Source organism: Schistocerca gregaria, chromosome 2 (genome assembly GCF_023897955.1).
Source record: "Schistocerca gregaria isolate iqSchGreg1 chromosome 2, iqSchGreg1.2, whole genome shotgun sequence".
Taxonomy (NCBI): domain Eukaryota; kingdom Metazoa; phylum Arthropoda; class Insecta; order Orthoptera; family Acrididae; genus Schistocerca; species Schistocerca gregaria.
The window spans coordinates 754,727,021-755,303,736 of record NC_064921.1 but is presented as its reverse complement, the minus strand read 5'-3'; the positions used below and the strand labels follow the sequence as shown (position 1 = coordinate 755,303,736).

The following is a 576,716-nucleotide window of genomic DNA, read 5'->3' as shown; positions in this document are numbered from 1 at the left end:
GCAATGTCATCAGCGAATCGTATCATTGATATCCTTTCACCTTGTATTTTAATTCCACTCCTGAACCTTTCTTTTATTTCCATCATTGCTTCCTCGATGTACAGATTGAAGAGTAGGGGCGAAAGGCTACCGCCTTGTCTTACTCCCTTCTTAATACGAGCACTTCGTTCTTGATCATCCACTCTTATTATTCCCTCCTAGTTGTTGTACATATTGTATATGACCCGTCTCTCCCTATAGCTTACCCCTACTTTTTTCAGAATCTTGAACAGCTTGCACCATTTTATATTGTCGAACGCTTTTTCCAGGTCGACAAATCCTATGAACATGTCTTGATTTTTCTTTAGCCTTGCTTCCATTATTAGTCGTAGCATCAGAATTGCCTCTCTCGTGCCTCTAAGTCTACAAATGCTAGAAACATAGGTTTGCTCTTCCTTAATCTAGCTTCTAAGATAAGTCGTAGGGTCAGTATTGCCTCACGTGTTCCAACATTTCTACAGAATCCAAACTGATCTACCCCAAGGTTGGCTTCTGCTAGTTTTTCCATTCATCTGTAAAGAATTCGCGTTAGTATTTAGCAGCTGTGACTTACTAAATTGATAGTTCGGTAATTTTCACATCTGTCAACACCTGTTTTCTTTGGGATTGGAATTATTATATCCTTCTTGAAGTCTGAGGGTATTTTGCCTGCTTCATACATCTTGCTCACCAGATGGTAGAGTTTTTTTCAGGACTGGCTCTCCCAAGGCTGTCATTAGTTCTAATGGAATGTTGTCTACTCCTGGGGCCTTGTTTCGACTCAGGTCTTTCAGTGCTCTGTCAAACTCTTCACACAGTAGCGTATCTCCCATTTCATCTTCATCTACATCCTCTTCCATTTCCATAATATTGTCCTCAAGTACATCGCCCTTGTATTGACCCGCTATATATTCCTTCCACCTTTCTTCCTTCCCTTCTTTGCTTAGAACTGGGTTTCCATCTGAGTTCTTGATGTTCATACAAGTGGTTCTCTTATCTTCAAAGTTCTCTTTAATTTTCCTGTAGGCAGTATCTATCTTATCCCTCGTGAGAGAAGCCTCTACATCCTTACATTTGTCCTCTAGCCATCCCTGCTTAGCAATTTTGCACTTCCTGTCGATCTCATTTTTGAGACGTTTGTATTCCTTTTTGCCTGCTTCATTTACTGCGTTTTTATATTTTCTCCTTTCATCAATTAAATTCAATATTCCTTCTGTTACCCAAGGATTTCTACTAGCCCTCGTCTTTTTACCTACTTGATCGTCTGCTGCCTTCACTACTTCATCCCTCAAAGCTACCCATTCTTCTTCTACTGTATTTCTTTCCCCCTTTCCTGTCAATTGTTCCCTTATGCTCTCCCTGAAACACTCTAAAACCTCTGGTTCTTTCAGTCTATCCAGGTCCCATCTCCTTAATTTAGCACCTTTTTGTAGTTTCTTCAGTTGTAATCTACAGTTCATAACCAATAGATTATGGCCAGAGTCCATATCTGCCCCTGGAAATGTCTTACAATTTAAAACTTGATTCCTAAATCTCTGCCTTACCATTATATAATATATCTTTTATTTCATCATACATTTCATCAATTTCTTCATCATCTGCAGAGCTAGTTGGCATATAAACTTGTATTACTGTAGTAGACATGGGCTTCATGTCTATCTTTGCCACAATAATGCGTTCACTATGCTGTTTGTAGTAGCTTACCCGCATTCCTATTTTGCTATTCATTATTAAATTTACTCCTGCATTGTGTTTATAACCCTGTAGTCACCCGACCACAAGTCTTGTTCCTCCTGCCACTGAACTTCACTAATTCCCACTATATCTAACTTGAACCTATCCATTTCCCTTTTTAAATTTTCTAAACTACCTGCCCAATTAAGGGATCTGACATTCCACGCTCCGATCTTTCTTTCTCCTGACAACGAGATCCTCTCGAGTAGTCCCCGCCCGGAGATCCGAATGGGGGACTATTTTACCTCTGGAATATTTTACCCGAGAGGACGCCATCATCATTTAACCATACAGTAAAGCAGCATGCCCTCGGGAAAAATTACGGCTATAGTTTCCCCTTGCTTTCAGCCGTTCGCAGTACCAGAACAGCAAGGCCATTTTGGTTAGTGTTAGAAGGCCAGATCAGTCAATCATGCAGACTGTTGCCCCTGCAACTACTGAAAAGGTTGCTGCCCCTCTTCAGGAACCACACGTTTGTCTGGCCTCTCAACAGATACCCCTCCGTTGTGGTTGCGCCTACGGTACGGCTATCTGTATCGCTGAGGCACGCAAGCCTCCCCACCAACGGCAAGGTCCATGGTTCATGGGGAGGAACTAACTATGTTAATGAAAAGTAGGAATGCTACCAAATCTATTTATTAACTCACAACATTAATTAACATGGTTTTAAACAAAACTCACAACATTAATTAACATGGTTTTAAACAAAACTAATTGCATTTTTGCTGTCAGGCACTGAGACTACGACTGTAATTGTTGGGGTGTAATTAGAGCAGGTGGTTGATGCCACAGTATGCCAGGACCATCCCCCGTGATATCTTCACTGAGCCAATGTTTATTAACACATAATGTAGTCTTCTTGTTTACACCTAATGGAATACTAAGAATGCCAATTTTATTTTTTAATGACCTGACATTTATATATAAGAGTGATCATGAGTCATCGCCACAAAGGAGTAAAGGTGGATTCTCAGGCAGCAGCACGTCATTATCTTCACTTCATGCATGGTCTTCTGTTATAAGGACATTGCGTACATACAACAGCAGCTACCTCCTCAATTGCATTGAATCCTGATGCTCCCAGCAAAGTAATTTGCTCCGAACCACCCATTAAAAAACACTGTTCCTTTCTTATTCTGGCAGACTCTCATTTAATGACTTCTTTGTTTCCATCCAAATTCTGTGTATTTGTTTTTTGCAATGGCCTACTAATATAACTGAACATTTGCAATACTGTCCTATGAAAGAACCGTAATTGTTTCCTTTTTCATGGATTTGTCTAGGCATTTGTAGCAGTAACTTTAAATATGAAAACATGATCAAAGAATGTAATATTTAAATTTTTAGTCATTGCATGGAATATAAACAAACAGTGATCTACTGAATTTGTGTAATAATACCAGTTAGATTTCCACAACTATTTATCATGAAATAAACTAGAACTATTTATTGTATGTGGTTAAAATACAGTATGACATTCCCCCACTGCTTTTTTTTCCCTCGAGATACCTGTTTGTTATTCCATATGTGCTTTCTGAATTTACCTTACAGTTCATTTTTATAACAAACAGTGCAGTAAATATGGCATGAACATATACATCATGCTGCCCTACAGATCAATATGTTACATCTAGCTCAAAATAGCTTGGCAGCGACACTGCCCCATGTGTGTCTACCTTTTTGTTACGAAGGAGTGACCATCTTAGTATGCAGTAATCTGCTGAGCAGTGTGCTTGATACATTATCAGCAGATGCATTAATTGTTAATGGAGTGATTTTTCTTATTAGCCACTTCAGTCAGTCATATTAGTAGTCATACTTGGATGAGATGTCCTTAAAATCGTTTGCAGACTCACTAACTGTAGCTTAGGAGTTCTGCTTTTGAGGAGGCCTCATTCATTGAACTGAATCCTGTAACACCATAAGTCTTACGCTGTATGGATTTATTTTGCTTTTGTTTTATTTAATGTTACATCATTGAGCTTCTGTAAATATTGTTTGATTTAATTGATAACACAAAATTCTATACTCATCTCTTTGTTAAAACTTTGATGTCATAATTTGATTGTATGCAGTGTAGTATATCTGTCATTTAAATTCTTTGTCCCATTTGGAAGAAACAAAACTTACTATATATAATTGTAATTCCTGTGTGAATAATTTTTTGTAGAAATGTCAATATGTGCTAATGTTATGTTTTATTTAATGTGTTTGTTTGCTGTAATGTAAACTGCTGATCCTCACTTAGGGTTCTTAGTTATTCTGTATGTAAAACTTGTCGTGGTTCCCCTCAGGAACAGAACTGTGTAGTGCACGCAAATTGTGCATTTGCCATCACATTGCGCAATCACTGTAACGGAATACTACAATAATGTACAGTGAAGGATCAGCTTATTGGATGTGTTAGTGTGCTCAAATATAAGGTAGCTTATAACTGAATTCATGTACCTATCTTGATTTTTCCCTATCACAACACCTTTCAGGTTCCTCTCCAGTTAAACTATGATTACCGAGTGTACTAGTTTGTGGAAAAAAATGAAAGCCTCAGAACATTAAATAATGTTGTTTGATCTTTGGTGAGAAGGGAGTATTGATTTACTGTGGATTTAATGAAATTGTGGGAGGTAGTAAATGTAGTCTGATGAAAGCCTCCCAGTGATGGAAACAGCCTAATTTAAAGTTTTGTGGAGTTTCAAAGATTCCTATTAATCATTTACTTACAAGTAGAAGACTGTGGTAATAAAGGCAATTTGCAGTTCCTTTTATAAATTAAAGTTCTTAAAATTGAGGCTTATAAAGATTTGCTTAGTTAATGATCATAGTGCTATCTGTAGTACATTGTAAAAGGTGAGTCAGTTTCTTGTAAATTTGTCAACATTGTATTTCACTGTAGTAAAAGTGGAAAACTGCAATAGTAGAAAATTATATGTTCATGATTGCTAAGTGTTTGTCTCTCTTGTGTATTGAAAGTGGATATTAATAGTATAACAGGATACACAGTCTGTCTACTGTGCTAATGCTAGGTAACAAGTAACGGAAAGATCACTATTTCTGAAAACCATAATTTATTTATTCGAAAGACAGTGAGAAGTAAGCTGTTAGTGTATTTCAACTAACTTTCATTTTAAATAGAAAAATATTTAACTGAGAGAGACTTAACCTATGTCCAATTTATGATCTTGCAGTGAATGTTAATAGTAATGTTATAAAGACCATTCAGTTTGAACAAGCCCTGAAGGTAATAGTGCGTTCCGGTATCTGTTATATTTTGCCAATACTTTGTGCTGCTCTAGCTGTTAGCTTCAGTCTTACCGTAAACATATGTATGTGTCAGAGTTCTTTGCACTCGCGTGTGACAAAGTATAGGTTGTGTTTATCTGTTAAAGTTACTAATAAGTATGTTCTTGAACAAGAATGTTAATCATTCTCTTGCCTAACTAGGCTGGCGACCATTTTCTTTACTCTCTAAACAGTATAGCTAAGTAAAATACTATTAGTTACTGTTTAAATGTTAACATAATTCTGACTTTCACTTCCGATAAGCCACTTCCATTAGGTACAATGCGGTTAACATAACAAAATTCCTCCAGAGGGAACTCCCCCACTCGGCAGCTTTCGTGACCAGTGTCACTACTTCTGAGTCGAGCAGCTTCTCACAAGGGCCGAGTGCACCTCGTTTGCCAACAGCACTTGGCAGACCCGGATAGTGACCCATCCGAGTGCTAGCCGAGCCGAATAGCTCTTAACACCGGTGATCTGACGGGAATTGGTGTTACCGCTGCAGTGAGGCCACTGGACGAGAAAAATGTTGGTTTCATTTTTTTATTGTCTTCTGAGCAAAGGAAACTAGGGTGCAATCACGTGTTCCTTGCTGTGTTACACAACTCACAGACTTCCGCATGTTTGCACAAAAAACATTAAATGCAAAATAATTTTTAATCATTACAGGCTCCAAATATTTATGTTTTCTGTGTAGTATTATCACTCCTAGCATATTTGTGTGTTTCTGATATTTTTTATTTCAATGTTACAAAATCACTGATTAAAGAAATTGGCTATTTAGAAACTGCTTTCCCACAAATAAAGAGTATTAGATATGTATTTCAACACAGGAAGCAAGCTGTACAGGATACTCCCTCAAGGCAAAATTCACATCCTTTGCAGTACTTTGTCAGTGGTGTTACTAATGCCCTTGGTCCCTGCAAACCAAGTTGAACCTGGAATATTAGACAATCAATACCAGTGTCATAAAGTCCCAATCAGTACTGTAATGTTTAATACAATTATAATTGCACATTTTGCTCATCTTTACTCTCGGTGCATTTCCTTTGCCACAGCTGAATAATAAATCTGTAAAAATGTATTTGTAATGATAACAGTACAGTGTGTAGATATGCTATCAATACTGTACAAATTACAGTGAGTTCTGTTATTAGCTAACAAAAATAGACACTACATTAACCATTGTTGATTTGCATGTTAATGACTTTAATGTAGAATAGAAGCCAATTCTTCAGAAAATGAGGCGTTAATATAAAGAAAAATCTGTGTACACACGTCAAAACAAGACTTTAAAAGTGCATCAGAATAATGTCCACAAAGGATGAAACTCAAGAAATGCACCCAGAGCAGTTCTTCACTTGTTGATAGGAAAAATAAAACTACCTTAAATGCATACATCGTAAGCTATTCATTTTACAAATCTTATATATTGGACTTACCATCCCACGATTGGAATACAGTCATTTTTTGAGCACTGCCGTAACTTACTCTTGCTACCCACGTATCTTAAATAAGCCAAAAATCTGTAGCCATTCTTAAAGCACTCAATGATGTCTTCTGCTGTATTTTATTCACATTCCTCAAGCATGCAGCATCAGTATTTGGGCATAGTCTGACAGCAGTGAGACAATACTCAGTAGTTGAAGTGGATGAGGTAACATGTGTGAATGATGTTACTTCCCATGCTTAGGTGTTGGAACAGTCTTTTGTTGATTTTATAAAGTTCTGTCAAATCATATTTAAAATAAGACACCTCTTTTAAATTAGATATTTCTAGTTCGTTAATGAACTTACTATAGGTGAACATGGATTCGACATATTTACAACGAGAATCATCACATTCATTGATGTACTTCATTGGGAATCACATGCAATTTTATTGCGAGGAGCAAACTATCTGTCGAGTTGGAAGCAGCCTGGCTCCTACCAAAGTGGGCTTGCCACCTACCAATTAGCCCACCACTGGTGAGCACAGGCAGAACTGTGATCAATGGAGGTCAGTGCGCAAAAATGGTTGTCACAACAGCCTCCCAAATTAAAGATCAATCTCAACAACACGAGAGACACTGGCACCCCACGTGCACATCCACAACAACCACTCTGATATGAAAGGTAAAAAGGTGACGTTGGCCAACTGCACAACATGAATGACGGAGTCTACCTGAGAGGATAAAATCAGATCAGCTTGAATAGTGAAGACTGTTGAAACAGTGATAACTGATGAAGTAATGCACTACAAAGGGTAGTTGGCACAGCAAGTAGAACTATATCACGATATTAGCAACTTAGAAAAGGATAAAAGACACTGAAGACTGAGTCATCTGTGAGACACCGTGGTAGATCATTTTGGCTACCGTACTGGAAAGGAGAAGATTAGTCCCAGCTAAGGCTGAACCCGAGAAAAACCCCAAGGTATAACATTATTTACTTGCCATTTTCTTATAATATTTTCTTTAGCTATACATACACCACATATAAATTCATTGTTCCCGTCTTTTCTTTAGCTATATGTATTATTTGTGTCTAAAATTTGTAACAGCAGTCTTAAGAAATAACTTAAAGTAGTAAGAGTGAACAAGAAAAATTACTCACTTTTTGCAAAAAATATTTCTTGTGACATTCTGCTAAAAGAAGTTCAGATGCATGTTTTAACCAAAATAAATATGTTACTATTACAGGAGGTCACTCACCCAAAAACAGAAGTATTGAGTTGTTGATAGGCACAAACAAAAGAAAGAAAACTTGCTAGCTTTAAGATTTATCCTTTGATGAGCTAAACTAACAAAAACAAACATTCTCTCTCTCACTGAAGTATATAGTGATGAAGCTGACTTAAAACAGGAAAAAATGCAACAAAACTGGACATACAATGCGTAATTTGCTTTTGCAAAACAAGATGCTGAAATAGCAGGCAAGGATTCATATGAATGTCTCGCCTGACATTCAGAAAATTCGCAAATCAAATAAATGTCTAATAAATTTGCTCTTCATTATTAATCGTAAATACCACTAGGGAGTAAATGGTTTAGGATGTAAGTATTAGAATTTTAATGTTAAAATAGACAATTTTTAGATCTATCTGTGCTGCTTCGAAAGAAAATGCTGTAGGACAGATTGTTTGTGGGCCAGTACAGTGAGAAAGATTCCATTAAATGAAAAGCAGGGAGTACTTTTTTTCCAGTTGGCAATCATTGCCTTATCACTATTTTGTACCTGATGATAATGTAAGTTTATTCATACAAGGTCAGGTGCTGATGCTACACCCATCTGCTTTGACATGTGGTGTCACAGTGAGCCTTAATGTTTTTGAGTCTTTGTGTATGTAGATTGTGTGTTGTAGTATTTGGAGGCTCTCTGTTGTGCTGCATGTTTGTTAGTGATTAGTTTGATATGAACTGAATAGTTTCATGTTGGTACTGAAAGAATTTGTGCTGCCTTTCTGATGAGTTACTTTGAAATTCCATATTTTAGCTGATGGTTTAATTTTAATGTTTGGAAATATTAGTGTCGTGTGTTTGTTGTGGTCGGAGATTTAATATTCTTCTTTTTTCTTCTGTTGTGAAGAAGATATAAATATTTATGAGTAGCTCATTGGTTGTTGCAATGGGTGTAGTTGTTTGCGTATATTGAAATTGGTGGTGCTGGAAAGTATTCATGAATTTTTGGGATATCCTTGTTGTTGTTGTTGTTGTGGTCTTCATTCCAGAGACTGGTTTGATGGGGCTCTCCATGCTACTCTATCTTGTGCAAGCTTCTTCATCTCCCAGTACATACTGCAGCCTACATCCTTCTGAATCTGCTTAGTGTATACATCTCTTGGTCTCCCTCTATGATTTTTACCCTCCACACTGCCCTCCAATACTAAATTGGTGATCCCTTGTTGCCTCAGAACATCTCCTACCAACTGATCCCTTCTTCCAGTCAAGTTGTGCCACAAACGTCTCTTCTCCGCAATCCTACTCAGAACCTCCTCATTAGTTATGTGATCTACCCATCTAATCTTCAGAATTCTCCTGTAGCACCACATTTCGAAAGCTTCTATTCTCTTCTTGTCTAAACTATTTATCATCCATGTTTCACCTAAGTTGAAACAAGTTCCCGGGAGTAGCCAACATTCCATTAGAACTACTGACAGGCTTGGAGAGCCATTCCTGACAAAACTCTACCATATGGTGAGCAAAATGTATGATACAGGCGAAATACCCTCAGACTTCAAGAAGAATATAATAATTCCAATCGAAAAGGAAGCAGGCATTGACAGATGTGAAAATTACCGAACTATCAGTTTAAAATGTCACGATTGCAAAATACCAATGCGAATTCTTTGCAGACGAATGGAAAAACTGGTAGAATCCTTGTTAGTGTTTGATAATTGTTGGATTGTTATTGGTAGGTATCATGGGTACTGATGTACCATCATTGTTTAGGATACATTTCTGATATTAGTCATATGAGCATAGTTTGGTCTTTCGTACTCAGAAATTTGGTTTAGATAGAGTAAGTGAAAGTGTTGTATCTAGGGCTTTGTTTGAACTATGTAGGTGAAGTGAAATTTGAAACACCATGTTTTAGAGTGGTTGGTTCCTGGTATTGAGTTCATGCATAATTCTAGGGACCTAGGAACTTGCTACACCGTATGTGCCATTTGGCTTCTCCCACCCAACACCAGTCCCTCTGAACTGCGGAGATGGGAACTTGCACTCCAGCACATCCTTTCATCCCGCCATCCCCATGGACTGAACCTACGTTAAACAACCTCAGTCCCATTTACTTTTCAGTCTTCTCCTCTTTTCCTTTCCTCTTTATCCATTCATGCATCTTTTCATCCTACATCTTTATACTATACACCTCTTTACTTCTGTGTGCATCCTCTTTGGTTTGAAGCTGGCACAGTACCTACAGTAGAATATCTTTGGCTTCCCTCTGACAACCATGCCTCCATCCTTGCTACCCTCCCTGTTTCCTTTCCCTGTTGCTTCATAACCTGGGTTGTGAGTAACTAAATCCACTTTCCCTTCTTCCCTTTCTTTCCCCTCTCTCCTCCCTGATGAAGGAACATTTATTCCGAAAGCTAGGAACTTAAATTTTCGGTTGTTTTTTGTGTTTCTATCGGCTGTACTGAGCTGAGGTAAGTACTGGCCAGCTCCTCTATCTCTTTGTTAGTAATTGTTTCACATCTTTATGTGAGATTTTCCATTAATTAGCTATATTACTTACTTAGTTTATGCTTCTGGAGCAAAGGTTGTGAGAATTTCAGGTCTTCTGATGCAATAAATCCATCATTTTAGGATGGTTTGAGCTATAATTTACTTATTTCTGCAAACATGTTTGCGAAAAATAACTTCTTAAAAGAGACTCTGCTTCTGTGTATTTAACAAGATAATATTAATGACAAAATTTCTGTGATTGAAATGGAAATGTCTAGTTGAGGGCACTGACTTGATTGTGTAACTTAAGCCATAGCTATTGTAAATGTGAATGATGTGGTTGAGAGATGACAGTTCACTTCATGGTGTTTGGCTGGTGAGTGCCATGTCTAGACATCTGTGAGGGGACTATTTTTTTTTGGGGGAGGGGGGGGGGGAGGAAGTTTTCGTGTGAAAGTTTACACTGTCATCTCATATCTGTAACTGAGTAGACTGACGACCAAACAAAGAGATAGCACTACTGTAGTTTAGTTTATTTGTTGCAGTAAACACGATGCAGCCACAGGGTTTCAATGTTGCCTGATACCGGTAGCTCTCCTGCTAAGCAGTCCTGTGGTGGGAGACTTCAGCAACATCTTTTGACATGCATCTGGCTGCTGGCGTTAGGCACTTTTCCAGGTCACTGAACCTCATTCTCAAGAGTTTCACTAAGATATTGATGGCAATGATACAATTAACATTGAAACACACACTACCAGAGAAAGCAGAGAAATGTAATTATGATTTTTGCAGAAAAGTTGCTGAACATATCAACAATGTTTTGTGTCCAGTAGCTGCAGAAGATTGTTATCATCAAGACTGCTATGCTAAATTAGTGTCAAACCCCTGCTCTGTTTGAAGTGGGGGGGGCACACTCTTGATACCAAGTTTGATGCCACTTTGCAAGAAGTATTAAATTTTCTAGATTCTTCAGAGAAATACCAATTTTCATTGTAGAATTTATTGCAGAAAGTCAATGAATGACTCCCAGACTGAGATACAATTTCTATAAAAATGCTTAGAATACAAATTGACTGAACGTTACAGTTATGATCCATCTCCCAACCCCCAGTCTTGTTAAGGTGCATTGATGATATATCTTCACGATCTACACTCAGGGCCGAGGTGACCTATCCACATTCCTTCAGAATCTCAACACCCTTTCTCCTATCTGCTTCACCTGGTCCTCCTCTACACAATGTGTCCAATTCCTGGAAGTTGATCTCCACCTCTCTGATGGCTCCACACCTCAGTCAACATCAGACTCCCCAACAGTAATTGCATTTCAACAGGTGCCATCCCTTCCACACAAAAATTTCCCCCACATACAGCTTAGCCACCTGTGGATGACATATCTGCTCTGAGGAGAACACTCTTGCCCTGTATGCTGAAGGACTCACAGAGGCCTTCACAGACAGCAACATTCCCCCAATCTAGTCCACAAACAAATTTCCAATTCCATATCCTCACACACCCACAATCCTCCCACCGTCCCCAAGAATCAGCTAAAAGGAGCGCCCCCTCATTACGCAATATCACTCTGGACTGGAACAAGTGAACCATATTGTCGCCAGGGCTCTATCTCTCTTCCTGAAAGAGGAACATTCTACCCGAGATCCTTCGCACCCCTCCTAAAGTGGTGTCTCATTGCCCACCCAACCTGTACAACATCCTAGTATATCTCTGTGCCACTCCCACTCTCATCTGCTTATTAAAGAGATCATATACATGTGGGAGACCAAAGTACAAGATCTGCCTAAACCACACACCCAGCACCTACTACTCCAGTCATGTCACTGGCTTATCCTACCCCATTAGAGGCTGGGCCACCTGTGAAAGCAGCCATCATATACCAGCTCTGGTGCAATCACTGCACAGCTTTCTGTATTGTATGACTATCAACTAGCTGTCCACCAGGATGAATGGCCACCCACAAACTGTGGCCAAAAGCAAAGTAGACAGTACTTGTGGCACAACGTGCAGCTGAACATAAAATGATTGATTTTAATGGCTGGTTCACATCCCAGATTAAATAGATCCTCACCTCCACCACTAGCTCCTCTGAACCACAGAGACCAGAGTTATCCTTACAACATATTCTGTGTTTCTGAAATTATCCTGGCCTCAAACTACAGTAACCTGCTGTCTCCATATCCCCACCCCAACAATTTTTGTCCCCTCCATCCTGTCACCCCTCCCAAGTTAAATTGCTTTCAGTTGGTGACCCTTCCCAATGGCCGCTACAATTGTGCCAGGTCATATAACTGCCACCGCTCCCTCCCACATTCCTAGCTGGCAAACTGGCCATCTCTGTCTGAGCCACTGGCTACCCGTTACCAACTCATCTCCCTGCCCTACCACCTCCTTTCCCTCTACCCACCCTGCTTGACACTACCGCACCACAATCAGCCCACCTGCCACAAAATCAAAATAGCACTGACACTGTCAGCCTAGCTGGCAGCATGGAAGGAGAGAGAGAGAGAGAGAGTTTGTTTTTGTTAGTCTAGCTTGTCAAAGGATAAATCTTAAAGCTAGCAAGTTTTCTTTCTTTTGTTTGTGCCTATCAACAACTCAATACTTCTGTTTTTCAGTGAGTGGTGTCCTGTAATCCTAATGTGTTTATCTTGGTTAAAACATGCTATATGAACTTCCTTGAGCAGAATTTCAATATAAATATTTTTTGTCATAATAGGTGTCTTCAAAAGATGAACCGTTTTTCATAAAAACATAAAAATGGAGGTCAAAAAATTGAATTAAGGGGTGGTGGAGGTAGACGCTGACCCACTAGGGGAGGGAATTTTTCTGTTTCTCACCACTACATCCAAAAGCTTATAAATAATTTCCCGTATTTTTCTTAATTTGCCTGGAGTGTAAGGAAGGTAGCAAGCGACATGTTGTCCATTGATTATCCTTAACTGTTTTTTTAAAAAATAATGTTATCTCAAAGAAATAACAAAGATAAATAATTGTTGTTGTTGTTGTCTTCAGTCCTGAGACTGGTTTGATGCAGCTCTCCATGCTACTCTACCCTGTGCAAGCTTCTTGATCTTCCAGTACCTACTGCAACCTACATCCTTCTGAATCTGCTTAGTGTATTCATCTCTTGGTATAATTATCAACTATATTCCCTGAGTAACACAAATTTAGAACCATGGGTATGGCATGACATTAACAACACGGCTTAACACTGTATCTTACTTTTATTGATATTAGCCAGCACAAATCACTCCATTGCTATCCAAGCCCTCCCTCCCCCCAAAAATTCAAGGTAAGGACATTATCGTCCTTACATCCCCCCCTCCTCAGGCTCCTCCATCTGGGGGAAGAGCAAGATGTTTGAGAGCATGCTAACTACCCTTTCTAGCCATAAATCTATGGCTACTTTTATTTTTATTGCATTTATATCACTTTTATTGCAAAAAGTGAGTAATTTTTCTTGTTCACTCTTACCACTTTAAGTTATTTCTTCAGACTGCTGTTACAAATTTTACACACAAATAATAGATATAGCTAAAGAAAAGACAAGAACAATGAATTTATATGTGGTACATGTATAGCTAAATAAATTATTATAAGAAAATGGCATGTAAATAATGTTATGCCTTGGGATTTTTTCCTTGGGTTCCAGCCTTAGCTGGGACTAATATTTTCCTTTCCAGTATGGTAGCCAAAATGGTCTGCCCTGGTGTCGCACAGATTACTCAGTCTTTGGTGTGTTTTATCTTCTTCGAAGTTGCTAATATTATGATTCAGTTCTTCCTTCTGTGCCAGCTACCCTTTGTATTGCATTACTTCATCAGTTATCACTGTTTTGTCAATCTTTGCTGTTCAAGTTGAACTGACTCTATCCGCTCAGGTTGTGCAATTGGCCAACATCACCTTTTTGCCTTTCGTATCAGAGTGATCATTGTGGATGTCCACCTGGGGTGTCAGAGTCTCTCATTTGCGCACTGACCTGCATCCATCACGATTCTACTTGTGCTCGCCAGTGGTGGGCTGATCAGTAGGTGGCAAGCCTCCTTCGGTAGGTTGAAGCCAAGTGGCACATACGGTGTAGCAGGTTCCTAAGTCCCTAGAATTATGCATGCACTCCAGCATAATTCTAGGGACCTAGGAACCTGCTACACCGTATGTGCCATTTGGCTTCTCCCACCCAACACCAGTCCCTCTGAACTGCGGAGATGGGAACTTGCACTCCAGCACATCCTTTCATCCCGCCATCCCCATGGACTGAACCTATGTTAAACAACCTCAGTCCCATTTACTTTTCAGTCTTCTCCTCTTTTCCTTTCCTCTTTAGCCATTCATGCATCTTTTCATCCTACATCTTTATACTATACACCTCTTTACTTCTGTGTGCATCCTCTTTGGTTTGAAGCTGGCACAGTACCTACAGTAGAATATCTTTGGCAACCATGCCTCCATCCTTGCTACCCTCCCTGTTTTCCTTTCCCTGTTGCTTCATAACCTGGGTTGTGAGTAACTAAATCCACTTTCCCTTCTTCCCTTTCTTTCCCCTCTCTCCTCCCTGATGAAGGAACATTTATTCCAAAAGCTAGGAACTTAAATTTTCGGTTGTTTTTTGTGTTTCTATCGGCTGTACTGAGCTGAGGTAAGTACTGGCCAGCCCCTCTATCTCTTTGTTAGTAAGTAATATAGCTGTATGATGTGTTACATTATTTTAAACTGTATTCATCCAAGACAAAAGAAGGGACTTCATTCTTGTAGGTTTATGTCCAAACCAGTTGATGGCCTCTGATAAAGAATTTACACCATTGTACTATGCACCTGATAAACAAATGAATGCACAGTCTTAGCAACAACCCATTTCATATTCTGTAACTCTCTCACTGTAATATTGCTGGAAACTTATTACCTATAGATGTACTGTCACTGAAGAAACAAATACAATATAACTGATTTTGCTTTTGCATAAATGCAAAAATATGCACAGGCACAGGTCATTGTTGTGTGGAGAGCAGTTCTTGTACCAAGACTTCAGCTGATGGTAATTGGAATGATCTCTTCAGTGACAAACTATTTCTCACTAGAAAGTGGTGCATCTACATGGAGATATGTCTTGGCAGATATTCACAGTGCAAGATGCTCCACCAGTTGTTGATTGTCTGCAAGCCTTCCTGCACTTCACTGCAGTCTTCCAGCTTCTCAGCCTCCATACAGACAAATAGCCTCACATAACAACTGAATCTCCAGTTAGCAGTATTTCATTCTTTTTTAGTTACATGGAATTTCCATATTTTTTTAACCTTGTTTGACTTAAGCAGTATATTTTCCACCTTCATTTGCATTTTAAGGAAATGAAAATCCATCATTCTGGCAGAAACAGCTGTGCCACATATGGCAGGACAGGAAAGCAGATAAACGGAAATAAATAATAGCCATGAAATCAAACTTACTGTACTTCCATCGCCACTAAAATCTTTTTGTATATACATTTAGTTTGGGAATAATTCTCACACATACTGATGAACAGAAACTATCTTGAATTTCAATAAAGAAGAAAACTTCTACGGCGAAACCACTTTGTGTAGTGTAAGCCAACTTTTGGTCAAAGAATCTATCAATTTAATATCAGTTTCAAATTTATGCATTGAAAAAATTTCCTCTGTTTATTTTCTTTACTTAACTTTACTAAATGTTGAGCAACTGAATATATTATAACAAAACATTCAACATTCCGTGCAGACCCAATCACAAAATATTTTAATTTCATATTTTTCACAGCTTTACTTTTGAAGAAATGTAAGCAACTCAGTCAAAAAATATTATCCTTTGACCTATAATCATTAGTGGATGGACCAATAAACTATTCTCAAAAGTGTGTGCACCCCCCCCCCCCCCCCTTTCCAAGACACACATGATGTAACATTATGCAATGATTCTGTAATTACTTTCTCTGGGTGGGGATGAGAGCAGGGATTGTGAGCACACACTCATATAAAATGGAACAAAACAACATATGTAAAAGATATAACTCCTTTTTCAATAAACAAATTTATTTTACTGCAGTTGTTTTTAACATGTCATACTAAAACATCACATCCATTGCAACAGTAACTCCAACACAAGAGATAAAAGTGTCATCCACTTCAATAAACATTACATGATAGTCGATTTTCACAGGGAAATGTAAACTGTTTCATTTTCTTAAAGTGTGTCTGTGATACTACTATTGACAGTGACCTAACAGTAATATATTAACAGACACATTAATTCAGCACAGATGGTAAAATATAAAATAGTGATCTTTGGTGTACGCCATGGACTATCCTTAGTAACCATCCCAAAAAAATATAGGGTGGCGGCAAAAAAGGTTTGGTTGTACAATTCTGTAGTTTTGGTGTGGTACTGGATTCGTGATGTGTTTCTGAAAATAAATCGAAGGTATACTGAACGAATTATCAAATACTTTGTGATATAACTTGCCAGTATAGAAAAGATCAATAGGAAGTAGAATATCATCACTACAGGTCAAATTAGAAAAGTATTAAATACATACTGCTTAGTAACATGAATTTTGTATGTAGAGCACACCACTCTGTCGCCAATGAGATACAAATCAACATCCAATGTAGTACTTATGAGTAAAATCTTCTACAACTGGACAAATATTAAGTTGTCAAATGCTGAAGCACATATCCAGCTAATCTGATCACATATTGCGTCAAATTGTAAGTGAGAAGTTGGAAATAGACGCTAGTGTTTAACAACTGTCATTTTGTGGATGCATCTTCAAGACATTAAGCATTCTCACAGCATTTCACAATATATACATTACTAATGTGGCATGACAAACAAACAATCACAATTTCAAAAGAATAGTGATTTCTTCCACTCACTGGCAATAATGACATCACTGCAAAACAACTACTCACCCAATTATTCACATACAAAATACTCAAAATTTAATAAAAAATTACAAAACTGAAAACTATTTCTGTTGTAAATTTCACAGGGCATATATATCTCAAATGAAGACCTCAATACCAGTTACCCATACAGAACGCAAAAACTCAACACAATTTTCACTTGAGCTACACAACTCCAACAAAGCCCTCAATACCAGGAACCAACCACTCTAAAACATGGTGTTTCAAATTTCACTTCATCTACATAGTTCAAACAAAGCCCTAGATACAACGCTTTCACTTACTCTATCTAAACCAAATTTCTCAGTACGACAGACCAAACTATGCCCATATGACTAATATTAGAAATGTATCCTAAACAATGATGGTACATCAGTACCCATGATACCTACCAATAACAATCCAACAATTATCATACACTAACAAGGATTCTACCAGTTTTTCCATTCGTCTGCAAAGAATTCGCATTGGTATTTGGCAGCCGAGACATTTTAAACTGATAGTTCGGTAATTTTCACATCTGTCAATGCCTGCTTCCTTTTCGATTGGAATTATTATATTCTTCTTGAAGTCTGAGGGTATTTCGCCTGTATCATACATTTTGCTCACCATATGGTAGAGTTTTGTCAGGAATGGCTCTCCAAGCCTGTCAGTAGTTCTAATGGAATGTTGGCTACTCCCGGGAACTTGTTTCAACTTAGGTGAAACATGGATGATAAATAGTTTAGACAAGAAGAGAATAGAAGCTTTCGAAATGTGGTGCTACAGGAGAATTCTGAAGATTAGATGGGTAGATCACATAACTAATGAGGAGGTTCTGAGTAGCATTGCGGAGAAGAGGCGTTTGTGGCACAACTTGACTAGAAGAAGGGATCAGTTGGTAGGACATGTTCTGAGGCAACAAGGGATCACCAATTTAGTATTGGAGGGCAGTGTGGAGGGTAAAAATCATAGAGGGAGACCAAGAGATGTATACACTAAGCAGATTCAGAAGGATGTAGGCTGCAGTATGTACTGGGAGATGAAGAAGCTTGCACAGGATAGAGTAGCATGGAGAGCCCCATCAAACCAGTCTCTGGACTGAAGACCACAACAACAAGGATATCCCAGAAATTCATGAAAACTTTCCAGCACCACCAATTTCAATATACGCAAACAACTACACCCATTGCAACAACCAATGAGCTACTCATAAATATTTATATCTTCTTCACAACAGAAGAAAAAAGAAAAATATTAAATCTCCGACCACAACAAACACACGACACTAATATTTCCAAACATTAAAATTAAACCATCAGCTAAAATATGGAATTTCAAAGTAACTCATCAGAAAGGCAGCACAAATTCTTTCAGTACCAACATGAAACTATTCAGTTCATATCAAACTAATCACTAACAAACATGCAGCACAACAGAGAGCCTCCAAATACTACAACACACAATCTACATACACAAAGACTCAAAAACATTAAGGCTCACTGTGACACCACATGTCAAAGCAGATGGGTGTAGCATCAGCACCTGACCTTGTATGAATAAACTTACATTATCATCAGGTACAAAATAGTGATAAGGCAATGATTGCCAACTGGAAAAAAAGTACTCCCTGCTTTTCATTTAATGGAATCTTTCTCACTGTACTGGCCCACAAACAATCTGTCCTACAGCATTTTCTTTCGAAGCAGCACAGATAGATCTAAAAATTGTCTATTTTAACATTAAAATTCTAATACTTACATCCTAAACCATTTACTCCCTAGTGGTATTTACGATTAATAATGAAGAGCAAATTTATTAGACATTTATTTGATTTGCGAATTTTCTGAATGTCAGGCGAGACATTCATATGAATCCTTGCCTGCTATTTCAGCATCTTGTTTTGCAAAAGCAAATTACGCATTGTATGTCCAGTTTTGTTGCATTTTTTCCTGTTTTAAGTCAGCTTCATCACTATATACTTCAGTGAGAGAGAGAATGTTTGTTTTTGTTAGTTTAGCTCATCAAAGGATAAATCTTAAAGCTAGCAAGTTTTCTTTCATTTGTTTGTGCCTATCAACAACTCAATACTTCTGTTTTTCAGTGAGCGCCTCCTGTAATAGTAACATATTTATTTTGGTTAAAACATGCATCTGAACTTCTTTTAGCAGAATTTCGAGAGAAATATTTTTTGCCATAATAGATGTCTTCGAAAGATGAACTGTTTTTCATAAAAACAGAAAAATAAAGTTCAAATAATTGAATTAAGAGGTGGTGGAGGTAGACACTCACCAACTAGGGGAGGGAACTTTTCTGTTTCTCATTATTATATCCAGTATGACTATTTTCCTAGAGTTTCAAAAGCTTATAAATTATTCCTCCTATTTTTCTTAATTTTCTCGGGGCATAAGAATGGCGGCAAGCCCAGGTTGTCCATTGATTATTCTTAACTGTCTTAAAAAAATAATATTATCTCAAAGAAATAGCACAGATAAATAACTATCAACTATATTCTCTGAGTAACACAAATTTAGAACAATGGTTATGACATGTCATTAACAACATGGCTTAACACTGTATCTTACTTTTATTGATATTAGCAAACACAAATCACTCAATTGCTATCCAAGCCCTCCCTCCCCCCAAAAATTCAAGGTAAGGACATTATCGTCCTTACATCCCCCCCTCCTCAGGCTCCTCCATCTGGAGGAAGAGCAAGATGTTTGAGAGCATGCTAACTACCCTTTCCAGCCATAGATGTTAACTACTTTTATTTTTATTGCATTTATATCACTTTTATTGCAAAAAGTGAGTAATTTTTCTTGTTCACTCTTACCACTTTAAGTTATTCCTTCAGACTGCTGTTACAAATTTTACACACAAATAATACATATAGCTAAAGAAAAGACGGGAACAATGAATTTATATGTGGTGTATGTATAGCTAAAGAAAATATTATAAGAAAATGGCAAGTAAATAATGTTATACCTTGGGGTTTTTCTCGGGTTCAGCCTTAGCTGGGACTAATCTTCTCCTTCCCAGTATGGTAGCCAAAACGATCTACCACGGTGTCTCACAGATGACTCAGTCTTCAGTGTCTTTTATCCTTTTCTAAGTTGCTAATATTATGATACAGTTCTACCTGCTGTGCCAACTACCCTTTGTAGTGCATTACTTCATCAGTTATCACTGTTTCAACAGTCTTCGCTGTTCGTGCTGATCTGAGTTTATCCTCTCAGGTAGACTCCGTCATTCATGTTGTGCAGTTGGCCAACGTCACCTTTTTGCCTTTCATATCAGAGTGGTTGTTGTGGATGTGCACGTGGGGTGCCAGTGTCTCTCGTGTTGCTGAGAGTGATCTTTAATTTGGGAGGCTGTAGTGACAACCATTTTTGTGCACTGACCTCCATTGATCACAGTTCTGTCTGTGCTCACCAGTGGTGGGCTAATTGGTAGGTGGCAAGCCTCCATTGGTAGGAGCCAGGCTGCTTCCAACTCAACAGATAGTTTGCTCCTCGCAATAAAATTGTACGTGATTCCCAATGAAGTACATCAATGAATGTGATGATTCTCGTTGTAAATATGTCGAATCCATGTTCACCTATAGTAACTTCGTTAACGAACTAGAAATATCTAATTTAAAAGAGGTGTCATATTTTAAATATGATTTGACAGAACTTTATACAATCAACAAAAGACTGCTAAAACACCTAAGCATGGGAAGTAACATCAATCACACATGTTACCTCATCCACTTCAACTACTGAGTATTGTCTCACTGCTGTCAGACTATGCCCAAATACTGATGCTGCATGCTTGAGGAATGTGAATAAAATACAGCAGAAGACATCATTAAGTGCTTTAAGAATGGCTACAGATTTTTGGCTTATTTAAGATACGTGGGCAGCAAGAGTACGTTACGGCAGTGCTCAAAAAATGACTGTATTCCAATCGTGGGATGGTAAGTCCAATATATAAGATTTGTAAAATGAATAGCTTATGATGTATGCATTTAAGGTAGTTTTATTTTTCCTATCAACAAGTGAAGAACTGCTCTGGGTGCATTTCTTGAATTTCAGCCTTTGTGGACATTATTCTGAAGCACTTTTAAAGTCTTGTTTTGACGTGTGTACAAAGATTTTTCTTTGTATTAACGCCTCATTTTCTGAAGAATTGGCTTCTATTCTACATTAAAGTCATTAACATGCAAATCAACAATGGTTAATGTAGTGTCTATTTTTGTTAGCTAATAACAGAACTCACTGTAATTTGTACAGTATTGATAGCATATCTACACACTGTACTGTTATCATTACAAATACATTTTTACAGATTTATTATTCAGCTGTGGCAAAGGAAATGCACCGAGAGTAAAGATGAGCAAAATGTGCAATTATAATTGTATTAAACATTACAGTATTGATTGGGACTTTATGACACTGGTATTGATTGTCTAATATTCCAGGTTCAACTTGGTTTGCAGGGACCAAGGGCATTAGTAACACCACTGACAAAGTACTGCAAAGGATGTGAATTTTGCCTTGAGGGAGTATCCTGTACAGCTTGCTTCCTGTGTTGAAATACATATCTAATACTCTTTATTTGTGGGAAAGCAGTTTCTAAATAGCCAATTTCTTTAATCAGTGATTTTGTAACATTGAAATAAAAAATATCAGAAACACACAAATATGCTAGGAGTGATAATACTACACAGAAAACATAAATATTTGGAGCCTGTAATGATTAAAAATTATTTTGCATTTAATGTTTTTTGTGCAAACATGCGGAAGTCTGTGAGTTGTGTAACACAGCAAGGAACACGTGATTGCACCCTAGTTTCCTTTGCTCAGAAGACAACAAAAAAATGAAACCAACATTTTTCTCGTCCAGTGGCCTCACTGCAGCGGTAACACCAATTCCCGTCAGATCACCGGTGTTAAGAGCTATTCGGCTCGGCTAGCACTCGGATGGGTCACTATCCGGGTCTGCCAAGTGCTGTTGGCAAATGAGGTGCACTCGGCCCTTGTGAGAAGCTGCTCGACTCAGAAGTAGTGACACTGGTCACGAAAGCTGCCGACTGGGGGAGTTCCCTCTGGAGGAATTTTGTTATGTTAACCGCATTGTACCTAATGGAAGTGGCTTATCGGAAGTGAAAGTCAGAATTATGTTAACATTTAAACAGTAACTAATAATATTTTACTAAGCTATACTGTTTAGACAGTAAAGAAAATGTTCGCCAGCCTAGTTAGGCAAGAGAATGATTAACATTCTTGTTCAAGAACATACTTATTAGTATCTTTAACAGATAAACACAACCTATACTTTGTCACACGCGAGTGCAATGAACTCTGACACATACATATGTTTACGGTAAGACTGAAGCTAACAGCTAGAGGAGCACAAAGTATTGGCAAAATATAACAGATACCGGAACGCACTATTACTTTCAGGGCTTGTTCAAACTGAATGGTCTTTATAACATTACTATTAACATTCACCCCCCCCCCCCCCCCCCCCCCCATGAACCATGGACCTTGCCGTTGGTGGGGAGGCTTGCGTGCCTCAGCGATACAGATGGCCGTACCGTAGGTGCAACCACAACGGAGGGGTATCTGTTGAGAGGCCAGACAAACGTGTGGTTCCTGAAGAGGGGCAGCAGCCTTTTCAGTAGTTGCAGGGGCAACAGTCTGGATGATTGACTGATCTGGCCTTGCAACATTAACCAAAACGGCCTTGCTGTGCTGGTACTGCGAACGGCTGAAAGCAAGGGGAAGCTACAGCCGTAATTTTTCCCGAGGACATGCAGCTTTACTGTATGATTAAATGATGATGGCATCCTCTTGGGTAAAATATTCCGGAGGTAAAATAGTCCCCCATTCGGATCTCCGGGCGGGGACTACTCAGGAGGATGTCGTTATCAGGAGAAAGAAAACTGGCGTTCTACGGATCGGAGCGTGGAATGTCAGATCCCTTAATCGAGCAGGTAGGTTAGAAAATTTAAAAAGGGAAATGGATAGGTTGAAGTTAGATACAGTGGGAATTAGTGAAGTTCGGTGGCAGGAGGAACAAGACTTCTGGTCAGGTGACTACAGGGTTATAAACACAAAATCAAATAGAGGTAATGCAGGAGTAGGTTTAATAATGAATAGGAAAATAGGAATGCGGATAAGCTACTACAAACAGCATAGTGAACGCATTATTGTGGCCAAGATAGATACGAAGCCCACACCTACTACAGTAGTACAAGTTTATATGCCAACTAGCTCTGCAGATGATGAAGAAATTGAAGAAATGTACGATGAAATAAAAGAAATTATTCAGATAGTGAAGGGAGACGAAAATTTAATAGTAATGGGTGACTGGAATTCGAGTGTAGGAAAAGGGAGAGAAGGAAACATAGTAGGTGAATATGGATTGGGGCTAAGAAATGAAAGAGGAAGCCGCCTAGTAGAATTTTGCACAGAGCACAAATTAATCATAGCTAACACTTGGTTTAAGAATCATGAAAGAAGGTTGTATACGTGGAAGAACCCTGGAGATACTAAAAGGTATCAGATAGATTATATAATGGTAAGACAGAGATTTAGGAACCAGGTTTTAAGTTGTAAGACATTTCCAGGGGCAGATGTGGACTCTGACCACAATCTATTGGTTATGACCTGTAGATTAAAACTGAAGAAACTGCAAAAATGTGAGAAATTAAGGAGATGGGACCTGGATAAACTGAAAGAACCAGAGGTTGTACAGAGTTTCAGAGAGAGCATAAGGGAACAATTGACAGGAATAGGGGAAAGAAATACAGTAGAAGAAGAATGGGTAGCTCTGAGGGATGTAGTAGTGAAGGCAGCAAAGGATAAAGTAGGTAAAAAGACGAGGGCTGCTAGAAATCCTTGGGTAACAGAAGAAATATTGAATTTAATTGATGAAAGGAGAAAATATAAAAATGCAGTAAATGAAGCAGGCAAAAAGGAATACAAACGTCTCAAAAATGAGATCGACAGGAAGTGCAAAATGGCTAAACAGGGATGGCTAGAGGACAAATGTAAGGATGTAGAAGCTTATCTCACTAGGGGTAAGATAGATACTGCCTACAGGAAAATTAAAGAGACCTTTGGAGAGAAGAGAACCACGTGTATGAATATCAAGAGCTCAGCTGGCAGCCCAGTTCTAAGCAAAGAAGGGAAGGCAGAAAGGTGGAAGGAGTATATAGAAGGTTTATACAAGGGCGATGTACTTGAGGACAATATTATGGAAATAGAAGAGGATGTAGATGAAGACGAAATGGGAGATACGATACTGCGTGAAGAGTTCGACAGAGCACTGAAAGACCTGAGTCGAAACAAGGCCCCCGGAGTAGACAAAATTCCATTAGAACTACTGACGGCCTTGGGAGAGCCAGTCATGACAAAACTCTACCAGCTGGTGAGCAAGATGTATGAGACAGGCGAAATACCCTCAGACTTCAAGAAGAATATAATAATTCCAATCCCAAAGAAAGCAGGTGCTGACAGATGTGAAAATTACCGAACTATCAGTTTAATAAGCCAAGGCTGCAAAATACTAACGCAAATTCTTTACAGACGAATGGAAAAACTGGTAGATGCAGACCTCGGGGAGGATCAGTTTGGATTCCGTCGAAATGTTGGAACACGTGAGGCAATACTGACCTTACGACTTATCTTAGAAGAAAGATTAAGAAAAGGCAAACCTACGTTTCTAGCATTTGTAGACTTAGAGAAAGCTTTTGACAATGTTGACTGGAATACTCTTTTTCAAATTCTAAAGGTGGCAGGGGTAAAATACAGGGAGCGAAAGGCTATTTATAATTTGTACAGAAACCAGATGGCAGTAATAAGAGTCGAGGGGCATGAAAGGGAAGCAGTGGTTGGGAAAGGAGTGAGACAGGGTTGTAGCCTCTCCCCGATGTTATTCAATCTGTATATTGAGCAAGCAGTAAAGGAAACAAAAGAAAAATTTGGAGTAGGTATTAAAATTCATGGAGACGAAGTAAAAACTTTGAGGTTCGCCGATGACATTGTAATTCTGTCAGAGACGGCAAAGGACTTGGAAGAGCAGTTGAACGGAATGGACAGTGTCTTGAAAGGAGGATATAAGATGAACATTAACAAAAGCAAAACGAGGATAATGAAATGTAGTCAAATTAAATCGGGTGATGCTGAGGGAATTAGATTAGGAAATGAGACACTTAAAGTAGTAAAAGAGTTTTGCTATTTAGGAAGTAAAATAACTGATGATGGTCGAAGTAGAGAGGATATAAAATGTAGACTGGCAATGGCAAGGAAAGCGTTTCTGAAGAAGAGAAATTTGTTAACATCGAATATAGATTTATGTATCAGGAAGTCGTTTCTGAAAGTATTTGTTTGGAGTGTAGCCATGTATGGAAGTGAAACATGGACGATTACTAGTGTGGACAAGAAGAGAATAGAAGATTTCGAAATGTGGTGCTACAGAAGAATACTGAAGATAAGGTGGATAGATCACGTAACTAATGAGGAGGTACTGAATAGGATTGGGGAGAAGAGAAGTTTGTGGCACAACTTGACTAGAAGAAGGGATCGGTTGATAGGACATGTTTTGAGGCATCAAGGGATCACAAATTTAGCATTGGAGGGCAGCGTGGAGGGTAAAAATCGTAGAGGGAGACCGAGAGATGAGTACACTAAGCAGATTCAGAAGGATGTAGGTTGCAGTAGGTACTGGGAGATGAAGCAGCTTGCACAGGATAGAGTAGCATAGAGAGCTGCATCAAACCAGTCTCAGGACTGAAGACAACAACAACAACAACATTAACATTCACTGCAAGATCATAAATTGGACATAGGTTAAGTCTCTCTCAGTTAAATACTTTTCTATTTAAAATGAAAGTTCATTGAAATACACTAACAGCTTACTGCTCACTGTCTTTCGAATAAATAAATTATGGTTTTCAGAAATAGTGATGTTTCCCTTACTTGTTACCTAGCATTAGCACAGTAGACAGACTGTGTATCCTGTTATACTATTAATATCCACTTCCAATACACAAGAGAGACAAACACTTAGCAATCATGAACATATAATTTTCTACTATTGCAGTTTTCCACTTTTACTACAGTGAAACACAATGTTGACAAATTTGCAAGAAACTGACTCAACTTTTAAAATGTACTACAGATAGCACTATGATCATTAACTAAGCAAAACTTTATAAGCCTCAATTTTAAGAACTTTAATTTATAAAAGGAACTGCAAATTGCCTTTATTACCACAGTCTTCTACTTGCAAGTAAATGATTAATAGGAATCTTTGAAACTCCACAAAACTTTAAATTAGGCTGTTTCCATCACTGGGAGGCTTTCATCAGACTACATTTACTACCTCCCACAATTTCATTAAATCCACAGTAAATCTGAATACTCCCTTCTCACCAAAGATCAAACAACATTATTTAATGTTCTGAGGCTTTCATTTTTTTCCACAAACTAGGACACTCGGTAATCATAGTTTAAATGGAGAGGAACCTGAAAAGTGTTGTGATAGGGAAAAATAAAGGTAGGTACATGAATTCAGTTATAAGCTACCTTATATTTGAGCACACTAACACATCCAATAAGCTGATCCTCACTGTACATTATTGTAGTATTCTGTTACAGTGATTGCGCAATGTGATGGCAAATGCACAATTTGCGTGCGCTACACAGTTCTGTTCCTGAGGGGAACCACGACAAGTTTTACATACAGAATAACTAAGAACCCTAAGTGAGATTGATTGATTGATTGATTTCAGCAGTTTACATTACAGCAAACAAACACATTAAATAAAACATAACATTAGCACATATTGACATTTCTACAAAAAATTATTCACACAGAAATTACAATTATATATAGTAAGTTTTGTTTCCTCCAAATGGGACGAAGAATTTAAATGACAGATATACTACACTGCATACAATCAAATTATGACACCAAAGTTTTAACAAAGGGAGGAGTATAGAATTTTGTGTTATCAATTAAATCAAACAATATTTACAGAAGCTCAATGATGTAACATTAAATAAAACAAAAGCAAAATAAATCCATACAGCATAAGACTTATGGTGTTACAGGATTCAGTTCAATGAATGAGGCCTCCTCAAAAGCAGAACTCCTAAGCTACAGTTAGTGAGTCTGCAAACGATTTTAAGGACATCTCATCCGAGTATGACTACTAATATGACTGACTGAAGTGGCTAATAAGAAAAATCACTCCATTAACAATTAATGCAACTGCTGATAATGTACCAAGCACACTGCTCAGCAGATTACTGCATACTAAGATGGTCACTCCTTCGTAACAAAAAGGTAGACACATGTGGGGCAGTGTCGCTGCCAAGCTATTTTGAGCTAGATGTAACATATTGATCTGTAGAGCAGCATGATGTATATGTTCATGCCATATTTACTGCACTGTTTGTTATAAAAATGAACTGTAAGGTAAATTCAGAAAGCACATATGGGATAACAAACAGGTATCATGTTTTCATATTTAAAGTTACTGCTACAAATGCCTAGACAAATCCATGAAAAAGAAAACAATTACGGTTCTTTCATAGGACAGTATTGCAAATGTTCAGTTATATTAGTAGACCATTGCAAAAAACAAATACACAGAATTTGGATGGAAACAAAGAAGTCATTAAATGAGAGTCTGCCAGAACAAGAAAGGAACAGTGTTTTTTAATGGGTGGTTCGGAGCAAATTACTTTGCTGGGAGCATCAGGATTCAATGCAATTGAGGAGGTAGCTGCTGTTGTATGTACGCAATGTCCTTATAACAGAAGACCATGCATAAAGTGAAGACAAAGACGTGCTGCTCCCTGAGAATCCACCTTTACTCCTTTGTGGCGATGACTCACGATTACTCTTATATATAAATGTCAGGTCATTAAAAAATAAAATTAGCATTCTTAGTATTCCATTAGGTGTAAACAGGAAGACTACATTATGTGTTAATAAACACTGGCTCAGTGAAGATAAGCAACAACTGTTCATATCACGGGGGATGGTCCTGGCATACTGTGGCATCCACCACCTGCTCTAATTACACCCCAACAATTACAGTTGTAGTCTCAGTGTCTGACAGCAAAAATGCAATTAGTTTTGTTTAAAACCATGTTAATTAATGTTGTGAGTTTTGTTTAAAACCATGTTAATTAATGTTGTGAGTTAAGAAATAGATTTGGCAGCATTCCTACTTTTCATTAACATAGTTAGTTCCTCCCCATGAACCATGGACCTTGCCGTTGGTGGGGAGGCTTGCGTGCCTCAGCGATACAGATAGCCGTACCGTAGGCGCAACCACAACGGAGGGGTATCTGTTGAGAGGCCAGACAAACGTGTGGTTCTTGAAGAGGGACAGCAGCGTTTTCAGTAGTTGCAGGGGCAACAGTCTGCATGATTGACTGATCTGGCCTTCTAACACTAACCAAAATGGCCTTGCTGTTCTGGTACTGCGAACGGCTGAAAGCAAGGGGAAGCTACAGCCGTAATTTATCCCGAGGGCATGCAGCTTCACTGTATGGTTAAATGATGATGGCGTCCTCTCGGGTAAAATATTCCGGAGGTAAAATAGTCCCCCATTCGGATCTCCGGGCAGGGACTACTCAAGAGGATGTCGTTATAAGGAGAAAGAAAGATCAGAGCTCTGCAGATGATGAAGAAATTGATGAAATGTATGATGAAATAAAAGAAATTATTCAGATATTGAAGGGTGACGAAAATTTAATAGTCATGGGTGACTGGAATTCGGTAGTAGGCAATGGGAGAGAAGGAAATGTAGTAGGTGAATATGGATTGGGGCTAAGAAATGAAAGAGGAAGCCGCCTGGTAGAATTTTGCACAGAGCATAAATTAATCATAGCTAACACTTGGTTCAAGAATCGTAAAAGAAGGTTGTATACATGGCAGAATCCTGGAGATACTAAAAGGTATAAGATATATTATATAATGGTAAGGCAGAGATTTAGGAATCAAGTTTTAAATTGTAAGACATTTCCAGGGGCAGATATGGACTCTAACCACAATCTATTGATTATGAACTGTAGATTAAAACTGAAGAAACTACAAAAAGGTGCTAAATTAAGGAGATGGGACCTGGATAGACTGAAAGAACCAGAGGTTGTAGAGTGTTTCAGGGAGAGCATAAGGGAACAATTGACAGGAAAGGGGGAAAGAAATACAGTAGAAGAAGAATGGGTAGTTTTGAGGGATGAAGTAGTGAAGGCAGCAGACGATCAAGTAGGTAAAAAGACGAGTGCTAGTAGAAATCCTTGGGTAACAGAAGGAATATTGAATTTAATTGATGAAAGGAGAAGATATAAAAATGCAGTAAATGAAGCAGGCAAAAAGGAATACAAACATCTCAAAAATGAGATCGACAGGAAGTGCAAAATTGCTAAGCAGGGATGGCTAGAGGACAACTGTAAGGATGTAGAAGCTTATCTCACTAGGGGTAAGATAGATACTGCCTACAGGAAAATTAAAGAGACCTTTGAAGATAAGAGAACCACTTGCATGAACATCAAGATCTCAGATGGAAACCCAGTTCTAAGCAAAGAAGGGAAGGCAGAAAGGTGGAAGGAATATATAGCGGGTCTATTCAAGGGTGATGTACTTGAGGACAATATTATGGAAATGGAAGAGGATGTAGATGAAGATGAAATGGGAGATACGATACTGTGTGAAGAGATTGACAGAGCACTGAAAGACCTGAGTCAAAACAAGGCCCCAGGAGTAGACAACATTCCATTAGAACTACTGACAGCCTTGGGAGAGCCAGTCCTGAAAAAACTCTACCATCTGGTGAGCTAGATGTATGAAGCAGGCGAAATACCCTCAGACTTCAAGAACAATATAATAATTCCAATCCCAAAGAAAACAGGTGTTGACAGATGTGAAAATTACCGAACTATAAATTTAGTAAGTCCCAGCTGCTAAATACTAACGCGAATTCTTTACAGATGAATGGAAAAACTAGCAGAAGCCAACCTTGGGGTAGATCAGTTTGGATTCCGTAGAAATGTTGGAACACGTGAGGCAATACTGACCCTACGACTTATCTTAGAAGCTAGATTAAGGAAGAGCAAACCTACGTTTCTAGTATTTGTAGACTTAGAGGCACGAGAGAGGCAATTCTGATGCTACGACTAGTAATGGAAGCAAGGCTAAAGAAAAATCAAGACATGTTCATAGGATTTGTCGACCTGGAAAAAGCGTTCGACAATATAAAATGCTGCAAGCTGTTCAAGATTCTGAAAAAAGTAGGGGTAAGCTATAGGGAGAGACGGGTCATATACAATATGTACAACAACCAGGAGGGAATAATAAGAGTGGACGATCAAGAACGAAGTGCTCGTATTAAGAAGGGAGTAAGACAAGGCTGTAGCCTTTCGCCCCTACTCTTCAATCTGTACATCGAGGAAGCAATGATGGAAATAAAAGAAAGGTTCAGGAGTGGAATTAAAATACAAGGTGAAAGGATATCAATGATACGATTCGCTGATGACATTGCTATCCTGAGTGAAAGTGAAGAAGAATTAAATGATCTGCTGAACAGAATGAACAGTCAAATGAGTACACAGTATGGTTTGAGAGTAAATCGAAGAAAGACGAAGGTAATGAGAAGTAGTAGAAATGAGAACAGCGAGTAACTTAACATCAGGATTGATGGTCATGAAGTCAATGACGGAGCAAGGAGGACATCAAAAGCAGACTCGCTATGACAAAAAAGGCATTTCTGGCCAAGAGAAGTCTACTAATATCAAATACCGGCCTTAATTTGAGGAAGAAATTTCTGAGGATGTACGTCTGGAGTACAGCATTGTATGGTAGTGAAACATGGACTGTGGGAAAACCGGAACAGAAGAGAATCGAAGCATTTGAGATGTGGTGCTATAGACAAATGTTGAAAATTAGGTGGACTGATAAGGTAAGGAATGAGGATGTTCTACGCAGAATCGGAGAGGAAAGGAATATGTGGAAAACACTGATAAGGAGAAGGGACAGGATGACACGACATCTGCTAAGACATGAGGGAATGACTTCCATGGTACTAGAGGGAGCTGTAGAGGGCAAAAACTGTAGAGGAAGACAGAGATTGGAATATGTCACGCAAATAATTGAGGACGTAGGTTGCAAGTGCTACTCTGAGATGAAGAGGTTAGCACAGAAAAAGAATTCGCGGCGGGCTGCGTCAAACCAGTCAGTAGACTGATGGAAAAATAAAAAAAATTAAAAAGGACTTACAGAAAGCTTTTGACAATGTTGACTGGAATACTCTCTTTCAAATTCTGAAGGTGGTAGGGGTAAAATACAGGGAGCGAAAGGCTATATACAATTTGTACAGAAAACAGATGGCAATTATAAGAGTCGAGGGACATGAAAGGGAAGCAGTGGTTGGGAAGGGAGTGAGACAGGGTTGTAGTCTCTCCCCGATGTTATTCAATCTGTATATTGAGCAAGCAGTAAAGGAAACAAAAGAAAAATTCAGAGTAGGTATTAAAATCCATGGAGAAGAAATAAAAACTTTGAGGTTCGCCGAAGACATTGTAATTCTGTCAGATACAGCTAAGGACTTGGAAGAGCAGTTGAACGGAATGGATAGTGTCTTGAAAGGGGGATATAAAATAAACATCAACAAAAGCAAAACAAGGATAATGGAATGTAGTCGAATTAAGTTGGGTGATGCTGAGGGAATTAGATTAGGAAATGAGACACGTAAAGTAGTAAAGGAGTTTTGCTATTTGGGGAGCAAAATAACTGATGATGGTCAAACTAGAGAAGATATAAAATGTAGACCGGCAATGGCAAGGAACGCGTTTCTGAAGAAGAGAAATTTGTTAACATCAAGTATAAATTTAAGTGTGAGGAAGTCATATTTGAAAGTATTTGTATGGAGTGTAGCCATGTATGGAAGTTAAATATGGAGAATAAAAAGTTTGGACAAGAAGAGAATAGAAGCTTTCAAAATGTGACACTACAGGAGAATGCTGAAGATTAGGTGGGTAGATCACATAACTAAGAAAAATAAGAATAGAAATATTTACAAAATGGACTTGTTCCTCATTTGATTTGCTTACTTCACTAAATGGAAACAAACACTTCAAGTGTCAATGAGCACACTGTACAGCATAGCATTTAGTATTGCAGTTCTGGGCAACCAGTTATTCCAGTTGGAAAGGAAGTTGCTACGGGCCTTTCTGGATACAGAAAATGTTTGACAGCTGCCCTGGCCGACACATTCTCCAGATCTCTCACCAATTGAAATCATCTAGTCAATGGTGGCTGAGCAATTGGCTCGTCATAATACGCCAGTCACTACTCTTGATGAACTGTGGTATCGTGTTGAAGCTGCACGGGCAGCTGTACGTGTACACGCCATCCGAGCTTTGTTTGACTCAATTCCCAGGCGTATCGAGGCCGTTATTACGGCCAGAGGTGGTTGTTCTGGGTTCTGATTTCTCAGGATGTATTAACCCAAATTGCGTGAAAATGAATCACATGTCAGTTCTAGTATAATATATTTGTCCAATGAATACTCCTTTATCATCTGCATTTCTTCTTGGTGTAGCAATTTTAATGGCCAGTAGAGTATTTGCCTCTCAGAACGTGAATGTATATAACATTTCTTATTTTCTCTCCAACAATTTTGCGTTGCGCTTTTCGTCGGTACAGTACAAAGTCTATTGCTGTGTTACTACTACTACAGTTCAACGCTGCATCAACTTATCTTGACGAGAACAATAACAAACATAGATATTTCTTCCCGCCAAAAATTTTGTCTTCAAAGATAATACTCACGATGCCTTATACCGGATGTGGTAACTCCTGTGAACACCGTCACTTCCCAAGTTTTATTGCCGCTAGCCTTGTCAAAGACTCTACATCTACGTTTATGTACATACTCCGAAAGCTACTGTACAGTGTGTAGCAGGGGGTTCCCTGTACCACGTGGGCAGAACTAGAATCTTTCGGCAGTGGGCCTTGAGTGCCGGTACTTAAAATTTCTGAACGGTGTTCTCAAAAAGAACATCATCTCCTCTCCAGTTATTCCTATTTGCTTTCCTGAAGCATCTGCACAACACTTGCATGTCGTTTGAACCCACAGGTAACAAATATAGCAGCCCGCCTCTGAGTTGCTTTGAAGTCTTCCTTTAACCTGACCTTGCACGGATCCCAAACACACCAACAGTACTTGATAACTGGCCTCCTTTACAGATGAAACACATTTTCCTAAAATTCTTCCAGTTAACCAATGTCGTCGATTCGCCGTCCCACCTACAGTTCACACATGCTCCTTCCATTCCATACCATCTTATGCCCAGATATGTAAACGACTGTGTCAAGCAGGGCACTATTAATTCTGTGTCCGAACATTAAGGGTTTCTTCTTCCTACTCATCGCCTAATCTACTGCTCAGGGTACGTTGACTTCAACATACACTTTTTTTTTTTTTTTGTAATTCTTACTGCGTAGTACTGTTATGTAGCAATTCCCGTCAGGTTCATGTCTACACAACGCTACAGAAAGCTAGTAAGAAGGATTACGAATTTCTAGCAAAAATAAAAAACGTAATAGGGCAGTTGCTCATGTATACCAGATCTAAGGGTACAATACCGACTCTCAGATCATTTAATGAAAGAAATTCACCTGACTACGCTATGTTTCCCCGAGTATGGATCCCCCCTTTTCTCCCCCCCTTCATTGTATTTCAGCATATGCGATACTCTTAAGCCGAGAGACATACAACAAACAATGGATAACATTTAAAAATAACAAAGGAGAAAACATGGCGAATATAGATATAAAAAAGGAAGACAGTAGACACAAAAGGGACAACTGTAAGATGGAGATAAAACCCGTAAAAGAGTAGCGCACACAAAAAACCACACACTGGGACAATTAAATGAACACAAGGCACAGTATGACCGCCGCATAGTGGATCCCCCTCTTTAGGTATCAATATAAAGCCATGTGAGGGGCTACAACGGTAAAAAAAAACGCGTCTGCTGCCAGTCCGTAAATTGCCAAAGAATAGCATTCTGTGAATTTCACCTCAGCTCTGCTCATTCATTTGGAACCGCCGGCGACTGCTTAAACGAACCTAAAACCGTACGCCGCCAATGCAACTCGTTTTCGGCAATCACGAACCATCTTGAATGATAACCATGTAAAAATAATTGTATAGATCACCACAATATGTATTATGACAAATGTGTAAAATACTTTATTATGACAAATGTGTAAAATACCTGTATAGCAACACATGTATTATAACCTAAAATTAAGTTTATTAGTCTGTATGTAGTATAAAAACTGACAAGTCACCTATGTCGCAATCCTTGATTGTATAAGGCATGTTACGTGATAATAAAATTTTATTTGATTTGATTTGATTAGACGGCGATAAGAGACAGGGCTGAAAGGATCACCATATTATCTGAGGCAGCGTCTTTAGCTGACATCTGTTGGCAATACCGAACAACACTACTGTATTGAAGCGGTGCATATTTTACTTCGCATTGAGAAGTTTAATAGGAAAACGTTGGAATTAACATATATTTTTGGAGGTATATCACTTGCTTATTTGTAGTTTGCTAACAAAATAGCAATAAGCGCCCACGTATTTTTATTATCTGTGAACAAGATATTTCATACCCACAAAGTTTCTTGGTAAGGTGTGCTATAGATATGGTAACTTGCACACTTCTGTGTTGTACTCGTCGCCAATGTTGTGTTGTATATTTGAACGGCCCCGATGATCGTATCGGTGCGTGCTATTGAAATGTAAATGTTGGCGTGATTGCGGGTACCGTGCATGGCGTGATATTAGTTAGAACAGTGGAATTGCCGTAGTCTTAATTTCCCGTTTGTTACCGGTACATAAGCGTGTAGCCAGGAACTTCCTCGGTCGATCTCAGTGCTTGATTAAACACTTTTTTAGTTTAGTTTTTTGTATTGAATTTCAAGCACACTTTCCAACTTGATATTTTAGGGTCTTACTTCGACTGTATTGTACTGTGGACTAGATATAAACAGTGAAATGACGTCAACCAAAGCAGGGTGCTTCACGTAAAAATTCTTCCCACGTTTCGTCTTACCCAGTGGGACTCTCGAATTATGACGAAAAGTGATGCTTAGATGCCAAGAATATTTGCTTTGGTACCATCTGGGTCGGGATTAGTCTTCCCTCTCTCCATTAGTGATATGACAATTTTTTCTTTCGCCTACGCCGTTAGACTGTCCGTTGCACTCAGCATTTCTTTTTTTTTCAGGTTAGCGCGAATGCCATCCCCATTTTCAAAAATTACGCGCCATAAGGTCGTGCTATTTTATGTAATTTATTTATTTATTAACATTATAACATAACATCTTTACAACAATGCATGAAAAGAGATGTAATTGTGAGTGTAGGTCAATATTATATATATATTTTTTTCTTTATTGTAATTTTAAAACCTGTACAACAGGCAGGCTGTCAGCAGCGTTCTATACTGCTCTTCAGCCAGAGGATACAAGATGAGAAAAAACAGAAAGATTACACATAGGTTACAGAACGGTGGGCAAGAAAACAGTTGACACAGAAAGGCAAACACGGAGCCGTTCACACTTAACGATAGTCCACACTTAAAACTGGTGACACGACGCACAAACACGGAAGACGGCGATGGCACAGGTGAACGATGGAGTGCGACGGTGAACACTGAACACTAAACACGACGGCACACATGAGACACTGATGGCGATGATCTCCGACGCGCGAAAGTCCGGGGACTTGTCAAGAGGGGAAGAGGGGTGGGGGGTGGTGGAGAGAGAAGAACAAAGACGCCAATGGCTGAGGACATGGGAGGAGGAGTAGAGGGTCAGGGGAGGGGAAGCCCGGGGGAGGAGTGGGGAGAAAGGGATGAGGGATGAGGGAGGAAGGATGCCCAAAGGAACAGAGATAGGAAGAGGGAAGGAGGATCAAAGTTGGTAGTAGGGGTATATGGAGGGAAGGAGGACATCATCAGGGAGGGGGAGTGGCGGAAGCCACCTTGCGAGAGGGTAAGGAGGGTAGAGAGATGGAGACCGGGTGGGACGTGGGAATACAGGCGCGGCAGCGGGCGGAGGCGGGAGAGGATGGGCGAGATAAGCGGGTGAGGAGGATCGAGTTTGCGTGATGTGTACTGGATCCTTAGCCTCTCAAGGAAAAGGAGGAGGTGGGGGAATGGAATGAGATCGTACAGGATCCTAGTGGGGGAGGAGAGACGGATGCGATAGGCGAGGCGGAGAGCATGGCGTTCAAGGATTTGGAGGGATTTGTAAAAGGTAGGGGGGGGGGCAGAGATCCAGGCCGGATGGGTGTAACAAAGGATAGGGCAGATGAGGGATTTATAGGTGTGGAGTATGGTGGAGAGGTCTAGACCCCACGTACGACCGGAAAGGAGCTTGAGGAGATGGAGATGGGAGCGTGCCTTGTCTTGGATTGTCCGGAGATGTGGGGTCCAGGAGAGTCGACGGTGACGCCAAGGTACTTGAGGGTAGGGGTGATTGCGATAGGACGGCCACAGACGGTGAGATAGAAATTAAGGAGGCGGAAGGAAGGGGTGGTTTTGTCTACTATGATCGCCTGGGTTTTGGAGGGATTGACCTTGAGCAACCACTGGTTGCACCAAATGGTGAACCGGTCAAGATGGGATTGGAGAAGGTGTTGGGAGTGCTGCAGGGTGGGGGCAAGGGCAAGGCAGGCGGTGTCATCGGCAAACTGGAGAAGGTGGATGGGGGTGACTGCGGCGGCATGTCCGCCGTATACAAAAGGTACAGAAGGGGGGAGAGGATGGAGCCTTGGGGCACACCGGCGGAGGGAAAAAAGGTGTAGGAATCTGTGTTATGGATGGTGATGTAGGAAGGACGGCGGGAGAGAAAGGAGCCGATCAGACGGACGTAATTAATGGGAAGGGCGAAGGTTTGGAGCTTGAAGAGGAGACCGGAATGCCATATGCGGTCATAAGCACGTTCGAGGTCCAGGGAGAGGAAGATTGCAGAGCGACGGGAATTAAGCTGTTCAGAAAAGTGATGAGTGAGATGAAGGAGAAGGTCCTCGGAAGAGAAGGATGGCCGAAAGCCACACTGGGTGATGGGAAGGAGGCGGTGCTGGCGGAGATGCTGGTGGATGCGGCGGGTGAGGATAGATTCCAGGACCTTGCTGAAGGCCGAGGTAAGGCTGATGGGACGGTAGGAGGAGACGGCGGATGGCGGTTTACCAGGTTTAAGGAACATCAGGATATGTGAGGTTTTCCACAGGTCGGTCAAGGCTACACAGGTGGTCAAGACTACATTGTAGAGCCTGGCCAGGGTGGAGAGGAAAGAGACAGGAGCTTCACGAAGGTGACGGTAGGTGACACGATCGTGACCAGGAGCGGTGTTGCGTTTGGTGCGGAGTGTAGCAATGAGATCCCGTGTAGTGATAGGGGCATTGAGTTCTGTGTGTGCAATGTTGTCCAAGTACTGGAAACCAGGCGCTAGGGGAGGGACAGAGGTGTCAGTTTGATCGCAGACATCCGGGAAGAGGGAGTGATCGAACTGGGGATCAGCAGGGATGGAAAAGACATTGGAGAGGTAGGAGGCAAAGTGATTGGCCTTACTAAGGGTGTCACGGAATGGGTGATCATCATGGAGGAGAGGATAGTAGGGGGAGGGTTTAGTTCCGGTAAGGCGACGGAAGGCTGACCAGAACTTGGACGAGTTGATAGGTAGGGTGGCATTGAAACGGGTGCATGTCTGTCACCAGTCCCGGCGTTTCTTGGCCGCGAGCAAATTACGAATGTGTCGCTGGAGTTGCCGGTGGCGTCGGAGTGTGTCTGGGTCACGCATGTGGAGGAATGCACGGTAGAGACGACGGGATTCACGGAGGAGTAGGATGGCCTGTGGGGGTAAGGTAGGACGGTAGGGGTGGATGGCGACAGTAGGGACGTGGGCGGCCACGGCCTCAGACAAGGTCTGCTGGAGAAAGGAGGCGGCATGGGTTACATCGTCAGGGTGGCGGTAGGTGAAGGGGTGGCTATCGACCTGGGTGGAGAGGGTATCCCGTAGGCATTCCAGTTGGCACGTGAATAGTCATGGATATACTTTGGGGGAGGGTCATTACGAGGGTTGGGGTGGGGGCGACGACCGTCGGAAACGGTGAGGACAGGGAGATGGTCGCTAGCAATAAGTTCCAGGACATCCACCGTTATGCGGCCAAGGAGGTTAGGGGAGGAAAGGATAACATTGGGAGTGGAGTTGGATTTGGGACAGGTGTTCTGGGGGATGGGGATGAGGTCCCCTTGAAGGGAGGAGAGGAACCGATGCCACAACCGTAACTGGGCGGCGGAACGACTATGGATGTTGAGGTCGGCGGCAATCACGTAGGAGGAGAAGGTACGGTCAATGTGGGAGAGGAAGTCGAAGGGAATAGGGACGTTAGGGGGGAAATAGATGGTGGCGCAGGTGACGGTAAGGCCAGGGAAGAAGAGACTAAGGATCAGGTGTTCGGTGGGGTCAGGAAGGAGAGGTTGGAGCCGTACTGGGATCTGGCGGTGGTGACCAATGGCACCTCCACCACGCGCAATCGGGAGGGGATTATCGGAGCGGTGAAGGAGGTAGGGCGACATGTGGACAGTGTGGTGGGGTTGGAGGAAAGTTTCATTGAGGAGGAAGGCATCCACGCGGTGAGTGGCAAGGGTGTGCAGGAAGAGGTTCTTGTTGGTGGGAAGGGAGCGAATGTTGTTGAAAAGGATACGGTGCTGTCGCGCCATGACAGGGATTTAGACAAGGGTGTCAAGACGGGAGAAGGTGAAATGGGCCTGGTTGTTGGAGTAGGTGGCATACATTTTTAAGTGGAAAATGGAACGGGCGGCGAGGGAGACCTGTTGAAGGGTGTGAGGGCGCTGGAAAGGATGGATGTTTTGTAAGACAATGGTGAGGAACCTGATGATGTCCTCAGCGGTGGGGGGGGGGGGGGGGCGAAGGGAATTGCCAGGAGGGGTGGGAGCGTCCAGAGGATGGACAGGTACAGTGAGTTCAGGAGTGGTCGGAGGGGGTCGGGCTTTACACTTTTGGGAGTAGGTGGGATGGGGGAGATTGCAGGTATTGCAGGAGGGAGGGGATTGTAGGTTAGGGCACTGCCGGAGGAAGTGCATTTGTTTACAATGCGGGCAGGTGGGGGCCTCGTGGCACTCAGCTGTTGGGTGTGCGTTATAGCGCAGACACCTCTGGCAGTGCAGGGATTGAGGAGGAGAACGGGAGAGGTCGACCTTATAGCGGTGGTGGAAGAGGAGGGCATCCTCCTTCAATAGACTGTCAATGGAGGGGGCATCCTCGGAGAAAACCCGCATAAGGTGGGTGGGGCCGGACGAGTTGAAAATGCGGCGGACCGCCCGCACCTCCAGTGTGGCATGTGCCTTGAGCTCCGCCAACACCTCCTCCTCCGTTATCGTCGGACTGAGCCGAGTGATCACAGCGGTGAGGGTCAGCGAGCGACGCGGGAGATGGGGTTGCCGGTTGGGTGATGGAGAAGGCGCAGGGGTGAGGGAAGCATTGGGGCCATAACGGGTGATGGGGAGGCAGGAGAGGATGTCAGTATGGAGGGTAGGGCTGGGGGAGGAGATGAGAACGGAATCCTGTCTGGGAGTGAGGAGAGAGAGATGGTAACGGTGAAGACGACGGCAGTGGCGGTGACGGCAAAGGCGATGGGGAGAGTTGGGCATGGGCAGTGGCCCGATGGGCCACCACCCTAGCTGGGGCTGCAGTAACAGGCTGGGGGAGTGGGGGGAAAGGATCAGAGGGAGAGGAGTGGGAGGAAGAAGCTGGAGAGGGGGCGACAAAGAGCGAAGGCGAAGGGAGAGTGTGAAGAGGAGGGATGGGAAGAGGGGGGTGTGACTGGGCACACCATGTAATGGTGGTGGTGGTGGCAGAGGGGGACGTGTAGACTATGGCTGTGGTAGTAGTGGTCGTAATGGTGGTGGGAGCTGACATGATGACAAGGATATAGAAAAGTACACAGGACAAAATGGAAAGGGGAAGAAGGAGAAGAAAACTGGGGACAGATGAAGACAAAGACGGACGAAGACGAAGACAGACGAAGACGAAGATGGACAAAGATGAAGACGGACGACGACCAGAGTCCCACGCTGCTGGTGCGGAAGCTGAAGCTGGCGCCAACTGGCAGGATTGCCTCAGCTGGCGCCGCTGCCGCGGACAGGGCCGGGACTGCTGCTGCTGCTGCTGTTGCTGGAGGTCAGGCTGGGTGGCTGGCCAGACCGCTGCTTCCGGAGGGGTGGCTGGCTGCTACAGGCTGGACCGCGATGCTGGTCGGGACCGCTGCTACTGCTATTACTGCTGCTGCTGCTGGAGGGCTGGCTGGCTGGCTGGCTGGCTGACTGGCTGGCTGGCTGGCTGGCTGGCTCGCACCTGAAACCGTAGCGTTGCGATTAGTCCGGGGACTGCACAATCGAAGGGCGGTAACCTTATGGAATACCGCCGGAGAAAGTCCGTCAATATTATACAGAATAGAAATCCTTTAAAGAAAATAGAATTAAAATCAAAGACAATTGTAAAGTGTGACAAATTATTCACAGAGTACTTTTGACAACAATCCTAAAGATACGTGTATGAGTTGTGAAATTTAAATGAATTGAAATAAGTGTATCATATAGTAAAGTAAAGAGAAAATGGACAACTCTAATGAAAAATGGGAAACAAAATAGATACTTTGGAAATCCAAGCAAGCAGAGGACCGCAGGAGGTTTATGGGGAGATTCGAACCCATCCGGCTGCACGTAGTGTACAGGAGTGACGCGAGAGAGCAGCAGCTGCGTGCAGTGGACAGTAGCCGGACTCGAGTAGTACGGACTGCCACCGACAGATGGTATGCGCGAGCTGCAGAGTATGAATCTCTGTATAGGGAAAGTACGGCCGCCTGCTGATACATCGATTGCTGCAGAGTATTTAGCCGTGTTTATTGAAGAAGTCCACTTAGCTCTCTAATGCAGTGCTAAAATTGATCAGTGGCTTCAAACGGAACATGTCGGATTTTTTCAACAAAAAATCTCAAGAAATTAAAGCTAAATGAGTCGAAAAGTATTTCTTGTGGGGAGCATTACAGTTTTTTGCCCGCTATTCTTTATTAATTGCGAAATCAGATTTTGCAGTTCGTGATCCGGTATCGAGTTTCAACACCTGTTTTCGTAATTAGCGTTAAATTGGTCCTACCCAATAGTCAGGACAAAAGGGAACCAATATTAGGTCGCAAGTGCAGGGTAAAATCAATCGCTAATTTAAAGCTCTATATCAACTTACTTCTTGTTCCTACTACTCCGTAGTACGAAAATTCGCCAAATGTCTCTTTTGTTATACGAAATAAAGCATTGCATTCGTATATAGTAAATAGAATCGATAAACGTGCCTTTATGATTACGCATGCTTTATATTTTTGTCAGGCCTACCTCACAAAATATTTTCTGCGTATTCTTGTTCTTGGCATTAGGAGAATGATTACGAAAGTACCAGAGAATACAATATTTTTGAAATGTGTTCAAATAAAAGTAGTCGTATCATCAAAAGTAGGCTGTAGGAAACAGTAACAAGTCAACTCTTTATTAGTATACTACAGATCTTCGGCAATGTTGCACCAGAAATAATAGTCTCCCAGTAATGTTAATGTTCACTGAATGTAAGGTTGTACTTGCATCGTGCATAAATTTTTTTTTCACTTCATATTGTGTTGAAGAAAGTACAATTTACTGTTGTGAACATCCTAAATATACGTTTAAACCATACTCCACAGTCGATCAGATCAATTTCTTTACGAGTCATTATAACTTTGTACGGTCCCACTCACTATTTTTTGTTTTATCTGCTAGCAGGGGCAGTTTTGTCTCTAAGACTCTTATTTTGTAATTAAATTACTATTAAACCATCCTATTATCTCTTCTGACTTTTCTTTGCCGTTCAAATGGATTGGAAAGCAAGTAACAGAAATGTAAAAGAAGACAAAGGGCCAGAAATGAATAAAATTAACTGAATGGTTAAGTCAAATTCCTGTAATCTTTCCCATTGGGACCAAGATAAACCCAAAACTAATAAAATGTATAAAAACTCTAGCTCCAGTCTTCAGACATTGAAATTAAAATAATGAGCCTGGAGATGCTCCTGATAGTAGCATGAAATTAGCTGCATTAGATATAAACAGCAGTCTCATACTCATGATCACATGGAACTTGTAAACATCATTTCTGTCACTACCAATAAGGGAACATGGTTCTAGGCTTGCTGATAGATTTGTTCGTCAAATATACATTTATCTTTGAATATAGCTTCCAAATAAATGATTTGTCATTAGACTGTATGAAGTTAAATCATACGCTGGAAAAGTCACTACAGCAGATATTTTATGCAAGTATATCTCATTTAAAATAAGTTGCAATTGCAGGACCAAGAGTTTTGTAATGTAAAGACAGTGTATTAGTAGAAAATCTGAATCTCGACCAATACCTGTTAACAGAAAGGGGCATGGTCCATAATAGCAGTGAACATCTACACTCAATATCTGAAAATGTTTGATGGAATGTATTTACTATATGGTATTACTGAAAGTGTTGCTCTACTTTGAAGACAATGTGTGCTCTATTATTTGTAATACATGTCATTAAAAACATGTGTTATTTTACATTTATACTCCCTTAGCTTAATAGCTGTTAATAGCAGGTCTATATAAATATCTTTAAATTTCAAAGTAAACCTGCATTACTGGACGAGAACAATTTATTTAGGCTTCTTATTAACCACTGATTTACTATGGAAATGGCTTAAAATTACCCAGAGCATTTTATGTGAGTAAAATAATGTGTTGTCCACAACTGACCTAAAATTAGCCAGAATGACAGTGTAACTTTATCGGTATAAATATTAAAATATTATAGCAAAAGGTCGGTTTGTTTATATTTTTACTATCAAAAGCACTCAGTAACTTTAACTACAACACGTATTGCAATAAGTAACATATTTTATGGGCAGTATTTTCAAAAAATGGTCTAAAGTGGTGAAAAGTTACCCCAGTTGACTGCATTTCCATTCACATATTCATGGATTTCTACATAAATTGCTAGATTATGAAGATAAACAAAAATAGCATTTACAATACAAACTGTGCACGACATTTACTTGAAATTTATTTTACATTGTACCTTGTTTGCAAACAAGTATTCTTCAAAAAGTATTCTTCAGCAGATTTTGCGTATGTGCTATTTCAATCTAAGCTAGAAAAGAGTATAGGGTACAAGCTAATTTCCTATGCACAATATTACACTCCTGGAAATTGAAATAAGAACACCGTGAATTCATTGTCCCAGGAAGGGGAAACTTTATTGACACATTCCTGGGGTCAGATACATCACATGATCACACTGACAGAACCACAGGCACATAGACACAGGCAACAGAGCATGCACAATGTCGGCACTAGTACAGTGTATATCCATCTTTCGCAGCAATGCAGGCTGCTATTCTCCCATGGAGACGATCGTAGAGATGCTGGATATAGTCCTGTGGAACGGCTTGCCATGCCATTTCCACCTGGCGCCTCAGTTGGACCAGCGCTCGTGCTGGACGTGCTGACCGCGTGAGACGACGCTTCATCCAGTCCCAAACATGCTCAATGGGGGACAGATCCGGAGATCTTGCTGGCCAGGGTAGTTGACTTACACCTTCTAGAGCACGTTGGGTGGCACGGGATACATGCGGACGTGCATTGTCCTGTTGGACCAGCAAGTTCCCTTGACGGTCTAGGAATGGTAGAACGATGGGTTCGATGACGGTTTGGATGTCGTATGCAGTCCTGATTGTGGCGCTCACCTGCACGGCGCCAAACACGCATACGACCATCATTGGCACCAAGGCAGAAGCGACTCTCATCGCTGAAGACGACACGTCTTCATTCGTCCCTCCATTCACGCCTGTCGCGACACCACTGGAGGCGGGCTGCACGATGTTGGGGCGTGAGCGGAAGACGGCCTAACGGTGTGCGGGACCGTAGCCCAGCTTCATGGAGACGGTTGCGAATGGTCCTCGCCGATACCCCAGGAGCAACAGTGTCCCTAATTTGCTGGGAAGTGGCGGTGCGGTCCCCTACGGCACTGCGTATGATCCTACGGTCTTGGCGCGCATCCGTGCGACGCTGTGGTCTGGTCCCAGGTCGACGGGCACGTGCACCTTCCGCCGACCACTGGCGACAACATCGATGTACTGTGGAGACCTCACGCCCCACGTGTTGAGCAATTCGGCGGTACGTCCACCCGGCCTCCCGCATGCCCACTATACGCCCTCGCTCAAAGTCCGTCAGCTGCACATATGGTTCACGTCCACACTGTCGTGGCATGCTACCAGTGTTAAAGACTGCGATGGAGCTCCGTATGCCACGGCAAACTGGCTGACACTGACGGCGGCGGTGCACAAATGCTGCGCAGCTAGCGCCATTCGACGGCCAACACCGCGGTTCCTGGTGTGTCCGCTGTGCCGTGCGTGTGATCATTGCTTGTACAGCCCTCTCGCAGTGTCCGGAGCAAGTATGGTGGGTCTGACACACCGGTGTCAATGTGTTCTTTTTTCCATTTCTAGGAGTGTATTTAATTCCCAACAAACACTACTGTAGTGTTTCCAAAAATCTGTAAGACGTCAAACACCACATCACAGTTGTGTCAGAGGTCAAAGTGGATCTGTGTATTTGCAACTTTCACTTGATCCCCTACATTCATCTCCTACTCATCAATAATTGTTCATCCATAACAGGGCTAACAATTCTAAAGCAAATGTTTGCATTGGATAGAGGTTCTTCCACACATAACAGAATCTCAATGAGCCACATCATCTTGAGCTGAGCCTATAGGCACAAAGTTACTCAAGACTCTGGGAGCCATAGTTGCAAGAGGAACACTACTGCTGAAGTTATCCCACAGTAGTAACATCCTAGAATGAGTGACAGGTACCAGATTCTTTGGTCATACCATATCTTGAAATGTAGCCTTGCTTCAAGAGAGAGTACTTACTTCTGTAGTGTCTGTCAGTTGAGATAGAAGCAGTGACTAAAGTGTGACACAAAATGGAAGCATCAGCATCAGCACCTGATGCTGTGGGTATAATTGTATTAGCCTCAGGTAGTAAATAGTGTTGAGACAATGGTCGCCAAATGGCAAGAAAATAGGACTGAAGTATATAGAATGAAGTTTAATTACAAACTTTGGAATATTTGTTCAGAGAGATCGACAGAGAGAGAGAGAGAGAGACGGAGACGGTGTGTGTGTGGTACTACCCAAAGAGGTCTATGCTGCCTGCTTCACAATCTTCCCTACTGTATTGACCCACAAATGGGACTGGGAACATACTTTTATTCAGTATGTCCTGCAGCATAATCTTTTTAAGCAGTGCAGCTACGATCTAAAAACTGTCCAATGTAAAAAGGGTGCTAAAGAAATATAGAATAAATTTGATAAATGAAGGCCTTCCAGAAGCTTCTTCAGGGATACTGAAATTCATATACTTACAATCCAATGCATTTACATCCATATAAACCCGTCCTTTCTATCTGAGCGTCTTGTTTTTCAAATTCGAATTTACAGTACTATCTCCAGTTTTGCTGTGTGTCTACTTTTGCATTTAGCAGGTTTCATCGTTAAATATTTCAGTGACTTAAAAACTCAAAATGTTTAAATGAGAGTTAACTCTGTACAAGCCTTCCAATAATCATTACAACAGCATTAAGCAGCATACAGCACAGCTCTGAAACTAAATCTGCAGTTTATAAAATTCATCGCTACTACACTGCGCTTGCAGCGTCAATACACCCGTCACGGTATTAAATAAATCATATTCATTTATATTCTGCAGTAAAATACGATATTCCAGGTGGAATCATATTAACCGATCAACTTAGTTGCCTCTCAGAATGTGAATGAGTAATACGTTTCCTCTTCTCGCTCCAACATTTTTGTAACCATTTTGGTTTCGTGTCTTAGAAGCCTATTGCTGAGTTACTACTACAGTTCAATGCAGCATCTAGAATCTTGAAACAGCAACAAATACTGACCTTTCTGCCCGCCAGAACTTCCGGCCTAAAAGATAAAACTCACACCTGCTAGTGGATATGGTAACTTCTGTGAACAACGACACTTCCCATATTTCACTGACCTTTAAGTTTTTTTCAAATCTTGTGTCTCGAGCTGACATCTGTCAGCCACAACCTGCGAAAGTGCGGCACACGAGAGCCGTTTATTTCACTTCGCTTTAAGGGGGGGGGGGGGGGGGGGTAGGACGTCAAACGGGCCGACTTGGAGTGGGAGAAGCATCTCAGGGCATTTTAATTTCCAGTGTCTGTACTTTTACAAATAAATTGATAAAACTTTGTCAGCATGACCAGGAAGGATACAGAATTCACACCCATTGCAGTGAACGTTCCAAAACATAACAAAATACGTTTTTTACGTGCGAAATTTCATCATTTTTCCACTTACTAATGGCTGAATTTGTTGCTATATGTACACTTTTCTTCATAAGTTAGAGAGATTCTTCGATGAATTTTGCACAGCATACATACCATACTTATGGGGTGTATGAAACTCTAGAATTTATTTAATTTTTGAAAAAAACTGTTATATTTTAAACTTTATGTTTAGAAAAAACAGAAATTTTATAGTTAATTACCTCAATTTTTACCACAGTTTTTAATAGATTTGGAGAATTCTAGAGTTTCATACACCTGTAAGTATGGTTTGTATGCTGTGCAAAATTCATCGAAGAATCTCTCTTACTTATGAAGAAAACTGTACCTGTAGCAACAAATGCTGCCATTAGTAAGTGAAAAAAAATTATGAAATTTCACATGTAAAGAAAATTAGTACGTTATGTTTTCGAACTTCCACTGCTATCAGTGTGAATTCTGTATCCTTCCTGGCCATTCTGACAAAGTTTTATGAATTTTTTGTAAAAGTATAGACAGTGGAAATTAAAATGTCCTGTGATGTTTCTCCTGCTCTAAGTCGGCCCGCTTGACGTCCTACCCCCCTTAAGCAGTTTAGCAAAAAATCTCCTTAGCTTTAACAATCATTTATTCCTAGTTACTTAAAAAAATAGCTATAAGTTCTTTTCTCTCTTGAAGAGGCTACTTCATAACCAACAACTGTCTTGGTAACATGTTCTTCAGATATGTTATTTGTTAGATAGTTTAATTAATTTCTTTGCGTGTTTTTGGGTACTTGCATTGTTTAATTCATATATTTCGGGCGTATTATAGTATTTGACAGTTGTAGCATCGCGCTTTAGTGTTTACTTCGTAGATTCTTATTTAAATTGCGTGTGAGTTTCGTATAGGAGGTGCAATTTCGAGTTTTAGTTACTGTAATCGTAAATTCAGCAGATTGTAGCGCAGTCGTTAGGCATCTGTACAGGTTAGTTGATACATTCTTTGCGTGTTCCGCTTGCGTTATCTAGGCACGGACTCGTGTTTCAGTAACTGTTGTTAAACATCAATTAGAATGGACAGGGACTGCGATTGCTGTGTTCGGATGAGGGCTGACTTGGCATCCCTTCGCTCACAGCTGCAATCGGCGCTGACTTCGGTCGCGCAGCTTGAGGCTGTTGCCAATGGGCACCACTGTGGGGAGCCGGACTCGGGTATCACGGGGATGTCAACCTCGTCCCGTCTGTCCCCAGATCGGTCTGCCGCTGTGGTTGCCCCGGTTGCTGCCCGCAGTGGGGCTGAGCCCTCGCCTGTGGTTGATTGGGAGGTCGTTCCAAGGCGTGGCAGGCAGCGAAAGGCGTCCCCGGAGGCTGATCAGAAAGCCTCCCCGGTGCATCTGACAAACCGGTTTCAGGCACTGTCTCTGGCTGAGCCAGATGCAGCCGCCTGCCCTGTTTCAGAGGATCATTCTCAGCCTTCAAGGTCCGGGCAATCGCAGAGGGTGGGCTTACTGGTAGTTGGGAGCTCCAATGTTAGGCGCGTAATGGGGCCCCTTAGGGATATGGCGGCTAAGGAGGGGAAGAAATCCAGTGTGCACTCCGTGTGCATTCCGGGAGGAGTCATTCCTGATGTGGAAAGGGTCCTTCCGGATGCCATGAAGAGCACAGGGTGCAGCCAGCTGCAGGTGGTGGCACATGTCGGCACTAATGACGTGTGTCGCTTTGGATCTGAGGAAATTCTCTCTGGATTCCAGCGGCTATCTGATTTGGTGAAGGCTGCCGGTCTTGCTTACGAGATGAAGGCAGAGCTCACCATTTGCAGCATCGTTGACAGAACCGACTGCGGACCTTTGGTGCAGAGCCGGGTGGAGGGTCTGAATCAGAGGCTCAGACGGTTTTGCGACCGTATTGGCTGCAGATTCCTTGACTTGCGCCATAGGGTTGTGGGGTTTCGGGTTCCGCTGAATAGGTCAGGAGTTCACTACACTCAGCTGACGGCTACACGGGTAGCGGAGGCTGTGTGGCATGGACTGGGCGGTTTTTTAGGTTAGAAGGCCTCGGGAAAGTGCGGGATGGGCTGCAATGTCAAAGGGTGCTTGGCAATTACAGGACGTGCTTGAATCAAGGAACAGTCGGAATTATAGTTGTAAACTGTTGTAGTTGCGCTGGAAAAGTCCCTGAGCTTCAAGCGCTAATAGAAAGCACAGAAGCTGATATCGTTATAGGTACAGAAAGCTGGCTAAAGCCTGAAATAAGTTCTGCAGAAATTTTTACGAAGTCTCAGACGGTGTTCAGGAAAGATAGATTAGGCAGAATTGGTGGTGGAGTGTTGGTGTCTGTCAGTAGTGGTTTATCTTGTAGTGAAGTCGAAGTAGATACTCCGTGCGAATTGGTGTGGGTGGAGGTTATACTTAACAGCCGAATTAAGTTAATAATTGGCTCCTTCTACCGACCCCCAGACTCCGATGATACAGTTGCGGAACAGTTCAGAGAAAGTTTGAGTCTAGTAACAAATAAATACCCCACTCATACGGTTATAGTTGGTGGGGACTTCAACCTACCCTCGGTATGTTGGCAAAAATACTTGTTCAAAACCGGTGGTAGGCAGAAAACGTCTTCCGAGATTGTCCTAAATGCATTCTCCGAAAATTATTTAGAGCAGTTAGTCCACGAACCCACGCGAATTGTAAATGGTTGCGAAAACACACTTGACCTCTTAGCCACAAACAATCCAGAGCTGATAGAGAGCATCATGACTGATACAGGGATTAGTGATCACAAGGTCATTGTAGCTAGGCTCAATACCATTTCTTCCAAATCCATCAGAAACAAACGCAAAATATTTTTATTTAAAAAAAGCGGATAAAGTGCCACTAGAAGCCTTCCTAAAAGACAATTTCCATTCCTTCCGAACTGACTATGCGAATGTAGACGAGATGTGGCTCAAATTCAAAGATATAGTAGCAACAGCAATTGAGATATTCATACCTCATAAATTGGTAAGAGATGGAACGGATCCCCCGTGGTACACAAAAAAGGTCCGAACGCTGTTGCAGAGGCAACGGAAAAAGCATGCGAAGTTCAGAAGAACGCGAAATCCTGAAGATGGGCTAAAATTTACAGACGCGCGAAATTTGGCACGTACTTCGATGCGAGATGCCTTTAATAGGTTCCACAACGAAACATTGTCTCGAAATTTGGTAGAAAATCCGAAGAAATTCTGGTCGTATGTAAAGTACACAAGCGGCAAGACGCAGTCAATACCTTCGCTGCGCAGTGCCGATGGTACTGTTATCGACGACTGTGCCGCTAAAGCGGAGTTATTGAACGCAGTTTTCCGAAATTCCTTCACCAGGGAAGACGAATGGAATATTCCAGAATTTGAAACACAAACATCTGCTAGCATGAGTTTCTTAGAAGTACATACCTTACGGGTTGCGAAGCAACTCAAATCGCTTGATACGGGCAAGTCTTCAGGTCCAGATTGTATACCGATTAGGTTCCTTTCAGATTACGCTGATACTATAGCTCCCTACTTAGCACTCATATACAACCGCTCGCTCACCGATAGATCTGTACCTACAGATTGGAAAATTGCGCAGGTCGCACCAGTGTTCAAGAAGGGTAGTAGGAGTAATCCATTTAACTACAGACCTATATCATTGACGTCAGTTTGCAGTAGGGTTTTGGAGCATATACTGTATTCAAACATTATGAATCACCTCGATGAGAACGATCTATTGACACGTAATCAGCATGGCTTCAGAAAACATCGCTCTTGTGCAACGCAGCTAGCTCTTTATTCGCACGAAGTAATGGCCGCTATCGACAGGGGATCTCAAGTTGATTCCGTATTTCTAGATTTCCGGAAAGCTTTTGACACCGTTTCTCACAAGCGACTTCTAATCAAGCTGCGGAGCTATGGGGTATCGTCTCAGTTGTGCGACTGGATTCGTGATTTCCTGTCAGGAAGGTCGCAGTTCGTAGTAATAGACGGCAAATCATCGAGTAAAACTGAAGTGATATCAGGTGTTCCCCAGGGAAGCGTCCTGGGACCTCTACTGTTCCTGATCTATATAAATGACCTGGGTGACAATCTGAGCAGTTCTCTTAGACTGTTCGCAGATGATGCTGTAATTTACCGTCTAGTAAGGTCATCCGAAGACCAGTATCAGCTGCAAAGCGATTTAGAAAAGATTGCTGTATGGTGTGTCAGGTGGCAGTTGACGCTAAATAACGAAAAGTGTGAGATGATCCACATGAGTTCCAAAAGAACTCCGTTGGAATTCGATTACTCGATAAATAGTACAATTCTCAAGGCTGTCAATTCAACTAAGTACCTGGGTGTTAAAATTACGAACAACTTCAGTTGGAAGGACCACATAGATAATATTGTCGGGAAGGCGAGCCAAAGGTTGCGTTTCATTGGCAGGACACTTAGAAGATGCAACAAGTCCACTAAAGAGACAGCTTACACTACACTCGTTCGTCCTCTGTTAGAATATTGCTGCGCGGTGTGGGATCCTTACCTGGTGGGATTGACGGAGGACATCGAGAGGGTGCAAAGAAGGGCAGCTCGTTTTGTATTATCGCGTTATAGAGGAGAGAGTGTGGCAGATATGATACACGAGTTGGGATGGAAGTCATTAGAGCATAGACGTTTTTCGTCGCGGCGAGACCTTTTTACGAAATTTCAGTCACCAACTTTCTCTTCCGAATGCGAAAATATTTTGTTGAGCCCAACCTACATAGGTAGGAATGATCATCAAAATAAAATAAGAGAAATCAGAGCTCGACCAGAAAGGTTTAGGTGTTCGTTTTTCCCGCTCGCTGTTCGGGAGTGGAATAGTAGAGAGATAGTATGATTGTGGTTCGATGAACCCTCTGCCAAGCACTTAAATGTGAATTGCAGAGTAGTCATGTAGATGTAGATAATGCAACTTTGGATCATGTGATTGATCTTCAGCGGAACTCGTGAGAGTTGCGCCTTTCGAGGATTGTTGATTACAATTGTTGAAGTGTTAGGCATTGCAGCAGCAGCAGTTCCAGTTCCACGACAGCTCCAGCAGCCGCTGTAGCGCCAGCAGTTCCAGTTCCACTCCAGCTCCAGCTCCAGCAGCCGCTGTAGCGCCAGCAGTTCCGGCAGCACAGGCAGCAGTCCCACAGCAGCAGCCGTCACCATCCCCGCAGGGCGACGCCTGTCGACAGTGCAGCCCTTCCAGCGGCCGCTCCTCTACCCTGCGAACTAGCTCGTCTCGTCACTGGCGAGCGCCGTCTTCGCAGTTCGTCGCCGCCTCCACCACCGCACCCCGCAGCCGACGCCCCGTCCTCCGCGGTTACCGCAGCAGCTTCAGAGGGGGGGGGGGGGGGGGGGGGAGGGTGGACCCCGCTCCCCACAGTCGCAGCACAGCAGCAGTCTTCCTACATGGGCTCCTCCTGGACACTGTCATCTACCTTCGTGTTAGCCTTCATCTTCATGTCCTTCGTCGTTTCAGTTTCTACTACTATGTCCAACTCTACCATCTCTGTGGTCCTCCCTCTGCTTCAGCTACCACCATTACATGGTGTGCACAAGCTAACCCTCCTGTGTCCATCCCACTCCTCATGTCAATCCTTACCCCCACTCGGTTCACTCTCCCTTCCACCCCTACAGCCACACCCACTCCCTCTACACAGACTGATCCCTTCCCTCCCCTTCCCCTGCCACTCCTGCGCCCGCAACCCCAGCGTAGGTTTTGCCACAGTACATGCTGCAGCTCCTCTGACACCGACACCGCTGCCGCCACAACCACCAGCCACACCAATTCGATTCTACACAGAGTACACGAAAGAACTTGCCCCCCCCCCCCTTCTAACAGCCGTGTACTGCAAGTCTTTAGAGGAACGGAAGGTTCCAAATGATTGGAAAAGAGCACAGGTAGTCCCAGTCTTCTAGAAGGGTCGTCGAGCAGATGCGCAAAACTATAGACCTATATCTCTGACGTCGATCTGTTGTAGAATTTTAGAACATGTTTTTGCTCGCATATAGTGTCATTTCTGGAAACCTAGAATCTACTCTGTAGGAATCAACATGGATTCAGGAAACAGCGATCGTGTGAGACCCAACTCACTTTATTTGTTCACGAGACCTAGAAAATATTGGACACAAGCTCCCAGGTAGATGCCATTTTCTTGACTTCCGGAAGGCGTTCGATACAGTTCCGCACTGTCGCCTGATAAACAAAGTAAGAGCCTACGGAATTTCAGACCAGCTGTGTGGCTGGATTGAAGAGTTTTTAGCAAACAGAACACAGCATGTCGTTCTCAATGGAGAGACGTCTACAGATGTTAAAGTAACCTCTGGGGTGCCACAGGGGAGTGTTATGGGACCATTGCTTTTCACAATATATATAAATGACCTAGTAGATAGTGTCGAAGTTCCACGCGGCTTTTCGCGGATGATGCTGTAGTATACAGAGATGTAGCAGCATTAGAAAATTGCAGCGAAATGCAGGAAGATCTGCAGCGGATAGGCACTCGGTGCAGGGAGTGACAACTGACCCTTAAGATAGACAAATGTAATGTACTGCAAATACATAGAAATAAGGATCCTTTATTGTATGATTATATGATAGTGGAACAAACACTGCTAGCGGTTACTTCTGTAAAATATCTGGGAGTATGCATACGGAACGATTTGAAGTGGAATGATCATATAAAATTAATTGTTGCTAAGGTGGGTACCAGGTTGACATTCATTGGGACACTACTTACAAAATGTAGTCCCTCAACAAACCAACAAACATCGCCTACTCCACACCCTCTCCCACCACCGTGTGGATGCCTCCATCTTCAATGAAACCTTTTTCCGACCTACTCACAGCATTAGTTCCTCCACGTATACCCTCACTGCACCAACAATCCCCTTCCTGTTGCGCGTGGTGGAGTTGTCATTGGCCACCTCCGCCATCTCCCTGCTCGACCTCAACCTGTCTTCAATTATCCTACTGAACACCTGATCCTCAGTCTCTTCTTCCCCGACCTTAACATCTCCCGTACCACCATTTATATCTGCCCTAATACCCTGATCCCATATGATTTCCTCGCCCACACAGACTGCACCTTCTCCTCCTACGTGATTGCCGCCGACCTCAACATCCACAGCCGCACACCTGCCGAGTTATGTTGGTGGGATCAGTTTATTGTCACCCTCCAAGGTGACCTCCTCCCTCTCCCTCAACATACCCACCCAGAATCCAATATCACTCCTTGCCTCTCCAAACCTCCTTGGACGCATTACTGCAGACATCCTTAACCCTATAGGTAGCAATCACCTTCCTGTCCTGCTCACCATATCAGGCAGACCTCACCCTCACTCTGCCGAGTTATGTTGGTGGAATCAGTTTATTGTCACCCTCCAAGGTGACCTCCTCCCTCTCCCTCAACATACCCACCCAGAATCCAATATCACTCCTTGCCTCTCCAAACCTCCTTGGACGCATTACTGCAGACATCCTTAACCCTATAGGTAGCAATCACCTTCCTGTCCTGCTCACCATATCAGGCAGACCTCACCCTCACCCTGCCTGTGACTCAGACCAGCCCCCAAGATCCATCCATCATTAGTCCTGAGCCAACTGGGATGCCTACCGGGATACCATAGATACTCTGCTCGGACACCACCTCTCACCTACCCTGACAACATCACCCATGCTGTTTCCTTTCTCCACTAGACTTTGTCGGAAACCGTTGAGGCGCACATCCCCACCAAAACCATCCACCCTCACTGTCTTACCTTACCATCACAAGTTGTACTCCTCCACGAATCCAGTCCCATCCCACCACCAGCTCCAACACCATATTACAACCTTGCTCATGGCCAGAAAAAGCTGGACCTGGTGACAGACATGCACTTGTCTTAATGCTGCACTGCCTATTAACTCCTCCAAGTACTGGTCAGCCTTCCACCACCTTACTGGCACAAAAACTGCTCTCCACTATCCTCTCCTACACGATGACCAGCTGTTCCCGATCAGTACCAGCAAGGCCAATCATTTTGCCTCCCAAATGTCTGACATTCTTTCCGTCCCTGACTTTCCATGATTTGATTACTCCCTTTTCCCTGACGTCCAGGACTGCACTGACGACTCTCTCCTCCCAGCTGCTCTTAGCTTCCAGTACTTCAGGGCTACAACACTGTCTGATCTCAACACCCCTATCATCACAAAAGACACTGTCACCACACTACATATCCAACGAGACACAGTTCCCAGTCACAATTGTATTACATACCACCACCTCAGAGAAGCCCCACTCTCCTTCCTTACAGTCCTAGTCACCCTCTATATGTTATCCTCTCCTCTGGCTTCTACCCCGACCTATGGAAGACTTCCCGGATACTTACATTTCTCAAACCTGCCAAACCCCTTTCTGACAGCTCCTCCTATCTCCCTATCAGTCTCACATCGGTCTTCAGAAAGGTCCTGGAGTCCATTCTTACCCACAGCATTCACTACCACCTCCATCAGCACCACCTCTTTCCTTCTCTGTTGATGATCTCCTCCTCCAACTGATACACATCCTTTCCTCTCACCTCATTTCCTGTCGCTCCACCATCTTTGTGTCCCTTGACCTTGAACGCACCTACGACTGTGTATGACATCCCGGCCTCCTCTTCAAACTGCTCCTGATCAACTGTGTTCACCTGATAGCCACCTTCGTCTCTCCCCACCCCTCCTACATTTCCATCCACAGCTCCACCTCTTACATCTTCTACCCCCCTGCAGGTGTGCCCTAAGGCTCCATCCTTTCCCCTCTCCTCTACCTCTTATACACAATGGACATGCCGCAGCACCCACCCATCCCCTGTCCATTTCCTGCAATATGCCAATGACACTGCCTTCCTTGCTCTCGCCTCCTTCCTCCAACATTCCCAACACCGCTTCCAGTCCCACCTTGACCCATTCACCACATGGTGCAACCAATGGCTCCTTAAGATCAATTCCTTAAAGGCACAGGCAATCATCGTAGGCCACACCACCCCGTCCTTCCACCTCCTGGATTTTTACCTTACCATCTATGGCCACCCCATTGCCCCAGCTCCCACCCTCAAGTACCTCGGCATCACCCTCGACCACTGCCTTTCCTGAACCCCCATCTCCTCACAGTCCAAGCCAAGGCAAGTAACCATCTCCATCTCCTCAAACTCCTCTCTGGTCATACATGGGGATTAGACCCTGCCACTATCATAAATGCCTATAAGTCCCTCATCCGCCCCATCCTATGTTCTGCCCATCCGCTTTGATCTCTGCCCTCCCCCACCTACTACAAATCCCTCAAAATCCTTGAGAGCCATGCACTGTGCCTCGCTTATCACATCCGTCTTCCATCCCCCATGCAGATCCTTTATTATCTGATTCCCTTCCCCCATCTCTTGTTCATTGAATGAATATTTACCCTCTACATCTCTTGCAAACTGGATTCCCCCCCCCCCCCCCCAACCTTTGGTTACCCTCATCATCTCCACCCTAGCCAACTGCCGCACCTATACCACAGTGTCCTGCCTGGTCTCCATCTCTATAGGCTCCAAACCCTCGCCCAAGGCGGCTTCCATGAACTCCCCCACCTGGATGATATCCTTGTGCCTTCCATCTACCCCTCCTACCAGATATAATCCCTCCTTCTTCCCCCCTCCTCAGGGCTCCCTCTCCTCCTCCCTCTCCCCCTTCCTTTCTTCCTCCTTTTCCCCTGCCGACAAACTTCTTTCCCCTTTTCACCCTCCCCCCATCCTCTGGGATTCTGGCTTCTTTCCTTCTCCCTTCCGCTGCCCCTCTCTTAACCCCCTTCTGGTTTCTGCCTGCTGTCTCTCCACCCTTCCTTTTATTCCCCCCCCCTCCCTCCTTCACCCAGTGGTAGGTCCCCTTCGGTACAGTGATTTTTTTTAACTTTTACGTTGTGGTGTCACTGTTTCGCTAGTGTCGTGTGCAGTGCTACATCCCACCAGCACCAATAGTGTCGCCAATGTCACTCATCTGTGTTCCCACTGTGGTGTTTCTTTGTTTTCGTGTCGACTCACAGTGTTCATTCTCCGCGTGTCTGTGTGGCTCTCGTCTGTGATGTTTTTAAATGTACCATTTATGCTCATTTATTTTTGTTCTAGTTTATTCATCAATTTATACCATTCTCTGTTATGTGTTCTTTTCTCATTTGACTATGATTTTTGTAACTCTCTTGGCTGAATAGTAGACTGTTGTGTTGCTGCCAGGACGCCCCATTTTGGGGAGTGAAATAACAATATGAAAATATCATGTGATGAGATATTAAAATTTGGTCGCTTGATTCCAGTCATGAGAATAAATGGGGGAGAGATGGGGAGATTAGTGTTTAACATCCCATCAACAACGAGGTCATTAGAGATGGAGCGAAAGCTTGGGTGAGGGAAGGATGGGGAAGGAAATCGGCCGTGCCCTTTCAAAAGATCCATCCCAGCATTTGCCTGAAGCGATTTAGGGAAATCACGGGAAACCTAAATCAGGTTGGCCGGAGACAGGATTGAACTGTTGTCCTCCCGAATGCGAGTCCAGTGTGAGAACAAATGTTGATATTTACAAGAATATGTTTGCTTGGCAGTTTCTACAGTTTTACACTCATGTTCCAACAGACTCGGGATTTACCGATGCGCCGCTGTGTTCGCTATAGTATCAAGCTTGATAGAATGATCACATGACAGTTGATTTGCATGGCGCAGGTGAAAGAGCTAACTACGAACTAACCAATGAGCCAAGCATCTACTTAAAATTTGGCAATGTCGTAAAAATATTAGGGAAAATACCATTAAATCGTATCACTGCACCTGCTCTTATTGCGTTTGAACAAATTTACAACATGATTCGTCTTATAGTACTGGTATGTATGGATGCATTAAAATGTGCTGAATTTTAAGTAATGGCAACAAAGTGGAAAATGTTTTCTCCAAAAAGTGTTGCATGATTTAACCATGTATAATATTTTATTTGTATATGAGAGGCCGCAATGATTTACAAAGTCAGTTGCAAATTAACAATTCAGTGTCTGCTCCATAGTAGAATAAGAGATAATAATAATGTTACAATATTTTGATGAATTTGAAAACAAGATGGAAACATTCAGATGAAACAAGCAAGAAATTTAATCACCAATTAAATGCCAAATTAGTGTAATATATTGCAATAAATTTGATTAAAATTTATAGGGAGAATGAATTACAGGAAGATTGATATTGTAGAGAGCATCATCAGACGTTAGCAGATCACGTGGCGAGAGAAAGTTTGGGATGTGGACAGAGTCATGGTTGCAATCTTTTATTTACTTGTTTATCAGTTGCTGTTGTTACATAGGACCGTCATTCTAGAAGATATTTGAGCCTGTGTTTCACAGTTCTTTTTGTAATTAAAGTCCATAATAGCACATCAAAAATAAACTATCAGGTTCATTGTGATAGTAACAACAAAAGTCACCAGATTGGATGCAGGTCGATCAAAAAAGGTCACTGGCTGGCACCTCATCGACATTGCTGATCTGTGACGTAAAAACTGTTTGAACAGTTCGAGTCATGTTCAAACAGAGCCCTATGTTGATTGGAGAAATATTATTAACTCATGAAAAGTCTTAATACCTGTAACATTTCTGTGAAGTACACATTGCTTGTCCGATCGCTCCTCACCATACTCGTCGGTGTGGCCGCGCCGATGTGTGAAGGGCCAGGTGAGCAGGAAGTCGCAGGAGGTGGTGGAGTCGAGCCGCAGTCCAGCTCGCGCCTGCCATCTGTCAGCGACAGTCCGCACTACACATGACCCACGGCTGCTGCCTTCTCACGCCACTCTCCTACATTACGTGCAGCTGGCCCTATCTTACATGCAGCCAGCAGCTTGTAGAATCCCCACCGTGACACTTCCACACTTGTCTGTGAGTCTGGTCCACCATAGGCGAACGTGACATACACGGATTTACTGTCATGCGGCTTGAGGGCACGAGGAATCGTGATGTCATATCGTGACATCGTCTCTCACACCAGGCTATATCGCTGGTAGCTTTCAAACTGTGGCTACCGTATACAAAACATCAAAACATGACTGACCCCACGTCGTTAGAAGTTTCATACATAAACTTCGCTTGACTGTTCAACATTTCCCCCCTACCCTCCACCTCTACACCCTTCATCTCCTTTCCTGGGGTGGCTTCCATGCTCCCCCTCCTAGATGATGCCATCTGTCCCTCCATTTATCCCTCCTATCAACTCTGATCCTCACCTTCCCCTCCCTCCATCTGTCCTTTTCCTGGGCTACCTCTGCCCCCCTTCCATGCTGTTTTTTTTCTCTATGTACCCACTCATTGACTCCATTCTCTCCCCCTTTTTCCTTACCCTTCACTGTCTTCCCCATTCCTTTTCTCTCATTCGCCCTGCTGCCCGCTTTTCCTGTGTCCTTTCCGTCCATCGGCTCCCCCCCTTTTTGCTTTCCCCACCCTTTTTCCTCTCGTTCATCCAGGTTCTCCACACGCCCCCCCCCCCCCATCTGCTTTAGGCTGTGCTATGTTATCTTCATCTCTAATCTCAGCTGCAGTAGTTGGGGGTTCAGTGTGCCCCTTCTGAAAGTGTTGCAAACAGAAACCAGACTGTCGCGGTGTTTTTTAATTGTGCCTGTGTACTTACTGTGTGTCTTCTAACCCGTGTTTATTCTGTTCTAACTTCCGAAACTTTGTTTTTAACAAAGTCATTACAATGAAATGAACACCCTTAGCTGCTTGCACTCGTTGACATACGTCAACGGGGACAGAACCCGGGATCTCCTGCTTACATGGCAGACGCTCTATCCATCTGAGCCACTGAGGACACAGAGGATAGTGCAACTGCAGGGACTTATCTCTGGCACGCCTCCCGTGAAACCCACATTGTCAACGTATTGTCACGCACTACATTCGTCGTGCCCCCGCCCATTATACTCATTACTTGTGGCACGTTGCTGATTCCCGTAGGAGTTCGGGCATCGTTTATGCATTTGCACAGAAGGAGAAGATGGTCAAGTGGACAGTGAGCCTTAACTATATATATGTACTAAGATGGTATCTGTTCTTTCGGACATCTCTGAAAGAACAGATACCATCTTAGTATATATTTAACAAAGTCGTCGTTTCATCGCCTTCACATATTGTTTGTCATCTTCCCACTACGTTTTTTAACTCTTCTATCGGCTGCAGAGCGGCGTATTAAGCTGCTGTCAGCCCGACCCCACCCCCGCTGGGAGGGAAGGGGGGGGGAGAAATCGAAATTCAATAAAGGAAAAAAAAGTTCAGCGTTCCAACTATCTGGAAGAAAACTTGGTCGACCATACTGCTTGTGTTCATAGTACCATGTTCAAAATGATTCAACATTTGGCTTTCAACTACCATCAACAGAACTTGGTTGACCTTATTAATGCTGCTTGTACTACAATGGCCAAAACTTGCTTGACTGTATACCGTTCTAACTATCATGGACAAAACTGAACACACTCTGTTGATATCATAATACCATGGACAAAACTTGTACGACTACTCAGTGTTCCAATTACCTTGAACAAAACTTAGTCCACAATATTGATAGTGTTCGCATTATCATGGACAAAATGTGCACAATTTGGCATTGCAACGTCCATATACAGAACTTCGTTGTCAATATTAATAATGTTTGTACTACCAGAGCCAAAGTTGCTTGACCATACACTTTTGTAACTACCATGAAAAAAACTAAACACACCCTACAGCACTTGTAATACCATGGACAAAAGTTGCAGGACCATTAAACGTCCACACCACCATGAGAAATTTCACCAACCATGTGAATGGCTTTCGTAATACCATGCACAAAAGTGGCACTACCATGCATCGTTCGAGTTACCATGACGTTGTTGGCCTCGCCTTCCGAACAAACGAATTGACTCACCAAGCGATTTCGGCGAAAACTGCTCACTGCACATCGGCCGCTGTGTCCTGCATAGACCATAGATAACATAGACTGCGCATGACGTCATTTTACTGAAACCAACATCTAAGTCACGTTTACTCGGGGTACGAAGCCGAGCATGTCATTATGTATTTATGGTGCACAATTTATGATATTTTTGTTGCAGATCAAATGTTTTGCCTTTTACTAGATGCAGAAGTAAAGACCTTCACATGTGCTCAGATCAGTTCTGTTTTGTGTCCTACAGATTAGGTATAGTGACCAAAATCACTGTTGTGTAGGTGAATTACTTTAACATACTTGCAAAGACATTTCCTTAAGTTAGGATGGATGTTGGTCCTTGGACGTAAACTTGCTAAATGACTAAGATTTTGAGACGACATATCGTTAATACCTAACTCACTACTGCAGTATAATCAACGTTTTGCAATATATTACGCTCCCTATCTTATATCGTTTCAGCAACTGTACTCGATTAGGCAAAAGTCAGACAACATACGTGTTTATTTTGTGTAAATACCTGACATTATGCACATAAACGAATTTCCTTTCATACAAAAGCTTACTAAAGCATGTCACACATGTTCTTGTGTAATCGTTAGAAAACTAATGCTGCGTTCGAAATTGTTATTTTGCACTCCTGTGCAAGCGTCAAACTACGAGAATTGGCAGTGCAAAAAAAAAGTATTCAATAAAGAACAGTCATTCTGTCGCTAGTTAAAATAACTGTCAATACGTTTCAACCTGACTACATGTAAAAACGATAACCACTGCTTTATTATCAGTAATTTCGGAGGAATTAGTTTCACTGCACTACTACATGTGTAGAAGTAGTAACACAGCTCGTTGATTTATCAAAATCAATGCTCGATTTCAGCTATTTATGAGATAAACTGTAACTGTTAGCCCCACTTCACATAGCGCATAATGACCGGAACTCGACTTTCTGCCCCGAGTCATGTGACTTAGATGCTGGTTTCAAGCCTTAACATGACAGAGGTAGGGACTTTTTTTTCTTTATGGTATTTCAATGCCTCATCTGGGGCGGGCTAGCAGCAGCATATGCACTGCTCTTCAGCCAAAAGACATTAATTATACAACAGAAGGCATTTAAAATAACATAAAGGAGAGAATAAGGTGTACAAAGATATAAAAAAAGAGGGAACAGCATGGAAGAGAACAGACAAAAATAGGGTGGACGACTGTATAATGGAGATAAAAACTATAAAAAATGAGCGACAACAGAACAAAACCACACACTGGATCATAAAAGTATCGACGGATGGCGTAGCACATGACAGTCACTGACAATAACACTATGTACAAGTCCATAACACAATTAAAATCACAGCTCTTGACACACAGGAGAACAGCACCCAACACAACACCGACGTAGTACACTGATGGAGATGAGCAAACAGAGAGGACATGCTAGGGGCATACCGACAAGGGAGGAGGGAAGAAGGGAGGGAGGTGAGGGGAGGGGAGGAGGGAAGAAGGGAGGGAGGGGAGGAGAGGGGGGAAAGATGGCTGGGAGGTGCGCCAAAGAGGGCCGTGGAGGGAAGCAGTCGAGGAGGGGGTGCAGGGACTAAGGGATGGAAGGAGAAAAATCCGCTCTGGGAGAATGTGGGGAGAGGAGAAAGGGGTCCCTGGGGAGGGTGGGAGAACAAGGCCAGGTTACAGTTGGAAGGAAGGGTAGATGTCACGGAGAAGTTCAACATCCAGGAGGGGGAGGTGCTGGAAATTGCCCTGATGAAGGAGTTCGAGAGTGGGGAGGTGGAGAGAGGGAGGGATACAGGAACAGAGGCACGGTAATGGGTGGGTGTGGAGAGGAAGTAGGAAACCAAGGGGTGGGTGCATCAAGCCTGCTCACAAAGGATGCAGTGATGTTGGAGGAAAAGGAGGAGGTGGGGGAAGGAGATGAGGTCATACAGGAGCCGTGTGGGGGAATGAAGGTGGATACAGAAGGCAAGGTGGAGCGCAAGGCATTTGAGGGTTTGCGGGGCCTTGTAATAGGGTATGGGTGTGGACATCCAGGCATTGCTGGCATAATAGAGGATAGGATGGATGAGGGATTTGTAGGTGTGGACGAGGGTGAAAAGATGCAATCCTCATGTCCAGTCAGACAGAAGATTCAGGTGGCGGAGGTGGGAATGGGCTTTATGCTGCATGGTCAGGAGGTGAGCGGTCCAGGTGAGGTGACAGTCGAGGGTGAGGCTGAGGTATCTCAGGGTGGGGGTGAGCTGGATGGGGCGACCATAAATGGTGAGGTAGAAGTCATGGAGACAGAAGGAGCAGGTGTTGCGGCCTATGATGATTGCCTGGGTTATGGAGGGGTTGAGACGAAGGAACCACTGGGTATACCAAGTGGCGAACTGATCAAGATGGGTTTGGAGGGTGCGTTGGGCCATTAAATAGTAGGATAGGGAGCCAGAAAGGCGGTGTTGTCAGCATATTGGAGAAGTTGGACAGGTGGTGGGGGTGGCTTGGGCATATCAGCGGTGTACAGGAGATAGGGGAGAGGACAGAGACCTGGGGGACGCCAGCAGTGGGATGAAAGAGATGGGAGTTGGTGTTGCGGAGGGTGACATAGGAAGGATGGCGTGTGAGGAAGGAAGCAACCAGACAGACAAAATGGGTCATAGGTTTGGAGTTTGAAGAGGAGACCGGGATGCATAGGGACATTTGGGGTCGATGTTATATATGGTTTACGATGTCCTGCACGGATCTGAGATGGCGGAAAGTGTCGTGTGACGCGATTCAGCCAATCACGAACTGAATACGGCGGGCAGTGGCTGGAAATAGGATAGTTGTGTTGCCATATGCCGGTGTCGCCAAGGATCAGGACAACACTCAGAGGAAGTTTACTTCTTTCGCAGTTAGAAGCTTAGCAGGAATAATGTGAAAGTAAGAAACATGTTGTTGCCTATGTCAAATGGTTCAAATGGCTCTGAGCACTATGGGACTTAACTTCTGAGGTCATCAGTCCCCTAGAACTTAGAACTACTTAAACCTAACTAACCTAAGGACATCACACACATCCATGCCCGAGGCAGGATTCGAACCTGCGACTGTAGCACTCACGCAGCTCCAGGCTGCAGCGGCTAGAACCACTCGATCACACTAGCTGGCTGCCTATGTCAATTATCTGTTTCTAATTCCTTCATAAAATTGCAATAAGGTTGTTCCATTAAGTTTCGGGTGTCCAGCCACAAGAAATCTCCTTCTTCTTCTAATATTTCGGCTTTATACCGTCCAGCCATCTTCAGAGTGAGTCGCAAGACTGCCACTCCAGTTTTTTTTCTTTATTGTGATTTCATTCCCCTGCCCCATACATAAGGAGATAAAAAAGGGGAACATAAGACAGAGTAAGGGAAGAAAATGGAGGTAAAATATACACTGACATGGAGATGTTCATGGGGGACAGATAAAAGAAGTCAACATAAAGTTAAAAAACACAATTGGCGATTCTTAAAACACAGAGAAGACACTGAATTCACAGGCACAGGTTAAAAGTCGGCCACAGTAGTAAAAACACTCTGGAACAACACACTTAAAACCCACTTGGAGCACAGACGATGAACAATAAAACTAACAGGTGGGACCTGCCGAGGGAAAAGGTCAGAGAGTACGGAAAAGGAGGGGAGAGCAAGGGGCAGCTGGGGAAGTGGCGGGATCAAGAGAGGAGGGGCATCAGTGGGTGCACGAAGAGGCAGGAGACACGTGGGGCGGCAGAGGAAGAGGGAAGACAGGGCAGGAGGGAGTGCAGAGACACTGGAAGGAGGCACAAGAGATGGAGGGGGAGTAGGAAGGGGAAGCCGCTCAGGAGGAGGGAGGGGGAGGAAAAGGAGCCCAGAGGAGGAGGCAGGAAGAAGGGGTTAGAGTTGGGAGGAAGAGTAGATGTCAGGGCGAAGCTCATCATCCGGGAGGGGTAGATGGTGAAAGTTGTGTTGGGAAAGGAGATGGAGGGTGTGGAGATGGAGAGTGGGTGGGACACAACGCTAAAGGCGCGACAACTGGTTGGGGGTTGAGAGGATAGGAGAAACCAGGGGGTGAGGGGGATCAAGGCGGCGGACAATATAGAGTGTGCGGATGTGTTCAAGGAAAAGGCCACTCCAGTGCTCGCTTCGTCCCTTTATACTGTTGTACTGCGCATGATGCAAATGCGCCAGAGACGTTGGTCGGCGCCAGAGACGTGCAAAATGCGCTAGTTGTATCTATGACTCCACAGTCGATCTGTGTTGGCATATCGATATATCATTGTGAGCTGCACTGTGACGACGTCTTTGCGAGTTTATTACAGCAAGTGCCGGATTCCATCATTTATCAAGATTGAAACCACTATCTCTATTAATTAAATTCGTCGTCAAGCAAATTTCAATTGCCTCCTTCACGATCGAGTCCCAAAAGGATGATGTAGTTGCCAAAATATCGACGTTGTCGTACAACATACTGTGACCATTATCAATACATTGCTCTGCCACTGCCGACTTGTTAGGTTGTAAAAGTCGTGTGTACTTCCGGTGTTCTGTATATCTTTCTTGGACAGTATGAGTTGTTTGTCGTTTGTAAGGAAGGCCATATTCACATGGAATTTTGTAAACTCCAGATTTTCGGAGCAGCAAATCATCTTTGACGGAGCCCATGAGTGCAGCTATCTTGGGTGGAGGACGAAAAATCACTCTTATTTAGTGTCTGCCGAGACTCTATCCTATTTTTGATGAGAGGCTGCCCACATATAGCAGGAAGGCCATCGATTTAAAGGTTTCTTCATCTTCTTCTGCTTCCTTTGTGGCCTCTTTCGGTTTCATTTTCAGTGCCCTCTGTATTTGTTGTGGGGAGTACCCATTGTCTTCAAACACTCTTTGTAAGTGGGAAAGTTCAACTTGCAGACTGCTTTCGTCAGAAATAATATGCACTCTGTGGGTGAAAGTTCGGAGAACACTCATTTTTTGGACAGGATGGTGGCAGCTATTTGAACGTAAATACAGATTGGTGTGCGTCAACTTCCTATACACTCCATGTCCCAAAGTGCCATCCCTTCTGCGCCGAACGAAAACATCCAAGAATGGAAGGCATCCCTTCTTTTCAGCTTCCATTGTGACCTTTATCTGATCATGGAGGGAGCTCAGATGTCTTAAGAAGTCTTTTTCAAGTTGTCTTCACCATGAGGCCAAACTACAAAGGTGTCATCAACATACCTGCAGAATACCATGGGTTTCAAGTCAGCAGATTCAAGCGCCTTCTCCTCGATGTCCTCCATAAATAAATTGGCCACCAGAGGGGATAAGGAACTACCCATGGCGACTCTGTTGTTGTCTCTTAACTACATGTGGCGAGAATACTTCATACTATACATATTATTTTCGGAAACATTTACTATATAAACGGCAACGTGTCCGGTGATGCTGTACTGTAACATATCACCAAAAAAAAATAGTTTGCGAGTGTATAATTTGGCGGTCGCTATCCGTGTGCTAATGTTTATGGGTTGTTTGGGATGGTATTGCAAGAGATTTATGCTCTATATACGTATTGCTTACACACATAGACTATCTACGTAAACATACTAATGTTTGTCGTATTTTCCACTCCTGTCAACAACTTCATCTGTTGAGCAATCATACATATGCCTAGATACAAGTAAATTCATTTTCATTACAGCCATTTCACGCACGCATCTCCACTTCTTTCTCAGCCAGCCATCAGCTTCTGAACAGTTCTTGCATTTGAAGTACAGCAGCATATTTCGTGGTTAACAGTCAAAAGTGCTAGTTGCAGTCCTTCTAAACTCCGCCTTTCGGACGAATCGAAAGCTTAATTAGATCCGGAACCACTACTGAGCTAATACACTCCTGGAAATGGAAAAAAGAACACATTGACACCGGTGTGTCAGACCCACCATATTTGCTCCGGACACTGCGAGAGGGCTGTACAAGCAATGATCACACGCACGGCACAGCGGACACACCAGGAACCGCGGTGTTGGCCGTCGAATGGCGCTAGCTGCGCAGCATTTGTGCACCGCCGCCGTCAGTGTCAGCCAGTTTGCCGTGGCATACGGAGCTCCATCGCAGTCTTTAACACTGGTAGCATGCCGCGACAGCGTGGACGTGAACCGTATGTGCAGTTGACGGACTTTGAGCGAGGGCGTATAGTGGGCATGCCGGAGGCCGGGTGGACATACCGCCGAATTGCTCAACAAGTGGGGCGTGAGGTCTCCACAGAACATCGACGTTGTCGCCAGTGGTCGGCGGAAGGTGCACGTGCCCGTCGACCTGGGACCGGACCGCAGCGACGCACGGATGCACGCCAAGACCGTAGGATCATACGCAGTGCCATAGGGGACCGCACCGCCACTTCCCAGCAAATTAGGGACACTGTTGCTCCTGGGGTATCGGCGAGGACCATTCGCAACCGTCTCCACGAAGCTGGGCTACGGTCCCGCACACCGTTAGGCCGTCTTCTGCTCACGCCCCAACATCGTGCAGCCCGCCTCCAGTGGTGTCGCGACAGGCGTGAATGGAGGGACGAATGGAGACGTGTCGTCTTCAGCGATGAGAGTCGCTTCTGCCTTGGTGCCAATGATGGTTGTATGCGTGTTTGGCGCCGTGCAGGTGAGCGCCACAATCAGGACTGCATACGACCGAGGCACACAGGGCCAACACCCGGCATCATGGTGTGCGGAGTGATCTCCTACACTGCCCGTACACCTTTGGTGACCGTCGAGGGGACACTGAATAGTACACAGTACATCCAAACCGTCATCGAACCCATCGTTCTACCATTCCTAGACCGGCAAGGGAACTTGCTGTTCCAACAGGACAATGCACGTCCGCATGTATCCCGTGCCACCCAAAGTGCTCTAGAAGGTGTAAGTCAACTACCCTGGCCAGCAAGATCTCCGGATCTGTCCCCCATTGAGCATGTTTGGGACTGGATGAAGCGTCGTCTCACGCGGTCTGCAAGTCCAGCACGAACGCTGGTCCAACTGAGGCGCCAGGTGGAAATGGCATGGCAAGCCGTTCCACAGGACTACATGCAGCATCTCTACGATCGTCTCCATGGGAGAATAGCAGCCTGCATTGCTGGGAAAGGTGGATATACACTGTACTAGTGCCGACATTGTGCATGCTCTGTTGCCTGTGTCTATGTGCCTGTGGTTCTGTCAGTGTGATCATGTGATGTATCTGACCCCAGGAATGCGTCAATGAAGTTTCCCCTTCCTGGGACAATGAATTCACGGTGTTCTTATTTCAATTTCCAGGAGTGTAGAACATCAGCCTGGATCATTTTTATTCCTCCATTTATTTCTTTTCCTACCAAACATGTTATCACCTTCAGTGACATCAATTACATAAAAACTCAACCCTTTATTGTATAACTTTTGTCGATTTGTTGCTTGTACGTTACTTTAGTTTTGTTGCAACTCAATTTAAAGCAAACTTTCAAATCGACTATTTTAGGTTCTTACCCCGGGTGTCGAGATTTATCTCGACTAAATGCAACACCCAAACGAAGTTGTCTCACAAATAATTTCTCCTGTGTATCGTCTCACCTGCCGAAAGTCAATGTGTTAATGAGACAGTAAGTGCGGTAGGACGAAAATTGCTGGTTAAGTCCCATGAATTTCTATTTTCGTACAAACAGCTTGCGGCTCAGTCTTCCATCGCCTCCGTATTGAAATGATAATAAATGGGGGGAAAAAAGAAGGAAAGAAATGTTCCTTTGAGGAGACAGTTCGTCTGTCGCGTTTAGCTGTGGTTACCAAACACGCAGAAGGCAACGATTGGTGTCATGGCGGGGATTCTGCATGTAGTGTACGGAAGAGACGCGAGAGGGCAGCAGCTGCCGGCAGTGGCGAGCAACCGCCCCACATAGTATGGACTGCAGCCGACAGAGGGCAGGACGAGCTCCAAAGGCTGTCTCCTCGCCAGCTCCTCTGAGTTCCTGCTACCCTGACACCCCCACAGCTCAACGCGACGGACGAGTTATAGGTATTTTTTTAGCTTTGACAGAGCACTGAAAGACCTGAGTCGAAAAAGGCCCCAGGAGTAGACAACATTCCATTACAACTACTGACAGCCTTGGGAGAGCCAGTCCTGACAAAACTCGGCCATCTGGTGTGCAAAATGTATGAGACAGGCAAAATGGCCTTAGACTTCAAGAAGAATATAATAATTCCAATCCCAAAGAAAGCAGGTGTTGACTGATGTGAAACTTACCGAACTATCAGTTTAATAAGTCACAGCTGCAAAATACTAACGCGAATTCCTTACAGAAGAATCTAAGTACTGGTAGAAGCCGACGTTGGGGAAAATAAGTTTGGATTCCGTAGAAATGTTGGAACACGTGAGGCAATACTGACCCTACAACTTATCTTAGAAGCTAGATTAAGAAAAGGCAAACCTATGTTTTTAGCATTTGTAGACTGAGAGAAAGCTTTTGACAATGTTCATTAGAACACTCTCTTTCAAATTCTGAAAGTGGCAGAAGTAAAATGCAGGGAGCGAAAGGCTATTTACAATTTGTACAGAAACCAAATGGCAGTTACAAAACTTTGAGGTTCGCCGATGTCATTGTAATTCTGTCAGAGGCAGTAAAGGACTTGGAAGAGCATTTGAACGGAATGGATAGTGTCTTGAAAGGAGGATATAAGATGAATATCAACAAAAGCAAAACGAGGATAATGGAATGTAGTCGAATTAAGTCAGGTGATGCTGAAGGAATTAGATTAAGAAATGAGACACTTGAAGTAGTAAATGAGTTTTGCTATTTGGGGAGCAAAATAACTGATGATGGTCGAAGTAGAGAGGATATAAAATGTAGGCTGGCAATGGCGAGGAAAGCGTTTCTGAAGAAGAGAAATTTGTTAACATAGAGTATAGATTTAAGTGTCAGGAAGACATTTCTGAAAGTATTTGTTTGGAGTGAAGCCATGTATGGAAGTGAAACATGGACGATAAATAGTTTGGACAAGAAGAGAATAGAAGCTTTCGAAATGTGGTGCTACAGAAGAATACTGAAGATTAGATGGGTAGATCACATAACTAATGAGGAGGTACTGAATAGGAATAGGGAGGAGTTTGTGGCACAACTTGACAAGCAGAAAGGACCTGTTGGTAGGATATGTTCCGAGGCATCGAGGGATCACAAATTTAGTATTGGAGGGCAGTGTGGAGGGTAAAAATCGTAGAGGGAGACCAAGAGATGAATACACTAAGCAGATTCAGAAGGATGTATGCTGCAGTAGGTACTGGGAGATAAAGAAGCTTACACAAGATAAAGTAGCATTGAGAGCTGCATCAAACCAGTCTCTGGACTGAAGACCACAACAACAACAACAAATTTAAAAAAAAATCGTTTCCTTTTATATTTTACGCAGCGCCTCCCTCCCAATGTCTGGAAGAAAATAAAAAAACAGGACTTTAGGAGTTTTGTTTATACACCATCCTAGTGCTTGTGGATTACATACCAGTTTTATTTATTCTTAAAATCCGTGTCTCGTGACGATGGAGAACTTTATTTTAACTCTTCACTAAGCATAAATAATTTGCCATTCACAAGTAGCAATGACTTTTTTGAGAAATATAACGAGACAAATAACTCTGAGGGCTCTACAGTTACCATGTTCTCACGTGCCTGAGCAGATCTTACCTACCTCAGAAAAATGCGAAGTTCTGCAGGTGATCGAATTTGCATCCTTCCGTACCAAAGACAGTGACCCTAACAGTTGCACACATATTTAGCTGTAACTGCAGGTGAAACGTCCCCTTAGAAAAACTAAGAATGGCAGTGCTGGAAAGACTCTTACGTTATTTGATACAGAAACAGCTGAGTAAAACTGGAACGTACTCAGACAGTTCTCTCTTTACTTATTGTGATCATTTCTAAACTGACACACAATATTTTAGCACAACTCAATCTGACTTTCAGTAATCCCTACAAAAGCCTGTCTCTCACTAACAATAACCTATACCTTTCATGAATCACATACCTCACAAAAACCTTTATTACTCGAACTAGTACAATACAGCGAGCGCCAGTACTGGCAGCTAAATAAAAGATTCTAACTACTGAAGGCACTAACTACTGATAAACATATACCAGGTGTACTGGTATGAAATGAGCGTTAAGATGCAAATGTGTCGATAGAGAATATTTAATGTGAACGAGCCTTAATTTTTTTTGTTTGGTTACTATGACATCTGTCAAAGATATTTAGTATACATCAAGTCATGGAACAAACATCATATGTTTTCATTGTGTTAACAACGTCGAATTTTGTACCAGAATGTGATGATTTCTGGAAAGCATTAATTTTTGTTTTCATTTTTTTTAAATGATGCAGAGTCGCATCGAATGCTTGTCGAGGCATATGGTGATCATGCTCTATCAGAAGCAAGATGCAAAAGATGGTTTCAACGGTTCAGAAATAATTATTTTGATGTAAGAAATGAAGAACGTGGAAGACCACCAAAAAGTTCGAAGGCGCCGATTTGCAAGCAATATTGGACGAAGATGATACTTTGAGTCAGAAGCAAATGCAGCAATGCTAAATGCTGCACAAGAAACAATTTCTGACCGTTTGAAAGCTATGGGAAACATCCAAAAGTGTGGAAAATGGGGGCCATATGAATTGAATGAAAGACAAATGGAAAACCGAAAAACCATTTGTCAAATTTTGCTTCAAAGACATGAAAGAAAATCAATTTTACATCGAATTTTTACTGGTGATGAAAAATGGATTTATTTTAAGAATCCTAAACGGGAAAAATCATGGGTTAATCTGGGATAACCATCAATATCGACTGCAAAACCAGATCGATTCGGCAAGAAGACAATGCTCTGTGTTTGGCGGGATCCGAAAGGTGTGGTGTATCATGAGCTTCTAAAACCCGGTGAAACTGTGAATACTAATCGCCACAGACAACAATTGATCAATTTGAACTATGCATTGATCGAAAAAAGATGTGGATGGGCCAGAAGATATGGCAAAGTAATTTTTTTACACAACAATGCACCGGCACACAAAGCGAAACTGGTTCAGGATACAATCAAAACACTCGGCTGGGAGCTGCTACCCCACCGGCCGTATTCACCAGACTTGGCCCCTTCTGACTACCATTGTTTTCATCAATGGGACACGCATTGGCTGAGGAACACTTCGATTCCTACGAAGAAGTCGAAAATTGGGTGTCTGATTGGTTTGTTTCAAAAGACGAACATTTCTATTGGCGCAGTGTCCACAAATTGCCACAAAGGTGGTCAAAATGTATAGAAAGCAATGGTCAGTACTTTGAATAAAATGTTTTTACTTTTCAATTCAAAATTAGTGCTTCATTTTCGCAAAAAAACGCTCATTTCATACCGGTACACCTAGTAGTTAGCAAATGACAGATTTTAATAGAGAACAAACAATCTATTTACCTTAATAGTGTTTAAAAATCATTATTAAACAAATTTCCTTTTTCTGACGGACACACGTCCAAATAGTCCGCTCTCAAAACTCCGCCATCTCTCTCCCCACATCCACCACTTATGGCGGCTCACCTCCAACTGCGCAACTTTACGCGCTGCTAACAACTAACTGTCCCACACTTCAATGGCGAATATTACAACAATGCCAACCAGCCACAGACTGCACACAGCACAGTCAGTGGTTTCCATATAGAGCGCTACGTGGCGTTACCAATATAAAAACCTAAACAGCCTACTTATACAGGTACAATGATATACTGTACTTACGATTAGTAAAGTGATTCATATCAGGACAAACTGTAAAACCCACAGCTGCAACACCAGAAATAAAAGTAGTTCCGATGCAGGGGGCATGTGCTCCAGTTTGTGGCTCAGAATGGAGATATACTGGGTGATCAAAAAGTCAGTATAAATTTGAAAACTTAATAAACCACCGAATAATGTAGATAGAAGGGTAAAAATTGACACACATGCTTTGAATCACGTGGGGTTTTATTAGAACAAAAAAAAGTAGCAAAGTATTGCTAGACGCATGAAAGATCTCTTGCGCGCATCGTTTGGTGGTGATCATGTGCTCAGCCGCCACTTTCGTCATGCTTGGCCTCCCAGGTCCCCAGACCTCAGTCCGTGCGATTATTGGCTTTGGGGTTACCTCAAGTCGCAAGTGTATCGTGATCGACCGACATCTCTAGGGATGCTGAAAGACAACACCCGACGCCAATGCCTCACCATAACTCCGGATGTGCTTTACAGTGCTGTTCACAACATTATTCTTCGACTACAGCTATTGTTGAGGAATGATGGAGGACATATTGAGCATTTCCTGTAAAGAACATCATCATTGCTTTGTCTTACCTCGTTATGCTAATTATTGCTATATATCAGATGAAGCACCATATGTCGGACATTTTTTGAACGTTTCTATTTTTTGGCTTCTAATAAAACCCCATGTCATTCCGAGAATGTGTGTCAATTTGTACCTCTCTGTCTACATTTTTCCGTGATTTATTCAGTTTTCAAATTTATACTGACTTTTTGAACACCCTATATATATATAGGGTGTCCCAGCTATCTCGTACACCCAAAATATCTCTGGAACAATAACAGCTATTGGGAAACGACTTTCACCGGTATCAATGTAGGGCTGGGGCCCATGAATGTACACTTGACAGCAAAAAAGTGGGTCACTGCCGAATACAACCAACAAAACGTAGCTGTGTTGCAGGTCCTCTAAACACCCAAACCCCATGGGGTACAGTTGTTTGACTACACATAATGGGTACCGCAAGAGATTACTAAGAGACCAAAGGTCTTTATGGCAGTCAGTCTAAACATCAACTAATATCGTCATACAAAACATATTAGAAAACACGTTCTTAGTGATGAGACACCCCATCACACACATAAACTAACCTTAATTACAACAAGTGACATTCCAAAAGTTCTGAGAAAACGGATTATTTTACATATATCATACAGTAATCCTCAGTCAAAATTAAATACTTGAGACAATATATGGAGTTACAAAGCTGTACGGCAATTGGAAAAAAGTTTTTCGCTCTCTAAAAGGTTTTCCATCCACGTGCTGAAGGTCTCTCAATGGCAAGTGGCTCTGGAAACTGGATATTAGACGAACCAGTAGAAAAACGCGATTAACGGCAACAAGCACTCTAAGGAAATGTCAACATTAACAGCGAATCACCAGTAATATCATTTATCTTGTAACACATCAACAGCTACGTGTACACAAATTTGAACTTTAAATGACATGACCAATGTCGTCGTTCTGGACCTGGATTCAAACCCAGCACCTATAGACATTGCTAACTAAGTTAAGCTTTGTTTGTGCCTTATTGAGACCGGATCACTAGGCATAAAGAGACGTGAAGTATAGACATTTGCACCAGTATTAGTTATCAATTCAGATCCTGAAAATAAATGACGAAAATGTTTGTACTGAACTGGGAATCCTATCATAACAGTTACCGTCCTGGGAACTACTCCCAACGACGATTAATATGGTGTCATTCACAAGGAACAAGGTATGCTCATGCTGAAAATTGAAATGCCATCATATAAAGTTTGTGACACGGATGAGAACCCAGCACCTAATCGGATTGTTAACGTAGCACATTCATGCTCAAAAGTATCCGAACGATCTGGATTGCATTTTGCCTGATTCCTATGCAATCCACATATCGCAGCTGTCTAGCAGGTCCTCTAATCGCTCCTTGATACAGTCGTTTGACTATTGAAAATGGTTCCAACAAGTCAGCACTAGAAAACACTGCTCTGTATCGCAATAACTCAGGATGTAAAGTAATACCACGATACTAAAAGTATCAGGGAACCCCTCATCACAGATAAGACTGTCCTAAAGGCTTGTAAGCTCGCATTTATTGCAATAACCGACATACCTGAAATGTTAGCACTCTCATTATTGCGTCAGATAGGTAATGCACGTAGTAAGCTCGTCGTATTCATGACTTCCTGTTCAAAGTAACGTACCATACTTGTTATTTAACACAAAAGTCAATAAAAATTTACGTCATTCATGAGCAGCTAATTGAGAATATGTATGAACTTCAAATGACACGACGAACCGACACGTTCTGCATATGGATTCAAACCAAGGTCATGCAAACTAAGATTTCGGGACTGACGGAAATTAACAGACATTCCTGACTAGGCATAAAGAGAGTGATATACCTCGATTTTAGACAGTATCAGTCAACAAATATCAACTTTAAATTACATAACGTAAACATTTTTAACGGTCGCGAATTCCTACCCAGCATCTATTGTCCCTGTTAACGAACTACGAGAGATGTTAAATACTGCTTCTTCACAAGTAACATAATTGAAATGCAGTGAGGTAAAGCTTTGTGTTGGACAGGGATTCGAACCCAGAACCTAATCGGGTTGTTATCGAAGCACAATCAACTTTGACATGTCGGATTTTCTCGGCAGTAGCTAGATGTTTTAACTGAAATGACGAGACGAAACATTAATTTTTTCCTTCCCAGGACTCCAACCCGGCACATATCGCTGTTATATTTTAGAGAAAGGGAACGTTAAGTATGGGTTTGTTACACCAGCAGCGACATGTGAGCACGTTTGAACTAGAAATAATATGACGAAGTGTTCAGTGCTGACTGAGAATCGAACCCCAAACATATCGTTGTTGACTACACACAAAGAGATGACACTTGAAGAATTTTTCTCCAATAGCAGCTCGGAATAACACCCTTGAACTTACAGTGATTTCGCAAATAGCTCTGTGTCTCACTGGGAGTTAAAAACGTCAGATATCATAGGTGTTGACAACGAATGAAAATGCATTAAAAATAAAAATTATTATCCATCAGCAGATAGGTGTTCTCATGCTAGAGCTTGATAATACATAGTGAAAAGTTTAGTGCTGGGCCACGATTCCAACCCATTCATCCGCAATATGTGGAGATGTTGAGGAATGTGCAGTTTTGGACAAACAACAAGTTGTAGTTGAGCTGTATTGTCACGAAAGGATCAAATTCCCCGTTAAGGGCGGCCTAAGTTGCCTTCCCAGTTCAGAACCAATTTTATCGACATACAGAAGCTCAAATAAAAGACGGAATAAGTGTCCTGTGACCCTACACAGGGTTTGTTTCGTCACTAGAAATAAATAAATAGTATAAGAAAGGTTACAGTGAGTAGAGTTTCTACATGTCGCCACTCCTTACTTTATTGTGGTTCCACCTAACGTCTACTTGATAGAGAAGGAATATCATGTTTAATGTGATTTTCAGACCACAATGCCATTATACCTTCTTCACTTGGCGTAGCCATAAGAGAATAGAATCTTCCTCTCCCTATCAAAAAACATCGGCAGAAGTTGGAATCGAAGCGAGACCATTATCACATGAAACTATCATCAGTCCAACAGACCACCAAACCCTCTTCTCTACGACTCATTTCTCCCTCATAACACCGTTGCGACACACAGGCTCCCTGTAGTGGTTTGCAGGATGTTCAGTACATTCATTTACTTGGGTGACCGAATCGCCATGAAGTAGCTGCCTTGGCTACCCAGTGCATACATCCGACTCTATTTTGTAGTCACCGGAATAAAATAACGTAACTGCCACCTACACAGAACTGCCAACAGTGTAGGATGCAGAAATTTAAATAGGAAGTGTTCCTTTCCATTTGAACCACTCTACTGCGCTGTCTGTTTGTTGAAACCATCGTGCACTGCAATAGAAATGCTGTAACTGTATGTCTCTCAGAAGTCTATATCCCGCCATATGCATCATCTCACAGCACTGTGGAATGCCGAAGTTCTGGAGGAACTGTTGTTCACTTCCAGAAGTGCTGTAGCTACGTCACAGCTAGTAGTGTAACGGTAAGTGTCGCGCACTGTTACATTCGCTACTACATTTTTTTTAAAACTCAGTTCTGCTGTCTGCTGAAGTTATCTATTTAATGGAACTTTGAACATGATTCTCTTCACTTCTCAACCCAAAATAGTAGCATGTGGAAAAAAGGCTAACTTTTGCGACATTTTGTTCTTTTCAGGTTTAATAGACGGCCAGGCAGCAGATGCGCTCGAAGCTTTTGTATTATGTATGGGGAGAGCGCATCGTGCCAAAATAGTCAGAAAAGTATTTTCTACATTAGCTGTCGTCTGGTAGTGGCATTTTTTCTTCTTAAAACCTTGTTTGACAGCTTCAACTCAGAACAAGTTTTCTACATGCATGTAATCAATAAACTGCATGTACATTGTCAGACTGTTATAGATAGCATCAGGGTATCTATCATTGATACGCATATATCATTGATGATTAATTTCTCTCTCATGTTTAGTACTGTTTTAACAACACTAAAAGAAACCTTACGAAAACTGTGCACTGTATAGTAAGGAATGAAATAAAACTACCCACGATAACCTTAAGACGAAAGTAAGTCTGTTTTTAACAAAACTGAGTATCTGTACACAAGCCTGCCTCTATCTGCACGAATTAGTAAAACGCTACTCACTTAGATTTCGATTGGGTCTGTGTTTAAATGGTATGCTGTGTCATACTCAACAGGTATGCAAACGTGGCATTTCATAAATAAAGTTATGTATTCCTAGAAACCCAAAATTTGCTTGTCAGCCGAGGAAAGAGGTGTTAGCTGCTGTGCAGCATTGTATAATTTTTCACCATTGCACTATGAGCTGAAAGCATTTTCTTACGATTTGCTTATCGATGTTTGATCTGACTGCTTGCAGTTCTTACACAGAAGGGATAAAAACGTTACATTCAGCGAGGCTGGAACCGCGAATCATAACAGTCGCCTTTCCACCGGTCAGCCCGTCAACACACACCTAGTGGATAGTTATGGTTTGCGCCTTCCTCTTACGAGGCCAATAGTGGCTAGAACTCGTAAACCGCTATTTACAGGACGAGATTAGTTGCGATTGCCACGTGCAATGACTCTGCTGGGCTGCAAACCGTAAATTTACAATCTTCTGTTACACCTCAAGCGATAACAACTCAGGTTATTGAATGGAAATGACACGAGAAATCAAGTGAACTTTGAGGCTTAATTCCGTGCACACCAGGAAGTAACTCGTCGATCACAGAGTTGCCAAACATACCTTGCGTTGTTGCCAAATCTCAGTTACATTACCAGCAGGAAGAAGACGAAGCGATGTGATCCTATTGCGGGCTGGCAAGTGACCATGGCTGGCGCCTCAAAAAAGCGGCTGCTACGGCCTCTAATACGTAATGCGTCTGATTCGCATTTCTGTAACTAGGTTTAGGGACTGGAGCTTAATTACTAATAATACTCAGAACTGACTGCTACTAAGAATCACAAATCAGCAACTCTCATAGTTGTTTTTATATTTCTTTCGTAAGTGTACTCAAAACTAAGAAACTCATTGACGAACGCTTTCGTGCCTCGCCGATAGTCGAGCACAACAAACAAATAAAAATAAAAAGAGAATGTGTGTGTGTGTGTGTGTGTGTGTGTATGTGTGTGTGTGTGTGTGTGTGTGTGTGTGTGAGAGAGAGAGAGAGAGAGAGAGAGAGAGAGAGGGTAAAAAATTGTTGTAAAGAAATTGAATACTGGCATGTAAAGAAATCTTTCATTAAAATGACTCGTTCCACATCATTACGAAATGTCGTATTCATGATCTATGGAACAAGTATTAATCTAATTTAATCTAATCATATTATATTTCCGACTATCCATGAAGAGTCATGATATACCGAAATTTTCGCCTATATCAGTAACCAAATCTAAACTTGAAAATAAAAGACGACAGTTTTTGTAATAAACCGGGACTCCTATGAAGACCCTTTCATCCCTGTTAACTAACAATGAAAGATGTCTGATATACCTCAATTCAGAAGTAACGAAGTGTGTATGAATTTAAAGATGAAGCGCATGATGTGGAGTTCTGCGACGGAGATACGAACGCAAGACGTAATCGGATTCTTAACTAAGTAAAATCAAATGTTACGTATCGGTTTTTCTTGCCAGCTGCTAGGTGTTTAATCTAAAACAAGGACACAAATTTTTGTGTCTGAGCGACAATGGAACCGCACTCTTGTCGATCTTCTTTATTGTCCACGAATATTGCTTAAGTATCAATTGCTTACTCGCCAACAGTAAGATGTGTGCGTGTTTGTCCAGAATTTGTTGGCAACATGAACAGACATTAAAAATGCACGTTAATTTTCACTAGCAGGCCGGTGCACGTGATAGGGCTTGAAATGAAATTATGAATATTTTTGTACTGGTTCAGGATTCGGATCCACATATTTAGCTTTGGAGGAGACCTACAGAAGACTGCAATCTTGGGAAAAGGAATGAAATGATGGAACTATACTACTCCGAGAGATTCAGATCCTCGAAAGAGTAGAAGCGAATTCGAATCACAGCCCAGCACCAAATTTTTCAACGTCTCTAGTTCAATCAAGTACAAGTAAAATAAGAGCCCTGTTCCTTTCGACGGCTATCAGTTCATCAAATAAAATAAAATTTTCTAATGTAAGTAAGTTTACTGGTGACAGTATTTCTGTTTACCCTGACCTCCACCTATGTCATTTCCCAACGTAAACCGGCTCTACCCAGTTTGTAATGAGGAACGTGATGTTTAATGCGGATTCTGGACTATAACAACTTTCTCTTGAGGTTACCAGAGGTAAAGTAAACCTGTTTGTGCCTCTTAAAAGTAAATGCCTGAACCCACGCATTGCACTTGTGATAGTCGTTCCACCAGACCATTGTGGCCACATTTCCCAGCCCCAGGAGTGTGCTGTAATGGATGATGTGCCTAGCTTACTAAACAAGTCACGGTGGAAAAAAACGCGAGTCTATTAAATGCTTAAGTAGAAGCAAGCTTCTGACGTGGAGGTTATGCTATTCTCATGTCAGCAGGATGTACAGACTCTTCTAGGCGTCATAGCCTCGATTTGAAGCCATTTTGAAATTTTCACTAATTCCGGAAATTTCTTAGTTCGAGAAAATCCACTGTGAAGTGTGAAGTTACCGGATAATTCGATTATCACCGTCATTATTACTATCATTTTCTTCATGTCGCTGCTGGAACACATGTGATTGAAGATCATTTGAGTCCTTTTGGTCATTATAGAAGTAGTTGCCCAAGAACAAGTTCTTTCCCTGTCTACGGAATCCTTTTCATGTTAATATCAAACATCTGCAATTACTCGTAGATCACATTAAAACTAAAGTAATTGATGAAGACGTTACTTGATAACGAAAACGCGCTGTCTTTCTTCATTTACTTGCGCCTAGAAATGGCTGTCGAATACTGCCAAACCAAAAGCCAAGGGATCTTACTGCCTTCCAATATACGTCGCTGTCAGTTCTTCCATATGATTTGGTCGACGTTACCTGTTTCAAGTTGTGTATGACACAGAATGTTTTAGAAAATCAATTGTTTTCCTTTGCAATAAACAGAAAGATTTTCATTCTAAGCTATCCAAGTCCAAAATTTTCGCAATATTAGTTCAAATTTAATATTCGCTTCCATAATGTAAGGAAAGTATTTCACAGTTGCAAAACTCGCATCCGACTCACTGTCCTTACACTTAGTCGCTGGCCATAAATGCGGCAGAGTACGGCTGGTAAACGATTTACTAACCACGATTTAGTGCAGTTAACACGATTTCTTTAAACATTGGCGTAGCTGAAGGAATTTAGTTTCTTCTTAAATCGTCTTATGCAGCAACGTTCACAGATATCTCAAATAGGAAAAGCTCTTTATCCAGGTACGAAGGTTGTAAAACAAATTTCCCACCGTTTGTGTCAGGTTGATCTTTTCGTCTGATAGCACTACGTAAGTATTTTGTGTAAGGGGTATTAAAGTAGTGTTCCTGTAGCTGTGGGAATCATTGGTAGAAAACGAGTTTCACACCAATGGGTACAGTACTGATAAATATTCAAAATGATTTTCCACAAAGAGAGGCGTACTTGTAATATTGAAGCTAGACTAGGTATCTTTGTCTTCCTTGAGTGGGCATTGGAAGGCGTTTACAAACACGTACACGAGTTAGCACACTGGACTCGCATTCGGGAGGACGACGGTTCAATCCCGTCTCCAGCCATCCTGATTTAGGTTTTCCGTGATTTCCCTAAATCGTTTCAGGCAAATGCCGGGATAGTTCCTTTGAAAGGGCACGGCCGATTTCCTTCCCAATCCTTCCCTAACCCGAGCTTGCGCTCCGTCTCTAATGACCTCGTTGTCGACGGGACGTTAAACACTAACCACCACCACCACCACGTACACGAGGGTAATCCCAAAGGTAAGGTCTCCTAAGGGACACGCAAGTGCCAACGCAGACACAAACGAGAGAGCCTTAATTGTAATGGCAAGCAGAAACCACAGTGTTGGCTGCATGGTGGCAAGGTGATAAAAAGCAAGACTATGGATACGAAGGTCTCAGGTTCGATCCATCACCAGTCCCACAATTTTTATGTGCCGTTTTACACATATTTCGCCTGGGGCAGTGTTTGTTGATGTGAAAAATGCCGAATTGCACTGTGGTCCGAAAGCCACGTAAAACCTTAGGTTCCCCTATTAACTGGCTAGGTAAGTCAGCTCAAAGGTCGGATGAAAGCAACAGCATACCACCTCCAACAAGACCGTGCCTATTAAAGCACTGTGGTGTTCAAACCATTCTTGCGACTGATGACTGCTTTACTTTCTATGGGTTCCAAAATCAATGATCTTCGGGTTATTAACATTTTTTGTGTTTTCATGCTGTAGCTTTGATACCAGCAAACGTAAGTAGCCGGCCGAGCACTGTCACCGTTCGAGTTGTCAAGGTGGTAGACGACGATGCTGTCGACCCCAGTTACAATATTGGTCATGGCTACGTTTCAGTCGAATACCTCTATGGGCCTTTCTGCGTATTTGAAGATATACTCTTATACACTTGCTACGCTTCCAAATTGGTATCTGATAGAGCTGTATTTAGCAACATGAATCCGTGCAATATATCGGGCAACACGTCAGTGCAGCGAGATTTCGTTTATGTGTTGCGCATGGTGCAAGAAATATTTGTGTTTTTCTTGCTCCTGTGATAGGTTTCACCCCACTGAATGCGAGCAAGCTCACGAATAGACTGTCAATAACTGGAATTACGCAATAACACACTTAAAAGTTGAAGATTAGATGGGTAGATCACATAACTAATGAGGAAGTACTGAACAGAATTGGGAAGAAGAGAAATTTGTGGCACAACTTGACTAGAAGAAGGGATCGGTTGGTAGGACATGTTCCGAGGCATCAAGGGATCACCAATTTAGTACTGGAAGGCAGTGTGGAGGGTAAAAATCGTAGAGGGAGACCAAGAGATGGATACACTAAGCAGATTCAGAAGGATGTAGGTTGCAGTAAGTACTGGGAGATGAAGAAGCTTGCGCAAAATAGAGTAGCGTGGAGAGCTCCATCAAACCAGTCTCTGGACTGAAGACCACAACAATAACAACAACTTTGAACAAACTGATGGAATGGCTATGGGGAGGGGAGGTCCATTATCCCCCATAGCCTCCAGTTCCTTTATAGAAGATTTTGAGGACACGCCACGGAAGACGGTGTTCTTAAAACCAACTTGTTTCTGGAGACATTTCGACGATACGTTTATGGTAGGGTCACATGCGAGCGAAACCCTGGATCGTTTTCCTAGATCATATTAACTCTCTGCATCCGAATATTAAGTTCATGATGGAAGTTGAAAAGGATGAAAACTTCCGTTTTTGGAGGTCTTTGTCTACATGAGGGATGATGGACATTAGGACATAGTGTTCATCGTAAGCCCAGGCCCACGGACCGATACCTGCGTGCATCAAGTTGTCATCCATCGTAGCAACGCAGTGTTGTCATGTATACATTAGTGTAGAGAGCTTACGCCATCTCAGATGCAGATAGTTTGACACAAGAACTAGACCATCTAAAATCGGTGTTCAAGCAGAATGGTTATACTGAAAATCAGATCCATCGTACTCTACGGATTGGACCTTCGCGAGAAACGACAGAAGATGCGAGCAGATCGGTGGCATTCCTACCTTTTGCGGTGAGCGTATCTTCAAAAATAGGGAGAATTTTAAATAAATTTAATATTAAAAGTGTATACCGTCCGCCAGGTCAGACCAGAGCTCTGCTGGGGTCACGAAAGGATAATTCGGGTTTGAAAAAGGCCAGAGTTACAAGATTCCCTGCCATTGCGGGAAAGTCTGTATTGGACAAACGATTCGTACGGTCCATCTTGCTGAAAACCCAAGGAAATTCTGGTCTTACGTAAAATCGGTAGGCGGGTCGAAGGCTTCCATCCAGTCACTCGCCGATCAGTCTGACCTGGCAACGGAAGACAGCAAAACGAAAGCTGAAATTTTAAATTTAGCACTTGAGAAATCTTTCACGCAGGAGGATCGTACAAACATACCGCCGTTTGAGTCTCGTACAGATTCCCGTATGGAGGTCATAGTGATAGACATCCCTGGGGTTGTGACGCACCGAATGGGTTGAAAATAAATAAATCGCCAGGTCCAGAAGGGATTCCAATTTGGTTTTACAGAGAGTACTCCACTGCACTGGCTCCTTACTTAGTTTGCATTTATCACGAATCTCTTGCCCAACGTAAAGTCCCGAGCGACTCGAAAAAAGCGCAGGTGACGCCTGTATATATGAAGGGTAGAAGGACGGATCCTCAACATTACAGACCGATATCCTTAACATCAGTTTGTTGCAGGATTCTCGAACATATTCTCAGTTCGAATACAATGAATTTCCTTGAGACAGAGAAGTTACTGTCCATGCATCAGCACGGCTTTAGAAAGTATCGCTCCTGCGAAGCGCAACTCGCCCTTTTTTCACACGATATCTTGCCAACCATGGATGAAAGGTATCAGACGGATGCCATATTCCTTGACTTCCAGAAAGCGTTTGATTCGGTGCCCCACTGCAGACTCCTAACTAAGGTACGAGCATATGGGATTGGTTCCCAAGTACGTGAGTGGCTCGAAGACTTCTTAAGTAATAGAACCCAGTACGTTGTCCTCTACGGTGAGTGTTCATCGGAGGTGTGGGTATCATCTGGAGTGCCCCAGGGAAGTGTGGTAGGTCCGCTGTTGTTTTCTACCTACATAAATGATCTTTTGGATAGAGTGGATAGCAATGTGCGGCTGTTTGCTGATGATGCTGTGGTGTACGGGAAGGTGTCGCCGTCGAGTGGCTGTAGGAGGATACGCGGTGACTTGGAGAGGATTTGTGATTGGTGTAAAGAATGGCAGCTAACTCTAAATATAGATAAATGTAAATTAATGCAGATGAGTAGGCTAAAGAATCCAGTAATGTTTTAATACTCCATTAGTAGTGTAGCGCTTGACACAGTCTCGTCGATAAAATATTTGGGCGTAACATTGCAGAGCGACATGAAGTGGGACAAGCATGTAATGACAGTTGTGGGGAAGGCGGATAGTCGTCTTCGGTTCATTGGTAGAATTTTGGAAAGATGTGGTTCATTTGTAAAGGAGACCGCTTATAAAACACTATTATGACCTATTCTCGAGTACTGCTCGAGTGTTTGGGATCCCTATCAGATCGGATTGAGGGAGGAAATAGAAGCAATTCAGAGGAGGGCTGCTAGATTTGTTACTCGTGGGTTTGACCATCACGCGAGTGTTACGGAAATGCTTCAGGAACTGGGGTGGGAGTCTCTGGAGGAAAGGAGGCGTTCTTTTCGTGAATCGCTACCGATGAAATTTAGAGAACCAGCATTTAAGGCTGACTGCAGTACAATTTTACTGCCGCCAACTTATATTTCGTGGAAAGATAAGATAAGAGAGATTAGGGCTCGTACAGAGGCATATAGGCAGTCATTTTTCCCTCGTTCTGTTTGGGAGTGGAACAGGGAGAGAAGATGCTAGTTGTTGTACGAGGTACCCTCCGCCACGCACCATATGGTGGATTGCGGAGTATGTATGTAGATGCAGATGTAGATGTAGAGGCGTAGAGCATCATCAGCACATGCGTTTATTACAGCCAGAAAAATCTGGAGTACACAACATTGTCTTGCTGAAGGACATAAAATGATGTACGATGAGACACAAATGGTTGTCCCAGGGTCGCGGTATTGGGACCGTGTAGTGAAATCCGACTATCTGACAATATTATAAACAGGGATAAGGGCTATACTTATTCTGTTTGGCATTAAGATACAACGGGCCCTGTTTCGCTCATCAAAAACTATCAATAGCGTTTGATATTGATTTACCGTTTCCGCGAGCTTTCACCACCGGCGCGCTATTGTGGCTTGCAGTAATGTTCGGGCACTCGCTACGGCAAGAAAAAAAGGAATAAAAGTGAGATAGTGTTAATACTTTCATCCTTTTTTATCTCCTCTGCATTGTTGCAGATGACGTGTCATTGAGCACCTTTGAACTGTGCATGCAGTACACGTGAGGTGCCTAGTTGTTTCCACTGCCCTGTGTGGAATACACAAGTTCTTGTACACTTCACTAACCTGCTGTCTCCATGATGATGATGTCCCCAGGGCAGAAAACAGCTCGCACGTCGTGGATTCTTTTTCTTGAGGCTGAAATTAACTTCGCAAGGAACTGCTGCTACGAATAAAGTATAACTCATTTGGAATGCCACTCGCGCTTTTATTTATATAGACACGAGAAACTATTCTTGATCACAGCGTATTGAACATATCTTTCCACAGTCATTATATCTGGCTAAAATAACATGAAATACATCCTGCCACAGACAACATGTTTGTCTACTGGAACCGTCAGAACTGGAGAATAAAATTACATGAATCAAATACTACTATTACAGACAACATGTCTGTCTCCTGGAACGGTCAGAACTGGAGAGCCGGACTGCCCGAGACACTTCGCGCGCCAAGCCAGCAAGGCGTGACCCGAACGCCACCGAAGTGCATCGGCAGTAATATCGTCACTCTTTTGTTTTAGTAATACTCTGATTTTAATAATTTTGAAACGACTGATTGATAGCTGGCTGTTGAGAGACGTTTATTTTGAATATAAAAAAATGAGGTAATTTGGATGACAGGTTTAGTTAATAATAGCAACTAAAGTTTAACGTTATGACGCAGCCAATCACAGAGCAGCAGCATCATGCAGGCGGTCTTTCTCACGGGAATGGTACCGAATCTAACATCTGTCACCGGTACCTCATCCCACATTGCGCCATCTCTATACTTCTTGCATCTCCACTGCCCTGGGAATAGCTTCCTGGAGCCTAATATGATGGCTGAATAAGCCAGAAATATTACATCACTGTGGACCCGTGGTCAGTGTATAAAGCTGCCGCCACGGTGTGTTTGATTCACACCTACAAATCCTTGACCCGTCCCATACTCTGTTATGCCAGCGTGGCTTGGATACCGCCCCCTCCCAGGTTCTATAAATCCTTCCAAAGCCTCTAACACCATGCGCTCCACCTGGCCTTTCGCATCTGCCTTCCGTCCCCCATGCTAATCCTCTACAACCTCATCCTTTTCCTTTCCCTTGAACACATCCGCACACTATATATTGTACGCCACATTGATCCCCCTCACCTCCTGGCGTCCCCCTTCCTCTCCACCCCCAGCCCGTTGCCGCCCCTTTACCGTTGTGTCCCACCCCTCTTTCCATCTCCACATCTCCACACCCTCTGCCTCCTTTCCCGACGCAACTTCCACCATCTAGCCCTCCCAGATGATGAGCTTCGCCCTGACATCTACCATTCCTACCAACTCTAACCCCACCTCCCCCCTGCCTCCCCCTCAGGGCCCCCTCTCCTCCCCCTCCCTTCTCCTGAGCAGCTTCCCCCTCCCTCTCCTGTGCTCCCCTTCAGTGTCTCTGCACTCCCTCCTGCCTTGTCTTCCCTCTTCATCTCCTGCCCCACCAGTCTCCTGCCTCTTGTTGCACCCACTGACACCCCTACTCTTTTCGTCCTGTCCCTTCCCCTGCCACCCCTTGCTCTCCCCTGCTTTCCCATCCCCTCCAGCCTCTCCCTCGGCAGGTCTCACCTGGCAGTTTTATTCTTCACTGTGTGTGCTCTGAGTGGGTTTAAAGTGTGTTTTCCTGCAGTGTTTTTAATACTGTGGCCGACTTTTAACCTGTGGTTGTGCCTTCACTGTTTTCTTTGTGTTTTAAGAATCGCCAACAGTGTTTTTTAACTTTATGTCGACTTTTTTAATTGTCCCCCCATGTATGTCTTCATGTCAATGTATTTTTACCTCCATTATCTCGCCTTACTCTGTTTCATGTCCCCCTTTTTTATCGCCTTATATGTAACATTTTATTCTCGTATTAGTTGTCATGGCGCTCAGCTGAAGACCGGTGGATTGTGTCGCTGACTGCCCTCCCCTCCCCGTATGGGGCAGGGGAATGAAATCACAATAAAAAAAGGCGTGTTTGATTTCAGTTCCGGCGAGATAGTGCTACGACCTACTCATCTGAAGATGGCGACCAGATGGACTGCAGAAACACTGTGTCCAGATGTCATGTTCCAGCTGGAGACCCGACATACGTACAACAAATTATTACGCTGGAAAAGTTTACGGAGCTATAGTAGATGTGACCACCACTCATCTCTCGGCACTTTTGGGCTCTGGTCAGCAAGTTGCTGAAGGCGAATAGAAGCTGGGCTGCTGGAATTGCTCCAGTCTCATGCGAAATTTTCGGCTGTAGTTCGTGAAGACTGTGCGGGTTGATGCAGTACACTCTAGAATGCGGGCTCCCCTCACACAGGAATCGCACACAGACAGGTTTTGTGACCTGGGTGGCCAGCTGGGGCCTAGATGAGACTGGCCTGCGCTAACAACTCCGCCAGGCACGGAGACAGCGTGAATGTGGTGCAAGGGTCGGTCGGCTGTACGGGCAGTTGCTCCATCCTGTTGGAGGTAACTGTAGGTCTTTCCCGTCTTTCCTTCCTCCATTAATGCCGTCAAAATGCTTTCAAAATGTTGCCAATATAACGCGTCTGATGAAAGAATATGGGACCAATAATGCTGCCTGCAGCAACTGCACACAAAACCCAAACCTTCTGACTGAGCCACGGTGTTTCGTGGAAGTTATGCGGATTCTCCGCTGCCCACAACCTGTGAGCTGACATAGTCATCATGTGACACTAGGCTTCATCAGACATAAAAGATCCACGTCCAAGCCATTTGTTGATACCACAGTGAACAGTTGCTCACAAAATTGGAGGTGCCGAGAAGCATCTGCTGGTTTTAACGGACGAACAACAGACACTCGGTATGGTTGCACGTGCAGGTCCAGGTGGAGTGTTTGTCTGCACAATACACGTGGTAAGCCGGTCTCTTGTGACAGGCATCGAGTCGATTTGGTTGAACTGTTGAAACTAATTTTTTAATTATTTTTTTATTCAACACTCAGCTACAGAATTTTCCCCAACAAAGACAACTCAAACCTAACATATTCATTTATTACCAACAACATGCAAGCCCAACATTGACAACACGACTTCCAATAATTAACGCAAAAGAAAGGCCCTGAGTTGCAAGGAATCCAAAACGTAATAAAAATCCAAAAAAAATATGAAATTAATCAACCTCTTCTGTTGACTGAAAGAGACCGCCGACAGTTGAGGAGCGTCATAATGTGTAATAGGCAGACATCTATCCAGACCACCACGCAGGAATTCCAAACTGGATCAGGAACTTGGATTTCACGGTTGAGCGGCTCCTCATAAGCCACACAATTCGCCGGTAAATGCCAAACGAGGCCTGGCTTGGTGTGAGGAGCGTAAACATTGGACGATTGAACAGTGGAAAATCGCTATGTGGAGTGACGAATCACTGTACACAATGTGGCGGTCCAATAGCAGGGTGTGAGTATGGCGAAGGCTCAAAAACGTCTTAAAGAAATACACTGTGTGATCAAAAGTATCCGGACATCTGGATGAAAATGACATACCACTTGGTGTCGCTCTCCTTCGGTAATGCTGGAATTCAATATGGTGTTGGCCCACTTTCAGCCTTGATGACAGATTCCACTCTCGAAGGCATACGTTCAGTCAGGTGCTGGAAGGTCTCTTGGGGAACCGAAGCCCTTCCTCACAGAGTGCAGCACTGAGGAGAGGTATAGATACCGGCCGGTGAGGCCTGACACGAATTCCGCCAGCACAATCAGCATAAACTGCTTTCATTATCTGATGAATCTCCTTTGGGGTGACACCTTCTGCAGTCAAGAATTCCATGACTGCACGTTGCTTCAATCGCATTGAGCGACCATCTGCGCAGGTTTCCATACTTTAAACTGTAACAACACAACCATTCAACGCCAAGGCTTTCTGCCAACTGGAGCTATAGAGAAGAGGCTACGAAACAAGCCAGTAACCTCCGCATACCTATGCTGCCAACTGCTGAAGAGTTACCGAGGTGGAGGCATTTCTTTTCAGTCAACCCTAGTAAATTGGTTCCTAGTGTTGACTGCAATACCCTCTTTTAAATTCTAAAGGTGGCAAGGGTAAAATTCAGGGAGCGAAAGGCTATTTACAATTTGTACAGAAACCAGATGTCAGTTATAAGAGTCGAGGGGCATGAAAGGGAAGCAGTGGTTGGGAAGGGAGTGGGGCACGGTTGTAGCCTCTCCCCGATGTTATTCAACCTGTATATTCAGCAAGCAGTAAAGGAAACAATAGAAAAATTCGGAGTAGGTATTAAAATCCATCGAGAAGAAATAAAAACTTTGAGGTTCGCCGATGACATCGTAATTCTATCAGAGACAGCAAAGGACTTGGAAGAGCAGTTGAACGGAATGGACAGTGTCTTGAAAGGAGGATGTAAGATGAACATCAACAAAAGCAAAACGAGGATCATGGAATGCAGTCGAATTAAGTCGGATGATGCTGAGGGAATTGAACTAGGAAATGAGACACTTAAAATAATAAAGGAGTTTTGTTATTTGGGGAGCAAAATTACTGATGATGATCGAAGTAGAGAGGATATAAAATGTAGACTGTCAATGGGAAGGAAAGCGTTTCTGAAGAAGAGAAATTTGTTAACATCGAGTATAGTGTCAGGAAGTCATTTCTGAAAGTATTTGTATGGAGTGTAGCCATGTATGGAAGTGAAACATGGACGATAAATATTTCAGACAGGAGGAGAATAGAAGCTTTCGAAATGTGGTGCTACAGAAGAACGCTGAAGATTAGATGGGCAGATCACATAACTAATGATGAAGTATTGAATAGAATTGGGGAGAAGAGGAGTTTGTGGCACAACTTGACTAGAAGAAGGGATCGGCTGGTAGGACATGTCCTGAGGCATCAAGGGATCACAAATTTAGCATTGGAGGGCAGTGTGGAGGGTAAAAATCGTAGAGGGAGACCAAGAGATGAATACACTAAGCAGATTCAGAAGCATGTAGGCTGCAGTAGGTACTTGGAGATAAAGAAGCTTGCACAAGACAGAGCAGCATGGAGAGCTGCATCAAACCAGTCTCAGGACTGAAGACCACAACAACAACAACAGTCTACGACGACTTCAGTTTACCAGCTTTGGTACGAGGTTGATAAAATTAGTGTTCTTGAATATTTATCACTGATGCTATTGTAGATTTTTCATCAATTTTTGCCCTGTCTACATCCGGTACTTTAATTCTCAGATTCTATCCAACTGAAGATTTTGGAATTTTGTTACGTGAGAGTGCTTCCATTTTCTCTGGCTGCAACTATAGACCTTCTTTGGCAGCTTCTCGGATACCTTTCACTTTGTTAACACTGTTGAAAGTTGTCAGCGCCTCGTCAAAACCATCATCAGGTGCCTGCGTCTCGTTGTTAGCTGTCGCCAAATCTGTGTCCATGGTACTTCCTCACCATATGCGGCCGCGCTTTCTAGCCCCGTTCCCTCTGTTCTTAAATCACGTGGAACAACTGAGATCGGAAGACCGATTTTCATTCGAATCGCAAACATCGCTTCATATCGTGAACATCTGATCCCTTCAACATAAGCTCTATTTTCCATTGCTTGCACAAACGTAAGCCCTTCAGACCATTTTGAAATTTCATTCGTTCCCATCTAAGTTGATACATTTTCGATACCTAGATTTGCTCTTTCGACTGATCCCTGACACTGACTGTACCCCACATTCCCGTGGACTACCTATGTATTACTCCACAACCCACGTAAATTTTGAATGACTTGCCGCGCGGGATTAGCCGAGCGGTCTGGGACGCTGCAGTAATGGACTGTGCGGCTGATCCCAGTGGAGGTTCGAATCCTCCCTCGGGCATGGATGTGTGTGTTTGTTCTTCGGATACCTTAGGTTAAGTAGTGTGTAAGCTTAGGGACTGGTGACCTTAGCAGCTAAGTCCCATAACATTTCACACACATTTGAATATTTTTTTCTTTGAATGACTTGGTTACAAAACTCTCTGCCATTATCAGGATGAAGGATACATGGGGCACCAAAAGTTATGAAAATGTCCAAAAGATGATACGCTACTTCATCAGACCTTTTAGAAGTTAGTGCGCGGACGATTACAAATTTTGTCAGATGATCTTGGATTACACGTAGGAACTTCGACTTCTTGTCTGGGCTTGCCTGCATGTCTGAGCCAATTTGGTATCGTGAATTCATTTCACTGTGTGTGATAGGTTTCACTACAAGATCCCTTTTCAATGTTTTTCTTTTTTCTGACATGGTTCACATAATCCAAAATAAATAACGATTGATTCAACATTCTCCTGCTTACGATCCAGTCCCACAATCCTCCGTGTTCGGCCGCCGTGGCCTACAGCAATGTGGGTCTCATGTAGTGCGTTAAACAGTACATCAAAACGAACATGATAACGAATTTCTTCTTTTCCAGCGGACACCTGTGCTATGAGTTTCTCTTCACCCATGATGTTGAGAACATCACATCGCTTCAAACGCCTGTAATGAGCAGATTTTTTATTGGATACGATTTTTGCATTTTTCACTTCACTTATCACAATACTATATTTCTCAGCAGTTAATAAATATTGTTGTCTTTCTTCTTATTCACTGATTCACTTAGAAGTTCGTAAAATCTGTTACACGTATCATCACTCATTCTGGTGCAAAGCTGCAGAAGAAACACCGCGGACTGGGAACTCATAACTGCCAACACACAAATTTATCTGAACACAATGAAACTTGTCTGAACCTGCACGGCGGAGGTGGGAGTCTTCGATTCAGCATTTACCAGTTTGCATTGGAAAATCCGAAGATTTACCAATTTCTCTTCGTAAAAGTTCGAAATCTATAAATATAATGAGAAATTTCGGACTTTTACCACACCGCGATGGTAAATCTTACGTTTCACCGCTTAATTCCAGGATTTACCAATTATCTTACTTTTACAGTAATATGTATATCAGACAATTAGGTAGCTAAAAATACGTACCAATTGGAATTCAACGTTGTGTCAAAATTTCAAAGAAATCGATCAATAGCTTTTACAGATTAACGATTTTGGACAAACCAACATCGTAAATTTTTGTAGTGTTTCCCATTTTGTTATGTATATAGTACGAATATACCAGATGACGTTCCAGTAGGTATATAAAAACACGTGACTATTCGAAACCAGTGTTGAGTTAAACATTTCAATGCAACCCGTGAAGAACTTTCGGAGGCTTGGGATTTTGAAGAAAGGAACATCAACGCTGGTACGTATATAGAAACTGTAAATATTCCTATTCGCAAATCTCCGAACATTTTTGACCGAATGCTTTGCAATGTTGGAAAACGTTGTATTTGAATGTACATCAGTTCTTATATGGCTATTTTTTAATATATGTAATATTTAGCAAACCTATGTGTCCGTCCCTCAGTTTATGGCAGCGCGAAGCCTACAGGGTAGGCAGACAACATTTCATCCAAGTCGTCATGGTAGCAGGTCTGCAGGGGAACGATTTCAATGCATTCGTGGCACCGACGTATATGAAAAGTCTGCGTGAAGCTTTACAGCCGTTTATCCGAAAAGTTACAAAAGTGCTCCTCCAAAATGCACTCCGTCCAGCGACTCCAGACGAAGTGGAGTCTGCTGCTATATTAGCTCTTCATCAGTCTATAACGCTCCTACCTCTCCGGCTAATTAGGCTTTTCTATATGACCCTGTACCGAAAGTCCCTAATCTGCGGGGAAAAGGCATCTACTCCGAAGAATAATGCGAAACCGAGAGAAGCAGATGAAGTTATAATCGAATCGTCACAACTCAGTACTTAGCAATGACGATTAGAAACAAAGGTTAACTTTATATATTTTTATTACGTAAACTAATTTTTAATTAACAGTAGTTAGTGGAAAATTTGGAAAAAAGGTTTTCAAATCACGTCATTAACGAAAATAACGAAGGGTCGCCAGTTCCTCACCGGATCAAGAATAATTAAATTAAAACTGAACTCTCTACTCGTAAGCAGTCTTATTGGCGTGCTTTCAAGTACTTTACATCACACAAATCACAGTAGTCAGATAATAATCAAATAGCAAACACAAACAATATATTATACGAATTTTCAAAGATCAATTAAAGTAAGGTTGTTTACTGGCTGCGGACAGAAACTTTTTGTTGCGTTACTCACCGTAATACTGATTATCGTAACTGTAGCAAGCAGAAAGAGTGTTTGAATTTACTCATTAGTAAGGACTGTCATTTACCTAGCAGTTGCTCGGATATTTCTTTGTAATAAAAGTTATAAGTTACGCCACAAGCTATAAATTAGAAACTGTGCTTTGACAGTGAAATTCAGTGTCCAAGTTACGTAAAGTTTTACTACCAATTTTTTGTTATGAAAGTTACTCTATTTTTAGCAAATGAATTAATACTGGCTTTTGCATCATTCTATTTGTGACATTGTTCATACCACAGCCAAAGATTTCAGTATTACGTTACTGTGCAGAAGTTCGAAAAATTATGTTTTGATAATCTAATAAACTAATGTTAACCTCATTTTCAGTTCATTTTCTGATTCTCTCGGTTCGTACAAAGGGATAGGCTGGATACTACTTGGATAATGACTTAGGAAAATTACTTACGTGACAATATGGACGAAAGCAATATTATGTAAGCAATAAAATTCCAACTACGCTTTTCAGCGAATTACACTTCTAAATCTTACTTCACTTTATGATGCCGTTGGTATGTCGAGAGGCTTCATTTAGCGGTAAAATAGGGGACGGGTTGATCTTCTTGCCATACCGCAGCTGATACCAAGGGCTCGCTGTACTCCAGATGTTATGTGAATTACTCTTGCTGCATTTGTACTGTGCACAATAAATGCCATAGCTTGCCCATATTAAACATCCGCCAAAAAAGTCATTTCAGTTTTCACTGCTCCGCACTTCGGAAACAGACTCTTTGCCTCCGCACTTTCGCATAGCCACACCGGCGAATACACACAACCAACGACTCCAACCGTCTCCTCGCGACTCCGAATTGCTACTTTTTTGGCGCGCTCGCACGTCCAGCGAAATTTACAATTTATTACACTCTTCTTCAACCAAGTGTTAGCTACGATTAAGTTAGGCTCCCTGCAAAATTCTATCGAGCAGTTTCCTCTTTCATTCCTTACCCCCATTTCATATTCACCTACTACGTTTCCTTCCTTCCTACTATCGAATTCCAGTCCCCCATAATTATTAAGTTTTCGTCTCCCTTCACTATATGAATAATTTATTTTTCCTCTTCATACATTCCTTCAATCTCTCTATCATCTGCGGAGCTAGTTGCCAATAACCTTGTACTACTGTGGTAGTGAAACCTCCCCTTAGAAAAATTTATGAATTACTGTACTGGTAAACCCCTTAGGTTTTTTGATTTTCCAACAGCTGAGCAAAACTGAGCGTGCTCACACATTTCTCTCTTTACATATACTGATCATCACTGAACTGACACAATACTTTTAGCGCAACGCAATCTGACTTTCAATAATTCCTACAAAAGAATGGCCGTGACTCACAATAACCTATACCTTCCACGAATCACTTACCCTACAACAATCTTCGTTACTCGAACTATTGAAATACAGTGAGCGCCAAAACTGACAGCTATATAAAAGATTCTAACTACTGGAGGCGCTAACTACTGATAGGTATAGTTAGCAAATGAAAGATTTTGATAGACAACAAACAATGTATTTACCTTAATAGTGTTCAAAAGTCATTATATATCAGTTTATGACATCCAGTATTACAAATTTCGTTTTTCTGACGGACACACGTCCAGATCGTCCGCCATCTCTCTCCCCACATCCACCACTGCTGGCGGCTCACCTCCAACTGCGCAACGCTACGCGCTGTTAACATCCAACTGACCAACACTACAATGGCAAATATTCCAACAATGCTAACCAGCCACAGACTGCACACAGCGCAGTCAGTGATTTTCATAAACAGTGCTATGTGGCGTTACCAACAAAAAAACTTAAACAGCCTACTTACAGTAGGCGTGGGCTTCGTATCTATGTTGGTCACAATAATGCGTTCACTATGCTGTTTGTAGTAGCTTACCCACATTTCAATTTTTTTATTCATTATTAAACATACTCCTGCATTACCCCTATTTGATTTTGTATTTATAACCCTGTATTCACCTGACCGGAAGTCTTGTTCCTCCTGCCAACTGAACTTCACTATTTCCCACTATATCTAACTTTAACCTATTCATTTTCCTTTTTAAATTTTCTGACCTACCTGCCCAATTAAGGGATGTGACATTCCATGCTCCAATCCGTAGAACGTCAGTTTTCTTTCTCGTGATAACGACCTCCTCTTGAGAAGTCACCACCGGCAAATCCGAATGGAGGACTATTTTACCTCCGGAATGTTTTACCCAAGAGAACGCTATCATCATTTAACCATACAGTAAAGCTCCATGCCCTCAGGAAAAGTACGGCTGTAGTTTCCCCTTTGCTTTCAGCCATTCGCAGTACCAGCACAGCAAGGCCGTATGGTTAGTCAAACTTCCTGGCAGATTAAAACTGTGTACTGGGCTGAGACTCGAACTCGGGACCATTGCTTTTCGCAGGCAAGTGCTCTGCCAACTGAGCTACCCAAGCACAACTCATGCCCCGTCATCAGAGCTTCAGTTCTGCCAGTGCCTCGTCTCCTACCAGAGCACTTGCCTGTGAATGGCAAAGGTCCCGAGTTCGAGTCTCGGCCCAGCACACAGCTTTAATCTGCCAAGAAGTTTCATATCAGCGCACACTCCGCTGAACAACGAAAATTTCATTCCGTATGGTTAGTGTTGCAGGGCCAGATTAGTCAGTCATCCATACTGTTGCCGCTGCAACTACTGAAAAGGCCACTGCCCCTCTTCAGGAACCATATGTTTGCCTGGCCTCTCAACAGATACCCCTCTGTTGTGGTTCCACCTATGGTACGGCTATCTGTATAGCTGAGGTACGCAAGACTTCCCACCGATGGTAAGGTCCATGGTTCATGGAGAGGGGGGAGGGGTTTGACAATAGCTTTTCCCTGACTAGGCCAGCGTATCTGCTTAGAAAATATAAATGTTACATCCGTATTCTCTTTCTTAAATAACAAACACCATTTCTAACTTGACAACATATTTGCAAGAATAGTATTCAGCACAACTAATAAAAAAACTTGGTAAAACACGTTGAAAATATATGCTCGTCCACAGAGTTGTGATGGTATAAGACTCAATGGCTGTTTTGTAGACAATATATTGCTGGTGGACCCAGAAGAAACCAATCGATGGGTGTCGAGCCTGGGAGACGTCCAGGCCATGTCACCAGCCCGCCACGCCGTATCCAGTTCTCACCCAAGGGTTTAACCAGATGCATTCCCATGCATGAGCAGGTGCACCATCTTTTTGGTACCACATTCGCTGTCCCACATTGAGTGGAACACGTTGCAACAACAGTGGCAGAGTTTCTCGCAGAAAGGTTAAGTATTTCTATGGGGAAAAAAGCATGGAGGGACCAGATTATCGTCTACAAAACCGACCCGAAAGCTGACGCCGAAAGGTGACGATGGCCACGAGCAAAGATGACGTGCGGTCTTCTAGCGTCCACACGTGTTGATCGAGGCTGTTGAACGTACCCTCTCGTGTAAAGACTGCCTCAGCCAGAAACTCCGGTTGAATGGCACACCACAGTAAGGTCATCGGTCTCATCGGAGTAGGGAAGGATGGGGAAGGAAATCGGCCGTGCCCTTTCAAAGGAACCATTCCAGCATTCGCCTGTGGCGATTTAGGGAAATCACGGAAAAACCTAAATAAGGATGGCTGCACACGGGATTGAACCGTCGTCCTCCGGAATGCGAGTCCAGTGTGCTAACCAAAGTCCGGTTGAATGGCAACACTGTGTGTTGACGACTGCGTCCGTCACGCCATCACACCTGTAACACAAAATGAATATACTGTAAGACGTCATGTTCCCCTGACCTTCACTGCTTACATATTCCATCCGCACAATCATATTCTGCACATCACGACGCTTCATTCAAATTCAAACTTGATAAGATAAAGTCAATGTTGTATGAATTCATGTAAACGATATGCAAATAACTAGTAAATTGCAAGTGCGCACCGAGATTGAAATGCTCGAGGTTGGCGTACACACACACACACACACACACACACACACACACATTCGAGACACGACGGTCACAAAAGCTTTTAGTTCGGGAGAGGCAAAGTGCACGCCAGGAGGCCGGTCCCTTCAGAGGATGAGTCAACCTATCTACGCCGGCCGGCGACCGCCCGTAGAGCACACAGCGTTTGCCTGAGTGAAAGGGAGAACGACCCCGTGTTCGGCTTAAAAGCAGATTCTCCAACAATGTGTGGGAGCGCCCAGCCTACACATTCTTTACAAACATAGCATGCAGTTTCAGAGGTTTTCACAGGGAGACAGCACCTTCACAATATATACATTTACTAATGTGGCATGACATAAATAAACAATCACAATTCCCACTCGCTGGCAATAATAACATCACTGCAAATCAAGTATTCACCCAAAAATCAAGCACACAAAATAATCCAAATTTAACAAAAAAAATTACAAAAATGAAAACTATTGGTGTTGTCAATCACACATGACGTATATATCTCTAATGAAGACCTCAATCCCAGTAACCCATACAGAACCAAAAACTCAACACAATTTTCACTTGACCTACATAGCTCCAACGAAGCCCTCAACACCATGAACCAACCACTCTAAAACATAGTGTTGCAAATTTCACTTCACCCTCTTACCTCAAACAAAGCCCTAGATACAACACTTTCACTTACTCTAGCTAAACGAAAGTTCTCAGTACAACAAACCAAACCATGTTCACATGACTACTATCAGAAATGTATCATAAACAATGATGGTACATCAGTACTCATGACACCTAGCATTAACATTCCAACTACTGAAGACTAACAAGAAAATCCCGAAATTTCATGAAACTTTCACCACTTTCAATTTTAATATACACAAACAGCTTCGCCCATTGCAACAAGCAATGAGCTACTCATAAATATTTTTATCTTCTTCACCATATAAAAAAAGGAACAGAAATTAAATCTCTGACCACAAGAAACACACGGCACTAATGTTTCCAAACATAAAAATGAATCCATCAGCTCAAATATGCAAATTCAAAGTTACTCACCAGAAAACCAGCACAAATTCATTCAGTACCAACATGAAACATTCAGTTCATGTCAAACTACTCACTAACAAACACACAGCACAACAGAGAGCCACCAAATACTACAACACAATCTACAAAGACACACAAAGACTCAAAAACCTCAAGGCTCATCATGACATTACGGGTCCAAGCAGATGGGTGTAGCATCAGCACCTGACGTTGTGCAAATAACATGAAACTTGCCTCAGGTAGGAAACAGTGATGCGGTAATGGCTGCCAATTGGCGAGAAAACAGGACTAAATTATCAAGAAGGAAACTTAATTACTGTTGGAGCATTTGTTCAGAGTTTGCATCTTTTTGGTACAAGCCAAAAAGGCCAGCACTGCCTGCTTTGCAGTTATGAGGTCTTTCTCACTGTACTGGCCCACAAAGAGAATACTTTTATTCAATCTATCCTACAGCATTTTCTTTCCAAGCAGTGCAGCTAAGATCTAAAAATTGTCCATTCTAACACTTACATCCTAAACCATTTACTCCCTAATGGTCCTTATGATTAATAATGAAGAGTGAATTTACTAGACACTCGTCTGATTCAAGAATTTTCTGAATGTCAGGCGAGACATTCATATGAATCCTTACCTGATATTTCAGCATCTTATTTTGCAAATGCGAATTTCCCACAGTATCTCCAGTTTCGCTACATTTCTATTCCTGTTTTTATCGAGTTTCAGCGCTATGTTCTTCAGTGACTAAAAATAAAGTCCAACAACTCCATTAATTAGCATCTCAACATATTTAAACGAGAGTTACATTTGAAGAAGCCTTCCAACAGCCACTACAATAGTACTACGTTGCATATAATACAGCTATGGAGCTAAATCTGCAGTTTATAACGTTCATGAGTACAGCACTACAAGTGCAGCTTGAGTACATACGCCACAGTATTAAATAAATCATATACATTTATATTCTAAGGGAAAATACGATACTAACCACAATCATTTTAACCGAACAGCTTGTTTGCCTCCCAGAATGCGATTGTATATTACGTTTCCTGTTTTTTCTCCAACAATTTTGCGTTCTGTTTTTCGTCTCTCAGAATTCACAATACCACAAAACCTATTACTCAGTTGCTACAAAAGTTCCACACGGCATCTACCACCTGGACGAAAACAATAACAAACACAGATCTTTCTGCCTCCCCAAAAATTTCGTCTTCTAAGATAATGTGGTAACTTCTGTGATCTACGTCACTTCCCGTGTTTCGCTGTCGCTAGAGTCTAGTGGCTGGCGCCATATCTGGGCACTAGACTTTATACTGTCGTTGAGGTACATGCATAAAAATCGGGGTGGCATGCATGGTAGCAGACACTACCGGCGTGTTTGCGGACTTGATTAGCGCAGCAGAAACCGTGATGGCCGTCGAAAAATTCGGAATGCACGACTTAATGCACTGTGCATTGTTTAAAGGTTCATGTGCACTAAAAATGATCGATGTAGGAGCACTAGAAGAGGCGGAAACGGTGAAAGTCACGTTATTCGTTGGTAGAAGTTCACTGTTCATGCACGCTGCTGCTGCACTGGGTGAACACTTGTGGATTGTCATCGAATCGGACGAGGTTATGTATATATGTCGGCAATATAGCGTCATGGTGGAAAGTCGGCGACCTGGATTGTAGGTGAGGCTCAGTAAGCATAACAAACGGGGCACACGACATTACAGTATGTTCGTGCACTGGAAAGCCCACCCGACAGAGCGGCGTGACGTGTAAAATGTCCTAGGAAATGTCCATGGGGCATAGAAACTAGTGCAGCAAATTTCTTTGTTTGTTGAGCGAATTGTGCTGGCAACGAAGTAAACTGTTCACAGTTTTCAAATTTCACATGTTTTGAAGCACCATGGTGGCAAATCAGACTGGGAGAAATGAGCACAAGTGATGGTGTGCTGGATGAAGTTGGTTGCTGTGTCATAACAGTCGTTGTTGTCTGCCAAATTGTCCTGTGTTCTCGAATTGCGGAAATTCACCAAAAACATGTAACAAGGGGCCACCAATGTGGGTGTGGATCGATTTCGTAGCAAAATAACGTCCTGAACAGCACTTTAAATGATTAATGCTTCACTGTAAGTAACACATTTTCACAAGTCAACCACACAGTTCAACAATAAAAGAAATACTGCCCAACTCCTTGGTACGGACCAAAAGATCTTAGTATGCATATTTAACATTACTCAACACATCAATCTGATATATATGTATATATTATAGCAATGCTAGATTGACACTCACATACCAACTTTTTAACATTTATGTAATTACATATAGAGTCAGTAATAAGTGTACAGGGACAGCAAGGGAATACAATAACAGAGCATGTCGACATTGTTGATAGGCTTGTTATGACTAGCAATTGACAGAAGATAAACTAAAATGTGATACTAAGGACAAGTACACATACAACAATAGAATTACATAGTTGCAGTGTTGACAATCGCTGAATGATCAAGGTCCTCTTAAGACACAAGAAAACACATTTAGAAACAACAAAAATAGACCTTAAGAAAAGTATCACTATGTGGTGTCCTGGAAAACATTAAGACAGTTATACCCATCCATGTTTTTCCGACTACGTGAAAAAACTAGGTGTACTGTGGACTCAAGGCAACATACAGTTCATTGCCCTCCTGCTGGTCAGTGTCTGCCTGACTTGTGGTTCAGCCTGTACGGGAACAGGAATGCGGAAACAGTCAGTGGAATAATGCAAACTATTGGAAGTTGCTGCGGTAGTGGGGTGGGGGGAGGCAGGGGGAGGTTGCTCATCATCCATCACCAGTGAAAGCTGCTTTAAGGTGATGTACTGAAATTGTATCCCACTTTCCATTCCTATTGACGATGAAATCTTATCCTCCCCCCGTATCCTCTGAAAAGGACCTGCAAACTGGGGAGTGGGGGTGGTTTGACCCTATCATCTCTTATCCAAACAAAAATTGCAAGTAAAGAGGTCCTTGTGGAAGAATAGTGGTTTATTACTGTGCTGCACAGGATGGGCATGTTGGATCCAATGCTTATGATTTTGGAAGTGTTGAAAAAAAAAAAAAAAAAAAAAAAAAAAAAGCAGAACATTCCCCAACTGTTAAATGTGGAGGGGGAGGGAGTAGATGAAAAAGAACTCATTAGGTACCTTCAATGCCTCGCCATATAGCATCTGGGTCGAGGAGCGCTTTAAATCTTCCTTGACAATGGTTATTAATCCAAGGAGCACTAATGGGAATGCAGTGGTCCAAGATTCCGCATCACATGACAGAGTGACCTTAAGGGTGTGGTGCGTACACTCTACCATCCTGTTACTAGCAAGAGCTCCTCAAACAGCTGAAGGCCAAACTGTCTGCCTCTATCTGATTTTATTACCTGTGAAACACTGAAGTGTCCAAACCAAGGGGATACAATAACATGGCAATTGAAACGGCTGAGGTGTTGGACACAGAAACAGCCTCAGGCCACCTAGAAAATCTGTCCACTGTTGTAACCAGGAAATGGAAACCATCTGAAAAGGGTAGGGGGGCTGACAATATCGACATGGTGGTGAGGGAATCTCTCTGATGGTGAAGAGAAAGCCCTCACAGGGCCTCATGCGTGTTAAGAGAATTTACATTTTTGACACTGCCTCGAGCAGTCCTTCTGCACCCCTGGCCACACAACTTTTGCTGATCGCAACTTTGTGGAAGCCCTGATCCCTGGATTCAATAAACTGTGGAATGCACCAAAAACATTATGACACCAACATACTGGAATGAAAGGACATTGTTACCCAATACATCACACCATACACATAGTGTGGATCTCTGTTGTGGGACTTATTTGAGATGCAATCCAGGGAAACAGGGTTCGCACAGCAATGCAGGAGGAAAGGGTCAGCCTCTTCCTCAGTAGCCACTGCTGCTCAATCAATAATAGAGATGGCTGTGCAGTTATGAGACAGACGGCCAGCAACCACATTCTGCTGTCTTGGACTGTGATGGATATCTGTAGAGAAATGTACATTAAAATCAGCCTGATGCACATGGTGGGGAGTATTGAACTCAGTCACATGTTTGAAAATAGAAACCAGTGGCTTGCAGTCTGTATAAATATTAAACACTTGGCCCTCCAACCACAGCTGACAAATACTTAACTGCCAAATAAATGGCCGAGAGATCCCTGTTGAAAGTTATCCAAGACATCTGTCTCCCTGATGTTTTTTTTTGAAAAATATGCCAACAGCTGCCATGTGAATGAAACCACTTGCTGTACACACAGCACCCACAACTGATTGACTTACGTCCACCATCAAAGCAACCTGGAACAAGATGAGTGAACAGGATGGAATGAGCTAAGACCGTCTTCAGTGCCTTGTATGCTTCAGTTGCCTCCAGATTCCATGGAACCTTCTTATTTCCTGATGTGTTCTTGTCCTTACGAAAGTCATCAACAATTGCCAGTAGAAGCAATTGGTGAAGACATTTAAATGTTACAAGAAGAGGCATCTGCACAATATCTGCTGCCTTAACAGAATTTGGAGAAATCCTCAATTGTGAACTAATGTAACCAAGGAAATCAATCTCCTGTTTAAAAAATAAATATTTGTCTCTATTAATCTTAATTCCAAATTTGTTCAATCTTGTTAGTACTGCACACAAATGTTCAATATGCTGCTTCTTCATGTGATAAAATACCAGTATATCGTCAATGTAACAAAAGATGAATGATAGCCCATGCACTGCTTCATCCATGAAACATTGCCAAGTTTGAGCAATATTTCAGAAACCAAAAGGCATAATGTTGAGTTGGAAAAGGACAAATGGAATTGGCATGGCCATTTTATGCTTGTCCGGAGCTGCCATTGGAATTTGCGCAGAGCCCTTAGTGCAGTCAATGACACTAAACCAATGGGTGCCACTCAAATTATTGTTGAAGTCAGACACAGTGGGGACTGGGTATCTGTCAAGAATAGAGCAATCATGGAGGCCCTATAAACTGCACAAATGGCCCATGAACCATCTTTCTTGTTACCATTTGATTTGTAGAGTCCACAGCTCATGATCTAGTGGCTAGCATTGCTGCTTCTGGATCACGGGGACCCAGGTTTGATTCTCTGTCAGGTTGGAGATTTTCTCTGCCTGGGGACTGGGTGTTTGTGTTGTCCTCATCATTTCATTATCATCATCCAAGACAGTGGCTAGATTGGAGAGTGTAAAAAATTGGACCGTGTAAAGATTGAGACTTTGTGTGGGTGCAGATGTCCATGCAGTTGAGTGCCCCACAAACTGAAAGTAAATCATCATTTGTAGCGGAGATGCCCCGGCACTGTGTGATCGAGATATTGTCCCATCAGTAAGCATCCTATTAAATGCCAGTGTAATGGGATGTAATTTCTCCAGAGATAACTGTCTAGGCTGACTAAAGATGGGTGGACCTGGAGTTGTGTGTATGTGGTGTGCCTCACTTCACTTTGAGCCCTAACAGAATCAGAAGACCGGCAAAGTAGCTGACCTGGGCTGTTTCTCCCAGTGGCAAGTCAGAGAAGGGGCGGGTCAGGGGAAGGGGAAGTGCCTGCATTGGACAGATACTGTAGCCCCATCAGTGTGTCCTCCAAGCACTGTTCAGGAAAAGAATTATGTAAAGAATTTTATACAGAAGTTACACAGTAGTTTCAAAATAGTTCAAAATGTACTGGCCATAAATAGAGCAACACTGCTCAGAGCTATCAGTTCCATCACTGAAACACGAAAGGAGGTTAGTGCGCTGAATGAAGAGGCTGAAATAATGTATTCCATTGAAAAATGTTTTGTATGGTACTGGAATACTACAGGTTCGAACACAGTCCTACAGCTACAAGGCACAGTTTTCAAACATAATTTAATAATATTCTAATAAGACACAGTATGAAAACCATTTGCAGGCTCTTCATCAAATTCCAAGAGGCAGGCAGTGTAGCTGATGGTGTAGTGGGCAATATTGGTCCGAGGCAAACTGTAGTTGCTCCTGAAAATGTCAGCATGGTTTCAGGAATTATTCAGCAAAACCTGAGGAAATCCGCCCAAAGAATTGCAGTAGGGCTGGCCTGAAGCATTCCAACCAAAATAAAATTGTGAGACAGAGCCAACACATTTTCATCAAAAATCCAAAGCCGTGAGCTGTGACAGAGGGCTGACTGTACAAACTAGATTTTCACAATGATAATGAAGGATTTGATGTTGGATGCATCGCGTTCACAGGTGAAGCAAACTTCACCTGGATGGAGACATGAATAAACAAAACAGGCAATATTGGGGTTCCAAAAATCTCTTATTTGTGTGAAATGGAAGCACTGCATTTTCCCTAAGTTGCTGCGTGGGATTTGGTATGTAGAAGAGGAACTTCTTGCCCTTTTTTAATGCAAAAAATGATCATTAGTGAATTTTACGTTGTAATTTTGGAACACTTTGTCGCCATACAGCTAGTGTTGGAGGGCCGACCATGCACTGAGTGGTTCATGCAAGCTGGGGCCAGACTACATAATACTGAACAGTTATTTCACTTTCTTGATGAATACTTTGGGTATAGAGGCACTGTGTAGGATTATTGCAAATTTACTGGCCTGGGAATGGATTGGCCTCTATATTTGCCCAACTTGACTCCTTGTGACAATTTTTTATGGAGCATCATGAAAGACACATCCCACCACACTGAGAAAGCTTGAATCAGCAATCTATGTGTTATCTGAATCCATTTCCTTTGAGACTCCACAGGGTATGATGGAGAATTTCATTCTTCATTTGCGCCACTTCCATACTGCGAGTGGTGGACATTTCGAAGAGATTGTGATGTGGTTGCAAAGACTGCTTCCAGAAGACAAGTTTAATTATACACATTGATCCTGTATGAGCTGGAAAGTGTACAGTGCCAACTGTCAGCAGCTTTTTGAAACTTCTGTATAAAATTCTTACAGCTTTCACAATAAATATGCCTTTCATTGCACTTGTCTATTGATCTTAGTTTCTGAGTCAGGGACTCATTCACTGAACACCCTGAACATTGTTCTGTGGAAATGTGGTCATAGTGAGAAGATATTCCATTTCAAACACACATTAGGAGAAGACAAGGCAATAAGGCAATGATGACTGAAAGATATTTAAACAGTCTTTTGGCTGTGAGAGGAGATTAAAAAGATGAATAAAATGAAAAACTCGACTAAGAGACAGTTGCTCTGAAAGAATAGAAAAAATAAAACCATATATCTAAGGAGCGATGGGGACATTCAGCTTAACAGAATAAAGCATTTGAAAAAAAAAAAAAATTAAAGATAGAAAAATTGGCCAAGTACTTTCTTGAGGGTGCACAAATCATGAAAAGTAGAAGAAAGAGTGAAAGAAAGAGAGATAAAAATTATTATAAAAAGTCTTAAAAAAAGAAAATCTAGAATGATTCTTTAGTTTTTGCTAAGATTCGTAAGAAACAGTAATGAAAAAATATGTTGATCTTCCTTCACTATTAAGTGTAGAATGTCATTAGTTGTAAAAATGTTATGTTGATTTTTCTTTGTGAATTACCAGTAACAAATTACCAATGAACCTGCATGTATTAATAAATTTGTATGAAAGACAAAAATAACTATACCGCATCCAGTATCACAACCAGAGGAATTTATTATGGTCTTAATCAGCCCTTTTTGTAATAGGGTAACAAAAATTAAAACAACTCACTTGTGCATTATGATTTTATTGAAATGATTTATCACCTTTTAATCACCTTCTTAAAATGTTTTTTTTTCATATTTTAATCACATTTTTCAAATATTTTGTCGCCTTTCTCACATTTTTAAGTGCTATGTTGACTCCTTATCCCAGATACAGAGATTGATTACCGGATGCTTATGAGGTGAAAGGATGTACTTGGAAGTGTGAAGGTCCTGCTACATTGCCTCTCTTCATTGACAATTACCCTTCTCCTTGTTTCTTTCATTACTAGTATCATTTGACAGTTGGTTGGGTGAAACTAATTAAGCACAGGGGATTACTATGTCATTATGAATTTATTATGTACTTTGTCAAAAGTTCTTATTGAATCATAGTAATTAAATCATACCATAAGATTTGAATAGAACATAACTTTAAATTTTTCAATCTTGGATGACATTCCATTTGTACATATTAATATTCAATATTATTCTGACATGCAACGTCACAGTTCGTTACACTACTTAGTTTTCTCTGACCTGTAATTTGAAACCAACCACACCTGAAGACTCCTCATTTGTGACTGCTGTGCTGACATGCACTCAAAAACAAGCTATGGTAAAACATATTTTTGAGTTCACGGATGCTTAACTCAACCTTGTTGTACCTCAAAGAGATTGTATTTATTTTCATATTGATCAAGATGCAGCGATGACATGCTCACACAAGGACAGCTCCCATGTATTAAATTCAAAAAAGCTAATGTTTGGAGGAATGGTCCAGATGATATTTGTTGTGAAGTACCTATTTAAGTCATTTTGAGAAATAGAATCACTTCAGCTGTAAAATCCTTTTATTATTAGGCACTACTAATTTCATAGCACTTCCAGCTGCATCTTCAGATCCAAATTGGAGTCAAGGCATGATATACATAACATGTAATCGGAAAACCCATCATTCACATTCAATCCCATGCAATAGATTATCCGCAAAAGAAGTTTGTCCTAAAAGTAATTAGATACAGTGGAGAATGTTTCCATAAAATCGGATGACAACATCTAGAGGTGAACACCCAATATCATATGGAATCAAAATGACAGTCCACAAGCAAAAACTTTTGCAGGCGTAATAGCAGTACATCCAGGAAAATGGACTGCAGTGTAAGGATTCCCATTAAAACCAAAATCAGAGTTAGGCACCAATATGAGAAATGCACACCGGAATGCCCAAACACTACTGCAGTAAATCAAACATGTTGTGATCAGCCATGTATTCCATTACTCTGGACATGGACACAATCTGATGGTGACTGTTCATTCACCTGGACAGTTGACTGGTGAGCATGCCCACATATGCAAAAGTTACAGCAGAACAGGAAATGCCTGTGAAAGGATGGGCAAAGGATATGCTGGAAGGGCGTGTAGGACAAGTCTTGCAACTGAGTCTTCTGCAAGGGTATTCCTCATGTCACAAGGGGTTAGAGGTATGTGCATCGTAAGGGCACATTACGAAATTTTTAAGGTTGACTGGGCAGTGGAATACCAAAAGGGAAGTAGTGGGAAAGGTTTTCAGTTGGGTGTATCTTATTTCCAGACAAGACAATAAATAAAACAAAAGATGGCAGATGATAATTAGTGATGAAGGATGTGATTGGTTGTTTCAGTCTGTGTTGTTGAGGGGATGCTCCAATGTAGATGGTTCATGGTGGTGGTCAGAGGATTAGTGGTGTGTGTGTGGGCATGGCACGGGAAATCTATAAAGTAACCTGGAAGTCACTTTCATAATTATTTACATGAGTTGATTATAAGTAGTCATAATTTTCCTGTTAGTGTTCTATATACACTCCTGGAAATGTAAAAAAGAACACATTGACACCGGTGTGTCAGACCCACCATACTTGCTCCGGACACTGCGAGAGGGCTGTACAAGCAGTGATCACAAGCACGGCACAGCGGACACACCAGGAACCGCGGTGTTGGCCGTCGAATGGCGCTAGCTGCGCAGCATTTGTGCACCGCCGCCGTCAGTGTCAGCCAGTTTGCCGTGGCATACGGAGCTCCATCGCAGTCTTTAACACTGGTAGCATGCTGCGACAGCGTGGACGTGAACCGTATGTGCAGTTGACGGACTTTGAGCGAGGGCGTATAGTGGGCATGCGGGAGGCCGGGTGGACGCACCGCCGAATTGCTCAACACGTGGGGCGTGAGGTCTCCACAGTACATCGATGTTGTCGCCAGTGGTCGGCGGAAGGTGCATGTGCCCGTCAACCTGGGACCGGACCGCAGCGACGCACGGATGCACGCCAAGACTGTAGGATCGTACGCAGTGCCGTAGGGAACCACACCGCCACTTCCCAGCAAATTAGGGACACTGTTGCTCCTGGGGTATCGGCGAGGACCATTCGCAACCGTCTCCATGAAGCTGGGCTACGGTGCCACACACCGTTAGGCCGTCTTCCGCTCACGCCCCAACATCGTGCAGCCCGCCTCCGGTGGTGTCGCGACAGGCGTGAATGGAGGGACGAATGGAGATGTGTCGTCTTCAGCGATGAGAGTCGCTTCTGCCTTGGTGCCAATGATGGTCGTATGCGTGTTTGGCGCCATGCAGGTGAGCGCCACAATCAGGACTGCATACGACCGAGGCACACAGGGCCAACACCCGGCATCATGGTGTAGGGAGCGATCTCCTACACTGGCCGTACACCTCTGGTGATCGTCGAGGGGACACTGAATAGTGCACGGTACATCCAAACCGTCATCGAACCCATCGTTCTACCATTCCTAGACCGGCAAGGGAACTTGCTGTTCCAACAGGACAATGCACGTCCGCATGTATCCCGTGCCACCCAACGTGCTCTAGAAGGTGTAAGTCAACTACCCTGGCCAGCAAGATCTCCGGATCTGCCCTCCATTGAGCATGTTTGGGACTGGATGAAGCGTCGTCTCACGCGGTCTGCACGTCCAGCACGAACGCTGGTCCAACTGAGGCGCCAGGTGGAAATGGCATGGCAAGCCGTTCCACAGGACTACATCCAGCAGCTCTACGATCGTCTCCATGGGAGAATAGCAGCCTGCATTGCTGCGAAAGGTGGATATACACTGTACTAGTGCCGACATTGTGCATGCTCTGTTGCCTGTGTCTATGTGCCTGTGGTTCTGTCAGTGTGATCATGTGATGTATCTGACCTCAGGAATGTGTCAATAAAGTTTCCCCTTCCTGGGACAATGAATTCACGGTGTTCTTATTTCAATTTCCAGGAGTGTACACTAATAAGCCAAAATATTGTGATCACTGCCCATTGTTATGTTGGATGCCACCTTGTAGTGCCGTAGGCACATGACATGTAACAAAAGTATGTAAACAGAGCATACACAAATGGGTGACCACCCTAGCAAGGGTATGGGCTGCAAAAGGGGAAATCCGTTGAAAGAAGTGACTTTGATGAAGAGCAGATTATTATTATGTAGAGCCTCTGAATGAGTACCTCGGAACTGGCAAAGCTGGTCAAATGTTTAAGTGCTACTGTTGTGAGCATTTACGGAATGAGGCATAAGGACAGTAAAACTACCACTAGGCACTAAATGGTTGGATGTCCATGACTCTTCACGGAAAGTGGGCTTTGGGGGCCTGTCTGCTTTGTAAAGTAGGATAGATGGTGATCTGTGGCATCTCTGCTAAAAGAGCACAATGCTGGTGCATGCACAAGTGTTTTGGAGCACATAATTCATTATACATTGCTGAACATGGATCTCCGCAGAGACCTCCCCTATGTGTTCACATGTTGACCCAATGACATCATAAATTACAATTGCAGTGTGTGTGGGGCCATCAGGATTCTACTGGCTCTTTGGGTGAATCTCATTTTGGCTACATAAGGTCAACAATCATTTGGAAAAACTCCTTCCTCGCAGGAAACGGTGGTTCAAAATGTGCAGTGCTCAGGGATGCAGGTTATGGGAGCAGTATTATGCTATGGGATACATTCTCCTGCACTTGCATGGAACCTGTGGTAGTAATCAAAGACATGCTGACAGCTCCAAACCACCTGCATCCCTTTACACTTGATGTCTTTGCTGGTAGTGGTGTCATCTTCCAGCAGTATAATTATCAGTGTCTTGGAGCCACAGGTGTGACAATGCTGCTAAACTACACTGGTGGTATGAGGTACTGTATGGATCAACAGTGGCTCAATTACAAGCCAGGGAACAAAACCAGCTATGAGGAAATGAAAACTAACTATGCAAGCCAGTCTAAGGAAAAGCAGAAAATCTGAACCCATGTAGAGATATGCACGTGATAAACACAACACATGGTAACTGCAAGCAGCTGATGACTGAGATCATGCAAACTGCACACAACATGTAGTGCAAGGCAAGGTCTGCAGTGGTTGCACTCAGTGTTAGAATTATCCTGTTTGGCTTACTGCAGTTGTTGGGTAAACACTTCCATCAGAGAGTCTGCCCATACAACACACCACATGTGCCTCCCCATGACAGTTGTCAGTAGTATTCCACCATGATAGTCATTTTCCTCCATTGTGATGTCTGCTGGTGGGGATAATAAATCCCTCCCTCCCCCCCCCCCCCCTCCCATGTAAAGACAACATAGACTCCCAAACAGCATCCAACACCAACAACTGCCAACCTCTGCAGCCAACCTTGAAACCTGGCAGCCCCTCTGCTGCCAGCCAAAAAATTGGACCAAATGGCAGTCTCAGGGAGAAAATCCAGTGGACTGCAGTGTCCTGGGGCATGTGACTCAAAACACAACATATCCAGAAGACCCTGTAGCTACTACCCATTCAAATATTCTGTTGAACTTCACCCATCTACTGGTGTCATCTGGTACACAGCTGGAAAACGAAACAACATTCTGTCAAGGGAGAAGCAGATACTGTCTTCTTCATTTGGGTCTTGAACATGTGCATGAGTCACTCTACCTCTGAGTTAGAAGCTGGGTGAAACAGGGCAATAGTCAGATACCAGATACTGTTGCAAACTTGCATCACACAAATTACCAACCATTATTGAACATGAGGGTCGTGGGAGGTCCCTCAGTGGCAAAAAAGACTGACAACATGTGAACAATGGCAGTCGGCAACATGGAGTACTGCTTGGCTTCATACAATTTGACAAGGCATCAACCACCAACAACCACATGATGCCAAAATTGGACCTGTGAAATCAATGTGCACCCTGTCTCCCTGGTGATCTGGTACCAGCCACAGAGAAAACTGGTATGGTGGAGCCTGGTTAGTCACACAGGGCCTACAAGCCTGCACCATATGTACAATGTTATGATTGATCAGCGGTCAGTAGACATGGAATCGCAAAAATGCTTGTATGTGAGTCATACTCATGTGCGATGCATGCAGCAAAAGACTCCTGCAATGCTGGGAGGAAGGGGGGGGGGGGGGGGGGGAACCATTGGACAACATTGCTCCTCTATGGCAAGAATGAAGATGTCTTGGACAATGCTGAATTGGTCACAAGGAAAAATCATATGCCATACCGAATCTGCAACTGAAAAGATGAGCTCCCGCCAACCCATCTGGAAATGTAGGTTGGCAGTTATGACAGTCACAACCTCTTGTACGGTCGTAGGGTGTCAACAGGAAATATGACAAAGTTTTCTATAAGGTATCGTCCAGTGCAAACACTGAAGTCTCCCACCAACTGAACTCCAGGCTGGGTCCTACCAGCAGGGACAATAGCACATCAGCATTTGCATGCTGGTCAGTGGAGTGACAATGAATGCAATAGCAATAATTACTGAGAAAGAGAGTCTACCTCTACAATCATTGGCCAGTCATATGTGATTGAAATGAGGACCAAATAAGGAAACCATCAGCTTGTGGTTGGTAATGTCCTTGCCCCATACAAGAAAATGTGAAACTTTTTGATTCCGAAAACAATAGCCAGCACCTCCTTTCCATCTGTGAATAATTACGAAGTGCTGTGGAAACCATCTTCGATGCATAAGTGATGGGCTGTTTAGGGCCACCTTGATTTTGATGGGACAGAACCATCTGCAGGTATCCTAAATGCTTCTCTCATGCAAAGCCTGTAAATCATATGTCATCAGGGTAGTTTACGCAATAGGGAATGTCCTGAATAAACTGCTCCAAATAATGCTGATAAATTCCTGGTGCAGATAAGATTCCCAAAAAGCAAGCTATTAAACTGGTTAACCCCAAAAGGAGTGTTGAGCACCAAGAATGTCTGAGAACCTGCATCCAATGGCAACTGCAAGTGCACATTGCAGAAGTCAGTGCATAAAAAATACTGCCTCCCTCTCCCAACAATGTCACTGACAACTCCTCCAGCCACAGATCTGGATGGTGTACATGCATCCATTAAACACTGCACACTGACCTTCAGTTTAAAATTGCTGCAGAGGCGCAAGTCACCACTGGGGTTCTGAATCACCACCAATGGTGTGGTCTACTGATGCAATGAAATACGAGAAACAGCACCTTCTTCCTGCCAGCACTGCAGTTTGACCAATTTGATCTTTACCTTGTTTCGCGTGGAGAAGGGAGTGGGGGGGGGGGGGGGGGGGGACAAAATTTAGGCATCACCAGTGGCTTGAGAGAAACATGTGTATCTCAATTTTCTGTGCACACTAAGGTATTCTCAAACAGTTAATTGTATGACTGTAGTTAGGCATCCAAAACTGTTAACTATCTGGAACCCAAAAATAGAAAAAGCATATAACCCAAAAATATTTTGCACCAACAGGAAATTGACTGCTAACAGTATAAGTTACAGTTCTTTGTTCTTATAGAAGCAATGGAGAATTTCTCCTCAAAGGAATACACTGTTTCCTGTAAGATACAACTTGATGTAGCAGCTGTTGCAATGCTGGGCAACTCAAGAGCTGGTATGTACCTAAGTTAATGAGATTCCCCATCATTCATACACCTATTTGCACTTCAACTAGTCACCTATCTACCACCAATGTCAGCAAAATATGCCAGGGCAATATGTGTGGGGCATCAGTTACAGCCCCAAAGTCCAGCGAAAATGCAGGGGTGTATGATGACAGACATGGGCTCGCCAAGTATCAAAAACAGTTGCTAAATAACCTACCTGGTGGCATCCTCCACACATGCCTTCAAGTGCAGCCAGACCCTTCAAACATTCATCAAAATACAATTTGGGCAGGACCACTGGTTTGACCAATGAGCAAAAGGAAATCAGTGCTGAGGACCTGAAAAATTCTGCAGGTGGAAATCGCGATGTTGCAGACAACATGAACCCATCAAGCTCAATGTGGTTGAAGATGAGCAACACCATGATGCCACTGTACTGGAATCATCAATGGCATCAACACATAGAATATTGGTGGGAGGGTAGGCCATGAGGAGAACCCCTTGAGGCACTGAGTGATGTTTACCATGTGCACCTAATTGCACTGCTTGCCAGTTGTCAGACAGGATGTCCCTCACTGCCACCATCAGCTGATGTCATTCCACTATCTGAGCAACATCAGCTAAAGAAGGGTCAGACATGTTCAGTGCCATAGTTTGGACCTTAGGATCAGGTGCTAACTGGACAGCAATGTCTTGAATTAGCAAGATTGCAAAAAAAAAAAAATAAAATAAAATAAAATAAAATAAAATAAATAAATAAATAAATTGTGAAATCATGTGAAATTGTTGGCCGGGAGGCCCCTTCTGCGGAAGTTTGTCTGCTAGGTGCAAGTCTTGTTGGGTGACTTGCACATCAGTGATGAGGTGATGATGAGGACAACACAACATCCAGTCAATGGGAGGAGAAAATCTCGAACCCGGCTGGGAATCAAATCTGGACCTGCTGCACGATAGGCAAGCATGTTACCGCTCAGCTAAGCAGGAGGACTAGCAAGTCTGTATATAAGGTTACACACTTGGAACACTCAAAACAACAGTTGTACGAGAGACCCTGCAAATCAGCGATTTCCGGCCGGTGTGGCCGAGCGTTTCTAGGCGCTACAGTCTGGTACCGCACTACTGCTACGGTCGAGAGTTCAAATCCTGCCTTGGCCATGGATGTGTGTGATACTCTTAGGTTAGTTAGGTTTAAGTAGTTCAAAGTTCTAGGGGACTGATGACCTCAGAAGTTAAGTCCCATAGTGCTCAGAGCCATTCGAACCATTTGAAATCAACGATCCAGGGCACATATGACTGCCTGGGGCGCTTGTGGTGCAGTTTAAACTGCAACTGTGCCACCACTATATGCATCGAATGTCCATAGTACTGCATAAGCAACTGAGAAAGTTCATCAAAGGAGAGTTTTTCGGGCTCAGTGGAGGGCTTCAAATTTTGCACAACTTTATATAACACTGCACTGCTTGATGATAACAAGGCGGCTTTGTTGACTGTATTGATGGTATGTCCTGCCTGGTAGTGCAGCAAGAATGGGCACAGGTTATTTTCTCACCTTTCCATTGACTCACTGAAACCAGAAGATGGCGTCAGGGGTGGTGGGGGCAGAGAAGAAAAGTGTACAATGGGTACTTGGTCTGCCATGTGTGTGGTATGGGCATGAAGCAGTTCTGCATTCTGTTTTAGCAGTTTCTGCATCTGTTCATGCTGCTGCTCTTTCTGTAGGTGCAACTGTTTGTGCCAGTACTGCAGGAATGCCAGGGCCATGGTGGCTCAAAATTAACACTATGAAAAGGAATGAAAATTAAAGTTTCACACATGTAATAATGTCTGCACAGACTCGGCAAATCTGCTGAACGACAATGTTGGCACAAGGTACTGTACAGACTGCTGATGACATAACAGCAAGCAAGGGTGCAGAACATGGCATGAAGAAATGAAAACTGGTGATGTGAGTCAATTCAGGGGGAATCAGAAAGTCCAAAACCATGTAGAGACATGCACAGGGAGAAACACTATATATGGCAGGTGTGGACAGCTGATGACTGAGCACACGGAAACAGCACAGGGCACAAGGCCCAAGGTCAAGTCCATGGTGGTTCAACGCATTGTTAGAACTATCCTGCCTGGTTTACTGCCACCAGCAGAAACACAGTTCGATCAGCAGGTCTGCCCATACCATGTGTCGTGTGTGCTCTCCACAGCAGTTGTCTGCACCATTCTGCTGCAATACCCATTCCATCTTATCTGCCTTCATTCCGGTGTCCTCTGGTGGGAATACTGAAGAAGCATTTGAAATACTCCACTGAAGGATTACTCTTTAGTTTTTTTGCAACTTATACATTAAAATCCTCCATTAGCATCTTGTAGTAGAATTTACAGTCGTTCATCAGTTTCTTTAGCTCTTTGTGGAGACATTCTGCCCACTCATTGGAAATTGAGCTCATTAATACATAGCCTTCAACAGTTTCAGTGAAACTTCTTTTATTTATAGAATGAAATTTTCACTCTACAGCAGAGAGTGTGCTGATATGAAACTTCCTGGCAGATTAAAACTGTGTGACGGACCGAGACTCGAACTCGGAACCTTTGCCTTTCACGGGCAAGTGCTCTACCGACTGAGCTACCCAAGCGTGACTCACAGCCCATCCTCACAGCTTTAATTCTGCCAGTACCTCGTCTCCTACCATCCAAACTTCGCAGAAGCTCTCCTGCAAACCTTGCAGAACTAGCACTCCTGGAAGAAGCACTTGCCCGCGAAAGGCAAAGGTCCCAAGTTCGAGTCTCGGTCCAGCACACAGTTTTAATTCTTTGATTTATTTCTAGAGCAAGTCTCACTGTTCTGTCTGACATTTCATCAACATCTGGAACATTATTTTTCATTATCTTGTTTACAGTTAGCATACACTTGAATTTCCTTCCTGTTCTGCTCCTCTGTAATAAAACATACATGTTGATCAGAATTTCTTTTTTCTGAACTCCTGATAAGCCTACAATATTTCATTCGACGTTATGTAACTCCTTTTCCAACTACACTAATTTCTGAGTTAAGCATTCTGTCTTTTATTGGATGTAACTAAACAGTAGTATAATGATTTTGAAGAACCATGTTATTTTGTATTTAGTTACACTTTAAGCAGTAGTGTTAAAAAGTTAAAAAAGAATCAACACACTGATAAATTAACTGAGAAACTCAGTTCAGTATGTTTTATCCTTAGAAGCCTCTCTCATTGTGTTGACGTAACAATAATAGTGTTAACTTATTTTGTATACCTTGTGACTCCTTGTCTTATGTAAACATTTTCTGAGGCAGAGCACCTAAAGTAAATAAAGTATTTATGCAAAAGAAGTGAACAGTAAGAATACTGCTTGGAATTCTTACACTCAGTTCCCAGTAAAGTTACTCCTTAAAGGTTTTTGTTGCTGAACTGTGACCTACGTCTACATCTGCAAACAAATGTGAAGTGAACTGCAGAGGACACTTCCCACTGCACCTCTTACGCACTTCCTGTTCGATTCATATATGGAGAGTGGCAAGAATTATTGCTTAAATGCATCAGTTCACTCAATAAATAGTCTAATTGTGTGTTCATGATCCCTACAGGAGCTATACATAGGGGGATCTAGTATATGTTTATATTCTTCACAAACCTGTGACTGTCCATAGTGCCCATCTTTGAATATGTTCAATATCCTCTGTTAGCCCCACTTGAGAAATATTGCAGAATTATTCACATGAGTGTTTTGTAAGCTGCTGTAACAGAATAAGCTGCTGTAACAGAACAATATTCCACCAAAATAACAAGCAAATCCAGCTGGTTGTAGACGTGTCAGCTTGCAGGTGATCAGTCTTCCAGAGCTACTCACCAAAATCCCTGGAATATGACAACACCACCAGAGTGTTTTCATGGGCAACACCAGCAGTCACTGCATGACAATTGGCACTCCTTTGATATACAGTCTGTTTCCTTGTCACCACTAGGAAGTGTACTGAATGTGGCATTACTTGCATCCACTATATCACACGCCAGCACATAGGACATGCCATATCCATCCACCAGTGCAGTACTTAGGCTGCCACATGACCCCTGCAAACCTGTTTCAGCTGTTGACTCAACCAGGCCTACATCTACAATGACAACAAGCAGCCAACAGTCAACAATGAGGCTCTACCTTTATTTACAACTTAGCCTCTGTGGACTGAGGCACAAGGACTTGGTTTCTGCCAGTTTACTGCACTTAGTGCTTATGATTTAAGGACAGCTGTTCCCTTGTGGTCTGTCAGTACTTCGAATTTGTTCCATTTTCACTCAGCAGTGATAGTGTTCCACCTGAATGAGTAACTTCTAGATTTGTTAGTTTGTCATTAACTCAAGAGACAATCCATATAACTTTAGAAGATCATGTTATTTATTCAGACAATTATTAACAGTGAATTTTATGTGGAGAAAGACTTTTATGTTTGTTAAATTGAAGTTAATATTGTTTTATGTCTACCTGGAAACTTTGTTTTGCTTGTTCTCCCTATGAAAGGTCATTACAAAATATCCTTTATAGAATGATTGTATTTTCTCAAACCCCAACAATGAACCAAAGTACAACACAGGACATTTTGTTCTTAATTTGGTATGTAAAATACTATTGGAGATTTAATAGCTGTAATCAACTAATGCATAACATCTACAAATACATCTACATAGATATTCTGCAAGCCATCATACAGTGCATGGCAGAGGGTACCCTGTAGCACCACAAGCCATTTCCTTTCCTATTCTACTTGCAAACAGAGTGAGGGAAAAGTGATTGCCTATATGTCTTCATATGAGCCCCAGTTTCTTGTATCTTATCTCTGTGGTCCTTATGCACAATGTATGATGCCAGCAGTAAAATCATTCGGCAGTCAGATTCAAATACCAATTCCCCAAATTTTCTTAACACTGTTTCTCACAAAGAACATTTCCTTCCATCTAGGGATTCACTTTTCAGTTCCTGAAGCATCTCGATAATACTTATGACTTGTTCAGTCCTACCAGTAACAAGTCTAGCAGCCCACCTCTGAACTGCTTCGATGTCTTCCTTCAATCCAACCTGGCACAGTTCCCAAACACTTTAGCAATATTCAAGAATAGATTGTACCAGCGTCCTATATGCAATCTCCATCTCCTTTACAGATGAACCACACTCTTCTAAAATTCTCCTCATAAACTGAAGTAAATTTGCCTTCCCTACCACAATTCTCACATGTTCGTTCCATTTTATATCACTTTGCAATGTTACGCCCACATATTTAAACAACTTGACTGTGTCAAGCAGGACACTAATAATACTGCATACAAACATTACATGTTTTTTCTTCCTACTCATCTGCATTAACTTAAATTTTTCCGCTTTTAGGGCTAGCTGCTATTCATCACACCAGCTGGAAATGTTGTCTAAGTCATCGTATATTTTCTTACAACATTCAACTTCAACACATTTTTGTAAACCATGGAATCATCAGAAAGCAACCACAGATTGCTGCCCACCCTGTCTGCTAAATCATTTATGTATGTAGAGAACAACAGAGGTCGTATCTATCACACTTTCCTGGGGAAATCCTGATGATATCCTTGTCTCTGATGAACACTTGCCACTAAGGACAATGTACTGGGTTCTATTATTTAAGAAGTCTTTGAGCCATTCACATATCTGCAAACTTATTCTGTATGCTCATACCTTCATTAATAGCCTGCAGTGGGACACTGTAGCAAATGTATTCTGGAAATCTAGAAATTTGGGATCTGCCTGTTGCCCTTCATCCATAGTTTCCACTATTCCATGTGAGAAAAGGGCAATCTGAGTTTCATACAAGTGATGCATTCTAAAACCATGTTGATTTGTGGATGTAAGCTTCCTTGGTCTCAAGAAAGATTATTATATTTGAACTGAGAATATGTTCAAGGCTTCTGTGGCAAACTGAAGTTAGAGATATTGGTCTGTGATTTTGCAGGTCTCTTCCTTTACCCTTGTTATATACTGGAGACACCTGCACCTTTTTCCATTCACTTGGGACTTTGTGCTGTGTGAGAGATTTGTGATAAGTACAAGCTAGGTGCTGGACCAGTGCCGTGAGTTCTCTTTGTAAAATCGAACTGGGATTCCATCCGGACCTGGTGATTTATTTGCTTTCAGATCTTTGAGTTGTTTCTCTATACCAGGAATGCTTATTACTATGTCCTCCATATGGGAGTCTGTCTGATGGTGAAATGACAGTAAATTTGTATGATTCTCCTGTGTATACGATTTCTTGAAAGTGAAAATTAAAACTTTGGCTTTTATTTTGCTACCTTCAACTGCCACATGTGACTAGTCAAGAAGGGATTGAATGGTAGCTCTGGAACTGTTTAGTGATTTTACATAAGACCAATATTTTCTTGGGTTCTCTCCAGATCTTTTGCTAAGGTGTTGCAGTGGTAGTAATCGTATGCTTTGCACGTAGATCTTTCCACAGATGCATAAATCTCTACTAACCTGTACTTGTCATCATTTGTGTGTTCCCTTTTAAACCAAGAGTGCAACAGCCTTTGCTTCCTCAGCATCCACCAAATTTCATTATTAAACCAAAGTGGGCTTTTTCCATCCTTTATTCACTTACTAGGCACATAACTCTCTAGACCACAATTTACAATCTGCTTAAACTTTGCCCACAATTCCTCCACATCCGTTTTACTGGAACTAAGTGATGCCAATTCACTGTCTAAGTGACATGCTAATAACTACTTATCTGCTCTATCTAGTAGAAACACTCTCCTATCCTTCTCGACTGATTTATTTATTTTCATATTCATTGTTGGTATAATGACACCATGGTCGCTAATCTCCATTTCTATACTGACATTGCCAGTAAGTAAAGCCTATCTGCTGCTACAAGATCTAAAATATTTAGATTGTGTTGGCTGCTGAGCTACCTACTCAAGGCAGCTTTCAGTAAACATGTTCAAAAGTATTTCTCTGGACTGTCTCTCTGTGCACCCTGCAATAAATCCATAGACATCCCAGTCTATACTCAGAGTGTTAAAGTCGTCCCAACTAGTGTTGCATGATCTGAGTATTTACACATTCCTGACCATAGACTTTCTTTGAATGACTCTTGAACTATCACAGCAGAATCGGGTGGCCGATAAAAACATCCAACAATTAACTTGGTTTCAACTGCAACTGTTCTACACGATCAGATAACTTCACTGTCATACTCAATTTTGACCACACTAGAGACAATATTTCTGTCAACTGCAATGAACATTCCCTCTCCTATCACCTCTAACCTGTCTTTCTGATATATATTCCATGACTTGCTGAATATCTCAGACCTTTCCGTTTTGGGTTTCAGCCAGCTCTCAGTCCCAAGACTAATTTGTGCGTGAGAACTTTCCTGTAGAGCAGTAAATTCGGGAACTTTGTTATGAATACTTCAAAAGCTTACTGATAAAATTATGGCATTTGAAGCATCTTTATTCTAATCATTGTTTGACTTCCCTTGGTGCAAATCGCCTTGCAAGTGTTCATTGGAGCACCTAACACTGCTGCCTAGCCTAAAAACCCATCATTCACACTCTGCAAGTACTTTTCTACCCTATTAGCGGCTTCCTTTGTGTAGTGCACCCCTGACCTATCAAGAGGAGTCCTACAAATTCCCACAGGATAATGCAGGCCTATAAATCTGCAGCCGAGACCATCACAGAGTCAATAAAGCTTTTCATTGAAACCCTCCACTCAATTCCAAACCAAAGGACTCCAATCAACTCTGGGAACAATGCTGCAAATTGCAAGCTGCTCTGCTTGCACCCTGTATGTGAGGCCAGCAGTCTTCACCCAATTGACCAGCTGCCTGTACGAACTAAGGATTGCCTCAGAGCCCCTGCAACAGGTGTTTTTTGTGCTGACATGAGCCACAACTTGCAGATGACTGCAGCATGTACACTTGACTAGATATCTACCTCCACACCTTGGATGAGGAAACCTCCCCCCCCCCAACCCCCCCACCCCCCACCCAGCTGACATACTGAGTGGACATTGACTTTCTTTCCAGCCCTGTCTGCCTAAGAGGTTCGATAGCGCGTCTAACATTGGAGCTCCCAGTAACTAGTAAACCCCTCACCCCGTGCACCTTCTCGGACCCTGCTGAAAGAGTGGCCACCTGTCCACTCACAGGGCGAGTGGGAGAGGCCAGGTGGCCAGTTTCCACATTGGCCCTCCATCTTGAGCGATGTGAAAGCCATCCTTAACTGAAGAAGCAAACTATAACACCAGACAGAATTCTATATATGCAACTTGCTCCCCTCCTGATTTGCCACCAGTCGACTCTGATGCATTAATGAGCTATGTAGACAGATGTTCAGTGAGCAATATCTGTGCTATAGACTGAATGAGTTTCCACTTACAAAAATGCAAGATTAGATCTCTTAAGCGAAAACCTAGAACTTGGAATAAATATGGAGTAACACAATTTACAATGATTTAGTAGCAATGTAACATTTTCCCCTGTTTAGTGTTCTATGGTTAACAAGTGTTGGCGTGGTGCTTTTCAGAAGTCAATTAATACTGCAGCTGCCTGACTGCTTTGATCTGTGGCTTTCAGGACATCATGTGAGAAAAGTGAGCATTGGGTTTTGTATGACCAATATTTTTGGAATCAATGCTAGTTGGCAAGGAGGAGATACCTTATTATGTTTGATCTTAGACTATGTCCCAAGATTTTACAATAGATGGATGTCAATGATTTTGGGCATTAGTTTGGTGAATAATTTCTACTATCCTTTTTGTAGATGTGTGTGACCGTGCTTTCTTCCAACTTTTGGGCATAGATTTTTGTTCAGAGGATATATACTGTGATTAAAACAGTGGCATACTCAGATATCAGTTCCATGTAGAATATGATAGGGATTCCATCAAATATTTGTATCTCAATCACAGATCTATATGTTGGTGATCCATGGTGCTCATGATGGGCTGTATGGGGTTCTCCTTCTTATGAAATGTTAGCAGGTCATAACAAGAAATATCTGATCAGCTTGTCAGCCTCCTTACTCTGTATGATGATCACTGTGTACACTGCATCAAGAATATGACTGATTTCATCAGCTGAATTAAACGTCTACACTTTGAAAAATGAGATATGATGGTAACTTTGGTGTGGTGTCATTATTTGTGATGATTCTTGTCAAGGACTCTATAGTTGTGCTCTTCCAGTTCTCTGATGACTCTATTGTTGATTTATTTAAGCACACTATGACTTCATCATATTCTTAATATAGTGGAGAATATATTGCCAGCTGGACCGTGTCATGATGGACAAGTTGTAGCCAACTTATTGTTGGAATACCTTGAGGACATTAACTTGGACACAGCTCCAGCAAAGCATAACTGCTTTCATTGTTATGTTGGTGACACTTATACTGTCTGGGCTCATGGACATAAAAGGCAGGGGGGATGATTCTTGAACAACATCAACAATATCCCAGATCACATGAGGTTATTGATGAAGATAGAGACAAATGATACCTTGCTATTCCTTGACTTCATTGTGCACTGAAAACCAAATGAGTTTCTCAGCCAAAGCATTTACGAGATACCTACCCATGCAGATCCCATATCTGCATGCTGCCAACTACCACTATTCAGCACAGGATCTCAGTGCACTGAACAGAACCAGTTCCAGATGTTCAAAACATGCCACAATAACTGAATCACTTACAGAAAGTATTAGAGGAAAATGGCTACAACAACTGACAAGCTGCAGGCCATTTCGCTGAAGGCATGTAACACGATTGCCCTCAGGAACACACTAGGAAACTTTCATTTTTGTCATTCTGTGGCTCAGTGACAGGAAAGTTTAACCAGTTCCTGGAGAGGTATGAAACTGATTCAGTCTTCAGGCCTCCTGCAAAACTTCTACATCTCATGAGGCCATGAACGATGACGGGGGATTCAGAATGCATCCGATTTACAAAATACTGTGAGAGTGTAGACAATTTTATATTGGACATCTGTGTGCCATTGAACAATGCCATATAAAACATGAGATGTGTTTCCACCTAAGGTATCCTGAAAAATCAGCATTAACAGAAAATGCTAAGGAAAATGGATACCAAATTTCTTTCAATGAGTCATCTATTATTAAACAAACAAACTGTTTCAGGGAAGGTGTTTTAAAAGAAGTGCCTGAGGTAAAAATATCTGACAACATCTTCAATAAAGATGGCAGCTTTCAGCTAAGCACAGCTTGTGACCCAGGCATTGGAAGGTTGAAGCAGGCATGCAATGAAAACATTACCTTATATGGCACTGGATTGGGCACAGTGACATCATACATGACAGCACAGCTACAAAATAGACACAACTTGAAAACAGCCTAAGAGCACATGTTCAAAAGCTTGTGGATATTCAACCACTTGACACAACTGGAAGCGTGACAAAATTTTATATTTCTATATACCACCATGAGACCAAGCATTTGTACATGAACAATTATGTCTCTCATGCCAAGACTCAGTTTCTTTGGGCTAGCTCTCCTGGGGCTTGTCAGGAATGGGAAACTTTTTTATAAGCTTCAGCTCATTCGTGAAAGAATGATGGCAAATAAAGTGTTTTTTTCTGTGCCTATCTGCCAGTGATGAGGAAGTTGGACTGCCACACAGTCAAACTACTAGCTGATCAGGTTTGTTTTATTGTTTGTTTTGTTTTGGGGTGCAAAAGCAACTAGGATCATAGATGTCCATGTCAGAACCTTAGAACACTAACACAAAAAAGAAGTTAAAAGCCACTATGTATTAAGCCCAATTGATGAAAGGAAAGAGAGTTAAGAACAAGGGCTTTCTCTTGGAGGAAGGTGCACAAAACACACAGTAAAGATAACATAAGTCCTGAGCTTTGGATTAAATGTCCTTCACCATATTGCTATGATCGATTAAAAGTAAAATGTGGTTGACAGCTCACGCACCATTTCCTAAAATGAGAGATAACTCATAAACAGGAACATAAGTGGTTAAAAAAGTGCTTTTGGTCAGGAAATAGCAAACTGTCAAAGTTTGCTGACAATGAGCACCATGTGGTGGGGGATCACCACTTAACTAATGACAATGGCTAAAACAGCAGTGTCCAATAAGCAAACTATCTAAAATGATCTACTCACGATGAAATAGCTGAGGGGAAGTTGACCAAGCAGCCAAGGGAGGTTTAATTCCTTGGAGCTTGTTCCCATGAAGGGAAGACTGGTGGTGATGTCAAAGTGACATAGTATGATATGATGCAGAAATTATGACCAGTCTCAGTCCCCAGTAGTTCAGTTTTTCTTAAGTCTGAGGTTTGCTGACTGACTGGTATGGTCAACCAGTCCACATGGTAGCAAGTAGGGTTAAGTATAATGTGTTTTAAGCAGTGTAAGCAGACATACTCAGGGTATTTCCTGGAAGATTAAAACTGTGTGTAAGACCAAGGCTCACAGAAGAGCTTCTGTGAAGTTTGGAAGGTAGGGGATGATGTACTGGCAGAATTGAACCTGTGAGGACGGGTTGTGAGTTGTGCTTGGGTAGCTCAGATGGTAGAGCACTTGCTCGCGAAAGGCCAAGGTTCCGAGTTCAAGTCCCAGTCTGGCATACAGTTTTAATCTTCTGTGAAGTTTCATATCAGCGCACACTCTGCTACAGAGTGAAAATGACAAAAGTACACCTCCCAACATTCACTTTTTTTTATCAAAGCAAGTTGATGGTTGGCGTTGAGGCAATGTTGCTGCTGCTGCTGCTGGTGCAGGTTGTTGTTATGAGAGCACTTGAGGGTTTACTGTTATTGCATTATATTTTTGCTGATTGCTTCTGTAATGTCAGCTGCTGTTGAAGTTCCTCCTGCTGATTCTACACTCATAAAGTTATGATCCATGCTAAACATAGAATAGAAGCGTAGTGAGACTGACCTTCTTGCAAACTTGTCTATCCTATTTGAAAGCCAGCAGAAAAAAATTTCATGATTACATGTACAAAAAATAGCACAGAGACAGGTGGGGCAAACAGATGTTCCATGTGGAGTTAATGCTGGAGTTTATGTAGTGAATGGTTGACCAGAAGCAAAACTAAGGATACAATGAAGATTGCTGTAAAGTATGATAAATCTGTCTAATGAGTAATCTAAATGAGGAACAGTAAGTAGACAAGAGGGAAAAATGACTATCCGCATAGTGCAACAGCTTTGCCTTCATAGAGTGCAAAAGAGTGAATGTGATTCTGCCAACCACTGTATCTGTTTACAGTAAGACACCAGCAGAAAGACTCATTTCCTTCCTTGTCACTGCAGGGCATCTTTCTGGCTGGACAGCCAATATATCTCTTGTTGCATAATGAATATATATATATATATATATATATATATATATATATATATATATATATATATATATATATATATGAAATGATTGTACGGAATTGTTGGACGGGAGGCCCCATAGGGGAAGTTCGACCACCGTATAGCAGGTCCTTTTAGTTGACGCCACTTAGGCGACTTGCTAGTCAATGATAATGAAATGATGATGGACACACAACACCCAGTCATCACGAGGCAGAGAAAACCTGACCCCACAAGGAATCGAACCCGGGACTCCATGCACAGGAAGCGAGAACGCAACTGAAAGACCACGAGCTGCGGACTTGTTGCACAATGATATTGATACTCAGGGTGGGTAGGGATCTAAATCATTGCCACATTCTAAAATGATAAACAAATAATAGGATCACATTCTTGAAGTAATTGGCCTTCGCCAGGAGAATCAGTGTCTTGTGTATGTGTTACTTGTTTCTGAGTATCAAGTAGGAAGAACATTTACATACATCATTCAAGAAAGAAAGCTGTAAATAATGTTACAAAGCTTCTTGTAAATAATTTCAGTTACCTCATAAATAAAAACAAATCTGCAAAATAATTTAAAAAAAAAGGAAGAGCACCATAAATGACATTGGTTATGACCAGGTTACTGTACAATTCATTTTCCACTCAACGTGAAGAACAGGTAATCAGCTAGTTTATAATAAAGTAAAATGTTTAGCTGTAAATACCCCTTCTGTGTGAAGTCAAATGTTGAAATATTGGTTGTGACAGAAACATTTATTATTGAAATGTCAGAAACAGAGCTACAATTATAACTGTTCAACATGTTTTTAACTGTGCATGCAATATCATGCACTAGTTGGGTATATGTTGCAGTAAGAAAATATTTCAAATTTCCCCTTTCATTTTCCATAGGATTACCCAGCAGAAAATAAAATGCAATCAAACTGGTATAAGAATTAAGTGTTTGGGGCAAAAGCATTTTTGAGAAGCTTATTGTGAGATTGTTGTCACTTGTCTTTTCTGCAGTTTCCCCATTAAATTGAGAACAGTTTTTCATTTAATTTTTTTTATATCACTGAAAGATAAATGTTACAGAAAGTAGTAGAGGACTACTGAACTTATAGGATCAGCGTCTTAGCAAACTGCTACAGGTGTTACTACCCATGGAGTAGCTATATCTAATAATGATTTCTATTTGCCGTTCTTGTAGTGATGACTGTTTCTAACAACTCTTTTTCATTAATAGTGATGGTTGTTGTCGCTGTCTCTGTTCTTTATCAGTGTTTCATCATACTCCCAATTTTCACAGCCAGTTTGTGATGAAGCAAGCTGTGATCTCTTTACTTTCTCTCTTGTTTTGCCATCTTCCTCCTTAAATTCATTTTATTTTCATTTTTGCCTAATTACCATTAACACGCATGTGAATAATCTGCATTTCCATAAAAGAGAAAGGTTCAGCCTCAGTCTTAAGGAATATAGCACCAGGTCTAATTTTGTGGTTAGTTTTGTGTATGTAATTAATTTCCTAATTTATTTTAACCATTCCTAGTTAATACTTTTGTTATAGGATTAGTACAGTAATTGTTTTGTGACTTAGATTCTATTGTTGACTTATAAACAAATATAAACTCTGTACTCATTATAAACACTTGGAAGAAGAACTACTACGATTCTAAAAGTATTTTTTGGCTCTATTTGGAAACATATTAGCAAAGCCAACCCTCAAATAATTCCAAAATAATTACCAGATTTGTCAAAAGTATTGTTTGTATAACTATATCTGTTAAATTATAATTTAAACAAATAATTCAGACTAAACTTTGTGGTAGAAGGAACGGCTAAAAAGGGGGAATTTTTCTATGCATTCAGTTAATTGAGTGAGTAATGAAATTACAATGAAATGAATTCCCCTAGCTTGCTATAAGTCAGTGGGGACAGTTGAAAATGTGTGCCCCAACTGGGACTCGAGCCCGGGATATCCTGCTTAAGATGGTATCTGTTCTTTCAGACAAGTCTGAAAGAACAGATACCATCTTCATATGTATGAATGAGTTACGTTTTAATTGTAATTTCTGCAAATTAGCAACATACAATGTATAGTTTCAGTTCCTATTATTGCGGGGATATATAAAGGACCAATTTTTGGTCCCGATAAGTCAGTCCACGGCCAATTTTCAGACATAAAACGTGTATTGGCTAAATAACAACAATGCATCAATGTAACAGTGGAATAAGTGTAACAAAAATAGACCATGTGTTAGAAAAATTAATGACATTGTCTGTTTAATTTATTTGAAAAATAGTGTCGCACATACAGTATTATTCTGCAAGAACTGTGAACTGTGTGGTTATGTTTTTACTGCTCATAGATGTTCAACAGCAAACTATTGTAGCAGTATGCTAATGTTGCCTGAAACCTATTAATGAGGCTTATTGACATTTATGAATAGTGAATGGCCATATTATTGTGTAATATTCGGGGGGGTTGTGAAAAGCAAAAGTAAAGAACTGTGAAACAAAACTGTGCAACTCTCAGCTACATCATTTCCAGTAGTCAGAGTTTTTGTAGCCAGTATAACAATGCAGTTAAATCCTGATTTAACTGCTGGGAGCGAAAGGCTATTTACAATTTGTACAGAAACCAGATGGCAGTTATAAGAGTCGAGGGGCATGAAAGGGAAGTAGCGGTTGGGAAGGGAGTGAGACAGGGTTTTAGCCTCTCCCTGATGTTATTCAATCTCTATATTGAGCAAGCAGTGAAGGAAACAAAAGAAAAATTTGGTGTAGGTATTAAAATCCACGGATAAGAAATAAAAATGTTGAAGTTCGCCAATGACATTGTAATTCTGTCAGAGACAGCAAAGGACTTGGAAGAGCAATTGAACAGAATGGGCAGTGTCTTGAAAGGAGGATATAAGATGAACATCAACAAAATCAAAACAAGGTTAATGGAATGTAGTCGAATTAAGTTGGGTGATGCTGAGGGAATTAGATAAGGAAATGAGACACTTAAAGTAGTAAAGGAGTTTTGCTATTTGGGGAGCAAAATAACTGATGATGGTTGAAGTAGAGAGGATATTAAATGTAGACTGGCAATGGCAAGGAAAGCGTTTCTGAAGAAGAGAAATTTGTTAACATTGAGTATAGATTTAAGTGTCAGGAAGTCTTTTCTGAAAGTATTTGTATGGAGTGTAGCCATGTATGGAAGTGAAACATGGAAGATAAATAGTTTGGACAAGAAGAGAATAGAAGCTTTCGAAATGTGGTGCTACAGAAGAATGTTGAAGATTAGGTGGGTAGATCATATAACTAATGAGGAGGTATTGAATAGAATTGGGGGGAAGAGGAGTTTGTGGCACAACTTGACAAGAAGAAGAGATCGGTTGGTAGGACATGTTCTGAGGCATCAAGGGATCACAAGTTTAGCATTGGAGGGCAGCATGGAGGGTAAAAATCATAGGGGGAGACCAAGAGATGAATACACTAAACAGATTCAGAAGGATGTAGGTTGCGGTAAGTACTGGGAGATGAAGAAGCTTGCACAGGATAGAATAGCATGGAGAGCTGCATCAAGCCAGTCTCAGGACTGAAGACAACAACAACAACAACAACAACAACAATGCAATACATTGACACCATGGACTATCAATGAAGAAATAAAGTAGACTTGAACATCACAAATTCAATGCACTTGTGCTACACATTAATTTGTATTTCATCCAGAAAACTCTTAATTGTTTGTCTTTGATTCATTTATGTAAATTTAAATTTTACCACATTTGTGAATGGTTACCTGGAATGACAATCTATATCTTACACATCTCATATTAAGATATTCATTTGTACTCTCAAGATGCCAGCATTGAAACAATAATGTTAATAATTTCTGCTAACTGCTCGGTACTACTCGACAATATGACAAAGTTCACAAATGTGTGGTCTGGAAGTAGGTAAAGGTAACATTGATGGTCCTTTCAGGTGCAGATTTTTTAGTTATTAATATGTTTTTTATTAACAAATTATGAAAATAATAAGTCATTTAATAATAAAATAAGTATAGAATTTTATATACATCTATGTTAATATTGACTGTTTGCCACCCATCATAGACACTAGGAGGTCTATACTCAAGAATCAATAACATTCATCATTTCTGTTTCCAAAACATTTCATGGATATTACCCTTCCATACCTTATGTATTATTGTACTCACACGTAGGACCTGCTCATCCATGAATACACGTTTGAAGGTGTGCACATGTATGTGCTCTCTCTCTCTCTGTCTGTCACACGGATGCGTGGACACATCCACCCACCCACACACACACACACACACACACACACACACACACACACACACACACACAGCTATGTACATACAGAATTACTTTAGTGTCCATATTTCATTCATGAAGTCTGAATGAATAAATTTAGTGACATGAATTAAAATGAAATTCACAAGTCAGACTCTATCTCACTTGTCACACAAGTGTCTGCATAATTTATCACAACTCTTTGGATGATGCTGAAAATTTATCATTTTGGTAGTATTATGTAATAGCTTCAGGAACCAAGGCGCTCATCATCACCATACTCTTCTGCCACAGATGCAGTATCACGGAGACGGATGTGCAGGAAGCCAGGAGCTCGTGATGGGCACTGTATGCGACGGGCAAACAGAGCAGTCAGCACTGCTCCTGCAATGCCTCCCACCAGCACACCAACCAGCAGCACAACCCAAAGGCTACCATTTCCACTGCCACTGCTCTTGTTGTTGTCATTGTTGCTGCTGCTGCCTCCTACTGACGCTGCCTGCACCGCCTGTGAACAAATAAGACATCAGTTGTTGAATGAACTGATGTTGCTCATTATAAGTTGACAGAATTTGATGTGTGTGAAAGGTTGAACAGAAATATCTGTCAGAGATCAGTAATTTTGTATCTCCTATGCTTTGGTTTGCAGGTACATTTATGCAACAATAGTAGATATAAGATAGCCTCTGGGCAATTTATGATATTAATTGCACATGGATAATGAAAGATTTTGGGGGCCCTTCACTGTACATCAGTCTTAGCAGTCCAGGCCCATTCCGTATTTGCCTAGCTTGCTTCAGCCATCTTCTTAAGCAACAAGTGTCTTACTTCATGCACCTGCTTCTGCCAATAGCTCTCGATTCTACCAAGCAATAGACATCCATTTACTACGGTCGCTGACTATCAGGACTTGGACTATAGCTCCAGACATTCCTACGCTTCCACCAGCCTAACCTCATTTTCAGTCCAGATCATCCCTTTGTCATGACTACATTGGATTTCAACCCCATGCACCTGCAGCAACAGACACAGCACATGACGATGCACATGTATCACTCATCACAAAGTACTAGATTTATTGGAGTCAGACTGCCTCTACTCCTGCAACACATCTCAGTATGTGAAACAATGCTCCATGCTGCAAGGCACTCTCTCCAAATGGCAAGCATTTGTGCCCATGTAGGTACAAACCAAGTATCAAGCTCCCACCCGTCATTACATGTACACTTGCATGATAACTGCGTTCTATTTTCTTGGATCTTGTTGTGGCCATTTATGCACCTTGTGTCAGCAAAAATCATGATCATGCTGGTGAATACTCGGCGAGGAGGTAGTGACTTTGTTCTGTGTCCTATACTCATTTGAAACATGTGTAGAGCATTTATTTTTTTGGGTGAGTGAGCACTAACTATGCTTTTCTTACCGTGCTTCTCTTTTATTTGGTGTTATCATATCAGTAAGCAATTTCTCCTACTAAATTTTGAGATTATTCAATACACCTTTTGTAATTTAGTCATGCGAATAAATCTGTTTTCTTACCATCTTGTACACATTATCCATTATTATGCATGTATAGTACCTAACATGCTTGTCTCACACCCTAAACTTTGGCTAAATATTTGTCATTATTTTATTAAACTAGGTAGGAATACTTTCCTGAAGACAAATACTGTATAACAAAATCATAACCAATGACTCAATCACAAGTTTAGATGGAACATACTGGAAGAATACTGGAACAATGTCCGCAAACCAGACAGTAAGGATGAAACATTTACCTCTTTCTTAAACATATTTATACCACTTTTTGAATTATGTCTTATCCTGAAACAACTGACCATCTGTGTTGTAAAATTTTCCAGTGTGTCAAATGACCAGACTATGTGTCTTACATTTAAAGAATACAGCATAATTAATCTTGAACTTTATAAAATACGGAACATGATAAAACAAATGAAGTTTGATCCCTATTATTCATTCATTAACACATTGCATTCCACAAATCCATTGTAATAGAGAGCCTCAAAGTATGTAAAATGAGCCAAGCTATAAATTAACAGGCACAAGCAACCACTGCTGGCAACTTAGTTAAATGTACCAACAAGAAATTATGATTAGCATTAATACTCTCAAATTGATAATTATGTAACTACACTCCTGGAAATGGAAAAAAGAACACATTGACACCGGTGTGTCAGACCCACCATACTTGCTCTGGACACTGCGAGAGGGCTGTACAAGCAATGATCACACGCACGGCACAGCGGACACACCAGGAACCGCGGTGTTGGCCGTTGAGTGGCGCTAGCTGCGCAGCATTTGTGCACCGCCGCCGTCAGTGTCAGCCAGTTTGCCGTGGCATATGGAGCTCCATCGCAGCCTTTAACACTGGTAGCATGCCATGACAGCGTGGACGTAAACCGTATGTGCAGTTGATGGACTTTGAGCGAGGGCGTATAGTCGGCATGCGGGAAGCCGGGTGGACGTACCACCGAATTGCTCAACACGTGGGGCGTGAGGTCTTCACAATACATCGATGTTGTCGCCAGTGGTCGGCGGAAGGTGCACGTGCCCGTCGACCTGGGACCGGACCGCAGCAACGCAAGGATGCACGCCAAGACCGTAGGATCCTACGCAGTGCCGTAGGGGACCGCACCGCCACTTCCCAGCAAATTAGGGACACTGTTGCTCCTGGGGTATCGGCGAGTACCATTCGCAACCGTCTCCATGAAGCTGGGCTACGGTCCCGCACACCATTAGGCCGTCTTCCACTCACGCCCCAACATCGTGCAGCCCGCCTCCAGTGGTGTCGCGACAGGTGTGAATGGAGGGACGAATGGAGACGTGTCATCTTCAGCGATGAGAGTCGCTTCTGCCTTGGTGCCAATGATGGTCGTATGCGTGTTTGGCGCCGTGCAGGTGAGCGCCACAATCAGGACTGCATACGACCGAGGCACACAGGGCCAACACCTGGCATCATGGTGTGGGGAGCGATCTCCTACACTGGCCGTACACCTCTGGTGATCGTCGAGGGGACACTGAATAGTGCACGGTACATCCAAACCGTCATCGAACCCATCGTTCTACCATTCCTAGACTGGTAAGGGAACTTGCTGTTCCAACAGGACAATGCACGTCCGCATGTATCCCGTGCCACCCAACGTGCTCTAGAAGGTGTAAGTCAACTACCCTGGCCAGCAAGATCTCCGGATCTGTCCCCCATTGAGCATGTTTGGGACTGGATGAAGTGTCGTCTCACGTGGTCTGCACGTCCAGCACGAACGCTGGTCCAACTGAGGCGCCAGGTGGAAATGGCATGGCAAGCCGTTCCACAGGACTACATCCAGCATCTCTACGATCGTCTCCATGGGAGAATAGCAGCCTGCATTGCTGCGAAAGGTGGATATACACTGTACTAGTGCCGACATTGTGCATGCTCTGTTGCCTGTGTCTATGTGCCTGTGGTTCTGTCAGTGTGATCATGTGATGTATCTGACCCCAGGAATGTGTCAATAAAGTTTCCCCTTCCTGGGACAATGAATTCACGGTGTTCTTATTTCAATTTCCAGGAGTGTATTTCTAGGTTACTTTATGTTGTGCAGAGACCACTCACTTGGAGAGGTAGAGGTGTAGATTTTTTTTAAATTTTTAATTAAGACCTCTACATGCTTTTCTGAAAGCTTACATGAGGGTGTGCTCATGGCTTCAGCACATGTTGCTGATGTATTAAGGTTCTCACAATAAGGATCAGTAAACAAATGACACCTTCTGTGGACTTCATTCATCCTCCTTGGCCAATGGGGTTGCATGAGAGGGTCACATGGTATGTCATATGTGGCAAGCACGGGACTGAGTGAAGATGTTACTCTCTCTCGCTCACCAGCACCTGACCAGTTAATGCATTCCTTCCTCGCTCTCGTAAGCCATCCAATACCTTTTGATCATAGTGGCCACCTCTCCAGGCAGCGGTTGCTTCCCTAGGCACTTCAAATGTATACCACTTTTTAATGAGTAAACCATTTGTGGTTCTGTTATGGAAATTAGACAGTTTCTTATTTACTTGACCACTCTGAACTGGTTACCCACATCCTGGCCACTCCTGCCACCATGTACGGTATGTAGAAAAACAGCTAGTTTGAAAAGAAAAAGCCCTGCTCCTCCTCCTATACTGCTCAGCTGCTATTTTCACTTAAACAAAGCATTTAGGTAGCTTCACACATGTGACTATCAGCTGTCTATATACAGACAAAGACAGGATCTCTCTGACGAAAATGTTTGGGTTATGTGGAATTTTCACTCAGGAGTCCATGTACCCTTATAAACTGTGAAGGAAGTGACTAATGAAGTATTTTTCTACTTTGTTTTTGAATATTTGGGATTTTTAAATTTTCTACATGATGTCCACCAATATATTACTATAGATTTTTGTACCAAAATACAAAACTCCATTCTGAATCATAGCGAAGAATAGATATCTTGATCTCTAAGAACCTCACACATGGAGCGTCATCCAGAGTATGCCCATTGATCTCTACAGTATTACTGATACTATATTAGCCACACGCAATGGAGTGATATAATAAGTCCATCTGTTTCAAATTACAGTGACCATAATCCTTCAGTACAAGGAAACTCGACACATTACTGTTTATATTACCGATTATAGCTGCAGAAAATACTCCCTATCTTCACATGTGGGGGAAGGAAAAAAAAAAAATAAGAAAAGAAAAACTTCAATCTCCGAGGGGCCCTAACCTTAGTACTTGACATAAATTTCAGTTTGACTCTTCTACTCTTTCCTGAGAGAAAGGGGTCTCAATAGAGGGACAGACATACAGACAGATAACAAAATGATTGTATAACAGTTCTGTTTTTACTGGGTGAAATACGCAATCCTTAAAAGGAATTTCTTTCTGTTGCATAAGAATTTAAGGAATGGAATTTCTGTCCACTGTGTACTGTGGGTAGTTTTGAAAATACTTCACAAAATGTTCATATAGTGTAGTGTTGATAGTTTAATGTCTAGGTTGCAAACTTTAGATATGTTAAACGTGGCAAAGCATGCAGGTTACCTGCTGTGAAAATTCAGCCATGCTTGCAGGTGACGGCACCACTTCTGACACCTGGCGTACTGTTGTCTGCGTCACACCTGGTACTGCTATCGTGGTCCTTGAAGTGACTGAAGTTGGAGCTGTGCTCACACTCTGCTTTTCATGTTCGAGCTTCTCTTCCTCTTCAAAGTGCAGGTGCTCCATGAGCTGCCAGTTCCCTCGTGGTTCAGCACACTTTGCAACAATATGCACTGCATTCTCTTTTGTCCATTCATAGAAAGGTAGCAGTGCAGCATTACACTGCAGCTTGTTACCTATAAGCCTTATTTGTTGCAGGTGTGTCAGCCCCTTAACACTGGATACCTGCAAAATAAGAAAATACAGACTCAGTGTGGATTGGTATGTTCTTTTGAAAAAATACAACAAACAAAAGGAGAGATCTACAATTATAGTTTGTTTATAAAAACTGTTAGAAAATTTGATAACCTGAAAGTCCAAAAAGCCAGGGATTTATTTTTTTTTGCCGGGGAGTGTTTTGAGATAGATTGGCAGACTTTTTTATGGAGAGGGGGGGGGGGGGGGCATTCTTTACTATTCATGATTTTATCAACTGGATATTTATTTTAAAGTTTTATTTATTAAGCTTATGATGTGCATCCATGGAGCATGTCAAAGTACATATTTGCTTTCTCAGTTTTATATTAAAATAAATTACTTTTACTGTTTCAAAGTGCAGATTAGCTTAAATAACTAATAGATTTTAACCACAGAACTTATGTAAATTTCCATAATAGTTACATAATTTTAGATACAGTAAGCCAAACAGATTTTATGATGCATACATATTTTATGTGCATCAGTGAAAGAAAGTTTAATTGCAATAAATCTATATCACCGTTACATCATTTTATACATACAATATAAAACAGTCACATAGGACATGCATATTCTAGCTCCAGTTATGTTTATATTAATAAAAATTTAAAAACAATAATACTGTACGAAAGCTACATTCAAGTCCAGTAATGCTGTTAAGAATGTACTTCATTTCACTTTTCCTTATCCTCTCTTACTGTGTACATTTTTTAAAATACTCTGCTTGTTTACATCAGTTAGTTTCACATGAAAGATATTCTCTGACTGCATATGAAGGGATTTCCAGTAATAGCTCTTTGATCAGATGTTGAAACTTAACTTTTGATCTGGCATTAGTGTTGGGTGGTTCATATTTATTTCAATTTAACCACTACTCCTCTAATTTTGAGTTGTCTTATGCTGGGCAGTTCTTAAGTTCATCCACTTTCAAGTGTAGTGGTGGTGTACACTTTCATTTTTGTTGAGTTTATGTTCATGATCCCAAGCAAGGAGCAGAATTTTGTATATGTACAAGCTGTAGCAAGTTAATTTTTTAAAAAATAGAGTACTGCAATTGTCTCTTTCCAGGGCTGCCAACAACCAGAACCGACCATCATCATATTGCTGGTGTGTATGATGAAATATTTTTGAATTATATCCATCTCTCGTAACAGTTCTGAGTGTTTGGCTCATCTGTTCAGGTAATTTGAACCCATTTTGTATACATTTTTACATTGTTTTATTAAATCATCACTCCTCTTTATAACACTGAGTTGCTGCCTATGATTTCATGAAAACTATGATCTTCCATTAAGAAATTAATTACCAATAGCAATTTATGATTGTGCAATGAAAGAGTAATATGACACTGTGAGCTGAGAGCCACCCCCTCCTCCCTCACCCAACTCTCAAAGGGATTGTTCAACCATCTAATGGGAAAGGGCTTTATTTCTCCAAACACTGTTCCTTTACCAGATAGTGTATGAGAGCTAGGTCTTAAATGTATCTGTTGAGTGTAGCTGATGCTCATATCTACACATTTTGTTTCTAAATTACATAGCTCTGAAACACTTAAAATAAGAAAGATTTGGCTCACATAACTAAGCCTGCAGATAATCAGTTTGTAGCATCTGGCATCTTGCATTAATGTTCTCTTTATTAGCACCAGTATTAAGCCTAAATGTCTGAAAACAATTCTATTTCATAATTGGAGAGGGAGAAGTATTTTAATATATAAAAACTGGCACAGTACTGGTTACGTATTTCTGTAAAATATTATATGTTCACTTTTTTAGCTCACATTAGTGGAAGAGCAGATGGAACATTAAGTATGTGCATATTTTGAACATTTTTGTCTAATGAATAATGTTGCTCACATACCCCATAATTTATTGTTAAAAATCTTTATTGTATATTAAAGTCATGACTGGCATATTTTGTGAAACTTGCCTGCAGTAATAAATATTACCTGTTTTATTTGGTATATAATGATCATGGACTAGTTCTTCAAATCTGGAAACAACTAACTAATGAATTTTTTTCAAGCACCTGACCATGACCAAAGTCCATTTTAATTGGATTTATTGCTTTCAGCTCTTATTCAGCGAATAATTAGTATGATGACTGAACATATAATTTTTCTTTTCTTTCTGTAAACATGGGAGAGTACCAAATTCCAATGTGTTTACTTACATCTTCAATAAACATTGTAGCACAATAGTCAAATTTTTCTGAAGGTGCAAAAGAACAAGATATAAGTGAAGTGGAAAACATTATTTAGTTAGTGCAACAGTAAAGCTGTACAGGATAAACAAAAACTTGCCTGGCTAACTGTGAATAATGTTTTTAGATAAAAGTACTCATTCTTCTGGTATTTCTAAAGTTTTAGTTTCTTCATACCCTTTAACTATAGATCACATAGTACTATAGCATGAGTTTTCTTGAGGTTTTCATCTTTGATTGCGGATTTGCAAAGTTCTCTATATGGATTATCTTTAAGAGAAAAATGACCACGTTTGTATTAAACTCTCCAATTCTTAGTTCTTGAAATAAAAGAACATATTCCTTATGAATCTACACCAACTCACCAACTGGGATACAGTTACGGGGCACTAAATGTCAAAATCAATAAATGTGTAAGGGCCCTCTATTGCAGTTCGTTCATTTCCCTGTGTGACACACAACAATATTACTTTCAAAAGCCATATAAACAAAAAATTCTGTAGGAAAATTTGAAACTTGACTTACACTATTATATAAAATGTACCAACATAATAAAAAGAAAATTTCATACTTGTCAATGACAGCTCTAAGTGAAATTCAGAAATTTTCTTCTTGCTGTAATAGTGTGTTTCATTGTTAAATTTCATTAGTAAATGAAACTTAAATGAACTTATCTTTTGGAAGAACTGACACTGAATTAATGTGATTTATTTAGACAATCAGTAAAATTATACACCTATGTTATACTGCATATGAACAAAATGATGATCTGTACCTACATCTACACCTCTGTTCTTACACGACATGTGACTGTACAGTGCATCATAGTGGGTACTTTTTGCCACTACTATTCATAGGGAAATGAAGCCCGTTTCCCTTACAAATGGGGCGGAAAATGCGTGCCACATTCCTTTCTACAAGACTTAATCTCCCCATTTTTTTTTCTTATGGCTGATAAATGGTTTGCAGTCTGTTGAAAATAATGGTTACGTCTTCTACGGTGCGCATAGCAGATACTATGAAGCATTTTTTCCTCACTTACCTATCAAAAAATAAAGTTCTAGTTAAAAGAAAAGAGCTTCTTTATACAAGAGCCCTATTTCTATTATCAAAGACTTAATTATAATGTACGAGGGTCAGAACTTAAATAGTGGAAACTATTTATTCACAACTGATACAAAAGAATTAAATGTTTGCACTTGTTACCGTCCTTCAAAGTAGTCACCAGCATTGTGTAAAACCCGTTGCCAATGATGTGGAAGGTGTAGTATACCGTTAGCAGAGCCTGTTCTGTTGATGGTGCGAATGGAGTGGTTTATTGCCTGTTGACTCTCTGGAACAGTTCTGAAACAAATGCCACGAAGTGGTTCCTCCATCTTCAGAATGAAATCAAAGTCACAAGGACTTAAGTCTGGGGAGTATGGTGGATGGTACAATACTTCCCAGTCCCATCGACCGAACAGAGCGGCCACAGCTTGCGCTGTATGCACCTGCACATTGTTGTGCAAAATGATGAGTGGGTTGCTCAGAAAGTGTAGCTGCTTCTTTTGCAAAGCTGGTCACAGGTGATGCTCCGAAAACAAACAGCAATACTGTGCACTGACGGTCTGCCGCGGAGGAACATAATGCATTAGGATAACACCGTCACAGTCATACACGAGAATCACTGTAACTTTAGACTGCTCCATTCACACCATCAACAGAATAGGCTCTGCTAATGGTATACTACGCCTTCCACATCGCTGGCAATGGGTTCTACACAACACTGGTGACTACTCTGAAGGACAGCAACAGGTACACACATGTAACTCTTTTGTATAGGTTGTGGATAAATAGGTGCCACTATTTAAGTTCCAACCCTTGTATGTACCAACAACAATGGGGAACATATATGATGGAAAATAGCATTGGTTGAATAAACTTATACACTTTATCACTGATGGCGGTTTATCTGTTACTGGTGGTTGTAACACACCAAGATAAAAAAAATCTATAGACTTACCGAAACAGTGGACAGCTTATTGTCAGCAAGGCTGAGGTTGGTAATGTGTGGCATATTGTCAAACCAGGAGGCCTGCAGCCCTGTGAGCTCCATACGGTCCAGTTCCAGAAGCACTACTGAGGGTGCTGTTGGGAGTGTGGCCTTCTCACCAGACAGCAGAAGTGGATTCCCTGACAGGTGTAGCCGCCGCAACTGATGATTATTCACAAACAGGTCTGCTGGCAGTGACTGTAGCCCATTGTCTGACAAGAACACCTGCAGAAGGGAGGGAAAAGCTGAATCTCTTAGAGCAAGAAAGGAGATGAGAAATAAAAATCGCCTATCAACAGGTAACAAAAATATCAAAAAATACCCATTTGTATACATGTGTCTGGAGCCTCTATAAATTCCTGAGGGAAGTTATTTTCCCCATTTTCCTGCTTAGGCAGTTTTTATATTGAAATTGTCACTTTAAGGTACCTTGCTACTTACACCACTGTAAAAAGTTGTTAGCTTATACCATCTTATATTCAATGGATCTGTGTGAAGGAAGCAACATCTGGGTAGTGGATAGATGGGTAGAGGACAGGGACAAGTCCTCCACCTGTTTACTCCCCTCCCCGCTCCCACTCCAGTACTACGCATACCTTGTATTTTACTGACATACCTACAGTCTTTTCCTCTTCTCTGTTTCCCTGCTTTCCATCTCCCCTTCTCTGCCCCCCCCCCCCCCTCCCCTGCACAGCCTTATGACTCTACAAAATGGCAGCCCTAAATAAATCTGTAATAAAAAATATTGTTTCAGTGTATCCTTAGGATCTTAAGTGCACTTCAGGAACAATCTTCAGGCACTTTGCTTGAATACTTTGAAGAAATACATCAAATCTGTAACGAAAAAAAGAAAAAAAAACAGTTTTATTGCCATTCTCTCTTTAGAATATACTGCATTTCTACAATTTGTGCCTTGTTTTTCTGATGACATGTGATAAAAAGTTCAAACCTTCCATGACTCTTCTTTTGGGATCATTGTAATTTTATTTTATTCTATTTTGCAAAATTAAATAGACAAGAAAAACAGGAATGACGTAATGATATTGCTTGGAGATTTTAATGCAAGAGTAGGGAACCAGCTCTCCCAATGGAGAAGGGTCATTCAAAAAAGATACCTTTTTTTCTTCCTTAACTAAGGTTTGTTAAACGAAAAATTTGAATTTTGCCGTATCCCAGAAAGCTTCTTCTCGAATCCATTGCTATAGTAGGTTTCTGTGTGTTTCAGTGTTTCAGTCGTTTGCAGAATGGCTGACACTAATGCTTGTATTATATAGTGTTCTTTGATAGTATTCTTGAATGCAGAAGGTGAAATGCCCATTTGGGTTCATAAAAGAATGAAAAATGTGCATGGTGATACAACAGTGGATATCAGCATTTCTAGACAATGATTTTGGTGCTGTAATGAAGCTGAAGGACAAACACCATTGGCTGATGAAATGCGGAGTGGCGTGGTCGTGACTGCAGCGACTCCACATAACATTCAGCAAGTTGATGACATCAATGGTCATGATTGGTGAGTGACTGCAGGTGACTTGTGATGCATTACATCCTTCAGTAAAGGCAGTGTGATGATAATTATGCATCTTGGGTACCAAGAATGTTAAGCAACCAGAATAAACAGGCCAGAAAAACAATTACCTCCAATCTCTTGCAGCAATTCTGTTTGGAGGAAGAGAAGTTTCTGGGAAAAATTGTGGCCAGACGTGAAAGTGGGTTCATTTTTTTGAACCAAAATCAAAGAGGCAGTCAATGGAATTACATCATGGAAACTCACAATAGAAGAAAAATTCAGAAGTGGGTGATCAAGAGGGAAAGTATTTAGGGAAGCAGAGAGTGTGATTACGATTGATTTTTTGGAGCAGGGATGCACAATAAATTCTGTCCAGTACGTTAAAATCCTCAAATAGCTTAAAGCATGCCTTCAGCGAGTTCACCAAACTAAAACTATGACAAATGTTCTTCCGCTGCATGACGATGCAATAACGCACACCAGTTGTCACACTACTGAAGAGACAGTGAAAACTGGATGGGAAGTCTTGCCTCCTCTGCTATACAGCCCTGACCTGGCACCATCAGACTTCCTTCTGTTTGGGATGCTAAATGAAGCTCTCCATGGGATTCACTTTGAAGATGAGGAGGCTGTAAAAATGTCCATGCATCAATGGCTTCTGGAGCAGGATGGTTCATTTCACCACACTGGAATACATGTCCTTTTAAAAGCTGGATCAATACTGCAGAAATGGACAGATATTATATTGAAAAGTCATAAATGAATCATCAGTGTTATGGTTTTCAACCTGTTTGGTTTCATTTGAAATTCTTGACAAATAAAAGAAAATGAGAGGCATTACTTTTTGATTCACCGATGTCACTAGCATGTGAAGGGAAAGTATTTTAAACAAAATGGACAAGAATTTAGATGATTTGCATTTTTTAATAACCTGGAAATAACCAATGCTTTTTAAGAGGATATTCACAAGTATACATGGTCAGCTCAGAGTCAAAGGTCATTAAATGATCACATAATAGTTAACAAAAAAACATCACCCCTGATAACTCATATACAAGAGTATACTGAGAAAGCAAGACCTTTCTGACCACCGTTTAATAATTTCTAAAATGATTATTTTAACGAAGTGGAGAAGGAATAATAAAACTAATAGAAACAACAAAACAAATTCAAAGTGCACATATTACAAGACAAAATATAGAATTATTGGACAAAAATAAATCTAAGGAAGAACTGCTAAGGAAACTGCCACTGAAGACATAAAGGGAGAATGGAATATGAATAATAGTGTTGAGAAGCCAGCTTTTAAAGCACTGGGAATAATATCTAAAAGATATGCTAAGATGGGTTTAAAGATATGGAACGAAGAGAGAAAGGGGACGAACACAAGAAATATCTACAAAAGAAAACCTCATCAGAATTATGAGCAGAATATAATAAAAAATTAGGAAGATAGTGCACTGAGCAAACTGGGACAGATACCTAAGTAACCTAGGAAATGACATTCATGAACAACAAGCACTTGCCTTTAAAGCCAAAAACTAAAGTGGGAAGGGACAGATGGTGTAACATTAGTAGAATTAAAAGAAGCTTTAAATACAACAAAAAATGGAAAGGCAGCTGATATTGTTGACATTAAGAGCAAGTTATTCAAATATGGCGAAATTCTCTTTAAACTAAGATTTTTACCTTTCCTAAATTTATTATGTTGGGGGGAAGTGAGAATACTGTATATCTGATCAAGATAGGAGATCAAAAACACTGTAATAATTATAGGAGAACAAGTAAGTGTTTTAACAGCTGGATATAAAGTACAGAGAGCCAAAACAGTTGTAACTGAAGACCAGTGTGGATTTAGATTTGGATGAAGAACAATGGATGATATATTCACTTTGAAGATACTGGTAACTAAAAAAAGAGAATTTTATAATGAGACACACCTAGTTTTTCACAACTATGTCAAGGAGTTCGACAGATTAAGCAGCACTAAACTCTGGTCAATATCACAAGAAAGTGGATTTCCATGGCACTTGATATGGGCTATAAAATGCTTATACAATGTAATTAAATTTGTAATAAAATAGGGAACAAAATAAGTAAGAATGGCATTATAACTAACCAAGATGGCATTATAACTAACCAAGAAGTTAAAAAGTTGCACTCTTTCCACAATTTTATTAAATTTATTTATAAATAACATAATTAAAAAGAGGAATAAGGAAACAAACGCCAACAAAGAAATAAAACTACATAAGGGCCATTATACATGGTGTCCCAGGAGAAATGGTCAATATTCAGGGAAATGTCAGAAATGATCACACAATGCAAAAATTTCTACTAAATATGGTCTCTGAAATGCATACCTTAAGAGATATAAGCACTTTGTCTTTGATACTGTTAAGCAAATATCTTCTACTGCAAGCTCTTTGTTTTCATTGTTTTAGGAGGAGATAGTATGGTGCAAAACAAGAAATAAATGTGTGGTAGATATGGACTCTTAAATGCATACCTTAAGAATTATGAGCAGTTGTCCAATAGAAGAGATGTGTTTCACAGTAGTGAAGATGAACAAATGCTCATAGCTCTTAATATATGCATTTTAGAGCCCATGTTCACTGGACCTTTTTTGCTTTGAATGATTGTTCCTGTAACTGAATATTCATTGTTTCTTCTGGCACTCTCTGAATAAACACATTACAGTATGCTGATGGGCAGACAGTAATATCCACTTCAGAAGAATAATTACAAATAAATATTTTAAAAATCAACCAAATTAGCCAAAAGTATAAATTCAAAGTATCTATAGAAAAGACAAAAGTGGTAAATGAGGTAAACAACAAGACTGACCAAAAATAATGACAAGAAAGAAAATAATTAATCAAATAAAACATTTTAACTATTTGGCTGCAAAATTTATTTTGACTGAAATAAAGACATAAAGAATCAAACAGCAAATGATTGCCACTGGAACTATAAAAAACATTAAACAAAAAGACAATTAAAGAAATGCCACTGAAATTCTATAAAACACTAGCTGTGCAATTGCTACTTTATGGATCTGAAGTTTGGATAGCAAACTAGGAAGACATAAATCAAATAGTGATGGTAGAAATGAAACTGCTCAGATGACTTAAAGGATATAAACCAGGAGATTGTTTCTTAATCTAAGATACTGGGAATGAGCTTAAAATATTTGTAAAAACAGAAAAACACTTGTAAGCTGAAATGGAAGCAACACGTAAACAGAATGCAACAAGATAGATATACTAGAAATATATATACCCAAAGGAGTAAGTGACTTAGATTGGCCCAGGAATAGGTGGAGCCGAGAGGCTTAAGCTGGAACAGTTTCACTGAACCTATTCCACAAATGTAAGATGATGATAAGAGCCTACTTCTGGCTGGTTAGATGAGGCTCACCATGGGTACCTCTCCTGTACCAACTTCTTCATCTTGCATCCAACATCTTCATACATAAACACATGGTGTAGAATGGCAAAGAACTGTGCAGAATGGGATATTGTGCACACAGATGTGCAGATGTCCAGTGTAACTGCATGTGTGTCAGTGAAAATAGAAGATGAAACTCTGAAAGTGTAAGTGTTGCTTTCGTAATTGTGTATCATCATCTGAATGGGGGGGATTTAGAAAATGTTAGTGGGTGACACCAGTGCTGAAAAATCAATATATAATATATAGCAAAAATAATTTTTAGTGACTTACGCATCAGTAGTGATTGGTGAGATATAAACGGTAAGATTTGATGATGACATTGCTCTCCTCAGTGAAAGTAAGGAAGTCTTACAGGACATAATAAATGGAATAAACTGTGTACTGAGCACAGGATAAGAACTGAGAGTAATACAAAGAGAGGAAAAAGTAATGAGGAGTGGCAGAAATGAGATTAATGAGAAACTTACCACCAAAACTGGCGACCACAAACTGGCAAAGTGAAGGAATCCTGCTCTGTTGGAATCAAAACAACACATGAAGAGGCAAAAAGTAGACTAGCACACATGCAGAAAGCAGTCCTGAACAAAATAAGTGCACTGTTGTCCAATATTGGCTTTCATTTGTGGGAGAAATTTCTCAGAATGTATGTTTGGAGCACACTATTGCATGGGAGTGAAACATGCACTCTGGGAAAACCAGAAAAGAAGAGAATTCAAGCATTTGATGCAGGATGCTATAGAAGGATATTGAAAATTATGGGGGATTATGAAAATAAGGAATGAGGAGGAGAGAAACAGATGGGAAACAGTGACAAGAAGAAGGAACAGAAGATAGGGCATGTGTTAAGACTTCAAGGAATAACTTCCATTATACTGGAGTGAGCTGTGTAGGGTACTACTGTAGGGGAAGATAGAGATTGGAATATATCCAGTGAATAACTGAGGACATTGAGTGAAACTGCTACTTTGAGATGAAGAGGAATTCATGGTGGGCCACATCAAACCAGTCAGACATTAGGTGACCCCAGCTACCTGTCCCCCAGAAAAAGTGATAAACATTTTTATTTTTATCACATATTGTCAGAAGACTTTGAACACTTGGTCAGTCTGATTGAATCAATAGGCATCCGCAAGAGGCCCGTCCTCCCCTGGAATCTGGAGTGCCAAGTTTTTATTCCGCACACAATTGCCGTACACACTGGAAAAACATTGATTCTCTGGGGTATAATGAGTTTCATGTGTCACCCATAAAATTTAGTTCTTGTGGTATGACATGTTGAAACTGACCAACTCACTCGCATAACAAAATGGCAATGTTAGAGTCATGTTTTCCCCCCACCCCACTCCTCAAATAAATTTCTGTCAACACTCATGATTGAAACAGTAATAAAGAAACAAGACATTAGTTATAGAAATGCTGTATGTTTTAAAAAAAGAATGGCAACAGCACTGTGTTTATGGATTCATTAAAAAGTTTGATGTATATTTTCCAAGTATCCAAGAAGAGTATCAGTGCTTAATTTCCAAAACTTTAGGTGCTGCAGTGCACCTCATCTTAGTGGTGTTGGCGCTGTCGTCTTAGCTGGGTAATTATTCGCGATTATGGAAAAGACCGAAACTGAAGAGTGTGGCTTAGGTTGGGGTTGATCTGGTGGAAGAGACCATACAGCGAGATCATCGGTCTCATCGGATTAGGGAAGGATGGGGAGGTAAGTCGGCTGCGCCCTTTCAGATGGGCCATCCCGGCATTTGCCTGAAGCGATTTAGGGAAATCACGGAAGACCTAAATCGGGATAGCCGGACACAGGATTGAACCGTCGTCCTCCCGAATGCGAGTGCAGTGTGCTAACCACTGCGCCACCTCGTTAGGAATTGAAGAGTTTCTAGAGATTCGATTCTATATGAAAAAGTCTGTGGAAAATCTTAGGATAAAACCGAAACTAAAAACCTTTAACGGAAAACTGCGAGTGACACTTCTGTGAGTGTAGGTGATGAAGAGTTTGGGATGATTTCAAATATAATGAGACCCTACAGCAGAATGCAGCTGACTTAATGAAAAAAGATATTGCGAGCTAGCTTTAGCACGTAGGTATGTTAAGTGTGCTTTTGCTATACCGTATAATAAGTGGAGACCACTACATCGTTCCTTAAGATGTCAGTTTGTGCCGAACACACTGTAAGGGCGCCTACAGTACTTCACAACTATGTTCGAATGAAATGCGGATTTAAACACAAAGAAATCTTAGAAGGAAATCTCACAAGAATAAATAGGCGACTCACTTCATCAGCAGGTAATGTTCTGGCTAAATTTATTAACCATTTTGTTAAAGATGGTAGACTTGAACAAGAAGATTATATGAACGAAAATATACTATTCAATAATAAAGGTTTCCTTATTTACGTTTTCCTTTTTTCCTTAGTCCTTTCCTCACAAAATATCAAAAACAATTCTTCCCAAGCTGCAATTCCGACGCTGTATTCCAAGACACTGGTTTTTTTCCTACTTCGTCAGTTAGCAGCTCGATAGTAGTGTTTCCGCCCTCGGTTTCACACATTTTTCGCAACGTCCAACAAAGAAAAATAACAGGAACACGTTGAAAATGCGTCTGGTCACGATGGAAAGTTATGTGACGGTAGCGTAAGCATGGTGGCAAGTGGGCCACAGTTTGACGATCAGGCTCAAGCGCTGGCGCCAGGTAATAGGCCTACAAGCTGCTGTTACCTTACAGGCGCACGTCAATAAGTGTTCACAGAGAACGTACCTTCTTCCACCATCCATTTAGGCTATGTTCACATGACGGAAATTGACGCGCGTTTTCGAATCAAGCGTTTAGACACCTAACATTCAACTTTAAACCGAACGCAGCATTTACGCAGATATCTGCAGACACAGACAAACGAGCACTGACGCGCGGTTAGAAGTATATATAGCGCTCTTGACCGCGCGTTTCCGTCATATTTTGTGTCTATTTCTGTTATGTATGTTTGTTGGACGTTGCGAAAAATCAGTGTGACCAAATGCAAGAATACTAACTTCGAGTTACTAATTGACAAAGTAGAAAAAAATATAGGAATTTGGAATGTAGCATTCGAATCGGATACAAATAAAATTCTGAGACGGCGGGCTTGGGAAGAATTGGTTCTGATCTTCTGCGAGGGAAATGAGTCCGCAAAAAGTATAGGTAAGAAAAACTTTATTCGTTAACAAGTACACTTTCGTTCATACCATACGGTTTGCATATTCAAGTCTGCCTTCATTAGCTAAATAGTCGGTAAAATTTAGCCCGAAAGTTAACCATTGATGACGTAGGTCATCCATTTATACGTGTGAGATTTCCTTCTAAAATTTCTTCTTTTTTTTTAAATTCACCTCTTATTCCAACATAATTGTGAAGTACTGTACTCGCCTTTAGAATGTGATCAACGCAATCCAGACTTATAACTAATGGGCGACGTAGTATTCTCCACTTATGTACATGCCAAAATTACACGCAACATACCTACTCACTAAAGTTAGATAAGTCAGCTGCTTCGCGCTGTAAAGTCTCATTAAATTTTCCATCGGCCAAAATGCTTCATCACCTATGTTCACGTAAGGTTTTCCGTTAAAGATTTTTGTTTCAGTACGCCCTGCGATTTTCCAGGGAATTTTCCTTATAGAAGGGAATATCCGAAAATTGCTGAGTCACTATCTTTCTCACAAGTGCGAATGTCTATCCAGCTAAAGCGATAGTCAGAGTCATACAGTGCCAACATTACTAGGGAAAAAAATGTTTATAAGTATAAGAAGAATGTAATTCTGACACATCGAGAGCTCAGATGCAGTGACAAGGAAACATTGTGTTCTGTCAAATCTTTGAGATATTTCAGTCCATTTTGGTACTTATTGTATTACCATCAAAATGTCTTTTAACTTCATCGAGACAATGCATACTTGACGGATTACTCCAGATATAGTCGATTTCCCAATTTTATGTGAATAGTGTAGCTCTGCCACTGAACAACCGGTTGCAAAACGTGTGAAACCGACACAGACTGTGAGAACTGCAAAGACTGACGAGCGCTCTTCCGTTTGTTTGAACTGTCTTGAAATTCGATAGCACGTTAACCGCGTTATTTCTCAACATATGACAAAAACACGTCGTCATCCGATTTCCCAGAAAACTTCGCTCAGTGGAAGAAGAGTCAAAACAACCGAATACACGTCTCGGCTTATCCGTACAGATTCGACCTTCTTGAGAAAACAACGGTCTAACTTTTTGAGGTAATTTATGTGCCATTTAGCGAATGCATGGTCCAGTTGAGGAGGTGGCACAGTGCCTGTCTAGGCTTCACCCTTTTGCGTTCTGTGTTCGAAATCCGATTATTATTTTAATTTTAATTTTTGGTTTTTACTTACGAGTATCTACCCATGTCCGGAGAACTTCATGTTCTCAGTTGTATACTGAAATATCGTTGTCCTTATTTGTCTATTAACTGTATGAATGGAGAATGAATTAAAAAAAGAATAAATGAATGGGAAAATTATTTGAAATTGTTTACGGTGTAATTCCTATAGTGTATCTTGATTCATTATCAGTCCACCTCCTTAGCTACGTAGTAAATTGTTTGCCTACCGGGCAGCGGGCCCGGGTTCGATTCCCGGCCACGTTGGAGATTTTCTCCGCTCCCTGGACTGAGTGTTGTGTTGCCATCATCATCATCATCATCATCATCTCATCATCACCGACGCAATGCTCGTGGTGTTCAGAATTTCTATGTTTCGAATATTTCTAGGATTGGTACCATCTAACGGAGTGCGTCAAATCTTCTTGAAGAATAAACGTAAGAATATTATATAAGAATTAAGAACTGATATAAGAATGGAGTATAAAAATTTGACACTTTAAAAGATTGTAGCCCCCGAAAATATCAGACACACATACAGTGATGAGCTAAAACATTATGACCACATGCTTAATAGCTTGTTTGTGCGTCTTTGGGAGAAAATAAATCACTGACTCTGCGTATCAGTGATAGTTTGTTCTACACATTGGTCACGTAATTCGCGTATCGGGTCGCTGATTTGCGAACGTGGTGATAGCGCGCGATAACGGCCCAGATGGGTACCATAGGATTTACATCAGGCGAATTTGGTCGCCGAGACATCAACGTGAGTTCACTACAATGTTCCTCAACCCACTGTAGCACCGTTCTGGCTCCGAGACACAGATAATTATATTGCTGAAAGATGACATCGCTGTCTGGGAAGACATAACGTATGATGTGATAGAGGTGGTTCACAACTATCAGTGTGTATTCGATTACTACCCATGCGAGTGCAGGAGACTGTCTCCCATAGCATAATATTGCTTCCACCATTCTGCATCCACCATGCTGGCGCGCTGCACGGCGTTTGTAGAGACGACCAGCGACCTAGTGTAGCAAAAGTGGGATTCACCCAAAAAGCCGACTCGTTTCCATTGATCGACGGTCGAATCTCGATGGTCCCATGCCCACTACAATCGTAATTGGCAATGTCGTTGGGTCAAAAATTGAACAGGGTAGGGGTAGTCTGCTATGGACCTCGATGTCCAACAATATACAGTGAACGGCGTGCTCCGAAACACTTGTGCGTGCACCAGCATGTGCTCTTTCGGCAGAGATGCTACAGATCACCATCTGCCTACTTTAAAGAACCGCATGTTGTCTAAAGAGTTGTGGACGTCCAACTATTTAGCGCCTAGTGGTAGTTTCACTGACCTACATTTTTCCATAGATGCTCACTTGAACATTCGACCAGCTTCGCTGTTTTCGAGATATTCGTCCACAGGCTCTGCATAACAATAATCTGCCTTTCGTCAAAATTGCATATCTCTCAAAGGATTTCCCCATTGCAGCCCACATCTTTGCTAGTGTATTGATATTCTGGAGTGAATATCGCACGAATTTGCCGATCAGACTGCCTTCCTTCAAGAAACCTGTTCGATGTATGATCTTGCGTTAAGAATACTACAGTATATGAAGTAGCACGTAGTTAACGACTTTCATCATTAATGTAATAGGGTAAAATTACGTACAAATGTACTGTGTGTAGTGTACGGTAACAGCAGCTTCGGAATTTGGTCGCTGTACGCGCCAACCCGACAGCCATGCCACATCAGAAGATGACATCGTTGGGCCACCAGATGACACAGAATACATAATAACATTGTTAATACGAAATAAACATATTGCTATGATAATTTAGTTCGGTTCATGTCTGTAATCCTTTTAAGTCAGTCTTTCAGTGGAAATGTATACCACAGTATGTGTATTGTGAAGAACTGTCAATAAACCAAAGGAAAAGATAATTATTGCGAAAAGAAAAAAAAAACCGCTGATGAAGGTTTTTTATTTTGGACGTGTGCATGCTTCAAGTTGGTGTCAAAACTAAATCAAGATCACATTCGGCAAAAAGGAAAGATCAAGGGTTAAATATAAAACTTCCTAGCAGATTAAAACTGTGTCCCGGACCGAGACTCGAATTCGGGACCTTCGCCTTTCGCGGGCAAGTGCTCTACCATCTGAGCTACCCGAGCACTACTCACGCCCCGCCCTGATAACTTTACTTCCGCCAGTACCTCGTCTCCTACCTTCCAAACTTCGCAGAAGTTCGAGTCTCGGTCCGGCACATAGTTTTAATCTGTGAGGAAGTTTCATATGAGCGCACACTCCGCTGCAGAGTGAAAATCTCATTCTGGAAACATCCCTCAGGCTGTGGCTAAGCCATGTCTCCGCAATATCCTTTCTTTTTGAGTGCTAGTTCTGCAAGGTTCGCAGGAGAGCTTCTGTAAAGTTTGGCAGGTAGGAGACGAGGTACTGGCGAAAGTAAAGCTGTGAGGGCGGAACGTGAGTCGTGCTTGGGTAGCTCAGTGGTAGAGCACTTGCCTGCGAAAGGCAAAGGTCCCGAGTTCGAATTCCGTCCGACACACAGTTTCAATCTGCCAGGAAGTTTCATATCAGCGCACACTCCGCTGCAGAGTGAAAACCTCATTCTGGTAAGGGTTAAATAATACGCTTTCGTCTTATGATTGTGGGTGAGTTTTATTTTTTGGAACTAGTGGGAGTAGTTAATACGAAAGTTCTTGACAGTTTATTGGAAGTTATAGCGAAAAGTGAAATAAACACATCAAAAAAAGTTTTTCATCATCTCGGTTCCGAGAGTTCTGGATCCAGTACAGAAAACTGGAATAGAGATCAACATAAACATCATTTCCACCCTTTTTATTGCTCATGAAAACCACACATTGCGTGTTGTACCACCACACAGTGACATCTTCACAGATGGTGGTCCAGATTGCTGTACACTCTGGTACCTGTAATACCCAGCAGCACGTCCTCTTCTATTGATGCCGGCCGCGGTGGTCTCGCGGTTCTAGGCGCGTAGTTTGGAACCGTGCGACTGCTACGATCGCAGGTTCGAATCCTGCATCGGGCATGGATGTGTGTTATGTCCTTAGGTTAGTTAGGTTTAAGTAGTTCTAAGTTCTAGGGGACTGATGACCACAGCAGTTGAGTCTCATAGTGCTCAGAGCCATTTGAACCATTTTTTCTTCCATTGATGCATGCCTGTATTCGTCGTGGCATACTATCCACAAGTTCGTCAAGGCACTGTTTGTTCAGATTGTCCAATTCGGCGTAGATCCCTCAGAGTGGTTGATAGGTCATGTCGTCCATAAACAGCCCTTTTCAATCTATCCCACGTACGTTCGATAGGGTTCATGTCTGGAGAACATGTTGGCCGCTCTATTCGGGCGATGTCGTTATCCTGAAGGAAGTCATTCACAAGATGTGGACGAGGGGGGTGCAAATTGTTGTCCATGAAGATGAATGCCTCGCCCATATGCTGCTGATATAGTTGCACTGTCGGCTGGAGGATGGCATTCATGTATCATACAGTCGTTACGGCACCTTTCATAACCACTAGTGGCGTACGTCGGCCCTACATAATGCCACTCCAACAACAGGGAACCTCCATCTTGCTGCGCTCTCGGGACAGTGTGTCTAAGGCGTTCAGCCTGCCGGGTTGCCTCCAAACACGCCTCCGAAGATTATCTGGTTGAAGGGATATGCGGCATTCATCGGTGAAGAGAACGAGATGACAATCCTGAGCAGCAGTCCATTTGGCATGTTGTTGGGCGCATCTGTACCGCGCTGTATGGTGTCGTGGTTGTAAAGATGGACCTCGCCATGGACGTCAGTAGAGAAGTTGCACATCATGCAGCCAATTGCGCACAGTTTCAGTTGTAACACGACATCCTTTGGCAAGCATATTCTACATGATGGCGTTCGTCCAAGCCATAATCCGTAGGTAGCGGGCATCCACTGCAGTAGTAGCCCTTGGGCGACCTGAGCGGGGCATGTCATCGACAGTTCCTGTCTCTCTTTATCTCCTCCATGTCCAAACAACATTGCTTTGGTTCACTCTGAGATGCCTGGACACTTAATTGTTGAGAGACTTTCCTGGCACAAAGTAACAATACGGTTGCGACCGAATCGCTGTATTGACAGTCTAGGCATGGTTGAACTACAGACAACACGAGCTGTGTTCCTCCTTCATGGTGGAATGACTGGAACTGATCGGCTGTCGGACCCCCTCCATCTAATAGGCGCTACTCATGCGTGGTTGTTTTCATCTATGTGTGTTTAGTGACATCTCTGAACAGTCAAAGGGATTGGTCTATGATACAATATCCACAGTCAACGTCTATCTTCAGGAGTTCTGAGAACTGGGGTGATGCAAAACCTTTTTTGATGTGTGTATTTTGACGGTTACGTTACGTAAATCAGAGATATGCTTAACACTATTGTGCGCTTGACTGTTTAGTAATACGCAGGAGCATTTCTGGTTGTCCTGAAACAACAGAAACTAGCTGTTATATATCCGAATTCGAGAAGTAGCTTTAAACTGATATTTAAAACATGAATCTTTACAAGAGCAAAAGCTATTAGTGCTCGTTTGTCTTTTTGAAAATACGCACCTGCAAAACAGAGAGAATTATTCTTTGGAAGAGACGACATTAAATATCGGCCCATTCAATATAATTGATAGCATAGTCGGACTGATCTATGGATACATTTCTGTGGCCAGTACGTGTCCAGGTGTCCACGCAGCGTACTAGGGCGATCCCCTATTCATGTCTGCTCTGCTTATGTACTTTTGCTACCGTGTCATGTGCCCTCAATGTCAACAGGCAGCATCCAGCGTCGTGGTGGGTTGTGGCTGTAATGTATTCACTTAACAGTGTACATCATATAATAAATGTATGACACTTAGTGTGCATCTCAGTTGTAATGTTACAGTTAAGATAACGCCCTTGTGGCCCCTAAATTGATAAGATCCATTTGCGTAGTAACCTTCTACGGACATGCATAGATACGAGGCGTGATTTTTAAGTAAGTACCGTTTTGCCACACTGCGGCAGCGGCGCTCCGGTCGGCTTTCTGCACATGCGCACTGGGTACCTACATGTGTTGTCTACGCACTGACGCCATTACAATCTGATTCTTCCTTGTTTTCGTTGTGTACTTAGTGTTTAAGATGCCTCCGATAATCGCGAGTCCTGCCGACTGTGAGGTACGGGCTGTTATAAGATTTCTTAGTGCTAAAGGCCTAAAAGCGATCGATATTCATCGTGAGATCTGTGCAGTTTACAGAGAAAATATTATGAGTGATGGAATGGTACGAAAGTTGGTGAGAGCATTTAAAGATGGACGCACAAATGTGCATGATGAACAACGGAGTGGGCGTCCTTGGGTCGTTAATGAAAGTTTGGTGCAGGAAGTGGACAATAAGGTGAGAGAAAACAGACGATTTACGGTTTCCTCCTTGCGGGATAACTTTCCTAACGTTTCTCGTAAGGTTTTGTATGGAATTGTGACTGAGCACTTGCATTACCGAAAATTGTGCGCACGTTGGGTACCGACAATGTTGACGGATGTGCACAAAACCAAACATTTAGATGGTGCATTGACTTTCCTTGAACGGTACTACAACGACAGTGATGATTTCTTAAGCCAAATTGTTATGGGCGATGAAACATGGGTGGCCTACGTCACACCAGAATCAAAGCAACAGTCCATGGAATGGCGGCATTCAAATTCACCTAGAAAAGTGAAGTTTATGCAAACAATTTCTGCCCGGAAAATCATGTTCACAGTTTTTTGGGACAGAAAAGGAGTACTGCTTGTGGAGTTTCTGCCTTGTAATAAGACAATCAATGCAGTAGCTTACTTTAAGACATTGCACAATCTGTGCTGTTCAATTCAGAACAAAAGACGTGGCAAGTTGAGCAAGGGCATCGTTTTGCCACAAGACAATGCCCGTCCGCATGTGGCAAATCAGACCAAAGATCTCATCACGTCTTTTCGATTGGAAACTCTTCATCATCCTCCGTACAGCCCCGATCTTGCGCCCAGTGACTACCATCTGTTCCCGCACTTGAAGAAACACCTGAGTGGTCAGTGTCGAAGTCAAAACAGTGGTGATGCAGTATTTAACAAGTCAGGTGGCGGACTTCTATGAAGAGGGTATTCAAAAACTGGTACAACGTTAAGACAAATGCCTCAATATTGACGGAAATTATGTAGGAAAGTTGATTAAGGTACAGGCTTTCATATAAAAATAAAATTATTGAGATATCTTAGCATGTCTTTTTTAAATTTCGAAACGGTGCTTACTTAAAAAAAACACGCCTCGTAAATGAAAAAAAGACATGAAATAAGTGAAAACAATAATCAGGCTTCAAACACTGGATGCAATATTGGAAGACGCGACACAAGCCACTATTCCACCAGTTGGGCTGAGCTTGTTGCACACCAAAAGGAGTGTAAATTAGGTGGAAAACTGACAGTCGTTTTATCAGAAATGGTCGAATATCTACAGATAAACCGAGACACGTGTTCCCTTATTTTGGTTCTGTTCCACTGAGCGAAGTTTCTCGGAAATCGGATTAAGGCACTTGCCGTGTTCTCCTCGCTAGCCTTAAGCCGTCGGCACATGGACCATGCATCCGAACGTTGAGCGTGCCGAGTTTCTGACGTCATAGCGTGGAATAGCACGTTTTGGAGTCTTTCCGGACGTGCAGAGCAACATCTGGCATGTCAGATATTCTGAGCGTGCGTCTGAGCGTTGACCAATGAGACGACGCATTGGCACCCACGTCACACGCACGCCGTCTCCCTTCAGTACAGAGTTGCGAGGCGCCGTATTGGCATTCATTTCAAGCCTATATATATGCCGTTTCTGAGCACCAACAAATTGATAATCACTGGAAAACCTGTTGTTAGTTGCGTGATTCGTTCGAATATAATAATGAGAAACATCATATTCTTGGCAAAAGAATTGTTGTAACTTGCGTATTATGAGAGTAGGCTACTTGAAGGCAGCGACACACTGAAGATCCACTCGAAACGCATTGTTCTTGGTGCAATTTGTTATAATGAAATTTCAATTAGTAACATAATTAGCTACGATTAACCATCTTAAAACAAGGTAACACAATATGATTAAGTTCAAGATGTGCATTGTTGGTTTAGCGTAATGAGTAGAGTCTCCATCCCGAAGACAATTTTTGCTGGGTCGGTGGAATGCGTCTTAACATGTCCAAATTTTTTTTACTAACATTCGTGTTTTTATCAGGTTCTGATACTTTATTATTAGTTTAATATAAGCATATGCTAAAAGATTTGATGTTATGATGTTTTTGAGGGGTGACTTTGTTCGATTGGCTTAATTTACAGGACAGCTTGCACTAGTTGTATAAAGATATTTTGCTCCTTATTCTTTTACGCTTCGTAATTCGTATGTTGCAAAGATTCTGCTACTGGGTAGGAACAGTGATCAAGTAAGACTGACCTTGGGGTTTTACTGAATGTGGGAATGATGAAACAATGTTTATCTTATGCGGAGAAGGATTCCAAATTTGTACTGCACTGTTTGTAATGGAACTTTTATAAACTTGTCTCGTTATCGATTAGACATGGTATTTTCCTTTTCGTGGACGATGGAGGAAATGTGCGTTTTAATAGACCTAACGTGGGAATTTTATGCGCGCCTGTTGAGCAAACAGTGTGATTTACGAACTAGAGACATCCCTCAACCGACGCTGGAGTGTGTTCCTATCACGTATACCACGTTGGGGCCCACGTACCGCATGCACAACTGACATCGTTCCTGAGCGTTCAGCAACACGTTGAACTTGGCTCGCTCAGCGTTAACGTTCGACAGCACGGTCCGTCTGCCGACGGCTTTAAGCTAAGAGGAACGGCGGTACAGTGACGCTGTATGCATTAGGGTCTGAGATGAAGCGGAAATATTGCTAGTGCAAATGAGATGAGTGGAGAACACCTTGTGGCCGGTACTGGAGTTGTTCACTGTGTTGAGGGGTAGGAGACAGAGGCCGGGAGTCGGCTGACCTGCTGCAGCTGCGGGACGTCGCGGAACAGCTTGGCGGGCAGCTGCGCCAGCCCGTTGAGCGACAGGTCGACGGCGACGAGCTGCGGCAGCGACGAGAAGGCGTCCTCGGGCAGGCGGCGCAGCGAGCAGTTGAACAGGTCGAGCGAGTGCAGGCTGGCCGAGGCGAGCAGCGGGCCGTGCTCCGGCGCCTGCAGCGCGTTGCCGCTCAGGTTCAGCAGGCCCAGGCTCGGCAGGCTCGAGAACACCGCCGGCTCCAGCCTGCGCACACGCGCCCTCTCACTCACATTACAACTCGATGGGAACGTTGGCAACCCCTCATGTCCATTTTTTGGCAAATCTCAGTTACCTATGTTTTTGTACCTTAAAAAAATGAGCACTATTGGACTTAATATCTAACGTAATCAGTCCCCTAGACCTACTTAAACCTAACTAACCTAACAACATCACACACATCTGTGCCCGAGGCAGGATTCGAACCTGCGACCATAGGAGCAGCGTGGTTCCGGACTGAAGGGCCTAGAACCGCTCGGCCACCACCAGCTGTGTACCTTTAACATAATGTCAATCATAATACAGAAAAACTCTATAGGTTCTGGCATTTTGTATCTCGTTATGGAGCCATTATACCAACTAAACTGCAGAGAAAATCCACATGTACAGAAGATATGGGCTGCCGAAGAATTTTAAGTTGTCAGCGCTCTTTTAAACAGAGGAAGTAACCAGTATTGCTTCTCACTCTTTGGTTTAATCGACTTCTATTCTCATGGCTGGTGTAGTGGTATGCAGTCAGACTGGTGATGCTAGTGAAAAATGTCAGAAAATAATGAGGAGTTACCGAAATAAACAGCATTAAAGAGGGAAAGAGTAAACATTGAAGTGTACATAAGTTGGAAAGGGAACAGAGGGCAACCAAACAGCATAGCTAAGACGTCTAACCAGAAACTTAGTACTGCTTCAAAATTAAGGTTTAGTTATCACTGCTACAAGAGCAGCAACAATTAAGTTAATAGTGCACAAAAGGTGTGAGAAATTACATGCAGTTAAAGAGAAAACTGAAACAATTTATACTGTTGCAGGACTCACGTTTGATTCTATGAAGAACCTACAGGGTGTTTCAAAAATTACTGGTATATTTTAAACGGCAATACAAAATAAACGAGCAGCGATAGAAATACACCGTTTGTTGCAATATGCTTGGGACAACAGTACATTTTCAGGCAGACAAACTTTCGAAATTACAGTAGTTACAATTGTCAACAACAGATGGCGCTGCGGTCTGGGAAACTTTATAGTACGATATTTTCCACATATCCACCATGCGTAGCAATAATACGGCGTAGTCTCTGAATGAAATTACCCGAAACCTTTGACAACGTGTCTGGCGGAATGGCCTCACATGCAGATGAGATGTACTGCTTCAGCTGTTCAATTGTTTCTGGATTCTGGCGGTACACCTGGTCTTTCAAGTGTCCCCACAGAAAGAAGTCACAGGGGTTCATGTCTGGCGAATAGGGAGGCCAATCCACGCCGCCTCTTGTATGTTTCGGATAGCCCAAAGCAATCACACAATCATCGAAATATTCATTCAGGAAATTAAAGACGTCGGCCGTGCGATGTGGCCGGGCACCATCTTGCATAAACCACGAGGTGTTCGCAGTGTCGTCTAAGGCAGTTTGTACCACCACAAATTCACGAAGAATGTCCAGATAGCGTGATGCAGTAATCGTTTCGGATCTGAAAAATGGGCCAATGATTCCTTTGGAAGAAATGGCGGCCCAGACCAGTACTTTTTGAGGACGCAGGGACGATGGGACTGCAACATGGGGCTTTTCGTTTCCCCATATGCGCCAGTTCTGTTTATTGACGAAGCCGTCCAGGTAAAAATAAGCTTTGTCAGTAAACCAAATGCTGCCCACATGCATATCGCCGTCATCAATCCTGTGCACTATATCGTTAGCGAATGTCTCTCGTGCAGCAATGGTAGCGGCACTAGGGGTTGCCGCGTTTGAATTTTGTATGGATAGAAGTGTAAACTCTGGCACATGAGACGAGACGTGGACGTTGGCGTCATTTGGACCGCAGCTGCAACACGGCGAACGGAAACCCGAGGCCGCTGTTGGATCACCTGCTGCACTAGCTGCGCGTTGCCCTCTGTGGTTGCCATACGCGGTTGCCCTACCTTTCCAGCACGTTCATCCGTCACGTTCCCAGTCTGTTGAAATTTTTCAAACAGATCCTTTTCGGTCCTTTGGTTATATTAAACCTCCGTTGAAAACTTCGTCATGTTGCAACAACACTGTGTTCTAGGCGGTGGAATTCCAACACCAGAAAAATCCTCTGTTCTAAGGAATAAACCATGTTGTCCACAGCACACTTGCACGTTGTGAACAGCACACGCTTACAGCAGAAAGACGACGTACAGAACGGCGCACCCACAGACTGCGTTGTCTTCTATATCTTTCACATCACTTGCAGCGCCATCTGTTGTTGAAAATTGTAACTACTGTAATTTCGAAAGTTTGTCCGCCTGAAAATGCACTGTTGTCCCAAGCATATTGCAACAAATGGTGTATTTCTATCGATGCTCGTTTAGTTTTTATTTCCGTTTCAAATATACCGGTCATTTTCGAAACACCCTGTATAATTGCCTCAGATACCAATACGAGACACATTTTACTTGCGCCAGCTTTCTGTAAACGCCATTAATGTGCAGGATGTATGGAGTGGATGAGCCAGGTTTTACCTCTTTCATGCTGCCACAGTGTCCGAGCGGTTCTAGGTGCTTCAGTCCGGAACCGCACGACTGCTACGGTCGCAGGTTCGAATCCTACCTGTGGCATGGATGTGTGTGGTGCCCTTAGGTTAGTTAGGTTTAAGTAGTTCTAAGTTCTAGGGGACTGATGACCTCAGATGTTGTCCCATAGTGCTCAGAGCCATTTGAACCATTTTTGAACTTCTTTCATGAAGGAATAGCGCAAAGAAACCGCAATGACGTAGTCCATTTCTTTTTGGTTATATAAATCAAAATGTTGTACATTATACCTTCACATCTTCTCTGACTCTTGTGGACGCCAAAATAAAAGCCATGCTGTGATGATATTTTATTTAATGCTTTTGACACAGAAAGAATGCTATTTCTGTTGAAACTCAAGGAAGGACTACGCAAAGAAATAAGAAACAGCACTTTCACGTAACACAATTCATGCAGTTCTCCTAATCCAATGGTTAAATAGCTCTAAGCACTATGGGACCTAACATCTGAGGTCATCTGTCCCCTAGACTTACAACTACTTAAACCTAACTAACCTACGGACATCACACACATCCATCCCCGAGGCAGAATTCGAACCTGCGACTGTAGCCGCAGTGTGGTTCCGAACTGGAGGACCTAGAACCGCTCGGCCATAGCGGCCGTCTTCTCCTAATCACATGAAAGTCTTGGTGTTGTTAAAGTTAGATGATTCACTGATGGAGCAGAAGAGCACACATTCCAGCTGGCTGATCCGTCTGTAATTCCATCAAGTCCTGTAAGTCAGGCTTATCAAGATCATTTGCCTATAAATGAGAAGAAAATTCGAACCAAAAGATGAAATCATCCAGTCTACTCTGAGATAAGCAGCTGGCCAACATGTATCAAAGAATGAACCGACTATGGAGTGTGATGCCAAAGGGAATGGATAATAGGTATAATCTGTTTGATTTTTGTCCATATTAGCAATAAAATGTGAGTCACATAATGGTTTATACTTTTTTTATTACAAAGTATTAAGAACATCCACATGTTTACTTCATAAATTTTAATTTATGGCTGTGTACAATGGACTGGCTGTCTTCCTTACACATTCATTTTAAGGAAAAATGGGAAGAAAAACAGAATATCAGCATAATTTTAAGATCTAGAAAGTTTCTTGCATCTCCTGAAACGTTTACTTTTTTGGAGATGAGGAACTACTCATTATTCCCATTCAACTACTACCTACACTGCTAGAGAATTAATGTAACACCCTCAAGGACTGCAATTCGTGGCACCCAGGTAATGTGTATACTGAGTGGTTGTCATGCTACTAATTCATTTGTCATGGTCATCGCAATCAGATGGTATTCAGGAGGCTAGTCGTGCACTAGATATCAGAAATGAGCTGTCTATATTCGCTTTCAACTCGCCATCGTATCCTGTTACCCCATCTCCAAACAAGTCGTTTCCGTGTGCCCATAGACTCGACTCCTGAGTCACTGCCGCAGCCCACTCGTCAGTTGCATCTACTGTAGGGAACAAATGGACTCGACCCTCTCAAAGAAGAGAGCGAGTACACGAGCTGGCAAGTATAACCGCGCACTAGCACCATTCCTGCTACATATGCAACCGTTTTGAAAGAAATTCCCGCCATTAACCTGTAGATTGTTAATTTATTTCAAACAATCGTAGCTTTATGGTCATTGTTAAGTACAAGTTGAAATGTCTCAAAACGTCCGAACTGCCTAAATGACACAAACAAATTATACACTGATCTACTGTCGATATAAACGTGTCCAGGCGACAGCAACGTCACCTGGTGAGGAATGACTGCTAATCAGACGATCCACGCACGGTGCCTGTAATATGGGTGACCGTGCTGTCCTGTGCAGAATGGGAAAGGCGGGCGATCTGAGTGTGACCGAGGGCAGATTGCGATGGCCCGAAGGCTTGACACGGGCATTTCAGAAACTGCACGACTTGTCAGGTGTTCGAAGACGGCTGCGGCAAGTGTTTCAACACGTGGCGAAACCGAGGTGAAACCGCGATGTGACGTTGTAGGGTTGGGCTGCCACCTCTTAATACAGATCTACATCTACATCCATACTCCGCAAGCCACCTGACGGTGTGTGGCGGAGGGTACCCTGAGTACCTCTTTCGGTTCTCCCTTCTATTACAGTCTCGTATTGTTCGTGGAAAGAAGGATTGTCGGTATGCTTCTGTGTGGGCTCTAATCTCTCTGATTTTATCCTCATGGTCTCTTCGCGAGATATACGTAGGAGGGAGCAATATACTGCTTGACTCTTCGGTGAAGGTATGTTCTCGAAACTTTAACAAAAGCCCGTACCGAGCTACTGAGCGTCTCTCCTGCAGAGTTTTCCACTGGAGTTTATCTATCATCTCCGTAACGCTTTCGCGATTACTAAATGATCCTGTAACGAAGCGCGCTGCTCTCCGTTGGATCTTCTCTGTCTCTCCTATCAACCCTATCTGGTACGGATCCCACACTGCTGAGCAGTATTCAAGCAGTGAGCGAACAAGCGTACTGTAACCTACTTCCTTTGTTGTCGGATTGCATTTCCTTAGGATTCTTCCAATGAATCTCAGTCTGGCATCTGCTTTACCGACGATCAACTTTATATGATCATTCCATTTTGAATCACTCCTAATCCGTACTCCCAGATAATTTATGGAATTAACTGCTTCCAGTTGCTGACCTGCTATATTGTAGCTAAATGATAAGGGATCTATCTTTCTATGTATTCGCAGCACATTACACTTGTCTACATTGAGATTCAATTGCCGTTCCCTGCACCATGCGTCAATTCGCTGCAGATCCTCCTGCATTTCAGTACAATTTTCCATTGTTACAAGCTCTCGATACACCACAGCATCATCTGCAAAAAGCCTCAGTGAACTTCCGATGTCATCCACAAGGTCATTTATGTATACTGTGAATAGCAACGGTCCTTTGACACTCCCCTGCGGCACACCTGAAATCACTCTTACTTCGGAAGACTTATCTCCATTGAGAATGACATGCTGCGTTCTGTTATCTAGGAACTCCTCAATCCAATCACACAATTGGTCTGATAGTCCATATGCTCTTACTTTGTTCATTAAACGACTGTGGAGAACTGTATCGAACGCCTTGCGGATGTCAAGAAACACGTCATCTACCTGTGAACCCGTGTCTATGGCCCTCTGAGTCTCGTAGACGAATATCGCGAGCTGGGTTTCACACGGCCGTCTTTTTCGAAACCCATGCTAATTCCTACAGAGTAGATTTCTAGTCTCCAGAAAAGTCATTATACCCGAACATAATACGTTTTCCAAAATTCTACAACTGATCGACGTTAGAGATATAGGTCTATAGTTCTGCACATCTGTTCGACGTCACTTCTTGAGAACGGGGATGACCTGTGCCCTTTTCCAATGCTTTGGAACGCTACGCTCTTCTACAGACCTACGGTACACCGCTGCCAGAAGGGGGCAAGTTCCTTCGCGTACTCTGTGTAAAATCGAACTGGTATCCCATCAGGTCCAGTGGCCTTTCCTCTTTTGAGCGATTTCGGACGTCGTAGGCTGGGAAGACTGGTACAACAGGACAGGCGGCGAAATGTGTGGGAACTAACATCAGACTTTAATGCTGGGCAGAGTGCACGTGTGTCTGAACACACAGTGCATCGAACACTACTAACGATGGGCGTCCGCAGCTGATTATCCATGCAAGCGCCAATGTTAACAGCACGACACTGGCAGCAATGGCTGAAATGGGCACGTGACCATCGACAGTAGACGCTGACACAGTGGCAGAGCGTTGCATGGTCTGACGTATCCAGATACCTTCTTCATCATCAAGTTGTTAATCTTTGCACCACTTCGAAATCTTATGAAGATCGGAATACTTCTGCAGTATGTTCCAGACAATATTTCAGTATAGATAACTGCATCATCTGCAAAAGGTCTAAGTTTACTATTAGTATTATCTGTAAGATCGTTAATAAGCCTACACCATATGAGCGGCAAAGGTCATAACGAACTTCCGTGGGGCACACCGATAGTTGTATTGTATTGAATTGTATGTTAACCGAGGACCTAGAAACGACGGAGAGGCTCCATCCTCGCCGCAGCCGCAGCCGCAGTGGTCCACAAACCCAAGGCGACTACTTCACCTCTCCGCCGCCCCACACTGAACCCAGGGTTATTGTGCACTTCGGCCCCCGGTGGACCCCCCCCCCCCAGGGAACATCTCACACCAGACGAGTGTAACCCCTATGTCTGCGTGGTAGAGTAATGGTGGTGTACGCGTACACAGAGAACTTGTTTGAGCACCAATCGCCGACCTAGTGTAACTGAGGCGGAATAAGGGGAACCAGCCAGCATTCGCCGAGGCAGATGGAAAACCACCTAAAAATCACCCACAAACCGGCTGGTTCACCAGACTTCGGCACAAATACGCCGGGCGGATTCGTGCCGGGAACGAGGCGCTCCTTCCTGCCTGGCAAGTTGTGTGTTAGACTGCACGGCTAACCGCGAGGGCTAACCGATAGTTACTTACACATCTGTAGATGACTCTCCATACAAGATAACTTGCTGCGTCGTCCCTATCAAAAATCCTCAATCCAGTCACCAGCTTCGCTTGATAACCCATGGGACTGTGCTTTTGATAATAAGTGTATGTGTGGTACTCAATCAAATGCTTTCGAAAAACGAGAAATACTACATCCACCTGCAGGGATTCAGTTTGTAGGGATATGATGATGGATGATAACGTAGCCTCGGTCAAAGTGAAGCATTCATTGATAGAAAGGTGGGAAAATAGAATCAGTCAACAAAGAAGATTGCTTAAAAAAAACTGGTGCAGTCCATCCTGGAACATTTTATGTGGGACCAAAGCCAGATAGTTAACCAGCAAATATTGAGCTTATAACAAGAAGGGTGGCGCAAATGCTCACATGTTTGTTTGAAACATGGGAGTGTGTTCTGAAAATGCTGAGCAATCTGAACTGGAAAATGCCTGAGTCCTGTTAAAGCCTTGCAATTAAGTTTCATGAATCAATATTATGTGAGGAATCTAGGATAGTACCACAGCCTGCTGTGTATCGCTCGAGCAGGGACTGCAAACAGAGCTGGACCAATTACAGTGTGCACAGAGGATTCAAGTAATCGTTTTCGTACACTCCGCACGTGATTGGAATGGGAAGAAATCTTAATGTGATGTACTACTGGAAGTATCTTTTACCAAGCACTTGACAGTAGTCTTAAGAGTATCAATGTATTTGCACTACAGCAGAAGTCCGGCAACCAGTCACAAAGTTTGTCCGATGTGCCGTAACATCATATTTTGTTCAGCAGACAACAGGACACAAAATAATATTGTTAGGTTGGCTACGAGGTCATAAGTTCCTCGTTCACTGAACCAATCGTAAAAGGATAGCATCACCTGTTAGGGGTACACACCATCTATTCCTGTCACCATAGCATGTAGTAATGTTAGAATCGAGGTATTCTAGGCAATTACGATGACTGGTTTTGGCAGCTGAAAATTTGCATGAGATGTAAAGTGGATGTAGGATCACATCGACTTGTAGGCCATGGAGCAGATGGGTGTTCCGCAAGGCTCATCCGAGAAGAGAGGCACACTTCCCTCCCCTCCTCTCCCCCCCCCCCCCCCCCCCCCCTCATTTCTGACCCCCAGACGGTTGGATACAGCAACAAACAATACCCCATAGCATGGTAAAGGTGGAAGGTACTAAAAGCACAGTTGCGGGCATTCACAATAATATATGAAATGATGTGGTCCTCAACTACGCACTCTCAGACTCAAAAGTTGAAATATTAAAAGTTTTGACTGGTTTCGTTGTCTAGGGGCTGGTATACGTAGTTGCAGCATTGCAAGCCAAATACTGCTTTGTCTACAGTTCGCATATGAATATACACATGAATCGAATGGTCGAAGGTTCCTATCACTCGGCAATCGCGAATGTAACGTAGAAATTTATAAATAAAAGATTCCAATAAATACAATCTGCAGGTACTATCTTAACGACTTTAAATGAAGAGTACGATAGTAGAAGCACTTTTGAGAATGTGGTATTTTTCTGCAAAACACTTATTGGTGTCAACGGTCCAGCAATTAAATAAAATATAAGTTGAATAACAGGGAAACCATAGGATTCCTACTGTACGTAATTAGTTATGAACAACAACGTAGCTCGTGAGATATTCACTTCTAAACACATACTACGTCTTCACTGTAGAAACCTCGAAAATCTCACAAGTTCATAAGTCCGCACTCCGAAGTATTTCTATCCCTCGCGACCTCGCGCAAACCGCTCCACATTCCAAGTATCTCGCGCCGCACTGTTCGAACTCCCCATTCACCAGCGCTGTGATTGGCTAGAGCGCTTGCGCGCTGTCTCCAAACTAACGCGCATTCACGAACATATTGAAACACTTTCGAAATACTGGGTTTACATTTAAATAACTTGAAATTAAATAAACATTCCTACGGCTGGACCATAAACACGCTCTAACACACATTATTAAATACATAATCAAATCAATTAAACATATATCAAAGGAATAGAAACGAAAGATAGGTCAGTAGCTTAATGCCTGCGTGCTTTCTAAAACACAGTAAATATTTAACCAATTTCTTCATTAATAGGATATATCGGATAGAAACAAAGACATAGATAAATAAATATACACTCCTGGAAATGGAAAAAATAACACATTGACACCGGTGTGTCAGACCCACCATACTTGCTCCGGACACTGCGAGAGGGCTGTACAAGCAATGATCACACGCACGGCACAGCGGACACACCAGGAACCGCGGTGTTGGCCGTCGAATGGCGCTAGCTGCGCAGCATTTGTGCACCGCCGCCGTCAGTGTCAGCCAGTTTGCCGTGGCATACGGAGCTCCATCGCAGTCTTTAACACTGGTAGCATGCCGCGACAGCGTGGACGTGAACCGTATGTGCAGTTGACGGACTTTGAGCGAGGGTGTATAGTGGGCATGCGGGAGGCCAGGTGGACGTACCGCCGAATTGCTCAACACGTAGGGCGTGAGGTCTCCACAGTACATCGATGTTGTCGCCAGTGGTCGGCGGAAGGTGCACGTGCCCGTCGACCTGGGACCGGACCGCAGCGACGCACGGATGCACGCCAAGACCGTAGGATCCTACGCAGTGACGTAGGGGACCGCACCGCCACTTCCCAGCAAATTAGGGACACTGTTGCTCCTGGGGTATCGGCGAGGACCATTCGCAACCGTCTCCATGAAGCTGGGCTACGGTCCCGCACACCGTTAGGCCGTCTTCCACTCACGCCCCAACATCGTGCAGCCCGCCTCCAGTGGTGTCGCGACAGGCGTGAATGGAGGGACGAATGGAGACGTGTCGTCTTCAGCGATGAGAGTCGCTTCTGCCTTGGTGCCAATGATGGTCGTATGCGTGTTTGGCGCCGTGCAGGTGAGCGCCACAATCAGGACTGCATACGACCGAGGCACACAGGGCCAACACCCGGCATCATGGTGTGGGGAGCGATCTCCTACACTGGTCGTACACCTCTGGTGATCGTCGAGGGGACACTGAATAGTGCACGGTACATCCAAACCGTCATCGAACCCATCGTTCTACCATTCCTAGACCGGCAAGGGAACTTGCTGTTCCAACAGGACAATGCACGTCCGCATGTATCCCGTGCCACCCAACGTGCTCTAGATGGTGTAAGTCAACTACCCTGGCCAGCAAGATCTCCGGATGTGTCCCCCATTGAGCATGTTTGGGACTGGATGAAGCGTCGTCTCACGCGGTCTGCACGTCCAGCACGAACGCTGGTCCAACTGAGGCGCCAGGTGGAAACGGCATGGCAAGCCGTTCCACAGGACTACATCCAGCATCTCTACGATCGTCTCCATGGGAGAATAGCAGCCTGCATTGCTGCGAAAGGTGAATATACACTGTACTAGTGCCGACATTGTGCATGCTCTGTTGCCTGTGTCTATGTGCCTGTGGTTCTGTCAGTGTGATCATGTGATGTATCTGACCCCAGGAATGTGTCAATAAAGTTTCCCCTTCCTGGGACAATGAATTCAAGGTGATCTTATTTCAATTTCCAGGAGTGTATTTATAAGCATGCTGCCACCGATTTTTCGTGTCACTGTGGAGTACTTATGGCCTGACGCGATCGATAGCAATCTTCCACTTTGATCTCCTATAACTCATGAACTATTCAAGTTACATGCCTATAATTTATACCCATTTAGGTTTACACTAACAGCTTTCTAAAGACACGTCGATCGACGCAATCGGATGAACCGTATGGATTTTGGAAATTTGTTGCTGGGTGTTACTTGTATAATTTACCGTTAGATACTAAACTTTAAACTAATAAAGATATTGAAAATCTGATTACGCCGTCAGGATCGCCGTACAAATAATGGTAATGTGCATGTTTAGTTTTGGGGTATAGTGGTTCACCTGGCTTCTATTAATTTCTATAAGAACTGTGAAATGTCTGCCATTAAGGTTCCACAAAGTCCGCCATCTTTGGCATGTCTCCTTCATCGACACAGCGTCACCATGGAATTCGCAGCCACGCCGCCGATGGACCACATGGTACGGCCGCTGACGAGCGGCGGAGCGCCGAGAGGTCTCAGCTCGGCCACGCCAACTCAACCTACTATTTCCAGGGCGCCACAACTCGCCCGTAACTTCACACAGCGCTGATCAGAAAAACACACGTGAGTCTTTTTAATTAGACTGTGTGAGAGTCCACGTCTATCAGTGTCTTCTGATATAGTATAAGTTGAAAGACCCGTCATTTTCCTCAATTACTCATTACAGTGTTGTTGTTGTTGTTGTTGTGGTCTTCAGTCCTGAGAATCTGCTTAGTTTATTCATCTCTTGGACTCCCACTACGATTTTTACCCTCCACGCTGCCCTCCAATACTGAATTGGTGATCCCTTGATGCCTCAGAACATGTCCTAACAACCGATCCCTTCTTCTTGTCAAGTTGTGCCACAAACTCCTCTTCTCCCCAATCCTATTCAGTACCTACTCATTCGTTATGTGATCTACCCATCTAATCTTCAGCATTCTTCTGTAGCACCACATTTCAAAGGCTTCTATTCTCTTCTTGACCAAACTATTTATCATCCATGTTTCACTTCCATACATGGCTACACTCCCTACAAATACTTTCAGAAATGACTTCCTGACACTTAAATCTATACTCGATGTTAACAAATTTCTCTTCTTCAGAAACGCTTTCCTTGCCATTGCCAGTCTACATTTTGTATCGTCTCTACTTCGACCATCATCAGTTATTTTGCTCCCCAAATAGCAAAACTCCTTTACTACTTTGTCTCATTTCCTAATCTAATTCCCTCAGCATTACCCGACTTAATTCGACTACATTCCATTATCCTCGTTTTGCTTTTGTTGATGTTCATCTTATATTCTCCTTTCAAGGCACTATCCATTCCGTTCAACTGCTCTTCCACCATCAGAATTATTAATCATACAATCATGAAAACTTTCGTACCCTCACAACTGCATAGCGAAATCTGTCTCCCCAGCCCTCGTCGCGTTGTAGCGTCCAGGCAGAACGCATACGCATAGCGTTGCCAGACGTCGAGCTGTGCGGTCTCACCTGGTGATGTTGTTGAGGTCGAGCCCGAGGACGGCGAGGTAGGGCATGTCGGTGGAGGCGTCCCAGCCGGTGAAGGCGTTCCTGCCGAGCAGCAGCATCTCGAGGTTGGGTCGCGCCTGCGCCATGACGGCGGGCAGCGCGGACAGCCCGCAGCCCTGCGCCGACAGCTTGGTGAGGTGCGGCCCCGCCAGGGGCGCTGCCAGCACCTGGCACGCGCCCGACGCGCCCAGCTCTCGCACCGACAGCTGGCCCGGCCCCGTCAGCGTCATGCGCTCGTTGCGCATCAGCGTCAGCCCGTGCAGGTGCTCCAGCTGCGACAGCGCGCTCACGTTCGTCTGCAACAGCCGAAACAATCGGAACGTCGGACCGAGTCCCATTCGCTGCTACGGCCATAGTCCACACGCTGAGCTTGTATCTGTGATAGATTATTAGAATGATGGTAACATTGAAAGTTCAGTGCATACTTAACAACATATTACGATGCAATAAGTGTCGTACTCATCGGATCTTGTGGGACTCTCACTCTCTAAAGACTGCATTTTGACGACAACATGTTGATTTCTATCTCACCATCTATGGTCGTCCTATCACCCTCACCCCCACCCTTAAGTACCTTAGGGTCACCCTCGACCGTCGCCTCTCCTGCCCCCCCCCCCCCCAATCTCCGGACAATCCAAGCCAAGGCACGCTCCCGATTCCGTCTCCTCGAGCTCCTTACCGGCCGTATGTGGGGCTGCACCCCTCCACCATACTCCACACATATGTGGGGCTGCACCCCTCCACCATACTCCACACATATAAATCACTCATCCGCCCTATCCTCTGTTACGCCCATCCTGCCTGGATCTCCACCTTCCCCCCCTGCCTTTTACAAATCTCTTCAGATCCTTGAACGCCATGCTCTCCGCCGCCTCGCCTATCGCATCTGTCTCCCCTCCCCCATGCAAATCCTGTACGATATCATTCCGTTCCCCCACCTCCTCCTTTTCCTTGAAAGGATACAGATCCTGTACACCTTCCGTAAACTCGATCCTCCTCACCTGCTTGTCTCCCCCATCCTCTCCCTCCCCCACCCGCTGCCGCGCCCGTATTCCCTCGTCCCACCTGCTCTCCATCTCTCCACCCTCCTTACCCTCTCCCAAGGTGGCTTCCGCCGGCTCCCCCTCCCTGATGATGCCCTCCTCCCCTCCATCTACCCCTCCTACCAACTTTGATCCTCCCTCCCTCTTCCTGTGTTTGTTCCTTTGGGCACCCTCCCTCCCTTCTCTCCCCCTTCCCTCCCTCCTCCCTTTCTCCCCACTCCTCCCCCGGGCTTCCCCTCCCCCATCCCTCTACTCCTCCTCCCATCTCCTCTGCCAGTGGCATCTTTGTCCTCCCCTCTCCCCCTCCCCCTCACCCTTCTTCCCCTCTTGGCAGGTCCCCGGGATCGCACAGGTTACGCGCGCTGGAAATCATCGCCATGCGTGTCTCGTGTGTGCTGTCGTGTTTTGTGTCAAGTGTTCACCATCACGCTCCATCGTTCACGTGTACCATCAAAGTCATCAGTGCTTGTGCGTCATGTCAACAGTTTGTAGTGTGGATTGTCATCGAGTGTGAACGGCTTCATATTTTTTATGTTCATGTGTCTACTGTTTTTCCCCGCCGTTTTGTTCCAACTCATGTGTCTTCTCTGTTTCACCATTGTAATATCTTGGGATGAAGAGCGTCGTAATAGGTTGCTGCCAGCCTGCCTGTCTTTATACGGGTGTTAAAATCACAATAAAGAAAAAAAAAGAATGATGACATGTACTCATGTCAGATAGTCTTATATTCTAACAGAATGTAACTTTTGCTGCAGAGATGGGCAAACTGAAACACGTAACTGTTTCGAAACAAATGAAACAGTACAATGTAATGTTTCGATGCGCTGTTTCGAAACAGGGAAACAGTTTGTGTTTTGTAATCTAATAAACCTACACATTTTATCATCTTGAATGTCTACTATATAAGTATGTCCATATAAACACAAATGAGGTGCGAGATCATATCGCAGAAAGTATGAAACTATCACTTAGGTGTGTTGGCAGTTTCGTATTACCTGCAGCAAATACGCTGCTTTCGTGTCGTGTAACTTTCATACTTTTCAATTGGCTGAGGACAGCCATAGCTGAAGACAGAAGAACCACCACGAACGGAACTGGAGGTGGGAGCAAACTAGAGAAACAACGGATATGCTACTGGGATTCCTACATTCCGTTAGTATGGGTAATATACCCATCCTGCTAATTTCCATACACACAAAGGGAATCATTGTGGATAATAGGCACAGTGACTATAGACTCACAAATAACGCCAAATAATTCAAGTCTTTCTAGGTGTTTCGAACCATTACTATAAATTCACCATGCTTCCCAGCCCTTCCCGTTCACCATTACACTATCAGTTGTATGTCAATCAGGTTTCTTGCAATTATACCTACAGCAAATTTATGTCACTCTACGCCTTTTTTATTCAAAATGTTGTAGGCTTACTTGCGTTTCTAAATATGATTACTGTACATGAACAGAGACGCGCATGTTATAAAAAAAGTGTAATTTGACTGAATGCTTTTCACATATTTATTATTTTGAATGTGAATACTTTGCGTTGTTTTATTGTTTGGGTTAGTGTTTATAAAGCAGATGTTAGGTCATTTCGGAATAGGACAGTCAGCTAGAAACGAAGCTTTATTTTCGGATATCTTAAGCTTCATGCTATTGCTTGTCAGAAAGATTTCGACACTCTTGAAAGTGTTTCATGAAGTGGTATGTTGTGTTTCAGTACTTGTGCCGAGCCCGAATCTCGTCCGACACAGAGCGGAATTAAAACATCACTGTTTCGATAAAATTAGTCCGTTACAAGCACAGGTGGACTGAAACAGCCTTATTTTGAAACAACGATACAGTTTCTGTGTCTGGCTCGAGATCGAATCTGGTCCGGTTATCCGAGACAGGGGCGGAATGAAACACCACTGTTTCGAAACAGCGAACCACAGCCGTTCCGAAACACTGAAACAGTTCCACGTATCGATACACTGTATCGAAACATAGAAACAGTGGCCAAGTCTATTTTGCATTGTTACTTGAAAATAGCCATGAGGCCGAAATTGCAATCGTAATAATAAATATTTTATACAGTCAACGGAGATTATGATGTCTTTTAAGAAATATTATATGACTGTGTATCCCAACCATGAGAAGTTAATAATCTATACTCTTTGCAGTGATGTGCGGAGCGCGAGACGAGTTTCACGTCGCATTGCTCCTCAGATCTACTCGAAAAAGTTTACTAATGCACCCGAATCAATTCTCTGCGCTGCTGTACTATTAATTAAGTCCGAATATTTAATTATTTCTGCATTTATTTCACCTGGCGAGATCAGAGTCTTCAGGCCCTCTAACCAGACATCTTTAGTGACTAAACAGTACAGTATGCAAAGAAAAAGTGTCGCAATTGGCAGTCGAAATGCGATTCCTCATCCCAATTTAAGGCAAAAGTGTATCTAGCAAAACCTAGTCCCGCCAAGATGTTTACTAGAAATTTGATTAAAAAAAACGAGGCTCTGAAAACGCTGTAACTGTGTGAACAAAAACAGGTTGCATGAACTTCCACTGTGCCGGAGCTGTCCCGTTAGCTCAATGAGACGAGGTAATGTCGTAGGGAATAGATATGCAGACTCACCAATGTTCGAGTCGCGTTCACGCCAAACTTCTTTTTTTTCGGTTAAAACAAGAAATGGTAGCCAATTTATACCACCACATTATCTGTATTTAAACATTAAGATATAACATGAACTTCTTACAGACGTAAATGACCACTTTGTTTTGTGCATGATACAAATAAAGTCTATAGAAAATAATAGTGGATACAGTAAGATCGTCTGTATCCAATAAGGTACCAAAAATACAAAAAACGCAAACTGAGCGCGGTAGCGCAGTGGTTAGCACACTGGATTCGCATTTGGGAGGACGACGGTTTAAACCCGCATTCGGACATCCAGATTTAGGTTTTCCGTGATTTCCCTAAATCGCTCCAGACAAATGCCAGGATGGTTCTTTTGAAAAGGGCACGGCCGATTTCTTTCCCCATCCTTGACACAATCAGAGCTTGTGCTCTGTCTCTAATGGCCTCGATATAGACGGCACGTTCCTTCCTTCTTCCTTCCTTCTTACAAAAAACACAAAAGATAGGCTACACTACACTGCATATTAAGCGATGCACAATAATTCCATTCTGTACATTTGAAGTCCAGGCTTATCTTCACAGAGTCGGTACGGACACGTACGACCAACATTCACTTTAGCGAAGATGTTCAAAGCGACCACCTTGCATTTGCAAGCACTTTGGCCACTCGCCGGATTGTTCTTTTCCGGACCCAACGCAGCACGCCTGCATCCACGATTGCCGAAGGAACATGCACGCGAGCTATTAGGTCGTGTACATCCATGGGTGCAGTACTATGAACTTGTTCCTTTAAGTGTCCACAAAAATAAAAATATCGTGGATTAAGGTCCGCGGAAAGCGCAGGCCAGAACATTGCACCTTCACCACCAACCCATTTCTCTGGAAACGCATCATTGATATAGTTACGCACATTCATTCCAAAGCGTAGCGGTGCACCATCATGCTGAAATCGTAGCTGTCACCGAGCACCAAGTGGAACGTTTTCTAATGCGTCAGGCAAAGTACTGCAAAGAAGCGTAAGATACAGGGGCGCATTCAGCTTGTTCGGCAATAGGTAAGGGCCAAAAAGCACCCTTCGCATGATTCCAGCCCACAGGTTTATGCCAAAGCGTGCCAGAAAGCCACGTCCAAAGGGGACATACGGGTTGCGTTACTACCAACAATGCCCGTTGTGGGAGTTGAAAATATCTTCACGAGTGAAGCTAGGTTCATCAGTCCATATCACGTCATTTATAAAATGTTCGTTATCTTCCACTTCGTGCAACAGCCATTCTCAAAACTGTACTCATCGGATGCAGCCTTCCGTTCACTGGTGTTCAGGTGACGTGTAATGATACGGATGTAGTTCTTCATCGTGCAACAATTCAATAACAAGTCTTCGAGATACCTCGAACTGCCTTGCAATGTCACGGATACTTCGCAGAGGTGATTGGCGAAAGATTTAGGGAATCGCATCCTCTGTTTGTGGAGTACGTCTACTCCTTAGACGACCTCTGTCCATTCTTGTGGACGAAGATTACTGGTTTCCAAAGGCGTTGGTCCAAGTGACGAAAAACACTCTCATCGGGATGGCGCCTTTAAGGGTACCGTGCAACATACTCATGAGCAACAGCTGCAGCTTGGTTATCGGTTGCACTCAGCACCAAAAGTATATCGACATATTCATCGTTTGTGTACCCCATTGGGAAGCCGTCCTACAAGAACTTGTCAGCACCACTTATGGTTGTGCACTGCGTGGTTAGGAGACACGTGCATGCACTGTATGGATCCCACCCATGTGGTAGGTTATTGTCATGTGACAAAATGTTGTCATGCTTATAAACGACGAGAACTATGGAACGGACATCTAAAAAATAAAAAAGGAACCTTTCGAGGATTCGAGCCGTGCTCCATGGTCCACGGTGGATGTGTATTTTGATGTCCCAGCAGTCTACCCAGGGAGCTACGACTCTTCGTACGATAGTGCAGGGCGTACACGTTCCTCTGTACATTTCGATGCACTGCATGATGTGACAGAGTTGACAACTCCTCGTTTCCATACACATGTTTTCATAATGCACCAAATCTGATTTTGCTAGAAAAACTCCTGTCTTGAATCTGGATGAGGAATCGCATGCTGACCTCCAAGTGTGTATTTTTTCTTCACCCTGTGTAATGATGACAACAATGGTAATAATGATAGAAACGATAATATCTACTAATTGTGACCACCAGAACCAACACGTTCGACATTGCTGGATGTACTCTCATGCACCCAGTAACATTAACGAACATGATTGGTTTGATGGTCCAGGTGCTACGATGTGAGCAGGCATAATGATCCCGGCCGCTGTGGCCGAGCGGTTCTAGGCGCTTCAGTCTGGAACCGCGCTGCTGCTACGGTCGCAGGTTCGAATCCTGCCTCGGGCATGGATGTGTGTGATGTCCGTAAGTTAGTTAGGTTTTAGTAGTTCTAAGTGTAGGGGACTGATGACCTCAGATGTTAAGTCCCATAGTGCTTAGAGCCATTTGAACCATTTGCATAATGATGCACCGACCTACCGGTACTGACCTCCAAATCATTGAACACGGCACACTCACAAGTCAGCCTTATTGTTTTCCTTCCCCACGTGCGTCTTCTCAGGAGTGTATTCGGTTCTAATTTCATTCTCACGGATGTCAATGTGGGACCGCATCGAACGGCGCAAGTATAGGAGCTCTTCGAACGGGAGAATACTCGGCGAATGAACTGGCCTCTCCGTCTCAACTTAAATCACATCGAGCACGTGTGACATTCGTTTGGGGGGGGGGGGGGGTACTGCAACACATCCACGTGCACCAATGACTTTCACCTTTCGTCTACCGCGCTGGTGGAGGAATTTAACGCCCTACCACAAGAAATCCTTGCCAGACTTGTGCTCAGTATGGGAGCAAATTTCAGAGCATGCATTGCCGTCCATGGTAACACACACCATCTTTTGGAATGTCCAGAGGACCATAATGAACTGCGCTGACTTCACTTTAATTATTGCCTTTGAATAAAATTCTGATATCTGTTCGTTTCATTGCGTATTTCTTTCACTATCCTTCTGTACTATACTGTAGCAGTTTTTTCTACGTATGATACAAGTTTCTTCGAGCTGCCTTACTTGGCAGTGACACATTATGCGAAAGTTACTTTCGTCTGTGAATTTTGCACAACAGTGTAAGAACTAACTCAGGAAAGGCTTCTTCATTGAAAAAAACTCCTCGACTTCCTATACACTATCGACGTTTCTAAGACTCTGCTGGGATCTTCTTCAGGATCTCCTGTTGTTCACGATTAGCTGAACTCTGACAAAGATCAGTATATTGTTGCTTGTAAAACCAAGTTTCACCGTTCAATTTCTCAGGAAGTCGGATTATTGGGTGTAATTACCCGGTGATGCATTAATTTACAACATAGCGGAACAATAATTTCTTAATGGCTACTTTAAGCGCTTGCATTTTTAGAGCGCTAATGTTGGTAATGGTCAAACGCAAAACGCCCGCCTGCCGCGGTGGTCTCGCGGCTCTAGGCGCGCAGTCCGGAACCGCGCGACCGCTACGGTCGCAGGTTCGAATCCTGCCTCGGGCATGGATGTGTGTGATGTCCTTAGGTTAGTTAGGTTTAGGTAGTTCTAAGTTCTAGGGGACTGATGACCACAGTCCCATAGTGCTCAGAGCCATTTGAACCAAAAAGCCACCCCCCCCCCCTTCGCCCCCGGGAGATTTCTACAGTTTCTTGCCTGTAAGACTGCGGCAGCCGACAGCTCTGACTCAGGACGTCGCGACAAATAGTAAGATCTACGTCTAGATCTACATACAAACTCAGCAAGCCACCGCATAGTGCATGGCATAGGGTACCTTGTACCAGTACTGGTCATTTCCTTTCCTGTTCAAGTCGCAAATAGAACGAGAGAAAACGACGGTCTATATGTCAACATATGAGCACGAATTTCTCTTATCTTCGTGATCCTTAAGCGAAATGTACGTTGCCGGCAGTAGAATCGTTCTGCAGTCAGCTTAAAATACTGATTCTCTAAATTTTCTCAATACTGTTTCACAACGAGAACGTCATCTTCTCTGCACGGATTCCGTTTATGTCAACGAAGCATCTGTGTAATACTCACGTGATAACTGATCCGACCTGTAACAAATCTAGTAGTCCGTATTTAAATCCGATATGGTGTGAATCCCACACACTCACACAGTACTCAAGAGTGAGTCGCACTAATGTTTTATACGCAGACATCTTTACAGATTAACAACAATTACCTGAATTTCTCCGTATAAACCGAAGTAGATCATTCACCTTCCCTACTACCGTCCGTACATGCTCGTCCCATTTCATATCGCTATGCATTGTTACACCTAGATATTTAGCCGACGTGACTGCGTGAAGCGACACACTACTAATGCTGTATTCGAGCATTACGGGATCGTTTTTCCTACTCATGTGCGTCAACTAACATTTTTCTATATTTAGAGCAAGCTGCCGTTCATCACATCAACTAGAAATTTTGTCTAACAATAAGGCGTTTGTATTCTCCTACAGTCACTCAACGACGACACCGTGCCACGAACCAAAGATCTTCAACAAACACCGCAAACAGGTGTTCACCCTATAACTCAGATCATTCATATATACAGAGAAAACAAGATCTTCTCTACCAACCCAGCTGTTGTCACATACTTCTCCTAACTACTCTACAGATCGACAGCAGTGTTGCGGCGAGGAAGACATTCTGAGGGACCAGTATTATTCGGTCACATTTGTGTGTGTTAGCAAGCTACGGTCCCGCTCACAACAAATGTTCAAAACAGTGTCTCAGATCACGGCGTTTGGTGTCCAGTCTTGGTTAAAATTGTCTTCTGTAGTTTGTTGTTCAGGCAATGAGCTACAAAACATTAAAGTTACGCAGCAGTATGGAGCTGATCTACGCTAACACGGGGACCCTCCATACTGTAAATCACTGATTTTGATGCGCTTTAAATATGTTGTACAGGCACTTATCCTGAGTACCAGGCTATCCGGCTTTTTAGCGACGGGCCTTGGCTTTTGAGAGAATCGGTTTTGAAGTTCATTGCGAGCTTTGTATATATGTAACAACGGTCGCTTCTTGTATTACCTGATATCGATCTCCACCCATTATCGTCCCCTCTCCCGTGAATACCGTTAGCCGTAACGGGAACCGCAGTAGTTACGCCAATGAGGTTGTGGGTTACATTCCTTTACGTTGGCATCTAACTACAGCGTCAGTTGCTCGCAAAGCGTCTCTAGTGCCGTGTGTTAGAAAAATTCTGTGAAATGAAAGAGCCAAGTGTTTCTGCAGTAGCGCAGCCAGAAGAAGATCCACAAGTAGAGGAGTTGAACGAAGAATCAAAAGGCGAAATCACAAAATTATTTAATATAAGCCGAAAATCTACTCCGCGATTTGAATCTCGTAACGAATACACCGCCAAGCGTGATCTCTGCCAATTCCGTTGCAATTTGCGATGAGATATGTATTGCAACACAGGATCTCTTGGCCGAAAGACAGATCATTATTGATGATGAACTGATAGATTTCAACGAAGAATATGAATTGGGAGTATATGATGCGAACCACAAACGGAATGAATATTTGAATAAAATTAATAACTGAACAGATCTTAATTTCGCACACCTTACACTGTTTGTTGATATACTTTGAAGTAAAATTGAAAAATTCGGTCGATTTTGAAGGGAAAAAAGGAAAGTACACGAGCAGCTTTCGAACACGGTACCTCCAGCACTGTAGCTGTGAACCTTTACTACTGCACTACGCTGACTTCGTCGGAACGTTCGTGATGTTTCGGGTATACAAACCACGCAATGAAATTAAAAATCGATTTTCTCAAAAACCAAGGCCCGTCGCTAAAAAGCCGGATAGCCACGTACTCAGGGTAAGTCCCTCTACAACATATTTGAAGCGCATCAAAATCCGTGATTTACAGAATGGAGGGTCCCCTTGTAAGCTAAAGGGAGCTCACAATAATTCTGTAATCAATTCCTGACTGTATGAGTTTAATGGCTACAAAAAGGTGACTCTGGAACTTGCTTTTGTCGAAAAGAATGGACACCGCACATTCATATAGTCGACTCATCTCGATGGACAATGAATGGACAGCCTTCAGTGCAAATGTACATTTACGTTCGACCTCCAGCGGGAATCTAAAATTAGCGATAGTCCGCGTATTTGCGACTCTGTGCCTGGGTGGGGCAGCGGTTAACGCAACTGCCTAGTAAGAAGATCCTCGGTTCGAGCCGCTGATTTCGCGTAAAGACCCGATACAGCTGATATAATTAGTTCCTCCCCTATCCCCTCCTTTATTGCCCCTCCACCTTCAACTTACACTACTGGGCATTAAAATTGCTACACCACGAAGATGACGTGCTATAGAGGCGAATTTTAACCGAAAGGAAGAAGATGCACTGATATGCAAATGATTAGCTTTTCAGAGCATTCACACAAGGTTGGCGCTGGTGGCGACACCAACGTGCCGACACGAGGAAAGTTTTCAACCGATTTCTCATACACAAACAGCAGTTGACAGGCGTTGCCTGGTGAAACGTTGTTGTGATGCCTCGGGTAAGGAGGAAGAGCTGACATGAGGAAAGTTTTCAACCGATTTCTCATACACAAACGGCAGTTGACCGGCGTTGCCTGGTGAAACGTTGTTGTGATGCCTCGTGTAAGGAGGAAAAATGCGCACCATCACGTTTCCGACTTTGATAAAGGTCTGACAGTAGCCTATCGGGATTGCGGTTTATCGTATCGCGACATTGCTGCTCGCGTTGGTCGAGATCCAATGACTGTTAGCAGAATATGGAATCGGTGGGTTCAGGAGGGTAATACGGAACGCCGTGCTGGATCTCAGCGGCCTCGTATCACTAACAGTCGAGATGACAGGCATCTTACCCGCATGGCTGTAACGGATCGTGCAGCCACGTCTCGATCCCTGAGTCCACAGATCGGGACGTCTGCACGAACAGTTCGACGACGTTTGCAGCAGCATGGACTATCAGCTCGGAGACCATGGCTGCGGCTACCCTTGACGCTGCATCACAGACAGGAGCGCCTGAGATGATGTACTCAACGATGAACCTGGGTGCACGAATGGTAAAACGTCATTTTTTCGGATGAATCCAGGTTCTATTTACAGCATCGTGATGGTCGCATCCGTGTTTGCCGACATCGCGGTGAACGCACATTGGAAGCGTGTATTCGTCATCGCCATACTAGCGTACCACCCGGCGTGATGGTATGGGGTGCCATTGGTTACACGTCTCGGTCACCTCTTGTTCGCATTGACGTCACTATGAACAGTGGACGTTACATTTCAGATATGTTACGACCCGTGGCTGTACCCTTCATTCGATCCCTGCGAAACCCTACATTTCAGCAGGATAATGCACGACCACAGGTTGCAGGTCCTGTACGGGACTTTCTGGATACAGAAAATGTTCTACTGCTGCCCTGGCGATCACATTCTCCAGATCTCTCACCAATCGAAAACGTCTGGTCAATGGTGGCCGGGCAACTGGCTCGTCACAATACGCCAGTCACTACTCTTGATGAACTGTGGTATCGTGTTGAAGCTGCATGGGCAGCTGTACGTGTACACGCCATCCAAGCTCTGTTGACTCAATGCCAAGGCGTATCAAGGCCGTTATTATGGCCAGATGTTGTTGTTCTGGGTACTGATTTCTCAGGATCTATGCACCGAAATTGCGTGAAAATGTAATCACAAGTCAGTTCTAGTATAATATATTTGCCCAATGAATACCCTTTTATCATCTGCATTTCTTCTTGGTGTAGCAAATTTTATGCCCAGTAGTGTACATAACCTGCTGTTGAAACAATATGGCGGCTCGTGTCGTGTTACCTGTCCGATCTGCGGGTTGTCTGCGAGATAGACGATGTGCAGCATGGGCATCTCTGAGAAGGTGTCGTCCGGCAGGCTGCGCAGGCCGCACTTGCTGATGTCGATGACGCTGAGCGTGGGCGCGCTGAAGAACGGGCCCGACGCCGGCAGTATGAGCGGGTTCTCGCTCAGGCTCACCTGCGAACAACACCACCAGTTAACGCTGCGCTGAAGGGCGCGCGGCACAACCACAGGCTAATGGCGCTTGTAGGCGATCAAACTGGATCGTCAAATTCGCTCCCACAGATTTGTCAAACAAGCCCGTACAAGATCCAACAAGCCTGTTAATTTAACCTAACTTGTGAAGCAGACACTGTTCATATATGTTCTATTTTTAAACTAGTTGGAATGGCTGATGATGATACTCCGAGGAGCGTTGGGGACGATGCGCTGTACTAGGCAAGGTCCTAGTGGAGTTTGCCATTGCCTTCCTCCGACCGTGATGGAGAGGAATGATGAATGGTTACAAATACAAATAAGGCATTTCTAGCATTGAGTCTAGCACTGTGTTAAAAGAAGAAGAAAACAAGACGCCGATCCAGGCAATAGTTTAAAACGAGAAAAATATGCACATGAAAACCTGTTAAAGGAAATGTTGCACTCGGAAATTTATGATTATATCAACTTTCTCCGAATGGAAAGTGAAACTTTTAATGACTTATTGATAGTTACTTAGTTAATTCGCACTCACACTATAAAAGAGGACACCAGTATGCGAAAATTTATTGCCTTCTACTTGGTCCTGCAATGACAGTCTACAAAACGTGGGAACCTACATGTTTGAATGTTTACGCCATCTGTTTGTACAAACTTCTTTATTTTATATTACTATCGTCATTTCGGCCTTAATTCATTATCAAGTACAACAATGTTGAAACTTCCTGGCAGATTAAAACTGTGTGCCCGACCGAGACTCGAACTCGGGACCTTTGCCTTTCGCGGGCAAGTGCTCTACCATCTTTTTTTTTTTTAATCTCATTTTGTTCGTTATTGCTCGTTTCAATTGTTCGTGGCGGACGTCACCTGACGCCCATTGAAGTTCGTTATTGATCCATTAACTCAGTTTTTTTATTACAGAGGGCAGCTAACCCTCTGACCGAACACGCTGAGCTACCGTGCCGGCGAGCCATCTGAGCTACCGAAGCACGACTCACGCCCGGTACTCACAGCTTTACTTCTGCCAGTATATCGTCTCATTCTACAACAATGTTGGATATGACCAGACATTTTTAAGTGAAGTCATAGTCAACATCTACTGAACTTAGTGTTCCGGCAATATCTACGTACAAAATCACAAAAATGTATAGTAGACAGGTAGCAAACATGTTTCCAGCCATAGAACAACTGAAACGCATAATAAACATCAATAAAATCGTTATATGAACAAGGTCTCAAAATATGTTATGGAAGTCATTGGTTGACAACCACAACTGAGCCACAGAATGAATATCAATGCAGTCGTTACATGTGCAGTGAAAATTGTCTGAAAAGATGTTATGGGGGTTACTTGTTGTCATCCAGTTGGAAAACATGTTTACTAACTGTCTGCCATAATTTTTTTCTGATTTTGTACTTATCTTCACGCTGGGAGACCCAGTTCAATAGTTCTTGATGGTCACTTCACTTGATAAAGTCTGATAATGACCAAAACGGTTGTATCTGATAATGGCATAAAGCCGAAATCATGATATTAATGTAAAATAAAGAAGTTTGCACGGTCGAGTGGCGGAAATATCGTTTAAACATTATTACATGTCTATGACCCAAAAATATGAGAAAAATATCAAACAGTCTGCATCGTCCGTGGAAGAACCGGAGAGCTTCGACTTCTGTTTATTTTCTTCCACTCCCGTTTGTATTCTGTGCATGAAATACTGGTTTTCTTCTTAACCTCTTCATGTGTAATATACCTTGAGAAAGAGGTGACACCTCTACCATTTTGGTAAGTGCCAGTGACATTTTGTTTATATCCTTTAACATAGTTTCCACAGTCGAGGAAACTCACGAAACAACGAGATAAGTTGCAATAAAAGTCTTTTTCACTAAAACTTTGTGTCAGTCAAAATTTCTGTCAAACATTGTCTATGTTTGACAAACACGTCGAAAAGCCCCATACACAGTGAAATATTTGACAAGCCTAGTAAAGTTGGACAACTCGTTTGATCATGTACGGGGAAATTATACATAGAGTCGTGACAAGTTAATGCTGGGACAATTATTACCATGTTACTGTTGGAGCGACAGTAGCGCCTCAAGCGGTGAAAAAGCAGGCCGCCTCTTAACGTTAAACGCACCGTAAGAAATAAGTTTGTTTTCAATTTTTTTACTTAATTTACGAAACACTTATTATTTTTGGTGCGCAGAGTGTTGGTAGAATATCAAAAGACACAAACGAACATAAAACAAATGTGAACACTGCCACAAGTGCGAATATAATTCTCTTTTCCTCACCCGTGCTCAGGGAACAATTGCAAGAGGTTTAAATTTATTTACACTTCACTTACACAAGACGACTCTCCCTCGGCAGGTCCCACCTGGCAGCTTTATTCTTCATTGTGTGTGCTCCAAGTGGGTTTAAAGTGTGCTGTTCTGGGGTGTTTTTAATACTGTGGGCAACTTTTAACATGTGCGTGTGACTCCAGTGTCTTTTTTATGCTCTACGAATTGCAACTGTGTTCTTTACCTTTAAGTCAACTTTTTTAATTGACCCCCATGAACGTCTCCATGTCAGTTTATGTTTACCTCCATTATCTCCCCTTACTCTATGTCCCCCTTATTTATCGCCTTTACATGTAACTTTTTCTTCTTGTATTAGCTGTCATGTCACTCAGCTGAAGAGCAGCGGATTGTGCCGCTACCAGAATTAAATCACAATAAACCAGGGCTATGGAAGGAGCTATGAGAGACACGTAAGAGAGAGTACTCACGTATTCAATCTCCGGACAGTCGTCGAAGAGCTGAGGCGGCACCGTCTGGATCTTATTGCGGTCCAATGCGATGCTGGTCAGGCTGTGCAGGCCCTTCAAGGCGTCCTCGTCTATGGTGTGGATGGCGTTGTCTCGCAGGTCCAGCTCTCGCAAGTCCGACACCTACGGCACAGGAGGTCCAGCTGTGAGGCGGGTTGCAGTCAGTCAACTCATGCAAACACTTGGATGAAACAATTTGTGGTTGTATGAAATGGGATGATGACATAGGCCTGGTCGTAAGTAAAGCAGCTGGCAGGTTCGGTTCATTAGTCGGACTCTGGGAAAATGCAGTCAGTCTACAAACGGAGATTGCTTAGGGAACTACCGTGCGACCCGTCCTAGTGCATCGTGCAGGCGTGTGGGATCCATCCTGTTAGTGGATACTGAAGGTACACAAAGAAAGGTGAAATGTATGGTCGCAGGTTTGTTTGACCCACGAGAAAGTGACACCGAGCCGCTGAAAAAACTGAACTGGCAGACACTATTCGATGAGAGCCTACTTGAAAAGTTCTGAGAACCAATATTAACTGAGGAATCTGGGAACGTACTACAGTCCCTCATGTATCGCTCCCATAGGGACCACGGAGACAGTATTAGACTAATTGCAACGTGCAAAGAATCACTGAAGCAGTGTTTTTTCCCGCGCTCCTTACGCGAATAAAAAGTCGAGAAGCCCTAATAAATGGTACGATGGGAAGTGCTATGTGCCATACACTTCACAGAGGTTTGTAGAGAATATACCGGGTGTCTCTTCTACGGGTCGTCTGGCTTCTTTTTACTCGTGTTTTGGCACATACTTGCAATTTCGTTGTCGCAACGATTAGAAGACGTCAGCCCAAGGTCCGCAGTTCGTGGTCGTGCGGTAGCGGTCTCGCCTCCCGCGCCCAGGTTCCCGGGTTCGATTCCCGGCGGGGTCAGGGATTTTCTCCGCCTCGTGATGACTAGGTGTTGTGTGATGTCCTTAGGTAAGTGCTAAGTTCTAGGGGATTGATGACCATAGGTGTTGAGTCCCATAGTTCTCAGAGCCATTTTTGAACCAAACAAATTCCGCTCACCACGTCTTTCATATGACGCCCAGCGTCAGCCAATTGGTTTGGTCTGTTCCTCGTTTAAAAAAAAAAAAAGACCTTTAAATCAGAATTGTATGTGCCCCTTCGACGAAGCATTACCAGAGTAGGCTAGTGCGATATTCGTTTTACCGATATACACTCATGCTCATAAATTAAGGATAATGCTGATACATGGTGAAACAACGCTCTGGTGGTCGGTTTGCGGGTTTAAATCACCTCGGGGTATGACCATGCGGTGCATTTGACCTGCGGTCGTCGCACGGTGCCGCTGGCAGCAGTCCACATACGCAGAGGTGTGTTGGTGCGTGTCAGAGTACGGTGCAGCGAGTAAGTGTGCAGACGTTTTCAGACGTGTTAATGGTGACTGTGTGTTGAAAATGGCTCAAAGAACACATATTGATGACGTTATGATAGGTAGAATATTAGAGCGAGTGGAGGCTGGTCAAACACAGCAGGTCGTAGCACGGGCACTCCGTGGGCCACAAAGTGTGATCTCAAGATTGTGGCAACGGTTCCAGCAGACACGAAACCTGTCCAGGCGCTACAGTACGAGACGTCCACAGTGCACAATACCACAACAAGAGCGATATCTCACCATCAGTGCCCGCAGACGGCCACGGAGTACTGTAGGTAGCCTTGCTCTGGACCTTACCGCAGCCACCGGAACAGTTGTCTCCAGACACACAGTCCACAGACGACTGAACAGACATGGTTTATTAGCCAGAAGACCTGCAAGGTGCGTCCCACTGACCTCTGGTCACAGGAGAACTCGTAAAGCCTGGTGTCAAGAACACAGTACATGGTCATTGGAACAGTGGTCCGAGGTTAAGTTCACGGACGAGTCCAGGTATAATTTGAACAGTGATTCTCTCCGTGTTTTCATCTGACGTGAACCAGGAACCAGATACCAACCCTTTAATGTCCTTGAAAAGGACCAGTATGGAGGTCGTGGTTTGACGGTGTGCGGTGGTATTATGACTGGTGCACGTACACCCCTGCATGTCTTTTACAGAGGAACTGTAACAGGTCAGGTGTATCGGAACGTCATTTTGGACCAGTATGTCCGCATTTTCAGGGGTGCAGTGGGTCCCACCTTCCTTCTGATGGATGATAACGCACGGCCCCATCGAGCTGCCATCGTGGAGGAGTACCTTGAAACAGAAGATATCAGGCGAATGCAGTGGACTGCCTGTTCTCCAGACCTAAACACCATCGAGCACATCTGGGATGCTTTCGGTCGACGTATCGCTGCACGTCTCGAACCCTTACGGCACTTCAGGAGCTCCGACAGGCTCTGGTGCAGGAATGCGAGGCTATAACCCAGCAGCTGGTCGACCGCCTGATTCAGAGTATGCTAACCTGTTGTGCGGCCTGAGTACGTGTGCATGGTGATCATATCCCATATTGCTGTCGGCGTACATACGCAGGAAACAGTGGCGTTTTGTAGCACATGTGTTTCTGGACGTTTTTCTAAACTTATCACCAATACCGTGGACTTACAGATCTGCGTCTTGTGTGTTCCCTATGTGCGTATGTTTTTAGCGCCAGTTTTGTGTAGTTCCACGTTGTGTGGCACCACATTCTGCCATTATCCTTAATTTATGAGCATGAGTGTACATTAACAGGAACAGTAAAACACGACGAATAATCAGTACTGTAGCAGTGACTGAATAGCAGACTCCTGCATGGCGGTGGCAGCCAGCGCGGGCCAGGGCAGTGGTGTTGCTGCTGGAGTACTGGTTATTCTTCGCATTTTACTGGCCCTGTTAACATACATCGGCAAAACCAACATCGGACCAGCCAGATCTGGAAGCGTTCTGTCGAATGGGCACGTAAAATTCAGATTTAAAAATCATTTTGTTTGTAATGGGAATAAACCGACGCCGGGCGTCGCATAAAAGACATGATGAGCAGTATTTATTTGAGCTCATTCCAACTACACGTTGCAAAAACACCACAGAAAATGCTCCTGACCACTCTTTGGGGAGATATCCGTATGCAGATTTAGAGAGAGAGAAAGAGACAGGCAGAGAGAGAGAGGGAGAGAGAGAGAGAGAGAGAGGGAGAGAGAGAGAGAGAGAGAGAGAGAGAGAGAGAGTGGGCGGGAGGGTACAGAGGAAAGGATAATTCAGATGTCTATGATAAGTTTGAAGCCTAGCAAACACACAAGAAGAAAGCCTTGCGAGAGTAGTTTTTGGACTGAAAAGCCAGAAGTGAGAGGGTGAGAAAGTGATATCCTGTGGGGCGTCCTCTTACTCGGCCAAGAGTACCAATACGTCCTGTAAATGGGTCCACACCGTAGGAGCAGGGCGTTGCAGAGTTGGAGGAAAGGGCAAAGGATGATATGGTTTAAAGTCCGTTCGAGAACCACAGATTGGAGGAAGATGAGGGAAGGAAATCTAACATGTACTACTCAAAGAAACAATCCCATTAATTGCGCAAAGTGATTCTGGGAAACCACACAAAATTTAAATATTTATCTTCTTGTAGTTTTTATAGTAGTGGAAGGAGCGAGGGACGCCAGCTACTAAGGTTTTAAATACTATTAATTCGCTTTTTATTTGTGTGCTAAATAGCTTTATTTACTTCTTTCCAATTTTCGATATTGGAGTACCAGTGTTGTTAAGAAGAAAGATGCACTGCGGCGACTACAGCCGACTACTGCGTGCATGTCCGTAGGAACATTGAATCGTTACTCTTAAGAAAACAGACACAGCAATATCGTATTTATCCACCGACACCAGGCAGCGATTTTCAATTAAAATTTTCTCCGCTGTACGTGAACTACATGTATGTGCAAGTACAGCTTGTGACGAAGTAACGACGATATACGGCAGTCTGTGGCTGGCCGTGAGTCCAAAGCGGTTATGGCGACTGAACACCTACAGCGAGTAATCGGGGTTCGAGCAAAGGTACGACACAAATTTTGATTGTCGTCATTCCATTATACAGCTGATGCTTCTTGATATTAGCAACTGCGAATACATTTTATGCCTTTCCGATATAGTTGCTATCGATTTTGAAGTCATAAGACTCAAACTACAGATGTAAAATGTTGGCTAACAGAACTGAAGTACCATGAAACTTCGAATCGACGCGATATGCTTCGATATGCTAATGATTAACGTTTCAGCACAGCAACACAAAGTGAGTACGAGTAACATCAGTGAGTTTTTCCTTAAGAAACCGCATTAGAATGCTGTTTGTAAGAAGATTGTGTTATGGCTCGTGTAAGAAGGAGAAACGCCTATCAGCACATATTGGAATTCCGACAGGGCAAAGATTGTAGCCAAACGAGGTTGTGGCTTATCGTTCCGCGATGTTGCTGTTTGCGCTGATTGAGATACCACGATTGTCACCCAAATATGGAACTGATGGATTTAGGACGACCATACTCAACTCAGCGCAGGATCCAAACGGCCCCACGCAGCTAGCGCCCGAGAGGACAAATGTATGGTTATCTTGGCTGTGCTGGGCTGTACAACCACATCATGTAACTTGATTCAAGAGTTGCAAAGCCTCAGCAAAGCTCTTCGCGTTTAGGGGGAATACCAAGTGGGCTGAGGTGTGAATGAGAATTTGGACTCAGGAGCGATGCATGTTAGAGTGGTCCGTGCAGGTGTAGACAGCCACTGTGCCAGGGTCGCTTAGTGGTTTGCGCATCTGCCTAGTGAGCAGAAGGCCTGAGTTCAAATCCCGGCCTCAGTACAAATTTTCATTCAGAAAATTTGCTCGTTTACAGAAAGACACAGGAATAGTGTAACAACATCTGGAGCACCACGTACTGGCAGAATGGTAAGCATTGTTGCGACTTCTTTGCGTAAGCAGGCTGTTTAGGTTTTTATGTTGGTAACGCCACGTAGCGCTCTGTATGAAAATCACTGACTGTGCTGTGTGCAGTCTGCGGCTGGTTTTCATTGTTGGAATATTTGCTATTGTAGTGTTGGGCAGTTAGATGTGAACAGCGCCCAGGGTTGCGCAGTTGGAGGTCAGCTGACAGCAGTGGTGGATGTGGGGAGAGAGATGGCAGAATTTTGAGAGCGGACGATATGGACGTGTGTCCAACAGAGACAGTAAATTTGTAAGACTGGATGTCATGATATATGACTTTTGAACACTATTAAAGTAAATACACTGTTTGTTCTCTATCAAAATCTTTCATTTGCTAACTACGCCTATCAGTAGTTAGTGCCTTCAGTAGCTATAATCTTTTATTTAGCTGGCAGTATTGGCGCTCGCTGTATTGCAGTAGTTCGAGTAACGAAGATTTTTGTGAGGTCAGTGACTCGTGAAAGGTATAGGTTATTGTTAGTCAGGGCCATTCTTTTGTAGGGATTATTGAAAGTCAGATTGCGTTGCGCTAAAAATATTGTGCCAGTTTAATGTTGATCAGAATAAGTAAAGAGAGAAATGTCTGAGTACGTTCAGTTCTGCTCAGCTGTTTGAAAATAAAATAACGTAAGAGGTTTATCAGCACAGTAACTCATTAATTTTTCTAAGGAGATGTTTCACTTGGATCTGGTACCAGAGAGTGATGCAGTGATTGTATAGCGTCCAACGAAACGACTGGGCACAGGGTTGCCACCACTTCATCTTCTAGTTCTGCATGTTGCATTAACCCTAGATGTATTTGACTGCGGAGGCTCCGGGGAGATGGAATGTTCCCAGATTGCATTCGTCATCGTCATACAAGCCCAGCTTAATCACTGTAACGCTTGTGGCTCTTGTCATCCAAAGTGTCTTACGCTTTATAAAAGCCAATAGACGCCAGGAAAAATAAATTATTGGTATTTGCGACTAAGGACGACGGCTACGCGAATGCTTGCACATCTTACTACATGTTGGTGACCTCCTCCTTTTAGCTGACATGGAATCAACAGAGCGTGCTATACCCCGATTGGCTACGGGATATGGCTAGTTTGCCAAAACATATAACGTCAACATTATTTACTAATTAAATAATATCTTAAATAAGAAATAGAAAAGCGCTGAAATGTCTCTCTTCAATCAACTCATTAGCATGTACTTATTAAAATAATGTGAGTATAACTTTTTTAGGAAAAGAAAACATATCGACAGCAGAATTGCTTCATTCATTGTCGTGTTGTCATTAACAATACCCCAAAAACTGATCCACATTGTCAGTGACTGAGACAGAGTCTGGTCGTCTTACAGTCAGCATGCGTGGTTGCGTTTTGACGCGAGTCTGCAACGGTGCAGAGTTTTTGTTTATTAGTTTGTGTTTTACTGATCACTGTGTATGGTAGATTATATTGCATGTGATTCACAGATCCTAGATCGTTGTGAGCATATAACTTTGTAATCCAGTGTGCTGACAAAAAAAGGGCACTGGCATCCTTACACCAGTGTGCTGACAAAAAAAGGGCACTGGCATCCTTATAAAAGTTCCACTATCTCACTTAGAAGTCTGCCGTAGCCTGAATATCCAAGTCACGTATATGGTAGCAAGCTATTTCAGACAGCAGGACCTGGTCAAGAATCGATGCTACGACAATAATGCGCTGGGCCAAATTACTTGCAGTGAAGACGCCATGTTAGTGCAACTTTCAGAACAGCGTTAACGTCCAATTGCGACCCCCACGCTGACTGCGGTCTCATTAAAAATAAGGTCAGTAGCGGGCACACAGTGGTAACTTTTGTAGTGGTAGCTTTTCCTTTCTTTTCTAATATAAACCATCGTATCACCTCCACTTCACTTTCACTTCTCTATTCGTTTCTGACGTGTTAACACTAGAACCGCCGAATTTTTCGAATCCCATAAAACCCCCGCCGGGACAAAAATGTCCCATATCTAGTTCTTGCATCTACAGCTTGTTCTTAGACCTCTTTTGGCGAGGATGAGTCTTTCTGTAACAAACAGCTAGTCTAATGATGTGTTGTTTCGTTTTCATTCTAAACATTAATTAAGGTCATGTTAAATACTTACAATTTATTTTAAAATATTTTCAAGTAACAAAGTAATAATTGAATATTTCCTTAATTCTTGTCCAGTTTCAGGCAAATATGAAAATACTTGAAAATTATTCGTGAAGTTATGAAGAAATCTTGTGTTGTTGTAGAAATACAGTCCAGTCAAAAAGTTTTCGGTAACAAGCAAGAACACAAATTGTACCGTCGCTACGTTACGATATTCTAACGTAGGTTTACACTTTGATACATATTATCTAAAGGTGAACATTACAGTATGTGTAAGTAAATACGTTACTTTTATATGCCTACAGGTAATCGTTGTCCATAGACTGCTGGAATATGCACGCACATAGGAATCTCTAACAATACAGATCTTGCAAGCTGGTTTATCGCACGATGAACATTTATATGATTTTTTTCCCCTTTACAAGATCTGGGTATCATGAACTGATTGCGTTACCCACGTACGTTTAATGACTCAATGTGAATAGCTACAGACCTGTCTCTGGTTTCTATACAATTCTACGAGGGTCAGTCAAAAAGTAATGCCTCCTATTTTTTTTCGTTTAATTGTCAGGAAATTTAAATGCAATTACATAGGTTGAAAACCACAACATTGAGGATCATTTTGTCATTTTTCAATGTAATCTCCGCCCATTCTACAGTTTTGGTCCATCTTTGAACAAGGGCATGTATCCCAGCACGGTAAAAATCACAGCTCTGCTTCCTAAGCCATTGACGCACGGATGTTTTGACGGCCTCTTCATCTTCAAAATGAATCCCACGATGAGCTTCTTTTAGTGGCCCGAACAGAACAGTATATTATAAAAAGTACGAACAGGTCAGATTCATCCACCAGCTTTTCACTAGGTATTTGCAGGCCATCTGCTCAACATCTGCACCGCACTTAGTGTCATTGTGAAACGTCACTATGTCAGGATTTGACTTCGTCCCAGTTCTAATTCGTAACTATTAATTCAAGAAACTGATAAGTATTTTTCAGCGAGGACCATAACGTCGGTTTTGAAAACTACATTCTTGTAGAAGGTCTCGCGAGCTTTCTTCATGCACTCAAAGCACGTCCCTTCTAAGCAAGTCACATTGTTCGCTTCGTTTTCATCTCTCACACTAGTGAAAGTGAGGCGAAGAAGCCGTCACAAGTAACATTCCTTCCTTTACGTAGGTATTTCACTACAAATTCACTAAGACGTTCACAACCAGGATGAATTTCGTCTTTACCAAGACATGTAAAAACCTTAGCATATATTTGGAGTCTTTATCGACAGCCATCCAATGTTTCTGTGCACACTAGTCAGTTTTGCAGCCGTGAACTCAGTGAATCGTCTTCTACACTTGGATGCGAACAACTGATCGTCGATGCAGATATATGGACCAGGAATATACACGCTTTCACAGTTTGCTACGAAAGCCTACCATACATGTGCCATGAAAGCAAAATTGTCCATTTTGGTTACTACGACCGAGTCGACTTCAAATCAAACCTGTGAAACCTCTTTTTTCTTGAAACGATGACGTACATCAGATTTGTAAAATTGCATTCCCTACTTCTGTGATCAAAAAAGCTCCACTTCCATTGCTTTGGACTGACAATACAGACTCAATAAATGCATCAAGCTCTTCTAACGGAAATGACCATTCTTCGGTTCACAACACTCTATTCGACTCTGTTTCAGTACATTTGTGAACGCGTATGAGAACAAGTTTGTCAATAAACAAACGCCAATCACCCGAGAGAAAGTCACTGGTAATACACCTTTTCGTGTATGCAGATGGACCACAATCCTCCTGAAGAACACTTTGCTGACCACAGTTTCCAGGAAGCACTTCCCACTTTGTTCTGTCAGTTGCTTCTACCTCTACGTCGATCGCCAAATTACTGATAAAGCACCTTATACTGCATTACAACCTTTTGACATGTGCATGACCGTGAAAGATGCCACACTTACAGTTTCGTACCTGCATCGCAGCAGCAGACACAATAAAGGCAACCAACAATGTGTAGTAATCAGCATCGCTCACAAGGGCGGTCTCCAGCGTGTATCGACTTTTTGAAACCATCTATACGGTTGTGTAGGTTAAGATTCTAGGTGTCACACACTGCGGCCATTCACCCTGGTGGGCTCCCATTTGCGAATAATTGACGAAAAAATTCAAAATTTTCTGCGTTAAAAAGGTGCGTTACATACACTGCTTGTGTGGTGTAATGGATAAGGCTGTAGCGTCACGTGTATGGATAGTGGATTGTGATTTCAATTGGAGAAGTATTTTTTTACTTTTAAATCTTTATCGAAATGACTGATGACCACTTTCATTCGATTAATTGATTTAAATGTAATTTTTTTATTTTCATTCCGTTGTCACAACATTTTAACATTAATATCAACTTCTTCATTAGCTTACATTTTACTTCCTGTCATTCTTTTCCCCACTTGAAATTTCTGTCCATATGTTTTTAATTGATTTTGTGTATTAATTTTGATTTATTTTCTTTTCTTTTATCTCCCTATTTTTCCGTCCACATTACATATTGTTTGAATTTCTTCATACTTATACACCCATATTTCATTTAAATCATCATCTGCATTATTTTGACCATAGTGCAATAGGTTTTTAGGTGATGTCTTAAATGTTTGTGTGACGGTTACCATGTAAATAATTGCACATCTGGTAACGATAAAATACATTTTTTCACACCAATACACAGTCAGCATAAATAAATTATTTAGTCTTTCGTTTTTTAACTGATAGATAAGAATTATCACGTCATCGAATAACAGCTAAATATAATTAAATTCCTATTGACAAAAGTTGATATAAAAAAAAGAAACAAATGAAAAAAGTTCATACAGTGATTAAAACAATGTCACGAAGGAACAAAAATAAAAATTACACGTAAATCAATTAATTGAATAAATAGTGATCAAAGTCATTTCGATAAAGATTTAAAAATAAAATTTACTGCATCTCACGCAATTCGAACCCAAAATCTCTTGCATTTGAAGCCATTATCCTATCCATGGCACTACGCAACTGGACTACATAATTTGCCTTTTTTGACGTTATTCACCATAACGCAAAATTCCGAAACATTTTTTCGTAACTTACTCGTAAACGAGGGCTCACCATTGTGAATCGCTACAAGGTGTGATACCTCAAAATAGCTCCTATCTTAATGTACATCACCATATATGTGGTTTCAAAAAGTCGATGCCACCGTTGGGGACCTCTCCTTGTTAGTTTATTCAAAGGTACAAAAATGTCACGTCGGCGGTGTTAGGTAATTATTATTCTTTCTCGAAAACTACAGAACTGAAAGCTTTGATTTTCATTTCATAATGATCTAGACTACTCTAAAATAATTAGATGAAAGAGAGGGGTTAAAATTTCGCTATGGGGTAAAAATGTCCGTTGGCGGTTCTAGCGTAAAGGCCGATGGGTGTGACTAGGTAACACTAGACCGCGTATTTCCCATGCTGTCCTGACCTACCTCGATACAAAGAGTGTTCAGATGTTACCCCGGTCAGTATGTTCTCCACATCTCTCAGCCACGGAAACCATCTTGCCATTGGTTGCCGAGGTACCGGCTCGCCATCTCTCAACAGCCACAATTATCGATGATCTTTGGTACAGAGTTGAAGCAGCATCGACTGACGTGCCCACATGCGCGATCGAAGCCCAGTTCGACTCGATACCAAGCCGAGTTAGAGCCGTTGTTGCTGCCAGAGGTACAGTTCTGCCTAGTGTTGCACACTCTAAACTGCCACATCAACTACAAATATACGCACCAATAAGTGAAATTTCCGTTATTTGCTATATTTTATGACGCTGAAATGTTAATGGACTGCAGTGTATATTACCTTAAGGTGTTTTAGTTCTTACAGACGGTTTGAAGCGTTTTTCCTCACGTTCAGGTGTTATACATGATGTTTACAAATTAGTTATACAAAAGTAACATATAATTGTAAAACGGGTAAATAACTTAAAGAAATGTTTGATACAACACTGACTGCAGTATAGCTGCAAGTTTTATTCCCGACTAACACTCCGACGTTTACACTAGGTGGCATGCGCTAATGAATTACTCCGACAGACATCATCGAGTTGTATAACGGCGCATAGTGTGCGCAGTGTTGTTAAAGGTTTCATGAATCCAATTCCACTATTAAAGTCCAGAGACAAATCAGATCTAAATATCGGAAGCCACCGCCTCAAAGATAAAACTACACTCCTGGAAATGGAAAAAAGAACACATTAACACCGGTGTGTCAGACCCACCATACTTGCTCCGGACTCTGCGAGGGGGCTGTACAAGCAATGATCACACGCACGGCACAGCGGACACACCAGGAACCGCGGTGTTGGCCGTCGAATGGCGCTAGCTGCGCAGCATTTGTGCACCGCCGCCGTCAGTGTCAGCCAGTTTGCCGTGGCATACGGAGCTCCATCGCAGTCTTTAACACTGGTAGCATGCCGCGACAGCGTGGACGTGAACCGTATGTGCAGTTGACGGACTTTGAGCGAGGGCGTATAGTGGGCATGCGGGAGGCCGGGTGGACGTACCGCCGAATTGCTCAACACGTGGGGCATGAGGTCTCCACAGTACATCGATGTTGTCGCCAGTGGTCGGCGGAAGGTGCACGTGCCCGTCGACCTGGGACCGGACCGCAGCGACGCACGGATGCGCGCCAAGACCGTAGGATCCTACGCAGTGCCGTAGGGGACCGCACCGCCACTTCCCAGCAAATTAGGGACACTGTTGCTCCTGGGGTATCGGCGAGGACCATTCGCAACCGTCTCCATGAAGCTGGGCTACGGTCCCGCACACCGTTAGGCCGTCTTCCGCTCACGCCCCAACATCGTGCAGCCCGCCTCCAGTGGTGTCGCGACAGGCGTGAATGGGGGGACGAATGGAGACGTGTCGTCTTCAGCGATGACAGTCGCTTCTGCCTTGGTGCCAATGATGGTCGTATGCGTGTTTGGCGCCGTGCAGGTGAGCGCCACAATCAGGACTGCATACGACCGAGGCACACAGGGCCAACACCCGGCATCATGGTGTGGGGAGCGATCTCCTACACTGGCCGTACACCTCTGGTGATCGTCGAGGGGACGCTGAATAGTGCACGGTACATCCAAACCGTCATCGAACCCATCGTTCTACCATTCCTAGACCGGCAAGGGAACTTGCTGTTCCAACAGGACAATGCACGTCCGCATGTATCCCGTGCCACCCAACGTGCTCTAGAAGGTGTAAGTCAACTACCCTGGCCAGCAAGATCTCCGGATCTGTCCCCCATTGAGCATGTTTGGGACTGGATGAAGCGTCGTCTCACGCGGTGTGCATGTCCAGCACGAACGCTGGTCCAACTGAGGCGCCAGGTGGAAATGGCATGGCAAGCCGTTCCACAGGACTACATCCAGCATCTCTACGATCGTCTCCATGGGAGAATAGCAGCCTGCATTGCTGCGAAAGGTGGATATACACTGTACTAGTGCCGACATTGTGCATGCTCTGTTGCCTGTGTCTATGTGCCTGTGGTTCTGTCAGTGTGATCATGTGATGTATCTGACCCCAGGAATGTGTCAATAAAGTTTCCCCTTCCTGGGACAATGAATTCACGGTGTTCTTATTTCAATTTCCAGGAGTGTATTATTGAATGGTACACAATCGTTTCACTGAAACTGGCTGTATATCACATAGGACACCGGGTAAGGGTTGGCCAGCAGTCTCTCACGCAGCAATTGAACAAGTTCGGCAGTCTTACATTTGTAGTCCAAGTAAATCAATAAGACGTGCCAGTTTAGAATTGAATATGCCCAGTGTTACAGTGTGGCAGGTATTACGGAAACGCCTGTCATTCAAACCCTACAAACTGTTGTGAGCTCCAAGCGAAAATGCCAAAGAAAAGCGTGCTGAGTTTTTTATAGTAATTTGAAACAAATTTTCGTAATAAAATCATGTTCAGTGACAAATAACCTTCCACACCTGCGATACAGTCAGTCAGCAGAATTTTCGGATATGGAATGATCAGAAACCACGTTACGTAATCGAACGTGTATGGGACTCACCTAATGTAAATGTTATTGCGCTGTAGGCTGTAATTAGATCTACGGTCCATTCTATTTTTGCCGACTCAATTGTAACTGGCACATCGTACCTGGACATCCTTGAACATTATCAAATACCTCAACTGCAACGGGATATGGGCACAGAATTTATTTTACAGCATGTTGACACCACCACATTATTATCGTGAAATTTATTTCCGTAGGAATGTGTCGAGTTGGATTAGACGTGGAGGAACAATGTCCTACCCACAACGATCACTTGATTTAACGCCAGTGGACTTCTGCGTGTGAGGTTACACTAAAGACAAGAGTGTTTATTCCTCCGCTTCCACGAAACGTCGACGAGCTGAGACAACAGATAACGCAAGCAGTTGCCACCATGCATTGGAAGACTTACTTCACAGTACTTGGCAGGAAACTTGGCGGGCGGATAGAAGGACCGTAACAAACTGAGACACTCCTCTCCCCAAGGACAGAAGCCTCGATTCGCACCTGAGCATTGCGGAAGTGATCTGTACTTTCAGCAAGACGATGCGCCACACATCGAACCCCCTACAGGCTTGAGGAAAACTCTTCATCGGAGTTACTGTGCTTGCGTGGTTTTTCCAGTTTAACTTGCAACCATCCTATAGAGCAATTCTGGGATGCCATCGAGCGATGTTTTCGCGCTTTGCCCTTGCCTTGCCAATCTCCGTGGGTTGTGGTGCTGTTTGAGCGACAGTGCACGAGGATGACTCCTTTCTAAGAATATGTGTAATATTGAAATAAATGATTACGAAGAAGCAAATAAAATGACGAATTAAATCAGTCCTTCAGACTCGCTACAGTATTTCATCACAATATTTATTACTATACCCAAATTTTCTTACATCCAGATTCGTAGTGCGGCAGCACAGGTTTAGCTAATCTGTCTACAGAAACTGAAAAATCCATCAAAAACGTAAATGTCATTTAGAGTGATAAGCGCCACGGTAGCTTAAAGTAAGCCAGAAATGTTACAATGTGATGTTTAAGTGGAGGAGTTGTTACTGAGTGTCAATAGGATACGTATCGCAATTTTGAGCTGATAACTGGAGTTAGCCACGGAACTCTGTCGAATAGACGTGAACGAAAACTGTCTTTTCAGAAAATGTTACCGCTATGGGTCCTAGTTTTAGATACACTTACAAAGCGAAAGTTCCCGGGATAAATGGAAAAGATGTCTTTTAAATTGTGAACTGAATGAAAAGAACATTTTAATCAACTGTTGGCAACTGTTGGCAATGCAGTTCTTTCTCTATTCATAACTACACTGTGCGTATCTACTACATCCTTGACAGAAACACACAGTTTCGTTGTCCTGCCTGTAATACAAGACTGCGTTAAATTTCACGTTACGCATAGGCAACCAAGGACACCGCCAAGTTCGTACAGATGCCTGTCACGTAGGTGTGACGGAGATTCATGCAAACTGATTCTTTTTTGGTAATGGCTTACAAGACGTGCGTGCAACCGAGCGAGGTGGCGCGGTGGCTAGCACACTGGACCTGCATTCTGAAGGACGTCGGTTCAATCCCGTGTCCGGCCATCCTGATTTAGGGTTCTTGTGGTTTCCCTAATTCACTACAGGCAAGTGCCGGAATGGTTCCTTTGAAAGGGCACGGCCGACATCCATCCCCTCCTTCCCTAGGCCGATGAGGCTGCTTGCTTTTTCCGTTACGTGGACGACACGTTCGTCTTCTGGCCACATGGTATGGATAAACTCCTTGACTTCCTTACACATCTAAACTCCATACACCCCAACATCAAATTCACTATGGAGACTGAAAAGGATGGTAAATTACCTTTCCTTGACGTCTTGGTCAGGAGAAGGGCTGACGTCACCCTAGGTCATGGGGTGTATCGAAAGACAACACAGACTGATCTGTATTTACACGCAGACAGCTGCTACCACCCTTCACAGAGGAATGGGGTACTTAAAACTCTAGTACATAGGGCGCGCACTATCTCTGACACAGAGAGTCTACCCCAGGAATTGGAACATCTGAGAACTGTGTTTCGAAAAAATGGGTACTCAGAGTGGCAGATCCAACGTGCTCTCCGCCCAGCCACTGCAGCACAACCTGTTGAGATGGATGAAGTCACGAGGGAGGAGGTAGGCACTGCATTTATTCCATACACAGGCGCACTCTCGGGGAAAATCGCCCGCATTCTGAAGAAACTCCGGGTCGGAACTGTGTTTTGTCCTCCGAATAAAACTCGTGCACTGGTGGGGAGCGCCAAAGATGACCTCGGTTTGAGGAAGGCCGGCGTGTACCAGATTCCGTGTCAATGTGGCAAGTCGTATATTGGTCAGACGATGCGTACTGTCGAGGATCGATGCCGTGAACACCAGAGGCACACTCGACTGAAGTATCCGAGCAAGTCGGCGGTCGCTGAACATTGTTTGTCGGAAACATGACCGCACGAGGATTCTGGTACAGACGTCGAGATACTGGGACAGCGTTGTTAGAGACGCCATCGAAATTCGCACCAATGACGACCTCATAAACCGTGACTGTGGCTATAATCTTAGCAAGGCTTGGGAACCAGCGATTGGATTAATCAAGAGTAAATCGAGCAAACGCATAGTTGTGACGACCATGGCGGACAGAGCCATCACACCGACGTCATCTCAGACGCCGTCGCAATCTGTTCCACCGCGCTACCGTGGCGCGGGGCGCGGACGGCGGAGGGAGCGCGCCGCGGGCGGAGGGTATTTAAATCGGCCGCCGCCGCGACCGAACTCAGTTCCCCCTGAGCAGCCATAGCGTACGGATCTCCGTGCCGGCACGTTCACAGGAGCTCAGTCCGTCAGTTCACCTGATGATGGCGACATGTTTGATCGCCGAAATATTGTGCCCGTTGGACACTATAGACCGGCAGTACACCCGTGGATATTTTGTTTGTTATACCCATGTTTTAGTAATGGCAGTGGACAGAACAAACTAGCATTTTTTCTAAGAAAAGGCTCGTTGCTATTGTACAACAACGCACGCCGTCATATAGCTGGTAGGACAAACGAGACACAGAAAAATCTTCAAGCAGCAACTCCTCCAAAATCAAATGTCTAAACCCGATGTCAGATGTACGGTTCTCTTAGCGTTTTTTTCCCCGAGATTCAGCTGCAGAGCTGTTTGTCATCGGGATCGTCCAACCGATTGTCGAGCCCTGCAGTCAACATTCCAGCGATGCTTTCACCTTTCAGGGTGGTAATACGAGGGTCGTCCAGAAAGTAACTTCCGATCGGTCGCAAAGTGGAAACCACAGTCAAAACCAGAAACGTTTTATTTGCAACAGTTAGGTACACCTTCCTCCTACTTCTCTATACAGCCGCCGCTCCAGCTTCGAGTGCTGTCGTAGTGTTGTATCAACTTTCCAATATCCTCGTCATAGAAAGCAGCCGCCTGAGCTTTCGGCTCGTTGTCTGTGGGAAAAATTTGTCTTCATAGTCAGCGGTTCTTGTGAGCAGAGATGAGACTCAGGGGGAGCCAGTTACGCTCTGTATTGTGGGAGATTCAAATAAGTAACCCCGCTCATACAATTGTAGTCGGTGGTGACTTTAATCTGCCCTCGATATGCTGGAAAAATTATACGTTTAAAGACGGCGGCAGGCATAAAACGTCATCCGAAATTGTACTGAATGCTTTCTCAGAAAATTATTTTGAATAATTAGTTCATGAGCCCACTCGAAGCGTAAATGGTTCCGAAAGCATACTTGACCTTTTAGCAATAGATAATTCTTGACAAATAGTGAGTATTGTGACGAATACAGGGTTAGCGACGACAAAGCAGTTGCTGCTACGCTGAATACCGTAACTCCTACAACCATCAAAAAGAAACGCGTAGTATATCTATTTAAAAAAGCTGATAAAAATGCTCTTAACGTCTTTTTAAGAGATACTTTTCACTCCTTCCGATCTGATCATATAAGTGTAGAAAATTTGTGGAATGTTTTCAGAGGGGTAGTATCGACAGCAATTGAGAGATATATATACCACATAAATTAATAAGTAATGGCACTGATCCCCCATGGTACACAAAACGGGTCAGATCGTTGTTGCAGAAGCAACGAAAAAAGCATGCCAAATTTAAAAGAACACAAAATCCCCAAGATTGGCAAAGTTTTACAGAAGTTCAAAATACGGCGAGTACTTCAATGCGAGAGTCACTGATGACAGAGCCACTAAAGGAGAGTTATTAAACGCGGTTTTCCGAAACTCCTTCACCAGAGAAGGTGAAGTAAATATTCCTGAATTCCAATCAAGAACAACTGCCTAGATGAGAAACATAGAAGTAGATATCCTCGGAGTAAAGAAGCAGCTTAAATCACTTAATAAAGGCAAGGCCTCCGGTCCAGATTGTATACAGTCAGGTTCCTCTCAGAGTATGCTGATAAAATAGCTCCATATTTAGCAATTATATACAACCACTCGCTCACAGAAAGATCCGTTCCTAAATACTGCAAAATTGCTCAAGTCACACCAATACCCAAAAAGGGCAGTACGAGTAATCCGCTGAATTACAGGCCTATATCACTGACATCGATTTGCAGTAGGATTTTGGAACATATACTGTATTCGAACATTATGAAATACCTCGAAGAAAACGTTTGTTGACACATAGTCAGGACGGTTTCAGAAAATATCGTTCTTGTGAAACACAACTAGCTCTTTATACTCATGAAGTAATAAGTGCTATCGACAGGGGATGTTAAGTTGATTCCATATTTTTAGATTCCCGAAAGGCTTTCGACACCGTTTCTCACAAGCGTCTTCTAACCAAACTGCGTGCCTATAGAGTACCGCCTCAGTTGCGCGACTAGATTCGTGATTTCCTGTCAGAAAGGTCACAGTTCGTGGTAATCATCGATTAAAACAGAAGTAATATGCGGCTTCCCCAAGGAAGTTTTATAGGCCCTCTATTGTTCCTGATCTTTATTAACGACATAGGAGACAATCTGAGTAGCCGCTTAGATTGTTTGCAGATGATGCTGTCATTTACCGTCTTCTAAAGGCATCAGATGATCAAAACGAATTGCAAATTGATTTAAATAAGATATATGTATGGTGCGAAAAGTGGCAATTGACCCTGAATAAGGAAAGTGTGAAGTTATTCACATGAGTCCTAAAAGAAATCAGCTAAATTTCGATTACGCGATAAGTCACACAAATCTGGAGGCTGTAAATTGAAATAAATACTTAGGGATTGCAATTACAAATAACCTAAATTGTAAGGATTACATAGATAACAATTTGGGTAGAGCAAACCAAAGACTGCGATTCATTGGCAGAACACTTAGAAGGTGCAACAGATCTACTAAAGAGACTGCTTACACTGCACTTGTCCGCCCCACTCTGGAGTATAGTTGTGCGGTGTGGGATCCGCATCAGGTGGGACTGACGGATGACATCGAAAAAGTACAAAGAGTGGCACCTCGTTTTGTGTTATCGTGAAATATGGGAGATCGTGCCACAGACATGATACGTGAACTGGAGTGCCAATCATTAAAACAAAGGCGTTTTTCGTTGCGACGGGATCTTCTCATGAAATTTCAGTCACTAGTTTTCTCCTCCGAGTGCGAAAACATTGTGTTGGCACCCACCTACGTAGGGAGAAATGATCATCACGATAAAATAAGAGAAATCAGGGCTCGCACAGAAAAATTTAAGTGCTCTTTTTTCCCGCGTGCCGTTCGAGAGTGGAACGGTAGAGAGACAGCTTGAAGGTGGTTCATTGAACCCTCTGCCAGGCACTTTATTGTGAACAGCAGAGTAATCACGTAGTTGTAGAAGTAGATGATCAAACACTTCTAATCGGAAACGCTGCAGGAGCGTCTTCATTGCCCCTGGTGTGTACAGCCGAGAATTGGCATAAAGAAGGAACTACTCGACAGTTGTGTTATGTGGTCTACATGACACAGGCGAAATCTCTAACCAGGCCCTCATACTTGGCGGGAGACGCTATTCCCTATGCATCTTTACGTGCTCACTGTTCACTCAGAACGGAAAGAGCGATGCGACACGATCGACGGGCATACTAGAGATACTTCCCAACACATCTGTGCAAAGCTTTACCGGATTTTCCCAGTGGTTTGGATTTCGTGACCGATCGGAACTTACTTTCTGGACAAGCCTCGTATACAAGAGGTGGACAAAAATGTGCAAACATCAAAACCACAACGCATTACTATGCACACTATAATGTAGGAAACGCATTGGCGTTCAAAACAGCTTCCAGTTGTCTCGCAATGGATAAATAAGGTCGTGTGTGGTTTTCTTCCTGCAAAATTATGGCAAGTTCCAGTACAGATGATGAAAGGCGATAGAGACCACGCACCCTGCTCTCCAAAATACACCAATAGGCTCAGTAAAACTGAGATTCGGTGACTACGGTGGCCAGCACAAATGCGACAATTAGCACAAATGCGACAATTAATGCCCGCGAAACCAGTCCTGGACAATACGAGCTGTGTGAACGGGGGCACCGCTGTCACCGAGCGGTTCTAGGCGCTTCAGTCTGGAACCGCGCGATCGCTACGGTCGCAGGTTCGAATCCTGCCTCGGGCACGGATGTGTGTGATGTCCTTAGGTAAGTTGGGTTTAAGTAGTTCAAAGTTCTAGTGGACTGATGACCTCAGATGTTAAGTACCATAGTGCTCAGAGCCATTTGAGCCATTTTGAATCATCCGATTTGGCACGTCTATATTTCTGAAACTAATAAACACATACAATGAATTTTGTTTTTTGATGAACGGGAAAAACAAAAGTTTTTTCTCCGTACCCTTTCTTAGGAGTTCAATATGCCCCCCCTTGAGATGCACGGCATATGTCAATCCGGTATTCAAGTTGTTCCCACACTGCGGCGAGCATGTCTTGAGTTGCAGCTTCTACAGCTCCTGTTATGCGATGTCTCAGTTCATTCATTGTTGCTGGTAACGGAGGAACATAAACAGTGTCTTTTATAAACCCCCATCGGAAATAATGACATACAGTCAGGTCCGGTGACCTTTGAGGCCAGTAATGTAAGGGTGAATCATTTTGTCCAGTGCGACCGATCCATCGTTCACTAATCCTTTGATTTAAAAATTCCCGTACTTCCAGTTGCCAGAGTGGCAGTGCCCCAGACTGGTGGTAAATGAAGCCGTTCGTATCAGTCTCCAACTGTGGGAAAAGAAAGTTCTCAAGCATATCGAGATATGTGCTTCCCGTAACAGTGTTCTCGGCAAAGAAAAATGGACCATACACCTTTTCCCGTGAAACTGCACAAAACACATTACATTTTGGAGAGCACCTCTCATTTTGTACAACTTCACGAGGTTCTTCCATACCCCATATTCTCACATTATGATGGTCCACCTTTTCATTAACCTTTACTTTCATCCTCTATCTTACCAAAAACGAAATTACAGAACGCTACACGTAGTTGTTTGTCACCTTCGTGAAGAGCTTGCAGTAGCTGAATTTTGTATGGTTTCATGTGTAAACGTCGACGCAACACTCCGGCCAGACGGACATCGGGGGCACGTTGAGCTGTCGAGCTGCACGGCGAACGGATTTCTGCGGACTCCTTGTGAAACTATGGCGGATGCGTTCGATATGTGTGTCAGACACTTTGGGGACGGCCAGGCGATTTGACTTTACGCAAACAACCTGTTTTTCGGAAATGTTCACGCCATCGTCTAATGCTCTGTGCTGTAGGAGGATCCACATCGTACCTAGTACGAAAGTCACGCTGAACAGTTTTTACTGACCCACACTGCGCAAAACGTAGCACGCAAAACGCTTTCTGTTGTCCCGACACAAGTTTTGCTAGAAGTGAAGTGGGCGCTCACTGCTTATACCTAGTGGGAACCGTGTAAAATTCGAGAGTTTGTTCTTTGCGACAGTTCACGCACGTATCTCAAGTAACATAGCAGTTATGATTTTTTTTAAAAATCGGGTGATCCCTTTTGATACACCCTACATTTTCACATTAAGCTGCGAACTGGGAGACTGTTAGTTTGATTCGGACCTAGTTTCGATATTAAATCTGGGAATGAATTCTTTTCTCTTGCAATGCCACTGAACACTGACGATTGAGGATACGTGTCAAGCGAATTGTCCTCTTTCAATGTGGGGAGAGAGGAGGGTGATGTGACGACACTTGTAAACGTAGGCAATGCAAAGACCGATAAAAGAAGACCTTCCTCCTCACCCACATATCCGATGACAGCACTTAGCATGGTATACAGGGTGGTCCATCGATCGTGACCGGGCCAAATATCTCACGAAATAAGCGTCAAACGAAAAAACTACAAAGAACGAAACTCGTCTTTCTTGAAGGGGGAAACCAGATGGCGCTATGAGTTGGCCCGCTACATGGTGCTGCTATAGTTCAAACGGATATCAACTGCGTTTTTTAAAAATAGGAACCCTCATTTTTATTACATATTCGTGTAGTACGTAAAGAAATATGAATGATTTAGTTGGACCACTTTTCTCGCTTTGTGATAGATGGCTTTGTAATAGTCACAAAAATATGGCTCACAATTTTAGACTAACATTCGGTAAGAGGTAGGTATTTTAATTTAAAATACAGAACCTAGGTACGTTTGAACATTTTATTTCGGTTGTTCCAATGTGATACATGTACCTTTGTGAACTTATCATTTCTGAGAGCGCATGCTGTTACAGCGTGATTACCTGTACATACAACATTAATGCAATAAATGCTCAAAATGATGTCCGTCAACCTAAATGCATTTGGTAATACTTGTAACAACATTAATCTCAACATCGAGTAGTGCGCCTTCCGTAGTGTTCGCACAGACATTGACAATGCGCTAACGCATGTTGTCAGGCGTTGTCGGTGGATCACGATAGCAAACATCCTTCAACTTGCCCCACAGAAAGGAATCCGGGAACGTCAGGTCCGGTGAACGTGCGGGCCATGGTATGGTGCTTCGTCGACCAATCCACCTGTCACGAAATATGCTATTCAATACCGCTTCAACCGCACGCGAGCTATATGCCGGACATCCATCATGTTGGAAGTACATCGCCATTCTGTCATGCAGTGAAACATCTTTTAGTAACATCGGTAGAATATTACGTAGGAAATCAGCATACATTGCACCATTTAGATTGCCATCGATAAAATGGGGGCCAATTACCCTTTCTCCCATACTACCGCACCATACATTAACCCGCCAAGGTCGCTGATGTCCCACTTGTCGCAGCCAACGTGGATTTTCCGTTGCCCAATAGTGAATATTATGCCGGTTTACGTTACCGCTGTTGGTGAATGACGCTTCGTCGCTAAATAGAACGCGTGCAAAAAATCTGTCATTGTCCCGTAATTTCTCTTGTGCCCAGTGGCAGAATTGTACACGACGTTCAAAGTCGTCGCCATGCAATTCCTGGTGCATAGAAATATGGCACGGGTGCCGATTTTGATGCAGCATTCTCAACACCGACGTTTTTGAGATTCCCGATTCTCGCGCAATTTTTCTGCTACTGATGTGCGGGTTAGCCGCGACAGCAGCTAAAACCCCTACTTGGGCATCATCATTTGTTGCAGGTCTTGGTTGACGGTTCATATGTTGCTGAACACTTCCTGTTTCCTTAAATAACGTAACTATCCTGCGAACGGTCCGGACACTTGGATGATGTCGTTCAGGAAACCGAGCAGCATACATAGCACACGCCCGTTGGGCATTTTGATCACAATAGCCGTACATCAACGCGATATCGACCTCTTCCGCAATTGGTAAATGGTCCATTTTAACACGGGTAATGTATCACGAAGCAAATATCGTCAGCACCGGCGGAATGATACGTGATACCAACGTACTTAAACGTTTGTGACTATTACAGCGCCATCCATCACAAAGCGAAAAAAATGGTCCAACGAAGACATTCATATTACTACACGAATATGTAATAAAAAATGGAGGTTCCTATTTTTTAAAAAAACGTAGTTGATATACGATTGACCTATGGCAGTGCCATATAGCGGGCCAACCATAGCGCCATCTGGTTTCCCACTTCAAGCTAGACGAGTTGCGTTGTTTGTCGTTTTATTGGTTTGATGCTTATTTCGTGAGATATTTGGCCCGGTCACTATCAATGGACCACCCAGTATAAGCAACCAAACTACTGCTCATTCAGCAGTTATCAGAGCACCACGAGGAAGGCGTCTTGCGATAGTAGCCGAAACATCGGAATTTATAGTTGCACTGCGGCCTCAAACCCAGATGAATTTCATTGGCTGTGACAACGGCCGCGGAAGCCTATTTGCATCGACTGTGATGACACTTGTTTGCCACACGACACTAAGTTACCTGCATGTCGGCGGCGAATCCGTGCGGGCCGAGCTGCGTGATGTTGTTGTGGGAGAGCAGCAGCGCGTACACCTCGTAGAAGACGGGCCCCGGCAGCGCGGTGAGCGCGGTGGCGGTGCAGTTCATGACGACCTGGCGCACGAACAGCATGAGGCCGAAGACGGCCGTCAGCTGGACGGGCGCGCAGCTGCACGGCTCGGGGCAGCCCTGGTCCAGCGGCGGCACGCGAGCCCGCGGCCCCAGCCCGAAGCGCGCATCCATGGCCGGCTGCCGCGGCACCGCCCCCGCCGCCCCCAGCAGCAGCGCCAGCCACAGCGCCCGGCCGCCTCGCTCCATCCTGCGGCACACACCACACCTGCTGTTGACTACCGGCAGTGTTCTCTGTCTCTGATTAGAAAAGATATCTTATACACTAACAGGAGGTGGACAAAAGTACGCTACTGGCCAATAAAAATACCACGAAGATGACGTGCTACAGACGCGAAATTTAACCGACAGGAAGAAGATACTGTGATATGCAAATCATTAGCTTTTCAGAGCTTTCTCACAAGGTTGGTGCCGGTGGCGACACCTACAACGTGCTGACATGAGGAAAGTTTCCAACCGATTTCTCATACACAAAGAGCAGTTCTCCGGCGTTGCCTGGTGAAAGGTTGTTGTGCTGCCTCGTGTTAGGAGGAGAAATCCGTACCATCACGTTTCCGTCTTTGATAAAGGTCGGATTGTAGCCTATCGCGATTGCGGTTTATCGTATCGCGACATTGCTGCTCGCGTTGGTCGAGATCCAATAACTGTTAGCAGAATATGGAATCGGTGGGTTTAGGAGGGTAATACGGAACGCCGTGCTGGATCCCAACGGCCTCGTATCACCAGCAGTCGAGATGACAGGTATCTTATCCGGATGGCTGTGACGGATCGTGCAGCCACATCTCGATCCCTGAGTCAACAGATGGGGACGTTTGAAAGACAACAACAATGTGAGTGATCATTTGACGATGTTTGCAGCAACATGGACTATCAGCTCGGAGACCATGACTGCACTTACCCTTGACGCTGCATCACAGACAGGAGCGCCTGCGATGGTGTACTCAACGACGAACCAGGGTACACGAATGGCAAAACGTCATTTTTTCGGATGAATACAGGTTCTGTCTATAGCATCATGATGGTCGCATCCGTGTTTGGTGACATCGCGGTGAACGCACATTGGAAGCGTGTATTCGTCATCGCCATACTGGGGTTTCACCCGTCGTGATGGTATGGGGTGCCATTGGTTACACGACTCGGTCACTTCTTGTTCGCATTGACGGCACTTTGAACAGTGGACGTTACATTTCAGATGTGTTACGACCCGTGGCTGCACCCTTCATTCGATTCCTGCGAAACCCTACATTTCAGCAGGATAATGCACGACCGCATGTTGCAGGTCCTGTACGGGCCTTTCTGGATACAGAAAATGTTCGACTGTTGCCCTGGCCAGCATTCTTTCCAGATCTCTCACCAATTGAAAACGTCTGGTCAATGGTGGCCGAGCAACTGTCTCGTCACAATGCGCCAGTCACTACTCTTGATGAACTGTGGTATCGTGTTGAAGCTGCATGGGCAGCTGTACCTGTACACGCCACCCCAGCTCTGTTTGACTCAATGCCCAGGCGTATCAAGGCCGTTATTGCGGCCAGAGGTGGTTGTTCTGGGTACTGATTTCTCAGGATCTATGCACCCAAATGGAGTGAAAATGTAATCACATGTCAGTTCTAGTATAATATAGTTGTCCAATTAATACCCGTTTATCATCTGCAGTTGTTCTTGGTGTAGCAATTTTAATGGCCAGTATTGTCTAATCAGAAAGGGACGCCTTAGGGCTAAATGCACCAGCATTTCGTTTGATTCTGCAAGATCTTTTGCAGGTAATGGAACTTTGTTGTCTCTGGGTGCCGCTTATATTGACGGATGAGCAGATGATATGACGTGTGACTTGGTGTCGGGAGATGTTAAAAATGTCTTTTAAGGGACAATTTCAGTACGTGAATAACATAGTGACAGGCGACGAGACGTGGCTGTACTATTATGACGTGCGGACTAAGACTCGAAACAAAGTTTGGGTCTCTGAAGATGACGACACAACCGAAGCTGCCAGAAAATCCCGATCAGTAAAGAAGATAATGACTGCTGTTTTTTTTTTTTTTTCAAATCAAGTGGAATTGTGGAGCGTATTGTTTTGGACACAGATAACAGTCACAGCCAAAAGTGATATGCTGAGCAGTGCCTACCCAAAGTCATCCAATCTTTGAAGAACCTGCGACCGAAGTCAAGAATGGACACTTGGTTGCTCCACCACGACAACGGCCCAGCTCACCATGTCAAAGCATGCACCGAATATTGGCGGGGCACAGGACTGAAACTTCTTGAGCAGCCTCCTTACATTCCAGATCTTGCTCATTGTGACTTTGCTCTGTTCCGGCGTGTGAAAATAAAGCTGAAAGGAGTGCAGATTTCAAATGATGGGAACCTCCTGTTGGCTTGGGACAACGAGTATGCCTTACTCCATACAGAAAGTTGGGGGTGCTGGTTTATGGATCGGTTTCGGAGGATGGAGAGGTTTATTCAATACGGCGGAAATTACTTCGAAAAAATTAAATAAGTAAAGGTGTATTGAAAAACTTTCCTAGTATCCTTTGTAAGAGCTTCCCAGAGTAAGACCTTCCCACAGTAAGTTTCTCATGGTAAAGATCATCCCACAATAAGACCACAGTAAGAACCACGCACAGTAAGACCCTCGCATGGTAAGAGCCTCCCACAATAAGAGGCTACCACAGTAAGAGACTACCACAGTAAGAGGCTACTACAGTAATAGCCTCACTAATAGCCTCACATGGTAAGAGCAATCCACAGTATGACACTGCTGCAGCAAGACCCTCCCACAGTAAGAATAACCCACAGTGAGAGCCCCATGGTAAAAGCTACCTATGGTAAGAGCTTCCCCAAGTAAGGGCCTCCCACAGTAAGAGCCTCCCTTGGTAAGAGCTTGCCACAGTAACAGCTACCAATAGGAAGAACCACTGATGGGTAAGGCCACCCACGCTAAGATCCCTCAATTCACATTTGAGAGAGACAGTAGGTGAAAGTGTCGATGCTGGCGCCAAACAAGCCGGGCTGCACTCTGTCGCCCGCTGACTGTCAGTAGCAGATGCAAGGTGTGTCGGCGTCTTCATGTGGCGGTCGGGTCGTTGCCAGGCGCAGGGCTGGCTATTTTTGGAGCCGCCCCGCGCGGCGTGACGTGTTTGCCCAGCACACACAGGGTCACAGATTACGGCCTGGAATGCGACAGCTATCCCACTGACACGCCTCCCTCTCTACTACGTGGCGACAGCTCTGCTCCACACATCTGGTTGTCTTCTGGGAGGGCTGCAGCAAAGTTTTTGCCGGGGGGGGGGGGGGGGGGGGGCAGTGAAGCACACGAAGGAAACACAAAAACGAAGTATACGTACGTGATTCATCTCTGTGATACAGCAGAGCTGTACATTCCACGAATTGATAAGTTTGATAAGAATAATAATCGTCATCAGCATCAACAATTTGACATACTGTTGGATGTTTCGTTACATTTTAGCTACAAGCTTTCATGTTGCTGCAGGATGTTTTTCAAACGTCAACTCCACACCATCCATTAAGCCACCGCCTCTCTCCTTTTTTTTTTTTTTTTGTCTCTTGGAATCCGGAAAACAATTTCCGCATACGCTCTCCAGACAAAATACCAGTCACTCACTAAAAAGAGCATGTTGGTCACTTTGGAGCGCCGTAGATGAGGTGAAAGTGGTATCAGGTGAGCATGTGACCCTACACCGCTGGAGCTGGACTTGACTGATGAGATGAGTATCTCCCATTATGTTGTACGGAATCAAAGTAGAAAGATGTGTTAGGATGGAGACGTGACAGAACGGCAAAAAGCAGCTATGTGGTTTGAACGTGCCCATGGCCACATTGTGAATGAAGTTGCCCGATTTATTGGTGTATCAACACGAACGGTCCAATGTGTCTACATGCAGTGATGTAACATTCGCAGCCACAGAACACGGCGTAGGAACAGTGGTCGTGAAGGGATGCAAATCGACGAACACGCAAGATGAGTGTCACATCTTGTCAACGACAGTCGGTTTCGAATTTGACAAGCGTGTCAGTGAATGCCGGTCCATCTGGATTATTTTCCCAGCGAACATTGTGAAGGGAACTGTATGCACTAGCAACTGCTGACAGCGACACGTGAGGCTGTGCGTCTTGTGAGGGCCACACAACACAGAAACTGAATGGTAGTCAATTAAACGCGTATAGAGTGGGCCGACGAATGATGACTTTGCCGCTTTTCAAATGATGCAAGGCGTCGATTGCACAGTGTGTAAAGGTCGATTGCACAGTGTGTAAAGGGCGTTGTTCAGCCTGGAGGCGGTTCTTTGATACTTCACGGAGGTTTCTCGCACTACGACTTGGGGAGGAAGGAAGGAGGGAAGAATGGATTTAACTTCCCGTCGACGTCGAGGTCATTAGAGACTGAGCACAAGCTACGATTGTGCCTTTTCGAAGGAACCGTCCCAGCATCTGGCTGGCGCGAGTTAGGGAAATCACGGAATACCTCAATCTGAGTCCAACGTGCTAGCCACTGCGACACCTCGCTCTGTCTATGACTTGGGCCCATTAATTCTGAGTACGATGAGCATGAACCAGTATGTTTATTTCAACAGCCTCGGTATTGCACTTTCCGCTACTCCATGCTCTCTGTTTTCGTTACCGGATTCTGGGATAGGCTTGTTTATAAATAAATAAATCTTCTGCTGCCAGTCACAATTTTACTTTATTTTACTTTTTCCACGACACGTTTCGAGAAATAATTCCCATTTTCAAGTGGGTTTTTTATGTGTATTAAAAAGCCATTTCTTTTGATGTTGTCAATGTGTGTGAGGCTGCTTCATTTCGTTGACTTTTACTGCAATACGTAAGAAACACGCAATGTTTAGTTGGGTATCAATTCTTTTTGTGAAGTTAGTGGAAAAATTTAGAAGAATTTGTACTTACAGTGTTCTAATGGTCTATTTGTGCAGAGTCTCACACACACTAAACACCACACACAACTTGTACACTTTACACATCAAAAATATCTTATATAAACAAAACAGTTACAAAGATCTTCTTACAGGTAGTCCACAGAGATAACATTATAGGTCTTCCACAGATTATGATATGCTTTTGTACAGAGGTTATTTATCTTAACAATTTGGCTCATAAATTACTTATACTTACTTTACAATTGTGCTTATTTCTATGTTTTACTATTTTTATTTAAGTATATTATCGAAACATCTGAAGAAATTCACTGATTCACTTTCAAGTTTTTCATTTAATATTTTATCTCCACATCTTCTGTGATGTGAATATATCTCCAGTTCTTCAAGCAAATCCATTTTGTGTCCTTTATTTAGTCTATGGAGTACTTCGACATTTTGCTCTATTTTTTCCAAATGGGTGTCCTGTATCATGTATGTGTGTTGTTATTGCTGATGTAGTGTGTTTGTTGTGTGTGTGTGCTCTAATGTGTTCTGTGTACCTGGTGTTGAAATTTCGGCCTGTTTGTCCTAGGTAGAACTTGGAGCATTCCTGGCATGTTATCTTGTATATTACAGAATCTGAATATGGATCATGATTACATTTTATATTATGTACTAGTTTTTGCTTTAGTTTATTAGATGTAGAAAACCCAATTTTTACTCTGTGATTTTTGAAAATATTTGCAATCTTCTGTGATACATTCCCTATATATGGAATACTAGATATAAATTTGTTTATCTCTTTTCCTTCTGTGGTGCAGTTTGTACCTGGGTTTTTCCCTTTGTCTAATATTTTGTCAACCATGGAAGCATTGTAACCATTGGCAATTGCAATCTTTTTCACTGTGTTTATGTCTTGTTGCATATTTTCTTGGTTCAATGGTATTTTTGTTGCCACAACCTGCATATCTGAAAAGGATTGGTAAGAGGTCAACGACCAGTTGTGACTGTGGCAATATGGTCACACCATATCATGTCTCACAGGAATGTCCCTTAGTTGAAGAAATAGCAAAGACTGCTAGGCAGGTTTTAAGAGGTAAAACTGTTTACGATGTGATTAGAGTAAAAGAGGACTTCAGTACATTAAACCTTGTATCTGAAATTGTCTCAGAACAAGGCAAGACGTAACAGATACCACAGCAGAGACAAGTAAGGCCTCTATGCGATCCTACGGAACGAGAACAAAGCCCGATAGCTCTACGATCACATGGCTCTGTAACGGAATGACTGAAGTGAAGTGGCCAAAAGTGTACCTAAGTAGACCGAGAAGCAGCGATTCGTCGCTATGCTGTCAGGAGGCTGTAAAATACTGCTGGACACGACGAGATAGCCGATCTGGTACGGAACGTTGAGAGAAACTAGATACATTACGATAGCAGTAAATTGTGTGTGTGTGTGTGCCCATCGCAGACTAAAGTAAAGAGAAATATTGAAGCCACGCAAGACAATGTACTATTGAACTATTGACCGAGTGTTACTGACCCTAATATTATCGAATGTAATCGCAATAGAGATATTAGTAATAGTGTTGGTCAACCAAACAAACACGGTTTTTTACCTTGTTTCACAAATTTTATTATGGTTACTGCACAACCTACGTTTCGGGTTATAAGCCTATTTTCAAGTACGTCACTGATTTCAAAGACGATAAAGCAGAGATAAACATAAGGTTGAGATAATCATCCCATCCCATCTATCGATCCTTCATTTAATGTAATTCAATGACCACTTTTTGACAAATTACATATAGAATTACACAGCTCAGTAATTACACTAACATGACTAAACATACCTAGGAATACTTATGCATTAACCTAGAACTTTTTAGCCAAAGGTTCAAAATGAGAAACGCCCTGAATTGCAACACACTCGCTTTGGAAACTTTCAACTACACGTATCGTCAAGTGAACTCTACTGGGTGAGAAAAAGTTGGGGAGTCATCCTGATCTACAACCACTCAACCACAATAAAATGGAGATTTGTCGGAGGTGGTCCGGATACACTATCTGATCGAAAATATCCGGACACCTCTTAGCCGACAGTAATGTGGGGTGTGTCCACCTTTCGCCTTTATGATTGACCTCTGCTAGCGACACTTTCACTGTGGTGGCTGAATGTCTGTGGAGGACTTGTGGCCCAGTCTTTCTCAAGAGCCGAAACCAGAGAAGGTAGTGATGCTGGACGCTGGGGTCTGGAACGAATTCTTCGTTCTAATTCATCCAAAGGTGTTCCAGCTGGTTCAGATCGGGACTATGGGCAGGCCAATCCCTCCCAGGAATGGTTTTGTCCACTAAACCATTGCCTCATAGATGCTGCTTTACAGCAGGGTGCGTTGATATTCTGATAGAATCGATCGTCCTCTCCGAACTGTTTCTCTACTGCGCGCATTTAGCATTTTCCTGAGTGCTGTAACGGGACCGCAGCGTAATAACGAAAAACACCGCCTAACGTAACGCCACCTCCCCTGTACTTCATTGTTGGCACTACACATGGTGGCAGGTTAGACTCTCTAGCCATTCTCTGAACCCCAACTGTTACATCAGGCAGCCAAGGAGTATAGCGCGACTCATCACTCCAAATCATTCGTTTCCAGTCGTCCACTGGCCAATGGCGGCGCTCCTTACACCACCTCAAGCATCGCTTAGCACTGGCTACAAAAATGTGTGGCTTATGAGAAACTGCTCTACCATTGTACTCCATTCTTTTTAACACCCTATTCGCAATCATTGTGTTAACTGGACGACTGGTAGAACTTTGGAGCTCACGAGTGACTCTTTCCGCTGATTTCATGCCATTGTTTACAGTCACCTGCCGCAATGCTGGACGGCCCATGTTCGTCAGTTCATGAGATCTGTCTGGTCTTGCTTTAGCTGTGGTTGTTTCTTCGTGCTTCCACTTCACAATCACATCGCCAATAGTCGACTAATGCAGCTTTACAAGGCTGTAATCTGTTGCTTGGGTGATATCCACTGACCAGTCCACATTCGAGGTAACTGAGCTCTCCTGGCCGATCCACTCTGCTGCTTCTGCTCCTCTGCCACGTTATATACTCGTAGACACGGTATTTTACCTCGTGGCATCCAAGCAGTTATCAACACGGCTAAGGTTTGGTGACCTGGAGACCTGCGGGGGGTGGGTTCGCAGGCGCAGTGGCGAACATGGAGAGTACTTCAGATCATTTTGCCGACGGATGTGACCGATCGGTTCTAGGCGCTTCAGTCCGGAACCGCGCTCCAGGTTCAACTCCTACCTCGGGCATGGGTGTGTGTGATGTCCTTAGATTAGTTTGGTGTAAGTTGTTCTAAGTCTAGGGGACTGACGACCTGAGCTGTTAAGTCCCATAGTGCTTAGAGACATTTGAACCATTCAAAACATTTAACAGAAATGAGTAGTGATGAGGTTGAGCTTTGACTCGCTTGCAGAATACTGAGAGAAACGAACGGATGAACACAATGGGACATGTGGTCCCTCCACCTTTCCTCGGGGTGTGTGAGATTGGTCTCTAAAATGTATTTTGAGTGTAGATGACTGTAGGGTGTGTGTGTGTGTGTGTGTAGTGTGGTGTGGTGTAATGTTTGTTGTTATTTGGTGATGATAAGTGAGAAGATGAAATTCGGGAACAGCACATAACACAGACTTCCCCTTTAGAGTTGTATCGAGGGGGCCGCCGAGCTTAACGACAAGAGCCAATGAACAACTCACCATCAAATCATATAACCCTCACTGCGTGGACACTGTGAAAAGGTTTTGGAATTAATTTAGAACATTCGCGCACAATCTGGTGACCAGAAACTACACGTCGTTACCTTTCCTCCCGTTGCTGGCCAAATGCTGAAAGTTAAAATTCTGTCCACTAACAGGTTTCGAACCGGCTACCTCAGAATCGAGCGCTAGCACACATGAGTACGTTATCGGTCTTTGCTACATATTGTTAAGTAATTTTCCCTTTTGGCTAAAGTCCTATACTGTTTGCTTAATTTAATATCAATATTCCTCCCTCTAAATCAATTCTCATGATGTAAATTTCTTATTTGCTGCTTGTTGAGATGTACTTTCTAGCTATTATCTAGTTATCCCTTGTATCTTATTATCTTTTGACGTTCCTTATTCTACAATAAAACTGAGTATTTTATTTAAAAATTTTAGTTCCATTAGCCTGCTGTCAAATCGATTTTCTATTTGTGTTTCTTTCCAAGAATGAGGTGAGGACAAATATGTTGCTACTATCGACAAATTCTGCTAAGGTGTCATTAATATATCACACAAAAGTTATCCCACTGAAGAACCCGTCCTTAATTTTTGCCTCGGTTTTGCATTCGAACGTTCCCATTATCATCTTCTATTGAAATTTGCTGTCATTTATCAGATTCTACATGTCTTCGCAGAGGCCGTGTATCTTTTCGTTAGCATGTGAGCAAGTTCCAGCGTAAACTTGAATTATTTCAATGTGATCTCTTTTGTTTATTTTTGGCACAAGTTCTCTTTAAATGTAGCTTTTGCGACAACTATTGTAAGCTAATAAAGTGAGCATCGCTACAAGATTTTGAGCGTTTACTGAAACATAAAATCTGTATCTCAGATATTTTAAAGTTACTCATAAATAAAATATAGCATCAGGAGAACTAAGTGTGTCTTATTTAAACTTTCTTCAAAAATACAGTGCAAGGGTGGACCTGTTTTTCTAAGACGTATGTGTTTGTGTGTTTGTGTGTGTGTGTGTGTGTGTGTGTGTGTGTGTGTGTGTGTGAGCGCCCACTCGTTCATTACATTTGGCAAGAGTATACGGTACAGCGGTTTCTTCAAGGTCATAGACGATATACGCGGGGCAGCTCAGACTGACCGCCGCAGACAGAAATAGACGTTCATATCAACATCCTGCCTGCACGCTGGTTTTGTAGCTGTCTCTCTCTCTCTCTCTCTCTCTCTCTCTCTCTCTCTCTCTCTCTCTCTCTCCCCTTACATTCAGAACCCAAGCCAGAAATACCTATGGCCCGCCAGGCGAGCTGATATGGGGCAACAGTATGTGGCGTGCTGGCTCATCGTGGGATCAACAGCCGACAATAAATATCAATATTTGGGATGAGGGTCCAGCGCTGTAATTTCAGTTTTTTCTTGCGTTTAATGTGCTTCCCCTCGCTCGTAACACCGTGTGTGTATATGAAAACTATGAAGCTACAGCATGACTGGGATCATGCGTCATACTATCTATGTTGTACAAATGAGCATTTGGGTTCCCAACTGCTGTATTTTTTTATTAGGTAACGAATCAGTTTTTGTATCCGAGTGGTGCCACGAACATATGTTGACGGCGATTAAAGTTGCAAATAGACGAAGGATAGGAACTAAAAAAAAGTTTTAACGATGCCATCCTCACACGAGAAGTGATTTCCATCACGAAGCACGCCAGACGTGTTGCCTGTCGTGGTTACTGGACGGTCGGAAACGACCTGCTACATCTGAGGCAACGTGCTCCTCGTCACGGTTTGCGAACTCAGCGCTCTTCCCTGGCAGTCTGCGGTATCTGGCGTCTCATGAGGTGGGGGTGATCAGGCGCATAAATTACACATTTCTCTACGAAAAGGATGCGTATAAAATAGCTACGTTAACACTGTTAGCGACTGTCGAAAGAAAGGAGGAAATCGCGAAGAAGAAAATTCCAGACTTGTCGATGGCTTGAACAGCGAATGAGCTTTGCAACCAGCTGATAAGCAGTCCCCGGCTCGTGGTCTTGCGGTAGCGTTCTCGCTTCCCGCACGCGGGTCAGGGATTTTCTCTGCCTCGAGATGACTGGGTGTTGTGTGCCTTTCATCATCATTTCATCCTCATTCACTCGCAAGTCGCCGTAGTGGTGTTAAAGAACTTGTGGAGCGGCGGCCGAACCGCCCTGCGAGGGGTCTCCCGGCCACCAATGCAACACGCTCATTATCATGATCTGATATACATACTGGTAGAAGTTACTTGTTAACTCAATTGAATTTCATCCCATTCTTCGGTTTTAAATTGAATGTACTCGTAGTCAAATTATAGTGTCTAATCTCAGTTTGCGCATGCATAGTATCCATATCTCGAGTTGCATCGACTACGATCACTCTGAAATAACGCACTTCATCCCACAGACTTCAATATCGAGCTTCTTTTCGTAATTTCATCTGAATGAAAGAGGAGATGTTTTCGAAACTGCTCACTATAACAAAAGATACAAATTTGAGGCAGTCCATAAAAGCAAGAGATAGGTATATGTGTTTTACACAAAGTTTTGTAATAACAAAAACTTCCAGTATGTAACTTGTGTTTACTTTCTGAGGCACACTAGCAGAAAAGTCAAGATTTCTGGCCACTGGGGAAACATTCCAGTCGTTGGCCTTTGCAACAAGGATTGCAGGAAATGCATTATTTATAGTAAATAACTTCGACTACAGCAGGTAATACTCCTATTAAATGAATAACAAATACACAGAATGCACCTCTTTACAGCTCACGCCGCTATCAACTAAGCTACTGCTTCAACATAGCAACCAGGTCTATGTTTATGATACACATTTTATCTAAATATTACAACTACAGATCTCATTATTTGATAATTACATGTGACAAACTGTTTCATAACGATGCTATTTTGATATATCATTATTGTGTTGTAGCACTTTTACAGCATAGAAACATTGTATGAATAAGTCCAATATAGTCTGATCTACTTTGCGTCACGTGAGTGTCGGGGAGTCGAAACAAGTAGTGACCCATGACGTCATATCAACTTGAGATTTATTTTAAGCATGTAATTCATTTCTAAATTTTACTGAGTATTTAAGGAATTTAATTATGTACAACATTTAATAGGCAATGAGTCTTAATGAGATAGATATAAAAATGTTTTAAACATAGCAAATCACCTTCTTGCATTATGCATGATATGTTTTCTCTTTGTAGGAACAAAAAACTTCCGTGTTGCTCAAGTGCGCGATCGAGTAGTCGTCGAGTGCGAATCTGCTGTAACTTTCATGAATGGGCATAGACTGGTTAGTTTACAACCCGGAGTTGATTTAAAAATTATTCTAGGGAACCACGGCCCGACTTTGATGCAAGCAAATCGCGAGCGATTTCTCAAATATCGGGGCGGAGTTTATGATACGCGGCTGGATATCGAGCATTATCGTCGCGTGTGTGATTCAGTAACATTAACCGCAATTTACGAACATTAGCTTGATAATAACTATTAAAGACTTCTATGAGCGGCATAGTAATCGTCTTGATGCTTAAAGCAAGCGAGAAGCGATTTACTGTCGGGATACGACAAATATTAATCATCGCATGGTCAACGTGTTGATACGTTGCTTAGCAACTCATAAACGGACAGTGACAGAATTATTGAAACGATCTTTTAAGTATCAATGACCACTATACACAAATCAGAAATTAATAACTGTGAGTGACTTCTGGATTGGATGAGTTTTTTTTTATTTCAGCTAATTGGTATGAAACTTCTTTCGAGGTTGAAACTTCATCAATGATGTCGCGCTCATTCAGTTTAGTAGAACGATAGATAGTACTAGCTACGCTACTATTTATAGTTTTAAAAGAAAAGGGAGCACATAGACTTTTTTCTTTTGAGAAATGTTCGTACTTCAGTCATCAGTCTTCTTAAACCAGAGGCACGATTGACGCTCCATCACAGCACTACTATATCGTGAACCACCACACACATGTGCCCCCTTCTCACTACATTTTTGCATTGAAAACCCTGAGATATAGTCGCGGTACGAAGAAGGAAGAAAGAAGAGGAAAGATCAGCGAAAGAAACGGAGCAGAGAGAAGGGGAGGTCACAACACCCAATACACTGATGTGACAAAAGTCATGGGAGACCTCTTAATATCGGACCTCCTCCTACTCGGCGTAGTGCAGCAACTCGACGAGGCACGGACTCAACAAGTCGTTGGAAGTCCCCTGAAGAAATAATGAGAAATGCTGCCTCTATTAGCGACCACAATTACGAAAATGTTGCCAGTGCAGAATTTTGTGGACGAGCCGACCTCTCGATTATGCCCCATAGATGTTCGATGGGATTCATGTCGAGCGATCTGGGTGGCAAAATCATTCGCTCAAAACGTCCAGAATGTTCCTCAAACTAATCACGAGAAAATGTGACCCACTGACATGTTTGGGAACGTGTAGTCCATGAGTGGCTGCAAATGGTCTCCAAGTAGCTGAACACAACAATTTCCAGTCAGTAATCAGTTCAGGTGGACCGGAGAACCCAGATCATTCCATGTGAAAACAGCCCACACCTTTATAAAGCCACCACCAGCTTGCCCAGTGCCCTGTTCACAACCTGGATCGATGGCTTCCTGGGGGCCTGGCCCACACTCGAATCCTAGCATCACCTCTTACCAACTGGAACCGGGAGCCATCTGACCGGGCCACGGCTTTCCAGTTATCTGGGGTTCGACCGATGTGGTGTGGGTAGGCTGTTTAGGTTTTTATGTTGGTAACGCCATGTAGCGCTCTATATGAAAACCACTGACTGTGCTGTGTGAAGGCTGTGGTTGGTTTGCATTGTTGGAGTAATATTCACCATTGTAGTGTTGGGCAGTTGGCCGTTAACTGCGCGTGGCGTAGTGCAGTTGGAGGTGAGTCGCCTGCAGTGGTGGATGTGAGGAGTGAAATGGCGGAGTTTTGAGAGCGGATCATCTGGACGTGTGTCCATCAGAGACAGTAAATTTTTAAGACTGGATGTCATGAACTGCTATATATATTATGACTTTGGAACACTACTAAGCTGGCAGTAGTGGCGCTCGCTGTGTTGCAGTAGTTCGAGTAACGAAGATTTTTGTGAGGTAAGTGATTTGTGAAAGGTATAGGTTAATGTTAGTCAGGGCCATTATTTGTAGGGATTATTGAAAGTCAGACTGCATTGCGCTAAAAATATTGTGTGTCAGATTAGTGTTGATCAGAATAATTAAAGAGCGAAATGTCTGAGTACGTTCAGTTTTGCTCAGCTGTCTGAAAAGCAAATAATGTAAGAGGTTTATCAGCACAGTAATTCACTAATTTTTCTAAGGGAACGTTTCATAGTGGTCACGAGCTCAGGAGAGGCGCCCCTGTCGATTTCGTGCTATTAGCAAAGGCTCTCGTGTCGGTCGTCTGCTGCCATAGCCAATTAACGCCGAAATTTGCCGCATTGTCGTAACGGATATGTTACACGTATATGCCACATTGATTTTGCGGTTATTTCACGCAGTGTTGCTTGTCTTTTAGCAGTGACAACTCTACGCAAACGCCGCTGCTCTCGGTCGTTAAGTGAAGGCCGGTCGGCCACTATGTTGTCCTTGGTGAGAGGTAATGCCTGGAATTTGGTAATCTCGGCACACTCTTGGCACTGTGGATCTCGGAATATTAAATTCCCTAACGAAATGGAACGTCCCACGCTTCTAACTCCAACTACAATTCCGCGTTCAGAGCTTGTTAATTCCCGTGTCGCAGCCATAATCACGTCCGAAACTTTTCCACATGAACCGCCTGAGTAGAAATGACAGCTCCGCCAGTGCACTGCCCTTTTATACCCTGTATATTTGTGTGCCGCAGTTCAGTCACTTCTCACTTAAAATCAGCTGTCAGCAGAGCATATGACAATTCCGTCATACTTCTCTGCGGCCACTTCCGACATTGCTCCGCGTTATATGTTACTAGCATTTGTGAAGTGACCTTGTTTGTGTGCTACCAACAACCGAGCGGTAGGCGGCGAACCCATCGATTCCTTATTTGCACTAATATGTCGGAATAATGCATCGCAGTTCCTTGACTGAGAGAGGCAGCGCAGTAGTTATCACAAAGGAGCCGCATTTGGAAGGACGACGGCTAATCCTGCGTCCTGTCACCCTGATTTAGGGTTTCCGCGAGTACCCTAAATAGCTTAAAGTAAATTCTGGGATGGTTCCTCTGAAAGGGCACAACCGATTTCCTTCCCCATTTTTCCCTAATCCAAGCCGGAGATTAGTCTTCCTTCCTCAGCAGTTCCTACACACCATGATACTGTCGATTTAGAATTCCGACACTTGCTGGTAGAAACTTCCCGTTGTTACACGATGTACAATACGATTTTCTCACAATCAAGATTCACATGTGGTTTCTGAAAGAGAATCTCGTTATATCATGTTCTCTTATGTACATCTACATCTACTTCCACATTTATACTCCGCAGGCCCCTCAACGGTGTGTGGCGGAGGGTACTTTACGTGCCACTGTCATTACCTCCCTTTTCTGTTCTAGTCGCGTATGGTTCGCGGAAAGCCTTCGCGCACTCGAATCTCTCTAATTTTACATTCGTGATCTCCTCTGGAGGTATAAGCAGGGGGAAGCAATGTATTCGATACCTCATCCAGAAACGCACCCTCTCGAAACCGGGACAGCAAGCTACACCGCGATGCAGAGCGTCTCTCTTGCAGAGTCTGCCACTTGAGTTTGCTAAACATCTCCATAACGCTATCACGCTTACCAAATAACCCTGTGACGAAACGTGAAAAGCATTGGTCCCATAACACTCCCCTGTGGCACGCTAAAGGTTACGTTAACGTCTGTAGACGTCTCTCCATTGAGAACAACATGCTGTGTTCTGTTTGCTAATAACTCCTCAATCCAGCCACACAGCTGGTCTGATATTCCGTCGGCTCTTACTTTGTTTATCAGGCGACAGTGCGGAACTGTATCGAACGCCTTCCAGAAGTCAAGGAAAATGGCATCTACCTGGGAGCCTGCATCTCATGTTTTCTGGGTCTAATGAACAAATAAAGCGAGTTGGGTCTCACACGATCGCTGTTTCCGGAATCCATGTTGATTCCTACAGAGTAGATTCTGGGTTTCCAAGAACGACATGATACACGAGAAAAAAACAGGTTCTAAAATTCTACAACAGAACATCTAAAATTCTACAACAGATCGACGTCAGAGATATAGGTCTATAGTTTTGCGCATCTGCTCGTCGACCCTTCTTGAAGACTGGGACTACCTGTGCTCTTTTCCAATCATTTGGAACCTTCCGTTCCTCCAGAGACTTGAGTACACAGCTGTTAGAAGGGGGGCTCGTTCTTTCGCGTACTCTGTGTAGAATCGAATTGTTATCCCGTCAGGTCCACTGGACTTTCCTCTGTTGAGTAATTCCAGTTGCTTTTCTATTCCTTGGACACTTATTTCGATGTCAGACATTTTTTTTGTTTGTGCGAGGATTTAGAGAAGGAACTGCAGTGCGGTCTTCCTCTGTGAAACAGCTTTGGAAAAAGGTGTTTAGTATTTCACCTTTACGAGTGTCATCCTCTGTTTCAATGCCAACATCATCCCAGAGTGTCTGGATATGCTGTTTCGAGCCACTTACTGATTTAACGTAAGACCAGAACTTCATAGGATTTTCTGTCAAGTCGGTACATAGAATTTTACTTTCGAATTCACTGAACGCTTCACGCATAGCCCTCCTTACGCTAACTTTGACATCGTTTAGCTTCTGTTTGTCTGAGGGCTTTTGGCTGCGTTTAAACTTGGAGTGACGCTCTCTTTGCTTTCGCAGTAGTTTCCTAACTTTGTTGTTGAACCACGGTGGGTTTTTCCCGTCCCTCACAGTTTTCCTCGGCACGTACCTGTCTAAAACGCATTTTACGATTGCCTTGAACTTTTTCCATAAACACTCAACATTGTCAGTGTCAGAATAGAAACTTTCTTTTTGATCTGTTAGGTAAACTGAAATCTGCCTTCTATTACTCTTGCTAAACAGATAAACCTCCCTCCCTTTTTTATATTCCTATTTACTTCCATATTCAGGGATGCTGCAACGGCCTTGTGATCACTGCGCTTACAGAGTCGAAAAGTTCGGGTCTGTTTGTTATCAGCAGGTCCAAGATGTTATCTCCACGAGTCGGTTCTCTGTTAAATTGCTCGAGGTAATCTACATAATATAGATCGCTCGTTGAAAGATCCGTGCCTACAGACTGGGAAGTTGCACAAGTCACATCAATAGCTAAGGACGGAAATAGGACTAATCAGGTGAATTACATACTCATATCACTAACGTTGATCTGCAGAAGGATTTTGGAACACATATTATGTTGGAACATTATTAGTTATCTAGAACAAAACATTTATTGACAAACAGCCAACGCGGATTCAGAAAGTATCTTTTCTGTGAAGACAACGAACTCTTTATTCTCACGAAGTAACGAGTGCTATTGACAGGGGATGTCAAACTGATCTCATGTTTTTCGATTTCCAGAAGGCTTTTTACACCGTACCTCACAAGAGCTTTCTAATCAAATTGTGTGCCTGTGAACTAACGTCTCAGATGTGTAACTGGATTAGTGATTTCCTGTCAGAAAAGTGACAGTTCGTAGTTATTGACGGAAAGTCATTGAGTAAAACAGAAGTAGTATCTGGCGTTCCCTAAGGAACTGTTAAACGCCCTCTGTTGTTCCTGATCTACACAAACGATTTAGGAGAAAATTTGAGCAGCCCTCTTAGATTATTTGCACATGATGCTATCAATTACCTTCTTATAAAGTCATCAGATGATCAACACAAATTGCAAAACAATTAAACAAGATATCTGTATGGTGCGAAAAGTGGCAATTGACTCTAAATATTGAACAGTGTGAAGTCATCCACATAAGTACCAAAGGAATCTGCAAAATTTCGATTACAAGATAAATCATACAAATCTAAAGGCTGTAACATCAGGTAAATACTTAAGGATTACAATTATGAATAACTTAAATTAGAACGATCACATAGACAATGTTGTGGGCAAAGCAAACCAACGACTACGATTAATTAGCAGAACACTGAAAAAATGCACCGGGTTACTAAAGAGACTTCCTCCGTTACACTAGCACGTTCTGGAGTATTGCTGTGCGGTGTGGGATCCGTATCAGATAGGAACAATGGAGGACATCGGAGAAATTCAAAGAAGGGCAGTTGTGCTATCGTGAAGTGAGGGGGGGGGGGAGGGGGGCGTCGCGGATATCGTACTTGATTTTGGGTGGCAATCTTTAAGACGAAGGCGTTTTTCGTTGCATCAGGATCTTCTCATAACATTTCAGTCCCCAACTTTCTCCTCAGAGTGTTAAATTATTTTGTTGGCGCCCGCCTACTTGGGCAGGAATGATCATCATAATTAAATAAGAGGAATAAGAACCCGCACAGAAAGATTTAAGCGTTCGTTTTTCTCGAGCGCTGTTGGGGAGTGAACGGTAGAGAAATAGCTTGAAGGTGGTTCGATGAACCCAGGCACTAAATCGTGAAAAGCAGAGTAATCATGTAGATGTAGACAGCATTAATCCTACCGACCCTGCGCGGTTGTGCCAAAATGCTAATCATTTGCTTATCCAAGCACGTACTACATTTAAAGGCAGTTTAACATTTGTTGCATACTGGCTTCGTGGTTTTGCAATATTAATCGTCAGCATTGTAAATTGACGAGTACAACCCACACTGATGACGTTAAACTAGTAACCTACGAGACGCCAAACGCCCTCGTTTATTACAGACACACCTGAAAGAAGTTCAGTCAAGCAGATAAACTGAAATATAATTTGCGTATCCTTTATAGACCAACTTCTCTAATTTCATCAAGATTAACCATCCGTGGCGTAGTCATGCCAGTGAATGTTTGCTCTTGGACTCATCAAAGGATTCATGGGACATTCTGAAAAAACTGGTATTAGCGCAACACTTTTCTAATGGAGTTTACCGCTCATTAAACGTCTCTACAGTAGGCGGGTACTGATAAATTCACGTCGTAAATAGCGTTCTTTTTCTTAATCTTTTTTTGATACATCTGATTAGTAAAAAACTCTAATACTAGAGAAAACACATCAGGCTGCGCGAGTTATTTGTAAACTAGCTTCTCCACGCGCAAACAACTTAAACGGAGCTCTCAGCATGTAATCTCCACTTAAACCTTCCATCTGCCGTCTTCAGATCTTTCCGTCTCCATTGATTGTTTGAAATAGCCCAAGTAGTTGGAGGATAATGTTTCAAGGGGTTTACCAAATGTATCCTTCTTGCAGCAATTAACAAAAAAACATCCAAAACCCCATCTGACCACTGCACGCTTTCAGCTATTATTACAAAGAAAATGTGTATTTGTAAACCAACTGAAATATCCCACACGGCAGCGAGCTGTCACAAATAGCCCCCCCCCCCCCCCCAAGTTCTACATCTACATCTACATCTACATCCGTACTCCGCAAGCCACCTGACGGTGTGTGGCGGAGGGTACCCTGAGTACCTCTATCGGTTCTCCCTTCTATTCCAGTCTCGTATTGTACGTGGAAAGAAGGATTGTCGGTATGCTTCTGTGTGGGCTCTAATCTCTCTGATTTTATCCTCATGGTCTCTTCGCGAGATATACGTAGGAGGGAGCAAATACTGCTTGACTCTTCGGTGAAGGTATGTTCTCGAAACTTCAACAAAAGCCCGTACCGAGCTACTGAGCGTCTCTCCTGCAGAGTCTTCCACTGGAGTTTATCTATCATCTCCGTAACGCTTTCGCAATTACTAAATGACCCTGTAACGAAGCGCGCTGCTCTCCGTTGGATCTTCTCTATCTCTTCTATCAACCCTACCTGGTGCGGATCCCACACTGCTGAGCAGTATTCAAGCATTGGGCGAACAAGCGTACTGTAACCTACTTCCTTTGTTGTCGGATTGCATTTCCTTAGGATTCTTCCAATGAATCTCAGTCTGGCATCTGCTTTACCGACGATCAACTTTATATGATCATTCCATTTTAAATCACTCCTAATGCGTACTCCCAGATAATTTATGGAATTAACTGCTTCCAGTTGCTGACCTGCTATTTTGTAGCTAAATGATAAGGGACCTATCTTTCTATGTATTCGCATCACATTACACTTCGCTACATTGAGATTCAATTGCCATTCCGTGCACCATGCGTCAATTCGCTGCAGATCCTCCTGCATTTCAGTACAATTTTCCATTGTTGCAACCTCTCGATACACCACAGCATCATCTGCAAAAAGCCTCAGTGAACTTCCGATGTCATCCACCAGGTCATTTATGTATATTGTGAATAGCAACGGTCCTATGACACTCCCCTGCGGCACACCTGAAATCACTCTTACTTCGGAAGACTTCTCTCCATTGAGAATGACGTGCTGCGTTCTGTTATCTAGGAACTCCTCAATCCAATCACACAATTGATCTGATAGTCCGTATGCTCTTACTTTGTTCATTAAACGACTATGGGGAACTGTGTCAAACGCCTTGCGGAAGTCAAGAAACACGGCATCTACCTGTGAACCCGTGTCTAAGGCCCTCTGAGTCTCGTGGACGAATAGCGCGAGCTGGGTTTCACACGATCGTCTTTTTCGAAACCCATGCTGATTCCTACAGAGTAGATTTCTAGTCTCCAGAAAAGACATTATACTCGAACATAATACGTGTTCCAAAATTCTACAACTGATCGACGTTAGAGATATAGGTCTATAGTTCTGCACATCTGTTCGACGTCCCTTCTTGAGAACGGGGATGACCTGTGCCCTTTTCCAATCCTTTGGAACGCTTCGCTCTTCTAGAGACCTACGGTACACCGCTGCAAGAAGGGGGGCAAGTTCCTTCGCGTACTCTGTGTAAAATCGAACTGGTATCCCATCAGGACCAGCGGCCTTTCCTCTTTTGAGCGATTTTAATTGTTTCTCTATCCCTCTGTCGTCTACTTCGATATCTACCATTTTGTCAACTGTGCGACAATCTAGAGAAGGAAGCACAGTGCAGTCTTCCTCTGTGAAACAGCTTTGGAAGAAGACATTTAGTAATTCGGCCTTTAGTCTGTCATCCTCTGTTTCAGTACCATTTTGGTCACAGAGTGTCTGGACATTTTGTTTTGATCCACCTACCGCTTTGACACAGGACCAAAATTTCTTAGGATTTTCTGCCAAGTCAGTACATAGAACTTTACTTTCGAATTCATTGAAAGCCTCTCGCATAGCCCTCCTCACACTACATTTCGCTTCGCGTAATTTTTGTTTGTCTGCAAGGCTTTGGCTATGTTTATGTTTGCTGTGAAGTTCCCTTTGCTTCCGCAGCAGTTTTCTAACTCGGTTGTTGTACCACGGTGGCTCTTTTCCATCTCTTACGATCTTGCTTGGCACATACTCATCTAACGCATATTGTACCATGGTTTTGAACTTTGTCCACTGATCCTCAACACTATCTGCACTTGAGACAAAACTTTTGTGTTGAGCCGTCAGGTACTCTGTAATCTGCTTTTTGTCACTTTTGCTAAACAGAAAAATCTTCCTACCTTTTTTAATATTTCTATTTACGGCTGAAATCATCGACGCAGTAACCGCTTTATGATCGCTGATTCCCTGTTCTGCATTAACTGATTCAAATAGTTCGGGTCTGTTTGTCACCAGAAGGTCTAATATATTATCGCCACGAGTCGGTTTTCTGTTTAACTGCTCAAGGTAGTTTTCAGATAAAGCACTTAAAAATATTTCACTGGATTCTTTGTCCCTGCCACCCGTTATGAACGTTTGAGTCTCCCAGTCTATATCCGGCAAATTAAAATCTCCACCCAGAACTATAACATGGTGGGGAAATCTACTCGAAATATTTTCCAAATTATTCTTCAGGTGCTGAGCCACAACAGCTGCTGAGCCCGGGGGCCTATAGAGACATCCAATTACCATGTCTGAGCCTGCTTTAACCGTGACCTTCACCCAAATCATTTCACAATTCGAATCTCCGTCAATTTCCTTCGATACTATTGCACTTCTTATCGCTATAAACACGCCTCCCCCTTCACTGTCCAGCCTATCTCTGCGGTATACATTCCAATCAGAGTTTAGGATTTCATTACTGTTTACGTCTGGTTTCAGCCAACTTTCTGTTCCTAGTACTATATGGGCGTTGTGACCGTTTATTAATGAGAGCAGTTCTGGGACCTTTCTATAGACGCTTCTGCAGTTTACTATTAGCACATTAATATTGTTATTCCTTGTTGCATTTTGCCTACTCCTGCCTTGCCGCGTCTCAGGAGGCGTCTTGTCGGGCCTAGGGAGGGAATTCTCTAACCTAAAAAAACCCCATGTGCACTCCACACGTACTCCGCTACCCTCGTAGCCGCTTCCGGCGTGTAGTGCACGCCTGACCTATTCAGGGGGACCCTACATTTCTCCACCCGATAGCGGAGGTCGAGAAATTTGCACCCCAGCTCTCCGCAGAATCGTCTGAGCCTCTGGTTTAAGCCTTCCACTCGGCTCCAAACCAGAGGACCGCTTTTGGTGATTATTACTTGTTTTGGGCTCTCATTTACGGGTCCCTCTATTAACTTTACCTGTTTTGATTATTTTGATCCCTTTGGATCATTTCCGCGGCTTCATGTTTGTTGTTATTGATTTTGGCACTCTAGGCTTGGTTAAAATGGCTCTGAGCACTATGAGACTTAACATCTGAGGTCATCAGTCCCCTAGAACTTAGAACTACTTAAACCTAACTAACCGTAGGACACCACACACATCCATGCCCGAGGCAGGATTCGAACCTGTCGCCGTAGCGATCGCGCGGTTGCAGACTGAAGCGCCTAGAACCGCACGGCCACACGGCCGGCCGGCACCCTAGGATTGCCCTGCGTACCTTATGCTTGTGCCACCGTTGTGATTTTATTGAAACAACATGCTGGAGCTGTGGTACAGTATTTCTTCTATCGCCCATTCTGGTAAAGATTTTTGTAGTATGGTCTACAATTTTTTCCGAGGCATATTTTTCGTATAGTTCTTGATCCAGTTCACGTTTACGGGTTCGCCTAGGTGCATTCAGTGTGCGTAGGAAGCATTTGCTTGGACAAATTTGCAGTTTTCTATGTTTTAGGCACGTTATAGACCTCACTTGAAATGTGATCCATTGGAAGATGAAAAAAATTAACTACGAGCAACTAACTAGCGACCTTCAACAGCTGTTCCTGTGCCTCTGATGATATCTTTCCATCTATGACGACAAATTGTATGTCACCGGCCAAATTATACTCAACAAGTCACAAATATCGCCAAATATATAGTAAGGAAATATTTTGTTCTGTAAACGAAAATGCGCATCTTTATTAAATGTAATCTAGATTTCAAGAAGTAGCACAGAACTTTCGGTAGGTTGAAGAGTTCAGTAACGGAGAAACCAAACAGATTTTCTCATTTTCTGCAACGGAAAGCTTGGATAAACTCGCAGCGACATATTTTTATATGTGCCTTATGTGCATGCACATATTCATCCAACAATTTTTATCTTGAAAGGTATATTCACAAGGTAAATTAATTCAAGTTTTGTAAGAAAATATTATATTGAACCAGAGATGGTGAAATGTAGTATCGATTGCATAGTAGCGTCGCTGTTCAACAGCGATACGTGTTGTATCAGATATATGCTGGATATATACTTCATCGCTAAGGATTTTTGCTAACTGTGAAAGGAATCTCAACAGAAACTGTAAATAATTAAGGTAAAGAAAGTTGTTTTGTTACTAATGCAGTGCGCGTATTCGTAAGTGATAATTGGGACATCCAATAATTTTGTAAAGCTAATTGTTAATGTATAATCTGTTTATTGAGTGTGTTAGTAGTGAGCATTATTAATTTTCAAAGACTCAAAATACAAATTTTAAAGTTAGTGTCATATAGTTACTTACCCCAAGTCAATACCAGTTCCCAGATCCATGTCATTTTTGATTAACTATTTTTCTCAAGAAGTTATTGTCTCAGTCATTTAATTAAAATGTATGCCAAGCAACAACCTTGTACAATAGCTGTTTGCTAACTATACAATTTAAAGTACTAACAGAGGGCAGGGCGAAGAGCGTTACCATTGTGCAGATAAAGGTAAGAAATTTTATTATTTCAGGGATAACATTCATTAAGCACAGGGACCATTATTTTCAAATTGATCACGTTTTGTTTTATTACCAGGCTCAATTTCAAATCAATAGTGTTGCAACAGATTCAGTTTTTGTATCACGTAAATTCATGCAGTTTACATTCTCGCAGTTAGAAAAGTTCAGTACAGGGCAAAGCGCAAAAGTAACGAGATAAAAATACACGTTCGCATGCCATTCTCATTCCAACAGTTGTGTTTCAGATTACTGTCAGTTACGTAATTTCAATCACGTTTCAAACGTATATGTTTTAATCTGTGCGTTATACTGAAAGGTTAGGCCTCCATAGCCATTGGCCGTGGGGTTCTAGGCGCTTCAGTCTGGAACCACGCGACCGCTACGGTCGCAGGTTCGAATCCTGTCTCGGGCATGGATGTGTATGATGTCTTTAGGTTAGTTAGGTTTAAGTAGTTCTAAGTTCTAGGGGACTGATGATCACAGATGTTAAGTCCCATAGTGCTCAGAGCCTTTTGAACCTTAGCCATTTCTGTTGTCGATGAGGCAACGTACCAGAAATCACGAATCATGTTTGATACCACGAGTGTGAACTTTACCAGCAAAAATACAAGTCACAAATAATTAAAATATGAGATCATATAGATGCAAGAGTAATTGAATCGGCCGTACTACAAAGAAAGCGCTTCTGTCGTCACACTGAATGGAATAGCTCGCCCTTTCACGTTATCCACGTGACAGTTGAGCAAATAGATATGAATCTGCGCAATAACAGCGCATTTGGAAACGGATACGTCATGAGTTCCCATCGCAAGTAATTCCGTAAACGAGGTCGTGCGGGCACTGGAAGCTCCTGAGCCATCGTCTCAAGAGTGTGCTTGCGAGTACTGCGATTTAGTAGAAAACGCCCATGCCACAGGCAGCTGCCTTGTTTACTAGCCCATGTACAGTACCCAATCGTAAGTATCCGGACACCTATTAGAGGACATTAATATGGCGTGTGTGCACTCTTCGCCTTTATGACGGCTTGAACTCTTCTGGGAACACTGTCAGTGAGGCGGATGAATGTCTTTGGAGGAATGACAGCCCATTCTTCCTCAACAGCCGAAATAAGAAAAGACTGTAATGTTAGACGTTGGGGTCTGGGCGCAGTCAACGTTCTAACTCATCCCAAAGGTGTTTCATTGGCTGCAGTTGGGGAATGTGGACCCGGCCAGTCCGTTTCAGGAATGTTATTGTCCTCAAATCATTGCCTTACAGATGTTACTTCATGGTAGGGTGCATTGTCATGCTGATACAATCGTCGTCTCCGAACTGTTCCTGTGCTGTATGAAGCATATAATGCTGCAAAATCTGTTCATACCCCTTCGCATTTAGTTTGGGACCACATCCTGCTATAAGAAATGCCGCCGTTCGTAACACCACATCCCCCATAGTTCACTGTTGGCACTAAATATGGTGCCATATACGTTCTCCAGGCATTCGCCAAACCCAATATCTTCCATCGGACTGCCATTCGGTATACCGATATTAATAACTCCAAATCACTCGGTTCCAGTAGTGCACTGTCCAGTGGCGTCGATCTTTATATCACCTCACGTGTCGTTTAGCATCGGCTATGGAAAAGTGTAGGTTATGAAGAACTGCTCGACTTTTGTACCCGACTATTTTTAACACTCTACGCACATTATCCTAGCTGGACTTCTGTTAGCACAGAACTCACGTGTCATTCCTTCCGCTCATTTCACGCGAGCACAGTGTACTAACTTTCATGTGGTACTATCCCTTATTACAGATAGTATTCCAATGGTAAATATAACAGCATTCAGTTTCTGAACATGATCGGATTTTCATCACAGATTAATACCTATCTAAACACCTCGGGATGTGGATTCTAGAGACTCACAAATCATATGCCCATTGTAAGTTTTAGCTCAATTGTGTGTTAGAAACTGTGAAACCTGAGTGTTACTGTGATTTAGCATTTATTTTCTACAGGCCGTGAACTTACGACGTGAAGTACCCCATTTGATGCATTGCTTATGCTGTACACATCATCCTTCACTACCAAGTTGGCGTCATCACCAAATTGAAATAGTTTAGAATCGTCGGTCATATTAAAAAGCTTATCATTTATAAGGTGTCCAGAGAAAGAGTCCCTGATTTCAAAATTAAATATCTCGAAAATTAAGATTGTTCGACGGGTGCAGAAAACGATTGTTTATTGTGAAGGCTGTAAGAATTTTATGTAGGTGTTACACAGAAGTTTCAAAATAGTTCGAAAAGTTGCTAACAGCTGTACGCTGTGCTGCTCGCGTAGTATCAACGTTCGTAATTAAACCCGCTCTCTGCAAACAGTCTTTGCAAACTCATCAGAATCTTTTCGAAATTTCCACCACTCGTAGTAAGGAGGTGTCGCAAACGAACAATGAAATTTGCCATCACATCCCGTAGTGTCTCAACGGAAAAGGATTCAGATACCACACAGACTGCTGATTCAAGCTGGCCAAGCGTGGTTGGATGCTTCCGGTAGACAGTGTCTTTCGATGTGACGCACACAAATTAGTCACAAGCGGTCAGATCGTACTAATGTAAAGGTCAATCCATCCTTGAGTCAGTAAATCTGCAATAATAGAACGGAATGATTCTATTCCAGAAGTTTTCATCAAGAAAGGGAAACACCCGGTCGGTGCGATGTGGCCTGGTCCCATCTTGCATTAACTACTCTCTGCCAGGTCAGTCTTCAAATTGTTCCAGAATTGCAACATAGTATTCACTAGTGATCGTTTCTCGTATGAAAATAGGCCCAATAATGCCTCTGCCGCATACTGCAGCCCAAATAGTAACTCTGGGAGAATGCAGTAGTTTCGCCTCACATCAATGGGTACGCTCGGAATCCCAAAATCACCAGTTTCGCCTATCCACGATTCCATTCAGGTGGAAGCATGCGTCATCTCTGCACCAGGTGCAGCCAACATCAAATTCTTCATTATCAATCATCGTGACAATCTAGTTCGCAAAGGCAGCCCTCTGTCGCACAACTCGTACAGGTATGACCTGGTGGCCTTGGATTTTGAATAGATAGATGTGTAGGCTCTCTCTCACTATTTTCTGAGTGTTGGAACGCATAAAACCAGTCTCAACTGTGATTCTTCGGACGGATTTCCTTGGATTTTGTTAAATAATGCGAGAAACCGTAGCGACATTTTCAAGAATAGCATCCCCCGCTAGATCGTCAGCCACGCTGTCTGTTCGTTGGAAATTGGCGAAAAGCTTTCGGATGGTTTTCGCATCGGACCTTTTGGGAGATTAAACAATGTTTGAAAATTGAGCCTTGTTGACGTAGCTCTGTGTTTCAGCTTGAGGTATTCGGGTACCAGAAAACACATTGCTCGATGGAATACATGATTTCGACCTCTTCCTTTAACTAATCTGTATTTGCAATTCGAGTGTTAGCAGACATAGGCGACATAAAATTGAAAAAGCTTGCATACTTTGCCTACTTTCATTTCATAATGTCATAAGGTATATAATATTTTGGGGTAACTCTTGCAGTCAAACAAAAGTTTTCAGAGCCCAAAAGCGTGTAATACGTATTATTTGTGGAGTAAATTCACAGGCATATTAACTACTGCCTCTCAGTATATTTACTCCTTAATGAAGGAAAGGTGGAAATTTAAGGAGATGGGACCTGGATAAACTGAAAGAACCAGAGGTTGTACAGAGCTTCAGGGAGAGCATAAGGGAAAAATTGACAAGAATGGAAGAAAGAAATACATAGAAGAAGAATGGGTAGCTTTGAGGGATGAAGTAGGGAAGGCAGCAGAGGATCAAGTAGATAAAAAGACGAGGGCTAGTAGAAATCCGTGGGTAACAGGAGAAATATTGAATTTAATTGATGAAAGCAGAAAATATAAAAATGAGTATCAAAAATGAGATCGACAGGAAATGCAAAATCGCTAAGCATGGATGGCTAGAGGACAAATGTAAGGATGCAGAGGCTTATCTCACTAGGGGTAAGATAGATACTGCCTACAGGAAAATTAAAGAGACCTTTGGAGAAAAGAGAACCACTTGTATGAACATCAAGAGCTCAGATGGAAACCCAGTTCAAAGCAAAGAAGGGAAAGCAGAAAGGTGGAAGGAGTATATAGAGGGTCTATTCAAGGGCGATAAACTTGAGGACAATATTATGGAAATGGAAGAGGATGTAGATGAACATGAAATGGGAGATACTATACTGCGTGAAGAATTTGACAGAGCACTGAAAGACCTGAGTCGAAACAAGGCCCCCGGAGTAGACAACATTCCATTGGAACTACTGACGGCCTTGGGAGAGCCAGTCCTGACAAAACTCTACCATCTGGTGAGCAAGATGTATGAAACAGGCGAAATACCCTCAGACTTCAAGAAGAATATAATAATTCCAATCCCAAAGAAAACAGGTGTTGAAAGATGTGAAAATTACCGAACAATCAGTTTAATAAGTCACAGCTGCAAAATACTAACGCGAATTCTTTACAGACGAATGGAAAAACTAGTAGAAGCCGACCTCGGCGAAGATCAGTTTGGATTCCGTAGAAATGTTGGAAGATGTAAGGCAATACTGACCCTACGACTTATCTTAGAAGCTAGATTAAGGAAGGGCAAACCTACGTTTCTAGCATTTGGAGACTTAGAGAAAGCTTTTGACAATGTCGACTGGAATACTCTCTTTCACATTCTGAAGGTGGCAGGGGTAAAATATAGGGAGCGAAAGGCTATTTACAATTTGTACAGAAACCAGATGCCAGTTATAAGAGTCGAGGGACATGAAAGGGAAACAGTGGTTGGGAAGGGAGTGAGACAGGGTTGTAGTCTCTCCCCAATGTTATTCAATCTGTATATTGAGCAAGGAGTAAAGGAAACAAAAGAAAAATTCGGAGTAGTTATTAAAATCCATGGAGAAGAAATAAAAACTTTGAGGTTCGCTGATGACATCGTAATTCTGCCAGAGACAGCAAAGGACTTGGAAGAGCAGTTGAATGGAATGGACAGTGTCTTGAAAGGAGGATATAAGATGAACATCAACAAAAGCATAACGGAGATAATGGAATGTAGTCGAATTAAATCGGGTGATGCTGAGGGAATTATATTAGGAAATGAGACACTTAAAGTAGTAAAGGAGTTTTGCTATTTGGGGAGCAAAATAACTGATGATGGTCGAAGTAGAGAGGATATAAAATGTAGACTGGCAATGGCAAGGAAAGCGTTTCTGAAGAAGAAAAATTTGTTAATATCGAGTGTTGATTTAAGTGTGAGGAAGTCATTTCTGAAAGTATTTGTATGGATTGTTGCCATGTATGGAAGTGAAACATGGACGATAAATAGTGTGGACAAGAAGAGAATAGAAGCTTTCGAAATGTGGTGCTACAGAAGAATGGTGAAGATTAGATGGGTAGATCACATAACTAATGAGGAAGTATTGAATAGGATTGGGGAGAAGATAAGTTTGTGGCACAACTTGACCAGAAGAAGGGATCGGTTGGTACGACATCTTCTGAGGCACCAAGGGATCACCAATTTAGTAGTGGAGGGCAGCGTGGAGGGTACAAATCGTAGAGGGAGACCAAGAGATGAGTACACTAAGCAGATTCAGAAGGATGTAGGTTGCAGGAGGTACTGGGAAATGAAGAAGCTTGCACAGGATAGAGTAGCATGGAGAGCTGCATCAAACCACTCTTAGGACTGAAGACCACAACAACAACAACAATGAAATTTGTCCTAAATAATATATCTCTTTTTCCAACAAACAGCTCAGTTCATACATACAATACCAGGAACAAAAATGATCTGCACAAGGACTTAACAGTACTTACTTTAGTTCAAAAAGGGGTACACTATTCAGGAACACTCATGTTCAATAATTTGCCAGCAAACATAAAAACTTTAGTTACAAATAAAGATCAGTTTAAAAGGAGCCTGAAAGACTTACTAGTGGCCAACTCCTTCTACTCTACTGACAATTTTTTTTAAATAGAAACAAATGATGTATATACTCATACTATTAGTATTGTTATTTCAGCTATTAAAAAAAAAATACATATTCCACATCCACGAGGATCTCCTCAGCACGGATCTATGGAACTAAAAACTAATCTAATCTAATCTAATCCAATCCTTCGGTATGCTAACCTCCTTTTATGTTTCAACAGTGGAACTGATCGTACTGAGCTGCGACGCGCTATTTATAGACACTGCGTACCGCGATTTCAGCGCCATCTGCTAGCAGCTTTAAAAACTATTTCGAAATCTCTGTATAACTGCAGTATAAAATTATTACAGCTTCCATAATACGCATATCTTTTGCTTCACCCATCTATCGATCTTAGTTTTCGAGATATTTAATCTTGATATCAGGGTCTCCTTCGCTGGACACCCTGTAGATCGGAAGGGCGAGTCAAGTAGTTGCCGAGTACATTACGGGCTGTTAGCTCCCATTGTTAAAGCATTCGAGTGAGCGTGTTACCTGCCTGAGGACGAGATTTACGGCGTGAGCTGGAGGATTAAAACTGGCCTTTCCGGTTATGAGTGTAAGGAGAGCTGGAAACAACGAGACCGGCACGCCCTGCTGCCGAGTTAAAAGCCACGAGGCGGATATAGTGAGGATGTGGGCGTGACAGCTGGCATACCGGGCTGTGGGCGGTGAGGAGGCGCCAGTCCGTCCGGAGACAAAGGCACCTCAGTAGCCAGGGGTGCGTCCGTCGCCATGCGCCACGTCAGTGCAATGAAGACCACAAAACATTTGTGCAAAAGCATTCGTCATCTCAGTATTAATGTACGTCTGATAACGCAAGTGTGTGTCGAAGAATTTGTAAGTAGGCTGTTTAGGTTTTTATGCTGGTAACGCCATGTAGCGCTCTACATGAAAATCACTGACTGTGCTGTGTGCAGTCTGCGGCTGGTTTGCATTGTTGGAATATTCGCTATTGTAGTGTTGGGCAGTTGGCTGTTAACAGCGCGTACTGCAGTTGGAGGTGAGCCGCCAGCAGTGGTGGATGTGGGGAGAGAGATGGCGGAGTTTTGAGAGCGGATGATCTGCACGTGTGTCCATCAGAGACAGTACATTTATAAGACTGGAGGTCACGAACTGATATATATATATATATATATATATATATATATATATATATATATATAATGACTTTTGAACACTATTAAGGTAAATACATTGTTTGTTCTTTATCAAAATCTTTCATTTGCTAACTATGCCTATCAGTAGTTAGTGCCTTCAGTAGTTAGATTCTTTTATTTAGCTGGCAGTATTGGCGCTCGCTGTATTGCAGTAGTTCGAGCAATGAGGATTGTTGTGAGGTAAGTGATTCATGAAGTTGTAGGTTATTGTTAGTCAGGGCCATTCTTTTATAGGGATTTTTGAAAGTCAGATTGCGTTGCGCTAAAAATATTGTGTGTCAGTTTAATGTTGATCAGAATAACTAAAGAGCAAAATGTCTGAGTACGTTCAGTTCTGCTCAGCTGTTTGAAAATCAAATAACGTAAGGGGCTTATCAGCACAGTAATTCACTAATTGTTCTAAGGGGACGTTTCAAATTATAAATTGTAATGAGTCCTTGTACAATGCCCAGTCATATTAATGAGACCACCTATCAAAATCCTGACCTTCTACAGCGCGGAGCTGGCCGAGGTGGCCGAGCGGTTCTAGGCGCTACAGTCTGGAACCGTGCGATCGCGGTCGCAGGTTCGAATCCTGCCTCGGGCATGGACGTGTTGTGTGATGTCCTTAGGTTAGTTAGGTTTAAGTAGTTCTAAGTTGTAGGGGACTGATGACCTCAGAAGTAAAGTCCCATAGTGCTCAGAGCCATTAGAACCATTTGGCAGCGCGGACCGTTTGGGGACGAGCAGGAGAGTGAGTGAGGTTTTAGAAGGTACCGTCAGAGTTGTGGAGCCATGCCGACTCCAGTGCGTGGTCAGCTGTGCCTAGGTTTCTAGGTTCAGGATCCACAGTGCGCACAGACCACTCGAGAGTTTCAGACGTTTCACGCCAATTGCCATCTCTCCGATGGAGCATAAAACGTGGGTCATCTGGAAACGCCAAGTGTCGCTATCCAGTCAACGTCTAGTTCTACATTACATGATTACTCTGCAATTCACATTTAGGTGCTAGGCAGAGGGTTCTCGAACCACAATAATACTATCTCTCTACCATTCCACTCGCGAACAGCGCGCGGGAAAAACGAACACCTAAACCTTTCTGTTCGAGCTCTGCTTTCTCTTATTTTATTTTGATGATCATTCCTACCTATGTAGGTTGGGCTCAACAAAATATTTTCGCATTCGGAAGAGAAAGTTGGTGACTGAAATTTCGTAAGCAGATCTCGCCGCGACGAAAAACGTCTTTGCTTTAATGGCTTCCATCTCAACTCGCGTATCATATCTGCCACACTCTCTCCCCTATTACGCAATAATACAAAACGAGATGCCCTTTTTTGCACCCTTTCGATGTCCTCCATCAATCCCACCTGTTAAGGATCCCACACCGCGCACCAATATTCTAACAGAGGATGAACGAGTGTTGTGTAAGCTGTCTCTTTAGTGGACTTGTTGCATCTTCTAAGTGTCCTGCCAATGAAATGCAACCCTTGGCTCACCTTCCCCACAATATTATCTATGTGGTCTTTCCAACTGAAGTTGTTCGTAATTTTAACACCCAGGTACTTAGCTGAATTGACAGCTTTGAGAATTGTACTATTTATCGAGTAATCGAATTCCAACGGATTTCTTTTGGAACTCATGTGGATCACCTCACACTTTTCGTTATTTAGCGTCATCTGCCACCTGCCACACCATACAGCAATCTTTTCTAAATTGCTTTGCAACTGATACTGGTCTTCGGATGATCTTACTAGACGGTAAATTACTGAATCATCTGCGAACAACCTAAGAGAGCTGCTCTGATTGTCACCCAGGTCATTTATATAGATCAGGAACAGCAGAGGTCCCAGGACGCTTCCCTGAGGAACACCTGATATTACTTCAGTTTTACTCAATGATTTGCCGTCATTACTACGAACTGCGACCTTCCTGACAGGAAATCAAGAATCCAGTCGCACAACTGAGGCGTTACCCCATAGGCCCGCAGCTTGATTTGAAGTCGCTTGTGAGGAACGGTGTCAAAAGCTTTCCGGAAATCTAGAAATGCGGAATCAATTTGAGATCCCCTGTCGATAACGGCCATTACTTTGTGCGAATGAAGAACTAGCTGCGTTGCAAAAGAACGATGTTTTCTGAAACCATGCTGATTACGTATCAATAGATCATTCCCTTCGAGGTGATTCATAATGTTTGAATAAAATATATGTTCCAAAACCCTGCTGCAAACCGACGTCAATGATATAGGTCTGTAGTTCGATGGATTACTCCTACTATCCTTCTTGAACACTGGTGCGACCTGCGCAATTTTTCAATCTGTAGGTACAGATCTATTGGTGAGCGAGCGGTTGTATATGATTGTTAAGTAGGGAGCTATTGTATCAGCGTAATCTCGACCTGAAGACTTGCCCGTATCAAGCGATTTGAGTTGCTTCGCAACCCCTAAGATATCTAGTTCTAAGAAACTCATGCTAGAAGTGTTCGTGTTTCAAATTCTGGAATATTCCATTCGTCTTCCCTGGTGAAGGAATTTCGGAAAACTGCGTTCAATAACTCCGCTTTAGCGGTACAGTCGTCGGTAACAGTACCATCGGCACTGCGCAGCGAAGGTATTGACTGCGTCTTGCCGCTTGTGTACTTTACATACGACCAGAATTTCTTCGGATTTTCTACCAAATTTCGAGACAATGTTTCGTTGTGGAACCTATTAAAGGCATCTCGCATCGAAGTACGTGCCAAATTTCGCGCGTCTGTAAATTTTAGTCCATCTTCGGGATGTCGCGTTCTTCTGAACTTCGCATGCTTTTTCTGTTGCCTCTGCAACAGCATTCTGACCTGTTTTGTGTACCATGGGAGATCAGTTCCATCTCTTACCAATTTATGAGGTATGAATCTCTCAATTGCTGTTGTTACTGTATCTTTGAATTTAAGCCACATCTCGTCTACATTTGCATAGTCAGTTCGGAAGGAATGGAGATTGTCTCTTAGGAAGGCTTCTAGTGACACTTTATCCGCTTTTTTTGAATAAAATTAGTTGCGGTACTGGCCTGAAAATTCCAGCTTTCGCCGCCGATGAGCAGCATGGATGCGTGAATCAGTCGCATGCTACGGGAGGCCCATTCGCTGCAATGTTCACTGAACCACCGTTGAGGAGAAAATAATGACAATCCCTTGGCTGATCTGGTCGGTCAGTTGCTCAGCAGCTGCATGCCTATTCCCCTGTGCACATCTCCTCAGCCACCATTCCCTCCTGTCATCTGTGGTCCATGGTGCGCCACAGTTGCCCAAGCAACGGTTTTGGAACTCACCATTTTGCCTTGTACGGTATACTTTAACCACGGCGGCATGTGAACAATTTACAAACTTATCCCTTTCGGAAATGCTTCCACCCTTGGCCAGAAAGCCAATGATCAAGCCCCTTCAGATGATTCAAATGGCTCTGAGCACTATGGGACTTAACTTCTGAGGTCATCAGTCCCCTAGAACTTAGAACTACTTTAACCTAACTAACCTAAGAACATGACACACATCCATGCCCGAGGCAGGATTCGAATCTGCGACCGTAGCGGTCGCGCGAATCCAGACTGTAGCGCCTAGAAACGCCCTTTCCGACGTCAAATGAATCATTAAGTTTCCGCATTACGACGAAGGCTGCCCTGTTTTCCGCGTTCCCCGACTCGCTTAATACTGTAATGTGCCGTCTGTCAGTGGTTATTGCAAGTTTGATAACGAATATAGATGGTGGTCACACTGAACGTTTCAATTCACATTCCCTATAGCCTTCATCAAGACTAAGTACAAAAAACGGTGTCCGAGAATTCTGATACATCACTCTAGAATTAGCGAAATAAATAATTGTTTTATTTGTACCCTTCGCAAAAGAGCAGCCGCACTTCAAGTTTTAAGCAGGCTGTTTACGTTTTATGTTGGTAACGCCACGTAGCGCTCTGTATGAAAATCACTGCTGTGCTGTGTGCAGTCTGTGGCTGTTTTGCATTGTTGGAATATTCGCTATTGTAGTGTTGGGCAGTTGGATGTGAACAGCGCGTAGCGTTGCGCAGTTGGAGGTGAGCCGCCAGCAGTGGTGGATGTGGGAAGAGAGATAGCCGAGTTTTGATAGCGGACGATCTGGACGTGTGTCCGTCAGAGAAACGAAATTTGTAAGACTAGATGTCATGAACTGATTATATTAAGGTAAATACATTGTTTGTTCTCTATCAAAATCTTTCATTTGCTGGCTATGCCGATCAGTAGTTAGTGCCTTCAGCCTTATTTAGCTGGCAGTATTGGCGCTCGCTGTATTGTAGTAGTTCGAGTCACGAAGATTTTTGTGAGGTAAGTGATTCATGAAAGGTATAGGTTATTGTCAGTCAGGGGCATTCTTTTGTAGGGATTATTGAAAGTCAGATTGCGTTGCGCTAAAAATATTGTGTGTCAGTTTAGTGTTGAACAGAATAAGTAAAGAGAGAAATGTCTGAGTACCTTCAGTTATGCTCAGCTGTTTGAAAATCAAATAACGTAAGAGGTTTATCAGTACAGTAATTCATTATTTTTCTAAGGGGAGGTTTGAAAGTTCCATGGTCGATAATGTGTGGCCACATTACAAATGATTTGAAAATGAATGAAGGGTTACCACAGGTTAGGAGAATCAGGGAATTTCAAAGACGTCAGGGAAATTTGAAAAAAAAAAAAACACTGGAAAAATCTTGTTTTTGTCTCAGTAGATGAAATGATTATTTACTGAGGTGTCGTGCATGGTTGCTGGCTGGGTGCCAGCTGAGCATGTGCTACGCTTGCCTACTCCCCTCATTGCTACTGTTTCTCCCCTTCCTACCACTCCCTCAGCTTGCAGTCAGTGCTGCCACCACTTCTTGCCGCTAGTGATGAGTGGTTTGTTTGGATCTGCTTCTCAGAGACGGCAGACGCAGCGGCCGGGGACGGCAGTCATGTGTGCACACGAGTTGTCTCTGAATGAATGTGTGCGTGCTCTCGTTTTCTGACAAAAGCTGTGGCTGAAAATTTTGTTGTGAGAGTGTGACTGTCTTTTCTCAGCAATCATCTTTACGGCGAGTTGCTGCCTGTCCTCACTAATGATTCTCAGAGTATTTGAACAAGTTATTTGTTGCTCAGATTGATCACTGTGGTCTCATTTCATCAACATGTTCTCTGTGGCTCGTGACTAGCTGGCCGCACGAGTGTATTTTCACGACGGGTCAAAACCGCAGGCCGTTTCTGAGTGTATGTGTAATGGATAGGGCCTGCCGATCTGATGCCATTCGGTCCCCACTGATGTGTAGGCCCTGCACGCCGGATCTAGTCCACCCGCAGGCCGGGTCTGTTTGTGTGTGGTCTAACGCAGAGGATTTTCATGGCTTATCCGTACGTCCAGGACTGCGGCGCTCCTCAGCAAGCCAAAGGCTATGGGCGCTGCATTTCAGGACTTGCGACTGACTCACCGCAAGTACATTGTATAGTGTGGCGTTTTATAGACATTTTATTTGTTCTAGTACATTTTAGAACTTAAGAAGTAGTTTATATGTTAGAAAGTATGGAGGATAAGGAGAAGAAAATTGTGTCCGTCGCTGATGGTTTGTTCGCTATATACTCATCTATTTCTTGAAAGAAAAATCACAAAATACCTGTAAAATAGATATAAGAGAGTGGATAATAACTGACAGTAACGAACATAGTAGAACCAACATTTTATTGGTGGTCACCTACAATGTGGATTTACACAATTCTTCCCCGCTTTATATACTTCTTTCGAGAGACCTACTTTTTCCTGAGGTTATTTCTGAAATCTGTAAAGGTATTTTAAATCTATCTTGCGACTCCGAGGAAATGCTTATTTTTGTCATCAGATGTGTTTCGTTTTACTGAAATAAAATAGCATCAGCGGTCTTAATGAAACACATACTCCATTTGGCTTGCTCAGAAAGAAGCAGGTCCTAGTTTAAATCTGCCAGGAAATTTCAGATCAGCGTACACTCCGGCTCATATAGTGCAAATTTATTATGGAATAAATACAAGTGTTTCGATATAGAGATAAAAATGGAGTAAATACTATTTTATACCATGAAACTGTTAGCCGTTGACATCCCCACATCTTCCATCATCATGGAAGCTATAAGAAAAGCACACCCCCCATTCAGATCGATGACGAAGATGATCATGATGATGTGTTCTGCCCATCAGACAGTTCCACCACTGCAAGTTTAAACTTCTCCAGCCCTCCTAGCTTTCCGCCATTCTTTTCTTAGCTCAAACGGCACCAAAAAGTCTGATCAACTTTATACTCCCAACCTACAGCCGTCAACAGTGTTGGGATTTAACACACATTTGTTCACATTCGGTTCGTCACCAACTTCACGCCGCCATCTCTGTTACTCTTCCAAACCTGGAATTCGAATTGCTCACGTCTGAATAAGGGCAAGAGACGGGGTGGAGGGCTCGTGTTAGATAGAGAGGTGAGTACTTACATAATGTAATGAAATACGTCATTCCGTCTTACGCGTTGGAAGATAAGGAGCGTTCCGGAAATGTGGGTCAATGTATGTTGATATGATTGCATTATTATACATACTTGAAGAAAACCTGCACTAAAGAAATATATTTAATTCTCTTCAAGACAACTGCATCTTTTTAACGATGGCCATCCATTACTGCCATACACCATACATGTAAATCTCAGAACTTCTGTTAGAGCGTACGGTTCACCTTGAGGCAACAAATTATTGATGACTATGTAAACCGCTACCGCGTGCGTTCCGCCAAGGTGTATTGTTGATTTTTTTACTGGGCCCTTACAGCGGTAAAGCTGCTACTTGATTAATGACTGTGTAGACTGATGTTGGCGCTTTATCTAAGTGGTGCATTGTTTGCTGGTGTTACGCGCCTACTGCACTAGCTGTGAGATGTTGAGAACGTCTCCAAGAACTGTTTTTTAATAGTGGCACATCGCGAACAAGGTTAGCGGATGGTGAAGCGCTTACAAATGGGCTTCCGAGTACGATGTGTCAGTGTTGTGATACGGGACCGCCAAACTGTTTGTTTCGATTGCAAGTGTCGTCATTCTGCAGTGGAAAACAGCGACGCAAGAAACACGTCCTGCTTATACCACGCCACAGTGTTATCTCAGAAGTCTTTTTGGATAGCCTTCTTCCATCCTTCCCTGCCCCCCCCCCCCCCCCTCCCCCGTCACGGTACCATCACCGGGGAAGTTATCAGTTTTTTGGTCGCCTGAAAGTTTCGAGACAAGAAAGAGTCGCTAATTGTGGTCTTGATAGCAACGCTGTGTTGTCCTTTATTGCACAATTTCAGGTCCCAGTCCCCTGCCTGTTCCTAACCAGTCAGTTTCTGTAACTACATCGCGAAATCGGAGTGCTGGAGAGTGATTTTCATTACAAGGCTAGAGACACTGTCCTCCTTTAACATCTGGTCCAATTTGTCTTTGTAAAACGGATCTGTATAGGCCCCATACAAGGGTGATACCGTACTTACATTTTTTGTTATGGAGTGATTTTTGTATAACTTCGAGGATTCTTCTGGAAAAAGATAAAGTATAAATTATCACAACGTGTTGTATTCACACCATCGTTGTACTATGGTGTTCTCTATGGCATTTTTATAGAGCAGAAGCGTTGTTGCTGATGTTTAGAAGTTTGAAATTTTCTACTTGACTCTGAATATTTGTTTGTGCATTCCGAGCAGCAAGTTACTTTGACGATTCGTGATGACAAATCTTTTCAGTTGCTCGATAATTACCATTATTAAGGATGGGTTTTCCCGCAGTTTTACTGTTTCTTGATGACGTCGTGTGTGGTGCCATTCCCTTGACCTCCGTTGGCCTCCACGTCTTTTAACACAGCACTGGCAGCCTTCGGGTCATGTACTTTTATTTAACCGCGCTCCAGCAATCTGCCCTCGTTGAAAGTCAAGACAGCTGTCGCACTGTGCATCGTCCACCTCTGGTCAGTGTCTCTTGCAAATACGTAATGCGTCGCCTGCATCCTGCGGACTAACTTACGTCGCTACAACAGCAAATAACAGTTGCACAACTCGAATGTGGTGTGTGACAAGGAACAACTTCGACATTTTGCGGACATTCTCTATAAAGTAAGCTCCGATATATGTAAAGTTCAAAAATATCAGTGCGAGTGATGTTTATGTATACGTATTTACGTTCCATGCTCGCCCATACATGAAGGTGAAACCTGGTAAATTTTTAAGAAATGGTGGGAAGTTATCAAGCTGCACACATATTCGTAAGAGTGATTCCTGTAACTGGTTTGTTCAGACTTTCAAACAGATGCAACAACAAGTGAGTGGTATCACATGTCTTACAAAAATGTATAAATAGTGTAAATACTTGTGTCGTGCAGTGATAACCAGTTCTATTTAGTCTGATATATTAGCATGCTTCTGACAGAAACCGTAAAATATAAAGCTGCAAACTTATACGTATTACTAACACGAAAACAAGTTCCTCCGCTGTCAACAAACTACTGGACAAATGTAAACATACTGTAAATAATGGTAAAATACACACTAAATTAGGAACTTAAATGCATCATTGTCATCCCTGATCATGCTATTACAAGGACAAAATTGGTGAAATTTCAGCACAACGCAGGAGTACAAAGAACTTGTAGATTTAAAAAAAATCTAAAGGAGCCTTCCTTTGTTGGTCACTTAGCTGAGAGACAGACATTCAAAGGAACATGGAATTACTACGCACTGCAGACGACAAAAAGATGACCCTCCAGTCATCTAGCAACTGGTACTGTGTCTCTGGTTCTGTTTTGCACGCACAACCACTGGGCAGAGAGATTGTGATGGATCCTTGTCTCAAGGTTGGCAGTAACTGTTACCTGGGTGCTGTGTCCTGGAATGGACAGGAGACTTTTGTGCAGTCACGGCACTGGTGGTTCAAATGGCTCTAAGCACTATGGGACTTAACATCTGTGGTCATCAGTACCCTAGACTTAGAACTACGTAAACCTGACTAACCTAAGAACATGACACACATCCATGCCCGAGGCTGGATTTGAACCTGCGACCGTAGCAGCAGCGCAGTTCCAGACTGAAGCGCCTCACCTCACCTTTCTCGACGTGCAAGTCACCGAAGTGGTGTCAAGTAAGAAGACTTGCACTAGAAGGACGAAAAACCCCAGACGGAATCTCCCGGCCGATAATGCCGTGCTATGACTCGTATTTCATTTCATTCACATGTCTAGCGCATGCGCATTACTTGCATAGTCTGTCCCGAGCACTTATTGTTGCCAACCGCTACGGGCGGCGAAGTAGTTTAATCTTCGCTCCGTAGCGGCGGAATTCTAAAATTGTTAAAAATGTACTGTAATTTATCTACCTGTGTCTGAAAGTAAACCTCCGTAAATTTCCATTCGAAAGTCCTAAAAATATATACGAGTAATTGAGTATGACTTGAATTTTAAAATATTCGTAAGTTACAGAATAATGCAGGTTTAATATGTTCAGTGTAAATCGTGTACACTATCATCTACACGCTTTCGTACTCATTTTGAGGAACAGTATGTGTTCTCGAATGTTGCCAAACTAGGAAATATAATATTAGTCTTGCCGTGTAGGAAAGCAGATACTGAACGGGTATTCTCGATGATAACAGACATCAAAACCAAAAAACAGAAGCCTAACAGGTTAAACGCTAAAACACTATGTGACTTGTTAAGAATGCTACTAGGCGTACGAAAGAAGCGCAGCTGCTGCATTTACTGCGAAATTACGGAGAAACATACCCTTAAGTTTGCAAAATGTATGTATCGGTTCACTAACAAAGACGAGCAGGTCATGGAATCGTCTGACGAATAGTAATCGTAGAATCAGTAAAGAAATAAAAAAAAACTGAAATTCTTTTAGAAACGCTCAACTGTGTAGCTTATGCGTTCATTAGAACCTTGACATACAAAAAAGAGAAAAAAATAATAATTTTACTAAAGATTCCACTTTCTTAAATGTAAGTGGTGATGACAGCTAAATGCAATAACATACTTTTGGAATAAGATAGATGTATTCAGTATGTATATGTATCCATAAAGTGAAAGATTTATCAAAATTCTGGCAGTCAACTTTCTCAGATCTTCTTTCATCAAGGGCTAGAGGTTTTACAGTTTACATGTATGAGATTATGACACTAATGTGTTAAGCAAGAGAAAAAACTCTCCGAGTTATCCAAGAAAATTCTTAAGTTTGGAAAAGGTCTTTATCAGCTCTCTAACAAAGACGGAAGCTACTACACGGTCAGCAAAGTATTGCCATTTTAAGAAACATTAAAAACATTGCACACAAGGCTGACAATAGCCCCTTATGGATGAATAGCTTATACGTTCACAAGTTCAAATTCCACATCAAGAGTATCGATGTACATGTAGATGTAGATGTAAATGCCTCAGTACTATGCCAAGGTTCTTCAGCCGTAGCGACAGACGAGGACAACCTGTACGTTTTCAATGGGTGAGAGAGCTGGGCAACGTGCTGGTCGACTCCATAGTACAACACCCGCTGTATCGAGGTGGTTCAGGACGCCTTGCAGTCTTGCATTATCTTGTTGAAAGGTGACGTCTTTGAGACCTCGAAGATAGGGCACAGCCACCAGTCGTAACACGCCAGAAATGTAGCATCTGCGATACAAATTACCAACCAAGCAAATCAGAGTTGATCGTGTTCTGTAGCCAACGACCGTCCGTGCCATCACTCACACTGCTGGGGTTGTACAACAATGAATGACATGCAATATGGCAACGCTCGTTCCCCTTGCAGCCTGCATACATCGTGATGCTGAGCGCAGAGCGGGGATTCGTCTCAAAAGACGACTTGATGACACTCCGCTGGGCAGTGTCGTTGGGCGCAACATCTTCAGCGCGCCTCTCTCTGCTGACGTGTCAAGGGAAGCCACAACGGTGGTCACCGTGCAGTAGTCGTCGCACTGTTCTTGACGACACTTCCTGCGCGGCGTTAAGTATGGACCTGATGAACCCATAAACTCGCATGGAAGTCGTGAAATCCTGTCAGAATGATAAACCGCAGTGTTTCAAATGAGGTGGAAAAAATCAAAGGATAGAGATATGCACATATACAGAAGGTGGTGGTATCCCGTGCACAACGTATAAAAGGGAAGTGCATTTGCGGAGATGTCATTTGTACTCAGACGATCTATGTGAAAAAGTTTTAGTCGTGATTAGTGTGTGGTTGGGCCCTCTTGTAATGTTTTGTGGTTCCTGGCTGGATGAGGAGAGGTTGGTATGATAGGTGGGTGGCCAGTTTCCTCTCGCAACAGCACAAAACGCACACGTGGTTAAAATACACTTTATTACAGGAATCAATTGAGTACGGAACTTGAATGATGTCCAGTCTGAATTTCTGTGGTGAACAGCAATGAAATGACATGTACTAATTCTTACATCTTGTCCGTGTCAACATCACAACTACAACGAGCAACGTTACCTCACAGTAAAGTGCGAGGCGACGACTGTCACTGTGGAAGACTAGAGCACAGTGCGACGTATTGAGGTGCAATGCGAGCTGAAACCCGATGCGACGTCCTGAGACTGAGATAGCACGATCGGCGGCGGCTGCCTATGTGGACGTCGGCCACGGGGCGTTATCGGAGCGTTGCCCGGGGCGTGTCTTGGCCTTCTCTTGTCATAGGCGCGCTTAGTTCAGCGCCTACTCTACAGGGTGTAAATTTTAAGCTGACAACTCGAAAAAATAAGCGTCACACGATAAAAGTGTAGAATCCAAAGTTAAATATTTTCCAGGGGGACATTTGCTGGTGCTAAAATTGGCCCGCCACCCCAGCCCACATATTAATTTTTTCCGCAGATTCGGATAAATTTTGCTTGTTTCGTGGTCAACATTTGCAAAACTCTAATTCCTTTCTCTCAATCCCCATCCTATGGGGAGATAGGGAGACTTTTAGTTTTAGCGAAGCAAAACTTACTAAGTAAATAAGTATTTTTTATTTATCCGTAACCATTTTCCACGCAAAAATGAGAACATGGATAATTTTGAATTACAACGCCAACTACCAAGAATCAAAACAAATGTTTAAGAGAAAACGTACGCACAACTACACTATTGATGACAAACTGCTGGAAACAATGTTTACCGTAAAATGCGAGGTTCACTCCAAAATAAATGCACAATACTTTTTTTTAAATCCATCTTTTATTCTACATGTTTGAAAGTTTGACAGTGTGTTGATACATCCTTTAGGAACAATATTTTCATTTCTCCACATAGTTTCCATCCCTCTCAACTGCCTTACGTCATCTTGGAACCAGCGCCTGTATACCCGCACGGTAAAATTCTGGAGCAACCAGTTGGAGCCACTGTTTGGCAGCGTGCACAAGGGAGCCATCATCTTCAAACCTTGGGAGTCATCATCTTCAAACCTTGTTCCACGAAGAGAGTCTTTCAGTTCCCAAAGAGATGATAGTCACATGGAGCCAGGTCAGGACTGTGAGGCGGGTGTTTCAGTGTTGTCCATCCGAGTTTTGTGATTTTGACTGGCATGTGGCCGTGCATTGTCTTGCAACAGCAAAACATCGAAAAACACGGTAGCCATAACTTTTCCAGCAGAAGGTGTGGTTTTGATTTTTTTTTTTCTTGGGTGAACTTGCATGATGATACTTCATTGATTGCCTCTTCTTCTCTGGTGAAAAATTATGGAACCATGTTTCATCACCTGTCACAATTCTTCCAAGAAATTCATCTCCAGCATTCTCGTACTGTTCCAAAATTTCGCTACATACCGTTTTTCTTGTTTCTTTATGAGCCACTGTCAACATCCTGGGAACCCACCTGGCACAAAGGTTTTTTAACGCCAACACTTTCAGTATTCTGCGTACACTTTCTTCCCCTATCCCAACGTAGCGTGACAATTCGTTCACTGTGATGCATCTGTCAGCAGTCACCAGTTCGCTAACTCTTTGCACATTGTCTGGAGTGTGTGCAGTACGAGGCCTGCCGCTGCGAGGACCGTCCTCAATACTGCCGTGCCCGCTTTCATCACGTAACCTGCTTGCCCACCGACTAACTGTACTGCGATCGACAGCAGCATCTCCATACACCTTTTTCAACCTCTTGTGGATGTTTCCCACTGTCTCCTTTTCACAGCACAGGAATTCTATTACAGCACGTTGCTTCTGACGAACGTCAAGTGTTGCCCCATCTTGAAGACATGCTGTGATGGCGCCACTCACGGGAACAGATTGAAGTAAGTTTGAAAACAAGCGGGAAGGATGTGTCTACACACTCTGAAACTTTCACAAATGCAGAATGAAAACTGTATTTGTACAAAAATAGTGTGCATTTCTTTTGGAGTGACCCTCGTGTCTGTGGGTGACTGTCAAGAGTGACCTTAAGTGCAATGACCACCTACAACAAATATCAGAAAAAGCAGATGCCAGACTGAGATTGATGGAAAGAATCTTAAGGAAATGTAACTCATCCATGAAGAAAGTGGCTTATAAGAAGTTGTTCGGCCGATACTTGAGTATTTTTGATAAATATGGGACTGTTGAAAGAGGTAGACAATAGCCAACAAAGAGCGACGCGTTTCGTCACAGGACGATTTAGTCGGCGCGAGAGAGTGGAACGGGGTAGTTGCGATCACTTGGTGGTACCAGAAGAACCCTCCGCCACACACCGTTAGGTGGATACGGCAGTATGAAGTAGGCGTAGACGTAAATAGTTCCTGTGATTGAAATTTATAGTATTTTTCTGTGTGGGTCAATATTTTACGTATCAAATAAAACAGGCTGAAAGATCTGTATTTTTTTGTGGGTTCTCTGTAGTGAAGTAGAAGAATTTCATCGTTGTTCCAGTTTTCCGGAATTGCCATGCTCCTGAAAGAGTAAATAGCAGATCTGATATTGGTTCTCAGCACTTGCTTGTTCTTCTTTCTTCTCACGAGTGTGGTTACCGCAATGCCAAGACACTTCCATTAAAATTGCAACACCGCGCAGACACTTGCGACAAACGACAAATTGGCGTGAAGTGTGCTGCCTGCTTTGACACGCAAATCCTTACTTAGCATTTCAGCGTAACTGCACAAAGTAGATACAGAGTCACAGCATCTGCATCCTGTGAGTAAGAAACGATTACAAAGCGGGCTTCTCACTCAGGAATCGCATTTCATAGTTGGTTTTTTTCAGAAGATGATGATATTCCTCGTATTAAGAAGGAGAAACATCTACTAATATTTATAGGAATTCACAGTCAGTAAGGTGGCCTATACACTGAGGTGACAAGTCATGTCATACCTCCTACAATCGTGGCTGAGCCGGCCAATGTGGCCGAGCGGTTCTAGGAGCTTCAGTCTGGAACAGAGCGACCGCTACGGTCGCAGGTTCGAATCCTGCCTCTGTCGTGGATGTGTGTGATGTCCTTAGGTTAGTTAGGTTTAAGTAGTTTTAAGTCAAGGTGACTGATGACCTCAGATGTTAAGTCCCATAGTGCTTAGAGCCATTTGAACCATTTTTTATCGTGGCGGACCTCCTTTTTCCCCGTGTAGTGCTGCAACCCGATGAGGCATTGACTCAGCAAGTCGTTGGAAGACTCCTGCAGAAACACTGAGCCATTTTGCCTCTATAGCCACCTATAATTGCGAAAGTGCTCCTGGTGCACGAACTAAGGTCTCGATTATGGCCCATAAATGTTCGATGGTTTTCAAGTCAGGTGATCTTAGTGGCCAAATCATCCGCTCGAAATGACCAGAATGTTCTTCAAATCAATAGTGGAAAGTTGTGGCCCCGTGACGTGGTGCATTGCCACGGGAACATGAAGTCCATGAATGCCTGCAAATGGTCTTCAAGTAGCCGAACATAATTATTTTCAAATGCCGATTCAGTTTGACTAGAGGACCCAGTCCATTGCATGTAAATACGCCCCACACTATTATGGAGCCACCACCAGCTTGCACAGTGCCTTGTTGACAATTTGTGTCCACGGCTTCGTGAGGTCTGCACCACACTCGAACCCTACCATCAGCTCTTACCATCTGAAATCGGGGCTCGTCTGACCAGGCCACGGTTTTCCAGTCGTCTAGGGTCCAAACGATACGGCCACGAGCCCATGAGAGGCGCTGCGGGCGATGTCGTGCTGTTAGCAAAAGCACTCGCGTCGGTCTTCTGCTGCCATAGGGCATTAACGCCAAATTTCGCCACACTGTCCTGACGGATATGTTCGTCGCTCTTTCCACATTCTTTTCTGCGGTTATTTCACGAATCGTTGCTTGTGTGTTAGCATCAACACCTCTAAGCAAACGCTGCTGCTCAAGTGAAGGCCGTCGGCCACTACGTTGTCCGTGATGAGAGGTAAGGCCTGAAATTTGGTATTCTCGGCACACTCTTGACACTGTGGATCTCGGAATATCGAATTCTCTAACAATTTCCGAAATCGAGTGTCCCATGCGTCTAGCTCCAAATACTATTGCGTGTTCAAAGCCTGTTAATTCCCGTTGTGCGGCCATAACTGTACTGGCCAACGCCTTCGCCATGACACAGGTCGGCTTTAGGAAACATTGTACAGGATGTAAATTTCAAGTTGCGTCTGCTATACAGGCTGTAAATTTTAAGTTGACAAACCAGAATAACTCGAAAAAATAAGCTTCATACGAAAAAAATGTCTAGAATCCAAAGTTGATTATTTTCGAGCGGGACATCTGCTGGTGCTAAAATTAGCCCGCCACTGCAGCCCCGTGGGGGTGAGGTGGGAGGCAACTTCTAATTTCAAATGGGAAACCCCAACGTCTCGATCCCTCACTCAACAGATGGGGACGTTTGCAAGACAACAACCATCTGCACGAACAGTTCGACGACGTTTGCAGCAGCATGGACTATCAGCTCGGAGACCATGCCTGCGGTTACCCTGGTCGCTGCATCACAGACAGGAGCGCCTGCGATGGAGTACTTAACAACGAACCTGGGTGCACGAATGGCGAAACGTCATTTTTTCGGATGAATCCAGGTTCTGTTTGCAGCATCATGATGGTCGCATCCGTGTTTGGCGACATCGCGGTGAACGCACATTGGAAGCGTGTATTCGTCATCGCCATACTGGCGTATCACCCAGCGTGATAGTATGGGGTGCCATTGGTTACACGTCTCAGTCACCTCTTGTTCGCATTGATGGCTCTTTGAACAGTGGACGTTACATTTTAGATGTGTTACGACCCGTGAGTCTACCCTTCATTCGGTTCCTGCGAAACCCTACATTTCAGCAGGATAATGCACGACCGCATGTTGCAGGTCCTGTACGGGCCTTTCTGGATACAGAAAATGTTCGACTGCTGCCCTGGCCAGCACATTCTCCAGATATCTCACCAACTGAAAACGTCTGGTCAATGGTGGCCGAGCAACCGGCTCGTCACAATACGCCAGTCACGACTCTTGATGAACTGTGGTATCGTGTTGAAGATGCATGGCCAGCTGTACCTGTACACGCAATCCAAGCTCTGTTTGTCTCTATGCCCAGGCGCATGAAGGCCGTTATTACGGCCAGAGGTGGTTTGGTTGTTCTGGGTACTGATTTCTCGGGATCTATGCACCCAAATGGCGTGAAAATGTAATCATATTTCAGTTCTAGTAGAATATACACTCCTGGAAATTGAAATAAGAACACTGTGAATTCATTGTCCCAGGAAGGGGAAACTTTATTGACACATTCCTGGGGTCAGATACATCACATGATCACACTGACAGAACCACAGGCACATAGACACAGGCAACAGAGCATGCACAATGTCGGCACTAGTACTGTGTATATCCACATTTCGCAGCAATGCAGGCTGCTATTCTCCCATGGAGACGATCGTAGAGATGCTGGATGTAGTCCTGTGGAACGGCTTGCCATGCCATTTCCACCTGGCGCCTCAGTTGGACAAGCGTTCGTGCTGGACGTGCAGACCGCTTGAGACGACGCTTCATCCAGTCCCAAACATGCTCAATGGGGGACACATCGGGAGATCTTGCTGGCCAGGGTAGTTGACGTACACCTTCTAGAGCACGTTGGGTGGCACGGGATACATGAGGACGTGCATTGTCCTGTTGGAACAGCAAGTTCCCTTGCCGGTCTAGGAATGGTAGAACGATGGGTTCGATGACGGTTTGGATATACCGTGCACTATTCAGTGTCCCCTCGACGATCACCAGAGGTGTACGGCCAGTGTAGGAGATCGCTCCCCACACCATGATTCCGGGTGTTGGCCCTGTGTGCCTCGGTCGTATGCAGTCCTGATTGTGGCGCTCACCTGCATGGCGCCAAACACGCATACGATCATCATTGGCACCAAGGCAGAAGCGACTCTCATCGCTGAAGACGACACGTCTCCATTCGTCCCTCCATTCACGCCTGTCGCGACACCACTGGAGGCGGGCTGCACGATGTTGGGGCGTGAGCGGAAGACGGCCTAACGGTGTGCGGGACCGTAGCCCAGCTTCATGGAGACGGTTGCGAATGGTCCTCGCCGATACCCCAGGAGCAACAGTGTCCCTAATTTGCTGGGAAGTGGCGGTGCGGTCCCCTACGGCACTGCGTAGGATCCTACGGTCTTGGCGTGCATCCGTGCGTCGCTGCGGTCCGGTCCCAGGTCGACGGGCACGTGCACCTTCCGCCGACCACTGGCGACAACATCGATGTACTGTGGAGACCTCACACCCACGTGTTGAGCAATTCGGCGGTACGTCCACCCGGCCTCCCGCATGCCCACTATACGCCCTCGCACAGAAGTCCGTCAACTGCACATACGGTTCACGTCCACGCTGTTTCGGCATGCTACCAGTGTTAAAGACTGCGATGGAGCTCCGTATGCCACGGCAAACTGGCTGACACTGACGGCGGCGGTGCACAAATGCTGCGCAGCTAGCGCCATTCGACGGCCAACACCGCGGTTCCTGGTGTGTCCGCTGTGCCGTGCGTGTGATCATTGCTTGTACAGCCCTCTCGCAGTGTCCGGAGCAAGTATGGTGGGTCTGACACAGCGGTGTCAATGTGTTCTTTTTTCCATTTCCAGGAGTTTAGTTGTCCATTGAATACCCGTTTATCATCTGCAGTTGTTCTTGGTGTAGCAATTTTAATGGCCAGTAGTGTAATTATTTGGAATGTGACCTGTGCCACTAACATTTGTGGGTCTACGACAGGTGATTACAGCGAGGGTTTGCCGTGATTCGAGATAGTTCGCTACACTCTTCACTCGCTGACACGTGGAAAACCCTCTGTTTGGACGACTTCGTAGATGGAGTGTGCCATTTAATGGCCACCCACAATTTCATTACGTGGTTAAGTACGCTGACATCTTGGGGTCCGTGCGTACTGATCTCGACGGCCATGCAGACGATAAGTGGAATGTCTAGTGACATCCCATTCACGTGATATCACACTATTCCGTTTTCCGCCTACTACTTCAATTGCTCATAAATGAAATTCGTCTGAATTAGTTCGAATTATGTATTGTTCGTTGTGTCGTTCAGAACTTAGAAGCGCTTATTATGCCAGAAGGTTCAGTTTCAGGCGTACCGTACAGCAGTAGGAGAAGAGATTGTTTCTCGCTTCTTGCTGCTTTTTGTAATCAGGTAAGCTGGTAGGGAGTCCCGGGAACAAATTATCGCAGAACAAGAGCTACGGAACGAGATAAGCACCTCTGACGCTTGTCAGACGACTGAAATGGCAACTTTGTTAATCAGCTCCCACTTTTCAGCAGCTTTTTCACAGCACAGCGAATTTCTTCTCGTTTTGTCGTACTGTGCTCAATATTTATAATCTTTTTAATCAGGAGAGCTAAATTGTAGACGATCGGAGATTCTGTGTCCTGCATACATTTATTCTGGAATTTGTACTGTATATCTGCTAAATACAGAGTTCGTTCATCCCGTGTTCACCCTGTGTCATTTGCTGTTTCCCTTTCTCCCTCATTCTTTCTTGTTCTCTCTCTTCCTCTCTCTCTTCCATACAGAGAAGTGTATTTGCGTCTTCCCAGTTACTACGTCCCGATTTGGACTAAATTCTTTTTCAAAACATTACTTTGTCTCCTTGTTTGTTTCTCAATTTTCACGATTCACGGTTCGCCGCGTATCTTCAGGTACGTTCAGTTCCTGTGGCCTCCTTCCGGAAATACCAAAGGGAGAAGGGATAATTTTCTGGTCGATTTCCGACGCTGTGGAATGCAGGCGTCCTTGATGTGACCCGAGCTACCTGTTTGGCCTTGCGTTGTCGCTTCCAGTTTTGCCGCATACGTGCCTGCCGTCCGATTATGATTTGCAGCTTTCACTAGGAGTAATTCGGGTTTTTACGTATGTGAGCTGCCACGTAGCGTATCCTGTCCACCTTCATTTCTTGCGCCCGTCGCAACACATTCGACCACAAATTCTTACGCTCTACTGACTGTAGACATACTGCTGATTAAGCGATGCAAAGTATCAATTGTTCTTGCGGATGATGATGTTTGTAAATAATTAATTTATGATCGTAGTGGAGATCGAAACCTAACAAAATCCGTTTGCTACTATTTCAGAGGAAAGTAAATGTGTATCGCAGCGATCTATACAAAACAGTCTCTCATTTTGTGAAACTGACAATTTGTTGTCGTGTTGTAAAAATGAGATTTATTAATTTATTAATATTTACTTGGTACAGAAGTTCATTTTGAACGGCAGTGACTTCTTGTTTTTATTTACGAAATGATCAAGGAAATTTAATCTCTATCACGTTCCCCCTTCACGCCCATACAAAAATCAGTAACAAGAACTATGTACCTACTTCTTTACGTACGTGCTATAGTTTTGCCGTAAAGTAATGATTGGGGAATGAACAACCGCTTATTTTTCACAGGGGGACGCATTCGAAAGGAGTGTGTTATATTCCCCTGTTACCATTTAGAAAAACCAAGGAATAGTTAAGTTGGGATGATGGAGTTTGACACGGCTGTCCCTTAATACAGTATTATTACTTTAGCTGTGGGTCACACCATTCGAGGCATCTTAACTCGAAAGCTTCTTAAAGTTTCAGACGATCCTGGGAGGGAGGAAGCAATATTTTATCCCGAACTATGACTGATCGGTCTGCAAGTGGTAGTCACAAGATGTCACCGATTTAGCTATACAAGGTGTTAGGGATGTAGGCGCAGATATTTTTGCTGGTGACTGAGGACAGTGTTCTGGACAACATTTCATCAGTATTTACTTCATTTGCAGGCTAGTAACTGTAGCTATCAGGAGCAGTATGTTTTTAGTTTGGTTACTGCCCCCAAGTACATGGAGCAAACCATTAATGCTTATTTTCACCTGGGCAGCTGGTCAGGTGCTGGAAGTGTGGATGCGTGGACGCAAAACAGTTAGTCTATACTGACAGCTGAAGTCCACTTAGTGGTGCAGTTACGACCGTGCACAAAACACCAGGTAGTAAATTATGTGGCCTGTTTGCAGGAATACTATTAGCTGCACAGAAAAAACAACTAACACACGGAAGTGAGTACATATTAAGGTACCGATGATCAAAATATCTGCACTTTACCCTCGGCACCCTGGAGAAGTTCACGTTGGTACATAAGGTTATGCCTAATTCAATAGTTGTCAACTGTAATATTTATGGCTTTGTCAGCCATCATATTAGGCTCCAAGAAGCTGTTTCCAGAGCAGTGGAGATGCAAGAAGTATGTAGATAACGAAATGTGGTGTGAGGTACCTGTGACAGATGCTGGATTCGGTACCATTCCCGTGAGAAAGACCGCCTGCGTAATGCTACTGCTCTCTGACTGGCTGACGAAACTGGAGACGAAGCACTTTGGAAGCGCTCGGTTCACGCCTTTTCTGGTATGGCGCGCGAAGTGTTTCGGGCTATTGGTCACTCTGAATTAGGTATTTGAGAAGAACAGACATGTTCTCTGTCGTAGGATGTGGTTCCAATTTTTATTTAAGTTCCTGTTCGTCACTCTGGATTAGGCAGTCGAGAAGAACAGACATGTTGTTGTCGCAGGATGTGTTTGCCAGTATTCAGTATTAAAAGATTCACTCCGGTAGTCATGAGGCACAGACACGTGCCACAAATAGTGTAAAGATACTTTCTGGTAAACATTGTGTTTGATCATGTACTTGCTGTATCAGAAGGTGTTGTATTAAGATCGTGTAGTCTTCTCGTGTGGCTATATTAAAATACGCGGGTGGCATCTCAATGAAGTGATACATTATTTCAGAACAGAACCTCGCTTAAAGTGAGTTTCAGCCTCAATATACAGAACCTACAACCTGCGTGCTGTTTTCTGCGCTGGGGACATCAACTTGAAGAGAGCAGGCTAGAGAACTAGAACAGTACCTTCGTATTCCACACAGGGCAGTGGAAACAACTATGCACCTCACGTGTACTGCATGCACAGACCAAATGTGCTCAGTGACAGGTCATCTGCAGTAATGCAGAGGAGGTCAAGGAGGATGATCGTTATTAAAACTAACAATCAATTCATTCTTCCTTTCTTGCCGTACAACCCAACCTAAGATGAGCGATGAAGGATTCGTAACGTTATCGGCTTCATCCTTTTCCCTTCCTACTGCATCAGCGGATGTTACTCTGGAAGAACCACTGTCTGTACATAACAATAAGTAATGAAAATTATTCTGATTTTAGCGTCTAAGTCATTACGTGAATAGAACGTAGTGTAAAGTAATATGCTTCTCGACTCCCACTGACTTTACGAACTTTAAGAACCAGTTTTCCCGTAAAGCATTGTGCCTTTTTTCGGCCCCTCGAGAATGCAGAGCGTTTACATGACGATCTTGCTCTGACTAAACACACCCAGAGCGACCACATCGCTTTCCTCTACAATTATTTCCTTTAGTCCAAAGGACCAGGCCCCAAATTTACGAACATTGCTTCTGAATCGGTCGGAATGAGAAACATCATTCTGCCAGCATTTCTGAACTCTCTATACGCAGCTCCATCGTTAGACAACAATCAAAGAGAACTAAGGACGTTTGTTTCCAAGTCATTTGCACCATGTGTAGCGCTACCCCATCAGGTGCCTTCGACACTACTTTCTCTTCTGATGATGCTTACTCTTAAAAAACAAAGCACTGTTCTTTGTTTACGAATTGTTATAGCTATGTTTCTGTATTCTGTGTAAGTAATGGGGATGTACCAACTGGTCTGACAGTGAGAAACAAGTTATGCAAGATTAGAGATAAACATGGAGGTAGACAAAATGGCTCTGAGCACTATGGGACTTAACTGCTGTGGTCATAAGTCCCCTAGAACTTAGAACTACTTAAACGTAACTAACCTAAGGACACCACACACATCCATGCCCGAGGCAGGATTCGAACCTGCGACCGTAGCATCCCACGGTTCCGGACTCGGCGCCTAGAACCGCGAGACCACCGCGGCCGGCGGAGGTAGACAGAACACTTTGTCTGATAGCGATGAGGAACGAAATCAGCTCGGTTGCAAAGTCAGGCTAATGAATTGCATGATTCCAAGGAATTAACAAACTAGCATGCTAATTATCTGATCTGCAAAATTCGACGAATTATCTTCGTTGGCGTACATAATAATATAATTTAAGTTTCGAACGTCTACAAACAATGTGTGTTTTAGATGTAACTCACCATTATCTGTGTTTAAAGGAATTTACATTTATCCAAGATGACTTCGTGATGCTTTTACAAACTTTCAGGGATGACAGAGAAGGGTAAATGTATCAGTTTGTGGTAAGGAACCTTAGTCCTGAAACAACTGAGTAGAAAGTGATAAGCGCGAAAATCGTTGTGATAGCTCTGACAATGGATCTCTCCTTTTGAACGCTGTTTCCTTTCCATAGTTTGGGAGGAGGTAGAACAGACCAAAAGAAGAAAAACAGTCTAATAAACATGAACCTTAAAATGCATAACTTAAGAACTACGGGCACTTATTGAGTAGAAGAAATGATTCACAGTACCGAAGAGGAGAGAGACTCATAGTTCTTAAGATACGCGCTTTAGAACTATGTATATTAGCTGTTTTTTTCTTGCTTTGGTTCACACTACCTCCTCCCAAGATATGAGAAGCAAAGAACTTCCAGTAGAAGAGATCCACTGCCAGAGGTATCAGAATGATTATACCTTGCCCAGTCACCCGAATAACCATCTTTTGCTGCAAGCTATGTAAAAACAAAGTCAGTGCGGTTGTGGAAAGTACCGACAGGGAGGCGGAGCGCCTGCCGCTGTGACCGAGCGGTTCTAGGCGCTTCAACCCAGAACTGCGCTGCTGCTACGATCGCAGGTTCGAATCCTGCCTCGGGCATGGATGTGTGTGATGTCCTTAGGTTAGTTAGGTTTAAGTAGTTCTAAGTTCTAGGGGATTGATGACCTCAGTCCCATAGTGCTCAGAGCCATCTGACTCATCTGAACAACGTGGCGAAGTCTGTCGTTAATGGACTGTGGCAGCAGACGATCGAAGCGAGTGCCTTTGCTACCTGCACGACATCCCTGCAGCGCTACTCCTGGGCTCGTGAATATATATGTTGGACCTAGATAACTGGAAAACCGTGGCCCGATGAGATGAGTCTCGATTTCAGTTGGTAAGAGCTGATAGTAGGGTTCAAGTGTGGCGCAGACCCCAGAAAATCGTATCGTGGACTCAAGTTGTCAACAATCCATTGCTCAAGATGGTCGTGGCTCCATAATGGTGTGATCTGCTTTGGATGCTTGCCTACTTGGAGACCATTTCCAGCCGTTCAGGGACTTCATGTACCGAAGCAACGATGGACTTTTTAAGGATGACAACGTGCCGTAGCACGGGGCCAAAACTGTTCGTCATTGGTCTGAAGAACATTCTGGACCTTTCGAGCGAATGATTTGGCCACCCAGATCGCCTGATATGAATCCCATGGGACATTTATGAGTCATAATCGAGAGGTCAGTTCGTGCACAAAACCGTGCACCAGCAACACTTCAGTTCTAATGGACGGCTGTAGAGGCAGCACGGCTCAGTATTTCTGCAAGGGACTTCCAACGACTTGTTGCGTCCGTGCCACGTCGAGTTGCTGTTCCCCTCCGGACAAAAGGAGGCCGACACAAAATTCGGATGTATCCCATGACTTTTGTCAACTCATTGTTGTTGTTGTTGTGGTCTTCAGTCATGAGACTGGTTTGATGCAGCTCTCCATGCTACTCTATCCTGTGCAAGCTTCTTCATCTCCCAGTGCCTACTGCAGCCTACATCCTTCTGAATCTGCTTAGTGTATTCATCTCTTGGTCTCCCTCTACGATTTTTACCCTCCACGCTGCCCTCGAGTACTAAATTGGTGATCCCTTGAAGCCTCAGAACACGTCCTACCAACCGATCCCTTCTTCTAGTCAAGTTGTGCCACAAACTCCTCTTCTCCCCAATTCTATTCAATACCTCCTGATTAGTTATGTGATCTACCCATCTTACCTTCACCATTCTTCTGTAGTGCCACATTTCGAAAGCTTTTATTCTCTTCTTGTCTAAACTATTTATCGTCCATGATTCATTTGCATACATGGCTACACTCCATACAAATACTTTCAGAAACGACTTCCTGACACTTAAATCTATACTCAATGTTAACAAATTTCTCTTCTTCAGAAACGCTTTCCTTGCCATTGCCAATCTACGTTTTATATCCCATATCTCTACTTCGACCATCATCAGTTATTTTGCTCCCCAAATAGCATACCTCCTTTACTACTTTAAGTGTCTCATTTCCTAATCTAATTCCCTCAGCATCACCCGACTTAATTCGACTACATTGCATTATCCTCGTATTGCTTTTGTTGATGTTCATCTTATACCCTCCTTTCAAGACCATGTCCATTACGTTCAACTGCTCTTCCAAGTTCTTTGCTGTCTCTGACAGAATTGCAATGTCATCAGCGAACCTCGAGGTTTTTATTTATCCTCCATGGATTTTAATACCTACTCCGAACTTTTCTTTCGTTTCCTTTACTGCTTGCTCAATATACAGATTGAATAACATCGGGGAGAGGCTACAAGACTGTCTCACTCCCTTCCCAACCACTGCTTCCCTTTCATGCCCCTCGACTCTCATGGCTGCCATCTGGTTTCTCTACAAATTGTAAATAGAATTTCGCTCCCTGTATTTTACCCCTGCCACCTTTAGAATTTGAAAGAGAACGTTCCAGTCAACACTATCAAAAGCTTTCTCTAAGTCTAAAAGTGCTAGAAACTTAGGTTTGCCTTTCCTTAATATTTCTTCTAAGATAAGTCGTAGGGTCAGTATTGCCTCACGTGTTCCAACATTTCTACGGAATCCAAACTGATCTTCCCCAAGGTCGGCTTCTACCGGTTTTTCCATTCGTTTCTAAAGAATTCGCGTTAGTATTTTGCAGCCGTGACTTATTAGACTGATAGTTCGGTAATTTTCACATCTGTCAACACCTGCTTTCTTTGGGATTGGAACTGTTATATTCTTCTTGAAGTCTGAGGGAATTTCGCCTGTCTCGTACATCTTGCTCACCAGATGGTCGAGTTTTGTCAGGACTGGCTCTCCCAAGGCCGTCAGTAGTTCTAATGGAATGTTGTCTACTCCCGGGGCCTTGTTTCGACTCAGGTCTTTCAGTGCTCAACTCGTTGTAAAGATTACATTTTACTTTACCGTATCGGAAAATTGTCTGGCCCAGAGCACCGCCGACTCTAAGTCTGTCCCCGCCCGCAGGGCGGACGGCTGACACTGGATACGAGGGCGCGACCGCAGAAGGGCGTCCGGCCGGAGACGCCGCACTGACACCTGCCTCGGCTCACCACGCCGCGACGCGGGAAACCCCGCCGTGCAGAGGCTCTACTCACAGGGAAACATCACCAGCCTGACCTCATTCTTTAAAACACACTTGCAAACATCAGCCCCAGCAATCGATCCCTCACAAAAATTGAGGCCCTATTTCTGATACTAAAGATAACATTCCATTGGAACTTCTAAAATTATCTGTGGAAGGGGCAACGAAACGACTATTCACTTTCACCAACTGCGACATGGTCGCGTATGCAAAAAGTGATCGAATACTGTCAAATGTTTATTATTCTAGTCTTTGATCACAATATGAATTCTTTAGACCAGGGCTTCCTTTCTAGGGGGTCCGCGGCCACCTTTCACCAAACCGTGTAAAATAATGAGTAAAATTATTGAATAAAAATGTGAAAATCAAATTCATCACTTTTTTTCGTGTGAAAAAAAAGTTGACTTTTACTTCAGGTCGTATCCTCAAGCAGCCTTTGCGGTTCCTAAGTGAGAACGTATACGCAGTGTAGTGCCGGAGAATGCGGCTTCTCTGATCGACTGTTTAGCAACAATGCGGGGGTCGTTTGTGCTCCGGCTCACGGCGCTAGATGCGCTGAAACCTTTTACGCATGCGCGGAGCGAGCTTTGTCGTCCAATCACAGCACCCGCTGGTACGTATGCGGCCCCAGGCATAATTAAATGTTAAACTTGCCTTGTCACTGCACTACCTGTTTCGTAAGTCGATTTTTGACCAGTTTATTACTTCTAACATGGGTTGGTGGCAGAAGTCAGGATCATCATTGACGAAGGCTGCAGTTTCTCCATCGCCTTAACAACAAGGGAAGTTTCCAGTTGAAATGAATGAGGAGGGAGGACGACCGAAGGAAGACTTTACATACATTTGAACATTTTTCTTCGGATTTCACGGAAAATCTCTCTCACACACACACACACACACACACACACACACACACACACACACACACACGACTGTTACCAAATATGCAAGCTCCTTACACAACAGTAGCCAAATAGTGGAAGTGAACAGACCACAAGCGACAGCTTGTCAACAGCGAACAGTTTGGGCGTGACTTTGATTGCTCTTGGTCTTGGAGGAACACAGCTCCATCGTCTGAAATTTCAATTACCAAGTAATTTTAATCAAGCTAAAGTGTGTGTAACAAATGGAGTAAATCCACTAGTAAGTGTCTGGATACAGTGGGAATTCAAATGGGACCGTTAATTTCAGGTTCTTTTCATTCATCTCTGAACCAAAGACTATTGATACTGGAGGGGGGGGGGGTCATTGGGAACATGGCACCTGCATTAACAAGCTTTCAGATCCCATGGGTTTCGCTCTGAAATTTGAAGTTACTGTGCTCTTGACTGACTAGGGGTCCGCCATAGATTTTCGACTGAAAACGGGGTCCGCCAGCTGAAAAGGTTGGGAAGCCCTGCTTTAGACGATGACCGGTTTCAGTCCGTAATGACCATCCTCAGATTTCTTTTTACACCATGTCCTAAATTGAAAAGGCCATAATGTTTTGACGATGCCATTATGGCCTTATCACTTTAGGACATGGTGTAAAAAAATCTAGGATTGTCATTACGGACTGAAACCGGTCAGCGTCTAAAGAATTCATATCGTGATCAAAGACTGGAATAAAAAACGTTTGACTATTCACTTTGGCTTGTAGAATATAAGAGACTGGCGATGTGCCATCGGCGCGGAAAAACATCAACCGCAGAATGCCGTAGGTTGCAAGAGCCGACAAACACGAGAACTATCGCTCAATCAACTTAACAGCTTAGACAATCCAGTTGGTGACAAGAATAATATAGAGATGAATGGTAAAGAAAATTGAGGATCTGTTAGATTACGACAGGTTTGGCTTCAAGAAGGTAAAGTCACCAGACAGGCAGATCTGACCTGGCGGCTGATAATGGAAGCAAGGCGGAAGAAAAATAGGATTTGTCGGCCTGGTATATGCTCGAAATTGTAAGAAAATTAGGAGTATGCTATAGGGAAAGTCGGGTGATATAAAATATGCACAAGAACCAAGAGAGAACAGCGAGACTGGAAGATCAAGAACGAAGTCCTCAAGATTAAAAAGGTATAAGACAGGGATGTAGTTTTTGACCCCTAGTGTTCAATCTACACACTGAAGAAGCAATGACGCAATAAAAGAAAGGCTCAAGAGTTGGATTAAAATTCAAGGTGAAAGAATATTAATGATAAGATTTCGCTGATGACATTGCTATCCTCTGTCAAAGTGAGAAAGAATTACAGGATGTATTAAGTGGAATAAACAACCTAATGAGTAAGGAATATGGACTGAGAGTAAATCGAATAACGGCGAAAGTAATGAGAAGTAGCAGATATGAGAACAGCGAGAAACTTAACATCAGGATTAGTGAATACGAAGTAGATGAAGGTAAGGAATTCTGCTACCTAGGTAGCAAAATAATCCATGACGGACGGAGCAATGAGGACATAAATAGCAGACTAGCATTGACCGAAAGGGCATTCCTTTCGAATAAAAGTATACTAGTATCAAACATAGGTCTTAATTTGAGAAAGAAATTTCTGAGAATGTAGGTAAACGTTTGGAAGACACCATTGTATGACTGTGAAACATGAACTGGGGGAAAACCGGAACGGAAGAAAATCGAAGCAATTGAGATGTAATCCTAAGAAGAACGTTGAAAATTAGATGGACTGATAAGGTAAGGAGTGAGGAGGTTCTCCGCAGAATCGGCGAGGCAAGGAATACATGAAAGACACTAAAAAAAAGAAGAAGGGACAGGATGGTAGGACATCTGTTAACTTCCATGGTACTAGAGGGAGCTGTAGAGGGTAATAGCTGTAGAGGAAGACAGAGATTGGGATACATCCAGCAAATAATTGTGGACGTAGGACGCAAGTGCCGCTCTGAGATGAAAAGATTCGCGCAGAAAAGGATTTAGTGGCGGACAGCATCAAACCGAAGGACTGACGACTCAAAAAAAACTGATAGTACACACTTATGGCCCCCTGAAAGTACAGCTTTTAAACTTCCGCACGCACCATTCGTCCGTCTGTTCGTCACTTGCTCCGACCCACAGCAGCCATTTAATGACTAAGATGCTTTATTCATTGTGTTAAAGTCCGCAATCTCTGACAAATAACTGGTGCCAGAGATCTCCTTGCTTCGATCATTTATCACATAAATATAACTGGTTCATTCGTATTTGTAATTTGTTTGTCTGGTTGTGGCGGTGTTCCATTGCAGTACAGTGGCCAGTCCTTCTAGTCTTTCACTTCAAACGCAGATATTGTGCTCATTTCTTTAACTGATGCTTAACGATAACTGTGGTCGTTGGCCTAGAAGGTAACTGATGAAACCGTAAGAAAAGTCGTAGTGCGAATAAAAATCACCAGACTGAAACATACAACATGATCAGTTCAAAATGATTGAAGCAAGGAGATCTCTGGCACCAGCTACATGTAAGAAACCGCGGATTTTAACACAATGAAGAGCGTGTTAGCAATATCAAAATAGTACTCCACAAAGCTATTACTCACTCCACTGTGCAGTATTTCCCGCTCGGTCATTAAACGGCTGGTGTGGGTCGGAACAAGTGACGAACAACTGATGCGTGCGAAAGTTTAAAAGCTGTACGTTCAGGAAGTCATAACTGCGTACTATAAGTTTTCTTTTTTTATGAGTCGTCAGTCCTCTAACTAGTTTGATGCGGCAGCCACGATTTCCTCTCCTGTGCTAATCTCTTCATCTTAGAGTAGCACTTGCAACCTGCGTCCTCAATTATTTGCTGGAGACATTCCAGTTTCTGTCTTCCTCTACAGTTTTTACTCTCTACAGATCCCTCTAGTACTATAGACGTAATTCCCTGATATCTTAACAGATATTTGCATGATGCTGCAGTAGATAGTGTCGGAATTTCCATGCGGCTTTTCGCGGATGATGCCGTACTATACAGAGAAGTTTCAGCATTAGAAAATTGTAGCGAAATGCTGGAAGATTTGCAGCGGGTAGGCACTTGGTGCAGGGAGTGGCAATTGACCCTTAAGGTAAACAAATGTAATGTACTGCGAATACATAGAAAGAAGGATCCTTTATTGTATGATTATATGATAGCGGAACAAACACTGGTAGCAGTTACTTCTGTAAAATATCTGGGAGTATGCGTGCGGAACGATATGAGGTAGAATGATCATATAAAACTAATTGTTGATAAAGCGGGTACCAGGTTGAGGTTCATTGGGAGAGTCCTTAGAAAATGTAGTCCATCAACAAAGGAGGTGGCTTACAAAACACTCGTTCGACTATACTTGAGTATTGCTCATCAGTGTGGGATCCGTACCAGATGGGGTTGACGGAGGACATAGAGAAGATCCAAAGAAGAGCGGCGCGTTTCGTCACAGGGTTATTTGGAAACCGTGATAGCGTTACGGAGATGTTTAATAAACTCAAGTGGCAGACTCTGCAAGAGAGACGCTCTGCATCGCGGTGTAGCTTGCTCGCCAGGTTTCGAGAGGGTGCGTTTCTGGATGAGGTATCGAATATATTGCTTCCCTCTACTTATACCTCCCGAGGAGATCACGAATGTAAAATCAGAGAGATTACAGCGCGCACGGAGGCTTTCAGACAGTCGTTCTTCCCGCGAACCATACGCGACTGGAACAGTAAAGGGAGGTAATGACAATGGCACGTAAAGTGCCCTCCGCCACACACCGTTGGGTGGCTTGCGGAGTGTAAATGCAGATGTAGATGTAGAAGTTTCCAGAGGACTCCCTTAACCATACGCCATACAGTCCCTACCTCTCCACATGCGATTTCCATATTTTTGGTGCTCTGAAAAAAGACATTCGTGGCCGTCCATTTGCTTCGGGCGAAGAAGTGCACGCCTGGATACAATCATGGTTCCGTAGGGAACCGTGAACATTTTTCCATGAAGGCAAAATGGGTAAAATATATTAACAATTATGGTCATTACTTTTGAAATAATAAACTTTACTTTTTCCCCACCTGTTCGGTTTTCATTTGATTGCCCTTTATAGTCTTAATTATATATGTATTAGAAGATGCTGTGCTCGACGATTGTTTCAACCATTATCTGATTAACATAATCAACATTACTCAAGACACCGAAACTAAGTCACAGTTGACTCATATTGGCTTCTTTCCCATTGCAAGGAAGAGCCAGTATCTACAAATAGTGATTTTTTCCATCATAAAGCGTGATTTTCTTAAAAAGAGTGCTACCTTCTTAGGCTGTCCATACAGTGAAACTGCCGAAGACAGTAGATTGTTCTTGCTCTTACTTTCACTAAGTGAGAAGGGTAGAGTAATGACTGTTCAAGATTTTTACCATGGTCCGAATTACCGGCAAGTGAAACGGAGTGTTACTTGACTGCCGTTGCAGGTACTGGCTTGTACTGAGTGTCTCGAATTGGTTATAAATAGCTACAGCTCACATGAAAAGGTAAAATACGCTGTATTTTATAGTTCCAAAGTTTATAATCTGGGTGGAGTTCCACAGGACTATGCTACACAGCAAAACGTTGAGACACACCAGTTGGGAGATCGTGGTCTTATAAGGAGCGCTCAAACGAAAAGGTACAAAACGTCTAACGACAACACCGCTTGAAATTTGCATATGCCGCTGTGGAATAACGTAGTGAGACATCTAGGCAGTGAAAGCATGCGTCGTCACCTTACCCTTAAAGAGTTCAGAGCTGTGCCCTCAGCAGGCAAGGTGATGTTGACCGTCTTCTCCGGTATCCGCGACAGATACCGAGTTCCTCAAGCATGGAGAAATCATTACCGGTGACGTGTACTTTGAGACACTCCGTAGTGTACGCTAGTATATTAAGGGCAAACGGCCTGGGATGCTCAAGGAGTGCGTGAGTTCCATCACAAGGGAAGCACTTCAACTTAGATGGCGAACGGACGGACACTGGTTCGTGACACAGACACAAGAATTCTGGGGAAAGGGAGTCTTTCGGATCGTGAAACAGTGAGATCGTTGTGCTCAGGCCTCTGGTGATTACTTTTGAGTAAAGACTTCAGCTATACCCACGGTGTTGTTTCGTACTCTTTCTTTTGAATACCCCTCATACAGACACGAGATGACGGACAGGCGCGCCCGAGTCGCGCGCTGGTTTGACACAGAAGGTCCGTGACGTGGGAAATGGAGGAGTACAAGCAACGACGAAATTAGAACAAAATTTCACTTCAGTGACTGGAAAACAAAAATAGAAATGCTGTGGGAGAAGTGGACGTTGGTTTCACTGTCTGACAAAGAGAAACGCCTATGCAACGTTATTTTGCTGGAAAGAATATGAGAATGACAAAAGAAAGTGCTTCAGAATTTTCATATATGTAACAGTGTTTCGAACTGCAACAGAGACGGACGGTAGCAATTGAAAGCAGTCTCAGAAAGATTTTGTTTTGTGTCTCGCTACAGTTAGCGTACAAAATACGTTAGACCTTCTGTTGCGATTTAGTCACGAAGCTTCTCTCGTTGTAACCATCCAAACAACGCGTATGACGCGCTGAGAAAGTCAAACAGGAGGATGATGGATCCGTAGCGTATACAAACATACATGGTTAGACGTCCTACTACCATAGTGGAAGGAACAGGTTGGGTATCACCAAAAAGTTTTATTCTGATCCTGACTGTGAATAAATACCTAGTAATAGTACGGTTTAGAGATAATGTGTACAGTTTCCGTTTCACCTTCTGTGGAGATTTGGTTCGAAATTTTTGGTGGGCATAGAGACAAGTAGAAGTCTTCTCGGCCGTGTGACGGTGTTTTCTTCCCAGCTGAGGAGCTCATCCAAAGCTACAATCAACACTGTCCAATGTTTTCTGATGCAGTATTGAGCTAGTAAAATATCCTGAGTCTTGAGCTTTTCCTAGCGTTTCGAATGTTCTCATGAATTCCGGAAATACAGCCGGGTAATCCTCGACAACAGACGACGTTCTGTCACTTTCAAGAGATTTCGGAATATTTACCGTTGTCGAGGATGTTACACGGCAGCATTTCCGTTATTTCTGTAGTTCAGTCTTATTCACGTTAATTTTAGTGTCCAGGTTTTCCGAATATTTGAATAGTGAAGACATACCGTCGTGTTTTAACGGCATTATTGGTACGTTGGGATCTGACCCTTTAAGTAATGCTGAACATGGAAGAAAGCACCGACATGACGTTACGTACAAAGACAACAGTGACACTCCCAGGACTAACTCCGGCACTTCTCAGACGATGGCTTTGCACTACCATAGCCAACATGCTGCTGTTAGTTGCTGAAACAGCTTAGCGCACTATCTGTAATTACGATTTCCTAAATTTTTGTCATGTAGGCTGAATTTTAATAATGTAAGTATTGTGGTCTCAGGATCATCTACGCTGTATTTCAAGTTACCAGTTACCGTAATTAGTGGTCTTTGTGTGGATTACGGAAACCAGATTGAATATTTCTCATATGAGTTGAATGTGCGTAAATATCCAGCTTTTTGGGTGTGCGATAACATTTAACGTTGTACTCTACGAGTTACTATTAAGCGAACTTTGCCCAAGTGTACGAAGGTAAGTCGAGAAAGCCAGTGTCAAACAGAAGTACGCTCGGCAGCGCGCGATGGAGTAGTTTCAGATGGAAGTGTAGTTATACGCGGAACAAGTCAGTGAAGGCCAGCTGCCTTCGTTATTGTCGATGTGAAACACGATTGCAGTGTGACATGAGTGACTAGTGTTTGCCAGCGTTTTACGATAATGTTCTACAGACGTTTCCGCGCGGTGTTTGGCCTTGCCTAGGCCAGTACGAAGCTAACCACTGAACGCAATAGCAAGCACCGCATACGATAAATCCTACCGCCTAATTACGAAAGCATCAAATCACGTGTACCAGAAACGAGTTCTCCCGCCAGTCGCTGTGGATTTTCTAATGCTAAACACAAAATTTTATTAGGTTTCTCACCAGTGAACATATTTTGAGTTCTGCACCACTAAAACTTTATGATCATGTCACCTGGACCAAAAGCATTAATTTCCAGAATGGCCTAGGCCAACGGTTAATGTAAACAATCCAAAACGATGATTTCTTTCGTCTCCTACCAAGAAAACTCCCTTACGTTAGTTCTTTTTAGTTTCCACCATGCTCGTCCAATGTCGTCGGCGTTGACCTGCATTTCAGACTGTTTTATTCACACAACTGTAAGTGAAGACTGCGCCGTTTTCTGATCATCTATGCAAGCCGCATGAAACACAAAATACGAACCGTAAAAAGGATGCGATACGCAACAAGTAGGTAAAAAGACGAGGGCTAGTGCAAAACCTTGGGTGACAGAAGAAATATTGAATTTAATTGATGAAAGGAGAAAATATAAAAACGCAGTAAATGAAGCAGACAAAAGGGAATACAAACGTCTCAAAAATGAGATCGACAGGAAGTGGAAAATGGCTAAGCAGGGATGGCAAGAGCACAAATGTAAGGATGTAGAGGCTTAACTCACTAGGGGTAAGGTAGATACTGCCTACAGGAAAATTTAAGAGACCTTTGGAGAAAAGAGAGCCACTTGTATGAATATCAAGAGCTCAGATGCAAACCCAGTTCTAGGCAAAGACGGGAAAGCAGAAAGGTGCAAGGAGTATATAGAGGGTCTATACAAGGGCGATGTACTTGAGGACAATATTATGGAAATAGAAGAGAATGTAGATGAAGATGAAAAGGGAGATACGATACTGCGTGAAGAGTTTGACAGAGTACTGAAAGACCTGAGTCGAAACAAGGCCCCGGGAGTAGACAACATTCCAATGGAACTACTGACGGCCTTGGGAGAGCCTGTCCTGACAAAACTCTACCATCTGGTGAGCAAGATGTATGAGACAGGCGAAATACCCTCAGACTTCAAGAAAAATATAATAATTCCAATCCCAAAGAAGGCAGGTGTTGACGGATGCGAAAATTACCGAACAATCAGTTTAATAAGTCATAGCAGCAAAATACTAACACGAATTCTTTACAGACGAATGGAAAACTGGTAGAAGCCGACCTCGGGGAAGAGCAGCTTGGATTCCGTCGAAATGTTGGAACACGTGAGGTAATACTGACCTTACGACTTGTCTTAGAAGAAAGATCAAGGAAAGGCAAAACTACATTTCTAGCATTTGTAGACTTAGAGAAAAATTTTGAGAATGTTGACTGGAATACTCTCTTTCAAATTCTAAAGGTGCCGGGGTAAAATACAGGGAGCGAATGGCTATTTACAATTCGTACATAAACCAGATGGCAGTTATAAGAGTCGAGGCGCATGAAAGGGAAGCAGCGGTTGGGAAGAAAGTAAGGCAGGGTTGTAGCCCGTCCCCGATGTTATTCAATCCGTATATTGAGCAAGCAGTAAAGGAAACAAAAGAAAAATTCGGAGTAAGTATTAAAATCCATGGAGAAGAAATAAAAACGTTGAGGTTCGCCGATCACATTGTAATTCTGTCAGAGACTGCAAAGGACTTTGAAGATCAGTTGAATGGAATGGACATGGTCTTGAAAGGAGGATATAAGATGAACATCAACAAAAGCAAAACGACGATAATGGAATGTAGTCGAATTAAGTCAGGTGATGCTGAAGGAATTAGATTAGGAAATGAGACACTTAAAGTAGTAAAGGAGTTTTGCTATTTGGGGAGCAAAATAACTGATGATGGTCGAAGTAGAGAGGATATAGAATGTAACCTGGCAATTGTAAGGAAAGCGTTTCTGAAGAAGAGAAATTTGTTAACATCAAGTATAGATTTAAGTGTCAGGAAGTCGTTTCTGAAAGTATTTGTATGGAGTGTAGCCATGGTTGGAAGTGAAACATGGACGATAAATAGTTAGGACAAGAAGAGAATAGAAGCTTTCGAAATGTGGTACTACAGAAGAATGGTGAAGGTTAGATGGGTAGATCACATAACTAATGAGGAGGTATTGAATAGAATTGGGGAGAAGAGGAGTTTGTGGCACAACTTGACAAGAAGAAGGGACCGGTTGGTAGGACATGTTCTGAGGCATCAAGGGGACACATATTTAGCATTGGAGGGCAGCGTGGATCGTAAAAATCGTAGAGGGAGACCAAGAGATGAAAACACTAAGCAGAATCAGAGGGATGTAGGTTGCAGTAAGTACTGGGAGATGAAGCAGCTTGCACAGGATAGAGTAGCATGGAGAACTGCATCAAACCAGTCTCAGGACTGAAGACAACAACAACGCAACAGATACAATACAGACACAGGAATTTACATATTTAAAGCACTATGGGACTTAACACCTGAGGTGACCAGTCCCCTAGACTTAGAACTGCTTAATCCTAACCAACCTAAGGACATCACACACACCCATGTCCGAGGCAGGATTCGTACCCGCGAGCGTAGCAGCAGCGCGGTTCCGGACTGAAGCGCCTAGAACCGCTCGGCCACATCGGCCGGCAAATGTGCTCATCATCGGCGGGTATGTACATGATTAGAGCTCCAATTTAATCTATAGAATGATCACCATAACGCATTATGATTGTTCGTGTTCATTGCTGTCACAATGAGGGGTGTGAACGGCGTCAGGTGTTGAGTGATCAGTGAGAAGCACACACAGATGCCGTGTACTCGTGTTAGACAGCGTTATCAACACCGGCCTAAGTTTGAAAGGAGCCTCATTGTGGATCTCCATTTGTCCAGCTGGTAGAACCGTCCAATATCCAGATTTGTAGGGCATACGGATGTGACAGTGGTCCGTTGTTGGACCGCATGGAAACGTGGGGCCAGCCGTACTCTGACTAAAAGGAAAAATCGCCGTACTGTGCACCAAACACACCGTAACCATTTCACACCTGCCCTTGCAATCCGATAAGAAGTTAGAGACTCCCGGCAGCATTCTGCGCCCCCCTCACCATTAGTCGGAGACTATAGTTGGAGTCATGAACGATGGCGGTCGGGTTTAGGCTTGTTCTGCACACCTACGTCACTCGTAGTCCGACAGCCAGTGATCGTTCAGTAGTGTTCTGAGCGCTCTGCTCTGAATGCCGTGATTAATGCCAGCATTAAACGTGGTCGTAGCGACTTATTTAGTGAATTTCTATTTCATTTGTTGCGAGTTATCATCGCTGGTGGTGGTGGTAAGTGACGAATTCTGCATAAGCAAGCGAGAGACATAATTTGCAAGATATACGCTTCCTTCAAGCCGAAAGCACGCGCATGCGTGTACCGCAACTGTCGCTTGGAATCTACATCTACATCTACATGGATACTCTGCTACATCTACATGGATACTCTGCGAATCACATTTAAGTGCCTGGCAGAGGGTTCATCGAACTACCTTCACAATTCTTTATCATTCTTATCTCGTATAGCGCGCGGCAAGAATGAACACCTATATCTTTCCGTACGAGCTCTGATTTCCCTTATTTTATCTTTGTGATTTTATCTTTGTGATCGTTCCTCCCTATGTAAGTCGTTGTCAACAAAATATTTTCGCATTCGGAGGAGAAAGTTGGTGATTGGAATTTCGTGAGAAGATTCCGTCGCAACGAAAAACGCCTTTCTTTTAATGATGTCCATCCCAAACCCTGTATCATTTCTGTGACAGTCTCGCCCATATTTCACGATACTACAAAACGTGCTCTGCCTTTCTCTGAACTTTTTCGATGTACTCAGTCAGCCCTACCTGGTAAGGATCCCACACCGCGCAACAGTATTCTAAAAGAGGACGGGCAAGCGTAGTGTAGGCAGTCTCTTTAGCAGGTCTGTTACATTTTCTAAGTGTCCTGCCAATGAAATGCAGTCTTTGGTTAGCCTTCCCAACAACATTTTCTATGTGTTCCTTCCAATTTAAATTGTTCGTAATTGTAATTCCTAGGTATTTAGTTGAATTTACGGCTTTTGGATTAGACTGATTTATCGAGTAACCGAAGTTTAACTCGCTCTTTTTAGCACTCATGTGGATGACCTCACACTTTTCGTTATTTAAGGTCAACTGCCACTTTTCGCACCATTTTGATGTTTCTTCTAAATCATTTTGCAGTTTGTTTTGATCTTCTGAAGACTTTATTAGTCGATAAACGACAGCGTCATCTGCAAACTACCGAAGACAGCTGCTCAGATTGTCTCCCAAATCGTTCTTATACATAAGGAACAGCAAAGGGCCTCTAACACTACCTTGGGGAACGCCAGAAATCACTTCAGTTTTATTCGATCGCCAACAATGCAATCTCCGTCTGTGCCTCGATATGCGCGACCTGCCATCATTCATGGATCGGACAACAGCAACAGCCGTCTTAGGCAATAACCATCCCAAGCCGTACGGTGCCATTAGCACCACAATACAAATGCGTGTATTTGGACCTGTGCAGTGACCGGGAAGCATAGAGTCCTGATGAATGGCATCGTACTGTGTTCAGCGATAGGCCGCGGTCCTGCACTATTCCAGATGACCATCGTAGGTAAGTATGACGGCGACCTGGGGAGGGATCCCATTTTTCCATTCTTTCAACGTTTTGGGCAGACACAGTGGTTACTCTCGGCTTCATGGTGCGGGGTACGATCAGGTGAGAATTCAAGTCACGGCTGGTAGAGATTGAGGGAAAACTCAGGATACAACAGCACAACCCAGACCTCTTCATGTGTTACCTCTCATGTGATGGTATTTTGGTGTTTTTTCAAACGGACAATGCTCGTTCACACGTTGCATGTGCCTCTATGAACTATCTGCGTGATGGTGAGGTGTCCCCGTGGCCAGGAAGATCTCTAGATCTGTTGAAATAGAGCGTGTGTGGGACCAGCCCGAATGTCAACCCCGTCCCAATGCCAGTATCCGGAATATCAAGAACCACTTACAACAGGTATGAGCCAGTTTGTTTCGGGGAAGGTTGCAACAGCTCTATGACGCCTTTCCCAACCAAATCAGCGTATGCATCGAGACCAGAGGGAGTGCTACGTCATTTTGATAAGTAGGCTCATACTGGCACGATGTTTGTAAATGTGACTCGATTTTATAATCGATGAAATGACACCACGTACCGCCTCAACCCGCGAAGTTCCATTGCGTTACCTCCTCCTCCTCTCTCTCTCTCTCTCTCTCTCTCTCTCTCTCTCTTTTTTTTTTTTTTTTTTTTTTTTTTTTTTTTTTATTCAGGCGGTTTTCGAATGCATCATTTTGTGAGATGCTCTATGACAGACATAGGAACGCAACAGTAGGCAGCCAACCAGCCACTGCGTCGGCAATTCATTACGTAAACGCCGGCGACGCGGAGTTCAGACCTCAACCGCCTTCCTTCCTTTATCTAATTTTGGTCCGTACAGAGACATGGTCCCTGGAAGCGGTGAGAGTAGGAATATCTGCGATGCACAACGGCTTTTTTGGAGGATCTCCCACTGGAATTTTCTCCAGCATTTTTGTGACGCTTGCGGACTGACAAAACAAATGAGTAGCGAAGTTCGAAGCTCTTCTTCGTATTCTCTCTCTCTCTCTCTCTCTCTCTCTCCCGGACAGACGGAGAATGACCAAGAATTAATCTAACGAGTGTCTTGTAAGAAACCGCCTTTTAGTGTTCTTCTGGCCTGTCTACGTAGTAAACGGGCATGTACAGCTGACAAAACAAAACTGTTGGCCTATCTTGATAAGCTCGCGTACCTTCGGCTGTGTACAGCTCCCTCCATTGGGAATGAAACACTCACTGGTAACGGCGGCATCGCTACTTGTAACATACTTTCAGCAGTGTATCTCATTATTGTAACTATTTTGCTTACAAGAGTCGATTTCCTGTGACTGCTTATAATTACCACATTTTGTTTTATTTGTACACTATTACACTATATCTGTTGGAAACGGAGAGTTGTTTCTGCCTCGAATAGCAAATAAGAATAGACTTTTATAATTACGTGGTAGCCGTGTGGAAGAGTCTGAGAATCTGCATTTCCTCGGAAGTAGTCAAGGTTAGCGTCCACTCAGTACGATTACTTTTACATTGTTTTGTTCGTTGATTTGTTGCAAGTGTAACACTGATATAGCTAAGGTAAGCCAAACACGATAAAACACTGCGCCACAGAAAGTAATATACAAGTTATTTACTGCCAATGTGTCTCTAAGCATACACAGGCAACGAGAAATGGCGTCCTGGCACTTGGTCAGTATGATGGTTTCATTGCGCTTTTCCCAGTGAAGTGATCCGTTCCAGCAGGACCACTCACCGGTTTACAAGAGTCACTTGCCCAACAATGGTTTTCGCAACAGGCTGACGCCGACCTGAGCGATTGGTCTGTTCGAGCGCCGGACTTCAACCCTACTGAAAATCTGCGGCCCTAAATGACGCGTCACATGAACCTATAGTGACCCATACTAGCCCCCGAACCTAGTCTTGGATACATGGGAGAGTCTCAAAAACGAGACGTATTTTCAGAAACATAGCCTCATAGTTACTCTGCTGGGTTTGAAGAACAATTCATTATAGCAAATGAAACAGTACTTTGTGAAGAATATATAAAATGAATACTGGTGCAACAGCTACTCACTTTCAGATATTAAAGCCCTACAAACACATATACTCAAAAAACTATCAAAGCCTGAGATTCTCCAACACAGCGGAGCACTTGTTTAGTCACAATCTAGCATCCTCACTTTGGCGAACTCTCCTATAATAGGCACCTTTCCTCCATTTTCAGAATAATTTTCAGTAATGGTAGTACCTTTTGGGTAAGTTACAAACAATGTCGAATCAGAACTCAAGTACTCATTCTCCCAAATTAATTTCGAATTCAGTAAATCGAAGCGTAGTGGATTCCGTCATCTGGAATCTGTAGTTTCATACTGTAGTGTCGCAACTAAGTCTGTCAGCAAAAGTAATAAATATTTTAGCAAAAGTAATAAGAAGTAGTGAGAACGCCACCGTAAAGTATTGCTTCAGCAGCCACAGGCCGGTAACCCCAGTTTGGCGACACTGTGTCAGAGTAGCATACATGTAATGGGACTGTGAGACGAGGCTAGTTGTGCTCGGAGCAAAACTGCACCTCACAACGGTAATGACCGTAGCGGGAAGGTCGATGTTACCCCATCAGGGGAAGTCTCTTGTTATGGGCAACGTCACTAGGTGCCAGGCTGTAGTGAAACAAAAGTGCCTCAGAGCGATATGCATTGAAGAGACAAAGAAACTGGCACACCTGCCTAACATCGTTTAGGGCCTCCCGCAAGCACGCAGAAATGCCGCAACAGGACGTGGCATGGACTCGAGTAATGTCTGACGTAGTGCTGTAGGGAACTGACACAGTGACTCCCGCAGAGCTGTCCATAAATCTGTAAGAGTACGAGGGGGTGGAGATCTCTTCTGAACAGTACGTTGCAAGGCATCCCAGATATGCTCAATAATTTTCATGTCTGGGGAGTTTGGTGGCCAGCGGAAGTATTTAAACTCAGAAGAGTGTAATTCAGGACGTGTGGGGTGTCGCATTGTCCTGCTGGATATGCCTAAGTCCTTCGGAATGCACAATGGACATGAATTGATGCAGGTGATCAGACAAGATGCTTACGTACGTGTCACCTGTCAGAGTCGTATCTACACGTATCATGAGTCCCATATCACTCCAACTGCACACACCCCACACCATTACAGAGCCACCACCAGCTTGAACAGTCCCCTGCTGACATGCAGGTCCATAGATTCATGAGGCTGTCTCCATACCCGTACACGTCCATCCGCTCGATACAATGTGAAACGAGACACGTCCGATCAGGCAACATGTTTCCAGTCATCAACAGTCCAATGTCGGTGTTGACGGGCCCAGACGTGGCATGAAGCTTTGTGTTGTGCAGTCATTAAGGATACACGAGTGGGTCTCCGGCTCCGAAAGCCCATATTGATGATGTTTCGTTGAATGGTTCGCATGCTGACACTTGTAGATGGCCCAGCACTGAAATCTGCAGCTATTTGCGGAAGGGTTGCACTTTGAACGATTCTCTTCACTCGTCGTTGGTCCCGTTCTTGCAGGATGTTTTTCCGAGCGCAGCGATGTCGGAGATTTGATGTTTTACCGGATTCCTGATATTCACACTCATGAAATGGTCTTACGGGAAAATCCCACCTTAATCACTACCTCGGAGACGCTGTGTCTCATCGCTCGTGCGCCAACTATACGTTCAAACTCACATCAATCGTGATAGCCAGCAATTGTAGCACCAGTAACCGATGTCACAACTGCGCCAGACGCTTGTTGTCTTGTCGACCGGACCGCAGTGCCGTATTCTGCCTATTTACATATCTCTGTATTTTAATACGCGTGCCTATACCGGTTTCTTTGGCTCTTCAGTGTACATATGTCTGAATTTTGAGACAGAGCACTTTTATGCGTCGGAGTCCAGGAGCACCACCACAATGCCAGGACCACGCCGGACAGCGAGAAGACTGCGCATCACCAGCAGCAGCCATAGGTTTGAGGCCAGACTGTGGCTGCTACCGCCAGCACGGAATGTGGTGCCGCAGCACTGCCAACCTGTGGCCACCAGCAATGAGTTCCCTCTCCGGGCCGGCCAGGATGACCGAGCGGTTCTAGGCGCTACAGTCTGGAACCGCGTGACCGCTACGGTCGCAGGTTCGAATCCTGCCTCGGACATGGATGTGTGTGATGTCCTTAGGTTAGTTAGGTTTAATTAGTTCTAAGTTGGCCTCAGAAGTTAAGTCCCATAGTGCTCAGAGCCATTTGAACCATTTTGAACCCTCTCTGGTTCTTAACACTCCGGGACTTGGCCTATAGAGGCCACGGGCCTCCCACGGGCTTTGTCGGCATTGCAAGGTGTCTACGCAGCATCCTTTCACTAGGGCAGAAGCCCCTGTGTCTGCGTCGGCCAGGGATAACAGTGTGAGGCGTATTTTGCCTCGCCGAGCCACGACGAAGACTGTGTATCGAGGTTGAATAAAAACCTTCTTCAGCGTCAGCAGTGTTTCCAGTGGGCCCTCCGACCCGTTACCACCACCTCCACTCAGCCCTCCGAGGGCAACTACACTCTTCAATACCTACAGAACATCGAAATTTCTCAGTTCTATTTTCCATGAGAATCAGCGAGAAATGAATCGTTATTTCCGCAGGAAACCATTTCTATGCGTGTTCTGTCAGTAGGATGCTCGTGCAATTTTGTACCTCGTTATGTCTTTCAGGTCATAATACAAGTCCAATCGGATTTCAATAAATATTTTCTGGCGAAATTTAAAGGTCTTGTTGAGACTCATCTCACCTTAATGATTTTTTTCTGCTGTACCTGCTTTATCCAGTCTTCTCTCCGTTACTTTTCCGAACGGCTTTATACATATAGACAAAACTTTCTCCCCGGCAACTTAATCTGGATCTGACTGTTTTCGAAACTAAGCGTGATAGTGGACTTAAGTGTTACTGACTAAGAGGGTAAAAAAGGATTGCTACTGAGTATAGCGCTTACGTTTGAGTGTGTAATTTGAAAAAAAAATGTACAAAAACTATTTCATTAGTTACTCTCCTCCTGGATTTGAAATACTAGCTACGTAAAAGACAAAATTTTTGAAGTGTAACTGGTGTGAAATCAATTACTCCTCAAAATAATTTTTCTCACTCCTACAAAAGGAATATTCTTAAAATAACTTGGATGATTTTTTTCTTAATTTTGTAAGTTTTGTGATACAGTTTTGATAATTGTACTACAAGAGTTTTCCTAAGACTACAAATAATGTACACCATATTTGTACTCATCAGGGCAAGACAAGGTAGCACAAGTAGTCCGTTGGCACATAACACGGAGGGGAACTAAAAAATACTGGCCAGATGGAAGAACCGAACTTATATTCAACGCGTGACGACGAGGCACTCCCACCGTGAACTACTGGTACGGTTACGCTTTAACATCTAGCGCTGCCAGTCATTCACTAAGTATTTCGCGAACACTGTTGGCAACCTATACATTATTTAATTAGCATTAATTTCGAATTTTGTGCGTATTGCGTCTGAGTGGTATGATAATATGGTGTCGTTATTCCAAACATTGACATTAACAGGGCTAAAGTGTAGCCATCATTTGCGACGTGATTGTACTCGGCAAGAATGCACATAGTGAAGAGTTGGTGAATAGTTTTGTTTTGTCGACTGTACACACTGAATCTCATACGGCGCTCGGAAAATACTCCTAGGCACGTGACGGTTGTGACTGATTCCAGCTACTGATCCGAGATACTGAAGTTTCCGCTTCACTGTGAGATTTAGGGCATAACACAAGTCTTTGACGCATAACCCGCTGATCGCTAAGTCTGCTACATATCGTTATCTAATCGGTGAAATTCCTCCACTATCAGGATATAAATCCTCTTTGATCCTGCGTCACTACGTTTTAGCAATTTAGTGGCCTTCACCACACAGTGACAGCTATTACTACCCACGGGCTTCATCTATATTACTTCTCAACTTTTTTCCGGTTCGCCTTATCTCTCGTATTAGTTGATCAAAATTAATGACTGAGACATCATTTTCAAGATTTCGTCCACCATTAATGACGAAGAACACACTAATAGTTTAAAGATATTGTTTTCGTTAAAGAACATTATTTTGAAAACATTTTAATGAAAACAACGTAGAAGGTACCACCTATTGACAAGCTGTTTTACTAACATGCGCGACAGCTAACCGCCTTGACGAGAGCGCTTGCAGTTGTTTAGATTCTGTACGCAATGGCAGTTTGTGACGCGATTTCACTTATACGTGTCGATATAAGGAATGTAGAATGCGCCATTTATCGACAATCTAATTTTATTATTATGGACAACAGCAGCTGGGGTTGTTTACATTATTTAAGCAAACGCTGTGTACTGCAGTAATAAACTGAGTTACATCAGCGTTCATCATAACAGGTAAGTACTGTTAACTTTTACAGCTTGGTTCACTGAAATTATAATTCGTTTTTACTTGACAGCTTTTGGAACGTTACGTTACATTTCTCATGGCCTCAATGCAATTACTCTACATATTTATTTTTATAATTTAATTCTTCAATTGTTTGCAGCGGTTCGTTAGGTTGCGCTTCTGCTTCAACGAAGCGATCAAAATTTCTCAACGACGTTATTTTGATTACTATAATCTTATTAGCAACACATTCAATGCCACAGATATTAGTGAACAAAATGCGTTGCAATTCTAATCAACAGCAACTCTGTGTACAAAAAATTATGGTTGTACAACAGGTAACGAATACGTCATTTCCTGTTTGTTACCTGGGGGAGGTAAAATTTTATCTCAGTTCTGATTCTGTCCAACTTCAAGAAATAAACAACGTTCAAATGTACCCCGTAGAATTCTTGGACTCTTTAAATGTGTACGGGTTACCACGTCATCAATCGCTTTTAAAGGAAAATGTTTAAGTTATCTTAATTAGAAATGTTAACGCTAATCAGGAATTAATTAATGGTGCAAGATTAATGGTAATGTTACATTTGTCGACTCCGATAAAACTGTGCTCATACCCCGCTTTAACCTCACACCTTTTGCTCCCACAACGACATTTAAAATGATAAAGAAAAGAGTTGCCAATGAAAGTAGCCTTCACTACGACCGTTAATTGCGCACAAGGTCAGACGCTTCAAAGGGCAGGATTGTATTTACCAGAACCTGTTTTTCCGCATGGACGGTTTTACGTGTCATTTCCACACGTTTACACTTTCAGTGATGTGTTTGTGCTAAAAAAAACACACACACACACAATCTAAAAGTAAACGATGATCCTACTGTAACTGATGAGATAGTTTTCAAAGAAGTTTTGTAAAGAAAGAAGTCTTAAAAAACAAAATTAATCTGATTAAGACAATATCTGCTTTTTACAACTCACCATATTCTGTATAACCATACAGGTTTTTACAGTGACACTAATGTTTCTTACTACAGTATTATTCAAGGTAGAATACCTTTTATTATTAAAAACTTGCATTTACTTTTTTCTTCATTACTGTTTTACTAATCGGTGACTGATCAGTATAGAGTGCGAGTTATTCGCACATGTCAACTAGTATGATATAATGCTACAGTATTAGTAAACCTACCCACCAAGAAGTATACTACCAAGACAGTTTAGATCTAACAAACTTTAGAATACATATTACGATTCACTTCCACTACGTGTGAAATGACCGGTTTCAAGATTGTCGACTTTGTAACTGTGTATATCAACATCTTAAACGCTTCTTATTGGTTGATGCGGCTTCCTTTCTTAAAAATGAGGCTCTGAATTTTAATGAAATGTTATTCAACCCCGAGAGTGAAAATTCAGAAAAATTTAATTTGTCATAGTTTTTCTCGCGTTAAACCCCAGTATAAGTGGCTAAAACTAAAATCTTCTGGAAAACTCAAGTTACCAGAATAAAAGTCATAACTAGCATTTGTTGTTGTTGTTGTCTTCAGTCCTGAGACTGGTTTGATGCAGCTCTCCATGCTACTCTATCCTGTGCAAGCTGCTTCATCTCCCAGTACCTACTGCAACCTACATCCTTCTGAATCTGCTTAGTGTACTCATCTCTCGGTCTCCCTCTACGATTTTTACCCTCCACGCTGCCCTCCAATGCTAAATTTGTGATCCCTTGATGCCTCAAAACATGTCCTACCAACCGATCCCTTCTTCTAGTCAAGTTGTGCCACAAACTTCTCTTCTCCCCAATCCTATTCAATACCTCTTCATTAGTTACGTGATCTATCCACCTTATCTTCAGTATTCTTCTGTAGCACCACATTTCGAAAGCTTCTATTCTCTTCTTGTCCAAACTAGTTATCGTCCATGTTTCACTTCCATACATGGCTACACTCCAAACAAATACTTTCAGAAACGACTTCCTGATACATAAATCTATATTCGATGTTAACAAATTTCTCTTCTTCAGAAACGCTTTCCTTGCCATTGCCAGTCTACATTTTATATCCTCTCTACTTCGACCATCATCAGTTATTTTACTTCCTAAATAGCAAAACTCCTTTACTACTTTAAGTGTCTCATTTCCTAATCTAATTCCCTCAGCATCACCCGATTTAATTTGACTACATTCCATTATCCTCGTTTTGCTTCTGTTAATGTTCATCTTATATCCTCCTTTCAAGACACTGTCCATTCCGTTCAACTGCAGTTTGATGTCGTTAAAATGTTTCGCCGCTACGGGCACCTCTCACAAAACCAAACAATATTAAATGTTAAGACAAGTAATAAATACACGCCTCAGTTTCACAAAGCGAATAAAAAAATCTCTGCGCTTCACAAAACTGCTCAAAATAAAATGATTACTTTCACAGCAGTTCAATATGTAAAATTAAATCACTGTTCATTAAATTAAAATCTCATTTTCAAAAATAATAATACAGACCCTCCGCATCATAACAACAGCTTACTAACACTTTTTGAAAAATAATCAAATACGTATTCCGGTAACTGTAATAGCTCTAGCGCAACTATAAATTGGACAGTTCAGGACCTCTTACACGATAACACCATCAATTTGACCTCATATTTTAAGGAGAAAAAACATACTTGCTAGGTTCCAGCCCCAGCAATCGATCCCGCGCGAAAATTTTGGTCATGGTTGTAACAAAATGCAGTCACGATCTGAATGTATAGTTTTTAAACCCTAGCACGCACCGGTGTGAGTCGCTACACCGCACTGTAGCCAATAATGCCCGAGCGCGAAGTACTGTACCATTGGAGAGAGAAAGACGTTTGTGAACTATTGTTTCCAAACTGGTTACATGCTTTGTTCATTGTGAAAAAGTGCACTGTTGTAGCTGGTGCCAGAGAGCTCTTTGTATCGGACACTTTCGTGTTGCGTTTCTCAAATGCAGTGTAACTGAGTGTGACGTCAAAGAAGTAACGTACCGCTATTTAATTATTAACGTCACTGTTGAGTGTTATTGTCTTTGGATTTCAAAGCTGGCACTGTTAAACTGAAGTACGTTTGCAGGAGATGTGCTATTCTTCAATGCAAATCAAAAATCATTAACTTGGTTACATAAAAAATTCCTCACTTGCTTAGGTTTATTGATTTTGATTTTGCGACATATATACAGGGTGTTGCAACAAACTTCGAGAGGTCGTAGAGCGTGTCCTGAGGAACAAATTGAAGATAGGAACCCGTATCTGGGAACTTCATCCAACGACGCTACTGAGCGTCGAAGTTATAGGCGCCAGAGCGTGCCACCAGGCCACCCTTCAGCAGCAAACGTTACTTTGAACGATGACGGACCATAGACGGAACAACTCACACTGTTGTTTGTTTTTCAGTGATCGCGACTGATCGCCGAGATGGCAAATGGAGAGATGGAATAGCTGTTGCACACAAAGGCTTTGTCTTCTATGAATGCGATGCTCTTTTTCCTTGTTGGATGACAGTTTTAGATAGGAGTCTCCATCCACAGTTGATATTTCTTCTGAGACCCTCTGAAATCACCAGTGTTTTTTGGTACACCATAGAAAAATAAAGTGTTGACGGAAACGTGTGTCCAAAACCGTCATGCACCAAGACGACAGAGCATTGAATTCGCTGGAGGCAAGGCCTCCAGCGTGAAAGCGAATAGTGGTTGTTAATTTTGATTTCTACAATGGTTTTTACAAGTGGGTGCGTTTGTATTTCAATAAATTACAGCAACAACAGGAAGAAGACACCACAGCTGTCTTTTTTTTAAAGATTTCCTAAGGATCCTGAGAGGTATTTACCATCATGTTACTAAACCGTATCTTTAGGATTCACTTGCAAATTTCACGTGTATTAATGATTAATGTTTCGTTTTAGGAGCAGAAAATGGCTAGCTAATAGCAGACGAGAAGACCTTATGAAAAGAGACCCAGTTTACCTGTATAATAATATTAGTTTTTGTTCGCTACATTTCGAACAAAACCAGTTCATGAACGCAGACAATAATAAACTCGTGTGGAATGCAGTACCCACACTGTTTGACATCCCAAATAAGCCACCTCAACTGACAATGAAGAGGAAACTGCCACAAAGATTCGACTATCCATCTAAAGCTGTAAAACAGTCCTATGACACAGAAGCAGCCAGTTCAACTCTCTGTGTATCAGTGCCAGATTTGTGTGAATCGCCAACACAGACCTGCTTTGACTATGAAATGGTTAGATTAAGTGTAGTTATTCGCGTCTTACAAAAGCGTAATGTGTGGTATGTATTTCATTCACTTCTGTTGTTAGTCACTTAATTTTACTTGCTTCCTTCGTGCGATGACATTTAGTTAGCACCTTGTTCACTGATAGGTTGTTTGAGAATTATTCAAATATTTGGTTGTGTGTGGAATGTAATGTAATGTAATCAGCTCATTACAATGTACAAATTGACACGAATGCTTGGAATGATATGGGGTTTTATTAGAACAAAGAGAACACAAATATTCAAAAAATTTCCGACTGATGGCGCTTCATCTGATCAGAATAGCAATAATTAGCATAACAAAGTAAGACAAAGCAAAGATGATCTTTACAGGAAATGCTCAATATGTCCACCATCATTCCTCAACAACAGCTGTAGTCGAGGAACAATGTTGTTAACAGCACTGTAAAGCATGTCTGGAGTTATGGTGAGGCATTGGCGTCGGATGTTGTCTTTCAGCATCCCCAGAGATGTTGGTCGATCACGATACACTTGCGACTTCAGGTAACCCGAAAGCCAATAATCGCACGGACTGAGGTCTGGGGACCTGGGAGGCCAAGCATGCCGAAAGTGGCGGCTGCGCACACGATCACCAAACGACGCGCGCAAGAGATCTTTCATGGCTCTAGCAATATGGGGTGGAGTGTCATCCTGCATAAACATCGTTCGTTCCAGCAGGTGTTTACCAGACAGGCTGGGGATGATGCGATCCTGTAACATATCGGCGTACCTCTCACCCGTCACGGTAGCCGTTACAAAACCAGAATCACGCATTTCCTTGAAGAAAAAAGACCCGATAATGGTAGATGTCGTAAATCCAACCCATACCGTGACTTTCTCGTCGTGCAGTGGAGTTTCCACGACAGTTCTAGGATTTTCGGTAGCCCAAATTCTGCAGTTGCGGACGTTGACAGACCCTCGGAGCGTGAAATGAGCTTCGTCGGTCCACAACACGTTACTCAACCAATCGTCACCTTCCACCATCTTTTGAAACGCCCACATCGGAAATGCCCTTCGCTTCACTAAATCGCCAGTAACAGTTCACGATGCCGATGGATTTTGTACGGATAGCATCGGAGGGTACGCGTAAAGTAGTGTATGGAATGCCGGTGCGACGTGCGACTGCACGAGCGCTGACTTACCCGCGCATAGACGAACCCGCTACAGTCTACATGTCTTCCTGAACTGTCTCAGCAGCATTGCGCCTTGTGCTCGGTCGGCCACTACGGGGTCTATCGTCTAAACAACCCGTGGCTTCGAACCCGCTACAGTCTACATGTCTTCCTGAACTGTCTCAGCAGCATTGCGCCTTGTGCTCGGTCGGCCACTACGGGGTCTATCGTCTAAACAACCCGTGGCTTCGAACCCGCTACAGTCTACATGTCTTCCTGAACTGTCTCAGCAGCATTGCGCCTTGTGCTCGGTCGGCCACTACGGGGTCTATCGTCTAAACAACCCGTGGCTTCGAAATCATTCTCGCCACAGCTGCATTTGTCAACGGACCTTTACCCCTTCCTATGGCGATAAGATCGTAACGCTGAACTAGCACATTCCCCATTCTGATAATACAGCTTCACTAAAAGCGCCTTTTCAAGTAACGTCAACATGCTGCGACTGCGCATCTGATTCTCTCTCTCATTACAGCTCCTTTTATACACGATTGTCATGCGCAGTCACTGACGTTTTGCTGTCCAGTGCCATCTGTCGGACATTTTGTGATTTTTTTGTTCTAATAAAACCCCATGTCATTCCAAGCATGTGTGTTAATTTTTACCTCTCTATCTACATTATTCCGTGGTTTATCAAGTTTTCAAATTTATACTGACTTTTTGATCAGCTGGTATAAAGTTGAAGGTCGTACTTGTGGCAACAGGCGACGATGACAAATATAGTAGGTCTACAGAACGATAAATGAGCAGTCGATCGCTTTTGCATGTAGAGGTACATGTCTGTGCTTCTTACGTGTGAATCCGTGTGTTCATATTATTTTGATATCAACGTGGTGAGCAGCAGTTTTATCCAACGTCACAACTGTTTCTTCACGAATGTGTTGTAGCTTGCCACTCGATTCACGGTTTTTGTCCATACTTGCGCCTATTTTAGAATCATTTTTAGAAATATATATGCCTTCTGATACTACACAAACCCTTGGAGGCAAGAAAATAACTCAAATATTTCGTAAATTACGTAGGAAATGGATGAAAAACAAACGACGCTTCTGACGTTCACCCTACGCGCCGCTTGGAGCGCTTGTGTCGCTCCATCTGTCAAACGGTAACAACTTCTACAGCAGTGAGTGTCGCGACGGGACTGTTATGTTAGACTGTGCTTGTACTGTGCTATATGCTCTATTGTTGCCTGAGTGATTGAGAGGAGACGACACTTAACTAGTTGTTGACTCGTGGTAATGCATCTTGTCCCTCGCAGTCTCATGCATACTGTAGTCTCTGCTGATGGAGGCAGCTTCTCTTGTGGTACGTGTTTCGTTCCGGTGGCGGGGCCGGCCGCGCCCCTGTCAGGGAGTTGTCGCGGCTGCCGGATAGGAGTGGTTTACTGTTGTGACGTCACCACCACGTGGCACCCACGCGCTGCTCTTGTGGAAGGCCGCCAGCCGTAAGCCGCCGCCCTTGCGGCTTCCAACTGCGTGCCGAGAGCTACTGCGGCAACCAGGTGCGGCGAGGGCACAAACATTGCTAGACAGGCAAAGACGCATCTTTTGCTGAAGCCTGATGTTTGGCGAGGTAAAATGGCGGCGTCAGGAAGTTTGTGTATGGTATTACTACGATTTTCTGAAATGAAATGAGGTTGTACGCTTTACGAAGTGGTCTCAACAAAGTGCGCAGTTGAGCAAATACAAGTTTACTAGTTGACTTTAACACATTCATTGTAGGACCGTGTTATGACACGAACATTGTGTCACATATACACACGTTTCAAGCTGACTGTAATTTTCGTAAGAAAACTCAAATGAATAAAGACGTTATCGACGACAATCCGCACTTTGTTTATGGAGCTCTTTTATGACGGGCATACTATTCTAAGAAAAGCCGAAGTTGTTCAAAACTGGTTAAAACACATCGTTAAGCTACGTCTATTAATAATAGATTTATTAAACCTTTTAAAATACACATAAACTATTAAAAGTGTGCCGGCATTTCAGATAAGACAAACCTGAATGTAATTATTTTGGCTTAGATATGCTACAAAATCAAAATTATGTAAGATGTTCCTAGTTATGCTTTCAACAAGAAAAGTTCCTTTTTTTGCTATCATCCGCTTGCTGTACGAAAAATTACAGCCAAACACGACGTACGTATTGACCATCATGTCAAAACTCTTAATAGTAACGTAGGTTATCCCTATTTTTAAGGCTGTTTCATCAGTAAATAAACAGTAATTAACATTTCCTTTGCGCTGCCGCCATTTTGCGATTCTAAAGTGGTGGCTTCACTGACATCAGTGATACTGCAGGCGGTATTGTAGTCTATTAATATATCTGTGGATGAGGGGCGGTACGACCCGACAGCTGCGATCTTATTTATTGCGACTGTTTTTCGTCACATACTCACATTTATAATAACAGCATCAACTGTCCGTAGGTATCGCCTTTATTTGTTCTAGTCCTGACTTCTACACAGATCACCCCCTCTCCCCGCCCCTGCCCAAAAACAGGTCAATGTTTGCAGCAGTGACAGTTGCCATCACACAAGTTCTTTAGTTCGTTAAGCTGCCATAATGGAACAAGATCTTGGTTATACAAGGCTTATTTCAAAACTAGGTTCCGATGACCATTATTCAACTGATGGTAGTCCTGAATGAAGTTTGATGCATGCAGCACTGTCTACCGACTCTTCAGAAAACTACTGCAGCACATGTTTGATTGAGTAATTGTTTGCCAATTGACGAAAGCAGATAGCAATAGCCGAGACAATCGTAGATCCTACTATATGCGAAATGCGCGGTATGATTCGATTTTTGCTGGCAAAAGGATCTTCAGTTGCTGAAATCCATCTTCAGTTGTGTCTAGTGTATAAACATGAAATGATGAGTGACAAACAAATTAGAAAATGGTGTCGAGAATTTCAAAACTGCCGCAAAAGCGTTCACGCTGAGCAGTGGAGGGGCAGGCCCAGTATTCGGACCGACATCGTTGATCAAGTGGATCAAAAACTTCGAAGTGATCGGTGATTGACAATTAGTCGTCCGACCAATGAATTCCAAAATCCTGCTCGAATCTTAGTTTACAGGATTGTCACTGAACAGCTTGAATATCGCAAACTATGGGCGAGATGTGTTCCAAACATGCTCACTAACCAGAACAAGAGCAATGAATGCGTAGTCCACAATAGATTTTGGAGCGGTATAGAAAGTCGGAGATGGCTTGTTTTCTCACAATTTTACAGGCGACGAGACGTGGATATCGCACACCAACGCAGAATCGAAAGAACAGTCAATGCAATGGCGTCATTCAAGTTCAAACCAAAAACGTTTAAGTAATATCCGTTCTCGAATCGAAAAAGATGTCTGTAGATGGATGTTAGTGCTCGTTTCTTGTGACTGTAAGACGCAAGAAATTTATTTTCTTGTTTCTTTTTTTCCTATTTCCATTGCGAAGTGGATCAGTGGCTGTACTGTGCTCATGTTAGTTTGTAGTTCGAATATCCTTTTTTGTATTTCATCTACAAGACAGATTGTCATCCACATATCGGTACCAGTATATTATTTTTTACTCTTCTTCTTCCACAAAGTTGCTGAATATTTTGTTCTCTATATGACCCAAGAAAATGTTGGTCAAGGTTCCACTGATGGAGCACCCCATGGGTACCCCTCTTGTTGCAAAAAAAGATGTTGCTGTTGAAAGTGAAGTAGTTTTGTTCTGTGATTAGCCTAAGAATAGATGAAATTTCATTTATTTGTATGTCTGGGAATTTCTTGCATTTTAGCTGTTGTTCTATAATGTTTATAGTTTCTTCTGTGGGTATTGGAAATTTGTGGTAAGGTCTTATGGGACCAAACTACTGAGGTCATCGGTCCCTAAGCTTACACACTATTTAATCTAACTTAAACTAACTTACGCTAAGGACGACACACACACACACACACACACACACACACACACACACACACACATGCCCGAGGGAGGACTCGAACCTCCGACGGGAGGGGGAAAGGGGGGGGGGGGGGGGAGCGCGGACCGTGATAAGACGCCTGAGACCGCGCGGCTTCTGTGGGTATGTTTGTGTACATAGATGCAATGTCAAAAGACACCAGTTTTGCTGTTGGGGGAATGTTGACATTCTTAATTTTCTCTATTATGTCTCCTGTGTCTTTAAGACTTCCATTGTTTGTGTATGTTTTCTGTAGAAATATGTGCATGTGTCTCCCTAGTAAGTAAGATGGGACTTTTCTGAAGTCCACCACTGGCCTGACTGGGATGAGAGTTTTGTGAACCTTTGGCAGGCTTGTTAAGAGTGGAGCTTTAGTGATCTTTTGTGTCATTCTTTTTGTCTGGTTCTGGGTCAGGGTGTGTGTGTGTGTGTGTGATGCTTTTTAAGATTGTCTTTAGGTTCCTTTGGTATCTTTATGTTGGTTCACTGGTTAGCTTGCTTATTTTATTCTCTTCCAGGAAGTTTGCTCTTTCCTCGCTGTATTCGACCTTCCGTATTAAGTCATCCCTTTGTCCGCCTTGGTGATGAGTACATTATGTTGTATTAGTCTTTTTGTGTCTGCTGTTTATGATATTCTCATCATGTTTTTGTATTTTCGTTTATGGATGGTTTGTTCTTTCTGATGATTTGTTTCATTTCCTCTGTCACTAATTCTCTCGTTAGGCCTGAGTTGAAGTCTGGTATGTTCGTTTTTTCATTTCGTCCTCTATGATGTAGGAATGGTGTCATGTGGGTGTTCAAATTGTGTGTGGGGCCTTTCTCAAGCAGCTGCTGTTCTTCTTTGTGAGTGTTATGTCAGTTAAATTAATCAAGCGTTCATGGAATGTGTGTTGTGTGTGTGTATAGGGAGCAATTTTGTATTTCATTCAAGCTCTTTCAGCTGTTTGTTTAGCACACTGTGCTGTAGGTGACATGTTTACATTAATTTTAATATAGTTTGGAATGATGTTTTGTTGGCTAAGCAGATTTTGCTGTACTTGAGGTTCATGTTTGTTTGATGTAGTTTCACCGTCGTTTTTTACGGTTTGTTGAAGAGCTTTACTGGAAATGCCTGGCATGGCGTAGGAACAATAACTTTTTCTTGGAGCTCTTCCATTTGGTCCGTGTTTGGATAGAAAAGCATTATGGGAATTGTGAGTTCGCCTTGATGCAAAGCACTTTGTTATTTGTGATTTGATGTAGTTTCACCATCGGTTTTTTTAAGTTTGTACGCTGAGAAAAGCGGCAACAGAAAAAACTCAGAAAATATACCACAAACAGCGACAATTCTTAAAAACATACCAGAAGTAAATAAATAAGGTAGTATGAAAGAATCCACAGAAAACTATATTTCAAAAACGAACAGTAAAAATGTAGTAATGTGTTACAGTGTTTGTATAACTATGCTATTTTTTGCATGTTTTCGATTTAAAGAACCTACTGAGGATGGCGATATTTGTCGCAGCCACTAGTTTGGGGAATAAATAAGTAAACAAATAACAAATTATTTTGCATCAAGGCGGACTCACAATTTGCATATTGTTGTTTCTCTATGCAAACACGGACCAAATGGAAGAGTTACAAGATAAAGTTATAAGATTCCTTATGTTTCTCGGTACAAGATGGTGCACGACCGACGAAATATCGCTTAACTGTCCACATTTAATATAAACAGTTTTAAAAATAAATAGCGTTTTACTCACAATAAAATTCTGTACCTGAAGAGTTAACAGTATGCTCCAAATGGCTTTAATATACTACACATCACTTAAATGTGTAGAATACGAAATATTTGAAAATGCTGCGCAAAACACGGCCTCATGTCTATCAACAACAAAAACTCTTGAAAATGGTGCGCACCGGCAAAAAACGAATTACAATGAATGAAATGCACTATATTACTTATGTTCTACAGGATTAATTTATTGAGGTGTAAGATGTGTATAATTCTATTGTCTATTGTCAAACCACAATTTATGAAAAATGTTTATATTTTATTAATAGGATTAAGTAGGAATAATTAATATTTGTCATGTTGGCGATAATTGTGGTAGCAGGGAATGTCTCCGCCAAAGTATTGTTGGCAAGAGAGACCGCACATTGATATAATTTTAAAAATGGCAGGAGAGACCGCGTATGGATACATTTTAAGAAAAGAGCGGGAAAGACCGCGCATTTATACATTTTGTACTGGTAGCAGGGACTGTCTGCACCAGAAAGCATTGTTGGCAGGAGGAACCGCACTTTAGGGTTCGTAGGAAGTCAGTAGTAAGCGAGATGTGAAGCGAGTTGCTAGCAGGTCTGAAACAACAGGCTGAGAGGAGCAGTGTGCTTGCCAGCCACCAGCTGTGATTTACAAGAGATTATAAACAGATGTACAGAGACATCAGCTAACTATAATCATAAGAGGAACTAATATTATTGAATTATTTTGTATGCGAAACTCAAGACTATTGAAGGTATGTTTGCGCAATGCTAGTTGTAAGATTATTGTAAAAAGTAAGTCCCATTTGAACGTTTGCATAATCACTTCATTGCCAGCAGTAAATATTTGAAAAAACGTTTTCAGAATATAGTTAATTTTTGCCAGCTGTGTTGCATTACTGATTATAATCCATCCCAAAAAATAATCAACGTAAAACTTTGCATAAATTTTATTGTTGTCAAGAAAAAGTGTAACTATGAATTACGTAACTTCAGTCAAATTAATTAAAGAATAACGTCAGCTTTGCTATTAAAGAATAACGTAAGATTTGGTAATAAATACATCCACTTATTATGACAGCCCACCAGCAGTTAATAGAGTATAGTAAGCCAGAGTAAGTATATTCATGTCGTAGTTCGATGTAGCAATCAGATGGCGATCCAGTAACAGTAAAAAAGGTAAGGAACAGTTTTGGGTTATTGCAGATAACTATTGAGGGCCAAGACGACGACACATTCTATGTTTCGTCGAAATAATCGGATTTAAATTTGTATGTGAAGATTGAGAAAGAGAATAAATTTCAAAGGGAAGAATTCATTTGTTATTAATAAGCAAGAGATAGAAATCCTAAGGAAAGGTTTCATAGCTAATTGTAGAAGGGAAGGTTATCATCAACAAAAGAGATATAGAGGAGACGGGAAGGTTTCAGAGGTAACTGGTAATTAATAATAAGTAATACACCGCTTTTCATTTATTACAATGTTGTTCCACCAAGAACCGATGGAAGAGCCACTTAACATTAAAAAGAACTGTTTGTTGCTAGGCACACTCTCCTTTAGATACAACAAAACACTCCCCCCCCCCCCCCCCAATATAGACAGTCTGAACAATCCAGAATGAATTTTCACTTTGCAGAGAAGTGTGTGCTCATTTGAAACTTCCTGATAGATGAAAACTGTGTACCAGACCGGGACCTTTGCCTTTCGCGAGCAAGTTCTCTGGCGACTGAGCTATCCAAGAGACTCACAACCCCTTCTCACAGCTTGAATTCCGGCAAAGCATTAGCCGTGGCACAGCGAAAGCCAAACATGGTAGGTTCCAGTCCCGGTCCTGCACACGGTCGTATTCCACCAAGAAGTTTAAGATCGGCGTACACTCCTCTGCAGGGTGAAAATTCATCCGTCCAGGAGTGCTAGTCTTGCAAGGAAGAATGGAAGGTAGGATATGAGGCATGGCGGAAGTACAGCTGTTAGGACGCGTCGTGTGTTGTATAGATCGACTGGCAGAGTACTAACTGGCGAAAGCAAAAGTCCCAGGTTCGAGTCCCGATCCGGTACACAGTTTTAACCCAGCTGGAAGTTTCAGTTAGAAGCAATGATATTTAATTATTTTAGAATTTCCACGTATGTTTGATACTTGTAGTTAAAGCATCAACCACAGACATAATACAACATAAAAAAGAGAACTCAACAGAGACTGGAAGCATAAACTTGGAGATCAGGACATTTCTGCAATCATAGGCACACCACCAGATATTATAGCTAGACGTTACAGTCTCGTTTAAAACAAAAAGCGGGTGCACATATTTGAGGAGCGTCATGAGATAGTAACACAAGAGTACGTGTTGGAACGGGAACTTTCTGTTTCACAAGATTTTGCAGTAAGCAGTCTAAATGCGGTACGAAGAAACTGCAGCAAAACAGCGTTTGCGTGTTGCGTGCGCGCGTTTGTGGTTTAGGGGCACTCAGAGGCGAGATTATCAGTGCAGGAAAACAGTAAGTGGTTGGCATTACCTTCTCCAGTTGCAGCAAGGGTTACCTTGATGCCTATGGGATAAAAAAGAGGAAGGAGTTTAAACTTGCCTGGTAAGCATTCGTACCAAGAGCTTACCAACTTGCTACAAAGCTGAAATTTTTGGAACGAGGTTACAGGTTAGCGAATTAGAGATCACTTTGTGTACTGCTATCACTAATTGTTGGTAGACCTCTATCTGGGCTTGACTCTCTAATTTTATGTACATGATCTTTTCGCGCTAGAGCGAAAAATGAAACACACTGTATTGGTGTTCTCCAATGATATTTATTTACATTACAATTTATCAGTTTACGTATAATTTAGAGATTGTAACTAATATCTGTATAAAGTGTATAGTGAAGTATGTTCAGGTCACTCAAATAGTGGAATTAGGGACTTGTACTCATGTCTTAGTCTAAAAAATACAGTACATCATTAAATAAAATTTCTTGTTTTGCATCCGTGTGAAACTGAACCAAAGCAATTTTGTGTTTTTCGTATAGATGGAAATTTACAAATTATAACATACCTTTGGAAATAGCGGCCTACGTACAGCTAGAAGCTGGTCACAGATATCGTGTGACCTGCCTGTTGAGCCTCAAGTTGTCTGATGATGGCCCAGAGAACCGAAAGCCGGTTAGCAACAAAATGTGAAATAAATTGTGGAGTGTTGATACTGTGTTGTATACATACTGCATGAAGGTTTTGCACATATAATTAAACTCTCGTCTTGATCACAAAATTTTTATTTTATTTCTTCGTTACGCGTTTCGGTAGTACGCCATTGTTAAAGGAAGTAAAAAGAGAACCAAACGTGCGTACATCATAAACTGAATACAGTAATACAGAGAGCAGAACTTGCACCTACCAGAACACTGTTAATACTAAGTATCGCGACCAACCCATTGCGATTTCCCTAAATCGATTCAGGCAAATGGCGGGATGGTGCCTTTGAAAGAGCACGGCCGATTTCTTTCCCTATCCTTGACACAATCTGAGCTCGTGCTCCGTCTCTAACGACCTCGTCGTTGACCGGACTTTAAGCCATAATCTTCCCGCTAACTTTACTCTTACATGCGTGCAAACTAGCTCGTACACGGCCACTGAAAGTTAAACAAAACAGCACTGCCAGATGGTGCTAATGTACACTTGTCATTTTTTGTAAATGTGGAAAAACATGTATCCCTTTCACGACAATGCCGTCTACTGTACGTTGGCGCCATATGGCTACCCTTGTTTTCCAAACCGTTTTATAGTTGCGTGATAGCCAGTTTGTGACTGTTTCCCGTGATTGTTCAACAATCGTACAGTCAAACAATAACTGGTCTTTCCGCGTATTTATGAGTAAGGCGATACATTTGTGTACTTCAGAGGACAACTGCCTATACCTAAACCTGGCATCGATCCTCTGCAGTTTTCCTGCATTTCGCTACAATTTTCTAGCGTTGCGATACCACAGCATCATCCGCGAACGGCCTCCTGGAGTTTCGATGTTATCCATTAGCCCATTTATATACAGATTGTCCCCATGAAACCTCCCTGATTTCAAAATGCAGTTTAAAAAATTGGCCAGTTGCGAGTATGACTCGCACACTGCGTGTTCTGTATAAACTTAATCATGTATAGACAGTTCATGAAATCAAGGATCTAGACGGTTTTAACACTTATTGACACTGATACTGGCCAGATATCAGTCGCACTATTCCAAGAATTTTGAGAATGTTTTAACTTCAAGTTTTAAATCGAATAGCAAATGACAAAACTATTTTTTGTGTGATTTTTTAACTATTTTCCGATTTTTTCCCCTTTACTTGTCCCGTGAAACCTTGCTTATTCCTAAATTTTATGATTCTGCGTCAAGGGGAAGTACAATATACGTTTGAGTTTGCGAGTATCAAAATGCGTGACATAAATGACCGTAACTTTGGGTTGCATTGACTTAGAAGCTTAACATTTTTACACCACCACTTAACAATTTTACACCACCAAAGGACTATACACCTCAGTATATCACAAAAATTTCAGTTCTATACGTTTACCCCCTCCTGAGAAAAAGGGAGTTAAGAAATGAACAGACAGACAGATAATCTGATAAAAAGATTTAAAAAATTGTTCGTGTAATATCATTACAAATTAACAATTTTTTATTTTTTCGTTTGGCCTTAGTGCGTAACCTCGCTTCTTGGCAGATTTCATGATTCTAGGTCAACGGAACGTACCCTGGAGGTTTTGATGATTGAGTTTGCGTGTATCAAAACATCTGACAAAGGGCCGCTTCTTTTGACTGCATTGACTTAGATGCTTCACTTTCTTACATCACCAAGGAACCGCAGACTTCAATAAGTGACATAAATTTCAGTGCGATTCGTCTACCCATTTCTTTTTTGAACAGGCGGCAGACAGACAGACAGACACAGGGACAGGCAGATGGACAACAAAGTGATTTATTCGAAAACTGTTAATCATTCAATAACGCAGTTAACCTGATACCAGAGAAATTTCGATGCAGTTCTTTTCACAGGTCTGTCTTTACCGACTGAGGTAAGGAACACCAAAAAAAACAACTATGAGACATAGACCCTTTCTGATTGCGCCATCATGTAAAGCAGCTCAAAACGTTTTGTGTGACTTTTTTTTTTTTAATGATCCATTTTGTTTTGTTCCATGTTTCAAATATTTCCAGAAATAATTACGCCTCGAGAGAGAGCCCAATGCTCGCTATGGTGTGTGGCAACGAAGTCACTCACTGCTGTCCAAAGAATTTTCAATGGGAGCCACCAGACGTTAGGACGAGTAACGCTTGTCAATGCTTGTGCGCAAATCAGTTGAGATAACCGTATAAACATTTTGCGGGTTAAGAAAGGAACCCATATGGATGTATATTAATTTTTAATTGATGCTATAGGCTGCAAGTATCTGATGCCTATTTTTTTTTAATATTTGCCTTTGGAAACCAGACAGGTTTCTTGTGGACACCCTGTACATTGTGAACATTAATGGTCCTACCGTATCGAACGTCTTCGGTGAGTCACAGAACACGACATCAACATGGGCGCCGGTATATACTGCCATCAGGGTCCCATGGGCGACCAGAGCGTGTTAGATTTTACATAATCGTAGTTTATGGAAACTGAACATAGCGCAGAACATTGGTGAGCTGCAGCGATGTAGAACTTGTGTGGGCTTGCTCTAGACATCAGCACACCGAAGAAGCCAGTAAAAGGAGTACAGGCAGCCCTTCAAAAATGACGGAACGCACAATGGGTGATTTCTTACTCCTGATTTCAGTGCACCCGACCATATTCCCAAATATACGAAGAATGCGAGGGCCCATAGCAGATGGAAAGCAGAATGGAGAGACCCAGAGCGGCTTAGAAGCCTCCAATACTATCATATGCAACGTATTCATCCCGCCCCCTCCTCTCCTCCCCACTCCCAAGAAGACCATTGTTTACGGATTGGACATCCAGTAGCATACGTCCTACAAATGTGCTCCGATTTCGGAATCTTCCCACAGCGATCTCAGTAAGATAGGCGTCTTCTTGCCACCCTCCATCATTAGATGGTTTTTGTTTTGTGTGTTATGCATCGTGACCAGCAAGTAACTTCTTACAGGAGAATACAGAAATTTAAGCACTAGTTTTGTTGACGCAGAACACTACCGTTGGTAATCAAATCGCCAGAGCCATTAGTCACAGCTTACCGTTGGGCTGCCGTTGTGCGCGTAATGAAAGGTTGCTAATCTCAAGAAATTATACCTCATCTTGATATCACAGTGAGGACTAGATTTTCACTTCAGAGCTGCTCATGTTGTCTCTGTACATGAATATGTTCGTCGTCCCCAGTAAAACAAAGACGGCATTCCACACTAAAGATTACTCATCGCCAAAATGAGTGGCTCAATAACAGTCATTCACGATCCTAACCTCCCCCCCCCCCTACACACACACACACACACACACACACACACACACACACACACACACACACACACACACACACACACACACATACACATACACATACACACATATACACACAAAAACACACGCCATGTACCACATCCGAAACGCTGATGACACCGCTTACCTACCTACCAGGCTTTAAAGACACTGCCAGAAAAAACAATTAGCAGGCCTGGGAAGACGACGACGACTTCGATCTGATGGCGTGATGGCGGCATATGCCTCTTAGGAGATAGTGGTCGTACTAATAATGGTTTCAATGTCCGCCAAGAGATAGTGACATAGCGACCAAACCGTCATCTGTGTCTACTCTTTGATAGGGAACGCTTACAGCCAGAAGGCTCAGTATAGTATAAACGTGCGAGGAAAGCAGGCAACCATGCCACGGAGACGGAACCGTGCTAACTACAGCCAACTGAGCGAGTTGTGGCCATCCGAGTGGTGGGAGAGTCCATTCAGAGAACTGCCACACTAGTTGGATGTTCTGCGTAAGTTGTGCAATGATGCTGGTATCAATGGTCACATGAACAAACCCCCGTAGACGACGTTCTGGACATCCATGCAGCACGGACGCCCAACAGGATCGTCATATTGTAAAGACAGCCGTGGCAGTTCGTGCAGCTACCGCAGCATAGATAAGGATTGTGAGCCCAGACGTGTCAGCACGAACTGTTGCGAACCAGTTGTTAGCAGTGCGACTACAGGTACGCACACCTCTAGCACGTTTCCCACTCACGCCACAGCATGGGCGTGCACGGCTCCACAGATGTCGTCAGAGGATTACTTGAAAGATGGAATAGCCCGCCGTCGTCTTCAGCGATGGAAGCAGGTTCTGCCTGCACGCACGTGATGGTCATTTGTGTGGATGACTTCGACCTGCTGAGCAGTGCATTCGTCCGAGACATTCCTTTAAAAAAAGAGTCGGCCAATTCGAACGGTGGGATTTCAGTCTTGTAGACAAGAACATTTCTACAGCTAGCATAACATTGGCTTGTATTTTTCTTAATTCAGTTGTATATGGGCTCCTAATTCAATAAATTTTGCCCTGCAGCTCAGATATTGGGAAACTATCTATACTCCTGGAAATTGAAATAAGAACACCGTGAATTCATTGTCCCAGGAAGGGGAAACTTTATTGACACATTCCTGGGGTCAGATACATCACATGATCACACTGACAGAACCACAGGCACATAGACACAGGCAACAGAGCATGCACAATGTCGCACTAGTACAGTGTATATCCACCTTTCGCAGCAATGCAGGCTGCTATTCTCTCATGGAGACGATCGTAGAGATGCCGGGTGTAGTCCTGTGGAACGGCTTGCCATGCCATTTCCACCTGGCGCCTCAGTTGGACCAGCGTTCGTGCTGGACGTGCAGACCGCGTGAAACGACGCTTCATCCAGTCCCAAACATGCTCAATGGGGGACAGATCCGGAGATCTTGCTGGCCAGGGTAGTTGACTTACACCTTCTAGAGCACATTGGGTGGCACGGGATACATGCGGACGTGCATTGTCCTGTTGGAACAGCAAGTTCCCTTGCCGGTCTAGGAATGGTAGAACGATGGGTTCGATGACGGTTTGGATGTACCGTGCACTATTCAGTGTCCCCTCGACGATCACCAGAGATGTACGACCAGTGTAGGAGATCGCTCCCCGCACCATGATGCCGGGTGTTGGCCCTGTGTGCCTCGGTCGTATGCAGTCCTGATTGTGGCGCTCACCTGCACGGCGCCAAACACGCATACGACCATCATTGGCACCAAGGCAGAAGCCACTCTCATCGCTGAAGACGACACGTCTCCATTCGTCCCTCCATTCACGCCTGTCGCGGCACCACTGGAGGTGGGCTGCACGATGTTGGGGCGTGAGCGGAAGACGGCCTAACGGTGTGCGGGACCATAGCCCAGCTTCATGGAGACGGTTGCGAATGGTCCTCGCCGATACCCCAGGAGCAACAGTGTCCCTAATTTGCTGGGAAGTGGCGGTGCGGTCCCCTACGGCACTGCGTAGGATCCTACGGTCTTGGCGTGCATCCGTGCGTCGCTGCGGTCCGGTCCCAGGTCGACGGGCACGTGCACCTTCCGCCGACCACTGGCGACAACATCGATGTACTGTGGACACCTCACGCCCCACGTGTTGAGCAATTCGGCGGCACGTCCACCCGGCATCCCGCATGCCCACTATACGCCCTCGCTCAAAGTCCGTCAACTGCACATACGGTTCACGTCCACGCTGTCGCGGCATGCTACCAGTGTTAAAGACTGCGATGGAGCTCCGTATGCCACGGCAAACTGGCTGACACTGACGGCGGCGGTGCACAAATGCTGCGCAGCTAGCGCCATTCGACGGCCAACACCGCGGTTCCTGGTGTGTCCGCTGTGCCTTGCGTGTGATCATTGCTTGTACAGCCCTCTCGCAGTGTCCGGAGCAAGTATGGTGGGTCTGACACACCGGCGTCAATGTGTTCTTTTTTCCATTTCCAAGAGTGTATATTCTGATTGCACGTGATGGTCTCATCAGCAGCAATATGTTGCTTATTTTTGTAACCGGCATCACTTAAATCCCATAAACACCTATGCAAAGGTCCGCGGCCTGTGGTCTTGCGGTAGCGTTCTCGCTTCCCGCGCACGGGGTCGCGGGCTCGATTCCCGGCGGGTCAGGGATTTTCTCTGCCTCAAGATGACAGGGTGTTGTGTGCCTTTCATCATTCATTTCAGTCTCATTCACTCGCAAGTCGCCGTAGTGGTGTCAAAGAACTTGTGGAGCGGCGGCCGAACCGCCCCGCGAGGGGTCCCCCGGCCACCAATGCCATACGCTCATTATTATTACCTACGCAAAGCATATTTCAGTTTGTCTACACTCTAAGAACACACATAACCTCAAAACTCATCTAACTAGAGTCGCCAAAGTTGGAACACACCTAAAGTCGTCTAGTTTCACCGACGAGTTGCGCTAACACGTGACGCGCATGCGCAGTGGCCGATAGCGCGCTTACTTGCAACCTAGTGTCGGCGTGTAAACTAGGCTTTACGTACAAGTAGAAGGGGAAGAAACCATCCTGGCATTTGTCTTAAATCATTCAGGGAAATCAAAGTAAACCTAAATGGATCATTTGTACGATTAATATTACTGATGTGGAATGATACATTTTATGTTCCCATTACACATTCATATGCAAGCTACATGCTGACCATTTACAAGGTTTAATTTATTTTATTTTTTATTTTTTAGATACAGATGTAAGTAACTCCTACTCACCTAGGGTTGCCATAAACCAAGTATCGAAATCAATGTCAAAGTCTAATAAGAATTAACGCCGTCGGCAAAGGTGTTTTCATTCATGAAGAAAACTAATTTTAGTTTGCATTAACCAACTTTTTAGTAAAAATACAAATTTCTAAAACATACATAACTGTGTTTGCTGCAATTGAGATCTGTTTTACACCAAGCTTTGTACCAGTCATATTTCTCGGAGCGTTGATTACCATTTAAAATTTTGAACATAGTTGCTATTCAGCAACGGTGAATGTGAATGCAGGATTTGCGAAAATCAGCCAGTCAGTTGCAGGAATAAGGTTTATTAACAGTCACTGACATTGTTTCAACAGTAGTAAAACTGTTTTCTTCAGAAAAACATGGATACGTAAAATCACATACCGACGAAGACAAATTTCAGAGGAAAGAAACTCATGTCAAGTAACATGCTATATATGACCATCAGTATTGCCAAATAAGATCCACGAAAAAACTTTCCCATTGGAGCTGGGCTAAGCGTAAAAGTCTCTACATTAAAAGTACATGTAATTAAAAGGCAGTGAAATGGTCCATAGGTGGCAGTTCGCTGCTCAATAGTTGTTAACAAATCTTTATTCCTACAACTAGTAGTCAAAATGAGTAACTCCTTCGATAGGTGTCTACAAGATAACTGGGGAGAAGCAGCAAATATTATTCTTACAGCAACTTTTTCAACAATGAACGGTTCTTTCATAAAGATGGGTTACCCCAGAACATAATTACATATGACACTGATGAGCGAAAATACGTAAAATATGAAAACGTTTTGGTTTGGCTTTCTCCTAGATTTGCAATGATTCGAGCAAATTTTCTGAAACGCAACTGGTGATTTACTGACGGTATTATTGTTGTTCAGGTGGGATACTGCTCTAGAATATATCACCTTCTCAAAACTTTTGGAAAATTGAGATCTGTCGTGAAATCGCTCGGTTGGATTGGCATCCGTCGTATCACCTTTCTTATTGAGTAGTTTAACAGTGGTGTATTTCAATCTCTGTGGAAAAATGCCCCGAGTTAGTGATGCATTACATATTTCAGAAAAGACGGTGTTTATTATACAGGAATGTGTCTTTAGTACTCTGTTGAAACCAACAGAAAATCCATATGAGATATTGTTTTTGAGAGAGTATGTAAGTTTCATAATTTCAGAAGGAGACGTGGTTAACAAATCCATATGATGTGTGCTAACCATTGCGCCATGTCGCTCATTTTCGTTCGAACTCTTCCGTTGATAAGGATGCCACCTAACACTGGAAACTTACTGTCGAATACGTGGCGCTGGCGTCCTTTCCGCAACATTTTTTAAAATTTTGTTGTTGTTGACAGATTCACCTTTACTGTACAAGGGACGGCACAGTATGATGAATGAATCACATTTGGAGAGATTTAATTTTCGCGAGAAGTGCTTTCTGAATGGCACCGCGTGAATTTTCAGGGTATCTTAGTTCAAACTGAGTGGTGACGACATTTTTATATCTATCACCACAAAGGTGCTAAAATATTGTTTTTGCAAATAGTTTTCCAAAGTGGCCGAGCGGATCTAGGCGCTAAAGTCCTGAACCGCTCGACCGCTACGGTCGCAGGTTCGAATCCTGCCTATGGATGTGTGTGATGTCCTTAGGTTAGTTAGGTTTAAGTAGTTCTAAGTCTAGGGGACTGATAACCTCAGAAGTTAAGTCCCATAGTGCTCACAGCCATTTTTTTGTAAACGGTAACAGTCTACAACGTATCACAGCGGTACAGAGAAAGTCTATACGAACAATTTGATTCAGGACAGTTATGGTCTATCGAGGGAGGAAACTAACCCAATTGGCCTACAGAAACACCTAAGCTGCAGCGCATGGCGCGTCTCCCGAGATTTTCAATATTCTCTAGCTGTCTTCGCAAACTATCAGTCTTAGAGAAAAGAAATGAAAAAGACGTTTTTTGTCGGAAATTTAATGTGATTTAAGTCTGTACTGGGATACGTCTTAGCTAGAGTCCATGATTCAAGAATACAATAATGTAAAACATTGATCACCAAACGCATCCCACTACCACACGCACACCCCACCGGTCAGGATTTCTGGTATCTTGTTCATAGAAATCCTTCCTATCACTGTACAAAAACATGCGATCACATGTGTTTTTTTTCCATATTCGACCTTTTTTTTTTGGATTTCATTAACTCGGCTGTTATGCCACCGGCATACTTACAAATTGTAAATGCTGACTTTCGTGTAAAATTTACATCAGTTTTGTGAGTTTTAACAGCATAAAAGTAACAATTAAATAGTATTGTTTGTCTGGTGTTCTTACTACGAACCTACTGTGTTTGCAAGGGTTTAGCTTAGACGGAATGTAAACTTAACTAGTTTTTGCTTAACGTTTACAGAAATCGTGTTTCTTTCGTTATGCTCACAGGAGAGTTTTAGTTAATAGTGTTACGAAATAGCCGACTAAGCCAGTGGTGTATTACCCCAGTTAAGACCAAAAACGATCGAATATGGGAAATAATTAGTGTAGTCGGAATTTTTGGACCGTGATAGGAGGGAGTGCCATGAATGACATAGTAAAGATCTCGACCAGTGGGAAGTGAGTGGGGAGTGTTTGAAGTTCACTTTTGTATGTTTTTCTGAAATAATTTGAAAACCGCGGCCTCTGGCGAAAACGTATCCCATTATAAAATTAAATTACATTCATTTTTTTTCCCTTCTAGAACTAATAGCTCGGCCAAAGAGAGTGAGAGAATGTCGAAAATCTTGTCAACGAGCATGCGGTGCAACTTTTGTGGCTTTTGTAGGCCAATTGGAAGTTGCTTCGCGACACGACAGACTGTAACTGTCCCCTGTCAAACTGTTCGTCTCGGACACCTGCCCACCACTGCGGTACGTTGTAAATAGTTGTAGTTTACACTCTGTATACCTATCTAGTGCTGTGGAAGGAAGTAGTCCTGGAGTCCTGGGCTACCACACTACACCATCTAGTCCATGTTTGTGATGAACGCTATGGTGTGGGGCGGGGAGAGGCAACCTGAAACATTCACCGCCGGACAAAAACAGGGAAGTATCCAAAACAGGCAGTCGGATGTCACTGTAGGTCTCGCAGATGCCGCTTCTCTGAGACCAAGTTGTCAGTAACCGACAGAGCTTAAAAGAGCCTCATTATGGGTCATCATTTGGCCGGCTGGTCGAATCGTGAAATATCCAGATTTCTGGGGCCTTCGGGTAGGATTCTCGGAAAATGCTATCAGCCCAGAAAGGAAATTTATTAGACGACGTTCGTATCACCCATCCTCTAACATAGCTCAAGTGTGTAAGACTCATTCAAAATACACTCTTTTCTTTTTTTTAAAAAAAAAAAAAAAGACGCAACACGAAGAATTATCCGAATAGGACGGAAATCGGCAATTGTGATGTACATGTACAGACAAAAAAATGATTACAATTTCAGAAAAACTGGACTATTTATTAAAGACAAAGAGCTTCACAAGTTGAGCAAGTCAGTAACGCGTTGGTCACCATCTGCAAGCGGTTATTTGGCTTGGCATTAATTGATAGAGTTGTTGGATGTCGTCCTGAGGGGTGCTGTGCCAAATTCTGTCCATCTGGCGCGTTAGATCGTCAAAAACCCGCGCTGGGTGGAGGGCCCAGCCAGTAAAGCTACAAATGTTCGCAGTCGGGGAGATATGCAGCGGCCTTGCTGGCCAAGGAAGAGTCTGGCAAGCACAAACACAAGCCATGTTTGTGCGGACATTCTCTTGCTGAAGTGTAAGCAAGGGATGGCTTGCCAAAAAGGGCAACAAAACAGGGCGTAGATGTACAGTTGCGCGTTAAGGATTCCCTGGGTGACAACCAAAGCGGTTCTGCTGTGAAAAGAAATGGCAGCCAGATCATTACTCCTGGTTGTTTGGCCGTATGGCGGGCGGCAGTCAGTGTGTTATCCAACTGTATCTCTAGTGGCGTCTTCGGCCTGGAATCTCACTGAGTGGAGTGGAATTGTCTTCAGTGATGAGCCGCTCTTTGAACGGAGTCCAGATGATCAGCGAAGAAGTATCTGGAGACGCTCTGGAAAGAGGTGGGATACCAAATGATTGTCGCCCGCCTTACGGCCCGAAAACCAGGCGTGGTGGTCTCGGGTGCCATTTCACAGCACAGCGACACGTCGACGATATTCTACACTCCGTTTTGTTGCTCTTCATGGCAAGCCATCCTGGCTTTGCATTCCACCAACATAATGCCCACAGCACACGACGCGAGTTTCTACTGCTTGTCTTGGTGCTTGCCAAAGCGTATCTTGACCAGTAAGTTCGCCGGATATCTCCCCAATGGAGAACGTTTGAAGCGTTACGGGCAGTAGCCTCCAACCAGCTCGGGATTCTGATGCTCTAATGCGCCAGTCGGACAGAATTTTGCACGATATCCCCCAGGAGAACATTCAACAACTCTGTCAATTAATGCCAAGCCGAATAACTGCTTGTATATGCGGCAGAGGAGACCAACGCATTATTGACTTTCTCAATTTGTGAAGCTATTTTCTCGAATAAATGGTTCAAATGGTTCAAATGGCTCTGAGCACTATGGGACTCAACTGCTGTGGTCATCAGTCCCCTAGAACTTAGAACTACTTAAACCTAACTAACCTAAGGACATCACACACATCCATGCCCGAGGCAGGATTTGAACCTGCGACCGTAGCAGTCGCACGGTTCCGGACTGCGCGCCTAGAACCGCGAGACCACCGCGGCCGGCCTCGAATAAATCATCCATTTTTTCTGAAACTGTAGTCATTTAGAATGAAATTTTCACTCTCGCCCTACGGAGACGTGGCTTAACCACAGCCTGGGGTATGTTTCTAGAATGAAATTTTCACTCTATAACGGAGCGTGTGCTGATATGAAACTTCCTGGCAGATTAAAACTGTGTGCCGGACCGAGACTCGAACTCGGGACCTTTGCCTGTTGCGGGCAAGTGCTCTACCAACTGAGCTACCCAAGCACGTCCTCACAGCTTTAATTCCGCCAGTACCTCGTCTTCTACCTTCCAAACTTCACAGAAGTGCTAGTTCTGCATGGTTCGCAGGAAAGCTTCTGTGAAGTTTGGAAGGTAGGAGACGAGGTAATGGCGGAATTAAAGCTGTAAGGACGGGGCGTGAGTCGTGCTTGGGTAGCTCAGTTGGTAGAGCACTTGCCCGCGAAAGGCAAAGGTCTCGAGTTCGAGTCTCGGTCCGGCACACAGCTTTAATCTGTAGTCATTTGTTTGACTGTCCATGTACATCATATCTATCGATTTCCGACCTATTCCGATAATTTCATCGTGGTGCGGATTCTTTCTCCTTATAATGTAAGACTAACGGGATACTGCACATACGTAAATAGGGGCAGCGTGGATAGTCACAGGTCTGTTTGTTCTATGATATAGTGTCACTTAGATACTGAGAAAGCTGAACTGGCAAACTCTTACAGATAGACTCTAACTATACAGCGAAAATCTACTTATAAATTTTTTTCGGAGCAACATTAAGTAAACAATCTAGGATCGTACTTCAGTCCTTTGCGTATCCCTCCAGTAGCAACTGCGGGGTCAAATTTAGTGTGCACTGAAGAATTTAAGCATTCATTCTTCCTGTGCTTCATACTCCAATGGAACGGGAAGAAATTATAATATGTAGTACAATTAGACGTATCCTTTGCCATGCGTTTGCCGGGGGTCTGTAGAGTATGGCTGTATATGCAGTTGTAGAAGGTAAACTGATGAATCGTAGCGGAGACACCACGGTTCCAGTGACGTCGATTAACTGACAGGTTGTCAGAGGCCAAGATGTAAAGCGTACCAGATGTATACGAGACCAAGGAATCTGAGAACTGGCAAGTCTCCACAGAGCGGGTAGGAGGGGGGGGGGGGGGGGAGGGAAGGGGAGGAGAGAGACATCTCAGGCAGGCTGATGAAGTCAGCGCCGGGCTCCGGTTTATAGAGGCCGGCAGTAAACACGGCCGGCGTCCCCCTACGGCCTACTGCGTCATGGCCTCCCTCCCGTTACAAATATCTCCTTTTTTATCTCGCTGCACACGGTGTTTCAAAAAGAACTGCGCGTCCTTGGTGCCTCTAAAGCTAGGGCAACGCTCCTCGGTCAGATTCCACACACGAGGTGTGGCTGTAAATAGTGAGAATGCTGCTGTAAAACATTTTATTTCAAAAACGTACATATTTAGTTACTGCCACCCTCAAAATCTTCCCCTCATATATATCGCTACAACGGCCCCTGCGAGTTCTCCATTGCTGGAAACAGTGCTGGAAGCCGTCCTCTGCTAACTCCTTGAAGACGCATGCTGCTTTTCTTTCACTGCTTCGACGGACACAAATTGTGCTCCTTTTACGTAGATTTGGCCTTGGAGATCAGATAAGTCACTTGGTGTTAGGTCAGGCGAATAACGTGGGTCGTCTAACAATGGGATGCTGTGCTTTACTAGAAACCTCGTGAAAGACAATGCGATATGAGCTGGTGCGTTGTCTTGATGCACAATCCAAGACTTTTTCTTCCACAATCGGGGTACTTTTTTTCTTATTTCCTCACGGAATTGAACAAGAAACTAAGGGTAGTAACGCTGATTAATAGTTTGATTTCCAAGAGCTCAGTGAAGATACACAGTATCACGAATATAGAAAAAGACAGTCATCATCGCTTTGAATCTGTATTTGCTCATTCGGGCTCTTTCCGCTGTCGGTGGAGCTGGGCTCTTCCGGTGCGTGGATTGGTGCTTGGTTTTAGAATCATAACCGAAAAACCAAGATTCGTCACATGTTATTACTCTTCTCAAGAAATTAGGATCATTTTCAAGTGTCAACACAAACAATTTGATGAGCTTCGTTTTATTCGATCGTGAGAAGTTTCAGCACCAGTTTCACGCACAGTTCTCTCATGTTAAATTGGTTATGCAAAATTTTCCTTACGCGTTGTTTGTCAATTCCTACAATTTCAGCAATTGATCGAATACTCAACCATGGGTCAGAGTGAATCACATTACCTATTTTTTCGACATTTTCATCCGTTTCTGGAGTTGAAGAGTTTCCCGGGTGTGAGTCATCTTCAACGTCTTCTCGGCCATCTCGAAAACGCTTGAACCACTCAAAAACTCGCATATGCTCTAAAGTCTTCGCCATACACTTCGTTTAGTAACACCTTACAGTAGCAGTTTTTGTAAATTTCCTTTTGACTTCACGACAATTCGTTGCTCTGTTATTACTCTTACCATTTTTTCGGCAAAACAAAATAACAGCTGTTAACTCGCTTCAACACGTAAAAGCTGACGCATTACTGAGTGGGATATTCTCGACAGTGATGTAATACGCAGCACTGACACAAAGCTCGGTCCTGCGCATGCGCCTTACCCAACCCTTTTCCCCGCCGAATAATACAGGGTGTTTGTAAATGAATATCGGGGTTTTAACGCTTTATAATATTTATTACATCAAACTTACAGTTGTAAATGAAATGTCAAATGACAAAGCAATTCAAATAGTTTTACCAAGAACCTTACAAATGTTCAATGTGAGCACCATTAGTCACACGGCACACGTCAAGTCTATAGCCAAGTTCTTCCGACACGTTGGTAAGTGTGTTTTCAGTGATTGTAGCAACAGCTGCTTCAGTCCGGTTTCTTAATTCAGGGAGGTCTGCTGGTAGCGGAGGCACGTACACACGATCCTTGATGAAGCCCCAAAGGCAAAACTCGCATGGCGTTAGGTCGGGTGAATGTGGAGGCCATGCAAAGCAAGCCCTGCCATTGGGCCCCTTGCGGCCTATCCAGCGCTTGGCTTTAGACTTGATGTTTGCCGTGTGACAAGCGGTGCTCACATCGAACATTTATAAGGTTCTTGGTACAACTGTTTGAGTTGCTCTTTCATTTGACGTATTATTTAGAACTCAAAGTTTAATGTAATAAATATTATAATGTGTTAAAACCCCGATATTCATTTATAAACACCCTGTATTACGCCGTCATTCACAATAGTATTATTATCTAAATGTTGTTCGACGAGTGCTAGAAAGTGGCACTGCTAACGATGTAAGCTTTGACACACACGCAGCACAGTTGCAGGTATTTGCGGAAACTGCGTACTGCATTTGCTCCTATCCGCTTCCTTACCGAATTGTCCCGAAGGCCACGACCATACTGATTTGTCTACAGCCACCAGAGATACCGCATTCGACTGAGAAAGGATACCGCATTCGACTGAGAAAGCTTCACGCTTCACAGCTATTGGTCGTTCTCCTTTGCCGCATGCGTACTTTGTGACAGCATCAGTCCCGTTATTTTATAGGCAAATATCGCATGAAATGAGAAGATTGTGTCTAACGTATCGGCGTTTAATGTTCATTGCCTGCATCCGTTAATTAAGTGGTTTTCAAAAATGGTCTTGTTATTAACTTTTAAAAAGATCTCCTATTGTGGATGGTGCATCCAGCAAGCGGTACTGAAGCAGGTGGACCGGTTATTTCACATCACCTGTAAGGTCTCTATTTTGTTTAGCAGTAAAATGTGATAATTACATAGGTAGCTCCGACGTTGTTAGGTGATCTGAAAGAATAAAGTTCATTTCAAATCCCAGAAATTGAGTTTGTCATTAAAACTGCCAAGGAAAAATGCACCAATAGGCTTAAGAGAACAGTTTTTGCCGGCTGGGGTGGGCGAGCGGTTCTAGGCGCTTCAGTTTGGAACCGCGCGACCGCTACGGTCGCACGTTTGAAACCTGCCTCGGGCATGGATGTGTGTGATGTGCTTAGGTTAGTTAGGTTTAAGCAGTTCTAAGTTCTAGGGGACTGATGACCTCAGAAGTTAAGTCGCATAGTGCTCAGAGCCATTTGAACCATTTTTGAACAGTTTATGGATTAAAACCAGTAGAAGCAAATTCAATATTAAATTAAATAAATCAGTCTTAAACTTGAACATTAAAATATGTACAGCATATCTCTGTGTTTATCATAAGTATAGCGTAAGTGACATATTAATTTGTTGACATGTTAATTTTTTGACATGTTAATTTTTGCAATTTATATCTACTACATGCTATTTTTTGGTAAACTTGCCATGAAATTAATAAATTAGTAATTATATTTTATTTGGAAAAAATACATAGTGAAGGTTTATAGTTACTACAGAAACTTAACCGAAACAAATATGGTGTTAATTATGAAAATATGTTAAATTGCTGTAAGGCCATACATAACTAGTGCATGAATATTTCGCTACTGTTATTAGACTGTAGCAATGTGTCTCTCTGTGTAATGGCAACAGCGACGCCGTTTTCACATCTAGATACAGAAGCGTATGCGTAACATTTTTAAAGAAATGAAACAAAGCTGAGGAAGCCACGTAGCTAACATCACCTCTGATGACCTCGATATAGACCAGACTTCAGAATGTTTCTCCGATAGCATATAATTGTTAAATATCGTTTGGTAGAGAATGTTTTAAGTTTCAGATACCTGCTCTATCATAATTTTTGGTGTACTACTTTGTAAATAATCTTGTTGTTGTTGTTGTTGTTGTTGTTGTTGTCGTTGCTGTCGTTGTGGTCTTGAGCCCGTAGACTGGTTTGATTTAGCTTTCCACGCTACTTTATCCTGTGCGAGCCTCTTCACCTGCGAATAACAACTGCAGTCTACATCAGTTTGAATCTGCTTATTGTATTTATACCCTGGTTTCCCTCTACAATCTTATCCCTACAATTCCCTCCCAAAACCAAACTGAAAATTTCTTGATGCCTCAGGCTGTGCAAATTCCTCTTTCCCAGAAATCCTTTTCATGCTATGGCCTGTCTGCAGTTCATATCTCCTCATCTCTACTTTGGCCATCATCAGCTATGTTGCCAACCAAGTATTAAAATTCATCTAATACTTTTACTGTCTCATATACTAAACTAAGTGGCAGAAATGAGAATGTTAAGGTGGATGAGTGGGGTGACGCGAAAGGATAGACTAAGCAACGAGTACATCAGGGGAACAGGGAAAGTGGTGCCCATAGGGAAGAAGATCAAATAAAGTAGGCTAAGATGATATGGACATGTGCAGAGAAGAGTTGAAGACCTAGAAATCGAAGGATCAAGGAGAACAGGAAGACCTAAGACCGAAACTGAGATGGAAAGACAAGGTAGCAGGGAACCTACGGAATAAAGGATGGCTCAGGGAAGAAGCACTGGATAGGAATTTGTGGAAGAGAAGGATCCAGCAAAGCAACGCCGACCCCACATGACGTGGGAAAAACCTGAGATGATGATGATACTAAACTAATTCCATCAAAATCACCTGATTTAATTGTACAACATTCCATTCCGCTTGTTTTACTGTCGTTGATGTTCATTTTATAATCTCTTTTCGCAGCACAGTCCATTCTGTTTAACTGCTCTTACAGTTCCTTTGCTGATTCTGAGAGAATTACAATGTCATCGGCAAACCTCAAACGTTTAGCTGTTCAAGTCGGCAAGACTCAGCGTTAACTAGAAGCAACGCGGGAGATATCCAACGCAGCTCTGGACGAAACATCAGAAACGAAAAAGTGTCGTGCACGACGACCATGCAACCCGAAGATTCACCAGCACCGAAGACACTGAGATAAGTCACTACATTAAGCTTTCTCGTATATTCATTCAGTTGTTAATAGCTACTGAGAAAAACCTGTTCTTCAGCGTTGTATTTTTGAAAGGACAAAAACTGTATTTGAAGTAATATCTTTGATGTGATTTCGGCTGTGATCGGTTCCAGTTCATTTGTAAAGGAGCTGCAGCCAATTACTAGTTACCTTTATTGAAGAACGGCACAGGAGAGAGCCGATGAAAATCCGTCCATCAGTCGCAGATGCTTTTGGCGCTATTCGACAGCACCCTGTTTCAAACTTCTGTTCTTCGCTTGAAGCTCCACATTGACGATATGTACACTTCTTTACATGCAGTTAGCGCTTATCTCTGTGATATCACTCGGCAGTCACAGCTCAGAAAGAGAAATGAGTCTTCAGAAGAGTTCGACACGAGTGACTTCTCATGGCATTTCAAAGTAGATGTTAAATCAGTCCCAGATTTCACCGCAACTTATCATAGCAAAAAAACATTTTTCAGAAGAGATTCGAGATTAGGATAGTGAAGATAGAATTTTAAAGATATTGAGAAATTAATTTGGGAAACTTCTGGCTATCAGAGTCCTGCTCAGTAATCTTGTAAACTTGCCTCTAGTCGCAGAGGTATCTGAAGAAAGTATTAGGGTACCAGAGACGCTGCCATCCAGTGATGGCATTTCACATCTCCACTGACCTGAAACAATAGAAACAAAATTCATAATGGCGATATTTGACAATGCGATCGCACATAATATCTAAAGCCATCACACTATGGAGAATACGCAGCAAACATCAGCAAGAGCAATAACAGAAAATGCTTTACATGCAAAAATTGTATTTGAGCGCACTGACAATATGATATATCACTGGACTCTACTTAGGTCTACATGAATTTTATCATCATATGTTTAATAATTATCAATCTAATCAATTCATACACAATGCAAAGTCTTCCGCAGCGTTTTTCGTATAAATGCTACAGTTGGGAACTCCTTTCCAACAGATCTTGTAAGCCCCAATGGTACCGACTGACCACCGTGACATCCTCAGACGACACGCGTCACTGGATGCGGATACGGAGGGGCTGTCATCATCACACTGCTGTCCCTACCGTTTTCAGTTTTCGTGACTGGAGCCGCTTCTTGTCAGTCCAGCAGCTCCTCATTTGACCCCACACAGGCTGAGTGCACCAAGCTTGCCAACAGCGCTCTGCAGACCCGGACGGTCTCCCATCACAGTGCTGACCAAGCCCGACAGCGCTTAATTTTGGTGTTCTGACGGGAACAGGTGTTACCACTGCGGCAATGTCGTTGGCAATCTTAGGAACTACTGTAGGGATTTTGATACGGTTTCTACTAGTAGATAGACTGATTTACAATAAAGGTTATTGCACAGAATGTACCGAGTGTCCCAGAAATGTCGCGACAACGTTCTAGGGGAGTTGGGGCACATCATGAGGACTGAGAATTTCATAGCAACCAATCGCCGCAAGCGTCAGCGGTCAGTAGTAGCAGAGGTCGAAGATTGGAAACGAAATAAGAATGTGATTCATTTGAGGCATTTATTGGAAATTATGAGTACGCTTGGAATACGACATGAGTGCAGCTCTGATGTTACAACAGATGCTCGAAGTTCGCAACATCAGATGCCACGCACGCCTGATGTTGCACTTAGGGGTATTTCATTTAAGAAGTTGGCTAAAATCAGTGTTTGGTATTTTCTGTACTATGATACACGAGACATAATATTTGTCGCTACGTACATACTTCGTAACATGAAAAAAACGAAATTATGGTATTTTTATTAGAGACTTTATATCGTAGCTACAATACTATGTATTATTCCGATGGTGCCTCACAGACTTGGTCACCTGAGCTATCTGTTCCTATTGGGGACTCCTCTTCATCATTGGTTCCAGCATAAGGGACCTGCCTAATCCCACCTCCTTTTGAGAGCAACACATGTAATATTTCTTTTAGGAATGGCTTGCTGCTTTTTTTTTTTTTTAGGCTTCGGTCTCATACCTGTTACTAATTGACCTGATATCAGTAGTAGCCTGGTTGTGTCCAGATCGTATTCTTCTCGTGAGAATTTCCTGGCAAACGTCTGTCTGTACAGATGAACGTGTTTACTGCCGGCCTCGCCTGCTTCTTCTGATAAGCTGTTTGAGTGTCTGCAAAAAAATTTCTACTGGTATTTCCATTATTTCTATTTCCATAGCCTTGCTTGGCAACATCTACAATTAATCCCAATTGATTTTTAAATATTTCTTGTGTCACTTTGTTCCTCTCTTGAACAAATTCCTTTCCCTCTTTCGAATGGGTTTGCCACTTGTTGTATGGCACAAATGCAACAAAAATTCGAAACATCTAATTCGGGCATGGAGTGTAGACAGGTCGAGCTAAAGAGCTTCTACATTTACTACTTTGGTTTTTGGCAAGTCATTGAAGCCTTCTGAGGCAGGCTTGCAAATGTAGCATCTCTGCAGCGCAGACCTTTGCATCTAACATAGTCATCAGTCATGTGTTTTGTATGGATACATCATACACTGTTGTTGCAGTTTCTGTTTCCAGTAATGTTTCTATTTGCCTGTTGATATAACCTGTTTCTTCATTAGTAACATCAGCTGTTTCATGAATAAATCTAATTATTATTGGTCGAAATAGCGAGGAGATGATGGTACAGGATTTTTCCAAACGATTAGGTCTTTGTTAGAGCGACTAACTTGGAGGGGCACTAATGATAAATGAAATATGTTCGCAAAACAATCATGCTTTTTTCAGATTTTGGTTTAAACCGAATTTTCTGTGAACCATCACAACCCCATTTATAGATAAGTTCCAACGCATTTATGTCATCTTTTGGAAGACCATGAAAAACGTTTTCGAAATACACTGAAGCGCCAAAGAAACTGATTTAGACATGCGTAATCAAATAAAGAGATATATAAACAGGCAGAATACGGCGCTGCGGTCGGCAACGCCTATATAAGATAACAAGTGTCTGGTGCACTTGTTAGATGGGTTACTGCTGCTGCAATGGCTGGTTATCAAGATTTAAGTGAGTTTGAACGTGGACTTACAGTCGGCGCACAAGCGATGGGACACTGCATCTCCGAGGTAGCGGTGAAGTGGGGGTGTTCCCGTACCACCATTTCACGAGTATACTGTGAATATCAGGAATTCGCTAAAACATCAAATCTCCGACATCACTGCGGCCGGAAAAAGATCCTGCAAGTACGGGGGCAACGACGACTGAAGAAAATCATTTAACGTGGCAGAAGCGCAACCCTTCCGCAAATTGCTGCAGATTTCAGTGCTGGGTGATCAACAAGTTTCAGAGAGCGAACCATTCAACGAAACATCGATATGGGCTTTCGGAGCCAAAGGCCCACTCATGAACCCTTCATGACTGCACGACACAAAGCTTAATGCCTCGCCTTGGCCCGTCACCACCGACATTGGACATTTGATAACTTGAAACATGTTGCCTGATCGGACGAGTTTCGTTTCAAATTGTATCGAGTGGATGGAAGTGTATGTCTACGGGTATGGGCCCTGCATGTCAGCAGGGGACTGTTCAAGCTGGTGTAGGATCTGTAATTATGTGGGGCGTGTGCATTTGGAGTGATATGGGACTCCTGATAGGTCTAGATACGACTCTGACAGGTGAAATGTACGTAAGCATACTGTCTGATCACCTGCATCCATTCATATCCACTGTGTATTCCGACGGACTTGAGCAGCTCCAGCAGGACAATGCGACACCCCACACGTCCAGAACTGTTATAGAATGGCTCCAGGAACACACTTCTCAGTTTAAACACTTCCGCTGCCCACCAAACTCTCCAGACATGAACATTATTGAGCATATTCTGGATGGCTTGCAACGTGCTGTTCAGAAGAGACGTCCACCCCCTCGTACTCTTAGGGATTTATGGACAGCCATGCACAATTCTTGGAATTCATGGTGTCCGTTTCCTCCAGCACTACTTCCGACATTAGTCGAGTCCATGACACGTCGTGCTGCGGCATTTCTGCGTGATCGCGGGGGCTCTACAAGGTATTAGGCAGGTGTACCAGTTCTTTGGCTCTTCAGTGTGTAAAATAAATCAGTTACATGTGTGATTAAGCAAGGCTTGAGGTTGAATCTCCGCACATGTGGCATTCATCTGATAGGGTTCAGTCACAGTGTAGCACTACTTGTTAGCCTCTTGAAAGATGCTGTAACAGGGATAGACGTTCTGTTCTGCTGTTCGGATTGTTCCGTTTTGTTCCTTGTCAGCGTGGCTTCAATACTGACAAGTATTGGGTATGTGAAAGTAGTTTTAGTGCTTGTAAGTCTCTAGGACGATCTTATGCTTGTCTGTATTAACCTCCTCGTGTAGTAAATGAAGTAATATTCTTTACCACTTTAGACCCTTCACCATTTCCAGATTCTCGAGCTTCATTTGATTGGCATATGTTAGTTCTGTGGTTCCAAAAGTGTTTCTCATTAATTATGTCCCACACCTTTTATTGCGTTCGTTTAACACTACGAATGACTTTGATCGCCTAGCAATTCGAGTATCGCAGCATTGAATTTTAATGGCACTTTTGCAGAAAATTATGGATATTTTTTAAGACTGTAGTTTCATCTTTATGAAAAGCAAGCCCTCTTATCTTCAACTGTGACTTTATGTAAGATGGTTTATCTTTTCTTCATCAGTGAAGGTAGGGTCTGATAACATATAATTTTCCATAACGTTCAATCTTTTTACAAACTCTTTTTCCGAACATCGCTTCATAAGTTCATAGAGGCCTTTTCCTGTCATAATTTGGACTTTCGAAGGACCCAGAATAAAAACAAAATCCTTTCAGAATTCATTTTGGGGATGACATTATTTATAGCTGACAACTCATTAATGTAAAACAATTGTACAAAAACAAACTGCCGTATTCAGCGGCAATTTTTTTTTAAATTTCCTGTAGAGGAGTGATGAATGTCCACGGAAACATCCTGAACTATAATTTTAAAAAATGATTAGTAACGAAAGTAGCAAACAATATGAGTGAAAATAATTATAAATAACGGTACACACCGGGATGACCGAAATTCATATTGCTTTTCATCACAGTTCACGTGAAAACACATTCACAAACGCCGAATGATTTCAAGCCAGTAGAGAGGCTTAAGATCCACCTCTAACGAGACGTAAATACAGTCAAGCTGTACTGCGTATCAGCGCACAATAAGCAAGTAACACACTACTGCAGGAATGCCCCACCAACCAGACCAATCACAGAAAATTATGATTTTCAAGTAATCGCTCGCATTTGGAAAGTGGACTTCTGGCCGGCTTTTAGGGGTAGTACCCGTATATGGCCGTATATGTGCGCAGACGGAGCACTGATTCCGGACACCCTCGAGAACAGTTGAAGTTTTTTCGATTGTAGCAGCTGCGCAGACTATTCTCGCAACGAGACTCCACAGAATCACGATGTATGAGGGTAAGAAACCGAGGCTTGATAAGTCCTGTGAGCTTGTGGGCCAGGGAACCATGACCTCTTCAAGTGGCTACGAACAGCCAGGCCAAAATGAGTAGGCCCCAATGGTGCCGGAACCACAAGCTACGCCTCACATTTGCCGGGACATCTTCAAGCAAGCCGGGAACTGTTTGTTCCAGAAAGGTCTGATAATTGACGGCGGTCAATCGAGATGGTAAGAGATACGGTCCGAATAAGCAGTGACCGACAAAACTCACCCAGACCCAGTGAAGCGATGTTGTGCCTCGTGGTCCCTCACACTATGGAGGTTTTCTGGTGCCCACGAGTGCTCATTGTGATGACTGAATACGCCATACTTACAAGGAACCCGTTGAGTGCGAGATCGCTATTGAAGTTTTTAGCAAGGCTCATTTGAAAGTGTTCTCTTGACAATTACGACAAGAAAAACATTGGTTACTAATGACTCACCATGTTCATCAATGAACCGACAGAAAATGTGTGTCTTGGAGGTGCAGAGATCAACCTTCTGAGGGAAAATGAGCATCATCAACATTCAAGAAATGTTCAAAACAAAGAATTAGCCAACATCATGAGTACTGAATGAAAAATGGCGCGCCACAGTGATCGCAAAGGCACGCATCATCAAGATCGAAGGCTGAGTCCTTGGGATTACAAACCGTGCAGGACGTTCAGCTAGGTATCCGCTATTAAGGAATGCACATAGCATCATATTTATGATGGAATGTGACGGCATGCAACCGAATGTGAAACAATCTGTCGTGGAACTTATCGTGAAACTTGTTATCTTTTAAGGCGTTACTACAGATAGTGCGATAATATGTTATACTAAAGCATAAAGGCATTGATGTTAGCTGCTGTTGATACAAGTTTCTAGGCACTTCTAATTTCCACGGCTCCTTTCATATGCATTCCCTCTTCACATACCGATTTGTCGAAGTTGGGAAAAAAATCCTTGCTGAACGATAAGTTTGTTTATCTCATCCACAAATTTTCGGGCCGATTCCGAAGTTTGCTGTGCATCATCAAGTTGATACTGTGTTTGAAATTTCGTTATCCTACGTTTTCCAATTCTGCAGAACTGTTTGAAGCTATCAGCCATCCATTGCTTCCCTTGAAATCACATATTTAACCTTAAGTCCCCTTTTCGCTCCTTTTGTATGTTCAGGCTAGTCTCAGGAGCTACTGTAGAGATTTTAATACCGTCTTATTCCCGGGACCGATGTCCTTCCACTATTGATATCGATACCACGCAAAAATCATTGAGTTTCCCTTGGGCTACTTGTTATCTGACTGGTGATCACAAGGAAAACAGTCAGCATTAGGAGGAGGAACAGCATTCCTTTCGCAATGACACATGGATCAGCGGCGAAGACATGTGGATTGAGGTCGCACACAGATAAGCACGTGGTGGTGTCCGCAGGCGAAGCATGCACCTCCAGGGCACACAGCGCTAGCTAAAGATTACGGGGTGACCTGTGATGCGTCACAGGTCACATGTCTTCACGGACGACTAACAGTTCTCGACCAACATGATCTCTCACGCTGAGGATTCTCCCTTCAAAACTCGTTCTCATTCTTAATCACATCATTCTGAGAGAAGCCTTGGATAGATACTTTGAAATGTCCCTGCCAACAACTGTCTTTATCCTTTACGATAACTGTCGATGCAGTTCCAATCTTGTTCGGCATTCGCCTCATTGGCGGAATCTGCGAGCTTGTCCTTGGCGCAGAGGGCCTAACATCACTCATAAGAAACATGTAAGGGAAAGTGCTTGCTGAAAGGCAATATGACTAGGACGAGAGAAGTACAACGTGGCGCCGGATGCTGTGCCCGAGCGGTTCTAGGCGCTTCAGTCTGGAACCGCGCTACCGCTACAGTCGCAGGTTCGAATCCTGCCTCGGGCATGGATGTGTGTGATGTCCTTAGGTTAGTTAGGTTTAAGCAGTTCTAAGTTCTAGGGGACTGATGACCTCAGATGTTAAGTCCCATAGTGCTCAGAGCCCTCTGAACCATTTGAACAACATGGCGGGTGCTTGCGTTGTTTCCAAACATGCGCCAAAGACTGGAACTGCATTATACAGATCCTTACGAAAGGATGACGCGCTTCTTGGGCGAGATTAGCCATAATCTGTTTATATATGTAGAAGAAACAAGGTCAGGCACAGCCATGGTAGGCACGCCTAAACACACTTTGAATGTGACAAATATACTGAATTTAAACAGGGAGTTGACGTAAGATATAGCAATACGTGTGTTACAGTTTGCACTGAGGAAAAGTGTAACCAGCTTCAGAAAGCTAAACTACATGCATAAATTAAAACACAAGAATAGTCTAGCAAGAAAATTAAGTCAGTAGCTGTCAAAACATTTCGTTATAAATGACAAAGCAGCAAGTTTTAGCGACCGTTGCAGAAGAAGAAACATCACTGGCTATTACAAGACCAGGACAAAGCGAGGAAGAAAAGCAAGCGTGAGATATGGACGAAATAAAGATGCAGAAAGACAGGGAGACAAGGAAGAAACCACGATACACTTGGTGTCGACAGCTTTCCGCGTTCATAAAAGGCGAACAAAATGTATTATTTTAGTTGAGGTCGGACGATTCCTTAAATTTCAGTAGCGCATATTATCGCGTTTTTCGAGCACAAATGTATGAAGGACATGGGTATTAAGCATCAAAAGAAAATCTCTGGGCTCCTGGGAGTTAGCAGTCCATACTTTTACACAAACACGGCACTATTCAACTATCAATCTATTAAAACGTGTCAGAAGATACAGGACCGTTTTTGGAACTATGTACAGACTAAAAGAAGTTAAATGTCTCATTACCAAGGTGTCTACCGTACATACGTAGTTAAAAATCTGGACGAGTAACTGGCTGAATGAATTATTGTCTTTTATTCGCTATTGCGCTTATTGTCTGCTTACCATCACTGTTACTGTTTTCGATAGGTGACATAATACAGCTTGTATAAGAACAGCATATCTGTTGTTTGGTATAGAGAATGAAAAGTACTGAAGAAAAAAGAAAACTAGCATATGAAGCACACTAATACATACATATGTATATTTATCCCCCCAACATAAAACTCCGAGTATTGTCTAGTACACTAGAACACATCGTCCCAAGAATAAATTAAAAATAGAACCAATTCTTTGATTCTTTTTTGGAAGGTCTCCGTTGGCTGTAACACAAATGGCGAAGTGGTAATCATCTCCAATTTATTACTAATTAAGACCAGTTCCGCCCCACATCATGTCGCCTGTTACTTGGCCGAAAAGATAAATGCATAGTAAGGGTGCAGTTTTCATCGTTACATACGATTAACGAAGCTGGATGTAACGACTTACATTATTATCCTTTGCGACTACAAAGAAACTATTTCAGATTTCTGGACCCTGGCCGAGAACATCGTCTTGCTGTAATAGTCCTCTTTATCCCTTTTACAAAATGTAAACAAGGCGGAAATAGTTATGACGATTCTTCACGTATCTCCCCAGCAGCGCATATCCCCTGGAATACTGCTGCTGACATTAGCTGTATCCAGGACGGAAATCATTAAGAGAGGTGGCCGTATTAGTAGTGACGTTCTCCATACTCCGTAAGATTGCTTCCGGATAATAAATGTAGATGTATAAGAAACTGCACTAATTTAACGGGCGAAGGCAATAACCATGCAGTAAAGTTAACTTGAGACACAAGCACAGCATTCACCTTCTGGCCTGAGACAGCCAGCGTAATATGGTAGTAAGACAGTCGTAATTGGTCTCGCTGTATCAGAAATACGTGTAAAGTTAAAGATTTAGACTCGAGGTATCAGAGCTGATAAATGAAAGAATTATGAAGACGGGATGGCTAATGTTGGAGTCATCTACACGAAAGCTTAAGTAATGTAAAATACTTCCGAATTCGTTGAAGGAACAGTGGCAAAAAACTTCCGTTAGACGCACCGATACGCGTCAGATTGTCTGTTGCCCTTCGTGTAGCAACGCAAGGAATATTTGAGGCTGGGAACGGCGAGAGATATTTCGGGCGTCGTTACCATGATTTCGAAATCGTCTAGCATCGTCATTCTGCGCAGGAGATTTGGGGATCTGAGTTTCTAGCTTTCTGGCACACATTAAGGCTAAGAAAGCAACCTGTATCGTTTCCTATGTATACTTGACGCAGTTTCATTATTTCAGTTACTATTTGTTCCTGCCTACAGGAAAATTAAAGAGACCTTTGGAGACAAGGGAACCACTTGCATGAACATCAAGAGCTCAGATGGAAACCCAGTTTTAAGCAAAGAAGGGAAAGCAGAAAGGTGGAAGGAGTATAAAGAGGGCCTATACAAGGGCGCTGTAGTTGAGGACAATATTATGGAAATGGAAGAGGATGTAGATGAAGATGAAATGGGAGATACGATACTGCATTAAGAGTTTGACAGAACACTGAAAGATCTGAGTCGAAACAAAGCCCCGGGACTAGAAACATTCCATTGGAACTACTGACGGCCTTGGGAGAGCCAGTCCTGACAAAACTCTACCATCTGGTGAGCAAGATGTATGAGACAGGCGAAATACCCTCCGGCTTCAAGAAGAATATGATAATTCCAATCCCAGAGAAAGCAGGTGCAGACAGATGTGAAAATTACCGAACTATCAGTTTAATAAGTCACAGCTGCAAAATACTAATACGAATTCTTCACAGACGAATGGAAAAACTGGAAGAAGCCGACATCGGCGAAGAGCAGCTTGGATTCCGTCGAAATGTTGCAACACGTGAGGCAATACTGACCTTACGACTTATCTTAGAAGAAAGATTACGGAAAGGCAAAACTACATTTCTAGCATTTGTAGACTTAGAGAAAGTTTTTGACAGTGTTAACTGGAATACTCTCTTTCAAATTCTAAAGGTGGCAGGGGTAAAATACAGGGAGCGAAAGGCTATTTACAATTTGTACATAAACCAGATGGCAGTTATAAGAGTCGACAGGCATGAAAGGGAAGCAGTGGTTGGGAAGGGAGTGAGACAGGATTGCAGCCTAACCCCGATGTTATTCAATCTGCATATTGAGCAAGCAGTAAAGGAAACAAAAGGAAAGTTCGGAGTAGGCATTAAAATCCACGGAGAAGAAATAAAAACTTTGAGGTTCACCGATGACATTGTAATTCTGTCAGAGACAGCAAAGGACTTGGAAGAGCAGCTGAACGGAATGGACAGTGTCTTGAAAGGAGGATATAAGATGAACATCAACAAAAGCAAAACGAGGATAATGAAATGTAGTTGAATTAAGTCTGGTGATGCTGAGGGAATTAGATTATGAAATGAGACACTTAAAGTAGTAAAGGAGTTTTGCTATTTGGAGAGCAAAATAACTGATGATGGTGGAAATAGAGAGGATATAAAATGTAGACTGGCAATGGCAAGTAAAGCTTTTCTGATCAAGAGAAATTTGTTTACATCGAGTATAGATTTAAGTGTCAGAAAGTCGTTTCTGAAAGTATTTGTATGGAGTGTAGCCATGTATGGAAGTGAAACTTGGACGATAAATTGTTTGGACAAGAAGAGAATAGAAGCTTTCTAAATGTGGTGCTACAGAAGAATGCTGAAGATTAGATGGGTAGATCACATAACTAATGTGGAGGTTTTGAATAGAATTGGGGAGAAGAGAAATTTATGAGACAACTTGACTAGAAGAAGGGGTCGGTTGGTAGGACATGTTCTGAGGCATAAAGGGATCACAAATTTAGCATTGGAGGGCAGTGTGGAGGGTAAAAATCGTAGAGGGAGACCAAGAGATAAATACACTAAGCAGATTCAGAAGGAGGTAGGTTGCAGTAAGTACTGGGAGATGAAGACGCTTGCACAGGATAGAGTAGCATGGAGAGCTGCATCAAACCAGTCTCAGGACTGAAGACCACAACAACAACAACATTTGTTTCTCCGTCTTAAGCTATCAGCAAATAATTTGAGAGAATTTTACACCAGACGCGTTTCACTTTTATTTACAAAGCATCTTCTGTGGTCATTCTAGAAATATGGTTACATATGTATGTACTTTTGGAGTGTTACACATTAAAAATGGTATTTATTTTTAAAGTTGGTGTCCAATTTATTTACGATGTTACTGGCTCTTGTTCGCGTATTATATCGAGCCACTGCGTTTTCCTTCGCTGTTAGCTGAGGCTGAGGCCGCAAAAAAGTCCGCTGTTCATATACACTTTGCAGTTTCTTGCCCTTATTGAGAGCACTTTCTCTTATGTTGTGCTGGTCTTATTTGCATTTCACCTCACTCTAGAAATAGAACTACAGTTACTTGTGTTGGCAGTTAATACAGTATTCCGTGTTTATGTTTGTTCATTTGTATTCCGTGTTTATGTTTGTTCATTTGTTTTCCGTGTAGGTCGTGCCCAGCTGAGAAACATTTTTTCTAATAGGTGGGTGGGTGGAGGGATGGAGAGAGAGAGCGAGTTAGTGTAAATTAGTGAAGACGTGTTATATGTTCAGCAGAGGTGTGAGTGGGGGGAGGGGGAATTGAGAGTTATTCGAATTTTGAGGGAATTCTGACTTCAGTAATGAAACGCGAAGGAGGTGGCAGTGGTGAATGGGGCCTGACTGGTGGGCGATATTGAGTAGGTGACAGGTGACATATGGGGCGGGGGGGGGGGGGGGGGAGAGGTGGTTTTATGTATAAATTTAATGTTACATCAAATGACCAATAAGTTTGAGAAGTTTGCGCTTTGGCAGGTTGGTCTGATCATTTATGATTGATTTCCTCTCTGTTATGGTTTACTGAATGTGGTAGTTTTTCTTGTAGGACATGAAGGCGTTTTTTGTTGTTGTTTATCCTTATGATTTCCACGTCTGTGGTTCTGGTGGTAATTTTATGTTGGTGTTGATGTAAGTGTTCTCCAAAAGTTGAATGATTTGTGCTATACTTCCATGCTATTACATGTTCTTTGTGTCTAGTGTCAAATGTCCTGATTCAACCTATGTATTTACCATCGCATGTATAACATTTCATTTGGTATATTCCTTATTTCTAATATAGATTAGTTATTCCTCTTTTTTTGGGAAGCATTTTGAAGTGAAGTGTTGATTTGGTGGTCTATTTTTATTCATCGTTTTTTGAAAATATTGACTGTTCTTTGAATTTTTTATGGTTGCACGTCATTGTATATAATCTTTTATTATCTGTTTTTTCTCACTTTGTGTTGTCCCTGTCCTTGTGTTTGTGATAACTGGGTATTTGCTCTTTTCTGTTTCTTGATTTTATTGTTCAGCTTTGTTAACAAGTTTTCTTCATATCCAGCGTTCGAGGTTATTTGCATTAACGTATTCATTTCTTTCTGGAAGTTGTTTTTGTGTAATAGTACTGTGTTTAGTGTGTACAGCATGTGTCTCAGTGCTGTCTGCTGTCGAGAGCTCGGGCCATGTGATATACAGTTCTGCTGTAGAATTCTGTCTATTGTTGTTTTTCAGTGAATGTCAAATGTGTGTTGGATGTTGTGACTCTTTATTGTAATGCCCAATACACTGGCTATTTTACTATTTTTCTGTTGTGAAATGTGGCTTATCGTCAACACATTTTTGTCTGTGTATAACTGGTCAATTTTAGTGGTTGGTTCATCTATTAGTCGCAAGATGTCATCCACGTATCTAATCTAGTACAGAATGTGGCATCTATTTGACACTGTTTTGCTGTTCTACTTGCCTCATAAATATGTTTGCTATGATTCCAAATACTGGGGATAGCACTGGTAATCATTCACTTCGTAAATAGAATTCAGTGAGGAAAAGGAAATACTTCAGTTCTGTTATTAGCTCTAGAAGCTTGTCTGTTTATTTGACGTATTCATGTGTGTACTATGTGTCTTAACCTTTTGTTCTATAACATTTATTATTTCGGTATTGATATATTGGAATACATGTATTCTACATCAAATGGCAAGGAGGGTGGGTGCGTGTTGAACCAGTATGCCTTTTATGTACCTAATCAATTGAATGGTGTTTGTTATAGCTCTATCCCCTTGTAAACCGTAGTTTTCTGATAAAATTTCCAGCATTATCTTGCAAGTGGGTGTGTGGGAGAGTTTCTGTAATGCATAATGTCTCACTGGAAGACCTTTCTTGTACGGCTTTGGTTGGATTCGCAAGGAAGGGACACTGGGATTTGTCTGTAACAGTTTTCTTTCTTCGTTGTCTTGTAGTGTATGTTCGGTGACTTTCAGATGTTTATCAACTTCGTTTGGAACCTGTTCCAATGCAGCGTAAGAGAAAGTACTTTCAAAAAAGGCAAAAAAAACTGCCAAATGTATATGCACAAAGAAGTTTCTTTCGACATCAACCTCCGCTAACAACGGAGGAAGAGGCAGTGGTTCGCAGAATATATGAACAAGAGGCAGAAATACTGTAAGTAAATTGCACGCGTACTTTAGAATAAAGAAATACTGTTTCCAAAAACCAAAACGTACAGACCGATGTATTCACATTTCAAGAATGACCACAGAAGATGCTTTGTAAACAAAAGCGCAACAAGTCTCGTGCAGTATCCTTTTTAAGTAACCGCGTTAAGGTTAAGACGGGGAAAGCAATAATAATTGTCGACTTCAACAGCTGCTGTGGAAGACGGCCATTAATTTTATAATAAATCGTCTTATTAGGGATGTTAACATGTGTACCTGAAAACTGAGTGTCAGTCAGACGGTAACTATTGAAACAATGTAGCCTTTTGTGTCACTCATTTTTTTTGTGCAACTTTCTTCCAAGCTGTGAAAAATCTTTAATTTCGTGACGTTTGTGGCACCAGTTCTTTAGGAAACTACAAATCTCCTATTGACATAGTAAGATCATGATGAGCAGAATTTTTAAATGCGGCAGCTGGAGGGCCTCTTCTTTTCGCCTGCAATTATTACGATCTTAAATTTTATACATCTTAGTATGTCATATCTACACTTTCATGTAATCAGCCGACATTTGTATAGGTTGCATGACGATTTTAGTAATGAATTATCTTAGTTCGTATATCATCGGTTAATTAGACTACGAGGACAGCCCATCACACTTACGTAACAGTCACATACGCAACTCCATTCTTTTGTCTTTCAAGTTTATTTATCGAAAAGTTCGTCACTGTTATTCTCAGCTCGATTCCTCCCATTCCCGTTCGACAAAACTCTGTTTTTAGAGAGGCTTTTCTGCAAAATCCCGCAATTGGTCAGTAAATACTACTTAAAGGCTCGAAAGAACGGCTAGTGCAAATACCGTCACAAATCAAGCACTGTAATATATACAATGTTTTACACTCCATTAGGCCGTCTGGTACAGCAACCGTATATAGAATATTTGAATTAAAAACAGTCTTGGTTGCAACTTATTCTTACATTAACGATGCGTTTCGACTTTGTGGACTTCTTCAGATAATACAGGCTCAAGATGCCCCACGAAGGCGACACACACAATATATATATATATATATATATATATATATATATATATATATATATATATATATATATGAGAGAGAGAGAGAGAGAAAGAGAGAGGCTAGAGAGGGGTGGGTTCATCTACATTTATCCTCCGCAAGCCACCCAACGGTGTGTGGCGGAGGGCACTTTGTGGCAGATATGATACACGAGTTGGGATGGAAGTCATTAAAGCATAGACGTTTTTCGTCGCGGCGAGACCTTTTTACGAAATTTCAGTCACCAACTTTCTCTTCCGAATGCGAAAATATTTTGTTGAGCCCAACCTACATAGGTAGGAATGATCATCAACATAAAATAAGAGAAATCAGAGCTCGAACAGAAAGGTTTAGGTGTTCGTTTTTCCCGCTCGCTGTTCGGGAGTGGAATAGTAGAGAGATAGTATGATTGTGGTTCGATGAACCCTCTGCCAAGCACTTAAATGTGAATTGCACAGTAGTCATGTAGATGTAGACGTGCCACTGTCATTACCTCCCTTTTCTGTTCCAGTCGCGTTTAGTTCGCGGGAAGAACGACTGTCTGAAAGCCTCCGTGCGCGCTCGAATCTCTCTAATTTTACATTCGTGATCTCCTCGGGAGGTATAAGTAGGGGGAAGCAATATATTCGATACCTCATCCAGAAACGTACCCTCTCGAAACCTGGCGAGCAAGCTACACTGCGATGCAGAGGTCCTCTCTTGCAGAGTCTGCCACTTGAGTTTGCTAAACATCTCCGTAACGCTATCACGGTTACCAAATAACCCTGTGACGAAACGCGCCGCTCTTCTTTGGATCTTCTCTATCTCCTCCGACAACCCGATCTGGTACGGATCCCACACTGACGAGTAATACTCAAGTATAGGTCGAATAAGTGTTTTGTAAGCTACCTCCTTTGTTGATGGACTACATTTTCTAAGGAAAATGAATCTCAACCTGGTACCCGCTTTATCAACAATTAATTTTATATGATCATTCTACTTCAAATCGTTCCGCACGCATACTCCCAGATATTTTACCGAAGTAACTGCTACCTGTGTTTGTTCCGCTATCATATAATCATACAATAAAGGCTCCTTCTTTCTATGTATTCGCAATACATTACATTTGTCTGTGTTAAGGCTCAGTTGCCACTCCCTGCACCAAGTGCCTATCCGCTGCAGATCTTCCTGCTACAATTTTCTAATGCTGCAACGTCTCTGTATACTACAGCATCATCCGTGAAAAGCCGCATGGAACTTCCGACACTATCTACTAGGTCATTTATATATATTGTGAAAAAGCAATGGTCCCATAACACTCCCCTGTGGCACACCAGAGGTCACTTTAACGTCTGTAGACGTCTCTCCATCGATAACAACATGCTGTGTTCTGTTTGCTAAAAACTCTTCAATCCAGCCATACAGCTGGTCTGATATTCCGTAGGCTCTTACTTTGTTTATCAGGCGACAGTGCGGAACTGTATCGAACGCCTTCCGGAAGTCAAGGAAAATGGCATGTACCTGGGAGCCTTCATCTCATATTTTCTGGGTCTCATGAACAAATAAAGCGAGTTGGGTCTCACACGATCGCTGTTTCCGGAATCCATGTTGATTCCTACAGAGTAGATTCTGTGTTTCCAAGAACGACATGATACACGAAAAAAAAACATGTTCTAAAATTCTACAACAGAACATCTTCTAAAATTCTACAACAGATCGACGTCAGAGATATAGGTCTATAGTTTTGCGCATCTGCTCGACGACCCTTCTTGAAGATTAGGATTACCTGTGCTCTTTTTCCAATCATTTGGAACCTTCCGTTCCTCTAGAGACTTGCGGTACACGGCTGTTAGAAGGGGGGGCAGGTTCTTTCGCGTACGCTGTGTAGAATCGAATTGGTATCCCGTCAGGTCCAGTGGACTTTCCTCTGTTGAGTGATTTCAGTTGCTTTTCTATTCCTTGGACACTTGTATCGATGTTAGCCATTTTTTCGTTTGTGCGAGGATTTAGAGAAGGAACTGCAGTGCGGTCTTCCTTTGTGAAACAGCTTTGGAAAAAGGTGTTTAGTATTTCAGCTTTCGTGTCATCCTCTGTTTCAATGCCAACATCATCCCGGAGTGTCTGGATATGCTGTTTCGAGCCACTTACTGATTTAACGTAAGACCAGAACTTCCTAGGATTTTCTGTCAAGTCGGTACATAGAATTTTACTTTCGAATTCACTGAACGCTTCACGCATAGCCCTCCTTACGCTAACTTTGACATTGTTTAGCTTCTGTTTGTCTGAGAGGTTTTGGCTGCTTTTAACCTTGCAGTGAAGCTCTCTTTGCTTTCGCAGCAGTTTCCTAACTTTGTTGTTGAACCACGGTGGGTTTTTCCCGTCCCTCACAGTTTTACTCGGCACGTACCTATCTAAAACGCATTTTACGATTGCCTTAAACTTTTTCCATAAACACTCAACATTGTCAGTGTCGGAAGAGATATTTTCGTTTTGATCTGTTAGGTAGTCTGAAATCTGCCTTCTATTACTCTTGCTAAACAGATAAACCTTCCTCTCTTTTTTTATATTCTTATTAACTTCTATAGTCAGGGATGCTGCAATGGCCTTATTATCACTGATTCCCTGTTCTGCACTTACAGAGTTGAAAAGTTCGGGTCTGTTTGTTATCAGCAGGTCCAAGATGTTATCTCCATGAGTCGGTTCTCTGTTTAATTGCTCAAGGTAATTTTCGGATAGTGCACTCAGTATAATGTCACTCGATGATCTGTCCCTACCACCTGTCCTAAACATCTGAGTGTCCCAGCCTATATCTGGTTAATTGAAATCCCCACCTAAGACTATAACATGCTGAGAAAATGTATGTGAAATGTGTTCCAAATTTTCTCTCAGTTGTTCTGCCACTAATGCTGCTGAGTCGGGAGGTCGGTAAAAGGAGCCAATTATTAACCTAGCTCGGTTGTTGAGTGTAACCTCCACCCATAATAATTCACAGGAACTATCCACTTCTACTTCACTACAGGATAAACTACTACTAACAGCGACAAACACGCCACCACCGGTTGCATGCAATCTATCCTTTGTAAATATTTCGGCAGAATTTATCTCTGGCTTCAGCCAGCTTTCTGTACCTATAACGATTTCAGCTTCGGTGCTTTCTATCAGCGCTTGACGTTCCGGTACTTTACCAATGCAGCTTCGACAGTTTACAATTACAATACCGATTGCTGCTTGGTCCCCGCATGTCCTGACTTTGCCCCGCACCCTTTGAGGCTATAGCCCTTTCTGTATTTGCCCGAGGCCATCTAACGTAAAAAATCGCCCAGTCCACGCCACACAACCCCTGCTACCCGTGTAGCCGCTTGCTGCGTATAGTGGACTCCTGACCTATCCAGTGGAACCCGAAAGCCTACCGCCTTATGGCGCAAGTCGAGGAATCTGCAGCCCACACGATCGCAGAACCGTCTCAGCCTCTGAATCAGACCCTCCATTCGGCTCCGTACCAAAGGTCCGCAGTCAGTCCTGTCGACGATGCTGCAGATGGTGGGCTCTGCTTTCATCCATCTAGCGAGACTGGCAGTCTTCACCGAATCAGATAGCCCCCGGAAGCCAGAGAGGATTTCCTCCGATCCACAGCGACACACATCATTGGTGCCGACATGAGCGACCACCTGCAGATGGGTGCACCCTGTACCCTTCATGACATCCGGAAGGACCCTTTCCACATCTGGAATGACTCTCCCCGGTATGCACACGGAGTGCACATTGGTTTCAAAAAATGGTTCAAACGGCTCTGAGCACTATGGGACTCAACTGCTGTGGTCATCAGTCCCCTATAACTTAGAACTACTTAAACCTAACTAACCTAAGGACATCACACACATCCATGCCCGAGGCAGGATTCGAACCTGCGACCGTAGCAGTCGCACGGTTCCGGACTGCGCGCCTAGAACCGCGAGACCACCGCGGCCGGGCACATTGGTTTTCTTCCCCTCTCTTTCTGCCGTATCCCTAAGGGGCCCCATTAAGCGCCTGACGAGGAGTGAAAGCGATATTCCCTATTCTGTATGTCTTGATTCGTGATGGTGACACTTCAGTTTATTAAGAATCTAGCTGTCTACAAATACCACACACAGGGCTTCATTAAGTGCGTACCCATTAATCTCTACTTCCGGACTCACAACGCATCTTTATTTGTTTTGATCTAACATTAGTTTTTATAAAATCAAAAGTGAAGCCATTTGATGCGCGGCAGTCATCAGTCATTCCATTATTCTCCTGGCTGTATGGATGTCTCTGGGGCTAGACAGAAAATTTTTTATCATCAGCAAGACAACAGTTCTTGAAAAGCAGAATGACGAAAGTTTATAAATTGGTGTTTGAATTGGTTCTTCACCCACCCTATTCACCAGACGTATCTCCAAGTGACTTCTTCCTGTTCCATAATTTGAAACTTTTGCTTGCTGGGAAGAAATTTTCATCAAGGGAGGATGTGATAGTTGCAGCGAAAGAGCCTTTTGCAGAGTTTAACAGAACCTGTTTTTCTGACGGAATGAAAAAGCTGGAGTATCGCTGGACCAAGCGTACATCCCTCAATTCATCTTTTGTCGAGAGGTAAGGTGAGCTGTTCGCGAAACAAACTTTTTTTTGTTTTTTACCAGACTTCTAGAATCGTCCTCAAAATACACTCCTGGAAATGGAAAAAAGAACACATTGACACCGGTGTGTCAGACCCACCATACTTGCTCCGGACACTGCGAGAGGGCTGTACAAGCAATGATCACACGCACGGCACAGCGGACACACCAGGAACCGCGGTGTTGGCCGTCGAATGGCGCTAGCTGCGCAGCATTTGTGCACCGCCGCCGTCAGTGTCAGCCAGTTTGCCGTGGCATACGGAGCTCCATCGCAGTCTTTAACACTGGTAGCATGCCGCGACAGCGTGGACGTGAACCGTATGTGCAGTTGACGGACTTTGACCGAGGGCGTATAGTGGGCATGCGGGACGCCGGGTGGACGTACCGCCGAATTGCTCAACACGTGGGGCGTGAGGTCTCCACAGTACATCGATGTTGTCGCCAGTGGTCGGCGGAAGGTGCACGTGCCCGTCGACCTGGGACCGGACCGCAGCGACGCACGGATGCACGCCAAGACCGTAGGATCCTACAGAGTGCCGTAGGGGACCGCACCGCCACTTCCCAGCAAATTAGGGACACTGTTGCTCCTGGGGTATCGGCGAGGACCATTCGCAACCGTCTCCATGAAGCTGGGCTACGGTCCCGCACACCGTTAGGCCGTCTTCCGCTCACGCCCCAACATCGTGCAGCCCGCCTCCAGTGGTGTCGCGACAGGCGTGAATGGAGGGACGAATGGAGACGTGTCGTCTTCAGCGATGAGAGTCGCTTCTGCCTTGGTGCCAATGATGGTCGTATGCGTGTTTGGCGCCGTGCAGGTGAGTGCCACAATCAGGACTGCATACGACCGAGGCACACAGGGCCAACACCCGGCATCATGGTGTGGGGAGCGATCTCCTACACTGGTCGTACACCTCTGGTGATCGTCGAGGGGACACTGAATAGTGCACGGTACATCCAAACCGTCATCGAACCCATCGTTCTACCATTCCTAGACCGGCAAGGGAACTTGCTGTTCCAAGAGGACAATGCACGTGCGCATGTATCCCGTGCCACCCAACGTGCTCTAGAAGGTGTAAGTCAACTACCCTGGCCAGCAAGATCTCCGGATCTGTCCCCCATTGAGCATGTTTGGGACTGGATGAAGCGTCGTCTCACGCGGTCTGCACGTCCAGCACGAACGCTGGTCCAACTGAGGCGCCAGGTGGAAGTGGCATGGCAAGCCGTTCCACAGGACTACATCCAGCATCTCTACGATCGTCTCCATGGGAGAATAGCAGCCTGCATTGCTGCGAAAGGTGGATATACACTGTACTAGTGCCGACATTGTGCATGCTCTGTTGCCTGTGTCTATGTGCCTGTGGTTCTGTCAGTGTGATCATGTGATGTATCTGACCCCAGGAATGTGTCAATAAAGTTTCCCCTTCCTGGGACAATGAATTCACGGTGTTCTTATTTCAATTTCCTGGAGTGTATGTGCATACCGCAGAACAAGTGGTAACTTGAAATTCTTGTAATTGTTTGTGTGTCCAAGATGAGTCACTGAAGGAACTGTTTGGCGCTAAACGACGGATCAGTTAAATACCACACAAGAGGATATTTATGCCTTTGCAAAGAGCGAGGCAGTTGCCTTCAGACTGGCACGGAGCCCCTCCAGCTGACGCGACCCCTGCCCGGTGTGGTATCTATCGCGCACAGGCGATGACCTGCCTGACGCCGGCGCCGGCGCGACTTCTCAGTCCGGAGGTCACCCTGACGGCGATAAGACCGCGCCGCACCATTTCAAAGACGCTCCTTGTGCTCTTTCGCCGCCGTACTGCGCGGCAAGTTTCGCGTACCGCTCTCACTCTGACGCAGGCCTGCGTGAAAGAACATAGACTGCATTCTCCGCCGGCACAGACGCGCTTGAATTTTAGTTAACTGTACACCTGATTAATGAACTGAATGTACACCGAGTCGACAAAAGCAATGGGATAGCGATATGCACATGTACAGATGATGATAGTAACGCGAACACCGGGTACAAAAGGACAGGCAAATTGTCATTTGTACTCAGGTGATTGATGCGAAAAGGTTTCCGACGAGATTGTGGCCACACGACAGGAATTAATACACTTTGAAGGCGGAATGTTAGGTGGAGCTAGATGCATGGGACATTCTATTTCGGAAATCGTTAGGAAATTCAATATACTGAGATCCACAGTGTGAAGAGTGTGCATTTCGGGCATCACGTCTCACCTTCACTTAACGACCGAGAGCACCGGCGTTTGTGCACAGTTGTCAGTGCTACCAGACAAGCAACACGGTGTGAAATAACCGCAGAAATCAATTTTAACCTACGACGAACGTATCCGTTAACACAGGGCGGCGAAATTTGGCGTTAGTGGACTATGGCAGCAGACGACCGATGCGAGAGCCTTTTTTAGACGACTGGAAAACCGTGGTCTGATCGTATGCGTTCCGATTTTAGCTCGTTAAAGATGATGGTGGGGCTAGAGTGTGACGCAGACCCCACGAAACCATGGATGCAGGTTGTCAACAGGGCATTCTGAAAGCTGGTGGTGGCTCCATAATGATGTAGGTTGTGTTTACATGGAATGGAGTGGGTCCACTGGTCCAATTGAACCGATCACTGACTGGGTATGGTTATTTTCCGCTACTTGGTATCCATTTTCAGCCATTCATTTTCCCAAACAACGATGGAATTTTTGTGGATGACAATGCGCCATGTCACCAGGCCACAACTGTCCACGACTGGTTTGAAGAACGTTCTGGATAATTCGAGAGGATGATTTGGCCACCCTGATCGCCCAACATGAATCCTGTCGACCATTTGTGGAATATAATCGAAAGGATGGTTAGTGCACAGAATCCTGTACTAGCAACATTTGCACTGCTATGGTAGGCTACAGAGGCAGCATGGTTCAATATTTCTGCAGAGGACTTCCAACTTATTGAGTCCATGGTACGTCGAGTTGCTTGCACTACGCTGCGCAAAGGAGATCCGACATTAGGAGGTATCACATGACTTTTGTCACCTCAGTGCAGGGTCACTGGAGAAAGATTAGTCCCACCGTGTAAATCCACCTCTAACCTTTATAATGGCCGCAATTATCCAAGCCAGCCGTTGTGGCCGAGCGGTTCTAGGGGCTTCAGTCTGGAACCGCGCTGCTGCTGTGGTCGCAGTTTTGAACCCTGCCTCGGGCATGGATGTGTGTGAAGTACTTAGGTTAGATCGGCTTAAGTTGTTCTAAATCTAGGGGACTGATGACCTCAGATGTTAAGTCCCATAGTGCTTAGAGCCATTTGAACCAATTATTCGAGGAAGAGGGTCCACTCGTTTATGATTAGCTCCCATAGAGCTATGAGAATAAGGCGATGTTGACTGCTGCATTTGGCCTGCTGTTACACATAGAGGCACATATTTTCTATGGGATTAATATCGGGTGAATTAGCCGGCCAGTCGAAGTATGACAGTGATATATCATATACAATTCATGTTCCTGAGTCATATTGAGTGTCACCTTTATCTTCCATGATGATGTACGGTGAAGCAATGAATTAAAATTTATACCAGCACCAGAAATAGAATACAGGTCTCCTCTTTATTGGATGGATGCACTAGCCGTTGCGTCACAATGGCACTCATGGCAGCTCAGCTGCATAGAATATCCCAGTAAATCTCCATCCCCGATACAAATTCCAACTCTCACCTTAGCCCATTGAAATGAGATGATCGTATGGCATTGTTGGCTGGGAGGCCCCATTCGAGGGATTTCGGCCGCCGTATTGCAAGTCCTTTTTAGATGACGCCACATCGGCGTCTTGCGAGTCAATGATGATGAAAATGATGATGGACACACAACATCCAGTCCCCTGCCAGAAATCGAACACGGGCCTCCTGCGTGGTAGGCGGTAACGCTAATGAGACGCCACGGAGGTGGACACATTAGTCCATTGCTATTCCCATTCTAAAATGGCATCAGTATTGCGTAACCGCTAGCGCATGTGCCTAGTACACAGGAGACCTGGGTTCGAATCCCAGAGCTGGTACAAATTTTAATTCATTGCTTCGGCCTACATCATTATTGTAGAAGTGCGTGCGACAGTGTTCGTCAAACCAGAAAAGTTTGTGCACAGCCCTGTGAACATGACTGTTGTCATCTTGGGAAGATGGGAGTGTCCACAGCACCATGGTTCTCTTTCTTGGTAACATGAGTGGGTGCACGGAGGCACAGAACGCAAAACCCTTCCAAAATATCACGGAAGTATTTTTCACTTGAACTGCGCGTTCCAAAAACTGTACGACACGTCTCACTGCGCCGTATGTACACTCAGCGCCTTGCGAAATCGTGACTCAGTGGGCCACACCACATCTCTCCAGTCAGACATTGTCCGTTTCTGTGTTGCTTGGCCCTCTAAAGACGTGGTGATTTATGTGCCTCCCTGATCGATGGCCTTATCTGAGGTACCCGACTTCCAGTGCCCATTTCATGTAATTTCTTTCACAATGTTGAGCTGCATTTAGCGATAGCAACAACTATGGTCGGGGCTTGAACCGACTGTCATTGACTTGGCGTGGCACTCGTCCCTGTATCTGGCGGTTACGATCTTTTTTACGATCACTGTTTTTAGGTTCTGTTGCACGGCTGGGAATGGCACACTATTCCTTATAGCCATATCGGACAGTCTCCTTTGACACACCAATAAATCGGGTTACTTCATTCACGATGTGGTCATGAGCACGTCCAAGCACGATACCTCCTTTCTGGCATTCTGTCACGTCCCCTCGTCGACCCATGTTCCTTCACTGATCTGGCGCATACACAGCACTTTCTGCCAGACTTACTCATACACCATCTACAGCGCTCTAAAGTGACCAGTAGGCCTTTTAGCGGTAGGGGCGATGACTTATACACACAGCTCAGTGAAACCTGGAACTTACACAGAAACAACTGCTACAGTGCAGTGCAGAAGGTAATTGAAGAAATACTCAATGAGACTAACCAAAATGACAATATTTACACTGAAGCGACTGTGATTCGTAACGGTCCGCTGGATATTACGAAAGGTGGACAATGATTAATAGTGTGCGTGATCTTGAGTTGGGCGTTCCATTCATCCAGCAGCGCTACTCGAAACTTTGGTGAATGTGGAGGTGCTGCAGTACGTGTCCCCAGCGAATCTCACGGTTGCTTGATGGGATTAAAGTCAGAGCAACAAGCAGGCCAGTCCTTTCGTCGAATATCCACTCGTACCAAGAGCAGTTCTGCCCGCACAGTTCTATCGGTCTCGTACTGTCATTCACAAATATAAAATCAGTGCAAAATGCTGCCCTGAAAGACGCGCGTTGGGAAACAGTCCGGATCACAAAAATATTGATTGGTGAGCGCACTGTGTTCAAAGCTTTGGAGGGATCAGTACGACCCTGCAACTACGCTTCTCCATAGCAACTACGCTTCTCCATAGCATAACACCTGGCCCACTAAAACGATCATGCTCGACAATGTTCCTGTATGCATTATTTGTTCTCACCTCTTGCCATGTGAGGCAAGTTCAGCATTGTCGAACGTGATCGTTTTGCACACCAGTGTATTTGTTTCTATGAGCTTAGTTTAATCAACAATGATGTAGAGCCACGAAAGACCATCAGATAATTTGTACCATCACAAATATAATCGAAATTTCAAGAATAGTGAGGCAGATGGAGATTTCACAAGAAAGATTTATTTTAAGAAGTGTGCTTACTCCAGTATTAATTAACACTGACACCAGTGATCAACCACTAACGGATGAAACCCCATGTTTCATCCGTTCCCGGTACTGTTCAAGCTGTTTTCAAGAAATCTAACAATAGTTATGTGATGGAATTTACTTAACATGTTCCCATAACTGGAAAAGAGCAAAGGTCTCATCCGTCTACAGAAAAAAAGGAAATAGAATTGATCCACAGAACTAACGACCTACGTCTTTCACGTCTATTTGTAGCAATATTCTAGAACATAAGGTACGTAGACAAACTAGCCTAATCCAAGGAAATCAAATGTAGTTCCATATACGTCGGTCACGGGAAACCCAATTCCTCCTCTTCTCACATTATATCGTCAGTGCTACTGGTATAGGAAACCAGGTTGATTAACTGTTTATAGGCTCTACAAAAGCTTCTGATTCAGCGCCGTATTGACACCTCCTAATTACATTGCGATCCTAATGGGATTGACTGACAGGCACGCTAAATACCTTAACTTGGATGGAGAGTCAGCTACAGACATTGACTTAACATCTGGTGTGTCCCAGGGTATAACAGGAGAATGACTATTCATACAGTAATGACTTAACACACACAGTTAGTTGGAATCTCGATTTTTTTCTACATGATTCAGATATCGGTGAGGAAATTATATCCGACAGAAACGCTACAATATCCAATTAGATCTCGACGAAATATCAGTTTGATGCAAAGAATGTCACCTAGCTCTTCAGGCAGAAATATACAAAGAAATGCTCTTCGCAAAACGTAGAAACCTGACGTTCTTTGACTCCATGGTTAATGAGTCACAACTCGAGTCATTCATGTCATACACATGTATAAGACTAGCGAAGCGTAAAGAAATGAAACAGAATGTTTAAATATGCTCAGAGGTATGGGAAACAAAAGGAAGGGCACGATTCACTGGTGGGAGACTGCGAAACATATCGATCAGCCTTTTCCCCCGAAATTAATTTCGTGACACTAAAACTGACGTGATGTATCACGAAGTGCTAGTCGCCTGACGATGCAGCTCGTTTGTCGAATGTGATCAGATCAGCAGTAAATAGTACACCTGAGGAACTTCAGGAGCAGAGACCACATGCAACAGCGCAAGATGAAGGGGTGTACTCCGAAATTCCGCTATCTTCCCTGACACTGTACTTCGCCGGCATTTACTCCTCAAATCGCTGTCTACTCTAAATTACATAAAGGTCTGGTTCCCAATAGTCATCATTTTGTCTCCATGATTTCGTCCCCAACTACCAGACCATCGCAATTCATTATTATCATCGTCATCATCATCTCCTCGAGTCAACGACAACGACTGCTGTATAATGTCCTTCTACAGGCTTCTCCATACATGATGATTTTTAATTCTGTATATCTGTGTTACTCCTGTACGTATTCTGATGTCATCTACAAACTTTGCATTCTGTTGTCTTGTCGGGTTTTCCTTTTCTCCTGGAATACTTCTTTGGTTCATCTATGGTTTTACACTCATAATTATGTTTTCCAACCTAGTGGGTGCTCCGTAATCTATTTGTTTGTTTTCGCCTTAAAATGGTTCAAATGGCTCTGAGCACTATGGGACTCAACTTCTGAGGTCATTAGTCCCCTAGAACTTAGAACTAGTTAAACCTAACTAACCTAAGGACATGACACACATCCATGCCCGAGGCAGGATTCGAACCTGCGACCGTAGCGGTCTCCCGGTTCCAGAGTGCAGCGCTTAGAACCGCACGGTCACTTCGGCGGGCTTCGCATTAAAACTCTATTTAGTTTACCAGAAACGCTCCTGGGCATTCTTGCTCTTCCATTTCATTTTTCTGCTGTCTATCTAACTATAGTCTTCATCTGCCACGGACACAAATAAATTGGTTCTGACGCTTCGTTGTAATTTTGTGCTATTGTCATTTCATTATCTAGATTACAGGTTATTTCAGTCTTATTATAATTGATTTTAAATCCTACTTAAAACTTGCTCGATTAAAGTCTTCAGTTCTTAGAACCCTCGTATTTGTGACGTCAAAGACAACGCTAAAATTTCTTGCGACATCAGGATTACCACCAGTTATCTGTGCGAGGAACACCACAGCGCTGGTCTGCTTAGCAGCGGATGCACGTGGCTAACACAGCAGCAACTGGTTAAGGGTATGATTGATTCACTGCGAGCAAGTACTGGATGAGCCTCGCGCTCCTAAATGCATGTTAAGGTGCACCAAGTTTAGCACTTAGGATCGCAGAGAGCAGGGAGCGCTGAGCAAAGAAGGACGAAGACTGGATTTCTCTCATCAAGGAACGGTGTCAACTATCGATAGAGCTTTTGAACCAGCTCACACAGAACATCCACGTAGTAAGTGTCGCTGCAACTTGCAATTATATCGGGATTTCCCGTTTACTTTTTCACCATAGTCTCCTCCCATTAGACAGAAAAAGAAAACGAATTAAATGAACCTATAATGAGACAGCTAAGCAATTTCCCTTATGTATTTTTACAAACAATCCTCCAAGCCTATTTTTTCAACGAAACTTGTAAAGAACTTCTGTAGTTACAGTAGGAAACACACACACACACACACACACACACACATATATATATATATACCTCGGGGAATATCAGTTTGGATTCCGTAGAAATATTGGAACACGTGAGGCAATACTGACCTTACGACTCACCTAAGAAGGAAGATTAAGTTAAGGCAAACCTATGTTCCTAGCATTTGTAGACTTAGAGAAAGCTTTTGACAATGTTGATTGGAATACTCTCTTTCAAATTCTGAAGGTTGGTTGGTTGCTTGTTTTGGGGAAGGAGACCAGACAGTCAGGTCATCGATCTCATCGGATTAGGGAAGGACGGGGAAGGAAGTCGGCCGTGCCCTTTGAAAGAAACCATCCCGGCATTTGCCTGGAGCGATTTAGGGAAATCACGGAAAACCTAAATCAGGATGGCCGGACGCGGGATTGAACGGTCGTCCTCCCGAATGCGAGTCCAGTGTCTAACCACCTCGCTCGGTACTTCTGAAGGTGGCAGGGGTAAAATACAGGGAGCGAAAGGCTATTTACAATTTGTACAGAAAACAGATGGCAGTTATAAGAGTCGAGGGGCATGAAAGGGAAGCAGTGGTTGGAAAGGGAGTGAGACAGGGTTGTAGCCTCTCCCCAACGTTATTCAATCTGTATATTGAGCAAGCAGTAAAGGAAACAAAAGAATAATTTGGAGTAGTTATTAAAATCCATGGAGAAGAAAGTTTGTAGATGACATCAGAGTACGTACAGGAGTAACACAGGTTCGCCGATGACATTGTAATTCTGTCAGAGACAGCAAAGGACTTGGAAGAGCAGCTGAACGGAATGGACACTGTCTTGAAAGGAGGATATAACATGAACATCAGCAAAAGCATAACGAGGATAATGGGATGTAGTCGACGTAAGTTGGGTGATGCTGAGCAAATTAGATTAGGAAATGAGACACTTAAAGTAGTTAAGGAGTTTTGCTATTTGGGGAGCAAAATACCTGATTTGATGGTCGAAGTAGAGAGGATATAGAATGTAGACTGGCAATGGCAAGGAAAGCGTTTCTGAAGAAGAGGAATTTGTTAACAGCGAGTTTAGATTTAAGTGTCAGGAAGTCGTTTCTGAAAGCATTTGTATGGAGTGTAGCCATGTATGGGAGTGAAACGTGGACGATAAATATTTTGGACAAGAAGAGAATAGAAGCTTTAGAAATGTGGTGCTACAGAAGAATGCTGAAGATTAGATGGGTAGATCACATAACTAATGAGGAGGTATTGAACAGAATTGGGGGGAAGAGGAGTTTGTGGCACAACTTGACACGAAGAAGGGACCGGTTGGTAGGACATGTTCTGAGGCATCAAGGGATCACCAATTTAGTATTGGAGTCGAGCGTGGAGGGTAAAAATCGTAGAGGGAGACCGAGAGATGAATACACTAAGCAGATTCAGAAGGATGTAGGTTGCAGTATGTACTTGGAGATGAAGAAGCTTGCACAGGATAGAGTAGCATGGAGAGCTGCATGAAACCAGTCTCGGGGCTGAAGACAAAAGCAACAACTGCATTTTGCACTCGATGGTAGAAATTTTGTCAAAAAGTAAATCAAGGTGAAGGGTATGCCAAAAAGATTACAGATTAATACTATACAGCTTAATCACAAGACAATTGGCGTACAACTATTTCCGAAACACGTAATTTAAAAAAAATCTAAGATACTCATTTCAAAATTAACACATCAGGAAACTGTTCCCCCCCCCCCCCCCCCCCCCCCACCAACACACACACACATTATATACATTCGAACGATTTTAGATTTTTTTTAGCTACATGTTTTGGAGTAATTGTACATTAGATGTCTTATGATCACGCGATAACCTTTTTAAGAAATGCTCTTCATCCTGATTTCCTTTTTGAAACAATTTCCGCCATCTACTGTCATCATTGTTAATTTCCCTCTGTTGACCAGTTCCGGTTGTTATGCCATTGTCTAACGGCAATTGGCGTGCATAAACACAAAGCGCCAAGCAACAAGTACTCAGACGTGAAGCTGGTATAAAACGGTTTACAAACAGTAGCAGAAGTAGTTTTATAACAGTTCTACGCCTGACAACGGCCGCTTGACAATAGCATAGCAATTGAAACTGCCCAACAGCAGGAAATGACAATAATTATAGTCGAAGGCAGAAATTTTGTCATTCCGTTTTTGCGACTGTGGTACTTGACCGAGCAAAGTTATGCATTGCACCAACTGTCTCAGTTGTGGCAAACGGAAAGGAAGAGGTAGCGACAGGTACAGAAAATCTCGTGGTTTGATAAGAGTTTGGGGTATACCTGTATTTGAAATGGCATTCGTACGAGCCCCCTTAAATAAACGTAGATTTCAAAACCTGCAACTTTTGTGGATATACTAATCCTGTAGTCGTTTGCTGTCCGTGGTTGCATGTCCTCAGATCCTTTTATTACTGAGGTGACCTTGGACTTACAGAAAACAAACATGAACTTCGAGTCAAGTTTGTTTATTATTGCTCAGTACAAAAGCAATAATACGAATAAGATGCAATGGAATATCTCGCCGCATCAGTCTTTCTACCGACACACTAGTTAAATGCAATACAACGTCATCTTGAAAAAATACTCACAGCTGTAGCTGTAACAGAAAGGGAAGGAAGATTAGTGCATAGCGTCCCATGGACACGGAGGTAATCAGAGACGGAGCACAAGTTTACATTAGCAAAGGATGAGGAAGGAAATTGGCCGTGCTTTTTCAAAGGAACCGTCCCAGCATTAGCGATTTAAGGAAATCACAGAAAGCCTGAATCTGTAAGGCCTGACGGCTTATGATGTCATTCCCATGGTGTCATACAAGCTTCACATCAAAAGAAAGACTTGTGGTCAAATTAGGTTTGATGAAATTTTAAGGTACGCTTATGGCAAATTATGAGCCGTTCTTGCACCGGCTCGGACTATTGATTCCAAAGAAGTCTCGCTGCAAGCAATTTTGTTGCTGAAACGGCTCTTTACCGAAGGACGAAGTGAGTTAGTGTTGACTATAATAGCCGGGCAGGTAGTTAGTCAGCGGGTGCACAACGAGGAATGCAGAGCAACTTCTGAGCACAGTGAATTAACAGCAGTAATCATTTAGCAAGTGAGTGGTATAGCGCGGGCACCTCCCCTCTCCCTCTCTCTCTCTCTCACTTGCTCACTCACTCTCGTGTAATGGCTCACTGGTTCGAGCGACACAGTGCTATGCAGGGTGCTGCAGAAATGTTAACGACAAACTTCGAGAGGTTGTAGAGGGCGCCTTGAGAAACAAATAAAGGATAGGAACCGGTGTCCGGGAACGTCATCCGACGATGCTACACGATGTCGAAGTTATAGGCGACGGCGCCAGCCACTATGCCACCCCTTTAGCAGCAAACGTGACTTTGTTCGCTGCCAGATCGTAGGTGCGTCATGCAATGTTGTTTGTTATTCAGTGACCGCAGATGATTGCCGCGATCGCCAGTGGAGAAGACGGAGCCGGCTGCTGTGTAGAAAGGACTTGTCTTCTACGAATGCATTGCCGTGTCGCCTTGGTAGACGACGGTTTTTTAAATTCTGGTTTCCATCTGCAGTTTATTTTTTTTCTGTACACCGAAAAACAATGGGGATTTCGGAGGGTTCCAGCAGAAAAATAAACTGCAGATGTAATCCCATGTCCAAAACAGTCATCAACCGAACCAACAGGTCATAGGAGACTTGGCCTTTCTACATAGGAGCTAGCTCCACCTTCTCCACTGGCGTTTGTGTCGTCCATCCCCTTACATTAGAGGTCAGCGCATCTGACTGCCATGCAGTGGTCCCGGGTTCGATTCCGAACCGGGCCAGAGTGCTATGTTGCCCAATGTGGTGTCAACTGAAAAGACATGCAACTCAAGGCCGAACTTCACCACGTGGGGACTTGGCCATCAGTGTCATCAATCATTTCCGTAGTGTCACTCGGGGACTGAGTGCTATGTTGCCCAATGTGGTGTCAACTGAAAAGACATGCAACTCAAGGCCGAACTTCACCACGTGGGGACTTGGCCATCAGTGTCATCAATCATTTCCGTAGTGTCACTCGGGGACTGAGTGCTATGTTGCCCAATGTGGTGTCAACTGAAAAGACATGCAACTCAAGGCCGAACTTCACCACGTGGGGACTTGGCCATCAGTGTCATCAATCATTTCCGTAGTGTCGTTAGATGACATGAGTTCCTATCCTAGATTTGTTCCTCAAGATATCCTTTAAACTTCTTGCCGTTTGTTGTAACATTTCTGGGACACCCTATGTACGGGAAGTGATGCTTAAATGCTAACACGATTCTTATTTGTGTCCGCCGATGCTCAGAGCTTGCAAGCTGCAGTGAAGCTGTCCTGCAGATATTGCATTCTTTAACGGCCTTGTCGTTCTCAGCTGTGGTCTTATACTTCGTTGTGCCATTGGTTGACTTAGTTGCATGTCTCCTCGTAGAATACGTATTGTCAATCTGTATAGGCTAGTGTACTTCTCGTTAGAACAAGTAAGTGGTGTTCTTTACCACACTGATCCTATAACTTTTTTCTCGGTTCCTAGCATCCTGCAGACTTGTCAGTTGAGTTGTTACGTAGGGCCTCCAAGATAATGTTAAAGGAGTGTGATATTGTATCCAAGGCATGCTTTATTTAAAATATCTGTGGCAAAAATAAATAGTTAGTGCATTGTAGTGGGCTGCAGTTATCATCCTCATCGGTTTTCTTTTAATATTCGGTGCCCACTTTGAGCCCAAATTACATAAGAGCCATTTCTTGTAGGTGTATAGGTTTATGTATGCATGTGACTTATATGCTTGCAGGATTAGTTGCAGTTTTTGTGTAAAAACAAAACGTAAATCGAAATCTATTGTGATACTTGGTAAATGTCTCAATGTTTTGAGATGAAAGGAGGGGGAGGAGATTAAAGTTTAATGTCTCGTCGACAACGAGGCCATTAGAGACGGAGCGTAAGTTCGGTGGGGGGGGGGGGGGGCGGAAGGACGCAAAAGGAAATCGGACGTGTCTTTTCAGAGGAACCATGTCGGAATTTTTCTTTAGCGATTTAGGTGAGTCACGGGAAACCTATATCTGGACGGCCGGACGCCTGTTTGAACTGTCGCCTTCCCGAATTTTGAAGATGGAGCTTGAATTCTCGCCACCAATGTTAATTAAAGACTATGGCACCTTTTGGAAATTGTAAATTGACTTTTTCTAACGAAGCGTAGTTTTTTAATGTTTTGGTATAATGAATTTCATTTATTATATATCCAGTTTGAACATCAGATTTTTTTCATGTACCATCTCTAAACTCCATATTGTTTCACATTATACAGAAAATTCAGTGCTTCTATATGACAATAGGAGTCGCTAATCGCCAATTTAGTTTGTATACAAGTCATTTTTAGTGTATTGATTAAACCGAGTTGAAAGTGGGATGGATGTGGTAGAAACATACAAATACAAAAATCACTAGAAAAATAAAAAAGTAAAATCAATCAGAATGTTAACGCCATGTATATCAGACGATTCAGTTTAACTAGTGGATTGTGAAATTGAAATTATATTTTGTCTAGGCAAAGTATTACGAAAGATATCGATAAATCTTTATCGACGTTTCAATTAAATAATGGTAATGAAAACGTCGTCTTTTAATTTAAATGAGTTATATGACTCGAGGTATTCCGACCGTGTGCTTCATTCGAAATACATCAGTTACGTCAAAAGGCGTTTCTAAATCGTGTTAAAATTAAGATGGGCAATGTTCTCACACAAAGTTTTTTAGGAATAGTCTATGGAAGTTATCTCCCCTCCCTATCCCTTCTCAAAACCTCTTACGGCACTTGTCCGCAGCTCGTGGTCTCGCGGTCGCGTTGTCGCTTCCCAAGCAGGGGGTCCCGGGTTCGATTACGGGCGGGGTCAGGGATTTTCACCTGCCTCAATATGACTGAGTGTTTGTGTTGTCACCATATTTCATGGAAGTGGCGAGATTGGACTGAGCAGATGTTGGTAATTTGTACGGGCGCTGATAACCGCAATATTTGTAAAGGTAAGGATAATTTCTAAAATACATCACGAATTAGAAACTTTGGGTAATATGAAGACAGCTGGTAAATTGAATTTAATAAAAAGGACTGAAACAACTTAAAAAGTACATACATGAAAGTAAGAAATCCGTACAAAGGAAAGATTTTTTTTCTAAAAATGTTAAAATAAGGCATTATAATACTGTTGTAAAACTAGAAGTCCTTTATGGATTGGAAACACTGGTTTTATCCAGATGTAAAAGCTCATTAGAAGATTTGGAAACGACAGAAAAAAGATAAAAATCATACAAGAGCCTAGATCGCACAAAATATTTCTTTATTAAGACTTTTCTGTCATTGTGAGATCTGTTAAAAAAAATGGTTCAAATGGCTCTGAGCCCTATGGGACTTACCATCTGAGGTCATCAGTCCCCTAGAACTTAGAACCACTGAAACCTAACTAACCTGACATCACACACATCCATGCTCGCGGCAGGATTCGAACCTGCGACCGTAGCGGTCGCGCAGTTCCAGGCAGAACCGATCTGCCACAGTGGCCGGCATCGTGAGGTCAGTGATGAAGTGCATATACATGGAATGTCTCGTAACACGAGTGAAGTCGTGATATTTGGGAGAGAAGTTCTAGTTTGGCATTACTAAAACCGGAAGTGAAACTGCACATTTATATAATTTAAAAATTTGTTTTTAGCGAAACGTGTTAATTTTATATTTAACCTCAAGCCAAGTTGTCAGGTGGATAAAAAATCGGCACATTATAAAAGGTTTGCCTAAATAAAACATTTAAAAACATAAAGCTAATGCTAATTATATTACAAACGCACAGCACGTAGTAGCCCGCCTGTTTAAATAAGATGGACATATTCTAAACAGTGAAAATCCACTTTAAACGCCCTATACGCAACTGAAAGGTAGTGTTGGAAAGTTAGCATTTGTGTGGCGTGTTACAGCGACTAGATGGCTCTTACATTGGAACTATGTAATAGACCGTAAATAATTCTCTTTTCACATTTAAAATTATCTATTTCAGTGAAATACGTTTAAGAATAGTAAAGATTACAAAAACCTAACTTACTGAAATACATTTTTAATTCTCATAATTCCCTTTGAACGTTCTTATTACTGTATGCATGGTAGGAAGATTAAGGTATTTGCTCTGCAATAATTTATTTCGTTATTGTTGTGGTGCCTACATGCTGCAAACGCGACAGAGGCTGGCTGGATGGATTGATTGACTGACTGATTGATTGGGAACATTTACCCCAAACAACGACAAAGCAGGAACCCGCAGTGATAGATTCAGTGGATACCATGCAACTACAGAACATGTACAAATCTTTGCAAGTAGGTTGTTAAAGTCTTGAGATGTAATTATGCAGTTTAAGCATCACAGTATAGAACTGGCCCTTAGTTGGACAGAGTTCTACCTCAAAGACTTGCTATCGATAGGCGCAAGTCATACTGTGATATGCTTGCTGTGTGTACATAGATGTACTACTAAGCAGAACAGTATATGGATATGTAAGACAGAGTAACTGTCACATAAATAGGGGTATGTGAGTAACCACAACAAAAACATGTAGTACATATTATTTATGTTATTCAGGCAACAACATGGCTGCCTTAAAAAAAAAAGAATGGGAGTATGTAGGGTTACAAATGTTTCTAAGAATAAAGATCTCAGCATAGTGACAGCTTGGAGTGCAATTAATTTCTACAATGGCTAACTGCAAGAGTGCAACTAAAGGTATAGCCTACAAGTACGATCATTTCTGTGCAAAAAGTCTCAGATATTGAGAAACATAAGAGTACAATAATTTAAGATAAAAGGTCACGGTAGATTTATACACTGGGATGAAAGTGGCGTACTCATAATATCATGTTACACATAATAACATTATTGATGGAAGGGGGCGGTGCATATTCTACTTTGGTGATATAGCATGTCCAACTGTATGCAAACCATTTTTTATTAACGTGACAGTCACTCTGTCTTACATATCTATATATTTTTCTATGTTGTGGTACAACTGCTATCTAACCACGGCCCACCATAGCAGAGTATGACTTGCAACTATCTACAGCAAGTCTTTGAGGTAAAACTCTGCCCATCTGACGGATGATTTACACGTGTCACGCTTGAGCTGTGGTTATTTCTTGTCTCACCAGGCTCCCTACATATTTTTGCTTTCTGTGCTATTATACATAGCTGTTCATGAGTAATTATACCTCAAGGCCTCAGTAGCCTACTTGCGAAGATTTGTACATACTTGGTAGTTGATGGTATCCACTGTACCTATCACTGCGTGTTCTGCTTTGTCATTGTCTGGGGTACAAGTTCCCAATCCCTCCTTCATCTCCCCACCCCCCTCTGGTGTGTTACATCGGAACGAATTTTTGTTAGTTTGAATTCAGAATTTAGTTCAGAGAGCGATTTTCCCCTGAATCAGCAGATCTGGAATAGACAAGGTGGTCGCAATCGACATAGGATCCGTAACAAAGAGCGGCGAGTTCAAGGAATAATTACACAAGGAAGAGGTCAAGGCGCAGTGTCTGCCAGAGGACTAAACCGCGGCGGCGCAGAGCCGAGGCGGCTGCACGTCGCGTCCAGATGTGGGCCGGTTGCCAATAAACGTAATGAGCCGCGCTGCAGAGGCACTGCCCGAGGAGCAAGGGCGGCGTGTGGCGGATGACGGACCCCGGCAATTAGCACCGGCGGGCGTTCTGAGCCAGCATCCGGCCTGCCGCGGCTCCCCAGTATACACACTCGCCACGACTACATCTCAGGTTGACGCAGCGGCTGGCAGCTATGCCACACATACACTGCTGGCCGTTAAAATTGCTACACCACGAAGATGACGTGCTACAGACGCGAAATTTAACCGACAGGAACAAGATGCTGTGATATGCAGATGATTAGCTTTTCTGAGCATTCACACAAATCTGGCACCGGTGGCGACACCTACAACGTGTTACATTAGGAAAGTTTCCAACCGATTTCTCATACACAAACAGCAGTTGACCGGCGTTGCCTGGTGAAACGTTGTTGTGATGCCTGTAAGGAGGAGAAATGTACACTCACGTTTCCGACTTTGATAAAGGTCGGATTGTAGCGTATCGCGATAGCGGTTTATCGTATCGCGACACTGCTGCTCGCGTCGGACGAGATCCAATGACTGCTACCAGAACATGGAATCGGTGGGTTCAGGAGGGTAATACGTAACGCCGTGCTGGATCCCAATGGCCTCGTATCACTAGCAGTCGAGATGACAGGCATCTTATCTGCATGGCTGTAACGGATCGTGCAGCCACGTCTCCATCCCTGAGTCAACAGATGGGGACGTTTGCAAGACAACAAACATCTGCACGAACAGGTCGACGACGTTTGCAGCAGCATGGACAATCAGCTCGGAGACCGCGGCTGCGATTACTCTGGACGCTGCATCACAGACAGGAGCGCCTGCGATGGTGTACTCAACGACGAACCTGGGTGCACAAATGGCAAAACGTCATTTTTTCGGATGATTCCAGGTTCTGTTTACAGCATCATGATGGTCGGATCCGTGTTTGATAACATCGCCGTGAACGCACATTGGAAGCGTGTATTCGTCATCGCCATACTGGCATATCACCCGGCGTGATGGTATGGGGTGCCATTGGTTACACGTCTCGGTCACCTCTTGTTCGCACTAACGGCACTTTGAACAGTGGTCGTTACATTTCATATGTGTTACGACGCGTGGCTCTACCCTTTTTTCGATCCCTGCGAAACCATACATTTCAGCAGGATAATGCACGACCGCATGTTACAGGTCCTGTATGAGCCTTTCTGGATGCAGAAAATGTTCGACTGCTGCCCTGGCCAGCACATTCTCCAGATCTCTCACCAACTGAAAACGTCTGGTCAATGGTGGCCAAGCAACTGGCTCGTCACAATACGCCTGTCACTGCTCTCAATGAACTGTGGTATCGTGTTGAAGCTGCATGGGCATCTGTACCTGTACACGCCGTCCAAGCTCTGTTTGACTCAATGCCCAGGCGTGTCGAGGCCGTTATTACGGCTAGAGGTGGTTGTTCTGGGTACTGATTTCTCAGGATCTATGAACTCAAATGGCGTGAAAATGTAATCACATGTCAGTTCTAGTATAATAGTTTTGTCCAATGAATACCCTGTTATCATCTGCAATTCTTCCTGGTGTAGCAATTTTAATGACCAGTAGTGTACATTGCTAGACATCAGAACTACAACACGATGAAGGCGGTTTGTTCAGACGATTAATTGACACAAAGTGTTGTAACTATGTTTTATATTGTTCTTGTACGAGGGATGTTCAGTAACTAATGCAACCCCTTTATTTGTCTGGAAGCAGGTTAGTTTTATTCAGGATTCCAATGCACAGTATTATTCCTCACTCTTTTGGCTACAAAACCCTATTTTTCATCGTAATCTCCGACTTACAGCTCGGTTCTGATACTGTCAAAGGGTGTGATAATTTTAAGTACTTGGGAGCGACACTGTCGTCCAGTGGTAGAAAGAAATATGGATGATGTAAATAATAAAATAGGCCTGGGCAAGCGAATCGTAAAACAACTAAATGATATTCTCTGGAACAAAAACATAACGCTCAGAACAAAACAGACCATCTACCACACAATTATTGAAAGTATCACAACATATGGTGCAGAGTTGTGGGAACCAGCTCAGAGGCAGAAAGATCGCCTGCTGGCTGTCGAGATGGATTTCTGGAGACGGAGTTGTGGATACTCCAGACTTGACCATATTAGAAATGATAGGACCAGAGAGGTTATGAATGTCAAAAGCACAATCCTAGACTACATAGAAAGGAAGCGCCTACTCTGGTACGGTCACTTAAGCGTATGCCAGACACAAGATGGCCAAAACGGGTATGGCAATGGATTCCACATTAAAGAAGAAAGCGCGGTAGACCTGCGAGATGCTGGAAAGACGACGTCAACGAAGCAATGGCGGCGAGAGGTCTTAATGAAGGAGACTGGTATGAATGTGAACGATGGAGCTTGGGATGCGAGAGGCGGCGGCAACCATAGAAACCTCGCTCATATACGTATAATATCTCCGTTGAATGCGACAACCTTACGCCACTGACCTGTACACCCGCATGGTACAACTCTTTTGGTAGACGTAGGAGCCAACGTCCTGCTGCATCAGAAACCACTCCATCACACACGTTCTGTAGGACATCAAACAAAATACTCGCATTCGGAAGGACGACGGTTCAATCCCACGTCCGGCCATCCTGATTTAGGTTTTCCGTGATTTCCCTAAATCGCTCCAGGTAAATGCCGGGATGGTTCCTTTCAAAGGGCACGGCCGACTTCCTTCCCCGTCCTTCCCTAAACCGGTGAGACCGATGACCTCGCTGTCTGGTCTCCTTCCCGAAAACCAACCAACCAAACAAACAAACAAAATAACCACTTCAGAGTCCCAGAAGACCGTCACCATAACTTTACCTGCCGAGGGTGCGGCTTTCAATTTTTCTTCGGAGTAGAGATGCTGTGGCGCCAGACCATGGACTGTTTCCAGTTCGGCGTGATGAACCCTTGTTTCACTGCCTGCGACGATGTTTGAAAACAAAAAATTCACACGATCTGCGTCGCAACGCGCAAACAGTTCGTAAGGTGGCTATAATTTCGCACCTTACAAGCACTCATCCACATACTTCGCCGTGATCTACAAACATCATCATGTGATAGGTTGTACATCGTATATACGAATATATAAAGGGGACTGACATTGTCACGTACACCTTGTAAATAATTGTTAACGCTTATTGCACGAAAGGTGACGGAGTGTCTTTATTATCAGAACGGCGCAATGAATGATTGCCTATACTAGTAGAGGTTGGAACGACAGTGAGAATGAAACGGCAGGCGGAACTGGGTGGAAGGCCCACACAGGTGTGGTGGTCCACTCTTGGTGGCACCTGCCCACATTTACTGAGGAATTTAAAATGGGCCTCTGCAGAGGAAACCTGCGAAGTAACCCTGGTGTCTGCAGGTAGGCAGTCAATTGACATCCCTCTGAGACCAGCTGCCTGCCATAGGAAGGCAGGTTTTCTCTGTAAAGGCACATTTTTAATATACTAAATAATTGTACGCAGGTGCCAACGAGGGTGTTGCTGAACTGGGGGGGGGGGGGGGGGGGGTCTAACAAGAGGATCTTCCAGACCGTAAGTCTCGGATTTCGACGTGCTTCAAATATATGGTAGAGACACTTAGCCTGAGTGCCTGGCTGTTCGGTTTTTTAGGGACGGGCCTTGGTTTTTGAGAAAATCGCTTTTGAAGTTCATTGCGCGCTTTCTATACCCGTAACATCACATATATTCCGAGCAAGTCAGCGTAGCGCAGCGGTAAAGGTTTACAGCTACCGCACTGGAGGTACTATGTTCGAATCCTGCTTCCATATATATATATATATATTTTTTTTTGTATGCAAGATCCGTCCGGAAAATTTGGTCGTATCGTTCAGAAACGAGTAGACGAATTAACAGGGAATACAGAAATGTAGTCGTGTCCTGCACTAAATCCGGGACGAAGAATTTTTGCGTTCTGTAATTCTTCCGTACGTGGGGCCGTAAAAATTTTTGTATATTATCGATTCGTGGGGAGGGCAAACCGATTCAACTGTATACGATCATCTATTCACTGATGGAAGGAAAGCGAGCACCTGCACCCTAAAAGTGGTCCCACCAAAGTGCACTCCTCATTGCCAGCCCTGCGATGTTTATTGTTACCGACAGGTGAAAATCTTCAAGAATTTATTCAGAATGCTCCAGACTTGATGAAAGACAATAGAGAGATCGCTTCTCGGTAAGATTCGATAAAATTACATTCGCTAATCCTACATCAATTCAGCGCACCTAATTTGGAAAGCATGATTAGATATGCATGGTTTGCATCGAAATTACCGGAAAAAACAGAAATCTTTTTGAATGCAGAAGAATTGTGTTTCCCTGTATCTGTCATGAAGAAACTGTTCGCCTGCAAGACGGTTGCTTTCATAAAATGCGCTGCGAAAATTGGTGCTTTGGTTGTTTCTATGATAAGTATCACCCACAATATTGTTCTGACACATCAAGCTATTGTTCTGGCACATCAAGCAACGTGGACGATGAAAAATAAGATTTTGTAACATTGTATGACAGAAAAAATTAATAACTGATTATATATTAATAATTTCGAACACCTTACACCGTTTGTTGACATTCTCTGAAATAAAATTGAAAAATTCGGTCGATTTTGAAAAAAAAAAAACCAACAGAAGTACACAAGCAGGATTCTAACATGGTACCTCCAGCTCAGTAGCCGTGAATCTTTACCACTGCGCTACGCTGACTTAGAATACGTGTAATGTTACGGACAAAGCGCGCAATGAACTTCAAAATCGATTTTCTCAAAAACCGAGGTCCGTCCCTAAAAAATCGAACAGCCAGGCACTCAGGGTAAGTGTCTCTACCACATATTTGAACCGCATCAAAATCCGTGATTTACAGTATGGAGGGTCCCCTAGTTAGAGGAAGCCGTTGCCATTTTATCCACATGTGTCATTGTTACACACATCTATGATTACACAAGACAGGTGAAAAAGCATAAGTACCCTCTGCTGCTTTGGATCACATTAAAATTTCGCCGAAAGGTTTAGAACGGTCGCTGGTTGTTCCGTCCCTTAAATCAGAGCGAAAATTTTGTCCGCATCGCGATCACGTTCAATGGGGTTGCTGACCAACAATGCCCTTAGAGATGGTTTGAAGCGTCCTGCAGGCAACTGAGCACGTTCGAAAGGCGTGAAATTGTGGCCTTGTGAGTGAAAAGATAGTCCTTTCGGAGAACTGCCGAGCGAGTGGGACGTGTTGAGACAGTTCGGTAACGATGCTGGTATCAGTGGCCACGTGAACATTCTCACACCCGTAGACGAGGTTCTCGACGTCCACGAAGCACAGACGACCGCCGGGATCGTTCTATTGAAAGGGCCGCAGTGGCAGCACAGCAGAAATAAGAGGGCTTGTGAGCCCAGATGTGTAAACACAACTGTTGCGAGCCGATAATTAGCGTTGAGCGCGCACACCACAGCATCGGCGTGCACGGCACGGCTTGTGCCGACAGGGGATCACTTGTAAGATGGCGCATCGTGGTCGTCAGCAATGAAAAGAGATTCTGTTTGCGTGCAAGCCACGGTCGTTTGCGCGTAGAACGTAGACCTGGTGAGCGCTTTCTCGTAGAGTGCATTCTTCAAAGACACGCTCGCCGCATCCCAGGCCTTATGGTCTGGGGTGCGTTAAGCTACAACTCACGTTCACCTTTGGTGTGTGTGTAAGGGACGCTAACCAGCGATCGGCACGTGCAGAATGTTAGACTCGTTCTTTTGCCAAACTTGCAACGGAAAGGTGTTACATAAGGACAACACTGCCAGTAAAACTGAACTTTCTCTTCAAGACGTGCTGCAACTTCTTTGACCAGCACGATCTCCAGTCTAGTCTCCGATCGACCACGTGTGGAATATGATGGGACGGGAAGCGACTCGTGCTTCTCCTCAACCAACAACTCTTACAGAACTACGTGAACAGGTCGAGCAGGCGTGGAATAACGTATCCCAGGACAGTATTCTCCATCTGTGCGATCGACTCGATGACAGAGTCAGAGCCTGTATTGCCGCCCGTGGAGGCTACACCGTGTACTAATATGGGTGTTTCAACATGGGGCGCTACCTGGTCCCTCAGAAGCAGTTGAGCTATTCGTCCGTAAATTTAATAATTTCATGCACTGTTACAACAAAAAATCTTAAGTTGGAAACCTCCGGCAGTGTATGTGGGAATAAAAGCCCCAGAGTGACGCCCTTCATAACACCCCTTCAGGCCTTTTCGTGTCGATTCTGAGCGACGATTTGACTGAAATGTTTTGGCCGGGCGGAGTGACCGAGCGGTTCTAGGCGCTACAGTCTGGAACCGCGCGACCGCTACGGTCGCAGGTTCGAATCCTGCCTCGGGCATGGATGTGTGTGGATGTCCTTAGGTAAGTTAGGTATAAGTAGTTCTAAGTTCTAGGGGACTGATGACCCCATAGTGCTCAAAGCCATTTGGATTTTGAAATGTTTTCTTCGGCCAGCTACAATGAAACAGCGTGAGGAAGCAGAGTGATTTTAACGCTTGGCGTGGCGGTACTGGGCTCCATCGTAGAGGCGTCAAATGATGGGGTGAAATGTGAGTAGGAGGGGTTGTGATGACCTTCCCATCGCGTGGCTCAAATGGTTCAAATGCCGCTGAGCACTATGGGACTTAACTTCGGAGGTCATCAGTCGGCTAGAACTCAGAACTAATTAAACCTAACTAACCTAAGGACATCACACACACCCATGCTCAAGGCAGGATCCGAACCTGCGACCGGAGCGGTCGCTCGGTTCCAGACTGTAGCGCCTAGAACCACACGGTCACTCTGGCCGGCCCATCGCGTGACACCACCTTCGAGCCAACCTTCAAACTTAAGCATCGCAATGGGAGACAGTTGTGAGTATCTAAAACGTGGTTCTTTAATTCTGTTGCGCAGAACATTATGTTGACGCCCACCTACATAGAGGGAAATAATCTTCGTAATAAAATAAAATGTGGGAAATTATGGAGATGGGACCTGGATAAACTGAAAGAACCAGAGGTTGTACAGAGTTTCAGGGAGAGCATAAGGGAACAATTGACAGGAATAGGGGAAAGAAATACAGTAGAAGAAGAATGGGTAGCTCTGAAGGATGAAGTAGTGAAGGCAGCAGAGGATAAAGTAGGTAAAAAGACGAGGGCTGCTAGAAATCCTTAGGTAACAGAAGAAATATTGAATTTAATTGATGAAAGGAGAAAATATAAAAATGCAGTAAATGAAGCAGGCAAAAAGGAATACAAACGTCTCAAAAATGAGATCGAGAGGAAGTGCAAAATGGCTAAACAGGGATGGCTAGAGGATAAATGTAAGGATGTAGAGACTTATCTCACTAGGGGTAAGATAGATACTGCCTACAGGAAAATTAAAGAGACCTTTGGAGAGAAGAGAACCACGTGTATGAATATCAAGAGCTCAGATGGCAACCCAGTTCTAAGCAAAGAAGGGAAGGCAGAAAGGTGGAAGGAGTATATAGAAGGTTTATACAAGGGTGATGTACTTGAGGACAATATTATGGAAATGGAAGAGGATGTAGATGAAGACGAAATGGGTGATACGATATTGCGTGAAGAGTTTGACAGAGCACTGAAAGACCTGAGTCGGAACAAGGCCCCCGGAGTAGACAACATTCCATTAGAACTACTGACGGCCTTGGGAGAGCCAGTCATGACAAAACTCTACCAGCTGGTGAGCAAGATGTATGAGACAGGCCAAATACCCTCAGACTTCAAGAAGAATATAACAATTCCAATCCCAAAGAAAGCTGGTGCTGACAGATGTGAAAATTACCGAACTATCAGTTTAATAAGTCACAGCTGCAAAATACTAACGCGAATTCTTTACAGACGAATGGAAAAACTGATAGATGCGGACCTCGGGGAGGATCAGTTTGGATTCCGTCGAAATGTTGGAACACGTGAGGCAATACTGACCTTACGACTTATCTTAGAAGAAAGATTAAGAAAAGGCAAACCTACGTTTCTAGCATTTGTAGACTTAGAGAAAGCTTTTGACAATGTTGACTGGAATACTCTTTTTCAAATTCTAAAGGTGGCAGGGGTGAAATACAGGGAGCGAAAGGCTATTTATAATTTGTACAGAAACCAGATGGCAGTAATAAGAGTCGAGGGGCATGAAAGGGAAGCAGTGGTTGGGAAAGGAGTGAGACAGGGTTGTAGCCTCTCCCCGATGTTATTCAATCTGTATATTGAGCAAGCAGTAAAGGAAACAAAAGAAAAATTTGGAGTAGGTATTAAAATTCATTGAGACGAAGTAAAAACTTTGAGGTTCGCCGATGACATTGTAATTCTGTCAGAGACGGCGAAGGACTTGGAAGAGCAGTTGAACGGAATGGACAGTGTCTTGAAAGGAGGATATAAGATGAACATCAACAAAAGCAAAACGAGGATAATGGAATGTAGTCCAATTAAATCGGGTGATGCTGAGGGAATTAGATTGGGAAATGAGACACTTAAAGTAGTAAAGGAGTTTTGCTATTTAGGAAGTAAAATAACTGATGATGGTCGAAGTAGAGAGGATATAAAATGTAGACTGGCAATGGCAAGGAAAGCGTTTCTGAAGAAGAGAAGTTTGTTAACATCGAATATAGATTTATGTATCAGGAAGTCGTTTCTGAAAGTATTTGTTTGGAGTGTAGCCATGTATGGAAGTGAAACATGGACGATAACTAGTTTGGACAAGAAGAGAATAGAAGCTTTCGAAATGTGGTGCTACAGAAGAATACTGAAGATAAGGTGGATAGATCACGTAACTAATGAGGAGGTATTGAATAGGATTGGGGAGAAGAGAAGTTTGTGGCACAACTTGACTAGAAGAAGGGATCGGTTGGTAGGACATGTTTTGAGGCATCAAGGGATCACAAATTTAGCATTGGAGGGCAGTGTGGAGGGTAAAAATCGTAGAGGGAGACCGAGAGATGAGTACACTAAGCAGATTCAGAAGGATGTAGGTTGCAGTAGGTACTGGGAGATGAAGCAGCTTGCACAGGATAGAGTAGCATGGAGAGCTGCATCAAACCAGTCTCAGGACTGAAGACCACAACAACAACAACAATAAAATAACAGAAATTAAAGCACACACAGTAAGACTGAAGTTCTGGTTTTTTCCCAAGAGCTGTTCGAGTGTGGAACGGCAGAGAAATAGTGTGAAAATGGTTGGATGTACCCTCTGCCAGGTACTTGTGTATTGCAGAGTAGTTCTGTAGATGCTGATGCAGATGCAAATGACCGCTTGTTACAAGTTCTACACCAACTACAAAAAGTCCGATTTAACAGTCTTCTCTTTTAAAGGGCTGATAATTGTTTTTGTTAGTGGTCTCATTTCTAATTCAGTTGCTCACGAAAAAAATTGCAGTGCCGTAATCATGGAAGGCAACGGGAAACCACCTTTGGAATCACTTCCCTAGACGCTCATGCGGTGGACCTCTCTGACAAGGCCTCCCCCTTGACAAGACCTGCCATAAGGCAGAACACAAAGTGAAAGTGAATCATGGAAACGGAGTTGAGATCACAGGCGTCTGCTGTATACTGACTTTCGAGTGCCATAAGAACTGAATTACTGAACGAGTAGCAATGGCTGACATACGCATTAAACGGAGCCGCGTGGTGTGCTGTTTCGGAGAGTGGAGCACTTTGTGCGTCCGCATACCGCCCGGACAGCCGCTTCAAAGCGGCGCTGCGGGCGGAAGTGCTCCTCTGCGCTAATCGGCGCCGCGTGTGCCTGACGGGGCACCGCCTGGACTTCACTCAGCAAGCCGCCAACACCCAGCAGCAGGGACCGCCTCGAGGCGTCCTGCTTAAGGCCAGCCATAGCAGCGCTCCACACAACAAACACTGTGCTGCGGAAAAGTGTACCAACAAAACACCACATGTATGTGTATTTAAAACCGGCCAACGCTGTCGTGAAATAGACGAAAACAGGAGACGCAGTTAAACTGCATTTACTTTCAATGTAATCTTCAGTGCGAGCAATAAGTGTTAGGCAACATAACACAGGTTGAGTCATAATTTATTATTAACGAAAACTGACGCAAGCAGACGTGATACGCTGAATTATAGACCCATATTATTGACTTCGATCTGTAGTAGAATTCTGGAACATATTCTGTGTTCCAATATTGTTAAACACTCTGATCATGTTGAGCACGACAGCTGACAAATTTTAACGATTAATTAAAACCATCTCAGGTGTACGATGATACGTTTACTGTGCTGCGGCTGGTTTCATTCTTAGAACATCTCTAGGTTGCCTGCAGTTAAAAATAACAAAAATAAGGCTAAAACTTCAACTTCTTGTAGTAAATCCTCAGCGAGTTGTGCTAAAGCCATGACGTAATTGGTCTGGTTGCCGTATCTAATGTTAGTATCAGTTCTGTACTTAACTTGTTCATTGCTTGTACGTAGAGTTTTAAAACTAGCGTACACTACCGTAGATGATGATTCCCCTGGGAACCAGAAACAGTGAACCGTCCAGAAACTGAGTGAAGATATACGAGGTGGACAATAAAATAATGAGGCTGATTTTCTTTGTAAGATATGGCAACCCTACAGGCTTGCGTAGGCACAATATCTTTGACCTTGGTCTATAAGCTGCTTCTGGTCCGAGTGGCACATTGATGCAACAGCTAAGTCGTGAGTTGTGCTGTAATAAGTTAACACGTGTTCATGTCTCGCGTCACGGAAATGGAACCGCATAATATTGCGAAACGGTATGCCATTTCTTTTTACGTTAAATTGAGTGAAAACGCGACGCCAACTTACAGTAAGCTTCAGAAGGCTTTTGGAGAGGAGGTTATGTCAAGAGCTCAAGTTTTTCGTTGGCATAAAATGTTTAGTGAAGGCAGAACGAATGTTGAAGAGCGCTGTGGAACACCATCAACCTCACAGACGGATGTCAGCTTGGCCAGGGTGCGTGAACTCGTATGATCTGATCGAAGATTATCCGTGAAAATGATTTCAGAAGAACTGAAGGCAAAATCAATCGAGAAACGGTTCGTCTAATAATAACTGAAGGTTATTTGTGCAAAAATGGTCCCCAAAAATCTCACACCACAACAGCGAGAAACACGGAAAAACGTGGCAGCTGATCTGTTAGAGCAAACAGAAATCAACCCAGAATTGTTGAGCCGTGTTATCACTGGTGATAACACGCCTTGAGAGACAAAACGCCTAAGTTCGCAATGGTGCTCAAAGGAATCACCCAGATCAAAGAAAGCTCGCATACCAAAGTCAAAAGTGAAATGCATGCTTATGTGCTTCTTTGATTCTAAGGGAATTGTTCATAAAGAGTGGGTGCCTCCTGGACAAACTGTTAACCAATATTACCACAAAGAAATTTTAGAAAGATTTCGTGTCCATGCCAACATTGCTGATAATTGGATTCTGCATCACGATGATGCGCCATCACATACTGCTCTGTCAGTACAGCAATTTTTAACCTTAAGACAAATTTCAGTACTACCCAGGCCGCCTTATTCACCAGATATCCCTCCGTGCGACTTTTTTCTATTTCCAAGAGTCAAAACAGCGGTCAAGGGACACCATTTTCAAACAACACAAGATGTCCAAACAGCTGTGTCTAGGATCTTGGAGGATATTACAGAAGAACAGTTCCAGAAGTGTTACCATCAATGGCAGAAGCGCTAGAAAAAGTGTGTGCAATCAGAAGGGGACTACTTTGAAGGAGACAACACTAAACTTGACTAAGTAAGCAACATTTTTTTCACACCAGTCTCATTACTGTATTGTCGCTCCTCGTATAAAGGGCTGTTAGCCTGTGGAACATTTTGTTTTACGTTGTTATCCTTCGGTCTGTTACTTAAAACTAGACGATATTTATAGCAAAATTGCAGTTGTCAATGTTTAATTCAGGTTTTATTCGAAAATTATTGATTTGTAAAGTAAAATAGAGATATTTTAGTGAAAGGAAAAAAGTAATAAAATACAGTTTATCATACAGCGGTATAAAACGATTTCCTCAAAAAATGAAACATCGCTGCAATACTTCTTCGAGTGTATATTCTGGTGTCGAAAATTAAAGCAACAAACCGAAATTTTGCAAGGTTGCTTTTATTTTACCACAAAACAATATAATCAGGTGATAATAAAGCAGAAACAATATAGAGAATACGGTACGTAAACACCTGCAACATGTATAATGATAGACAAATATGATCTTAGTTTTTTCCAACTTAAAGAATTCATACACGCATTCCGACAATTGGTTAATGCCCTCAGTATGGGGTGTGACCACCTCTGGCAGCAACACAGGCCTGACAAACGACCGGCCATGCTGTGAATGATCATCAATCTCATGTTGAGGCAATGACGCCCATTCTTCCTGCAGTTCTACTCACAAGTCTTGGAGAGTGGTTGGCGGATGCTGACGTGATGCAACCCGTGTCCGTAATGCGTCCTAGACGTGCTCTATGGGATTCAAATGGAGAGAGCAAGCAGGCCTCGCCATGCGTGCAATGTGTTCCGTTTGCAGGAAAACATCAACCACCCCTGCTCTATGAGATCGAGCATTATCGTCCAGCAACACGAAGTCTGGGCCCACAGCACCTTGCAAGAACCGCACATGAGGTTCCAAGATCTCGTCACGATGCCTGGCAGCAGTTAATCCTTGCCGATTTAGCCGTACTATTTCTTGAAGAGGTGTTCGAGTGGTCAACTTCCTCCCAGCGCAGACGATTAGGGATCATCCTTCATATGTCTCTTCCCTCAATGTTTGGGTCCCTAAATCGTGTTCCACGTTTAGTCCCGGTGCGAATCCGTCGGAAATCACTGCCCGGAGCAAATCAGGACTCATTTGTCAAAAGACATTTGTGAAAATAACATTGGTCCACTGTTCGACCGCCCAGGTGGCATGCTGACGGCTCCACACTAGACGTTCCTTTCTGTGAAGACGCGTCAGAGATACACTTGCAGCAGGTCTCCGACAATAAACGCCACTGCTGTAGCCTTCTGTATACCTCTCGCTACAACACGTCCAGAGGATGCAGCGTGGTCAGATGACAGTTGCCGGGCAGTAGTAAGGCGGTACCGTCGTATCCTTACAGACAAATAACCTTTCTTTCTGGCGTTACACGTAGTCGGCTCCACCCCGGTCTTCGGGATACAGTTTCGATCTCTATAAACTGTCGCCGCATCCTAAAAACAACAGAACGATTCACATTAAGCCACTGGGCCACATCAGTTTGTGACTGTTCTCCTTCCTTTCTTAGAATGGCCCTCCACCACAGGGAGTCAGGTAGGCGTCTTCTCTGTGACTGTCTACTCAGCGATTGTGGATAGGGGCTACCCGGAAAACACTATCCCTTTTGATAGGCGCCCTCACGTCATTGCTGGCGTGGTTGTCCGTTGACCAGAATACCATCTTCCGTGCAGGACACGATCGTAACGATATCTGTTGACAGTTTGTATCATTATATCGTGAATTAGACACAGGACGGGGAAATAGTGCTTTGTTGCATTAATTTTGGACACGTATAAAACAGTTTTCTGTAATTTATAAAAAAAAAACTTTCGGATCTATCAGTAACCGTAACCGGAAACTCTTCTCTTTGATCATGATGAAGAATGTTTTATTGGGTAAAAAATAATAAGAATAGTTCTACAGATTTTTTATGTTTCTGCATGTAAATTGTACTTGCATCAAAAGCAATTGTTGGTTGTGGTGGTAAGTTCCTATGGGACTAAACTGCTGGCGTCATCGGTCCTTAGGTTTACACACTACTTAATGTAACTTAAACTAACTTACGCGAAGGACAACACACTCACCTGTTCCCGAGGGAGGACTCGAAACTCCGACGGGGGAAGCCGCGCGAACCGTGTCAGGACGCCTAGACCGCGCGGCTACAAAGTGCAGCAAAAGTAATTGCTTTGGCTATACTAAAGCATAGAAGTTTCTGATCGGCTGATTTTTATTACTTATAAAATGCAATTTATATTCTCTAACACTATAAAATACGTAATGGACTAACAATGAATGATGTTTGGTTCTAATATGTGCAAAACAACCAACCAAGAAAACAAAGGTAAGACGCCAGGACTCAGTTTCTCTCTTATACATTCGTTTATATTTCTTTCCCTACCAGTGCTATCAATACTACCGGTTATTCTAGCATGTACTACGTCGTTTATGTACTGCACCAGAACTACCGAACTGTAGATTTAGCAGAGCACAACTCTACTTATATCAATTATGACTTTTTTACACGGTCGACAATTATATTCAACAGAGGCCAAGTACTATGGTTCAAATGGCTCTGAGCACTATGGGACTTAACATCTGTGGTCATCAGTCCCCTAGAACTTAGAACTACTTAAACCTAACTAACCTAAGAACATCACCCTCATCCACGCCCGAGGCAGGATTCGAACCTGCCACCGTAGCTGTCTCGCGGTTCCAGACTGAAGCGCCTAGAACCGCTCGGTCACACAGGCCGGCTTGGATTTGTTCTTCAACGCTACATACGACAACCAGATCATTTATATCATGACTTTAACACTACTCAGTGGGGATTAAGTATAAGATTGTTGTCAAAGTGAACTGCTTATTTCATTCGTTAAAAAATGGTTCAAATGGCTCTGAGCACTATGGGACTTAACATCTATGGTCATCAGTCCCCTAGAACTTAGAACTACGTAAACCTAACTAACCTAAGGACAGCACACAACACCCATCCATCACGAGGCAGAGAAAATCCCTGACCCCGCCGGGAATCCATTCGTTAAGATGCTGTAGCTTTAGTCTAATGTTTTGCTTAACTGCAGGAAACCTGAACACGCTCAAAAAATGAAACCGGTGGTAGCACAGTAAATGTGTCTGGTTTTCAGTAATCATTAAAAATTATGAAATACCTCGAGAAAAGGAACTATTGCAACATAACCAACACGGATCAAGAAAATATCGTTCTTGTGAAACGCAGAAGTTTTTTTATACACAATAAGAAATGAGTGCTATTCATAGGAGACATCTAGTTGATTCCATATTTCTAGATTCCCAGATTGACAGCGTTCCTCACAAGCGACTTCTGATCAAATTGTCTGCCTATGGAGTATGGTCTCAATTGCGAGACTGGATTCATAATCTCCCGTCAGAAAGGCCACAGTTCGTAAAAAATTACGGAAAGTCACATACTGGAACCAATGTGATACGTGGGGTTCCCTAAGGAAGTCTTCAAGGCTCTCTGTTCCTATCTACATAAGAGATTTAGAAGACAATCTGAACAGCCCTCTTAGGTTCTTTACAGATGACGTTGTCGTTTACCATCCAGTAGAGACACGAGAGAAAACTTATTGTAAAATGATTTAGAAAAATGTTCTCATGTACTAATACTGTACCAACAGCCGTTATTTTGATGCTATTTTATGATACCAGCTTCAACGTTGCAGTCACGTCATCTTCCTGCATGCCGCTTGATTGGCACCAAGTACTCGTGCACGTGTAAGACAAGGCACCAATATCCGTATCTTGTTCCGTAGATATCCAAACTGTATGAGCATGTGTGGTCTTCACGCATTTGACTGCAGCTGCCACCAGATACGAATATTCGAGCACTGTCACGGGTGACGAAACCTGGGCATACCACTTTACACCTGAGACCAAGCAACAATCACGCCAGTGGCGGCATCCTCCTTCTCCAAAGCGGCGGAAATTCAAACAAACGCAGTCTGCCGGTAAAGTCATGACAACCGTTTTTTGGGATCGGAAAGGGGTATTGTTGGTCGACTGTATGCCCACTGGAACCACAATTAACACTGACAGGTACTGTGAGACTGAAAAACTCAAACGGGTAATTCAGAACCGGAGAAGAGCAATGTTGAGCAAGGGCGTAAACATTCTCCATGACAACGCTCGCCCACACATCGCTCGACAAACCGTTGCTCTCCTGCAACATTTTCAGAGGAACATAATCAACCACCCACCCTATAGTCCTGACTTGGCACCCAGTGATTATCACCTGTTCCCTAGGTTAAAAGAACATTTGGCCGGAAAGAGATTCAGCTCCGACGACGAGGTGAAAGGATAAGTTCATAGCTTTCTGAACAGCATGGCGGCGAGCTGGTATGACAGGAGCATACAAAAACTGCCACAGGGTCTACAAAAATGCATCCACTAAAATGGTGATTATGTCGAAAAACAGCTAAATTATCAAGCTGTAAACTGATGTAAACCATTGTAGAAATAAACAGGTCTATGTACTTTTAAAAAAAAATTGGAGACTTTACTTTTGGGATTACCCTCGCACATGTCCTGTGAATATGAACGTCCTATCTCTAGTCATTCAAGGTGTTATGTTTTTTTTTTCTGAACGTGAATGTATGTCTCCTTACATCGGCAGCAAGCTGTGCAAGTGCTCCGTCATGCATGTCTCACATTTCCCCACCATAGGCCATGGGTGAAATTTGAGCCCAATTACGGAAAATTAATATTTCAAGTACATTAGAACTAGTTAGAACAATATTTCGTAATGAAGATAGTGGGGGGGCTCGTAACCAGACAATCATAATTAGCACCCAAATGGTTCGTGTGCGGACCCTTGTTTACCGGAAGGATTTCGCGTGTATTGCTGTATACTTTCATGTGGCTAGGTTCTCGGTAATAATCACGTAACACACTACATGCAGATGCTGGGAACTTTAAACGAAGGCTCGTTCTGGAATTGATCGAAGCAGTTGTGTAACACGTCTGTGAATGTCATTTCAATTGTGAAACGGACTGCAGTTCATTGCGACCGTACGGTTGTCTAGTTTACTCTTTATAGAACTGATAAGTCCATGCATCCATCATGAGCGATGACAGTTTTCCGAATAACGTATCTAGGTCGCATATATCACTGCACTCTAGAGCTGGTTCTATTTGTAGCGCCTTGTGCCCGTTAGTGAATTTGTGCGACATAAATCGCCAGTGGATCTTCTACTTAACCAAATATTTGCAAAATGTCATTGCTATTATCCAATCCATAGGACATCAATTTCAGAGACAGACGTCGGTTTTGTGCCATCATCTGTCGCACTTGCTAGATACTGACTATTGTTATAATTGTTGCCTATTGGAAAAGAAAATCGGATGTAGCGTATTTTAAGTGCACGTTTACTAGGACCCATGTAGCGTCAGTAACGTCATATTGGTACATATGTTAAACGATGGTAGAGTTTCAGGAATAGGTGAAGCGAATTACCGGTTTTGATTTATTTATAAGACACAGAGAAACTCCTTTTCTGTATAGAGAAGGCTTGTAGAAGGTTCGTGCGACGCAGACTAGAGAACTAAAAAGTTGTTTGGTATTTATAGACTTTTTCAAAAAGATTTATACTATTTCACAAGACAAGGGAGCTCCGGGCAGAACAGGGTAGCTGGACCCAAGAGTACTATGCTGCTTTTTAGGCTAGAATAAGCTGGAATCTATTTTAGTGACATGTATCTACGTCTCTGAATGGAAGGGTAGGTGCGCAGTCATTTTGACTTGGCTTGGATTGTGACCCGCGTGTGAACGATGCTCCTTCACATTTCTATTTAGGTTTTTACAACTTCTGGCGAATTCAAACTCAAGATTAGTCGTTAATTGTTAATTTACGCCCTTAAATGACATGTAATGTTCAAGTGCATTCCATTCGCTATACTTTAGTCACACCTTACTTTAAATCCGACAGTTATTACGCTCCTTAAAAGTTGTTAATCTGAAATATGCTCTTGGGACGGAACGGACGGGTCAGGACGGGATAGTGTCCCGTTCTTCCCGATAGATTTCAAACCATACATTTCTTTTTTTATTTTCTTGCATTTCCAGATGGTGTGAACTTACATTAGAAAGACAGATATAGACTGTAATAGGATATTAAATCAAATGGAAGTTGCAACCGAGCGAGGTGGCGCAGTGGTAGCACACTGGACTCGCATTCGGGAGGACGACGGTTCAATCCCGCCTCCAGCCATCCTGATTTATGTATTCCGTGATTTCCCTAAATCGTTTCAGGCAAATGCCGGGATGGTTCCTTTGAAAGGGCACGGCCGATATCCTTCCCTAATCCGAGCTTGCGCTCCGTCTCTAATGACCTCGTTGTCGACGGGACGTTAAACACTAACCTAACCTATTGGAAGTTGCAGTTGTTTTATCTTCCAAAACGGAATTTTTAAAACAACGTGAGGAGTTTAACGAACGTAAATCAACGTTGTATGGATTCGTTTGTAAAGCTAAAATAATTCCAACTAAGATCGAAAATTTAAAAATGTATTGACTGCAGAACAAAAACGCGAGCTGGTAACATAACTGAGGTCCACGAAGAGCAGATTGTCGAGTCCAAAGATGCAACATCCCATTGTCAGATCATTAGCCTACTAGGTAGCAGAAAGAAATGGCTTAGCACGCAGACTTGACGAAGGATGGGGTTACAGAATTTATTACTAAGCATCCTACACTGAAGAGCCAAAGGAACTGGTACACGTAATATCGTGTAGGCCCCCGCAAGCAGGCAGAAGTGCCGCAGTACTACGTGGCATGGACTCGAATAATCTGAAGTAGTGCTGAAGGGAATTGACACCATGAATCCTGCAGGACTGTCCATAAATCCGTAAGAGTACGATAGGGTGGAGATTTCTTCTGAACAGCACGTTGCAAGGCACCCCAGATGTGCTCAATAATGTTCATGTCTGGAGAGTTTGGTGGCCAGCGGAAGTGTTTAAACTCAGAAGAGTGTTCCTGGAACTACTCTGTAGCAATTCTGGAAGTGTGGGGTGTCGCATTATCCTGCTGGAATTGCCGAAGACCGTTGGAATGCACAATGGACATGAATGTATGCAGGTGATCAGACAGAATGGTTGCGTACGGGTAACTTGTCAGAATCGTATCTAGATGTATCAGGGGTCCCATATCACTCCAACTGCACCCGCCCCACACCATTACAGAGCCTCCACCAGCTTAAATAGTTCCCTGTTGACATGCAGAGTCTATGGATTCATGAGGTTGTCTCCATAACCCTACACGTCCGTCCGCTCGATACAATTTGAAAATAAACCCGTCCGACCAGGCAACATGTTTCCAATCATCAACAGTTAAATGTCGGTGTTGACAGTCAGTCATCAAGGGAACACGAGCGGACCTTCGGCTCCGAAAGCTCATATCGATGATGTCTCGTTGAGTGGTTCGCACGCTGACACTTGTTGATGGCTGAGCATTGAAATCTGGAGCAATTTGCGCATGGGTTGCACTTCTGTCACGTTGAACGATTCTCTTCAGTTGTCGTTGGTCCCGACCTCGCAGGATCTTTTTTCGTCCGAAGCGATGTCGGAGATTTCATTTTTTTAAACTTACTAAGGGATCTGCTGGGCCGGGCAGCTAGTGTGTGTGAGCACGTGCTGAGTGCATCATTGTCCGAGGATGGATGAGAACATAGAGGAGATAGATGAAGAGTACGAAGAAGTTGTTGATGAGGCTGCGAGTGAAATTGTACACTGTTTAAATGTGGAGCTTCAAGAAATATTAACCAAAAATAGGTTTTGCTGTGAAACTTCCTGGCAGATTAAAACTGTGTGCTCGACCGAGACTCGAACTCGGGACCTTTGCCTTTCGTGGGCAAGTGCTCTACCAACTGAGCTACCGAAGCACGACCCACGCCCGGTACTCACAGCTTTACTTCTGCCAGTATCCGACTCCTACCTTCCAAACTTTACAGAAGCTCTTCTGCGAGACATGCAGAACTAGCACTCCTGAAAGAAAGGATACTGTGGAGACATGGCTTAGCCACAGCCTGGGGGATGTTTCCAGAATGAGATTTTCACTCTGCAGCGGAGTGTGCGCTGATATGAAACTTCCTGGCAGATTAAAACTGTGTGCCCGACCGAGACTCGAACTCGGGACCTTTGCCTTTCGCGGGCAAGTGCTCTACCAACTGAGCTACCGAGCACGACTCACGCCCGGTACTCACAGCTTTACTTCTGCCAGTATCCGTCTCCTACCTTCCAAACTTGCACTTGCCCGCGAAAGGCAAAGGTCCCGAGTTCGAGTCTCGGTCGGGCACACAGTTTTAATCTGCCAGGAAGTTTCATATCAGCGCACACTCCGCTGCAGAGTGAAAATCTCATTCTAGGTTTTGCTGTGTTAAATACTGGGTGTGTCGTAGAGATCAGCTGGCAGCTTCGTTAACAGTACTTTGGGAACTTGCCGAGGAGGATCCTCTATAATACAAGAGATTTATGAGAAAGAGTATACGGCAGTTTAACGAATTTTGTACACCGTAAAACACCAAAAACAGATACGCTAATGAGAAACGCTGTTCCTGACATTAGGGGAACACAAATTCAACTATTATTTACCGCGTGCACGCAGAGTCGTGGAAAACGCGTTTGGTATACTGGCAGCAGGATTTAGAATCTTTCGAAAAGAAATCGAAGTTGATTTTGAAAATGTAGATTTGATAGTACGTATACTCTCAACAGCTGGTTGCGAACAACGTCACACGCAACGTGTTTTGAATGGCTCTGAGCACTATGCGACTTAACTTCTGAGGTCTTCCGTCACCTAGAACTTAGAACTAATTAAACCTAACTAACCTAAGGACATCACACACATCCATGCCCCGAGGCAGGATTCGAACCTGCGACCGGAGCGGTCGCTCGGTTCCAGACTGTAGCGCCTGCCTAGAACCGCACGGCCACTCCGGCCGGCCAACGTGTTTTGATGGAGGACATACTGATACTGGAATTTTTCTCCCATGACAGTGACGTTCCACTGCGGCAGGACTACCGTCATTGAGAGGGGCTCGCTCCAAAAAACACATGTTCAAAAACTGCTTCGGAAACAAGGAAGTAACTGGCTGCGTACTTCAGCGGCGAAGGACGGGTATCTTGGCAGGGAAGACTATCGACATGTAATAAGTGGCACAGCAAATGTACTTAGGTCCTACTTAGTTACTGAAGAACTCTGAGCATCTTACTGGTATTATTATTCAGTGAATCACAAGGTTTACAAACTGCCTGTTGGCTTCTCTCTCGGGTTCTTTCTGATGTTTCGCCAGCAGGCAGTTTGTCAGAAAAATCCTAGAACAAATGTCGGCCGGAGAACCCGAGAGAGAAGCCAACAGTTAGTTTGTCAACAAGTTGTCACGAAAGCCTTAACAATATTGTAACCGGAACGTTTGTTTAAATGTTAATAGTTGATAATCTTAACCACAATGTAAAATGTTTTAAAACACAATGGGCTCATAGCCGTAGTCGTTCGATGTAGCAGAGTACTCATTAAATCACATACTCTGCTCAGTATTTTCTTTTGAAGTTAGTATTACTATTGTGCTTAACTCCTTATGTTTACAAAATATGTGTCTGTTGCTTTTGGTTCTGCTTTAGTAAGTAACAGAAATTATATGACTTAACGACTAGGAAGGTGACAATTAATTGAATACCTATTTATTGATTTACGTGGGCTCACGGTTGATTGGACACAAACAGAGAACAAAAACCAAACAATTAAAAACCAACAGTTCGATGTTGACCTCCTCGTGATACTTACGTCTCTCAAGAAACTGCCGGCTGCAGTGAACCATGGCAGTTTCGGTGCGTAGATGTTGTAAGCACCCGCTCCGCTTGTCTTTGATGAAATCACTTTCAAGAGTTCATCTCTACACGTGACCTAGCCTTTATACGGGCTGTCAAGAAGCACATGCCGAGAACTGCGATCCCTAGCTCCATTTAGTCACTCTTCAATCACCGAAGTCTCCATCTTCGCACTGTTGGCATAACACAATGACGTTTGTTCCATAATAGTTCATAGTTAGCGTAAGTTTTTAAAAATGTGTTCTTTTAATACCTGTATTGTCCGCACTCCATTTTACACTAGCAGTTGGTTTTGACTTCGCTTCTTCAGATACTGAAGACATTTCGCAACGAAAGTATAACGCATAGCCAGTGTTCGTCCTTTAGCAGCGTCTAGCGCACAACTGGCGGCCAATACATTTTATGATACGTTCAGTAATGGCTGCCACCAGACCATGTGCCCTTTGGTGTTCACTAAACATCGTTGTGTTTGCTGGCCGCCAGTAGCCTGCTGGATGATTTAGAGGAAGTAGCCCTACACACGATGACAGTAGAGGGATAATAACTAGCAGGCAATACTGGCTAGTACATCACAGTCCCTGTGTGCAGGAGTCTTACGAGTTTGTTATCCGGAACATGACATGGTATGATTTTATTTGAGTTGGTTAGGTTTAACATTTATTTTCTATTAGAGAATCATTCAGATATTTCATTTAAGTGTTCGGATTATTTTGGTATTATTCGCGGTGTAATTCCTCTGCAGTTACGACCTTTGTTCTGATCGGACACAGCCACGTGCCTTCAACATTCGTGCCTGTTAACTATAATATCTCTCAACTAGCGAGCGTTATATTTCGCTGAGTCAACTATTTTAAATTAAATTTTCAGGATGTGAGTAAGTTAGCGATCTTGCGTACTGCATTTCAGTGTCATACCCACGTTGTGTAAGGTTTTTAACTTTTGTCGGGTAGTCACCTTCAGCGAACTACACCGTGTTCTTCTGTGCACTTGGGTTAATTTTATCGCTCATTTTGTTGTCGTTTCTCGTGTGTGGGCATTTCAACCTTCATGTCACGAGATCGCCACGTGTACTGCAAGTGACCGTTTCATGCTCATAGACAGCACCAATGAATAGAGCAGTGTATTCTATACAGAAAGAACCCAATTTAAATGAAGTTATTGGATTCATTACCTTTGGTGGGAAAGCTCTGATGTAGAATTCTCTCGCTATAATTCATGCTGCCTGTTTGTTCTTTTGTCCTATATTGCTTCATGGTGTTGGAATAGGGTGCTGAAGTTCTTAGGACCCTTATGGTGCGCTTGATTAACGTGTACGCAATACAGAATTATTCTCCCTAGTGTTTATATTCAAACCTTCACAAGCTATGGATGCTCCCACTGAGCCAAGCAGTGTGTAATTATTACGTATATTAGCAGACCATTTTTCTTTCAGTATTGTTTCTATAACGTTAATATGCTTTGTGTGGGTATTCAGATTATTGTAATAAATTCTTATTTTGATCGAAATTGACATATGGATGTTCAAGCCAGCCACACATTTCCATGTTCTACGAAGTACTCATGCGTACCAAAAGATAAAGAAACAGATTATCAGATATTTCTCATCTTGAACCCTAATAAAGAAAGTACGCTACCTGGAATGGATGCCACTGTACATGCAGTAGACGGAGTGTTACACAAAAAATAACTAAATTACTGGCTTCCGCCCAACAACCCCGTCCCCCTCCGGCACCCTTTCGATTCCAGGAAGAGTAGAAAGTCCATGTCTATGTGGCAAAAATTGAGTCTACCGAGGTAACGACAATGTAGGTAGTAATAACTGGTGGGGTACATTATGTGAAAAATCAGTAGGCGGTTTTCATTTACCGACACCTCCCGTGATTGCTAGACTGCTTTTACAACAGGAAAACTTGGACCCGTGAAACTTTCCTGTAAATGTTACCAAGAAGAATTTCATCACTATACACCAAGTGAAGAAATCGGGCCGCGCGGGATTAGCCGAGCGGTCTCGGGCGCTGCAGTCATGGACTGTGCGGCTGATCCCGGCGGAGATTCGAGTCCTCCCTCGGGCATGGGTGTGTGTGTTCGTCCTTAGGATAATTTAGGTTAATTAGTGTGTAAGCTTAGAGACTGATGACCTTAGTAGTTAAGTCCCATAAGATTTAACACACATTTGAATTTTTTTTTTATTTTTTTTTTTATTTTTTTTTTTTTTGAAGAAGTAGAGATCAGAGAATTCCGCTTCCAAGATTGCGTAGAGAATGTCTGAATCTGCTTGACTTCTTCAGTCGACCTTACGAGATAACAGACGCGCGCCGTCCGTCATTCGAAACTGCTTTGCACAGAGCTGTTGTAATTGAACTCTCTTTACGAAAGTTATGCTGTAGCTCGAATTTCTGCAGGCAGTACGTACGACTTAGTTTTCCTATTGACATAGCGGAAAATTACAGAAATACAGGTACGTAAATGCGTCAGATGAGCCTCTGGTGTACGACTTTTCCTAAAACACAGAAACATACGTTTTTCGTTGTAAATGTAGTATCTTGTGAATGTGTAGGACAACAAAAGTAATAATTATGTATATCAGCCAATGGAAAATCCAGGATGCAATGTAACTGCAGTCTCAGGCCTCAGTTGCATGAGACTGCAGTCATGTGTGTGTGTTGAGTTGCTTTTGCGGGAGTGTGTATGTGTGTGTTTGTCGTCTAATTTTGACGGAGCCCTTACAAGCCGAAAGCTATATTTGTGACTGTTTGTTGTGCTTATCTGCGACTCAGCTTCTCCGTTATATAGTGAGTGGTAATTTTCCTTTTCACAATTTCGCACAAAGTGGAGTAGCTTCAGTGGTAGGCATGATGAGAGAAACCCGTCTATGTCGATACCGGCATGTTCTTAGAGCAGACGCAGCAGCAATGGCAAAGACTGGCTTTGGTTTGAGAGTAAACGGTAAACGGCCAGCAGGACAGGCTATGCAGCGATGGCATGATGCCATGCACGAAGATCTCAGACCTCTACAGGCCAGCAGGACAGGCTATGCAGCGATGGCATGACGCCATGCACGAAGATCTCAGACCTCTACAGGCCAGCAGGACAGGCTATGCAGCGATGGCATGACGCTATGCACGAAGATCTCAGACCTCTACAGGCCAGCAGGACAGGCTATGCAGCGATGGCATGACGCCATGCACGAAGATCTCAGACCTCTACAGGCCAGCAGGACAGGCTATGCAGCGATGGCATGACGCCATGCACGAAGATCTCAGACCTCTACAGGCCAGCAGGACAGGCTATGCAGCGATGGCATGACGCCATGCACGAAGATCTCAGACCTCTACAGGCCAGCAGGACAGGCTATGCAGCGATGGCATGACGCCATGCACGAAGATCTCAGACCTCTACAGGCCAGCAGGACAGGCTATGCAGCGATGGCATGACGCCATGCACGAAGATCTCAGACCTCTACAGGCCAGCAGGACAGGCTATGCAGCGATGGCATGACGCCATGCACGAAGATCTCAGACCTGTACCATGATAAGTCACAAGACCGGATAACATGCCGACAGAGAACCAAAACAGCGGACTGTGCGAGCGTGCGGAACAACGCTGAGGAAGCAGAAGAAGAAGAAGAAGAAGAAGGAGGAAGTAACAAATGACTAACGTCCACCAGAGACACTTGCGAATTTTGAAGGAGCTGTGCCAAGATATTAATGATTTAGAGACTACCGAAAACATAAGACTGAGAAATGCGGTAAAGAACGACGGTCCTTGAGCATAGCAGTGATGAAATGCAGATGACGGCACTGAAAACCGGCTCTTACTGGTTGTTTTCAGTGGCAACCCCTAAATGCAATTAAAATCTTGTTCAAGGATGGATCTTAGCGTTGGCAGCGTTAACTGTTACCGAAAATGAAGTAATTACTAAATAACAGAAAAATTCAAGATAGAGAATTGCTGTAAATTAATGTAATTCCGGAGGACGCTCAATTTATACAGACAATGATTAAAAAATATATTACAAAAAACCAGTTCACGAATGATATTTGGTGTTAAATCAATATACTGTACTTTCGTAATCCCGAAAAAAGGATGTAGTGGAAGCAAACAATAAAAGCCGACAGCGCAATACCAGATAACTGTAAATTGCCTCGGCGCTTACGTCCTGGCTCACAGTCAAACGACTGTTGAATCAAATGACATCTGTGGTTCCTTAGTGCTCTGCATTCGCGCAGCTTTTTTCAGAGCTACAACATTTATATATAAGCAAACGGCTCTTACTTTTCGAATACGCTTACTTTACCCTCCGAACAGTACGAGTATGTAGTATTTAACTTTGAGTTTTCAGTACATTGTCAAGTTTCGCTATACCTGGTGTAGAAGTATGAAACTGGAATTTGGTTGCAGTGATGAAAATAGCCCAAATGGCTCTAAGAACTATGGGACTTAACATCTGAGGTCATCAGTCCCCTCGATTTAGAACTACTTAAACCTAACTAACGTAAGGACATCACACAAAGCCATGGCCGAAGCAGGATTCGAATTTGCGACCGCAGCAGGAGCGCGGTTCCAGACTGAAGCGCCTAGAACCGGTCGGTCACAACGGCCGGCTGCAATAATTACACGACTGTTGTTTGAAACTGATAAACAATATTTTATTCTAAATATCTTCATTTCTATTTATACATTTCCCTCCCTCTCCGGCAGGCTATGAATGCCGGGAAAAAAAAGTCTTCGTTTGAAGCGAACCAGTCAGTGGACCATTTTAGTACATTTTCATACGAACTGAAGCATTGTTCAGCGAGAGCATGCCACAGTGATGCAAACAGATGTTAATCGGTCGGTGCCTAGTCTGGAGAATAAGCCGCATGCTCTGATGTTTTGCAATTGAACGCCTCGATTGTTTCACTGACCCTTTTTGCTGTGTGTGATGGGGCGTTATCATGGAGCAATATGACTTTGTGGTGCCTTTTTCCATATTCCTGTTGTTTTTCACGTAATGTTCGATTTAAATCGATCATTTGCTGTTGGTAGGCGAACAGTTTTAACTGTTTCACCAGGTTTTAGCAGCTCAGATGACACCGTTCTGATCCCACCAACACAGAGAATTGTCTTCTTTTCAAAGCGATTTGGTCTTCCCGTAGATGTCGATGGTTTGCCTGGATTCACCCATGATTTACGATGCTTACGATTCTCAAAATATATCCATTTTTCATTACCTATCACTATTCGATGGAGAAACGACTTTCTTTTGTATCTGGCCAGCAGGATTTCACAAGTGGTCTTTCGATTTGCTTGCTGTCTTTCATTCAGTTTTTGCGGAACCCATTTTCCCCACATTTTGCACTTTTCCCATAGCTTTCAACCGAAGAGAAACGGCTTCCTGCATCACATTCTATTGTTCCACGAGTTCCTGTTGAGTTCGAGTATCGTCTTCATCCAATAAGGTTTGCAATTCGGTCTTCGAACTTTTTCTGTGGTTTTCCGCGCTCGTCGTTTCTCACGTTAATATCACCGCTTTTGAATTTTTTGAACCACTCGAAACACTGTAGTTTCCCAAGAGCATGTTCGCCGAAAGCTTCGACAAGCATTCGATGCGATTCTGCAGCAGTTTTCTTTACAAACGATAACAGCAAACGAATGCTGTCCACAAATTGTAGTTCGTAGGCACAAAACTCGACATGTTTACGGGTTTGAAACAGATATCGATGTATGGAACTTGGCTTACTGTGTGTTGACATTCGTCGTCAGCCGTTACAGGAAGCAGATTGCGCTGCACATGCGGCCTCACGGCCCCTACACTTTCGGCTAGCACCAACTATAGGGAAATTCCGGTTTCATACTGCTACGCCTGGTAAATATGTGAAAGCGACGGTGTGTGGTCAAAGAGGGCCTGGCTAAGTGTCAGCAGAATCTGTCTTCATGCGGTTTGTATGCCAGTACACAGTGCATCCATACTGATTGCCGGAGAACCGTGACGAAACAGTTGGCGACGAACCGTCCTAGGTTCGATAGGCGACATATTAGGCATATCTGCAAGCTAAGGAAGTTGTGATACACGTCGTTCTTCGAAGGGCTGAACACTCTTCAACAAATGCAGTCATGCTGGAATGTGGCAAGTGGTGTTGACTGAAGGCGTGGTGGTACTTGTAGTTCTAAAACTGCCCTTCATGCTTTCCAGAATGCCCTCAGTCAGTAGCAGTTCGGGTCGCAGTTGTGGCTACGAGCGTATAAACGCATAACACCTGGTGTTTATACGCCACTCCCACTACCTCGTAGTGTCTCGTATGTGGGAAAGTTTTAGGGGTGACACCACCCACAAACCGCAATGTTGCCACGAAGCACGCCAGCCAGCTACAGCTTTCATGCCAATGCTAATCTGATCCATTTGTAATATTCAGACGATAGAACTCCACTACAATGTTGTGTAGACCAGAGTCCAGTCTGCAGCAGGTAGCGTCGAGCCGTCGACACAGACGGGTGCGCAGCTGTTGTAATTGTGAAAATGCGGCCTGTGTACATTGGCGAGGCTTGATCGAACACCCCACTGGCACACTTCGCTACGCTGACTGCTGCTTGAAGTATCAGATTCTTTTCCTACCGCAAATTTTGTCCGCACTGGCTTCGTACTTGGCGGTCGCCATGATGGCTGGACAGGAGTGGGCAGCACAGGAGCCAACGCCAGACTCAGTTAAAGAGAAATGCTGTTTCACAGACACCCATGGACACATTTTTTTTAAAAAAAGGCTTAGACATTTAATACATTAGAAAGCATTGAAATGAGTGGGAAAAGTCCTGTTTCCTGTTTCAAGGCACCGATGTCTCCTAGCAGCTGAAATGGTCTCTCTAGTGTATCCATGGGGAGGCACCGTTCAAGCTCCTACAATGGCTAATTTCAAAAGAAAAACACTATTCAGATGAATATTAATAACTTTTCATTGAAATGGAGTAACGATCAAACAATTATGAGAATGTACCTCTATACTTAGTTATCTAGTATCTCTCGTCTACTCTTGCATCACACATATAATTAACAATAATAATATCGTGTGACTAGGACCTCCCGTCGGGTAGACTGTTCGCCAGGTGCAAGTATTTCGATTTGACGCCGCTTCGGCGACTTGCGCGTCGCTGGGGATGAAATGATGATGATGAGTACAACACAACACTCAGTCCCTCAGCGGAGAAAATTTCCGACCCAGCCGGGAATCGGACACAGGCCCTTAGGATTGACATTCTGCCGCGCTGACCACTCAGCTACCGGGGGCGGACATTAATAATAAAAATTAAGGACTCATTAATCGATTCAAATCTATGTTATTTCTCTGCCAAGAGGCGTCCTATGCTCTAATCATCCTAACAATCCCCTATTGATTAAATAGAGAGTGTGGCATCATAGATTGTTTCATCATCGAGTCAACACTGAGGATGAAGTCAGCCCATTGCGGTCATTCGAGACACAGCGTCCCTCCTACATCGTTGGCACATGGATACAGTTGTTGCGTTCCCTGTACAAGAGAAATATTATCATACCAAAAACTAATTTCCCAGAGACTAAGGACTTCGTCCCATTCAATGTCACAGGCGTTCTGGAATTGCATCCTTTGACATTGACAAGGCCTAGTAGAATTTGGTCTCACTTTTCTCTAAATTAATTGGACATAATAACGCCCTAGCAGGTCACAAAAGAGAGGGCGCCACTGGCCCCCACGTACTCCATGTCTCTGCAAAGTTTATCATTTATTGCTACTAGGCTTCTAAGACATCCATCGATTGTGGACACATTCCAGGTCATGCGGGCTTAACAATTTTTTACAAATGAGAGTGTCAGGTCACACATAACAGCATTAACGTAAGATTACATTAGTCCTGATTCTACCTCATTTAAATTTACATGAATACATGACTCATTAGTCTGATAGAAGGAGACTGAAAAAAGAAAACAACAAGGAATCTCCACCCGCGACTTGCCAACATAGTACTATATGTTCACAACATTCTTGTTGCTTCACGAGGATAAAAATGGTATATTTAGACAGCGACACTTAAACGAATCAAGCGCTGATTATCCGTGAGCCACAACATACTCACAGTATTTGCAATGGAACAGTACAAATTTTAATTACTTCTCGTAATCAGTAGTGTCTACTGCCACTGGAAAAAAAAACGCCGAATGCGTAATAACAGTAATCTCAGAAGGCACTTTCTTTATTCTGTCTTGACAATTTGTCCTTGGGAATCTTCTCCTTGTGACCACCGAGTAATTGTGCAGAAAATTACAGATAACTAGTAATGTTGTAACAGCGTGCACGGCTGGTTCAACCGTAGCAAGTGATAACGTCGTGTCACTCGTAGAGACAGTTATTGCCGCTAATATTCTAAACCTGCACCGTCGTTACCTAATCCAGGATGCATAATACAGATTAGGACTGTACAAATATTAAAGCTTGGACTCATACATTGATTATTCTGTGATGAATAGATCTACCCCAGCTAGAATAATCTATCTTAAGAAATCACTCCTAAACCCTTAAACCTAAATATCAGGATTATGACACTTTGAGTACATGTGCCATGTTATATAGGAACTTGGTACTCCTGAAGCAGTTGATGCTCCAGTGTTCAGAATCTGTACTCAACCATTCAAGAAATACTATATTGCTACAGTAAAAGTACTAAGTTACTACGTCCAACGTTACATTATCGACTCTTTCTGAGACGAAGCACATTTCTTGCTCCGAGCGTGAGATTACCACCATGCCATCAGGAAAGTACTCCTGGTATCACATCAGTGGCTATTCACTCTCAGATCGACACTGCGCCAGCATCCAACACAGCATCCCTACCGGACTCATCAGGTGCCGTTTCTCTTGGAGTGTCACGGGAGACCATGGCACCCGAACCCCTCCTCCGTCTCCTCAGCTATACTTACAAAAATTGTCTTCGATTACTGGTACTAATCTTCCGTAGACTCTTTGACCATTCGCATCCTTGGAAAAGCCACTTTTTGATCTTGTACTTGTAAACCCAAGCGGCGTTTCTCCATCTGAAGCGGCCGTTAGATCTTGCTGATCGGTAATTGGTATGCATGCGGCAGCACGCGTTCCTAATATGTTCCAAAACGCCGCGCAACAGGGGTGCTCATACCTCGGGTTCTGTTGGTGATAAAAAGGGAATGTCAAATGTTTTGGATAGCCCTTGGGCTAAAAACCATTTGTATGCCCAACACACGGATCATCTTAGTGTCACTATCTTACACTACAATGTCAAAGTATGAATATTACACACTTTCTTCTCCTTAGGGATATGCATTAGATCGGTTTGCTGTTATTGCATTTGAGGTGGCCTACGGTGGGCTTAATGGGACTTCTGAAGACACAGTTAGTTCTTGGGTGGTTGTCCGGAAAAACTCACAAAAAGTTTTTTTTAAAATATATTTTCGCCGTCACCAGCAGACGAAAACCCAGTTGAGGATTCCAAGCCGGCTATGCACAGAAAATGGCTGTAATTTTTACGATATATTCCGAAGATCCCAATTTCGAACAGTTGTGAAAACTTTTTTGATATTTTTATGAGTTTTCAACAAACAGAGGGTGTCAAAGTTATCCTACTTCTACACGTAAAATCCGGTATGAGGCGAAATCTAAATAGTAAATGACTGCGGAAAATTGCTCACATTTTAACAGTATATTCTCTAGGCATTTATCTAGAAGATCCTTTTACCCTTTTTCAAACATCTTTGTAGTTATAGAGAAAGACCACAAAAGCTTGATTTTTGGGTACCAAAACCTAGCCGCGGATTCCGGAACGGCTACACACAGCAAATAGCTGCAATTTTTGCGATACATTCCTAAGATCCCGATATCCACCAACCTTGAAACTTTATCCGTTTCCGAGATACAGAAGTTTAAAGTTACCCTAGCTCCACACGTAAAACACGCACGCAAAATGTGGTGCCAGGCAAAAACGTAGTTTGTAAAGTGACGTAGCAGGGGAAAATATGCTGTAAAGTGCCTTAGTTATCTTCTGCAAACCCCTTGTAGTAGTACTGAAGAACATGCAATATTTTTTGCACGTAAATTTCAGTCTGCGGTGTAAAATTAGCTTTGTGTTATTTCAGTTTCACATAAGTAAACTACCTAAATTTTACTGACGAATACATTTCTTTTCATATGACTTCATGCCCTGCTGCAGCAGGAAAAAGAGAATTAGGGAAAAACGGGTCCTATCGGAGCACAGAAAATGTCATTATATTCCTGTTTATTTAAAAGAGTTTGATTCAAAAGTGGGGTAATCGCTGCCTCATTCTATCTTTCTCAACATTTTTAAAAATGTTCCCAAGAAATTTCTCATGCGATCATATTAGCCCTTTTTTATGCTGGGAGAGAAGAAGATAGTGGCATTGGGACAGGCAAGTAGTAAATACTGGAAGATAATAAACAGTCGATGTGTTGTAGAAATAGTGAAGGAGACAACGGCAGTGTGAGAGAAAGCGAGGGGGACAGTGGCTGTGGAACATAGTTGACAGTGACAGAATAATGCGAGGAAAAGAGTGAAAGAGACAGTGTGAGTGGAGAGGGATAAAGAGAAAGTGGAAGTCGATGAAAGCCAGTGGTAATGAGAGATGAGTATATGACAATGACAACGAGGAAGACAGAGATAGTGCGAGTGTGAAGAGACAGAAGCAGTAGAATGAGAAATTAGAAGTAAGATAGAGCAATTGGGAAACAGTGACAGTGAGAAGAAACTGTACTACTAGGGGACTGTGGCTGTGACGCAGGAGACAATGACAGATAGACACAAAGACATTATGACTGTGAGTTGGGCAACTGGGAGTGGATGGGTATGACCGACTTACAGCGATGGACTATTAACTTGTGTTTCAGTTAGAGGAGGATGTGGGAATTTGAAGAGAGTTGCATATTTTTTTAATAAGTTTGCATGGCAAAAGTTGGGAAAATTTTCAAAGGTGATGAGGATGTACAATGATGTAGGTGGTTCCCATATTTCAGTTGAAGTCTTTTAAAGAAACGGAACATATTCGCATTTTCGTTCTCCGATAGGAGCGTGTTTCCGCTGGTTGCTTAAGATCTCTTTTAACTGTTACTGACTTCACTTTCTTGTTCAACATAGCTTGCATTTTGATGTAGTTTAGCTTCGGCTATATTATTCGCTAGACTATCAAGCACGCGTCAGTTTTCCTCATTACAGATTGTGAGACCCGTCTAAATTCAGTGTATTGATCACATTCAAACAAACTATTTTCTGGTGTGTCTACTAATCCACAGTTGCCCGTCTGTGTCCTAATCTTGTTAACTGGTCAGTGCAGAAGCCGTTTGCGTTCGTCATTTCCGTTTCTGTAGTAGTGCCGACCGTGGCGGATGTTGTGGGTAGGGAAAGGGAGCAGCGGACCGGATGAGATGGTGTGTTAAGCACTTATGTAGTTAGCCGTGTTGCGCTTACCGCATCCTGGGAGACGACGCCATTGCAGCAACGCAGAAAGCCCAGACCATGCGAAATTGTCTTTCATCAGATTTTCCTTGTATCTCGGATCCGTCAGTCAAACGCTGGGCTGACGAATATGGCATGTGATAAACTCTGCAGCGGAGTGTGCGCTGATATGAAACTTCCTGGCAGGTTAAAACCGTCTGCTGGACTGAGACTCGAACCCGGGACCTTTGCCTTTCGCGGGCAAGTGCCCTACCATCTGAGCTACCCAAGCACGACTTACGCCCCCTCCTCACAGCTTTACTTCTGCCAGTACCTCGTCTCCTACTTTTCAAACTTCACAGAAGCTCTCCTGCGAACCTTGCAGAACTAGCACTCCTGGAAGAAAGGATGTGGCAGTAGCTCAGATGACAGAGCACATGCCCGCGAAAGGCAAAGGTCCCGAGTTCGAGTCTCGGTCCGGCACACGGTTTTAATCTGCCAGGAAATTTCATGTGATAACTTTCCCAACGCTTCCTCAACACATACCTTACCGGTCCAACCAGCACTTCTAAATTCCTTTTTCTCAGCTACTGACTTCGTGTGGCGTCAATCTGCTCTCCAAATGTGAAACCTCAAACATTTACAACATATTCAAGGAAAACGTGTAAAGGTAATCGCTGGATGCGATTAAAAAATTACCGTGGGTCGAAAATAATTGATCAGCTGATGCCGTTGTGTTCTTCAGTCCGAAGACTGGGCTCATGCGGCGCTCCACGGTAGTTTATCCATCGAAAACCTCTTCACCACTGAAAAACTAGTGCGTCCAGTACCCATCTGAGTCTGCTTTCTGTATTCAAACTCTGGTCTGCCTCTATAATTTTTGCCCCCCACACCTCCTTCCATTGCAAAATTCACGATTCCTTGAGGCCTCAAAATGTATGATCTGATCCCTTCTTTTAGTCAAGTTGTGCCACAAATTTCGTTATCCCCAGTTTGATTCGTTACCTCTTCATTAGTTGTTCGGCCTACCTATCTAACCTCCAACTCTCTCCTGCAGCATTTCAAAAGCTTCTTACCTGAATTGCTTGTCGTCTACTGTGATTTCTGTCAAGGCTACATCCTCAGAAAAAGTTTCGAAAGATTTAAATTTATATTCAATGTTGCTAAATTTTTCTTTATTAAAAAACGCTTTAGTTTCTGTTGCCAGTCGTTATTTTATACCGTCTCTGCTTCGTCCACCAAGACTAACTTTGCTGCCCAAACAACAAGAATCATTAACTACATTTATTATCTGTTTTCCGAATCTAATTCATTAAGCATCGCCTGATTTATTCTGCTAAATTCTGTTATCCTTGTTTTGCTTTTCCTGACATTTTCGAGACACTATCCATTCCATTTAACTGCTCTTCCAAGTCCTCTACCGTACCTTACAGAATTACTGTCTTGAGCAAACGTCAAAGTTATTATTTGCCCTCCCTCAAATTTAACTCTTTCACCAAATTTCCCTTTGATTTCCTTCATTGCTTGTTCAATGTACAGACTGAATAATATCATGGATAGCTTACTACCCTGTCCTATTCCTTTCTCAACCACGATTTGTCTTTTATATCCTATCACTCTTATATTAACCACAGCGCGGTTTCAGTACAAGTTGCAGAAATCTTGTTGCTCCCTGTATTTCACAACCGTTATGTAGGTAGATTCCTCTTTTGCGCTGATCTACAAACACAATTGTCAAACGTCCTCCCTCAAAACACGTCAGTATTTACCGCAGACACTGTAGCGATCATTTCCATGATGTCAGACCACTTCGACTGAAGAAAATTTTTACCTTATTCGACTAGTTAAGTGTAACCTCATCTCTCGACAGCCCGGCAATACCGAAGGACAAGAACGTTAGTCTAATGAATATATCACAGAAGGTGGTTGAGCTGCAGCGGTATAAAGCTTAGATGAACTTCATCTGTTCCGCGTTTCAGATTTGTCATGTCCAGCTAATGCACACACTGATGAGTAACTCCTTTACAGATTCCAAATTCTGGGGATGTTGACTACTACGTCTCGTCCTTTGCTCCAAATTGGCCCAGACATTTTCCGTGGAATTATGATACGGTAATTTAGCGGCCTAGTCGGAGGTGCATTTGGATGCTTGATTGTTCCACAAACCAGGAAGGTATGCCTGCAGTCCTGTGAACACGGCTGCTGTCATCTTGGAAGACGGAAGTGTCCACAGCACACTTATCACGAAGTTGTGGTAAAAGAAACAACACAGTGTCACCGAGAATGTTGAAATAAACGTCGTAATTCATGCTCATGGTAATCTGGTTGAAGTCATGGTACGAAATACATCACGAGATCACCGCCGGCCTGAACTAAAGCCTCCACAGACGGCGGGATAAAAGCCACATTGGGCCTCGTTGAACTCTACTCCTTGCATAATTGGAAAAGGGACAAAATCACAACACGTCGGACCACACTACAGAGTTACAGTCAGCTGCTGTGTAGTTCCTGTGCTGTTTGGCCCGCTGAAGATATGAACATTTATGTGCTGCTGTGGGCAGCGGCCTTTTCCGAGATACGATTCTCTTCGTAACGTTCTTTCGAAAACTGGCTGAGATGGATCTGCGTTCACCGACGGCAGCAACTCCTGTCAGGAGTCACTTGTTACTGACAAGGCGTGGCCCTCGTTCCCGGGTCCTGTGTGATGGGGTGTTTTTACGGCCACTGTTCTGACGCCGTACGACAGAAAAGCGAGAGGTACACAGTTCCTCGCATACAAACTGGACGTTACCCGCTGATGCACCGTCAGATCGGGCATCTTCAATCACGGTGCGGTCAAAGGCACGTCCGAACACGGTGACGGCTTTCTGCCATTACGTCACGTTTCCACGTCGGCCCATCTTATTTGCGGTGTTCCCACGGAGCTGGTTGGCACATACACAGCACTTCACTGAACGGATGGAAGAAACCAACCGGTTAAAACCAATACTGCTATTTTACTTCTAAATAATCGGTATTTTTCGATATTTATTTGGTCTCATTTGTGACAAGGTTTCCTTTTTTTTGCAAATAACTCGGTGAAAAGCCGGTATATTAATTTGCCACAGATACTGTGTTAGAATTTTGATTTTTAATAAGCCTTGCTTTCAAATATTGGAGTATTACAGAAAAAGGGCAAAGCGATCTCTGCGGTTTTAATAGCAAAGTTGTCAGTTAGAAACAGGCAACAAACACATGACACAAGATTCTGTACACCATTGCTGGGACAAAAATGTATATGTTGCTCTGTGGGTTGGCCCATTAGACTTGTCCCCACCTGGGTTATACAGCAGTTTCTCGCTGTCGTCGCAAGAAATTGATTGTACTGCAGAATGGCACCATCCATTTGTCTGGAACTATTTTACGATGTGAAGTACAGTGCTCTATTTTCTTTAACAAATTAAAAACGCCAGGAGGCACAACAAACTTGCGACATGACGCACTCAAGAAAACGACGCACCACGAAATAATTATCCAAATGGGACGGACATCGGGTAGGTGTGATGCACATGTGCAGGTAAACAAATGATTACAACTTCAGAAAAAAATGGTTCAAATGGCTCTGAGTACTATGGGACTTAACTTCTAAGGTCATCAGTCCCTTAGAACTCAGAACTACTTAAACCTAACTACCCTAAGGACATCATACACATCCATGCCCGAGGCAAGATTCGAACCTCCGACCGTAGCGGTCACGCGGTTCCAGACTAGCGCCTAGAACCGCTCGGCCACCTCGGCCGGCTACTTCAGAAAAAATGGACGATTTATTCAACAGAAAGACCTTCACAAACTGAGCAAGTCACTGAGTCGGTCCATCTCTAGCCCTAATGCTAGGAGTAATTCTTCTTCGTACTGATTGGTAGAGTTGTTGGATGTGGTTCCAAGGGTTTCGTGCCATATTGTGTCCAATTGGCGCTTTAGATGGTCAAAATCCTGTGCTAGTTTGAGAGTCCTGCCCATAATGTTTTAAACGTTCTCAGTTGGGGAGACATCCGACGATCAGGTTGGCCAAGGGAGGGTTTGGCAAGCACGGAGACAAGCCGAAGATACTACCACTGAGTGCGGGCGGGTATTATTTTGCTGAAATGTAAGCCCAGGATCGCTTGCTATGAAATGAAATGGCACCCCCAGACCATTCCTGGATGTCGGGCTGTTCGGAGGGTGACAGTCAGGTTGGTATCCACCTACTTTCCTGGGCATTCTCAAACAATTCGCTTGTCAACAGCGTTCAGTTCGAAGCGAGACACATCAATAAAGACAGTTCTATTCAAGTCAAAAAGATTCCAGGCCAAGCACGGGCCTGGAGATAAGCGGAACACCGGATGGGATAGTAACCTGACTGTCGCCAGGCATATGCCCGGCAACCAGGGGTGATGTTCTGGGTGTCGTTTCTTTTCGTAGCAATACCTCTTTGGTTATCATCCCCGGCACCTTTCCAGCGTATCGGTACGTCGATGGTATTCTACGCCACGTTTTGTTTCTACTCATCGCAAGCCATCCCGGGCCTATATTTCTGCAAGATAATGCTCACCCGCACACGCCGTGAGTTTCTACTGCTATCCTTCAGGCTTGATAATCCCTGCCTTGGCCAGCAAGGTCAGCGGATTTCTCCCCATCTGAGAATGTTTGGATCATTATGGGCAGGACACTGCAACCAGAGCCGGCCGCGGTGGTCTAGCGGTTCTAGGCGCTCAGTCCGGAACCGCGAGACTGCTACGGTCGCAGGTTCGAATCCTGTCTCGGGCACGGATGTGTGTGATGTCCTTAGGTTAGTAGGGTTAAGTAGTTCTAAGTTCTAGGAGACTGATGACCACAGATGTTAAGTCCCATAGTGCTCAGAGCCATTTTGAACTGCAACCAGATCAGAATTTTGACGATGCAACATTTGGACAGAATTTGGCACGATATTCCTCAACAGGACTTTCAACAACTCTGCCAATCAGTGCCAAGCCGAGTAACTGCTTGTATAACGGCCAGAGGTGGACCAACGCGTTATTGACTTGCTCAGTTTGTGAAGCTCTTCTCTTGAAGAAATCATCCAATTTTTCTGGAATTGTAATCACTTGTTGGTCTGTACACGTAAATCGTATCTACCGATTCCCGTCCCATTCGGATAACTCCTTGGCGATGCGTCGTTTCTTTTGTATCAGAGTGTATAAGGAGGAAAAAAATACACATTGTTCCATGGCAGGAAAAGTAAATTTGACGTATTTATAATTTCACTGACGTACTGCAAATAACAGCAACAAAAACCGGAAACTGGTTATTCTGGGTATTATGCAACAGCATAATAAATTTAAATTATAACAACATAATAAATCGGCGATAGCGGAACACCACCGTGACTATGGACAACCTATCGGGTTCCAGGTAGCCCGAGTACTGGCGAAAGAATCGTGGATCCGAGAACGCAAAATACGGGAGGTGATCGAAGTTATTAAGAAGCCTGACAACATCAACAGAGAAAATGGCTACAAACTCCCGGCGTCCTGGCTGCCGGCCACCCCAGTCCAACGGGCCGCGAGCGGTTGTGGGGCAGAAGCTGCACGGGGCACGGACGTATCTGCACAAACAGCTGTAGAGTAACTGTCAGTCCACTTCCGCGCACGCCAGGAGGAAAACTTGCCGACCAGAAGCCGAACGCTGATTGGCGGACAGCTACCAATCGTTGACGACATGGACATTCACGAATAGCCTCTTTCTTTCCATCTTTCCTTACGTCATGACTAGCCAATCATATTAGAGGGCCAATTAAAAGTTTTACAACAGTGACGTCAGGCATCGATAGTCGGTAATAAATAGAAGCACCTATCCCCATGCAAAACCAGTCGTGCTCTGAGGAAGGCCGTTGCAATTCGGCCGAAACGTCGGCTTTAGGTTATTATTGTTGTTAGTTTTTTAGCAATGACGCGGCAATACCCAGAAGAATTTTAATCACTATGACACCGGCCGCGGAAGCCTACGTTCTTATATCGGAAACTGGTTGCTTCAGAAACTGGTTATTTTGAGCGGCTGCAGCACTCAGTTTGAACTTGAGCTGCCCTTTCGCCGGAGGTTCGAGTCCACCCTCGGGCATGAGTGTTTGTGTTGTTCGACCTAAGCAGTTTGGTCCCTTACGAATTCACACACATTGAACATTTTTGAACTTGAGATGAAAAAAGCGGTGTAACGAGATACTTGTTATTTTAGCGATAACTGCCAGTCCTAGTTCACAGCCACGACTTGCGCCAGCGGTTAAGAGTCACATGCGCGTGGAGTAAGAGTTCTATATCATCTAAACATCTCCAAGGTGACTAGTGTCCTCTTGTAAGGTGGTGATGGGCATTTCGTCTGGCGAGTTTAGTAATGTAAAAATGAAGCGTATGACTTTCGGAAGGCGTATAAAGCAAACAGAGGCAGGGACGGTTGAGGCAGCCAGTAGAATGCAGTCGCCTTGGTGGGTGGGAACGCAGAGGCGCCGCCAGCGCAGTTCCGGGGCGGGGCAGGGCGAGCTATGGAGGCGCGCGCGCCAGCAAACCTCACACCGGGGCGCCACTGTCTCTTATTTCGACCACCTCCCGCACTTTCGGCAAGGCAGCAGACGAGAGTGGCTGAGTCGTCCGTGACCCTTAGACCAAATACACACACCTTCAGTACTCACTGCCCTAGGTCTGTAAACGAGCACAGAGAGTCTCCTCATTTGCTACTTCACCAATATGATAGGTGCGACAAGCAATCATAGTACATGAATCAAAACTCTCCAAGCCAGCAACGGCAGGAGCAATACTACCAGCTCTTACAACGGCAACAGTAAACCAACTGTCATCATGCCTGAAGGTATCATTATTGGTGATACTAATATTAAAATTACAGCCTACAAATACACGTGGTCCATCAAGAAAAGTATTAGCAACTCCTTCCAGTTTATTTTTTTCTACACCCACTCCAATGCCACTCTTCGTTTCAATATTAGTAATGCTCTTGAAAACAGTTGCAAGATGACGCGCACATCGATGGCGCCCTTAGACCGGAATAGTTAAGTAGTTCCGTTCAATACAGTTTCCTGTGTCCGATCCAGACTGGCAGTGATACCAGATGTTCCCCTGATTATTACACTACTGGCCATTAAAATTGCTATACCAAAACGACATGCAGATATTGGACAAATATATTATACTAGAACTGACATGTGATTACATTTTCACGCAAGAACAACCATCTCTGGCCGTAATAACGGCCTTGATACGCCTGTGCATTGTGTCAAACAGAGCTTGGATGGCATGCACAGGTCAGCTGCCCATGCAGCTTCAACACGATACCACAGTTCATCAAGAGCAGTGACTGGTGTATTGTGACGAGCCAGTTGCTCGGCCACCATTGACCAGACGTTTTCAATTGGTGAGAAATCTGGAGAATGTGCTGCCCAAAGCAGCAGTCGAAGATTTTATGTAACCAAAAGGGCCCGTACAGGACCTGCAACATGCGGTCGTGCGTTATCCTGCTGAAATGTAGGGTTTCGCAGGGATCGAATGAAGGGTAGATCCACGCGTCGTAACACATCTGAAATGTGACGTCCACTGTTCAAAGTGCCGTCAATGCGAACAAGAAGTGACCGAGACGTGTAACCAATGGCACCCCATTCCACCACGCCGGGTGATACGCCAGTATGGCGATGACGAATACACGCTTCCAATGTGCGTTCACCGCGATTTCGCCAAATAAGGATGCGACCGTCATGCTGTAAACAGAACCTGGACTCATCCCAAAAATGACGTTTTGCGATTCGCACACCCATCACAGGCGCTCCTCTCTGTGATGCAGCGTCAAGGGTAACCGCAGCCAAGGTCTCCGAGCTGACAGTCCATGCTGCTGCAAACGTCGTCGAACTGTTCGTACAGATGGTTGTTGTCTTGCAAACGTCCCCATCTGTTGACTCAGGGACCGAGACGTGGCTGTACCATCCGTTACAGCCATGCGGATAAGATGCCTGTCATCTCGACTGCTAGTGATACGGGGCCGTTGGAATGCAGCACGGCGTTCCGTATTACCTCACTGAACCCACCGATTCCATTTTCTGCTAACAGTCATTGGATCTCGACCAACGCGAGCAGCAATGTCGCGATACGATAAACCACAATCGCGATAGGCTATAATCCGACCTTTATCAAAGGCGGAAACGTAATGGTACGCATTTCTCCTCCTTACAAGAGGCATCACAACAACGTTTCACCAGGAAACGCCGGTCACCAGCTGTTTATGTATGAGAAATCGATTGGAAACTCCTTATGTCAGCACGTTGTAGGTGTCGCCACCGTCGCCAACCTTTTGTGAATGCTGTGAAAAGCTAATCATTTGCATATCATAGCGTCTTCTTCCTGTCGGTTAAATTACGCGTCAGTAGCAACGTCATCTTCGTTGTGTAGCAATTTTAATGGGCAGTAGTGTATTATATCCACGTTAGTAGTGTGTGGCTAAGTTGAGAATCTGGGTCTGGGAGAGGCATGCTACACTAGTCCGTGTAGTTGCATTGACCATTGTGTCCGAATGGCGCAGAAGTCAGAGCATCTGACTAATAAGAAGGAGATCCGGATTCGAATCCCAGACTGGCACTGATTTTCAACTTTCATCATTGATTTAAATCAATGCCCATTCGTAGCCAATGTCCGTCACTCCTTTGTGTCCTAATCGAACACCCATCCATATCGACAACGTACTGATAGTTACCAACGTTGAAGACAACAGTGTTCAGCGCATCTACGAGCTGGTACAAGAAAGTTTCCGGGATATATTAATTAAAATTACTACTTCTCACCCAGATCTTTTCAGTAGCATTACATTTGTAACATATGCGATGTTTCTGCCATTTTCGGAATACGAGACCGTGCTGAAAAGTAATGGCTCCGAATTTTTTATGCCTCAACTCTTAAAGCTTCTTAAGTAAAACAAAAATTGTTAACATTCTACATCTTTATTCTTCAAGCCTACATATTTATTTCTCAATATAGCTACCCTGGCGACGAACAAAGTTGTCCAAAACCGAGACCAATTTGTTGATACCGTCACTGTAGAATGTTTGACTCTATTGATGGAGCCACAACTTCACCTCTGCTTACACGGCTTCACCGCTATCAAAGTGAAATCCTCGAAGGTTTTCTTTAAGTTCTGGAAAGAGATGAAAATCGGATGGGGTTAAATCTGGACTGTATGATGAGATGCTAATGAACTCCAGGCGTAGGTTTGTTGCAGATTTCGCAGCGTTCGTTTAGCTACTTCTGTTTTTGGATAGTACGAGTATAACAACAAGAACATAGATTCTGGAGGAAACTACTGACACTGTCCAGTGGCAATAACGTGCGCCGCCTGTCAAATTTGCGTGGGTAACCACCTTTTCCAGGATTTTCAGAGCCTGTGAGGTTACGGGAGGTACCGACAGAGATGTGGAGCCACGCCAATTACAGTGCTGTGGCCAACTGTGCTAGGGTTCTCGGTTGAGCCTCCATGACGCGAACAGTCCAATCGAGAAAGTCTCACAAATTCTCGATTGGATTTAAGACCGGCGACTTTGGTCGCCTGAGGAGTACGGCAAAGTCATCGCGCTGCTTCTCGAACCACGTAAGTAGTCATTGTATTGTCCTGCTGGTATATACCACGGTGCCGAGGAAAAATAAACTGCACGTAGGGGTGGACAAGGTCCCCAAGTATAGATACATACTTGTATTTATTGTGCCTTCCAGAAAGACGAGACCACCCACGGAATACCGTGAAAAAATTTCCCAGGTCATAACGCTCCCTCCTCCGGTCAGGACCCTTCCGGCGATTGTTGCAGGGTGTTCGCTTTCAGACGTTTCATGTCAACGGTCATCTGCCCGATGGAGCATAACATGTGATTTATCTGAAAAAGCCGCTCAGTCGGCTTCCAGTTGCGAATTTCAGCCTTCGTCGCCGATGAACAGCAGTCAGTACGGGAATATGAAACAGGCGCCTGCTGCGGAGGCCCGTTCTCAGCATCATTCGCTGGACTTCCGTTGAGAAGACACTGTTGATACCGCCTTCGTTCATCTGGGCGGGCACTTGCTTAACAGTTGCCCATCTGTTCACACGTACAGGTATCCGCAGTCGTCGTCCAACCCTTTCATCTATGGCCAATGGCGCACCCCAATTATCTAAATGCCAGTTTTGGATAGAGCCATTTTGTGATGCACGGAATACTTCAACCACGGCGACCCGCGAAAAATGTACAAACGCAACTGACTTGGAAATGCTCCCATCATTCCGTTTTGCATGTTAGGCAAATCGTTCCCATTCCGCCTTACAACAACAACTGCACTGTCCCCCCCTCCCTCCCTCCTCGCGACACGTTTCGTATATCCTAAACTGCTAGTAGGCTACCACCACCTGCTGTCTGTGAGTGGTTATCATACGTTAACGAACATAGGCAGTAGTCACATTAACGAGAGTGGACCGTGTAGATACACATGCTGTGCGATCATTGGAGCTGTAGGAGGCGAAAGTAGAGTGGTATGTTAGGATGGGGGACGAAGGGATGGTGGGTGGTGAGGCACAGTGAGAGCGCGCGCGCTGCCTGCGTCTTGTGTGTGTGTGTGTGTGTGTGTGTGTGTGTGTGTGTGTCTGTGTCTGTGTCTGTGTCTGTGCCTGTGTTTGTGTTTGTGTGTGAGTGTGTGTGTGTGTGGCCATGAAGTGACACACAATCAACATGTAGCTCGGTAAACGTAAACACTACGAACATTAAACGCTATAGCCAGAAGGTTTCATTAAACGCTATAGGCAGAAAATTTCGTCCTTTGGAAAAGCCACTTAATATATTTGAGCCGTGCGTGGCTCGCTGTCGTGCCGTCACTTATTTTACATCCTGTTTTTTTGCCTGCTCCCATCTCGTTATGATAGTTTCAATGTCTGTTGTCACTGAGTTGCTGCTTTGTCTGCCCGTGAGCGACAGCAGCAGCGCCTGTCGATATAGCCCTCATGTGTTATCTTTGCTGCACTGCTATTAGTTCCCGTTGTCGTCTGTGGAGTCAGTTGGAAAGCTCCAGGAGTGCAGTTCGGACCTGCCAGTCGGGGACCTGGAACGCGGCGCTAGCTCAGTCAGGTTGGAGCACCAGTGAGGCCTGCATGTCCATGGCTCGCCCGACCATTGCCACCACACATCACTTGAGCCGGGGACGGTCATCGTCAGTCGGTCGTCCTACCGGACGTAACTGACAGCCCCCTTTTGGGCCCTTTCCACAATTCCAACTACCTATTCTGTCCTGCGGACTTAAGCAGGGCGTTTTAATATTATCCATTCGATTCCCTGCACTGTAGCCATTTTTTGTTTACACGACACCGGAACATGTTCATAAAACTCCTAAAAATTATCATATACTACATTTTGTCACACGTATGAATTCAATGAGATTGCTGTCATTTCGAAACTGTTTCCCTACGTGAGCTGCCCTTCAGTCGTGTAACAGACTGAATACATATGGTGTTAGTATGTGATTGTACGAGAGATGTGGCGCCACTATCCATTCTTGACAGTCAATGTGAGTAGCATGTGGCATTGCATAACAGCGATGCAACTCCGTCCATTGCGTGTAACGCTTGTGTCTTTGTTCGTAACATACGTTTCAGCTTGTCAGCAAAGGTAACGTTCGTCCAACGTTCGCAAGCCTACGAAATCATCCCTGTGGGATTCCTCTAGAGTCTAGAATGTCGCCATCGAGGCCGGCCTGTGTTGCCGAGCGGTTCTAGGCGCTTCAGTTTGGAACCGCGCGACCGCTACGGTTGCAGGTTCGAATCCTGCCTCGGGCATGGATGTGTGTGATGTCCTTAGGTTAGTTAGGTTTAAGTAGTTCTAAGTCTAGGGGACTGATGACCTCAGATGTTAAGTCCTATAGTGCTCAGAGCCATTTGAACCATTTTGTCGCCATGGATTTCTTACGTGACCTGCAAACTGCAGTCTTTTTCGATGAATCGATCCTGAACGTTTCCCTTTCATAGCCTCCTCTTTGTTCTCGGAATAGGAATGAAACAACTAAGTTTCAGTACAGATAATTTCAACAAGAAAGCTTTGTGGAGAACAGAAATTTCTTAGATCATCACACATATTCTGGAAATGATCTTCGGTGTGAAGAGCGTGGGATCCTGTGATCGAATAATCTATCTATATCCGTAAAATTAAAAAAAAAATGGCTCTGAACACTATGGGACTTAACAGCTTAGGTCATCAGTCCCCTAGAACGTAGAACTACTTAAATCTAACTAACCTAAGGACATCACGCACATCCATGCCCGAGGCAGGATGTGAACCTGCGACCGTAGCGGTCCCGCGGTTCCAGACTGAAGCGCCTAGAACCGCTCGGCCACTTCGGCCGGCTACCCGTAAAGTCTACCACTCAACTTACCTAGAGAGAATGCGATAATTCGCAGATTTATCAAGTTCTGCGATTAGATTTTTCGTAAACGTCTTTCAAAATTTAGACTATGTTGTTATCTTACAATCTGCTTCGCTACTAGAAGGATCTGGTAGATTTTTTACCTTGGGGGAAGGAATTATTCTAATTGCACCTCCTTAATACGTATGCCCACTAGATGACAAATGAAAGAAAAAAAACAATATTGTGAGTACGATCTGTCATACCAGCTACTAGACTTTAAATGATGTTTTCCCCTTATATTACTTATTGATTATTTTATTTAACTCTTAGCCATTAGTTAAAGTTTTAGCGCGCCATCTTGTGAGTCTTTTCTTACTGTGGCTCCACAGGGCTTTGAAACTTGGTTGGCAGTCTAGTTGCCGGCGTCACAGGGTGTGCTCACAGTATTGTAAATGGACCATACTTTTGTTCAAGGGGCGGTTTCTTCGTGGGTAAGTTATCGTAGTTACAGTTAGTTTTCCTGTTTAGCGTTCCTTCTGGCTTCATATTTTTACTAAAAAAAGTTTTAGCTGTTTCTTTATTCTTGTTAGTGGCCAGTCATATGCCAAAAGTTTATTAGCCTAGCCATTATATGGGTGTATTTCGCTCTCCTGAGTCGTTTCTGCTCACTGAACGTGCCTATTCGTCTAGGCCAGGTAGTCCTTGCACGCAGAAGTAGCGTACTTTTTCCTGTTATCGCTATCTGTTTCGTGTTGCTTCTAGGAATCTAGGTGATGCAATGAAGCACTGACATTTCCTATTCGGCTGTTATCTCCTAGTTCTCTGACACTCTTAATCACGTATGACGCCTCGGTAACGATTAGCAAGAAGTTTTTATCGGTAAGTTCAGCTATGGTGCAATATTTTATGAACTGAAATTTATATCCCCTGAAACACAAATGTGACCCTGTGCTCCACAGTCCAGTCGGTGTATGTCTTGCTCCTGTTATTTTTAATTTATTCATTAAGTATTGCTTTTACTTACAAACAGTTTGTAATATCCCCGGATTGTCTGATGATGCCTCGAACAAGAGAAACGCGTCACATGTGAAGATTGAATAAACCTATCTTGTGCCACCAAGGCTGTTTTTCTGCTCTATAGATCTCTTACGATTGCTCCACAAGTGCAATTGATTTTAAGATGACAAAGGGGTGAAACCTGGAGAAAGAAGAATATGGAGTCAGATTTACAGACAACATGGTTCTTCTAGTACCGGATGAAAAAAATTGCAGGAAATAGTAGATGCCATTGAAGCTAAAAATAGAAGAGCTATGGAATGATAGGTACTGAAAGTGCAGCGAAGAAATTAAAACCACGATAGTAAGTTGAAAGAGACATTTTGAAAGAAAAGGAGGGCTTCCTGTATCAGTGTGGACGAATATTTGAAGAAAATATTTATAAATAGTTTTGTATGGAATGTCCTTCCCTATTCTGCTGAAACGTGTATAATACAGAAGAAAGGTTTTTGAGAGGTTAGGAACAACTGAGAAATAATTTGGATGAATGGGATGACAAGTATAGAGGTGCTGAGAGGATTAGGAAAGCAGACACAGTACCAGAGAGTAAGAAGAAGAAGTACAACAAAGTGGATAGGACATTTATTTAGGAAGAAGGAGGGGGCTATAAAAACAACCTTAGGACGGTTTGTGCAAGCGAAGGCGAGAGAGGAAGAGATTTCAGATCATGGATAAAGTGCTGGACGCGAGCGATGGAGACACAAAGTACAAAACTAATGATGAATGTGTATAAATAACTAACTTGAAATGACGACGGCGTTCTAGACGAAGACACAAAGAAATTGGTTCTTTACAATTAATCGAGTCCAAATATATTTTACATTAACTTATTCACGAATGGAGTCAATAAATACTTTACAGGACTTGTAAGTCCATGAGTCAGCGGCTTGTCAAACAGTGTTCAGATTATTTCAGTCTCAGTTAACGTGCACATTACATCGCCCTTCTGTATTTTATCTGTGCCCATAATTACTTAAAATCATTTTTCTCGTTGTCTAATGTATGCGGAATTGCTTCTGTACTGCGCTTAGAATGTCGTTCCGATTTTCATCTGATGGCGATCCTAATTTGAACGTTACAGGCCTATAATAAATAGTAACCAGGTATTTTTAAGTCTCGGCGAGGCGACTAACAGCAGTTGAAGAACCGATAGACCTCGAGTAACCGATATTGACAGCTTTTCCGGTTGCTGCCAAATTAGCTAGCAGGCAACACCATGTGTAATGCGATAACGGATGTAAAAGGGATTTAACAATGGCTGTAATGGAATTTGAAGTGATCTTATTTGTTGGCGTGTTAGACGCATTAAACACGGCGTTGCCTACTAGCAAAAGATGATGGCGTGGGACAGTAGCTATACATTGTAACGTCATTCGATTTTTATCGATTCAGCCCGTGCCACAAACCACCTAGCCGAGGGTGTTAATTCTCAAAGTGTGTACCACCTCCATATAATGCTGGCTTGCGACAGGTCCGCCACCAGCAGTCACATAAGTCTCTATTACACCCCCATATAGTCCTTAACAAATTTTATAGCTGTACATAGTAACCAATAAAGTGAAATAAACAGCTAATATCTTTAGTCTTGTAATTTCGGAATGTCGTTCGATTAGTGAACAGAAGCTTCTGCCGTGCCTGTGTGCTCGCCGGTCTGTCTTGGGGCGATATTACCATCATTTTGGACGAGTAAATCAGTAACCGAAACAGTTTTAACGGTTGCGACGGCCTACCTAAACGTGGCTGATTCTGGATGTCTCTGAAGCGGTCGAAACTGATTCACTCTGTAGCCCCGGACAATGGCAACAGCTTGCTCTGATTCGATGTTGCTGAGGCATTGCTGGACTTGAAGAGAGATTCGATCACTGCACGTCTGGGAAGTAGGCCTTACCTGAAACAACAGAAAACGGAAATTAGTTATGGAAAAATTTGGAAATTTGTGGTAAAGACTATGGGACCAAACTGCTGAGGTCATCGGTCCCTAGGCTTACACACTACTTAATCTAACTTAAACTAACGTACGCCAAGGACAACATACACACCGATGCCCGAGGGAGGATTCGAACATCAGACGGGAGCAGCGTGCGAACCGTGACAAGGCGCCTCAGAGCGCTCGGCTATCCCGCGTGGCAATTAGTTATGAAGACAACTGAAGAACGTTGACTATTAACATACTGACTGACACGTTTCATAATTTTAACAGTATTACGATCTCACGCGCTATAAAGGAATAATATATCGTTCCATTGTTTTTCTGATCTAAATACTTGTTTTTACAATTTTTTTTCTGTGCCGGCTGGAGTGGCCCAGCGGTTCTAGGCGCTACTGTCTGGAACCGCGCGACCGCTACGGCTGCAGGTTCGAGTCCTGCCTCGGGCATGGATGTGTGTGATGTCCTTAGGTTACTTAGGTTTAAGTTGTTTTAAGTTCTAGGGGACTGATGATCTCAGAAGTTAAGTCCCATAGTGCTCAGAGCCATTTGAACCATTTTTTTTCTGTAACATTAGTTTGGGTCCCCTAGCTATACTTTAAAAATTTCTGGCGGTGTATATCAAAGTAACTGGTAGCGTGTCTCTGGTTATGTTTTGCACACAAAACCACTGGGCAGAGAGATTGTGATGCATCCTTGACTCAAGGTTGGCAGTAACTGTTACCTGGGTGCTGTGTCCGAAAGTACATGCATTGTGTGAGAATCCGTAGAAGTTGGTAATGTCTTCCTCAGGCGTCTTAAAATGTTGTGGAATAATGTAGCTTTGCGTTTCAAATGATTTATTCTTCGGTTATTTTCGAGCGTCTTTGACTGTTGATTGTAGGGGCCATTCAGGCAAGGTGTTGGTATAATATCTTCGCTATCACTATTTAAATTATAAGAATGTGTGTCTCACTTTTACTGTTTTGATGTTTTCCAACATTGTGGTAGATGACTTTGATTCACTGGCCAGTTGAGTACAGTTAGAACCAGTCGGTTTTCTACCAGAAACTGGCCGCTTAAAGATGCAGTAAGTGTTACAGAAGTGTTCTCCATAACGTGTACATCTTTTCTATAAATCTTTTGTGCGAATAAGTTGTAAATTTTGGCTGTTTACTTTGTATGGTGACCCACGCGTTGGAGCTACAGTTAGATGCGCTCCACGCCAAATAAATGCTTCCATGTTGTCTGCTCTTCCCTCCCTACGCTGTAGAATGGATTTTGCTTGAGATTCTTGTATAAACTGCTGGTTTAACCCTAGCGATACCAACGCATTTTCCATAACGAGCACTACCGGGGCGAGGGTTAGAGGCAGATACTTTATGCCCGCCGCAGAAAAATTAAGAAGACAAAATTCATTAATTATTGGTAATTTATTTTTACAATATACCTTCTAGAGAGGTACTGATGCGCAAATAAAAAACGCACTTTCAGTCACTTGCTCTACCCGTGGCGGGGGAGTTTACTTTACGCCCACACTGAAATTTATTTTTGAAATGCAGATTTTGTTAATTCTTCTTGACTTTTAGTCACTTACGCAACAATACATGACATTCACTGGGGAAAGTCACACCTACTACTAAGACTTAAATTTTTAGTTAAGGAGAAGAATTACTGAAAAGGGAAAAATTCAAAATTTTAAAATATAAAGTAACTGACACATTAAATACTTTCAAAATGTCGGCTTATAGGCCTTTCTCCCCTCCAACTTGCTATTTCGTGTGTGAATTGTGGAATTTCAGGGTGTTTCTTTTTCTAAGAACGCACGTGTACTGTGACTTACGAAAGTCTAGGTACTGCGTTTTACTCTACTGTTAGTTACACTAAACTAAACTCCGCCCGAATGGGCCTTGAAGACCCAACGGTACCGACCGACCGCCGTGTCATCCTCAGTCCTCAGACGTCACTGGATGCGGTTATGGAGGAGCATGCGGTCAGCACACCGCTCTCCCGGCCGTATGTCAGTTTCAGAGACCGGAGCCTCTGCTTCTCAATCAAGTAGCTCCTCAGTTTGTATCACAAGGACTGAGTGCAGCCCGCTTGCCAACAGCGCTTGGCAGACCGGACGGTCACCCTTCCAAGTGCTAGCCAACCCCGACAGCAATTTACTTCGGTGATCTGACGGGAACCGGTTTACCACTACCTGATAAAAATATCCGGACACCTATTACTGAACATTAATATGGGGTGCATCAACCCTTTGCCTTTATGATGGCTTGAATTCTGCTGAGGACACTTTCAATGAGGAGCGCGACAGTCTTTGGAGGAATGATAGACTATTCTTCCGCGACAATTGAAACCTGATAAGTTAATGATGTTGGACGCTGACGTCTGGGGCAAAATCGACGATCTAACTCATCCCAAAGCTTTTAGAAATGTTATTGCCCACAATCAATTTCCTCGCAGATGGTGCTTCATACCACGGCGCACTGAAATACTGGTACAAATAATCATCGTCGTCCTCTACTGTACGCAGTACACAGCGCTGCATAATACGTTCGTATTCTTCCCTCTTTAGTGTTTTAAACGGAACAGGGGGAAATACGATAACTACGAAAAACACGTCAACACAGTTCAGCTTTGGCACTACATATGATGCCAGGTAACGTTCTCCAGGCATTCACTAAACCCCAATCGTTCCATCGAAATTCCACGTGGTATAGCGTGATTCATTACTTCACATCATTAGATTGCAGTCATCCATTGTCCAATAGCGTTGCCTTTTACACCACCTGAAGCGTCGCTTCGAAATGTTTGGCTTATGATAAGCTACTCTGCCAAACCATTCTCTTTAAGTAACTAGGCACAGTCATTGCGGTAGCTGGACTGCTGGTACTACTTTGAAATTCACTAGTGATTGCTTCCGCTGATTTCATGCAACTTTTTTTACAACCGCCTTCCTCAATACTTGACAGTTTTAATGTTCAAATGTGTGTGAATTCCTAAGATACCAAAAAAATGGCTCTGAGCACTATGGGACTCAACTGCTGTGGTCATTAGTCCCCTAGAACTACTTAAACCTAACTAACCTAAGGACGTCACATATATCCATGCCCGAGGCAGGATTCGAACCTGCGACCGTAGCAGTCGCACGGTTCCGGACTGCGCGCCTAGAACCGCGAGACCACCGCGGCCTAAGATACCAAAGTGCTGAGGTCATCAGGCCCTAAACTTACACACTACTTAAACTAACTTATGCTAAGAACAACACACACACAGACACGCCCATGCCAGAGGGAGGACTCGAACCTCCAGCAGGAGGGGTCGCGCAATCCGTGACATGGCGCCTCAAACCGCGCGGCCACTCCATGCCGCTACTTGACAGTCCCTGGCCGTCAGTACATAGGGTACGGCTGGTCCGAGTTTGGTTGTGGTTGTTTCTTCGAATTTTCACTTCATAATAACATCATCAACAGTCGAATTGGGTCACTTCACAAGTGAAGAAATTTCACTGGTGGATTTTTATCAGATAGTGTAGTCATCATCGGCATTTGACGCCGACGACGGTGTTCTCCATGAATCGAGGTACTCTGTATACATCCTTGACGCGCTGACATGTAAAACGCCCAGTGGCTGCAAGACCTTGGAGATAGAGTGTACCATGCTTGCAGCACCCATGATCTGGGGCGATGAAATACTCCGATGTCACATGTGTTACCCATCCGGTGGTCGACTGTCACGCAGATGGCCAGTTACAAGCCTGACGACATCCCATTCACGTGATTCACCAAACCATCCCACCCAGCTGTGTAAATAGAAGCACTCTCTGTCCAACACAGCAACTAATTTAACTCCACTTGGGTGTAAATAAAATCACTGTTATATACGTCATTGGCCGTTGAGGGCCATTTTATTATTTCGCTGATGATCCAAGTGCCTGTTGGTTACATCGTACCTGGTAGGAGTTATTATGATGTGAACCTAGTATGAAAGTCAGTGAAACGCTTAAACTCAGTGTCGATATATAACCTGGACCTATGCGATAGCACAAAGAAGGAAGCCGAGTTCGCAGTTCTCGATGTCTGAATGGTTACTGCCAGCAGTAACACGTTTATTCACTCCATGAGACGCTATAAAAGCCTTTCTGAAAGAGTTATCTTCTTCACCATCGAATATAAATTTAATGGTTAGCGAGCTTTTTCTGCAGCTTTTTATATGGAGTGTAGCTTTGTATGTAAGTGAAACATGGGTTATAAACAGTTCAGACAGGGAGCTTTTGAAATGTTGTGCTACAGTACTATGCTGAGCATTAGCTCTGTAGATCAGATAAGTAATAAGGACTTACTGAGTTGATACAGGGAGAAAATAAATTTGTAGCCAGACTAGAGTAAAAGAAGGGACAAATTCATAGGATGAATCCTGATTCATCAAGAAACTGTTAGTTCAGGGAAGTGCAGGGGTTGAAACTGTAGAGGGAAACCAAGGCTTGAATGCAGTAAGCAGGTTCGAATGGATATGGCTTGCAGTAGTAATGCAGAAATGAAGAAGTCTACACAAGTGGAAAGGTAGATCAACCCAGATTGTCGACTGAAGACCATAACTGCAGTGACACATTATAGTGATGTATGGGGTCTGACCCACTATATTTGCGCATGCTGTCGTGATAAGCGATAAAAATTTCTTGTGTAATCAGGACTCGAGCCAGCTGCCGTGAGTCCAATGCTACCACACTATCGAGTTTCACGGATCTCGGGAACAGAAATACGTGTGAGTTATTAAGAACTTGCTTATACATACATTCTTATAAAATTAAAAAAAAGTCTTAGGCCAATTAATCCGTGGCCAGTATCACCCTTGGATACTGACAAAAGAAGACATACCATTAAAGACCCTAGCGCAGGCCTACGGCGGGTGAAACCCGCGATCAGCTAGTCAGCGGCTGCTAGCCTCAGAGGCACGTTCAAGCCATTGCTCTGTCATCTCATTCACTCCTATTCACAAAATATGATTGGCACAGGATCCCCTTCTACGGTCACGGGACGATAACTTGCAAACCTTCTGCGTAAAAAATCGCCTTTTCAACTGTTATGAGTCTGTGATGGATATGCGACCCTCGGCTTCTTGTATCTGACTGACAGGAACCAGGCCCATGGCGAATTCAAGGAGCGTCCAGAGCGGAGAGCGAGTCTGTGTCTACGCGGCTTGGGAGGGTCGGCGGAGGATCAAAACGCTGAAACAAACACCGAGAACTGCCAACGTCAGAAGGGAGATAGTGCCGGTTCCGCGAAAAGATTTTGATAAGACCCGTTCCTTGGCCAAGACTGTGGAAACAGCCATATTTGTATCGTACAGTCCTGTTACCACATCAGCTGGGCTTGTTTACATTTCGCGAGAGAACACGCATCGTAATACACAAAGCATAACCAAGCTTTGTACGGAAAAAGAAGATACTAGAATGAAAGGCACATGATTATATAATTGTCTTATCTTTCATGCTCTACACAGGACACTAATCACAAACAATGTCACAAATTTTCAGCCAACCGGTTGCAAATAGAATTTAAAATTCGTTGCCGGCCGGAGTGGCCGAGCGGTTCTAGGCGCTACAGTCTGGAAGCGCGCGACCGCTACGGTCGCAGGTTCGAATTCTGCCTCGGTCATGGATGTGTGTGATTCCTTAGGTTAGTTAGGTTTAAGCAGTTCTAAGTTCTAGGGGACTGATGACCTCAGATATTAAGTCCCATAGTGCTCTGGTGCCATTTCAACCATTTTTTAAAATTTTCAGCGCCTACTAGGGGCGCCTTCTTCAGAAGAAACTGTCACCTTACCTAAAAATATCACTGGAAGGTACGTCAATACCAGGTAGGCATTAGAACGAACACTTAACTTTTACAAATTAAATTGAATAAAAATACTCACATGTGGTTAAAAGGAAATTTGAGCGACATCACTCTACTCAAAACACTAAAACCACACCTAAAACATTTTCCACCTGAATACACAACAGGTATAGCCAAATTTTAAAGCAATATATAAATATGCCATTAAGAGCATTACAGCGATATAGGACATGAGTGAGTAACAGCGACTGCGCGAACAGAACGTATTTGAAGTTAATTAGAACGAAGTGTGGGGCTTTAGGACGATGCATAACCATATGACGTCGTGAACGTGATACAGCTCGCACCATCTAGTAGCAGAATTTACAAAGGTTTAACAACATCTATACGAAATTAGTATAATAGTGACTGACAGCTTAACATAATGTAAATCATAAAAGCAAGGGAGAGGAAAATAGTCCCAAACATGCTCAATAGGGGACAGATCGGGAGATCTTGCTGGCCAGGGTAGTTGACTTACACCTTCTAGAGCACGTTGGGTGGCACGGGATACATGCGGACGTGCATTGTCCTGTTGGAACAGCAAGTTCCCTTGCCGGTCTAGGAATGGTAGAACGATGGGTTCGATGACGGTTTGGATGTACCGTGCACTATTCAGTGTCCCCTCGACGATCACCAGAGGTGTACGGCCAGTGTAGGAGATTGCTCCCCACACCATGATGCCGGGTGTTGGCCCTGTGTGCCTCGGTCGTATGCAGTCCTGATTGTGGTGCTCACCTGCACGGCGCCAAACACGCATACGACCATCATTGGCACCAAGGCAGAAGCGACTCTCATCGCTGAAGACGACACGTCTCCATTCGTCCCTCCATTCACGCCTGTCGCGACACCACTGGAGGCGGGCTGCGCGATGTTGGGGCGTGAGCGGAAGACGGCCTAACGGTGTGCGGGACCGTAGCCCAGCTACATGGAGACGGTTGCGAATGGTCCTCGCCGATACCCCAGGAGCAACAGTGTCCCTAATTTGCTGGGAAGTGGCGGTGCGGTCCCCTACGGCACTGCGTAGGATCCTACGGTCTTGGCGTGCATCCGTGCGTCGCTGCGGTCCGGTCCCAGGTCGACGGGCACGTGCACCTTCCGCCGACCACTGGCGACAACATCGATGTACTGTGGAGACCTCACGCCCCACGTGTTGAGCAATTCGGCGGTACGTCCACCCGGCCTCCCGCATGCCCACTATACGCCCTCGCTCAAAGTCCGTCAACTGCACATACGGTTCACGTCCACGCTGTCGCGGCATGCTACCAGTGTTAAAGGCAGCGATGGAGCTCCGTATGCCACGGCAAACTGGCTGACACTGACGGCGGCGGTGCACAAATGCTGCGCAGCTAGCGCCATTCGACGGCCAACACCGCGGTTCCTGGTGTGTCCGCTGTGCCGTGCGTGTGAGCATTGCTTGTACAGCCCTCTCGCAGTGTCCGGAGCAACTATGGTGGGTCTGACACACCGGTGTCAATGTGTTCTTTTTTCCATTTCCAGGAGTGTAGTAGAGAAAGCACGACCTGTTTGGTCTATGTAATATGCTTGACATGTGTCAGAACGGATTTGTTCGATTCCTGAGTTCTGGAGGGGAGACCGTTCTGATTTTAAATTATGTATAAGGTTGCTATCAAGCAGTTGTTAGTAGTAAAGGCTACGTTGCAGTTATATTTGTTCCTGACTAATCGCTGAATCCCGTAAGATACTGGCCCTATATACGGAAAGGAAAATATTTTTTCTTTTCGTCAACTTCATTGCTAAAAGGAGTGTTGAGAGTGGTAATTCTGGCTTTGGTCTTATTTCTGAAGATTTTATCTACTATAGCCGGCTTATATTCGTTATTAACTGCAATGGTTTTTAACAGATTTATGTCAGTTGGAAGATTTTCAGCGGACAGTGGTGTGGAAACAGCTCTATGGATGGCTGAGTGAAAAAAGGCTTTTTCATGGGATTCAGGATTCGTTGAAGAGGTTAGGCAACAGTTTCTTCTGAAGAAGGCGCCCCTAGTTGGCGTTGAAAACTAGTTAAAGAATTTTAAATTCTGTTTGCAACCGGTTAAATAGAAAAAAGCTCGCTTTAGAGTAGACTGTAACCTACATCTGCACCTACATCTACATATTATGCGAAATATTGCACAGTGCAATGCGGATGGTATTTTGTGCCATTGCTAGTCCTTTCTAGTTTCTGTGCCACTTGCAAATGAATTGAGAGGAAAAATTGTTGCCTTTATGCCTCTGTACCAGTTGTAATCCCCCTTAGTTCGTTCTTAGGCGAGCTGAACGTCGGAGACAGCAGAACACAGATGCAGTCTGTCGCAAATTCTGGCGCTGTAAATTTTCTTAATAGCGTCTTGAGAAAAGATCGTCATTGTTCGCAAGAGGATTCCCATGTAAGCTTATGGAGCTTTTAGGTAACACTCTCGTATTGATCGAACAGATCGGTAAATCTACCAGCGTGACTGTGACGTCTTTGTTTCATACGAACTGGTAGGCCTGTAAAGCACTGTTTCAGCACTCAAGAAGGGGGGCGGACAAGCTGTCACATTTATAGGTGTGCTACACCTCCTCAGAATTCTCCCAGTAACCCGTAGTCTGCCATTCAACTCCCCTACAATTCACCTCACGTGCTCGTTCCATTCCATGTCATTTAAACGACGTGACCGAGTCTAACACCTATACTCTTCGGTGCATAAAAATGTTTTTGTGAGACGTGTACGTAGTGTTCCGTAATTAATCGAAACAAAGCATCGAATCTGAAGATCAATGCTTACCGATAGAATATAGATAGTTACAACCTGGTCGTTATCACGGGAGTGTTTATTGTGTACAGCAACGATCTAGATGTATAAAAAAATGTAGTAATTAAAGTATTACTGTAGTTAACCACAATTTTGTAGGCTATACCAAAATTGTATGAATGAAATTAGACTGCAGGATAAAAACGGTGTCGCCATCTCCAAAACGAGCAAAAGTTAAACTTGGTAAATGACTTTGAAATCACGCAAATACTGCGCGAGAATGATAATGCGGTAACTGAACAAAGGCACTAGCACGAGATTACGATGTAGAAAATAAGTTCGACATGAAAACTATAGAAGATATTTGGAGTGCAATGATGTTAATTACAATTATGAAAACTAATAATATGGAACAACTAGCAACAGTTCGCAGAAACGCTCTCTGTTTGCATGTTTGCAGAATCGTGGCCATATTTAATTACTTTATCAATACTAATGTCACGTAACCATATGCACATATTATAACTTACAGAACACAACACAAAATCGTAAAATTAGTTTCATTACAAAAGAGCCAGCATACTTTTGTCATAGAAATATGAACTGTATTTAAATCACTTTTAGTTGCAACTGGTTGTCTGCAATAGTAGTGCAACACTATATGAACAACTATAGCAACTACTGATTTTTATTTCAATAATTACTTGATTGAAAATCAACTGTAACTTATTGTTTTCTTTTGACTATTTCTTGCGTTCGTGACTTTCTCGGAAGTTATGGTGAGGAGGTTAGCATCCTGCTGATGGTTAACGACTTAAGCTTCACTCGAAACATTCATGCTTTGACTAAACACACTCTAATGCTCCAAAAAAGTTGCTATTACACAGTTATAAAAATATTGGCTGGACCTTATTTTGTTCAAATCAAATGGCTCTGAGCACTATGGGACTCAACATCTGAGGGCATCAGTCCCCTAGAACTTAGAACTACTTAAACCTAACTAACCTAAGGACATCACACACGTCCATGCCCGAGACAGGATTCGAACCTGCGACCGTAGCGGTCGCGCGGTTCCCGACTGAAGCACCTAGAACCGCTCGGCCACACCGGCTGGCCCCTTATTTTGTGATGAATTGCTTGTGGTGCGATATCATGCTTATTATAAAATTAATTATTAGCATTAGGCTCTTATTGATTGGCGAGCAGGTTGAAAGAAATTGTGCAACCCAATTTTCTTCATTAACTCAAAACCCACTAGCGACCATGTACTGTGCCCACATACGTGCTCGCTCACACAGTGTTGCCCTGCCACGTATTATAACAATATATCCAGCACAATCTCTACTTGGCACCGCGTGCCAACGCACACATCTGTAACACACCGCTTCGCAACTCAACTCTGGCCTCACTTCTATGACTGCGCGTACTCGCCTCAACGATGTTATTGTTACATGAAATATTCTTTGTGTTTTTGTACAATATCAATTTTCCTGGCATTGGCGCTGTGTTTACAATAATTATTTGACGTAATTATTTCTTACTTATTCTTTCAGCATACATTACATTTTCATAAACACAGATTACTGGCTAAATTCATAAATACATACGGTTACAAAAAATATTTTTTGACTCATGTGATCAAGTAGCTGAAAAATGAGTGAGGCACTGAGATGTAGTCTCACAAACCAAGCAGCATACCATTAAGAGTGTATTAGAAAATCACAGGAATGTTATCTCCTACACATTTGCATTAACATACATAACTGGAAATGTCTGTCAATATAGCAAAAACAGACAAAAATAGAGGGAAATAAAATGTAATGGCGAAAAAACTGAAAGCTGCAGTGTATATTACAAAGGAACGAGGATCGTGTCAAAGGATCTTAGCAATGTCGAAACAAAAGTCCCTGGAACATGAGTGTTGGAATATAAAGCAACTTCTACTGGTTAGCGCACAGTTTAAATTTGTAATTTTACACTCAACTGCAGAGCGAGAGATTCTTACAGGAAATCTTCCTCTGGAATGTTCACCCAACAAGGTGGTCAGAAATGCACGTGACGCGTTTTGAAAGTAGAAGATGGATACCGGCCGGGTGAAAGTGATAGACTGGTCAAATGCGGTGCGTGGATGGTTAAGTCGGAAAGTGCATCGTTTGCGGATGAAGGGAGACCAGGTTCGAATGAGGTCTGGCACACAGTTGTAAGCTGCAGATAGTTTACCAACGGAGTTTTCTGCGCGGAAGAGTGAAACATTGTTTCGTGAACTTCATTACTACTAACTCAACTAGTGTATATGGTTATACATCGTCCTAAAGCCCCACACTTCGTTCTAATTAACTTCAAATACGTATACTATGTGATCAAAAGCATACGGACACCTAGCCGAAAGTGACTTACAAGTTCGTGGCCCCCTCTTTCGGTAATGCTGGAATTCAATATGGTGTTGGCCCACCCTTAGCGTTCAATCAGGTGCTGGAAGGTTTCATGGGGAATGGCAGCCCATTCTTCAGGGAGTGCTGCACTAAGGAGAGGTATCGATGTCGGTCGGTGAGGCCTGGCACGAAGTCGGCGTTCCAAAACATCTCGAAGGTGTTCAATAGCATTCCGGTGAGGACTCTGTGCACGTCTGTCCATTACAAGGATGTTATTGTCGTGTAACCATTTCGCCACAGGCCGTGCATTATGAACATGTGCTCGATTGTGTTGAAAGATACAGTCGCCATCTCCGAATAGCTCTTCAACAGTGGGAACCAAGAAGGTTCTTTAAACATCAATGTAGGCCTGTGCTATGACAGCGCCACGCTAAACAACAAGGGGTGCAAGCCCCTCCATAAAAAACACGACCACGCCGTAACACCACCGCCTCCGAATTTTATTGTTGGCAGATGACGTTCACCGGGCATTCGCCATACCCACACCCTCTCATCGGATCGCCACATTGTGTACCGTGGTTCGTCACTCCACACAACTTTTTCCACTGTTCCAATGTTTACGCTCCTTACACCAAGCGAGGCGTCGTTTGGCTTATGAGCAGCAGCTCGACCATGGAATCCAAGTTTTCTCACCTCCCGCCTAACTGTCATAGTACTTGCAGTGGATGCTGATGCAATTTGGAATTCCTGTGTGATGGTCTGGATAGATGTCTGCCTATCACACATTACGACCCTCTACAATTTTTTCTGTCAGTCAACAGACGAGGTCGGCCTATACGCTTTTGTACTGTACGTGTCCCTTCACGTTTCCATTTCACCATCACATCGGAAACAGTGGACCGAGGGATGTTTAGGAGTGTGGAAATCTCGCATACAGACCTATGACGCAAGTGACACCCAGTCACCTAACCACGTTCGAAGTCTGTGAGTTCCGCGGAGCGCCCCACTCTGCTCTCTCACGACGTCTAATGAGTACTGAGGTCGTTGATATGGAGTACCTGGCAATATGTGGCAGCACAATGCACCTAATAGGAAAAATGTATGTTTTTGGGGGTGTCCCGACTTGTATAATATCGCTTAGGCCTTACCGAGATTGTTATGTCAATTGAAACTACAAGTTACTGTAAGAGGTCAAAATTCAAACTTCATTTGCTTCCGAATGCCAATGAAATTCACCATCATCCTTTGATCGTTCAACGCTATTGTGAATAGCAACAAAATCAATCACCATTTACCTTCAACAGCAAGGTATTTGACGTGCTAGTGTGAATTGCAACAGCAGATTTGAAAATCCTTTCCTTCGACGTGCCCTACTCGAAATTTTATTTGAGAACCCCAATCATTATTCAGATTTGTCGCAATTTCCATTACAGATTTCGCAAATGCCTTGGAACGGCAAGATGAAAATTGAAAAAAAAAAACATGTTTTTCATGTAATCCCTTATGCTGCTTCCCCAAAAAATAAATAGTTTCTTTTAAAGTAAAAGTTTTGAACTGATGGTCGATAAATGTGAGACTCCTTTTCTACTGTACCCGTTCAATCGTCATGACCCTTCCAATAAGGTTTCTCGCACATTTTATGAACAACAATAATGGTACACTTTACCAAAACAACATGCTTACTATCCTTTCTCGTTTTAATCCACTAGGTAAACATTTGTATCCATTTTTCATTCACTGTGTCAGATATAGCCGTTCATAGCACGTCCACTACAAATAAAACATACACACGTCGCGCCGACTTCCACTGACGAACGTAACTAAACAATGGTCAGTTGACGACTGATGTCTCCTCCACTGCCAGACTTAGCAGTAATCAATAACAGACTCGACAGAAAGCTTACGTATTCGACAACTTAGCAACAAAATCTAAAGAATGGTTGCACTAATTAATAAATGAGTGAATATTGCAAAAAAGCATTGAATGGAAAGTAAAAAATTAACGTTCATTAACCAAGCGATTTCCATTAAACGTAAATGGTGATATTTACTGACCAATTAGGTTTCTTTAACTTTTTGAAAACACATTTTACTGCTCTACAACCTCTCCTCTAGGAATTTCTTCGTCAAACTGACCAATTCTTATGACGACGAAACAGGTGTTTATCGAAAGGTGAAACAACTGGCGTTTTCTGATGTAGCGTGGAAGGCGTGAAAGTCACAGTGTTTCGTGATAGCATGTTACAGATACGATCACTATCAAATGTGGTGCTTATCTCTAGTAGCCGGCCGGTGTGGCCGAGGGGTTCTAGGCGCTTCAATCTGGAACCGCGCGACCGCCACGGTCGCAGGTTCGAATCCTGCCTCGGGCATCGATGTGTATGATGTCCTTAGGTTAGTTAGCTTTAAGTAGTTCTACGTTCTAGGAGACTGATGACCTCAGGTGTTAAGTCGTATAGTGCTGAGAGCCATTTGAACCATTTATTTCTAGTACTGAGGATGAGATTAAATTAATCCTGTTCTAACACAATTATTCAGTTGATTGCCAGAATTAGCAGGGACCTCAGACCAGGAACGGCACTACGATTTCCGATTTCTACCGACAAGTACCGATCAGCTAAACGGGGCCAAACTGACGAGAAAACGTTTACAAGCTACAGCCGAAATCAGCAACCTGTGTGTCGGCAGAAGTCGGTTAACTTCGTACAGTAGCCCACTGATGCCACCTTTGCCATCTAGCATCGTTACTTCTCGCTAAATTTAATTTCATAGTCATTACTATTAATAAGTACCACATTGAACATAAACGTTCCTAACCTGTACTTTCACGAAAACCTATAATTTTCACCAGGGAATGGCGTAGTGACTAATGTACTAAGATCGCATTCGGGACACCCGGTTTCACCCCCAGAGGCAGCCATACAATTTTGGGTTTCCGTGGTTTCCCAGCTCACTCTAAGCGAATGCCGGGATGGTCCCTTGAAGAGGCCATGTCCAATCAATGGTACATTCAAATTTTTTTGTTCTACCTTATTACGATGTCCAATTGTTGAACCCCCCCACGAAATCAAATCTTGCATATGCTTATGCTCTTCTTTTATGAACTGTTTATCGTCAACGTTTTACTTCCGCACTAGACTGCACTCTATGCAAAAACTTCATAAAAGGCTTCCTAATATTTAAACTTATATTCGATGTTAACAATTTTGTCTTTCTTGTTATTGCTAGTCGGCATTTTATCTCTCTCTGCTTCGGCAATGGGTAGTTGTTTTGGTACCAAAATAACAAAACACATCTATTACTTATAGTTAGGTGGCTTGCGGAGTATAAATGCAGTATCCTCTGATGCGAAATTATAAGCTGCCTCTCTTCCCTTGCCAATCAGACGGAAGTTCTGTATTCTTCCGCCGCGCGGGATTAGCCGAGCGGTATTGGGCGCTGCAGTCATCGACTGTGAGGCTGTTCCCGGCGGAGTTTCGAGTCCTTAGGATAATTTAGGTTAAGTAGTGTGTAACCTTAGGGACTGATGACCTTAGCAGTTAAGTCCCATAAGATTTCACACACATTTGAACATTTGTATTCTTCCGTGTTGAGGGATACAAATCAGCTACCTTCTGGTAGATCGCCATCGACCTAGCGTGCGCTTCCTCGACTCCGGTGACGGGTGAACAAAGGCTGTTCGAATACAAAATGTAGCTGAGGCAGTGACAGAGGGCGGAGACACATATCGAATTTGCGCGGTGCAAGGCGTGCCCGGCAAAATACGGCCAGCCTTGAAGAGCGCCGCTCCGATCGTGTGGCCTCCATACTGGTTGCCCGCCGCTCACAGAGGGCGGAACAGCAAGCGTTAACTTGCTGCAAGGTGACTGGGCCTTTTACTTGCTGGCCATCGAGTTTACAAATCTGCACAAGTAGATCACCTCTGTAGCTCGTTTATGGTTATTACGACTTTCGCCAACATACAAGTCAACTTACCTTACTAATTGAACTAAGTTACAAGTTTATTTTTTCGAATTACCAGAGACAAAAAAAGAGTTCTCAACAGTAATTTCTGATCGACATGGTGCGGCTCGTGCCGGGCTGTATCATGCGCCTTCGAACCTGAGTACTGCCGACAGCGATTCGTGCGTCATATGTTGACCAAAGAGATTGTGTGCTGTACGTAAGCGCCATTTGTCTGTTTGATCATGTCAGTGCTTCACACGCCCAGTTAGGATGCTCATGTATAGACACGTTATTTGACTACCATACGCCGTGTTTACTTCATAGGCTGCTGACTGCGCAACACAATGTCTCACTCCACTGCTACCCCACCACAATATTATTGCACTTGGCCTTCCGTGTGCGTTTCTGGAAACACGCTGTGACGTTACAGTGAACAAATACTGTTGTCACTTCGGAAAGCGCGTCACTGTGAGTGATTTCAAGACAATTCAAGACACTAAGATGGCAAAAGTAATGGGATAGCGATATGCTCATATACAGAGGGCGGTAGTGTCGCGTACACAAGGTATAAAAGTGTACTCGCCGGCCGATGTGTCCGAGCGGTCCTAGGTGTCACAGTCTGGAACTGCGCAACCGCTACGGTCGCAGGTTCGAATCCTGCCTCGAGCATGGATGTGTGTGATGTCCTTAGGTTAGTTAGGTTTGAGTCATTTTAAGTTCTAGGGGACTGATGAGCTCAGATGTTAAGTCCCATAGTGCCCAGAGCCATTTGAATCATAAAAGTGTAGTCCATTGCCGAAGCTGTCATTTGTACTGAGGTGAGACACGTGAAAAGACTTTCGACTTGATTATGGTTGCACGACGGGAATTAACGGACTTTGAACGCGGAATGATAATTCGAGCTACAGGCACGGAACATTCCATTTCGGAAATCGTTAGGGAATTCAGTATTACTAGATCCACAGTGTCAAGGGTGATCCGAGAATAGCAAATTTCAGGCATTTCCTCACCACGGGCAACAAACTGCCCGACGACCTTCACTTAACGACCGAGACCAGCACTTCGCGTAGAGTTGTCAGAGCTAACAGATGCACGACACCGAGTGAAATAACTGCAGAAATCAATAAGGGATGTACGACGAATATTCGATTCAGACAGAGTGGCGAAATTTGACGTTAGTGGACTGTAGCAGCAGACGACCGACGCGAGTGTATTTGCTAACAGCGCGATATCGCCTGCAGAGCCTCTCCTGACATCGTGGCCATTTCTTTTGGCCCCTAGAAGACTGGAAACCCGTGGCCTGGTCAGATGAATCCCCATTTAAGTTGGTAAGAGCTGACGGTAGGGCTAAAGTTTGGCGCAGACCCCACCAAAGCGATGGACTCAAGTCGTCAAAAAGGCACTGCTCAAGCTGGTGGTGGCTCCATAATGGCGTGGGCTGTGTTTATCTGGGATGGACTGGATCCTCTGGTGTAATTCAATCCATCATTGATTAAAAATTGTTATGTTCCGCTACATGGAGACCATCTGCATCTAAAGAACGATAGAGTTTTTATGGATGGCATGTCACCAGGCCACAGCAGTTCGCGATAGGTTTGAAGAACATTTTGGACAGTTCAGGTGAATAATTTGGCCACTGGATCGCTCGACTTGAATCCCATCGTACATTTTCGGAACATAATGGAGAAGTCAGTTCGTGCACAAAATCGTTCCTGGACGGCAATAGATGTAGCATTGATAATATTTCTGCGGAGGACTTCCACCGACTTGTTGAGTCCATGCCACGTGGAGCTGCTGCACTATGCCGGGCAAAAGGAGGTCCTACTAGAGGGCAGCCTGTGACGTTTGTCCCCTCAGTGCACTATCAAGAGGTCCCTTCCTTCTCTTTCCATCTGTCAGTCACACCAAATTCTTTCCCTTCGCTGATTACTTGTGCTTCATAACGTTCCGCTGTCTCCTCCTGCCACCCCGTCACTAACGTCCACTGCCTGTAGTTTAAATCTACAGTATCTCCCTGTTATCTGTCCTTGTTGTTCTGCTGTCGACGAACGAACAGAAACTATTTTTCTTCTGTTTTTTCTGGTTACAATATAGCCTGGATATTTTTTGGTGATTGTTGCCATAATCTTACCGTGGTGTGACTCGATGGTTCTGAAGCAACGGATCCACAGGTCTTCGGTCGGATCATCGTTCGGTCTTACGATTTTTCTCTCTCATTCCTCTCAGACAATTATTGTTACAATTATAAACATCACAGGCAGAATTCTACCTTAAATTGTAGATCCTCCTGTAACTGGATGGGTAAGTTAGTTCAAAGGAAGCCAACGGCTTACCACCTTTAATAGGACCATGCCTTGTAATGCACTGTGGTCTTCAAACCAACCCTCGGATAGCTTTACCTTTTAATCTTAGCAGGACAAACAAATAAACAACATCTTTGGCTTCATGTCCTACCTGCACATAGCAGCATTGACAGCACCGCGGTTAAAATGGCGCGAATGGCATTCATTTTGTATTGTGGTTTCATAAATCGCTATCTGTTGCTGTACTAATTGGGGTAGGAATTCAATCACTAGTCCTGCATCTTACAGTTACTGTCTGGATGCTGTAGGAATGAGACATCGCCAGCATCCTAGGGCATAGGAATCTCTGTAATTACAGGCAGTAACGAAAACAAAATGCTGTGGCCAGCGCTTCTAGTTGCTTCAGTCCGCAACTGAGTTCCTGCTACGGTCGCAGGTTCGAATCCTGCCTCGGGCATGGATGTGTGTGTTGTCCTTAGGTTGTATGTTAAACAGGGACCTAAAAACGACGGAGAGACTTTGTCCCCGCCGCAGCCGCAGTGGTCCACAACCCCACGACGACTACCGCAGTCAACTTCACCCCTCCGCCGCCCCACACCGAAACCAGGGTTATTCTGCGGTTCGGCCACCGGTGGACCCCCCCAGGGAACGTCTCACACCAGACGAGTGTAACCCCTATGTTTGCGGTGGTGGAGTAATGGTGATGTACGCGTACGTGGAGAACTTGTTTGCGCAGCAATCGCCGAGATAGTGTAGCTCAGGCGGAATAAGGGGAACGAGCCCGCATTCGCCGAGGCAGATGGAAAACCGCCTAAAAACCATCCACAAATTGGCCGGCTCACCGCCGGCCGGATTCGTGCCCGAGACCACGCGCTCGTTCCCGCTCCGGAAAGCCGTGCGTTAGACCGCTCTGCTAACCGGGCGGGCTGTCCTTAGGTTAATTAGGTTTAAGTAGTTCTAAGTCTAGTGGACTGATGACTTCAGATGTTAGTCCCATAGTGCTCAGAGCCTCAGAGCCATTTGAACTATTTTTGAGCTGCACATAGCACTCCGTGTTTGAGGGGGGAGGGGGGGGGGGGAGGAATCTAGGGGGGCTGAAATATCAGTAACAGCCTTTTTACCACTTGTACTTGATCCTGGTTGGAAACTAAAACTGATGTTATAAGCTTTTCGTTACCCTGACTCCGTCTCTCCCATCATGTGGCGCAGTGGTAAGCGACTCAACTCGCATTCAGGAAGAATGGTGTAGAAACCTCTCCATGATTTCCCTACATCAACTAGGGCAGATGTCTCGATATTCCCTACGATAAGAGGTATCTGAGTTCCTTCCCCACACTAACTCATTCCGAACTAGTGCTCCATGTGCCTCCTTGTACACTACGTGCTAAGCATGAATCTTACTTCTTCTTTGAAAATACAGAAGTCCAGTCACAGAATGACAGTTGTTTGAAGATCTGTCTATGCAAGTTCAGCATGATAATACGTCAGTCACAGAATGAAGCATACGGCAGTATGAAACCATCGAGTGGCTTTCAATACGTAAAGCAAAACACTTTTTTTTCGGCCAGTTTCGGTTAAAAATGCGGAATTTGTTGTGAAACATCGTGGAATATTACCGCTTCAGCCCCTGTAGTTTCATGAATTTCTAAAAGGTATGGCGCTATACGTATCCTTCAAAATGGCGACTGTAAGGGAGGTGCGTTCCAAGCAGAAAGCTCTGATTGAGTTTCTTTCGACGGAAAACCAGAGCGTGACACACATTCATTGCTGAATGTCTAAGGAGACGTGGCGGTGAACAAAAGCACGGTGAGTAATCGGACGAAGCGTCTGTCCTTATCGCAACAAGGTCGTGCAACCCTGTCCGAGCTCCCGCTTGCTGGACGACCGGCCGTACACAGCTGTGACTGCTGAAAAGTCGAAAAAAATTGAATAAAAAAAAAGAAATGAACTTCTCCTTCTCCATGACGACGCAATGCTTGTCGTCGACCAGTAGGGTGGTATATGTTGGCACACGGGCCCTCTCAGTAAGATGGCGTAAGACCGTCACATTGAACGGAGATTACGGTAAAATATGGTTTTTTAGCCAAAAAAGTAGAGAATACTATGGTGTACTGGAATCCTGAATAAAACCGTCCTGCTTTCAGAAAAAGAGTATGTTGCATTACTTACTGAAAGCCCCTCGTATAGCTAAGTCTTGATAATGGTCTGTGAAACAAGAACCATACAACGTTGATGGTACAATCCTGCGAATTGTAAGGCAGCCTCGTGTTTCTCTTCAAAATGTGGTTTCGACGTTTCTGCTGGAATTTTCTTCACGGTTCTTCTGGTGTCCCCGGTTGTGTTCAGAGGAGGGGAACATGTCGTTACCAAACAATCTAGGATATTTTACCATCAGTGGCAACTGACACTAAAGTCTGCGAAACTTTTATAACTGTACATCAACATAGGTCCGTGTTTACATGCACGCGGCTGCCTAGGGCCATCACTACACAAATTATTGGACAAAACGTCTTTGCATTAATACCGTAGTGCGGGCCCTCGTAAAAGACGTGGACGCAATTATTTTTGTGCCCTGCCACTCCAAAAGGTTTCGAGACTGAAATAATGAAGAACAGATAAAAGTGAAGAGAAAAGAACTGTCCGCGTTTTGTATTTCTTTCAAGTTGCTGTAGGGGACCACGCGTCATCATCTTTGTTAGGGAGTCAACCGGCGCTGGAAAAACTTGGCACGTAATTCTGTCTTTCTTACAACTTGCTGGCGAATGTCTGGAACATCTGATTTACAGATATTGTTCAACTGCCATCTTTGACACAACCACCATAACACTACCTGCTAACAACTGACTAGCCGAACTCACATCTGTTGTTTATAATTGTTAGGTCAAGGTGCAGCTTCCGAGCTCTGAATTTTTCGGTGGGCAGCTGATCAGCAGTGAGTCACTTCTCGAAGCACGCTTTCCCTCGCGCCAAATTGCCATTGGCGGACGGTCAAACGTGTCACACATAACTGGTAAAATAGCCAAAAATTTTTATAGGATGTTTAACGTAGTTTTGGCAGTTTGGAGCGGATTCCATTTCTCGTAAAGCCGATTTCTTTCATATCTCTTTTCACCATAAAACAATTTTCTTCATGTCGACAGATGCGTATTCTTGAGCTTCTGAAACTGGAAAAAATCGTTTTCCGATAACTTCACTCGCTGATGACATTGTATCTCAATTTAATACAGGTAATATTTGATTGCTTGTTACATTTATTTTATTGTCTTTTCTACTTATTTGTTGTAGTTAAAATACTAATTTAGACGAGTGAAATATTAGTTTTGCAATATTTCTTGTTATAAAAAATATATTTGTTCATAGCGATGTTAATAAATGGTTTTGAACACCTTTGTGAGTTCATTTCTTTCAATATCTGTTTAATATCAGCATGTCATTAAATAATAAATGATATACCAAAATTTTGTAGAATTAAATAATGCTGCTTTTTACGCTCGTAAGTCAAAAACCTGCTGTAAATTGCTATTTTTAGATTATGTATAAAAATTTCCTCTTGTAGGGCCACCATCACAGTTTCATCTTATAGTCTGTAGATCCTAATCACGGCTGTGCACCAGCCAGCAAGATAGGTCTGTGGCCACCAGATGTTGAAGCACTCTCGTTGGCTGTGTCGGCATTGAGTGCATACAGTGATAGACGATTGTCCGGCGCACGGGCTGCGCGCATTGCAAGAACTGACTTGGTGCGCAGATTGTGGGGGCGTTGAGCGACACAGGGGAAGCCCCGGCGCTCCTTGACCCCCGGCTGATAGAGAGTGCAGCAAGCCCAGACAGGCTAAACAACTCTCTCTGTTCGCATCTTCACGGAATCCATTAACACTGTTTCCTGTCGCTGTCTATCAAGGTTATCGGCAGGTCTTAGGAATGATGAGGGGAAGTATTTCCAGGACAAAGAGTAGGTTCTAGTTTTCACGTTCGAAACCCCTTTTCGTTGTGAGACTTACTGGTGACCGTTAACAAGTAGTTCGATACGGACACAGCCTAACTTACCAAACTCACTTTTTTTTATTTAGTTGATGACTAGTTTCGGGTTACATGAACCCATTATCAGATCGTCCTGTAGGACTGAATGTTAAAATCATAATTTATCCAATAAGCTGTTACAAAAGTTACTGAGTGTATATAACAAGATACAGAACCTACCGCAACCAAGCACAAAAACAGGATTTTCCGAAATAGGACATAAACCATGTCAAGATTATACATATACTTCTAAAAACGTCACTTAACAGTGACAGAAGAAACATATAACTTATAGCCTACACCCTCCGCTGCCACAAGGAAACCTCAGTAGAGGTCGCCCTATCAGGATGTAGGGAATTTCTATATCACAACTTCCAGTCATCAGGACTAAAACAATTAATAGAATAAAAGTACAAGTCAACCACCACACTTACGCTCTTTAATTTTTGTTCAAAAACAGAGGGAATGTAAAACCATCGAACAGTAAACAGCAACAGTGCCACAATCGGCAAATACAAAAAAAGTCGTATGCTACAGCTGCATGTATCATTCATTGTCAGCCATAAAATAGTTCCAGTCCTTGCTTCTCCCTAGGATGGCCGCAACCCTTTGACTATAACCCTTCATATATTTAACGTATCTGATATCTCTACTTTAATAATTGATTGTAAAGAGACTTCGAGTTGTTAAGAGCCGTTATGGGCCCTTACAGTGGTAGGGCGTAAGAGCCAACCTATCGTTTTTTTAATTTATGTCTTTGCTTATTAAGTGTCATTAAAAGCGTTTTTATAGTTATACATTTTGCTAGGTTTTTATTTGGGTAAGTATTTTACGAGTATGATGTATTTCAAAAAAATGTTCAAATGTGTGTGAAATCTTATGGGACTTAACTGCTAAGGTCATCAGTCGCTAAGCTTACACACTACTTAAGCTAAATTATCCTAAGGAGAAATACACACACCCATGCCCGAGGGAGGACTCGAACCTCCGCTGGGACCAGCCGGACAGTCCATGAACGATGTATTTCGAAAGCTGATAATGACCTTGCAATGTCACACTAATTTCGTTTCTTTCCACACTTTTTTATATTGATAATGAACAATGTCACTGTAGCATACGACTTTTGTTTGTATACGACGTCTGTTGTGCTGCTGCTATTTACTGATCGTTGTTATTAATTGCCCTGCTCTTTTTGAAAAAAAATAATTAAAGAGCATATGTACATTAGTTGACTTGTACTTTTATTGTATTAACTGTTTTATCTTTGATGACTGGAATTTGTGACAAAGAAATTCTCTACATCGTGACAGGGCGCACCTTACCTGAGGTTTACTTGAGGCAGCAGAGGAAGTAGGCTGTCAGTTATACGTTTGTTCTGTCATTTTTCATGGTTAAAGTTGACTTTGTTTGATGTATATGAATAATCTTGAAATGGTTTATATCGTACTTCGGAAAATACTGTTTTGTCTGTCTGGAGGTGTATCTTATTACGATACGTTCTGTATCTTGTAATACACATTCAGTAATTTTTGTCCTGCACGACGATTTGAAAATGGGTTCAGGTATCCAGAAACTAATCACAAATTAAATGAAAAAGTCAATCAAGTGGCTTTGGCTGTTTCTACACAGAAGAGCCAAAGAAACTGGTACACCTGCCTAATATCGTGCAGGACCTCTGCGAGCACGCAGAAGTGCCGCAACACGACGTGGCATGGACTTGACTAATGTCTGAGGTAGTGCTGGAGGGAACTGACACCATGAATCTTGCAGGGCTGTCCACAAATCCGAAAGACTACGAGAGGGTGGAGATCTCTTCTGAACAGCACGTTGCAAGGCGTCCCAGATGTGCTCAATAATGTTCATGTCTGGGGAGTTTGGTGGCCAGCGGAGGTGTTTAAACTCAGCGAACTGTTCCTGGAGCCACTCTGTAGCAATTCTGGAAGTGTAGGGTGCCGCATTGTCCTGCTGCAGTTGCCCAAGTCCATCGGAATGCACAATGGACATGAATGGATGCAGGTGATCAGACAGGATGCTTATGTACGTGTCATCTGTCGGAGTCCTAGCCAGACTTATCAAGGGTCCCGTATCACTCCAATTGCACACGCCTCACACCATTTACAATTTGAAACGAGACTCGTCCGACCAGACAAAATGTTTCAACAGTCAAATAGCGGTGTTGACGGGCCCAGGCGAGGCGTAAAGCGTAGTGTCGTGCAGTTATGAAGGGCAGACGAGTGAGCCTTGCGCTTCTGTCTCGTTGAACGATTCTCTTCAGTCATCGTTGTACCGTTCTTGCAGGATCGTTTCCTGGCCGCAGCAATGGTCAGAGAGTGAAAATCTCATTCTGGAAACATCCCTCAGGCTGTGGCTAAGCCCTTTCTTTCACGAGTGCTAGTTCTGCAAGGTTCGCAGGAGAGCTTCTGTAAATTTTGGAAAGTAGGGGACGAGGTACTGGCAGAAGTAAAGCTGTGGGGACGGGGCGTGAGTCGTGCTTGGGTAGCTCAGTTGGTAGAGCACTTGCCCGCGAAAGGCATAGGTCCCGAGTTCGAGTCTCGGTCCGGCACACAGTTTTAATCTGCCCGGAAGTTTCATTGTCTGCGATGTCAAGTCGGTGCAACTATCTGAGTGTGTAAAGAGCCCTTAATGGCCTACTGAAATCTCCTGACGAGGATAGGGGAGGAAGTCGTCGAAAGCTTGTGACTGAACACAATTCTGACGCAGCAAGAACTCAGTGAATCATTTGTTCAAGAATGTAGCCGCGAAAAGCTACGTCGTCGTATAGAGTATCGCTCTCCACGCTATAATTAACGGTCCTTCAAAGAAAAACCCAGGTGTCCATTCCGAACTCTTTCACTTTGAACCACTATTCTACCCAAAAAAGGGAGAAAAACTGGTTTGCATTTGCTCACTGGGACAGTATTCCCTGTCTTTCGTGATAAAATTAACACTATTTCTATTACTTTTAATAACTTCGCAATCAATAGGCCTTTTCCATACCCTTATAACAGTTTCATCCTTTTAGATATGTGCTTCTACCAAGCTAATTAAACTGAACTGAATTTCTAGAATTCAGTTCTACAAATTTAGAAATTCTATTCAGTTATATTCTTAAAAATGGCACTACATTTTCAACATTTTTCTTCTTTTCCGCATTTGTAATCCGTCCGCAGCGCAAAATCACGCCAAAAGGTTTGAGTTACTGGTCATCTGAAGTCTCTGTGCCACCTGTCCAACCAGGAAAAGTCAGGGATTTCGAAGGAAACGGTATGGAGCATTCGCTTCCATGAAAGGAAAAAAAGTAATCGCTTCGTGGCCAGCACTGACACACGTACAAACACGATGAACTGTTTATTTAGAAGAACTGTGTTATCTTCGGCTGAAAAATTCAATGTGAACAACGAGGTTCAGAACTTCCTCATTACTCTGTAGTGACTTGAGATGAGGAAGTCTGTTTGTGGGCTGAAAATCTCATTATAAAACTTTATCAGCACTTTATGACCAGTGCCAGATAGAGGATAAGTTGTTGCTTCAATATCGCGATATTTTCTGCGCTTAGACTGCGGTTTTAGTCTGATGCCATCCAAGGTTAAACTCATCGGTCGACAAAGAGGCGACATCACTAAGAAAAGCGATTTAGTGGTAGAACCAGACCTTGACAAGAGTGTGTTTACAAGGGTGTATCCTGCTAACAAGGCTAACTGTTTCCCGATACTCATTGCTTTCAGAGTCTCATTGAGACAGATGAGGCAGTGGCAAGTGACTTTAACGTGTGGCGCAATAAAGTGTCCACAATTCATTCTATCAGTGCGAGAGCCATCCTCAGTGGAAGTACGTCCTCTGACGCTTTACCGGTAAACGGAACCCAAGAACAAGGGACCATAGAACTTTTTTTCCATTATATTTATTGTATAGTTGGAGACGTGTTGCCAAGTATTTTAAAACAGGTCGTACATTTTACAATGTTTTGTGTGATAACAAACTGTTTCATTAGTCTTCTCCAAGCAACTAGTTCATTCAGGAATAAAAATCGAAGTAATAATAAGGTCTTCTTCAGCCTCTTCTTTTAATAATAAGTTACAAAGAAAAAATTTAAATGAATTAACGGAGACGGGGGATGTTAGACAACACAGTAAACTGTTGAAATTTAAGGAAGTTTAAAGATGATAGGAAAGATTAGAGTTGAGTTGTAAATTTCCGTCCCTATAAGACAGCAGGATGGGGGAAGGGGGATACCTCGGAAAGACATCGAATCACGCATTCACCGCTGGTTCTGCTATGTAATTGCTTCTACTGTAAAGGTTTTTACGTGACTCTAGGAAAAATGACCTGTCCCTGCTTAAATATTAAGGGAGTGGGTGAAGCAAGTTGTTATCGTTACCATCATCGTACGTATTATTTCTAGGCTCAGTTCCGTTATCTTCCTTTGACGTGTCTTCCACGTTGGTTGTTTGCTGCGTCCTGTGTTTGATGTCAGGTCTATTTTGTCGTTTGTTTATGCACTGAAGGCGCAGGACGTTTGCAATCGAGTTTACCGTGCTGTTGATTTTTTTTTTTTTTCATGTTGTTTCGACCTTTGTCTGTGTGCCTTAGTCGTCGGGTCTGCATGTGAAGTTTGCAGTGTATTACGTCGTGCTCTGAGGAACGTCTCCCCCCACAAGTACATTCTTCCCTATAGGAGAAGTGTCAACAGTGCGGAACACCTGCCAGACTCATCCTCCCGCTTAGAAGCTCAAGAAGAGGACCAAAAATTTCAGACTTAAAATACCAAGCTAGATTGTACAATCTATGGAACTGAAGTCATGGTCTCGGATTTATGGAAGCATATCATTCACACAATCGCGACGATGTCATGAAATTCACGCACAATCAGATCATGCATCCAAGTTACTAATCATTGTACAGAAGAATCGAAAAGAAAACTTGTCATCCGTTAAATAACAGTTTGGCTTCAGGAAACGAAATACACCAGAAAAACAGCACTGACTCTAGCTTCATAACGAAACGAAGACTTAAGAAAAATCGAAACATTTTCAGAGGTTTTATCGATCTAGAAAAGCTGCCGACAATGTCCTCAGAAAAATGGTGATACTAGTGCTGTGAAACAGATAATACACAAACAAATAGGAATCAAGAGGCAACAGTCAGAACGGGATACCATGAGAAAAACGCTCGGATTAAAAAGGGCATAAAGCAGAGATGCAGTCTTTCTGACCTACTGTCCTTTCCGTACATCAACACTGCAAACCACTATGAAGTGGATGGCAGGATGGAATGATAGGTGCCATGGTACCAGTTATTACAACTTTTTCTTGTTTCACTCACGTATGAAGCCGGGAAGAATGTCTACTTAAACACCTTTATGCTCGCTATAGCTAATCTAATCTTGTCGATCACTACGCGAGCGGTACGTAGGGGGTTATAGTATATTAGTACATTATTACCTTGAAGTTGGTCCTAGAAACTTTCTAGAGCTAATTAGGTTTTCAAAGTATAGTGCGTCAACCAGTTTAATTTCTTCAGCATCTTCGTGACAGACTCCCATGGGCCAAGCAAACCTGTTACCGTTTGTGCTGCGCTTCTCTCTGCTCGTTCATCATCCCCTCTTAGTCCAGTTTGGTGTGGGTCCCACACACTTGAAATGGGAATCTGCGTTATCATGAAGAAGCAGCACCCCATGGCGCACCATTCCACAACTGTGATTGTTGACAAACACTCTTCATTCTCCGAAGGAAATCTACAGTGTTTTATACTTCGGCAGCCAAGAAAAGAATAACAGCACGTCGATACTGTTTGCATGCATTTGGTAACAACGTCGCCATAGTTCACCTTTCCGCATTTACCGCACGCACATCGGAAAGACACAAATGCCGCTCCAATTCTTTGCCTACACATTGGTGCTTATATGTAGTCGCGCTACGTTGCATATGCGCTGCAGCAACGCCCTCAAACGGGAACTTTTTGATCGCCCCTTACACACACACACACACACACACACACACACACACACACACACACACATTAATGAGAATTATAAAAGATATTTAGTGAGTTATTGAATGTCCCTGTTCAGTTGCTAAATGAGAGTGCATGTACACAAACTGGAGTGGAAACAGAGAGCGACGAGACGACATGAAGAAATGAAACAGTAGAAGCGAGAGAATGGCCAGACTTGGTAGGTAACGGAATATTAGCGACGAATGAGAGCAAGTCAATGACACAAAAGTTAAAAACGTCGTACAGAAACTGGTAATGCCTCAGAAAACAGATCGAATTTTTTTTCTTAGTTTTCCACAAAAAATTGTGATTTGACGATGCTTCCTCTTACTTGCTTACTGTACTGTACAAAAAGTGAGTAGACGTCAGAGAAAAAAAGCGGCTCATTATCATTTATTCCAAAATATTACCACGTTTGCGATTATAGCAACTTTATGCTACGACTTCTCATTTTATCGAGAAAATACTGGTGATGAACATTTCTCTCACCACCAGAATTCTAACAATCTACCGCCATAGGGAGTGCCAGATGATTGGCGTTGGTATCAATATATGGTCATTACAGAAGTGCATCAACGAGAAATGCACGTGAACAGCGTCTCCCAAAGATAATTACGAATACTTCCCTGCGAGGCGGTCTCTCCTTTAACGCAAACGATATAATAGCCAGCAACCAAGAGCTACGCAATTCCCACAGGCTGACTGCTCTAGAATCCGTGTGAACGAATCTATTTATAAGTCGCCAGCACAGCTGACTTCAATTCAGCTAGCGAGAGGCGCCGGCCGGTGCGTTGAGCTGCGCATTCGCAACAGTGACACAATCGGCATTTCGATATCTTGTCGCATTCGCGGGCTATGCATCTTGCATGCCTGTTACGAGTGGATACAATGCTGTGACACAATATCTGGTGTGGTGCAACAATCAATTAGAAGTGGAAACACAGCACAGTCACAGGGAATACTTATTTTCTGCAGCTGCAGCTGTTTTAACGCTTATGTAACTGGTCATCTAGAGACACAATGGGTATGATGAGGAACTGGTTCGCATGACGCACTAGATGTGTCACTGTTGACTATGGTGACCACTGCAACATACTCACGTCTATAAACGTAGAATTTCTTCGTGTACATAATCATTATTTCACATGACTCCCGTATTCCGCTACAAATAATCCCTACAAGACCAATACATATTTCATCCAATGCCCTATTTTGTTAGCTGTTCTGTAATGATTTTATTTCAACTTAGTTTCCACCTGCTATTCTGCTCAGGTTGCTCGAGAATCTGGAAACCATCTGGAATGTATCGATAACACACTCTCAGCATAACTTCCTCCTCAGGCTTGCAGCTCCATACGGTTTCGGACTCGGTACTGGGAGATAAAGAAGCTTGCGCAGGATAGAGTAGCATGGAGAGCTGCATCAAACCAGTCTCAGGAGTGAAGACCACCACAACAACAACAACAACAACAACAACCGGAGAATGAAATGGTTCAAATGGCTCTTACCACTATGGGACTTAACATCTGAGGTCATCAGTCCCCTAGAACTTAGAACTACGTAAACCTAACTAACCTAAGGGCATCACACACATCCATGCCCGAGGCAGGATTCGAACCTGCGACCGTAGCAGTCGCGCGGTTCGAGACTGAAGCGCCTAGAACCGCTCGGCCACCGCGGCCGGCTCCGGAGAATGACGTCTGCCATATAGAAACTTACATAAGAACCTCAACTGTATTACTCTATTCATAAAGGAAAAACAGTTCAAGTGATTTAAGGGGAAAAAAAATTCCCTGCGTACGCGACTTCCCCGAATAGCACACAGTATAATAATAATAATAATAATAATGTCGTGTGACTAGAGCCTCCCATCGGGTAGACCGTTCGCCGGGTGCAAATCTTTCGATTTGATGATACAGTTCGTTGCGTTTGGTCTGGGCGAACGCCACAAGACATCCGTTCAAGTTGATAGTTGATTCCTTGACTCAGTTTTTTTTTTTTTTTTTTATTACAGAGAGTACGCCGCCCTCTGACCGAATACGCAGAGCTACCGTGCCAGCTCATCATTCAGCTACCGGGGACGGACAATAGCATGCAGTGAAAGTTGATAACTAAGAATTATTGACAAAGAGACTACACCTATACGCCACAAGCGCCCTTATCTTCGTATACCACTACATTTCCCCTTCCCCGTACCACTTGACATTGATGCACGGCAAGAAGGAGAAAAAGAAAGCTGATGGACTCGAATTTCTGATTTTGTTGTAATGATCATTTCCCCAAATATATGTGGGAGGGAGAGCTAAGTTTATCACACTCCACGTGTCCCCTTGCTGCGATATGAGATAATCCTCTTAGTTTCGTGGACTGTAGTAGCGCCACACACTCATGAGCCCCAACATTTCGAGTACCTGCTAAATTCCGTGTTGGTCCATCTTTGGAACAAAATACTGCAGTTACCGGAGGCATCAAGCACCAGACGCCTACGCACAGGTCACACAATTCCAATAAATTAATGGTCTATGGCTTGTGGGAGCGGAGCTATCAGTAGCGTCATAATATGTTCCATCGGGTCCACATCAGACGAATTTGGTACGGAAACATCAAAGTGATTTCACTACTGAGCTCCCTAAACCAGAGTAGCTCAATTCTGGTCTTGTGACGTGAACAGTTATCCTGATGGAGGTTGCCACTGATGACTGGGAGAACATGAATTATGAAGAGGAACGCGCAGTCTGCAATTATGTTAAGGTAGTCGTGGTGCCTTCGATTACTACCACAGGTCCCAAGTAAGAGAGGAATGTCCCCCATAGCATTATACTGCTCCAATTGGCCTGCGTCTGTGGTGCAGTGCGCGTTTTGTGCAGCTGTTCGCCCATCCTTTAGACGACCATCGATCTGACAAGGCGACACGTTCACATTGCTACACGGTCCAGTCCCGATGATCCCGTGTCCAGTGCAGTGTAAATAGCAATGTCGATGGGTCAACTTGGGAACACGAACAAGGCTTCTGCTGCAGGGCCCTATGTTCAATAGTGTGCACTGTACGCTGTGCTTGAGTCTACTCCAACATTGTAGCCTGTCTTCACGTCTGCGACAAATCGCCACCTATCCTGCTTTACGGATCAGACATACCTCCAACTTCCACGTTCTGTGAAGAGGTGTGGATATCCATGTTTTCTACTACTCGTTGTTTCACCATCCTTCAAGCAGATGCCATAGATGCATACAACAGCAAGTAGGAGAACGATGTTCGCTTTGGAGTAAACCCATGTGACCAGCACTAGAGACGAATACTCCCTTTCCCTCCCCTTTCTCTTTCCCTCACATCTCCCTTCTCCTTCCCTCATTTCAAAGCCACCGCTTCTCTCTATCCCTTTCCTAACACACGCATCTTTTTTGGAAGTAGGCCCATCAAAAACGGTTCAAATGGATCTGCCATCTGAGGTCATCAGTCCCCTAGACTTAGAACTACTTAAACTTACTTACTAAGGACATCACACATATCCATGCCCGAGGCAGGATTCGAACCTGCGATCGTAGCAACCGCGTGGTTCCGGACTAAGTAGGTCAATCAGACAGCTTCTAAGCCAGTTGTGTTACCACATATAGCCCTCCCAATAACAGCTCACTATTGCACTGCTATAAAAACGAAACAGGCAATCATACACTACTGGCCATTAGAATTGCTACATCACGAAGATGACGCGAAATTTAACCGACAGGAAGACGATGCTGTGATATGCAAAAGATTAGCTTCTCAGAGCATCCACACAAGGTTGGCGCCGGTGGCGACACCTACAACGTGCTGACATGAATAAAGTTTCCAACAGATTTCTCATACACAACCAGAAGTTGACCGGCATTGCCTGGTGAAACGTTGTTGTGATGCCTCGTGTAAGGAGGAGAAATGCGTACCATCACGTTTCTCACTTTGATAAACGTCGGATTGTAGCCTAACGCGATTGCGGTTTATCCTATCGCGCATTGCTGCCCACGTTGGTCGAGTTCCAATGACTGTTAGCAGAATATGGAATCGGTGGGTTCATGAGGGTAATACGGAACGCCGTGCCGGATCCTAACGGCCTCGTATCACTAGCAGTCGAGATGACAAGCATCTTATCCGCATGGCTGTAACGGATCGTGCAGCCACGTCTTGATCCCAGAATCAACAGATGAGGATGTTTGGAAGGCAACAGCCATCTGCACGAACAGTTCGACGACGTTTGCAGCAGCACGGACTATCAGCTCGGAGACCATGGCTCTGGATACCCATGACGCTGCATCACAGGCAGGAGCGCCTGCGATAGTGTACTCAACGACGAATCTGGGTGCACGAATGGCGAAACGTCATTTTTTCGGATGAATCCAGGTTCTGTTTACAACATCATGATGGTCGCATCCGTGTTTGGCGACATCGCGGTGAACGCGGTGAAGCGTGTATTCACCATCTCCATACTGGCGTATCACCAGGCATGATGGTATGGGGTGCCATTGGTTCATTGGTTACACGTCTCGGTCAGATCTTGTTAGCATTGACGGCACTTTGAACAGTGGACGTTACATTTCAGATGTGTTACGACCCGTGGCTCTATCCTTCATTTGATTCCTGCGAAACCCTACATTACACCAGGATAATGCACGACCGCATGTTGCAGGTGCTTTCCGGCCTTTATGGATACAGAAAATGTTCGACTGCTGCCCTGGCCCGCACATTTTCCAGATCTCTCACCAATTGAAAACGTCTGGTCAATGGTGGCCGAGCAACTGGCTCGTCACAATACGCCAGTCACTACTCTTGATGAACTGTGGTGTCGTGTTGAAGCTGCATGGGCAGCTGTACCTGTACACGCCATCCAAGCTCTGTTTGACTCGTGCTCAGGCGTATCAAGGCCGTTATTACGGCCACAGGTGGATGTTCTGGGTACTGATTTCTCAGGATCTATGCTCCCAAATGCGTGAAAATGTAATCACTTGTCAGTTCTAGTATAATATATTTGCCCAACGAATACCCGTTTATCATCTGCATTTCTTCTTGGTGTGGCAATTTCAATGGCCAGTTCGTGCACTTCAGATGTCATTCCTAAGCCACATCCTCTGTTTTGGAAATAGGCCAATTACAGAGCTTCTCGGCAAATACATGTATAGCCCAGTCACAAATTTGGTTTAGTGCCATATCAGCCTGCCTGTCACAATTCTCAATTGCTTCTTAAGCCACACATTCTTCTTTGGAAATTGTCCATCATCCAGTTTCATACACAAAGACTAGATGGAACATAACGTCGTCTTGGCCATTGGTGATAGCAATTGCTTGATGTGTCTTACGAAGGAGTTGAGAAATCTGATTATCGTTTTCGTTTTTATGGCACTGAAATACTGAACTTTAATTGGCACAGTGAAACTTGTGCTCAGAAGATCTCTCATTGACCTATTTCTGAAAAAAAGGGGCATGGCGTAGAAGTGTGTAATGGGAGGGGGATATGGCCTAGGACTAGGGGAGGATGAATGGAAGGGGGAAAGGAGGGAGGGGAGAGTTCTAAGAAGGGACAGTGGGGAGGAGGTCATCTTGGGCGCAGGTCCTCTCGGGCGCTAATCAGGTACTTTGGTCCTAATAGTACTCTCCTAATAGTACTCTCCTGCCACAGTAGCACCTGAGCAGCGAACCGGCTTTGCCGTTTCCAAAAAATCTGGTTCCCAGGTGCCGGCCCATAACAACCTGCCCTTTGTCAAGGTACGTTTGTTTTCAGTGTATTTCCCCATATGTGACCAACACTCTCCCTAGAAAAATCACTCTTCGTCTCTGATTCGTTTATACAGAGTGTTCCAATTCATGTTATACATTTAAGAGGTTTTAGAGAGGACTTAGTACATTAAGTTTTACATAGGAACCCATGTCCGGAAACGGTTCGTTTCCATGTTTCAAGGGGAACAAGGGCTTCTCAGTTGCGCGCTAGATGTTTATTACACAGTTAGCTTGTTATGATAGGCTGTCCACATTCATGAATGGTACGATGACGCGATGTCATGTGACGTCCTCTGTTTCCATCTGCCTTGTTTCCACGCTTCAGTTGACTAGTACTGCAAAGACAGAATGCCTGAGTACACGATCGCAGAGTACACCGACATGTTGCTAATTTACGGCGCATCACGCCGTAATGGAAGAGAAACTCAACGTCTGTACCAGGAGTACTTTCCAAATCGTGTGACTCCGTCTCATGCCATGTTTGGCAGAGCCAGAAAAACAGCAAAGGAAAGTGGGAAATTTGCAAGCGATAGAGGTAGGTGTGATGCTCCAAGAAGACAGCGCACTGTCTTATTGGAAGAGGAAGTTCTTCATTAAGTTGGAGAGAACTCATCGACAAGTACTGGAGCCACTCCACGTGACTTGCATGTGTCTCACTCGTGCGTTTGGCGTGTTCTGTATGAACAGGAACTCCACCCACGTCACCCTCAGAAAGTGAACGCCATGTTCCCGGCGATTTCTAAACTTGGCGATTTCTAAACTTGGTTATCGTTGTGTGGATTTTCTTCAGTTTCCAGGGCGAGCGTTGTTCACCAAAGCGCATTTCAACAGGGAACGTGCTTTGAACGCTTGAATAGCCACATTTGCGATCAAGAAAAACCCCAAGATTTCAAGCACACCTTCTGCATCAATGTCCGGGCAGGTATCCACGACGGTCGTGTGATTGGGCCGTACATCCTTCCTCCCCACCTAACAGGTACAAGGTATTTGATATTCCTGCATTAAGTACTGGCGGAGTTCTCGGTAGATGTGCCGTTAGACATTCGGCGAGAATTGTGGTTAAAGCATGATGTCACGGCAGTATATTTTGAAGTTCGCATCCGAAACCATCTGAACGGAGTCTGCGGAGATAGGTGGATCAGTCGAGGTGGGCCACATATCCCCAGGCATAACTCCTTCGGATTTTTACTTGTGGGGCTACATGAAGAGTCTTGTTTGCGAGACCACTGTCCAGTCGGAGGACGATCGCGTTGCACGGATCATGGCTGCAGCAGAAGTGATTAAACACACACCAAGCATGTTGGGCAGAATTTATGCGAACTTACTGCGCAGGTATACTGTGTGCACCGAACTTGGTTGTTGTAGTAAATAGCAGTGAAACCTGTAGATTTTGTTTTCCTTGTACAATGTAAACCAACCGTTTCTGGACATGCGTTTCTATGTAAAACTTGTTCTTCCAAGTCGACTCTGCAACCTCTAGAAGTGCGTCACACGAACTGTGAAACACCCTGTATACCTTCCTTACTACGTCACGTGTTCGCAGCGCCATCAGGCAGCATTCTGTTTCGTAGTGGGCAGCGCTAATAATCTTTTGCCTTGACAGTGCATTCTGTTTATTGCTTTTCGTTTCGGTCTTTTTACAACCTATTAGTCGCTCACTTGAGCAAAATACACTCCTGGAAATTAAAATAAGAACACCGTGAATTCATTGTCCCAGGAAGGGGAAACTTTATTGACACATTCCTGGGGTCAGATACATCACATGATCACACTGACAGAACCACAGGCACATAGACACAGGCAACAGAGCATGCACAATGTCGGCACTAGTACAGTGTATATCCACCTTTCGCAGCAATGCAGGCTGCTATTCTCCCATGGAGACGATCGTAGAGATGCTGGATGTAGTCCTGTGGAACGGCTTGCCATGCCATTTTCACCTGGCGCCTCAGTTGGACCAGCGTTCGTGCTGGACGTGCAGACCGCGTGAGACGACGCTTCATCCAGTCCCAAACATGCTCAATGGGGGACAGATCCGGAGATCTTGCTGGCCAGGGTAGTTGACTTACACCTTCCAGAGTACGTTGGGTGGCACGGGATACATGCGGACGTGCATTGTCCTGTTGGAACAGCAAGTTCCCTTGCCGGTCTAGGAATGGTAGAACGATGGGTTCGATGACGGTTTGGATGTACCGTGCACTATTCAGTGTCCCCTCGACGATCACCAGAGGTGTACGGCCAGTGTAGGAGATCGCTCCCCAAACCATGATGCCGGGTGTTGGCCCTGTGTGCCTCGGTCGTATGCAGTCCTGATTGTGGCGCTCACCTGCACGGCGCCAAACACGCATACGACCATTATTGGCACCAAGGCAGAAGCGACTCTCATCGCTAAAGACGACACGTCTCCATTCGTCCCTCCATTCACGCCTGTCGCGACACCACTGGAGGCGGGCTGCGCGATTTTGGGGCGTGAGCGGAAGACGGCCTAACGGTGTGCGGGACCGTAGCCCAGCTTCATGGAGACGGTTGCGAATGGTCCTCGCCGATACCCCAGGAGCAACAGTGTCCCTAATTTGCTGGGAAGTGGCGGTTCGGTCCCCTACGGCACTGCGTAGGATCCTACGGTCTTGGCGTGCATCCGTGCGTCGCTGCGGTCCGGTCCCAGGTCGACGGGCACGTGCACCTTCCGCCGACCACTGGCGACAACATCGATGTACTGTGGAGACCTCACGCCCCAGGTGTTGAGCAATTCGGCGGTACGTCCACCCGGCCTCCCGCATGCCCACTATACGCCTTCGCTCAAAGTCCGTCAACTGCACATACGGTTCACGTCCACGCTGTCGCGGCATGCTACCAGTGTTAAAGACTGCGACGTAGCTCCTTATGCGGCGGTGCACAAATGCTGCGCAGCTAGCGCCATTCGACGGCCAACACCGCGGTTCCTGGTGTGTCCGCTGTGCCGTGCGTGTGATCATTGCTTGTACAGCCCTCTGGCAGTGTCCGGAGCAAGTATGGTGGGTCTGACACACCGGTGTCAATGTGTTCTTTTTTCCATTTCCAGGAGTGTATATCTGTTGCCGAGTCATTGTGAATTGTCACCCACGAATAGAAAATAAACGGCCGGCCGGTGTGGCCGAGCGGGTCTAGGCGCTTCAGTCTGAAACCGCGAGACCGCTACGGTCGCAGGTTCGAATCCTGTCTCCGGCATGGATGTGTGTGATGTCCTTAGGTTAGTTAGGTTTAGGTAGTTCTAAGTTCTAGGTGACTGAGACCTCAGATGTTAAGTCCCATAATGCTCGGAGCCATTTGAACCATTTGAAAATAAAACGAGTGCAGAACAATCACTCGCTCGTCCTTTGACTCTCTTGTAAGGCGAACGCAAAAATCTATGAGCGCATTTGTATTTTTAAAAGATTGGAAGTCTGTATGGTGAGTTGCTCCTATATTTGCGATGCTTACACTATTTCGACACCAAGCAACCAATTTTATATCGTTTGAAGCTGTAACAGCAGCCAGTGAAACAATGAGACGTATATTATAAGTTGCCTGACCATTCTTGAAATGTATGCTTTACGATTTTTAACCTCTCGGTGATGAACAACGCCTCTCTTGTAGCTTCTGCTACTGGAATTTGATGAGCCTCTCCGTGCCGCCCTTACCCCTATTGTGTGTTCCACATATCCTCCTGAACCGCTCGTCTGTTTCAACCAAACGTGACACACATATCCCTTACTATCAGACAACCACCAGCTTATCACCGTTCAGGAGATGTGACCTCATAAACAATGATATGCGTGAAAAAATTGCTGCACCATGCGTGGCGTATAAATTGTTAATTCTGTCCTACTAAATCTATGCGCAATCAATTTCGCAGACAGTAGTCACATATGCCGCTAAATGCACCTACAAAATTATGTCATGATACCTCCCATAGTTCAGCAGATATAAACACCGAGATGCGTGAAAACCTGCCGCTTTGTGTGTGACGTTTAAATTTATTGTTTATTTGCTACTAGCTGTATTCGCAACCAGTTATTCTGATATTGTGTCCACATATACCACTGAATGTACCTATACAAATATATCACTGTACGACACTCAGTTCAGGAGATAAGTTGTTTACTGAGATGCGTAAAAAACGGCCGCATCAAGAATTGACTTCTAATAAATATATTCGCTGCTACAAAAACGCTCCTACAGTCCAGTCAAGGAAACCCCTGATGTCTGACAACACTCTTGACAGCGTTAAAAAATGTTCAAATGTGTGTGAAATCTTATGGGACTTAACTGCTAAGGTCATCAGTCCCTAAGCTTACACACTACTTCACCTAAATTATCCTAAGGACAAACAAACACACCCATGCCCGAGGGAGGACTCGAACCTCCGCCGGGATCAGCCGCACAGTCCATGACTGCAGCGCCCGAGACCGCTCGGCTAATCCCGTGACGGCGTTCAATTGCGAAGCTCAAACGGCTGTAGGCAAAAACAATAGCCGTCTGTAGAGATACGTAGAGGCGTTGCCGTAGAGTCGTTTACAAAATCGCGTTATACTCGCGAGAAGCAGATGCGTCCAGCCTGCAGAAATATTGTATTTCTTAATTTGGATACCCTACTTAAAATCTGTACATTATTCATATTTCTTTGCTTGACGGTTCCATAATTTCAAAGGTGTCATGAATATACGGAAAAAAACGATTTCGATATTACATTCCAAACAAGGTGCACTTTTGTTTTCATTTCTAATACAAAACTGGCAATATGGGTATCCAGGCAATGCCGAGTTTGTCAGCTGGTACTCAATAATCGAAAATACTCAAGAAAAGCGCTAACAAACTGTTTGAGAGCGCCCTTATCTGTGGCTAAATTACACTATCCTAGGATTATTCCAATGAATCTTTCTGTCTCTCCTGTAATCATCGTTACGTGGCTATTCCTCTTTCAATCGCTCCCGACGCATGCTCTTACATGTTCTAAGATTGTTACTGAACCCTACGATAGGGATCACCAATCGCATACCAAGTATCAATCGGTTCCTCTGTCTATTTATGCGGAATAAATTACACGTGTTTACGCTAAGGGTCATCTTCCACGCCACGTCAGGTGGAATGCAGATTACACTGCGTCACTACCGACCGTCCGTGTCAGATGTTCAGTGAATGACTCGCGCTGCAGTGAAGGTCAACGTGTCGAGAGTGTCAAGAGCAGGCAGGTGGTGCGACACTGAAGGCGCCACGTGTTTCTGCGCCGTCTACGGCCTTCTTTGGCAAGTCATAAAAAACTTCAATACATGTTTTGAACGTACGTGATGTGCCTTCTTCAGCGTCACTAGAATGTGGTAATGACAGGACAAAAACATCCAGGAGACTTGCCTACGTGAAATGGCAGCTAATAACATGCTAACGCAACAGAGTAATGTCTAAGAGGTTTCGTCTTCCCTCCACAATCTCATTAACGGTTACCTTGCAAAATGTTTCATTAGGAAGAGTAGAGATCCGTAATAACTGCAAGCACTGACGTAAAAGATTGCAGGATGGCGCCAAATTGGTGATAGCACAATATAAATAAGCATTAAGTCGAACTCATATTAGGATTCTCACCCGCGCGACACTTAACCCGTGAGCTTTAGACTTGAAGCCACTACCCTAAGAAATGTTCAGTTGTAACAATTTTGCCGGCCGGTGTGGCCGAGCGCTTCTAGGCGCTTCAGTTTGGAACCGCGCGACCGCTACGGTCGCGGATTCGAATCCTGCCTCAGGCATGGATGTGTGTGATGTCCTTAGGTTAGTTAGGTTTAAGTAGTTCTAAGTTATAGGGATTGATGACCTAAGATGTTAAGTCCCATAGTGCTCGGAGCCATTCGAACCCTTTTTGTAACAATTTATAAATTATTGCGAAATAGGGGAGTGAGTGCCACGAATATGATACGCTTATTGGGGTGGCTGTCATTAAAGCAAAGGCGATTTTCTTTGCGGAAGGATCTCCTTGTGAAATTTAAAAAACCAACTTTCTCCTCAGAGTGTGAAAATACTTTGTTGGCGCCCACCTACATAAGGGGTCATCATCATGATAAAGTAAGAGAAATCAGAACTCGCACAGAATGATTGAAGTGTTCTTTTATTCCGAGTGCTGTTCGAGAGCGGAACGGTAGAGAAATAGCTAAAAGGTAGTTCGATGAACCCTCTGCCAGGCACTTAATTGTGAATTGCAGAGTAATCATGTACTTGCAGATGCAGAAGCAGTTTAGTACCGAAGTGCTCATTCCTGAATTTTTTTCGACAACAGGCACAAGAAGGCGGGCAAAGAATCATTGAATTCTTTATTGTACCATTTCCACAGTAGAGTAACAGGGGCCACACGCCTTCTCCACAATCTACATGATAAAGACTCATTGCACATAAATAACATGAAATGGGACAGATACTAAGTTAAAATATGAAAAATCTGACTTCAACGTATTTGCTCCACCATCAAATTTCCCGGGAGACATTTAACCAGTCGTTGTATGCTATTTCCTGAGCCCAGTTTTATTTATTTCAAGTACTGACGTTTAGCGCAGTGCGTCCTTACAATCATCCCTGTCATAACCAGTTACTTCCATGGATATCGCGACACTTCTGCTTGAATAACTTTTTCAAAAATGGCTCTGAGCACTATGGGACTCAACTGCTGTGGTCATTAGTCCCCTAGAACTTAGAACTACTTAAACCTAACTAACCTAAGGACATCACACACATCCATGCCCGAGGCAGGATTCGAACCTGCGACCGTAGCAGTGGCACGGTTCCGGACTGCGCGCCTAGAACCACGAGACCACCGCGGCCGGCGAATAACTTTTTCCATTGTTCAACTACCCTATGGTGTCGCTCCACATGTTACCTGTGTCAGTAGCTGGATCTGGTAGTAAGATATATGGATCATGGACAGTTGCTAGACAGTGGAACCTCTGTTAACGCCCACCGTACCTACAGCAACAATGGTTGGAACAGAAAAGATAAAGTATGTAGCTACGGTAAGGTATGTGGAAGAAGGAAAGAAGTTATGACTAACTGATTTTTCAGACGTCTGCAGCGATCGAGGAGCACTGCTGAGGTTAGACTGGTGTCTGGGTGCGAATCCGGGTCCATCAAAAAGTTAGGTCCTTCACGAAAATCTTTTTCATTTACTCAAGTTGTAGCCGCGATTGTAGGGCCCCATTGAGCTTCACCAAAGGTATAGGTGATATTAATTTTTCGACCGTATGTTCAATGTTTTGATAATATAAAACTAATCTGTGAGATTAGTGTGTATGTGTATGTGTGTGTGTGTGTGTGTGTGTGTGTGTGTGTGTGTGTGGAGAACGAGGAGGGTGGCAGGGCGCGCGTGACTTCTCTGTTGTACACATCCATGTTTCAACTTTCTGCATCTGCCTTATCTGAATCTTCGTGGCATTCGTGGATAAGTCTGGAAAAGTGCATGAAAACTATACCCTTGCTGACCGTCGCCAACGTTGTATCTCGGATGTCTTACGGAAGCTACACAAGCACTACAGATCTACACCTGTCAAGATTCTTAGTTATGAATGAAGGTGCAACTCTATGCGTTTCCTGTACAGTTCGATGAATAACGAGATCGCTCGTTTGACTGGGTAAGATTAGAGTTTCTCGTCTCTTGTTGACGACGAGTGAGTTGGACACCGACAGCTCTGATATGCCAAGAATATGGGACAAAGTTATTTTCAAAGAATTCGTCTGTGATTTACTTTAAGTGGTTCCGAAGCCGTGAAAAATCTAAATCTGAATAACCGATAGGGATTTTAGCCCCTTTCCTTACGACAGTTAGTCCAGTGTGTTAAGCATCGGCGTACTTGAATCCTTACAGACAAAACAGGAAAACCGAAAATTTAAATTTCGCGTTTAAGGTATCTTTCACGCAGGAGCCACACTACTCTTCCTGTCCAAGCTTCATCTCTGAATAACTACTGCATCTCACATCTGTTTGGACCTGTTTACTGTAATCGTCTCTTGGTCTCCCTCTGGTGTTTCCCTTATCTCCCCCCACACACTTAGCTCCAATGTTAAATTTCGATTCCTTGATATACCGTGTGAATATTGTAAGTTGCTGAAGTTGAGCGTAATACCCGATATTAGCTCGGCATCACTGTAGATAAATGTTCATATTACGTATTGCGACATTGCTACTTTTGTGTCTAAGTATGACTCACTTCTTTTTTCTTTGCTATAAGCATGAAAAAATTAGAGACAAAGCCTATCGCCAATATCGGCAGTTCCTGACGGTTGCTCGGAGGAATATAATTTTTCAGTTTTATTATTAATGGAACTTTCCGAGATGTGATTGCATTTAACAAAAGAAAACGGTTTCAGACTCTAGATAAAGTCGTAACGAAAGTGGACTAAAACTGCAGTCAAGGAATGTACATATTCACAGTTCTTCACAATATTTACCTCTACTCTGGATTCAATGAAAGTGAATGAAATTTATTTTAGTTGCAACAGAACAAAATGATCTTCACAAACAAAGACCACAGAGCTTAGCAACATTATGAAAAAGTGCGTTATAGCGGTGATGCTGAGTCGCAGGCAGGAACAACAAAAAGGTTGTCAGAAAATTAGCTTTCTACCAACAAGGCCAGCGCTCTCTCTCTCTCTCTCTCTCTCTCTCTCTCTCTCTCTCTCACACACACACACACACACACACTCACACACACACACACACACAGCGCTCGCGCACGAGCACGCGCGCGCGCAAACTGGTGTGTGTATTCTCTATCTCCGACGATTGCCTTGTTGGTTGAAAGCTCATTTTCTGACAGTCCTTTTGCTGTGCCTGTATTCGACTCAGCATCTCCGCTGTATGGTGAGTGGCAACTATCCTTTTCATAATATTGTTACATTCCATCTTGGATTTACCATTGTTGAAAAACCAAATAGCTCACGTCATGTAGTAACGGTAGATATCCCCTTACAATTGTTAAACACCTAACATCTACAGCAGAAAGTTATTCACACACTACAATAAATCCGTTGTCCCTGCTCACTTGTTGATGAACTTAAGAAAAAAAAGAACCATAAATACGTTGCGGAAAGAGGCGTCTTCAGTTGATATTCATGTTAGATCGTGACCTTGATTTCTTATAGTGAAAGGTACACATAACGTTTCTCTTTTGTTAATGTATATATTGAGCACATTCCTTGATGTTGTGGTGTATAGAATACGATGAATAGATGAATGAATAAGCCTGCTTCACGTACATCTTCGCGTTTTCTTGCCGTGTAGGAATGACATTATTTTAAACCACTCCGCTGACGTCGCTGAAGAAACTTTGAAAACTTATGCGCAGAGGTCACATCCACCCCGCGTGTGGACTATGTCACGTATTCTGCCAGTGGAACTGTATTAGCGGGGTAGTTCGCTATACTGCACCCTCGTTACTTGCGTTTAATCAAATGCTACTCTCTCACTGAAATCTAAAATTCTCGCCACGCGGTGCGGTAGCGTTTGCCTAAGTAGCTGGTCCCCAGGAGGTGGACGCACCCACGTAGAACGCCTCGGCTCGCTAACCCACTTTCGTGAGAGAAGGCGTGGATGTGTTAGCGGCGCGGCGCGGCGGTCAGGCTGGCGCATGCAGACAGCATCCCGCGTCTCGTCGTGGCACGCGCAGTCGGAACAGCTTCCCGACGCGTCGCTGTTTTACAGTGTTTTGTGACAGGTGCCCTATGGGACATGACTTTTGAATCACCCTGTGTATAGTACGGTCATGGGAGAGACGCAAACAACTATACGCCCCTATCACTGACGTCAATCTGTTGCAGAATTATGGAACATTTCAGATACTCACGCGTCACGACGTTTTCTGGGAACAAATATCTGTATAAAAATCAACATACAGTCTGCAAACAGAAATCTTGCGAAACTTATACATTTCGTGGATGAAATGCAGAGAGACGGGGGCCCAAGTTCATACTGTGCTCCTTGACTTCCGAAAGGAATTCAGCACTGTGCCGCATTGTCAAAAATGGTTCAAATGGTACTCTGCACTATGGGACTTAACTTCTACGGTCATCAGTCCCCTAGAACTTAGAACTACTTAAACCTAACTAACCTAAGGACATCACACACATCCATGCCCGAGGCAGGATTCGATCCTGCGACCGTGGCGGTCGCGCGGTGCCAGGCTGTAGCGCCTAGAACCGCTCGGCCACCCCGGCCGGCTACCGCATTGTCGTTTAGTAAGTTAAATACGAGCGTGCCGAGTATCTGAGCAGATTTGTGATTCGATCCATGATTTTTTAGTGGGGCAAAGTAGACAAATGTAAAGATAATTTTGGAATGGGGTGTTAAAGGACCGTAACTGTTTACATTATTTGTAAATAATGTCGTGGAAAACGGTATAAACTCCGTGAAGGGTTTTGGAGGCGAGGTTCTTGTCGACAGGAATGTTGAAAGCCAGTAGGGTGCAGCGAATTGTACGAACACTGCAGGGGGATGGTGATTGGTACAGGGGTTGGCAGCTGCGCCTGAACGCAAATAAATGTGACGTATTGTGCGTAATTAGAATAAATTTATCACTCTTCGATTACAGTATTGACGACAAATTATTGGAAATGGTAATCACTGCAAAATAGCTAGAAGTATCCATCCGGAGCGTCCTAAACTGGAATGACCATATGAAACAAAATGGGTCTAATTCTAGGGGACTGATGACTTCAGATGTTAAGTCCCATAGTGCTTAGAGCCTTTAGAACCATTTTGAAAAGCATGTACCACGCTGAGATTCACTGGGAGACATTAAGGAAATGTAATTTGTCTACGAAAGAACCTTACGGAAGGAAGTCTTTACGGCCGTTTCTTCATATTGCTCGTCAATGTGGAACGTTCAATAAGTTGGTTTAATAGAAGACAGAGAAGATCTAACGAAGAGCAGCGCTTTTCGCCACGGGATCGTTTAGGTGGTGCGGGAGGGTTTCGGAGGTGCTTAATATGCTACTGTGGCAGGCGGTATAAGAGGCGTATTGCTTTTTACTGTTACAATTCCGAAAGCAGACGTTCCGAGAAGAGTGAGGTGACGTGTTACTCCTCTCACATACGTCTCCCGAAATGATCACGACGGGAAAATTTGAGAAATGGGGTCCCATATTGAGCTTCACAGTCTTTCTCCCTTTGCCGAATGGAACGTGGGAAGGAGGGGGGGGGGGGGGATAGTGATGGCACAAATACCCTCCACCATACGCCATAAGGTGGCTTGCAGAGCGTGTATGTAGGGAACGAGTTGTTAGTAGACTCTTCTAGGAACGTACGCCCACAGAAATTTTAACAGTTAACCACACCGTGACTCATAAGGCCTGTGTTGTAACGTCCACTGCTGGATTTCGTTGAACGTCCCCGTGACGCTTATTAAAACTAACCCGTGGATTGCCTCTATCTATTTTATTAACCCTACATGATAATGATCTCAAAGTCGGACAGATTCTAAAGTATCGTTCGAACGAGCCCTTTGTGGGGTACCTAGTTCGTGGTGGGACTACACTTCCTGCGGATTCATTCAGTGATTCTCATTCTGCCATGTAATTGTTCTGTGACAAGTTTTGTGCGTTCGTTCTTCAAATCGCTCCTTAATCATATTATTTCCTAATAGTATACTCACTCAACGAGTCTTTCCGCCCGGTTAAGAGCAGTACGTTGCATATGTTTATGTTGAGAGCCCACTGCCAGTCGCTTCACACACTATCGATCCTCTGCAGTTCCTCGCGCACTTCACTAAAATTTCAAAGGGTTGCGTCTTCGCTATATACATTAGCTTCAGCCGCGCACAGCATAATGTAGTTTGCGACGTCGTGTATGGCCTACTAGGTAATTTATAAGACACTGCGCGACAAAAGCAGCACCCAGAGGGCATGGTCGGATATCAATGTAACTTCGTGCACCTACACACCATTTGCGGGTATGAAAATAATTACAGTTACAATTCGCTGTGACACGTAGAACGGCCACCAGACTGCACTAGTGTTGTTCGTCTTTAGTGTTCTTACAGCACCTGCGAGGACATATAAGGGGCGTGCACAAAGTTAGATGTTGAGAGACCAGTGTGCGGGACACGGAGATTCGTGAGGGACTGCGTTTACAGCTCCTATCAGAGTTTGAGAGGTATCTCATTGATACTCTCTGTTTGGACGGCTGGCCGGCCGGTGTGGCCGAGCGGTTCTAGGCGCTTCAGTCTGGAACCACGCGACCGCTACGCAGGTTCGATGGTTCAAATGGCTCTGAGCACTATGGGACTTAACTGCTGAGGTCATCAGTCCCCTAGAACTTAGAACTACTTAAACCTAACACACATCCATGCCCGAGGCAGGATTCGAACCTGCGACCGTAGCAGTCGCGCGGTGCCTCGGGCATGGATGTGTGTGATGTCCTTAGACTAGTTAGGTTTAAGTAGTTCTGAGTTCTAGGGGACTGATGACCTCAGATGTTAAGTCCCATAGTGCTCAGAGCCATTTGAACCATTTTGGACGGCTGGTCGAGTCGTGCAATATCCAGATTTGGGGCGCATCCGAATGTGTTGTACGGAGTGGGAGCGTAGAGGCAGGAATACTAATCGTCAAGTTTCCGGACCATCAAGAGGGAGGATCGCCATGTCGTACACTAAGCACATCGTAACACCTTTACACCGGCGCTTTCCATCCGAAAACAAGTAACGGACACGCTGCAAGATTCTGTCATCCCGTACTGCCGGTCGGAGACCAGCAGCAACCAGACTATGGAATCACTGTTCCATCCGTAGGATATGGCTAATACCAACACAAACGGGTGCGTCTGGAGTGACGCTGTGAACAGGAGCTGATTCAGGCGCTGTGTCCTCATGGTTACGTCTCAAGCGATAGTATTTTGGTGTCGCTTGTCAACAGGTCAGTGCCCATAAAAACACGGCACGTACTGTCTGCGTGATGATGAGTTACTCCTATGGTCAGCAAAATCCTGCGGAACTTGATCTGAAGGCCAATATACAGGAACACTTTGCTCAGAATGAAATTTTCACTCTGCAGCGGAGTGTGCGCTGATTTTGAAACTTCCTGGCAGATTAAAACCCTCTGCCAGACCGAGACTCGAACTCGGGACCTTTGCCTTTCGCGCGCAAGTGCTCTACCAACTTTCCGCGAAAGGCAAAGGTCGCGAGTTCGAGTCTCGGTCCGGCACACAGTTTTAATCTGCCAGTAAGTTTCAACACTTTGCTCAGATTTCACCGGACTGCTGCGAGCAAGTGTCGATCACGTCCGTTAACAGACGCAGCATCTCGTCGCCGTCTCCAGTGATCTTACTGAACAAATTGTGTAAGGGGCGGTTAATAATAAACTCAACACAATGCCTTTCTCACTTGTTTGACGTTTTCTTTCCACGTCCTGTTCTTCTACGTCTTTCAAGCATTTATAGCGCCCATTTGCATTTGCGTACTGGAACTAATTTTTCTCGTATTCGGGAGGACGACGGTTCCAACCGCTTCCAGCCATCCTGATTTAGGTGTCCCGTAATTACCCTAAATCGCTTCAGGCGAATGCCGATATGGTGCTACTGAAAGGGCAAGGCCAATTTCCTTCCCCTTCCTTTCCTAATCCGCTTGTGCTCCATCCCTAAGGACCTAGTTGTCGACGACACGAGACATTAAACACTAATCTCCTACTTATCCTCGGTTCCGCATTAACGCTCCAGAATATCTACCAATAAAATAACAACAGCCAACTTTGGACCTCTGTGAGTATCTGCGCTTTGATTACACTACTGGCCATTAAAATTGCACCAAGAAGAAATGCAGATGATAAACGGGTATTGATTGGACAAATGTATTATACTAGAACTGACATGTGATTACATTTTCACGCAATTTGAGTGCATAGAACCTGAGAAAACAGTACCCGGACCAATCACATCTGGCCGTATAACGGCCTTGATACGCCTGGGCATTGAGTCAAACAGAGCTTGGATGGCGTGTACACGTACAGCTGCCCATGCAGCTTCAACACGATACCACAGTTCATCGAGAGTAGTGACTGGCGTATTGTGAGGAGCCAGATACTCTGTCACCATTGACCAGACGTTTTCAATTGGTGAGAGATCCGGAGAATGTGCTGGCCAGGGCAGCAGTTGAACATTTTCTGTATCCAGAAAGGCCCGTACAGGACCTACAACATGCGGTCGTGCATTATCCTGGTGTAATGTAGGGTTTCGCAGGAATCGAATGAAGGGTAGAGCCACGGGTCGTAACACATTTGAAATTTAACGTCCACTGTTCAAAGAGCTATCAATGCGAACAAGAGGTGACTGAGACGTGTAACCAATGGCACCCCATACCATCACGCTGGGTGATACGCCAGTATGGCGATGACGAATACACGCTTCCAATGTGCGTTCACCGCGATGTCGCCATACACGGATGCGACCATCATGATGCTGTAAACAGAACCTGGATTCATCCCAAAAATGACGTTTCGCCATTCGTGCACCCAGGTTCGTCATTAAGTACTCCATCGCAGGCGCTCCTGTCTGTGATGCAGCGTCAAGGGTAACCGTAGCCATGGTCTCCAAGGTGCTGCAAACGTCGTCGGACTATTCGTGCAGATTGTTGCTGTCTTGCAAACGTCCCCATCTGTTGACTCAAGGATCGAGACGTGGCTGCACGAAACGTTCAGCCATGCGGATAGATGTGTGTCATCTCGACTGCTAGTGATACGAGGCCGTTGGGATGCAGCACGGCGTTTCGTATTACCCTCCTGAACCCGCCGATTCCACATTCTGCTAACAGTGACTGGATCTCCACCAACGCGAGCAGCAATGTCGCAATACGATACACCGCAATCGCGATAGGCTACAATGCGACGTTTATTAAAGTCGGAAACGTGATGGTACGCATTTCTCCTCCTTACACGAGGCATCACAACAACGTTTCAACAGGCAACGCCGGTCAACTGCTGTTTGTGTATGAGAAATCGGTTGGAAAGTTTCCTCATGTCAGCACGTTGTAGGTGTCGCCACCGGCGCCAACCTTGTGTGAATGCTGTGAAAAGCTAATCATTTGCATATCGGAGCATCTTGTTCCTGTCGGTTAAATTTCGCGTCTGTAGCAACGTCATCTTCGTGGTGTAGCAATTTTAATGGGCAGTAGTGTATAACTACCCAATTCTACCCAATTGTTTGTAAATTTGATTCGATTTCGTAATCACTGAAAACATCATAAGTCCTCTCAGTCATGGTGGTTTCATTTCGTTTCCTGTGGGTGTTTCAGTTTGTTCGCCTGGCAGCGTACATCGTGAACATTCGTGTTCCTACAACGTCCCCTCGCGGTACCCCTGAAGCTACTGTTGCGTGTGAGGGTTCCTGGTTCCTGACCGTTAGGAGCACCGTCTCGTGCAGCAGAGCCACGCTCTGCGGCTGCTCTCGGAGGCAGGAAGCACGCCTCAGCTCTTGCTGAGCCGCAGCAGCAGGCAGGCTGCATCCAGCTGACCCACTGGTCCCGTTCCTCGCCGGCGCTGGCCTACGTAGAGGCGTCGCCTGTGCTCCCACCGCCGGGCCAGACTCCGGTCGCTCGCAGGCCACTGCTCGCGCACCGCCTCGGTAAACGCCCTTATCTGTTGTGGCCGGACACCGCCAGTGTGGCCTATTTCTGTCGAGTGCTCACAAGTCTGAGTCGACGCGTCTGCTGATCTGGCTGCTTTCATCCCAGGCGTGAGAAGCTAGTCAGCACTAGTTCTCATCTGCCTCTTTACGTACACTACTTCTGTCTGTTTACTTAAACCTGATGCACTACAATCACTGCGAATGCGCCAACTTTCACCGACTTTTTTTAATTTTCGATTTTCCAATCGCAGGCGTAGACTCGAAACAGGTGGAAGAGAAGCGTTTATAGACGTTAACAATCCCATAATAGCTAGTGATATCATCGCAAATATGATTCTTTTTTTCCCTTTTTTTCTTTTTCCGCGTCTTCAGTTTTGTGACTGGTTTGATGCGGCCTGCCACGAATTTCTCTCCTGTGTCAACTTTTCCATCCTGGAGTACGCAGTTACACTAGTGGCCATTAAAATTGCTACACGACGAAGATGACGTGCTACAGACGCGAAATTTAAGCGGCAGGAAGAAAATACTGTGATATACAAATGATTAGCTTTTCACAGCATTCACACAAGGTTGGTGCCGGTGGCGACACCTACAACGTGCTGACATGAGGAAAGTTTCCAACCGATTTCTCATATACAAACAGCAGTTGACCGGCGTTGCCTGGTGAAACGTTGATGTGATGCCTCGTGTAAGGAGAAATGCGTACCATCACGTTTCCGACTTTGATAAAGCTCGGATTTTAGCATATCGCGATTGCGGTTTATCGTATCGCGACATTACTGCTCGCAAAATTAGAATATGTTTTTTGCTCGAGTATCATGTCGTTTTTGGAAACCCAGAATCTAATCTGTAGGAATCAACATGGATTCCGGAAACAGCGATCGTGTGAGACCCAACTCGCTTTATTTGTTCATGAGACCCAGAAATTATTAGATACAGGCTCCCAGGTAGATGCTATTTTCCTAGACTTCCGGAAGGCGTTCGATACAGTTCCGCACTGTCGCCTGATAAACAAGGTAAAAGCCTACGGAATATCAGACCAGCGGTGTGGCTGGATTGAAGAGTTTTTGGCAAACAGAACACAGCATTTTGTTATCAATGGAGAGACGTCTACAGACGTGAAAGTAACCTCTGGCGTGCCACAGGGGAGTGTTATGGGACCATTGCTCTTCACAATATATATAAATGACCTAGTAGATAGTGTCGGAAGTTCCATGCGGCTTTTCGCGGATGATGCTGTAGTATACAGAGAAGTTGCTGCATTAGAAAATTGTAGCGAAATGCAGGAAGATCTGCAGCGGATAGGCACTTGGTGTAGGGAGTTGCAACTGACCCTTAACATAGACAAATGTAATGTATTGCGAATACATAGAAAGAAGGATCCTTTATTGTATGATTATATGATAGCGGAACAAACACTGGTAGCAGTTACTTCTGTTAAATATCTAGGAGTATGCGTGCGGAACGATTTGAAATGGAATGATCATATAAAATTAATTGTTGGTATGGCGGGTACCAGGTTGAGATTCATAGGGAGAGTCCTTAGAAAATGTAGTCCATCAACAAAGGAGGTGGCTTACAAAACACTCGTTCGACCTATACTTGAGTATTGCTCATCAGTGTGGGATCCGTATCAGATCGGGTTGACGGAGGAGATAGAGAAGATCCAAAGAAGAGCGGCGCGTTTCGTCACAGGGTTATTTGGTAACCATGATAGCGTTACGGAGATGTTTAGCAAACTCAAGTGGTAGACGCTGCAGGAGAGGCGCTCTGCATCGCCGTGTAGCTTGCTCGCCAGGTTTCGAGAGGGTGCGTTTCTGGATGAGGTATCGAATATACTGCTTGCCCCTACTTATACCTCCCGTGGAGATCACGAATGTAAAATTAGAGAGATTCGAGCGCGCACGGAGGCTTTCAGACAGTCGTTCTTCCCGCGAACCATACGCGACTGGAACAGAAAAGGGAGGTAATGACAGTGGCACGTAAAGTGACCTCCGCCACACACCGTTGGGTGGCTTGCGGAGTATGAATGTAGATTTAGATGTAGAATTTGGTATCGGTGAGTTCAGGAGGGTAATACGGTACGCCGTGCTGGATCCTAACGGCCTCGTATCACTAGCAGTCGAGATGACAGGCATCTTACCCGCATGGCTGTAATGGATCGTGCAGCCACGTCTCGATCCCAGAGTCAACAGATGAGGATGTGTGGAAGGCAACAGCCATCTGCACGAACAGTTCGACGACGTTTGCAGCCTCATGGACTATCATCTCGGACACCATGGCTGCAGTTGCTCTTGACTCTGCATCACAGACAGGAGCGCCTGCGATGGTGTACTCAACGACGAACCTGGGTGCACGAATGGCAAAACGTGATTTTTTCGGATGAATCCAGGTTCTGTTTACAACTTCATTATGGTTGCCTCCTTGTTTGGCGACATCGCGCTGAACGCACAGGCTAATGCACGATTGCATGTCGCAGGTCCTGTACGGGGCCTTTCTGGATACAGAAAATGTTTTGACTGCTGCACTGGCCAGCACATTCTCCAGATCTCTCACCAACTGAAAACGTCTGGCCAATGTTGGCCGAGCAATTGGCTCCTCACAATACGCCAGTCACTACTCCCGATGAACTGTGGTATCGTGTTGAAGCGCATGGGCAGCTGTACTTGTATACGCCATCCAAGCTCTATTTGACTCAATGTCCAGGCGTATCAAGGCCGTTATTACGGCCAGAGGTGGCTATTCTGGGTACTGATTTCTCAGGATTTATGCACCCAAATTGCGTGAAAATGTAATCACATGTCAGTTCTAGTATAATATATTTGTCCAATGAATACCCGTTTATCATCTGCATTTCTTCTTGGTGTAGCAATTTTAATACCCAGTAGCGTAGCTAGTGATATCATCGCAGGTGTGATTCTTTTTTTCCTTTTTTTCTCTTTTTTCGCGTCTTCAGTTTTCTGACTGGTTTGATGCGGCCTGCTACGAATTTCCCTCCTGTGTCAACTTTTCAGTCTCAGAGTAGAAATTCCAAATTACATCCTCAGTTATTTGCAGAATGTATTGCAGTCTCTGTCCTCCTGTATGGTCTTTATCTAGTACCATAGAAGCTACTCCCCGGTATCTTAACAGATGTCCTGTCATCCTGTCCTCTCTTCTTGTGAGTGTCTTCCATATACTTCTTTCCTCGCCGTATCTGTGGAGAACCTCCCCATTCTTATTAGTCCTCTTAACTTTCAACATTCTTCAGTTATTTCATATGAGGGTAATCCCCAAAGTGAGGTCTCCTATTTTTTTATGAGTCCATAGGCCTGCTTATTTCTAGAATGGTTTACATCAGTTTACAGTTTGAACATTTAGCTATTTTTCGACATAATCACCCTTTCTGTCGATGCATTTTTGTAGACGCTGTGGGTGTTTTTGTATGCCCATGTCATACCAGCTCACCGCCATGCTGTTCAGAAAGTTATGAATCTCTTCTTTCACCTCGTCTTCGGAGCTGAATCGCTTTCCGGCCAAATGTTCTTTTAACTAGGGAACAGGTGATTGTCACTGGGTGCCAAGTCAGGACTATAGAGTGGGTGGGTGATTATGTTCCACTGAAACTGTTGCAGGACAGCAACGGTTTGCCGAGCGATGTGTGGGCGAGCGTTGTCATGAAGAATGTGTACGCCCTTGCTCAACATTCCTCTTCTCCGATTCTGATTTGCCCGTCTGAGTTTTTTTCAGAGTCTCACAGTACCTGTCAGCGTTAATTGTGGTCCCAGCGATTCAGCTGCGACGACGAGGTGAAAGAAGAGGTTCATAACTTTCTGAGCAGCATGGCGGCGAGCTGCTATGACATGGACATACAAAAACTGTCACAGTGTCAACAAAAATCATCGACAGAAATGGTGATTATGTCGAAAAATAGCTAAATGTTCAAGCTGTAAACTGATGTAAACCATTGTAGAAGTAAACAAGTCTATGTACTTATAAAAGAAAACGAGACCTTACTTTTGCGATTACCCTCGTATTTTAAATGCTTCGATTTCCTTCCGCTTCGGTCTTCCTACAGTCCATGTTTCACTACCGTAAAATGCTGTGCTCCAACGGACATTCTCAGAATTTTTTTCCTCAAATTAAGGCCTATGTTTGATACTAGTATACTTCTCTTGGCCAGGAATACCGTTTTTGCCAACGCTAGTCTACTTTTTATGTCCTCCTTCCTCTGTCCATCATGGGCTATTTTGTTGCCTAGCTGGTAGCGTTCCTTAACTTCGTCTACTTCATGATCCCCAATTCTGATGTTGAGTTCCTCGTTGTTCTGATTTCTGCTACTTCTTCTTACTTTCGTATTTCTTTGTTTTATTCTAATTTCGTATTTTGTTCTGATTGGACAGTTTGTTACACTAAACAGTTCCTCCAAATGTTCTTCACATTTACTGAGGATAACAATGTCGTCAGCGAATCCTATCATTGGTATCCTTTCACTTTGAATTTTAATTTCACTCTTGAATTTTTCTTTTATTTCCATCATTGCTAATTCGATGTATAGATTGAACAGTATGGGCGAAAGGCTACATCAGTGTCTTATACTCTTTTTAATACGAGGACTTCGTTCTTGGGCTCCCTGTCTTATTGTTCCCTCTTGGTTCTTCTACTTCTCTTTCTTCTTCTTTCGTTTCACCCTCTTTGGGGTACGCTGGATCAATCATTTCTTTGTGCGTTGTTCTTTTTTTAGGGCCCAGTATTTCTTCATTCTTTCTGATCTTCTTCTGCTTTCTTCTTCCGAGATGAAGGGTTTGGACTTTTGTGTGGATTTGTCTTGGAACCTTATGTTTTCATCTTTAGTAATTAATTTAGCAGTTCGATCAATAAGTGAATTTTCTGAAATCTTTAATTCCACTAGGTCTATCTCAGTTTCTTTAAACCAGTTGGGCTTCGTTTTTCGTTTACGGAAGAAGTCAAAGATTTGTTTAGTTAATCTGTTGGAATTCATTCTGAGAAGATGACCATAAAAATTTATTCTCCTTTTTCGCATAGAATCTGAAAGTTTTTCAATTTTCTTGTAGAGAGTTTCATTTTTTATGTATATAATCTTATTGTCTTGAAATTTTGGCCCAATGATTTTTCTTAAAATTTTTCTTTCCTTTACCTCAAGTTTCTCCATTTGGCATTTGAAATTCATGTTAAGTGTTTCTGCTGCATACAGTGCTTCTGGCTTAATCACTATCTTGTAATGTGTAATTTTGGACCCCCATGAAAGGAATTTTTTGTTGTATGTATTTTTTGTTAGTTGGAAGGCCAATTCAAGTTTATTTTTTCTGGATTCCATTGCTTTGCTTTCCCCAGCATTCCAACTAATCCATTCTCTGAGATATTTGAATTCTTTTACTATTTCAATCTTCTGTTCTTGAACGTTGAGGTATTTACATGAGTGTTTGATGTTTGTCAATATCTTAGTTTTTTCAGAGGAGATGTGAAGACCAATTTTAGCTGCTTGTTTCTTTAGTTCAAGGATTTGCTCCCGTGCTTCTTCCATTGTTTCAGCAAACAGGGCCATATCATCTGCAAAAGCAATGCAATTTACTTTAAGGTTCTTCTTTTCGCAACCCAGTCTTATACCACTCTTAATATTTGTGTTCCATTCTCTGACTACTTTCTCAAGCGCACAATTGAACAGCAACGGCGAGAGCCCATCGCCCTGTCGCACTCCCGTTTTTATTTCAAAGGGTTCCGATAGATCGCCCATAAATTTAACTTTCGAAAATGTATTTGTAAGGGTCGCTTTTATAATATTAGTTGTTTTCTTATCCAAACCCGTTTTAGTTGTTTTCTTATCCAAACCCATTTCTTCCAGGACTGACAACAGAGATTCTCTATCAATCGCATCATATGCTTTTTTGAAATCAATGAAGGAGATTACGTACGTCTTTGCCCTTGATTTTTGGTATGCCATAATGTTTTTGAGATTTAGTATTTGTTCCGAACATGATCTGCCCTTTCTAAAACCTCCCTGGTATTCCCCGATTTGCAGATCCAATTGCGGCTCTTCCCTGTTCAAAAGGACTTTAGAAAGAATCTTGTACGTTATATCCAGCAGTGATATTCCTCTGTAATTGTTGGGGTCTGTCTTCAAACCTTTCTTGTGGATAGGGTGGATGAGAGCTGTTTTCCATTCTGTGGGGATCTTTTCTTCTTTCCAGATTTGATCGAAAACACACTTTAGGGATGTAACTGCATTTTTGTCAGCCTTTTTCCATAGTTCGGCCACTATTTGATTTTCTCCCGACGCCTTGTTGTTTTTAAGTTCTGAAATGACCTTCTGTAGTTCTTCAGTCGTCGGTGGTTCCGAATCCGGCTTCTCACGGTTGTTTGGGATGGATTAAAATTTTTCAAGGATGGGTTCACAATTCAAGAGTTTCTCAAAGTAGCCTGCTAGTATTTTGCAGTTTTCCGTGTTGTTGTGAGCGATGGTCCCATTTACATCTCGAAATTGGAGGGTGGGTGCTTTGTATCTTGATAACCTTTGTTTGAAAGTTCTGTAAAAGCTTCTTGTGTTGTTTTTAGCAAATTCTTCATCAGTTTGGAGGAGAGTTTTGTTTTCATGTGTCTTCTTAATCCTTTTTATATTTTTATCTACCAGTTTTCTAACTGTAATGAAATTCAGTCTACCTTCTTTTGGTTTCTGTGATTGCCAATTTTGCCATGCCTGTTTTCTTGTTTCAATGAGGGCATCACATTCCAGTGACCACCAGGCATGTTTTTTACTTTTTTTGTTAGGTGCTATCCGTTCAGCTGTAGTAATGAGATTTTCCTTGATATGGTTCTTCTACATATTACATATTACCCTATTTTTATCATAATTTCGAACATCTTGCACCGTTTTACATTGCCGAACGATTTTTTCAGGTCGACAATTCTATGAACGTTTCTTGCTTTTTCTATAGTCTTGCTTCCATTACCAACTGCAACGTTAGATTTGCCTCCCTGGTGCCTAAAGGAAAACTGATCGTCATCTAACACATCTACAATTTTCTTTTCCACTATTCTCTATATTATTCTTGCCAGCAACTTGGATGCATGAACTGTTAAGTTGCTAATTCTCACACTTGTCGGCTCTTCCTATCCTTGTAACTGTGTGAATGAAGTTCCTCCGAAAGTCTCATGGTATATCGCCATTCTCTCATATTGTATACACTAATGTGAATAATAATTTTGTTGCCACTTCACCCAATGATTTTAGAAATTTTGATGAAATATTATCTATCCCTAATGGCGTATTTGATCTTAAATCAACCAAAGCTACTTTAAATTCTGAAATCATTTAGTTAAAGATAATTGTTAAAGGATGGTCAAACATTGTAATCGGGTGTTAGTAGTGACGGAATACTTCAGGGAAAACTCGGAAAGGTTGCACATAAATTTCCTGTTCAGGTTACGGAATTAGAGGTGACCTTCATTGCATACATATTCTGCCCTCACAATCATATTCCACAAATTAAAACGCTTCATTCGAACCCAAACTCGATAAGATAAAGTCAATGTTGTATGAATTCATGTAAACAATATGCAAATAACAAATAAAATGCAAGTGCACACCGAGGTTGAAATACTCGAGGCTGGCGTACACACACATTCAAGACACGACAGTCACAAAAGCTTTTAGTTCAGGAGAGGCAAACCACACGCCAGGAGGCCGGTCCCTTCAGAGGACAAGTCAACCTATCTACATTGGCTGGCGACCGCCCGTAGAGCAGACAGCGTTTGCCCGAGTGAAAGGGAGAACGACCAACGACCCCGTGTTCGGCTTAAAAGCAAATTCCGCTACATTGTGTGGGTCGCCCAGCCTACGCATTCTTTACGAACATAGCACGCAGTTTCACAGGTTTTCACAGGGAAACAGCAAATGCCAAACGCCGATGCTACAAATTTCCGGATTGGTCGCCTTAAATGAAACGTCATTCTACCAATTTAGAAGAGCAATGCTGATTGGCAGACGATATTCCTGACGCCTTGAGCTGAAGGAGTAATGGAAGAGACTGAAAGATATACCCCTTCGCGTCTGGTGTGGAGAGGGACCGTTCCGTTGTCGCTCTTGGAACGAGAACACGTAACGAGAGCATGTGCGCTCGTACATGTATTCAAAGACCGACGAAAAAGTCTCTCCTCAGTACTTCACTGGGAGAGCACCTCTGTCGAGAGCGAATCGGAGTGCGATTCTATATTGAGACCTTGCGATTAAGCGTTGTTCACTGTGTTGGCCGCCACACTTATCATGCGGTGTGAATGGACGAAGTTATAGTTAAGCGCCAGCAAGAGAATTTTTGAGTGGCATCGCGGTGGAGTGGTTATCTGACCGGTGTACCACGCCAATAGTTAGACTAGGGGCGAATAGGAATCCTTGATTTCATCAAGCCGTAGGGAGAGTTTGATTGGCGAAGGCCAATCCAGATAGAACGAGCGTTATCTTATTTGTCAGCAGCAGACAGCAGTCATCGCAGCTCACGGTATTGTGCGCTACAGCTCTTGCGAGCCCCATATTTCGTCCACAACAATACACTTCATTGCATTTCACATTGCGACAGCCTCAGCCGTACCTAGCAACATTCTAATGGATAATTATTCAAGTTGAGTAGGCGCGGCTCTCAGCCATTCTGCCAAGTCAATAACAATCTTAAACTTGGTATAGATATTTCATTAGCGAATCCTATCCTTAAGAGATAACTTCACATTCCGAAAAGAACCCGGAAATAACTTGTTCAGTGCCATTTCTCAGAATTTTTGCAAAAAAAATTATAATTTTCGTTAGTTTCATGTTTTTCTTACCCTAACTAGCACTACTCCAGTACCCAAGTGTCCCAATAGTTACATACTGTAGTAGTATGGGGGTGTAAATTGCATCTTGCAGGAGCCACAGGGTAAAGGGTACATCTCAGATTAATCCGTTGCGCAGAATGACAGAGTAGCACCCACACGTCGCTCGCAGAGGGAGATTTTAGTTTACCTTCTTTAAACTGGAAGATTCAAGTGATTCTACATACACACGCCACGGAGATTCGCGTGAATCTAATTGAATTACCCGAAAATTAACGTTAGCAGTTAGCCGTAACAAATACTTCCATCGAGAGGCGTTTCTGCGTAGCCTGGGAGTCTTGCTAGTATAAAAACTTTTTCGCAGGTAACGCACGGGCACACTAAGAATTTTTTTCCTTTATACCATTGTAGCAGAGCTCGCTATTAGGTTGAAAAAACTGCAACCAGTCGCATTTTATGATGATTTGTTTTGCCTTCTCCAATTTCAGGCTAGTTTACCCATATTCAGATGATTTCTAGGTTAGGGTGGAATGAGACAGCTTGGTTGTGAGTTGGCGAATCCACGGAATATGAAAGCAAAAAACTACCTGAAGTCTTTGGATTCTGCAGAAATGTCAACACATGCCATCTCCGCACAAGTGTCAATCCGCGCAACTGTCACAAATTCGTTACAAACTGGCCCGCACGCTTCGACTCAACTGAAGTTGCGCAGGGAAACACCGATTGTAAGACCGTAACACTAAAAGAGATTACGGGTGTCAATGGTGTTGTGGCTAAAGTTATAAAGATATTTATGCTTTGTAATTGAAGTGGAAAACAGGTATCATAATACATGAGAAGTCAACATCACACATTTGAGACTGAAAACAGTTGTATACGTGGACAAATCGTGGTTCCGCAACCGAGTTTGAAAGCCGCTACGAAAGCTGCAAAGAATGTATAGAGGGAGCTTCCTTACCAAACTAAACGTAGCCAAATTCTTGTAGAGAAAGAATAGCTGAACGACAAGTGGCGGCAGCGCAATGACAACGGCGGTAGCTTGAACTAACAGCTGTAAACAACAGAGGTGCATTGCATTCGACCAGTCAGTTGTGAGCAGGCAGTGTGGCTGTGGGGTGACAACGTTGTTGTCTCACAAAAATCTCCGACCCAGCCGGGAATCGAACCTGGGCCCTTAGGATTGGCATTCTGTCGCGCTGACCACTTTTTTTTAATCTCATTTTGTTCGTTTTAGTTTGTTGCGTCTGCTCGGGGCGGACGTCGCAAGACACTCGTTTCAATCGTTGCTTATTCATTAACTCGGTTTTCTTTTTATTACAGAGGGCTGCTAACCCTCTGACCGAACACGCTGAGCTACCGTGCCGACTTTTTATGAAATGATCGTATGGCACTGTTAGCCGGGAGGCCCCATGCGGGGAAGTTCAGCGACTTGCGAGTCAATGATGATGAAATGATGAGGAACACACAACACCCAGTCATCTCGAGGCAGAGAAAATCCCTGACACCGCCGGGACTCCGACCACTCAGCTACCGGGGGCGGACTGTTGTCTCATAGATCACAATGTAATAACAGCTGTAAGTCAAGTGTTCAAAACATTCTCCAGAGTGTATTGAATGAGAGAAAAGTAAGTGCAGACTTTTGTCCCGCGCGCGTTGATTCCTAAATAAAAACAACAACGCGTGGACGCCTGCCGCGACATGATTGAGCACGGGTGACGAAACATTTTGTTATCAATACGGACCAACCCCAGAACGACAAAGTGCAGAAATTTACATAAAGGGTCAACGCTTTGATGACATAACTGACACTCAGTCCAATGTGAAGCGCGAATTGAACGCTTCGCCAAAGAAGAACTTTTTTTGACAGACCCACATGGTTGTATGAACGATCTGTGCGCCGTACACAAGTTGGCAGATACCACCGAATGCTTATAATTAAAGTGGTGCTACTCACGGAACCCCAGTGTGTAGGCCGGCCGGAGTATCCGACCGGTTCTAGACGCTACAGTCTGGAACCGCGCGACCGCTACGGTCGCAGATTCGAATCCTGGCTCGGGCATGGATGTGTGTAATGTCCTTAGGCTAGTTAGGTGTGGTGTCACCGCCACACACCACACTTGATACGTGGTAGCCTTTAAATCGGCCGCAGTCCGGTAGTATTCGTCGGACCCGCGTGTCGCCACTACCAGTGATTGCAGACCGAGCGCCGCCACATGCTAGCGATGGTTCACTGACGTCTACGCTCTCATTTGCCGAGACGATAGTTAGCATAGCATTCAGCTACGTTATTTGCTACGACCTAGCAAGGCGCCAGTATCCGTACTATTGATATTGTGAATCATGTACCATAAAGAGCGACGTTCCTCATTAATGGATTAAAGTTAAGTATTCCACCAGCTACGTCCGTTTTTCACAATTCTAATTCCCTTGTCATGTTCCAGACCTCACTCCAGCCTGCGTGAGCTGAGACGCGTGCATTTCGGCCTCCTTTAGTTATACCACAACATTAGGTTTAAGTAGTTCTAGGTTATAGAGGCTGATGACCCCAGCAGTGAAGTCCCATAGTACTCAGAGCCATTTGAACCATTTTGAACCAGTGTGTACTGTAATTATGGCAAGGCAGCAAAACTTGGTAGATACCTGTATGCTAATGCGTTAGTGCTGCAAACAAATTAGGTCTAATTTTGGCCACCGAGTGCAAATCTGGCGCTGTACACTGTTTGTATAACGGTATTACATCCAAAGTCTCACTTGACAAGCCACAATGTTATGGAACAGTATGGATATCGAGAAGAGAGACCTTACGTTGTTGGCGAAACTGGTTTATGGGAACAGCAGCAATTAGAGTGCTGCATTGAGAAAGTATGACCAAGTGAAACGTATGGGGAGAGGCCCCATGTCATTGAATGGTTCAAAGACTATTGTAATGAAATTCGAAAAGACGGGTGAGCTTGTTGTGGAACTTGGAAGAGGAAGGCGTCCTATCCAACTGGAAGTTATTGACGAGGTTGCTGCTGCAACTGACCACGCAACACGTGTCCTGGATAGTACTAGTGTTGTACAGCGTCACGAGAATTGTCCATCCGATGGTCAATAGTGTGGAAAGATTTGCGGTCGATATTACATTAATACATGTACGAGATGCAGACGGTGCAGCGACTGAAATTTCATGATTCGCAGCAACGTTTGCTCTTCGGTTTGGAGTAAAGAGGCACATTTTACACTACAGGGTGCAGTGAATACACACAGCTGCTGAACTTTGGATAGTGTTAAACAGCGTGTTGGGCACGAAGGGCCACTGCACTCGCCGTACGTGGCTAAGTGGCTGTCCGTTCTTCTTTGAAGAGAATACACGCAGATTGTCTATCAAGTGTACGGTGACGTCTGCACGTTATCGGGACCTCCTCCTACAGCACGGGACTCCTGCTTTCAAAGAGCGCAGCTGTGGCGAAACCTCTGTTTTCATACAAGATGGGGCAATATCTCATATCGCTAGCCCAGTGAAAGATCCACTTTAACGCAACATTCCACGAACGTGTTATCTCCAGAGGTTTTCCAGATGCATGGCCTGCAAGATGACCTGATTCGTATGCATGTGGCTCTTGGTTCTGGGGATATCTAACAGAACACGTTTATCAGCGACGTGTTCGTTCTCCAGCTAATCTGAAGGCCGTATACAGGAACTCGTTGCTCAAGTTTCACCGGAACTGCCTCGAGCAACTGTTTTAGGCCGCAGCTTCTTGTCGACGTCTCATACTAAACAAATTGTCTAGGCGATGACTTACACTACCCTCTACATAATCTATCTTTGGCACAGGAAGGAGTATAATACGCTGCTGTAAAGCTTTTCGATAAATTACCAGATGAAATAAAATGTCTGACAGACAGCAGTAATAGTTATAAAAATAAATTGAAATATCTCCTTGACAACGCCTTTTATACCATAGATGAATTCTTGAAAAGGAATAAATGTATAGGTACCTAGTAAAAATTTTAAGCTTAAAAAACAAAAACAAAAAAAAACCCTTGATGCATGTGTGCGTTTATGCTCTTGACACTTTCCACATCATGACGGTTGCCGTGAGATTTATCAATGGAACACGTAACTAACTAACTAACTGGTAATAAAATCAACATTACGCCTTTCTCTCTTTTTTGACCTTAATAGCCACGTCTTATTCATAATACATTACAAACAGAAAAATTTCTTTTCGTCTTTCTTGCGTTCACAGCGTCAGATTTGCGCCTGTTGCCCAGAATTAGAATTTTTTTTTTCCAGTGTCAACCGGTTCCGCGTTAGCGCGTCAGAATATCTACAAAGTTTCGCTGCCATACGGTAGCTACTTCTCACTCTGGACCAGTGAGGAGGTGCACTTTATTTACAAACATACGGTTTCTAGAACACCTGAAGCATTAACACCACCATATTAGCTTTTCTCAATTGTTTTATAAATCCAGTCTAAAAAAATGTTCAAATGTGTGTGAAATCTCATGGGACTTAACTGCTAAGGTCATCAGCCCCTAAGCTTACACACTACTTAACCTAAATTACCCTAAGGACAAACACACACAACCATGCCCGAGGGAGGGCTCGAACCTCTTACATTAAGTCAGTAAATGAACCAAACCTCGTACATGTATTTCGCAAAAAAGGTCATGAATTGGAGAAATCGATGTCTTACGCAAGCTTCCAACAATGATTCATATGTATATTGTGAATAGCAACGGTCCTACGACACTCCCCTGCGGTACACCTGAAATCACTCTTACTTCGGAAGACTTCTCTCCATTGAGAATGACATGCTGCGTTCTGTTACCTAGGAACTCTTCAATCCAATCGCACAATTGGTCTGATAGTCCATATGCTCTTACTTTGTTCATTAAACGACTGTGGGGAACTGTATAGAACGCCTTGCGGAAGTCACGAAACACGGTATCTACCTGTGAACCCGTGTCTACGGCCCTCTGAGTCCCGTGGACGAATAGGGCGGGCTGGGTTTCACGCAACCGTCTTTTTCGAAACCCATACTGATTCCTACATAGTACATTTCTAGTCTCCAGAAAAGTCATTAAGAGCTGTGAACATTACACTGTTATTCTTTACACTAGTTCTACAGTCAGATGTTACACCGGCTCGGATTTGGAAGACAGCGATATGAGCGTCCACTAGCATTCACCTCTCCCCTCCTCAAGACGTCATACCACGTGGAGATATGCCGCAGTCTCCGGGACACCTGACAAAGTCAGGACAAGCCCGTGGTTGACCAGTGTCGATATCTTGCTCTTACATTCCGCAACGACAGCTCAGCTCAGGTCGGTTTACGTCCCCACCAGACTCTTACCTGCTTACAAGCAATGATGACGCGTGCCTGAGAACTGTGACTTTAGGATGCGTAATATCTCTGTGTGTGTTTTCCTAGTTACACGGCAAGGCATTTGCTAATCCACTGGTCTGAAGATAGTAGTGCTGACAGAAAACTGGCCATCTTGGTGGTTTATTTGTGGTATGATCACATGGGAACAAACCACTGAGGGCATCGGTCCCTAGGCTTACACACTACTTAATCTAACTTAAACTAAGGGCAACACACATACACACCCATGCCTGAAGGAGGACTCGATCCGCGCAACCATGACGGGGTGCCTTAGACCACGCGGCTACCATGCGCGGGTGGTCATCTTGTAATTGATGACTAATCGCGGCGGTAACTAAGGGATTATCAGCCTCCCAGATCGTCTGGGGCCGACGTTGACAGTCTGCGCAATATATTGAAAGAGCCTGCTGAACTTTAAAAATACTGACGCATGCTCAATATACTGCGCCGTATATTGCGCCTCGCAAGGGCCAGACATCGCGATTTGCAGACATGCAAACATCTGTCACGGGGACCCCATATGGTCAAGAATACACCAGGAAAGACAGATGAAAGAAAGCATTTGTTGAAATGCATTCAGGTAGTTGTTTGATTAAATTTTTAATACTTATTCCGTAGTCAGCTGTAGAAACATTAGCCAAAATGTTAAAGTGTGGGGAAATAATACTGCAACTGCTAATTTGTTCATGTCAGAAGCTTGAACTGTTGCAAAAATACATAACAGCACTACCTACCAATCCTCTACAGTAAAATATCTTATTCTTTTCAGGTTTATACATCGCTTTCAACAGTGTATCCGACATCCGATAAGTATATGAACACTATCTTTTCTGTGTACATAAGGTGAAACAAAAGTGACAAATTCGTTAGAAGATTTCTGGTTCATCCCTACCAAATTCTGATAGTCATCTTGCTCTGTTGCAAGTTCTCTTAATATGTTAAAATGACCCTGTGTAACACCTTTCAAGCTTCTTTCGACCCTTGTCACTGGTTCCTCTCGCTTTTTTTTCCCCCAGCTCGTAGCGGTCGCAATCGCAAAACACATACGTTTTCGTAATAGAGCGCCGATATGTTTGCTACGAAGACAGAGTCGAAGCATCGCAGACATAAATATTTTTATTGCGCAATAATATTGTGTGGTTCTTGGCCTGCACTTCGCGCAATATACTGTAACAATATAATTGCGCAATAAATACTGAGCGTGCCAGGGCCATAACCAGAAAGTTTGGTGATATCTAAGTTAACATGTGTCCCCTATTTAAATGACATTGAGTTTGAAAATAAGATTTCAGGGCTCAAAACACTCTGTAGAAATAAAAAATGACGACAGGCACAAACAGTGATAGACCGAATTTTTATGTCACACAAGACCAAAGAAGTATGCTTTTTATCATGCATGTTCCGTTTGATGTCCACTATATGTTGCAGTTTACCGGAAAGTGCAAGGCTACGTTTGTGAGTACAACTGCTCACCAGAGTTTCACACGCAAGATTTCCTCTTATATCAGATTTTTTTCTGCTTCGAACAGACGAAATTCCCTTAAGTCATTTTATTATTTAATTTTTCAGGCATTTGATATATATACCACGGAGTCAGCCCCATATTACTTTAGTAGTACATCTATGATTGCAGCAAATGTAGGTGAAACCATACGGAATACTAGTCACTGATAGATATTACAATCTCTTGAAAACTCAATGATTATTTTGCAAGATTTTACTTTTGTGGTGATGAGTAGAAAACTGTTGTTTCAGCTTTTCATGCATTAAGTCTGTTATGAGTCAATTATTGATCTGCTAATGCAGTGCCCGCATCTCGTGGTCGTGCGGTAGCATTCTCGCTTCCCATGCCCGGGTTCCCGGGTTCGGTTCCCGGCGGGGTCAGGGATTTTCGCTGCCTCGTGATGGCTGAGTGTTGTATGATGTGCTTAGGTAAGTTAGGTTTAAGTAGTTCTAAGTTCTAGGGGTTGATGACCATAGATGTTAAGTCCCATAGTGCTCAGAGCCATTTGAACCATTTTTTTGCTAATGCAGTGTTAGTTATCATACTTCGTTTGATTTATTTGGCAGGCTAAGTGTAACTGATTCCAGATATGCAATATAATGACTAGGACTGCAGGATAGCTGATTTCCATAATTTCGTAATTATCTGAACGAACAAAAATTCAAATAAATGCCACATGTGAAGGCGTTCTATAGAAATCATCAAGAGGGTACCCATAATTCACCCGTAGCATAGTTATGTGAGTTATGTGGTGACATGTTATTCCCGTGTGTCTTGTTAGACTAGCAACGCCGTTTGCCGCAGATCACAGCCGAATACACTTCTGACCCTGTTCTGTGTCAGTAAGGAGGAAAATGTCCCAGTCTCTTTTTTCTTGAAAAGAGACTAGTAAACGTTTCTTAACAAGATTCAATTCCAATTTCATCAAAAGTCTTTGAAGACACCCACGCCTCGGCGTTTCTTTCTTACAATTGCTTCCGGTTTCAATTTTGTCTTTTCTTTAAGATCCTAGTATCTGTAAAATTTGAAATTTTCCCGGCGAATCAACTGGTCAAAAAGATTTCGGGTTTGCAGCCGGTCGTCGTAAACTTCATTGTTACTGCGGAAGGCGGGAATTTACAAAATACCGCGTCAGTGTGGTATGGCATATATAGGACAGACAACGCGTACAGTGGAAGAGCGCTGTACAGAACATCAACTTTGCACTCGCCTACTGCAACCCAGTAAGTCTGCAGTTGCGGAACATTGTATTTCTAACGGACATTCAATGGAGTACGCCGAAACTTCCGATTTTGGCCACTGCAAAAAACTTTTTGGGACTCCATTATCAAAGAATCAGTTGAAATACGCATTGTGGGAAATCTAATGAACAGTGACAGTGGTTACCGATTGAATAACGCATGGAATCCCGTCATCTCCGAAATTTGCTCGAGACGCAGATGCCAGATAACTTCCATAGCAGCGGCCAGCGACAATACCGTCGGCAGCTGGTTACTGCAGTTCCGCCAGCAAGGGCGCTACCGCTGGGCGGTGTGGCCCGCATGCGCGGCAGTACTATCAGCGCACTATATAAGCTGGAGCGGAGAACGTCTTCGTCAGTTCTTGTTCGGCTCACCTGAAGATGGCTCGCAGTTGTTCAGCTGAAATATCGTGCAATGAAGTTTACGACGACCGGCTGCAAACCCGAAATCTTTTTGACCATCCCCCTCGTATCTGTTTTATCCTCGCACTGCTATATGCTGAAGACTCCTTGCGTTTTGCCATTCACTATTTCAGGCGTCATTGCCATATTGTCCGCTTCTGTACTCTACTGCATAGTCTTCTTTCCCATTAACATAATTTTCATCTAGAATCTCTTCATGTGCGTTCGTAGTCAAGACAGAATACACCTTCAGTCATGTGTTCAGTTGAGATACATCTACATCTACATACATACTCCGCAAGCCACCTGACGGTGTGTGGCGGAGGGTACCCTGAGTACCTCTATCGGTTCTCCCTTCTATTCCAGTCTCGTATTGTACGTGGAAAGTAGGATTGTCGGTATGCTTCTGTGTGGGCTCTAATCTCTCTGATTTTATCCTCATGGTCTCTTCGCGAGATCTACGTAGGAGGGAGCAATATACTGCTTGACTCTTCGGTGAAGGTAAGTTCTCGGAGCTTTAACAAGAGCCCGTACCGAGCTACTGAGCGTCTCTCCTGCAGAGTCTTCCACTGGAGTTTATCTATCATCTCCGTAACGCTTTCGCGATTACTAAATGATCCTGTAACGAAGCGCGCTGCTCTCCGTTGGATCTTCTCTATCTCTTCTATCAACCCTATCTGGTGCTGATCCCACACTGCTGAGCAGTATTCAAGCAGTGGGCGAACAAGCGTACTGTAACCTACTTCCTTTGTTGTCGGATTGCATTTCCTTAGGATTCTTCCAATGAATCTCAGTCTGGCATCTGCTTTACCGACGATCAACTTTATATGATCATTCCATTTTAAATCACTCCTAATGCGTACTCCCAGATAATTTATGGAATTAACTGCTTCCAGTTGCTGACCTGCTATTTTGTAGCTAAATGATAAGTGACCTATCTTTCTATGTATTCGCATCACATTACACTTCGCTACATTGAGATTCAATTGCCATTCCGTGCACCATGCGTCAATTCGCTGCAGATCCTCCTGCATTTCAGTACAATTTTCCATTGTTGAAACCTCTCGATACACCACAGCATCATCTGCAAAAAGCCTCAGTGAACTTCGGATGTCATCCACCAGGTCATTTATGTATATTGTGAATAGCAACGGTCCTATGACACTCCCCTGCGGCACACCTGAAATCACTCTTACTTCGGAAGACATCTCTCCATTGAGAATAACATGCTGCGTTCTGTTATCTAGTAACTCTTCAATCCAATCACACAATTGATCTGATAGTCCGTATGCTCTTACTTTGTTCATTAAACGACTGTGGGGAACTGTATCGAACGCCTTGTGGAAGTCAAGAAACACGGCATCTACCTGTGAACCCGTGTCGATCGCCCTCTGAGTCTCGTGGACGAATAGCGCGAGATGGGTTTCACACGACCGTCTTTTTCGAAATCCATGCTGAATCCTACAGAGTAGATTTCTAGTCTCCAGAAAAGTCATTATACTCTAACATAATACGTGTTCCAAAATTCTACAACTGATCGACGTTAGAGATATAGGTCTATAGTTCTGCACATCTGTTCGACGTCCCTTCTTGAAAACGGGGATGACCTGTGCCCTTTTCCAATCCCTTGGAACGCTTCGCTCTTCTAGAGACCTACGGTACACCGCTGCAAGAAGGGGGGCCAGTTCCTTCGCGTACTCTGTGTAAAATCGAACTGGTATGCCATCAGGACCAGCGGCCTTTCCTCTTTTGAGCGATTTTAATTGTTTCTCTATCCCTCTGTCGTCTATTTCGATATCTACCATTTTGTCAACTGTGCGACAATCTAGAGAAGGAAGCACAGTGCAATCTTCCTCTGTGAAACAGCTTTGGAAGAAGACATTTAGTATTTCGGCCTTTAGTTTGTCATCCTCTGTTTCAGTACCATTTTGGTCACAGAGTGTCTGGACATTTTGTTTTGATCCACCTACCGCTTTGACATAGGACCAAAATTTCTTAGTATTTTCTGCCAAGTCAATACATAGAACTTTACTTTGGAATTCATTGAAAGCCTCTCGCATAGCCCTCCTCACACTACATTTCGCTTCGCGTAATTTTTGTTTGTGTGCAAGGCTTTGGCTATGTTTATGTTTGCTGTGAAGTTCCCTTTGCTTCTGCAGCAGTTTTCTAACTCGGTTGTTGTACCACGGTGGCTCTTTTCCATCTCTTACGATCTTGCTTGGCACATACTCAACTAACGCATATTGTACGATGGTTTTGAACCTTGTCCACTGATCCTCAACATTATCTGTACTTGAGACAAAACTTTTGTGTTGAGCCATCAAGTACTCTGAAATCTGCTTTTTGTCACTTTTGCTAAACAGAAAAATCTTCCTACCTTTTTTAATATTTCTATTTACGGCTGAAATCGTCGATGCAGTAACCGCTTTATGATCGATGATTCCCTGTTCTGCATTAACTGATTCAAATAGTTCGGGTCTGTTTGTCACCAGAAGGTCTAATATGTTATCGCCACGAGTCGGTTCTCTGTTTAACTGCTCAAGGTAGTTGTCAGATAAAGCACTTAAAAATATTTCACTGGATTCTTTGTCCCTGCCACCCGTTATGAACGTCTGAGTCTCCCAGTCTATATCCGGAAAATTAAAATCTCCACCCAGAACTATAACATGGTGGGGAAATCTACTCGAAATATTTTCCAAATTATTCTTCAGGTGCTGAGCCACAACAGCTGCTGAGCCCGGGGGCCTATAGAGACATCCAATTACCATGTCTGAGCCTGCTTTAACCGTGACCTTCACCCAAATCATTTCACAATTCGAATCTCCGTCAATTTCCTTCGATACTATTGCACTTCTTATCGCTATAAACACGCCTCCCCCTTCACTGTCCAGCCTGTCTCTGCGGTATACATTCCAATCTGAGTTTAGGATTTCATTACTGTTTGCTGTTTACATGTGGTTTCAGCCAACTTTCTGAATAGCAGTACCCGAACTCGGCTGATAACCGGTCGTCGAATATTGTCTTTTTTTCGGCTCAATGCCTCTACGAAAAAGACATACTACTGAAATGCCTATATAACAAAGCGTCTAACGAAGGATCACTTCTGCATCTACATCTACATGATTACTCTGCAATTCACATTTAAGTGCTTGGCAGAGGGTTCATCGAACCACAATCATCCTAACTTTACCATTCCAGTCCCGAACAGCGCGCGGGAAAAACGAACACCTAAACCTTTCTGTTCGAGCTCTGATTTCTCTTATTTTATTTTGATGATCATTCCTACCTATGTAGGTTGGGCTGAACAAAATATTTTTGCATTCGAAAGAGAAAGTTGGTGACTGAAATTTCGTAAGCAGATCTCGCCGCGACGAAAAACGTCTTTGCTTTAATGACTTCCATCCCAACTCGCGTATCATATCTGCCACACTCCCTCCCCTATTACGTGATAATACAAAACGAGCTGCCTTTTTTGCACCCTTTCGCTGTCCTCTGTCAATCCCACCTGGTAAGGATCCCACACCACGTAGCAATATTCTAACAGAGGACGAACGAGTGTAGTGTAAGCTGTGTTTTTAGTGGACTTGTTGCATCTTCTAAGTGTCGTGCCAATGAAACGCAACCTTTGGCTCGCCATCCGTACAATATTATCTATGTGGTCTTTCCAACTGAAGTTGTACGTAATTTTAAGACCCAGGTACTTAGTTGAATTGACAGCCTTGAGAATTGTACTATTTATCGAGTAATCGAATTCCAACGGATTTCTTTTGAAACTCATGTGGATCACCTCACACTTTTCGTTATTTGGCGTCAACTACCACCTGCCACACCATACAGCAATCTTTTCTAAATCGCTTTGCAACTAATACTGGTCTTCGGATGACCTTACTAGACGGTAAATTACAGCATCATCTGAGAACAACCTAAGAGAACTGCTCAGATTGTCACTCAGGTCATTCACATAGATCAGGAACAGCAGAGGTCCCAGGACGCTTCCCTGGGGAACACCTAATATCACTTCACTTTTACTCGATGATTTTCCGTCTATTACTACGAACTGCGACCTTCCTGACAGGAAATCACGAATCCACTCGCACAACTGGGACGATATCCCATAGGCCCGCAGCTTGATTAGAAGTCGCTAAATGGTGCAAAGTTTATTATCATAACATTATGAAGGGAGTAACTTTTTCTTAACCGATTCTTGATGTAATTGTGCTGAAGCGGCCAGCGTCTCCGTTCGAAGTACGATCGGGCGGAGGTCACAGGCCGGCTGGCGACCCCAGTGCGCTGAACTTTGGTACGGTGTCGGCGCTATTATTCAATCGCGCAGCACCCTAGAATGAATGACATGCCGGACCCACAGTGTTCTGAAACGTTCTTTGTCTTCTGTGCTCAAATATTTGGTTTCGCCTGGACAGTGAAGCCGCCGTACGTTTATCTTCTAGTGTAAACATACTATTCGAAGATCAGTTTTGTTCCCATTTGCTCCGCAAACGGAGAGCACATGCTAAACCGTAGTCTGTTTCACCGAAGTCTACTTTCATTTTACACGGTTTCCAATTATTACGAGAAAGCGCTGAAACTCGAGCAAGTCATCCATTCTGCTCTGATACACACACCAACACTTACACTTCATACTCTTGTATTGCCCTAGAAATAAATTATAAGTTGCCGTAATCCTACCAGGGGTTTCGGGGTGTTTTCATTGCTTATAAGCCTGACGTAGGACTTGGTAATTCCCTTGAATTCAATCCTAATTGAGAACTCCTTTTTCCGGCCTTGGTGGCCGAGCGGTTCTAGGCGCTACTGTCTGGAACCGAGCGTCCACTACGGTCGCAGGTTCGAATCCTGCCTCGGGCATGGATGTATGTGATGTCCTTAGGTTAGTTAGATTTAAGTAGTTCTAAGTTCTATGGGACTGACCACCTCAGATGTTAAGTCCCATAGTGCTCAGAGCCATTTGAACCATTTTTTGAGAACTCCTTTTTCCTTCTCACAGTCCGTTGGGATTAGACTGAAAATAATCGAGGTCTATAATGAACGGGATCTACGACAGCCCGTCCTACCTTATAAAGGACGCGAAATAAGAAAAACAATTGTAAGTACCCAAAGTGTGATGTGATAGGATCAGAAACTTCATCTGCAGAAGCAACTTGTTATTGAAAAAAATAGATCGCGCTAAATGTCTGGCAGAATAGGAATTACTTGTAGAAAGACTATTATGTTACTGCTTTAAGCATCTACATTCTTGATGGTAATGAGTGTGGCACAGTTTTTTAATTGCCTCATCAGGTAAAGAAATCAGTATAACAGCAATAATAACGTTATCGCCGCGCGGTTTGAGGCGCCATGTCACGGATTGCGCGCCACCTCCCCTCGGGGTTCGAGTCCTACATCGGGCATGGATGTATGTGTGTGTGTGTGTGTGTGTGTGTGTGTGTGTGTGTGTGTGTGTGTGTGTGTGTGTTGTTCTTAGTATACGTTAGTTTAGATTAGTTTAAGTAGTGTGTATGTCTAGGGGCCGATGACCTCATCAGTTTGGTCCCTTAGGAATTAATACACACTTGAACATATTGAATGTTATCATTCAATATGGACTGTGCAAAACAGCATCCGGTCACATTTGCATTTATGAATCTATCTGTAAATGTTTATACTCTTTTGTGTTTAGTATTCCTTACTCAGGAATATTAGTATTGAACTCTACGATACATACAGACAGGTAAATTTCATTTACGTGGAGGATTATAATTATGAGGTATGTACGAGAGAGAGAGAGAGAGAGAGAGAGAGAGAGAGAGAGAGTCGTAAAAGAAAAATAACCTAGTCTGTACTTCAAGTAAGCCATCGTCACGTATGTTTGTTACTGTACAGTAGAAACTACATAGCTGGCTAGACATGAGACGTGCTCTATAGCTTATAAGTAAAAGCATAAATTTGAAGTTGTGGTTGCCAGGAGTACATATTTCGTATACATGTATTATACATCACTTAATGTAAAAGTGTAGACCGTTGACGCACTAGGTTTTTTTACTTCGGGCATTAATTTAAACCGACTTATCAAAATTGAAGATCGGTAAAATTACCAACAGTAGAAAGTACAACGCCAAAAGAGCAATCCGAAGCTTTAATTTCGCTGACAACATAGATCCCAGAGACATTTAACCATTAAAGAAAATATTATCTTTCAGTCTATCTTACAGTATTACGTTTAGCCAAACGCGTCCTTTTCAATCGTTCACAAACGTTTTAGGCCACAGATTTCTTCCTGATGTCTTGCGGAAACCTAACAAACTCCGCAAATGATTATGTATCGACGAAGTGTTTGTTAATTTTCTTGTAATGTTGTTACGAACGCAAATAAAGAGTTTTCCACAGTCAGAGATACGATTAATGTAAGAAAGAGGAGCTTCAAACCTTAGTAAAATTAATGTAAGCTTTTCGCATCGAAGTCATTTCTGAACATTTTGCACTACATTTTTTTCTGCTGAGCTTTCGTGATACCGTACATTTCGAGAATTACTCGCCCTCTTGCGATCAATCTGTGTCGCCATATCAACATTTCTTGCTTCTGGTGTCTCAGCAGCTTATACTGTATTTACGTAACAAGAACTTACTTCATCTGCAAGTTTACTGTGACAGCATCTCATCTCAGTAAGTAGTTTTCCTTTGGGTGCTAAGAAATCGCTAATCATGTAACGATTAAGCGTATAAAAATTAAATCTAATCTCAGGCTACTTTTCAACATAATTTCCTTCACCGCAAAAAAAGATCTTAACCATGGTTTGGCTTTGACTGCATCTTGAAGCGTTTACAAAACGCTGGTATGATAGCTGTTTTTCATGTAGGTGATAACATGCTAATCACTGGCAACAAAATCTGAGCGGAATGTAGGACGGCCGAGTCACTCCCATTTGAAGTTTGCCAAAAACTCTCGTTAGTGGTGTGCTGGCGAGCATTCGCAGAGCGACAAAACCGCGCCAGAACACAAAGTACTGCATAACTTGGTCTGAACGGCTCTTCATAATTTTTAAAGTTTCCTTCTGTACTGTTGAACTGATCTATGCGCCTTGTTCTATTAATTGAGCTAACAATATGTTTCGCCTGTCCCCAGAGACAGAGACCATAACTGATTCACTGAGGACTACCGCCCTTTAGTTCCTCATTTCAACCGTCGCACGAACGTCAAAAGGACACCAAAATAAGTAGCTATGGGTTAGAGAAGCATCTTAAACCGCTCCACAGCGGAAAGGGCGCTGGCCCATACGGGACACCAGTATGATTTCACACAGGATATGCGAAAAAATTTTCTCCTCTTCTAGCATAAGTGTACTGTAAGACGATAAAGGAACGAAGAGTTGCTAGTATTGGAAAAAAGCGCAATCATTCCCGTTTTCAAGAAGCGTCTCGAACAGACACACAAAACGATAGGCCTATATGCCTGGCGTCGGTCTGTTGTAGTATTTTGGAACATGTTTTATGCTCGGGTATTACGACATTTATGGAGTCCGAAAATCTCCTCTGAATGAATCAACATCCGCTCCGAAAACAACGATCGTCTGAAATTTAGCGTCCCGGCGGAGGTTCGAGTCCTCCCTCGGGCATGGGTGTGTGTGTGTTTGTCCTTAGGATAATCTAGGTTGGGTACGGACTGATGACCTTAGCAGTTAAGTCCCATAAGATTTCACACACATTTGAACATTTTTTTTGGAATTTAGCTGGTTGCTTTCGTCTACAAGACCCAGAACTCAGCAGATGCCGGGCGCCCAGGCCGTTGCCGTGTTGCTTGACTTCCGCAAGGCGTTCTGTACAGTCCCGTACACCTCCTAATGAATTAAATATGAGCGTGAAGAATATCAGACCAGCTGTGTGACAGAAACAGATTACAGCATGTCGCTCTCCATGGAGAGAAATCCTCAGACTTAAATTAGCTTAGAGGGTACCCAAAGGGGCTGCTATAGAACCACTATTTTTCACAGCATGTGTAAATGGACTGGTAGGTTACGTCGGAATTTCACTGAGGCTTTTCGCGGATGAAGCTGTCTTATAGAGAGAGGTCGCAAAGCTAGAAAATTACAGCGAAATGCATGAAGACCTGCAAAGGATCAAAGCTTGCTTCAGGGAATGGGAATCGGTCCTCAGCATAAACGAATGTAACGTATTTCGTATAAATAGGCAGAAAGACACATTACTGTACGATTACTCGATTGAAAATGGTTCAAATGGCACTCAACATCTGAGGTCATGTCCCCTAGAACTTGTCGTTGTTGTTGTGGTCTTCAGCCCTGAGACTGGTTTGATGCAGCTCTCCATGCTACTCTATCCTGTGCAAGCTTCTTCATCTCCCAGTACCTACTGCAACCTACATCCTTCTGAATCTGCTTAGTGTATTCATCTCTTGGTCTCCCTCTACGATTTTTACCCTCCACGCTGCCTTCCAGTTAATCCCTTGATGCCTCAGAACATGTCCTACCAACCGATCCCTTCTTCTAGTCAAGTTGTGCCACAAACTCCTCTTCTCCCCAATTCTGTTCAATACCTCCACATTTGTTCTGTGATCTACCCATCTAATCTTCAGCATTCTTCTGTAGCACCAAATTTCGAAAGCTTCTATTCTCTTCTTGTCTAAACTATTTATCGTCCATGTTTCACTTCCATACATGGCTACACTCCATACAAATACTTTTAGAAACGACTTCCTGACAGTTAAATCAATACTTGATGTTCACGAATTTCTCTTCTTCAGGAACGCTTTCCTTGCCATTGCCAGTCTACATTTTATATCCTCTCTACTTCGGCCATCAAACAGTTATTTTTCTCCCGAAATAGCAAAACTCCTTTACTAATTTAAGTGTCTCATTTCTTAACCTAATTCCCTCAGCATCACCTGACTTAATTCGACTATATTCCATCATCCTCGTTTTGCTTTTGTTGATGTTCATCTTATATCCTCCTCTCAAGACACTGTCCATTCCGCTCAGCTACTCTTCCAAATCCTTTGCTGTCTCTGACAGAATTACAATGTCATCGGCGAACCTCAAACTATTTACTTCTTCTCCGTGGATTTTAACACCTACTCGGATTTTTTCTTTTGTTTCCTTTACTGCTTGTTCAATACACAGATTGAATAACATCGGGGAGAGGCTACAACCCTGTCTCACTCTCTTGCCAACTACTGCTTCTCTTTCATGTCCTTCGACTCTTATAATTGCCATCTGGTTTCTGTACAAATTGTAAATAGCCTTTCGCTCCCTGTATTTTACCCCTGCCACCCTTAGAATTTGGAAGAGTGTATTCCAGTCGACATTGTCAAAGCATTCTTTAAGTCTACAAATGCTAGAAACGTAGGTTTGCCTTTCCTTGATCTTTCTTCTAAGATAATTCGTAGGGTCGGTATTGCCTCACGTGTTCCAACATTTCTACGGAATCCACACTGATCTTCCCCAAGGTCGCTTCTACCAGTTTTTCTATTCGTCTGTAAAGAATACGTGTTAGTATTTCGCAGCCGTGACTTATTAAACTGATAGTTCGGTGATTTTCACATCTGTCAACACCTGCTTTCTTTGGAATTGGAATTATTATATTCTTCTTGAAGTCTGAAGGTATTGCGCGTGTTTCATACATTTTGCTCACCAGATGTTAGAACTACTTAAACCAAAGTAACCTAAGGACATCACAAACATCCATACTCGAGGCAGGATTCGAACCTGTGACCGTAGCGGTCGCGCGTTTCCAGATTGAAGCGCCTAGAACCGCTCGGCCACACCGGCCGACTTACTCGATTGAAGAACAATCATTGGAAGCAGTTATTTCCATAGAACATCTAGGAGTATGCCAACGGAGTGATGTGAAGTGAAGCGACCACATGAAACTAATCGTGGGTAAGACAGAAGCCAGGCTCAGATTCATTGGAAGGAGATTTAGCCCACCAACAAAGGAAGTAGCTTACTAAACACTGGTTGGACCAGTATTTGAATATTGATCGTCAGTCTGGAATCAGTACCAGAAAATACTGACAGATGTAACAGAAAAATCCAAAGAAGAGCACCGCATTTCCTTACAGGTTCATGTGGTAAGCACGAGAACGTCACGGAGATGCGCAGCCAGCTCCAGTGCAGATGCTGCAAGACAGCCGCTCTGCATCACGGTATGCTCCACTGTTAAAATTCTGAGAATGTACATTCTTAGAAGAGTAAAAAAGAGAAAAAAAATACTGTTTCCTCCTGCGTATGTCTCATGTCTCAAAGCCAGTAACGAATGATGTACAATATTATCTCGTTTATTTTTTATACTTTTTTACGGCACAGTCACATAAGCATTTCACAATGTCGTAACCAGTTTCGACTAGCGTGTGACTCTTCAGATTAAACACACATGCAGCAAGCGGTTTCGGTTGTTTCCTCAATGTTACAAGTTATCCTGAAGAATGACTACTGTTTATAAAAACTGTCTACGGCGTTGAGAAATACTGACGTGAATGTGTCGTAAAAATATATGTAGATAAAATAGAGGAAAATAAATCAATCTCCAAGACAGTTTGATAGCGTTTGATTGCGTACTGTAGCAGAACCTGAGAGCCGAACCTAATTGACAGGTCTTATGGTCATCATAATTCACGATTCCTGCTGCCCGTAATGTCTCTGTTACTGCGTCGTACAAAACTGTAATGAAACATAAGAATAAAGTCATATTATTTGAACCATCAACTGTACAGCTTCTGTAAATGTTTCGTCCAACCTACGCAGAAAGGCATCGGTTTCATTCCGAAGTTGAAGCACTATTCATTTATACATTTATATACCTCTCAGGTGTTATAACTTCGACCACGTGAACCAAAGCTGACTGGCCATGAAATGACAAGTACATAGTTTACATAGTTTAGAAAATTTATAAACAAAAGCATTAAGGGGGTAGGACGTCAAACGGGCCGACTGGGAGCAGAAGAAGCACCACCGGACATTTTATTTTCTACTATCTATACTTTTACAAATAAATTCATAAAACTTAGTCAGCATGACCAGGAAGGTTTTATAGTATTCACACTCATAGCAGTGGAAGTGCAAAAACATAAAAAATAATTTTTTTTAGATATTAAATTTCATCATTTTTCCACTTACTGTTAGCTGCATTTGTTGCTATAGGTACATTTTTCTTTACAAGTAAGAGAAATTCTTTGATGAATTTTGCACAGCATACACACCATACTTACAGGTGTATGAAACTCTAGAATTTTCCAAATCTATTAAAAACTGTGGTAAAAATTGAGATAATTAACTACAAAATTTGATTTTTTCTAAACATAAAGTTTAAAACGTAACAGCTCATTCATTTTTTCATAAATTAAATAGATTCTAGAGTTTCACACACCTGTAAGGATGGTTTGTATGCTGTGCAAAATTTATCGAACACTCTCTTACTTATGAAGAAAAGTGTACCTATAGCAACAAATGCAGCCATTAGTAAGTGAAAAAATGATGAAATTTCACATGTAAAAAAATTTTTTTGTTATGCTTTTGCTGCTGCAAGTGTGAATCCTGAAACCTTTCTGGTCATGCTGACAAAGTTTTATAAATTTCCTTGTAAAAGTATGGACAGTGGAATTTTATAATGGCCTGTGGTGCCTCTCCTGCTCCAGGTCGGCCAGTTTGACGCCCTGCCCCCCTTAAAGAGCTAATGAAACACGAAGAAACGTGATGGAGTATACGAAGGAACAAACATGAAGTGTATTCGGAGTTTTGAATACAGACAAACATCAGCTGTATAATGGAATGACGACGATGAAAATTTGTGCCGGATTGGGACTCGAACGTGGATTTTCCGCTGATCTGGAGCGGTCGCGCCTTACCATTTGGCTACCCGAGCATAACTCACGGCCACTCCCAAACTTCCATACGTCGTCAGCCATCTGCCTACAAGCTGTACTCACGCATCCATTATGTATATTCCCGCACAGGAGAGACGTTTTACTTGCGCGTCGCTTGCCCGGTGTCAGCGAGTAAATACAATATTGTAGTGCCTGTACTATTCCGAATTATCATGCAATGTTCCTTGAGACACGCACGGAAACGCATGCATGTCCGAAGGAACAGGCACTGCGGCGACTATAGCCGTTATGAAATACATTAAATGTATTCTCACTTGCGAACAGCGAATATACACAACCATCAGGCGTACAAGGCACAGGGATGGCAGTGTTATAACTTCCAGACGACTTTTATAGCGGACTTTTATAGCGACCAGTTTGTGAACTGACACGGCAGATATGACTGACTACCATTTTCTCAGTAAGGTATATTTTTGGTCGGTGCACAGAGTTGCCCCAAAATATAGCACCGTACAAGAAACTATAGCGAAAGTAACCTAACTAAAGAAGCCGCCGCGTTTCATTGTCAGCGAGACCGAAGATTAATTTTACAGTGAAGATAGTATCATTCAGCTTCTCCGCAAGCTATGGAACGTGGTACTTCCAAAAAACCCACTGACTGACCACGTTGGAACAATAAAAATTCACTTTTAGAAAAGTTCCACATTAAAAACTGTATGCCTTGCGTTTGGTTACATTCAAGTGTTAATCTTTTCTTTGAAAGCTAAGCGCGGATGTTACTAACTACGCTGTAAGTAACATCATTTATAGTACGTTCCACGTCTTTCACAGTAACGCCTCTACCATGTCTGAAAAGAAATATTTTGTGCCATCTGTCATGTTTTGTGGATTATCAGTGATACATATCAAGAATAACAATGAACCCTGAACAGAACCCTGTGACATCATTTCAGGCTCAAACTTCTTCCCTGTATTTGACACTGGAGAACAACGTTCTGCTTCCTACTATTTTCATTGTCTCGCAGCTTTGCCAGTAAAAGCGCACCATCTGTAAACTGCACACATTTCACATTGAATGTCTGTATTCTTTTTTTTTTCGCGGAAAACGAATCATTTCGCACAATACAAAGCCTGAAAATTTTGCCATTGTACGAGTGCGTGGAGAAAAATAATGGAATCGAATTTTTTATGTACAAGCTCTTAAAGATTTTTAAATAAAATAGATGTTATTAACATTCTACATCTTTATTCTTAATGTCTGCATATTTATTTCTCAACGTCACTGTGCTGACGAACCCATTTCTCCCAAAGAGAGACCAGTTTGTTGTTACCGTCAGTATGGAATGTTTGACTTTGTTGCCGGAACCAAAAATCCTACCTACCCCTTTACCACTATTTAACTGGAGTCCTCGAAGGTGTTCTTTGAAGTAGGGAAACAGATGAAAATCGGAGGGGGGCAAGCTGGGGCTGGGTGGAGGACGATCGATGACAGTGGACTCTAGGCGTCGGATTGTCGCAGATGTCGCAACACTCGTGTGTGGTCTGGCATTGCGGTGTTGAAGGAGAGGGTGCTCCGTCTGTGGACGAACTCTTCGAATTCCATACTCGATTACAACATGCTGTTTCTCACGCATCGGTATTCTTACGTTACATGCCGTTATGTTACACGCGACAGTTCGGAGCCGTTTAGCGGAAGAGGGCTGCAAATATGTAGACATGAATAGTGGTGAGCAAGATGTATGAGACAGGCGAAATACCCTCAGACTTCAAGAAGAATATAATAATTCCAATCCCAAAGAAAGCAGGTGTTGACAGATGTGAAAATTACCGAACTATCAGTTTAATAAGTCACAGCTGCAAAATACTAACGCAAATTATTTACAGACGAATGGGAAAACTAGTAGAAGCCGACCTTGGGTAAGATCAGTTTGGATTCCGTAGAAATATTGGAACACGTGAGGCAATACTGACCCTACGGCTTATCTTAGAAGCTAGATTAAGGAAAGGCAAATCTACGTTTCTAGCATTTGTAGACTTAGAGAAAGCTTTTGACAACGTTGACTGGAATACTCTCTTTCAAATTCTGGAGGTGGCAGGAACACAATATAGGGAGCGGAAGTCTATTTACAATTTGTACAGAAACCAGATGGCAGTTATAAGAGTTGAGGGGCATGAAAGGGAAGCAGTGGTTGGGAAGGGAGTGAGACAGCGTTGTAGACTCTCCTCGATGTTATTCAATCTGTATATTGAGCAAGCAGTGAAGGAAACAAAAGAAAAATTCGGAGTAGGTATTAAAATCCATGGAGAAGAAATAAAAACTTTGAGGTTCGCCGATGACATTGCAATTCTGTCAGAGACAGCAAAGGACTTGGAAGAGCAGTTGAACGGAATGGACAGTGTCTTAAAGGGAGGATATAAGATGAACATCAACAAAATCAAAATTAGGATAATGGAATGTAGTCGAATTAAGTCGGGTGATGCTGAGAGAATTAGATTCGGAAATGAGACACTTAAAGTAGTAAAGGGGTTTTGCTATTTGGGGAGCAAAATAACTGATGATGGTCGAAGTAGAGAAGATATAAAATGTAGACTGGCAATGGCAAGGAAAGCGTTTCTGAAGAACAAAAATTTGTTAACATCGAGTACAGATTTAAGTGTCAGGAAGTCGTTTCTGAAAGTATTTGTATGGAGTGTAGCCATGTATGGAAGTGAAACATGGACGATAAATAGTTTAGACAAGAAGAGAACAGAAGCTTTCGAAATGTGGTGCTACACAAGAATGCTGAAGATTAGATGGGTAGATCACTTAACCAATGAGGAGGTGTTGAATAGAATTGGGGAGAAGAGGAGTTTGTGGCACAACTTGACTAGAAGAAGGGATCGGTTGGTAGGACATGTTCTGAGGCATCAAGGGATCACCAATTTAGTATTGGAGGGTAGCGTGGAGGGTAAAAATCGTAGAAGGAGACCAAGACATGAATACACCAAGCACTTTCAGAAGGATGTAGGTTGCAGTAGGTACTGGGAGATGAAGAAGCTTGCACAGGATAGAGTAGCATGGAGAGCTGCATCAAACCAGTCTCAGGACTGAAGACCACCACAACAACAACACGAATAGCAAAGATGTAGAATGTTAATTACGTTTGATTTATTTACGTAGCTTTAAATAGTTTTCATATAAAAATTTGATGCATTATTTTTCAGCATGCCCAAGTTACATTCGACATCGTTGTCACACTCGCCACAACGCTGCAGCAACTTTCTCTCTCTGGCTTCTGATCGAAACTACGTACTGGCAAGCAGCAGACGTCACTGCGCGTCGTTTTGTCCGCGCAATTTACAAGCTGAAATATTATTCCGAATTTTTCAAGTATTATCCCATTATTGATTAGAAACATCGATGGAATGATATAGTCTAGAGACAATATCTTTAAATATTTTGTAAATTTGCGGCATAGTTTCGAACACGACAATCCTGTTTATTGTTTCTCAAAGAATACACCTGTTTTCATTTACGAGGGTATCTTCCAAACGAAATGTAAGTTTCTCTTTAAGCAACAAAACTATTAAGTTATCCAAACAAAAGATTGGTGATATCGCTTTAACACCTCCGTTTCTTCCTAGCTGTCTCAGATGACGTCAGTTGCGTGGAAGATTACGAATAACATTAGTCGAGACTCAGCAGAAATACTTTAGCTCTGAAGTTCAAGAAATTGCTATTCATTGACCCGCAGCATTTGGACAGCCCTGTATGACACCACTACACGAAACAGTTTTATGGAAAACTATCTGACGGCTGATTCTGTTACCGTTTTAAAATGTTTAATAGCAACTGCCACAGAATGCTGCTTCTTGGAAATCACCGTCTATTTTTTTATACACATCAGAGGTTGTTTGGTATAGCAATCTTGAATACGTAATGAGGCACATTTAAAAAAATAGTCGTTGAAATTGGCACTCTACTCAGAGATACGACTTAAAGAACACTAGGGGTCCTGTATTTATTTCGAAGCAGCTTTGATCAGTTCCCCTGACTACTGGACTATCGTTTACACGATTTATGCGATGTTTAGTAGTGCCGTAAACAACCAGCATTACAGTCACAAATGTTTAAAATGACAGTTGCCAATAGCGACACTAGAGCTACAATTGTTACGGGTGACTGCGATCAGCAGCAATGTAAGATAGAAACGAGAACAGCTGCGATTTCCGCGAAAGCGGAGTCACGAACAGTCACAACCACGCCTTTCATAGAATCCAGTGCTGATGGCCCTTTTGCATGGTCACCCGAACGAACTATTACGGGACGTTGCCTTCTTCCCGTGACTTAATGTGGTTGTGGCCTACGACACCATACCTCTGCAAATAGAACGAGTTGCAAAACTGACTTTTTTTGCATAAGTTTGGTGACAGAGTAAACTGTAGCGTAGCCCAGAGTGTAGGTTAGGTTCAAGAATGACAAACTGACTGCGAGTTGCCGAAGCCAACGAATATGAATACGAAATCTTAGTTCGGGCAACATATCTACATCTACATCACTACTCTGCAATTCATAGTTAAGTATCTGTCAGAGGGTTCACCACCTTCAAACTATTTCTCTACCGTTCCACTCTCGAACAAGACGCAAAAGAAACCAACACTTAAATGCGGTGGGAGAAATTTGATGATTGAAATTTCGTAAAAAGATCCTGCAACGAAAAACGCCTTTAACATTTGCACCCCAACTCGCTTATCACATCCGCAACACTCTCCCCCCTGTTTCGCAATAATGCAAAAAGAGCTACCCTTTTTCGAACTTTTCGATGCCTTCCGTCAATCATATCTGATGCGGATCCCATGCCACGCAGCAAAAGGACGGACAAACGTATTGTAGGCAGTCTTTTCAATAGTCCTGTAACATCTTCTAAGTTTTCTGTCAATAAAACACATTCTTTAGTTCGCTTTCCCCACAACATTAGTTATGCGATCGTTACACTTATTCGTGACTGTAATCCCTAAACCTTGAGGTTTATGTGGCTAGTCGTTTAAGCGAAAGTTGACGTATTCCTTTTAGTACCCATGTCGATTACTCGACACTTTTCATTATTTAGAATCAATTGCCAGCTTTTGCACCAGTCGGATATTTTGTCTGTATCATTTTGTAGTTGGTTTTGATCTTCTGATGACTTTACGAGACGATAAATGACAGAATCATCTGCAAACAGTTAAACAGGGCTGCGCGTATTGTCTCCTAAATCAGTTATATAGAATAGGAAGCCAGAGGGCATATAACTATTCCTTGGGGAATCCCACACATCGCTTCCGTTTTACTCAATGACTTTCCGTCAGTTACAACGAACTGTAAACTTTGCGACAGGAAACGACGAATCTAGTAGCCCAACTGAGATGATACTCCATATGCACGCAATTTAATTAGCAGCCGCTTGTTAGGAACGGTGTCAAACGCCTCATGGGAATCTAGAAACAAGGTATCAATTTGAGGTCTCCTGTCGATAGCACTCACTATTTCCTAAGAACTTGTGTACTGATCTACAGCGCTGCCCGCGGTCTGAGTTAGGTTGTAAGGCGACAGTTCGCAAAGCTGTATCGAAGGCTCCATTTAATCGCCTTCGTATACATCGCGTCCTTCGGAGCGGCCCTCAGATAACGATGTGTCTGTCTCAAGCCTACGGACGTGGATGGGAGTTATGTGATTTCTCCCGGTCTGCCAGGTAACTACGTCACCGAGCGGCACGCCCCTAAGCTAATGTGGCGAAGCAATTACGCGCTATAAAAAGCAATTTTAATACTGAGCCGGAGCATGCAACGGAAACACGAGGCGTGCACTTCGTCTGAAGAAGCACGGTGCCTTTGCCACGCATATCTCGCCGCACTGATAACACTACAAGATTAACTGACAGCTGCAACACAAAAGAACAGGAGAAGAACTACCACACTCGTGTAAGCTACATATAATGTGAAGACAACAACACATTATAGGACTGAACTCAAAATCTTAATCGGTTCGAGGTGTACGTGCATTCCTCTGGTACCAGATTTAGGTTTTCCCTAGCCTCCCTAAATTGCTTAAAGCTGACTCTGGGACGGATTCTCTGAAAAGATCGTGGCCCCTTCACTCCCCATTCTTGTCCTATAGGACTTTGCGCTCTGTGCCTAATCACCCCCTCATCTAATGGAAGTTAAAACCTAATCTTCGTTCCTCGAAAGTCTCAGGTGATCCTTCTCTGTTCAAACATTGTTAACATAATCCTGGATATATATATAATTAGGCATATGAGAGTGAAGTTGATGCATGCAATCGCACCGTAATTGCATAAGATCCGATCTATCGCCTTTCCTACAAGCACCTGTACTTCAACTGTTACAGTTCTCATCACCAGCGAGAAGAATGTCATATTTGCTGTGATAACTGTGAGTCCGTGAGTCCGAGACCGAAATTAAAACATATTTTTCAAAATACAGTTTCCAATTGCTCTTTGCTCACCTTGTAGCAAGTAGTTAGATAATAAAAAAAAAATCACAGGTATAAGTAATTTCGAAGGTCTCGTATTTGCTAATAACACAGATGGAACTTCAGACCTTAGCATTCGTTTGCACTGTATGCAGAACCGCTGTAGTAAGCTGAAGGAATAAATTTCGATATAGTGGCAATACTTTACGCAACTGGAACAGTACTGCAGAAATGCTGAATAGGTCACTTAGTAAAACGTCATCAACTTGTGAATGAATGAATGATTTTAGTATTACGTGTTTCGGAATAATCCATCAGACATCATGTCGAGTTGCACAAATGAACTGAAGTAGTATGTGCATGCTAACAAACTAGTCTGTCTCTGACAGTTATAACATATAACATCAGTCCATTTATACAAATGGTTCAAATGGCTCTGAACACTACGGGACTTCTGAGGGCATCAGCTCACTAGAACTTAGAACTACATAAACCTAACTAACCTAAGGACATCACACACATCCATTCTCGAGGCAGGATTCGAACCTGCGACCGTAGTGCTCACGCGGTTCCAGACTGAAGCGCCGAGAACCGCTCGGTCACATCGGCCGGCTAGTCCGTTTTTACAGCTCGATTTATCTCGCATCTGATGATGGTTTGTACGAAAACCGTAATATTAGTGATTCATTCACCAGCTGATGAAGTTTCATTAACTGACGTGTTCAGCATTTGTGCAGTACTGTTCCCAGTATATAACATGGTCGAGTGCTTTCTGCACGTCATCTTGAAGCATGTCGAATAAATGCTTTACGCGGCTCAGATTTTTGTTTACACTCACGTGCAGCTTCATTCTCTGATTGTGTCGCTGCAGACTGGAAACAGAAGGGGACCAGTAGCTGAATGGATAAGTGTCACTATGTCCATTGTTTCAGTCCCCAGTCGCACGATTTTTTTTTTTTTTTTTTTTTTTTTTGCCACGTATCACTTCTTTTACTTCTCACAATAACTTGTGGAGGCGAAAAGTGCCGAGCTACGCCGTCGTTTGGAATGCTCGCTCCATTGTAGGCCTCCCTACAATTGGTCGGTTAAGACAGTTCGAAGGCCGCAGGAACGCAAGTGCACATCAGCTGCTACAGGATCGTGTGTAATAAAGCTGTGCGATGTTGAAACCAACCTTCAGGTTGAGGACCGTACTGTTTTAGTGGTTCCAAACATCCACACGAACGAAAGTTCAAGTTTCTGGCAGCTTGAAAGTATCCTAGAATGTTAATTCAACATCGACGGTTCCAGAAATGGTGAGCTGTCTTATGTTTTCAACACGACACTGGGAGGACTAGAGAGTGACTGTTGGAGCGAATAAGCACTGCGTGCGGGACAAAACACTGGGGGCGGTGGAACCAGACAAAGCGGATCAGCTGCGGAGGCGCGCCAGCGTACGCACCTCATGGTTGCAGCCGCAGTCAGTCTCACGCACTCGACGCGATGCGCAGCCAGGTACGCAGGCAGGCAGATGCGCGAGCGGGCGTTCTATTCCTGGACGCAGCCGCGGCCGAACTGGCCATGTTGTCACCGCCGCCGCCGCCGCCGCCGCTTCCCCCCCCCCCCCCCCTCCCCTCCCCCCACCATTGGCGCCCCAACTGCAGCCGCGCGCGTCTGCAGCGAACGCTGCCGCTTCTGGAAGGCGACCTTGCCGCACGCGCAGCGGCCTGCAGCGCCTGTTAAAGGGCCACGCGCTTTGTTTTGGTGCGGGCTGCACCCACCGGTGCGTCATCAGAGTTTCTCCGAGCCATACACAATGTGCAAGCAATACAGCTGGTCTCAAATTGCGGGATGTTCGCTTCCCTTTGTCAATAGAAGGAAACAATCTGTAACTGGTCTCCAGTCTCTGGACAGTGTCGCTGCCTCCTAACGGGAGTGTAATGTTGCAACGTCCCCTTAGAAAAAATTATGAATGACTGTGCTGATAAACCTCTTACATTATTTGATTTTCAAACAGCTGAGCAGAATTGAACGTACTCAGACATTTAGCTCTTTACCTATTCTGATCAACACTAAACTGACACACAATATTTTTAGCGCAACGCAATCTGAATTTCAAAAATCCCTACAAAAGAATGGCCCTGACTAACAATAACCTATACCTTTCTTGAATCACTTACCTCACAAAAATCTTCGTTACTAGAACTGCTGCAATACAGCGAGCGCCACTACTGTCAGCTAACAAAAGATTCTAACTACTGAAGGCACTAACTACTGATAGGCATAGACAGCAAAAACAATGTATTACCTTAATAATGTTCCAAAGTCATCTCATATAGTTCATGATATCCAATATTACAAATTTACCCTTTCTGATGGACACACGTCCAGATCGTCCGCTCTCAGAATTCTGCCATTTCTCTCCCCACACCCACTACTGCTGGCAGCTCACCTCCAGCTGCGCAACACTATGCGCTGTTCGCATCCAACTGCCCAACACTACAATAGCAAATATTCCAACAATGCCAACCAGCCACAGACTTCACACAGCACAGTCAGTGATTTTCATATAGAGCGCTACGTGGCGTTACCAACATAAAAACCTAAACAGCCTACTTACATCTAAACAGCCTACTGTGATAAATGATCAGAACTGTCTTTATGATGAGAATGTTCTTGCTTTTGACCAACATTGCACCAGTAAGTGTGTGTATTTGATATCTTTGTTATTGTAATTATGAAAATTTTTTTCAAATCTGCATTGGCCACTGCCCAAAACAAATCGTAATATTTTTTGTGGGGAGCATGGGGGCTATGTAAGTAGGGGACGTTGCAGTGTCCTACCTAATCTTTCAGGAGAAGTAATAAGAAATAGTGAGAATATCACCGCAAAGCATCGCAGACTGGCAGCTGCTTTGTAACGATGTGTGTGTCAGAATAACATGCACGCAAGGCATGCAAGACAAGGTTTCCCCACTCAGCTGAGAACTGCACCGTGCAGCAGTAATGAATGTACGAGGCGTGTTTTTTTTAAAGTAAGTACCGTTTTGAAATCAAAAAAGATGTGCTAAGATATCTCAATAATTTTATTATTACATGAAAGCCTGTACCTTAATCTACTTTTCTGCATAATTTCCGTCAATATTGAGGCACTTGTCATGACGTTGTACCAGTTTTTGAATACCCTCCTCATAGAAGTCTGCCACCTGACTTGTTAACCACTGCATCACCAATGTTTTGACTTCGTCATCGTCTTGAAGACGCTGACCGCCCACGTATTTCCTCAAGTGTAGGAACAGATGGAGCCGGCCGCGGTGGTCTCGCGGTTCTAGGCGGTCAGTCCGGAACCGTGCGACTGCTACGGACGCAGGTTCGAATCCTGCCTCGGGCATGGATGCGTGTGTTGTCCTTAGGTTAGTTAGGCTTAAGTAGTTCTAAGTTCTAGGGGACTGATGACCACAGCAGTTGAGTCCCATAGTGCTCAGAGCCATTTGAACCACTTTTTTTTGAACAGATGGTAGTCACTGGGCGCAAGATCGGGGCTGTACGAAGGACGATCCAGAGTTTCCCATCGCAAAGATGAGATGAGACCTTTGGTGTGATTCGCCACGTGCGGAAGGGCAAGGTCTTGCAGCAAAACGATGCCCTGGCTCAACTTCGATGGACTGTTGCCTTTGATTCTGGTGTGACGTAGGCCACCCATGTTTCATCGCCCGTAACAGTTTGGCTTAAGAAATCATCACCGGCCTTGTGGTACCGCTCAAGGAAAGTCATTGCACTGTCTAAACGTTTTGTTTTGTGCACAACCGTCTACATTTTCGGTACCCAACGTCGCACAATTTTCGGTAATTCAAGTGCTCGATCACAATGCCATACAAAACACTACGAGAAACATTAGGAAAGTCATCCCGCAAGGAGGAAATAGTAAAGCGTCTGTTTTCTCTCGCCTTATTGTCCACTTCTTGCACCAGACTTTCATTAACAACCAAAGGACACTCACTCCGTTGCTCATCATGCACATTTTGAGGCCATCGTTAAATGCTCTCAACCATTTTCTTACCATTCCATCACTCATAATGTTTTTTCCGTAAACTGCACAGATCTCACGATGAATATCGATCGCTTTTAGGCCTTTTGCTCTAAGAAATCTTATAACAGCCCGTACTTCACAGTCGGCGGGACTCACGGTTATCGGAGGCATCTTAAACACTAAGTACACAACGTAAACAAGGAAGAATCAGACTGTAATGGCGTCAATGAGTAGATTAACATACAGACTTTCATGTAAAAATAAAATTATTGATACATCTTAGGACGTCTTTTTTTTAATTTCAAAACGGTACTTACTTAAAAAAACACCTCGTAGCAGGCAGGTCAGTATCACCATATCAGGGCAAGTTTCTTATTATGGGCGTCGCCTCTACGACACATTCTAGTGAAGTAAATGCGCGTCGGGGTGATGCAAACAAATGAGATGTATTCGCCGTTGCGGATAGAAAATAACATCAACTGTATATGGGAATGACGACAATTAAAATTTGTACCGGATCAGGACTGAACCCGGATTACCTGTTTTACGCGAGCGTCCACCTTAACTGCTTTGGCTGCCCGTCCACGACTCACGGCCAAACTCAGTACCATATTTATCCACCGATACTAGGCGGCTACTTTCAGTTAAAATGGCCTCCCATATGTGGACAGGTACAGGTTGTGACGCAGGAACGACAGTATTGAACTGTCGGACGATACACGATCGCATACTGATATTGAGATAACAACAAAGCCCATCGTTGCAATATTTGGGCACTTCGTACAGGAACCGGCTTCGTCGGATGAAACAAGGACTGCAGTTGCTTGTTATTCGTTACTGAGTAGAATTTTCTGCCATACAAATAGTGGTGGAATTTGGTGACACCATACACAATAGCCAATGGAAACTTGACATACGAGTCAACCACAATGAACTAACGACTATTCCAAAAAGGTCCCGCAAAGTCTATGTGCACACGTTGCCACGGTGATGGCGACTTAGGCCGAGCAGAGAATGGTTCAAATGGATCTGAGCCTATGAGATTTAACATCTGAGGTCATCAGTCTCCTAGAACTTAGAACTACTTAAACCTAACTAACCTAAGGACATCACACACATCCATGCCCGAGCCAGGATTCGAACCTGCGACCGCAGCGGTCTCGCGGTTCAGAGAATCTTTGTGGTGGAGCGGACTAATTGTCCGCACAGGCTTGGCACTGTGACGTCATCAAATGGCTCTGAGCACTATGGGACTTAACATCTATGGTCATCAGTCCCGTAGAACTTAGAACTACTTAAACCTAACTAACCTAAGGACATCACACACATCCATGCCCGAGGCCGGATTCGAACCTGCGACCGTAGCAGTCGCGCGGTTCCGGAGTGACGTCATCCGTTCTATTTGGATGTCCACAAAATCCCAAGTATTGTGTGGACGAGCTAACTCGTATGAACAATCCCCCATTATCCTTGACGTAGTAACTGCAACACTTCTTTTTGCAAAGCCTTAGGGATCAACACACGTGACTGTCCACTGTCATTTTGAACAAGAATCACACCTTGCTATATAGCTAGCCGACGTGCAAAGTGTCGACGTACTGCAGGGTTCTTGATGCTATGCAATGAGTGAGGTCGAGATGTGCGAATGTATTGTAGCAACATGTTCAAATCTGAATCAACTTCCGTGGCCTGTGCGATTTTCCTACAGCTCAGAGGAAAGCACTGAAGGAATTCAGAATCCTAAGTATCGACGTGGCAACAAGATGAAGCAGACGCGTCAAAGACTGTATCAGTGCCAATCGGAAGACGTGAAAGTGCGTCCACACTATCGTAGCAACGTGTGCACATAGACTTTGCAGGACCTTCTTGGAACACCGGTTGGTTGATTGTTGTTGATTCGTATAGCAAGTTTCCACTGGCTGTTGCGTATGGTGTCACCAAATTCCTCCACTATTTGTATGGCAGGAAATTCTACTTAGTAACGCATCAGAAGCCATTGCAGTCCTTGTTTCATCCGACCAAGCCGTTGCCTGTACGAACTGCACAAAAATTGCAACGATGGGCTTTGTTGTTGTCCCAATATCACTACGCGGTTGAGTATCCTTCGACAGCTCAACATTGGCGATGACGATGTCAACAGATTCCTTAGCGACAACCCAGAGCCTAACTGCCAGAAAATTTCTTTTGTGTTTTGCTGGCGGCTTAATTTTCTCTTGTCTTTTCGTTGTAGGGGTGTTTACTTGCTTTAACAGTCTGTTATAGTGTTTTTGCTAATCAGTGATTTCAGGTTGTCGTTGCGGACATTTTCTTTGCTTTCGTACTTATTTCTCTTGCTTGCCTTGTCTGTTTACTGTATTTATCTCTTCCAATATGAGCAACCCACCTATCCCGCCCCTTCCTCAATCGCCACAACTGCAAGCGATAGATGCAACGCAGCTAACACAGATGTTTCAGTTTCAGACGCAACAGATTGCATCTCTACTCAGTGCGATACAGCAGCTCTTGGAAAATCAAATGAACATAGTACAGCAGGCACCTACAGCTAAAGCAGCTCCAAGTACTATACCAACTTCTCGCCAGTTTCATGATCAAGAAGAGAATGGCTCGAGTGGTTGGAACAGTTTGAAGCCCACGTCATTGCTCACAGCGTACCATGTACTGCGAAAAGTCATTACTTTCTCTCAACAGTTGAAAAAAAAAGGCTCTGAGCACAATGGGACTTAACTTCAGAGGTCATCAGTCCCCTAGAACTTAGAACTACTTAAACCTAACTAACCTAAGGACATCACACACATCCATGCCCGAGGCAGGATTCGAACCTGCGGCCGTGGCGGCCGCGCGGTTCCAGACTGTAGCGCCTAGAACCGCTCGGCCACTCCGGCCGGCTCAACAGTTGAAGATTAGCCGTCTACGAACGCTGCAGCAGTGACTTAGGAAACCTATTGTTTCATAGTATTGGAAATATATATACTGAAGAGACTTATTTCTTGCGAGAACATTGTAAATTGTCAAAGTGAAGTATTGTCGTATATCTTACTGTAAAAATCTATTAATACGATTTGTTTGAATTGTTCTCTAGCGGTAAGAGAAAGCAGGTTTCCTAGGCACCCTATATTAGAGGAGTGGGCAGGACACAACAGACGGCATGCGGAAAAACAGTTAAGGTACCGCTCACGTAAAGTGTTGGAATCCGGGTTCGAGTCCCAGACCAGCACAAATTTTCATTGTCATTCTTTTCTATAGCTGATGATTGTTCTTATTCACAACTGTGAATAAATTTCATATATTTAATGACGGATGTAGTAGCCACAGTGGCGTAGCCCCCGCAATGTAACAACACAGGCACTGAAATACTGTATCGATATAAATTTGTCTGAATTTTGTGGCAGAGGCACTTCGCTTCACCAGAGTCCAGCAGCATCACCACGATGCCAGAGGCACGCCGAACAGTGAGAAGAGTGGCGTCGCCAGCAGCGGCCACGGGTTCGAGCCCGGGCTGCGCATGTCGCTGCCTGCAGTGAGGTTCTTAGTGCTACAGCACCGCCAACGTGCCGTCCGCATCCGCTGCCTCCAGCACAGCGTGCCTTAGCGCCAGCCGCTACCCGATTCCTGCCAGGGGCCCGTGTGTCGATTCCCGCTCACACCAGTCTCAGTGGAGACGTGCGGGGCTGGGGGGCTGCCATTGCTGACTGAGTAGTAGAACCGGCTAACGTAACAGTCGCGACATTCGATGCAGTGAAAGTTGTTACCGTTTGACAGCTGGAACGAACACTAGCGCTCCAAGCGGCGAGAAAGGAGAACTTCAGATGCGTCGTAAGCATGTTTGTTTCGCATCCATTTCTTACGTGATTTACGAAATATATGAATTAGTTTTTGATCTCCAAGAGTTTGTGTAGTATCAGAAGACAGAGATGTTTCGAAAAAAGATTCTAAAATAAGCGCAAGTAGGGATAAAAATCATCAATCCAATGGCAAGTTACAACACATTCGTGACACTTCTGAAGTTCGATTACCGCGTTGATATCAACGGAATATAAACACATAGATTGTTGGTTGTGCTTAGTGTTTAACGTCCCGTCGACAACGAGGTCATTAGAGACGGAGCGCAAGATCGGGTTAGGGAAGGATTGGGTAGGAAATCGGCCGTGCCCTTTCAAAGGAACCATCTCGGCATTTGCCTGAAACGATTTAGGGAAATCACGGAAAACCTAAATCAGAATGGCTGGAGACGGGATTGAACCGTCGTCCTCCCGAATACGAGTCCAGTATGCTAACCACTGCGCCACCTCGCTCGGTAAACACATAGATTCACACACAAGAAGCACAGACATCTCTACATGCAAAAGAGATCGACACCCCATTTGTCTTTCCGTAAGCCTTCTTTGTTTTAGTCGTTGTTGCCTGTTGCCCCAAGCACGACCTTCATCTTTATATTATTCTAAGTGGGACAAGCAACTGCCCAACAGTGGGCGAAATATACTGTGAGTGTAAACCCGAAGTCCGCAAAGCCAATAACACTGTTAAAAGTTTTGTCATATGTTAAATTTGCCATTAGATACGTTTCATCCAATGATATATGCACTAGTTTATCAGTATCGGAGAGCTGCTGTCCCTTCTGCATTAAAAAGTGGAACATATTGTCACTTAACCCACATTTTATTTGTATGCCTTCCACATCCCTCTGTAATGTACACACTCATGGAAACATAAAACATTCTGACAAAACTTGTTTGCCTGAGTGCTGTGATATAATAAATTTAGAAAATGGTTCAAATGGTTCTGAGAACCATGGGACTTAACATCTGAGGTCATCAGTCCCCTAGAACTTAGAACTACTTAAACCTAAATAACGTAAGGACATCACACACATCCATGCTCGAGGCAGGATTCGAACCTGCGACCGTAGCAGTCGCGCGGTTCCCAACTGAAGCACCTAGAACCGCTCGGCTACCGCTGCCAGCAATAAATTTCGTCTTTCCATCTTGCAGATGGCATCCAAATCTGGCTTAACAACAAATCAAGCACATCTTTTTCTTTAATAGCGGGATCCTGTAGTCTTCAAAATTTGTTTGTCCTTCTTCACTTGATCTTTCTGATATGGTTCCTGTTGCTGTCTGTACTTGACCTTGTCCCATAACAATGTTGCACTAAGTCTAGCTACCTGCGCATTCTGATACCCGCACGTTTTTCCTAGATACGAATAACTGCACTTAATTTTACCACTTCATCGTTAAAGCAGGTCTGTGTGGACGATCAGATGAACCTGCCACTGATACGAGGAGTAGAACTGGCTGCTTCTGTGCCATAGGAGTGTATTACAACGTTAAATGGATTGTCGAACCTTTGTGGCAGTTTCCTCTTCATCGTCAGTTGAGGTGGCTTATTTGGAATGTCAAACAATGTGGTTAACTGCATTCCACACGAGTGTATTATTGTGTGCATTAGTGAACTGGTTTTGCTCGACATGTAGCGGACAAAACATTATTACAGAGGTAAACAGGATAATTTTTTATAACATCTTCTGTTCTGCTATTCACTTGTCCTTTCATGCCCCTAAAACGAAACATTAATCATCAGTATACATCTAGAATGAGATTTTCACTCCCCAGCGGAGTGTGCGCTGATATGAAACTTTTTATAGATTAGAACTGTGTGTCGAACGGAGACTCGAACTCTGGACCTTTGCCTTTCGCAGGCAAACGCTCTACCATCCTTTCTTTTTTAATTTTGTTCGCTTTCGTTAGTCCCATCTGCTCGGGGCGGACGTCGTAAGACGCCCTTTTAAGTCCGTTGTTGATCCATTAACTCAGTTTTATTTATTTTTTTTTTTTTTATTACAGCGGGCAGCTAACCCTCTGACCGAACACGCTAAGCTACCGTGCGGACATATCTGAACTACCCAAGCACGACTCACGCCCCGTCCTCAACAGCTTTACTTCTGCCAGTATCTCGTCTCCTACCTTCCAAACTTTACAGAAGCTCTCCTGCGAACCTTGCAAAACGAGCACTCCTGAAAGAAAGGAGAGCACTTGCCCCCGAAAGGCAAAGGTCCCGAGTTCGAGTCTCGGTCCGGCACACAGTTTTAATCTGCCAGGAAGTTTAATATACGTCTAGTTTGCAAGTGAATCCTGACGATGCAGTTTAGTAACCTGATGGTATATGCCCCTCAGGGTCCTTAGAAAACTTTTTTAAAAAAAGACCGATGTGGTGTCATCTTCTTGGTTTTGCTGCAGTTTATTGCGTTACGCTACGCTCCCATTTGTAAAAAAAACATTGTAAAAACCAAAATAAAAAACTACCATTTGGTTTCACTATCACGATCTCGTCGAACTCAACAGTTTAACGTACTGGCCGCTTGGCGCACTGCTCCGCGCTACCGCGCCGGTAGGCGAAAAAATGGAGGCGAAGTGTCGCGACTGTTATGATAGACTGTGGCAGCAGTGTGCTGCTGACGTCACAGCCGTGGCCTGCAGAGGACGCCGGCGTCCTCGGGCCTGCTGTCAGCAACACAGATCGCGTCCTCTCACCAGGGCGGAAGCTGCCACCTGTACATCAGCACCGACCACGGTCAACAGAGTGACACGTGTTTTGCCTCGCTGAACCGTGACGAAACATGTGCCGAAGCTGAATAAAGCACTCTTTACTGTCTGCAGTATTTCCGCTGCTCCCTCCGGCCCATCACCACCGCTACTCACCCCATCGAGCACAAATGCACTCTTCAGGAGGAATCCAGTTTGAACACTTGTGCGCTGTGTGTGTATTTTAAATGTGTCGTAACATCTACGTGTGCTTTGCACTGTACCTACGCCATAGAAAGTAGGTCTATCTTCTGGCTGCATGTAACCATCGGGACTGGCGTAAGATCCCCACTTGGTAGTGTTTACTGCACAATAGCCAGTTCATGCCACTTTGCCTACAAATTTTAGCACATTTCCCAGGTAGTTTTGCAGAACATTCATCATTGTCGTAAGTCGTTATGCTCTCTGCTGAATCTCGTGACCCCATGAACGAAGCATCTACATGCCGGGTGGTTACCAGGTCTACTTAGAGCCTGCCGAAGAGGTAGGCCGGAGATGATCTTGATTTGCTCGCTGCTTTCTCCCTCGAACTCTTGCCCTCAGTCTTTCATTTCATGATTTTCTTCATATTTTCTCCATATCTTCTCTGAATATGACCAAAGGATTGAATAATTTTTTGGTTCACAAGAGAAGAAAGGTGCCTGGAGATACTGCGTTACTGAACTACATTTGTTATTCTTTCGGTCCAATTTGTGCACAGCTTCCTATGCCAGCACCAAAGCTCAAATGCATCAATACGCTGCTTGTTTCTGGCCGTAAGGGCCATTTTCAACAGTCGGAAGCCAGAAAACGCATCTGTTTCAACAAGCCGAACCCTTGTAGTGTTCGTTATCGCTCTGTTCTCTCAGATCTTTACGATCTTGTTCATAGCCATTCGCTGTAGCGTGAGCCGTCTTCTTATCTCGTCTTTACAACTCCCCGTCTAGCAGATGGTTGACCCAAGTTAGATGAAAAACTGAATGATGTCTAATACGTATGATAGACTAATGCCCTTCACTTTTGTCAGCAGGTCATCAGGTCGATCTTCGCGATCGGCTAGAAGCACGGTGTCACGCCAACATAACAAGTGTTATATCGCTGTACTCGTCTTTTCAAAACCTTTCTAGTGCAGTTTTAAATGTATATCATTCTATTGAAAAATAAAATCGGACTTACTTCAATATCCCAGTTGATAAAGAGTACTAGCCATGCAAAAAAAATTACGTGCCCCTCTGCGTAATATCGTTTCCCGAAAACATCGTGTCGATGTGACCTCACTTAGTTTTCGCCGTCATTGACTAATGGCGTGCATGTAGTGTTCTGGCGAGTCCTTGTTTCCCTGTTTAGGCACAATTTTTAGGCGACCGACCCACTCGTCTTCTTCGGGTGGCTGGAGTTTTGCTATTGTGTGTACTCGCTGCCCGGACTTCAAATAGTCAGTAAACTATTGTTGGTCATCCGTCACAAAGGAATTCCGTACTAAATGCTCTAGCCCACAGAGCTAGAACACACTCCGCTAAGGAGAGCCACGCCAAAGAATTGTATCTAATGGTGAAAAGACATTTCCACTATCCTCGTCTCATCATGTAAAAATCTCGTACCATGCGTAACGGTGCATAGCGCGGTAAGCGATTTTATATGGAAAATGGAAATGAGCGTTTGGCGTCATTGGTCGGGAGGCCGCTTGCGGGCAGGTCCGGCCGCCTTGGAGCAGGTCTTATTACATTCGACGCCATGCTGGGCGACCTGCGCGCCGGATGGGGATGGAAATGATGACGAAGACAACACAACACCCAGTCCCTGAGCGGAGACCCAGTCGGGAAACGAACCCGGGCCCGTAGGACGGCAATCCGTCCCGCTGACTACTCAGCTATCGGGGCGGACCGCGATTTTATATGAGACGAGAACAGTGTGTCCACATCTGTTGTAAGCAGTTACCATATTTCTGTAAAGTGCAGTGCAGCTGTACGGCTTTTGTACTGTAATTTCCTTTCTATTATGATCTCCTATTATGTTTTTAGGCTAGTAGTGCTAAATAAAGTACGATTTCAAAATGAAACCCGGTGGAATGCTCTCTTTCCTCAAATCTATCGATGCTGTGGTGTCCACACAGAAGAAAATTATCTACGTTTATCTATGTATAGTGTCAAACTGGACGGGTGTTATACAGTCTAAACGCCTCGAGAAGGAGGTTGGGACTGGAACAAAAGAAGTCAAGAATTGCTTATCTATGTTATGCTGGCCCAGTATCTGGAAAGATCGACACCAAAAATGGTGAGAAAATGAGCGTTTCACGAAGCATTAGTGCGAGCTCTGGAAAACGAAAGAGCATCGAAGGGAATCGAACTCAACTACAAATAGCGGTGTGAGATCAACAGTAGTTCACAGTCTCGCTGGGGTCCAGGTAGCGGGTACACGTAACGGCAAAACTCGTCAAACCTGAAGAAGGAAAGGAACAACAGTTCGTCAGAACACGTAGAAGCACACCAACAAACGTTTCGATATCTCGAACCTTTCACGAAATGAAAGTGTCACGTCGTAGACGACACAAGCCGTACACTCCGGAAGTTATTGTAAAGTTCCTGACAGAGTATACTTCTTACCGATGTTAATGACTTTCTTTTATGGTTCGTTCGTGTATTGAGATACGCGAAAAATAACTATCTATATGCCTGCGCACGCAAGTCCTCCATGATTGCGCTTTTATGACCTGCTCCTTAAAAGTATCGGCAATGCGAGACACACGCAATAGCATCATGCACTTAAACCATTCTTCATCTTAGGAATGATTTGTTTTCTGCTCTGAAAATACTGAAAATAAGCCCGCATAAGGATGAAAAATTAATAGCCATGGAAAAACTGGAGTCTCAGGTTGGTAGTATTCGGTCAAGATGTTGATGGTGTAACACTGTCCACTTTCCCCAGCGAATACGAATCACATTTAAATTCACATTTTTGGCAGGATAATGACATAGTTAATGAAATCATTCGTATAAAAATATGCATTTGTAAATTTAGAGGGAAATGAAAAGAAATTATTTAAACACGACAACAATAGTATTATGATAAATACATATAGTATTTCAGACTCAACCAGTTTGTTGTTACACTTCAGTTATCGAATCAAATTTTCCTCGTACGTTGGAATTAGTAACTAATGTTTTTATTTAACCTACCCAAATTAAGTACCTGGAGCAGAAGTAACTCGACGAACTGCAGAATGAAGTTCAACAACAAAGCTATTTTGTTTGAATCAACAGTTAAGACAAGTAGGGAGTATAATGATTTATTTCCAGCCGAATGTAAAAGCTTTCAAAGTAGAAATTTCATGTGAACCAAAAGTAAAGTGAAAAGAAACAATCTTTCCTTATAATTTATCGTGTTTTTTATGTGGTATAACCACAAATTGTGCATAGAAGTTAAATGAGAGCTCATTATAGTGTACAGAAATTATTTCTGACGTCTCCTTCTCGTTACTCATATACAGGGTGTTGGGAAATTCCCGTTAAAACTTCTAACACATGTAGGGGGGGGGGGGAGTAAGTAAATAATATTTTGAATACGGAGCTGTGTTAGGAAAAGTCATCTAACGTCGCTATGGAGCGTCAGTTATAGGGTCCGGTGCCTGTAAATGTATGTATACAGGGTGTTACAAAAAGGTACGGCCAAACTTTCAGGAAACATTCCTCACACACAAAGAAATAAAATATGTTATGTGGACATGTGTCCGGAAACGCTTACTTTCCATGTTAGAGCTCATTTTATTACTTCTCTTCAAATCACATAATCATGGAACGGAAACACACAGCAACAGAACGTATCAGCGTGACTTCAAACACTTTGTTACAGAAATGTTCAAAATGTCCTCCGTTAGCGAAGATACGTACATCCACCCTCCGTCGCATGGAATTCCTGATACGCTGATGCAGCCCTGGAGAATGGCGTATTGTATCACAGACGTCCACAATACGAGCACGAAGAGTCTCTACATTTGGTACCGGGGTTCCGAGGTTGCGTAGACAAGAGCTTTCAAGAGGGTTGAGGTCAGGAGAGCGTGGAGGCCACGAAATTGGTCCGCCTCTACCAATCCATCGGTCACCGAATCTGTTGTTGAGAAGCGTACGAACACTTCGACTGAAATGTGCAGGAGCTCCATCGTGCATGAACCACATGTTGTGTCGTACTTGTAAAGGCACATTTTCTAGCAGCACAGGTAGAGTATCCCGTATGAAATCATGATAACGTGCTTCATTGAGCGTAGGTCTAAGAACATGGGGCCCAATCAAGACATCACCAGCAATGCCTGCCCAAACGTTCACAGAAAATCTGATGACGTGATTGCACAATTGCGCGCGAATCTCGTCAGCCCACACTTGTTGATTGTGAAAATTTACAATTTGATCATGTTGAAATGAAGCCTCATCCGTAAAGAGAACATTTGCACTGAAATGAGGATTGACACATTGCTGGATGAACCATTCGCAGAAGTGTACCTGTGGAGGCCAATCAGCTGCTGATAGTGCCTGCACACGCTGTACATGGTACGGAAACAACTGGTTCTCCCGTAGCACTCTCCATACAGTGACGTGGTCAACGTTACCTTGCACAGCAGCAACTTCTCTGACGCTGACATTAGGGTTATCGTTAACTGCACGAAGAATTGCCTCGTCCATTGCAGGTGTCCTCGTCGTTCTAGGTCTTCCCCAGTCGCGAGTCATAGGCTGGAATGTTCCGTGCTCCCTAAGACGCCGATCAATTGCTTCGAACGTCTTCCTGTTGGGACACATTCGTTCTGGAAATCTGTCTCGATACTAACGTACCGCGCCACGGCTATTGCCCCGTGCTAATCCATACATCAAATGGGCATCTGCCAACTCCGCATTTGTAAACATTGCACTAACTGCAAAACCACGTTCGTGATGAACACTAACCTTCTGATGCTACGTACTGATGTGCTTGATGCTAGTACTGTAGAGCAATGAGTCGCACGTCAACACAAGCACCGAAGTCAACATTACCTTCTTTCAAATGGGTCAACTGGCGGTGAATCGAGGAAGTACAGTACATACTGACGAAACTAAAATGAGGTGTAACATGGAAATTAAGCGTTTCCGCACACATATCCACATAACATCTTTTCTCAATTTGTGTGTGAGGAATGTTTCCTGAAAGTTTGGCCGTGCCTTTTTGTAACATCCTGTATATACGGTGATTCCGTGATGATGTTACAGACTTTCAAGAATGTTCGGGTCGGACAGATGTATCAATTTGAGGTAAGGGTCCCTGGTTCGGAAGTGAATGAGTCGAAAGTTACAAGCGAAAATCATTCTGATATGTTTGACAGTGGAATACATGTAACGGTACAGTTGTTGCTGAGAATGTAGGGTATGCAACTTTCAGAGGTTGTATATGGACCAAAACAAGAAAAAATATATGTAGTAAACATGCGCTCTAAAATACGTATTTGAAGAGCTGTGAGCACTTATTCATGTTCGCTCGTGTGAAACACATCTTCTCTATTGAACAACAGTTCGTAGCTCTTAAGTTATACTTTTTAGAGCCCATGTTTACTAGACGTTTTTTCTTCTTTTGGTCGATACTGCCACCTCTGAAAGTTGCATACCCTTAAATCTTAGCAACAACAGTACCTGTACTTGTATTCCTCTGTCAAAGGTATCAGAACGGTATTTGCTTATAACTTTCGACACGTTCTTTTCCGATACAAGAATACTTACATCAACTTGATACATCCTTGAAAGTTTTTAATGTCATCACGGAAATATCTTGTGTTTAAATACATTTACAGACACAGGTGTTTATAATTCTGAGGCCGGCCGCGGTGGTCTCGCGGTTCTAGGCGCGCAGTCCGGAACCGTGCGACTGCTACGGTCGCAGGTTCGAATCCTGCCTCGGGCATGGATGTGTGTGATGTCCTTAGGTTAGTTAGGTTTAAGTAGTTCTAAGTTCTAGGGGACTGATGACCACAGCAGTTGAGTCCCATAGTGCTCAGAGCCATAATTCTGAGGCCCTGTAGCGTCGTTGAATGACGGTTCCCGACGTGGGTTCCTATCCAAAATATTATGTGCTTACTTCCGTCTACAAGTCATTAGAAGTTAGTAACGAGAATTTCTGGACATCCTGTATTCCATGAAACGGTCGTTACCCCTAAATGTATCCTTAATGCTGGAATCGACAAAACAAAATACAGTCCTGGAAATGGAAAAAAGAACACATTGACACCGGTGTGTCAGACCCACCATACTTGCTCCGGACACTGCGAGAGGGCTGTACAAGCAATGATCACACGCACGGCACAGCGGACACACCAGGAACCGCGGTGTTGGCCGTCGAATGGCGCTAGCTGCGCAGCATTTGTGCATCGCCGCCGTCAGTGTCAGCCAGTTTGCCGTGGCATACGGAGCTCCATTGCAGTCTTTAACACTGGTAGCATGCCGCGACAGCGTGGACGTGAACCGTATGTGCAGTTGATGGACTTTGAGCGAGGGCGTATAGTGGGCCTGCGGGAGGCCGGGTGGACGTACCGCCGAATTGCTCAACACGTGGGGCGTGAGGTCTCCACAGTACATCGATGTTGTCGCCAGTGGTCGGCGGAAGGTGCACGTGCCCGTCGACCTGGGACCGGACCGCAGCGACGCACGGATGCACGCCAAGACCGTAGGATCCTACGCAGTGCCGTAGGGGACCGCAACGCCACTTCCCAGCAAATTAGGGACACTGTTGCTCCTGGGGTATCGGCGAGGACCATTCGCAACCGTCTCCATGAAGCTGGGCTACGGTCCCGTACACCGTTAGGCCGTCTTCCGCTCACGCCCCAACATCGTGCAGCCCGCCTCCAGTGGTGTCGCGACAGGCGTGAATGGAGGGACGAATGGAGACGTGTCGTCTTCAGCGATGAGAGTCGCTTCTGTCTTGGTGCCAATGATGGTCGTATGCGTGTTTGGCGCCGTGCAGGTGAGCGCCACAATCAGGACTGCATACGACCGAGGCACACAGGGCCAACACCGGCATCATGGTGTGGGGAGCGATCTCCTACACTGGCCGTACACCTCTGGTGATCGTCGAGGGGACACTGAATAGTGCACGGTACATCCAAACCGTCATCGAACCCATCGTTCTACCATTCCTAGACCGTCAAGGGAACTTGCTGTTCCAACAGGACAATGCATGTCCGCATGTATCTCGTGCCACCCAACGTGCTCTAGAAGGTGTAAGTCAACTACCCTGGCCAGCAAGATCTCCGGATCTGTCCCCCATTGAGCATGTTTGGGACTGGATGAAGCGTCGTCTCATGCGGTCTGCACTTCCAGCACGAACGCTGGTCCAACTGAGGCGCCAGGTGGAAATGGCATGGCAAGCCGTTCCACAGGACTACATCCAGCATCTCTACGATCGTCTCCATGGGAGAATAGCAGCCTGCATTGCTGCGAAAGGTGGATATACACTATACTAGTGCCGACATTGTGCATGCTCTGTTGCCTGTGTCTATGTGCCTGTGGTTCTGTCAGTGTGATCATGTGATGTATCTGACCCCAGGAATGTGTCAATAAAGTTTCCCCTTCCTGGGACAATGAATTCACGGTGTTCTTATTTCAATTTCCAGGAGTGTAGGTGAACGAATGACTGGAGGCCACTAATGTATTGGTGTATCGACAGCAACACTACCCAAGATTATATGCTTGTTGGTCATTATTTATTTAAACTAGCTAGTGGAATTAATGAACGCCAGATGTGCTGATATCTTATTCACCTTTGTGGCGGTCTTCACCAGCTCTGGTTCGCAAACTTCGTTATGTATAGATAGGATCCACTTGCTTCTTAGTACATGAATTTTGCGGCCGTTGGAGTGTTCATCAGCTACAGTGAATAGGACAGACGGAGTAAAACGCTCGAGCAAGGCCTACGGGTCTCTTCCACGGTGCTGATGAAGCATTATCTCTGGCTTTGTGCTGGTGAAAAATCCATATCTTACAGTAAAATCTAATCCCGACACATAAATTATGATCTTCGGAAGCGATCATCCTTCCAAGGTTCTTTTGCGGCGAAAGATTACAAGGCATCTATCATTTTTCGCAACCTATTTATAGTCTGTGATAAATTTTCCTTCTCATCCATTTCACCACGAGCTTCAGAACCAGTTATTAAATTTTTCTGTCAATGAAACTGCCGCCAACGTTGTACTTTTCGCTTCATTCGAGCGTGAAAATGCTGAGCTTTTTGATTGTTTCACTGTATCTGATGCACTTTCGTTTTCTGTGAGTCTGACGTAGTGAAGGATGTGTTTTGTATCTTGAAAGCACACGTAACAAGTTTCTTTGTCATATTTTAAAACTCGGTTACCTTCGTCCAAAGACAATTCGCTGTACTGATATTAATCTCGATTTAAAAAATAATAAGAAAGCGTGAGACAGTTGGTTATCGGTAATAGTTGTGGTATCACCCGCGCCTTATCAAGACGGAGATAAGTGCCGTGTAGCACTACGAAGATATGATACTTAATCAGAGCGAATAAAAAGGAATTGTGACAGCGCTATGCGCTTATCAGTGACCAGAACCCCCCACCCCCCACCCCCACCCCATCCTACCCAATCCTGAGATGTGTAACGAAATTCTGACCTGCAGGTTGTTACCAATCCTGAACAGTGATACCAAGTATCTCCACCAAGCAGCGATCTTATCATTGCTCTTATTATTATAATCGAGTTTCTTCTGTCGTATTTTCCAGTGTATCCCTCTCCAGAAACAACTAAAAGTTATTCCTACTGAGAGAAAAAAAAACGTATTTCGGAGTGTACCAACCACTCCTTTACTTCGCAGCGCACAGAACAACAGTGTGCCCCATTGTGTCTGGGACCTAACACTGATCCAGGAAATATCTCCAGAGCACAAGCGAATCTACAGCTAGGTACTGAAGAATGTCAGAAACGAAATTTTAGTGCATGTTCTTGGAACATGCAGTCGTGTATGTCAAGAAGGGGAATTCTTCACAGTGGTGACAATATATGGTTCTGCATGTATTGGAGCCATGGAATGAGCTGCACCTGTAGACCAGTTACAAACTGAAATGCCTGACAAAAAAAATTATATTGCCTGGAGAAAGAAGTTAAGCATCCAGAAGACATGGTCAGATGCCAATGTAAATTGGTATACGTACATATCAGTCTACTGGGGAGGGGAGTAAATGACTAGAGTTGCAATCCTCTGTGGCAGCTAGAACGCTCACGAGAGTGCATTAGTGTTTTACATGTTTGCAGTTGTTGCACGGCTTGGTAGGATACGTCAGGGGGGGGGGGTAAACAGCGTCAGATGTTGAGCGATCACTGTGAAGGACACAGAATTGCCATGTACTCGTTTGAGGGACGGTTATCAACACTTGAAAAAGTTTGGAAGGGGCCTTTTGTGGGTGTCCGTTTCGCCAACTGGCGGAATCGTGCACTATTCAGATTTGTGGAGCATTCGGATGTGACAGTAACCCGAAGTTGGTCACCATGGGAAATTGAGAGCAGGCATACTCATTGTCAAAGTTCTACCACGTCTGACCACCACAAGGGAGGGTCGCCGTATGGTGCAACAAGCGCATCTGCGCCTGCCATCTGAGGCAAGTAATGGTCTCATTGCACCGTTCTGTGTCATCTCACACTCACGGTCACGGACTAGAAGTAATCGGACTAGACAATTATAAAAATGGCTCTAAGCACTAACATCTGAGGTCATCATTCCCCTAGACTTAGAACTACTTAAGCCTAACTAACCTAAGGACATCACGCACATCCATGCCCGAGGCAGGATTCGAACCTGCGACCGTAACAGCAGCGCGGTTCCGGACTGAAGCCCCGAGAACCGCTCGTCCACATCGGCCAGCAGACAACTATACGAGGGCTATCCACAAAGTACATTACATTTTGGAATTAAAAATAAATAAAGTATTGGAATTTTTTTAATTATATGCAGATGCTCTTCTGAGGTTGTGCAGAGTTTGCCAATATCTTTGAAAGTTTATTGTTGTGCCTCTTTCCAGGAAATACACAAAAATCACACCTTTTCTGTCCCAAAAGAAGAGGTAACCACCTGGTTGAAGGCAAAGGCGGCCAAATTTTACGACGAAGGAATTTCCAAGCTCGTCCATCGCTACGATAAGTGCCTTAATTTAAATGACAACTATGTAGAAAAGTAGTATTTAAGTGTGGCTTTCATCTGTATGTAATAAAAAAATTTCCAATACTTTATTTAATTTTTAATTCCAAAACGTAATGTACTTTGTGGATAGCCCTCGTACTTCCTTGCGTAAGCTGCCGTTAACAGGACTACACAAACTGTGGCGTTTAAAGTCACCCCGTCACCGGAAAACATGAACTGCTGATGAGTGGCGTCGCGTTATGTTCCGCGAAGTATGGCGACGACCAGGCGAGAGGTCCCAGTATTACAATGTTTTGGAGAGGTACAATGGTGTTAGTCCGTGAGGAACCTTCCAGCACGACTTCAAGTCACGGTAGGATCTGAGACACCAGCGCAGGCTCCGATTTATCACGCTATCATACACTGCCTGACAAAAAAGCGAAGAACGCAGAAGAGGAGGAGGAAACGAAACTTCACCGGTTCAGAGGGTATGCGATGTTACGAGAATGGAGTCAAATTGACTGTGAACTTTGCAGCATTAGCCCGCTTATCAGTATGAGCCGGCCAGTGTGGCCGAGCGGTTCTAGGCGCTTCAGTCTGGAACCGCGCGACTGCTACGGTCGCATGTTAGAATCCTGCCTCGGGCATGGATGTGTGTAATGTCCTTAGGTTAGTTAGGTTTAAGTAGTTCTAAGTTCTAGCGGACTGATGACCTCCGATGTTAAGTCCCATAGTGCTCAGAGCCATTTGAACATTTTTTTTTTTTTATCAGTATGACGTTGCACCCCTTCTGGCCTGGAAGCATGCACTAATTAATTCGATTGGGAAGGGTGTTAAAATTGTTATATCCTCGTCTGAGGCAAGCTGGCCCCAAATTTTTTGTGACCTCGTCTTTTATATGTTGTATGCTGGTATCAGAAAAAAGTGAACGACCGACCTGATTCCACGCATGTTCCTTCGGAGACAGATCTGGCGATCTCGCTAATCACTGGAAAAAAAAAACACAACGGGACCTATCATACACAGGTGCCTCTTGAGTTCCGTATTCGTCGATCTACAAAAAGCGTATGCCATCCACAGGTGGCATCACATTCTCCCCACATGATAGTTTCCTGATTTTATTCCGAAACATCCTTCCACCTCAGTTTTTGTGTGTCCAGATTTGGAGACACTCTGTTAGATTCACTTTTAAGATAAAGGAACACCACCGCCTTTGCAGTTGCCATGAATGGGTTCATCCTTGGGGTTGCGCTCATAGCTCATCGCAGTGTGTGGCTGATCGATGGTCTCATTACAGACGCTGACGCTGAACGCCAAATACAGGAGAACAATTTTAGACCGTAAATTGTGTTTTGAAGGATGTATTCCAATAGAAAACCAGAGTAATTGAGAAATTACTCGTCTGTTCCCTAATCTAGTATTATGGAACACGTTTTGTGCTCAACCAGGCTATTATGAACTTTCTGAAGAAGTAAAATTTCTATTGGATTCGTTTTGGATTCCGCCCGAAGAGCCGTTGCGAAACTCTGCTCTCTCCTCTCTCTCTCTCTCTCTCTCTCTCTCTCTCTCTCTCTCTCTCTCTCTCTCTCTCTCTTCGACCATGAAATTCAGGGCGCCGCAGGCATCGCTACCCAAACGGATGTAGAGTTCTTTGGCTTCTGGAAGGTATTCGATTCAGCTCCATCCTGTAGCTTAATGAGAAAAATGCGGGCTTGCCTAATATCGGACCGGAGTTATAAATTCTTGGTGTTTATATCTCAGCACTTAATGCTTTACTGGACGAGATCGTCAGATTTAAAAGTGATTTCTGGAGTATAACAAGAGAACCAGCTTCTACTTACCCCCTGGCGTTATCTCATATCTTCAAGCGGTCAATATATTAATATGGATTTGGCAGTGTTAATAGTAAAGGATGTCCGGATGACCTTCCTGTTGCCATTCTGGGACGCAATTTGTCCACCTCATTTGTCTGCGTCTGGTGTAATCTCACGGTCAAGCGTGAGAGCGTTTTCGCCGGCCGTTGTGGCCGAGCGGTTCTAGGCACTTTAGTCCGGAACCGCACTGCTGCTACGGTCGCAGGTTCGAATCCTGCCTCGGACATGAACGTGTGTAATCTCCTTAGGTAAGTTAGGTTTAAGTAGTTCTAAGTCTAGGGGACTGATGACCTCAGATGTTAGGTCTCATAGTTCTCAGAGCCCTTTGAACCATTTATAAAGCGTTTCCAAAGTGTTTGCAGATCACTTGACTCAGGCAGGACGTAGAAAGCAGCCTGCCTGGCTGACATTGGCCCTCGTCATTAACTCGCCGGATGGATTTCATTCGGGGCTGGTATGTCTCTTGGGACCCCTGAAGCGTCGTGTTGACGTGCGCGGTTATAATGAAGGAAGGAAGGTTAATGTTTAGCGCCCCGTCGGCACGGCACAGAGGTCATTAGAGACGTGAAGCTATTCGGGTGGACTAATATCAGTATTTATATAGGGCTGTTCGCGGGCGAGGATGATGCTATTGTATAAAGAGTGCTTCTACTGGCAGTCATCCCTCCTCGACGGAAATACATGTAAAGTATTGAGGATAAATAGGTATTAAGACCCAGTACTGTATTACTGTTTCATTATGATTTGTTTTTGAGTCATCAGTCTTGTGACCCTCCACGAATTCCTCTCCTGTGCCAACCTTAGAATTGCAATTACAACCTACGTCCTTAATTATTTGCTGGACGTATTCCACCCTCGATCTTCTTCTACAGTTTTTACCCTCTGCAGCTCCCTCTAGTACCATGGAAGTTATTCCCTGATGTCTTAGATGTCCTATCATCGTGTACCTTCTCCTTTTCAGTGTTTTACATATATTCCTTTCCTCGCCGATTTTGCCTAGAACCTCCTCATTCCTTAGCTTCTCACTCCACCTAATCTTCAACATTCGTCACGTCTCCAGGCCGAACCATCTTACTGCACTGAATCGACTGCAACGAGCATCGCTTCATTGCCGTAACGCTAAGCCTCACTGCAAATTGTAATTTTTTACTTTTAAAACGGAGATAATTCAGAATCAATGATATCCTTTGGATAATGACAGTTTTATGTGAAGATTAGCGTTTGAATTTAAGTTTTCCCTTGCGACCTCACAAATAACGGATATAAGACTTCAGTACTTTTCAATTATTTACAACACCTGTCACTCCCTTTCCAAGTCTAATCACTTTCTCAGGTATGAAATGACGGGTCTAGGAATACCAAAAACTTTGGATTCCACAGTAATATGCCACTGTGCGTATTTTAAGTGGGAGGTAACTGCTTGAAAATGAGAAATGCTCTAAACTGCTATCGACATAGGTAAACAGTTTTGACACCCTGTTAACAGCCCTTTTTCTCAGGGACAGGTACACGTAAGAAGTTAACCTTTATGTCGGTTCCTTGGCGGAGTAAAAAAAAAAAAAAAAAAGAGAGCTTCCAAGTCAATGCAATCAAAAGAAACGGCCATTTATGTCATATTTTGACACTCACAAACACACTCATCAAAGCCTATAGAGTACTTCCCGTTGAGCTGGAATCATTAAATTCGGCGGGAAACAAGGTTTCACAGTACAGCCACACCCAAAAAATCCGAAAACTGTGAATTGGTATTTATATGACACGACAAAAAATGTTTTTGTCATTTGTTGTGTGACTGTCTGTCTGTCTGTGACTATGGATACCGGTAAGAGGCAAACATTTTCGAGATTCTCGATTTCCCGGATGGATGAACTATCTATACACATAACTAAATTTGTACGGAACTTTTGAGCGCGAGTACTCGTCGCACTTGTCCAATATTTTTTACGTATAACATCCTTGCCACATATTTTTTCCCATTTAGTAAGCCATATGTGTACCAAGTTTGGTTGCAATTTCACGAGGTCCCCAGAGTTATGCTGTAACACACACATAAAAAGCACACACGCACGCACGCACACACACACACACACACACACACACACACACACACACACACACACACACACACATCCATATTTTTATGTGCAGAAAATCGACGGGACTCCTAAGGATTGATATGGGAAGCAAGCCCTGCCACAAAATTGAAATCGCTACCATAAGTCGATTTTGTGCGCATGATTTTAAGCGACATGGTTGTGGTTGTCATCGATTCTACTTGTGATTATTACTTGTAAAGAGACAGTCAAGATCGCAAATAAAATTACATTGTATATTACATATTTTTGTGTGTAACTGAACTGTCTTCCTGAAGACGATCCTTATGGGAAGAGTGCGCTTAGGGCGGTTGCAGGGGGAAGAGTAGTGCATTCATTGGAGTCTGTGCAGTATCAATCAATTATCGAAGCACATCATCTGCTTTCGTTTATTATGGTATAGCGCCCGTTCTACCGGCTCGCCAGCATCTTACCAGCACAGCTTTTGTGCTAGCCTTTCTTAGCTGTCAGAACACTGACCTTGAGAAGGCCGTGATGAAAGCCTCTCCAACGATAATCCCGCCTGAAGATAAAGGAACAGTTAACTGATAGTGGGAGCTCAAACTCAACGGCACATTACGTGTTACGACTGGCCTGGGCATGCTTAAAAACAGGCTGTGGACTGTCCACCAGTTATCGCACAGTGCTGATCTTTCCACGTACCTTCTGACTGCAATCTATTGGGTACGTGCTTAAGTTCGTAGCGTTTTGCCGTAAGTTTACTAGACACAACATATACATACAGGTGAAAAGTATTTAAACCAACAAACTCTGGGAGGTTGTAGGGGACATTAAAACAAATGTTTTTCCCTAATGTCATTTTTTCCTATGAGGAGTATTTAAACCGGCAGAGGAAGATTTCTCTGGCGGCAGATTAATTAAACCAACAAACACTTTTCCATTTTTTTATGACCAAGAGACAACACATTAACACAACCCAATTTCAATTACAGTAGATTTTCAAAAATGCCTATATTGAGACGTAAACAAAGGTTACACCGTCGGATCATGTTTTGTCTGACACGGGCAAAAAACCCAGGAGTATCCTGAATTGTTCCTGCAGCTGCTACTATCCGGGCAACCAGATCCTCTTTTTGAAGCAATAGGAGTTGCGTAAACGAGGTTGTGCATCTCTCCGCACACAAAAAAGTCCAGAGGGGACATATCTGGGGATCGAGCAGGCCATGGTGCAGGACCACCTCTGCTAATCCACGTTTCTGGGAACCGTCGGTCCAGGAATAGACTCACACGACGACTAAAATGTGCCGGCGCCCCGTCATGTTGGAACCACATGCGTTGTCTTGTAGGGAGCTGGACTCTTCTAGCAATTCTGGCAATGCTCTGGCGAGAAAATGGTAATAGTGCCTGCCATTTAATGGCCTAGGTAGCAGATACGGCACAATTAAACAGTCCCCAACAACACCGACCCACACATTAACGAAGTACCGCACTTCATGAGCGCTAGAAACTGTGGCATATGGGCTATCCTCACTCAAAACATGTGAACTGTGCATGTTGAAGACTCCATCACGGCCGAACGTTGCTTCATAGGTAAACAACACAGAGAATGGAAATGTAGGATGCATTTCACACTGTTCCAGATACCACAGCGAAAACTGTGCTCTGGGTGGATAATCGATTGGTTCCAGGTCGTGGACATGCTGTAAGTACAACGGACGTAACAATTGCTCTCGAAGGACTGTTCTTACATTCGTCTGACTCGTCCCCTTGTTACGTGTAATTGCACCAGTGATGATTGAAGGATCCCACTCCACATGCTGCAAGTCAGCTTCCTCAAATCGCAGCATTCTTACCGTGCGACGGCGTCCCTGTCCAGGTAATCTGCTAAATGACCCCCATCTCACGCAGACGTTGGTACACAGCAGCAAAGGTCGTATGATGCGGGATAGGGAGATTAGGATATTGTTGTTGATAAACCTGCTGTGCAGCTCGTCCGTTGTGGTGCACTACGTAGTACGCACCAACCATACCAGTGTATTTACTCCAGGTGTATCCCTCCATTAGTAAACAGAGACAATGCACTACTACACTGGTGGACAGCGGTTGCCTACGGCCTCAACCGGCTTAAAGAATCCTCATAGGGAAAAATGACATTAGGGAAAAAATATTTGTTGTGATGTCCCCTACAACCTCTCAGACTTCGTCGATTTAAATACTTTTCGCCTTGAATAAAAGAGGCTGTCGTCATAAATAAGATATTCTCCATAAATATTGCCCGGATCTCGTGGTCGTGCGGTAGCGTTCTCGCTTCCCGCGCCCGGGTTCGATTCCCGGCGGGGACAGGGATTTTCTCTGCCTCGTGATGGCTGGGTGTTGTGTGTTGTCCTTAGGTTAGTTAGGTTTAAGTAGTTCTAAGTTCTAGGGGACTGATGACCATAGATGTTAAGTCCCATAGTGCTCAGAGCCATTTTTGAACCATCAATATTTACAACCGTCTGCCAACGCTGGGGTAAATTTTCTATTCCACCACGGTAGAAATAACGTAGTTCTGAGGCGAAGAACTCGGCGAGCCGTGTTCGGAGCGCATTTTCATCCGCAAAGGAAGTTCCTTGAAGTTTGTCCGATAGACAGCAGGAAAGGTGAAAATCTGAGGGCGGGATGTCAGGTGAACAATGTGTGTGCGAAATGACTCCCCAACCCAACTCCTGCATAGTGCTCTTTTGTCAGTGTTGGAGCAGGATGCGGCGGGCGTTATCGTGGAGCAGCAGCACTTCACGCGGTCTTCCTGGTCGTTGACACCCAAAGCCGCTGTTCCGCCAGATGCACAACAATATCTTTCGTGAACGCGCAGGTCTTTGTACGGGGAGTTGCTGCTTTGTTTGCGATCAACAATTCATTTCTTGTTGGATGTGAGGTCCGCCAGTTATGCGAAACACCGTTTTTTCTCGGTACCCAAACATGTTTCGGCACCACTGTACCATCATCAGTGGATTTTCGTTTTTATTTATTCTGCAATGTGAACATTTTCGTTAAATGATTATAAAATTATGTGAATCTTTAGTTCAAACAACAGATCGTTTCTTTTTGTAAATACCTTTACATTTGGCGTGCATGAATTTTCTGGACCACTTGTGTGTTAATTAATACAGCTAGCTTGTCATCTGCAACCATACGATGTTGATGAGAAAGTTTTTTGCTGGAAGTTAACCTATCTTCTAGAATTAATTTAGTTTTTCGTGATGTTTTCGAGCCTATTTCGTATTTACTTATGTTTTCGTGTGGCAAGCGCTTCCATTCCACACATCATGCTGAGATGTTGTGATGCATACGTAACTATAACAAGTATTTTCCACAAATAACGTAGTAAAACACTTTTTCACTACACCAGAACACAGTGTGATTGTGGTTTGTTATGTGTGCCAGCCCAGCCAATGTTTATTTGTTCACCAGAGAGTTCGGAGCAAAAATTTGAATTTTGTTGGCATTTTATCTTCGCGCGCGGGTGTGTGTGTGTGTGTGTGTGTGTGTGTGTGTGTGTGTTTGTGAGTGTTTTCTGTGCGCTTCCTTAACTGTGTGTGTTGTCTTTTATATGGTATTCCTTTTGTGTGTAAATGGTGCGTGTTTGCAGAACACCCATGAACAAACAGAACTACACACAAGAACTATACACAATAAAACAAATAGCAGTAGAAAATGGTTATACTACCCACAAGGTAGAAAAGTTAAATCAAAAAATATGCAAACAGGACAAAAATGAGCACACACACACACACACACACACACACACACACACACAAATCCTCACCCAGCACAGAACAACACATAACACAAACAATGACCACACACAAGACACAACAAAGCAGCAACACACACACAAAACGAAATGGCACATACTCACCTATGATAATAAGATTGTTCACAGAACAGGCAACATATTAAAGAAACAGGGACTCCAAATAGGATACAGGACGGAGAACGCAACACAGAAAAAGATCAGAACACAAGAAACACCCCATGGATAAATTTAACGGATCAGGAATATATGAACTCACATGCAACACTTACGAGTCAGTATACATAGGAAAAACATGCAGAAACTTCAAAACAAGCTATTCGGAACATCTTCGAGCTTTAAAAAGCAACAGCTCCTATAAGCACATTTGATGACCACCTTATAGCCAACAATCACCACCCAACCACAATAGAAACAGACTTAAGAATACTATAATCCAGGCACAGCCTATACAGCAAACTGACCATTGAGGAAAACTTCCGTTTACAGAAGGCAATAGCAGAAGGAACACAGGTCTTAAACGAATACACTACACTCTGCAAGGGCACACTATTTAACACATTAAAGAGAGTTTACAAATAAAAACAGCACAAACAGATAAAGTCTACACACACACGCACACACACACCCACGCACGCACACCCACCCACCCACCCACACACACACACACACACACACGAAAAATAGATACACTGAAATCTGCAAAGACGCACCATTTACATACAAAAGGAATACCCTATAAAAGACAACACACACACTCAAGGAAGCACACACACACACACACACACACACACACACACACACACACGAAGATAAAATGCCAATAAAATTCAAATTTTTGCGCCGAACTCTCTGGTGAACAAATGAACATTGGCTGGGCTGGCACACATAACAAACCACAATCACACTGTGTTCTGGTGTAGTGAAAAAGTGTTATACTACGTTATTTGTGGAAACTACTTGTTATAGTTACGTATGCATCACAACATCTCAGCATGATGTGGGGAATGGAAGCGCTTGCCACACGAAAACGTAAGTAAATACGAAATAGGCTCGAAAACATCACGAAAAACTAAATTAATTCTAGAAGATAGGTTAACTCCCAGCAAAAAACTTTCTCATCAACATCGTTTGGTTGCAGACGACAAGCTAGCTGTATTAATTAACACACAAGTGATCCAGAACATTCATGCACGCCAAATGTAAAGGTATCTACAAAAAGAAACGATCTGTTGTTTGAACTAAAGATGCACATAATTTTATAATCATTTAACAAAAATGTTCACATTGCAGAATAAATAAAAACGAAAACCCACCGATGATGGCACCGTGGTGCCACAAACATGTTTGGGTACTGAGAAAAAACGGTGTTTTGCATAACTGGCGGACCTCACATCCAACAATTTTAACTGCAAACACGGCCAATACAAGGAGCTGCAAAATAAAATTCATTTCCTTTCCGTGCGTTAGCATAGTGGAATGGTTCAAATGGCTCTGAGCACTATGGGACTTAACTTCTGAGGTAATCAGTCCCCTACAACTTAGAACTATTTAAACCTAACTAACCTAAGGACATCACACACACCCATGCCCGAGGTAGGATTCGAACCTGCCACCGTAGCGGTCTCGCGGTCCCAGACTGTAGCACCAGAACCGCTCGGCCACCCCGGCCAGCTAGCATAGTGGAATGATCACAGTTCATCACATTTGTCAATTCTCGAGTACATGGACATGGATCATTGTGCATTAATGCGGTCAAACGATTTTTATCCAAACCGGAACGTCTTCCTGAACGGGGAGAGTCACCAATGTCAAAGCGATCCTCCTTAAAACGTAAAAATCATTTTCTTGCTGTTCTCTGTCCAGTGGCATTATACCTATAAACGGCGTAAATGTTTCTGGCTGTCTCCGTTGCTCTCACCCCTCTAACTCAAACACAAGAATAGGTAGGAAATGTTCCGATCTCTCCACTTGGCACTCCATTTTTAGCGCCCACAACTCTACCTACTGTCTCCAAATGACAAAATTACAATTTGTAAAGTCAAATAGCAACAGTGAATTACAAATAAAAAATAACAATAAATAAACCCGTAGTAACCGGCATACCAACACGCAAAATAAAACCCCTACGAACTTACTCACAGACCCAATACAAAAATTTCCGAACGTGTGGTGTTACACAAAGTACGTCATTCTCGTTAATGCTTATGCCCCAGAGCAACAGCACGCTCTCTGCATAGTGTGATATAAATGGCATGCCAGGTAGAAGACCTCGCGGTTAAGCATCTGCTTTATCAGCCGCTTCCTGTGTCACGCGACGCACCGTCTCGCCGGCGGCAACAGGCGTCTCACGTGCCGGTGCTGGACTTTGAGACCGGCCGGGGGTTGCCAGGATGGCTTTGTCGCACTACCAGGCTGTCACTCGCGCGTGAGTCACAAGAGAGGTGACACATTCTAGCCACCACACTGCTGACACACGTACTCGCAGTCAACTAGCGTTTGACACTCGCTATCTGCCCATAAACTCATCACGCAACACTTACATACATAAACTTTTGCTAGGGTGTGAGACGAACATTGTTGCTTCATATGTAAATTAAAAATTGTGCCAGTATCCTGGTACTGACTAAGGTTTTCAAATGTTCAGATGTGTGTGAAATCTTATGGGACTTAACTGCTAAAGTCATCAGTCCCTAAGCTTATACACTACTTAACCAAATTATCCTAAGGACAAACACACACACCCATGCCCGAGGGAGACTCGGACCTCCGCCGGGACCAGCCGCGCCTAAGGTTTTCGCTGGGTTTCTCGTGGTAGTATAGCAAGTGACAGAACTAGAAATTCATCTATCATTTCTTCTCTCAGGGTAACCACTTTGCCTCACTACTAAGTTGCCTGTTACACTGCGCTGCCAGAGGACCAGCTACATAAAGTACACTACTGGTCATTCAAGCTGGCCGGAGTGGCCTTGCGGTTCTAGGCGCTACAGTCTGGAACCGAGCGACCGCTGCGGTCGCAGGTTCGAATCCTGCTTCGGGCATGGATGTGTGTGATGTCCTTAGATTAGTTAGGTTTAATTAGTTCTAAGTTCTAGGCGACTCATGACCTCGGAAGTTAAGTCGCATAGTGCTCAGAGACATTTCTGGCCATTAAAATTGCTACACCACGAAGATGACGTGCTACAGACGCGAAATTTAACCGACAGAAAGAAGATGCTGTGATACGCAAATGATTAGCTTTTCAGAGCGGGCGGTGGCGACACCTACAACGTGCTGACATGAGGAAAGTTTCCTACCGATTTCTCATACATAAACAGCTGTTGACCGGCGTTGCCTGGTGAAACGTTGTTGTGTTAGCCCCGTGTAAGGAGGAGAAATGCGTACCATCACGTTTCCGACATTGATAAAGGTCGGATTGTCGCGTAGCGCGATTGCGGTTTATCGTATCGCGACATTCTGCTCTCGTTGGTCGAGATACAATGACTGTTAGCAGAATATGGAATCGGTGGGTTCAGGAGGGTAATACGGAACGCCGTGCTGGATCCCGACGGCCTCATATCACTAGCAGTCGAGAAGACAGGCATCTTATCAGCATGGCTATAACTGATCGTGCAGCCACGTCTCGGTCCCTGAGTCAACAGATGGGGACGTTTGCAAGACAACAACCATCTGCACGAACAGTTCGACGTCGTTTTCAGCAGCATGGACTATCAGCTCTGCGACCATGGTTGCGGTTACCCTTGACGCTGCATCACAGACAGGGGCGCCTGCGATGGTGTACTCAACGACGAATCCAGGTTCTGTTTACATCATCATGATGGTTGCATCGGTGTTTGGCGACATCGCTGTGAACGCACATTGGAAGCGTGTATTCGTCATCACCATACTGGCATATCACTCGGCGTCATGGTATGGGGTGGCATTGGTTACACGTCTCAGTCACCTCTTGTTTGCATTGACGGCACTTTGAACATTGGACGTTACATTTCAGATGTGTTACGACCCGTGGCTCTACCCTTCATTCGATCCCCGCGAAATCCTACATTTCAGCAGGATAATGCACGACCGCATGTTGCAGGTCCTGTACGGGCCTTCCTGGATACAGAAAATGTTTGACTGCTGCCCTGGCCAGCACATTCTCCAGATATCTCACCAATTGAAAACGTCTGTTCAATGGTGGCCGAGCAACTGGCTCGTCACAATACGCCAGTCACTACTCTTGATGAACTGTGGTATCGTGTTGAAGCTGCATGGGCAGCTGTACCTATACACGCCATCCAAGCTCTGTTTGACTCAATGCCCAGGCGTATAAGGCCGTTATTACGAGCAGAGGTGGTTTTTCTGGGTACTGATTTCTCAGGATCTATGCACTCAAATTGTGTGAAAATGTAATCATATTTCAGTTCTGGTATAATATATTTGTCCAATGAATACCCGTTTATCATCTGCAGTTCTTCTTGGTGTAGCAATTTTAATGGCCAGTAGTGTATTAACATCTCAGTAGAAATGAATGAAAGTGCGTGATCTTTTGCCAGAGATTTCCCAATCGTGCACAGGAAGCTGGACGTCATACGGACTGAGGACTGCTTGACTGTAGCACCAAATAGGGCTGACTCTGCAGCATGAGTCAGTTGAAGGACTGGGACAAGGCAGTGTGTGTCAGTCAGTGAGGAGTTACGGTTCACTGAGGTAGTATAAGACAGGGACGCAGTCTTTCGCCCCTACTGTTCAATCTATACATGGAAGAAGCAGCGACGGAAGTAAAAGAGAGGTTCAAGAGTGGTTTTAAAATTCTGGGTGAAAGGGTGTGGATGATAAGATGCGCTGACGACATTCCTACCCTCAGTGAAAGTGAAGAATTACAGGATGTGTTGAATGGAACGAACTGTCAAATGAGTACAGAACATGGACACAGAGTAATTCAGAGAAAGGTGAAACAACATCAACATCTACATCCATACTCCGCAAGCCACTTGACGGTGTGTGGCGGATGGTACCTTGAGTACCTCTATCGGTTCTCCCTTCTATTCCAGTCTCGTATTGTTCGTGGGAAGAAAGTTTGTCGGTATGCCTTTGTGTGGGTTCTAATCTCTCTGATTTTATCCTGACAGTCTCTTCGCGAGATATACGTAAGAGGGAGCAATATACTGTTTGACTCCTCGGTGAAGGTATCTTCTCGAAACTTCAACAAAAGCCCGTACCGAGCTACTAAGCGTCTCTCTTGCATAGTCTTCCACTGGAGTTTATCTATCATCTCTGTAAGCTTTCGCGATTACTAAATGATCCTGCAACGAATCACGCTTATCTCCGTTGGATCTTCTCTATCTCTTCTATCAACCCTATCTGGTACGGATCCCACACCGGTGAGCAGTATTCGAGCAGTGGGCGAACAAGTGTACTGTAACCTACTTCCTTTGTTTTAGGACCGCATTTGCTTATGATTCTTCCAATGAATCTCAGTCTGGCATCTGCTTTACCGACGATTAATTTTATACGGTCATTCCATTTTAAATGACTCCTAATGCGTACTCCCAGATAATTTATGGAATTAACTGCTTCCAGTTGGTGACCTGCTATATTGTAGCTAAATGATAAAGGATCTTTCTTTCTATTTATTCGCAGCACATTACGCTTGTCCACACTGAGATTCAATTGCCATTCCCTGCACCATGCGTCAATTCGTTGCAGATCCTCCTGCATTTCAGTACAATTTTCTATTGTTACAACCTCTCGATATACTACAACATCGTCCGCAAAAGGCCTCAGTGAACTTCCGATATTATCCACAAGGTCATTTATATATATTGTGAATAACAACGGTCCTACGACACTCCCCTGCGGCACGCCTGAAATCACTCTTACTTCGGAAGACTTCTCTCCATTGAGAAGTAGCAGAAATGAGAATAGCGACGAATTTGCCATCATAATTGGTGACCAAACAGTAGATGAAGTTAAGCAGTTCTGCTGTCTAGGCAGCAAAATAACCAACAATGGACGGAATAAGGATGACATAAAAAGCAAACTAGCACTGGCAAAAAGGAGTTTCCTGGCCAACAGAAGTCTGCTAGAATCATGCATAGTCCTTAATTCGAGGAAGAAGTTTCTGAAATTGTACGTTTGGAGCACATAATTCTATGGCAGTGGAACATGGACTGTGGGAAAACCAGAACAGAAGATAATCGAAGTATTTGAGATGTGGTGCTACAGACGAATGTTGAAAGTGGGATGGACTGAAGACAAGGAATGAGGAAGGTCTCTAGAGGATACAGCTATAGAGGAAGGCAGAGATTGGAATACATGCAGCAGATAATTGAGGACATTGGTTGCAAGTGCTACTCTGAGTTGAAAAGGTAGGCACAGGCGAGGAATTTGTGGCTGGCCGCAACAAACCAGTCCCAAGACTTGGTAAAAACAAAAGTGGGTGGCGTCCCGGAGACAAAATTTGGAAGACTTCACACGGGGAAGAAAGACTAAGTGTGACGAGTGTAGCATAGCAGTTTGATTTTGCTCATAGCATAATTTCGCGTGCAACTTGGAGCATTCCAATCACAGGTACTGCTGCCCGAGGGAGAGGAGGTGGTCGACCAAGGTCCACTATAGTAGCAGACGACCACTATACTCTGCAACAGGCAAGAAGGGACCCGCGTCAAACACTTTGTGGAGATGCAACAAATATAACAGGGCTGCGAGGCAAGCACTCTCACGCGCTCCGCCCTGGCACAGCAGATGCATGGGGGTGGTCTCTCCATCCGACGTCCAATACGTATGTGTTTGCGATAATGCCAAGAACATACAAACTGGACTAATCAGGAGTGGGATCGTATGAATTTCTCACTTGAGAGCAGATTCTGTCTGAGTAGCGATTCAGGGCGTACTCTCATATGACAAGAGGTGCGAACACGTAATGTGGGCAGGAACATTGTTGTTTTGGTGGGCCAACTGTTATCATGTGAGGAGGCATAACGTTGCATGACCGTTCTGGCCTCCATATCTCTGAAAACGGTACACTCAGCAGTCAATGTTATTGTGGCACCGTACTCTTTCCCATGTACGCTTTTCAGGCGTGTATTATGCCGTGATTTCGTTTTTATGGACGACAATGCACCACCGCATCGAACAGCGCAAATCGAGGAGCTCTTGGAGCGAAAGGATTCTTAGCAAATAGACTGGCCACCCGATGTCTCCCCCCCTCCCCCCTCCTCCGCGACTTAAGCGCCAAGGAGCACATGTGGGATGCGTTCGGGAGACGTATAGCAGCAGCAGGTCCACATGCGCCAACGACCCTCCAGCAGCTATCAATCGTACTGTTGGAAGAATGGAAAGCCCTACAGCAAGAATTCTGTACCGGACTCGTGGCTAGCAAGAGGGCAACTTGCATAACACGTATTGCCGTCTGTGGTGATCCCAAGGACAATGTCCCGCCTTTTGTAATGTTCATGGGATTTTTATAAATCGCGACGATTTCAGTGTAATTGTCATTTTTGAAGGTAAGTGTCATTTCTGTTCGTCTCAGTGCGCTTTTCTTTCACTGACCTTCTGTACTACAACGCAGCATTTCTTTCTATGCATGGTCCAAGTTTCATCATTCTATGTTGCTTAGTAGTGATACATTATCCGAAAATTACTTTCGTCCTTCATTTTTGGACACCAGTGTATTTGGCTGAGAAGTTTTTTAAGCCTTGCCTGTCTTTATTTTGCTTTTTGTACAATTGATTATTGTACGAGGGTCACTCCAAAAGAAATGCACACTGTTTTTCTCATTCTGCATGTGTGAAAGTTTTACAGTGTGTCTATACATCCTTCCCGCTTGTTTTCAAACGTAGTTCAACCTGTTCCTGTGAGTGGCGCCGTTACAGCATGTCTTCAAGATGGCTGCTACACTTGATGTTCGTCAGATGCAACGTGCTGTCATAGAATTCCTGTGCTATGAAAACGAGACAGTGGGAAACATCCACAAAAGGTTGAAAAAGGTGTTTGGAGATGCTGCTGTCGATCGCAGTACAGTTAGTTGGTGGGCAAACAGGTTACGTGATGAAAGTGGGCACGGCAATATTGAGGATTGTCCTCGCAGCGACAGGCCTCGTACTGCACACACTCCAGACAATGTGCAGAGAGTTTACGAATTGGTGACTGCTGACAGACGCATCACAGTGAACGAATTGTCACGCACATTGGGATAGGGGAAGTAAGTGTTTGCAGAATACTGAAAGTGTTGGCGTTAAAACAGGTTTGTGCCAGTTGGGTTCCCAGGATGTTGACAGTGGCTCACAAAGAAACAAGAAAACCGGTATGCAGCGAACTTTTTGAACAGTACGAGAATGGTGGAGATGAATTTCTTGGAAGAATTGTGACAGGTGATGAAACATGGCTCCATCATTTTTCGTCAGAGACGAAGAGGTAATCAATGGAGTGGCATCATGCAAATGCACCCAAGATAAAAAAAATTCAAAACCACACCTTCTGCTGGAAAAGTTATGGCTACGGTGTTTTTCGACTCCGAAGGACTCTTGCTTGTGGATATCATGCCAAGTGGAACCACCGTAAATTCTGATGCACATGTGACGACACCGAAGAAACTTGAAACTCGACTGAGTCGTGTTCGACCACTTGGCAAAAGCAGGATGTTTTGCTGTTGAACGATAATGCACGGCCACATGTCAGTCAAAAACCATGGAAGCGATCACAAAACTCGGATGGACAACACTGAAACACCTGCCTTAGAGTCCTGTCCTGGCTCCATGTGACTATCAGGCTGATGACCACAGCAGTTGAGTCCCATGGTGCTGAGAGCCATTTTGACTATCATCTCTTTGGGAAACTGAAAGACTCTCTTCGTGGAACAAGGTTTGAAGATGACGACTCCCTTGTGCACGCTACCAAACAGTGGCTCCAACAGGTTGGTCCAGAATTTTAACGTGCGGTTATAAAGGCGCTGGTTCCAAGATGGTGTAAGGCAGTTGAGAGGGATGGAAATTATGTGGAGAAATGAAAATATTGTTCCTAAAGGATGTACCTACACACTATAAAACTTTCAAACATGTATAATAAAACATGGATTTAAAAAAAATGGTGTGCATTTCTTTTGGAGTGGCCCTTGCAATTATTGTAGAAATATTGTTTCTCAGTGGTTCTCTTTGTCTGACAGATGTCCGCCCCCGTAGCTGAGAGGTCAGCGCGACAGAATGTCAGTCCTAAGGGCCCGGGTTCGATGCTCGGCTGGTTCGGAGATTTTCTCCACTCAGGGACTGGATGTTGTATTGTCATAATCATCATCATTTCCTCCCCATCGACGCGCAAGTCGCCGAAGTGGAGCAAATCGAAAGGCTTCCACCCAGCGAACGGTCTACCCGACGGGAGGCCCTAGTTACACGACATTTACATCCGACAGGTACTGTAGTTTACTTATTTAATGTTTAGCATTAGATATCAGTTTAATTTTTTTGTCAAAAGTAATCCTAAACCATATTTTGAAATAGTGCCTTATTTCTCCACTAGGCAGTGTCACAAGTTCCTCCAAAAATCGTAACACAACACACACACAAATGTAACACTTACTAATCTAAATCCACCCGATGATGGAGGTTTAAACCTTCGAAACGCGTCGTGGAAATAAATAAAACGGTGACTGGTAACAGTGAACTTGTTGTTTCATTTAATTAAATCCAACAGATTCGCATGATGGACAGATTCTGATGATGGCTGTGGCGGAAACAAGTAAAAATGTGCACAAAAAGAGAAATTGAAGATATACTAGCGATATAGACTGACAATTACGTCGTCCTTCGGGTCTCAAACAATCCACGCTGCTCCTTGGCTATTAACCTAATATGATGCTTGAAACTGACATACTCGTACAGTGCTCAAAACTGGCTCTGAGCACTATGGGACTTAACATCTATGGTCATCAGTCCCCTGGAACTTAGAACTACTTAAACCAATCTAACCTAAGGACATCACACAACACCCAGTCATCACGAGGCAGAGAAAATCCCTGACCCGCCGGGAATCGAACCCGGGAACCCGGGCGCGGGAAGCGAGAACGCTACCGCACGACCACAAGCTGCGGACGTACATTGCTCTCTAGCAAAATCGGAACACCAGGAAATACAACGAATGTTGAAACTCGATACTGAAATACTACATTTCAGGGCCTGTGTTGTTCTAATTACCTAGCAACATCCTTCAGAGATGACTAGCCACTGGGTTTCGACTTTCTTCATACGTCGCTTGACGTACGAGACTCGCAGAATATGTGCGACAGTAGGATGTAGACGAAAGCGGTGGTATATTAGAGTTTAGGTCGGTCTGGGGAGCATGCTCGAGTGGCCGAGGCCATCAAGGCGACAACTCGCTTCAAGTGAAAGATCCGTGTTTGAGTCCCGGCCCGGCACAAATTACCATTGACACCAACGCTTAGTACCGCTGAAGTTTAGGCGTATTCACAAATGTATGATTCTCATATATCATAACGCTGTCGATCGCTGTAGTGCCTATTCCTTCAGGTATGCAAGCATGTCTGGAGGACATTATAAACTACACTGAGATACCTCCTAATACCGTATCGGATCTCATTTTGCCTGACATGGCGCAGCAGCTCGATGTGGCGTGGGCTCTAAAAATCGTTGGACGTACCCTGCAGAAATACTGAGCCATGCTGCCTCTATAGCCGTCGACGGTACAGGATTTTCTGCACGAACTGACCTCTCGACTATGTCCCATAAACGTTCGATGGGATTCATGTCGGGCGATCTGGATGGCCGACTCACTCGCTCGCATTGTCCAGAATATTTTCAAACCAATAGCGAACAGTTGTGGCCCGGTGGCATGACTCATTGGCAACCATAAAAATTCCTTCGTTGTTTGCGAACATGAGTCAAGTGCCTTTTGGATAACTTTGATCCATAGCTTCGTGGAACCAGTGCCACAGTCGAACCCTACCATTGGCTCTTACCAACTGAAATCGGGACTCGTCCGACCAGGCCACCGTTTCCCAATCGCCCAGGCTCGAACTGATAAGGTCATGAGCGCAGGAGAGGCGCAGCAGGCGATGTCTTGGTGTTAACAAAGGCTTTCACGTCGGTCGTTTCCTGCCATTCCAATTACGCCAAATTTCGCTGCACTGTTCTGACGGATACGTTCGTCGTACGGCCCACATTGATTTCTGCAGTTGTTTCAAGTAGTGTTGCTTGGCTGTTAGACTAACAACTCTAAGCAAAGTAGTGTTGCTTGGCTGTTAGACTAATAACTCTAAGCAAACCCCAACTGCTACTGGTCGATAAGTGAAGGCTTTCGGCCACTGCGTTGTCCGTCGGGAGAGGTAGTGCCTGAGATTTGGTATTCTCGGCACATTTTTGACACTGTGTATCTCGGAATATTGAATTCCCTAACTATTTCCGGTATGGAATATCCCATGTGTCTAGCTCAAACTACCACTCCGCATTCAAAATCTGTTAATTCCCGTCGTGCGGCCATAATCACGCCAGAAACCTTCTCACATGAATCACCTCGATACAAATGACAGAAGTGCACGTTAGAACAATATAGACATTGCAATTTAGTATTAGTAATCCCGAAACTCACTGTGCGTATACAGTACAGTAGTAAGAATACACAACTAAATTTGTAGGTTATTTGGAGGCGCACAGGGTGCGATATAGAGCTGCCACCCTTGGCAACAATAACAACTCTGAAACGGTTGGAAGTGGACTCGAACTTAGCTTGGAAGGCGGATTTGGTGCATCATTCTATGCTGCTTTAACATTGCGCCAGCGTTCGTCAGCTGTAGTGGGTGGCGAATGATGGCGTGCCAGTCTCTTGGAAATGCATGGCCAGCTCTTTCTTAGTGGGTGAGGCACATGGAAAACGTGCTAGTCAGGTCAAGAGTTGAACATTGTCTTACAGGCAGCATAACATCTTGGTACACCAGATGTCGATGCATGTGTCCGTGTGCCATAATGGCTGATAGCGTCGAAGCGATTGCTCACTTACAGAGACCACCACTTTTTCATCGCGCGAGGGACTTGGAGTCCCAACGAGCATCATACAGCTGTTATAAAAACTATTGACAAAACACAGAAGCAACTCTGTCATGCCCAGGAGAGGCCTTTACAAAAGAAATTCAAAAAGGCTGCCCATAGGAATCCATGAGTGGCTCTGTCTTCTGAGATTTGCTGCTCGACAAGGTAATAGGAGAACTATTGGTTCCCGGTTTCGATTCCCGGCGGGGTCAGGGATTTTCTCTTCCTCGTGATGGCTGGGTGTTGTGTGATGTCCTTAGGTTAGTTAGGTTTTAAGTCGTTCTAAGTTCTAGGGGACTGATTACCATAGATGTTAAGTCCCATAGTGCTCAGAGCCATTTGAACCATTTTTGAAAACTATAAAAACAAACACTAGGATCGGTGGCATGTGTCCACTCCGTGAACAGAAGCTCCAGAAGAAACCTGGGAAAAGAATGGAACATAGAAGATAAATTGTCTGTTCATCTGAAAAGACCAAGTACATATTACTGAAAGGAAACCTTCAAAAGGACGCGGACATGAAAATAGTTAACAGACCGATCAATAGGAAATCCTTCAGCAGATACCGTGGCGTCTTTTTCGATTACACTGTGGTGACAAAAGTCTTATGATTCCCCCTTATTTCCTGCCGGACCTAGTTTTGTCCAGCGGAGTACAGCAACTCGGCATGGCATGGACTCAACAACTCGTTGGATGTCACTCGCACAAATACTGAACCATGCTGTCTCCATATCCGTCCATAATTGGCAGGGGGTTGCCAGTGCAGGATTTTATGCACGAACTGACCCCTCAATAATGTCCCACAAATGCTTGGTGGGATTCATGTCTGGCCATCTGGGTGGCCAAATCATCCGTTTGAATTGTGGCCCAGCGACATGGCGCATTGTCATCCATAAAAAATCCATCATTCTTTGAGAACATGAAGTCCATGAATGGTTGCAAATGGTTTCCAAGTAGCCGAACATAGCCATTTCCAGTCAATGATCGGTTCAGTTGGAGCAGAGAGCCCCAGTCTACTCTATGCAACCACATCCCACACCATTAAGCAGCCACCACCAGTTAGTACAATGCCTTGTTGACAACTTGGCACCACGGCTTCGTGCAATCTGCTCCACACTCGAACCCCACCATCAGCTCTTACCAAATGAAATCGGGCCTCTTGTGACCAGACTCCTGTTTTCCAGTCGCCTAGGGTCCAACCGACATGGCCACGAGGTCAGGAGAGTCGTTGTAGGCGATGTGCTATTAGCAAAGGCATTCGCGTCGGTCGTCTGTTGCCGTAGCCTCTTAACGCCAAATGTCCCCGCACCGTCCTAATGGATGTGTTCCATATTGCAGTCATTTCAGGTAGTGTTGCTTGTCTGTTAGCACTGACAACTCTAAGGAAACGCCGCTGCTGTAGATTGTTTAGTGAAGGATGTCGGCCACTGCGATGTCCGTGGTGAGAGGGAATTCTGAAATTTGGTATTCTCGCCCAACTCTTAACACTGTGGAACTCGGAGTATTGAATTCCCTAACGATTTTCGAAACAGAATGTCCCATGCGTGTAGCTCCAATTACCATTCCGCGTTCAAAGTCTGTTAATTCCCTTCGTGAGGCCACAACCACGTCAGAAAGCTTTTTACATGAATCACCTTATGAATGACAGCTCCGCCAAAGCCTTGTGTACGCGATACTGCCGCCATCTGAGTACGTGCATGTCGCTAGTCATGACTTTGTCACCTCAGTGCACAGCGCTCATGTTGAAGAAATGATGAAGAGGCACAAGAACACGATGAACAGCGGAGTGGTTCCTTGCAACCAGGGAGACGGAAAACAATGGAATAAGAAGATTCCACCACAAAACCCTCCACAGTACCCAAGGAGGAGGCAGTGTAGGCAGTTACGGCTATAAACTATCAATGCAAACAATAAGGGGGTGTCATAACAGTATCGCAACTGTGATCATGGGGTGCTGTGCGAGTGCTTGGGTGCCAGACTGCTGCTCATAACAGCAGATAGATAGTTAACAGGGCACCATGCGGAATACTTCTTCCATTGGCTTTTGGTACCGTCTCAATTGAGACGCTGTAGGTAATACTTGGGGCATGTCCACTCGATCTCCGGATACAGGGGAAAAGATGCGATGTAGTAACTACAGAAGAAAGATATGGGTCACAAATCCGCGGTCAGGTCCTCCAGGGAAAATGGGATGATGCCTAAACAGGGAGACACACCATCCGTTTTCTCCCAGACGTAAAACAGAGACTGAGAATGAGGCACCCTAATCCCTCAAGGGGGCTTGACAGTTCTTAAACGGCCGGTTACATTTCCCAACCTTCTGGCATCGAACTGGGCGAGGATAAACCTCCAAATGTGCCTGTGGTGAAGGAGGCATTCTGGAAGATACTATCCGGTGATGTCCACACAGTATCTATGATCCTGATACTGATCGACAGCAATTGCATCGGCAAGGTAAACTCTATGCCGAGGACATACTGCCTTAATAGATAAAATGTGAAATTCTAGATAGTATCGGCGACGCTATTACAAGAAAGATCTGGGTAGAGCGTCACTATATCAATTAAACACCGTCCGTTGCAATACAGGGTTGTTGCACTAGAAGATGGAGAGATAACGAAACAACGATGCTCCCTCGGGACGGCGGAGTGGTTCCTTGCAACCAGGGAGCCGGAAAACAATGGAATAAGAAGATTCCACCACAAAACCATCCACAGTACCCAAGGAGGAGGAAGAATGTTCCCACCGACTGGGAGCAGGCAGCGAAGTGCCTTGTGGAATGTGGTAGACGAAAAACTTGTGTTATAATCTATTTGGATTAGTTATGGCGTCTACTAGAGACGAATAGGAGACAAATAAATTCTATAACAATAATAGTGGTAGAGATACACTGAGGTGATCTAAGTCATGGGATAACATTATGCACACATTCACATGGTTATACACTCCTGGAAATGGAAAAAAGAACACATTGACACCGGTGTGTCAGACCCACCATACTTGCCCCGGACACTGCTAGAGGGCTGTACAAGCAATGATCACACGCACGGCACAGCGGACACACCAGGAACCGCGGTGTTGGCTGGCGAATGGCGCTAGCTGCGCAGCATTTGTGCACCGCCGCCGTCAGTGTCAGCCAGTTTGCCGTGGCATACGGAGCTCCATCGCAGTCTTTAACACTGGTAGCATGCCGCGACAGCGTGGACGTGAACCGTATGTGCAGTTGACGGACTTTGAGCGAGGGCGTATAGTGGACATTCGGGAGGCCGGGTGGATGTACCGCCGAATTGCTCAACACGTGGGGCGTGAGGTCTCCACAGTACATCGATGTTGTCGCCAGTGGTCGGCGGAAAGTGCACGTGCCCGTCGACCTGGGACCGGACCGCAGCGACGCACGGATGCAGGCCAAGACCGTAGGATCCTACGCAGTGCCGTAGGGGACCGCACCGCCACTTCCCAGCAAATTAGGGACACTGTTGCTCCTGGGGTATCGGCGAGGACCATTCGCAACCGGCTCCATGAAGCTGGGCTACGGTCCCGCACACCGTTAGGCCGTCTTCCGCTCACGCCCCAACATCGTGCAGCCCACCTCCAGTGGTGTCGCGACAGGCGTGAATGGAGGGACGAATGGAGACGTGTCGTCTTCAGCGATGAGAGTTGCTTCTGCCTTGGTGCCAATGATGGTCGTATGCGTGTTTGGCGCCGTGCAGGTGAGCGCCACAATCAGGACTGCATACGACCGAGGCACACAGGGCCAACACCCGGCATCATGGTGTGGGGAGCGATCTCCTACACTGGCCGTACACCTCTGGTGATCGTCGAGGGGACACTGAATAGTGCCCGGTACATCCAAACCGTCATCGAACCCATCGTTCTACCATTCCTAGACCGGCAAGGGAACTTGCTGTTCCAACAGGACACTGCACGTCCGCATGTATCCCGTGCCACCCAACGTGCTCTAGAAGGTGTAAGTCAACTACCCTGGCCAGCAAGATCTCCGGATCTGTCCCCCATTGAGCATTTTTGGGACTGGATGAAGCGTCGTCTCACGCAGTCTGCACGTCCAGCACGAACGCTGGTCCAACTGAGGCGGCAGGTGTAAATGGCATGGCAAGCCGTTCCACAGGACTACATCCAGCATCTCTACGATCGTCTCCATGGGAGAATAACAGCCTGCATTGCTCCAAAAGGTGGATATACACTGTACTAGTACCGACATTGTGCATAATCTTTTGCCTGTGTCTATGTGCCTGTGGTTCTGTCATTGTGATCATGCGATGTATCTGACCCCAGGAATGTGTCAATAAAGTTTCCCCTTCCTGGGACAATGAATTCACGGTGTTCTTATTTCAATTTCCAGGAGTGTAATATCGCGATTTACAGTATCAAGAGTTTGCCAATAACACCTTATTTCAGGCATTATCTTTCACCACAGACAACGCAGCAGGCGACGTTCTTCTCTTAACGACCGAGAGCAGCGGCGTTTCCGTAGAGTTGTTAGTGTTAACAGACAAGCAACACTGCGTGAAATAACCGCAGTGTGGAAATACGACCAACACATCCAGTAGGACAGTGTGTCGAAATTTGGCGTTAATGGTCTATGGCATCAGACGAACGACACGAATGCCTTTGCTAACAGCCTCGTGGCCATATCGGTCGGACCCTAGACGACTGGAGAATCGTGGTCTGGTCACAAGGGTCCTGATTTTATCTGGTAAGAGCTGGTGGTAGGGTTCGAGTGTGGGCAGATTCCACGAAGCCGTGGTCCAAAGTTGTCAACAAGGGGCTGTGCTAGCTGGTGCTGGCTGCAGAATGGTGAAGGCTGTGTTTGCGTAGAGTAGACTGGGCCTGTGCTCCAACTGAACCGATCATTGACTGGAAACGGCTACGTTCAAATTACTTGGAGACCATTTGCAGGCATTCATGGGCTTCATATTCCCAAACAATGATGGATTTTTATGGGTGACAAAGCGGCATGTCACTGGGCCACAATTCGAGCGAATGATTTGGTCACCCAGATCGGCAGACATGAATCCCATCGAACATTTGTCGGAATTCAGTTCGTGCATAAAATCCTACCCTGGCAACACCTTTACAATTATGGACTGATACAAAGACAGCATGGTTAACTATTTGTGCAGGTGAGATCGAACGAGTTGTTGAGTCTATGTCACGTCGAGTAGCTGTACTATGGCGTGCAAAAGTAGGTCCGACAGGATATTAGGAGGTATCGGTCGAGTTTTGTCACCTCAATGTACAGTGGCGTGCAAAGGATGAAAGTAGCTTTTGCAAGATGTGTCTTGACAAGTAATATAACTCGATGGGACGTCAATTGTAAGAGAAGGAACTGCTAAAGTATAGCACGGAAGGTAGCTGAAAGAAATACGCAGTGAGACGAACGTTACACTTTTATCCAATGATCCTTGATTATGAGAAATGGCGTGACATGACTCAAAGCAGGGTGTGTAATGACCGCAGACAACAATACATGTTATGTCGCGTGCTCCCAAGCTGGCCATTAAGTTGGTAAGGAGTCCGTGTGATAGGGCCTTTCATTGCTCCACCAGCGCCACTGACAATAGCTGCATGGTCGTTGGTGCACTTGATCGTGCTGCAATAGCCGCATCTCCCCAACGCAGCCCACATGTGCTCGGTTGGATTTAAGTCAGAAAACGGGCAAGCCAGTCCATTCGCTGTATGTCCTCTCGTTCCAAGGCTTCCTCCACATGCGCTGTTCGAAGTGGTCGCGCACTGTCATCCAAAAAAATGAAGTCGGGGACGAACGCACCAGTGCAAGGACAATACTGAACGGAGCTGGGAACGCGTAATGCACCCAGAAACGTTGTCATACATGACCATATTGGTGACCCAGATGTTGTGGTTTGGGGAGTCATAATGTTACATGGATGTTCTCAAAACCTTAGCAAGTGGTACACTCATCGGTCATCGTTATTCTGACACTATTCTTCTTTCCAAAATGGGTCTTTCAAGGGTGCATTCGGTCCTGCGGTCATTTTTATGGATGACAGTGTACGATCACATCGAACAGCGGCGGTGGATAAGCTCTTGGAACCAGAAGATATTTTTTGTTGTTGTTGTGGTCTTCAGATCTGAGACTGGTTTGATGCAGCTCTCCATGCTACCCTATCCTGTACAAGCTTCTTCTTCTCCCAGTACTTACTGCAGACTGCATCCTTCTGAATCTGCTTGGTGTACTCATCTCTTAGTCTCCCTCTACGATTTTTACCCTCCACGCTGCCCTCCAATGCTAAATTTGTGATCCCTCGATGCCTCAGAACATGTCCTACCAACTGGTCCCTTCTTCTCGTCAAGTTGTGCCACAGACTCCTCTTCTACCCAATTCTATTCAATACCTCCTCAAACCGGTCCCTTCTTCTTGTCAAGTTGTGCCACAGACTCCTCTACCTCCTCATTAGTTATGTGATCTACGCATCTAATCTTCAGCATTCTTCTGTAGCACCACATTTCGAAAGCTTCTGTTCTCTTCTTGTCTAAACTATTTATCGTCTATGTTTCTCTTCCATACATGGCTACACTTCATACAAATACCTTCAGAAACGACTTCCTGGCACTTTAAATCTATACTCGATGTTAACAAATTTCTCTTCTTCAGTAATGCTTTTCTTGCCATTGCCAGTCCACATTTTATATCCTCTCTACTTCGACCATCATCAGTTATTTTGCTCCCCAAATAGCAATACTCCTTTACTACTTTAAGTGTCTCATTTCCTAATCTAATTCTCTCAGCATCACCCGACTTAATTCGATTACATTCCATCATCCTCGTTTTGCTTTTGTTGACGTTCATTTTATATCCTCCTTTCAAGACCATTTCCATTCCGTTCGGCTGTTCTTCCAGGTCCTTTGCTGTCTCTGACAGAATTACAATGTCATCGGCGAACGTCAAAGTTTTTATTTCTTCTCCATAGATTGTAATTTTTACTCCAATTTTTTCTTTTGTCTCCTTTACTGCTTGCTCAATACACAGATTGAATAACATTGGGGACAGGCTACAACCCCGTCTCACTCCCTTCCCAACCACTGCTCCCCTTTCATGCCCCTCGACTCGTATAACTGCCTTTTGGTTTCTGTAGAAAGTGTAAATAGCCTTTCGCTCCCTGTATTTTACCCCTGCCACCTTTAGAGTTTGAAAGAGAGTATTCCAGTCCACATTGTCAAAAGCTTTCTCTAAGTCTACAAATGCTAGAAACGTAAGTTTGCCTTTCCTTAATCTTTCTTCTAAGATAAGTCGTAAGGTCAGTATTGCCTCACGTAATCCAACATTTCTACGGAATCCAAACGGATCTTCTCAAATGTTCTAATGTGTGTGAAATCTTATGGGACTTGACTGCCGAGGTCATCAGTCCCTAAGCTTACACACTACTTAACCTAAATCATCCTAAGGACATACACACACACCCATGCCCGAAGGAGGACTCGAACCTCCGCCGGGATCAGCCGCACAGTCCATGACTGCAGCGCCCGAGACCGCTCGGCTAATCCCGGACGGCAGACATTTCTCTCTTTACTTATTCTGATCATCACTAACCTGACAAACAATATTTTTAGCGCAGCGCAATCGGACTTTCAATAATCCCTACAAAAGAATGGCCCTGACTAACAATTACCTATACCTTTCATGAATCACTTACCTCACAAAAATCTTCGTTACTCGAACTACCGCAATATAGCGAGCGCCAATACTGCCAGCTAAATAAAAGATTCTAACTACTGAAATCACTAACTGCTGATAGGCATAGTTAGCAAATGATTTTGATAGAGAATAAACAATGTATTTACCTTAATAGTGTTCAAAAGTCATTATATACCAGTTCATGATATCCAGTCTTACAAATTTACCAGCTCTGATGAACACACGTCTTTTTTTTTTTTTTTTCCAGATCATCCGCTCTCAAAACTCTGCCATCTCCCCCCCCCCCCCCCCCCCCCCCATCCACCACTTTTGGCGGCTCACCTCCAATTGCGCAACGCTACGCGCTGTTCACATCCAACTGCCCAACACTATAATAGCGAATATTCCAACAATGCTAACCAGACTCAGACTGCACACAGCACAGTCAGTGGTTTTCATACAGAGCGCTACGTGGAGTTACCAACAGAAAAACCTAAACAGCCTACTTACACCTAAACAACCTACTTACATTGTATGAAGAAACCCAGTGCGTAATCTTTCCAAATACATGGCGAATCACCTAAAATTTGCGCCGCAAATATTGCGGAAATAGAAAGTGCTGTTGATGTGTGGTTTTCACGGAATGGATTGGTAGTCATACTTAGAAAGTGTACTTTTTGAGCAAACATACACTTTTTTAATTGGCACAATGCCTATTCACATTTAAAATATTAAAAGTGGGGTAAATTAGAATATCGGTGGTGTTCGTTGTGGGATTTTAGTGCGAGTCGTTTTCGAGATATATTTTGGAAAGTTTATACATCGACAATGTTTGTGCCATTCAACCTGCCTAGTTGCTACGTACGATGTTATGCTCGCTTACAGTGCGCTTGTGTTTTCCTTGAGTGAACTGCGTCTTGCTCGTCAGTGTGTGACAGTCCGAGCAGTAAGTCGTGTAATTTACCAATGCAGAAAAAGCCGAAATGCTCATGTTGTATGGCGAGTATAGGAAGAATGCTTTTCGTTCTTGTATCATGTATGCGGCAGGATATCCCAATGGATGTCAACCATCTCGGTAAGTATTTATCAACATCTTTAACCAGTTATGTGAAAATGGTAGTGTAACCCCTAGAAACGTAACAGACAAGTGACGACAGAAGAGGGGGAAATTAATGTTCTTGCTGCTGTTGCAGTTCATCCGCACGTTAGCTCCCGCGCAATCGCACTAGGAAGCGGCACGAGTCGGGCAAGTGTTCTACGAATTCACCATCGACATAGTTTTCATACCAACATCGTCTCTCTTTATCAAAAAATGCAAGGAAACGATTATGAGAATCGTGTTAACTTCTGTACAGGGGGATTACGACAGGTTACTCCAGATGTACCATGTATCTTGTTTAGTGATGAAGCCACATTTACCAATCAAGTCCAGGTAAACTGCCGAAACATGTCGACAATCCCCGTTGGCTTCATCTGGTTGTCGGAACACAACGCGCGTAGATGCAGCAGCATCCTAGCAGACTACCTTCCACGGATGGAAGACGTACCTCTGCAAACTAGGAGGAACCTGTGGTACCAACATCATAGCTGCCCAGCCCACACTGCACAAAATACTTCAGCATGTCTTTACGAATTGTTTCCAAATCGTTGGATTGGACGCAGAGGACCTGCACCTTGTCCGGGCCGTTCCCTGGATTTGACGTCTGTACACTTATTTCTGTGGGGAAAGCTTAAAGATGCTGTCTACAAGGACATACCAACTACATCCGATGATACGCAAGGACGTATTACTGTAGACTGCTCGGACTTCTCTGCTAAAATGCTACCACGTGTACAGCAGTCGTTGCACACCAGAATGGAAGCATGTATTGTTTCTGCCGGTGGTAATTTTGAACACAACCTGTGATGGTCAATTGTCTCATTACTGGTCGGAATACACATAACCAGTGAATGCACTTGTATTGTTCTTTAGAGTGTGCTACCACAGGTATCGTACAAGTGGCGGTGTGGGAACTTTTCAAAATACAATACCTCGTAAACGGCTCGTACTAGAATCCTGGAACGAAGACCATCGACTTTCTAATTTACCCTACTTTTAGTTTGAAAATGTCAATAGGCATTGTTACATTTACAAAGTGTATGCCTGGACAATCTGTTGATTGGCTAACAACACCAGCCTCTGACTACCAATCCATTCCGCGAAAACCGCACATCAATAGCAGTTTCCATTTCCGAAATATTTGTGGTGCAAGTTTTAGGTGACTCACCCAGTATACAGGATGTGGATCGTGTTAGAATTACAAATTATGCGACGGTGCGCTTAAATGCATCTCCATGCATGTATTACACCTCGTATCAGGTTGACAGTTGCTGCATGCCGCCTTCATAGTGTTGCAGCGTTAACCATGTGTACAAAAAACAGGGTATGACAACTCTATCCAAGGCACGGTCTCCTAAAAATTGTTGTACGAGGCGTACATTGAAAAGCACAGCGCATCATCGGAACGTCCTGTTGTGCGTATTGGCAGAACTTTAGTCAAATATTTCAAAATAAAGAAATATCACGGTTTACTGTCACGTCGACTAAGGAATCATGACAGACGGAGGACATTTTGGGACAGTGTAGGGTAGGGAAAGAATTTGGCGTATGTTTTCATGGGAACCAGCTCATCATTCGCTTTAAGTGATGTCGTGAAACCAGGGTAAACATAAAACAGGATTTGGACCCTCAGATCTCGTCATATTACTGCTCATGATGAGACCTACAGTGTACCCGTTTACTAATGTCTTTTCCTAAAATCTGAAGTTAATATTGTTCTACAAGGTGCTCATTCATCTCAACTAAACTATGGATCTTTTTTTAATATTCAGAAGTAGGAGCTGTGTACGTGTTACGAATGACAGAAGGCTTATGCAGTAGATCTGTTATCAGCATTCAGACCCGAATTTTCGAGCGTTTCAGAGAAATATCGGTGTAATGGTTTGCAGTTACTGACACGCGGCGCCTGCCATCTGCTCTTTAACACCGCTGGAACGATTCCAACACGTGTCTGTAATCAAAGCAAAGCTCACTGTTTTCTGCTTCGGTGTAGACTAAATAGTTGTCGCAGCCAATTGACTACATTATCGAGCATTTCCTGTGAAAATTAAGAAAGCTGCTTCCGAATTACACAGAAGTACGATACCAATTTCTTGACGGACAATGCCTTACTAACATCGTAAATAGCTCATTAGCCACGCCACTCTGAGGAAGGGTGGTGAATCAACAGAGTTTTTAGCCAGTCATAGATGGCTGCCATTTTGTCACAGTGTCCTGGACAGACCTTGTAGCAAATCGACATTCATTCAACATAGCATGGTGATGGAGAATGATAGTTACCAGAACAAAACAGCAGTCGTAAACATCAATTTGCACCTATATGCTGACTAAAGGCAAAAGCAGTGTGCTAAGAACAACAATACTTAGTACAATCGTTACTGATCTGTCTCTCGAAAGATACGGAGAGACGAGGCGAATAAAGCACGCGCTTTAAGGAGGATGTTGGTTACGTTCACGCTCAGCCACCCAGAATCTGGTTTTCCACCGTTTTTCTAAATCATTTCTTGACTTTCTTACCCATCTTTCTCCCATCCGGGTTGGTGCAAGCCTACTTCTCTCCATGAAAACACTGCTTGTTCTATGTAGACGAATGATTCTTGTTATGGTAATGTACACGGATGGACGAAAAACAGAAAATGCCTAATTCGTACATATTATAAAAATGGATGTACGTATACATGTATGAATGTTTCACATCTCCTTTAAACCACTGGACCGACTTCAGTCAGACTCGGTACACATATCATTTACTGTCTGAAAATCATTGCGGTTGGGGTAATAACAATTTACATATTAAATGGGGTGGGGGCGAGTGTGAAAAAGCAGTGTAGCCCACAAATACACTTTTTCATCCAATTTGTGAGAATGACAGTATGTAGTGACTTGAAACAAACTTTAGACATAATTTCAAACCTTTCCGGAACTTCTCTCCCTGACATGAAAGGAAAAAAGTTTATAGCTTACTACATTTTAACTGTTCATGACACATGACAGTTTAATTTTGTTACGAATGCAGCGATACATTTTTCAGACACTATTCATAATAGCACTGAATGCACCATTGTAATTATAGCATTGCACTGCACATAGTTCTGGAGATATCGAGTCGTAAACACTGAGATGGCTGAGAATCTGCCGCGTCATGCAAGAATTTTAAGTTTTTTAGTGGTTTCCTTCTTCTTTTGCGTCTTCCTTTGGCTTTCCTTTTAATCTTGCCAGGTTAAATAAATAAATATCGTCTTTGGCTTCATGTCCTAGCTGCACAAAGAAGCATTGATAGCATTGCGGTTAAAATGGCATGAAAAGGCTTTTTTGGGTCATCGGTGTTCTGACTGGTTTGATGTGGCCCACTGCTAAGTCTTATCCTGTGTCAAACTTTTCATCTCAGAGTAGCAGTTGCAACATTCGTCCTCAAATGCTGGATGCACTCAAATTTCTGTCTTCCTCTACAATTTTTACCCTCTACAGCTCCCCTCAGTACCATGCAAGTTATTCCCAGATGTCTCAACAGAAGGTCTAACACAATGTCCAGTCTTCTTGTCGGTGTTTTCCATACATTCCCTTCCTTATAGATTCTGTGGAGAACCCTCTCATTCCTTACCTTATCAGTCCACATAATTTTCAACATTCTTCTGTAGCACTACATGTCAAATGCTTCAATTCTCTTCTGTTCCAATTTTCACGTAGTCCATGTTTCACTACCATAGAATGCTGTGCTCCACACGTACATTCTCGGAAATTTCTTCCTCAAATTAAGGCCTATGCTTTATACTAGTACACCGCTCCTGCCAGGAATGCCTCTAGTCTGCTTTTTATGTCCTCTTTGTTTCGCCCCTTCTTTTGCTGTCTCGGTAGCAGAACTGCTTAACTATGTCTTCTTCACTTTCACTGAGGATACAAATGTCATCAACAAATGTAATATTGATATTCTTTCACTTTGTATTTTAACCCCGCTCTTGCATCTTTCTTTTTTTCCGCCATTGCCTCTTTGATGTGAAGGCTGAGCAGTAAGAGCGAAAGATTACGTCCCTTTTTAAGTCGAGCATTTCGTTCTTGGTCTTCCAGTCTTATTGTTCCATCTTAATCCTGAGCATGCACTTTCCCTTTTCTCAGAGTTTTGAACATCTCGCACCATTTCACATTGTCGAACACCTTTTCTATGCCGACAAATCATACGAACGTGTCTTGCTTTTTCTTCAGTCACAACGTCAGAATTGCGTTTGCTTTTCCTGTAACCAAACTGATCGTCATCTAACAGATCCTCAATTGTCTTTTCCACTCCTCCCCATATTATTGTTGTCAGCAGCTTGGATGCATTAGCTGTTAAGCCGACTGTGCGACAATTCTTGCACTTGTTGTCTTTGGCTGCTAACTCAATTCGCACCATTTTTCACAGTCCCCACATATGCTGCTGAATGTATCTACAAAAATGTGTAGTTGTATGACACATCGTTCAAGAGGTATGACGTTTAGTATTGAGATAAGTTAAGAACAACCGCATCATATATGTCGTTTTTACTCAGTACGTCTGTGCTGCTAACTGTACTCAACCCACATTTTGTAGGCAGTATTCACATATACCACTGGATGTACCTGCAAAATTACGCCATTGTGCGCCACATAGTCCCAGAAATAAGATGTCATACACATTAAGCTGTGTGAAAATAGAACTGCAGGGAGAAATTCGCTAGAGACACGGTGAAATACGAGGCATGTTTTTTTTAAGAAAGTTCCTTTTTGTTGTAGACGCTAGTAGTTAGCGCACGTACCGCAACGAGCGCATGCGTCGTGTACCAGCATGCCTTGGAAACAATTGTGCTCAGTTTCAGCTCTGTAGCTAACCTGTACGGTTGTGTCCTGTGATTACCAACTGTTTAATACTGTCAACTCGCCCGCCGCATGTGATACGGTTTTTGTCAGCAAGGAATCTGTCTGCTGCACAAATTCATCGACAGATTTGCGAAGTGTTCGGTGATACTGTTATGAGTGAAAGCAAAGTGCGTAAGTGGGTACGAGAATTCAAAGATGGCCGTTACAACGTCCATGATGCGGCAGTCGACTCTTGGTTATCGGAGCAGGCGCAAGTTTTTATGTAATGGGTATTTTAAAATTGGTTGAGAGGTATGATACGTGTTTGAACAAACTTGGGAGCTATGTTGAAAAATAGAGTGAAGTATCTACTTTCTGAAAATAAATTTACATTTTTGAAATAACCTTTCGTTGTTTACTTACGTTCAAATGGCCACAGCCACGGGAAAAAAGCTCATCCTAAAACCCTGGAACAATTTCAACCACATGTCGAACGTACTGCTTTGTCAGAAAAGATTCAGGACAGGCCTTTTTAAAAAAAGGGAAATCACACTTACCAAGTAATGATCCTAGCTCCTGTCAAAGTAGCTATGTATACACCGTTGCTGAAGTTTTTGGAGGTCTTGGAAGTATTGGAAGCAAGCAGCGAAAATTTCAACTGAGATGATTTCAACCTCGTATGTCGGAGCATGTTGGACGTCTGCGATATCTTGATTGAACTTCCCTTTCAGTCACCTTTTCACTCGCGGATACAAGAAAAAATCCGAAGGTGAGAGCCCAGACAAATATGACTGATGTGGGATGGTAATAATAGAATGTCTGGTCAAATAATCGATAACAGGTAAAGCAGTATGGCATCTTGCATTTCCATGCAGTAAGAGCCAGACCCGAGAATGGCACGTATCAGGATGACGACGTCCAGTTGCTTGTCGCAAACGTTTCAAGACTTCGATATAAAGTGTTTGGTTCACTGTTTTACCTGAAAGAACATACTCGTGGTGAACTAAACCTTTAATATCAAAGAATGTGATGATCATTGTCTTTGTTCTCGAAGGCTGTCGTTTGACGTTTTTTCGAGACTTATGATCCACGACTCCGCTGTTCAACGAAATGAGATGAAATATCATGGACACTTCGACGCTTCATGCCAGGGTCATACTGGTAGCACCAACTTCCATGCCCAGCAATAATCTTTGACAGAAATGTGGGATCACGTCTGGCTCTGTCCAGTAGTTTAGCAGAAATTCTTCGCCGTTCCTCTTTCTGTCTGTCTGTTAGTGTGTGAGGGATGATTTTTGCATTAAGTTTCGGTTTCCCTAAATGTTATGACACACACCACGTTTCAAATTAAGTTGTTCTGATATCACACACACTGTTGCATCATGGTCTTCTACCAGTAGCTCCCTAAACACTTCACGTTTGCATCTCCATGTACTGTAGATGGGCAACGAATTCTGGGACCGTCTTGCACTGAATCTCTACCTTCACAAAATCTTTTGTGCCACCTGAAAACACAACTTTTTGAAAGTTCCTCGCCTGCATAGGCTTCCTTAATCATCGTGCACATTTCAGTAGAAGTTTTCCCCTAGTTTAATGCAGATCTTAATGTTCACTCTTTGTTCACAATCAGCATCCATTGTGTCACCATAACTAATGCGCCAAGAACCCAAACAGTGTGTTGCTAAGCACAGACATGCCACCTAGTAGGTCTGTGCGGAAAGATGACCAAGGTCATTTCAAGGACGCAGACATACCAGGTAATAGAAAAACAAATTTTCTCCTTTTTAGTACTGCAAACTCAGAAATAAAAGAAACTGTCCCGGATATTTTCTGACAAAAGGAGTATATTAGCTGCAGTCTGGAAAGAAATAAAGTGGAGGTAAGAAACATTAGCCCCTGTTCTGGTAAGCATGATAATGTGGAGCTAGAATGGGGGAGAAGGAGATCAAAACAGGTCGGGAGGAGGAGGAGGAGATGGGCAGAGAGAGGAGAGAGTGGGAGATGGACAGGGGAAGGAAAGAGGAATAGATGGACAAGGAGATGCAGAAATAGGCAGAGAGAAGTGGTATAAGAAGACGAACAAGGAAGGGGGAAGAAGATGGACTGTAAGAAGAATGGAATAAATACATACCAGGGCAACAACAGGTACTCAGAAAGTGATTTATATAATCTGTACAATTCACAGTCTTTAGGTTATTTGAATGTACAACCAGTTACGGCTTTATAGCCATCATGAGATACACAGGGTGTTACAAAAAGGTACGGCCAAACTTTCAGGAAACATTCCTCACACACAAAGAAAGAAAGTATGTTATGTGGATATGTGTCAGGAAACGCTTACTTTCCATGTTAGAGCTCATTTTATTTCTTCTCTTCAAATCACATTAATCATGGAATGGAAACACACAGCAACAGAATGTACCAGCGTGACTTGAAACACTTTGTTACAGGAAATGTTCAAAATGTCCTCTGTTAGCGAGGATATGTGCATCCACCCTCCGTCGCATGGAATCCCTGATGCGCTGATGCAGTCCTGGTTCTCCCGTAGCACTCTCCATACAGTGACGTGGTCAATGTTACCTTGTACAGCAGCAACTTCTCTGACGCTGAGATTAGGGTTATCGTCAACTTCACGAAGAATTGCCCCGTCCATTGCAGGTGTCCTCGTCGTTCTAGGTCTTCTTCAGTCTCGAGTCGTAGGCTGGAATGTTCCGTGCTCCCTAAGACGCCGATCAGTTGCTTCGAACGTCTTCCTGTCGGGACACCTTCGTTCAGGAAATCTGTCTCGATACAAACTTACCGCGCCACGGCTATTGCCCCATTCTAATCCATACATCAAATGGGCATCTGCCAACTCTGCATTTGTAAACATTGCACTGACTGCAAAACCACGTTCGTGATGAACACTAACCTGTTGATGCTACGTACTGATGTGCTTGATGCTAGTACTGTAGAGCAATGAGTCGCATGTCAACACAAGCACCAAAGTCAACATTACCTTCCTTCAAATGGGCCAACTGGCGGTGAATCAAGGAAGTACAGTACATACTGACGAAACTAAAATGAGGTCTAACATGGAAATTAAGCGTTTCCGGACACATGTCCACATAACATCTTTTCTGGAATGAGATTTTCACTCTGCAGCAGAGTGTGCGCTGATATGAAACTTCCTGGCAGATTAAAACTGTGTGCCCGACCGAGACTCCAACTCGGGACCTTTGCCTTTCGCGGGCAAGTGCATCTTTTCTCTATTTGTGTGTGAGGAATGTTTTCTGAAAGTTTGACCATACCTGTTTGTAACACTCTGTATAATCAAAAGTACTCCAGGACTACTGTCCGAAGGTCAGTGCAACTTCATTGCATAAGAATATTTAAATGAAATCAGTTTATAATGACATATATCGATTTAGAACTTAAGTGAGATAGGAAGATTAGATTAGATTAGATTTACTTTCATTCGAATTGATTCATAGTGAGGAGGCCCTCCAGGATGTAGAACATATCAGAAAAACAATGATACATGAAAGTTATTTACAACTCAAACAAATAAGATAATGTACCATTCGACAGGTAACAAGTGGAATGATGGTCATTTTTTATAATGAACACTATATGAAAGAATCATTTTACAAACACTAATGCACTGAATTTAAAATTAAAAAGTTTTTCTGTTTATAGGGTAATACCTAAACATGTAATAGAACTACTGTAAACTTATTTACAATGAACACCTTACTGCACTGAAATGGTGCAGAATTTACATTGTACTTACACACACACACACACACACACACACACACACACACACACACACACACACTCACTCACAAATTAGAACGCACACCTTTTTGTACAAGAATAAGTGACTGTAAATCATCGTGAAGATTATTCTTATTTCTAGTATTGATTCCATGAATTAAGCTGTTGGTTTGAAAAAGTGATATATTTTTAATGACAAATTTCATTAAGGAATGAATATATACAGTATATGGGGGAAGCAGTAGTTAGTATCCCTAGTTCCCCAAAGAGGCTTCTGCAGGATGTTCTTGAGTTCACACCACATATAACTCTTAGTGCACGTTTTTGTGCCCAGAAAACTTTAGCTTGGCTTGGTGAATTACCCCAAAAAATAATACCTTATGACGTTATGGAATGAAACTAAGCATAGTATGCCAGCTTTTTCATTTTTATATCCTCTATGTCTGATACACTTCGCATTGCAAATAAAGATTTATTAAGACGCTTTAGCAGTTCTGTGCTGTACTCCTCCCAGTTGAATTTATCATCAAGCTGTAATCCCAAGAATTTAACACTGTCCACTTCTTCTATCTACTTGTCATCTTATGTTAGGCATATACTCTTGGGACACCCCTTACAAGTTCTGAACTGCATGTGTAAGTAGGCTGTTTACGTTTTTATGTTTGTAACGTCACTTAGCGCTATGTATGAAAATCACTGACTGTGCTGTGTGCAGTCTGTGGCTACTTTGCATTGTTGGAATATTTACTATTGTATTGTTGGGCAGTTGGAGGTGAGCCGCCAGCAGTGGTGGATGTGGGGAGAGAAATGTCAGAATTTTGAGAGTGGACGATCTGGACGTGTGTCCATCAGAAAGAGTAAATTTGTAATACTGTATATCATGAACTGTATATATATATATATATATATATATATATATATATATATATATATAATGACTGTTGAACACTATTAAGGTAAATGCATTGTTTATTCTCTATCAAAATCTTCCATTTGCTAAGTATGCCCATCAGTAGTTAGAATCTTTTATTTAGCTGGCAGTATTGGCGCTCGCTATATTGCAGTAGTTCGAGTAACGAAGATTTCTGTGAGGTAGGTGATTCACGAAAGGTATAGGTTATTGTTAGTCAGGGGCATTCTTTTGTAGATTGTGATGCGCTGAAAAATATTGTTTCTCAGTTTAGTGTTGATCAGAATAAGTAAAGAGAGAAATGACTGAGTACGTTCAGTTTTGCTCAGCTGTTTGAAAAAAAATATTGTAATAGGTTTATCAGCACAGTAATTCATAAATTTTTCTAAGGGGACGTTTCACATGTAGTGTGTTTTTTCAAAGTTCAGTGACAAATAATTGGCTAGGAACCAGTGATTAATGTCCACAAACATTTATTTAGCCGATATTTCTAAGACTACACTTGATTTGCTATTTATTACAAATTTGTATCATCGGCAAACAAAACGAACTTCCTTGTGCAGAGCGTCTAGTTCTGTTAGTCCTGAGAACACTCGTTGTGTATAACAGGATCAGGTGAAGTGTCGCATGTTAACAAATGATAACGTATGATTTCGCTAGGATGTCAAACACAGGGTGTAGTAAAATATTCTGGATTATGGTGCTGTCTTAGGTCTACAGGTACTCATACACATTATAAAAATGTATGTATGTATGTATGTATGTTCCACATCTGCTCCTAAACCACTGGATGGATTTGAACCAAACTTGGTGCACACGTCATATACTGTTTGGAAACAATCTCTGTGGGGTTAAGGACCACCTACCTACAAAAGGTGTTGGGGCTGAGAGAAAAATAAATGTACCTTGTGACGCGCGAATTCCCAGACTCAAAAAGTTTACTGCTTACTTAATTTTCACTGTCCATGCAGTAAAACTGCCATGTCAATTATAATGTTTTAATTTGTTACTTCTGTACCACTAAGTCTACTCGCGACACATTTTTCAGGCAGTGTTCAAGTGTACCTGTCAAATTATATCACTGTATGGCACATAGTATAGAAGATGTGACGTCATGAACATTGAGGTGCGTTTAAAAGAAACTGCAAGGTGAAATTCGCTAGACATACCGTCGTAATATGGATACAAGATGTGTGAAATATGTTAAATATATGTGAAACATTGGTGACATGCATGTACTCTGGCAAAGCCGAGGGTAAAAAGCTCCTCCTAAACCCCTGGATCAATTTCAGCCAAACTTGGTGTGCATATTACTTACTATCTGGAAAGAAATGCTGTGGGGGCAAGACCCAGCAACCTCCTGTTGAGGTTGGGATGCTATCATGGAGAGAGAACGGGGAGAAGAATTGATGAACTGACAGAGAAGGAAGGAGGAGAAGTACACAGATATGTGAGAGGAGGAGATGGTCAGAGAGAAGGGGAGGGTGAAATGGAAAAAGGGAAGAGGAGAAGGGGGATAGGGAGAGGGGGTAGGAGGAGACTGACTAAGAGACGAGGAGGGAGGATACAGACAAAGAGAAGGGGAATGAGGAGATGGATTAACAGAAGTCGGATTAAATACGTACTCAGACGACTCAAGGTGTATGTGGGCTGTTTAGGTTTTTATATTGGTAATGCCACGTAGCGCTCTGTATGAAAATGACTGGCTGTGTTGTGTGCAATCTGTGGCTGGGTGGCATTGTTGGAATAGTCGCTATTGTAGTGTTGGGCAGTTGGCTGTTAAGAGCGCGTAGCGTTGTGCAGTTGGAGGTGAGCCGCCACCGTGGTGGGATGTGGGGAGTGAGATGGCGGAGTTTTGAGAGCGGATGATCTGGACGTGTGTCCATCAGCGACAATAAATTTGTAAGACTAGATGTCATGAACTAATATATATAATGACTTTTGAATACTGTTAAGGTAAATACATTGTTTGTTCTTTATCAAAATCGTTGATTTGCTAACTATGTCTATCAGTAGTTAGTGCCTTCAGTTAGAATCTTTTATTTATCTGGCAGTAGTGGCGCTCGCTGTATTGCGGTAGTTCGAGTAACGAAGGTTTTTGTGAGGTAAGTGATTCATGAAAGGTATAGGTTATTGTTAGTCAGTGCCATTCTTTTGTAGGGATTTTTCAAAGTCAGATTGCGTTGCGTTAAAAATATTGTGTGTCAGTTTAGCGTTAATCAGAATAGGTAAAGAGCGAAATGTCTCAGTACGTTCAGTTCTGCTCAACTGTTTGAAAATCAAATAACGTAAGAGGTTTATCAGCACAGTAATTCATTAAATTTTTCTAAGGGGACGTTTCATATGTCGACACTTAGCCTAGGATACCTCACTGGAATCTTCTGATTTTCTTTTGTAATTTGTGTAATTAGTGTAGCTATTGTTTATTGCTAGCGCGTAATTATAGAGAAAATTTTCTTTGTAGTTGTAGTTTTTCATTGTTGTACAGTAAAACAATTGTGGCATACATGTATATTTGCACCAAGTATTTCGCAGCTGCGCTTGCAATTAACGAGATATTATTTTCAATGCTATGTTAATGTGTTTTCTTATTTTGCTCTTCAAATTGTGTTTTTCTGTGTTATCGTGTGAAATATTGTGACAATAATGGCGTGTGAGAAACGTAATGCTAGGCTCCAAAGTAAACTGAGAAATGACAGTGAAGACGAAAGCAATGTGTCAGCGCCGCCGACTAATGAATTAACTAATGTTCAAAGTAGTAATTTGGTAATTGTGCATAGGGAAATGGAGCGGGCGGTAAATAATGGCGTAAACAGTGAAACAAATAGTGAACAGGGAAGCATTATCGATCGATCGGTCGGCAACAGCTCGCCTCAGGATTCCGACATGACAGGACACAAGCTTGCAAATACTGTAGATTCAGGCCTTGCGCCCTCACCGTTTTCTCAAATAAGCAAGACACATTTTCTGCTTTTCATGTTTCCAGAATGAGATTTTCACTCTGCAGCGGAGTGTGCGCTGATATGAAATTTCCTGGCAGATTAAAACTGTGTGCCCGACCAAGACTCTAACTCGGGACTCATTCTGGAAACATCCCCCAGGCTGTGGCTAAGCCATGTCTCCGCAATATCCTTTCTTTCAGGAGTGCTAGTTCTGCATGGTTCGCAGGAGAGCTTCTGTAAAGTTTGGAAAGTAGGAGACGAGGTACTGACAGAAGTAAAGCTGTGAGTACCGGACGTGAGTCGTGCTTCGGTAGCTCAGTTGGTAGAGCACTTGCCCGCGAAAGGCAAAGGTCCCGAGTTCGAGTCTCGGTCGGGCACACAGTTTTAATCTGCTAGGAAGTTTCATATCAGCGCACACTCCGCTGCAGAGTGAAAATCTCATTCTGGATAGCATCATAATGATGAAACATTTCGAACAATCTGAATTTTACAGTCTTGTCAAATATTTCGAAGAGATGTTACATAAGAAGCAGTATCTTCCAAGCCATACAGCCCCTCAGAACTCATCCGCATTTGCTTAATCAAATTGCCTGAACATTTACGACGTATTATTTTGGCAGGAAGTTGCAAAGACGAAATTGAAGCTTTTCAGGGACTCTTATAAGAATTGGAAATCGACACTGACAATCGAGGGACGCGAAAACAGGAACACAACAATTACAGGTCACATCCGTCACAATTCCGCGATGACAGAAATAATAAATGGACACGAAAAGGCCATTCTTACAATGTAAATCGTGACCAAAACAGACACCACCCTTATGACAACCGTTGGCAGAGTAATAATAGTTACAGAGAAAGATCGCATTTCCATAGTAATGAATATGACAGAGACAATCAGAGAAACAGACAATATGGGAACCAAAACAATTATTATCAAGGGAGACAGATTAACGTCAGACACAACGGTCCTCGGCGCAGTTACGACTCAGGGAGTTCTCCATCACGTGACCGACAAGAAATTAATTACAGAAATCACCGACATGACGACAGACTATATAATAATAACGACAGACCTGAATTTCATCTGAACTGGCGGGATTCAAACAGGGGAGGGTCCTCTCGGCAAGGTGAATTTGTAGAAGTTGGGTCTCCTAATCCCAATAACGACGCGCGCCAACAAAGAGACAGACAAAGACCTGCACTGCAGGCAGCCACGTGCGCCGGCTGGCTCAGCGAAAAATAACATAGACGCTAACCTTGAGAAAAATTCTAGCATTCCTTACCGACGTATACAACATGATAAATGCTTTGAAGCTGAAAGTCTGCGAACTAGGAAGGGTAAAGGATTGCACCACATTTCAAATGTAAAACCGTTTATTGAGAGATGATCTGCTTTTTAACCTAGTCTCTGCAATAATATTTTTACTTCACGTTACTAGTACTGTTTCTCAAATTTAGAAACTGTTAACATGCAACAATGTTTTAAAGTAACTATCCACTCAAGAACCTGGGCAACTTATTTAGACAGTAATTACGAATGCATTGTTTTAAGGCTCACATTCTTAGAACATATACCGGCACTGCTAATGAGATTTTACCGCAACATTTTGGTTTACTTGAAAAGACATTCTTTATTTGAAATACTTTCTTGATCATGGTACTGTACGTAATAACTACGATATCTATACGCATAGCATTTCGCTTTTGTTTATTACGAGGTAAGTACATTGACTTCTACATAACTTTGCTTACGGACGACGATAATTACGACACTTGGCACATTTTTTACCCTTAAGTAATGACAGAGATTATGTTACAACAAGACGCATAATTTAGCTCGGCAGTACATGTATTTGAGTGATTAATTCTATACTTAAAACATTTATTTTTAAAGATTTTTGAATTACAAAGATACAAAGGTTTTCCGTGATACATTTCATTCCATTGCTGTAATCTGTAACACCTGTGGGTATAATTACATTAATCCTCAGGGGGGTACAGGCTTACTTTGTGTACCATGTGTTTGGCAATCACAAGGACCCCTAGCTAATAAGGTATTTGCTTATAAAACTTTACACATCGGTACCATATTTCTCTAACACATAAAATACACAGATATCTGATCATGTAATTGAGAGAGAGACAAACATTTTTTACTGTGTCAGTGACACATGTTTACGCAGTTACACAGTTGGATAACTTCACACTTACGAAATTGTATTTTGTCTGTACTTTGTGAACTCTTCATATATTTTGGGAACCATTGTGATACTATGTGAGCTTTGAGTGATGTATTTGGTATGGGATCATGATTTTTAAAGTACATTTGAGGTAGATGAAACTACTGAAATGAGCAGAGAATTGTTGTTAAGTTTTGAAATTATTGCAGAAAGCTACGACGTTTTTGAGATTTGACTGAGGTGTCATGACATTATTACGACGACGAGGTGATGTTGTGGTATGTTTATGATCAATGAGCTGATGCTAGATGAGGAATTTGATTATGCTATGTATTTATTATGATGAAATATTGAAGATGTGTTGATGAATATGTATATGTGTAATAAGGTAAGGTAAGGAGTAGTGGTTAGGGACTCTAATTTATGAAAGGATGTTGGAAACCAAGAATCGTACTTTAAGATTTATGAAATGTGTGTACATACGTGAATATTAGTTACCACAATGCTGACAAAACTTTTTGGACACTGTTATATATGAGATTTTGTTTCTACACGTTTGTAACGCAAATTCTCAACCTGCGAATTTTTTTTATATCGTGCTGTCACTGCTGTTGTAAATATTTCGGTAAGAAAGTTAAGTGACTTTCACATAATGCGTCGTGGGCGCTCAGTTGTGCCACGGGCCTGGAGAAAAAGCCATTTGGTGGAGAGAAAAAAAAGAGACCATTAATCTCGCTATTGACATTCCTTTGTAGAAAACATCACAAATACTACACGCTCATTACTTGGAAACGTATGATTACTCCTACTTTGTGCTACTTACTGAAATGCTTATAAGCTGATGGGAAATATTCTTACATCTGCACATCTGATTATGACAAGTGTCTTTCTACAAGAGTTGAGAGAATTTCTACTGACTTATGAAATGCCACAAGACTGTTGAATGATATTTTTAAGCTTTGCTTTACATAGTTGCTTATTTCATTTGATATCTGTTTTCCAGCTGTGTTGCAGCATTGGTTTTATAAAGTAAAATAAAATGCATTTGCTGATGTGAACACTTTCTGTCAACAGATATATTAAATAATAATTTTATGATCCACATTCTTCGAAAAAGGAGCACTTGGAAAGGAAAGAACAATAAGAAGGGACTAATAACAGTAACTGCATACATAATTTTCTTTTCAAGTAGTTGGTAATTTCTTTTGTAGAATAAATTGTGCTGCATCACTTTAATTACATAGACATTAAGATGTGAATAGACATTTCCCTTATGTGCAGTGTTGTCTTTAGTGTACTATTATTTCTGCTTGAACTTTGTCATGTTTAGATACAAGTTACAGTATTTGCTGCTGCTGTTTTCCAGGCATAGTGTTTACTGAATTTGACGTTGCATTACTCTGTTAAGCCAGTTTCACTACTGATTTATTTTTCTTGTTGCTGCACATTGGCTCATATTAGCTGTAATGTTGCATTTGCTTTGCTAATTTCTATAATGCTTCTTGCTCTGCCAATTTGCAATTTTTGTCATTGCTGTTTGTGTTAATTTGTTTTGTGCTGCTGCATTGCCTCGTCCCTTAGTTTATGCATCTGAGCTCAGTAGATTTAAGTTAGCTTAAGATGGGGTACGCTATATAAGAGAACGAGTTGTGGTGACCTGGAAGAAGTGCATTGAGAAGCTATAAGGAAATGGGTTGGCCAAAAAAGGATTTTGAAAGAGGATATGAACAAAAAAGTGGGGTTTATGGACAACAGGTTTAGGTAGGATTTTCTTGGAAATAAATGATGAGGTAAGATAATTGAAAGTAAATAATGAGGTAAGAAGTATGTGAACATATAAATACAGAAAGAATGCTTCGATAGGATTTTTTTGGTGGAAGCAGATGTTGAAATAGAAGGAAAGATCTATGGAATGAAGTTTTGTGTTGGACTGCAGTACCAAATGTTACACTGAAAACGAATCCCGTCCTTTCCTTTTGTGTTATTCTACTATGTTTTTGTGTACCCTTGTGTATTTGTGTTCTTCCTGTGTTTATATGTTTAGCTGATAAGAGTTATGTTGTAGAATTTTTCTAATAATATGTTATTTTCTTTGTAAAGATGTTTAGACATTATTTATTCTGATCTGTTTTAATGCTCATGTGTGAAATTAATGTTTCGAAAACTATTCTCATTATTTTATTTATTTACTTATGTCATAATTCCTGTAACACTAATGTACATGTTTATTTCTATTCCTTTGTAAAGCCTGTATTACTACAAATGACATCTGTATTATTCTGTTTTTTATGATGTTTTCTGTACCTTTGTGACTGTATTCTCATGTTATAAAATTGTAATGGACACCAGGTGATCCAATTAAGTAACTTGTAAGCATACATTTAACTGCACACATTTCTGTTGGTCATAGTATATGCACAATAGATGAGAAGTTGGGACTGTTAGTGTTCGCACGTGTGTTGATAATTCAGCAAGGGACTGGTTAACAGCATTGCTGGTTCTAAGGATAATTCCAAAAACTTGGTAAGTGCACAAGTGGTGGTTTATGGACTTGCTATATTGCCCGCAAGACTCTTCGACAGTGATTGTGCACCTGCATAGTCACAACAGATGGATGGCTGCTCGCCGTCTCTACAAGGACTGCAGTGGGTCTGCACCTTTGGTTGCCCACCAATACCATAATCTCTACCAGGACTACAGTGGGTCTGCTCTGTGATGACCTACCTACCAATATTCTTCAACTTCGACTGAACCTGCTGTGCATTTGCTCTGTTGTGGCCCATTACTTGTCTGCATGTCAAGAGTCAGCACTGTCTTTCTGTTGGAAGGACTACACCACTTCTTCAAGACTGCATGGAAATCCACTACTTCTGTGTGCATTTTCTTTTACTACTCAGACGTCGAGAAAAACACTGCAATTTTACTGTGATGAATGATCAGGACTGTCTTTATGGACTGTGAGAAAATTTTAGCTTTTGACAAACATTGTATCAATATGTGTGTGCATTTGATTTCTTTGTTATTGGAATATTGTAAAATTTTTTCAAATCTGTATTTGTCACCGCCCAAAAGAATTTGTAAAATTTTTTTGTGGGGAGCATGGGGGCTATGTATGTAGGCTGTTTAGGTTTTTATATTGGTAACGCCACGTAGCACTCTATATGAAAATCACTGGCTGTGCTGTGTGCAGACTGTGGCTGGGTGGCATTGTTGGAATAGTCGCTATTGTAGTGTTGGCTGTTGGCTGTTAACAGTGCGTAGTATTGCGCAGTTGGAGGTGAGCCACCAGCAGTGGTGGATGTGGGGAGTGAGATGGCGGAGTTTTGTGAGCGGATGATTTGAACGTGTGTCTATCAGAGAGAATAAATTTGTAAGACTGAATGTCATGTTCTTTATTAAAATCTTCCATTTGCTAACTATGTCTATCAGTAGTTAGGGCCTTCAGGTGCAATCTTTTATTTAGCTGGCAGTAGTGGCGCTCGCTGTATTGCAGTAGTTCGAGTAACGAAGGTTTTTGTGAGGTAAGTGATTCATGAAAAGTATAGGTTATTGTTAGTCAGTGCCATTCTTTTGTAGGGATTTTTCAAAGTCAGATTGCGTTGCGTTAAAAATGTTGTGTGTCAGTTAGGTGTTTATCAGAATAGGTAAAGAGCGAAATGCCTGAGTACGTTCAGTTCTGCTCAACTGTTTGAAAATCAAATAATGTAGGAGGTTTATCAGCACAGTAATTCATTAAATTTTCTAAGGGGACGTATCAAAGGTACTCAGGTGTTTATGCACGAGGGGCGTTTGAAAAGTCCATGATAAAATAAAAACTACTTGAGTGTTTGGGGTAAACCTTTTTTTTATCTTTCGACATAGTCTCCTTTTAGACTTGTACACTTCGTCCAACGCTGTTCTAATTTGTTGATACTCTCCGAATAATAGGAATTGTCGAAGTCTGGAAATTAGCTATTAGTTGCTGCAGTAACCTTCTCGTTTGAATTAAATCTTTGTCCCGCCAGCCATTTCTTCAAATTGGGGAACAAATAGTCAGGGGAATAGGAGGGATGTGAAACGAGTTGGAATCCTATTTCCATTAATTTTGCGTCCACAACTACTGAGGTGTGTGCTGGTGCAGTGTCGTAATTGAAAAGGACTTCTTTGCGGTCCAACTGCGGGCGTTTTTCTTGCATCTCAGTTTTAAGACGGTCCAATAACGATGAATAATATGGATCTGTAATAGGTTTACCCTTTTCCAGATCGTCGATGAAGATTATCCGTTTCGAATCCCAAAAGACAGTCGCCATAACCTTTCCGGCCGAAGAAATGGTCTTCACCTTTTTTGGTGCAGATTCTCCCTTGGTACCCCATTGTTTAGATTGTTGTTTGGTCTCAGGAGTATAGTAATGTATCCATGTTCCATCTACAGTGACGAAACGACGCTTAAAGTCCTGCGGATTCGTCCTGAACAGCTGCAAAACGTCCTTGCAACACTTCACACGATTCCGTTTTTGGTCAAGCGTGAGCAATCGCGGAACCCATCTTGCGGATAGCTTTCTCATGTCCAAATGTTTATGCAAAATATTTTGTACCCATTCATTCGAGATGCCCACAGCACTAGCAACCTCACGCACCTTAACTCTTCTGTCATCCATCAACACAGCATGGATTTTATCAATGATTTCTGGAGTCGTAACCTCCACAGAACGTCCAAAACGTTTAGCATCACTTGTGCCCAGATGGCCACTTCGAAAATTTTGAAACCACTTATAAATTGTTCTACTCGAAGGCGCAGAGTCACCAGAATGTTTATCAAGCTTCTCTTTAATATCTTGAGGCGTTTTGCCTTTCATTGAATAATGTTTAATCACCACACGAAATACTTTTTCGTCTATTTTTTGACAATCACGCGGCTTCCTTGATTCATACGAATGCCAAACACAAAGAAATAGACCAATATGGCTGAAACTTGGTGTCCGTTCTTTTGAAAGAAGCTACTAACTAAACATGATCTCAATACGCTCCGGTGGTGCCATCTCTCGGATTTTGCAGGGACTTTTCTAACTCCCCTCGTATGTCTACACGAGAAGTAATATAATCATAAACGTTCACACTTATTCTCCTCCAATCACGTTTTTATTTTTAATAACAGTTCGGTACGTCACAGCGGCAACACACTGTATCTTTGTACGTTCATAAGCACAGATGAGCCCAAAAATACGAAGAACGATCAATAAGTAGCTTAACATTTTTTTTTCCTTGGTCAATTTCGGTTGAAAAAAGTGCTGAATTTGGTATGGGATGTAGTGGGACATTCCCGTTTCAGCTCCTATAGTTTCATGAGGTTCCGGTAGGTGGCTTCACTTTACATAGACTTCAAAGTGTCTTCTGTAATGGAGGTGCGTTCCAAGCAGAAACCTGTCACTGAGTTTCTTCTGGAGAAAAGCCAGAGCGTCGCAGATATTCATAAAAGCTTGCAGAATGTCTTCGGAGACATGTCAGTGAGAAAAAGCATGGGCAGTCGTCGGGCGAGGCGTATGTCATCACCGCACAAGGTCGCGCAAACCAGTCCGATCTGCCGCGTGCCGGCCGCTTACAGCAGTGACTCCTGCGATGTTAGAACGTTCGGACACTCTCTTTCGAGATGATCGACGAATGACAATCAATGAACTTCTCTTTCTCTATGCCAGTTCAAGGCGTCACACAAGTCTACGCACACGAGAGCATCTCACTGGACTGTTCTTCCTCATCCATCCTACAGCCAGAATTCTCATCTTCTGACTTTCATCATTGTGTCTCAATGAATGATGCACTACGCGTTAAGCGATATGTGGCTGATCGGGAGGTTACTGATGCAGCAAAACATGGCTCCGGGGTCTATCAGTAGTGTTGTACCATGTGGGCATACAGGACATCCCAGCAAGGCGGCGTAAGGCCGTCGAATTGAACGGAGATTATGTTGAAAAATAGGGTTTTGTATCCAGAAGAGTGGGGAATAACATGGGTTATTGGAATTCCCAAGACAACCAAACTGCTTTCAGAAAAAAACGCCCCAAGTTTTTTGACCACTGCCGTCCGCAACATGGAATGCCGCCTGGAGACGATGCGAGAACGTGACGCTGTAAGAAAAATGCATAAGCGGAACAGAAAGGACTGGGGAATCATTCTAGCGACGATACGGGCCGCAGTTTCTGAAAGTGGTGAAAGTACGGTGAAACCGTAGCTTTCGAAGGTCCAAATGGCTCTAAGCACTATGGGACTGAGGTCATCAGTCCCCTAGACTTAGAACTACGTAAACCTAACTAACCTAAGGACATCACACACAGCCATGTCCGAGGCAGGATTCGACCGTAGCAGCAGATCAGTTCCGGACTAAAGCGCCTAGAACCGCTCGGTCACATCGGCGGGATAGCTTTCGAAGGCTCCTCCACTCTACACAGCACGGTAGTCGGCGATCTGTCGCAAATATGACAACATAGTACAATGCTCATGGAAGCACAAGTGCTTCGGAACACACCATTTAACGCACAGTCTTGAACATGGAGTTCTGCAGCAGACGACTACTACGTGCTCCAATTTTGACTCAATGACAGCGTAGGTTAGGACTGTAGAGGGGACAGGATCATCGAGATTCGACCGTGGATCAAAGAAAACGTGTCGCCTGGTCGGACGAATCTCGTTACTTGTTACACCAGATCGATGGTTTTTCTGGATACCCCCTCAAGCAGGCGAAAGGCTGCTCGAAGTATACAGTACCACGGATGCAGGATGGTAGGGGCACTATCATCCTACGAGGGATCATTCACTTGGATTTCCGCGGGATCAATGGTTTCAGTCTAAGGTGCTATGACAGCTGTGGACTATTTCAATATAGCTGTGGACCAGCTGCATCCATTAAAGGCTGATGTCCTCCAGAACATCAATGGCATCTTCCAGCAGGATAATTGTCCATGTCGCAAGGTCAGATTCACTTCGATCCCACTACTGGGTGCAGCATGACAGCCCACAAAAAGCGAAACTCATCAGTTGAACCAGTAAAAGGTAGACAAAAATGTCCGAGTACTTCCCCAGATATGAAAACCTCTGCCGTGTTCGGCACTAGAACACATGTGAGAGGACAAAATATCACGTCATTGTTTGTGTGTTCATGATGTTTATCCAGCCAATGTCTTTATGCACAACGGTATTGTGTAGTTACAAACTCAAGATGGTAACCACAAATAAAACAACGAAATGCAGTTGAATCAAATTAAAAACACCTTCGCAAAGTTGCCAATTTACAAAGTCCGTCATTAGTAACAAACGATGAACATAATTAACTTAGATAGTTGATACAGAAGTAACAAATAAGGGCTAGAATTAAGATACACTACTGCCCATTAAAATTACTACACCACCAAGATGACGTGCTAAAGACGCGAAATTTAACCCACAGGAAGAAGATGCTGTGATATGCAAAGGATTAGTTTTTCAGATCATTCACATAAGGTTGGCGCCGGTGGCGACACATACAACGTGCTGACATGAGGAAAGTTTCCAACCGATTTCTCATACACAAACAGTAGTTGACCGGCGTTGCCTTGTGAAACGTTGTTGTGATGCCTTGTGTAAGAAGGAGAAATGCGTACCATCACGTTTCCGATTCTGATAAAGGTTGGATTGTAGCCTATCGCGATTGCGGTTTATCGTGTCGCGACATCTGTGCTCACGTTGGTCGAGACCCAATGACTGTTGGCAGAATATGGAATCGGTGGGTTCAGGAGGGTAATACGGAACACCGTGCTGGATCCCAACGGCCTCGTACCACTAGCAGTCGAGATGACAGGCATCTTATCCGCATGGCTGTAACGGATCGTGCACCCACGTCTCGATCCCTGAGTCAACAGATGGAGACGTTTGCAAGACAACAACCATCTGCACGAACAGTTCGACGACGTATGCAGCAGCATGGACCATCAGCTCGGAGACCATGGCTGCGGTTACCCTTGACGCTGGATCACAGACAGGAGCGCCTGCGACGGTGTACTCAACGCCGAACCTGGGTGCACGAATGGCAAAACGTCATTTTTTCAGATGAATCCAGGTTCTGTTTACAGCATCATGATGGTCGCATCCGTGTTTGCCGACATCGCGGTGAATGCACATTGGAAGCGTGTATTCGTCATCGCCATACTAGCGTATCACACGGCATGTTTGGTATGGGGTGCCATTGTTACACGTCTCGGTCACCTCTTGTTCGCATTGACGGCACTTTGAAAAGTGGACGTTAGATTTCAGATGTGTTACGACCCGTGGCACTACCCTTCATTCGATCCCTGCGAAACCCTACATTTCAGCAGGATAATGCATGACCGCATGTTTCAGGTCCTGTACGGGCCTTTCTGGATACAGAAAATGTTCGACTGCTGCCCTGGCCAGTACATTCTCTAGATCTCTCACGAATTGAAAATGTCTGATCAATGGTGGCGGAGCAACTGGCTCGTCACAATACGCCAGTCACTACTCTTGACGAACTGTGGTATGGTGCTGAAGCTGCATGGGCAGCTGTACCTGTACACGCCATCCAGTCCCCGTAGAAAGACTGTGTCTCTTTTAAAATTTTTAAAGAAGAACTTCACTATTTGAGATATAAAGATTTAGATTACGTCTAAAATATGCCAAATTATTAGACGCGAAGGACTACATTATGTGAAGCGAGAAATGGAGCTACTGCGACGACCCAGAATCCTGGCACTCATTCGGAGATTCAACTGAGTGAAGACATTTTAAAATTAACTGAACATATTAGGTTTTTGAAAATTGACGATCGGTCTCTTTCCGGCAAAAGAATGCTGGTGCTCGGCCCTGAAGAACTGAAGAAAATTTTGGGTGAAAATGAACTATTCTTATGGACGGGAAATTTTACAGTTGTTCGAAACAGTTCTAACAACTGTACATCATACACATTCACATAAGAATCTCAGAAGAAGAGACGATGGTATTTCTTGTTTTATTTGCTTCGCTACCAGACAAAAGTCGACATTAATATGAAATACTTTTTTCTGTATTGATAAATGAGATGTCTGGGTGGTCACCGATAAATGAAGTGCTAAACTTCGAAATTGTTACCATTGAAGTTACGAAGCCAGTGTTCCCCGAAACATCCCTTTCCGGTTTCAGTTTTCACTTCAACCAATATCTGTGCAAGAAAATACAAGACCTGGGGTTGATGGAGAAATACAGGGATAAAGAAGAAGTCTTGCCGCAAGTGTGCTGCAATTTGACTTCTTTCACCAGTGTTGATTGGTTTTGTTTTGTTTTGCTTTAGGGCGCAAAAAACAACAGGGATCATACGCACCCAAGTCAAAACTACAGAATACGAACACAGAAAGGCCTTAAAAAAAGGCTATACGTTAGTCCCTATTGACATAACAGATGACAGCTAAAAACAGGCACGTGGAAAAAAGGCTAAAAAAGACGCCATACTGAAACAGAGGTCCAAAACCAAAAATTAAATGGCCTTCGCCATATTGATTTTGCAAATAAAAAAGTAAAACGCTGTCGACAGCCCGAGCGTCAGTTTCTAAAACGGCCAATAACTCAGACGGCAAACCAAAGCGGGAATGTAAACGGTTAAAGAATGGCCATTCCATCAGGAAGTGGCGGACAGTTAAAACTTGGGCGCAATGTGTATAAAGTGGTGGGGTAGCGGCACTTACCAAATAATGATGGCTAAAAAGGCTGTGCAGGTAGTGTGAAGTTGCGCAGCCGAGTTAAAATAATCTCCTCCCGGCAGGAGGGCCGAGAGGAGGTCGTCCAAGCCGCTGGGAGAGGCTTAATAATTCCGAGCTTATTCCTGTGAAGGAAGGACCATTGGCGATGCCACAGGGACACCACTTCCTGACGGACGGCAATACAGAGATCATCGGAGGGAATATAGGAACTCGCGGGCTGAGCGTCAGCTGCCTCGTTTCCTGGCAGACCGACATGACCAACAGCCCACAGAAGCATTATACCGCCTCCACCAAGAGTGAGCAAGTGACAGTTTTCCTGGACCCGCCTGCACTAAGGGATGGGCAGGGTACAGCATACATAGACTTTGAAGGGAGCTGAATGAGTCTGAGAAGAGGACACAACTGAAAACGCTGTGTCGCAAGATGCACTCTGTGGCCCGGCACAGGGCGAAGTGCTCGGCTGTAAATACCGAGCAGTTTGCCGGAAACCGATATCGAAAGCCACGGGTGCCAACAAAGAAGGCGCACCCGACCCCACGGTTAGTCCGAGAGCCATCAGTGTATACAAAGGTACTACCGCGAAGTTTCATGCGAAGGTTGTGAAACTTAAGGCGACAGACCGAGGCTGGTTTAGTGTCCTTAGGAAGCGAATGAAGGCCAAAGTTAACATGGGCCACTTCACGAAGCCAAGGTGGTGAAAGGGTTCACACCCACCGGGAAAGTTGCAGGTAGTGCGAAGTTAAGCCGCAGTAGCAAGTTCCGAAAGTGGACTCCAGGAGGTAACAGAGAAGAGGGACGCGCTCCATACTGGCGATCAAAGGAATCATCGATGAAGGAGACATAGGATGGGTGGCCAAGCATGGCAGACAAACGGCATGCGCATCTGCTGAGGAGAAAGACACGGCGGTGGGACAATGGTAATTCCGCAGCTTCAGCATACAGACTCTCAACTGGGTTAGTGTAAAAGGCGCTCATGGCCAAACGAATGCCACTAAGGTTGATAGTGTTGAGACGGCGTAAGAGGATGGACGTGGACACATAAACAAAGCACTCATAGGCTAGTTTCGAACGGATAAGGGACCGGTACAAACGGAAGAGGGTGGTTCGATCGGCAACCTAGGAACGTAGGACACCGAGGAACTGAGTACAGCGGGCTGTCAGGTAAGACACACGGGAGGACCAAGAGAGTTTCCTTTCGAGCATGAACCCCAGGAATTTCATAGCTTCAACGAACGGAAGGGCAACTGGTCCGAGATGTAAATATGGTGGGAGAAACCATTTGCGCCGCCAGAAATTCGTACAAACGGTTTTGTCAGCGGAAAAGCGAAAGCCTTTGTCGATGCTCCAGCTGTAAAGACGGTCAAGACATCGCTGAAGACGCCGCTCAGACAGGTCCGTGTAGAGCTGCAACAGATGGCAAAATCGTCAACAAAAAGGAAGCCGGAAATCCCGGCGATAGTCAGGCCATTACAGGGTTAATGGCGATAGTAAAGAGGACGACGCTCTGGACGGAACCCTGAGGCATACCGTTTTCCTGGATAAAGGTGTTTGACAAGGCAGTATCCACATGCACCTTAAAAACACGGTCTTTCAAAAGTGCCTGAGGGAAACAGGGAAGGCGCCCACTGATGCCCTATGTGTTAAAAGTACGGAGGATATCAGTTCCCAGCAGATGTCGTAGGCCTTCTCCAAATCGAAAACACGGCCATAGTCTGGGATTTCTGCAGAAAACCATTCATGACATGTGTGGACAAAGTAACGAGACGGTCAACTGCAGAACGTCACGGTCGAAATCCACTCTGTGCTCTCGTCAGTAAATTGCGAGACTCGAGCCACCATATCAGCCGGGCATGAATCATACATTCCATCAACTTGCAAACGCAGTCTGGTTAGAGAGATGGCCGGCCGCTGTGGCCAAGCGGTTCTAGGCGTTTCAGTCTGGAACCATGCGACAGCTACGATCGCAGATTCGAATCCTGCCTCGGGCATGGATGTGTGTGATGTCCTTAGGTTAGTTAGGTTTAAGTAGTCCTAAGTTCTAGGGGACTGATGACCTCAGATGTGCGAATATTCAAATGTGTGTGAAATCCCATGGGACTCAACTGCTAAGGTCATCAGTCATTAAGCTTACACGCTACTTAACCTGAATTATCCTAAGGACAAACAAACACGCCCATGCCCGAGGGAGGACTCGAACCAACGCCGGGACCAGCCGCACAGTCCATGACTGCAGCGCCTAGACCGTTCGGCTAATCCTGCGCGGCACCTCAGATGTTAAGTCCCATGGTGCTCAGAGCAATGTGAACCATTTTTTTGAGAGAGATGGGGCGGTAGCTGAAAGGAAGGGTTTTGTCCTTTCTGGGCTTAGGTATGGGTATGACGGTGGCTTCACGCCAGCGTCCGGAAAATGTGCCCTCTGCCTAGAGGTGGTTGTACGTGTTAAGCAGAAAGTGCTTGTCCGCAAGAGAAAGGTGCTGCAACATCTGAATGTGGACGGCGTCTGGTCCTGGGGTGGAGGATGGAGATGAACTGAGAGCGTGATCTAGCTTCCTCTTAGTAAAGATGGCATTGTAGCACTCACGATTATGAGAAGGGTCTCGCCCGAGTTTACTCTGCTTGTTCCCAATGGAGAAAGGCAGGGTGATAGTGGGAAGAGCTAAAAACTTCCGCAAAATAGCGGCCCAAGGTGCTGGACATAGCAATAGAGTCCACGATGACATCTTCAGCTATTTTCAGGCCGGAAATTGGGTAATAGATCATGGTCCCAGAGAGCGTCGGAGGTTAGCCTGCACGACAGGGGGAGGGGTGAAACTGTTAAAAGAACTGGTGAATGAAATCCAGCTAGCTTGTTTGCTATCCCAAAGAACGCTACGACACTTTGCACTCATCTGTTTATAATGAATGCAGTTCGCCAACGTAGGAAGGCGGTTTAAAACGCAGAGAGCAAGTCTCCATGCGCGAATTGCATCGTGGCATGCCTCAGTCCACTAAGGGACTGGGACACGACGTGGTAAAGAGGAATGGAAAGTTCTGCAGCATTAAAGATAACGTTTGTGAGATATTCCAACTGGTCATCAAAACTGGGGTAACCTTGTTCTTCGAAGGTCGCCAGGGTGGAGTAAAGGCGCCAGTCAGCCTTAGGAAGCTGCCATTTGGGCGTGCAGGCGGATGGGGTAGGAGTCAGCAAACGGATAGCACACGGGAAATAGTCGCTCGAGTAGGTGTCAGAAGGAACGGACAACTCAAGATGAGGGGCAAGCTGGCAGTGCAGGTCCAAATGGATGTGCGAAGAATCGGAAAGGGAAGTGGGTGCTCCGGTGTTAAGGCAGTAATACACGCTTCCTTTTCCGGAATGTCCTTTGTAAAATATCATTGTATCCTAGCTTCTTCGACACTCATGTACTTTATAAACACTCTGTTTTCGCACATTGTAAGTCAAAAGACGTGGTGTGCATTGTAAATTCGTTTTGTGTCCAGACGAAAGTGTATAATAACGCAGATTTACTCGTGTGTGGCTGTGAAATATTACCAACATTACGCATACGTTTTTTGGGAGGAAAACCTTGAAAAAAAAAAAGTTTCAACTCAACATTTCACGTAAGTTGCATTCTAACATGTCTGTAGCACAAGCGTCTTTATTGCACGTTAGTAAGTGTGAATTACTGATTATCATAGGTCAGTTCATTAGTAGACTAACGCATCAAATGTTTTGGCGAACGCATGAAAGGCGTCTGATGATAAATTGTGAAAATTCGAAAGCGGTAACGAAAAGTAACCTAAAAACAATTTGTGGCTGTTTGATGGATAACAAAAATTGAGCGATGGAAAATAAGTTTCGGATCACGGTAATGGTATTTGATACCCCATCCTGTGACAATCAGTTTTGATGTTAGGAATGTCTTTAGATTAGATTAGATTTGCTTTCATTCCAATTGAACCGTAGTGATGAGGTCCTCCAGGACGTTGAACATGCCAGAAAAACAATAAATACATGACAAATATTTACAACTAAAACAAATAAGCTAATGTACCTTCCACAGGTCCCAAGTGGAATGATTCGTGCAAATTATCTTGCTGAAATATTGCACAAACTTGGGGTGTTTCAAGGTGTGCTCTAGTATTCAGCATCGAAGACTGATCGATTGTTCCAGGCAAAACAGTCTGAAAAACATGTATCAGTATGTCTTGCCTAATGCCAGAATTACTGAGCGAGGTGCCCCAGTGGTTGAGACAAGGTTTCTGCATCCAGATTTCTGTCCAATCATTTTCATACACGTTTTCCATGGTTTCCTAACTCACATCAGGCAGAATGCTCGGATGGTTTCTTCCAAAAGGCAACGGCCGATATCTTGCCCTATTCGTTCTTCACTTCCAGCTTGTGCGTCATCTCTAATGATCTCTTTATCGACGTGACATTGAACCCTAACCTTCCTATATGGAATAATGACGGCAAATACCTTATGATTTGCTCTCCGTTCAACTATGCCAGCCATACCTGATATAGTCATGAAAACGAAAGTCCTGTTTTGATTTTCTGCGGATTTTCTTGAGTTTGCTTTATTGTTTGGAATACGTACAGTGTCCAAATATCCCTCCATATTTAATTAATAATAATTTCATATGGCTCAACGACCTGGTGTAATCGACTGACGTGTGCTTGCGGATTATTCAGAAGCTCAGAAACAATTTTGCATGTGTTTAGGGAAATTAGACTAGGCTATAACAAAGCGTGGCAATACGGCAGTGTCATTCTGCCCATCTGCTTTGATTTATGAAGTCATCAAGATGGCGGACATCCCTATTTCCAGCACCTACACTTTGGTCACATTAGTGAGATTAAATCCCTGGGAATCAAGATGTAAAGGAGCAAAATATTTCACTTTAGCAATGAAATGAATCTAACGGAATAGCTGTAGGAGGTAGGGGGTTCAGGACGTGGTCAAATTAAACATACAACAGTAAGAATAACGTCAACAAACAAAACCGAAAAATAACGCGTAATCCTAGAGAATAAACCGAATAAAGAAAATACAAAAAACTGACACCTGGAATCGAATATTTCATTTGGCCTATATAGCTCAAACAAAAAAAAGAATATAAAGCGTAAAATTCTGCTGGACCTATATCTTAAACGAAGAGAACGATACCAAAACCAGCAACACAATAATGAAAACGGTATCGCAAAGCTCAATTGACGTAATGTCAAGCGAAGCCCGCGTCACTAAGAACCCTCAACTCGCAGAGCTGAAAGTTTATTAATAATATTGCATCATCAGTCACAAATATTTTTTAATTTCTGTCCAACATACTCCATAATGTCTGTCAATATAAAGTACTAAATACGAACTTCAGTTACCAACACAAACGATAAAATCACGGAAAACCTCACCTACAAATTTCGGCACCCACATCTCAAGGAAAATTAAGAACATAAAAGAAAAGCGCTACACATATTGCAAATAAAGACCAAAAGTACATAAAAACATACTTACTGTTCAAAGTCAGCTGAAAAATAGATCTACACACACACACAAAATCACACAAACAAAATAAAGATTTCTGAACCTCACCGAAAACAACGGGATCGTACAGTGCCTGGTTTGAGAAGCACGGGCTTCGCTCAGTTTCATAAATTCCTCGCAAGAGGCCATATAACTGGAGAAGTTTAATTGTAGACTCCATATCGTCGCCCACAGCAGAAACCAACGAACAACTAGTAAATTGACACACACATAGTACCAAACGAAACACCAAAAAAGTAAAAAAAAAAAAAAAAAAAAAAAATTTCAAACGTATAACAGTACAATGAATTAACAATTTCAAAACCGAAAACACATCAGTAGCCAAGAGCTAAGAACATTAAAATAACTCAGGGGGTGTTAAGGTAACAACAACGAACTCCAAGAATAAGGAGTAACACACAACACTATGTCCACTGCCTCAATAACACCACCCACAAACAATTTGCAGACATAAACATCCGATACTAGAGTGAGCCACCGCTTACGCCAACACGCCCACTGCAAACACAATCCACTTCAAACACACTCACCTGAAAGACAGCACAATTACGTCACGGACTAAAGCAGACTGGTGGAATTGGACCCTTCCATTCACCCCAAAGAGGGTACTGTTATTCGCAATCTAACACCACTACTAGATGGCGTCGTTGCAAATGAACATGTATTGCCCAATAAAAGTTATGGCTAAATCTTTACAAGGCGTCATCACGCAGCAAATACTGATAACTAGCAATTATTGTATAGGAACAGTGATTTGCTGACTTCACAAAATGTAGATGTGTAGCAACCATGTGATCAAGACTATATCATTATCATCATCATAATGATCAAGGATCGCTGTGGTAAGACACAGGCACCTGGCCATCCAGATTTATGGCCGATATCATTGCCAATTTTCCCCCTGTCTGTGCTTGTGCCCCATCTCTAATGACCTCGTCGTCGACGGTATGTTAAACCTAATCTGCCTTCCATCCAATCATCATCATCGTGAACATCGTCGACATCTTCACCCTCGACAATATCTTTGACATCCGCTCCTCTGATGCCGAGGCGCTTCAGTCCGGAACCGCGCTGCTGCTACGGTCGCAGGTTAGAATCCTGCCTCGGGCATGGATGTGTGTGATGTCCTTAGGTTAGTTAGGTTTAAGTAGCTCTAAGTCTAGGGAACTGATGACGTCAGATGTTAAGTCCCATAGTGCTTAGAGCCATTTGAACCATTCGCTCCTCCATAAAATCTTTTCTACGCCTTATGCTCTTACGTTAAACACACTTATATTCCTCTTTCATATTTTCTAATACCATCAACTCACGTTCGATTAGATTGTCGTCTCAGTATTTTTTTACCTCTTGTAGTTCATCAAAGAATTGTCTTGGTTCATCTTATATAAGTTTATCTGGTCATGTGACCTACTTAATTCTTTTCGATTTTCGTTACAGTCGTAAACAGTTACATCTCTTACTACAATGGACTCGCTGATTCAGTTGTTACTGTCTGTCTCCCCATTTCAGTTTCTGAATCATTTTCCATTACAAATGCATGCCTCACTTTCACTCAAAACTGTAATAACGACCGTAAACATACCGTTTCATACACAGCAAAGATTTTGTTTTTGAAAACTCTATTTAAATGATCAAATCACTACTCAGTTTTAAATTATCCATTTATTTACCTTGCTGTCCATCCATAAACAATAAAGAAATCAAGACCTGGTTCTAAAGATTCATTGTTGATGTACACAATTTTATTTTCGATGTATTTATTATACATTGTTTTACTCCTTTGGTGATTGATTTTTAGACCTACTTTCAAACTTGCTCTATTAAGTTTTTCTGTTCGCTGTTGAAGTTTCTCTTCTCTAGAAGCAATCAGTATACTGTCATGTACAAAGCGAGGCGATTCAGATATTTTTCACGAAGACACAATCTCTCTTCGTTTTCCCAACTTACAGACCTAAAAACTTCCTCTAGAATATGTTGTTGTTGTTGTTGTGGTCTTCAGTCCTGAGACTGGTTTGATGCAGCTCTCCATGCTACCATATCCTGTGCAAGCTTCTTCATCTCCCAATACCTACTACAACCTACATCCTTCTGAATCTGCTTAGTGTATTCATCTCTTGGTCTCCCTCTACGATTTTTACCCTCCACACTGCCCTCCAGTGCTAAATTTGTGATCCCTTGATGCCTCAGAACATGTCCTACCAACCGGTCCCTTCTTCTCGTCAAGTTGTGCCACAAACTCCTCTTCTCCCCAATTCTGTTCAATACCACCTCATGGTAATAGGAAATCTCCTTGGCTGATTCCACTTTCAAGTCTGAAAAGGCCGTAGGCGATATAATGTTTAATGTATGCCAATTCCCTAGTTTGGTACAGCCATTCCTGATGTCTTTTTGAAACTTTGTCCGATTAGAATGTATTTTGAAAAGGATGACGAGAATTCTAGTGAATATTTTGTACGTTATGGGGACGAGGCTGATATGTCTTGTAACACCTCAATTTTATACTGTACATGATTTGTATTGTTTTATTATGAGTAATTTAAAGCATATATTCTTTAATACGTAAAGTCTTTTATCTACTTTAAAGAAATGTAAAGGTTTTGTGATAGGTTTACTCTTTGCAAGTCAAGTTCTTTGTATTATTTGGAGGAGAGTAACATTTAATTTTGTTTATTTGTGTTTACTTCTTAATATGCTTAAATGATGAGATTTTTTAAAATATGTTTGTTGGTGACTACATTGTAACTGGTTCATACATAGGGACTTAGCATTATATAAGGAAAAACCCAATGTAGTTCCCCTCTGCAACGGAAGCGAGTTGGCGCGCTAGGAAGAGGTGGATGTGGCGCTCGTCTGGGCGCCAAACGGGAGAGCACAGTAGGCAGTCGACAGCAAGTAACTGGCGAGCGAACAGCGCAGGTACCGAGTGAGGCTTACAGTAATACATTGTATTGGCCTCGGATTTAATATGCGGTTGTAAAATGGTGCTCTCGATTTGAGAGAAGCTCTACAATGATTATTAACAACGCCAAGAAGAGGTAAACAGAGCTTATTATTGCCAATGGAAAGACCACCTAACCGCCACATACTCGCCACCTCGATTGCGCAACCACTTAGTCACACTCACGAAATGTCAGAGATGTATTAATGTGTGAACCAGTAATGTTGTGTTTGGTTCTATGGAAATATAATCCTAATGTTCAAAAAGGTGTTTGAACAAAGTATCCATCCTTTGCACTTTTCCAAGTAGGATCCTCTCCGTTAAGTAATGAAATCCGAGAATGTCCTTTGCATAATAAGCATTAACAATACTATGGTGCATTTTTTTTATGTGTGGCAAAGTTTAATGCCAGTACACTTAATGTGCTGGGCAAGATTTACTTGTTTTCATAGATATAACAGCGACTGTCCATGTCTGAATGTTTTGAAACTTAACTAGAAAATGAACTTAAAATCAGTTTAGGAATGAGTATTACTTGGAGTAGAGAGTACTAATGTTTACTGATTCAAAATTGTTTTCATAACTTACTTGTTTCACAAGTGGCACTATAAACATTTTGGCTAGTAGTTGTTTGAAGTAAAATTTTACTGGAAATTGTCTCTATTTTGTATAGGTTATTGTCTGGGTAAAGACTGTTAAAATAGTACAAACTTAATGATCTCAAATTGAAAGAGTAATCCAATCCTACCTTAATGACACATAAATTTGAAAGTGTATACAATTTTGTTGTCACAATGAAAGGGCTTGTTTGTGAGATCACATTTCTTTTCCATCATAACAACAAGAATAAATCAGCTTAGTAGATTTCTAACTAATGATTCTTGAACTAATCACTAAGAAACAAAGATATATATTCGCTTCTGTTTAGTGAATGTGTGTATTAATTGTACTTGACTATTATTATGAGCTATCTGGTCTTGTGTGGTTATTGAAGGGCAGGTTTAAGCAGTATTAAAGACAAAAGTAATGATTAAAGTAAACAAGAGAACGGCTCATTTGCAAATCTAGTGACCACTTAACTACTAAAGTGACAACTACTGCTACCCACTGTGTAATTTGTCCATTTGGGTGTGTTCATTCTACCCCATAGACCAATATTTAATGAAAGTTCGCTTTGAAGTAGTAAAGACAGGTTCTTGATGAATAATGCTTTTACATTATTATGCCTAATTAGGCTGGCTACCGTATAACTATTTCATTTAACAGTAATCAGTTACTGTTCCTTGCAAAATTATTTCTTTTTGTCATCTACCTACAGCTATTCTTACGAAATTAAGTTTCGATTCCAAATTTCCGTAAGGGAAACTCGGTCAAATTTCTAAATTCCGCTCAGAGGGTAACATTTACTGCAAGTTTAGGCCATATTTGGCAAATTTGCTACCGCTGTAGTGTTATACGTGGCTGCCTTCTCGTCACTAGGTAAAGTGCATGACAGTATAATGAGCGGAGCTGTAGTGTTATAGTCTGTATTTTTTTAATGTCGTACCTCCTTCTTTTCTTGTAAATCAGAATAATTACGACGATGTTCCAGATTTGGGGAAATGTCTTCTTTTGCGGAAGTTCTGTAAAAAAAAAAAAAAAAAAAAAAAAAAAAAAAAAAAAAAAAAAACCACTGAAGATAGCACACAATGCACTCAAACATGTCTGTGTGAAAACAAAAATATAAAATGGCGTCTTGTTTGAGGCGGAATTCCTTTCCAGCTTTTCTTAGCAAGCACGGAAATAAGAACTGAAACATACGCAAAATGATTAATTGCAAATAAGTACTCGTTTAATAATCTGAAAATAGCTCCACCACATAAATACGTGCTCCGTAATGTTATTTTAGCCACTCAATTTTGTGGAGGTATAATCAGCAAAGTGGATAGAGAGTAGCACTCGTGGTAAGGGAAGCTGCCTTTCCCAGAAGATCGCTACAGCTGCCGTACACGATGACTAAGAAACAACTTCCCCTCTAGCAGTGTAGAAGAGTGTGCAGAGAGTCACATGGATTCTGTCCATATGCGTTTCTTGCGTTAGTAATCATTAGTAACTCATGGCCGTATTCCACGTAGTGTTAACGTACTTTGTGGAAATGAAACATCTGCGCCTTCCCCGTCAGCCGCTGTCGGCTAGCGGTTCTAAGCGCTTCAGTCCAGAACCGCGCTGCTGCTACGGTATCAGTTTCGAATCCTGCCTCGGGCATGGATGTGTGTGTTGTCCTTAGGTTAGCTAGGTTTAAGTAATTCTAAGTCTAGGGGACTGATGACCTCAGATGGTAAGTTCCATAGTGCTTAGAGCCATTTGAACCATTTTTTTTTTTTTTTTTTTTTTTGAAACATCTCCCCCTCACCTCGGGCATGTCTGGGCACTGCGTCACCAGTGATTCATAAGGCTCGGTGAAGAGGGTCGGTATAATTTTGTGAAACATCCTGTAATTGCTTCTTGTAACATAGAGGGGTCTCAGAGCAAAACATTTATGCTCTGTGAGTGGCGCAGGCAGAGTAGGGAATCAGCCGCTCGTCCTTCAGATGCAGATCTACGAAGGAGAGAAGCGAATGACCACAATTCGGCGACCTACCTCCGCTCGTACTTCAACTCACCACAACAACCAATTCCCCCCGCCCTCAAGCCAATCTATTGCATTCCCAGAACACAATATATCCCTTAATATGGCTCTACTGCACTTGTACCTGGTACACATATTTAATATTTGTTATTAATCCACTCCATTCAACAATAAAATTTGATTTTATACCAATGAAATACTATTTTTAATGATCTACCATTTTTCCATCCCCTACAACGCGGGCACTAATAGTCCTAGAGAAAATATGAACATAACCTTTTTTTTGTAGGATATTTAATGTAGGTTCATTTTGTTGCGAGAAATATTTTCACTAGATCCCGCGGTTTCCAATTTATTCAAGAAAAACAAACAAAAATGTAGCCTACTTTTAAAAGCCCCTCTCCCGTCACCCATTCATACATACTTCACAGGTCGGGATTTTTAGCACGTTGTTCATGGCACATTCTCCTACTGATCTGCAAAAATTTGCAACTACTCGAATTTTTCCCCTACTTTATCTTCGTCGAGGGGACTGTCTAAGGAGGAAAGTTGTTTGCTAAGGACGAGAGAGCTGCCAACATAGCTGTGACGCACTGAAGGTCGCTAGCTGATACCGACATGCAGAATGCAATCAAAGCAGCAACCAGGGGTCAAGTACATATCAAGTGAGCTACGGACAAACTCGATGATGTAATGCTCAGACCATGTGACATCTAGGATAATTGAGTAAATTTAACGGAGGTGCTTGTAAGATTTATGCATATTAGTACTGCGATGTACTTGAACATTTTCGACGGGAAGTTTCTGTATGTTGGTATTTGAGTTCACAATGTTCCTTTTGTTGCTGTATTCGTGAATAACGAAAGAAATATTAGAGTGCACCCAAGTTACAAGTTAAATAAACAAGAGCTGGAGAAAGATAATGGAACAGTTCCTTCACAAAAAACCTTGCACAGTGTGAGAATTTTTTACACTTTATTGCCGGTTTGGCTGTGAGAAAACTTCCGATGTTAATGCATTATCGTCACCATGAAGCGTGACAGTTGGTCCGTTTCATACAGGCTGATGAAGCTTCTGCTGCGTGCTCTTCTCCGGTGAGAGCGATTCCGTCTGGACGTACCCTCGTATAGCGAGAGATGGGGACACATAAAGCACCTGTAAAGATTGTCGAACATGATAGTTTTGGTGGTCCAGGTGCTATGGCGTGGGAAGGCATAACTTTGAAAGTGTTTACTGAAATAATCATTTAACAGGCTTCACTCAACGATCAACGTTATTGTGAGATTGTACTCCTTCTCCATGTGCGTCTTTTCAGGGGTGCTTAAGGCCCTAACTTCATTTTTAAGCACGGCATTGAATCTAGCAGCACATGTAGGGGATCTCTTGGAATTCTATATTGTGATTACTGAAATATCATGATATACACTCTCAACGCATGAGATTTCATTTCCTTTCCTCCTCCCTGCCTGGCTGCTTCACTTTCTTTTTCGTGAAGTGTACCGGCTGCCTATAACTAAACTGATAGCGTTCTGAGTATTGCAGTGTCGGCTGAATACATCACAGGATGCTGAAACATCATAGGTATGTTCATTATTCGGCGCATCTGTATGCTGAAAAAAATAGTTCCACTCTCTGCCACCATCTGCATCTACATATACATCTACATCTACATCTACGTGATTACTGTGCTATTCACAATAAAGTGCCTGGCAGAGGGTTCAATGAACCACCTTCGTGCTGTCTCTCAACCGTTCCACTCTCGAACGGCACGCGGGATAAACGAGCACTTAATTTTTTCCGTAGGAGCCCTAATTTCTCTTATTTTATCGTGATGATCTTTTCTTCCTATGTAGGTGGGTGCCAACAGAAAGTTTCCGCAATCGGAGTAGAAAACTGGTGATTGAAATTTCATGAGAAGATCCCGTCGCAACGAAAAACGCCTTTGTTTTAATGATTGCCACTCCAATTCATTATCATGTCTGTGACACTATCTCCCCTATTTCGAGATAATACAAAATGAGCTGCCCTTCTTTGTACTTTTTCGATGTCATCCATCAGTCCCACCTGATGCGGATCCCACACCGCACAGCAGTACTCCAGAACAGGGCGGACATGCGAGGTGTAAGCAGTCTCTTTCGTAGACCTGTTGCACCTTCTAAGTGTTCTGCCAAAGAATAGTAGTCTTCGGTTGGCTCTACCCACAACATTATCTAAGTGATCGTTCCAATTTAGGTTATTTGTAATTGTAATCCCTACGTATTTAATTGAATTTACAGCCCTCAGATTTGTGTAATTTGTCGTGTAATCGAAATTTAGCTGATTTTTTTAGTACTCATGTGAATAACTTTGCACTTTTCTTTATTCAGGGTCAATTGCCGCTTTTCGCACCATACACGTATCTTATCTAAATCAGTTTGCAAGTCGTTTTGGTCATCTGATGACTTTACAAGACAGTAAATGACAGCATCATCTGCAAACAATCTAAGGCGTCTACTTAGATTATCTCCTGTGTCGTCAATATAGATCAGGAACAACAGAGGGCCTACAACACTTCCTTGGGGAACGCTGCATATTACTTCTGTTTTACTCGATGACTTTCCGTCTATTGTTCAAATGGCTCAAAAGGCTCTGAGCACTATGGGACTCAACTTCTGAGGTCATCAGTTCCCTAGAACTTAGAACTACTTAAACCTAACTAACCTAAGGACATCATACACATCCATGCCCGAGGCAGGATTCGAATCTGCGACCGTTGCGGTCGCGCGGTTCCAGACTGTAGCGCTTAGAGCCGCTCGGCCACTTCGGCAGGCGGAACGGTGTCGAAATCCTTTTGGAAATCTAAAAATATGGAATCAATTTCACATCCCCTGTCGATAGCACTTATTACTTCATGAGTATAAAGAGCTAGAACTGCAGTTATAGCGCTGTAAGCACTCAGAATGTTGTGTGCATGCAGGAAAAGGAGACCGACGATTAAACACATGATAATTGTGGTTCTGGCACGTTTATTAGGATATGGTCACACGTTATATGTATTCAATATGGCTTTCCAACTCAGCAATATGCTACATGTATAAAATCTCATGTCGACCATTGCTGGAAGCATATCCGGTGTAAGAAAGTGATAAGTCGTCATATGGTAGCCTTCAGATCAAGAAGAGTCCAGTTACATCCCTCACAGACACGATCTTTCAGATGTCCCCACAACCAGAAGTCATATGGATTTAGGTCAGGGGATCCGGAAGGCCACACATTTTGAAATTGCCTAGAGATGGTGTGGTCGTTAGCGAAGATTTCTCGAAACAAATCTTTCAGCTGTAAGCCTCATGTTGTGTCACCCCATCTTGCACGAAAATAGTCGCGTGGACACAGTTGCATTGTTGCAAAACTGGAATCACGTGTTGCACAAAGAGGTAATTATTGCTATACCTCACATGTGGAGATGCTTGATAAATAAGAAGACACAGGTAAACAAAAACAAGGGTTTATTAAGACCACAGTAAAGAGATTTAATAACAAAGGAAAACACTTCTCAAAAAAATAATATAACTTCTCAAACACTAAAAGGTGTACATCTGGAACACACAGTGGATGCACACAGGAGGAAGTGAAAACTATGCCACTGATAATCCCTAATGACGAAGGTTGAGCGTCCGGCGTAGTTGGCCAACAGGTACGTCTCGGATTATCACTGGAAAGTCATAGAGCTCGCTGCGGTGGCTTCCGACCGGTCTCTGACTGATGGGCTGCTAAGAGCCGGAACATGAATTGGCCCAGAGCTCCGGTGGAGCGAACTGCCGACGTGTTGGCTTGTGTCGCCCTATAAAGCCGTATTCGGAACTCGTGCCGATCCAGTTCCGCTCAGTGACACGGCGAAGGAAATAGGTTCCTGGCACAGAGGACCTCCGGTGGCGCTTGTCCTGTCGTCCTTGTTGTTATCGAAGCAACGCGTTGTGCAAATGTATACCTGTGATGCTTCAGCGTCTCAGTGGTCGCCGGTCCCTTTAGGCATACGGCAGGTACATGGCACTCATAACCTGTAGGTATCACAGTATACCTAACTGGTCTACAAGGTGCCATTTCCTCAAAGAAACAACCGAGAATAAAAGGGCTTGTGAAATTACACCACACGGATACATCAGCTGAGTGCAGTGGATGTCCGGCACAACATCTGGTGGTTTAGAAAACCATATGTGACAGTTCTGTGCGTTCATTGCACTACGCAGAGTGAAACGTGCCTCCTCCATCCAAAGAATATTTCCCAGCCACGTGTCATCCATTTCCATGCGAACAAAGAACGAAGGGCAAAGTCACGGCTTTGCAGCGTATTTTGGGGCTCCATTCCAAGCATATTCTGAATCTTGCAGGGGTATTTTTTTAATTGACCAGGTGAGAGTCAATGCTGCTCCCTCTCCCTGCTGCGCCAACTAGTTCACCTATTTCTTCACATTTCTTGATCATATTCTTCAGCCTATTTATTAACATCGGGCCACTTCGCAGCCGTTTCTGCCAGCGCAATGCAGCGCTGTTATTGTTACCGTTGCCTGCAGCTGTCATTTTCTTTTCTGATGTACTATTGTACAATTTCGACCTTATTTCATTTTCAAGTATCTAAGGCGGAAGCATTATACATTGGATGCATCAGTACCACTTACAATTTTAACATAAGAAATAGTCATATATCAAGATACACTAAGCAGCTTTTAGTATATTTTATGGTCGACTCTTTAATGGTATTTTATGGCACGTACATCCTTCTACTACGACTGCATGTAATTGTCACAAAATAAAAGAGAAATAGTTTTTTCCTATTTTAAGAGCACGTTACTTTCGAGCAGTTGTTGCAAAGGTGTAAATACAAAGGTCGATGTTTTTAACGTACTTGCACTAGGATGATTATAATTATTTTACAGAAATATGTTAATTAAGCTATATATGCCTATAATTATAATTAATTATCTTTCATCACTGGTATAAATGGGATAGTCCGTAATTTCTTTAAAATAATTTATAAATATTTATTCTGTTATTTTGGCAGTACGTCATATTTGAATAGTTGCTACAAAGATCTTATACGTGAAATCGATCACAGTACTCTATTGAAACAGTACTGGAAACTATGACAGTCGAGTAAAACCTTCTTTGTGGTTGCATGATCTTTCGCATTCATCCCACGCGCCACTTTTAGTCACATTTATTAATGCGTATAGTGACAATTACTCATTCTATGGTTCTATAATGCTTCGTCGTAGAACGGATAAAAAGTTGATTAGGAGTTTTCCATATCGCAGGCCTTTTTATTCATTCAGAACTCGGTCCGACGGGTCTTTTAGATTCATGTAAATGTCAATATCCTTTCTGTGACTTATGTAATATTTTTAGTGGTTCATCTATACTAGGTATTTAATAAATCTGATTGTAACGCGAAAGATCACGCAACCATAAAGCAAATTTTACTCGATTCTCATAGTTGTCAGTTCTGTTTCATTAGAATACTGTGGATCGATTTCATGTGTAAGATCTTTGTAGCAACTATTCAAAAATGATCTGCTCCCACAGTAACAGAAAAAGTATTTACAAGTTATTTTAAAGAAATCACAGACAGCCATGTTCACACCAACGATGAACGATAATTAAATGCAACTGAGAACGAAGACATACATAGCTTAATTAACAAATTTCTGAAAAATAATTATAATATTTTTACTTTAAGTACTTTAAAAATATCGATCTTATATATAAAATCTTTGCAATAAGTGCTCAAAAGTAACGCGCTCCTAAAATAGCGAAAAACTGTTTCTAATTTATTTTGTGACAATTACATGTGGTCACAGGAGCAAGTCCGCCTAGTGTATCTTGATATACAATAACTTGTTTCTATGTTAAAATCATAAGTGATAGTAGTGCAACCATGTATAATGTTTCCGCCTTACGTTCTTGAAAATGACACAAGGCCGAAAGTGTACTATCGTACATCAGATAAAGGTAATGGCAGCTGAAGGCAACACGAAATCATTCAAAAAAGTCATCGCAGATGCAGACCCCTCCGCAATAAAGGCATGAATATTTCTATATAATAAGAAACTACTTTGTAACTGGAGAATGTTATATGATTTAACAATCGTGAATTTTAATTTTTTGTAATCCTATTTTGGCTAATGCTACGATGATTCCTGCTTCCACTTGCAATTTATAAATTTCGCTAAATATCAACGAGGTATTAAAGTTGACAGTCTGATGTTACAAATGATTGCAATTTAAATTATCTAAATAAGCCATGTCTTTTTCGAAATTATAACGTTTAAATAGTTTGATGATAACCTTGTTTTCTAACAAAGCTGTCTGTTCCATACTAATACTAACTTTTAATTATGTAAGCCTTGGCTTACAAGGCTTATAAGGTACTTGTTCGACCCATTCTTAAGTTTTGTTAATCGATCTGGGATCCTTACCAGTTAGGTCTGATAGAGGAGATAGAGAAGATCCAACAAAGAGCGGCACGTTCATTCATGGGATTGTTTAGTCGGCTGGAGAGCGTTGTTGAGATGCTCAACCAAATCCATTGGCAGGCGTTACAAGAGAGGCGTTGCGGGTCACGGAGAAATTTACTGTTGAAATTTCGAGAGAGTACTTTCCGGGGAGAGTCGGACAACACACTACTTCCTCCTATATACATATCGCGAGATGACCACGATGAGAAAATTCGAGAAATCAGAGCTAATACAGAGGCTTACCGACGACAATCATTCACGAATGGAACAGGGACAGGGGCTATGCACCTCGGGTGGCGTGTGGAGTACTGATGTAGACGTATAACTTGTTATTACATTACGTTTTGTTTTTACATCTGCTTTCACAGTACTTATGGCTAAAAATGAAAGAATTATTCTTAATGCTACAACACGTAATTTTAAATGAAATATTTATCCTAGTTGCGTCGCTGACTAATAAGGCTGTAAACTGTGTTTTAACGTTAATTTAATGGAGAACACAGATTAAAAAAGTCCTGTTCGTTGAAATTTTAATTATTGTTTATCAATTCACTATTAAAGTTCTCATTGAAAGAAGCTTAGGACAGTAAAGTATTTGATTACCTTTACGCAAATCAATAGTTAATTAAGACATCAATAATTAATTAAGACTACCACTGTGATAGTGCTGAAAAGGATGGGGAGAATTTGGTGCCGAATGTCAAACATTCCATTCAGAAGGCTGTTGCACGCAGCGACTGTTATATGAAATTGTAAATAATAGACTTGAGCTATCAGTCGCCCCTTTTTCTATTATATTGGCCGATCTAGATTTCATCTAGAAACTAGCCATTCTCAATGCACTATCATTTTTGATCAATCCGTGTAATGCCTGTTGGTCGGGCTTCATCGACAGTTCATTGAATCTTTCAGCGTTCTAAACTTCCAAGTTTTTATTTTATGATAACAATTATAGTTGAAGTGATCGCTGTCTCAATAATCTACGGATACAGGTCTTTCAGTGCTGGCCCCTATTCTGACTGGATCAAAGTTGGGAATCTTCTTACACGTCGGTCAGGGGGGCCTGAAGATGGCGTAATATATCGTCTAAGTTGGTAGCCCAGTAAATAAGAATTTGGAAATTTAGAAGGCTGAAAGGTGTTGTGATCGGACATTCTGTACTGGACAGTCAAGGTCTCGTAACCGTATGTGAAAAGCTGGGAGGTACAGAGAATTTGGTACCGTGTTGTATGTAACCTGTAGTTGTCTTCCACATCGGAAGAAAGACGTTGCCGACTTTGATGATTATTGTTCACCATGTACCCGGAGACCTAAACGAGGATGGGTGGACGGAGAGTTTGACCGCAGTCCAAGTGAAGGCAGTGCAGTGTTTTCGAACTCTGCTGTGCGGTGACTCGGGTCTGAAGCCTACGCATTCCTCGGTAAGGTGCTGGGGACAGGATAATTCGTGCGCAGCAGAGCGGGTGCGGCGGGCAGGGGTTTTTTGCTGCGGCGACTATAGCTTGCCTGGGCGCGGATCAGACAGCGGGACGCATCCCACGCAGCTGCGCCCGCAGATAAGCCGGCCTCACGGGCCGCCCGCACTCCTTTCCCGCTCTCCGCCAACACGCGCCGCCGGAAGCGCGACAGACTTTTGCGTTCTCTTCCTTAGTCGATCCCTCGTGCATCCACAAATCTCGTGGCAGCCTTCTTTTCCTTAACTGGGCCCGTATTGCGTGATGCGAAACGCCAGATCATAGGTGTCCAGTGTAGAGGGCGTGGCGGGGTGGTTCATAATTCTCATCCTTAACATTTAGTCCACATACGTCAATAGGCTTCTCGAAGTTTGGCGCTTCACTCTGCTCTAATAGGCACTGGTTCAGCCGACAAAAGCAGCGTTGAAGAAAAATCGACTGCATACCTACACTACTGACCATAAAAATTGCTACACCCCGAAGATGACGTGCTACAGACGCGAAATTTAACCGACAGGAAGAAGATGCTGTGATATGCAAAGGATTAGTTTCTCAAAGCATTCACACAAGGTTGGCGCCGGTGGCGGCACCTACAACGTGCTGACATGAGAAAAGTCTCCAACCGATTTCTCATTCACAAACAGCAGTTGACCGGCGTTGCCTGGTGAAACGTTGTTGTGATGCCTCGTGTAAGGAGGAGAAATGCGTACCATCACGTTTCCGATTCTGATAAAGGTCGGATTGTAGCCTATCGCGATTGCGGTTTATCGTATCGCGACATTGCTGCTCGCGTTGGTCGAGATCAATGACTGTTTGCGGAATATGGAATCGGTGGGTTCAGGAGGGTAATACGGAACGCCGTCCTGCATCCCAACGGCCACGGATCGCTAGCAGTCGAGATGAGAGGCATCTTATCCGCATGGCTGTAC

General features: G+C 43.3%; 1 protein-coding gene and 1 non-coding gene across 2 annotated transcripts; both read right to left on the bottom strand.

The window, feature by feature from the left end:
* Positions 1-129,125: 129,125 nt before the first annotated feature.
* On the bottom strand, positions 129,126-484,855 carry LOC126334947 (leucine-rich repeat-containing G-protein coupled receptor 5-like). The gene is made up of 9 exons (XM_049997690.1): positions 484,727-484,855; positions 206,887-207,223; positions 183,418-183,579; positions 180,452-180,628; positions 168,842-169,176; positions 156,440-156,698; positions 139,010-139,264; positions 134,452-134,793; positions 129,126-129,887 (listed from the first exon to the last, which is right to left on the bottom strand). The coding sequence occupies exons 1-9, from the start codon at positions 484,729-484,731 to the stop codon at positions 129,630-129,632; spliced, it is 2,130 nt and encodes a 709-aa protein (XP_049853647.1). The 5' UTR covers positions 484,732-484,855; the 3' UTR covers positions 129,126-129,629.
* On the bottom strand, positions 370,595-370,668 carry Trnas-cga (transfer RNA serine (anticodon CGA)). Its single transcript has one exon. It is a non-coding gene; the product is annotated as a tRNA-Ser (tRNA).
* Positions 484,856-576,716: the final 91,861 nt, after the last annotated feature.

Bases quoted from the DNA above. Each gene is read 5' to 3' on its own strand.
- LOC126334947 (XM_049997690.1), bottom strand. The intron at 156,699-168,841 runs GTGAGACCGCAC...GCGTGTGCGCAG, and splicing joins GACCTCAACAACATCACCAG to GCTGGAGCCGGCGGTGTTCT. The intron at 139,265-156,439 runs GTCAGCCGACTC...TCCCTTCTGCAG, and splicing joins ACGTCCCGCAGCTGCAGCAG to GTGTTCTTGTCAGACAATGG.